The sequence below is a fragment of the Doryrhamphus excisus genome, linkage group LG16 (assembly GCF_037039965.1).
Source record: "Doryrhamphus excisus strain RoL-2023G ecotype Guam linkage group LG16, RoL_Dexc_Guam_v1.1, whole genome shotgun sequence".
In the NCBI taxonomy this organism is placed as follows: domain Eukaryota; kingdom Metazoa; phylum Chordata; class Actinopteri; order Syngnathiformes; family Syngnathidae; genus Doryrhamphus; species Doryrhamphus excisus.
This window is the reverse complement of record NC_136372.1, coordinates 11,438,585-11,865,767: the sequence shown is the minus strand read 5'-3', so window position 1 is coordinate 11,865,767 and position 427,183 is coordinate 11,438,585. Positions and strand designations below refer to the sequence as shown.

At 40.2% G+C, this 427,183-nt stretch overlaps 20 protein-coding genes and 2 long non-coding RNA genes across 40 annotated transcripts; 9 read left to right on the top strand and 13 right to left on the bottom strand.

Annotated features, from left to right (window-relative positions):
* Positions 1 to 1,795: 1,795 nt before the first annotated feature.
* On the bottom strand, positions 1,796 to 12,153 carry LOC131103360 (UV excision repair protein RAD23 homolog A). The gene is made up of 9 exons (XM_058049565.2): positions 11,895 to 12,153; positions 10,894 to 11,055; positions 9,594 to 9,799; positions 8,158 to 8,201; positions 7,055 to 7,182; positions 5,055 to 5,142; positions 4,062 to 4,192; positions 3,393 to 3,554; positions 1,796 to 3,312 (listed from the first exon to the last, which is right to left on the bottom strand). Exons 1-9 carry the CDS (start codon positions 11,958 to 11,960, stop codon positions 3,199 to 3,201), a joined length of 1,101 nt encoding a protein of 366 aa, XP_057905548.1. The 5' UTR covers positions 11,961 to 12,153; the 3' UTR covers positions 1,796 to 3,198.
* A 16,506-nt stretch (positions 12,154 to 28,659) lies between these two features.
* gng13b (guanine nucleotide binding protein (G protein), gamma 13b) lies at positions 28,660 to 43,654 on the bottom strand. The gene is made up of 4 exons (XM_078797302.1): positions 43,350 to 43,654; positions 34,020 to 34,146; positions 31,448 to 32,808; positions 28,660 to 31,414 (listed from the first exon to the last, which is right to left on the bottom strand). Exons 2-3 carry the CDS (start codon positions 34,115 to 34,117, stop codon positions 32,703 to 32,705), a joined length of 204 nt encoding a protein of 67 aa, XP_078653428.1. The 5' UTR covers positions 34,118 to 34,146; positions 43,350 to 43,654; the 3' UTR covers positions 28,660 to 31,414; positions 31,448 to 32,702.
* An 8,869-nt stretch (positions 43,655 to 52,523) lies between these two features.
* Positions 52,524 to 64,262, top strand: traf7 (TNF receptor-associated factor 7). Of its 2 annotated transcripts, none has more exons than XM_058050170.2 (22): positions 52,524 to 52,666; positions 53,673 to 53,836; positions 54,167 to 54,224; positions 54,333 to 54,421; positions 54,502 to 54,618; positions 54,704 to 54,796; positions 55,219 to 55,252; positions 55,339 to 55,561; positions 55,645 to 55,779; positions 55,872 to 55,967; positions 56,167 to 56,288; positions 56,372 to 56,445; positions 58,487 to 58,535; positions 58,612 to 58,739; positions 59,341 to 59,423; positions 59,526 to 59,565; positions 59,648 to 59,764; positions 60,219 to 60,341; positions 61,831 to 61,950; positions 62,034 to 62,165; positions 62,241 to 62,360; positions 62,849 to 64,262. In XM_058050170.2, the coding sequence occupies exons 3-22, from the start codon at positions 54,173 to 54,175 to the stop codon at positions 62,861 to 62,863; spliced, it is 1,962 nt and encodes a 653-aa protein (XP_057906153.2). In that variant the 5' UTR covers positions 52,524 to 52,666; positions 53,673 to 53,836; positions 54,167 to 54,172; the 3' UTR covers positions 62,864 to 64,262. The 2 variants fall into 2 exon arrangements, with proteins under 2 accessions (XP_057906153.2, XP_057906152.2); XM_058050169.2 differs by having other exon boundaries at positions 54,330 to 54,421.
* A 547-nt stretch (positions 64,263 to 64,809) lies between these two features.
* LOC144901899 (uncharacterized) lies at positions 64,810 to 71,462 on the top strand. The gene is made up of 3 exons (XR_013630053.1): positions 64,810 to 65,092; positions 70,849 to 71,143; positions 71,230 to 71,462. It is a non-coding gene; the product is annotated as an uncharacterized LOC144901899 (long non-coding RNA).
* Positions 65,373 to 163,624, bottom strand: caskin1 (CASK interacting protein 1). Of its 6 annotated transcripts, none has more exons than XM_058050162.2 (24): positions 163,002 to 163,624; positions 113,744 to 113,795; positions 109,622 to 109,719; positions 109,386 to 109,531; positions 107,373 to 107,468; positions 107,126 to 107,256; positions 104,268 to 104,376; positions 101,965 to 102,073; positions 100,049 to 100,143; positions 96,827 to 96,944; positions 93,097 to 93,342; positions 86,614 to 86,718; positions 85,807 to 85,925; positions 83,874 to 83,955; positions 82,318 to 82,430; positions 79,664 to 79,774; positions 78,479 to 78,580; positions 78,272 to 78,410; positions 77,541 to 77,684; positions 76,305 to 77,431; positions 75,971 to 76,240; positions 75,221 to 75,815; positions 71,216 to 71,702; positions 65,373 to 71,139 (listed from the first exon to the last, which is right to left on the bottom strand). In XM_058050162.2, exons 1-24 carry the CDS (start codon positions 163,093 to 163,095, stop codon positions 71,043 to 71,045), a joined length of 4,785 nt encoding a protein of 1,594 aa, XP_057906145.2. In that variant the 5' UTR covers positions 163,096 to 163,624; the 3' UTR covers positions 65,373 to 71,042. The 6 variants fall into 6 exon arrangements, with proteins under 6 accessions (XP_057906145.2, XP_057906146.2, XP_057906148.2 ...); XM_058050163.2 differs by having other exon boundaries at positions 75,221 to 75,791; positions 163,002 to 163,623; XM_058050165.2 differs by lacking the exon at positions 79,664 to 79,774.
* Positions 163,625 to 166,707: 3,083 nt separating this feature from the next.
* LOC131102820 (phosphoribosyl pyrophosphate synthase-associated protein 2) lies at positions 166,708 to 176,150 on the top strand. The gene is made up of 11 exons (XM_058048384.2): positions 166,708 to 166,875; positions 168,070 to 168,230; positions 170,574 to 170,626; positions 170,902 to 170,968; positions 171,085 to 171,257; positions 171,593 to 171,708; positions 171,905 to 171,960; positions 172,230 to 172,378; positions 174,178 to 174,248; positions 174,359 to 174,505; positions 174,583 to 176,150. Exons 2-11 carry the CDS (start codon positions 168,148 to 168,150, stop codon positions 174,739 to 174,741), a joined length of 1,074 nt encoding a protein of 357 aa, XP_057904367.2. The 5' UTR covers positions 166,708 to 166,875; positions 168,070 to 168,147; the 3' UTR covers positions 174,742 to 176,150.
* Positions 176,151 to 177,451: 1,301 nt separating this feature from the next.
* Positions 177,452 to 216,619, bottom strand: LOC131102819 (neurabin-2-like). 2 transcript variants are annotated; one of them, XM_058048382.2, is made up of 15 exons: positions 216,485 to 216,619; positions 206,645 to 207,028; positions 206,357 to 206,565; positions 203,618 to 203,950; positions 202,844 to 203,512; positions 193,255 to 193,387; positions 192,816 to 192,936; positions 191,581 to 191,685; positions 189,717 to 189,852; positions 188,246 to 188,389; positions 188,017 to 188,070; positions 185,852 to 185,983; positions 185,652 to 185,749; positions 185,477 to 185,573; positions 177,452 to 183,541 (listed from the first exon to the last, which is right to left on the bottom strand). In XM_058048382.2, exons 2-15 carry the CDS (start codon positions 206,949 to 206,951, stop codon positions 183,488 to 183,490), a joined length of 2,592 nt encoding a protein of 863 aa, XP_057904365.2. In that variant the 5' UTR covers positions 206,952 to 207,028; positions 216,485 to 216,619; the 3' UTR covers positions 177,452 to 183,487. The 2 variants fall into 2 exon arrangements, with proteins under 2 accessions (XP_057904365.2, XP_057904366.2); XM_058048383.2 differs by lacking the exon at positions 216,485 to 216,619 and adding an exon at positions 216,297 to 216,476.
* Positions 216,620 to 218,068: 1,449 nt separating this feature from the next.
* Positions 218,069 to 233,038, bottom strand: carhsp1 (calcium regulated heat stable protein 1). The gene is made up of 5 exons (XM_058050231.2): positions 232,869 to 233,038; positions 220,975 to 221,111; positions 220,753 to 220,861; positions 219,774 to 219,896; positions 218,069 to 218,747 (listed from the first exon to the last, which is right to left on the bottom strand). The coding sequence occupies exons 2-5, from the start codon at positions 221,060 to 221,062 to the stop codon at positions 218,585 to 218,587; spliced, it is 483 nt and encodes a 160-aa protein (XP_057906214.2). The 5' UTR covers positions 221,063 to 221,111; positions 232,869 to 233,038; the 3' UTR covers positions 218,069 to 218,584.
* A 1,675-nt stretch (positions 233,039 to 234,713) lies between these two features.
* naa60 (N-alpha-acetyltransferase 60, NatF catalytic subunit) lies at positions 234,714 to 241,026 on the bottom strand. The gene is made up of 7 exons (XM_058050132.2): positions 240,832 to 241,026; positions 239,715 to 239,830; positions 239,459 to 239,588; positions 238,554 to 238,650; positions 238,076 to 238,310; positions 236,952 to 237,123; positions 234,714 to 235,816 (listed from the first exon to the last, which is right to left on the bottom strand). The coding sequence occupies exons 2-6, from the start codon at positions 239,822 to 239,824 to the stop codon at positions 236,967 to 236,969; spliced, it is 729 nt and encodes a 242-aa protein (XP_057906115.1). The 5' UTR covers positions 239,825 to 239,830; positions 240,832 to 241,026; the 3' UTR covers positions 234,714 to 235,816; positions 236,952 to 236,966.
* Positions 241,027 to 241,713: 687 nt separating this feature from the next.
* dnase1 (deoxyribonuclease I) lies at positions 241,714 to 250,446 on the top strand. The gene is made up of 9 exons (XM_058050131.2): positions 241,714 to 241,748; positions 242,540 to 242,678; positions 242,799 to 242,887; positions 242,974 to 243,060; positions 244,374 to 244,489; positions 246,198 to 246,310; positions 246,384 to 246,538; positions 247,797 to 247,890; positions 250,224 to 250,446. The coding sequence occupies exons 2-9, from the start codon at positions 242,541 to 242,543 to the stop codon at positions 250,290 to 250,292; spliced, it is 861 nt and encodes a 286-aa protein (XP_057906114.2). The 5' UTR covers positions 241,714 to 241,748; position 242,540; the 3' UTR covers positions 250,293 to 250,446.
* Positions 250,447 to 252,110: 1,664 nt separating this feature from the next.
* On the bottom strand, positions 252,111 to 258,171 carry eci1 (enoyl-CoA delta isomerase 1). Its single transcript, XM_058049371.2, has 7 exons — positions 258,028 to 258,171; positions 257,641 to 257,766; positions 256,213 to 256,340; positions 254,470 to 254,616; positions 254,268 to 254,389; positions 253,986 to 254,164; positions 252,111 to 252,546 (listed from the first exon to the last, which is right to left on the bottom strand). Exons 1-7 carry the CDS (start codon positions 258,068 to 258,070, stop codon positions 252,380 to 252,382), a joined length of 912 nt encoding a protein of 303 aa, XP_057905354.2. The 5' UTR covers positions 258,071 to 258,171; the 3' UTR covers positions 252,111 to 252,379.
* Positions 258,172 to 261,122: 2,951 nt separating this feature from the next.
* Positions 261,123 to 269,543, top strand: LOC131103428 (growth hormone secretagogue receptor type 1-like). Its single transcript, XM_078797344.1, has 6 exons — positions 261,123 to 261,258; positions 261,343 to 261,518; positions 264,443 to 265,214; positions 267,012 to 267,154; positions 267,563 to 267,667; positions 269,532 to 269,543. Exons 1-6 carry the CDS (start codon positions 261,123 to 261,125, stop codon positions 269,541 to 269,543), a joined length of 1,344 nt encoding a protein of 447 aa, XP_078653470.1.
* A 6,211-nt stretch (positions 269,544 to 275,754) lies between these two features.
* On the top strand, positions 275,755 to 278,346 carry LOC131103449 (uncharacterized). Of its 2 annotated transcripts, XM_058049741.2 has the most exons (5): positions 275,755 to 275,963; positions 277,236 to 277,332; positions 277,419 to 277,445; positions 277,507 to 277,560; positions 277,668 to 278,346. In XM_058049741.2, the coding sequence occupies exons 1-5, from the start codon at positions 275,841 to 275,843 to the stop codon at positions 277,700 to 277,702; spliced, it is 336 nt and encodes a 111-aa protein (XP_057905724.1). In that variant the 5' UTR covers positions 275,755 to 275,840; the 3' UTR covers positions 277,703 to 278,346. The 2 variants fall into 2 exon arrangements, with proteins under 2 accessions (XP_057905724.1, XP_078653433.1); XM_078797307.1 differs by having other exon boundaries at positions 277,507 to 278,346.
* Positions 278,347 to 283,383: 5,037 nt separating this feature from the next.
* Positions 283,384 to 300,990, bottom strand: LOC131103427 (histone acetyltransferase KAT7-like). 4 transcript variants are annotated; one of them, XM_058049711.2, is made up of 16 exons: positions 300,811 to 300,990; positions 299,702 to 299,846; positions 299,164 to 299,355; positions 296,187 to 296,471; positions 296,023 to 296,105; positions 294,183 to 294,269; positions 292,101 to 292,199; positions 291,916 to 292,026; positions 291,752 to 291,799; positions 289,977 to 290,168; positions 289,766 to 289,855; positions 288,930 to 289,070; positions 287,595 to 287,688; positions 287,317 to 287,463; positions 284,893 to 284,999; positions 283,384 to 283,487 (listed from the first exon to the last, which is right to left on the bottom strand). In XM_058049711.2, exons 1-16 carry the CDS (start codon positions 300,823 to 300,825, stop codon positions 283,389 to 283,391), a joined length of 1,935 nt encoding a protein of 644 aa, XP_057905694.2. In that variant the 5' UTR covers positions 300,826 to 300,990; the 3' UTR covers positions 283,384 to 283,388. The 4 variants fall into 4 exon arrangements, with proteins under 4 accessions (XP_057905694.2, XP_057905696.2, XP_057905697.2 ...); XM_058049713.2 differs by having other exon boundaries at positions 296,187 to 296,468; XM_058049714.2 differs by lacking the exon at positions 291,752 to 291,799.
* Positions 300,991 to 301,351: 361 nt separating this feature from the next.
* aldh16a1 (aldehyde dehydrogenase 16 family, member A1) lies at positions 301,352 to 312,860 on the top strand. The gene is made up of 17 exons (XM_058049418.2): positions 301,352 to 301,610; positions 302,082 to 302,181; positions 303,733 to 303,859; positions 303,944 to 304,101; positions 304,168 to 304,245; positions 305,361 to 305,548; positions 305,628 to 305,786; positions 305,860 to 306,018; positions 306,825 to 306,981; positions 307,062 to 307,137; positions 307,223 to 307,328; positions 308,056 to 308,180; positions 308,299 to 308,469; positions 309,509 to 309,713; positions 309,803 to 309,988; positions 311,799 to 311,924; positions 312,045 to 312,860. Exons 1-17 carry the CDS (start codon positions 301,521 to 301,523, stop codon positions 312,216 to 312,218), a joined length of 2,385 nt encoding a protein of 794 aa, XP_057905401.2. The 5' UTR covers positions 301,352 to 301,520; the 3' UTR covers positions 312,219 to 312,860.
* LOC144901883 (uncharacterized) lies at positions 309,163 to 312,875 on the bottom strand. The gene is made up of 3 exons (XR_013630021.1): positions 311,774 to 312,875; positions 309,870 to 309,964; positions 309,163 to 309,566 (listed from the first exon to the last, which is right to left on the bottom strand). It is a non-coding gene; the product is annotated as an uncharacterized LOC144901883 (long non-coding RNA).
* A 1,323-nt stretch (positions 312,876 to 314,198) lies between these two features.
* LOC131103287 (ferritin, middle subunit) lies at positions 314,199 to 315,808 on the top strand. Its single transcript, XM_058049421.2, has 4 exons — positions 314,199 to 314,473; positions 315,086 to 315,232; positions 315,300 to 315,425; positions 315,508 to 315,808. Exons 1-4 carry the CDS (start codon positions 314,372 to 314,374, stop codon positions 315,661 to 315,663), a joined length of 531 nt encoding a protein of 176 aa, XP_057905404.2. The 5' UTR covers positions 314,199 to 314,371; the 3' UTR covers positions 315,664 to 315,808.
* Positions 315,809 to 317,287: 1,479 nt separating this feature from the next.
* On the top strand, positions 317,288 to 328,345 carry syt5a (synaptotagmin Va). 3 transcript variants are annotated; one of them, XM_058048812.2, is made up of 10 exons: positions 317,288 to 317,438; positions 320,701 to 320,859; positions 321,024 to 321,038; positions 322,675 to 322,856; positions 323,744 to 323,830; positions 323,909 to 324,076; positions 324,182 to 324,349; positions 324,421 to 324,538; positions 325,840 to 325,973; positions 326,419 to 328,345. In XM_058048812.2, the coding sequence occupies exons 2-10, from the start codon at positions 320,706 to 320,708 to the stop codon at positions 326,626 to 326,628; spliced, it is 1,236 nt and encodes a 411-aa protein (XP_057904795.2). In that variant the 5' UTR covers positions 317,288 to 317,438; positions 320,701 to 320,705; the 3' UTR covers positions 326,629 to 328,345. The 3 variants fall into 3 exon arrangements, with proteins under 3 accessions (XP_057904795.2, XP_057904797.2, XP_057904796.2); XM_058048813.2 differs by having other exon boundaries at positions 317,318 to 317,438; positions 320,704 to 320,859; XM_058048814.2 differs by lacking the exon at positions 321,024 to 321,038.
* A 576-nt stretch (positions 328,346 to 328,921) lies between these two features.
* On the bottom strand, positions 328,922 to 333,651 carry tnnt1 (troponin T type 1 (skeletal, slow)). Its single transcript, XM_078797431.1, has 10 exons — positions 333,495 to 333,651; positions 333,387 to 333,408; positions 332,655 to 332,715; positions 332,166 to 332,282; positions 330,672 to 330,749; positions 330,471 to 330,584; positions 330,283 to 330,392; positions 330,047 to 330,137; positions 329,746 to 329,786; positions 328,922 to 329,076 (listed from the first exon to the last, which is right to left on the bottom strand). The coding sequence occupies exons 3-10, from the start codon at positions 332,709 to 332,711 to the stop codon at positions 329,031 to 329,033; spliced, it is 654 nt and encodes a 217-aa protein (XP_078653557.1). The 5' UTR covers positions 332,712 to 332,715; positions 333,387 to 333,408; positions 333,495 to 333,651; the 3' UTR covers positions 328,922 to 329,030.
* Positions 333,652 to 337,404: 3,753 nt separating this feature from the next.
* On the bottom strand, positions 337,405 to 359,294 carry pih1d1 (PIH1 domain containing 1). Of its 4 annotated transcripts, XM_078797434.1 has the most exons (14): positions 352,355 to 352,403; positions 351,292 to 351,330; positions 348,666 to 348,794; positions 348,476 to 348,588; positions 342,135 to 342,238; positions 342,010 to 342,067; positions 341,737 to 341,925; positions 340,681 to 340,742; positions 339,467 to 339,548; positions 339,296 to 339,392; positions 339,091 to 339,117; positions 338,944 to 339,022; positions 338,505 to 338,648; positions 337,405 to 337,597 (listed from the first exon to the last, which is right to left on the bottom strand). In XM_078797434.1, exons 4-14 carry the CDS (start codon positions 348,480 to 348,482, stop codon positions 337,562 to 337,564), a joined length of 885 nt encoding a protein of 294 aa, XP_078653560.1. In that variant the 5' UTR covers positions 348,483 to 348,588; positions 348,666 to 348,794; positions 351,292 to 351,330; positions 352,355 to 352,403; the 3' UTR covers positions 337,405 to 337,561. The 4 variants fall into 4 exon arrangements, with proteins under 4 accessions (XP_078653560.1, XP_057904799.2, XP_057904798.2 ...); XM_058048816.2 differs by lacking the exons at positions 351,292 to 351,330; positions 352,355 to 352,403 and adding an exon at positions 350,444 to 350,527; XM_058048815.2 differs by lacking the exons at positions 348,476 to 348,588; positions 348,666 to 348,794; positions 351,292 to 351,330; positions 352,355 to 352,403 and adding an exon at positions 359,175 to 359,294.
* A 1,733-nt stretch (positions 359,295 to 361,027) lies between these two features.
* Positions 361,028 to 390,782, bottom strand: cpt1a2b (carnitine palmitoyltransferase 1A2b). Its single transcript, XM_058049474.2, has 19 exons — positions 390,693 to 390,782; positions 381,316 to 381,458; positions 379,084 to 379,223; positions 378,450 to 378,627; positions 376,750 to 376,851; positions 376,185 to 376,322; positions 375,511 to 375,588; positions 375,245 to 375,352; positions 374,442 to 374,529; positions 374,178 to 374,373; positions 373,122 to 373,310; positions 371,429 to 371,534; positions 371,233 to 371,349; positions 369,079 to 369,243; positions 367,040 to 367,168; positions 365,627 to 365,782; positions 365,414 to 365,527; positions 365,235 to 365,327; positions 361,028 to 362,731 (listed from the first exon to the last, which is right to left on the bottom strand). Exons 2-19 carry the CDS (start codon positions 381,454 to 381,456, stop codon positions 362,606 to 362,608), a joined length of 2,364 nt encoding a protein of 787 aa, XP_057905457.2. The 5' UTR covers positions 381,457 to 381,458; positions 390,693 to 390,782; the 3' UTR covers positions 361,028 to 362,605.
* Positions 390,783 to 396,343: 5,561 nt separating this feature from the next.
* On the bottom strand, positions 396,344 to 426,663 carry brsk1b (BR serine/threonine kinase 1b). Of its 3 annotated transcripts, none has more exons than XM_058049632.2 (21): positions 426,296 to 426,662; positions 425,512 to 425,747; positions 421,873 to 421,967; positions 419,954 to 420,039; positions 419,726 to 419,866; positions 414,794 to 414,910; positions 414,659 to 414,692; positions 414,517 to 414,585; positions 412,675 to 412,821; positions 408,614 to 408,645; positions 408,346 to 408,510; positions 406,918 to 407,015; positions 406,686 to 406,836; positions 406,535 to 406,595; positions 403,109 to 403,715; positions 402,340 to 402,388; positions 401,173 to 401,296; positions 400,959 to 401,060; positions 398,780 to 398,888; positions 397,573 to 397,662; positions 396,344 to 397,482 (listed from the first exon to the last, which is right to left on the bottom strand). In XM_058049632.2, the coding sequence occupies exons 2-21, from the start codon at positions 425,603 to 425,605 to the stop codon at positions 397,274 to 397,276; spliced, it is 2,580 nt and encodes an 859-aa protein (XP_057905615.2). In that variant the 5' UTR covers positions 425,606 to 425,747; positions 426,296 to 426,662; the 3' UTR covers positions 396,344 to 397,273. The 3 variants fall into 3 exon arrangements, with proteins under 3 accessions (XP_057905615.2, XP_057905618.2, XP_057905616.1); XM_058049635.2 differs by having other exon boundaries at positions 403,109 to 403,385; XM_058049633.2 differs by having other exon boundaries at positions 397,338 to 397,482; positions 397,566 to 397,662; positions 426,296 to 426,663.
* Between the last annotated feature and the right edge of the window lie 520 nt (positions 426,664 to 427,183).

Below are 427,183 nucleotides of genomic sequence, written 5' to 3'. Positions count from 1 at the left end.
CCGGGCCATCACACTACCATCACCATATTTTACTGTTTTTTTTTTAAGTGCAACGTTATTTGTACACCAAATGTGTTGCTACACAAAGTATAGCAGAATTTTATGTTTCCATGTATCACAGCAAGTCTTGCAGGTTCTGAAGCAGCAAAACGGCCCCAGACCATCACACTACCACCACTATATTTTACTGTTCTATTCTGAAGTGCAGGGTTATTTTTACGCCAGGTGTATTGGTACACAAAGTTCAACAGAATTCATGGTTCCATTTATCACAGCAAGTACTACAACTTGGAACTTTCTCAATGCTAACGGTGAGTTATGTCTTATTATTGGGTCTTCTATATTATGTAATACTGGTATGAAGGTGACTATAATGGTGTTATTTCATATTTACTGAACTCTTATATTTTTTTAGTAGGCCATAAACTATGAAAATATTCAATTTATTTATAGTGAATGCTGATTGCAGTTAATGTTTTGTCCCCTTTAACACAAAGATGATCTGGATATTTTGTTCAGATAGTATATTGACTTACATACAGGCGACTATTTAAAAGACAGACAGTTTTGAATATTTTAGTTATGTCGTGCAATATGACAAGAAATTAGTGGTTATTTTATGCTTATTCACTTTACTCCATGACTTTATTTTCATTTTGGTCCGGAGTACAGTACCATGTATGAACATATGCTTCCTTTAAACTTGCAGTACCCACATCCAACAGAAGGGGGCAGCTGTGCTTAGCATGGGCTGTGCTCGTCACAATGAATTTATAGTTGTCCAATAAGCTACTTTATATACATCACCGCTACATATTACTACGACTCTATGTTAGCTATGAAGTGTACAAAATAAGGGCTTTAGTATATAAAGCTATAGAATGACATTTGTTCTTTTTTCAGCGTGTAAATCCAGATATCAGATCCTTATGCGGACAAGTGGTAAAAATGTCGAATCCCATAAATGCAGCACATATTTGCTGTCATTGTCTGTCCTGTTGTAGGCCATGTTGTGTTGTGCATTGTTGGATCGATTCCCCCTGGCAGGATTGCAACAGTGCATCCCTTTCTAAGTCATTACGAGGTGAGTATTTTCATCATCACCATTACTGGTATTTTATTTTGGGAATTACTGCACTCCATCGATTATAAATAGGAGACATCCGATTGATAATTCATCTAATGAGCCACACGGAGACAAATGCCTGAAAGACTGCTGATATTTAATGTAGCATAGCATAGTCCAAGATCATGTTGATGCTGTAAAGACAGTCAAGCACAAACTGCCCTCACACTTATGTTCTTATTTCATACACTTTGTTTTAACATGAAGAAACAAGTCCAACAGGGCACACATCACCACCCCACAACCTGGCCACGGAATATAGTATAGAATAGTCAGTCGTTCCTTTGGGAGAACACACTAAGACACTTTAGGAGAATGTTTGGGAGGTTGCTCAGCATCAATTTAAACCCCAAAATGTAATGTGGGCTGAAAATGGCCCTCAGGCCACACATTGGACAACAATATACAAGCCCTGCAAAGCTTTGGTATTCAGTGTTGGAATAGCTCTTCAGTATAATGCAGTAGATTTTGCTAGGGGCCAACTTTTCTAACAAATAAAATATGAAAGGTTCATTCAAATTAAGATCATTTAAAGGCTCAGATGAACTTTTGTCAACACCAGCAGTTTTTTTCAGGAATATCCACATTTCAGGAGCTGGTGAATGTTTTATTAGCTGTAATATTCAAAATGATTAAACAAAGAAGTGAATCTGTATTATAACTGTACTTTAGTTTTTGAATGGCAACACCTGAAATAAAAGTACATAGTATAACTTATTGCAATGCAGCTGCATGTTCTTTGCACCTTACGTTTGTCTACTTTGCATAATTGCCCATGACGTACGTGCATGGAATTTTTATGGACATTGCAGGAGACACAAAGCGAGCAAAAACACCAAAAGCAAACAATTACTGTTAAATACAATTATTGTCCCTTTTATTTTTTAAATGTACGGGGGATATTGACATGTGCTTTGTTAGTCTGCAGTAGGACCACAAAAGGTGGCTAGCTTTGTCGCTACTAACAATCTAAAGGGCTCTTCTTGGGTATGTATGAGGTGTGTTTTCGCGATGTCATGTACTGTACTAGCTACATTGACAGAAAGTCCCATTATAATGTGTTTATGTAGTGCCACATATTTGTGGAGGTCCGCATTTTTTCGTAGCGGGCCGCCACAAATAAATGAAACTATTTTAAATCCCGTTTTGAAAATATATTGACACAATGAAACTACTTGGAAGTTTTTTGACCAGATGATTTTTACAGTTTTATTTTGGAAATCTTAGAAGCAGAAAACGCTAAACTTTTCAACAAATGTAATGTTTGTGATTTGCACAACAGGCTTTTCCGGGCCGGTATGTATTAGCATCAGAAGCTAACGAGCAGAGCTAACAAGTTTAAGTGACGGTAAAGATACAGAAAAAGGATTCTGATTGGCTGGTACGTTTCCTGGCCAGTGTGGACAAACAAAGGTGACATACAAGGGAAGACCAAGTCTTGTCAGTTCATCCCGCCCACCCCAAACAGCATGACCAGATTGTGTCGCAATGTTAGACACGTGCCGCATACACACGGATCATGTTGCACAAGAGACGTATGTGCTGAGCTACAGCATTAACAAACTTAGACAATGCAAACTGATTACTTTGTTTTTTTTTTCAGCGTAACAGTATCACATCTGCACAGGCACGCAGATGTGTACACGTGCGCGCATACACGCACACACACACACGCACGCACACAAGCACACACTTAGCGCAGCAACTTCAGCCCCCCTTTAGTGTTCAAAGCGCATCTAAAATCAAATTGTGGATGTCCCCTAAACAAAGCCCACACATTCCATTGGAATTCACGTGGATTTTAAAATTTGTCCACACTCTTTCCACTGCGACGTTCCATGAGCTAACTTATCGATGTAAAGTCTGACCTTCCTGCACATAACCTCCGTGTTTTCTTAACGTCATGAACTGACCCCATCCCATCCCACCCCCTCCCCCTTCCGGCTCTCCCCCTCCTTGCTGGGTGGCGCTGAGGTTGGTGGCTGAACAGTAAATTGGGGGGAGGGGGGTGCAGTCTTTGAAGGGGGGAGGGGTGGGAGGGGGGGAGCAGGAAGGCGGTGGTCTTCGGCTCTTCAGTCGTCCTCCAGGCCCTGGTTGAGGAGAAAGTTGGCGGCCAGGTTCTCGTTCTTCTCGCAGGCAAAGTAAGCCTGGATGACCAACGCCTCGGGGAAGCCAAGCGCTTTTAGCTGAGAGAGAGAGAAAGATGGATTTAATAGGGACGGGAAATACACATTTAACAATGTAGAACCACAACACACAAACGCACCCTTTCGATGGCTTCCTTCTCCTGAGGTGTGACTTGGATGTAGTTGACAGGAGCGCCCTCCTCGCCCGCAGCCCCAATATCTCCGACCTCTGGTGCCTCGCCGCCTTCGCCCACTGGCTCGTTCAACATCTGGATGAACAGCTCCTGGTGCTGACTGATTTGCTGTAGAAAGTGGGGGGGTGAGTAGCGTAAACAGGAGAGTAATGTAACCTCTGATCTATAAAATGGTAATGGTTTGATTTCATTTGAACATGCATCAGATTACAATTGAATGCATCACATAATCAGTTCACAGTTCCACATGTCCAAAAGGAGTAGGAAGAAGCAAAGCTTATCAGTTAGCTATCAGTAACTGTTACATTTGTTCACTTCCTGCTTTCCTAATACAGTTTTTTGTCACATAAACAAGAATCCAAAAATAGATTTTGTGGGACGACTGGGGACTACTATTCCTTCATTTTAATTTTATTTTTGTCACGTACCAAAGTACGAGGTGATATGACCATACAGTGACATAATGGGTACCATAGTAAGTGTCAATATAGTGATATATATAGCACATCATGACTGGTTCAGGACTCTTCATCCTTGTATTTAGCGCTGACTTAGAGCACAGTGAGTTTGCATTAAGGGTGTGTGCGTGTGTGAGAGAGAGCGAGACTATGTTACCTGCAAAAGTTGAGGGTTCTCGCTTCCGAGCTGCTGCAGGAGGGTGGGAAGCAGAGTTGGGTTCTGCTGTATGGCCTGTCTCATGTGAAGAAACTGGGACTGAGTCCGCAGGAAAGCCAGTGGGTTCTCTCCTGGTAAGGCACAAAAATGACAACCGTTAGAAAAAATTATATTGCTAAAAAAAAGTTAATTCCCAGTGTTTCCCATAGTCATCCCTTAAATCACAGTAAATGAAAGGTAATTTGTTTGCTCATTTTTTCTAACCTTTTGCAAGTGCGTAATGACCAATCATGCAAATGAGGACAATTATGTTGCTACATCATTCATGAATCCACAATGCACAAAATAAACGAGCCTGAACTTGTGCAGCAGGTTCCACAGTTCAGGATCTAGACCCCAAATGCCTCAAGAGGGGCTAGAACTTGTTCTACACATTAATACATGCCTACATTTTGGATTCATCCCTGATGGACGGAGTGGTTTACTTCCAGGTGGAGAAGGGGTCCTGACAGTTTGTGCGTACGCGCCAAACGGCAGCTCAGGATACACAGCCATCTAGAGATCCTCCCCAGGAGGGTACTGGGGAGCATCCCCACTGGGAACTATGTCTTTCTACTGGGAGACTTCAATGGCCATGTTGCAACTTCCAGGTACCAACAAGCCACCGTATAAAGTCATCCACCATCAAACTATCATCTAAGTCTCAAGGTGGAAGGAATATTCAGAGGAGTAGATACAACCTAAAGTCTAAATCGGATCTAATGTGTGCTATTTGCAGACTACGTGGTCCTGATGGCTTCATCAAGCTCTGACCTTCTGCATTTAGCAGAGGTTCACAGCGGAGTGTGACATATCTGCGATGAGATTCCACGCCTCCGAATCTAAGGCCATTATTCTCAGCTGTGCCTTCAACCCCCCAGGATGGGAATGACGTCCTGCCGCAGGTGGAGGAGTTCAACTATCTCGGGAGGAACATGACAAGCGGATGTTCACCTTCTGCTAGAGACGGGGCTTCTGTGGGTCCAGATGCTGGAGTGTGCGCCGGGGGATTTGTCTCCTGGATCGGACTGCTTGGGAGACCCTGGAAATACATAACACAACCTGACTGTCAATCCAACACGGAACATTTAGGATGACTGAAGAAACTTTTATAAGAAGCATTAAATTCTGCCACACAAACACTGAAAAGCAAAAAAAACTGCTGGTTGGGTTTCAAATTATAATTTAAAATTCATCAAATCGGAAGAAATAAACAGACACTACAGACCCTTTCTGAGTTGGTTCAGGCTAGCTTGTCAAGGTTCCAGTAGAGCCCATTTTTTATTCTCGCCTGGCTCCAAAAGCCAAAAAGCATGCACACAAGCACGGACCTCAAATGTAACTTGAGAGGAGCGATCACATTACAGTTGCACGTATGCACATGTGTGCTTGTGCACCAAAGCCGTAAACCTAGGAAAACCACTGTATGGTCAAATTCAACTGTACTATTAACTCATTCACTGCCCATGTCAGTAAATGTAGCCGTCTCCACACATGCACTGCGGCTGTTTGCAGATATTTTTGTTTTTGTTGTGGTTGCCTATTAAAGCAAACAGAACTTTATTGGTGTCTGCAGATTTAGCTATCAGGGTCGGGTCGGACGTGACTGTGCATCCCTATTAACTCATTCAATCCCAGCCTCTCTGTACCTGCCATTTTTGATGATTACTTAAAGGCACACAGAATATTGTCTTCTTGTAGGTGTGGAAGAAAATACCGTTTCAGCGATATATCGCGATACTGTATTGATATTAAAAAGTATAATATCGATATTTTTAGGAATTTATCATAGACGGTATATGGTATTTATTCAAGTGCAGACACGGCAAAGGTTCATTTCTGATTTTAATTGAAACCTCCGATCGCTAGGTGGCAGCACTTACGTAGTCAATTAGGCAAGGACGTTGAGTTGAACGAGATTGACGAGTGAAACGTCCTCACAAACAAACACAGTTCAACATGGCAGAATGCAAGCACATAACAGCGACCCCTGCGGCGTACAAGGCTGAAGTGTGGACACATTTTGGATTTCAACACAAAGTAGGGTGTGCACAAATTGACAAAACCCATGCCGTTTGTAAAATGTGTCGTACCCAAATAAAGTATTCGGGAAACACGACAAATCTGCGAGACACCATGAGGGACCTGCCGCTAGCAAGCAATGCAAAGGTCCTTTTGTATACTACAAAAGTAGTACTGTGATATTGAAAGTATTTTGTTTTTCAAACTGATATCACTATTTTGTTAAATAATGGTTATTTTCAAGCATCCTAAAAGGACTTTTTACTGATGTTAGTTACTTTATTCCACAAAAATACTGTTCTGATGGTGGATAAGTCAGGGACTGTATACTCTGCATTTTTTCACAGCTAAAAGAATGTGAACATTTGAGCAGGATCTTGAGACATAATTTAATTTATTTGTTTTTTATGGGTTTTTTTTTGTAAATTTAAAGCTGGATGTTAAAGCTTTATTTATCCAAATGCTACAACTAAGTTTTTACAGAGGAAAGTTTGTGATACAGAATAACATACTCTTCTAATCGAATACAAATATGTTTAGTAAGTGCATATTGCTGGTGGAATTCAGTTTTTCAAGGAAATAATCTAACTACAAGAAAAACAAAAAAATATCGCCTCGTTAACAGTATCGTGATATATCATATCATGAGCCCAGTATCGTGATACGTATCGTATCGCCAGATTCTTGCCAATACACACCCCTATGTTCTTGGATTATATAGACATGGTATACAACAAAAGAATGATAAGACTCATCTTTCATCAGAAAAAGAAGTTTGTTTCTACTCTTTTCCGTGCTTTAGTAATCAGCAGTCGGTAAGTTTCAGCAAAATTAAAGTGAGTTACGTGTTACGGCAAGGATAGCGCCTGAGTGGAGGTAATACACAGACGTACAGTTAAGTGTGGGAGTCAGAGAGCAAGAAAGAGACTCACCGTGAGAAGGTACTCCACTGCTCTGTGAGGGTTGTTGAAGCTGGCCCGTAGTGCTGCAACCACTCTCTCTCGCTCGTAACCCATAGACATGATCTCTGTCAACATTGCTTCATACTCTGCTCCAGTCACTGAAAACAAAAACATCCGATATTCGATATCGATGCAGCAGGATATTTCAGTTGTACCTTCTGTGATAAGTATAACCACGGTTGCTTACATGGTACTTTCACTAGCTATTTCATTTAAAAAGTGTTAACATGAGCAACAGCAGATAGGACTTCAGAGTATATTTATATTCCTTGGTGAATTTCACAGAGTCAAACATACACAGTTGCCTTAAATAGCAGTATGACATAAAGGCATGCACATAATCTACAAGTTGGCCGGGGAAGAATTCCTCTTCCTAAGGTCTGCACAATAGAGGCAGCTTTTGTTACAGTTTAAATATAGGTATGATTTATTGCTCTGTGGCCTGTAAAGCAGCAGCATTTGACATAAAATACATAAGTCACGTGTTTTGATACTTATCTTTGCCATTTTTTTTTTATATTAAAAAAATTACCAAAAAAAACAAGCTAACTTATCTTTTCCATTTGTTTTGGATCTAAAAAAAATTACCAAAAAAAAAAAAACAGGCTACATTAGCCAGGCTATGTGCATTTGCTACCATAGTGACGTCATCAAGCTACAATGGCAGAACGAAACAAAAACAAAAGCCAACATATAATGTACTGGTGGAATATTGAGGAAATGCCTCTAGAGTTTCAGGCCGACCAATCAGACATCACCAAAGGCACTATTGCAACTAAACAAGGACACAGAATAAACCCCAGTTGAGATGGTGAAGCATACGATCGTCATGTGCAGGAATAGTAACTGATTCTGTTACATTTGTGTGGAAGGATGTACAGCATAACCGTGGTGATACACTAACAGTACAATGTTTGAAGACCTGGAAACATGAATCCCAATCTTACGAATGTATGTCAAATGTTCATGTTAACCCATAGTAATGTACTTTGATAAATAAAGTTGTGACTTTTAGTGAACTGAAAACGTGCACTGCTGATTTGTGAGTTCTCTGTGATTGAGTGATGACATACCCAATGCAGAAGAGGCATCCAGACCCTGGCCCCCTGCACTGGAACTACACAACACAAAAGGGAGAAAGATAATTAAACACTTCAATAAAACATCTAAACAATTCCAAAATAAAAAAGGAGCATGGACAAAAAGGGAAATGTGATACGCTCCTTATGAAGAGAAAGTGTCATTTACAGTAATCGGTCAATTTCCATGCAAAGCATATGCAGATAAATGCCTTTCAATACACAATACACGACCTGTGGCTCGTACTGTTAGTCTGTAGCAATCCCTGTGTCTGGGTAGCATCCCCGTCCTCGTTTCCTTATTTAAAAGGGCCATAAATGCACAGAATTTATGTTTAATAATGTTAGTTCTGCTGCACATTTTCACTCGGTGCAAAATCTCATATTAGGGATGCCCCGACCTGATCTTCAGGATTGGGATTGGTTTCCGAGCCGCTGAAGATCGGATAATATTGGCTTCCGCCATGACATTGGGGTGATCACATTCATAACAAAGGGTTACACACAAACATGCTAGGTGCTTATTAAAAAGAAATAAATTAAAAAGGACTGGATTGGCAAGACTATGAAAAAATAATGTGGATAAGGACATCCCCAGTTCATATGTTCCATTTGGTTCAGTAATAAACCTTGTATTGATATTGTATTGTATCAATTTCCTAATTGATTTATGTACATGATGTGCCTTTGTTTTCATAATTATTTGTAGTCATTAAATTTACGTGTAACATGAGTTGCTTTGGCGTGGTGGCAGAATCCAAAGGTCAACATATTACTCACGTCGAGGGTCATCAAATGTGGAGATGTGATTCAGAACGAGATTGAAGCAGAGGATAAGTGGTGTAAACTACTCACTGAACAAAAAGCAACTACTTAGCAAATCACATGACCCGGTAACAGAAGTGAAACTTGGTGACAAGCAAGTTAATACAAATCTACAAATACACAATGAAATGACGTAACATTAGAAGTTTAAAAAATATATATTGTTTATGTTGTGAACTTTGGTCCCAGAGTGATTGCATTTAGCTTTTTTTTTTTTTTAAGTAATAAGATATTTATAGTCTTGTGACATTGTTGCAGGCTCAGCCACCGTAGAGTGCATGAACTACATTTTATTTTTGTTCAACAATAATGCTTTTTATCTTTTCAATAAATATATTTCAATATCACATTTTTGAGGTGTTTTCCCAAGGTTATCATACCATCTGAATCTCACACTGACCTATATCTTGCCACAATAACAACACACATTCAATAACAAAAACAATGCAATCATAGCAGTGGAATGCGTAGTTAGAAAAATCACTATAATTAGCATGACCAAAAAATGCACTTCAACATCATTAAAACGCAGGTTATATATTTGTTAAATGTCAAACTGACACTACTTGACCCAAAATGTTGTTTACTATTCTTGTGGCATCTACCTGGCTGGTTGTGGGGTTTCTGTTGCTGTAGCACTTGGCTCCTCCTTGGTCTCCTCAGGGGGCGTGAGGACAGCTGCAGGAGTCGAGGCTGGGGCCGATGCTGGGGTTGAGGCTGGGACAGATGTTGACGTTGAACCAGCATCCTGGGCAGGGGGTTTTGGTGCTTCTGAAGCAGGAGGTGCCGCAGCAGCGGCTGCAGGCTTAGCCTTTGATTTAAAACAAAGTAAAATATAGTCAACTGTGTGATTAGCAACTTAATATTTAATTTGTTCTGTTCTCATGTGCATAATGGCTTCTTACACTCATTGGCCACATTAGGTTCACCTGTGCACAATATGAGATCCAACAAACTGGTGGTGTATTATAATGCATCTGTACACCACTATAGTGATAGATGTACAAGGATGTGTACGTTATCTTTAAAATCAGCACACTGTTGTTTATGGCAGTCCACCACAAATACCTTTTTCCAGAATCGGCCCCCTTGCTCATAAACACATTATGATGGGACTTACCTGTGTAGATTGTTAGCTGTACTATATCTTTAAAATCAGCGCACACTTACAGGGAGTCGAGTAAAAATGTTTTTTTTGCCCGCACACACATTAAACCAACACCCATACGGCAATAGCTTCATGTGCTGCTGTTAATGCCACAGATAGATCCCAGTCCTGTGGGAAATACTGCTGTATTAAGCAAAGTGAGCAGTGTAGTTTTTGTGAGAAGCGACGTTCCTCCGAAGCACAAGCAATACTCTCCCTCTGCACTTCAGTGAGTCTTCTTTAAAAGGTACAAGGTTATCAATAAACCGTAATATAGTACAGTTTCTAAATCAAAACATATTTACCATTACACCGTGATTCACGTCTGCTGCACATTCCAAAGTAGTTTACCGACCGTACAACAACATAAGACGACAGGGTAGGATGCATATTTGTGTTGCGGGGCTACATCATTTATTATACTGTAAAGAAACATGGCGTAAGATGAACAGAGGGCAGTGAAGATAGTTTTACATATCTATAATATAGCTATAGTAATATATGTCAATACGGTTTATAGATTAATTATATTTTTTGTAATTTAAAAGGGACTGAATTCAGCAAAATCCCAAGACTTTGCAGGATTGGTGTGTATTCGAGGATAGGCCACAAGGTTTAAATATTTTTTTCAAATTTCACAAACATATGGATGGCCCAAAATATTTAGAAAAATAAAATGTAAAACATCCTTTTTAAAAATGTTATTGTGCAGGTGAATCTAATAAAGTCCCTAAAGTATATATAATAAATGAACTCACCTTGGACACCATCACTACAACAAAATTCTTTTCATCAATTTTATACTCCTTAATTGGCGTGTCATCTTGAAGAATCTTTCCTGCATATATCAGTTTCTGTCCTGATACAGGAAAGTTGTCTTTCCCCCTCTCTGCTTCGATCTTCTCTTTTAAGGCTTTCACCTGACAAAAGACACAAACATACAGCTCCATAACCGATGACATGCAGGAACGTAGACATTTCTAATCCTTGGGAATGCACAGCTAAGCTATGTGTAACATATGAACCCTGGCTATGTCTCACAACGGTCCTAGTCTGTTATACACAGAGAGGACTGTCCTCAACACTGTGAACTGTCCTCAACATGATCAATCAACCTAAACACTTGCTGCAATCTTTAGTCTTCATTGCAAGTTCATCGAGGATTAGTGATTAGTAAGAATTCACTTACTAGAAAATACATGTAACATGTGTGCGAAGGGGGTGCAAGTAACTTTATACAGCCTCATGTTCACACACGTTTGGCCTGTCTAGGCTGCATATCGGGGCAGTGACCATGCTAACCGATTTAGCCTGCTACTTTCTAATGTTGCTACCCCAACATGGCCAATGGCAATTAGCAGTGTCATTAGCGTTAGCATAGATGTAACATGTATGCTATTCCACAAACCACTGCAGTGGATTTAACACGCCAGACACACGTGCAGAACATCAAACATTACACATTAACAAAACGTAGTCTAAACGTCAAGTATCACGTTGGGGGGACTTTTTATTGGGTAATCAACAAGCTAGGCGGCTATAGCTAACAAGTCAGGTTTCGCCTTGTTTCCAACCCCGTCGCATGCGGGTTTACCAAACTCGGAATTCACAAAGTGCGGGGGATATCCATGAAACTTCCCAAATGTGCAACTGAATGGAAAATACGGCAAAACAAGTGGTATTACACACGGTCACATCGTTATTAACACAGCGAGCAGTGTCGCTAAAGTTAGCAAGTTAGCTTGCTAAGGCTACTCACCGTTTGTTCGGGGTCTATCTCAATTTGAATGGTCTGCTGCTGCAGTGTTTTTAGTGTGATCTGCATGGTGGCGTTGGCCGGCGTTGTTTTTGGGTGTTCTTTCCAAAGACGAAGTGTTGGCTCGGCGAGCGGTTAATTTGTTTTTAAAGTTGACGTTGCGGGCGGGATAACAGCTAGTCGCGAAATGTGTGTATCCATGAGCACTCAGCAAATCGCCATCTTTGGTGACAAGCTGGTGTGCGGCGAGAAAAGCCCCGCGAGAAAGTGCGCTAATTCGCCCGGTGCTGCGAGATTTGGGGGAGAAGTTCTTTTTGGGTCTAGATTTGTTGCTGTAATTGTTTTATTCGATATTCAATATGAAATACCTATTGAATAGCATCTGTACGTCATCGCATTCTGTAAAAAATATGTAAATGTATGTCTTTAAAATATATGAAGTATTTTAATAATAAGTAGACTATTAGTATCTCTATACGCTAAACTTTTAAGTCAATAATTTCAGAACCCTAAAGTGCTAAGTAACGTGTTCCAAATCACGTGCTTCCACACGTACACGTTTGAGTGCATAAGTGAGTTCACATCACTGTAGAGCACGGAAAACTGCAGTGAGCCGCCAGTACCCGGATGTTGCACTCAACACGCCCCCAATAGTGAGTGTTAGTGCAGTGATGGACACTAACAACCATCAATCGTCGTCATCTTTGCAGATTACTCGAGTGTCTACAAAACAGTACTTTTAAAAAGAAGAGAAGAGGACTATAAATATAAGTACGCACGAACAGTGATAAATTCTACACTGTCAAAATTCGCGCACACAAGCGTGAAAGTACGAGATTTGGAATAGACTGTGTAACTACCGTATAATGTCAGGTACGTATTTGAAATGAAACATGACCACGTCGCTTTGGTGCTACCCCCACAATGCTTACGGTAGTTTTTTTATTATATATAAATAAGCCACTTTTAATTATAAAGCCACTTTCATAAAACGAATACTGCATTTATGCATTTTATTAAGTGACCAGCAGATGGCAGTACTTAACTACTGGCAGATAACAGCATGCAAGGCGACTTCAACAAAACATGGTGGAAAAAAATACTCACTTTGTCTTTAGGGCCTGATAAAGAGATGGCAAGTAAAATGAATAAAAGCAGTATTAAATTGATTAATTAACGTTCAGAAAATATTACCTATCGTGATGGTTTCAGTCATTAAGTTGCCAAACACGGATATAGCCATAATTTCCAAGGGGATGTAACAGTCTACCCATTTTTGTCTAACAGTGCTGTTTTGTATCATTCTGCACACACACACACTGACGGGCGGCATTGGAGGAGGATGGGCTGCATCAAGTATTGCACTGGGAGTGTTTGTGGCTTCCCAGCATGCCTTGCGGCACTTGTTTTGTTAAAAGTTGCAAAAGCTACATGTTTAGAGTTGAAGTAGTTGCTTATTATTCACCATTGTTGTAGTTACTAGTAGCAGCATCATTTTCCGTACTACTTTATCCTCATTAGGGTCACAGATGAGCTGGAGCCTATCCCAGCTGACTGGAATGGACTAATCACAGTGCACATACAGTATTTACAGGCATTCATTCACACTCACATTCACACCCATTAATAATGTAGAGTCTCCAATTAATGTAACATGCATGTTTTGGGGATGTGGGACAAAGTAAAGATGTGAGGCAAACATGCTAATCACTGTGTCACCGCACTGCACATGTGGATTGAAGCAAATAGTCAAAACAACACAGAAAGAAAAAGGAGGTGAAGTGGCAGGAAGGTCATTTATTAATAATAGATAAAAGAAGAGGAGACAAAAACATAATATTAAGGCAGTGGTGAAGACAAAAGGCATTCCTCATAGTGCCCTAAATGTGTGTTCATGTGGGTTAATTCTGAAGGACAGAACTATTAAAGATTAACAACCAAACATCATATTTTATTGAGACATGCTGCATTCACAGGCATATGGCTCCAAACAGACCTACTCCAAAGCTTGAATCTGTGCATGTGTGCCCTGTTTCCTGCAGCCTTTATGTCCGCACACTGTAGTCTTCTCTGAAAAGCATGTTGTAGCTGGAGGCTCTGCTTTCATTTCACTACAGCCATGCTGCAGCCAATAGGAGGACCTATCTGGGGAACGTGAGACTCTTTCACTGTCAGATCTTACGTTAGGCAGCATACTGTATGACAGATTTTTGGCTGGACTTTAAAAATAACTCGCATCTCTGCCATCATTGCCAGTTTGCATTTATATATTCTAGCTTATTTTCTTTCTATTAAGAGTGTATTCATATTTTCTATGCAATTTTTTATTTTACGTATGTTTATCATTTTTATCTTATTCATCTGTCCATTTTATTTCATCTTTTGTAATGTATTATATCTATTAGATTTATCTATCATTGCTTATTTATCCATTTTATTTTATCCTTATTTATCTCACGGTACTTATCCTCCTCAGACCATCAAACAAATTTAAATATTAGTCAATGACAACACAACTGAACACAAAATTATTAAGGGAGGAAAAAAATCCAAACCTACATGGCCCAGTGTGAATAATTTACCCCACCCATCACCGCCCCACCAATAAAGTAAGTACTTGTCATATATCTGTCCGGAAAAGGCCATTAACCACAAATGGCGAAAACATGGATCAGTGGTGAAACTTCCGAGGAATGGCCAGCCAACCAGAATTGACCAAGAGGTCACAAAAGACCCCACAACAACATCCAAAGAACTACCGACCTCAATTGCCTCAGTTAAGGTCGGTGTTCATGACTCCACCATAAGAAAGACACTGGACAAAAACAGCCTGCATGGCAGAGTTCCAAGACCAAAACCACTGCTGAACAAAAACAACATTCAGGCTTGCCTCAATTTTGCCAGAAAACATCTTGATGATCCCCAGGAACCTTTGGGAAAATATGAGAAAAAGATTTAACTTTTGTAATTGAAGTAGCGACTAATTTCAGGAAAATAACATCATAACAACAGTAAAATATGGTGGTGGTAGTGTGATGTTTCGAGGCTGTTTTGCTGCTTCAGGACCTGGGTTGTGATTATTAGAACCATGAATTCTGCTGTCTACAAAAGGTCTTTTCTTTTTAATTAGAAAATTAATGAATTACTAGTGATAGATATGAACAAGGGGTAGAATTAAATAAGTTCTATTTCTGCTTATGACAAACTTAGTGTTACGTTTATTAATCATTTTCATCCTTTCGTCCACACTGATATTAGACCTTGATTACTGCAAACAGACAGGAAACAATGACATCCCAGTGACATACGTTTCAAACTTAATTTCACATACACAAGATGACTCTGCAACCAAGGCCTTTAGTGTTGATTTTTGCTTTTCGTGGCTATTTTTAGGCACACTGTGTGGAGAGGACTGTCTTATTTTGTCAAGTGGGAATTGTTTCAGTGCTGCGCAACAGAGCTCTGTTGCTGCTTGATGATTTTCAAAGTACTGTCGTCTTATGTGCCATTTATACTGAATAGTACACACAATTATAACTAGACTGTTTTTATTGATTGGATGGCGATGGCCAAATTTGAAAATTGGGAAACTGACACTACTGTCTGACACATCTGTATATGTTCCCTGTGGAGATTTAAAAGGGGGGGAAACTGTTTCATGTTTAAATAATCCCATAAAGGTACCTTTGTAACACTTTGTTTAATTCCTTCGTAATAACCTTTAAATATAGCATGTCTATTCTCCACTGGAATAACCTGACTGGTGATGCAGTACTAAGTTGAGTAGTGATGTTTCTAAGGGCAAAATAGATTTTTGTTCTGTGTGGGTGGCAGATCCTGCACAATATTCTTGACATCACCCTGCTTCTCCAAGGTCCAGCCGTTCATTAATTTTCTATAACACACAAGCTTAGGTAGGGTAGGAGAATCGGTATACCCTGGAATTCTAACCAATAAATCACAATGCTGACACACAAGGACAGAAAACTGACACATTACGTGAAGCGTAGAGCTGCGGGACAATTCTGGACCAATGGATGAGTCCGTGTGCATGACAGGTCCTGAGTTTGTATTGCGGTTGTGCTGTAGGGACTGATAACGCACCACATCAAAAAACACATTCAGAAGCCAATCAGAAACCAGAGAAAGCAACCCCAACTGGATGGGCACTGGTTCATCAATATAGTGAGATATCACTGTATAAAGTGTAAAATGACGTCTACATTATCCTTAAAAATCATCAAATGTAACAAAACCTTGCTCATTTGCATACTCCTCAACCTGATTTGAACTGTTACAATCACACGACTATATTTAATGTTCAAAGTGCCCAAGGTGCAGTAAATGGAGTGAGTTGGCTCAGAACTGCCATCTGGAAAAAAAGCAATTGAATCTAATATAAAATGAACGCAGTGATCATTTGTGAGATGCTACAATCATCAAATCCTAGCTCCTATGCCAGAAGGGTGGCATAGCGTTGGCTGTGTGACACACTAGTTTTTGCTTCCAATGCCCATAAACTGTCTCCTCACCAGAGGGGCTTTATGACAGATAGACAGGGATAACTACGCTTGGTGTATAGGATCCAGCTATCTTCCAAATATGTCATCGGAAAACTCCCCAGACAAGACAGCTGGTGCACAGCTGCACACCTCAAAGACAGAGGCGCCGTTTCATCTGGCAAAGAAAATTTGCAGTGTACATTAGCTTTGTTTTTACAATCTATTGGTAAAGCTACAAACCAAATGAAGTCACAGAACACTTTAGGTTATTACATGAATTTACATAAATGAAATGAGTCTTATCCATAAGGTGACTTTGGTTCTGTGACCTCACGGTGAAGGTCATGATGTGATTTAGACAGTGTTGAGCAACATCTACTATAATATGGAAATGGTAATGGTTTTATTTCATTTGAACATGCATCAGATTACAATTGAGTGCATCACATAATCAGTTCACAGTTCCACATGTCCAAAAGGAGTAGGAAGAAGCAAAGCTTATTAAATCCTACCCCTCCATCTGGTACTTTTACAATCAGTAACTGTTCACTGTTCATTTCAGTGAACTGTTCACTGTTCATTTGTTCACTTCCTGCTTTCTGAATATAGTTTAAGTTAAAAAATATATATATTTTGTTTTTTGTCACGTACCAAAGTACGAGGTGATATGACCATACAGTGACATAATGGGTACCATAGTAAGTGTCAATATAGTGATATATATAGCACATCATGACTGGTTCAAGACTCTTCATCCTTGTATTTAGCAAACATCAACTGCTTGTATTGTTTCTTGAATTGGCTCATCGTTGTGCATTGTTTGAGGGTCTTACTCAATCCATTCCATAGTTTGATTCCACATACTGAAATGCTATGGCTTTTTAACGTAGTCCTAGCATATAAGTGTTTCAAATTTAGTTCTTCTCTGATATCATATTTCTCCTCTCTTGTAGAGAAGTATTAGATGGCATTTTTAGGTAATTGGTTATTTTTAGCCTTATGCATTATTTTAGCTGTTTGAAGATTAACTATATCAGCAAGTTTAAGTATTTGTGATTTTAGAAATAAGGAGTTAGTGTGTTGTCTGTAGGCGGCATTATGAATTATCCTTACTACCCTTTTTTGCAGTACATTTATCGAGTGAAGATTGCTTTTATAGTTATTACCCCATATTTCCACACAATAAGTAAGATATGGTAGAACCAGAGAGCAATAAAGAGTGTGGAGTGATTTCTGATTGAGAACAAATTTTGCTTTGTTCAATATTGAATTATTTCTGGCCACCTTATGTTGTATATTTGTAATATGAGGTTTCCAGCTCATATTTTCATCTATTGTGATCCCCAGAAATGTATTTTCCTTCACCCTTTCAATGTCTACACCGTCTATTTGTATTTGTACCAATCACTTGTTAAAAAGGCCAAAAATACACCTCTTGTTGTTGATGTTAACACATAGCATAGCCAAAAAAGTCACCACATAGATTTAATTAAGCAAATGGGTCCAGTGGATAATTAATGCAGTGATTAATGACTCTCCAACTGGCAATAAGTTACTGTTGATGCATTGAACAGCATCTCATTTCCCCCGACAACAAACTTTATGGTCATAATTGGGCCGCACAAAGTAAAGCCATTTTTCTTACCAACTAAATCACTGCAGATCATTTCTCTATAAACTTGCATTGGTTTTCTGCGGGTTGAGTCTAGAAACATGCACATTGTAAACGGCATATAAGGTGGGAATGCTCCAGTGCTTCCCACGAGACTGTAATTCTATTTATGGCGGTGGTGGTGGCCTGCAGTGAAACCTACACATAACTTTCTCTGACGTTGCGGTGTTATGTAACTTGAACACACACATCTATACCTTTGCCACTCTAAACCAGTTAAACCCCAAGAGACATCTCACCATTTTGAGAGCCTCTCTGGTTTTTATCGTCTTCAAGAGTCTTTTATTTTTTTCAAAGTGTATTTAAATGGTTGCTAAGTTGGCAACACACTGATCCTTCCTCTTATTATCTGGCGGAGATTAGGCTTGTATGCTTATTCATTGACTGTATGAGAAACACTGCTCTGTTATTGACTGCCGACTAGTCCAGGGTGGGATAGACTCCAGCTTAACCATGACCCTGAACAGGATAAGCATTAGAAAATCAATGGACAGCTACACTGGAAAAAAAACACTGTGACCACAAAAACACATTATAACAACTTGCAGATTCACTTCTGGAATGGTACACATGTGACTTTACTAAATTTACTACATTATTATCCTGAAGGGGCTGCAAGGCGGACAAGTGGTTAGCATGCAGGCCTCACAGCAAGGAGACGCGAGTTCAATTCCACCCTCGGCCATCTCTGTGTGGACTTTGTATGTTCTCCCCGTGCATGTGTGGGTTTTCTCCGGGTACTCCGGTTTCCTCCCACATTCCAAAAACATGCTAGGTTAATTGGTGACTCCAAATTGTCCATAGGTATGAATGTGAGTGTGAATGGTTGTTTGTCTATATGTGCCCTGTGATTGGCTGGCGACCAGTCCAGGGTGTACCCTGCCTCTCGCGCAAAGACAGCTGAGATAGGCTCCAGCACCCCCTGCGACCCTTGTGAGGATAAGCGTTAGAAAATGAATGAATGAATGAATGAACCCTTTTCTCCTCAATTGCCGTTGTTCACTCATGTCACAATCCAGGTTTAAGCCCTAAATATGTCTCACACACTTAAATGAAGGAGTTTGATTTAACAACCAATCTTGCCGTGGAATCACATGAAAATGTCATGTGATGAAGATTGTACCATTTTGACTACATGGGGGTGCCCACAGTGACTACCAAGCATACGTTTTTGCATTTAATGTATGTATTTTTTGTTATAAATAACCTGTTTCACAAACAGGTAACAAATAACAAATAACAAATGAATGAATGAATTGACCTCAAGCTGAAACCAACTTGGGTTCTTTAGCAGGACAATGATCCAAAACACACCAGCAAGTCCACCTCTGAATGGCTGAATAAAACCAAATGAAGACTTTGGAGTGGCCTAGTCAAAGTCCTGACCTGAATCCTATTGAGATGCTGTGGCATGACCTTAAAAAGGTGGTTCGATGTAGCTGAATGACAACAATTCTGCAAAGATGAGTGGGCTTCAAAATTTCTTCACAGTGCTGTAAGAGACTTGTTGCAAGTTAGCGCGAACATTTGATTGCAGTTGTTGCTGTTAAAGGGGCCTAACCGGTTATTAAGTTTAGGGGGCAATCACGTTTACACACAGGGCCATGTAGGTTTGGATTTTTTTGTCCCTTAATAATCCATCCATCCCTTTTATCTCTTAAGGAGAGCCCAGCCACCCGATGGAGAAAAGTTATTGCAGCTGCTCGCACCCACGGTCTTGTCCTTTCGATCACTACTTCACAGATTTTCCCAATATTGGCCAACTAGAAGGTTTTACAATTCCAAATTTGCGGTTTGATTCGTCTGACTAATTTGTCGAACAGATCGAGTGTGAAGAGACATTGAGGAAGATTCATTGCGTCTGTTGGTTGCCATGGTGATGACAAACGCATGACTCCTGCAGTGACAGCTCAAAGGCCGTGCTGGATAAACATGGACTCCCCCGAGAAGATGACAGACGGTAATGACGCGGCAGAGTAAAAAACACGGATTCAAATGATGGAACACACACACACACACACACACACACACACTGATGATCGCAATGAGAAAACTCACATGGGACCGGGGGTGCTTTAGTGGTTAACAACCCGAGCGTCGCCGCCATCTCCCTGGCTCCCTTTGCTTTTCTCACTTCTATCTATATCTGTCCTCTCTAACCCCTGCCTCTTCATCAGGCCTGCAGTGTTCTCCCTTATTCAGTCATAACTGGGCCACACACCATAACTCAACCATGCATACGGTCATGCACATATATGCACATGAGAGAGTCCATGCTAATTAGCTCCACAAACAGGTCCCGGCCTGCTCTGCATGCGTGCTTGTCAAGGTAAGCTAGGCGGTACGTGTTGTCAACTAAATAGCGCGGCAGGATTTTGTATCCTGTCCTCATTTATGGAGATTAAGTTTGGCCCAAAAGTGAACGGAATCTCCTGACATGGGAAGTCAAGAGGGCGGGAGAAGGAATCAGAAAGGGAGTCATTTCTTTATATATATACAGGGACAGGCAAAATGATCTGACACATTTGTAGGTTAAATAAAAGGCAAATAAAGGAAAGAAACAAAAAGTGTTTAATTTAATTTAATGCCATTTTGCTTTGTTTCTCTATAATGCCATTGTTTTTTGTTTCTTTTTCAGTTGCAGAAAGTAGCTGTTTAACAAGAAAACTACAAAAAAATCAAATTAAATAAAATTTGAAAAATCAAAAGTTTTGTGAGAATAAAGTCAAAATATAACTAGAAAAAGTTAACATTTTAATTTTATTTTGTTTTATATGGGAAACAAATAACACAAAAAAAATACAATTTTGAAAATTTGGTTGGGGGAAATAATATGATATTATATGACATAATAATATTATGCAATAATATACGTATATATTAAATCATATAAGATTATGGGAAGAACATATTATGACAAAAACATTTACAAGCAGAAAGCTGAAATAGTTGGAAAATGTAATTCAAATTTAAATGAAAAAAAGTCAAAATTTTACACAAATATATGCAAAAAAAGTTTAAATACTAAACTATTTTTTTAATTTAAAAGTTTTAATGTTATTAGAAACAAAACAAAATTAAGTAATTTTTGAAACGTTCAAAACAAACATGACATGATCCCGTACCAGCTGGAAACACCATCTTGTTATGGGTTACCAACTTCAGAGCTACTGGAACTGCATTGAAACCAAAATAAACCATCCAGAACTGATTTAATTTTTAAAACATAATGAAACAGAATGGCAGTATATGTACTTTTTGAAAATAAAACACTTTTTTGTTTCTTTACTTTATTTGCCTTTTATTTAACCTACAAATGTATCACATCATTTTGCCTGACCGTGTACATACATAGCAAATATCCACTTGGCAGAGCACCACAATATGTCAAGTCAGGTATTAAAGCAGCACAAGAGTCTGAGAAATTAAGAAATAAGTGTTTGACTTGTACATTCCCTTGTAAGGCAAAAGTGGTGAGGCCACTTTCAACCCTCCAAAGCAGAGGTCACGTCTACACGGCTCAGAGCATTAAGTCTCAATGAACCACATCCTTTAATCCCCGCTCCATATACAGCAATGGCTTGTATACACAACTTCTTCTTTGTGGTACTCCTCCCGCCATATAAAAACTATTTTAGGAAAAGCACTTTTCTGTTAAGCGGATTCGCATTTCTGACGGTTAACGATTCGTAGCCATGTACAGCCATTTTTCTTTGACTTTGTTGACATTGTTCATGACAGCTTGGACATTCATTTAAATGTACAGGTCTAACATTTTAGACTTATGTATAGGCTAGGTTTAAAATATGATACTCTTGTTCTACATAACGTGGATATCTATGCTTTCCTTTGTGCAGTATGTTGCTGCCAAGATCTCATGGAAACTCTTGTGAACAAGATCTTATGTCAGCTTTCTGGGTGTCCAGCAGTAAACGACAATCACTGCTCAGTGCAATTTGGTTCCTTTTTCTTTAAAATGGCAACCAGAAATGTAGTTTTTTGGAGCTGAGGTCATCTGATCCCAGATTTTGGTCAACCATCCATGTATTTGATATGCCCATAAAAATATATATTTTTGACACATGATTCACTCCCCTAGATTCAATTATTAGATTCAATTTAGCTCCATAACCCTAGCGCACAGGCTTCACAGCTAGGAGACCAGGGTTCAATTCCACCCTCTGCCATCTCTGTGTGGAGTTTGCATGTTCTCCCCGTGCATGCGTGGGTTTTCTCCGGGTACTCCGGTTTCCTCCCACATTCCAAAAACATGCTAGGTTAATTGGCATCTCCAAATTGTCCATAGGTATGAATGTGAGTGTGAATGGTTGTTTGTCTATATGTGCCCTGTGATTGGCTGGCGACCAGTCCAGGGTGTACCCCGCCTCTCGCCCAAAGACAGCTAGGATAGGCTCCAGCACCCACGTGTCCCTTGTGAGGATAAGCGATAGAAAATGAATGAATGAATGAACCATTTTCTCCTCTATTGCCATGAAAATCACATGAAAATTTCATGTGATGAAGATTGTACCATTTTGACTACATGGGGATGCCCACGGCGACTACTAAGCATACATTTTTGCATTTAATGTATGTATTTTTTGTTGTAAATAACTTGTTTTGCTACAAAGCCAGCCTCCTTTGTCTTATTATTATTATAAATCAAACTAATCAACACCAGAATAATAAGCTGGGATTGGCTCCAGCACCCCCTCGACCCTCATGAGGATAAGCGGTAGGAAATGAATGAATGAATGAATATTCACAACTTTTCCAGTCATTCATTTCTGTGTGTAATCCTCACTAGGTGCTGGAGCCTATCCCAGTTCACTTTGGACGAGAGGCGGGGTACACCCTGGACTGGTTGCTAGCCAATCACAGGGCACATATAGACAACCTTTCACACCCACATTCATACCTATGGACAATGTAGGGTCTCCAATTAAATAGATCACAGGCTGTTTTGAAGATATAACTAAGGAAAATTAAGAATAAACACACATATTTCTCTGGTGTTGAATAGGTGTCTACTCTTTGTTGCTGGAAAGAGAGATTCATCCTTGTAACCTTGTATTTTTAACCATAATAATCAACATCTAGCACATGAAGAATAGAAAGTGTTTGAATGTGTTGAAAATGTCCAACTGTATAAATAAGTTTAATACCATAAAAATGTTACATATTTATGGAAATATTTAGGTAAAATGTTTGAATCAAATAAACAAAAATGACCCCCAGGGACACCCCTGTCCTAGAACTTTTGCACAGCTGCTTTGTAGAACCCCAAACTCAAATCTCAAAATGTTACATCAGATTCATCTCAGCTTGTCATACATATGATCATATTTGGTTGGGGAGACAGATGAGAACCGCGCATGAACAATAACGCCATTTATCTTGGATCAGCAGCTACATTTTACCTGGATCAACTGCATCAGTAGAACTTTTATGACGGTTTTCCATTTCGTGACATATCAAACCTTTTAAGGTGAAAGCAGCATCACACATGCTCTACATGTCTATTTCTGCACATAGTTGGTCTGGCTTTGAACCTTGCAAGGAAATATCTGCATATGTGCAGCAGTCCCACAAAAAGGTACAAAAAAAATTCATAATTTCATACCTGCTGTGTTGCCTGTGCTGTTATTTTGTCACATAGTGATTGAACCCCATTGACTGACTTTTCTTACACAGTTAAAACAACTTACATAACTGACTTGTATATTAACCAAACTACAGCGATATTATTATTGTAGCAGCTAACATCAGTAACTATTTTAATCTGGCGTACTAACACGACGTGGCGCTAATTGCTAGTCTCAGTGTCATTCACAGACGGAAGAGTGGATATCTAGCTCTCAATTTTGCTACAAAGATTCAACAAGATGCTCATTTGATGTCAGTATTTTTAACCTGAGGATTGGAGCACACGTCTTGTGCTGGAAGACACGGCCATCCTAAGTAAGTAACATCGTAAGTGTTGTCGCTGTATCTATGCTGCTGTTGTTGACGGAACTAGCATAAGTATGTGTATCGTTAGCTCATTAGCTATGTATACATGGACCCAAATATTTGTATACACCTCATTCTGAAAGAAAAGTGCCTATTCGAATGAACATATAATCGGATTCACAGGGGTGGAATATTCCTTTCTCCAATCCGATTGAGGTATCTTGTACCCACTCAAATAAATAAATAAATAAGTAAATCCTTCTATACTTTATTCACAAGTCCAGTTTTTCTTTAAAAATAATATATATAGAATAATATAGAAGAATATATATATATATATATATATATATATATATATATATATATATATATATATATACGTATATATATATATATATATATATATATATAGAAACCATGTCACCATTTTAATTATAAAATATAAGATTGAATTGTATCTTTTCCTGTTGGAGGCGAGCAATCGGCACTAGACTGCTGCGGCAAGTTTGTTTTTGATTCAAACTAAATTTCAAGACTGGACAAACTGGCAATACGGAGTTATTCCAACAAGTGAAAGAAAAACTCGGGGAAGCCGATATCACGTGATATTGATGTTTACGTTTTACTCCGCATGCCCCATGGACTATTCTGTTTGATTATGATTATGTAGGCAGGAGATTGGAATAGTCCTTTCCATGTATACCATTGTTTTCGGAAAAGTCATTCAGAAAGATTCCATTCGGAAAGAGGAAAAACTCCTCATGTAAACGTGGCTAAAGAATTTTTGGTAGTGTTTTAAATCAACAAAATATGTTATCATCAGTGTTAATGCATGATCACAGCATGGATATCAAACCATGCAACGTTGTTAGAGGATTCTTTTCGAGGATGTCGAAATAGGTGTTGTTAGCTAGCTCATATCAACTAGTTTTCTCATAAAAGGGAAAGAAATTTGTGTTCATGTTTCCCCTTTAAGGTCACACCACTGTTACTATACACGGTATGTACTGTATATTTCAGAGCTTTTAAGTAATCAGTAAATGTTGCATACTAACAGTTACCTCATGATCTGATTAGTTAATGTGAATTGATTGAATCGTATTGATCTTGCTATGGCTGACCTTCAAGTAATGCTGGAACAAGTGGTGATGTAGTTTGGAATGATTTGAACAATTACCAAGCAAGATCTAGATGTGGGGGGGTAAAGTGCGGTTATCTGATGTGGTTGTGTTTGTTTGCCGTATGTTTTTCTGTTGGAACTTTATAGCTAGATACACCAAAACCAAATTTATAAGATCATCAGAATGTTTGGTATAAAAATACAACAGTGAATTTTTCATGGTGTTTTTTTTATGAGGCAATAAATACATAGCAGTAGGACAACTGTTAGGATCAACACTGGGAACTGGGAAGTAGAAATTAGTTTAACCTTTTAAAACCTTCTTGTAATTATGACTTTATTCTCATAATGGTTTGAATTTATTCACTGAACATTTGCTGCCATCGAATTTTGCCAAAATATACAACTTTATTTGTTGTTTTGCTTGTTTCTTATTAAATAATTACATTTAAAAGTCTTTCATTTGATATTTTTCAACTTTATGCTACTAAATCTTTTTTTCTTAGATCACAACTTTCCACAACAAATTGTGGACTCCTATCGAGCAGCTACAAATGAAAACCAGAACAGAATGCTTTCTAGATCTTCCAGAATCTGCACCTATTCTAGCTGCCAAAACCAATGTAATGTGGAGTTCAAAATAAATGGTGATTTATCTTTTTAACATTTTTAACATGCAGCCATATGTGTTGGATGTGGATGTAGAGATTGGACAGTCTGAAGTTTCTCAAGAAAAGAGGTTACTTCAAGACGTCTGTCAATGATAAGTAGCTTTAGCATTTTAGCGTTTAGTTTTGTACAACATTGGTAACGTGTAATGTGGTCATTACATGATTTTTGCGGGAGTACCAGTGTCGAAAAAATTCTTGTAGACCAACTGATTGGTGGCTCCCTGTATGCACACTCTATAATGCTACACGGACAAGTGGTTTTGCTCCATGACTAAACACAAAATAGGACACTGATAAATTGTTACACCCAAAGAAACGCTTCCCACGAGCCATTGCTAACAATGTAAACACAGAAGCAGAGCTTGGGGAAAGGCGCATGCCCATATAAGGAAGCCCGACTATCTGTGACATCACAAACCTCCAGTTTTACAACGCCCTCTGAAACTGAACGTTTTGAGCCATCCCAAACTTCTTTCAAGCCTCACTTACAAATGCATAAACTTCATTATCTGAAACTTTGGCATCATTTACCATGAGAATACAACATTGTAACTACATTTATAGGTCAGAAAAGTGGAAAAAGCACAATAGGTCCCCTTTAATACAGTATTTTGACCTTATCCTTGTAAAATTACAGATAAGGAGCTAGAATAACAAGCTACATATACAGACAGTCCTAATATAATGTGTTTATGAGAGTGAACAGGTAGCGCCAAATCTATTTGTGGCTGTCCTAATTTATTTGTGGCGGACGCCATACAATGATGAATGTATGGGGAAGCACTATGAATACCTAAATAAGTGTTACATAAATACCGTGCAGTTCTACAGCAATGACAACTACAAACCACAATAATTAACATTGACAGTGTCAAAACTGAGCTTTCTTATTCGTATTTGTTATTATTTATTTCTAATATCATGGAAAAACTTTTAGTATTTATTAAATGGACCTGCTTTTTGAAATTGCCTTTGGTTGAGATGAGTTATTCACTAAATTGTTGTCTTTTATGATACCGTCACTTCATGACAACTGAGATGAGAGCACAAGCTCAATACGTTTCAAGGACAAAAAGAAAAAAGAAAGTGTAGCGCAATAACTCAAAGTTGAGTGCAAATTTACTGCGCCACAGAAAGCTCTGAAGGCCGACCAGAGTTGGCACAGACTTGTAAAAACATTTGACTTTCCTGACAGCTCCATCTGGGCACAGCAGAGTATCATAGGAGGAAATGAGCAGTCGCTCTGGAGGATGAACACTTATTTCATTTGCAAAAAATAAATTATTTAAATGCTGAATCATGAATGTGCGGGAATTGATGTAAGATTACCTAATGTTAAAGGTTCATTTTGAATGTTAATTGTTGCGGAGATACATTTATTAAGAAGAGTAATCTCCAGGGGTTGATTAAAAAGCAGCGTGCCATGTCTACGTGTGTATGCATGTGTGTGTGTGCATTAGCGATTGGTTCTAATGTGTGCCAATCTGAGTGTGCGCCAATTTGTATATGATTGCTAATCTTAATCCACGTAGAAATGCTCCCACTTGAAGCCATTAATGTCTGTTTTCAGTGTGTAAGTGCACAAACACTTCAAGCTGAGTAATGGATTTCTGAACGTGCACATACATGAAGGGATGCACGGGTATGTGTCTTTGAGTGCATGGGTGTAATCTGAGAATAAAATGTGGTGGTGGTGGTGGGGGGGGGGGGGGGTGACAGGATCATTAAGCAGCACATTAGACCCAACTGCAGACAGACATTGAGGAGACAGGTGGTCTGTGTGCAGAAGGTAGGAGGATTTCAGTGGGGAAAGGGAAACTGGGGGTGTGGATCTAGCTTTGAGGTTGAAGAGGGATTGAGCGTATTAGTGAGTTTACAGTGTCAAAAAGGCAAGGGGATTGAGGGGAGCTGACCCATAAAAAGCAGACGAACATACTGTGAGCAAGAATCAGCTGTACATCATCCTAACTGGAACACAATCTTTGACACAGTGAACACAGCGTCGTTGGGATGGCACTCTTATTCATGCAGAAAATGATGCAAAAATAATGACAAATGAATGACAAATGAATGACAACTGAACGTTTTACCTAGTTTTGTGGAGGGGAAAAAACGAAAATATCGATGAATAAAATAACCCAAAATAAACACATTACACTGCTCTATGTATCACTCTAACTCTGATGTAAACAACCTAAAATGCAAGTATTGTGAGAGTTTAAAGTGACAATGTGATCCAAAAAAGCTGCATAAACATCTCGGTTGTTAACCAAAAAATGTGCTAACCAGGGCAGTCATTTGTTATGTAAGCCCATGTAAGTGTATTCACATTTCAATGTACAAATAGAGTGGAACCTTGGTTAGCATCATTAATCCGTTTCAGAAGGTCTGACTCTAACCGAAAAGAATGTTGATTGAATGTCAATTGTCCCCATAAGAAATAATGTAAATCAAATTAATGTTTCAGAAAGCCCAAAAAATTTAACATGTTTTTTTTTTTAGAAAAAAATATTATATGTACGGTTACTTTTACCATTGAAAACGTGATTGTTGCCAAAGATGTGGCAGCCATGAGTGATTTCATCAATTCAGTAGTCTTTCTCACTTCTCTCACTCTCTGCTTTTCCTTGCGCTTGCAAAATAACCCAAAATGGTGGCAAAGAAAGTTGCGAGGGCCAGCATTTTGATTTCGTACACTAACTGGAAAATGTACACAAACCAAGTTTGTTAACCAAAAAACACAATACGAAGGGTGTACACTGTATTCCTACTTATTTTATGTTATCATTATTCACAGTTTTATTACTCATGAACAAGCTAACCCTTGTGCATACAAATGACAGGACAAAGCTTTCTCAAAATCGTCTACTTTATTAAGATAAATGTTCTTGCAAAAAATCCAATAAAAAATGATCTTGAATTTATTGCTTGTCATTTTTACACTTGGGCTTAGTCTGATGCATAATAGGAACTCCAAAGCATTCTCACAAGGAGGATATGCTGCTAGCTAGTTCGACACAAGGTTATGCTGACATTAAAATCAAAGATACCACACACATACATTCAGGTTATACAAAACGGAACTAAAGAGTTACAGATGTCATAGCCAATACACACAAACCAGGGGCAGGAAAAGTGCTGAGCATCTCCAGCAAACAGCATTTGCTGCTTTTCCAATGGGAGATTGTTCAAATGTCTCTTTCGTCCAGGTCATAATATTCTCAGGATATTGAATCAATCACAACTGGACTGTTTTGATCAGGGGTGTTCAAAGTGCGTCCCGGGGGTCATTTGCAGAAAGTAGCTCTTCAACAAGAAAACTAAAAAAAAAATCAAATTAAATTAAATTTGAAAAATCAAAAGTTTTGCGAGAATAAAGTCAAAATATAACTAGAAAAAGTTAACATTTTAATTTTATTTTCATTTATATGGGAAACAAATAACACAAAAATAAAATTGTGAAAATTTGGTTGGGGGAAAATAATATTATTATATGACAATAATATTATGTAATAATATATATATATTAAATCATATAATATTAAGGGGAGAACATATTATGACAAAAACATTTACAAGAACAAAGCTGAAATAGTTGGAAAATGTAATTTAAATTGTAATGAAAAAAGGCAAAATTTTACACAACTATATGCGAAAATGTTAAATACTAAAGAACATGTTTTTTTAATTTCAAAGTTTTAATGTTATTAGAAAGAAAACTAAATAAAGTAATTTTTGAAAAATTTGGTTGAGGAAAAAGCTCTAATATTATATGAATTAAATATGGCAGTAAAATCATAATATTATAATAAGGAAAATAATTTACAAAGATTCCTTTCCATTCCTTCTTCTTCCAGTAATTCGGGTCAGTCTCAGGGAAGTCCACACTTCCCGGTCTCCTGACACCTTTTCCGGCTCCACCCAGGTTGACCCCAAGGGGTTCCCAGGCCAGCTGTGAGACATAATCCCTCCAGTGTGTCCTTGGTCTGCCCTGGGGCCTTGGCCTGATGGTCCGGTACAATGACCGCAATGACCAAACCCTAACCTTCCCTCACTCATGAACAAAAGAGAGATACAAGACCTCACTCCCAATCCGACACAACAAAGATGATTTAAGGGTCAAGACCGAGGCAAATGTTCCAGTTGTGATCAGTTCAATACCCTCAACATTCAGTTCTAATGTTGGAGAAGAGACCATAGAACATCGAATTTCAAGACCAGAACTGAGAGCACTAGGGTTGCTGGAAAAACTCCAAACACGGAACTCAGAAGGTGGAATCCACTTTACGAGTCCCTTGTCATGCACTGACCAGCAAAACATCAAAAACTAGCATGGCTAGCATCTAAAACTAGGAAAACCATGAAATTAAAAATGAAATATGTTATTACAGGGGGTACTTTTGAAGTAACATTATTTTTTTAGTAGCACAATTGACTAAATATAACTAGTACCTGCTTGGCAATAAGTTCCTCTCATATATGTTTGACAAGGACAGAAGTGCTGTTTTATGCATGCAAATATGAATTAATTAGCACATCATCAGACCATGTACTTTCAATTAAATATATGCAATTAATCCATTGTACAAAAGTCACTCAATTACAGAATAAGCCTTTGGGGATCTGGAAAAATCCAACATAATGAGAGTCATTACAGTACTGAGATGATGTGAGGTTCCCGTGTCGTCCTACTTCATCACCTTTCCCACCAAGCAACGTGACACAAAATGACAACACAGACAGTGGTCAGTACTAGTGTTCAAAACTCATGCCAAATACGTATGTACATTCTTGTTTTAAGGAAATTGTATCCAAGGCAGTTGATCTGACAAGATTTTGCATTCTCGGAATTCTCTTGTTGGGAATATGAGGCAGATGGAGACAAAAAAAACCCAAACATCACAGGAAAAGGTTGTCATAAATAAATAAATAAAATAAATAGAGCAAAGGGTTTCATAAGTTAAAGGGGTCAAGAGAGAGTTTGCACAATGACTATGTTGTCCGTGGGGACTGTCGGTAAGGAAGGGAGGGAGAACGAAAAACCCCTCGAGAGGCCCGGAACAACAACACACACACACACATGTAGACACACACACTCGGATCTAATGACAGGGAAGAACAACAACATGCGTTAATATGGTATATAATAAAAACATGCTTCAAAGCAAAGCTGTAAACGTGTCTACTTTTAGTATGGGGAAAGGCTTTTGTTGTTTGGTGAAATATTCCAGGCAGTGAATTTAGTCCGGTGGGTATTTCTATATCATCCGATGTGCAATGCTAAAATATATCACTTCAATTATGGAGCGTATGCACACTTTTTCAAACTCATGTTTGCAGAAAAGCCTTAGAATAAATTATGAAAATGTCTGAAATAAATCATGTACAATAGGGGTGTCCAAAGTGTGGCCCAGGGGCCATTTGTGGCCCGTAGTTTGTTTTTTATTGGTCTACGATCTAGCTGCCCGATACTATGTCACTCCCTGACACCTTAAGAGATGCACTGGGTAGTTGGTTTAAAGCGTTACTTACTAGTGCTCTTGACTCTCATCACAGGGATGTATGGTCGCATGCCGCATCCCACCTGCATCCCACCTGCATCCCACCTGCATCCCACCTGCATCCCACCTGCATCCCACCTGCATCCCAGCTTTGTGTTGTGATTTAGAATATATGATATTTTTTTAACAAACACTTAAACACAATAATAATTTAGTGGGCTGCATGGCAGGTTAGCCGTGTGGTTAGCACGCAGGTCTCACAGCTTGGAGACCTGAGTTCAATTCCCGGTTTCCTCCCACATTCCAAAAACATGCTAGGTTAATTGGCAACTCCAAATTGTCCATAGGTATGAAATGTGAGTGTGAATGGTTGTTTGTCTATATGTGCCCTGTGATTGGCTGGTGACCAGTCCAGGGTGTACCCCGCCTCTCGCACGAAGACAGCTGGGATAGGCTTCAGCACCCCTCGCGACCCTCGTGAGGATAAGCGGTAGAAAATGAATGAATAATTTAGTGACGGTCCCTAGTATAAACAAGGTCCCTGCACAGTAAGGGGGAACTATCACTGTTGCTATGAAGTGGGAGTCGAGTGGAAACCATATCCGTATCAGCTGATATCAGTATTGGAAATTGAGAGTTGGACAATATCGGCATATCGTTTTTTGGCAAAAATATCAGGCATCCCTAATAATAACCCTAATAATAATAACCCTAATAATACCAAATAACTTTGGTAGAAAAAGTTTGGACATCCCCAGTGTACAATGACTAACAAGTACAAAAAATAATAATCATACAGTCGCTATGTCTTTACATGTAGTATTATCTGAAGCAACTTGGTGGGTTGGATTGATTATTAAAACTGTTATGTGCCAACACAAGAAAAATGTCTGCATGAATGCAAATAATGACCATGAGCGACGTTAAGGCATCATTATGTCATCCATCTAATTATGCAGTTTATTTTGGAAATAAAAAAGTTAGTTTAGTAAGTTGGTAAGAAGTGAAAAGTATAATATATGTCTGTGGCTGATAGTGAGAGTGAGGATGTTAGAAGGTTTAGCTCATCGACGAGTATTCAACAAAACAGCGTAGATGTTCATAGCAAAACCAGAGTGAAACATTGTGCCTTACGGCTGCATAAGTAGGTTGTCGTATATAGAGACTAGGTGGAGTATTGATCGTTATACAGTAACAATGCAAGAATGAACTTGCAGTGAAAGTGTGGCAGTCAGGCAAAAGTGTGTCGGTGTGTTTTGTGGTGGGGGGGTGCGTGTTGGGGATTGTTGTACATTCATGGTGAGAGGTTGGGAGGCAGCGTCCTGGGGGGGTCGGGGGTTCCTCTGTAGGTGCGGTTTACATCGACGGGGAATGACAGGCTGGGCGCCTTCTCCTACAGAAGGATGCATTTTCCTTTCTCCACCCACGGGTTGTTCTTCATTAGCTCCGGGTTCAAGAAGGGATCCTCTGGGACGCCATCCTCTATCCACTTCACCAAACTTTAGAGACAGAAACATTTTTTAAATTCCACAGCGACTTTATTGCCACAATCAATCCTGTATGTGCTTTTCCATATAAGGTAAAGAGGCAAGTGGTTGAAGTAACCACTCATCAAGTTTTATTTTTTTTCCCCTTTTTTCAGTGGACAAAACTACACACTCATCAGAAGCTACCACAGTTGATACTTTAGAAAAAAGCTCAATACCTTAAACAAGACAATACAAGAAATACAATGTATTGATTCATTAAAGGGGAACTGCACTTTTTGGGGGAATTTTGCCCATCATTCAAAATCCTTATGTGGCAAAAGTAGTCAACTTAGGAGGTAGATCAGGTCTTCCAATAAGCATACAGATGGTAGTTCCTCCATCCGTTCCCAGTCATGTTGTGTCCATGGTTGACACACTTGTTTTGGTGCTGGTCCGAGACACTGTTGGTTATCATCAACCTGCCCTAAAGCAGCTTACCACCACAAGTGTGTGAATGTGGAGTGACTGAGTAATGGGATCAGTGCTTTGGGAAAAGCACTATGTAAGTCGTAGTAGTAGTAGTAATAGTCGTATTACAGTGGAATCTGCTTAAGTCGGTCACGCTTATGTATATTGACAACCCTGGTCCACCATGTTGGTCCACCATGTTCTTCATATTATTAAAAAGTGTCCACTTAAGCCGACATTGACCAAAGGGGGCATTTTTATGGCAAATTGATCCAGTTATTCATTCATTCATTCATTTTCTACCGCTTACCCTCACGAGGGTAGCGGGGGTGCTGGAGCCTATCCCAGCTGTCTTTGGGCGAGAGGCGGGGTACACTCTGGACTGGTGGCCAGCCAATCACAGAGCACACATAGACAAACAACCATTCACACTCACATTCATACCTATGGACAATTTGGAGTCGCCAATTAACCTAGCATGTTTTTGGAATGTGGGAGGAAACCGGAGTACCGGGAGAAAACACACGCATGCAAACCCCACACAGAGATGGAATTGAACTTGGGTCTCCTAGCTGTGAGGTCTGCGCGCTAACCACTCGACCACCGTGCAGCTGATCCAGTTATGTAATGAGAAAATGTGTGACTTCCTGTTCAGTGCAAATGTGTCTTTCAGTTTCTGTCAGTCAGTCAGTCAGTCAGTGATATTTTTTTGTATTTTGTTTTAAAATACGTACATACGTATATACGTATATCATACAAACACAGAAACTCACTCTGTCACTGTTTTGGAGGACTTCTCTCTTTTGAAGGCCAACTGATACTTGAGGCTCTCCACTTCCTTCTTCATCTGGGGCAGGTCCATCTCATCCATGACTGCAGTGTGATGTAGAAATTTTTTACCTGCACACAGTGAAGACGAGGGTATAAATATAGCAACTGATTGAAAAGCAGAGTATACACCGAGGAGTACATCTTGATGCGGGCTTTGTGTCCTTGTTGAGTGTTTCTACCTAAGGAAGGAAGAAGACATTTATTGTGCACAAACAAACGCAGCCAAAAGTGAATAACCCACTTAACACTCATGTATACAATGGCACTTTGGGGAGTCAAACACAAGACATTGGCAAGACAGCTTTTTAAGTTCACTAGTTCATTGTTTGTTGTTTTACATTAATGGCATTATAGTATGATTTTCAATGTCTTTAAGGGAAGCGGGGTACAAAGCATGTGGTGAGAGCCATACAGTACAGTACAGTACAAAAAGAACAGGACGTACTGTACATGTCCTATTTTTCTCCATGCCCTCGACCTTACATGGCTTTGGAAAAGTACAAATGTCATAGACAGGGAGGAACTCTTAACACAGTTTGTTCATTAATATTTGATTTGAAAGCTGAAAACGCACACAAAATGTTAGGTTTTGGGGACCTATCCTGCTCATTTCAGGGGTTTTAACATTATATTGGAGTTTCAGCTAAAATGAAAGGAAAAGTATACAAAACTGTGGTGAGACCAGCCATGTTGTTTGGTCTAGAGACAGTGCCACTGAGGAAAAGACAGGAAGCAGAACTGGAGGTAGCAGAGATGAGGATGCTGAGGTTCTCAATGGGAGTGACCAGGATGGATAGGATCAGGAACGAGTACATCAGAGGGACATTACATGTTAGAGGCCTTGGAGATAAAGTCACTCTATCGGCCAGACTGAGATGGTTGGGACATGTCCAGAGGAGAGATAGTGAATATATTGGTAGAAGGATGCTGCGTTTAAAGCTGCCAGGTAGGAGGCGTAGAGGAAGACCAAAGAGGAGGTTTATGGATGTAGTGAAGGAGGACATGAGGGTAGTTGGTGTGAGTGGATGGAGGAGATTGATTTGCTGTTGTGACCCCTGAAGGGAAAAGCCGAAAAAGAAAAATTTAAATAAACAACTCCATCAATCTCAAATTGTGTACTGCATTATTTTCTCATCACGGATTCTGCAGCCTCCTGTTGCAAAGAGTCAGGGGTCAGCTCCAGCCCTCCGCCTCCACCCCCCGACCTGCTGCCATTCAGAACAACATAGAGACACGCCCCCTCAACCAGTGAAGGAGAATTGGATATTGGATCAAGTTGAAATAATGGAGAATCCAGTATGGAATTGTGCTTTTTGTATTCAGAAACACTTTCTGGTCGCCATTTGCAATAAAAAGCAACCAACTGTTCTGAACATACATGAACGTGAAAAGAGAAATTCACAAGAAATCTCGTCCATAGAATTGAGGAGTGGCTTTAAATGTAACCAATGTAACTTCCACACACGCCAACCTCATGATATGGCACTTCTCCATCAAGTAGAACATTTTAAAGTTGCAAATGTAGGATGTTTTATTTTTAATATGTTATTTGTCAAATTTCATGGAAACACATCCAACCTAATTTTCGAAATATCACAGCTTTATTTTGTTTTTGTTCATTTCTCATAAAATTGCGACTAAAATGACATTAATTTTCCTCATAGTACTATGTCGTTATTATTCTTCTTCGTAAAATTACAACTGTTTTTATCAGATTACGACTTTTTTCCTCTTAATATTTAAAATGTATTCTTGTAAAATACTGTATTACTCAATTACTCAACATTACATATTTAGACTAGGACTGTCAAAAATAATGCCTTAATGGCGGTAACATATTTATCTCATTAATTACATCGTTTTTCATGTAATTAATGCATGCAAAACAGATTTAGCATGCCTCTCTGTTGTGACGGCAGACGGAAGAACAGTAGAGGTTCCCCACGCAGTCACACAATGTCCGGCGCTCTTTTCTAATTTCATTCTGACCTGAACACATCATCAGCGGTACAATTCCAACACTATATACTGTATGTATTTCCAACTCACACACATTGACATATTCAGTTCAATTGGAACTGTTAATACATACAAATTAGATACTGTAATCCTGTGCAGTCATTTATCTTTCACTTCATTAAATACAGTAACAATATGCATATTTTATATGTTAATGGTGATTAATCATGATTAATTTTAAAACTGATTAATCAGATTTTAAAAAATGTTTTAAAAGCCCGAATTTAGACAATTAATTTTGATCTTGGCCACGAAATGTTACTTTCATATCAAAGGACTACCATCAGTATCCAAGTTCCCATATTGCGGTCTGCCAGAGTCTTGACTGCACTGCTAAGCTCCACCTATGATTTACTACTATAATGAAATGAGCTCATACCGAAGCACAGATGCAGTTATTTTTGAAAGGTGCAGGACTATTAATAATTCATGGACTCAGTTAGAATTGTTGTGAAGGGACAGAAAAGCAACACCAGTGATAAAATCTTCCATTGCATCTTAAGTCTTTCTCACACCACCGCCCACACTCAGTATCGACCACACTTCCTCCTTAATAATAAATTCCCAGTTCATTATGTTTTGGTCAACATCGGTTATTTTTAGGAAACATGAATAATGCTGGATAGTATGCGGTAACAGTGTTTATCTGAAGACAGATGGGTAGTTTTTATTTTCTGTAGTTCCACCAGTACCACTGATGTCAGCTGTAGCTCCAGTATATCATGTGTTATAGCTTATATTGATCTGTGCAGAAATGGGGATATATCGTATTGAATATTTTCCCAAGTGTCAAACAAGTGTCATGTGTCGCTTATGTGAAATAGACACCATAGTAAAAAAAAAAAAAGCCTGAGTGGTATCACATCAAATCTGACTGTATGTTACTTCTCCTATGTTTGGGAATCAAGGTCAATAATTGCTCCAAGATCGGTAACATTGATAATTTTAGGTAATTATCTTTCTTCCTAACAAAGAGGTCAAACAGCATTAGATGACTGCCCAATGCAAATGGCTATACAGGGAAATCTAGTAGTTCGGCGGTACAACAACCTCAGATCCTCAGATGAAAACAAGAGAATTGAACTTGAAACATGTTTTTTTTTCACATCTTGGCTCCATATGCGCAGTGTTACATGGAAGCGGTGACTCAATGGGATAGCCAAGAATAGACTGCAATAGTTTGAGTTTGAGGTACGTTATTATACAACATGTCACTAACCAGTTAAAAAAAAAAAAAAAAAAAGTGAGGGGGCGATGGCCAGTCCCTGCCTGAGATCCAGTTTCAGCCTCCAGAGTCCTCCAGTGAGAGGAGGATGTTTTCCTCTTTCCATCTCTATAACTCACCGCCTCTTTCATCCCCCATGTTCCCTCCCTTCATCTCTTACACTTTGACTTCTGCTAGTCTGCCACATCCATCTGCATGTATCACTCTTCCTCACATCCTGTGTGTTAGCGGTCAATGTATTCTATGCCAGTCTTCTAATTAACGGCCTCTGTCATTTTCAAGTGTTCTCTCATTCTCTGTTTCTGAATTGACCGCTTGTATTTTTCAAGGAAGAATGCAAATTTTGGATGAAAGAGAAATGGTGGACTAATGATTAGTATGTCTGAGTGTGTATGCTCCCCATGGTATGGTCCATGGTGTACCTGCCTCTTTCATACAAAAGCTCATCTTTATGGGTGTTGGACAACAACTTAGAGTAGAGTATTATCTGTGGCCATCTTAGTATACACTTTTGTAGGTTAGTGTCTATATTTGCAAGGCAAATGCTGTGTGAAAGTTGGTCTTCAACCCCCTAAAAACTGTGGTCAAATAGTCCCATTCGTTTGTGCTGTTTTGTGCTATTAAAATGATGTGCTGCTTTCATTTTTGAGTTGTTACATATTGTTCCATAGGTCAATCCAAGTTCAAGCAGCCTCTGATTTACCCAGATTAAACCAAAAATAGTCCCATTCGTTTGTGCTATTTTGTGCAATTAAAATGATTGTTTGTGCTGCTTTCATTTTTGAGTTGTTACATATTGTTCCATAGGTCAATCCACGTTCAAGTAGCCTCCCATTTACTCAGATTAAACCAAAAATAGTACAATTTGTTTGTGCTGTTTTGTGCAATTAAAATGATCGTTTGTGCTGCTTTCATTTTTGAGTTGTTACATATTGTTCCATAGGTCAATCCACGTTCAAGTAGCCTCCCACGTACGCAGATTAAACCAAAATAGTCCCATTCGTTTGTGCTGTTTTGCGCAATTAAAATGATCGTTTGTGCTGCTTTAATTTTTGAGTTGTTACATATTGTTCCATAGGTCAATCCAAGTTCAAGCAGCCTCCGATTTACCCAGATTAAACCAAAAATAGTCCCATTTGTTTGTGCTGTTTTGTGCAATTAAAATGACTCGTTTGTGCTGCTTTCATTTTTGAGTTATTACATATTGTTCCATAGGTCAATCCACGTTTAAGCCATGTTTAAACCAAAATAGTCCCATTCGTTTGTGCTGTTTTGTGCAATTAAAATGACTCGTTTGTGCTGCTTTCATTTTTGAGTTATTACATATTGTTCCATAGGTCAATCCAAGTTCAAGCAGCCTCCGATTTACCCAGATTAAACCAAAAATAGTCCCATTCGTTTGTGCTGTTTTGTGCAATTAAAATGACTCGTTTGTGCTGCTTTCATTTTTGAGTTATTACATATTGTTCCATAGGTCAATCCAAGTTCAAGCAGCCTCCGATTTACCCAGATTAAACCAAAAATAGTCCCATTCGTTTGTGCTGTTTTGTGCAATTAAAATGACTCGTTTGTGCTGCTTTCATTTTTGAGTTATTACATATTGTTCCATAGGTCAATCCAAGTTCAAGCAGCCTCCCATTTACCCAGATTAAACCAAAAATAGTCCCATTCGTTTGTGCTGTTTTGTGCAATTAAAATCACTGCTGTTTTCATTTTTGAGTTGTTACATATTGTTCCATAGGTCAATCCACGTTTAAGCCATGTTTAAATCAATTGTCCCATTCGTTTGTGCTGTTTTGTGCAATTAAAATGACTTGTTTGTGCTGCTTTCATTTTTGAGTTGCTACATATTGTTCCATAGGTCAATCCAAGTTCAAGCAGCCTCCGATTTACCCAGATTAAACCAAAAATAGTCCCATTTGTTTGTGCTATTTTGTGAAATTAAAATGACTGTGCTGCTTTCATTTTTGAGTTGTTACATATTGTTCCATAGGTCAATCCACGTTTAAGCCATGTTTAAACCAAAATAGTCCCATTCGTTTGTGCTGTTTTGTGCAATTAAAATGACTCGTTTGTGCTGCTTTCATTTTTGAGTTATTACATATTGTTCCATAGGTCAATCCAAGTTCAAGCAGCCTCCGATTTACCCAGATTAAACCAAAAATAGTCCCATTCGTTTGTGCTGTTTTGTGCAATTAAAATCACTGCTGTTTTCATTTTTGAGTTGTTACATATTTTTCCATAGGTCAATCCACGTTTAAGCCATGTTTAAACCAAAATTGTCCCATTCGTTTGTGCTATTTTGTGCAATTAAAGTGACTGTTTGTGCTGCATTCATTTTGGAGTTATTACAGATTGTTCAATAGGTCAATTCCAAGTTTGAGCAGCCACCCGTTTACCCAGATTAAACCAAAAATAGCCCCATTTGTTTGTGCTGCGTTTGTGCTGTTCTCCGCAATAAAATGTGTGTGCTGCTTTCATTTTTGAGTTCTTACAGATTGTTCAATAGCCTCCCATTTACCCAGACTGTGACCCGTTGGCGCTGCATTTGTGCTGTTTTCTGCAATAAAAATTATGTTTTTGAGCTCTCATAATGTCATTTAAGCTATCAAAGATTTACGTTTTGTTCTATTATTTAATCAGCCCCCCATATTTGTACTGTTTTGTGCAATAACAATTGTGCTGTGTTTGTATTTTAGTTTTTAACTGTATTAAAAAATCACATAGACCCCCAGTTGATGCACATTAAACCAAAATAGTGTCATTCGTTTGTGCTGTTTTGCGCAAATGAAATGCGCATTTAAGTTGCTTTTCTTTTAGAGTTATTCCATTGCACAAAACAAATGATTGGGACTATTTCTGGTTTAATTTGAAGCAAAAGGCGGGCTGGTTGAACTTTGATTAACCTATATAAAACAATTGAGCAATAACTCAAAGCAGCACAAATGTTCCCTTAATTGCACAAAACAGCACAAGCGCAGCACAAACTACTACACTTACAGTACATGCTGTGACAGAATTATACTTCATTGATCCACAAGGGAAATTGCTTGGTTACAGTAGCTCAATTGTAGAAATAATCACGCTCATGGGATACGTACAAACCTTTTCAAGTGTCACTGAACTATTTTTCTTCTATTATTGTCATTATACTGCCGTAATTAAGTCTTGTCCTCAAAACACTCCTTGTGTGTTGTTGTTCAATTAACATAAACAGGTGATTTTGAGTAGCTCACAAAGGGTCAAAGAATATTTGTTTCAACTCAATTATAAATCATTCATCATGTAGTTTCTAATTACGAATATTGAAAATCAGCAAGTGAAGATACTGCTGCGTGGGTGCAACAGGAACATGGGGTGGTTGTTTGTAGGTCACATGGTGATTTGGGTTTAAAAGCATCTAGAGATTAACCTCTACCCGCTTTCTATTCTGCTGTCTTCCCAACCACAACACGCTATTATATTGTGTATATGCACAGCTGTGGGGCAGGTGGCACCGTCAGGTGAGCTTCTACCTGTGTTTAATGTGTCAAATTTGACTTTAATTATGACAGGAGAAAGGACGGGAGCTTCAGGGTAAAAAAAAGGAGAAAAGTGTCAAAACGAAGCTAATAGAGACGAATAAAGTGACTGAAGGGAGAGAAAGTGAAAAGACTCGTCTTTCCTCTATAGCTACTGCATTGTAAATAGAGACTAAAAATAGAAAGGAACAGGCAGAGCTCCTCTGACCAACTGAGAGTGGAGACGGGAAGAACGAAGAGGCTCCTTGCTGTTAAACTGACGAAATGAAAGCGATATTGGTGCACAATATTCACCTTATGCAACAGCACAGTCGGCTTCTGCGTGACACAACTAGGGACAATCCAGTTGATGTGACCACTGCAGGCATGACGAGTCGATCAGGGCTGATCAATAGACTTGATGGAATGTGAGCAAATTAGTGAACTATACGGAATGTCGGAGCCACAGCCAGCAGCCGGATTTTATCGATTCAAGTACTGGGACAACGGGTCTAATGTAACAAAACAACACTCTTACGGAAAGCCTTTGTCAAGGTTGGAAGGTTTTTTTTTTAATTCAGACACACCTTTGAGCAGCCATGATGGATGAGTCTGGCACACAGTTGCAGTTCATCCCAAGGGTGTATGATGGGGCGGATAAGGTCACGGAGCATGCAAATTGTCCAAAATGTCTCGGTAAGATGGTTATGAGTTAATTAGTTAACTCTGTCCTGCTATTTCTAATAATGACATACTTGTATATAGTTTTTTTCACTGATCTTGATAAGTGAATTTCCGCAAAGTAAGATTCCACACATGGAATCATTTCATAGTTACACTATTATTAGTGTCCTCTAGATATGAAATATAGTCACCTTTATATTCATATTACCCAGACAATAAGCCACTTAAGACATCAAACTTGTGCTTGTGTGTGGCTATAAATGTGTTTTCTAGGGGAGCAAAGTTTGTGGCGGACCGAAAATGATGTTGAGTTTCATATTTTTGTGAGATAAACAGCAGCCGTGTTTTAATTTGGGACTATTGTGCCTGTTGTGAGATAACTAAAACCTGCACTAAACGGCAGTTGTTCCAGCAATCAAGTCTGGTGCTTGTGTGTCTCACCAAACATTACAATAACATTACGGACACCTAGGATACTACGTCATTGTCTGTGAATGCATCTTTTAGTTAATTTGGCCATTTTCATGCTTGAAAACGTAATAATATTCATTATTGGCTAATTATAGACTACAAAACTGCATAATTTCTGAATTAATACCTTTTTAGAGCTGTCAAAAATAGTGTGTTAACACAGGTAAGTCATTTATTTCTTTAATTGTGTTATATTTTTGAGCGTAATTATCATGGCAGGCGATGCAGCACTGTTATAACGAAACAGTGACGCTAACCAGAGTCACACTATAACTTTATTCAGACCTGGTAAATAGTTTCAGACGTGCTATCTTTTAGCTAAATTTAAATTTCCAGTTAATTTGGAGCTTTTAACACATACAAATATATATACTCCTGTCCTGTATTTTACCTTTTTTCATTAACATTAGGGCTATCCGACAACAGCTCTTTCGCCGAAAACCGATATGCCGATATAACTCTGAATTTCAGATACTGATATCAGCTGATGCTGATAACTGTAATGCTGTGTAAAGAACACAGCATTTTTTTAATACCGGTATTCATAATCGGGGAAAAAAATTCCAATACTGAATGAACTGATATCACATTTTTATGCTGATTACCGATTATTATCGGACATCCCAAATTACTATTATTTTTACTTTTTATCAAAATCATTATTCATTGTGCTTAATTAATTTGAAAATTGTGATTAATCTAATCATTTGACAGCCCTATTTTTTTACGGGCACACCAACAAGGGAAAAAAATCCTCAAGACAAAAAAATAGTATTTAGTAAAAGGGAATATGTACGTAAATTTTTTATTTTGTTGAAATTGTTACATTATATTGTAAAAACTGTTCACAAATAAGTCAGTTAATAAACTCAATATACGTTTACGCCAGTTATATTCATAATTCAAGGTTGTAGTTAATAAGTTCATAACTCCTGTCACCTGTTTCTCATTCATTAAGGCGTTACTATTATTCAGTAGTAAAAATAATAAGTAAATAATTGGAATTGTATTTACTTGGTATTGGCTCAATAGCACAACCTGCAGTAGCACCCAGCCATACTTGAGATAATACAGACATCATCTATTCTTCAAACAAGGTTGGCTAAGGACATACAAACTGGAAGGGGAGGAAGCGCAGAGAGATTCATGCAATATTTGTAGGATGTGCACACACACACACACACACACACACACACAATATACGGTGCAGTTGAAGTCCAGTTGTCCTTGATTCACCCCTGTTTGACTGAAGAAAAACATGTTGATTGTGACGGGGTACAAATAACACTTTTACCTGAAGAATGTATGCCAATTTATAGCAAATGTCGGGCGCTGTAAGCAAGAAAAGACAAGGGAATGAGACGCATAGTTACCTCACTGATGCTCCGGTGGAGGCTGTTGCTCTTCCAACTCGGACCGGTGCACTTCAACCACAAGGAGGACAAAATGTTGTATTCCTGCTTTAATGGCAGATAACTGTGTAATCCCCACGAAAGGCTCGAAGATAAATCCGCAGTCGCCGGAGAAAGCAGACGGTGACGAGCCGTGTGGGGTTGCCTGAGGAGCGGAAGTCTCTGGGACGTCTGTAGTCCTGCTTGAAGCTGCTGGGGAATGGAGGAGAAAGACAGGAAGAGGACAACTTAACCAGCTGGTGTGGTGGACGCTCCACTCTGCTGGATGCTTTATGCGTGACCGTGTGTGTGTGTGTGTGTGTGCTTGTGTGAGACAGAGCTAGAGCAAGGTAAAGAGAGATAGTCACTCCTTTCCTTAGTGCTCACAATGCCTGTGTGCTGTAGATTATGTCCCTATTATTACCACTCAAAACTTCATCACCAAAACCAGTATACTTATAAACATGAGAGGGTGGAGGGATCAATTTAATACTCAATACTCATACTGGTATCAGTATCGAGTCAATGTCATTGTTATGATATATTTTTCCATTTTCTTCAATCCTCACAAGGGTTTTTTGGGGGTGCTGGAGCCTACCCCAGCTGTCTTCAGGCGAGAGGCGGGGTACACCCTGGACTGGTCGCCAGCGAATCACAGGGCACATATAGACAAACAACCATTCACACTCACATTCATACCTATGGACAATTTGGAGTCGCCAATTAACCTAGCATGTTTTTGGAATGTGAGAGGAAACCGGAGTACCCGGAGAAAACCCACGCATGCACGGGGAGAACATGCAAACACACACAGGGTGGAATTGAACTCGGGTCTCGTAGCTGTGAGGCCTGCGTGCTAACCACTAGGCTATCGTGCAGCCTTCAATGGTTATTTTCGCCAGTATTTTTATTTTTGATATTAATATGATCTTGGACATAGGAGTGCTTTACAAAGCCAAATGATTTAAATGAGCATCTGCAGTAGTTTTTGCATTTGTTTAGTCATTTTGCACTATTGACTCAAACTAGCTCAAACATATAATATATAGTAAATATATCATTCATTTTCTACTGCTTTTCCTCACGAGGACCGCGGGGGTACTGGAGCCTATCCCAACTGTATTTGGGCAAGAGGCGGGGTACACCCTGGACTGGTGGCCATCCAATCACAGGTCACATATAGACAAACAACCATTCACACTCACATTCATACCTATGGACAATTTGGAGTCGCCAATTAACCTAGCATGTTTTTGGAATGTGGGAGGAAACCGGAGTACCCGGAGAAAACTTTGAACCCTGGTCTCCTAGCTGTGAGGTCTGCGCGCTAACCACTCGACCGCCGTGCAGACCGTAATAATTTGCCTTAAATCTTTGTTTTATTCTGATTATAAACATGATCAACAAATTAAAGGGAAAATCAGTCAAGGATCTTGAAAATGTAAAGTATTGGTATCAGCATCAGTATACACAGTGAAGCCCTACAAATTTCAATAAATATACAAACATGTACCAATATAACTTTGAAAATAAAAAACTTTTTTCCACAAATTTTCCCATCATGCAGTTTGTTTGAGCAAAGAATTTCAGTGGAGGACAAGCAGCATAGAAAATGGATGGCTGGTGCTGCAATGCTGCTTCTGTCCTCTAGAAGAAACCAGAGGAACCCACAGCCCAGAGGGAGGCTGACAGCATTGCAGAGCCCCAGTGAATGTGTCGCTCAAACGCAAAGCATTATGGGAAAACATGAAAACAATTGTGTTCCATTTTCCACTTGTATTCGTGCATGTTTGTATATTTCTCAGGTATACCTTTGGAGTGTGAAGTTGCTGCGTGATGAGTTTAGTGTTATTTATAAGATGACACAGTGAGTCAGACTGTTATGTTGTTATACTGTCGCCATATTTTTCGCACTTGCATGATTTAATGATATCCACAAAAGCCCTGTGTCACAACCATTGTCTGGGGTGTTCTAATACATAGTGATGACCAAATTATCCAAGAGTCCAGTCTGTTACGGGACATTTTCACAGTCTGTGGCTAAATGATTAGCATGTTGGCCACATAGGAGTCAAAAGATTGGGAAGATCTGGGTTTGAATCTCAGTTTCAAATGTCCCTGCAGTGACAGCTGCGCAATGGGACATAAACAAATTATTTTTAATATTTTCTGATCAAGAAATCTTGTCATGTTCTAGTGACACAAGCGACAACTTGTCGCTATAGCCTTTTGTCTTATTTCTATAGTCATGGAAGTCGTTTTAACCCATTTGCATTAATCTGTGCTTTACCATGTGACATATTTACAGAACAGTCATAAGGAACGGGGTCAGGATTAGATTAGATTATAACTGTGTGGAAATCATTATACTATCTCTATACAGGTTGCATGCTATGCCCTGTGTATGCGGGCTGTCTGGGATTAGAAGCATCATTCCAATTGCTGATAGTGAGGCTCCATTTGTCAATGTCTGCCAGTTTGATTAAAAGATTGATGGCGGCTGTCTACGTGCTTCGCTGGGCTGTTTTCCACATCTTTGCCTTTCCCCTATCTAGCTCCGGGCTTATCAGGGGTGTTGCTACGATGGGTGGGTGGTGCACGGTTGGTTTTGGAGTTAGGGGGGAGGCTTGGCTACCGGCGGCTGGTTGGCTGCTGGCGCTCCCGGTCATGGGCGGCCTTCTGTTCTGCCAGACGGGGCGGCTATGGGTCCAGTGGTATTTGGCCCCAGGTGCCCATTAAAATTTTTAGTGCATTTATGTAAAATTATAGGCTTTTTCCTTTCTGTTATTGTTTTTTATAACTATTTCAACTTTCTTCTCATAATTATGACTTTATTCACATAATATTTTGACTTTATTCTCGTAACATTGTAACTTTTTCTGCATCGTAATTACAAAATTATTAATTGTTTTCTTGTTTCTTATATTACGACTTTGATCAAAATAATCTAGTCTTCTTTCATTAATATTTAAACTTGATGAAATTGTGTTAAAAATGTTTCCATTGTGTTTGTTTCCTTGTTAACATCATTATTATTTGCGGATGATACCACTGCTTTTTGTTCCGGAGGGAGTACAGACGAAATCATTAGAAAGGTCAGAGAAGAAATGGTCACACTAAAAAGATGGTTTGATGATAACAGATTGTCCTTGAACCTAAGTGAAACTAAAATCATGCTGTTTGGTACCAGCAGAAAGGACACGCACCAGCAAATACAAATAGACGGGGTAGACATTGAAAGGGTGAACGAAAATAAATTTCTGGGGATCACAATAGATGAAAATATGAGCTGAGTATATTACAAACATAACAACATAAGGTGGCCAGAAATATTTCAGTATTGAACAAAGCAAAATTTGTTCTCAATCAGAAATCACTCCACACTCTTTATTGCTCTCTGGTTCTACCATATCTTACTTATTGTGTGGAAATATGGGGTAATAACTATAAAAGCAATCTTCACTCGATAAATGTACTGCAAAAAAGGTCAGTAAGGATAATTCATAATGCCGCCTCCAGAGAACATACTAACTCCTTATTTCTAAAATCACAAATACTTCAACTTGCTGATATAGTTAATCTTCAAACAGCTAAAATAATGCATAAGGCTAAAAATAACCATTACCTAAAAATATCATCCAATACTTCTCTACAAGAGAGGAGAAATATGATCTCAGAGAAGAACTACATTTGAAACACTTATATGCTAGAACTACGCTAAAAAGCCATAGCATTTCAGTATGTGGAATCAAACTATGGAATGGATTGAGTAAGGAACTCAAACAATGCACAACGATGAGCCAATTCAAGAAACAATACAAGCAGTTGATGTTTGCTAAATACAAGGATGAAGAGTCTTGAACCAGTCATGATGTGCTATACATATCACTATATTGACACTTACTATGGTACACATTATGTCATTGGATGGTCATATCACCTCGTACTTTGGTACGAGGTACTTAAAAAAAAAACCTTAAAGTGTATTATGGAAAGCAGGAAGTGAACAAATGTAACAGTTACTGATTGTAAAAGTACCAGATGGAGGGGTAGGATTTAATAAGCTTTGCTTCTTCCTACTCCTTTTGGACATGTGGAACTGTGAACTGATTATGTGATGCATTCAATTGTAATCTGATGCATGTTGAAATGAAATAAAACCATTACCATTACCATTACATACATTATACTTTTACAATGTGCTGCAGGCCAGTAAAAAAAGCCCACAAGCCACACTTTGAACGTCCAGGACCAAGAATAATTGTGTTTTCTAAAGCCAAAATGACAAAGAGTCACTTCCATTTTGAATCGCTCATATTTGTCCCTTTTCCCACTGCACCTGAGTTGTATTTCCAAACATACTGTAATTTAGTAAAAGAGACAATAAATAATTTGAAGGCTCAACCATCCCTTCTAGCCTGTACAGATGTGGAGCATATCTAAAATGGGGACTCACACACACACACATGGGATGGGACAGCAGTGGTGATTCGAGCGCCATCAGCGCTGAGACTTGGTCTTACTCAGCACTGATCATTAATTCATGATGTACAGCTTAATGGATGTTCACATCAGAAACCGCTGCCATAAATTACTCACGTTACAAACTTAATGAAAAACAAAGTTAGAGTTGCTGTTGTTGTACACTGTAACAGTCCATCCTGCATGTGAAAGTAGAGCAATCAATTCAAGTACACGGCATGCACACCGGCTGTTCATAAAAAAAACAAAAGAAATATCAATAAGATAATTATATAACATCAAATACCACTCTATTGACTATCATCCATTGTTATTGTGACTGTCATATTTCCTCAATTTTATCCCCGCCAGGCCCCACCACCATTGTTCTTCTATTGTGTGCCACTAATCCTGTGTGTGTCCTTGTGGTTAAGCTACACTTTGGCCCCTAATGGACCCAGTTATGGGGAGAGCTGCCACCCTCTTGTCCTTATCCAGGTCAAGTGTGTGCACATCAGTGTGTATGTTTGGCTGCATGACGCTCATGTCTTTGTTTGCATGTGGGTGACACAGATACAGTACTATATGGGGAAATGTATGAACTTGTTTGTCCTTCAGCTCTTTTTTTATTTGTTATCTTTGTGGGGTATGTTCTAAAAATGTTGATTTAGAAACCTACAGGTGTGGTTGTCATTTGACTTTTACCAAAGGCAGTATCAGTATTAGATGGGTCACAAAAGACCCCACAATAACATCCAAAGAACTGCAGGCCTCACTTCCCTCAGTTAAAGTCAGTGTTCCAAAAACTGTTCCAAGACCAAAACAACTGATAAAAAAAAGAACATTAAGGCTCGTCTCAATTTTGCCAAAAAACATCTTGATGATCCCCCACGATATTTGGGAAAATACTCTGTGGTCGGACAAGACAAACGGTTAGACAAAAGACAGAATACATCTGACTTAAAGGTAATGTCACATTTCAGAAAAAGAACATCATACTAACAATAAAATATGGTGGAGGTAGTGTGATGGTCTGGGACCTGGAAGACTTGCTGTGACAAATGGAACCATGAATTCTGCTGTCTACCAAAACATCCTGAAGGAGAATGTCTGGTCACCTTAAGCCAGGGGTGGGCAAATATTTTGACTCGTGGGCCACATTTTTCAGCCGCACTTTAAACATCAGACCACATCAAACTATGTCATTTCATTTGACAGTTTTGTTTAGTTTTTTTGTTGTTTTTTTTAACTAAATAAGACATTCCACTTGCAAGTCATGTGGCCAGTTTGTATGTTCATTCATTCATTCATTTTCTACCGCTTTTTCCTCACAACGGTCGCGGGGGTGCTGGAGCCTATCCCAGCTGTCTTCAGGCGAGAGGCAGGGTACACCCTGGACTGGCTGCCAGCCAATCACAGGGCACATAGACAAACAACCGTTCACACTCACATTCATACCTATGGACAATTTGGAGTCGCCAATTAACCTAGCATGTTTTTGGAATGTGGGAGGAAACCAGAGTACCCGGAGAAAACCCACGCATGCAAAACATGCAAACTCCACACAGAGATGGCCGAGGGTGGGAATTTAACCCTGTTCTCCTAGCTGTGAGGTCTGCGTGCTAACCACTAGACCGCCGTGCCACCCAGTTTGTATGTTAAAAGTTGAAATACTTAGAAAGCAACTGGCGGGCCGGATTCAAACACTTGGTGGGCCGCATGTGGCCCCTGGGCCGCAGTTTGCCCACCCCTGCCTTAAGCTGAAACCAACTTGGGTTCTGCAGCAGGACAATGATCCAAAACACACCAGCAACCTCTGAATGGCTGAAGAAAACCCAAATGAAGACTTTGGAGTGGCCATAATAGATTCTACAATTTTGAGTTAATCAGTTGCATCTCTATTCTTCCAAAAGATACATATGTTCACTGATTAAAGTTTGCTTTCTTTCCTTCGTTCCAGACAAAGAGGGAGACAAGTGTTCCGTGAAGATGTGACAAAGTGAATCATTCTGTATTTGCACATTCAGAGAGCCTGGCAAAGAGATATTTGACACACACTGACAGTTGATTGGAACATCTCATCAGCATGAAAGCAGTCTCTGCCTTTTGAAAATCAAGCTCTATTAATCTGTATTAATGTAGGGGGAGAGAGAGAGCAGCTCTCTGTTTATGATCTCCATTAAATGACCGGTTGAAAACACTGGAGACAGAAAGGGCTGACCAGATTTGTGTGTGTGTGTGTTGGAGCTGCTTAAGTGTTTTTGAGGATGTGCAGAGGGATGGAGTCTCTTGTCACACACAAAGATAAACCTACTAATGGCCAACGCTTCCTCTAATGGAACGCTGTGTGTGTGTGTGTGTGTGTGTGTGTGTGTGCATCAACAAAGCTGCATTCAATACATCTCTTATTCATGAATGCATTATAGCATTCAGCCCTTACTGTTCAGCTTTTCTATTTATGGCTGCTTCTCTCCGTCTGGACACGTGGAAATCTCCTCACACGCACGTACTCTTCTTTTCATGTGTGCTGATAAAAGTCACTGCTGTTTCTGACTCCGTACAACACATCATAACACTGCTGGGACAGTGAATGATTGGTCCATTTCTCATAAGACACCTTTATGTGTAACATATGCATACTATGTAGTAACCAACCATGCATTATTGTTGGTGCTTATACTGTATGGTACAAATTCTCATACATTTCAACAATAATAACCATTTTTGAGCATAGATATACTGTAGATGCATTCAAAGACGCTGTGATTGATATGTGGTATTCAACGTTCAATTGCAGGTTTAAATTATCTCACAATGGGTACATAATTCCAAATAAAAATACTTAAAAACCATGAACTACTATTGTTGTATTAAAGCATGCCAAATAAAAATGTTACTTCCTGTCCACCCGCCACTCGGCTTCCCTATGGAATTTATATCTTAAATGGCTTATTTACACTTATTATGCCAACTATATTGGGTAATACAAGTATAAAGGTGACTATATAGGGGTGTTAGTTCATGTCTAAAGTGCTCTAATAATGTTAAACTGTATTTAGAAGGGGCTACGCGACGGTTGAGTGGTTAGCACACAGGCTACACAGCTAGGAGACCCAAGTTTGATTCCACCCTCAGCCATCTCTGTGTGGAGTTTGCATGTTCTCCCCATGCATGCATGGGTTTTCTCCGGGTACTTCGGTTTCCTCCCACATCCCAAAAACATGCTAGGTTAATTGGCGACTCCAAATTGTCCATAGGTATGAATGTGAGTGTGAATGGTTGTTTGTCTATATGTGCCCTGTGATTGGCTGGCGACCAGTCCAGGGTGTACCCTCGCCTGAAGACAGCTGGGATAGGCTCCAGCACCCACGCAACCCTCATGAGGATAAGCGGTAAAAAATGAATGAATGAATGAATGAATGTATGAATGTATTTAGGTCTTAAATACATTCATAAACAGGTTTTCTGTGGTCTAACTCCAAAAATATTGGATTTATAAATAAGAAATCCTACTTTGCGGATTGCTATTGCTGTCTGGAACCAATTTACTGCAATAAACAAGGGGTTAATGTATCGTATCCAAGTTTTAATGCTGGGTCTGATTCAAAGACCCATGTTCATGGCTGGGGATACAATAATTCATTCAATAATTTCTAAACACTTCTCATCTGGTTTATTGTTTTGATATGTATTACTAAATAATGTATATGTGCTTCTCTGGGAAAAAGCTCTCACTTTGCTCTCACAAAATCCAGTTTGGATACATATTTTTAGCTTGGATGTACTATATAATCCTCCATTTTGGCAGTCAGTGATTGATTCATTCATCATTCCTTACATCACTTCTTTTATACAAACTTAGTGTAACTTAAATATGTTACATATGTCTCTGGGGACCCATTTTAAAGCGAGATGGACCACCATTGAGCTGATAGTGCCATTGAATAGTACAGTACATGCATAGTGGATTAGCAGCGCCCTCTGGTGGTAAAATGCTAAAACTCTAAATATCAGTATCAGTTCTTCAGAAAGTGCTGTTTGAATAAAAGTTTAGTGTGTGTGAAACCTAATGTGCATATAAGTGATAATCAAAGGTTAAAATGCAGTGACTTCAGTTGGTAAGTGCAATAAATGCTTTCATTTCTAGAGAAAAGCACTAGTTGTGCCAAAAAGATACAAGTTATAGAATAATCATTTATTGACAAGGCATTTTATTAAACGTCAATAGTCACAGTGAATTTTAAATGCACACAGTTCCATAATATTTTTAGTTCTGGGCAAGACAACTACATTTTTAATCCTTACTTAAACTAATAAGCTTTCTTCTTGTAATGTGAGTACAGCAACATAACATTAAACAGTATAGGTCTCAAAAGTATACAGTACTGTACAGTATTGATTTTTTCTGGATGGATAACTGTACTTGTCGCTTTCGGAATTGAAATATATAAGAAATTTTTTTTTCTTATATATGTCAATTCCAATATATAAATAACCAGTAGAATAGTAGAATAACCAGTAGAATAAAACATTTAAAATGAAAAAAATAATTTAAAAAAATACACGCTCTACGGAATTTACTGACAGCACGGATTCCAATCACCGCACTGTGAACAGATCATGGGTGATGTAGTCCACCAGGTTGAGGAAAGTAAGCGATTCCGTGTGCAGTACACTACATGTCCACTCATGCATTGCTGCATAGCCCTTGTGCGCTTGAGTCTGAGCGAGTGAGAGAGAGAGAGAGAGAGAGAGAGCGAGAGAGAGCGATAGAGGTGGAAAAGGAATTTCGGAATTTTCGTCTGCAAACTTGGAACTGCGCCGTTGCTAAAACAATGGTATGTCCACACATTAAAAGCAGCCTCTTTTAGAAACAGTGTCTTGATAGCTAGAAAAAAGCGTCAGCCATCAGTTGGCAGCGAGCATAGCGTGTTAAAAGACGGCGTTTGGTTGTGATTGCTACTAGAAAACATTAGCTAACTTAAGCTAGCAAACAAGCCTGTGCAGCTAGCGTTAGCCGCTTCGTTATCGCAGTTTAAAAATCGTTACTGGCCAAAATGACAGCTGATAATGCCGTGCAGTTTATCGTGTACGAATCCGGACGACTTCACACATCAAAAGTCAAAGGCCTTTGAAGATTAGGCTCGCTGTCGGGGTTGAACTTTACTAGTCCGTATCCGCCCCCCTTTTCTGGTGAGAGGTTCCTCGTTTACGGGAATCTCATGGCTTGTGCAAACACTCCGTTGCGCAGTGGGAGCGATTAATCAAAAGGTTTTGGTTAGTGTTTGCTGACAAATTCTGCAGACCATTATTGTTTTAGCTGACTCTCTGCATACCTTTCTGTGAGCAACCTAGTCGCGTTGTTCGGGTCACTTGTTTTTGGCTGTCACTTCCTCCTCTCTCCTTTGTCTGTTTTACAGCCTCTCTGTCAGCCTCTCAGTGGGGCTTTCGACTTTTATAGTTTTTATTATTTTGTGACTTTCTGTTGGAAATTAAAAACGATGTTTGATTGTTTGATAAAACTGTAGTAGTTGCATCTCAATTTTACTCACTGACTTGTGCTTTACTGTTCTTAGTATGTCAACACTTCTCGCTCTACCCATTTCTCACCAAGCCTTGGCATCCAGGGCCCGTTGGCTCCTTCGCACTGGTTATTCATTGGCGAGGCTCGCTGGCAGCATGCAGGAGGAGCAATCGCATTCATTCACTGATTTTTCCCATGACATGTATTTATTACTTTATATGCATGTGAGCGAACATCCCATGCTTTGGATTTGATTATTTTCAATAATCCAGAAGGCTGTGAGTGCAATTTTGACATTTTTTCCCCTCTTGTTTCCCCAGGCCTAAACGACTATCTGGCTTGCTCGTGTGTCCTCTCCATGTGTGTGCATTTTGGGTTATGAGCAGGAGCAAGATATTACAACACATACTCTGGTGGAACAGCAGAAAACCCAGATATCATTCCCTGCAGCCCCTCCACTCCCACGGCTGACCCAGCTAGCGGGGTAAGACAAACAGGAGCTAAAGGTTTAGTGTTACAAATGAATACATATTTTGCGGTCCGGTGTTTTCTACAGGATTGCAATCTATCTATGATTTAAGTTAGATGGCATCGTAGTTTCCAAAGTAAGAGTCTTGTGCATAAACATTGAGAATTGTGAGGCAGCTGCAAATAAATTAACACGGGTGAATGATGTCAAAATGCAAGAGTTAGTTTTAAAATCGGAATTTGCACCACCACACAATATAATTACATGTACTATACTATGCGGTATGGTCCAAACGTTCTTCCTCTGAAATAATTAAACAATTCATGTAACCTTCCTGTCCTGCAGAGCAGGATGGAGACGTCATTTGGTCCAACCTTCTCAGCCGTGGCTGCTGGAGCTAAAGGTGAGACACATACGTCATTGAATAGTTTTCTTCTCTAATTTCCTGATTTTGGTTGGTTATTGCTGCCCTATTAAGCGTCACTTGGAATTATTCTTCTGTTTTCAGCAGAATCATCCAGCTCCTATAAGCAGCACAGAAGAACTCCCTCCTCCTCCAGTACATTAACATATTCCCCTCGGGATGATGACGACGGAATGGTACCCGTTTATTTACACACCTTTGCTATGACACATTCACAAGCTGAGTGCGTAAAGCCACAACCACTTCTTTACCTCAGCCACCCATTGGTACTCCGAGGAGGTCGGATTCGGCCATCTCTGTGCGATCTCTCCATTCAGAATCCACCATGTCCCTGCGGTCCACTTTCTCTCTGCACGAAGAGGAGGAAGACACGGTGAGTCTAATAACGTCCCATACTTACTGTACACACAAAACATGCACAGCATCACATTTGAATACGTTGGTGTTTTTACATTTAGGAGCCGCAGGTATTTGCTGAACAGCCGTCAGTAAAACTAGGCTGCCAGTTGTGCTGTAATGTTTTCAAGGACCCCGTCATCACTACATGTGGGGTAAGTTTACGTCTTTCAACCATCATGATCAGCTGTCTATCTTAAAATGTGTAGTTCTTCTTTAAAACTCTATGGACAGAGAAAATGGAACTTCTAAGAAGATAATAAAATAATGGCATGTATGTTGTTATACGGTGTATACGATGGTGTTTTTAACATTCAAAATAGTTTTCATTTCTTTGCTACTCTCCAGTTAGTGTTGGCAGATACTGGTGGGGTACTATACACTAATCCACATTCAAAAGCTTAGCCATGGCGCCATTATCTGGTCTCCTTTGTATTGACTGACTCCCTCTTAGTAGTGATGGTTCCCTCATCATTGTGGTATGCAGCCTGGATACGTATAGGCTTAGAATATTGCCTGTTGGTGTTAAAAAGAAGTGTGTACTTACTAACTCATAACATTTTCCGATATTCCTCAGCACACCTTCTGCAGACGATGTGCCTTGACCTCAGGTGAGTTGAGATGGATGTAGTTTTATTTGTTTATTTGATATATTTTTTAAAGAGAAATATATAATTTACACTTGGACTTCTTCCAGACAAGTGCCCTGTGGATGCAGCAAAATTAACGGTTGTGGTGAACAACATAGCGGTTGCCGAGCAAATCGGCGAGCTGTTCATTCACTGTAAATACGGCTGTAGGGCCACAGTTAGCAGTGCAAGTGTCGGTGCAGCCTCCAATTCCACCGTGGCGGGGAAGCCGGGTGCTTATGAAGTGGATCCTCTGGGCTGCCCATTCACGATCAAACTATCCTCACGCAAGTAAGGGAACACACAAGGCTTTGATGGATGCCTGCTCCACCATGAAAATAGGAGTTTTCAATTGTTGTCTTGTTCATATGCAGAGAACATGAGGCCAGTTGTGACTACAGGCCAGTCCGGTGCCCCAACAACCCCTCCTGCCCCCCGTTGCTCACCATGAACCTGGAGGCTCATCTGAAAGAATGCGAGCACATCAAGTGTCCCCATTCCAAATACGGGTGAGATTTAAAACACAAAAAGCTCCCGCTGTCTCCAGTAGTCCATCTATTATGAGTCACTTTTCATTTGACTAACTGCATTCTTTCGACAGGTGTGCTTTCATCGGTAACCAGGACACATATGAAACACACCTAGAGGTGTGTAAATTTGAAGGGCTGAAGGAATTTCTGCAGCAGACTGATGACAGGTGATCACGCTCACTACAGCTTAACCACTGCTTAAATACTGCGCTGAAAATAATGCATTTTGCTTATGTGGTCATTATTTCTGATCTTGCATATTAAATTGTGCATAGGATTTTTCTTAATGTAACTTAAGTAGTAATAAAACTGTACCATACCATACCACCTCTCTGGGGATCCTATTTGACCCCTTGACTCTACCAGGTTCCATGAGATGCAGTTAACTTTAGCCCAAAAGGACCAAGACATTGCTTTCCTCCGCTCCATGTTGGGCAAACTATCAGAGAAATTAGATCAGCTAGAGAAGAACCTGGAGCTCAAATTAGGTACGTTTGTATTTTGAGCCATAACTATACAGACTTTGCAGAGCAGTTTGTTTTTGTGATATAAAAAACTGTATGTGTTTTAGATATGCTTGATGAAAATCAGAGTAAACTGGGTGAGGACCTGATGGAATTTCGTCGAGATGCCTCTATGCTCAATGTAAGTAATAATTTAATGTTAGTAAAACAAAAAAAGGTAGTTTACGTGCGTGTGAGTTATTTATTTGATGTTTGGCTTACCGTAATTGCAGGACTATTGGCCGGTATGTAAGCATCATAAAAAAATATTTTTTTTTTTCAAACCACGCCGAACAGTGTGTAATAAAAACGTGTGTAATATGGCTTGTGTAATACAGCAGCCTACCAAAAAAGTAATTCATTGCCATCCTCTTGCTCTCTTTAGTTCTTGCTCTTTTTTCTGGAGACAAATTAGCCATTTAGCTTGAGCTATCGTCTTCATCATGCCGTCATGATCACACTTACTTCAGATGTGTACGAGATCGGAGACTTCAAAATGTGATATTAGCTTCCACTTAACTTGTCCACACCACTGCTTCCTGAAGCTGCACTCTAGGCATCAAGGGAACTATCCGGTAGCTTTTAGTCATAAATTAGCTGTATGACTGTAAAAGCTGCAGGGTTCAAAGCGTGACCAAAAAGTAGCGGCTTATCATTTATTCACAGGTCTTCTAAGGTCCTACAAGTGATAAGGCACTTTTTGGGGTTCATATTTAGAACTGACTGACAGAATCGGTGTCTCATGCTAAGAGTCCACTGGGCCCGCGCCAGTTGGTGCCGGTTCGTGCCAGTGCAATTTGCTGTGGCGCCTAGTGGCATGCAGTGGCTCAAACTGCCTCGCAATTGGCTCGTGGTGGCCCGTAACGGCAGCAAGAAAATTTAAAAAATGTTTAAAATCTTTGTCGCGTCGATTGCTAGATGCAGGTGTCTACCAAGTGGAACCAAATGTCGCAAACAATCCGCCTATTGGAATCCACTAGAATGTAATGGCGCGCGCCAAGTTCCACCAATGATGCTCGGAGTCCAGTGGGCCGGTGCCAGTTCGTGGCAAACATTATGTGATTGCCGCGTATTGGCTTGCTGTGGCGCCGAATTAATGTTCACTCGGCATGTTGCCATGAGCCACTACGCGCCAATCACATAATCTTTGGCGCGATCTGGCACCAACTGGCACCGGCTCAGTGGAATCTTAGCATCACCAGCTATCAACTTCACCGCCCCTCAATGGAATCTGCCACAGCATGTTACTCAAGTTGAGGTCTAGACTTGTATTACTTTTATTTAGATTTTGCGTTTGTACATTTAGACACAATTAAAATGACTGAAGATTAAATATGACAGAATCAAATCAAGAACAGACACATCCCATATAGAAGTAGTAACATACCGTAAAACAGGGTTATAAGGGACGGTGGGGTAATAAGTGACAATTTTCGGGACAATGTTTTTTGAACGATTTGTTCAAGAATATATGCTTCTTTGAGAAAAAAAACAACACAAAGCAGCTTCCTGTTTAACATAAGGCAGAATTATATTTAAAACATTTTCCCTAAAAATTGTCCCTTATTACCCTAAAAATTGTCCCTTATAACCCCGCCGTACCTTATAACCCCGTTTTACGGTACCTTGTTTGCCAAGGGTGCTTGTTCCATTTATCTTGCTTTGCTCCTCTGCCACCGCTGAGAGCGTTTTGAGGTCTGGTTTCTATTTGACATCACCTTTCAAGTGTTGGGAGTCTTTGACATTATGTCATTATGTTTTTATGTTGTGTCATTTTCCTTCTGTTTAGCGTACATGAAAAAGATGTATTTAGTCTTGACACATATCCGCATTCCATCACCGTGCTTGACATTGACCATTAAGTGTTGAAATGACATATTTTGTTTTTCCAAATATGATGACATTTTAACACATCATGGTCCCATTCAAAACTAAAGCCATGCAATTTTAAACAGGTATGATGTATGTGTACATTTTTGGCATGCATAATCTCCCTTTTTGCTGATGATTATGATGGAAATAATGGAAATTATTATGATGGAAACCACAACTGTGGACTTTTGTAAATGTTATGTGTGTCAATGTCAATGGTGTCATGATACATAAAACCTAAGAATAGCAATAGAGTGTGTGTGCTTTTTAATAAAAGGTCACACCTGATGTTAATCTGTTTTTTTCTACAGGATGAGCTGTCCCATATCAATGCTAGACTCAACATGGGAATCCTGGGATGTAAGAATAATTTTCCTATTTATTCCTCCTCATTGCCTACTTTCTTTTTTTCATTCATTCTTTGTCTTTTTTGTAGCTTATGACCCTCAGCAGATTTTCAAGTGCAAAGGCACATTTGTTGGCCACCAGGGACCTGTATGGTGTCTGTGTGTCTACTCCACCGGAGACCTCCTCTTCTCTGGTTCCTCCGACAAGACTATTAAGGTAACACAAGCACTTCACCACAGTATTTATGCTGTGAGATTGATTGTAGCGTTACCCAATAGGTAAAATACATTTATTGAAAGCTCCACCCATTTTCCCTAAACCTTATAAACACAGATCAAGATATTCAAACTAGCATAAATGCTTGAAATATAGCCACAGAGGTTGAGGTAAACATAGTTGCTGACAAGTCCTCTTCAAATGCAGCTACTGCTGTCTTGTGGTGTCGTCAGAAACTACATCAGGCAGTTACCTGCAGCCACAGGTCTTTCCAACAACTGTTTTTTTTCCACATGGTGCTAATTAGAGACCCTAAGGGTTATTTGTTCTGCAGAACACGCACCCATCAAGTTGCTCATTGTACATTCATAATGATTAGTTGCATTTGCACACTCGTGTATTAGTGCGGCTAATGTTTTCTTATTTTTTTTTAAATAGCCGCTGGTTTTCTAGGTCACTCACAGTTTTCCACTCGAGCTCACCTTTATCAGCATGTGTTTGAATCTTAATGAAATTCTTGCAAAGCGTTCAGTTATTTATGTATTCAATTTCTCTTCCGAGTGACGCACAAAATTCATGCTTTCTATCCGCATCCCATCAGGTATGGGACACGTGCACTACCTACAAGTGTCAAAAAACCCTGGAGGGACACGACGGTATTGTGCTGGCGCTCTGCATCCAGGGGTAATATAGTTGACACAAACACAATGTGCACTTGCTAGCCAGCAATGGAAAGTCCCCCCCCCCAAAGTATAATTTGGTCAGACAATGTTTTTGTTTCCATAGAAACCGCCTCTATAGTGGCTCTGCAGACTGCACCATCATTGTAAGGCACAATACACGTTCAATTGCCCGGCTGCTTGTGTATTTGATGTAAAAGAAAGTGTGTGTGTGTCCATTTTGTGTAGGTATGGGACATCCAGACTCTACAGAAAGTCAACACCATCCGTGCCCATGACAACCCAGTTTGTACGCTGGTCTCCTCCCACAACATGTTGTTCAGCGGCTCCCTCAAGGCCATTAAGGTACAGTGATGGCTCATCCACGATAGAAACAAGCCACTTGACTGACCTCTGAGACTTGTATCCGTATAATTTCAAGTCAATACAAATAAAGGACAGAAAAGTGTGAGTGAAGTCTCGGGGAGGAGGCAAGTCGACTGTAAGGAGATGGACTTAGCAATATCTGTTTCCATGGTTACAAGGGATGAAGCAAAGAAGAGGGGAGTGTGTGTATTTTTGTCTTTTCTTATGCAACACAAGCAATTAGCACCATTTCCACGACCTGGCTCACAGCTTGTTTCTACTATTGTTCAGTTGGTGTGTGTGTGTGTGTGTGTGTCTGTGTGTGTGTTGGTGAGTACACATCTACGATTTACTGAGGTACAGATAATCCAAGGTAATTAGTCCCAATAATACACATGCATATTGGATGCCATTGTATTATGAAAGTGTACCTAATGTTGTGTTTGTTTTGTAGGTGTGGGATATTGTGGGCACAGAGCTGAAGCTGAAGAAGGAGCTGACTGGGCTAAATCACTGGGTCAGAGCACTGGTGGCCTCCCAGAACCACTTGTACAGCGGCTCATATCAGACCATCAAGGTAAAGGGAGGGCGCTTATGTACACATTATCACATTATTTTCACATTATTCAGATGTTTGTCCATGTTAACTAAACACATCATTATTATCTGCCGTGAAGGTGATGGTTAAAATGGTGAATGGTAAAATGTCAACAGCTGCCAGCACAGTACTTACCGTATTTCCTTTAATGGCGGCCTCTGCTCTCATAGAGCTTGAATTATAGGGTGCCCACAATTTCTGTGTAACTAGGATATTTTACACAGAAAATGCTGAGTAAACAATCATGCTTACTTTAAACCAGTGCTTCCCAAATAGTGGGGTGTTTCTGGTTCATTCATTCATTCATTTTTACCGCTTATCCTCACAAGGGTCGCCGGGGTGCTGGAGCCTATCCCAGCTGTCTTCAGGCGAGAGGCGGGGTACACCCTGAACTGGTCGCCAGCCAATCACAGGGCACATATAGACAAACAACCATTCACACTCACACCTATGGACAATTTGGAGTCGCCAATTAACCTAGCATGTTTTTGGAATGTGGGAGGAAAACCCACGCATGCACGGGGAGAACATGCAAACTCCACACAGAGATGGCCGAAGGTGGAATTGAACTCGGGTCTCCTAGTTGTGAGGCCTGCACACTAACCATTCGTCCGCAGTGAAGCCCACATTTCTGTTTCATGACAGAAAATAACTGAGAAGCACTGCTTTAAACAAATAGTCAATTGATTGTATTGCAAGAAGGATAACAAATATTTTTCATGGTAGTTTGCCACAATACTTACAAATCAGGAAGCACCGATACAAAACAATTGTAACCAAAGTCTAAAAGTCCTTGATCCTTCACACTTGAAGCCAAATATCTTGAGAGTCGAATTTAGTCCAACATGATATGATGGGTTTGCACCGTGGACAAGTGGTTAGCACGCAGGCCACACAGCTAGGAGACCCGACTTCGATTTCTCCCTCGGTCATCTCTATGGGGAGTTTGCATGTTCTCCCCGTGCATGCGTGGGTTTTCTCCGGGTACTCCGGTTTTCTTCCACATTCCAAAAACATGCTAGGTTAATTGGCGACTCCAAATTGTCCATAGGTATGAATGTGAGTGTGAATGGTTGTTTGTCCATATGTGCCCTCAAGATAGCTGGGAGGATAAGCGATAGAAAATGAATGAATGAATGACAATTGAAGAAAACTGAAAAATATATCATAACGATGACATTGACTCGTAACTGATATTGTATTTATTATACAATTTAATACTGTATTGAGTATTAAATTGATCCGTCCAAGTGTACGCGGTTTTAGTGATGAAGTTTTGAGTGGTAATATTAGGGACGCCTCTCGCCTGAAGACAGCTGGGATAGGCTCCAGCACGCCCCGAGACCCTCATGAGGATAAGCGGTACAAAATGAATGAATGAATGATATGATGGGAAAAAATACTTTAAAATGTTGGCATGATGTATCGGACTCTTCCTGTTACTCCTCTTCTTCTATTTTCCTGGCAGATTTGGGACATCCGCTCCCTGGAATGTGTCCACGTCCTGCAGACCAGCGGAGGCAGCGTCTACTCCATCGCCGTCACCAACCACCACATAGTGTGTGGCACCTATGAAAACCTCATCCATGTAAGACACACGACGAACTCATTCTTTGACGGGCCTCCCAAATCCATACACATTTTTCAATGCTGCCAACACCTCTCGTCCAGGTGTGGGACATTGAGTCCAAAGAGCAGGTGCGGACCCTGACAGGTCACGTGGGGACCGTTTACGCACTCGCTGTCATCTCCACGCCTGACCAGACTAAAGTGTTCAGTGCCTCCTATGACCGTTCACTCAGGGTGAGGAATGTTCATTTGCTTATCTGCTACTTCAGTGCAGAGGATACAGGAGTGTGTGTGTGTGTGTGTGTTCAGGTGTGGAGCATGGACAACATGATCTGCACCCAGACCCTACTCAGACACCAGGGCAGTGTAACAGCTTTGGCTGTCTCCCGAGGTCGCCTCTTCTCTGGAGCAGTGGACAGCACGGTGAAGGTAGCATACCATATTTAATGTCCATTTGACATCCATCACATCTCCTTTTTGCACCATGCAGTCAAGGACGATGATGTTATGGCTTCTCTTTGTCAAAATAAAAGCAGCGCCCTCAAGAGCGTTAAGAGAACACGGTCGACTACGTCACCTGCTTCATCATACCTGCATGAAACCTCTTAGTGAGGAGATCTTTTATAAACACAGCAAATTATAACCTGTTTGAATGCAATACCCATTACTTCCATTGGGGGCTACTGGTCAATCACAAAGGTCGTGCATCATAAACATTATTGTGTAGATGTGATACGATATCGGTCAGATTGATTGCTAGCTTTTTATTTTTAACACTGGCACATATATGCTGTACATTTGACCTAATTCATCATTTGGAGTACAAAGAATACAAATATGTAAGGCAGTGAATGCTCAGTTGCATATATTAGGTTATTTGATGACGTCTTAATTTGCCATTTGTCGTCTCCCCCCAGGTGTGGACATGCTGAATGGACAAAGGGCCAACCCTGTGGACGCGCTTGTCCGTGTCAGAGAGACATCAAGACATCCTTTCCTCCTCGGTTGTTTGACTTCACCGCCACAATCCAATAAGTATTTTCTTGAAGACCGTCGAGGTCGTCACGCTCCAGGGTTCAACTGAAGGTCCACAGCAACCTCCTCATCACACGTGCATTACGACGGACACACATGTGCGATTGGCTGACTGGATGCTCTGTGCCTGTAAATGCACCCAGCGGACGGTCGAACTGATGTCGATACCTAACACTGCTCGAAGAACTTCTCATGGCTGGTTTCACAAACAGTGTTCATTCTCAACGCAGCCTCCTGAATTTCCTGTTTACAGTATTTTGTAAAACGAGATTCCACTTCAGAGAGATTGTGGGGAAAAAAAATGTCTCATCATTAACATTTCTTCTCTTCTGCGAAGCTTTGCGAAATCGGCCTTTATCAGAGTAAAGTTTAATAAAGATGTATGTTGTACTGGTCAGCCACTTGGGTCCAGTACTTGTGTAGAATAACAGGAAATGCAAATATATGTGTTTTAATGAGTGCCATATGTCAGGAGCTCGAGGATGAGCTCCTCTGATTGTCTAACTTGGTGTGACACACGTTGTTACTGAATCATAAGTGTGGTCGCAGTCAACAGGAAGCCATGGTGGACTCCATAAAACTCCCCGACAAAGTGCCCATATTGGGTTAAATATCACTCCGTAGTCATAGCAACATGTCAACAACAGCCCGCATCAGATTTATTAGCAGGCTGCACCCACGTAACATTAGATGACTTTCACAAAGTATTTTGCTTTCATGTTAGTGCACATATGACCACTACTTAGAGATGTGTGTGTACATGTAACCATGTAAGCTTGAGTTGATCATCGATCAATAAAACTGTTGTACACTTTGGCAACGAATTGTATTCACGTGGTGAAAGTAATTGTCTGCTCTCCTTTATAATGGGGAATTGCTACCACTGGATGGAGCATGATCGCCAATATTTGTATGCAATACAATATCCACCTGCTTTTTTTTCACCACTTCCTGAGCTTAGAATCGTTAGAAATGATTGTATTACTTATTTTTGCTTGTGTATGCCACCTGCTTCATGAGGCATGTTTGGTCGGCCATTGAACTGGTGACTACAGAGGTTGGTTAGGGTCCACAGCACTACTGTTGAGTGATGCTCAGATGGGAAACTAGGGTCCTTTTAGCTACTCCAGTTCTTATTGGTCACAAATTGGGTACTGAGTCACTTGTCACAGAGCCCATGCGCAGAAACAAGTTGCACCTGTGAGTCTGAGTCGAGATTTTGTCGAGTACCCGTGAGTTAGTAAAACTTGTGTTTTGTCGAGTACCCGGGAGTCAGACACCTGCGGTTGCCATATGGGGTTAGGGATTTAATTCCAAGGTAAACAATAAATAAATAGGTAAAATAGTCAAATAGGGGTGGCTCGGTGTGATTTTTATCGGTGTGAATCGTTAGTTTTGTCGGCGTCGACTCTTGAGGCAGCTTGGCAGGAAGGGAAAAAGAGTTGATTTGAGGCAAGTACCATACATTTTTATGGCGCTAATACAAATGCAGTTAGAGACATGATTGGATTCACTTTTTAACTTAGCTAGGTAGCAAGGGTGAATACGTTTATTTTGTTTGTTAAAATATAGCTTATTTTGTGGTCTTTCACATTATCAACGTCAATTTGAAGGCAAAGCGTCCGGAAAGTGACGCGCATGCGCAAAATCAGGAAGTCGCACGTGTTCACGTGTGTTTACGGAAGTAAATATTTTGCTTCATATGTGCTCTGCTCGGCGATTTTGTGTAACATTTTTATAAGCAAATAATTACGATGAAGAAGAAAGAAGGTAAGACAGGGACATTGACGAGAGCCACTTCACTGACGCTAAGGCTTTTTTTGTCGGTTAAACTCTAAGCCTGTTATGTGGTATTTCACATTATCAACGTCAATTTGAATGCAAAGTGTCAGGAAAACGACGCGCATGCGCAAAATCAGGACGTCGCGCGTGTTAACGTGTGCTTACGGAAGTAAACATTTTGCCTCATTTGTGCTCTGCTCGGCGATTTTGCAAAACATTTTTTAAAAGCAAATTATTAAGATGAAGAAAAAAGAAGGCAAGACCGGGACGTCGAGGAGAGCCACTTGACTGCCACTTTTTTTGGAATAGTTATGGGATGACAAGAATAACTTTTGCCTCCATCGGTGAGTATTTTTTAACCAATTCTTGCATGGCAAAGCACGCCTTTCGACAAGTCAGTTTGTCATATTATATTTATATCTAAACACGAACGAGGACTGAGTTGCATTTAAATAAATTGTAATTGTACTGTTCTACGGTTTGTTAAAAGTTGCTGACGTTAACGTGTTGCTTCTTATTCCCCATAGTAGTTGTCGTTGCTGTGTGTGTGTTCATATATCTGTCACGTGGTACTGTGTTATGCATGCATATGTGGAAATATGACAAGACCACAGCAAAATGTCGCACTTTGTATAGAACGTTTATTTATTTAGAGCAAATGGCCATAGGATGCAGTCACTGCAAGCACACCAACCACTGTCCACTCACTGCCACATACACTCACATGTGTTTCACACAATCTAAAGCAGAGCAACACAAAACCCGCACACACACACACACACACACACACATTCGGCCTCCATCCACCACTTGCACACAAAGTCACTGCAGAGAAGTCTGGTATCTGCTCATATAAGCACAGGCAGGAAATCTATTTTTAAACAGCGTGGCTTTTTTTTTTGTAATTTTTTTTTTAAACTTGAGAAATGAAATACAACCATCCGTGTCTTTTTACCATCAGCCCGACCACATCCATCCATCCATGCTCCAAAAACACTTGGACACATGAGCACGACGACACCCAAGCAGGAGAAACAAACGTGTGACGTGTTCTAGCTGCAGCGTGACCCCCCCCCAGTTGACCTCTACACATCAGGGGCGGGGTTACAGTACCATTTGTTTACCCTGCATTTAGAAAACATAGCACGACAAACATTATTATTATTATTATTATACACCAGGTTAGATTGGGGTCGGAAAATATTCCTTTCAATCTGCGTGTTCTCTGAGGCTGCGTTCACACTTGAGGTGCTGCACTCTGGTCCGGATGAAACATAAATAAAAACTATAATACTAGTATTTTTGTTATGGTATCATTAAAAACATACATAAAGTCATTTCTCACATATTATATGAATTAACTCCAATGTAAAAATGCAAACAATGTATGACTTACAACTAGTAAGAAGCCCCCCCCAAAAAATATATTTTTCTTACTTTCTTCAAAGGTCACGTACAATAAAAGTGGAAAATGTGGTGGGTGTGGGCCCTTTTGTGTATTAAATACACTAAAACCAATCATCAAATTTATTAAACCACTTTTAAAAAAAAAAAATCAGTTACGTTTTAAATTATTTCTAAATTTAGTTTTACTATGATCTGTAAAATGTTTTCCCCCGCAAATAATTATGTTTATATTATTTATTATTATTTTATTTACATTGTAATATAATATAAATATTACATTTTTATCCAACCATATTTATGTTATTTATATTTTATTTATGTCATACTTATTTTAACTGATGACATTTTTAATATAAATATTTAGCGTGGTCTCTCTAACAGTATTTATGCAAGGTTTTTTTTGCGTAAATTAAAATGACTTGAAAATTCCAGAATGCAAACAATAATTGAAAAAAATGTGAAAAAAAATATTTGGTACGATTTTGGTAATTGCATGTGAATATTCATTTCTGATGTGAGCCATTTATTTTATTTTTGGACCCCCCCCCCCCCAAGCATTTTAAATCCTGTTTTACACATTAAGAATCACACACAAAACTTGCGTCTTCCTGCTATAAAATGTTGAGTAAATTAACTTGTGAGACAGCGCCCTCTGCTGGAGTCATAGCGGCAACACTCTTATTTGTAACCCCCCCCACCCACACAAAACAAACCAAGCTGTGGGCCGAAAATGGCTCCCCCCGAAGCAAAGCCAACATGACAAGTGTGAAGGCACCCCGAGGATGAATACATGGGCTAAATGCAAAAAGCCGTGTTTCACTTTCTGATTCTTTCCAGTTCTGCGTGTCAGAGATTATGAGATTGTGTAAAAGACGCTGACCAGCTCGGCTTCAGACCCAATATGGTGTCTTGGAAAGTTAGAGCAAAACCACAAAGCAAGGCACATGTTTCAAAGAAAAGGAAAAAAAAGGAAAAAGAATGGGTGAAGTCAACATAATTAGGCCTGGGCAAGAAGAAGAAGAATGGCTAGTATTGAACACATCGCCACAGAGGAACACGTGAACACATGAACACATGTAGGCAGGAACAACATCCCAACGAGGAACCGAACCACGACTCACCAGTCAGACCATTGAACACTCAGATCTGTGAACTTTGAAAAATAGTCTTCAGGTTGACACATACATCATAAATACACTTGTTTGTTTTTGCAAATAGCCATATATATATATTGTATATATATATATATATATATATATATATACGTATGTATTTATAATCTGTCTAGGATTCTCTCAATTCTTAAATAAGGAGCGTGGCTGCTTTAGGAACTGCTTGCATGCAGTTTCACAGTAAACTTAAAGGGGTACTCGATGTCTGCACAAATAAGCCAGGGTGACGTCACCAATCATTGAGTTGACGGTGCGAGTACCTCTTTAATGTCGCTCTAAACCAGCACCCGTCTTCACACATCTCTTCTCACTCGCATCCCGACACCTCTCCAAACCCGTCAGTTGTAGCAACACGTTGTGGAGTAACCGTGGCAACACCATTGGAGATGATGACGATGCAGATTGTCATGGCAACGCAGGGCGGGTGCTCAGAAGAGGAAGTTTGTGTCAAAAAAACGGTAGGAATGTTAGAGGTTAGGAATTAAACACGGGGTGAAGAATATGCAGCCTTTCTTGAATGTTTCCATGTTTCGGACTTACGATGTGTTAGGCGAGTGTTTGCCCCACACTGAAAAAAATAGATCAGATTTTTCGAGAATAAAGTTGGAAATTTACGAGAGGAAAAAGTCGTACATTTACAAGAATAAAATAGTAAATTCATGATAATAAAGTCGTGAATTTATGTTTAAAAAATAATACATTTAAGAAAATACTAATACATTTGTGAGGAAAAAAGTCCTAATATTACGAGAATAAAGTAGTCCATTTACGATAACAGTCGTAATTTATGAGAAAAAAGTTGTAAATTTCCAAGTAAAGTCACAAAATTATCAGAAAACAAAGTCAAAGTTCCCCCTTTTTTTTCCTCATAAGTTTACGACTTTTTATCTCTCGAAAGGTTCCGTGTTTCATTGTTGTAAAATTCTTACTTACGACGGAGTATGTGGGCCACACTGAAAAAAAGAAATCAGACATGTAAATTTACGAGGGGAACAAGTCATACATTTGCAAGAATAAAATGGTAAATTCACAATAATAGTCGTAAATGTATGTATATAATAATACATTTATGAAAATAGTTATAAATTTACAAGAAAAAAGTCATAATATTACGAGAATAAAGTTGAAAAAATAATAAAAATAAATAAAGTTGAAAACACAGTTTTCACATAAATTGTAAAATTTCCGAGAATAGTCACAAATTTATCAGAAAAAAGTCAATGTAAATGTTTTTTTCTCTCGTAAGTTTACGACTTTTTATGCAACCTCTCGAAAGGGTCCGTGTTTCATTGTTGTATAATTCTTACTTACGACGGAGTATGTGGGCCACACGAGAATAAAGTTTAAATATCTGAGTAAAGTCACAAATCACAAAGTCAAAATTCCCCTTTTTTTCTTTGTAAGTTTCCGACTTTTTATGCAACCTCTCGAAAGGTTCTGTGTTTCATTGTTGTAAAATTCTTACTTACAACGGAGTATGTGGGCCACACAAGAATAAAGTTGTAAATTTGCGAGAATAAAGTTGTACATTTCTGAGAATAAAGTTACATAAAATTTACAAGGGAAAAAAATACTTTTAAAAATGGTCAATTTCCAACAATTAAGTTGTAATTTTATGTTAAAAAAATTAATAGATTTACAATAAAAACATTTATACATTAAAAAATAATAATAATATGACGAGAATAAAGTTGTCCATTTACAAAAACACAGTTGTAAATTCACAAGAATAAAATCATAAATTTATCAGAAAAAAGTCTTACTATTGCCTTTGCCCAAGGCAGTGGGCCATTTTATTATTTAAGAAAAATCTGTTCTGTTTTTCTGCCAAGTTCTAAATAAAATCTTATCGAAGCACAAGGAAAGTTTCCTCCCTCTGACACGTAATATTCAAGTTTTTCCTCATAAATGTACAATTTATTCTTGTAATATTCCAACTTTTTAAGACATAAGCATGCTGTACATTTGACCTATATTGATACCATTATGTTGAATTAGGCCCGTTTTTGCAGTGTTGTGCATACTGAATGTGCATATACTACATATTATTCTTGGATTGTGTATTTTTATTCATCTTCAGTGTGGCCTTGATACTCCTTTCCCGTGTATGGAAATGAAATCTAACAAAGAACACAAAGGCATCGTCTCTTAAAAGCCACTTGAAGTCCAAAACATGCAAACTTCCAAGGAAAGGAATACTCTTATACTTGTTATACTTTTTGCTCTACGAGCTTACAAAACATCAGCAATGATTTTCAAACCGTGGTTGACCTCCCAAAACGTTATTTTGAATTTTTGAAATGCATCTTTTGGAAATACCTCGCATTTATTCCCCAAAGACGACCTGCTGTAGCCCTCAATCAAACCCCAATCACACATTTCCATCTCTGTATTGTGCAAGCGCCCAGATATATATTTATATATATGTGTGTGTGTGTGTGTGTGTGTGCTCGCTGCATGGGGCATTGTGCTTCTCCATGTCTCCATGTGTGTGTGTGTGTGTGTGTGTGTGTGTTAAGGTGATGAAACAATAACCCAAATACAACAACCTAAACACACTTGCAGGGCCGCCGTCTTATTTGGAGCCCCCACTCCACATTACATATTGACTGCATCGTGAACCATTCAGAAATTCATGAAAAAAAAGTCACACTGCCCCCCCATCCCAAATACATGGGAACACATTGTTCTATAAATTATTTTTAGTGCAAAATAAACATACTAGGTTAATTGGCGACTCCAAATTGTCCATAGGTATGAATGCGAGTGTGAATGGTTGTTTGTCTATATGTGCCCTGTGATTGGCTGGCGACCAGTCCAGGGTGCACTGACTGCTGGGATAGGCTCCAGCACTCCCAGCAACCCTCGTGAGGAGAAGCGGTAGAAAATGAATGAATGAATAAAGTAACAGAATTAAAAAAAAAGTCTGGAGTGGGGCTCAAACCCGTGCTCTCTGTCTTAGAAGGCAGCAGCTGTACCATTACAGCGCCAGGGCCTGATACACGAGAGGCGTCGCTTCTACCGACTCTTTTCTTTTCTCCCTGCCTCAAGCTGACTTGCCTCACGGCAGCTATATGCATATTATTTGCACATTTGCCGTGAATGCGCCCACCCTCAAATTAGGATTACGGGGCCCTACACACACACACACACAACTATCACTCTTTCTTTTTCCCACCCATCACACACACACACACACCCATCAGGAAGTGAATGGTGTGGTTTTGGTCACAGATTACATCATAGAATTCCACATAGAACCAAACATTGATCCAAATAGCGATAGATTCCTAATAATCTGTATGGATTATATATTACTGTGCTAATGCAGGACTTTTTCAGTAGATATAAACTCTCCATGCTTAGAATGTACACATACGATGGGTCATCACACTGTTGCTTTTTCAATCACTATTTTATGCTCACGAGTCTGTGAGGATGACGTCTATCTCGCACTTTGTCCTCGCTCGCTTCTTTCGTGATCTTCCCTCTTCGCCGCCGATGCGCTCTGCTTCTTGGAGTCTACGGAAGAGTCGAAGTTTTCCAGAGCAGCGACGGATGGACAGATGGTGCCAAAGACAGGAAGAGTGCAAAAGTGGACGAGCGAAGGATGACTAGAAAGAGAGACGAGAGAGCCGTACTGCCCCCCCGTCGTGCTGCCTCGGTCGTTCCGGTGCGGCGTCGCCATGGTGACAAGCCGACGAGGTTCCCGTGGTTACTCCAACATGGCGTCCAGCTGGTCGGCCAGGTCGTCGAACATGCTACCGATGTCGTCGAGGATGCTCACGGTGGTTTTCTGCTCCGTCACAGAGCTGCGTACGAGCACATGCAAAAAATGGAAACGTTATTTGGCGTCCATACGATGATGGCGGCGTGGTGTTTACTCACTCTTCTTGCCGCAGGATCTTGTCCTCCACGGCCTGCAAGGCGGCAGCGAGCGACGCGCTCGTCTCCTCCAGCTTCTGATGCACCAAAGAATCCACACCAAAGTCCGGCGTCGGCGTGACCGGCGCCGTGACCCCTACCGCCGCCATCCCGCTGTCCACGGACACGCCCCCGATGGAAGAGCGAGGAGGCTTCACCGGAGGGCTGGGAGTGGCGGGAGTCTGCGGAGTCTGAGGCGTGGTGGGCGTCTGAGGGGTGTGCGGACTCTGCGGGGAGGGGCTCGGTAGCTTCACATTGGGGGTGTTGGACTGGGAGAGGGAGGGAGGCGAGCTGGTCTGTCGGGCCACCGCCGGGTGCAGCTTTGCCGGAGGAGTGGCCGGCGTCGGGGAAGGCGGGCTGGTCATGGAGTGGATGAGCTTGACCGGCTTGGGTGCCGTGGGAGGGGGGGCGGGTTTGGGCGAGACCGGAGGAGGGATCTTCTTTCCTTCCACTTGAGAGAAGAAGAGAGAGAGAAGGTGAGGAGGTGACACTGAAAGTCTGTTTGGTCCCACGGTGCCTTCAAGGACAAAGTGCACAGTGTGATCTAGTTTCTATGAAATGAGGACACGACCAAAGTGCTTCATATGTCACACAGACTGATCCATGTGTCCTAGAAATAGGGAGCTGAAACAACATTCCTAGTGATTGGCTAGTTTTCTCTGACTTGGTGGACTATTTCCAGTCTTTCCAGTCTAACGATTTCTGTGTTTCCCACAGGACTGCAACCTATCTGTGGTGTTGCGTTCCTTAACTATGCTGTGTCCATGTATAGAATCGGTCCCAGCCCTTCACCACCTCTTCCTATCATACCATAAGAGGGCAAGTATATGCTTTAGGTCAGGGGTGGGCAAACTATGGCCCGGGGGCCACATGTGGCCCGCTAAGTGTTTGAATCCGGCCCACCAGTTGCTTCCAAAGTTGTTCTTGGCACGTAGTTGGGTGCCTCAAGCTGGGTGAAGGGTGGTTGGATGTAGGGTTTTCATTCTTGTAGACAAAGAATAATATATGTTTTGTTGGGATGAGGTTGGAATCTGGGTGGTTAGGGGGGTGGGACTAGATACAGTGAAGAAAATAAGTATTTGAACACCCTGCTATTTTGCTATTTCTCCCACTTAGAAATCATGGAGGGGTCTGAAATTTTCATCGTAGGTGCATGTCCACTGTGAGAGAGATAAACTAAAAAGAAAAATCCAGAAATCACAATGCATGATTTTTTAACAATTTATTTGTGTGATACAGCTGCTAATAAGTATTTGAACACCTGAGAAAATGAATGTTAATATTTGGTACAGTAGCCTTTGTTTGCTATTACAGAGGTCAAACGTTTCCTGTAGTTTTTCACCAGGTTTGCACACACTGCAGGAGGGATCTTGGCCCACTCCTCCACACAGATCTTCTCTAGATCAGTCAGGTTTCTGGGCTGTCGCTGAGAAACACGGAGTTTGAGCTCCCTCCAAAGATTTTCGATTGGGTTCAGGTCTGGAGACTGGCTGGGCCATGCTAGAACCTTGATATGCTTCTTACGGAGCCACTCCTTGGTTTTCCTGGCTGTGTGCTTCGGGTCGTTGTCGTGTTGGAAGACCCAGCCACGACCCATCTTCAATGCTCTGACAGAGGGAAGGAGGTTGTTCCCCAAAATCTCACAATACACGGCCCCAGTCATCCTCTCTTTAATGCAGTGCACTCGTCCTGTCCCATGTGCAGAAAAACACCCCCAAAGCATGATGCTACCACCCCCATGCTTCACAGTAGGGATGGTGTTCTTCGGATTGTACTCTTCATTCTTCTTCCTCCAAACACGCTTATTGGAATTATGACCAAAAAGTTCTATTTTGGTCTCATCTGACCATAAAACTTTCTCCCATGACTCCTCTGTATCATCCAAATGGTCATATGCAAACTTAAGACGGGCCTTGACATGTGCTGGTTTAAGCAGGGGAACCTTTCGTGCCATGCATGATTTCACATCATGACGTCTTAGTGTATTACCTACAGTAACCTTGGAAACGGTGGTCCCAGCTCTTTTCAGGTCATTGACCAAGTCCTGTCGTGTAGTTCTGGGCTGATTCCTCACCTTTCTTAGAATCATTGAGACCCCACGAGGTGATATCTTGCATGGGGCTCCACTCCGATTGAGATTGACCGTCATGTTTAGCTTCTTCCATTTTCTAATGATAGCTCCAACAGTGGACCTTTTTTCACCAAGCTGCTTGGTAATTGCTCCGTAGCCCTTTCCAGCCTTGTGGAGGTGTACAATTTTGTCTCTGGTGTCTTTGGACAGCTCTTTGGTCTTCGCCATGTTACAAGTTAAAGTCTTACTGATTGTATGGGGTGGACAGGTGTCTTTATGCAGCTAACGACCTCAAACAGGTGCATCTGATTCAGGATGATACATGGAGTGCAGGTGGACTTCTAATGGGCAGACTAACAGGTCTTTCAGGGTCAGAATTCTAGATGATACACAGGTGTTCAAATACTTATTTGCAGCTGTATCACACAAATAAATTGTTAAAAAATCATGCATTGTGATTTCTGGATTTTTCTTTTTAGTTTATCTCTCTCACAGTGGACATGCACCTACGATGAAAATTTCAGACCCCTCCATGATTTCTAAGTGGGAGAAATAGCAAAATAGCAGGGTGTTCAAATACTTATTTTCTTCACTGTAAGTCTTGACTTCTTCCAATTCCCTTTCAACGTGTGTATGTTTATATATACATAGGTATTTTTATTTTTGTTGATTTATGTTTGGTTTGTTGTGCTTTGGATGATGTTCGAAGTAAAGAAGGAAAAAAAAAGTATTTAAACCTTTAACATGCAAGCTGGCAACATGACTTTCAAGTAGTCAGTAGTAGCAGTAGTAGTAGTAGTAATCTTACTGTTAAAAAACCTGTACAATTCTATTTCGTTATTTCATGGGGTCTGATGTTTAAAAAGGCTGCACGATGTAGGAGTGGTTAGCGCGCAGGCCTCACAGCTAGGATACCCGAGTTCAATCCCGCCCTCGGCCATCTCTGTGTGGAGTTTGCATGTTCTCCCCGTGCATGCGTGGGTTTTCTCCGGGTACTCCGGTTTCCTCCCACATTCCAAAAACATGCTAGGTTAATTGGCAACTCCAAATTGTCCATAGGTATGAATGTGAGTGTGAATGGTTGTTTGTCTATATGTGCCCTGTGATTGGCTGGCCACCAGTCCAGGGTGTACCCCGCCTCTTGCCCGAAGACAGCTGGGATAGGCTCCAGCACCCCCGCAACCCTCGTGAGGATAAGCGGTAGAAAATGAATGAATTAATAAAGTAACAGAATAAAAAAAAAGTCTGGAGTGGGGCTCAAACCCGTGCTCTCTGTCTTAGAAGGCAGCAGCTGTACCATTACAGCACGAGAGGCGTCGCTTCTACATCTGCTGTTAGACGACTCATCTCTTTTCTTTTCTCCCTGCCTCAAGCTGACTTGCCTCACAGCAGCAATGCATATTATTTACACATTTGCCGTGAATGCGCCCATTGGCTGACGACCAGTCCAGCGTGTACCCCGCCTCTCGCCCCAAGACAGCTGGGATAGGCTCCAGCACCCCGACCCTCATGACCCTTGTGAGGATAAGCGAAATGAATGCATGATGTTTAAAGTGCTCCTGAAAAATAAATAATTAGTGGACTCTTAGAATTCTAAACGTAAAACAGTTTGTATGTATCAAATATTGAGAATTGAGTCTAATTTTGTTTTGTTTTTGCGAGTCAAAAACGTTTGCCCAACCCTGCGTCTAAGGATTGTAACCGTCATACGTTCAAGGTATGGATAAATTCATTTATCCATTATCCATTAATTTTAGTATGATTTGTATTGTTTGTGCAATGATATTTACAGCATCTACGTGTATACTATATCCGGGTACTCATGTCTCTGCACTGATGTAACCCATAGAAATGACTATTGGTCTCCACATCCTCTCCCACCATGCACACGTTCATACCTGGACTGCCAGGTGTGCCTGGCCCTGGCAGAGGGACTCTCTTGTTCGATGCCGTCTGCGGGGGGTTCTGTGCGCCCCCTTGTCTTTTGATTTGTGCCACAACTGGCTTTGGGGAGACCGGTGGCTTTGGTTTTTTCACTGGCGCTCCGTCACCGCCCACTGGAACTCCTTGGTCCAAACTGTCCCTTCTAGGAACGGAAGTCACTTGGGATTGTGGTTGAGTTTGTGGTTGCATTTGAGGCTGCGGCTGCTCCGTCACGCCGACGTCAGACACTGGGCGGCGTTTCACGGTGGCTGTGCCGTTCTGGTAAGGTACTGGCTGTGTGGTGTTCGGGGGCCCGCTACCCGGTGGCTCTGCATTGGGCCCGGCGAGCTCCGTGTAGCCCTCTGGCTCCTTGTCGCGACTCTTGGGCCTTCGTTTGACGGTGGACGACTCTTGGAGGGTGAAGTCTGAGCCGTTCGGGTGGGTCTTGGAGCCGCGGGGTCGCCGCTTTAAGGTCGCCGTGGCTTCCACCCTGGAGATGTCTTCCTGTGTGTACCCGCAGTCTGCCGGGGGAGCCTCCCCGTCACCCTGCAGACAGACACAAAATACACACTAACGGAAAATTCATACATTCGTGGCAAGGGGTCATTTTTGCAACAGTCAAAACATTGAAATTGATGAATGTACACATAAAGTTTAACATTACAACATAGATAAATACATATAGAAATACATAGATAAATAGACAAACATTTATAGATAGCTACCTGGCCTTCTCCTCGACCTTGTCGGCGAATCGTCATGCTTCCCTCCTCTGCGAATGGCAGGTTTTCTGAAGAACTGCAGCTTCCTCCAGGGCTGGGGTTGGGTGGGGGCGAAGTAACCGGGGGCGGGGACGATTCAGGCTGGGAAATGACGGACATCGCCGGTTGGTCACGCCTGGCAGCCGCCACCAGCTCGGTAAGAGGCCCACTAATGGTCCGCCGTCGGTTCACGACTTCACCGTCCAGACCGATGGTTTCACGTGTTTTCCCAGCCTGGAAAAAAAGCAACAATGTTGCGTCACGCCATGATCACATCTTTGGAGAATTTATGTCATACCTGCAGGAAGTTCTTCTGCAGTGCCATGCCTTTGGCTCCGCCCCCAATGGAAGACATTTCCAGCATGGCGGCAATGCTCCTCACACTGCCCACGCTGTTGGTCTCCACGGTGCCCGCCTCCAGCGACACCCCCAAATCGCTGGCACGCCGCTGCTGGTGGTAAGGCACATCCAGCATCCCGCCAGTGGTGCTCAGCACCTGCAGTGGTGCGTTCCCTTCGGAGAGGTTGGAGTTTGAGGTGGAGATAGCCGAGCTGGAGCGTTTGGGCGGTGGCGGGGGAGGACCTTTTTTCTTCTGCCGCAGAGTGATGGACTGTGGTTGGTTGCGACTGAGCGTTTTGTCCTGGTTGCGAACAGAGTGGCTGCGGCTGACTCGATGGGTAACCGTGGCGTATTTACCGCCCTCCGCTCTAACGCTGGAGCCCTGGCTTGACGCCACCTCCGCCGCTCCACTCCTTCCTCCTCCTCCTCTCTCGTCACACTCGCCATCTGAAGCAGCATATCGGTTGAGACTGTGGGCTCGCTTCTTCTGGAGTGCGGCGGGATCCGCCTCATTGCCGTCTGCTAGCTCAGCCTCCGCGGGGAGGCAGAGGAGCGGGACCTGCGTCTGGGCGCCATCCACCATATTCTGGTGCTGAGCGTGGGTTTGATGCTGCTGCGGGGACTGCACGGGAGTGCCACGACTGTTTGGAGACTGAGGTGGGTGTGAGCGTGGCGACTGAGGTCTTTCACCTTGTAGGAACTGGGGGGACACCTTGTGTTTGGACTGAGATGACGACGTGCTCTGCACAGAGGAGGTGGAAGAGGACGACGAGGTCCTGGTCTTGGTCGGCGTGTGAGGAGGTGTGTAAGGAGGAGCGGGCTGGGAATGAGTGTGGGAGTGGCGGTGTTTGCCTTGAGAAGATACACTGCCCCTGTGGGAGGAGGTGCTTCCTTGGCTGCTCTGCTGCCTCATTGTCCTCGCCTCTTTCTTAGGTGGTCCTCCTACTACTGCATCGTCGGGGTCCTTGCTGGGGGTGCGTGTCGGCTGGGCTTTGGCCTCCTGAGCTGAATGAGTCATGGCATTCTGGAGCTCGCTACTCAACTCGCTGTCCTGGAAGGTGCTCATCTTTGGAGACATCATCACATCTACAGACAGAAAGGATGCAAATTTGACTTGGAAGGAAATAAATACAACTTTTAGCCACTAAAGATCTCATGCTGCTTTTCTTGGTTCAAAGATCACATGTAAACTCACCGTCTGGGGGTGGGCTGTCCATTGACATCACTTCCTGTTGCTGCGTGATTGGTGGTGGTTTCTTTCTGAGGGAGCCCCGCCCGTCTGAATTACGCTGCAGTTCAGCGAGTCGCTTCACCGCCAACATCAGCTTCTTCTGATGGCCTACATTTAAAGGATGAAATTGTATCTTTGTGTACATGGTTTTAAATAAACGTGTATTTGCCATTCAGACATACCCTATGGAATAAAACTACAAAAATGACTACAAAAATGGAACAAATTGGGATCACATTGAACAATTAGCAGAACAGACTTGGACTAAAAGTACTATCAGTATCATTCTATGGAGCGCAATACTGACTACATTGATCAAATACTGTATATCTTACCTAGTTTTGTGATCAAATACTGTTTATCTTACCCAGTTTGGTGATCAAATACTCAAATACTGTATATCTTACCCAGTCTGGTGATCAAATACCGTATATCTTACCCAGTTTGGTGATCAAATACCGTATATCTTCCCCAGTTTGGTGATCAAATACCGTATATCTTCCCCAGTTTGGTGATCAAATACTGTTTTTCTTCCCCAGTTTGGTGATCAAATACCATATATCTTCCTCAGTTTGGTGATCAAATACCGTATATCTTCCCCAGTTTGGTGATCAAATACTGTATATCTTACCCAGTTCGGTGATCAAATACTGTATATTTTACCCAGTTCGGTGATCAAATACCGTATATCTTACCCAGTTTGGTGATGCCAATTTCCTGCAGGTCCTCCCAAGTGATGTCCGTGATGAAGTCGATGTTCTCGTAACCGTTCTGCACCAACACTTGGTGGTACTGACTTAGACCAATAGCACACAACCACTCTCCTAGACTGGCCTATAAGAATACCAGAAACGAGTAACTTGTATGTATTTTTCAATTCCACGCGTGTATCTTCTACTCACAGGCTTCTGCTCGGGCAGCCACTCTGTGACACTCAGTTTATTAATCTCCGTTGTCATCTTCTTTCTGTGACCTGGTTTACTTATCCCAATAGCTGTTAGATCCTACAAAACACACAACACATGGAAGTAATACAATACTGCAGCGACATGTGGAAGATCTCATTCACACGTACACACGCAGCACAGAGAATAGCAACCAAAGCGAAAGGGAGAGAGAGAGAGCGAGAGAGAGCATGGAACAGAAAATGCCATGAAGGCCAATGCAAATGTTTGCATAATGCAATGAAACAAAAACACTAGATTAAGTTCAATTCCAAACAACCGGATAAAAATGAAATATGAATAACTTGACACTGTAATTTATCAATAAATATCTGACGCACCACCACCAGATTGTTAAGATGCCTTTGTATGCACCCATCAAACATCAGCAGAGACTACGAGGATGCAAAATGAATATATTCACGTTCCAAATAACTTACCCCTACCTCTAGGAATGTGTACAGTATCTGGTATTAGGTCATTTAATTAGGATATCATTTAGTTGTTTGTGTGGAAGTGCATTATTATGCAATATGGAGTGTTAACCAGCTAGCAATGCTAACTGGTGGGTCGCCACTGACATAAGCTGAGTAACGACCTCGCGTGTGTTCTATTTGCTACTTGCTATGCCACCATGAGGTGAGCGCCAGGTTTACGGGTGACTATTTGAGAAAGCACCGGACTAGCATGTTGCCGTTAGCGATTTAAAAGAACAGGTTGAAGAAAACATTGTAAAACTGTACATCCATGGTAAATATAGAGCACACTAACGAGTCAAATACCCATCTCTAGTACTGAGTCTTGACCTATGGCGTCTCCAAGCAGATACCATACATGTATATGAATCTTTCTTCAAGTTAGCATGCAGGATTGGTGACAGCCATGTGCATCGCAAGAAACAATACACTAAACAGCTTGGTGCTAGGGTGACATTACCAAACTACAGAGGTCAACACCAGGGTCAAGGGGTTACAAGTGGAGGGGTCACACCAAAGCAGGCATGGCAGGAGGAACAATAGTGAATATTTGAGAGAATGCTCCTTTCTGCATGCATGTTAGAAACCACAAAGACGGCCCAAATCTAATCTGTGCCCACTTGTCTCCATGGTGGTCGTCTGAGGAACCCGGGACCGTTTGCCTTACCTCCGGGGTCATTCGGCTAATGGTGGGCAAGTCATACCCAGCGCCCAAGAAGTTTGGAGCGTAGACCTGCAGCTGAAAGTCGCTCAGCCATTGGACAACGGCCTCTGAGCTCTACGGGAGAGAAGACAGGAGGGTAATGCTGTCACTGGTTCCATGTCAGCCATTTTCCCTCGACAGGACTGTGTTGGTGTAACCACGGCCGACAAAGAGTTATCCTGGAAAGGCGTCTGTCCGTATCCAAAAGTCATTTTTGGATCATAATAATTTGAGATGGGCATGTGAAAATTGAGAGTCTCTCTCTGAAAGTTCTGAACTCCTGTTTCAGTACCAGTGTTTCCTTCCACCACAAGTTGGCACCAAATCAACTGCACCTACATTGGTTGCAGATGGTATTCCAATTGCTTTTAATGAAGCCCATCCCTAATAATAGTAATAATAATAATAATAACATATCCTACTACAAAGTTAATTGCTACCCTTGCTAACCGCAATCTGTGATCTGTGTTTATGTCTTGTTTATGTTGTGTCTCAATGTAGCAACAGAAGAGACCGGTCTTGGTCCGCCATTAAAGACCTTAATGACCATCTACCGCCTTGTTCTGGTCATTCTGCTTTATTACCAGCTCAAGCTAGGTCTGGAGGTTTGAATGTAATTCTGCTTGATTGTTGCATGATTTTGTCAGGACTGGATCCCCTTGCACATTTGTAATTTTGGCCCAAATCTATTGTAGTTCTCCAAAAATAGGCTACTTGTTCCACATTAAACGCAGAAATAAACACATCATGCGTCACTGATGAATGTGTTTTTGTCAAGCGTTGGGATCTTTTTGTTGTGTTTAGTTGCGTGTTGCTGACACCGAAGTTTATTTGGCTGCAGAAGTAGTAGCTTCAAGAGTCAATAAGTCGTTACTTGAATTCCAACAACCAAGCAGTGTGGATTATGTACATGTGACTTGACTTCTTTGACCTGCAGTCCTTTGGAACAGGGGTCACCAACACAAGAGTATTCAGTTTGTTTGAGGTGACATAAACTATGAAAAGAAATGTTCGGAAAATGAGTAGCCATCCATTCACAGCTCTCACAAGAAAAAATGTTGGTGACCCCTGGCAACCAGGACGAAAGGCTACACCGTGACTCTGACTTTAAATGCGTTTAATGGTAATGGTTTTATTTCATTTGAACATGCATCAGATTACAATTGAATGCATCACATAATCAGTTCACAGTTCCACATGTCCAAAAGGAGTAGGAAGAAGCAAAGCTTATTAAATCCTACCCCTCCATCTGGTACTTTTACCATCAGTAACTGTTACATTTGTTCACTTCCTGCCTTTTTTTAAATTATTATTTTGTATTTTTATTTATTTTTTGTCACATACCGAAGTAGGAGGTGATATGACCATACAATGACATAATGGGTACCATAGTAAGTGTCAATATAGTGATATATATAGCACATCATGACTGGTTCAAGACTCTTCATCCTTGTATTTAGCAAACATCAACTGCTTGTATTGTTTCTTGAATTGGCTCATCGTTGTGCATTGTTTGAGGGTCTTACTCAATCCATTCCATAGTTTGATTCCACATACTGAAATGCTATGGCTTTTTAACGTAGTCCTAGCATAAAAGTGTTTCAAATTTACATAGTTCTTCCCTGAGATCATATTTCTCCTATTGGATGCCATTTTTAGGTAATTGGTTAATATTAATTGGTAATTGGTTTAATAAGTGTGTGAGGTATATTTAGGGCTTGTGTCGCGAGTGAACAATGGCAATTGAAGAGAGAAGAGGAGGGTTCTGGAGTTGAATCGAATTATAAGTCACTTTTATTGCAAATGTTGATCCAAAATCAATGTCAAGTTAGTAGGAGAGTTTGGAGAGCGAGTCGTGTGTCAAAAACAGATATTTTTATGGCTGTATCGGCATGAAGCAGCTCCAGAATGGAGTATGATGGTTAGGTGTTTGACAGTAGAATTATTCACGCTACGGACTTAGATACTAAGAGGTCAAAAAAGTCCATTAAAATTCCCTATATTTCTCAACCATAGCTCTTTCACCCCATAACGCCACAAGGATGGAAAAGAACACTGGATGCTGAGGGCTTCTAGATCGAGTTGCTAACAGATGGTCCTGAGAACATGACACACACACTAACTAACAGTGATGCACAACTACCAAAAGTCTGCAACAAGAGCTCATTGGCTGACCGTTTTGAAGTAATTACGCAATAACACACTGGAACAAACAGTAAATGACAGCTTTCTCCCAAATACACACAAACACAATAAACAAAGCTAAAACCCTAAAACCATGATCAATGAATCTGTAAGACATGAGTATCGTTGCAAAAGAAGGAGAGAAGCGGCAACCAAAAAGGAGTGTGTAGGAATGGGGAAGAGGAGAGGGGAACAGATAAAGAGCAGGACAGACGGGAAGAGCTGCCACTCACACACTCACCGTGTCATGACCGCATCCGAACACCCGTAGCACGGATGAGGCCAGTTGTGAGAGAAACCTCTGGGTCATCTTCTCGTGTGTGTGTGTGTGTGTGTGTGGAGACTGAGGCGCTACATCACCCCCATGTTGCCAATTGTGATGTGTCGGTATGGAAGCAGGAGAGAAGAAGTGCTAATATTTGGGACTCTCCTACCTTCCCCTCGCCTGGCGCCTCCCCCTTCCTGTTCGCGGTGGCATCATAAGGCGGCGCTTCATGGAGGGGGCACCCTGATAGGCTCGATGTCCGAGAGGAGCTGGCAGAGCCGACTGGGGAAAGATATCATTGGCAACGTGCATCAAACAACAGATGATTTACTTGTCTCACCGAGTGACATATCACTGACGGCCAATCATATTCGCTGTTTGACAACCAACCGCTCACATTTCAACCTTGTCTCCCTCCTACGTCCCCTGCCTTGACCATCTGTCTGTTAAACAAGCCAAGATGCGGGTATCTATGTTTGTGTTTCCATATGTGTGTAGAGATGACACAATGTCACTTCTCAAAAGAGCAGGGGAATATTTTTCTTTTTTTTTTTAACTCTACTCTCCCTTGAGTTTGTCTTTTTCATCTCTTGTTTTTCTTCTCACCTGTTACATAACACTGGCAAGCATCGTTTCTCAAAATGTAGTTCTTTAAAACCACTCATAATTAGTTATTTATATAGGAAATTAATAACATATGTGTAATGGGCAGCACGGTGGTCGAGTGGTTAGCGCACAAACCTCACAGCTCGGCCATCTCTGGATAGAGTTTGCATGTTTTCTCCGGGTTTTCTCCGGGTACTCCGGTTTCCTCCCACATTCCAAAAACACGACTCCAAATTGTCCATAGGTATGAATGTGAGTGTGAATGCTTGTTTGTCTATATGTGCCCTGTGATTGGCTGGCCACCAGTCCAGGGTGTACCCCGCCTCTCGCCCGAAGACAGCCGGGACAGGCTCCAGCACCCCCCGGTGAAAAATGTGTAATGATTGTTAGAGCTCTCTAGACATGAAATAACAACCCTATAGTCACCTTTACACTCATATTACCCACTATAGTTGACATAATAAGAGAAAATAAGAGACTGTTCCAAAAAGGAATGAACGGTTGTTGTTTCGGGCGATCAAGTCTGGTACTTGTGTGTCTCACTGAACATTACAAATACAATTAATGTGTCTTCTGAATGCCTTATAATTGTATTATAATTCACTTATCCGTTTTTATGAATGAAAAAGCTTAATATGGGCAAAAATGAAGTACATTAACTTAAATATGCATATTCAACTACAAGTTTAGCATGATTTATTAGTAGATTTTGTGATAGAGCAAAGAGGCAATATGATTAAAACAAGATGGCGAGGGATGATTGTATAGTGGAACCAGTTTCCGTCAACTTCCTTTGACATACGTTGTTGTGGACATAATTGAAAATAACCCTGGCTTGCACATTTAATTAAGATTAGAATAGGATTTATGAATTGACGGTACTTTGTTTACATGATTTTCCTCCATTTGTGCAAAGTTGAAATGGGGGCGTTTTGTTAGGAGTGTCCTTTCGCTTTGACTGATTTTGACATAACTACCAATCTGCTTTTCATGATGACGTCAACCATACTGCAACACGGGTGACCATGTATCTAGGTAATAAAAACACCACTGTAAACCATGACTGGACGATGGGTTGTTGACATAAACCTGTTGTGTGGTGGTTTGCTTCTGTCATACCTGCAGGCTGGTCTACAGACTTTGACTGCTCCAGTAGATGCTCCTTGGCTTTGGCAGATTGAGACAAGACTGTGGCGAGAAGCTGGAAACACACAAAGTAGTGACGTGGGTCAGAGTGGACACACAACAAATGTGTTGACATGGATCCAAGGGGTGTTCAAACGTTTTCCAGTGAGGGCCACATACGGAAAAATGAGAAAATGCAAGTGCTACTTTCATATTTTGTAAAGCAACATGCAGATATGCTAAGATGTTGTATATATTTCAATTAAAAAATGCATCTCAGCTTTGTGGTATAGGTGAAAAAGTGTATTATTAGGGATTATTATTATTATTAGTAAGACCTTCAGTCTTTGCTCTTTCCTCCCCCATTTTTGTTGTTCCCCTCCCCCAAATATTACAATGTTCTTCTTAAATAATCTTTATAAACTTACTTCTTGTAATATTATGACTTTATTCCCACAATATTTTGCCTTTTCTGTAATATTATATATGTATCAATATGTATTAATATGGATTATATTATATATATTATTATATTATATATAGTATTATATATTAATATGAATATGTTTCTTTCCCAACCTAATATTTAAACTCTATGCAACTAAAAATATAATTTTTCCTCATAATATTACAAAGTTTATTGTCAAATTGTGCCTTTTTCTCATTTGAATAGAATTTTTCAATATTTTGAAGTTATTCTCATAACATTACAGCAGTTTTTTTTTACATTTTTGATGTTGTTGTTTTTTGTTTTCCAACTACTTCATAACAATAGTGATAATAAGAATCATTTATTTTATTCTTCCAACATTATAACTACAAATGCTCCAATAAAGGCTTTGTGCTCCCGAATAAGAGATCATTCCTAAAAGGAATGAAAACTTGTTGTTTCGGGCGGCCAATTCTGGTGCTTGTGTGTCCCATGAGTGAAATCAGCCAATACCGATCACATACACAAGTTTAAGTAGACTGAATGAGACTTTGAGGATGTGACAGTACATAGTTTGATGGCCTTCTAGCAGGACTTCCAGGTATCATTCGACGCGTCTCCAAGTGATAGAGTAGTAGTACAACATGCTGTTCAGATGTTGTACAGCAGGGGTCTCAAACACGCGGCCCGCAGGCCAAATGTGGCCCGCAGGACACTAGTTTGAGGCCCCCGCCTTGATATGAAAGTTTAATGTTAGTGCGGCCCGCGCAAGTTTGATATGGATGCTGTATGGTATCATGTACCCAGAAAAAATTATTACGTTTGATTAATGTTCATATTAAAGGTTAAATAACTGTTAATAGTTATCCTCCCTATCCGTGTGGAAGTGGTACGTTTTTGGCTATTTAAGTTTAAAGGAAATACCTTGAAGGCTACCATCGCTAGCTCTCTAGTTTGTGAGTTAGCATGTGTCTCAAGACCCTGCAGTTGCGCAATATGTTGTAAAAAGAGTATAAATGTGACTATAGTTGTATTTTGTCATGTCTACAGGGCTCTAATAATGCTTTGTTCATTTTAATCTGAAAAAAATAATTTGTCTACCCACCAACTATATGTGGTTTCTTAAGTTTTTATTATTTGCCGTTTTATTATTATTATTATATTTATTTATTACTGATTGATTGATTTTCTTTATTCTTGATTTGTTTATTTATTTTTCATCTTATTTTGTGCAGAAAAATAAAAAATAGGATATTTGAGAACAGTGGAATGTTTTATCTGAGCTTTTATTGTAGAAAATCGGAACCAAAGCACTGAAAAAGTTTGTATATTTTTCTGTTTTTAATAAATGTGTTTTTGTTTTTTTTTGGAAAACCTGAAGCGTCCCAGCCTTGCCCAGACCCTAGCTCCAGTGGCTCCCCATTGCCCTTGGAAAGATTGTCTCACTCTCATAAACTAATAGCAAGATTTACCTGTGTGTGTGTGTGTGTGTCATACCTTAACCCCCTCAGCCTGTGCATGGAGTATATGTGCAGCACTGCCAGCACTCTGACCACTGCCCGATGACCTGACACTGGTCACACTGCCAGAACTCCCCAAACTGCTGCGGTCTCCACCTACAAAACACACACACACACACACACACACACACCACACACGGATATGCATTCATATGCATGCAACCATTCCAAAACAATATCATTGCATGCAAATGCATGCATGCAACACACGGATGGATGCATTCACACACACGCACGCACACACACACACACACACACACACGTACAGACATATTGAGTGGTTTAGCTCGTATCCGAGACAAAGTGGTAGTTGGTGAGACTCTCCTTTGAAATGCACTGGGCAGCAGAAGATGGGATGAACATGTCAGACAGTTGAGTGAATTGGAATGACAAGACAAACTTCTCATTGAACACACACACACACACACACACACACACACTACAAACACTCTCTCATTGCTGCTCTAATTCGTTGTTGGTCTTTCCTAAAATAAAACCCCTCCATACACACTCACAGAGACCGTAGACCGATGCATATGGCGGCGGTCCTACACATAAGACTGCTGAGTTTGGCTACGCTTAAGATGGAAGGAGAGTGGAACATGACTCCTTGCAGGTCAAAGAGTATCTGAGGGCCTTCCAGTTTCAAAAGAAACACCGGATGGAGTCTTGGCTTTCGGAAATGTTCACCATTGTTTCTGAACGGGACGCCAGATACTGTTTGATGCCTGGTTAGAGTTTAGAAGTCGGAATTTGAGGGCTCAGCGCAGTGCGGCTCAGTTACCTGCCACAGGCTTGCGCAGTACCCAGATCTCTTCATTGGAGCCTCCATGGGGCCCACAGGACGGGGTGGGGGAGCTGTGAGGACTTGCCTCTGAGCCACGACAACCTTCAACACAGGACACCACCGTTAGCTGCTAACTGGGCCCAAAGCTAATTCTCTAAAAGGAGATTTTAGTGCATTGCAGTAAAGTAGTCCCATTATTTCATCTGTTGAGGAACCTTCTCAAGTTGTTTTGGTAATACACTTGTCAATTTATTTACTACAGCTTTTTGAGGAAGAAAATAAATATACATCAACCTTTCAGCTCTCTTAAGCGCGCCGTTGCCAAGAGAAGAAAACATTAAGACTTTATTAAAGGGTGACTGAAGCTCTTTTACTGGCAATCGCTGCAAATTAGGTTAGCGAGAATGCCAAGACCAACGAGAACGGCGGTCTGCTTAAACAACAGGATATTAGGAGGATACTAGTGAAAGGGGTTGGAGTCTTACTAGAGTAAATGTGAATATCAAAATTCCTACTCAAATGTAAGCGGGCCTTAGATCCTGATCCACAATTTGGGGGAAATTTGTTGGCTGTAGAGCAGGGGTCTCAAACATGCGGCCCACGGGCCAAATGTGGCCCGCAGGACACGAGTTTGAGGCCCCCGCCTTGATATGAAAGTTTAATGTTGGTGCGGCCCGCGCAAGTTTGATATGGATGCTGTATGGTATCATGTACCCAGAAAAAAATATTACGTTTGATTAATGTTCATATTAAAGGTTAAATAACTGTTAACAGTTATCCTCCCTATCCATGTGGAAGTGGTAAGTTTTTGGCTACTTAAGTTTAAAGGAAATAACTTGAAGGCTACCGTTTATGTCGCTAGCTCTCTAGTTTGTGAGTTAGCATGTGTCTCAAGACCCTGCAGTTGCGAAATATGTTGTAAATAAAAAGAGTATAAATGTGACTATAATTGTGTTTTGTCATGTCTACAGGGCTCTAATAATGCTTTGTTCATTTTAATCTGAAAAAAATAATTTGTCTACCCACCAACTAGACGGGATGCGAGGGTGTCATACTTATGGCGCAAGTGATCTGTGAGTGTGGCTTGAAGCGCTGTCGTACATTTCACTCATCGGGGATGTATAGTAAGTGTGTGGCATTGTATGTGGATCATGCAGCCCACTCACTTCAATGGCAAAGTGGGCGTACTGGCTTCGGCTATCGTGACCTGGAGAATCAGAGTGCACAGCTGGAGGAGCCGGCCAATGTACTTTTAAGCATGCAAAGGTCACACACTCCTCCTCTGCCTTGCCCTTGTGACCTGGCCGTGGGCAAGGTTTTCCTGCGTGCACGGAGCAAATGATTTGCATCCCAATTTTCTTTATATGGTCTTTGCGTGCTGTCTTTGCACAAAGCAAAGCACAAACATCGTAATATAAGGCCCGCTTCAAACGCAGTCTCTCACTTGCTATACATGATTTGGGGAATGGAAATAGTAAGAAAAAGTAAGAAATCACGATTCGTTTTTTTCTGCAGAACATAATCTCATTAGCCATGTATACATGGATCCAAATATTCCAATTCCATTTGGTTTATTTGCTGAAACAAAAATAATTTAACCTTTGTATACACCTTATTCCGAAAGAAAAATGCCAATCCGAATGAATATATAATCGGATTCACAGGGGTGGAATATTCCTTTCCCCAATCCGATGGAGGTATCTTGTACCCAAACAGAAAATGGTTCTTTTTCGTCGTGTTTTTCTTCTTCTGTTGTTTAATGGCGGTTGGCAAGCAGCTTTTGGTGTGCATTAAGACCATCTGTGAATTATAGAATCTAAACCCTTCTATACGCCATTCACAAGTCCAGTTTTTCTTTAAAAAGAAAATATATATCTATATAAAACATGTCCTGAGTTAAATTTATCCCGAGTGCGTTCTTTCAGCGCATGATCAGATATGACGTAACACGCAGCTCAAGACGTTCTTCAGTTTTAAAAATGGAGGCGAGCAATCAGCACTGGACTGCTGCGGAAAGTTTGTTTTTGATACAAATTAAATTTCAAGACTGGACGAATGAAAAACACGCAACACGGAATTATTCCAACAAGTGAAAGAAAAAAATCTGGGAAGCCGATATCACATGATGTTGATGTTTACGTTTTACTGTGCATGCCCCATTGACTATTCTGGTTGATTATAGCGGCGCATGTAGACAAGAGATTGGAATATTCCTTTCCATGTATACCATTGTTTTTGTAAAAGTCATTCGGAAAGAGGAAAAACTCCTCATGTAAACGTGGCTATTCACCATAAATAAGAAGTCATTTTAAAAATGTTGATAATACAGGTAAAAAGGACATCATTTTTACAAGTTATGTCTTCACACTTCACAAAAAAGTGTTGTGATTTTTAACTTTTTGCACCAGGTAACTATACAGTTTATATTTTAAATGTCTGTAATAAGTGTGGGAGGCATATTTAGGGTTTAAACCTGGATTGTATCGCGAGTGAACAAAGAGAGAAGAGAGAAGGGAGCAAGCCATATGTGAAAGCATTTTTATGGGCCGATATGTTTGTGGGCCTGTTGTGGGGGATTTACTGTAAAAAAGATAATAATATGAATCATATTTCCACATATACTGTACTTGCAACCCTGTTACGGTCTACATTGTTCTGCGCTCTGTTCCCATCTTAATATTTAGAAAAAGAGACACACTCACACCCTCTTTCACTCTGAGATCCACACTCAGGCACAAACACAGAAAAAAATAGAGAATATAGATATATGAAAACATGTATACACTGATTGTACATCAAAAATCCATAACATGATTTCCTGTGTATATACACGTGCCATCATGTACATACACATACATATATAATACAGCCATCAGTTTGTGATTATATATGTAGACCTTTAAGAATGAGGCTGCTGTAAGTGCATTTGGAGAGTTTCATAAACCATTATAACCATCTTCATAAGTGTTTATGAATGGTTTAAATGTGTGACCAACAGTGCTCCAGGGAGAGGGAGAAACACACAGGCTGCACAAGATCTTTTCTCCATGCAATGGCACAGCTCCTTCTTGTGGTGGCTTTGCATCCCTCACACGTCACCTCCCCACAAATGAGCTCATTCATGATTGGAGTCATACGGTACATGAATATTATGTACTGTCACGGTGCAAGTTTCAGTGTGTATTTCCTGGAGGATCTTGTCATACCACAGAAAAAAACCTAAAGGCCAGTGAACGCCTTACCTGCAGAACCTTTATGGTGACATTTGTGAACCATAGTCTTCAGTCTCTTGGATAACACTTGACATTTCCCCAAATGTTTCCCTTTGCGAATAATACTGTGTGGACTGGCCATGGGCAAAAATGTTGTTTCACTCCTATTTCCTTGTGTTCATCACATTGCTTGTCAGTCTAAATTGTTGATATTGTTTATGTACTGTACTTTTACACATACAGTTGCGGTCGGAAGTTTACATGCACTCATTACGGGCAAAAATGTCATTTCATCAACAATGGTGGACCAATCATTTTCTTTGTGGTTCTTGGGGTTGCATCCCTAGTAGTCAATGATCACACAATTGAAAAGGTTTTCAAAGTCGAGCATCAAGCATGCCTGGAAAGTGAAAATTACATTTGCGTGAGAGACTGGCTGGAACTGGTTGTAACTATGCTGCGTCTATAATAACAACATTATAAATTCAGCCACTTTTACGAATGTAAAAATATGTATTTCCGGTGCATTTTAATTATAGTGGTTTTCTTTGCTACGGTTACAATAACACCATATTAATCAAAATATAAGACAACCTAAAAATTAAAATCAAAGGTAAAATAAATCTTTACGGTTAAATCTTGTTTTGTACAACTTTTGCATCATAAAGGTGCGTCTATTCACTACTGCATCTTCTCCTCTCAGTACTTTTCCATGGGTCATCTATTGTGCTGTGTGAAGGTGACTCTAGATGTGCTATGTGAGTGAGATGTGTGCATGATATGAGGGTCTCTATGCGAAGATATTAGATTAGGGGGTCGGCAACCTTTACTACCATAAGAACCAAAGAAAAATAGTCAAAAGTTTTCTTAATTTCAGTCAGAACATCAAAACTCGACCAAGATGCATTCTGAAAATGACAATTTTCCCAACTTGGGTGTTAAAAAAAAAATTGAGTTGCCGGGTTGCCGACCCCTGTATTAGTCTGACAATACACTGAGCTATATTAGACTAATATATAACAATATGGATAAACACTTCATATGTATTGTATGCCTTTTACATTCATGAGAGTCAAATAATCAAAAATAGTGCCTGAACTTCCTTCCTGCAAACGACAGTTTGAACTTGACAGACCGCGCCGGCTCGCCATTGACGCATGGAGTTCTCTTGTGCTGCTTAGAGATGTGATGTTCGCGAACAAGTGGAGTGTACTGAATGTCTCTTAAGTGAATTAAAAAGTACCGATTTTCATTATATTATAATTATATTCTAGTTTCTGAAAATTAGCAGAGGCATGCTAACAAAATCATTCCACACTGCAAAATCAAACAGCTAAAATAAATCCTACTAAAAGATTTGTATTACATGTATGCCCATAATGAGTGCACAGTGTGACTGCAACTGTATATATCATAACTTTATCAAAAGGGACTAAACAGATACCATTTTTGACCCATGTTGAGATCTAAAGTACTGTTACAAACACCCAATGTAATCCCCATCAAGCTGTCTAAGTACTTGGATAATACATTCTAAGAACACACGTGTTATTTTGAAGGTGTGACAGCTCCCTTGACACACACATACATAAAGAGAATGGAGAAAAAATGTTGACAAGAACAGTCGGGACAAGGACAACACAGTTTAGTGACATTCTAAACACAGTTGGTGCGTGTGTATGTGTGTGTGTGTATGTGTGTGTGTGAGTGTCAATAGGGTTTTCCCGGTGGCTTGGCAACAAAGTTGAGAAAATAAAAAGAAGAAAGAAAATACAACGAACCAACTTATGTAGGTGTTTGATTAAATGATGAGATATGGCTTTTACAATTATCCCTCCCTATTTATCCTTAAAGGGGATCTATTATGCTTTTTCCAGCTTTTTCTGACCAATAAATGTAGTTACAATGTTGTATTCTCGTGTTAAACAATGCCAAAGTTTCAGATAATGAGGTGTGTGCATTTGGAAGTGAGCTTGGGATGGTTCAAAACGCTCGGTTTCAAAAGGCGTGGTAAAACTGCCCCTTTGTGATGTCACAGAAGTGGACTTCCTTATATGGGCATGGCTGTAAGCTCTAGATAAGCTCTAGATAAGCTCGCTGCCCTCCACAATTTAACTGTGTTTATTTTGTCCTCACTGTGTTTATTTTGTGGAAGACATGCAGCAAAAGTGCTTGTCTGTGTAGCATTATATAGTGTGCATTACAGGGGGAGGGGTTGAATTCCACCACAGTTAGTGGCTATAGTACACTGGTCCCAGACGCTAAAATGCTCACGCTACTTGACATTGAGAGACGTCTTGAAGTAACCTCTTTTCTTCAGGAACTTGGGACTGTCTAGTTTCTACTTCCTGATCGGATTCGGGATCCAACACATATGGCTGTATGCTAAAAGCTGACATTTTAAAAAGATAAATCAACTTTTATTATCAACTCCTATAACGTTTATCAAACTCCTTTAAAGTTGGGTTGGCAGCTAGCGGCACAAACCGGAAGTCTTTATAAGCACTCAGGAGTGTGACCAACCACAGCGGAGTGGGCGTGCCTGAAGGCGGGCTGCATGAAGCACAAAATCCAAAGAAATACAGCTGAATAGGTGTAGATTCTGGAAGAACTAGAAAGCTTTGTGTGCTGGTTATCATGTGTAGCTGCTCTATAGAACTCCACAACTCAATCCAAAGAGCCAAAAAATGAGCATAATAGGTCCCCTTTAAAGTAAAAATCAACAGAATAACAACATTATAAATTCAGCCACTTTTACGAACGTAAAAATATATATTTCAGGCGCATTTTAATTATAGTGGTTTTCTTTGCTACGGTTAGAATAACACCATATTAATCAAAATATAAGATAACCTAAAAATTAAAATCAAAGGTAAAATAAATCTTTATGGTTAAATCTTGTTTTGCACAACTTTTGCATCATAAAGGTAATGATAATAATAGCAAAATCAATATAATATAATAATAAAATATATATTTAATAATATTGGGTAAAGTAATGCAGGTTTAATTAATGGGAAAATGACAACAGCTTCAACAGAAAACAAAAGCAAGTCAGTATGAAAAACACAGATTTACATAAATAAGGACATATAATAGAAAACTTTAAAGGATGCCTTCTTAGAGATAATACAAATGAGAATCTTCCATAGCCAATCCACTTTGAGACAAGCGATACATAAATAAAAACAGCAGAAGGCATCCCTTGAGGTTTTAATAATAATAATAATAATAATCATAATCATAATAGTGAAAAGGGGGCGTGTACCTGGGGCAGTGGGGGTGTCTCCCTGTGGGGTTGTCACGGGCGACCTGTTATAGCCAAAGGAAGTGAAAAGTGGAAGCAGTGGCTGATGGGAATGTGGTGGAGGAGGAGGCGGTGGAGGCAGGATATGGATCTGATGGAACGTGGTGTCGTTGCCGTTGACTACCACGTTGGCAGGGGCAACCGTCGCCGGGGCAACCAGCGGTATCTTTTGAAACTGTTGAGTGCAAATGACTGTGCTGGCCAAACCTAGATACACGCACCGTGACGACACACACACACAACCAGCCAACAGTGAACCACCGCCACGTAACAAACGACAAAAAAGAGACATAAGAAACATAAGAAAGGGGGAGGGGGAAAGAAAAATTAAAAACACAGAAGGCTGAAGTTACAAATTAAACAAAGAGGAGGGATGTTATGAAGTCACATGAGACGAGGAGGAACAAACAAATGTGGGCACAGCTGTGATGAAACGGACTATGAAAGTGAGAATGATGCACTGAGTAATCAGGAGCAACCTTTCGATGCTTTTTCTTAGTAAGACTGTGAATCATCTGACCCAACCAAGCGATACAGAGAACGCTGACCCATTACGGCATGTTTTGCATCAAATTATGAAAATATGCAGGGCTTTCACTTTCACTTTAGCTGCAACTTCTCTACTATGAACAGTGTTCCGTGAAAGATCACCTGAATGTCATTAATTGCTAATTAAGTGGAAGTACTTGTTAATGGTAGCCGAAGAATGACCTTAGTTTCATTTACGACCACAGTGTGCGAGCGAGCAAACAGCAATAGTGAAAAGGTGGTGCATGTGACTCTAGTTGTGCTACGTGAGTGTGGTGTGTGCATGATATTAGGGTATCAATGCAAAGCTATTATTTTTAAAGACTGAGATGTACACTGGGTTGCCACACATATGCGATTCAGTATTCACGGCCCTGCAAATTTGCTGAATTTGGCCATTTTTTAAAAATCTGTAAACAGGCTCATCTCGTCTCATTGGCCGTAAGTCGGTAATAATTTATGAAAATGTGATGATATAGGTCAAATGTACAGCGTACATGTACCACTGTTGGGAAGCCTTATGTCTTTAGGCTTTACCGTTAATGTTTTTCCGTCAAAAGTTCACTTTTTGTACTTTTTTTTTCAGCAGTCCAACCTGCTGTCACTCCAATTACAACTCTTCATCAATCATCTCATATTATCACTCATTAGTGGTGAGTACCTATACATTTTGTAGTTTAAATAAGTGTGTGAGGCATATTTAGGTCTTCAACCTGGATTGTGTCGCGAGTGAACAATGGCAATTTAAGAGAAAAGGGGAGGGTTCTGGGCTGAATGTAATAATTACAAAAGTCACTTTTATTAATGGAATTGATTTTATAGTGCTTGTCAGGGCAACCAAAGTGAACCCATTATTCATTCACTCCTCAGTCACACTGGTGGTGGTAAACTACATCTGTAGCCACAGCTGCCCTGACTGTCAAGTTGCGCCTGCAGGGCTTTACTATAACATAATTGTCAGTTGTATTGATGACATGGTTACAAATTCTTGCCAATAGAGTCTATGAGCTTTTTGTTCATCTAAACAGGCGCAGGTTTAGGTTTAGGTTTAGCGGTGTTTAGGTTTAGAGTACACAAACACATGCTCACAGTCTGTTCCCCGCATATACTCAGATTTCTTATCTCTGCTTTTTATGGTAACGGTACTAGAGAGTGGATTGATGGAGATATCCAGCAGAGGGTGCTTTCTCACAAGTCAATAAAGTCAACATTTTCTAGCAGGAAGATGCTTAGACATGTTTTGTAATACTCTCGACTGTAAGCCGGTAATTGTTACCGCGGCCAACCACAACGCAAAGCACAAGTGTAGTGTAGACGTTATGTTTTGCCGGCATGGATCTGTTTGTCTGTGTTGAAAATAACTTATAAGTTCCATATGGATTTGGATGAAATTTTCAGGAATTGTCAGAAACAGGATATGGGAGAACTGATTAGATTTTGGTGGTGATTTTTTAAAGGATTCTTTAACATTGCAAGATAGGGTCTTCTGTGCATATAACTCTACAAAAAATGGTCAGAAGAAAAATAAAAAATAAATAAATAAAAACTCATCCAAACAATGTAACAATTATTATTATTTTGGTGTAAATTTGCTTTTATTGCTTCTTAATGTGTAAAATAGAATTTAAAATATCTTTAATGACTATATTATGGGGATTTTATGCATTTTTAATGGGTGCATCCATTCTTTTCAGTGTCAGAATGTCTTGATATATTTTGTATTGTAAGAAGCTGAGTGTCTAGTTGATGTTGTAATTGTCTCCCTGAATTGACAGAAACATCCATCTACATGAATAACATGACGTGTCAGAGTGAGCTGGGACAGATGGAAGGAAGAATAATTAAAAGATGGCAAAAACATGAGCAAGAAAGAGTACACACTTGGCATACAGTATGTTCTGACAAGGGTTAGGTGTGTCAGCAGAGTGTGAGCAGCCCAGTGGTTTTACACTGTGCATTATGTCAGATTCAATAGGAACAAAACCATGAGTACTAGGTGAGTAAGGTGAGACAGATGCTGACAAAGGGGAGGCCGTGGTGATGTCACACACAGAGACAAGACAATAACACACAGATGGACTGAGACAAAAGGACATAATACTCGACAAACAGAACTACCAAGTTGACAGATAAACACATTTAAAAACTGACACCAGCCTGTGTCTGTGCAGTGAGATGATGGGATGGATCTGAACCAGAATGTGTTCTTTTCTTACCTGTTAAACCATGAAAACACCCCCTTAGCAGTTTGCTTATACTCCATTATAGCTCATTAAAGGAAATGTTTGGCATTTTGCCAGTTAGCTTTCTTCGTTAGAGGCTTTAAGTTAGCTTTAACGAGGCTGTTATACTATTTTAGCACCATGAACTTTGGTAATTAATCACAAAATAACTGTACTAGTTATGAGAACTGACCTTGAATTAAACTACTACTAGTGCTAATTATAATAATAATAATATTTATTTGAAGATTTGAAGAAGATTTCTGAGTTTTTCTCCTTATTCACGCTGTTGACATTTTGGGTTAACCTACCATTATTGAGAGTGTAAAGCAGGGGTGTCCAAATCTGTTCCTAATAGTCCAACAAAGACCAAAACGTGCAAAATATAAAGTCATTTTACCATAATAAATAATGTAAATCTTTTCTAGACAGCCAAAACAACTAACAAAAATACATTTATAGAGTTTTACATAAAAAAAAACAATACAAAATAATAATAAATAACCAATTAAATGAACAAATGAACATTTAACATGACTTTACCCAAGACTCTGCTTGGTTGAGCATATGTCGACCTACATGGGATTGGTTTTAAAATATTTAATACAAAACGTTTGAAAGAAGATCTCCTTTCAGTTTCTCTATGAATTTGGACACCCCTGCTGTAAAAAGTCAGCCACGAGTCGTGAATAAAAAACGTGGATACGTTCATCATCAAGCTGTTAAGAGTGATGTATTCTCTCAGTAACTCAGAACCAACTGGGTGGGCTTCAGTGTGCGTGAAAGAAGGTCCCAATGAGTCGTCTCAAAGTGTGTGAGAAGATATGTTGTTTATCTTCGACGACCATGCTTCAAATTAAAACTCCTCTTGTCAACACCCGCTTCTTGGAGGTGTGTTCAACCAGTTAATTCTCAACACACACACACACGCACACACACACCTGTTCGCTTGCTGATGACCTCCACCATGGTCGAAGGGAAGTAGCCCACCCTGTCATTTCCTGTCCGGTTGTCATGGATACAGCCTTTCCAGCGTCCATCAGGGTGCTGCTCCAGTACCTAGCAGTGATGTTGTTGACATGTTGACATGAGATCATTCACACAAACGTCACATTATAGAATCTGCTCATTCCATGTAGTTTATTTATAGAGAAAGCTTAAAAATCAGGGGCTGCACGGCCGAGTTGCCTCACAGCTAGGAGACCCAAGTTCAATTCCACCCCCGGCCATCTCTATGTGGAGTTTGCATGTTTTCCCTGTGCATGTTTTCTCCGGGTACTCCGGTTTCCTCCCACATTCCAAAAACATGCTAGGTTAATTGTCGACTCCAAATTGTCCATAGGTATGAATGTGAGTGTGAATGGTTGTTTGTCTATATGTGCCCTGTGATTGGCTGGAGACCAGTCCGGGGTGTACCCCGCCTCTCGCCCAAAGCTGGGATAGGCTCCAGCACCTCCATGCGACCCTCGTCAGGATAAGCAGTAGAAAATGAATGAATGCTTAAAAATCTTAGAGAGCAGTCATTCAAATGATTTCGGTGAATTGTGAGCTTTTTAAGATTCTGTGACAGCACAAAAGTGCTAATTCAGACCCCGAGGGAGGAAGGCACTGCTTGGCTTCCCCAAATGGTCATAAATATTCATGTCGAGTGAGCAAATTACGATGTAGGCACTAAATATATTTCGTAGTAAATGAGGGCTGTATTCAAGGAGACAAAATCGTGCTTCCCAGCATGCCTTGCAGGTTATGAATTAGTATAAAACTGTATAGTTTTGCATGTATATCACTGTGTACGTTGATGGTTACATTGAATGTTATTTTTGGTTGCACCGTGAGGGAGACATTGGCTTGTGTTAAAGTCAAAATAGACATTTTAATAGATGTTTCATTTAAACTTTTACAATTTTTGCATTATAAAAGGGACCGTGTTAACGGATGTGATTCAAAACAAACATTTGTATAAAACAGTACCTTTAGCTCCCTCTAGGGACCATCATAATTATATGCGGGTACTAATTAGAATATCTACAGAGATTTGTGTTGCACCACACCACACACATGCAGGTATGTAAGGAAAGGTGTCACAGTGAAGGGGTGTGCTGCGTTTTGGCGCCATGATCACAGGAAAAAATTACAATAATCCCTAGTTTATTGCTGTTAATTGGTTCCAGACATGGAAGCTGGCCTCGGTGTACTCCAGGTGGAGATGGAGGAAGAGGCCGGGGACCGGGAAGTCTGGGCTTCCCGACTGAGACTGCTGCTCCTGCAACCCGTACCCGGATAAGCGAGGGAGAAAGGAATGAATGGAATAAACTAACTAATAAAGTTAATGTAACTCTCATTAAGAACAATGAGTTTTCTTTACATTCATTTTAATTTGCAAATTAAAAAGGCAGTCTACTTACATTCATACCTTTTATCCTGCTTGTTTCAATGTACAAAGAATAACTTGTCTATGCAGCCCTTTAAATTATTCAGTGTGATAAACAAACTTAACAATGGCTCTTTCGATTTGACAGCATAAATGTGTTTTTTTGTGCGTCTCTTTAGAATCAGCGTAACAACCAGCAGCCCTGCATCCTTTAAAAGAAAGACATTCTACGCTGCAGTTTGTGTGAATCCCGATGAAAACTGTTTGGCAGCACATGCCGCGTTCACTTAAGCTGACAAATGACATCTTTTCATGGCTTAAATGACTAACCTTTCAAGCAAATCATTTCATCAGCCTTTGAAAATGGAGTAAAGCCTTTGCCAAAAGGGTAGGAAAAAAAACTCAAGGCCTGTTGTGTCTGCCAGATCCCATCTCTCTGCATGCCACTACGTGTTTGTCCTAGACCCGCTGCCAGGATTTCATATTTAATAGGGGACAACCTCAAAGTTACTTATGTCTGCCTGTGAGACTTGGACAGTGAAACCCGTTTAGGTCAAACTCACATCGACCTAAGCTGGCGTCAACATAAACAGTAAAAAGTGGCAGATTTTTCTGTATGAGACCCTCAGTGGAAATAGTTTGGATACCCCTGAACTAATGTATGTATATAGTAATCGAGTAACATCCATCCATTTTCTATAACGCTTATCCTCTCCAGGGTCGCAGGCATGCTGGAGCCTATCCAAGCTGTCTTCGGGCGAGAGGTGGGGTACACCTTGGACTGGCCGCCAGCCAATCACAGGGCACATATACACAAACAACCATTCACACCACACTCACATTCATAGAGTTTCACATTGGGAGTGACCAGGATGGATAGGATCAGGAATGAGTACATCAGAGGAACATTACATATTAGAGGCCTTGGAGATAAAGTGAGAGAGGCCAGACTGAGAGGAGAGATAGTGAATATATTGGTTGAAGGATGCTGCGTAGGAGGCATAGAGGAAGACCAAAGAGGAGGTTTATGGATGTAGTGAAGGAGGACATGAGGGTAGTTGGTGTGAGAGACACAGATGCAGAAGACAGGGTTGGATGGAGATCGATTTGCTGTGGCGTCCCTTGAAGGGAAAAGCCGACAAAGAAAGAAGAAGAAGAGGACAATTTGGAGTCGCCAATTAACCTAGCATGCATGTTTTAGGTCAAATGTATTAACTACTCATTACAACGTCAGTGTGTTATTATTGTGAATATTCCTTTTTCTAAGCTATGTTCTGTGTTCAGGGCTGTGTTTTTTTGAGTCAAGTTGCTGGAAAGTGTCCTCGGCATGAATTAATAGCCAAGATGGTGGCATTTGATAATCACGAAACTTCATTTTGTAGTTATTTACTGTATATTAGGATGCTAAGATCGACTGGCCACTGATGAGTGGCAGTTTCACAAGTGATAATGTTCTCTTGAAAACCTAAGTCAAATATGTTTTGCCAACATGAAGGTGATTTTATGGTTCATTTTCCATATCATATAGCCTAGAGCAGGGCTTTGCTGATTAATTAGTCATTTTTATTAGTAATTACCTATTGTTTGGGGCCCATGGCAGTCAGGGGACCTTAAAATCGCCCTAACGAGACAGTAGTCATGTTGGACCAGGAGGTGATGAGTTGGTGGACTTAAAACAGGTCGTCGACACGTCAACATGTTCCACTGTATCGTATTCTTTACTGTTTGATGTGGCTTGTGATAATTGAGGGTTTAAAAAAAGCAAGCGTGTGTACGAGTGTGTGTATATTACCGTAATGACGTCTCCAGCTTTGATGTTAAGGCTTGTTAAGTCGTAGTTGTTGCTGTAATCCTTCAGAGCCCGAACTTGAAGAGCAGCTGACGCCTCTGTGAAATAGGAAGCATGCATGGCTGTAAAACTATCCACAGTCAAGAGATCACAGTATTGCATTGGGCTAAGTCAAGGAACCGTCATGTTTTTTTGTGGTAAGGCTTCACAAAATAAAACCAACACCCTTGAAAATGAATGAAACCCCACCAAGTCTGAGGTCTGCAAATTACACAACGTCTTCAAACCTAACAGCACAGATAAGATTGCTGTCTCATGGGAAACACTGATGTTGACCAATAACACGCGCAAGGATACTTCAGCGAGGCTGGCCGTAAAAATGGGATCCAGCTTAGAATCCTTCAGTTAAAGTTAAATCCACTTAACAACAAATACTGCACCTCCCTACCTCTGGGATTAAAAAAAACCCGGGTGTCCTCACACGACATGGTTTAAAACAAAGTCTCTGCCTACATAAAAACACATTCACCGGGTCTCCAACATTAATTGACCACTTACTAGAAGCCAAAAAAGGCAACATCAGCTTACTCGGACGCACATTCAGGCGCCTCCCGTCATTAATATAGTGAGATATTAAAAATCAGCAATCATTTATACAGCCCCCAGGAGACAAAGTTAATAAATTTGTTAATTGCCTGTGTGTGTTAAGAGTTACACTTGCGTCTGTCAATGTACAAAATGAAATCTGCACACCAACACAAGGTCGCAATAACATTAGACATGCTGTATTAATAAATCGTGCAGTTTTGTGGTTGAAAGCGGCCTATTAGTTAAAAAAATTATGCATTTTCAGGCATAAATGAACTAAAATACAAATATAAGCCATATAGAAGATGTAGTCAAAGATATTGTGATATGTAGTATTCTACACTGGTCACTAGGTCTACGTTGTTGCTTGAGACACACAAGCACCAGACTTGATGTGCCAGAACAACAGGTTTTTAATGCACGTTTGAATGATCTCACAACAGGCACAATAATCTCTAACACTAGCGACTGTCGCGGCTGTACCCCATGCTAAGCTAAAACTCAACTCTGAATACCTCATTTCCTGTCCTTGCCACTGAACCACATCTACAGTCACACATACAAGTATGGGTCTTATTTATGTCTTTATATATAAAACAAAAATATTGGGAAATACGAATGTAACTATAGTGTTGACTATAGGGGTGTTATTTCATGCCTACATTGCTCTAATAATGTTAAAAACGTTATTTAGAACAGTTTGTCTATGCTCTAACTACAAAAATATGTGTAAATAAGGAATCCGACTTTGCAGAAATTAACTTTTATCCACATGTTAAACGAGGGATCGCTGTAATTGCTGCATTATTTTTTAGGAAACCCTTCATATATGTAAAAAAAAATTGGATTTAGCTTGGTAGCGGCGGGCAGTCAGAGATATTTCATGAGATTAACGCTAATAGCTGAGCTTCTGACTTGCAATTTTCTAGAAAAACACAAGAGGGCGGTGTTTTTTCTGAACGTGAGCATCCACAACCCTTACCTTTACCTTACCTATTTAAATTTAAATTAAATAAAATATTTAATTAAATTAAATATTTAAATTAACAATGGCGATTGAAGCAAAATGTGGATATCAGTGCATAAGATTTCACTGTTGGTAATGTTTGAAATAGTAATTAATTAGATTATACATGACTGTAAAACAATAACAGCGTTATTTGAACTCCCAACACAGCAAATTACATTTTCGCAATATACTATTGAGAAGCTATTATGGCCGTTTTTGTAAATATTAGCCTTTCTGTTGGTGTTAAGAAACAACCACTCATCCACCTGCCCAAACGTCCCCCATCCTGTTATCCATCCAATACCACACCCATCCATCCTACCTCGAAGCAGCTGCTTAATCTCTCTGCTTGCTTGGGTTGCAGTGAATTGGTACACGATGTCCAACGCAGTCTGGCTGTAAGTGTTTCTCACTGTGGCATTGATACCGCTCTGCACAACGAAAGGGAAAGCACAGTAAGACAAAACAGTCGTCAAATATGAAACACATCATCCGTTTTATTACATTGCCCACAGTTAATTACGTGAGAACAACTGGAGTTATTTGAAACCATAAAGCACTTAGCTCATTAATTAAACTCACTGGGCTGTGATTTAACTATGATGACCTAACAAGACAAAGGCTGGAAAGGAGCACCACATTCGTATCTGATGAATCAGCTTGAGGTCAAAATAATAAAAAAAAAAAAAAAGACGAGAGACAGGGCAAAGAATCATCTCACCTAAATGGCAATGTTACTTTTCATGCTGGAACACACACCTCTTTTCCATTTTTCCATAAACTGGGTTGTATTTTAATAATGTCACCATCATAAATGCATCATTTGCATAATCTCTCTCTCTGTCTCTCTCTCGCTCTGTGAGGCTTGCGCTTTGCAGCTGAGCACAGTTTTATCACGCTGGGATGACGGGATTTTACAAACCCTTTCATGAGCAGGCAATATGTCCCAAAGTGCCCTTTTAACACCGCCAGACCTTCATGGATGGTAATGCACATGAAATATGCATCACATACTTGGACAATGAACCACGGTGGACCGATAAATATGATGACTGGGCCTCATTCACAGATAATTTTGGACTAAATTTGTTTTTAAAAAATCAGAAATTAAGTAAAAATATACATATTTTTGCTACATGGGAATTAACTATCAACTACAATTATAAATACATTCATTCATTCATTGATTTTGAACCGCTTTTCCTCACGAGGGTCGCAGGGGTGCTGGAGCCTATCCCAGCTGTCTTCGGGCGAGAGGCGGGGTACACCCTGGACTGGTTGCCAGCCAATCAATTTGGAGTCACCAATTAACCTAGCTTGTTTTTGGAATGTGGGAGGAAACCGGAGTACCCGGAGAAAACCCACGCATGCACGGGGAGAACATGCAAACTCCACACAGAGATGCCCAAGGGTGGAATCTAACGCGGGTCTCTTAGCTGTGTGGCCTGTGCGCTAACCACTCGTCCACCGTGGAGCCCATTTTATAAATACAATGATCATATAATTACAGCATATAAATGAAGAAAATGGCAGTGATTCAAATTAACATTCGAGTGTCCAATCCTGCTCATTTCAAGAGCTTTTAAAATTCTCTAAGTTCCCAGTGGAGCATTAGAGTAGGTTTCTTTTAACAAAATACTCCATAAATACCAGGCTATGTACAGAGTAACAATCTTCTCCTCTGGGCCGACATGCTCGGATTCTGCAGGCCCCGACTCTGTTGCTCAGAGCTGCATGAAGACCCACCCCCTCAACCTTTTACATGCTGATGATTATCAACAGTAAACAGATGAAAATTGGAGAAACCCGGTATTGAACCGTGATTTGTTCGTTGACAGCTGTCTGTAAAGTGAAGCTCTTTAGCTCCATGAAAACCAAAAATCTGTCCATCACTCCCTTTAAGATACACAATCTTTTTACATGAAAAAAACACAATTTTCCCAATGGTATTACCGCTGGACACATGAAAAGTTGCGTTACATGGACTTTCTAAAGTTGTGAGGTAACAAATTTGAAATATTCTCCTGATGCTGTGGCCGTGGATGCTGACTCGTGACTGTGCGGGTATCCACTCTAATGTATGTGCAATGACAACCATTCCATTTAACCATGAATGCCTTGTACAGGGCCTTCTTCTCCATCTTCCAGCAATTTCTCACTGGTCCTTACTACTACCACTAGTGTCCCGAAACAGTTCTAGTCCCATCCTGAAGAATGTCTGTAAATGCCGAGGTAGACAAGCTGCTATGAGTCACTGGAACGCTAAATCTCTGTCTCTCCAATCCCCCACAATATTCCCTCTTCTGTTGTCGACAAAGAAGGAGGAGGAGGAGGACAAGATATTCATCAATGGATGATGTTGAAGTCACCATGAAGAATGAGATCCAAAGCTTGTAATTTGGCATCGGAATTGTTATGAATAGTTGGGCTGTTTGTCATTCGCTAGTCAAGTGACTAATCATGTAGCCTGTGACCCGAGGGCCACAAGTGCGATGACAGACCAGCATGATGATTGATGATTGATCCCAGAGATGGCACACATCCAAAATGTCTATTTGTGACACATGGTTGCAAGTTTTGAGGCTGTTTGACGGTAGAAGCGGAATTCCGTAAAGTTCCACTTACTTCCAACAGGAGTCTCACAGCCTCGGTCTTGCCGCATAGGGCAGCCTCATGCAGAGCCGTGCCCGCTTTGGTCTGTCGGTTGATGTCGATTCCTGACTGGATCAACAATCTGCGCACGGAGCAGAGGAAGAGAATGGGAAAAAAAATGTTGATATGAAGATAAGAACAGCATCACAAATATAGACAGAACAGAAGCTCCATGCATGGGAAGTCCAAAACCAAGAATGCAATCTGTCAACAATAATTTTATACCCTCTCTGAGTATATTACCTTCGTGCCAACTGCAAATGTGAAACGATAAAAATAAAAGCAAATACTGTACTTAGAATTCTTAACAAGTCCATTTCACAGTTCAATTCTCCTTAAGAAGTAATAACAACAACAACAGAGGGATAGAATGCTAAATATGGCATGGTGGTATTGCTGAAGACAACCCCAGGATGCAGAGACGATTTTATCCTCACTAAGGTTGCGGTTTATAGGAAAGATTCAAACTTTTAAATGTCCATAAGATGTTATGTTTTGCAACAACACACCATTAATAGTATATATTTATCATTAATGTTAGGTAATTGAGCAATACACTCCAACTATGAATCCTATATACACATGATACATATGAAACACATGAAATGATACTGCCTTATCGTTTCTTATGGTATTTACTGCAAATTTTGTTTCTATTTCACAATTGCTAAATGGTACATGTTGAATACAGACAGTGCACAAACTCATAGATTAGCAATTGTTGTGAAATAGAAAAGGGGTAGGATTAAAGAAGTTTTGGTTCTTCCTACTTCTTTTTGAATTGTAACATTCATTCATTAATTTTCTACCACTTATCCTCACAAGGGTCGCATGGGGAGCCTTGAGCCTATCCAAGCTGTCTTCGGGCAAGAGGTGGGGTACACCCTGGACTGGTCGCCAGCCAATCACAGGGCACATATAGGCAAACAACCATTCACACTCACATTCATACCTATGGACAATTTGGAGTCGCCAATTAACCTAGCATGTTTTTGGAATGTGGGAGGAAACCGGAGTACCCGGAGAAAACTCATGCATGCACGGGGAGAACATGCAAACCCCACATAGAGAACTGAACCTGAGTCTCCGAGCTGTAAGGCCTGCGCGCTAACCACTCGATCACCGTGCAGCCTGAATTGTAACATGATGTATTCAAATGTAACAAATGTAACTGTAACTTGCTGATATAGTTAATCTTCAAACAGCTAAAATAATACATAAGGCTAAAAATAATCAGTTGCCTAAAAATGTCATCCAATACTTCTCTACAAGAGAGGAGAAATATGATCTCGGGGAAGAACTAAATTTGAAACACTTATATGCTAGGACTACGTTAAAAAGCCATAGCATTTCAGTATGTGGAATCAAACTATGGAATGGATTGAGTAAGGACCTCAAACAATGCACAACGATGAGCCAATTCAAGAAACAATACAAGCAGTTGATGTTTGCTAAATACAAGGATGAAGAGTCTTGAACCAGTCATGATGTGCTATATATATCACTATATTGATACTTACTATGGTACCCATTATGTCACTGTATGGTCATATCACCTCGTACTTTGGTACGTGACAAAAAAAAACAAAAAAACAAATTAAACTATATTAGAAAAGCAGGAAGTGAACAAATGTGACAGTTACTGATTGTAAAAGTACCAGATGGAGGGGTAGGATTTAATAAGCTTTGCTTCTTCCTACTCCTTTTGGACATGTGGAACTGTGAACTGATTATGTGATGCACTCAATTGTAATCTGATGCATGTTCAAATGAAATAAAACCATTACCACAAGATATATGCATGTATGCCAGTTAGTCATTAAATCACAAAGCATTTTGGTGCTCTCTACAATGAGTCCTGGCACAAACAAGGCATTAGGCATTAGGCATACAGTATGTGGTGCACACTATCACATCACAATACTGTCAGTTCCCGATATATAGCATCATTATCTTGCTTGGTCTTTTTACGGTCATCCTGAATACCCTTCCTGTATCTACATGTGATGTACCACTTTATTGTGGGTCCTTGTTAACGATAAGGACATTATCATTTCAATGACGGGGCAAAGATAATCAATGTTGCTAATAAAGATGGTACAATATTCACTTAATTGTACACCATTGTCACCTCTGCTGCATCAGCTAGCATAGGATTGTTACTCTCTGTGCCTAACTTGGTTTAAATGTCTCTCACTCTCTCTCTTTGCAATTCTATCACGTTTGAGTGTACCTAGCCTTTCCTTCACCTCTCTGGGTAGGTCTAGACCAGGCAAACAGAGCTCTGCACACAGACACACACACACACACTGCTGTGCTCATTTTACCATCCTGAAGGGATAGGTCATCACCAATTGTGGATTAAACACTGACATCACTAAATCCATTATAGTATATATATACAGTAAAGTGTGCACACCCCTCATATGTCTTCAACTATTCTTATGCAATTCCGCTGCATCTCCATTAGGTGTTTTCATTTTTCCTTCAATTATTCTCCTTTTCTTGCTTGTTCCTGTTTTCACCTCCTCCGTCGTGTTTACCTTTGCTGCACCTCCAAGCCTTCTTCATTATTTTGGTACTTTGCCTTTGTCTTTGTTCAACTGTTGGATCTCATAAAATTTTCAAGTGTGCCTAAAAGGCAACACACCTAACACCTAGAGTATCTAAGGTGTGATATCATAATATTGTAACACGTACAGATGAAATGGTAAAATGTCAAGCATGATGTATTGTAGTCCCAGTGCACTGTCTCTAGAGATATGTATCATCCCCAGTGTGGTTACTTCATCATTTTATTCACGTGGGTGTGTGCGAGTGTGTGTGTATACCTGATTATGTCAATGTGTCCATTCTTGGCAGCCAAGTGCAGAGGAGATGTCCCATTGGGATCAGCGGTATCTGCTTTCTTGGGCTCCAGCAGAGCAGCACACATGTTACTAGACAGTAATAATTGGACAACCTGCACACGCACACAAATACACATGCCCACACACAGGAGACATGTTTCCTGATTATTTTACATTCTTTCCGGTTACTGGTATTTGTTAGTATCTACTGAAAAGCTAAGATGTGTACCCCAACTCTGCCAAATTCACAGGCCAGGTCCAAAGGTGTTTTCCCAGCATTATCCACAATGCACGGGTTGGACTGGTGCTGAAGCAGCATTTCAGACTGGAGACAGGAAGACATATTTGAATTAATTAGACGTGGAATGATTCAAATTCAAAATCACTTTTTATCCCTGTAGTAGTAATGTTAGTGCCAAGTACAGCTTTTTGATCATAAATATTTTTTGTGTGTGTGGAAATCCACAATTTATTGCTTATAATCTACATAACCTGGCCATGTATTGATAAAAAAAAACACACAACTCATTTGCCAAACATTGGTAAAGCACAGAAAGTGGCCAGAGGCAGAGGCCTTGCTGGTTATAAATTTGTGTAAAATAGTATTGTTTTTTATTTTAGTGTGTTAGCGTTCATTTCAATACCTGCATAGTCTGTGTGGTGCAGTTACATGGTGTGTTCCGCACGTGTTATTTTTAGTCGCACCACGAGTAAAAAACAAGTTTGTATTGTGTGAGTATGGATGTGACTAAATTGCAGCAGCATGTACATAGCCCAGAGTGTCTAAAGTGCGTCGCAAATACTCGTGTTGGATATTCATGAATGGTCTTAGAAGGCAAAACAAGGATGTACTGTATTACACTACTTTTGCTTATACCGTAACTCTTTTACATTCAACCGCTGAAGGCATAGAGGTTGTACTGTATTATGCCAAAATGTAAGTGATGAATGACCAAGTGCAGCTTGCAGGAAGTCAATTGTACAGGATGTGGTACTGTTATTAAAGCGCTGACAGGAAGTCCTGACGCTCTGAGGCGCTTTCATTACCTCTAGGAAAACACCGCTGACTTCAGTTGTTTTTATAAACGGCACCATTTTTCGGGTATAAATATTTAAATACGGACTGAGAATTAATTACATCTGGGAAGGTGGTCGAGCTTAATAAAATACATGTTCACAAATGGTTCTTTCAAAGTGCAAGTCAATAGGGAAAATTGTCTTTAGGCCTCAGTGCATATGTGACAGACACCACAGATGGAATTACACATTCTATATCAAATTGGTTTCAAGGGCCGACGCACTTCCTATAATCAGGGTCATAACCAATGCCTCTCGGAATAGCTGATTGACGTCAACATACGCGGCTGTGGATGTAAGCAAAATCAAAACTACCGTAAATTCCATGTGTAAATCGCTACTATTTTCTTAAACTTTGAACCCAATTCAATGCAGTACAGCAGTGAGGTTAATTTACGACTAAAAACTACTACTAATTGTTTGTTGTGTACTGTGCCGCTCTCAAGTCAACAACAGCAAAACAGTCTGACTAAGAACACTTCATACTAAAAACACTAAACTCAGCATGCAGCTTAACACTCAAAATATACCTTTATAATATTTGTACTAATAAATTTTTTCCCATAATGCATTGGGCATAGGCTCCCTCTGGTGGACAGAGGCAGCATTTTTTATGCTGGTTGTCCTCCAATGTAATGGTTTGGTCAAACAAAATGCATTATGGGAACGCTTTAAAAAATTTTTTTACTCCTATCTGTACATATTTATTAGGGATGTCCGATATTGGCTTTTTTGCCAAAAACCGATACGCCCATATTGTCCAACTTCCAATTTCCGATACCAATAGGTGTAACATGACATTTCTCCTGTGTTGGAATGAACACATATGTGTTGTATACAGCATTTATTAAATATCGGTTTTTATCCAATACCAGTATCAACTGATTATGCAGATATCGGGCCATAATTATCGACATCCCTAATTTTTATATATTTCCGAGGTATACCTTCTGGGTGTTAAGTTGCTGTGTGATGAGTTTTTGTGTATTTTGTAAGATGGCACCATGAGTCAGACTTTTATGTTGAGTAATGATCTCCTGCAATTGCCTATGAGTTGATACACTTGTGGTGAGTATTTTCATAGATCATGATTGGCATGATTTAAAGAGCTGCCTGGAGTAATTGTGCATTAGAATAAATGTTTTAAAGCGATGACGCCACTCACCACATCATAATGGCCGTGCTGTGCTGCGAGATGGAGAGGAATCTGTCCTTCATCTGATTGTCCATTCACAGAGGAACCAGATTTTAGCAGCATTTTCATAGGCTCCGCCTTCCCCTGCCATGCTGCGTAGTGCAGCGGCCGCATGCCTGTGCAAACAGAAACAGCGTAAACGACAAGCGATGTCTATTAAAAAATGAAAATATATATGTTCTGTATTTATTTGCTTCTAATTTCACCTTTCTGGTCTCTGATGTCAACAGCTGCCTGTGACTCAAGCAGCAGCGTGATGAGTTCCATATTCCCATTGAGGGCAGCATGATGCAGAGGGGAAAATCTACAGAGGACACACAAATGCATACACAACCACAACAATGTTACATCTTGCATTTACACTTTTGAGTATCATTTTACATTATTTCTATAGACAGCAGCTTTTGCGGGTGTGTTCCTTGACATTGTGGCTTCAACAACAGTGTAGTAATACAGCAGTGCTTCTCAATTATTTTCTGTCATGCTCCCCCAAAAAGACAAAAATCTTTTGCCATTATCATATTAAATTGCATACAAGTACAGTAAACCTCGGATATATCGGATTCAATTGTTCCCACTGGTTTTGTCCGATATAAGCGAAATCTGTTATATGCGTATACCGGAAAATGTCCGTTCTACGCATATATCGGATTTATATCCGGTATATGCGTAAATCGGATTTTATCCGTTATAAAAAGCCACTTCCTTGACTATGTTTCCAATGTACCTGGACTGGGCAATGAAAAGAGACGTAAGGTAATGAGAATTTAACTTTATTGGACTCTGAGCATAACAAATTGTTAATTAAGCTAGGCCCTGTTACGCCCGTCAGGCCTACGTTATTTCCAATAGTGAGGTTAAGATCTCATTCACTGCTGTGCTAGTATTATTGACGTCACTCACTCACACTTTATATTTGTCCTAAATCTGGAGCCAGGAGAAAGACACGATGCGGCCATCCGATATATGCGAGGGAAATTGGAACGGGACTGGAGATTTTGTCCGAAATAGGCGAAATCTGTTATAAAAAATCCGATATGTGCAATTAATTTTTATTGGAAATGCATTATGGAAAAATTGGTTCTTTTTTATCTGTCCGTTGTGAGCGAATTTCCGATATATCCGAGTCCGATATATCCAAGGTTTACTGTATGTACAATTTTTTTTTCTATACTGAATGTTATCTTGCTATGTGGTAGCATGCAAACCTTTAGCATGTTAGCATTTGGGCTATTTTACTCATGTTGAATTGCATGTATTTACGTGGCATGAGGTAAGAAAACTATAGAACCGTGTTGGCAATTGCGCTACTTATAGCTAGCTTGCTAGGTGGTAGCATGCAAATTGTTGCAAATGTTAGCATTTTCGTCATTTGAAATAGTATTGGCCTTGCATGGCAAAATCACAATAGAACTGCTTTAGTGCTTTTAGTGCTTTGCTCGATCTTGCTAGGTGGTAACATGCTAACTGTTACCCTAGCCTTTTTTTGCAATTTGAAATACAATAGACCAACATTGCATGGTTATAAAATTACTTTCAAGCTGCCACAGCAATATTGGAGGCTGTATTTTGCTCAGTGCTAGCATGCAAATACAAACTCTTAGCATTTTAGCCACCCTGATCATGCTAAATACAATAAGTCAACATCCTTACTATGTGCACACTGATAATTTAAACATTCAATACGTTACTGCCATTGTACATTATAACACATTTCTACAGTATTTCAGTTCAGCTTCAGCAACAAAAATGACATAGCCTCTTAATACAGATGCCTGAGGTAGCAGGAAAAAAACAGTGCCAATTATTAGCAGCATTTTTATGAATGTTGTATGTGTGTAAGTATGTGCATGTGGGCACATTGTCCATTTGGTGGAGTACATTTGAATGAAACAACAAGCAGAACATCAGCATCCTTTGACCTTGTAGTTGCCCTCCATTGGAGTACGGCAGGTACAGCGTCCCACTGAACAATGAGTAACGCAATTTCCCCTCTGGGGTTAAGGAGGGATGCATTACACAACGCTGTATGAGGCTGAACAACACACTGTGTGTGTGTGTGTGTGTGTGTGTGTGTGTGTGTGTTGCTGTTTAGTGTGTCAATGGTTGTTTGTATGGGGGAGAGGGAGAGGAGTCCTTGCCTTCGCCAAGTAGTAAAACCTGTCTTGCAATATTTATACCCCTCTTTCTTTCTCTATCCATCTCCTTCCAGACTCATCTCTTGTTCCCTCCCTCTCTCCTCTGTATTCCAGTCCTTCAACAGCTTCCTTGCGCCATTTTTTTTATTACTTGGTGGCTCTTACTCTTTCTTTTATACTTAATTACATCCAACTACGCGTACATTTTGCTCTCACTTGTGTTTAATTCTCCTGCAAGCAGCACCTGCTCCTCATTAAAGTGACACAGGAGGTAATTTATAGCTTAACAATCATAAATGTTATGGAGAAGTACAGTAATGCCTCATTTATCGCTGTGATAAGTGAATTTCCACAAAATTGGATTTCATAAATTTAATATTTGCGTAGTGAGAACACAGAAAACCTGTTTACGACCTTCTAAATATCATTTTTAACATAATTAGAGCCCTGTAGACATGAAATAACACCCCTACAGTCACCTTTAAACTCCTATTACCCAATATAGTTGACATAGTAAAAGCAAACAAGACATTTAAGACATAAATAAGACTAATGCTATAAATGTGTTTACCAGGGGAGCAGAGTGGTTGGTGGACAGGAAGTGACATGGGGAGTTCAGAGTCGAGTTTCGGCTTGCAGTGGGGTACTGCAACAACGGTAGCCCGGGTTTTAATTAGGGATTATTGTGCCTAGTGATTGTATGCCTCACAGAACATTATAATAACATTACTGACACCTACATAACACTACAACATCTTTGAATGACACATAGTTTCGATTTTGAGATAATTTACTGGTGAAAAAAAAACATGTTCCATTAAAGGCCTGCACAATTTTTTTTAAACCTTGATTCAAACAAACAAGGGATTTCATTTCTCTAGCCATCCATCAATCCATTTTCTAGGCAGCTTGTCCTCAGCTTGGAGCCTATCCCAGCTGTCTTCGGGTGTGAGGCGGAGTACACCCTGGACTGGTCGGCAGCCAATTACAGAGCACATATAGACAAACAACCATTCACACTCACATTCATACCTATGGTCAATTTGGAGTCGCCAATTAACCTAGCATGTTTTTGGAATGTGGGAGGAAACCGGAGTACCCGGAGAAAACCCACGCATGCACGGGGAGAACATGCAAACTCCACACAGAGATGGCCGAGGGTGGAATTGAACCCTGGTCTCCTAGCTGTGAGGTTGGCGCACTAACCACTCGATCACCGTGCACCCGCAATGGACAATTTAGAGTCGCCAATTAACATAACATGCATGTTTTTGGGATGTGGGGGAACATGATTACACCACACAGAGATGCCCAAGCACCCAACAATATATTTTATGCCTTTGTTGTTGCTGCACACTCAAAAAAGGCTGACAGATTAACCGAAACTGTAACTGCCAAAATAAAGCCAACGAGGGGAAGAAAGAGAAAAAAGCCCCACAGATTCATCAGAGCAGCTGCTTTGGTCCTCAGCACAGATTCTCCAAGTATGTGAAACTGCTGGAGGGATCAACAAAATGCTCCCATGTAACAAAAAAACATTGCAGCATTTATGGCACTCTGGACTTATTGGTACCTCAACCCATCAAATGTGAGCATTATGTGCTACAGTATATATTTTTGTGGACTGTGGAGTATAATATTGTAACATCACAGCCACAATGTGTGGGTGTTGTAGTTTCTTGCATGGGTAAGGATTACATCTTGTTTGGCTTGCTGCAGCACTAAAACTCAAATTTCTGTAGGAAAAGTCGTTATCCAGCAGACTAACACAACAACACCTCGCAAAGCGCTCGTCTCAGAAGAAATTCACAGAAGAAAACAGAAGAAGAAAACAGAAAACATGCCATAATGATTATCCAAAACTACGACTGTGGGCTGCTGTGCTTGCATCTGCTCGTAACCACAAGCTGCTCACATGCAACATCATAAACAGCACGTATATAAGCACTAAAATCATCATATCCGAACATTAATCCTCTCTTTCACACACAAACAGTACATAACATGCAACTTTAGCATTTAGGGTTACCACGCCAGTCCCATTTCTACTACAGACAGAAGCAAAACTACTATGACAATACAGCCAGAGGAAAATACGTGGAGGTGATGTTGAGAGATACAACAACTCCTGAAAGAAGTTGGTAGGATAGTAAGGATGAAGGGACAAGGCACATTTAGAATGAAACTCACCCATCTGTATCTTGGAAGTTGACATTCACTTTCTTTGCAGACCCGAGCAACTCTGAAACACATTGAAAGGGACCATCAATTATTCTTTGCTGCAAATATCGCATATGCGGGAGAGTCATAAATGATGTGGATGTTATCATTGTACTCCATATAAACTCAGCATGAACATGTAGGTTGTTTTTTTTTTCACTTTTACCTTTGTTAGCAGGGACCTAAAACAAGATGTTAATTCCACTTCCCCCAAGCTCAGACAAATAATAAGGTAAGCTTTCATTAGTTATGAATCACCAGTCATTTCCTCTGGTATGATAATGTCAGTGTAGGAGTTTAAGAGGATTATTTAACTGTCTGCTGTTTCGTGTGGACTACAATACACAAATTTGCAGTTTAAAAAAAAACAATAAATGCAATGTTTCATTAAAGTATGCAGTATGTGGTATATTCAGTGTTTAGATATAATTTTTGCAGTTAAATGCCGCTAGTGATTAACTAGAAATTGACCTGTTTTTTTCTAAATGCTCTTAGGTCACATAAATTTGACCTGACTTTTACATAATACCACACTTAACGTGCAGATGGTGTAGCATTATTAAATCTGTGTCTGTCTTTTGGATTCTGCAATTAAAAAAATAATATTTTTTACATGTTTTCTGCTCACATACACCCACACACTCCCCGCATCCACCCTGCAGGAAGTGGTACAGTCCCTCTATTGTGGAAGAGATGGCTCCAAGCACCACTGGGAGAGGAACATTGATTTCCTAACAGGCTATTTATGGCTGCTTAATGCAGAGATTCACATACACACATAGAAGTGAAAACCATGTACGACAAAAACAGCACCTTATAAAATAATAATGGAATAGACTTCAAAATTTCGCTGAACATTGCGGGTCCATTGTTTTTCAGCAGGTTTTTATAACGTTTTTTCCACTGTTGCAACGGGGGACCATATACTGTATTATCAAAGGTTGGTTTCCCTTTCATGGGGGACGCAACAGGAGCGTGACAAACATCGCACACATTCCTCATATTGGAGTTTGTGCCAAGTTTTAAGGTGGTGACAATTATTTTTTAATGCTCTGGATTGGAAGTGCCTCCATATTACCGAGTTACTGCTTATTCTTTGCCGAGTTCTTCCAACGCAGACGCGCTAGCCTGTTAGCTTCTACGGCGCTTCCGGGTTATGCTCCGCCCCTCGTCCCTCCTTCTCTCAGGCATGAGGGAGATACAGCTCAAATACAGTCTATATCGATATCAACGATATGGTTGGTTTTGATATTGTGCTTAAAGCAAATATCGATTTTTTTAATATCGATATATCAGCCCTATGTTGTCAAATATCAATATTTAAGAAAATATCAATTTATCTGCCCTAGGTTATCATCATTTTTGGGATATCACTGGCAACATTGGCATCCCTTTTAAAGAAAAAAACACACACAGCCTTCCCTTTTTATAGTCTCGGTATCTGACCTTTTGAGCCCATAGTGAGATGGCAACCAGCCACAAGTCCTTATTTCTGTCTATGCATGACAGGAAAGTTGGAACAATGAACACACAATGTGTCGCTTGGGTCAACTCAGGTTGTTTTAAATATAGGAACACATTTTGGAATAAAATTTGACTTGAACAATGACAACCAAGTGTTATATATATATATAGTATGTTTATGAAATGAGTCAACAGACTAGCTAGACTATACAAATTCCTTGCACCAGTGTTTTGGTGCATTTTACTGCACAGCCATCCATCCCCAGCTGGCAGCGATGCTTGTAATCCTACTAAAACACAGCCATAGCTGTGTTGACTCCAGTGGGATCAAGTGTGCTACCAATAATACGTCACCAACAAACATAGAGAGAAAACTGGGAGCAGAGACAGTTTATTTCCGACCACAAATGGCTTTTCATGAAATGTCATGGCTTGATTTCGAGATTGACATGTGTCATATAAACCTGTTTTCACTGACAGGTCCCTTGAGTTGGTAAAGATGAATTGAATTACTATTTACTCCCTATTACTTACTGAACTAGAAGATAGCTAGCAGTTTCAGCAGCATATACATATTAGGGTGGGTGATATTGCAAATTGTGGTGTCCATCCAATTCCAAGTATATATTGGGTCAGTGTTGCTTATAACAATCCTGATACCATACAATTTATTTACATTTGTGTGATTTTGATGATTATTATTGTTATATACTGTGTGCAATTACCAATATACTATAAATACTACATATACTACAGTGGTGTTAAAAAAGTGTTTGCCCTCGTCCTCATTTTTTGGATGTTTGTCACACTAAAATGTTTCAGATCAAACTCATTAGTGAATGGCAATACAACTGAACAAAAATGCAGTTTTTAAAATAAATTTTCATTATTGAAGGTGGAAAAAACCTACATGGCCCCAATTTCCCTGTTAAAACATAATTTAAGTGAGATGAATTGCGATCTATCAATCTGGAAAAGATTATAAAGATATTTCTGAAGCTTTGGGACTCCAGCAAACCACAGTGAGAGCCATTAACAACAAAACGGCAAAATGGTGAACCTTCCCAACCAAAATTACTAAAGGGCATAGCAACAACTCATCCAAGGTCACAAAACACCCCACAACAATATCCAAAACACGAGAGTCCTCATTTGCCTTAGTTAAGGTCAGTGTTCATGACTCCATCAAAAGAAAGAAACTGGGCAGAGTTCCAAGTTGAAAACTACTGCTGGACAAAGGCTCATCTCAGTTTTGCCACAAAACATCTTGATGATTGCCACATTTCAGAAAAAGAACATCATACCAACAGTAAAATATGGTGGAGGTAGTGTGATGGTCTGGGATGTTTTGATAAATGGAACCATGAATTCTGCATGCATACCAAAAAGTCCTGAAAAAGAATATCCGGCCTCTCTGTTGGTGACCTCAAGCTGAAACCAACTTGGGTTCTTTAGCAGGACAATGATCCAAAACACACCAGCAAGTCCACCTCTGAATGACTGAAGTAAAACCAAATGAAGACTTTGGAGTGGCCTAGTCAAAGTCCTGACCTGAATCCTATTGAGATGCTGTGGCATGACCTTAAAAAGGCGCTTCATGCTGGAAAACCCTCCAGTGTGGCTGAATGACAACAAGATGAGTGGGGCAAAATTCCTCCACAGTGCTGTAATAGACTTATCTAACATGTTTACACTTTGATCAAAAAATAATAAGGACAATTGTGTTCTGCTGTCCAGGAAAATGTACACTGTGAAACTTTCCTTGCATAATTACCTACTGGAGGCTAGCATGCTTTTAAAAATAGCAAAATTTGTAAATAGCAAGTGCATTCAAAATGTTAAACCCCCAGGGATATTGGAGAGGTGCTTGTCTGACTGGCAAACTTCCTGCAGGAAAAAGCAGAAAAACAAGTGGATTATATAAGCCAGTATAAATTAACTAAAAACTAAATGCATTTTTTTGTGTGAGAGGTATGAATCATTTTTTAAGGCGTACGCACTAAGATTCTGTCCCGAATGACATCATTGTTGTCGTTTTTTTAAAATTTCAGTTGGGTGGACACACACCCGTTTCAATAAGTTGACACACACTCTCCTTTTAGAAGTACTTCCTCTCTTTCCTGTCTCTCCAAGTTTCTGCTCTTGACTTCTCTTTCCCTGGCAGTGAGGATGGAAAATAGTGTGCTGCGCTCTGGAAGGCTGAAAGTGGACCTTTTGCCGTGGCCCTCATCAGTCTGTCCTCTGACGATTCATTCGTTTCTCAGCCACCTCTGTTTAGAGTTCCTTGTTTTTCCCCTCACCTCAGGACTTTAAATATGAAACTGGATAGCCTTTATTTTTCTCTCTCTCAGCTGTTGTTGCCATCACACCAATGTGGCTGAATGGAAGCTTTGTTTAAGATTCAGTGTTGTTACCTCCATCCTTATCCTTGGCCGCGGTGCAGTCGCTTTGAAATTGTTCCTTTCCATTTTAGAATCAACAGCCACAAATACGGATTTGGCAGTATACTCTTTGCTGGTCAACTAAAAATACTATGCCCCGCAATATAAAAACTGTTCAGTATATATTTTGTTAAAAAATGGTGGAGGGCTACGCTCTATTCAGTACTGTTCTATGTTTTCCATGCAGGAATCAAAATCTTGGCATTGTATTGTAATTATAGCTCGTCCTCGCCACTGCAGTTAAAATTTCATGGCTTTACTTCCAACATGTTTTTTTCAAATATATATGAATTAATATTTCATGGTTGAATATGGCCATTATTAATCAAAAATATGCATATTGAAGCATTCATCCATTCATTTTCTATCCCTGCTGTCTTCGGACGAGAGGCGGGGTACACCCTGGACTGGTCGCCAGCCAATCATAGAGCACATATAGACAAACAACCATTCACACTCACATTCATACCTATGGACAATTTGGAGTCACTAATTAACCTAGCATGTTTACTGAGCAACACACACAAGCATGATTTACTCGTATTATGTCTACTATGTTGGGTAATACAAGTGTTACGGTGACTATAGGGGTGTTATTTCATGTCTAGAGGGCTCTAATAATGTAAAAAAAACATATTTAGATGGTCGGAACAAGGTTTTCTAGGATCTAACTACGAAAATATTCAATTTCTAAATACGAAATCCTGTATGCGGAACTTCACTTATCACTTATCATCATCACTTATTGTTATGGAACCAATTTACTGTGATAAACGAGGGATTACTGAGCAACACACACAGCCATGATTTACTTGTATTATGTCTACTATGTTGGGTAAAACAAGTGTTACGGTGACAATAGGGGTGTTATTTCATGTCTAGATGTCTAGAGGGCTCTAATAATGTAAAAAAAACACATTTAGATGGTCGGAAAGAGGTTTTCTAGGATCTAACTACAAAAATATTCAATTTCTAAATACAAAATCCTGTATGCGAGACTTCACTTATCATCTTCACTTATCACTTATCACTTATCACTTATTGTTATGGAACCAATTTATGGTGATAAACGAGGGATTACTGAGCAACACACACAAGCATGATTTACTCGTATTAGGTCTACTATAATGGGTAAAGCAAGTGTTACGGTGACTATAGGGGTGTTATTTCATCTCTAGAGGGCTCTAATAATATAAAAAAAACATAGTTAGATGGTCAGAAAAAGGTTTTCTAGGACCTAACTACGAAAATATTCAATTTCTAAATACGGAATCCTGTATGCGGGACTTCACTTATCATCTTCACTTATTACTTATCATCATCACTTATTGTTATGGAACCAATTTACCGTGATAACCGACGGATTACTGAGCAACACACACAAGTATGATTTACTTGTATTATGTCTACTATATTGGGTAAAACAAGTGTTACGGTGACTATAGGGGTGTTATTTCATGTCTAGAGGGCTCTAATAATGTAAAAAAAAACATATTTAGATGGTCGGAAAGAGGTTTTCTAGGACCTAACTACGAAAATATTCAATTTCTAAATACGAATCCTGTATGCGGGACTTATCATCTTCACTTATCACTTATCGTTATGGAACGGTGATAAACGAGAGATTACTGTATCACAGGTTTTTTGATATATTACAAGATGACAAGTCTTGTGTTTATGACTTGTTGTGTTGTAGGTTTGAATTCAAATTGTTTGGATAAGCGGTAGAAAATGAATGAATGAATGATTTATATGATGGCCCTCCACTTCAGTGGCCCGTTTCTGTCCTTGCAGGCTAGCTACTTTGTGGACTTTCTGTGCACTCGCCCCTTTATATCTGTCCACATAAAAGGACATGAAGGCCCGCATGTCATCAAATAAGGGCAAAGTCTTTGTACAAGACATCATATAAGGACAGAGCTGTTACAGCTGTACCCACACTACATGAACTACCGTTTTTTATACATACACACTTAGTTTTAATTGACAGACACAGTGGTGTTTAATTATGTTTATTATTGTAGTTTTCACTGGTGCACAACTACACTACATCAGGCTGAGAGGTGTTTCTAATTGTTTGCTTATCATGCAGCTAAATAGGGCAAACAAAAAACTTAGAAACCCCACTCGGTATGATGTAATGCACTTCAACACCGTGTCAAACACAATTACACCCACAATGAACAAATATTTTTAACATGTTGGAGTCATCAGCTCCCACTGCACACACACCTGCAGTCATTCAGGATGCAGAGATTTAAGTGGAGTTTCAGTGTACATTCATTCAGAATGTACATCCATATTGCAAAATTTCAAAGAAAGAGTTAAAAAAAGAGAAATTGAAGTTGGCTTGCACACTGTAAAGGGCGTTGCAAGGTTTTCACCATTATGATTTAAGACCCCATCAACAACAGATCAACGCAGAAGACGTGATGAAGAACTGCTTAAAACGGGTTGATATATGACGTGCACAACATGACTGGGACTGTGGCAAGACCGGCCAGATAATGACAAGGGAGGGGGCTAGGGATAATTTTGGTTTCACATCTGTTGCCGTTTCCATCCAGATTCAAGCGAAACCAGGTCAAGTCACCCAGGCAAAAATAATATTTGCAACACTTGACTTTGAACTGACGGTGACAGGATAGTAGCCATTTTATCCAACTGCATGAAAGACAGTGAAACTACCTGTATAAAAAAAAAAGTTTAGTAAGACCTTCTCCATAAATGCACGATTGGAAAGTGCCGTTACAAATCCATTAATGATCAGACGAGGGCAACTGACGCCATAAGGAACCATGCCTTTGATAAATCCAGCCCCAATTTCCATTTAAAAAAAATCAATACAACTGAAAATTACTGTAATTACTACTGTCCACCAGCAGGGGAGGCTCATAACTGGAAACTGGGATTAAGATAAGATAAGATATGCCTTTATTCTTCCCTCAGTGGGGAAATTTGAATTGCACCGCAGCAAGAGTACAGAATCAGATAAGCAGTACAAAATACACAATATAGAAAAATAAACAATATAAACAACCCAAGTATTAACAAAATTATGTTCCCAGGTGCCATATTCACCATCGCTCCTGCTCCTATGGCGACAATACAGTGCCAAAATCCATGTGCATAAAATCCCCCTTTCTGATTGGTCACTTACTGTCTCCCATTCATTGTCATTTTTGTTGTATGAGACTTGGTCAGGGTTAGTAACGTTGCTGATTCCTGATATGCATTCATGTTTATATGTTGGAAAGTATATGCTCGTCACACACCACCCATGTATGCATCTGTATGGTTTTGCAGCTGAGGCAGCAGATATTATCATATTATTTACAGTTGCCGTAGTTTTTCACCAGCGCCAGCGTTTACAGGCTGCTTTTCCTGTCTGGAGGAAACAGAGTTAAATCCACAGTATGTTGAAATCTGTCCATTATTCTGATTTATAAAGGTGATATTATAACATTATGAAGGATAATCAGTGAAAGTATATCAAAAGTTAGTCAAAATAAAGTACTGAACCACATTCTTAGATTTTCTATTCAAGTTGAAAGATAAAGAATCGTTATTGATTTATGTTTTGGGATAGATGGTCGATATCATGCAGGAATTGAAAATGCAAGAAAATATGGATACTTTATGGACCTGTCCAATCAGATGACAGATTAACATTGCAGGAAATTGGTTAAAGTAATCAGCAAAAGTGTACTACACAGTATATTCTCAAGGAATATTCATTCATTCATTCATTCATTCATTGATTTTCTACCGCTTATCCTCACAAGGGTCACAGGCGTTCTGATGCCTATCCCAGCTATCTTCTGGTACACCCTGGACTGGTTGCCAGCCAATCACAGGGCACATATAGACAAACAACCATTCACACTCACATTCATACCTATGGACAATTTGGAGTCGACCAATTAACCTAGCATGTTTTTGGAATGAGGGAGGAAGACGGAGTACCCGGAAAAAAGGGTGGAATCGAACTCGGGTCTCCTAGCTGTGTGGCCTGCATGCTAACCACTCACCGTGATGCAGCCCTTAAGGGATATTCATTCATTCATTCATTTTCTACCGCTTATCCTCACGAGGGTCGCGGGCAGTGCTGGAGCCTATCCCAGCTGTCTTCGGGCGAGAGGCGGGGTACACCCTGGACTGGTCACCAGTCAATCACAGGGCACATATAGACAAACAACCATTCACACTCACATTCATACCTATGGACAATTTGGAGTCGCCAATTAACCTAGCATGTTTTTGGAATGTGGGAGGAAGACGGAGTACCCGGAGAAAAGGGTGGAATCTAACTCGGGTCTCCTAGCTGTGTGGCTTGCATGCTAACCACTCAACCACTGTGCAGCCCTTAAGGGATATTATTATGGAAAATTAAATTTTACTATAACTTTCAAGTAATAGTAGAGTATATACTTGGTAGTGCCAGTATTTTCTGGCTGTAATCCTCTTGAGGATGGAATCGCTTCTTCTGGTGGATTGAGGATGCCCCACAGGTGCTTTGGCCACCCCATCACCTTTACCTTTAGTTTCCTCAACAAGGCATGTGACATCTTGGAGGTTTTCGGGGTTAGAAAACTGCCATTCAGCTACTTAGACAATAATGGCCGTGTGTTTTTCAGTGGACTCTACACCACCACTCGAAAGTACATACAGTGTATCCCGTATCCTAGTATTGTCCCTGGAAAAATATAACAAAGATTGCTGAAACGTGACCTGTCTACTCACTTTTGTGAGACACTGTGAATGCACAAAAAAAGCAAAATGCAAGTTTGCACCTGCAGAGTCAAAGACGAAAGACATAAAACATGATGGTACCACCGACCTCAGCACAACTCTTGGAAAATACAGATTCATGATGCTGCAGCTGAGCTCTATTCTGGGCTCCACACACTCACAAATACACACACAACTGCAGAGCACAGGGTAGCATAGATGGGGTTGCTAGGCAACAAGCATCCTCGCTATCATCCTACACATGCAAGTGTGCTTGCACTCAAACACAATATTCACAATCATATATACGCACATACACAATATTAATCCTAACAAAGTGCACTAATGCATGTGTTTTTCTTAAGGTACCAATAATATTTCTGATACCAGAGCTCTGTTTATTTTAATATTATTATTATTGTAGTGGCTACAGATAATGTGGAATGACGAGGAGGTGGTCGATCAACAATTGTTGTATTGAAGAAAATAGGTTACTGTCTGCCGCAACCACCAGCCTGATGCATTCACGGCTTCACAGACAGTCCGACAAACCGTGTCAATTTAATTAGTCAAAACATATGTATACATATTCATTCATTCATTTTCTACCGCTTTTTCCTCACGAGGGTCACGGGGGTGCTGGAGCCTATCCCAGCTGTCTTCGGGCGAGAGGCGGGGTACACCCTGGACTGGTCGCCAGCCAATCACAGAGCACATATAGACAAACAACCATTCACACTCACATTCATACCTATGGACAATTTGGAGTCGCCAATTAACCTAGCATGTTTTTGGAATGTGGGAGGACACCGGAGTACCCGGAGAAAACCCACGCATGCACGGGGAGAACATGCAAACTCCACACAGAGATGGCCGAGGGTGGAATTGAAGCCTGGTCTCCTAGCTGTGATGTCTGCGCGCTATGTATACATATTGTTTGCCTAAATTCAGCATTTTCAAGCATAAAAAGACTAAATGAAGGCATTCAAAAAACACATTCAAAAAGGGTGATGTAGTATTCTACACTAGTCACTAGGTGTCAGGAATGTTACTGTAATGTTTGGTGAGACACGCAACAGCCTTTTATTGCAGGTTTGAATGATCTAGCAACAGGCACAATTAATCTATAATAAAAACACGGGACTGTTTGCAGCAACTTGAAACTCAACTCTGAATCCTTGACATCACTTCCTGTCCACTACTCACTCTGCTCCCCCATAGAGCACATTTAGAGCAACACACACGAGTCTTAGTTATGTCTAACATGGCATATTCCCTCTGATTATGTCAACTATATTGGGTGATACGAGTGTATAGGTGACTATAGGGGTGTTATTTCATGTCTAGAGGACTCTAATAATGTAAAAAAACATATTTAGAAGGCCATAAAGAGGTTTTCTAGGATCTAGTTCATGGCTTCACATATTTACAAGGTCATACACATGTTTTCTATACGTTTCCATTTATAAATAAGGACTCCAACTTTACAGAAATTCACTTTTCAGGGTGCGGTCTGGACCCAATTACTGTATTTTCTGGACTATAAGTCCCTCCGGATTAAAAGTCACATCAGCCAAAAATGTAGAACCACATGCTAAAAAAGCGTCTGTTCACATAATAGGATATTTTATCTTTTAGCTACGTTTGCTGACAACAATGAAGCACAGACATGAGGTGAATTATGTTGGCATCGGAACTCGATTCTGATTTTCAACCACTGTGCCACGGCACACTAGTGTACCTTGAGAAACCGTCAGGTGTGCCGTGAGGAATTATCCAATATCACTTTTTATAATTAACATTTATTAATCAACATTTGCAAATATCATGTCAATAGCCATGAATATATGGACCCAAATATTCCAATTGAATTTGGTTTATTTGCTCAAACGGAAAGAATTGAACAGGGATGGAATATTCCTTTAACCAATCCGATTGAGGTATCCTGTACCCGCTCAAACGGAAATTTGTCAGGGCGCGTTGTTCTTTGTGGTGTTTTTCTTCTTCTGTTGTTTATTGGCGGTTGGCAAGCAGCTTTCGTGTGTATTAGCGCCATCTGTGAAACAGAATCTAAACCATTCTATACGGCATTCACAAGTCCAGTTTTATTAAAAAAGAAAATATATATATCTATATAAAACATGTCCCGAGTTGAATTATAAAATATTAGCAAGATTGAATTTGATCTTTTCCTGGTTAAATTTATCCCAGGTGCGTTCTTTCAGCACATGCTGATATGATATGACGTAACACGCAGCGGCAGACGTTCTTCTGTTTGAAAAACACTGCGATAGTGGATCGTCCCCATCCATCCCATCTAAAACAAAACACAACTCCTCAAGAGAAACTCAAACTGAGCAAATGCATGTATTTAGTAGACTCCTGTACCAATATCAGCTAAGCAGCTCCGCCTAAGTCATTACAACCCATATGGGTTGCTGGTGGTAAAGCACTAATTGCATACTTTAAACAGGTCCACTGGAATTGCCTGAACAGGCTCTGTGTAGATCAAAGCAAAGCAGAGTGAACGCCGGAGCACTGAAGCAGAAGGGAGTGCAATTATAAACAAAAACACAAACCACTGAGACGGCAGGGAGAAGCATTAGCATTCAAGTTACAAATATGATTTCTTTTGTTGGTTTTTGTCAACTGCTTAGGGGAAAGAAGGTTATCCCCAGAATGTCACACTGATGTGTGTCAAAACCTATAAGTGTATAAACAGATTCAATTATCTTTCATGGGGAAGATTAGTGTCTACTTCTTTCGTATCCCATTTGTCAAGCGGTTATATATTGATTTAGGTCATATTTGATCTATAAGATGCTTGTAGAACAGGAGATGGTTTGTCGAACATTGTACAAGGTCTTTTACAGAACAATTCGGGTGTTTGTGGTGCATGTTTATAGCTTGAAAATAACAAAGTTCCCCTATTTTCTCACATTCTGGATCATAAATCTGGATCATACAATTTTTGTGGCGTTATATGCACAAATGACGGAAATGTTTGAATCCTTTCCAAAAAAAAAATCCTGGATCCAGACGGTGATACTAGCCACGTATACATGGACCCAAATATTCCAATTGCATTCGGTTTATTTGCTCAAACTGAAAGAATGTAACCTTTGTACACACTTCATTCCCAAAGAAAAGTGCCAATCCGAATGAATATATAATTGGATTCACAAAGGGTGGAATATTCCTTTCCCCAATCCGATTGAGGTATCTTGTACCCACTCAAACGGAAAAGTGTTCTTCTTCGTTGTGTTTTTCTTCTTCTGTTGTTTATTGGCGGTTGGCAAGCAGCTTTCGGTGTGCATTACCGCCATCTGTGGAACAGAATCTAAACCCTTCCATACGGCATTCACAAGTCCAGTTTTTCTTTGAAAAGAAAATATATATCTATATAAAACATGATTTGAGTTTAATTATAAAATGTTAGCAAGATTGAATTTGATCTTTTCCTGTTTGGATTCATCCCAGGTGCGTTCTTTCAGCACATCCTCAGATTTGACGTTACACGCAGCTTGAGATGTTCTTCAGTTTTAAAAATGGAGGCGAGCAATCGGCACTGGACTGCTGCGGAAAGTTTGTTTTTGATCCAACCTAAATTTCAAGACTGGACCAATGAAAAACTCGCATTACGGAGTTATTCCAACAAGTGAAAGAAAAACTCAGGGAAGCCGATATCACGTGATGTTGGTGTTTACGTTTTACTGCGCATGCCCCATGGACTCTTCTGGTTGATCATAGCGGCGCATGTAGACAAGAGATTGGAATATTCCATTTGGAAGATTCCATTTGGAAAGAAGAAAAACTCATTTTGTCACCCCCAAAATGACATTGGTTCTTCCATATCCCATTTCCGACAAATCCTGAAATTTTCATCCAAATCAATTTGGGCATTTTCACGTTATTAACAGGCTGCACGGCGGTCGAGTGGTTAGCGCACAGACCTCACAGCTAGGAGATTCAATCCCACGCATCCCATGCATGTTCTCCCTGTGCATGCGTGGCTTTTCTCCGAGTACTCCGGTTTCCTCCCGCATTCCAAAAACATGCTAGGTTAATTGGTGACTCCAAATTGTCCATAGGTATGAATGTGAGTGTGAATGATTGTTTGTCTATATGTGCCCTGTGATTGGCTGGCGATCAGTCCAGGGTGAAGACTGAAGACAGCTGGGATAGGCTCCAGCAGACCCACGACCTGCGTTAGGATAAGCGGTAGAAAATGAACGAATGAAAAAGTTATTAACACATAAACGCCAACAAAAACCTGACTCTCCTGAAGCATTGCAAGGTGTTATTTTGGTACTCTTCACAGCTTCAAATAATGGAAACACAAACATTTCCCTACCATATTGAGGCAAACTGTCCCAAACTCTTTCTCTTGGGCTATTTTATAACCTCGGATTACTTAGCGTTGACTGACAGTTTCCCAACGGAGCATCACATCATTAATGTGTAACAGGACATGTAAAAATAATGGGTACACGCTGATGCGGTGTTGAAAAGGACACAATGATCCCACATACACACACACTGTTCAAACACATGGCCTTATAGTTCAGAGTGTGCCAGTGGTAGTCAGAGGTGCAGCAAGATGAAGTCATTTACTATAAATACACACATTGGAACCTCTTTCATGCACCCCACACAGAAGTACAGTTGTCTATGCCTAACAACATTCTCACACCTGGAACAAAGAGACAAAGCATTTTCTTTCTAGTTTTCCCATCATGCATCCTTCCTGTAGTCAAAAAAGCTTCTATGATTATGGGCCAGCATGCCGAGCAGAGGCCATCTTGTGATTCCTCATACATTCATCTTATTCTGCCTCAACTCATGCAGTTGGAAACTTCGTTTTTAACAGTGTGTGTAACTATGGTGAAAACGGGGTTTGATTAGGAACCCAAGTCCAAGTCTACTACGTTACCTTGCATTGCTCATCAGGAGGCTCCACGCTTTTGCTGTGTGTATGTGAGCAGCCCCGCCTCTCCCACAGCGACAAAGCCACTGTATGACTGACACACACAGACACATTCATTCATTCATTTTCTACCACTTATCCTCACAAGGGTCACGGGGGTGCTGGAGCCTATCCCAGCTGTCTTCGGGCGAGAGGCGGGGTACACCCTGGACTGGTCGCCAGCCAATCACAGGGCACACATAGACAACACAATATGCAACATGTAGCAAAATGATCAAGTAAATTTCATTTATTGTTTGGTTCATTAATTAGTCATTATCACAAGTTTCCAACAGTGTCCAACATTTCTATTCTGCATATACTGTAGTGCAGGGGTCTCAAACACGCGGCCGGCGGGCCAAATGTGGCCCACAGGACACTAGTTTGAGGCCCCCGCCTTGATATGAAAGTTTAATGTTAAGTTTGATATGGATGCTGTATGGTATCATGTACCCAAAAAAAATTATTACATTTGATTAATGTTCATGTTAAAGGTTAAATAACTGTTAATAGTTATCCTCCCTATCCGTGTGGAAGTGGTAAGTTTTTGGCTATTTAAGTTTAAAGGAAATAACTTGAAGGCTATCGTTTCGGTCGCTAGCTCTCTAGTTTTAGAGTTAGCATGTGTCTCAAGACCCTGCAGTTGCGCAATATGTTGTAAATAAAAAGAGTATAAATGTGACTATAGTCGTGTTTTGTCATGTCTACAGGGCTCTAATAATGCTTTGTTCATTTTAATCTGAAAAAAATAATTTGTCTACCCACCAACTATATGTGGTTTCTTAAGTTTTTATTATTTGCCGTTTTATTATTATTATTATATTTATTTATTTATTACTGATTGATTGATTTTCTTTATTCTTTATTTGTTTTTATATTTTTCATCTTATTTTGTGTAGAAAAATAAAAAGTAAGATATTTGAGAACAGTGGAATGTTTTATCTGAGCTTTTCTTGTAGAAAATTGGAACCAAAGCGAAGTGTTTTTTTTATTTTTTGTTTTTAATAAATGCTTTTTTTTTTTTTTTTTGGAAAACCTGATGCGGCCCAGTCTCACCCAGACCCGAGCTCCAGTGGCCCCCAAGTAAATTGAGTTTGAGACCCCTGCTGTAGTGGTCCACCTTGGCAAAAACTGAAAATGTCTGTACTTGCTATGACTAAACGTCATTTCTCTGGATATGTGCTTAAGTGTTATTGGCAAAATGGGACAGGATGACAGCTCTGATTAGTTTGGATAATGGATAACCACATTTGCTCAGCTGCAGACAAACACACACACAAACACAAACACACACAACCATAAATGTGACTTCAAAAGCAGGTAAACAGGAAGTTGGCTGATTAAATTATGGAGCAGAGACGAGAGCGTCTGTGAGGCAAAGAGGGAGAGGAAGATGGGACAGGAAGAAGTCATGCAAAGCGATCAATGCGGACCAACTGCAATGGACAACAGAGCTGTTGTTTAACAATATGATGAATTTGCTAATGCACTCTGACCACTTGACATATGGATGTTTTCATCTTCATCCATTTGTGTCATTTGCCCTTCAGCAGTGAATGCTCAGAAATTCTGGAAATGTATTTCTACATAATTTAGCAAGCTACTGTACAGGAGTTATGCACACAGTACATAATAACAGCAGAAGATTCTGGATAGTGTTTTGCTGAATCTGAAAGCAACCCTTGAAAACCAAGCTCCTCGTTCAATGAAGGCTGCTACTACAAAAAAAAAGTTGAAATGGGTTTTTAAAGTATTGATCAGCATAACCCATAAGACATCACACTGAGAGTTAACAATTGCAAAAGTTAGAGGTGCACTGGCGCTGTATGGTTACCTAGCAACAGCCTTCTCACCCGCTGTCAAGGTTATCTCATCTCTCTGCTCGCTAACATTAGTCAAAGCAACGGAACATACATGAACACACACAGCTTTAAATGCTATGCACATTGTTCAAAACCAGAATTTGTTCATCTGCCGGTTAGTGCACATTAGTACAAACGTGTGTGCCCAAGGAGAATTTGACATCACAGGATTGAGCCCGCAACCTGCAGGTTAAGAGATGACCATGCTACCATCTGAGTCATGCCACTCCAAACTTAACATTGAACATACATTTAATAAGACAAAATGAACCACCATCCATTCATTTTCTATGCAGCTTATCCTCACTAGGGTATGCTGGTATGCTGGAGCCTATCCCAGTTGACTTCGAGAGGTGGGGTACACACTGGACTGATCGCCAGCCAATCACAGGGCACATATGTATAGACAAACATTCTTGTCACATTTACCTATGAAATGACTACGGTCGGCGGCACGGTAGTCGAGTGGTTAGCGTGCAGACCTCACAGCTCGGAGACCAGGGTTCAATTCCAGCCTCTGCCATTTTTGTGTGGAGTTTGCATGTTCTCCCTGTGCATGCGTGGGTTTTCTCCGGGTACTCCGGTTTCCTCCCACGTTCCAAAAACATGCTAGGTTAATTGGTGACTCCAAATTGTCCATAGGTATGAATGTGAGTGTGAATTGTTGTTTGTCTATATGTGCCCTGTGATTGGCTGGCGACCAGTCCAGGAAGAGAAGACAGCTGGGATAGGCTCCAGCACACCCGCGACCCTCGTGAGGAAAAGCAGTAGAAAATGAATGAATGAATGACCATGGTCTTCTCTTTAAGTCGTGAAATTCAGAGGTCTTGTGCCCTTGTCTTGGTACAGTCCATCCCCTTTGTCTTTTGTGCGGGCCATGTGTTATTTCGTGTATATCTTAACAATTCTGTATAAACAAACATTTTTGTTCTACAATGGCGCCTGCGGTGGCGGTCTAAACAAATCGAACTATATTTTGGACACGAAACAACGCAAGCAAATGTGGATGTTAACCAAGGCATCGCTGTAGATCACATAACAACAGAAATAAATATCACTCATTCTCCATATGTTTCTCACCAAAGTCAAAGTAAACATGTACAGTTTACGTAACTAAAGTAGCATATTTGACACCCTAGCAAATACTGATGAAAGCAGCATTGTGACTGGTGGTAGGACATCGACTGCGGAAAGTCACATGGCAAAGTGATCAATAAAGACCATGCGTCCACTCACTCTTTTCACTCTTTCTTTCCGTTTCTCTTCTTTGGAGTAGGTAATTTATAATTCCTGCTTCCGTTATTCCTATTCCATTCGTCATCCCTGCACAGTTCAGATTCTCTCTCCACTGGCCCTCCTCGTTGGAGTTGCATAATGTCTCAATTTGCACTGATCTTCAATGAGAAAAGATGAATCATCAACGCTAGGGGTGTTCAACACTTTTTCCACAGAGGACCGCCTATTGGAAAAAAATACCTTTTCTCATTCAATATCAAATATGTAGTTATACATTTTTATAAATTCTCACGTCAGATCCCAACAATGTATTTCTATGTCTTTTGCGCTTTTTGCGTGAGAGGCAAAAAGGTGATGATGCAACACTCCAATTACGGATTTCACTTCAGAGCAGTTTTAAGTGAAAAAACTGCCACAAGGTGGCAGAAGTGTCTCTTTGTCAATTTTCTGATTGGGAACTGATATTTTCCTGAAACTTAAATATGTTCTACTGCTGATTACTAAAGAACTGAAAAAGTTAGAAACAAAGTTTTCATTGTTGTGATGATCTTTCTTTCAGTCGGTATGCCTTGAAAGATCAGTCAGAATCATCTAAAATCGCCGGTACTGAAGGGCTTGTCTTTTGAAAAATGGCTGGGATTGTTGCATTTCTTTTATTTCACTTTTTATTTAAGCTGCAGGCCGCAAAAATCCACTTTGAACACCCCGAGCTATGCCATCCATTGCAGAACAATGGAAAATAGCCCCTATCAATGTTAGATGTTCTATGATATATAACGTTGTATGAGTTGAATAACTGACAGTAAATCTGTCTCTTATGTTTTCATCTGTGAAAAGGATATTGCTGATATTGCATTATCCAGGCACTCATTCTTAAAGATGTGAAAAAAACATTGACTGCTAAGACAGCAGTCCTGTTATCAGAGTTCTGATATATACAGGTACTCTAGGCTCTGAGCCAAACGGTGTCACATTAGAAAACTACTTTCTTCTTGTAATTTTATTCTCATAATTATAACTTTATTGCCATAATATTATGACTGTATGTTATTCTTTTAACATTATCATTTAAACCAGGGGTCTCAAGCCAAATGTGGCCCGCAGGACACTCGTTTGAGGCCCCCGCCTTGATATGAAAGTTTAATGTTAGTGCGGCCCGCGCAAGTTTGATATGGATGCTGTATGGTATCATGTACCCAGAAAAAATTATTACGTTTGATTAATGTTCACGTTAAAGGTTAAATAACTGTTAATAGTTATCCTCCCTATCCGTGTGGAAGTGGTAAGTTTTTGGCTATTTAAGTTTAAAGGAAATAACTTGAAAGCTACCGTCGCTAGCTCTCTCGTTTGCGAGTTAGCATGTGTCACAAGACCCTGCAGTTGCGCAATATGTTGTAAATAAAAAGAGTCTAAATGTGACTATAGTCGTTGGTGGCCAGCCAATCACAGGGCACATATAGACAAACAACCATTCACACTCACATTCATACCTATGGACAATTTGGAGTCGCCAATTAACCTAGCATGTTTTTGGAATGTGGGAGGAAACCAGAGTACCCGGAGAAAACCCACGCATGCACGGGGAGAACATGCAAACTCCACACAGAGATGGCCGAGGGTGGAATTGAACTCGGGTCTCCTAGCTGTGAGGCCTGCGTGCAAACCACTCGTCCGACGTGCAGCCATTTTTCTACCATATTCTAGTAAAATGTATTTCTATGGCTGGCGACCAGTCCAGGGTGTACCCCGCCTCTCACCTTGAGACAGCTGGGATAGGCTCCAGCATACCCACAACCCTATTGAGGAAAAGCATTATAAAAGATGGATGGATTAATTTCTATTTTTGTGGTTTGTTTTTATTCTACTTTTCATGTTAAATTATATATTTAGAATGTGCGGCAGGTCATTAAAAATGGCTCCCAAGTCACAATTTGGACAGCCCAGTATTAGCTATTAGCTGCAGTGGTGTGTCAAGAGTATTTTAGGTCGTCTCTTGACCTTTAATCATCAGGCTATTTCAAACACAAATTGTTGGAATTCCCATAACTCAGCTGTGTCTGAATATGGGACATTGCTGAAGGAGATAACATGTGACACCCTCCCTCATTGTTCCTGTCTGTGCTGTTTAATATCACCCATAATGCCACGAGTGACACACCCTTAAGAAGAAGAACAAGGGGTCAATTGCGGCCCTTTGGTTTTACCCTTAGAGAAACATGAACAAATCTTGCAGTGAAACACACACAAGTCAAGACTACAGTGGAACCAGGCTGAAAATGGCCCAATTCTGCATTTGTGACCCCCGAATATTGGCAAATTTATTCCCATGATGGTAAGAGTGCAGCTTCAAGAAGCACTGACATTAAAGAGTGCAATGGAAGCTAATATCAGTGTGGAATAACTACAACTTCTGTTTGGACTGCTCAGAAAAGGCTGGACTACCATGTGATGAAGACGATAGCTCAAGCTAAATGGCTAAATTGTCTCGAGACAAAAGTGACTCAGAGAGTGAGGGAGGCTGACAAAATGTGTGATGAAAACATTATGAGGAAGATGTTGAAGAAGACGTTCCCGTTGGTTTGTATTGCGTGTATATAGTATATATATATATATATTCATTCATTCATTCATTTTCTACCGCTTTTTCCTCACGAGGGTCGCGGGGGTGCTGGAGCCTATGCCAGCTGTCTTCGTCAAGAGCCGGAGTACACCCTGGACTGGTCACGTATATATATATATATATATATATACATATATATATATACATATATATATATATATACAGTGAAGAAAATAAGTATTTGAACACCCTGCTATTTTGCTATTTCTCCCACTTAGAAATCATGGAGGGGTCTGAAATTTTCATCGTAGGTGCATGTCCACTGTGAGAGAGATAAACTAAAAAGAAAAATCCAGAAATCACAATGCATGATTTTTTAACAATTTATTTGTGTGATACAGCTGCAAATAAGTATTTGAACACCTGTGTATCATCTAGAATTCTGACCCTGAAAGACCTGTTAGTCTGCCCATTAGAAGTCCACCTGCACTCCATGTATCATCCTGAATCAGATGCACCTGTTTGAGGTCGTTAGCTGCATAAAGACACCTGTCCACCCCATACAATCAGTAAGACTTTAACTTGTAACATGGCGAAGACCAAAGAGCTGTCCAAAGACACCAGAGACAAAATTGTACACCTCCACAAGGCTGGAAAGGGCTACGGAGCAATTACCAAGCAGCTTGGTGAAAAAAGGTCCACTGTTGGAGCTATCATTAGAAAATGGAAGAAGCTAAACATGACGGTCAATCTCAATCGGAGTGGAGCCCCATGCAAGATATCACCTCGTGGGGTCTCAATGATTCTAAGAAAGGTGAGGAATCAGCCCAGAACTACACGACAGGACTTGGTCAATGACCTGAAAAGAGCTGGGACCACCGTTTCCAAGGTTACTGTAGGTAATACACTAAGACGTCATGATGTGAAATCATGCATGGCACGAAAGGTTCCCCTGCTTAAACCAGCACATGTCAAGGCCCGTCTTAAGTTTGCATATGACCATTTGGATGATACAGAGGAGTCATGGGAGAAAGTTTTATGGTCAGATGAGACCAAAATAGAACTTTTTGGTCATAATTCCAATAAGCGTGTTTGGAGGAAGAAGAATGAAGAGTACAATCCGAAGAACACCATCCCTACTGTGAAGCATGGGGGTGGTAGCATCATGCTTTGGGGGTGTTTTTCTGCACATGGGACAGGACGAGTGCACTGCATTAAAGAGAGGATGACTGGGGCCGTGTATTGTGAGATTTTGGGGAACAACCTCCTTCCCTCTGTCAGAGCATTGAAGATGGGTCGTGGCTGGGTCTTCCAACACGACAACGACCCGAAGCACACAGCCAGGAAAACCAAGGAGTGGCTCCGTAAGAAGCATATCAAGGTTCTAGCATGGCCCAGCCAGTCTCCAGACCTGAACCCAATCGAAAATCTTTGGAGGGAGCTCAAACTCCGTGTTTCTCAGCGACAGCCCAGAAACCTGACTGATCTAGAGAAGATCTGTGTGGAGGAGTGGGCCAAGATCCCTCCTGCAGTGTGTGCAAACCTGGTGAAAAACTACAGGAAACGTTTGACCTCTGTAATAGCAAACAAAGGCTACTGTACCAAATATTAACATTCATTTTCTTAGGTGTTCAAATACTTATTTGCAGCTGTATCACACAAATAAATTGTTAAAAAATCATGCATTGTGATTTCTGGATTTTTCTTTTTAGTTTATCTCTCTCACAGTGGACATGCACCTACGATGAAAATTTCAGACCCCTCCATGATTTCTAAGTGGGAGAAATAGCAAAATAGCAGGGTGTTCAAATACTTATTTTCTTCACTGTATATATACAGTAAAGTCTCGTTATATCGATATTCTCGGGAGTCGGAAAAAATACCGATATAACCGGACTATCCATATATCCGATCCTGCGCCGAACTGCATTAAAAGTGGGCAATAATGCACTCGACATTGTTCTATAGTATAGAACAATGTCGAGCAGCTTAAATCAATCTTTGCTTAAGGATTTCAATACCAAAAAAGAACACGGTGAACGGCTGCTTCCAGTCAACTTTATTTTTCACACTTCCACCACCAGAGCACAGCACACTCACCGATTCCCGCACTTCCTGGTTCACAGGTCATGCTCAACCCGCCCCACATGCTGGCCAAACACATGCCTGTATAGAATCTATACACACGAGAGAAACCACGAACGCCAGCATGTACATATGAAAAACAGTGATTATTGCAAGCGATAAAAAGATATCTGAATACAACACAATTAAATACATGTATTTGTACGCTTGTGTCTTCGTTGGAATAGGTGTATATGCTATGTCAGTTGGTTCTTCTGTTGCAGGCATGTGTTTGGCCAGCTATGTGGGGCGGGTTGAGCATGACCTGTGAACCAGGAAGTGCGGGAATCGGTGTGTGTGCTGCGCTCTGGTGGTGGAAGTGTGAAAAATAAAGTTGACTGGAAGCAGCCGTTCACCGTGTTCTTTTTTGGTATTGAAATCCTTAAGCAAAGATTGATTTAAGCTGCTTTTGTATCGATATAAGCAGACCAAATTGGCTGGCGGGAGATGAAAAGGGCATCGTAGTAACCGGATTATCATAATAACCGGGTACCGTACTAACGGAACTAATTATATCATAAAAGACTAGAAATTTGCCGGGAAATGAAAATAGTATCGTAATAAGTAGTAATTCGTTATAACCGATATCGATATAACGAGACTTTACTGTATATATATAGTAGCATCTAGACACAGCAGCATAGCCCAGGCTTGACTAGTGAGAGTCAAAAATAGACATTATATGGGTGTCATATAAGCGGCATAGAAAATGGATAGATGGATGGGTGTCTCTTGTACTTGCTCATTTTCCGCCATTTGCAATCAGTCTCAGAATGTAGGAGATCTACAGTCTACTCACAAAAATGTATATAATGTTCGCTAATAAATTTGATTTGTAAAGTTGACAGTACCGACCTTTGCAACCATGCAAAAACAGGAATGACAACTCGGGGCATGGGTGTCAGGATGACCTACCATTATTTTTACTGTTCAGTAAATACATCCAAACATACCCAACAAAACCCAGTGGTGTTGAGTACAGCTAAGACGATATGTTTTGACTTCAGAGGATCTCATTATAGTCAGATTAAGCGCGGTGGTGCGGTGCACACTGTGCCGGTGACGGGACCAAGCACGGTGAGATGAAAGTGCTGAAACCTCCTGGAAAAAAAAACACATCATTTGATATAAAATAAAGACGGAGAAAAGAAAAGGAAAGAAGGGAAAGCATGTTATTAAAAATGAGAAAATAAACACAAAGTTGTTTTCAGTTTGCTTGAATGCAAAGTCATATAAATCCACTTTTACTTAACATACAATATTTTCTCTTTTAATATCACTGTTAATTTTAAGTCAAACAATTATCTTCAGTTGTGGTAGGAGAATCGATCAAATCTAGGATCAGATTACCATATTTTCTGGACTAAAAATCGCTCTGGAGTATAAGTCGCACAAGGCCAAAAATGCATAATTAGGCAGAAAAAAACCACACATAAGTCGCACTGGAGTATAAGTCGCATTTTTGCAGGTAATTTATTTTACAAACTACTTGACCAAAACAGACATTACGTCCTCTTGGAAGGCAAGTTCTAACATTAATAAAATAATAGAGAACAGGCTGAATAGGTGTAAGATATGCTAACACAATGGTTATTCAGATACACAAAAAATAAACATGAACAGAAAAGGTGTCCAGTGTTTATGGAACATAAACAGTTTTTTTATTTATAAGTCGCTCTGGAGTATAAGTCACAGGAACAGCCAGCCTATGAAAAAAGCGCGACTCCGGAAAATATAGTTCTTCTGTTGCAGGCATGTGTTTGGCCAGCTATGTGGGGCAGGTTGAGCATGACCTGTGAACCAGGAAGTGCGGGAATCGGTGTGTGTGCTGTGCTCTGGTGGTGGAAGTGTGAAAAATAAAGTTGATTGGAAGCAGCCGTTCGCCGTGTTCTTTTTTGGTATTGAAATCCTTAAGCAAAGATTGATTTAAGCTGCTTTTGTATCGATATAAGCAGACCAAATTGGCTGGCGGGAGATGAAAAGGGCATCGTAGTAACCGGATTATCATAATAACCGGGTATCGTACTAACGGAACTAATTATATCATAAAAGACTAGAAATTTGCCGGGAAATGAAAATAGTATCGTAATAAGCAGTACTTCGATATAACCGATATCGATATAACGAGACTTTACTGTAATACTCGTGTGCTGCCAGGGGCCTGCGGGCAAAATGCGGCCCGCAGGATGCTAGTTTGAGGCCCCCACCTTAATAGTTTGATATGGATGCCGTATGGTTTCATGTACCCAGAAATGACAGCTTAAAGCTGCGTGCACACCGGACAAAATTGACGCGATTTTGCCCCGCCCATACGCAAGCGAACGAGCCCGTCTGTTTTAGTTTTTCTCTCATCATCCATGACTGAGATCAAAGCACTGAAAAAGTTTTTTTTTTTTTTTGAAAACCTGATGCGCCCCAGCCTCACCCAGACCCTAGCTCCAGTGGCCCCCAAGTAAATTTAGTTTGAGACCCCTGCTTTAGGCTAATCAACTAACAAAATCATCGTTGGTTGCAGTCCTAACTGTATTATTTTGCTGATAATGTTACATATAGGTGTGTGACAAAACAACAAAACTATCCAACGATATAGCTCTCTAACTCTTTGACCCTACGATGGATTGTCGATGCACCCTCATTATGTAAGTTTTTTTAAATTATTATTATTATTACATTACGTTTTACTTTTTGGGGAAAATTAGGCGGAAGTCACAGAAGAAACAAACAAATGCCATCCTATGATGGACTCAGGTGCTGGAGTTAAAAGGAAAGACAAAAATCACAAAATGAATCAATGATGTTGAAAAATATCATATATAATATGAATATCAATATAAATATCATATATATGTAATATCATATCAGCAATACTTGTCCTGTATTCGCTTAGCATCAAATCACTAGACAGGTATGCAGTATAGTCCCCCCACTACTTCAGACTACAGAACTCAGGAAAAGCCTTTCATTACTGCTGAGCAATGACCTCATCACATATACACAAACCCACACGCACACACAGCGAAGGACCGTAGCTGTCGTGTGTTTTTCCAAGGACATGCTAAGACACGCACAAGCACCAGTACCCGTACTGACATACCGCTCCTTATTTGCATTTGACAAGCAAAACAAACACGTGAAAAATAACTGAGGTACAATATGACAAACACCTGGAGGGCCTTTTCGTCACAGCATGTTGTTACGACTTCCTGTATCTGGCTTTCCTTAATCACAACTGTTACTGACAATAAAGGGGGAGAGGAAGGGTCTTGAGAGGAAATGTGAAAAAACTTTTTATATGTCCTTTCAGCAATTCACTTCTGGATAGTTCCTTTTAACTTTAATCCAACATGGCGGAACAATCCCTGCATACCGCCAGATAAGTGGGTTGGTGTATTTGCATGGAAGCAACAGAACCAAATTTGAATTGGCTGCTGTTGCTTTAGCTTTCTCTGCTTTATCCTTGTCGGTCATTACGTCATTGCGTCAAACCAACAAACACACACGGCCACAAATGGATTGCAATCCTGTTGGAAACACTAAATTAATTGTGAATTATTATTAAATAAAAGAAAGCACATTGATGACGTTGGTTCATTTCAAGGATGCTGCGAGCCTTCAACAACATCACTTATTTCCAATTATATATATTTGTACCTAAACCACTAATACCAACTGTACAGTTAGATCAGGGGTATCGTAAGTGCTATTTATTGGCCTATAATATAAATAATGTCATTTTAGTAGCATAGTGTTGAAATATTTTTAAAGGGGATCTATTATGCTTTTTCCACTTTTCTGACCTATAAATGTAGTTAAAATGTTGTATTCTCTTGTTAAATGATGCCAAAGTTTCAGATAATGATGTCTGCGCGTTTTAAAGTGAGCCCTGAAAAAAGTGTGGTATGGCTCAAAACGCTCCGTTTCAAAAGGTGTGGTAAAACTGCCCCATTGTGATGTCACAGAGGGTCAGACTTCCTTAATTAGTTAATAGGTAGGAAGCACTTTGGGTGTGTGTCCAATCACAGCGGAGTGGGCATGTCCGGCCCTCGCATCGTTTCATTAGTATGTGGCCCTGGGTGGAGCCCCTGAATTTAAATTGTAATTTAAATGCAGTTTCCCTCTGAAATGCAAGGTTAGCCTTTGCAATTGGAAAATAGTTTCTAAGCAGGAGAGTAAATACAGCTTGCAAGAGTACGAGTTTCCTAATGACGCCAGATAAGGAGAAGGAGGGATCACTTGAAAAAGCCAAAACAACGGTGGCCAAACGGAACAAGAGGAGAAGGAAAAAGTTGTAATCAGTAGAGTGGAAACTAGTAGGAAATGTGAAAGGTGATGAATTCATCATAACTCAGTCAGTGATCATGGCCAAGGATACGTCAGCACCGGATTAGATAACACACACTGAAGTGCTGAACGCAAAACCACAACAAAAAACCGCTCATCCTTCAGCCATTCCTTTCACTTTTGTTGGACTACTGTGGAACAATGTAATGCCACACTTATAGAGAAATATAGAGATGTTGGACAATAATAGAGATGAAACCGTTCGTGACCTTTGGTGTAAAGGTGTGTAAAGGTGCTAACGCTTTGGGCTGTTAATAAAGCAGAACAAGGTGTATGTGTGCAGTGATCTGTATGGCCTTGAAAATGGGTCGTAAATCTCCACCTATGGAAGAGAGGTGCATAGACCTCTTTGGATATTTGGCAAGGCCTATTGGTGACCATTTAAAACCTGTTGCCAATAGAGCCAACCAGTTTGATTCCCATCCCAGAGTCACGCCACATGCATTAGTTTCAAATCAGAGCCACTGTCAAAGCTGTCGAAGCTGAAAAAATTATTGGAAAAACAGCCTCAAAAGTCAGTAGTGTTTGATGCCAAGACACCACTTACCACATGCTAAATAATCATACAATAAATGAAAATGAATTTCATCATTTTGCCGGTCTCAATATATTGCCATCTGCATGGGTGTCTTGTTTTCCTCATACAGAGTAATGCAAGGTAACGTAGTAGAAATTAACTTAGTAAACTGCAATATATTCTCACGTATTTTTTAATCATACTTTTCTTAAACGTAATCTTAAAATCTCTTGTAAACCCAATCTCATGTATCACCTAGCTTGTCTCCTATTAGCCACCAGAAGAAAGATTTCTGCCATGAAAACACAAGAAATACCATAAACAATATGCACAAATGAAAGAAATCCAAAAGTCAAAAGTGGCTAGTTTCGGTTTTCAAAAACTGCTTAGCCGTGAGTTAGCTTGATACATTACTCCAAGGCTATCACAGTCACGGTATCACAGTCCAAAAGTCCTATTCCATCCCCTAGTACGGGTTAGGACTAGGTCAGAATATATATTTTGTTACAATTACCATCAAGACTTTGTAGTTGATGTAAAGCAGGGGTCTCAAACACGCGGCCTGCGGGCCATGGCAATATATAGCAAAATTCATTCATTCATTCATTTTCCACCGCTTTTTCTAACAAGGGTCGCGTGTGTTGCTGGAGCCTATCCCAGCTGTCTTCGGCCAAGAGGCGGGGTACACCCTGGACTGGTCGCCAGCCAATTACAAGGCACATATAGACAACCCAATATGCAATATGTAGCAAAATGATCAAGTAAATTTCATTTATTGTGTGGTTCATTAATTCGTCATTATCACAAGTTTCCAACAGTGTCCAACATTTCTATTCTGCATATACTGTAGTGCAGGGGTCTCAAACACACGGCCCGCGGGCCAAATGTGGCCCGCAGGACACTAGTTTGAGGCCCCCGCCTTGATATGAAAGTTTAATGTTAGTGCGGCCCGCGCAAGTTTGATATGGATGCTGTATGGTATCATGTACCCAGAAAAAATTATTACGTTTGATTAATGTTCATGTTAGAGGTTAAATAACTGTTAATAGTTATCCTCCCTATCCGTGTGGAAGTGGTAAGTTTTTGGCTATTTAAGTTTAAAGGAAATAACTTGAAGGCTACCGTTTAGGTCGCTCGCTCTCTAGTTTGCGAGTTAGCATGTGTCTCAAGACCCTGCAGTTGCGCAATATGTTGTAAATAAAAAGAGTATAAATGTGACTATAGTCGTGTTTTGTCATGTCTACAGGGCTCTAATAATGCTTTGTTCATTTTAATCTGAAAAAAATAATTTGTCTACCCACCAACTATATGGGGTTTCTTAAGTTTTTATTATTTGCCGTTTTATTGTTATTATTATATTTATTTATTTATTACTGATTGATTGATTTTCTTTATTTTTGATTTGTTTATTTATTTTTCATCTTAAAATAAAAAATAAAGAAAAATAAAAAGTAAGATATTTGAGAACAGTGGAATGTTTTATCAGAGCTTTTCTTGTAGAAAATCGAAACCAAAGCAAAGTTTATTCATTTTTCTGTTTTTAATAAATGCGTTTTTTGGGGGGGTTTTAGAAAACCTGATGCGGCCCAGTCTCACCCAGACCCTAGCTCCAGTGGCCCCCAAGTAAATTGAGACCCCTGATGTAAAGTATATGATGCTATGGATGTGTTGCGATATTTTGTTGAGCAAAGAAGGTGTTTTTAGCCTAGCTCATTTTAATACCAGTAGGTTTGAACTGGCCAATGTTACGTACTTTTGAGGGAAAACATCTGTGAAGGTCCATCAGTCCTTGTACGCCCTTTTACACTGGTAGAAATAACACAACTTCTAATCCCACAAAATCTTTCTTGGAAGTGAACTGGTCTGCTCTGTTCTTCTACGTTTTGTTTATCAGTTGAGCGTGCCAGAGTACCCAGGCAAGAAGATTATTTGGTGTTTTTAGAGCTCAAAAATCTCAAGGATGATCAAGGCTGACTACAACTCGGCATGATTGGTCAAGAGGCATTTTTAATCAAATCTTCTCAGCTTGAACAGCAAGAAATTAAAATGATTCTATCACTCTTCCATTGTTTTTTTTAACTTTGGCAACCCTCTCAACCAATGTCTTGCAGTCTGCAGATATACATAACCTACTATATCCAAATATTTACACAAATAAAATTAGCCTTACGCATCCGAGTGGCTGATTTCCAGCCTGGTAACACATTACTTCTGTCTGGAAAGTTTGTAAAACTGCAGGAAGTCCATCAACTCAGCTGTTCTACTGACACAAGCGTTTTAGAGAATGAGACGGTAAACTGAGAAGCGATAAGCAGGACCCAATAGTTCCTCCACACCAAAGAAGCAGCTGTAAAAATCGGATGACTTTTTGTCTAACCAGGAAACATTAAATTGCATTACTGAATGATATGCTTTGACCCTATTCTCTTGGCTTGAGGCATCAATTTGCTTAATGATGGACTCAAACTCTGACAATTGTGTGCAGTTTCTTGTTCATCAGTCACATCTCCAAGCAATCAAAGGACGATGGAGTGCGCTGCTTGGCAGCAGAGACATATCAGAGACTTTTTAGTCTCATATAGCTTCAGGTGCAAAGACGAATAGTATGGCATCAGCAAAGGCCGACATCCATGCATGTGTGCCATCTCTCTGAGATACGAGCCACCTTCACCTTGAAAGTGAAGTCGTTAACAATACAGTTGTGCCTCGTTTATTGCAGATAAGTGAATTTTCATGAAGTAGGACTCAATTTTTATAAACTGAAGATTTTCATAGCGAAAGCATTACTCGCAAACTGTTTATGACTTTCATTATTATAATATACTATATACTATAGTCACCTTTACACTCCCGCTATTCTTTGTTTATACCACATTGCACAACCGGAATGCCCTAACTGAAGTTAGAAGAGATGAGAACGCTGAGGTTCTCATTGGGAGTGACCATGATGGATAGGATCAGGAACAAGTACATGAGAGGGACATTACATGTTAGAGGCCTTGGAGATAAAGTCGGAGAGCCCAGACTGAGGTGGTTAGGACATGTCCAGAGAAGAGATAATGGCTCACACCTCATGACCAGAATACCACATATGACTTTTGATTCGTGATTTTTTTGACTGATAATAGATTATAGTAAACCACAAAACGACAAACATTTATTAGTATTTTCTGTTGATGAAAAAACAAGAGGGAGTGATGTTGGAACTGTGATGTAGCAGTCAAACTCTCTTATGTCAATCTTTATAAACTGAAGATTTTCATAGCAAAGCATAACTAGCAAACTGTTTATGACTTTCATTATTAGAGCCAGGTCGACATCAAATAACACCCCTGTAGTCACCTTTACACTCCCACTATTCTTTGTTTACACCACATTGCACAACCCTAATGCCCTAACTAAAGGTAGCAGAGATGAGAATGCTGAGGTTCTCATTGGGAGTGACCATGAGGGATAGGATCAGGAACAAGTACATGAGAAGGACATTACATGTTAGAGGCCTTGGAGATAAAGTCAGAGAGGCCAGTCTGAGGTGGTTGGGACATGTCCAGAGGAGAGATAACGGCTCATCAATGTAACATTACTGACGCTCATGACCAGAATACCACATTTGACTTTTTTTGACTGATAATAGATTATAGTAAACCACAAAACGACAAACATTTATTAGTATTTTCTGTTGATGAAAAAACAAGAGGGAGTGATGTTGGAACTGTGATGTAGCAGTCAAACTCTCTTATGTCAATCTTTATAAACTGAAGATTTTCATAGCAAAGCATAACTAGCAAACTGTTTATGACTGTCATTATTAGAGCCAGGTCGACATCAAATAACACCCCTATAGTCACTTTTACACTCCCACTATTCTTTGTTTACACCACATTGCACAACTCTAATGACCTAACTGAAGGTAGCAGAGATGAGAATGCTGAGGTTCTCATTGGGAGTGACCATGATGGATAGGATCAGGAACAAGTACATGAGAGGGACATTACATGTTAGAGGCCTTGGAGATAAAGTCAGAGAGGCCAGACTGAGATGGTTGGGACATGTCCAGAGGAGAGATAATGGCTCTTCAATGTAACATTATTTAAACTCTTTTTATTTACAACATATTGCGCAACGGCAGGGTCTTGAGACACATGCTTACTCGCAAACTAGAGAGCTAGTGACCTAAACGGTAGCCTTCAAGTTATTTCCTTTAAACTTTAATAGCCAAAAACTTACCACTTCCACACGGATAGGGAGGATAACTATTAACAGTTATTTAACCTTTAACATGAACATTAATCAAACGTAATATTTTTTTCTGGGTACATGATACCATACAGCATCCATATCAAACTTGCGCGGGCCGCACTAACATTAAACTTTCATATCAAGGCGGGGGCCTCAAACTAGTGTCCTGTGGGCCATATTTGGCCCGCGGGACGCTTGTTTGAGACCCCTGCCCTAACTGAAGGTAGCAGAGATGAGAATGCTGAGGTTCTCACTGGGAGTGACCATGATGGATAGGATCAGGAACAAGTACATCAGAGGGACATTACATGTTAGAGGCCTTGGAGATAAAGTCAGAGAGGCCAGACTGAGGTGGTTGGGACATGTCCAGAGGATGGCTCATCAATGTAACATTACTGACACTCATGACCAGAATACCACATATGACTTTTGATTTGTGATTATAGTAAACCACAAAACGACAAACATTTATTAGTATTTTCTGTTGTTAAAAAAACAAGAGGGAGTGATGTTGGAACTGTGATGTAGCGGTCAAACCCACTTATGTCAAAAACCCTCTGATTAGCCGACTGAATGAAAACCATAGCAGTGTGATGGTGCTTTTCCGTGTACCAAACACACTCATGCAACAAGCGGTGCTGTGTACTAGTTCTACGACATTGACCTCTAACTGTCTGCAAGGCCTTTGTCTCTCCGATGACACCACACACATCATGAGAAGCTCCAGAAGGTCTTTTGATGCCCGGGTCTGTCAGCACTGTTTTGCTCCAGCGGCCCACACTGTCCCAGGGCATGACTCATCATGATAATTCCCAGCTCACACAACGACCACGCTCCCTACCACTGCAGGGTCCTCCATCTATTCCAGGCTCTCACTGCTTCTCCATCTTTTGTTGCTCTCATCCCGGTCTCCTCTCTTTTCAAGCCACTCTACGCTTCCTGTAGTTCCATCCTCCATCTCCCTCTTTGCTTTACTTTGCCTCTCTTTCCCATACTTACTGACATTTCACTGTTTTTTCCATCATTCTCTTATTCCATGCCTGCCGGCCAGTAAACTCACATTTATTTTCTCCTCTTGGAGACTCTCTTCATCCTCTTTGTGCTTTTCTTCACTCTTTCACTCACACACACACTATCTGTGATCATAGTTATGTCACGTGACATTGTGGTCGAAAAGCTTGTTAGCTGTGTTACTGGTATGATAGAAGCAGCTTCTTGCATGCATATCTGTAAAATATACATACTTTAAAGTTTTGATTTACACTTAATTGGTCGGCCACTTGCCAGGATATGACTGGATAATCACTATGGGGGCGTTTTGTGAAGAATCGGATGGGAAAAAACTAACACTTCCACACACATGTGCCACAAAAATACACATTCAGGTACACGTGATGGTGACGTCGGCGGTCCCTGAAGTGTCAAAGCACTGAATTCAGCAGAGGGAGTCTCAAATCTGACTCCGGATATAGCTCATGAACCAGGCTGCCTGCGCTAAGTATGTGAGCAGGCTTTGCACACACACACACACACACACACACACACACACACACAAAACATTATTTGGGCGTTGTACAGATTGCCGTGACCGTGATAAGTGAATTTCCACAAAGTAGGATCTACCTTCTACTATAAATATGGAAAATACATATATTTAGTTTGCATGGGTGACTGCTGACATGATTCCTAAAGTATCAAATCCTATAATAAATAATAATAATAATACATTTTATTTAAAAGCGCCTTTCAGGACACCCAAGGTCGCTGTACAGACGATAAAAAATATCTTGTTACAAAAGATTTAGGTGTGTAGAGCGTAGTGTTAAAATCAAAATGTGAGAGTGATGAAGATCATGTGAGAGCCAACGGAAGCCAGAATTTTCAGAAGGCTTTGATGCATAAGTGCATCGCCCTCACGCTGTAAATGCCAGGTGTTCGTCACCGTGTGTGTTTGAAGAGGTCTTAAGGATCTATTCTTGTTGTCCTTAGACAAAATAGGACTATTTCTGTCCGACGGCTCAGAAACAAGAACAATGAAATGGGGACGTCTAGAGGTTGCAACCAGGCACACGAACAGCAACACCTGCATGGGTTTTCTCCTGACATTTAAAAGTCATCAATTATTTGGTAGATGGGAATTAATTACCGGATATGTTTTTAACCACATGATACCATGAATGAGCTGTGACATGTAGTATACAGTATGTGTGCGGGATAATTAGACCAGTTAACGAGAGTTTGATTCATTTTGTTTCACAGTGGTAACTTATTTTTTACACTTGGCCTAAACAATTACATTTTATTACAATTTTTAGTGAGAGTGTTATGATTTGAACATGTTCATATTAACAGTGGTTAACTTATTGTTACACTTGAAAGACAGGTAAGGGTAAGATTTTGGTTAGGGGAAAGAGTTAGGGATACATTACATACATTAATCAATCAATCAATCAATTAATTAATCTCACGTTTTTAATACTTTTTTCTCTTGAGTTTTCTTTTTTATTCATTTTTCCTGTGAAGAATGGAAAGTGAATTATAAATTGAATCATTATTATTTTATTATTAATACATTATCCATCCATCCATCCATTTTCTATGACACTTACCCTCATTAGGGTCACATTAGGGGTATGCTGGAGCCTATGCCAGCTGTCTTCGGGCAAGAGGCGGGGTACACCCTGGACTGGTCGCCAGCCAATCACAGGGCCCATATAGACAAACAACCATTCACACTCACATTCATACCTATGGACAATTTGGAGTCGCCAATTAACCTAGCATGTTTTGGAATGTGGGAGGAAACCGGAGTACCCGGAGAAAACCCACGCATGCAAATATGCAAACTCCACACAGAGATGCCCGAGGGTGGAATCACTAGCTGTGTAGGCTGCGCACTACCCACTCGTCAACCATGCAGCCCTATGTATATCTTATTTTTTGTCATTATATTAACTATATTGGGTAATATGAGTGTAAAGGTGACTATAGGGGTGTTAGTTCATCTCGAGTGGGCTCTAATAATGTTAACACATTCATACCTATGGACAATTTAGAATCACCAATCGCCTTTAGGCTTGTAGCTGTTTCATTCAGGCTATCAACACATAAGTAATAAACCTTAGTCAACCATAAAACAACCATAAAATGTATTTTTTTAAAAACGTTTTGCCGCAAAGCCGCAAAACCGTGAAATGGCAAAGGACGACTGCAACTATCTTAATCTAATTTGACACTGATAAAAACTGTTATTCTAATGGCTGCAACTGGACTTATATAATGACTAAATGCATGCACATGTTGATGTTCTAGTCTCTACTTCTTCTTCTTCTATTGCGATATAGTTAGTTCCTCACATTGGAACTTATTGATAATTTAACTTGAAGGAGTAAAGTCAAATAAGAATCGAATGCAACATACTGAGGTCTTGAATCCAAGCATCCGACTTGTTTCTATCACTTTCTCTTTGTACGTTGTCTATTCACATGCACCAACCAATGGGAGGGCTTGGCCTGTTACTCTGAAGGAGAAGAAGTGTGTGTATGAGTGTGTGTGTGTGGTAGAGTTACATTCAGAACAATAGCCCGATTGTGCCTGTGTGTGTAGCTACTGTCTGTCTTTTGTTGATAGTTGCCCAGCTTTGCCTTTTTGTCTGGCTTCTCAATGTGAAGCATCATATTCGTTCATTTACACCATTACTACCTGTTATCCTTATGGAGTCAAATTAAATTGGTACTGTATATACATGACGTTCATGTTGCCAAAAAATGTGTTCAAATGTGAGCTAAAGAGAGCTGAGAGAAAACGAAGCGGCATATAAAGGGATCAGGGAGGGAGAATAAAAAGGATGGCTGACGGATGCAGAGATGAAAAGGACAGCAGGAAGTCAGAAAGGTTGGGGGGCCAAGAATGGCGGGAACGGGATGAGAGGAAATAAAGGATGAGAAAGGATAGAAAATGAAATGGGAATAGATAGAAAGGTGGACGGCTGGAAGAGATATTGACACCAACACCATCGGACCAGTAGACCTCATGTACTAATCCGTATTGTCAGATTATCATGTAATCCCACAGTAAAACACACACTCACATCGAGAGGCTAAAATGTGGAGCCCGATAGAATAACACAATAACACAAATAGCGTACTTGTGTCAACTAATTGTCAAGGCCGGTACCCACTTGAAACACAAACGCCTCTTCCTAAACTGAGTGTCCCATTCATTCATTCATTCATTCTTTCATTCATTCTTTCATTCATGGCGACTTGCCTGTTCACACTCACACATAAACATGCTATACAATACGTATAGTAGATGGCTTTGTAGCTCTGCGACTTATCACATCTCATATGTGCCTGGGCTGCAACAAAATAAGAATACGTAGCAGGAGGGGTCAGTATTAGCAATGTAGGGACTTGTAATTTTATCTAACGAGTATTCAGACTTGGACTCACCAGCTAGCTAGATTTAAGACCAGGGGAGACTGAGCCTTTTCTCTTTAACGTTACATTGATGAGACAATAGCCACCGCAGGAAGTACTGTACAGAACAGGAAGTAAAACATGTGACAGAGTATATAATGCCTTATGTATGTCTTATTTTTTCTTATTATATTAACTATATTGGGTAATATGAGTGTAAAGGTGACTATAGGGGTGCTAGTTAATGTCGAGAGGGCTCTAATAATGTTATGTTAAAACCTTATTTAGATGGTCATAAACAGCTTTTGCGTGCGCTCATATAAAAATATCCCAATTGATCATTTCTAGAAACAAATAACAGTGGTAAACGAGGGACTACTGTATCACTTTTCTCAACGCGACAGAAGGACGTTTGTAAGCATATTTCTTTTGTTCTTCATTGATAAAAATTGCATGCACATGCGTCATATCCAAGTATGCAAATTAGACTACAATTTATCATTGTTAAATGAATCTGTTTGTGCAAATAACAAATACTAATGAGGATAATGCTACAATAGAGGCCCAACCCTCTCTGCGGCTATGTAAACAAACACAAATACACAATAGTAATAGCTTGTTACCTTGGTGATTAATTGAGAGCAAGTATCAACTGCACAAACAATCAGAGCTGTACAAAACTAGCATATTAGCCGGCACATAAACAATGATGCTCATTGGCTCAGAGAAGCCTCTGCTTCTGCTCCATTGGCAGATTGGCTACAAACAACAACATGACTAGCCTGAAGTGACACGCACACACACCTACTGTACTTGCAGTGATCAAAGACGACGAGTTAATTCAACGCGGCTGTTGGCACCGCACATAAACACACATGCCAAACTATTTCACTTGGTTTACAGCTTTTTGTGGGGGTGGGCGGAGGTAGGATAATAGTGGGGTGCGTGGGGGTGGGGTCTGACAATCACTGACACAAACACGTGCGCACATGTACGCGTGGATATAACCACATCACGCTCCTCAGCAGTTGTGAAAGACTCCAAAATAATCCATCTAGTTTTTGTACCGCTTGTCCTCATTTGGTATGCTGGAGCCTATCCCAGATGGCTTTTGATAAAAAGTACACGCTAAATCCTAGTCCAAAATAACACACAATGTCAAAACTCACCCATTTGCACAAGTACAGTAAGTGTGACTGCATTATTCCTGCATGTAGTAATTCAATTATGGACTCAATTGCAGGAAAAAAACAAACCTTTATGTTTTACGAGTGTTGTCAATGTAAGTGCTTGGTAAACAACACATACAAAAATGAATTGAGCCACTCTGACAGACAACGCAACAAGCAGTACATCAGAAGGTCACACAAAAACAAAACAAAACCTTGTGCCTTATCGGAGAAATGGCTATTGCAGACAGACACCTCTGACCTTTGATTATTCTCTGTGTTCATTAGCTTGTGTACAAATTGGCTACTGGTTGTGAATGATCACATGCCTTACCATGAGGCCGATGCCGGAGGTTTCAGTTCAGGGAGACAGAATAGTGATGCTTCAAAATGCCGAGGGCACCACCATTGCTGAATAATAACATAGGTATATTTGTTAGTTCTATCCATGTCTCTATTCAAAGAGGATAAAGGCTCCCAATGCAATATTGCCGAGTTGGCCCAGCTGTTTTCAGGATTAAATTCTATCCCAAGTTCACTGGTCATCTTAAAACATCAGTCTACGCTTATATTTAAGAAGAGGCTTCTTGGAAAATGAATCTGACCCACATATCTTCCTCCAAATCAGCAGGCGAGGCATCCCCATAGCCAGAGACGAGTTAGGTTGAATTATTTACGACTAAGGTGAAGGCGGGGACATTTATCCCCAGCTTTATGTCCGGCATTAAATACTGCAATTATTTATCATCAACAGATGATCAAAGTGCAGGGGACACAGAAGTCGACCCTCAATCCCTAACGAATCACAACAGAGTACTGTAAATTCCGAGGTATACTAAATTTTGAAGAAAAAAATGATTTTATATAAGCCGCACGTGTCCATGAATGTCATGCATTGGCATAATGCAGCACGCACAAGTCAGTGAGGACCAGTCAACCCTTTTTTGACTCATAAACATGAAGATTATTGAAAATTGAAAATTAAACTCATCACACAGCAACACCTCAGAAATATACAAACATGTACCACTACCATTAGGCATGACGTTTCAGATAACAATTTCACTGGAGCAGAGAAAGCATAGAAGATGGTGGATGGTGCTGCAATGCTGCCTCTGTCCACAAGAGGCAACCAGAAGACCCAGAGCTTGAAGCCCAAAGGGAGGCTGACGTCATTGCAGTGCCCTGATGAATGTGTTGCTCACACACAATGCCTTGTTTTTGGGTCTTTTTCCATTTTAGACTCATATTGGTACAGTGTTAAGTTGCTGTGCGATGAGTTAAGTGTTGTTAGTAAAGTGTTTTTTGAAAGATGCCACTGTGAGTCAGACAGGTATATTGTGATAGTATTATATATAATACTATCGATTTCCAATAGGTTGACAAGCTCGTTGTGAGTGTACTGACAGCTTGTGATTGGCTCCTGCCAATGAAAGAGCTACCGTTTCATCACTGACACGTGAGCAGCACAGGATTTGAAGACTTAGTAGAGGAGATGTCACAAGATTAGAATGTAACCATAAATTTACATGTTTACCCTTTACAACAGGGGTCTCACACTCACGGCCCATGAGCTAAATCGCGGCCTGCGGGACGCTAGTTTGAGGCCCCAACCTTGATATGAAAGTTTAATTTGTTTAATTTGTTTTTTGATTTGCTTATTTATTTTTCCATCTTATTTTGTGTTGAAAAATAAAAATTAACATTAAACATTTATTTAATAATTTAATAATACAGTAAAGTCTCGTTATATCGATATCGGTTATAACAAATTACTGCTTATTACGATACTATTTTCATTTCCCGGCAAATTTCTAGTCTTCTAGTCAAACACATGCCTGCAACAGAAGAACCAACTGACATAGCATACACACCTATTCCAACGAAGACACAAGCGTACAAATACATGTATTTAATTGTGTTGTATTCAGATATCTTTTTATCGCTTGCAATAATCACTGTTTTTCATATGTACATGCTGGCGTTCGTGGTTTCTCTCGTGTGTATAGATTCTATACACACGAGAGAAACCACAAACGCAGTTGGTTCTTCTGTTGCAGGCATGTGTTTGGCCAGCTATGTGGGGCGGGTTGAGCATGACCTGTGAACCAGGAAGTGCGGGAATCGGTGTGTGTGCTGTGCTCTGGTGGTGGAAGTGTGAAAAATAAAGTTGACTGGAAGCAGCCGTTCGCCGTGTTCTTTTTTGGTATTGAAATCCTTAAGCAAAGATTGATTTAAGCTGCTCGATATTGTTCTATACTATAGAACAATGTCGAGTGCATTATTGCCCACTTTTAATGCAGTTCGGCGCAGGATCGGATATATCGACAGTCCGGTTATATCGATATTTTTTCCGACTCCTGACAATATCGATATAACGAGACTTTACTGTAAATAAAAATTAATTTGTTCATTTGTTTCATTTGTTTTTTGATTTGCTTATTTATTTTTCCATCTTATTTTGTGTCAAAAAATAAAAATTAACATTAAACATTTATTTAATAATTTAATAATAAATACTAATTAATTTGTTAATTTGTTTCACTTGTTTCATTTGTTTTTTGATTTGCTTATTTATTTTTCCATTTTATTTTGTGTCGAAAAATAAAAATTAACATGAAACATTTATTTAATAATTTAATAATAAATAATAATTTATTATAATTTAATGTTTTATCAGAGCTTTTGCAAAGAACCAAAGCACTGAAAAAGTGGAGGGTATAGCAGAAGCATTGAAGACTATTATATTATATATATTTATTAATACTTAATAATTAATATAACTAATATTTATTAATATCTTTATTAGATTTTTATTTTCTTATATATATATATATATATATATATATATAATTTCATTTTTTAATTTTTTTTTTACCTGATGCGGCCCAGCCTCACCCAGACCCTAGCTCCAGTGGCCCCCAGGTAAATTGAGTCTGAGACCCCTGCTTTACACATGAGTATTTTATTAAAATAAACTTACAATAGTGTCCCACTGGGATTAAAAAACCCTGAAATAAGCCGGATGGGGCCCTTTCAACACAGAGGAAGTGTGTTGGTGTGTTGAAATTAAAGCCAATTTAAAAACCTAGCTTTTTTTTTGACACTAACATGATAAATTTGGATCTCGACAAATGTGATACTTGGCAGGCTGCAGTCCGACATCTGTGCCAGCAGTGCATCGCAGATGTATGAGGACACACTCACACAAGGCCAGATTTGACTTTTATCCTGAGGGCCAGTCCTTTCTGATCTCTGCCCAGTGCTTCATGTGAGGATGCACACAAATGCTTTGAAGGAGCTCCTCAACTAAAAAGTAAATGGCAGCATTGAAGTAACACATACAGTAGGTCTGGGTCGGGAAAGTACTGAAACTGTTAAGCAGCAATAACTGCACATGGCAGCGTATGCGATCACATGACTCAAGTACGAAAGAGAAGAAACATTCATTCATTCATTTTCTACCGCTTATCCTCACGAGGGTTGCGGGGGGTGCTGGAGCCTATCACAAGAAACATTCCAATTTTCTACAAGAAAAGCTCTGATAAAACATTCCACATTTCTCAAATATCTTGCTTTTTATTTTTCTACACAAAATAAGATGAAAAATAAATGAACAAATCAAGAATAAAGAAAATCAATCAATCAGTAATAAATAAATAAATATAATAATAATAATAAAACGGCAAATAATAAAAACTTAAGAAACCACATATAGTTGGTGGGTAGACAAATTATTTTTTCAGATAAAATGAACAAAGCATTATTAGAGCCCTGTAGACATGACAAAACACGACTATAGTCACATTTATACTCTTTTTATTTACAACATATTGCGCAACTACAGGGTCTTGAGACACATGCTAACTCGCAAACTAGAGAGCTAGCGACCTAAACGGTAGCCTTCAAGTTATTTCCTTTAAACTTAAATAGCCAAACACTTACCACTTCCACACGGATAGGGAGGATAACTATTAACAGTTATTTAACCTTTAACATGAACATTAATCAAACGTAATAATTATTTCTGGGTACATGATACCAGCATCCATATCAAACTTGCACGGGCCGCACTAACATTAAACTTTCATATCAAGGTGGGGGCCTCAAACTAGTGGCCACATTTGGCCCGCGGGCCGCGTCTTTGAGGCCCCTGGTTTAGGAGCTACAATTGAAAAAAGTAACATTTTACGCCTCCATTAGTTGCTCCAACATTAATTTGAAGCAGGGATGATACACATCTATGAATACATAATCAGCTCGGAATATTCCTACACAGTAAGAGGACACAGGCAAACGAACACACCTACGCACCGTGAGAGTTACATAAAAAGTCAAAAAGGATATGGCTCATCTGCCTGTTGTTTCCATTTTTACACCTCTCATCCATCTGTGATCCATTTGCCAAGTCTACAGAGGATTTTCTTGGCATTTTAAGCTGTGTCTCTCTATGTGTGTGTGCGTGTGTGAGTGACAAGTTGCTTGAGTACCACAGTTCCAAAGCGGTAACATGAATTCCAAAAAAAAAAAAAGTTCTGTGGCAGTCCCATGAAAGGAGATCAGTGTATGCGTGTGTGTTGTGTATAATATCCGAGTACATGTGAACATAAGCCGGCACAGTCGGTGGTTAATGCCACCTAATCGGTGCTGATTGAGCAAAAGAAGTCAAACCCTGTTCCTGTTCTGTCTTTGTGGGTGGTCTCTATATCCAGACAGAGCCACTTAATGCCCTGCCCATTTCTGTCATATACTGGAAAGCTGCACAATGGCTGGGATAGAATAGAAAACAACACAACCACAATAGAATGAAATAAAACAGATTAGACTAAAAATAGACTAAAACTCATCACATATTTCATTCAGTCATTCATTCATTTTTTACCACTTATTCTCACAAGGATGCTGGAGCCTATCCCAGCTGTCTTCGGGCGAGAGGCGGGGTACACCCTGGACTGGTCGCCAGCCAATCACAGTCGTCACATATTTTCATTCATTCATTCATTTTCTACCGCTTTTTCCTCACGAGGGTCGTGGGGGGTGCTGGAGCCTATCCCAGCTGTCTTCGGGCAAGAGGCGGGGTACACCCTTGGACTGGTGGCCAGCCAATCACAGTCTAATTTGAGGCCCCCGCCTTGATATGAAAGTTAATGTTAGTGCGACCCATGCAAGTTTGATATGGATGCTGTATGGTATCATGTACCCAGAAAAAAATTATTACGTTTGATTAATGTTCATGTTAAAGGTTAAATAACTGTTAATAGTAATCCTCCCTATCCGTGTGGAAGTGGTAAGTTTTTGGCTATTTAAGTTTAAAGGAAATAACTTGAAGGCTACCGTTTAGTTCGCTAGCTCTCTAGTTTGAGAGTTAGCATGTGTCTCAAGACCCTGCAGTTGCGCAATATGTTGTAAATAAAAATATGTTGTAAATAAAAAGAGTATAAATGTGACTATAGTCGTGTTTTGTCATGTCTACAGGGCTCTAATAATGCTTTGTTCATTTTAATCTGAAAAAAATAATTTGTCTACCCACCAACTATATGTGGTTTCTTAAGTTTTTATTATTTGCCGTTTTATTATTATTATTTTATTTATTTATTTATTACTGATTGATTGATTGATTTTCTTTATTCTTGATTTGTTTATTTTTCATCTTATTTTGTGTAGAAAAATAAAAAGTAAGATATTTAAGAACAGTGGAATGTTTTATCAGAGCTTTTATTGTAGAAAATTGGAACCAAAGCGAAGTTTTTTAAATGTTTTTGTTTTTAATAAATGCGTTTTTTTTGTTTTTTTTTTGGAAAACCTGAAGCGGTCCAGTCTCACCCAGACCCGAGTTCCAGTGACCCCCAAGTAAATTGAGTTTGAGACCCCTAGTGTAGAGCCATCCCAAACTTCTTTCAGGGCTCACTTCCAAATGCGCAAACCTCATTATCTGAAACTTTGGTAACGTTTAACACAAGAATACAACATTCTAACTACTTCTATAGGTCAGATAAGTGGAAAAGGCATAATAAGTCCCCTTTTAAAATCTGTTTAATTTTCTTAACCGTAGTACCTGGGTTGTCATGTATTGTATTTATAAATCATTACCGGCTTATGGTGAATGAGATTTGTTTGCTGCAGAAAAAACCCACTAATGCTAGTGAACCATTAAACTGTGATATTTTTGGTGCAATGCATTAGGTGTGAAGCTTGCACAGGTGTGCACGGCAGTCATGCAATCAAACGTACAAAAAGGTGGCAATGATGCTGCTGAGCTATCCATCTGTTACATCAGCTTCTTCCCTCTCCATTCTCTATTTCAGCTTTTCATCACCAAACCCCCACCATTCCCAGAAAAAACAAAAAACGTGTATTTCACATTCAACGTATGTCTCACTTGCCGTTTCTTTTTTTCCATCCTTCTCCCTATATCAGCTCTGTAATTCAATCATGGAGGCAGTGCAGCAGCAGGAGTGACTGATGATGTTTTGGAGGAAAAGGCAGGGAGCTCAGATAGGCAGGCCCACATCTTTTCAATATTATAATTCCCCATACATGATGCACTCTGGTTTTCCATAAAGCACGGGCATATTTCTTTGTTTTTTTTTTACACACAGCCTGATGAAATTAAAAGACATTCATTGGACAAGCTTAGATTACAGGACGTATTTACAGCTATACAATGTCATAAGGGTACCAAGATGTTGTATTGATGATGGGAAAATTCAACACACCAAGCAACATCTGGACACAGTGATTAGTCAGTCAAAGCATGGTTACAAACATGCTCCCATAAATTAATTAAAAACTTAATTGTGTTCGGTAAACACTCAACTCACTCAAGAATGAGGTACAGCCTGTACACCAGGGGTCTCAAACACGCGGCCCGTGGGCCAAATGTGGCCTGCAGGACACTAGTTTGAGGCCCCCGCCTTGATATGAAAGTTTAATGTTAGTGCAAGTTTGATATGGATGCTGTATGGTATCATGTACCCAGAAAAAATTATTACGTTTGATTAATGTTCATGTTAAAGGTTAAATAACTGTTAATAGTTATCCTCCCTATCCGTGTGGAAGTGGTAAGTTTTTGGCTATTTAAGTTTAAAGGAAATAACTTGGAGGCTACTGTTTAGGTCGCTAGCTCTCTAGTTTGCGAGTTAGCATGTGTCTCAAGACCCTGCAGTTGCGCAATATGTTGTAAATAAAAAGAGTATAAATGTGACTATTGTCGTGTTTGGTCATGTCTACAGGGCTCTAATAATGCTTTGTTCATTTTAATCTGAAAAAATAATTTGTCTACCCACCAACTATATGTGGTTTCTTAAGTTTTTATTATTTGCCGTTTTATTATTATTATTATATTTATTTATTTATTACTGATTGATTGATTTTCTTTATTCTTGATTTGTTTATTTATTTTTCATCTTATTAGGTGTAGAAAAATAAAAAGTAAGTCATTATTGTAGAAAATCAGAACCAAAGCAAAGTTTATTCATTTTTCTGTTTTTAATAAATGCGTTTTTTTGTTTTTTTTTTGGAAAACCTGATGCGACCCAGCCTCGCCCAGACCCTGGCTCCAGTGGCCCCCAGGTAAATTGAGTTTGAGACCCCTGCTGTACACCAAGGATACAGTGTAAGCTGACGCCTTAACATAGCAGGATAAACCAGACACGCAAAACAAAAGCCACAGAAATACAGCAAAATGAAGCAGTGGTTCTGGAAGTAGAGCAGGTCGTCCGAGACCGGAGGGTTCACAGTTAAAACCCAGTTTCATCCTTCCCAGTCGCTGCTGCTGTGTCCTTGGACACGACTACACTGTATGAATGTGAATGAATGTTTGGAAGCCACATTTCCATCGGTCTACCCCAGGACAGTGTGAGTGAATGAATAACGGGATCTCAGTGCTTTGGGTGTCTAGCAAGGCACTCAATAAAACCAGTCACTTATTATTAACTATGGCCTGGAGAGCAACAAAGCATACAAGCAGATTCAAAATACATTAAGTGTACACACCACAAAAAACTCATTCATGTTGGCAAGTCATGCTTTATGACTGTAAATATACTGTGCATACTGTACAGTCGTGTGAAATAAAATTGAGAAAAAAATGCCCTGTGTGGGAAAAAGTGATTGCCCACCCCCTGTTAAAACATAACTGAGATTGAGGCCTATCAGTCTGGAAAAGGTTATAAAGCCATTTCTAAAGCTTTGGGACTCCAGCAAACAGTGAGAGTCATTATCCACAACAAGAGGTCACAAAAGACCTCACAACAACATCCAAAGAACTGCAGGCCTCACTCGCCTCAGAGTTAAGGTCAGTGTTCATGACTCCATTATAAGAAAGACTGGACAAAAATGGCCTGCATGAGTTCCAAGACCAAAATTTTCTCAATTTTGCTGATATATTCAATTTTTGACATGACAAACGTCAAACTTTTTGGAAGGTGTCCCATTACATCTGCATTGTAGAAAAAGAATCTCATATCAACAGTAAAATATGGTGGTGGTAGTGTGATGGTCTGGGGCTTCAGGGGCTGGGACTGCAAAAATGACCTAATGAAAGACTCACATCATTGCTTGCTAAGTACAATGTACTGCAGTGCAATATACTGACACAAAAAAGCAGTAATTCAGTGAAATTACACATCGTAAATTGCCTTAATGGGGGAATCGACCAATACTGGCTGCCTGATCGTCAAGGATAAAGATAATATCTTTGAATATGTGAAAGCATCTGCTCCCATGAAGCTGAAAGTGATAACTAAGCAGTGTAACGCTCTCCGAATAAGCCTCTCCCCCAGTGACTGAGGTGTTAATTTAGTCAGAAATTAGATACAGTATGAACTGACTTGCATCGTAATTCATAGGACCAGAACTCGTATGCAGAATGAGTACTTCCTGTATTTGTCCGTCACTATCTGCTATCTTGCAGTAGGTGATCATCTTGCTGATAAGAAGCACACACATCATCCCCTCCCTGGATTATTTGGTTTAGCTTTAGCTGTAATGCTTTATTGCCACCACCACAAAGAGACAAAATGTGGACATAGATGGCAGCCACAAAGCTGCCTTTCTGTCATATTTCTCTCCCCGAGGCGTTTAGCAGCAGCAGCAGCACAGTTAACACTGCACTGACTCTGGCTGACAGCATGTGAATCCTTGCACTCTGCCTGCCTGCTCCTTTGTGAATGTGCAGTGGTGTGGATGCAATCTTCTTCTCCTCTCCTCTGCCAGCCTCGCATATCAACACACAAAAACGGGCGAGGGGGGGAAAAAAAAAAAGGGGGAGAGCCGTGCTATCTGGAGGGTTCCGTGCGCATTAGCGTCAGTGTTTCGCTACAGCTTCGCACTTCGGAGAAGACAAAGAAGAAGGAGCAGAGGTTGGATCATCATACTTTCTCTCATGTGATGAACACATCAACTGATCTCCACTGATCTTCACACACAAACATCAAAACAGACCATCCATGTTCTGGAAATATATATATATATATATATGTATATATACACAGTATCAGGTCACACGCTCATATCAGCATGAAATTTCAGACCCAAAGGACTATTTTCTATGAAACATATATAAAATATAACATATTTAAGGGCCTGCACGGCGGTCTAGTGGTTAGCGTGCAGACCTCACAGCTAGGAGACTAGGGTTCAATTCCACCCTCGGCCATCTCTGTGTGGAGTTTGCGTGTTCTCCCCGTGCATGCGTGGGTTTTCTCCGGGTACTCCGGTTTCCTCCCATATTCCAAAAACATGCTAGGTTAATTGGCGACACCAAATTGTCCATAAATATGGATGTGAGTGTGAATGGTTGTTTGTCTATATGTGCCCTGTGATTGGCTGGCAACCAGTCCAGGGTGTATCCCGCCTCTCGTCCGAAGACAGTTGGGATAGGCTCCAGCACCCGCCGCAACCCTCGTGAGGAAAAGCGGTAGAAAATGACTGAATATTTAAGGACAAAGATCTTTAGGATAAAATAAACAAAAACAACAAGGTAATATTGACAGTGGATGTGAGAATCTGCCACAAACACGCAGGAAAGTTTTAACGCCAGCGTGACGTTAAACAGACCTGTTTGTCACCAAGCATTAAACACCAAGCTCACAGGACAGCTGTGTTCGTGTGTTGAGCTGTTGTTTGTGAAGGAAGGAGAGCAACGTGTGTGTGTTGGGGAGGGGGGGGGGCTTGTGGCGGTAATGAATGGATGTGTGGTCGCAGCGTGTGCGCAAAGAGGTGTGTATGTATGTGAGGAATACTGTAAAGCATTAGGTTTGTTGCATGTGTGTGTGTGTGTGTGTGTGTGTGCAGAGGGCCTGGCCAAGGCAGTGTACTGCTGCCAGACATACTGGCTGCACTCTCATTTACAAACACACAAACACACACACCGCCATCATCAGAGCCATCATCAGGTTGCTGTCACTCAACCTGTCCTTTGCATATCAAGGGTGTCCATAGTATATGCTAAAACAGCATCTCAGCTTTGTGATATAGGTGGAAAAAGCACATTTAATATTATAAACATACTTTTTTGTTCCTACTCCCCCATTTTTTTTTAAATTTCCAAATATCGGTATAAAATATTATATAATATATCTCTACCTCTATCTCTACCTCTCGTACTTCGGTACGTGACAGAAATAAAATAAAAATAAATAAATAAATAAAAACGATATTAGGAAAGCAGGAAGTGAACAAATGTAACAGTTACTGATTGTAAAAGTACCAGATGGAGGGGTAGGATTTAATAAGCTTTGCTTCTTCCTACTCCTTTTGGACATGTGGAACTGTGAACTGATTATGTGATGCATTCAATTGTAATCTGATGCATGTTCAAATGAAATAAAACCATTACCATTACCAAATTTTACCTAACCAAATTTTCCAAAAATGGCAACTTGATTTTGTTTTACTTGTTTCTCATAATATTAAGATTTTTTCCATTAACATTTCCACTCTATAGTACCAAAATGACATTATTTTTCCTCATCATATTACCAGTTTATTCTCATAAAATTGTGAGTTTTTTTCTTGCTAGAAAATGACTCATTTTTCTCTTAATATTTTTACTCTGTTTTGTAAAATTTAATATTTTTTCCCATGTCTACTATGTCAACTTTTGGCTTTTCTTCTCACAACTATGGCTTTATTCCTATCATATTCAAATTTTATTTTCGTAACCCATGCATTATTATTACAATTTATTAGTTGTTTTTTTTTCATATTATTAAGACTTTTTCAGCTAAACTGATGTTATGTTGTCCCCATAATCTTACCATAATATTCTTGCAAAATGATGGTAATGGTTCAATTTTATTTGAACAGCCATCAGGTTACAATGGAATACATCACATAAATCAATTCACAGTTCCACATGTCCAAAAGGAGTAGGAAGAAGCAAAGCTTATTAAATCATTTGTTCACTTCCTGTATTCCAAGTATGATTTATTTTTCTTTTTTGCACATACAAACGTTTAAGGTAGTTTAACCATATAGTGACACGATGGTGATTCTTTTGCAACCATAATAAATAATGATCATAGATATAACCATCAAAATGGTGATATATAACAACAAAGTAAACATTGGGACTTTTTCTCATTTTTCCTCTTAATATTTTGCTTTTTTTCTCGTAAAATGACTGCTGATTTTTTTAGTTTTCTTGTTCAATTATATTTCTAGAATGTGCTGCCAGACAATGAAAAATCAACCACAGGCCCCCGGGCCACACTTTGGACACTTTTCATCAGGTTTTGTATAATGTATGAAGTTATCAACATTCAACCCCTCACAATAGACCTAATATAATTTTTTGCATAAATGACAAGTAAACTTTAATTAAAGCCTAGGTCACAACCGGTTGTACGGGCTCCTACGAACGGTCTACGTGCAAAAAAACAGGTGGAGGTGCTAATTTTTGAGCTGTAGACTGGTCGCAGACTAGGCCACAAGGTTCTTTGTCGTGTCAAACTAACTCTATGCACACTCACATTTTGTTTTTTTCATACTTGGCACTTCCTAATGTTACGAAAATAACATATACAAAGATTATTCAAGAAAAAAAGTTTAAATATGCAACATTTTGTAAAAAAAAAATAAAAACTCACTTATGTAATATAGATTTTAAAAAACGCATTGATTCAGGGGATGCCAAAAATCACAGGGACAAAACTGATTCTAAGTGGGGCTGTGACCAAGGTTTAAATGTGTTGCATTATCATATATACTGTACTTTATTTGTATTTTATGTATATTTCATAAAAACAACATCCGTCCCGTAGGTCCTCTGTCCTCTCACAACCAAATGTAACTTTTTTTTTAATACCTGTTACCACAGCAACCATCACATGACAAGAAGCACATGGCAGGAGAGCAAAAAACATTGCAAATCCAACATTAAAGGTAATCATCATTATTTCCAAACAGTTACTTCCTTTTAATGTGCATATCGTGGGAAGAGTGGCATTTAAATTTGTGTATTTTTAGTGTATTTATTGCTATAGATTATGAGCTTTTTTAAAAACGTACACTGTTAGTGTCTTTTTTCAACATACTGTAATGTAAAACTAGCATCATGAGTCACAAACTTTCTGTTTCGGAGGTCAACGTTTGCGAACTTGTACGTTTCAGCACATTGAGAGCAGGGAAGGAGAAATTTTCTATTGTCATATTCACATGCATATTCATTTTTGAAATAGTAATGAATTAGATTACCAGTTAGTGGCAAACAATAACATTGGTGATCAATTCCTAGGATGCGTACCCACCAATATAATATCCAGTATATCTATTCACTGGCTCCACTCTGCTTTGCCCACACATTAGAGTGGGATGTACAAGTGGAATATTGTCGGATGCTAAAGTGCTCAAGCGCCTGATGTAAATAATAAGCAGAGCCATCCAGGAAGCAGAAAATGACTGCCTTGTAATTACACAACAGACCCAGGCTAGAATCTCATTCGTGAGACAGGGTCAAACAAATCACATGCCCCCCCCTTCACACCCACCCCCTTTCTGCTGCATTGCATTCTCACTCCTGATAGTCTCCATGCACACCACGAGGATGCATGCAGCCCCCTAGCGTATTGTGCTGCATACCAGCAGTAATACTATGTGATGCATAATGCAATACTCTCACCAGATGCATGGTAGGTATGGCTATAATGACTTACTCGCTTTCCCTGGCCGAGGCCTTTGCAGCAGCTTCTGCACGGTGAGCAGGTCCTCGGTCTTCACCGCCTGCAGCAGCTCCTGGTCCTTCCCCATCTTCCGCTCTGAGCCGCTCTACTCCCGCAACATCCTCCGACTGAGGGCTTTCAGCCCGGCCTCCCCAGGCGGAGAGTCCTCCTCCCCCTGCTTCTTGGTCCCCGGCTAGACGAGCCCCCTGCAGCTGTCGTTGTCTGATGGTATGAGACAAGACGGGGGGGAGAGGCACTGGGAAGGGAGGGATGCTGCTCCCACCCCGCTCCTTGCTCGGTGCAGCACCGCGAGATGCGGCCGAGACTGAGGGGGGCTAGTGGGCCGCTCCTTCGCGCCCTAATAGAGGAGGAGGAGGAGGCGCGTTCTCCCTGACGTTCCGAAACAGGATTGCCCGAGCATGAAACGTCATCTATTGCACGGTATCGGAGCTGCCAAAGTGGACGGAATGTGCGTTTCGGTCCGTGTCAAGCGGTGCTGTCGTGCTCTGCGTGGTAAACAGGATCCAAGGCTGCAGCAGCCATCCTTTTCGATCTGGAGTCGGTAATGATTTTCCCCGCGTGGGGGCAGGAGTAGTGAGAGAGAGGGTGTATGTGTGTGTGTGTGTGTGTGTGTGTGTGTGTGTGTGTGTGTGTGTTTCGCGTACAGCTGGGCCAGCTCATACTGCAACAAGGCTTCCCCGCCTACCTCACCTCCCCGTCAGTTTCTATGGCTCCTCTGCTCTCCATGCAACACCCATACACTACTGAGATAACACACTCTCTCTAGATGTTAGTAACAGGGTCACATGAGTGCTGGAGCCTATCCCAGTCGGCCTTACCAACTCATCAGAAATTGTTTGTTTTTTTAGCCTGTGCAGTATTGGGAGTCATTATTGTTTTCCAGTGATGGTTAAGCTAATTATTATTTCAAACGCCATGACAGATACTGACAGTGAAATTTATTTATATGTGAAATAAAAACATCTACAGCAACAACCTGGTTGTAGCTTCAGCCACCATTGTTCACTACTACTCCACAGGAAACTAAATAGCTAGTCAACAACAGTTGTGGTCGCTCACGCTAAGACAAATCACTGCCCCCTACCGTTTTGGTAGAGAATTGCAAGTCACAAGCTCGACTTTAATCTTGTGAAATACGCCACCTCTGAGATAAATTCTAATTATTTTACTTTTATTTTCATTATTTTATTTTTTTGATGATTTTTCAGGAACATAATAAACAGGAACATAATAATTTACCTGGTAACTAATTGAATGAATGCACTAATTAACACACTAATTAAATTAATTATGGAGTCTTTAAAATAAATTGACTAACACTTCCTGTGATCAACATAATAAAATAATAAAAGTGACTGTTCTTTTGGGTTGTCAAATGATTACACATTTCAATTAGAGTTTTAAATTAATTAATCATGATTAATCACCATTAGCAACTGTATGTGAAATAGCAGACCCACCACGACCCTTGTGATGATAAGTATTAAAGAAAATCAACAAATGGATGGTCAAACTTGACTTCCATGGAAAGTAGTCAGCAGTGAACTTCAGCATGCCTGAGGAGGTGTACTTTATATGCAGTGAATCAGCTTGATATTTACACCCTTACACATCACAAACCAACACCAAATTATGCCTACCTCACTCACAGTGCAACCAAAAACAGCAACAAACAGCACACGTGGAACACACAATGCCGTGCCATACAGAGTACAGATGTTACACACTACTATACATGCAAAACAATACTATTTTATGCCCACTTATAACCCGCAAAGTATGCTGGGCAGCACACTTCTCCAACAGGACCGAGCATTTATAATCAATTATAGTGGCACTGCATCATCTATTTCCTTTGAGCATTTCCTTTGTATTAATTAGTAGCTATATGATGGAAAGACGGGGCTGCGCGGCGAATAAATGGTTTGAGAGCAAACCCGAGTTCGATTCCACCCTTGGCCATCTCTGTGTGGAGTTTGCATGTTCCCCCCCGTGCATGCGTGGGTTTTCGCCATAGGGTTGAATGTGAGTGTGAATGGTTGTTTGTCTATATGTGCCCTGTGATTGGCTGGCAACCAGTCCAGGGTGTACCCCGCCTCTCGCCCGTAGACAGCTGGGATAGGCTCCAGCACCCCCGCGACACTTGTGAGAATAAGCAGTAGAATGAATGAATGTGGTAAAGACAGGAAAAAGAGCACTGCACCATCTCCTAGATTGAGCGGGGCACTGCCCCATCACTCTATAATACTAAAATACAAATCTGCATGTAGCCAAAAGCCAAGTTCCTTCTCCCTGTGCAACCACCCACTGCACTGCCCTCTTCTTTGTGTGTGTGTGTGTGTGTGTTCAAGCAGTGGGCAGTATGCAGGGTTTAGATACTGTTCTGTGCCTCCTCCACATCCAGCATGTTATGTAAGAATGCAAAAAAGTGGTAAATGATGCACTGGGAATATTTATAAATGTGTCTATTAATTCTAATTTAATCTTTATTCTTTCATTACTATTATAATACTATATATTATACTACTATACCCACTTACTATTATAATTAGTAGTATAGTTACTATGATGGGCTAAGATAAGACAATAATGTAAAGCCTTCATGAAAGCTTGTATTGTTTTTGCAAATGTGTGGGTGCAAAGCCACATGGTATTATGTTACAGCTTTATTACAATATTTCAGAAGAAGAAATAACACAAGCCCCCAAATAACATAATGTATTTGGGAGCTCTGCATAACGTATGTTCAATGTACAGTATATGTATTTTTATTCCTGAAATCTCTCGTTCCTGAAGAAATGACTCTAGGTAGCGTATGCATTGAAGTACACTGCCACCAAGTGGTCACTTTTGCAGTACACACCTTTTGGAGGAATTTAAAGCTACAGAGAAGCGCACCACAAGCAAGAATGTTATATTGATATCAAGCTCTAAATGTTTTATTATACAATGTATATATTCCATATGTACATATTCCATACAAATACCAATCAGTCTCACAAAAGAAGTGCTCATTTATGTAGTACTACCGCTGTAGGAGGCAACAGCAAAGCGTATGTGGCACAATGTATTGCACGGTACTACGTGCAGTTCTTCTAAACTTTAATATTATGTGATCATGTACCAATTATGAAGTATTGCAGTGCTTTGTTTTAATTATCAGATATACAGAAAGACCAGCGCCATCTCATGGATCTACTAGGGCACTGCCTCGTCGTAGATCTGGAAATACAGGCAGCTCATTCGCCGAAATGTAACTGTAAACCTAAGTATTTGTCTAACTGTAAACACAGTATTAGTTTTATTATTGTTGGCCTTACGGTAAATATTGACGATGGTTTCAATATACTCAAAAACAATAAACTGTATTTTACCAGTTGTTTAATATGAAAATATAATAGTATGACTGCAGTATTCTGTTTTAATCCTCTCTCTCGAATTTCTGATTTATTTTTATTAATTTCCACCCCACATAACCTGTACGTATGTTGGATATTCATTCTATACTGTAAAAGGAATGGCTCAAATAAATCACCAAGGGTCAATTATGAATGTGACGTTCATTCCAAAACTGTAAATTTTGGTTGCTCTTCTGAAAGCATTTGAGAACCCTAGGCCGAGGTCAGGTCGTGACTCAAAAAAGCTACTGTTTACGAGGTTGCCTGAATGCATCTTCAGACCTCGCTTGTTTCCATTGTCTCGCCTGTGATTGGGCGAGCTTGGACGTCCTTCCAAACCGATCGGCAAGAGCAGATGGGAGTAAAGGAATAGGCTAAAAGGGGCAGGAGAGGCTCTAACAATCAAACCCTGTTGGTTGCGAGGCTGTAACCGAAGCCGACACAAACTGGTAAGAAGTTTAAATAAGCTTTGTATCATTTTCACAGTCGTGGTCACTTGCTTCACGACCTATGGACTATCTCCATGTGACGCATTCAAGAGCTTCCCGACGGCTCGAGTCGACTGTAGCGCGTGTTGAACGTTAGCCAACGCACACATTGTTGCTGTTACTGTAACGGACTTTAAATTGTTGGGGTTTCTTATTTCAAACAAGTTGCGCCGGCATACCGAAACGCCCTGACATTTGCTACATATGTAACTAAATGTAGAAGGTAAACGGTAAAATACCGTTGCTATGAAGCTAGCTTAGCTAAAAAGCTAATGGGGTGCCTGTGATAATGAATTAAGATCGGTAATTTGTTAGCACGAGACGAGCACAATACGTCACTAAGGGACGTCGCGAGGTACACATTTAGTTTGACGTAATAGTAGATATTGTAACTGCATGTATGGTTACATAAAATTTGTTTGGAATGTTCGTGAAATGTTAACCTCTCAATGAACAGATAAGTAATACCAATGTATGTTTAAGTCCTTGGTTTTGACTTGGCAATCCACCATTTCTATGCCGTATATCCTCACTAGGGTCACAGGGTTATGCTGGAGCAATGTACAAATATAATTTTAGATATAACAAATAACCCCTGGGGTCTTCTTTTATACAGTTGTTACTGTCAGCACCACACAGCTATCCAATTTAATTGACGTATCTTCCTGCCTCCTAAATGTAAATCCCACCTGTCCTGGGGCAAATGTGCAGAAATGTCCAAAACCACAAACGCTATAAACTGTCGAGAATCAGATTGATGCCCTGTGTACAGTGTACACAAAGGTTCCCGTTGTAATGTGTTTGTGAGAAGTGGAGAACAGGTAGGGGCAAATCTATCTATGCAGTCCAAGGCTGCACAAAAAATGAATGTCTGGAGAAACATTTGGCGTATGACGAATGATGAAGGTATGATGCAGACATGGTCTGTTGTGTAACAGTCTTCATACTTTTTGCTTTAAGGATACTTTTAAGGAGATTTTGCTATATGAAAAGGTCAAGTAATTGTAATTGTATTGTTGCCAAACATGTATGTATTTTGCACATAATGTTACATAACAGCACCAGAGCTTTGTCAGAGCTGCTATAGCATGGGTGTTCCTATATACTTGTTTGTTTAACAGCAACTAAGTCTTTGCTCCACCCTCTCTCCCACAGGAAGGGCTCAGCGCAGCGTGGGTGCCCAGGGATCCACTGCCTGAGTGTGGGGAGAGCAGAGGCCAAGACTCTAGAGACATGAACCACACCAAGGGTGGCCTGGTTATCTTCACCGCCAACTCGCACCCTGCGAGTCGCGAATTGGGCAAGAGGATTGCAGAGTGAGTACATGACCGTTTTCTCACGCACACAATTAGGCAAGTCGAGCTGAGTCATGCAAAAGCAGACCTGTCATCTCATTACAGAGAAGGCAGCCGTTCATTGATGTTTCCTGCACACAATGTTTGGTTATGTTGTTTCCACCCGAATTACTGCGTACGTGTAGGTCAGCACATGCAGCTGACCACAACCACTCACAATTGTGGCAAACCTCCACAAACACAGTTAAAGATGCAGAAAAACCAAATGACTCCACTTTGAACAAAAGTCTCATGCAGGCTGCTGTCAGAGAGCAAGTCATAAAGATCCAAAATTAACATCCTTTTTATAAAAGGTTATTTTTGGCATATTTGGATTCCTTTGTTGTTGAAAATCTACCAAACACAGTACAACACTGTCAAGGACGTTGCCTTCACTGTGAATGTTTATAGAACAACTCAGGTGTTTGACTTGGCGCCTGAGGTGCAGATGCTGTATTATGTACTCAATTTTGTGTGAACAGTTAACACAAACTTTACAAGCTGCAGCCTGACCGTGCTGTGTGTGTTTCCCAAGAGGAGCAGCTTGACAATTGCACACAAATTATTTCTTTCCTTTCCAAACTTTGAGTTGAAGTCGATGTCAATACAGTCAGTTAATATTTTCTGTCTGAAAATGACACAAAAGATTGACAAATTTTTGCCGGTTTTCTGCTAACTTATAGATACAGGTGCTCCTCGACTTTCACGCCAAGTCGGAACTTATACCTAAATAAGTCACTCACACTGTACACACAACACATTCAAAATGCACATACAAAACTCCTTACTTTTCCCTGTAGTGTGTCTTGCAGGTATTTCTACTTCTTAAAATATAGTTCCATGCTGGTCTAAGATAACCTCTTCTTCCAGATCTCGCTCTTAGAGTGTATGACCCCTCTAGCATTCATGAACATGTATTAACCTTTATCCTTCATGATGGTCGCAGCAGTTGATTTAGGCCAAAGGGGCGGCCTATACTGGTGGGCGCTTTTGCTCTCTCTGTTTTATGAAATTAATTTTCCCTTGAATGTCCTTTTCTTTGGCTAACTGCCTTTTTGTCTTGGTGGTGGAGGCAGGGCCACGAGCATACTCACAGAGTGCAGAAGAGTGGGATTAATTAAATACAGTAAAGTCTCGTTATATCGATATTCTCGGGAGTCGTAAAAAATACCGATATAACCGGACTATCCATATATCCGATCCTGCGCCGAACTGCATTAAAAGTGGGCGGATCTTTGATATGGCATGTAATTTTCTCCTTGAGTTCATGGATTGCGTATCTAGCATGCTTTTGTACTACAATAAATTTTGTACTTCAGTAAATAAAAATAAACTTACGCTGTAGTGATTACCGGTTACCGGGACATAATTCACCCCGGAACTATCGATAGGGAAGGTGTTGCCACCCGGAGGGGTAGGCGCGAGGGACGGGTGTTTTCCGCTGTGTGTGCTGCACTCTGGTGGTGGAAGTGTGAAAAATAAAGTTGACTAGAAGCAGCCGTTCGCCGTGTTCTTTTTTGGTATTGAAATCCTTAAGCAAAGATTGATTTAAGCTGCTTTTGTATCGATATAAGCAGACCAAATTGGCTGGCGGGAGATGAAAAGGGCATCCTAGTAACCGGATTATCATAATAACCGTGTATCGTACTAACGGAGCTAATTATATCATAAAAGACTAGAAATTTGCCGGGAAATGAAAATAGTATCGTAATAAGTAGTAATTTGTTTTAACCGATATCGATATAACGAGACTTTACTGTAGATTGCAATATATTGACATGCATTCCGTTGTACTTTTCTTAAAAGTAATGTTAAAATCTCCACTCATTCTCTTAGATGCAAGATGTCTGTCTTGTGAAGTATCTTGTGACACCACAACGAATAAGTTATAAGTTATTCTTCCTCAGTGTCTTATTCCTCGCTGTATTATTGTGCAATGCGTGGCGCCTTGTTGTGTACCGCAGTGCTTCTCAAATAGTGGGGCAGACCCTCTGGGAGGACAGTGTCAATTGTCAATATTAGTGCAGACTTGCCAACATGTATGAATTTGTCGTACTGGGCATTCAATTTGACTGTTTGCTCGTATGCTTCACTGTGTACCGTTTTGTTGCATTTAGCGTCTTTCAGTTTTGAGTTCAGTCTGTAAATTACATATAGATATGATCAATTCCTCAATAATTTTCTGTCGCACAGTGGTGGCATTGAAAATTGTGATGGTGCATAGAGACAGAATGATAAACGGTCTCTGTCCGTATTCATTAAGTTTACACATCTGCTGTTTTCTGCCCTAGAATGTCAAACACTTGTTTATATTTTGTCTCCCAGGCGATTAGGGGTGGAGCTTGGCAAAGTACAGGTTTACCAGGAAGCCAACAGAGGTAAGCTAATGTCTCACAAGGTCTCTTGTGTTGTGGCCAGTGTTTACTTCTCACATTTCTAAAACAACCCCTGCTTGTTTAGTTTTTTTTGTCTTTTGCATATAATGCTTGATTATTTAAAGGTAAATCTGGACTTTAATGTAGGAGGCATATTTTGGAAACGCTGCATTTTCACACAGTGGGCTTGTGTGTTTGTGTGAGACACCACCTACTCATGGATCCGAAGGGCATCACAGGCTTTGCTGTTATCTTCATGTCCTCTGTTGTTTCCATAGAAACACGGGTACAGATCCAAGAGTCCGTACGAGGGAAGGATGTCTTTGTGATTCAGACAGTGTCCAAGTAGGAATCAACTCCCAACTTAATTTCAGCACTGTATTTCCGGAATACATCTTACTAATAATGATGTATTTTCTTCCATCCTTTTATGTGCTCCCTTCCATCTTGGGCTGCACCAGAGATGTGAACACGACCATCATGGAGATGCTGATCATGGTGTATGCATGCAGGACATCTTGTGCAAGAAGCATCACAGGCGTTCTCCCATACTTCCCTTACAGCAAGCAGTGTAAGATGAGAAAGAGGGGCTCCATCGTCTCCAAGCTTATTGCTTCCATGATGTGTAAAGCAGGTTAGTGTGAGAGGGTTACTTTGTGGCACTAAAGAGTAAACTTCTGAGTAAATGAGCACAGAACTGGTTTGACAACATGTCATTTTTTTTTATCATGCCCCAACTTCTAACTTCCTAAATTATTTAATTATAAAAGATACTCAGATATACTGGTGATCTTATTATATTATTGGGATCGGTGAGTGTTTCAATAATGTTTAATGTCTGACACTATAAGACTGATTAATACGCTGTTGTGTTTGCACAAAAGGCCATCAAATCAAATGCAACTCCATTCCAACCATGTGTGGTCGCATGTGTGCAATATAAATGTTGTCAATATTATTCATGTGTAGGTCTCACACACCTAATCACTATGGACCTCCATCAGAAGGAGATTCAAGGTTTTTTCAACATCCCAGTTGACAACCTGAGAGCGTCGCCCTTCTTGCTGCAGTACATCCAAGAAGAGGTAATCTACCAAATGCTTTATTCACTAAAATGGATGTCAAGACTCGGTTAGTCCCAACTTGAATCAAAAGTCAGTATACCCTGGTGCTTGCCTGCTACTAATGTTTGTTGATGAGCTTTGCTAGATTCACACAGTGCCTTCCTTCTGCTTGCACACTTGAAACTATTTTTGTTTTGTCTTCTGACCCTCCATCCAGATCCCCGACTACAGGAATGCTGTGATTGTGGCCAAATCCCCTTCATCTGCTAAAAGGTTGGTTCATATTTTTTGTGTGAGAGATGAGGAAAAGTATGAAAAGTGAATCATTCTAAGACAGGTCGCTGACCATTTCTGGGCCTGGTGATGTCATAATGCTAATGAGATGAGTGAATTTATTCTCATCACCAACTTTGGCTCATTCACAGTATGCATTATCTATTACCATTACACGTAGTGTCAGGTGTCAGCCGAGCAAGCGACAGCTTTAGTTGAAAAAGCCCAATTTGTCCTAAACAAAGAATTTGTATCCACTTGACATGCAGGGCCCAGTCATTTGCTGAACGCCTGCGTCTTGGTATCGCAGTGATCCACGGTGAAGCTCAGGATGCGGAGTCTGACCAGGTCGATGGACGACACTCCCCACCCACTGTCAAGACCACTGGAGCCATCCACCCCAGCATGGAGATACCATGTATGAACACCGATACATTCATTGCAACTTGTATAGGACTTCTGACATAGACAATTGCTCAAACAGCTCGAAATAGGCGAGAGTCTATTACGATTTCTCGCCTAATCCTCTATTAGTCTGCATCACTTTTTTTTCCTGTCGTTCTATAAAATCTCCAAATAGCTACAAAAGCTTATTCTGACAAAAAATAAGCCATAAAAATAGTTTGAAAAGTAACAAATCGTCTAATTAAATACACCCGTCCATCCATCTTCTACCGCGTATGTTCCTGGATCCTATCCCAGGGGACTAGGGGGTGAAGGCGGACTACACCCTGGACTGGTCACCAGTCAATCACAGGACACATACGGCCAAAAAAGCATTCAGACTGTCACGCTGCCCGCAACTAAAGTCAGGCGAGTCAACCACGAGACCAGCTCTAATTACGTAAATATACAAGCATATGAAATGATAGCTAAAGTGGGAAATCCCATTGCAACACAGTAAGAATTTCCAACCATCAAACAGCAGTGGAACTCTCTTCACCCTAAATCCAACCAGTTCTGTAAATCAAGGTCTCCCCTCAAATGGACAAGGGGTGGACTAACTTATTGACTTTTGGGCCACATTGAGTTAAAAGATTTAGATCCAAAGATCTATGTATAGTCATGGAAAAAATAGCTCATACGAATTACATTTTGGCAGTACAATGCTATGGCTGATGTAAGAACTTAAGTGATTTTGGTTATTATCAAGAAAACCTTGGAAGTTGTTGGGTATCACATTTTAAATTAAACAGCTTTTAAATTAAAGTGCCCGCAAGGTGTGCTGGGTAGTCCAGTGTTAACAACAACATGAACTCATTCATTCATTTTCTACCGCTCATCTTCACGAGGGTCACAGGCGACAAGCGGGGTACACCCTGGACTGGTCGCCAGCCAATCACAGGGCACATATAGACAAACAACCATTCACACTCACATTCATACCTATGGACAATTTGGAGTCTGCAATTAACCTAGCATGTTTTTGGAATGTGGGAGGAAACCGGAGTACCTGGAGAACATGCAAACTCCACACAGAGATGGCCGAGGGTGAGATTGAACTCGGGTCTCCTAGCTGTGAGTTCTGCACGCTAACCACTCGACTGACTTAAGAACTATGAATGATTAAACACTTCAATATCAGGAGTATGTGAACGCACCTCCTTGTTTACTTCCACAAGAGATTACCAAGCTACCCAGCATGCTTTGCGGTGGGACTATGTTTGTGTAATTTTGTCATGGGTGTTGTGTGTAAATGTTTATTTGTATGCTCAGTTGGGTAGTGTGTGTTGACATGTTGCTGTTCGGATCGGGGTTTTTTTTTGTGCAAGCTCCAGATTGCATCTGACTAGTTCCTGTGTACAGTAGCACTGCAAATCATGTTGCCAGCTATAGCTTCGATGTTAAAATGTTTCTAAAAAGTAATTTGGAAACGCCTTGTGGGCTGAATTACTGTTGGTCACAGTTTGCCTGCCCTTGAAATAGACACTTCCTTCAAACAAGTGCCAGGTTTTCTCTGCTGTTGAGTAAATAAACGTCAAACGCATAAATAGGGATCCCACACGAACGGGAAAATGTTCCAGTCATCCAAAACCCTCCTACCTTGTGAATGCAAATGGGTTTATAGCTAAGTGCATGCATGTCTGTTGTCACCAGAACTGTAGCTGTGCACTAGTATTGATCCATATGACGTTATAAATTTAACTCTGTAGTGGCTGAAAATGTTCTGGAAAAGCCCTGAAAACAATTCATCTTTCATCAATCATTCATTTCCAGTGTTGATCCCGAAGGAGAAGCCTCCCATCACTGTGGTAGGAGACGTAGGAGGCCGCATCGCTATCATTGTGGTGAGAGACGGTCTTGGACTTACTTATAATCCTTAGCATAATGTAGCCAGGAAAAGCAGTCACCTCCTTGCTAAATAGGAATAAGTATATTATATCTGCTTGTCCTACAGGATGACATCATCGATGATGTTGACAGCTTTGTGGCAGCCGCTGAGACGCTGAAAGAAAGAGGAGCCTACAAGATCTACATCATGGCAACACACGGTATCCTCTCCTGTGATGCCCCCAGGTTCATAGAGGAGTCCGCCATCGACGAGGTTGGTACTCGACTTCAACAGTCCTTCTTGTTTCTCTTGATTGCCGCTCATCTTTTCTTGTCTTTCAATTTTCAAAGGTGGTGGTGACCAACACGATCCCTCATGAGCTGCAGAAGCTCCAGTGTCCAAAGATCAAAACAGTGGACATCAGCATGATCTTGTCGGAGGCCATCCGGCGCATTCACAACGGGGAGTCCATGTCCTATCTTTTCCGCAACATTGGAGTGGACGACTGAAAATGTTTTACACACACACACACACATGCACACTGTTACATGCCATTTGCCTTGTCAGACCTCAAAGCGTGCACTGGACACACACACACCACACACACACACACTGATGTAGAAGCAACTTTGTTGTTCTTATAGACGACTGAATACACACTGATTTATGTGCTTGATGCACTTCTCTGTCCTCATGTTTCATATTTCTTTAGTTTCCTTTATATGTCATCTTTTGTGTTTGTAGCGTAATACGAAGGATTGTTTTATGTTAGTGACAAATTTTAATGTTTATTCATTAATAATCAGCAGGCAGCCACACTTTCAACACATCTTCAGCATTTGAGGGATTGTAGTTCTGTCAAAAGCTAAACAGAAAAACCTTTTTTAGAGAGCCACTCCGAGGTGCTTGAGGTAGCCGGTTCAGAGGTTATACTGTATTTGTATTCTCCATTTTTGTCAGCACTCAATCTTCTTGCTGCTAATTGGTGATCATTTTGTTACACGTTGCCATCTTTGCCAGTTTTCTATATAATGTTGATGGTTTATGTCAGGGTCGTTGTTAGCAATGAATGTCGGGGTAAGATTGTACCGCAAGCGTGCCAGTGCCTTTTGGACAGGACACTCGCAACATCATCAACACATCTTCACCGGCTAGTCCATGTCATTCAGGAAGGATCTAATAATAAATCAGGTTATTTGACTTTTTCATTATGATTTGACAAGGATCCTGTTGCTTTTAAGTTAAATTTGTGGAAAATGGATAGGCTACTGAGAGGAGGGAGTCCTTGGCACTAGTGTTTGTTGTTACCATAGTTACAGCTGGTGTCAAACCTGTTACGTGCTATAGTTGAACTGGAATTAACACATGTAGTCTTTTGATAACCTGAGTGTGTGCCATTATCCTCGTGTTTTTTTTGTTGTTGTTTTTTTAACAATGCCACCAAGGTGGTCAAAGTTCTGGGGAGATGTTGATTCCTGTCAAAAGGCCACCTAAGTAAATATTTGTGAAGTGAGTCTGATAATAGATTTGGAATGTGCATCATCACCATCATCAAGGTATTAGAATATTGTCATTCATCCACGTCATTGTATTCTCAGGGCAATTTAGTGAGTCAATCACCTACCGCACAGTTCAGGGTGTAAGACATTTCACCTCTGATGGAAACGTCTTCCAAGACAAAAGGTCCCTGAGAATCATCATCAGAACATTTGGAGATTGTATGACTAAGATTCCCAAATGCATTCTGAGTTTCATTGACGAAATACAAAGCTAGGAAACAGACTGTTTTGTTTGTTTGTTTTTTTGTTCTTGTAAACAAATTGACTGAAGCAGGTCTTTGTCACTTGGCCACAAGCTCCAAAATGTTTTCTATTTATTTTCAGCACTAACTATGAATAAACAAAAAGACTACATTGTTTTTGTGCATGGGTTTGTCGGTCATTTCATACACAAACACACTGGTCATACAGTACGTGCAGTACTGGTCATATTACTTGCTCAACTTGCTCAAAAGAAGCATACTCGGGTAAGTAAACCACTCATTCACACATGATGTAGGTTTTGATTTTTTTTTTAACTACATTTTGCATTCAGTTGTGTTGTTCTTGACTAATATTTAAATTTAAATTTTAAAGTTAGATATCAGGAAGGTAGCACTTTTTCACACCACTGCATAACCAACATTTGTCTAGAAACTTAATGTAAACATCAGTCTATTCACATACACATGAAACTAAGGTGTCCAAATAGAAATACAACTATGAAAAATTGGGGGGAAAAATGAGAAAAGGGAATAATGTCATGTAAGCATTTACCCAGTCAAACATAATGTAACGTTTGTCCATTCATACAAAATGTAAACAATCGTCTGTCCATTCACATACAGTGTAAATAGATGTCATCCAATCACATACACAATGCAAATTGTTGGTCCATTCATACACAATGTAATCATCTAATCTGTCCCTTCACACAGACACAATATTATCTGTGTGTCCATTAAAGTTGTGGCCAACAGTTTTGGGACCAAGTTAAATGTTGTTCATCAATGACAGCACCCCCGCGACCCTCGTGAGGAAAAAGCGGTAGAAAATGAATGAATAATAAAACGGCAAATAATAAAAACTTAAGAAACCACATATAGTTGGTGGGTAGACAAATTATTTTTTCAGATTAAAATGAACAAAGCATTATTAGAGCTCTGTAGACATGACAAAACACGACTATAGTCACATTTATACTTTTTTTATTTACAACATATTGCGCAACTGCAGGGTCTTGAGACACATGCTAACTCGAAAACTAGAGAGCTAGCGACCTAAACGGTAGCCTTCAAGTTATTTCCTTTAAACTTAAATAGCCAAAAACTTACCACTTCCACACGAATAGGGAGGATAACTTTTAACAGTTATTTAACCTTTAACATGAACATTAATCAAACGTAATAACTTTTTCTGGGTACATGATACCATACAGCATCCATATCAAACTTGCGCGGCCCGCACTAACATTAAATTTTCATATCAAACTAGTGTCCTGCGGCCCACATTTGGCCCACTGGCCGCATGTTTGAGACCCCTGATGTAGACATTGTCTTTTCACACACTACAGTGAATAAACAGATGTGTGTCAATTAACATATAAAATACAAACAGCTGTCTGGCCATTCACACACACGTATATACAGACAGCAAGAAAAGGCCAAGAGTAGAGTGTAGCTGTAGTTGAAGATGTTTATTGAAACGCTAACAAACAGGTGTAGGTTGAGACAAACATGGAGTCATCCACTAAAGAACAGAAGCAGGCAGAGAGGTAAAGATTGTCCCACTCTCACTGTTTGGCACTAACTCCTCCAGGAGCTTTCATTGAGCAAACTACATGGCACACCTTTTATTTGATCACCTTGTTCCGAGAAGCTGAGCATTAATGACATTTTTAAAAAAGAAACATTAGTTCTGGGTAACAAAGCATAATAATACACGGCCACATGTTTGTGTAACATTGCTGCATTTACATCGGCTCTATACTATGTCGATTTAAGCATCAATTGGCTCTATTTCGTCGTGATTCTAAGGACAAACAATTCCAGTTATATTTCCACCCTGAGTATTAAATAATATCAACCTAAAACTGCAATTTCCCTGGTGACACATGCTTGTTCTATCATTGTCGTTACCCTTAAGCAAGGCACTTCACACATTCACCTTCAACAGATCTACTCATAAATTCATTCATGTTTGGGTGTCATGGAGGAAGGCATCAGTCTGACTACAATCTAATGACATGTACGTGTGTATGACGCTACAATCCAACGCACGTTGTGGAAGTACGTTAAAGCTATGCAGAGACATTAAAGGCAAAAGGAGCTAACACTTAACAAGGCAGAAATAACCAAAGTGAAACAAGCTCAGGTGCAGCATAGGTCATATTATACATGTCCAGGTAAGCAAACATCAATTTGTCATTAAAAAAGGAGTTTCTCAGTGATGTCACCAGAGGGAAAACCCTTCATCTGTGCATAAATGAAACATGGGCATGCTAACATGCGTTGCAAACACACAACTAAGCAAAAAGACGGCGAGGGAAAGGATGTCGTTTGCCATCTGCCGCAGCTAATTTTCTAGCACAATGTCATGTGATGTATTTGAACATCTGGCAACCAACTGCTCATCTCAGCACAGTTGAAGTGTTGGTCTAAATAATACAAATCCCATACACAAGTCTATCCTGTGCTATTAAACTATATCTTCAGCGTTCAGCCATAATACTACAAAGTACAACACTGTTTTAGGGGAAAAAAATAGAACACAATTTTTCAGTTTTTGGTGAAAATGTGGCTCGCTTGTTCTCCTTTGTCATTATCTAACGTTCAGCTTAGCTTCATTCATGTTGAAATAGCCAAATATCACACTTTCATTCCCTTGAGTAAACGAAACCTCAAGTTACAGCTACTGACAGTCACCCTAAAATAGACTTTTACAACATATATCACTGCAGTAATTCCCAACCAGTATGCAACAGGAAAAATCCAATTTCACTAAATTGGTTGGAAAATTATGATTTATTCACTACAAGTGCATCATTGTACCTCTATCTGCTAATGAATCCGCCTTTTCTGCTAAGTTTTGGTTTGGTGGTGTGCCATTACATTTTTCTTATGTAAAATAAAGGTTGGGAAACACTGTACTTGGTAACTTTAATGAGTAACATTAGCACATAAGAACCCAGAAAGTTACAAATTGCATTGCAACTTATTAGCATTTTTGATACTGTCCGGCTTTCCATTACACATTTAGTAAGATTTTGCTAGCTTTATTTTTTGAATTCATTGAAGAAATATTGTAGTAATAGAGTAATTAACTAATTAAATTAAATAATGGACACTCGATTAAAGCGTTTTCATTTTTACATTTGTTTAAAACGGCCTTCTAGTGCCAACAAAATAAGCTTAGAGGTGAGCTAGCTTACCTGACACGCAGCCATTTTGGGGAAGCTACATCCTGAAATAGTCACATGACTTTCCAAACGGAAAGTCCAATTTCGCCGGAAAGTACCGTATTTTGTCCTTCTTTTCCGGCCCCACTCCCGGTTTAATAACAGGTCGCCGTATTTTAACTTTTAAAACAAAAAGCAAATCCTCTCCAGTTAAGCTTCCGGTCCACTCGGCAAAACTCGGGGTAAACATCCTGACCTTCAAAATAAAAGCACGTAATATAACACGGTGGTGACAGGGTCATAGGACACGTTTTAGGACACTTTAAGTGGGTTCTTAGGGGTTAATGTTGTAAAATGCTCGTTGCACCACAACAAGCAAGGCATTTAACACACAATGGAGGACTGTAGTGTCCAGCACACATATATGATAGCAATCTATGCAATATATTTCTAATGGGAAATGGAGGAAAAGAGCATTAATCACCGTGTGAATTCTCAAATATTAATTTTCATGAATGATACTGGCCCTAAAAAGTCTAATACAGTACTATAAAACTCCATGGCTCAATCCCCAAAGGTATTATGCTGACTTGCTATGCTACTAAACTTGAAAACTAGAGCCTAAGAACAAATTGAAATATTAATAAAACTGTTAATAAATAGAAATAATTGTCAGGGATTTCATTATTCATCCAAATGTTACCATTGTTGCATGTCAGTAAGCTACATGAGCATATATGGATCAGTATGTCCACTTTTAAATGCAGTTAAATATCCTATCCAATGACTAATGTTAATTAAATACCATTTCAATCACAGCATTCAAATATTCTACCTTTTTAAAAAAAACAATTAGGTCTGCTTGGATTGCCAAGGGATAGACAATTTTCTGGAAACTTTCAATGGGAAGTTTAAGAAAAGTATAATTCCTTTCTTCCGCTTGTCCTCATCTTGGTCACAGGTAAGCTGGGCCCTGTCTCTGCTGAACAGGTGAGAGGCGGGGTCTCTAGTACAGTATAACACTGTTTATACTAATTAACTGTCCTTGAGGCCGTAATCTGATGCATCAAAGACTCTCCAAAGACTTTATTCATTTATTATAAACTCCTATACCCTCTAAATTAGAAAGTGGGGTTCGTAGTTAGGAAGCACTTTGGGTATGTGACCAATGACAGCAGATTCCGCGTGCCTGGAGGCGGGCCTTGGGTGGAATACATTAAAACGGACCGTTTTGGCAGAAAATACAGCTGGAATAGGTGCAGATTCTGGAAGATCTAGAAAGTTGTTTTGTGGGCTATCGTGTGTAGCTACTTTACAGTAGTCCACAACTCAATACAAATGGTCCAAAAATGAGTATGATAGGTCTCATTTAAATGATATACATTTGTACAAATTTAGTTCAAGTCCCACGTTCGTTCTGATTACATTTTTTTCCCAAAAAAAGTTTCCAGTTTGAATGATTTGCAACATTTTACAATAGCATGTATTTTGAAAAATATAAAATATTCACAGATTTAATTGAGTCTAATTGACAGGGGCGGGTACTGTCGCGTAAAATATTTAAATGCTGTCCACTAAACCATAATTCAAGTTTAAAAATTAGGTCCTCACTGGTGATGAAATCTACTTTTGTTATATACAAATTTTAATGTTGTCCTGCCAGATCACATATATTATCTTTACAACAACAAAATAGCCTGTTCTGTTGTGCACCATTTATAAATAATTCAACTGTAGGTTACATATTTAAACAAAATACATTGACAGCAGGTCTTGTAACTCTCTACTATTAATGTCTACCTAAATATGTTGTTGTGGATGCAGTTTGTCCATTTTTTTTTCATCACTACTCAAGTAGTGCCCAAAGTAAAGGACCGAGCATTCCGATGTGTGTCTGGTCCGCATTGCAGCTTCTGTGATGGGAGATCCAAACACATTTCTGGCTTGTTTAGAAGGTGACTGTCCCGAGTCAGAGGCTATGGATGTGTATGTGAACATACATATAATAAAACACCAACACGTATACACAATTAGAATCTCTAAAAAGCACAAATTAGACTATTCACACCCTGTTTGCCTGTTGGGTATTCACCAACAAGAGTTGAAACACTAAAATCTGGACCACCAACATGTTCGCCTTCCTCATAACCAACCGGCCCTAAAGTGGATACAAAAAAACAGCCGATAAATAAATCAGATTCATGTGAAAATGTTTTAAAAAATGTGGTTTTGTATTGCACATTTCAAATTAACACTATGCATCACGAGGGACCAAAATGTGGAATGGAGGCCAATTGTTTTTTATTGACCCATAGCACGTTGTAAAAGATGATTTGAACAAAACTAGCAAAGAGCTCCATTTTTGCCCCACAAAAATATATTATTGCAAATGTTGATTTGAAAGCTAGCAGTTGGGCTTAAAGGAAGAGAGGGAGTAGACATTTTCATGGGTGCATCGATGAATACATTTTTTGCCATTTGCTCGCATATACGCACCAATTTCCACTTTTGAAAATCAAATGTGTGTTAAAAAAAAAAATCTGTGAGGTGACCCTCACATAATATTGGCAGCACTTTGGGCAGATACTGAAACAAAATTCACAATTTTAATACTTTTAAAATAAAGGTTGGGAAACACTGTACTTGGTAACTTTAATGAGTAACATTAGCCCATAAGAACCCAGAAAGTTACAAATTGCATTGCGACTTATTAGCGTTTTTGATACTGTCCGGCTTTCCATTACACATTTAGTAAGATTTTGGTAGCTGGATTTATATGAATTCATTGAAGAAATAAAGTGGTAATGGATTAATTGTAATAATGGACACTCGATTAAAGCGTTTTCATTTTTAAATTTGTTTAAAACGGCCTTCTAGTGCCAACAAAATAAGCTTAGAGGTGAGCTAGCTTACCTGACACTCCGCCATTTTGGGGAAGCTACATCCTTATATAGTCACATGACTTTCCAAACGGAAAGTCCAATTTCGCCGGAAAGTACCACATTTTGTCCCCGCACTCCCGGTTTAATAACAGGTCCTCGTATTTTAACTTTTAAAACAAAAAACAAATCCTCTCCGGTTCAGCTTCCGGTCCGCTCAGCAAAACATCCTGTCCATGACAGACCTTCAAAATAAAAGCACGCCAGTAATATAACACGGTTGTGACACGGTCATAGGACACGTTTTAGGACACTTTAAGTGGGTTCTTAGGGGTTAATGTTATAAAATGCTTGTTGCTTGTTTTATATATTATTGCAAATGTTGATTTGAAATCATTAACGTCAAGCTAGCAGTTGGGCTTAAAGGAGGAGAGGGAGTAGACATTTTCATGGGTGCATCTATGAATAATGAATAATTTTTTCCATTTGCATATACGGACCAATTTCCACTTTTGAAAATCAAATGTGTGTTAAAAAAATTAAATATCTGTGAGGTGACCCCTACAGATGATTGGCAGCACTTTTCGGCAGATACTGAAACAAGATGCTCAATTTTAATACTTCAAATCCAAATGAAATGCATTGTTTAAGACATGCAACCATAGGATTTGATTTGATCCCCAGTGAGTTTTTTCCTTGTTTTTTTTTTTTTTTAAACCAAAAACCTAATCAAGGTTGTGTGATTTTTAACATTTTTGTATCCACCATAAGTCCTTGTTTAAGTTAACACTTCTATTTACAAACCAGCATGTGAGCACGCGTTCATACCAGAAATGAAAATGTTTACCTGATTCCTTCTTATGGAGATATAAACTCAAAAGTATGTTCTGTAGAAGGGTGGGTGGGCTTAGGGGAATTTTGTTATTTCTTTTGCCTTTTGTCTTTTTTAATGTCAGAATGTGTTAGTTGAAGTTCTGCAGCGGGGCACTTGTCATATGTTTGCTCTGGCTGTGCATATTTCAGTCTAACTGCCGTGCACAACCACACTTGGTCAGCGTCCGTGCCTCTGTCACCCTATAAAGCACTTAGTGACAAGCCTGTGTCTGACATGCTCCCCATAGGACACATTGGACAACCGGGGAGGACAAAATTAATCGTCTATACTGTAAAAGGGGGGGGGGGGGTGTTGAATGTGTTGATTGCCAAGCCGGGTTGCCAGGAAGACACACAAGGAAGATTGTAGGTGTGACACAAAGCGCATCATCTCTCTCTATATCTTCCTTCTTTGCATGTCACTCTCTTCTTCTTCTTCTTCTTCTTTGTGTTTGTTCTGCGCTGCAATTGTCAAGTTTTTCTACAGTACCTCCTTCCTGCCCGGGCCGTGAGTGGTTGGCTGAGCTACAGCCCGCCGGTGTGGATGCAAAGCTCTGCTGCGAGCCGTCTAGGAAGGTTGGGGGGGTTTCAAGGCATCCACTTGGGTCTCCAGGTCAGTAATCTGCAGAAAAAATAGCATTTCAATGGGAATGGAATGGAACCTGTTCACTAACCAAACTTGCATGAGATTCTTGGATAAAATAACATTGTTAAACACAGTCGAGTGGTTAGCATGCAGGTCACACAGCTAGGAGACCCGAGTTCAATTCCACCCTCGGCCATCTCATGTTCTCCCCATGCATGCGTGGGTTTTCTCCGGGTACTCCGGTTTCCTCCCACATTCCAAAAACATGCTAGGTTAATTGGTGACTCCAAATTGTCCATAGGTATGAATGTGAGTGTGAATGGTTGTTTGTCTATATGTGCCCTGTGATTGGCTGGCCACCAGTCCAGGGTGTACCTGAAGACAGCTGGGATAGCACCAGCACCCCCGCGACCCTTGTGAGGATAAGCGGTTGTATCAGTGAAAGTTATGCTTGTTAGTTGGGAACTGATATTTTCCTGAAACTTACTGCATATCTACATTTAATTTCCTTGGGAAATATTAATATTTCCAAGGTGTTGTTGTTGGTGTAATTCTGAACATTTACCTGTGGGATCCTCGTGTTGCTATATATGCATCCTTATTACCTAGAAGTGTAACTTCTTGTCTCTTACATAAGTATTTGTGAACAAGCTTTTTTCTGAAATAAACCTTCTGTCATGTAAGGCAGAAAGAAGTTTTAATACAGTGCTCTTCCGTAGAGGACCCTTAAGTGATCTAAAACATGTGCACATGATGGCTCAAGTATGCGTGACACACGCACATTGTCACTGCACATTGGAATCCTACAAAAAGGCCAATAAGGCAAAGGCAAATAAGCAAGCTTTTAGAGCGTAAACATCCATTTTACATCCAGTTACTGAATTTCAAGCTTCTCCTCAGATGGAAGGACTCAGTCATGCGCATGCACACACAGACGCACACACAAAATTCAGTTCCAAATGTGAAAATTGTAAATAGTATATGTTGTTGTATTTGTAAGTAAATAGTTATTTGGATGTAAAAATGCATGTTTTGTGTTGTTTATGTTGTGGTATACGTAGATGTTTGGATATTTAAGCTGTCATTCATTCATTCATTCATTTTCTACCGCTTATCCTCAGGGGTGCTGGAGCCTATCCCAGCTGTCTTCGGGCGAGAGAGGCGGGGTACACCCTGGACTGGTCGCCAGCCAATCAGAGGCCACATATAGACAAACAACCATTCACACTCACATTCATACCTATGGACAATTTGGAGTTGCCAATTAACCTAGCATGTTTTTGGAATGTGGGAGGAAACCGGAGTACCCGGAGAAAACCCACACATGCACGGGGAGAACATGCAAACTCCACACAGAGATGGCCGAGGGTGGAATTGAACTCGGGTCTCCTAGCTGTGAGACCTGCGTGCTAACCACTCGTCCGCCGTGCAGCCTACTTAAGCTGTCACAAAAGCAAAAAATATTTGTATCGAAGTTATGCTTGAAATGTATCTTTTCACAAAAAGCGCTTCCTTTTTTAGTCGGGAGCTGATATTTTCCAGAAATTTACCTATGTTCCACTACTTATTAACAAAGAACGGAACAACGTAGAGATAAGCTTTTTTTTCCTGATGAAAGATGGGAGTCTAATCTTTCTATTGGTAGGTTCAATGTTTATATAGCCATTGAACACACTATTCTGTGTGCCTTGAAAGACCAGTACTGAAAATGTCTGGGATTGAATGAATTAAGGCCAGATCACCCACAAGTACCACAAACTTACCACCTGACATGTTGAGTACCAATTTGGCGATGCTGTACTGTAACTAGAAGTAAATTAGCTATTATTAAGTATGTTAAACAGAGACATTTTGGGGTCTTGACTCTATGAATGTATGACAATAAATCCGAACAGTAAAACAAACAATAATTTTAATATAAGCTGTACTTTTTTGTGTGAGAATGTCAAGACAATGTGGAAATTGACTCACCTTTTCCTGCAAGTTGTCCGCCTCCTCTTTGTGTGAGGCCTCACTTGCTTCTCCTTCTTGACGCTGAGCAGTCTCCTTCTTCAGGTACTCAATCTCCCTGCATGGCACGCAAAAACACACACACACAGGTGAAGAACATTTCTCAATAGCCTTTATTGTGTCTTTCTCTCCTTACTTCTGCTGATATTCTTTAATCATTCTCTTGGCTTTGCTGTATTTCCTCTCTAAAGTCTGATACTGAGCCTGGGTTTCTTTCAGGTGTTCATCCACTGCCTGAAAAGAAACACACATCATAAAACAAAACCTGCTGAGATTTAAGTCCATGCATGTCAGATACTTACCTGCTTTAATGTAATAATAATAATAATGAATTACCTTACACAGGGACTGGGCCTCCATCCAGTAACCCTCCAGTTTCTCCATCCTCTCTTTACTGTCCCGGATGCTTTGTTCCAGCTGGGCACGCTCCATTCGCCAACGCAATTTATCCTGCTCCGCATGAGCCAACTGGGGGAAAAGGCAGGGTTGTGTAAGGTAATGCGGGGGAGGTGAATTGAGGCTGTATTGGATGCATGTCCCCTGTGCAACCCATTTATGTTGACATCTCTCGGTCTGAAGAGGATGAAATCGAAAACCAGGCACTGCTTGTACATTTGTCACTTTCGACAGAGACATCATAGAACTGGACGATAATAAAGGATGTGAGATTGTTGAAACTTTGCACTGAACAGGAAGTCACTGAGTGCAGGTTGTAACGCTGAAAACTAGATGGTAATGTTGCTGTTTGTTGTTTGCTGCTTATCAATAATGATGACGTTCACGATACTACACACATGGACTGATTTTTATACAGGGTCAGGCAAAATGATGTGACACATTTGTAGGTTAAATAAAAGGCAAATAAAGTAAAGAAACAAAAAGGTGTTTTTATTTTGGAAAAGTACATATAATGCCGTTTTGCTTTGTTTCTTTATAATGCCATTGTTTTTGTTTCTTTTTCAGTTGCTGCCAACCAGTGAAGCGCCGAAGAACTGGAGTCTGAGGCGGAGTGTCGAATTTGGGAGAAAACCCGCACCAAATCAACCTTCGAAAAGATGGTGCAGCCCGCAAGGTGCGCCGAAAAGTCTTGGACATGGGGAACAGGGTAGCGGTCAGGCGTGGTAGCATCATTGAGGCGGCGGTAATCCCCACATGGACGGAAGCCGCCGTCTGCCTTGGGCACGATATGGAGGGGGGACGCCCACGGGCTGTCAGAACAGCGGACACTGCCCAAGCGCTCCATATTGGTGAACTCTGACTTGGCGACTGCCAACTTTGCGGGGTCGAGGCGACGGGCTCTGGCGTGGACGGGTGGGCCAGTGGTGTCAATGTGGTGTTCCACACCATGCTTGGCAGAGAGGGCGGAGAAGGTGGGGGCTGGTGAGGCTGGGAAACTCCTTGAAGAGGCGCTGGAAGTCGTCGCCCTCCGATTGTGAGCAGCGCTGGCCCCCGTACCGCAGGACGGGGGCCTGTGCTAAAATGTTAAAGCATCCACCAACCGGCCATTCTTAACGTCCACCAATAATCCGTGTGCGCAGAAAAAATCTGCGCCGAGCAGGGGAAAAGCGATGTCCGCCGTATCAAGTCAAAACAAACGAATCTGTAACTGCAACACAACGAGCGTTCCATTTGCACTTCAATCTTGGTAGACATGATCCCGTACCAGCTGGAAACACCATCTTGTTATGGGTTACCAACTTCAGAGCTACTGGATCTGCATTGAAACCAAAATCAACCGACCGACCTTGCACCGCCAGAACTGATTTCATTTTTAAAACATAATGAAACAGAATGGCATTATATGTATGTACTTTAAAATAAAAAAGTTAAAAAATAAAATAAAAACACTTTTTTTGTATCTTTACTTTATTTGCCTTTTATTTAACCTACAAATGTGTCACATTATTTTGCCTGACTCTGTAGAAAGTTTTAGTCGACAAAAATGCACAGCCAAGTATGTTGTAATAAAAATTAGCAAGTAATACATTTTAAACGGGTGGTCGACTTAAGCTGGTTTCATTGTACAGCATTTGCAAAATTTGCACATTTTTGGCAAAAGAATAAAGAAATATATTTTTTCCCTCCAAAAATGGATAAATGGATAAACCATTTTGCGGCTTCACTCTATCATATATTAAAAAACAAATCATATATCATGCTGTTTCATTGTTAAATACAGCCTATTATTAGTCAAATATATGCATATTTCAGTCATATTAACAGATTTTTTTGCCTAAATGAGCTCAAACACAGGTATTCTGAAGATGTATTCAAAGACGTATAGTATTCTACACTGGTCACGAGGTGTCAGTAATGTTTAGTGTTCGGTGAGACAAGCACCACAATTGATCGAGACAACATCATAGATTTATGATATGATTATGATTAGATTTATGTTGAGTTTTTATGGCAGGGGATCGTGGGTGGAAATGGAACATAACCCTCACTAATAGTGGGGATCTGCTGTACAATTGTTAAGATTAAGTGTAGTGTGGTCCTACCTTTCTCTTCAGCAGCTGGACCTCCGCCTGCGTGACTGCGTGTTTGATCTGAAGCTGCCAGTAGATGGAGATGGTTGAAAACATGTGTAAGTATAAAGGTTCTCTGTTGTTTGAAGGATTTGTTAGTCAAACGGCACAAAACAAAAATCAATATACTGTATCTGTACCATTAATGTTATAAACTTCACTCGGGATCTCAAATAAAAAGGTCAAATGTACTGTACGTTACCTCTTTAAATTTATGGGTCAGCTTCTCAGGGTCCAGCTCCACTGGAGACAAAGAGTCCTGGTGCTCCGCCAGGTCAAAAACCTCAATAGAGTTTGGAAACATGGGACTCATCTCCTCCTCTTCATCTGTTGCATACTCGCCTGTCTGCAGGTATGATATCAATATCACATTACATCACACCCTGGACTGGTCGCCAGCCAATCACAGGGCACATATTGGCAAACAACCATTCACACTCACATTCATACCTATGGACAATTTGGAGTCGCCAATTAACCTAGCATGTTTTTGGAATGTGGGAGGAAACTGGAGTACCCGGAGAAAACCCACGGATGCACAGGGAAAACATGCCAGAAATGGCCGAGGGTGGAATTGAACCCTGGTCTCCTAGCTGTGAGGTCCTGTGCAATTCTTTGTTTTTATATTCAGTATAGTTATTCCAGACTCCATTCACTGTGCAGTATCTGATCAAGCTCTGCGTGCAATATTAAGCTCTAAGTACAATATATTACTTTATATATATTACTAATTCCAAGTGCAGTATTTTTATAATGCCTCATATAAACTCACTAGCAAGATAGTGTATAGACTGGTCATATATTTCATCTCATATTTCATATTATCTTGCAAACTGTATTTGTATGTAACTCTGGGTAAAATTGTTAATTTGTTAACACTTGGGTTGTTTATATTGTTTATTTTTTATATTGTGTATTTTGTACTGCTTAACTGATTCTGTTCTCTTGCTGCTGTGCAATGCAAATTTCCCCACTGAGGGACAAATAAAGGCATATCTTATCTTATCTTATTAAGGGAGAAAAGAAATCCAACTAACAACACTAGTAATTATAATAATAACTATAATACAAAGCTATGGTCCAACTCTCAATTTACGATACCAATATCAGCCGATACCAATATGTGTAACATGACATATCGCCTGTGGTTGAATGAAAACATATGTGTTTTATTATAATTATCAGTACCTATAATTATAGGACATCCTTAAATATTATATATTGTATATAGCATTAAAATGCATGATAGTTAGCCATTTGGATAGGCTCCAGCATGCCCCGTGTCCCTAGTGAGGACAATCAGTAATGAAAATGGATGGCTGGACAAAATATTGCATCAAACCAGAAGAATCTAAATTAAAAATATGTCCAAATGAAGGAAAGTGGACATTTCTCTCTGCGACCACCAGGTGGAGAAGCTGGACTACATATGGAATTGCTGCAGGCAACACACACTACACATTTCCTAGTGGAAGGCGCCTTGACCTCAAACCCCTCCAAACACCTCCGGGATTCTGGGATTGAGCCATCCGTGACCTGTGACCTCACAAATGTTCTTCCACATGAATGGACAACAATCCCCACACACCCGTTTCCAAATCTTGTAGCGGAGTCTTCCCAGTAGAGTAAATACGACATTTTGTCTCATCACTGGCAAAGATCAATAGTTTTACCTCCTCATCCTCGTCCATGTACTGCTTGTATCGCTGCTCCATCATCTCTCGCTGCCATCTCTCCTGTTCCAGAGTTTGCTGGATCAGCTGAGCCACTTCACTCTGCTCTCCTGGCTTCTCCCGACCAATCACAAACCTGGAAATTCATTGGCATCAACAAGTGAGTGCACAGATAATACATTAGACAGCATTGTTTTGTTTGAAATCACAAAAGATGCACAATTATCTTTACTTTTTTAGCCTTTTTACAAAATTTTAAGATTATACCATTCAGTATGTGGGCCTACGTTCTACTCTCACCTATGGTCATGAGTTTGGGTTATGACCGAAAGGACAAGATCGCGTGTACAAGCATTAGGTTTTCCCTTTAGGATGCCTGGTGAGAAGCTAAAGGTAGCAAAACTGCTGCTGCTCCTTATTGAGAGGAGCTAGATGGAGTGGCTCAGGCACTTGGTCACTCTAATGCCTCCTGAACGCCTCCGATCTTGAGTAATAATGGTTTTATTTCATTTGAACATGCATCAGATTACAATTGAATGCATCACATAACCAATTCACAGTTCCACATGTCCAAAAAGGAGTAGGAAGAAGCAAAGCTTATTAAATCCTACCCCTCCATCTGGTACTTTTACAAACAGTAACTGTTACATTTGTTCACTTCCTGCTTTCCTAATATAGTTTAAATGTATTTATTTGTCACGTACCGAAGTACCGATATGACCATACAATGACATAATGGGTACCATAGTAACTGTCAATATAGTGATATGGCGGTCTAGTGGTTAGTGCACAGACCTCACAGCTAGGAGACCAGGGTTCAATTCCATCTCAGTTTGCATGTTCTCCCCATGCATGCGTGGGTTTTCTCCGGGTACTACGGTTTCCTCCCATATTCCAAAAACATGCTAGGTTAATTGGCTGAATGTGAGTGTGAATGGTTGTTTGTCTATATGTGCCCTGTGATTGGCTGGCGACCAGTCCAGGGTGTACCCCGCCTCTCGCCCGAAGACAGCTGGGATAGGCTCCAGCACCCCCGCAAGCCTCGTGAGGAAAATGAATGAATGACCGTGTCAAGACATCAACTGCTTGTATTGTTTCTTGAATTGTGCATTGTTTGAGGGTCTTACTCAATCCATTCCATAGTTTGATTCCACACACTGAATAAAATGGATGCATGGAGTATGCGTCCCACTGTGTTAGAATAACAGTGCTTTTTGGGCCAAAGTTTGCATTGTTAGACTTTAGCTGTGTATCCACCTGTAGCCAATTGTACAACATTTTTGTTTGATGGTGTGTGATGAGAGTGCCTTTTAGCGCAATAGAGTCTCAGAAACATTGCAGTAGCCTACTTTTTAAGCATGGTGGAGACCACTCTGGAAAAATACTGATTACTCCTCTGGATCATTTATTGCAATAAAACAAGCATTTGCACACAGGCCACACAGCTAGCCACGCTCTGTGTGCAGTTTGCATGTTCTCCCCGTGCATGCATTGGTTTTCTCCTCCCACATTCCAAAAACATGCTAGGTTGGCGACTCCAAATTGTCCATAGGTATGAATGTGAGTGTGAATGGTTGTTTGTCTATATGTGCCTTGTGATTGGCTGGCGACCAGTCCAGGGTGTACCCCGCCTCTCTAAGTGGTACAAAATGAATGAATGAATGAACATAGCAAGCATAATTGTACAGTCCTGCATGATTGTACTGATGCATCACAACTTAACCATGAAAATAATCTGCCTGGTCTTGACAGGCCTACAAGAAATATTTCATCAGTTACACACATTAAAATGTCAGCTATCGGCATTACTAAAAAAAAGTAGACATGATGTTCATACCAGACAGTGGATAAATGTGTTGCATACCTGACAGTGCCAGATGTGTTGCGAAGGACAGAAGCTGCAAAGCTCTGAGTCACACCAACCAGGCTCGTTCCATCAACTTCAACAATTAGGTCGTTCACTTGGATTCTTCAAAGCACAAAAAATAGGTTTTGATTGAACATTTTCCTCAGGTTCAATTACAGTTCAGAAGCAGCCACATACTTTTGTCATTTTTGAAATCAGGAGAATACTCCTTCCTGCTTTGCCTGCCAATCACCAATACATGATATATGTATGTATAGGCCGCTACTTTTTTCTTTAACTTGGAACAGCTAATTTATGGCTATGTTCCAATCTCATGACATCTCCTTTACCTCGGTAGCTCTTTCGTTGGCTGGAGCCAATCACAAGCTGTCAGTGTACTCACAATCGCAATCATTACTCAATACAGTCTGACTCACAGTGTCATCTTACAAAGAATGCTAAAATCATCACACAGCAACTTACCACTCAGAAGTTATCTAAGAAATATACAATACAAGTACCAATAACATTTCGACACTGCAAATATTCATTCATCTACCCCTGTCCACCAGAGGGAACCAGAGAAGGCCAGAGCCCAGAGAAAGGTTCCTCCGGCTCCCTCTCCCCTGTCAACCATTTCCAATGAAATACTTATCGGGGATCAAATGCATAATGGAAGCCATTAAAAGAGTTATTTTTATTTTAAACCCGTATTGATACTTGTATTGTATTTTTCTTGGCAACTTTGGGGTGTTAAGTTGCTGTGTGATGATTTAAGGGTAACTTGTAAGAATAAAGAATAAAGACTTCCTGCAATTTCCAATGGATTGACAAGCTAGTCATGCTACAATATGCCACTTTATGATGTGAACATATGCGGCATATAGTCTGGCGTTGCTTGTATGTGTACAAATCTGTTTTTCTCCATAAATTTAGTGGGTGGACCGAAGATGAAAGTATTTCTAACACTGTTACTCCCAGCAACATACAGATGAAAGAGGTTGAAGTCTAATGGTTTTGTGTTGGCAGTATCTCAGCAATATTGTGTGACGTGTAAGGACTTGTGAACTCAAAAGGCCAGAAAAACCTTTTAGGCGAAACACAATGAAGCTTTTAGCCTCTGATGAAATTTCATTATACATGACAAGCAAGAAACAAGCATCTTATGAGCAGAAAACTGCTCTTTCCTCAAATTTTCTAAACCTACCATATTGGTTCTACTTTTCAGCTGACCAAAAAAAAGATGCATTTACCTCCCATCACGGTGTGCAGCTCCGCCATCGGTGACGGTCTTAACAAAGATGCCCAGTTTCTCCAGACCCATATCTGCTCCTGCACCCATGCCAATGATACTGATTCCTAGACCGTCACTGTCTAAGAGACACAGAGACATACAGTACAATATCACGTCAGTACAAGTACCGAAATACAAAACAATAACAAAAACTGGCTATATATATATTGCTTTAAAATGTTACACTCTGTGTGCAAAGGCATCAAGGGTGGGTGCTAGTTCAAATCCATCACCCTCCACAATTACACCACCCTAATTAGGCTAATCCCCACTAACTTTAATCCCATAATAGGATAATGGAGATTTTAGCCAACAGATGATGTATGTCCACTTGTCAGTGTGTGTGTGTGTTACATAAGAGGCCTGTCTGAGTGACTCAGATGTGTGTGGATGTTCACCTTTCTCCAGCTCAACAGGAAATAGATCCAGCTTCTCCACACGCTTCTCCAGCTCGTACTCGGCCGAGGCAGCCATGGGGTCCACGTCATCGTTGCGTCGATCATAGTCTTCGTTACAGTAGGTGGTGAATACCTACACATAGGGTCAAAGGCCAAAAGTAAAGAAAGCGCCATTCTCTATCGAAAGGGGACTGATCCTACTCATTTCAGGGGTATCTAAAAAGATGCTGGATCCCAGTGGGTCACTATCGTAACCCATATATAGCGTTTCATTCATTCATTCATTTTCTACCGCTTATCCTCACAAGGGTTGCCCAGCTGTCTTCAGGTGAGAGGCGGGGTACACCCTGGACTGGTCGCCAGCCAATCACAGGGCACATATAGACAAACAACCATTCACACTCACATTCATACCTATGGACAATTTGGAGTCGCCAATTAACCTAGCATGCTTTTGGAATGTGGGAGGAAACCGGAATACCCGGAGAAAACCCACGCATGCACGGGGAGAACATGCAAACTCTGCACAGAGAGGGCCTAGGGTGGAATCGAATCCTAGCTGTGAGACCTGCGTGCTAATCACTCGACCACCATGCAGCGCTGCGTTTCATGGTATGGTGTATTATTGGACAAAAAAAAGTCAAATGTAGTATTCTGATCACGTGCAGTCAGTAATTTACATTACCTTAACTTGCTGCCAGTCCGACATGACATAGTGAAAAAAATATATCCTCACATACCGTGTGGAAGTGGTATTTTTTTTGGCTTCTTACTTTGCCCTGCCTCTCCACTCGGTTTCAAACCTATTGTTAAGTTTATAATGAATAATTCCATCAACTTCAACAATTAGGTCGTTCACTTGGATTCTTCAATGCACAAAAAATATGTTTTGATTGAACATTTTCCTCAGGTTCAATTACAGTTCAGAAGCAGCCACATACTTTTGTCATTTTTGAAATTAGGAGAATACTCCTTCCTGCTTTGCCTGCCGATCACCAATACATGATATATGTATGTATAGGCAGCTACTTTTTTCTTTAACTTGGAACAGCTAATTTATGGCTATGTTCCAATCTCATGACATCTTCTTTACCTCGGTAACTCTTTTGTTGACTGGAGCCAATCACAAGCTATCAGTGTGCTCACAATGGCCGGAGGTCATTACTCAATACAGTCTGACTCAAGGTGTCATCTTACAAAGAACACTAAAATCATCACACAGCAACTTACCACTCAGAAGTTATCTAAGAAATATACAATACAAGTAACAATAATAGAATGAATAATTTGCTATTAACAATCAAGATGAAAAACACAAATGGTACAAATGTACTAAAGTACAAATGTCTCTATCTGAGTGAGCTGCCATGTACAAAAGGCCAAAGTCTCAAATAGGAGCTCTAACACTGCTATTGCAGGTTGAGGCAGGTAAAAAGCAAAAAAAAAACCCTATAAAATCCTTGCACAAATGCCAGCTGTCACAAGATGGAGCAAAGGACCAAACCCTCCCCACTCTCGAAAAAGCCAGCAGCATCTGTCTCCCTGATGACCATCTCTATGATCACATGACTCTCTCTGTCTAGTAGATATGCTAATATGTTTGTTTGTGCGACAAACGCTGAAACAGACACCGCCGGAGGCATAACATGCGGGAGGTACTGAGTTATTTACATTACTCTTCATACAGTGCACTTAGATATACACACACCACATACCGACATAAATAGAGTTAGAGAGCAGGATTGTTAAAGTGCTTCCTGTTGTCACGTTTCCTTCCTGTTGAGTAACTTTATAGCTGTGTGAATGTATGAGCGTGTGTGTGTGCGTCCCCTCCCTGGTGGACAAACTTTCCATAGTAACACCCAAATATCAAGAAACAACAGGTAGAAGCGCTACTGTATGATATTGTTGCATTCACTAACAGGAGCAGCACAACTGCAATGCAAAAAAAAAAAAAAGACTGATATAAATAAAGCAAAAATGAAAACAATGGAAACATGTCGAAACAAGAGCAGCCTGGCAGTAGAGTCACGTATTGCACCAGCTTGTCACTCCTGACAGATACCAGCGCCTATCCACATGCAGTACCTGCCAGTTTGCTTTCAATAAGAATGAATGATGTACATTGTCTAAAAAAGGATAAACCAAAGCTGGGTTATTATTTTCACTCCTACACGATGATGTCACATAGTTGGTGGATGTTCGATACCGCCCTCTCCTCAACTTTCCGCTTGGTATACTACCCCCCCACATGCGCTAACTACCATGTGTGACATGCTTGAGTCGCTGAAAAAATCAGATGCAAAATGTAGCTCCTACAAAATAGCCATCCAAACAACACAACACATCAACAAACGACGCACAAAATAACCTACTGATTGCACCATGTGGGCACGCAAATGCATGTGCAATACCCGTGCCAAAACAAAAACATATATTCCCACCAAAAGGCATGCTGGGTAGCTTGTGGTACATTTTCTTGCAACATGTTGCCATGTTTGTCGTATTTTGGATTGATTGCAAAATATGTCGAGGACTTAAGTAAAAAAGTGAACAATGAGTTCTCCTCCCATTACGTGTGGAAGTGGTAGGTTTTTGGCTACTTCTTTTGTCCTTGAAGTGAACAAGGTGTTCTCCTCCCATTCCATGTGGAAGTGGTAAGTTTTTGGCTACTTCCTTTGTCCTTGAAGTGAACAAGGTGTTCTCCTCCCATTCCGTGTGGAAGTGGTAGGTTTTTGGCTACTTCCTTTGTCCTTGAAGTGAACAAGGTGTTCTCCTCCCATTCTGTGTGGAAGTGGTAGGTTTTTGGCTACTTCCTTTGTCCTTGAAGTGAACAAGGTGTTCTCCTCCCATTCCCTGCGGAGGTGGTAGGTTTTTGGCTACTTATTTGTCCTTGAAGTGAACAAGGTGTTCTCCTACCAGTCCGTACGGAAGTGGTAGGTTTTTAGCTACTTCTTTTGTCCTTGAAGTAAACAAGGTGTTCTCCCATTCTGTGTGGAAGTGGTAGGTTTTTGGCTATTCATTTGTCCTTGAAGTGAACAAGGTGTTCTCCTACCATTCCGTACGGAAGTGGTAGGTTTTTGGCTACTTCCTTTGTCCTTGAAGTGACAAGGTGTTCTCCTCCCATTCCATGTGGAAGTAGTAAGTTTTTGGCTATTTGTTTGTCCTTGAAGTGAACAAGGTGTTCTCCTCCCATTCCGTGCGGAGGTGGTAGGTTTTTGGCTACTTCTTTTGTCCTTGAAGTGAACTAGGTGTTCTCCTCCCATTCCGTGCGGAAGTGGTAGGTTTTTAGCTACTTCTTTTGTCCTTGAAGTAAACAAGGTGTTCTCCTCCCATTCCGTGTGGAAGTGGTAGGTTTTTGGCTACTTCCTTTGTCCTTGAAGTGAACAAGGTGTTCTCCTCCCATTCCATGTGGAAGTGGTAAGTTTTTGGCTACTCCCTTTGTCCTTGAAGTGAACAAGGTGTTCTCCTCCCATTCCGTGCGGAAGTGGTAGGTTTTTGGCTACTTCCTTTGTCCTTGAAGTGAACAAGGTGTTCTCCTCCCATTCCATGTGGAAGTGGTAAGTTTTTGGCTACTTCCTTTGTCCTTGAAGTGAACAAGGTGTTCTCCTCCCATTCCGTGCGGAAGTGGTAGGTTTTTAGCTACTTCTTTTGTCCTTGAAGTAAACAAGGTGTTCTCCTCCCATTCCGTGTGGAAGTGGTAGGTTTTTGGCTACTTCCTTTGTCCTTGAAGTGAACAAGGTGTTCTCCTCCCATTCCGTGCGGAAGTGGTAGGTTTTTAGCTACTTCTTTTGTCCTTGAAGTAAACAAGGTGTTCTCCTCCCATTCCGTGCGGAAGTGGTAGGTTTTTGGCTACTTCCTTCCTTCTTCCCCACGCCGTTTCAAAACCTTTCTTAAGTTTAGAATAAATAAATTGGAGGCTAGTTAGCTCGCTTGCATGCTATGCTTAAAGCCGTGGCCATCTCTTGTGTCCTTGCAGTGATGCCCTAACCTGTGCGTTAGCAATATGATGTAAACAAAGAACAATAAGAGTGTAAAGTTGACCATAGGGGTGTTATTTCACGTCTATAGGGCTCTAATAATGATAGAAAACATATTTCTAAAGTCATAATGTTATTTTTTTATACTGTAAATATAAAAATATTATGTTTATTAATATTTAATGGTTTGGAATCAATTAATTATGATGAACAGGACATCACTTAAACTTTCCCTTGGTTATTGGATTTGACCCTTGTTTCTAGACAGCAGTCCACATGTCACAATGTATTGTTTCAAATGATCAGGGATTTTGTCATTTTCACGTAAAATTATACGTTTGAGGTAATGGGTCTCAGCCCCGTTGCACATTTTCTCCACCGCTAATCTGCCTGTGAATATACGGATTCACTCAGTGATCCTTTTGACTATTCTGTTTTCATGGAGTTTTCTCTTTTACGTAATTATAACTAGAATGCATCTTGTAGAAAAAAACTAAAATAGATGCATTCAGTCATGTGACATCTTTAGAATTGTAACTGTTTTCCACTATATGATTGTGTGTGTGTGTGTGTGTGTGTGTGTCAGTGAGTGAGTGTAGTTGTGTGCTTTCAACTAAAAACAAACACACCCAGCCACATTCCAACTGCTTTTCTCAGACTCACAGGGGTAACCTTGTTCACCATTCAGCACACGTAACCACAAGTGTATCAGAGTTGAAGGGACATGCAGGAAAGTGTTCCTCCTTTCGGTAGTTGTCTCACAGTCTCTTCTACATATGTACTCTTCACTCTCTCATTATCATTCTAATTCAGAACTGCACAAAGTTTGTTAGTGTACTATTATAGTGATCACTCATTTAGCGTGGTTCATTTGTTCCAACCCGACTGTGATTTTTCGCAAAGTAGGTTTTCTTATTTAGAAATCAAATGTTTTTGTAGTTAGAGCATTTGAAATCTGTGTATGACAGGGGTCTCAAACACACGCCTCGATATGAAAGTTTAATGTTAGTGTGGCCTGCGTAAGTCTGATATGGATACTGTATGGTATCATGTACCCAGAAAAAAATATTACGTTTGATTAATGTTCATGTTAAAGGTTAAATAACTGTGAATAGTTATCCTCCCTATTTTGTGTGGAAGTGGTAAGTTTTTGGCTATTTAAGTTTAAAGGAAATAACTTGGAGGCTACCTTTTAGGTCGCTAGCTCTCTAGTTTGCGAGTTTGCAACTAACCGGTGTCTGCAAGTAGATTGGGCAACAATGGTGCTGCCTGTAATTGCTGACATTTAGTGTGGATTGGCCAATGACTGCCAGTCAACAGTGCATGGGATTCCACACAATCACAGTACACAGCTTCTACATTTAGGGACCCGTGGAATTTAACGAGAATCAGGCAAAATGGAAGAATGCATGCTGATGGAGGTAAAAGAAAAAAATCATCAAGGTCACGTAAAGAGGACATGATTAGCAATGTCTGGTCATCGTGGATGACTTAAATATGAACATGTAGTTTTATTTCTTCATTTTGTTATGACGGCAAATGAGCTATCTACAGCGAAGTACATTATTCATAGTGAGAGAACACGGACAGAAAAAAAAGAACAGAAGGACACGAGTGGTTGTAAAGGTCAAGTCAAAGCGGCAGTCAAAAAAAACAACCGCATATGTAATAACATGTCATTACACTTTAAGTCATATTGTCGCTTAGGTTTTAAAAAATAGCAGATGCACTTCAGCTACTGTAACATCAGCTTCCCCAGGCCAAAAAGACATGAGCTGGGTTTAGTTTTACTCTACTGATGATGTGTCGCTGCAACAGTAACCTTGCTGGTGTTTAATCCTGGTGTTTAAGCCGCAACCACAAAATTTAAATCCGTGAGGACCAGGGAGCTCTTTTTTTTTTATTCGACAGGAGCCATCCATGAGCTGTGAGAAAAATCAAGCCATTGGAAATCGCAGGAGCTCAATGTAACTCACAGTGTTATATTAGGAAGAACGCTAAAATCATCACACGGCAACTTAACAATTAAAAGGTAGCAAAGAAATATACAAGACAAGTATTTAGAAAACAACAATTTAGAAAACAACTATTTTAACGGGCGCGCAGACCTCACAGCTAGGAGACCAGTGTTCAATTCCACCCTTGGCGATCTCTGTGTGGAGTTTGCATGTTCTCCCCGTGCATGCGTGGGTTTTCTCCGGGTACTCCGGTTTCCTCCCACATTCCAAAAACATGCTAGGTTAATTGGCGACTCCAAATTGTCCATAGGTATGAATGTGAGTGTTAATGGTTGTTTGTCTATATGTGCCCTGTGATTGGCTGGCGACCAGTCCAGGGTGTACCCCGCCTCTCACCCGAAGACAGCTGGGATAGGCTCCAGCACCCCCGCGACCCTTGTGAGGAAAAGCGGTAGAAAATGAATGAATGAATGAACTATTTTAACTTCTTTTCATCATGCATTGCAGCAAGGCACTGCAATACCTGTGTCCACCAGAGGGGGGGCTCCGATACACCGGAGGGAAGGAAAACACTTTTCATCAAAACTACCGAAGGTGTCAACAAATGTACAAAAGAGAAACACCTCTAGTGTCAGTGTCAGCCGAGGAAAATGCAGTACATGTAGGTTCCCAAAAGTGGGGTACGTGTGCAAGTATAATAGGGGGGTATGTGAATAAAAATCCTCACAATTACATGTGCGTATGAACACCTCACCGCGCAAAAGACGTTCATATTGGTGTTCCGATCGCCACACGGTTCAGTGAAATCCCCCAATTTAAGGGATTGGACAGAACTTCCATAGAGGAAGCAGAGTCAGAGGACACGTACTCGGACCGTCACCTCAGTCACCTAGCTGAGGTATCTGGGGTGGTCAAAACACTCTACAGTGACAAAGCTCTGGGGGTGGATGAGTTTGGTACTGAATTTCTCAAGGCTCTGGATGTTGAGGGACTGTCTTGGCTGGCACGTCTCATCAACATTGGGTGGAAGTCAGAAACAGTATCCTTGGATTGACAGACCAGGATGGTGGTCTCTCTTTTCAAGAAGGGTGACCGGATGGTGTGTTCCAAACAGTCTATTCCAGGGTGCTGGACAGAAGGGAACTACTGTTGGACAGGAGGCGCAATGTAGTTTTCATCCCAGTACACGGAACACTGGACCAGCTCTACACCCTCACAAGGATACTGGAGAGTATATGGAAGTATGCCCAACTGGTCTATATGTGCTTGGTGGACTTGGAAAAGGCATTCAACCGGGATTGGTGACGCTCCAGTATGTGCCATTCCATCCTTGTACAACTGGAGCAGCAGCCTGGTTCGCATAATTTACCGGGCAATTTTTCTGGCATGGGAACTCTTTGGTGTCCTCCCGGTGGAGCTGGAGAACGTGGATGGGGAATGGGAATTCTGGGCTTCCCAACTGAGACTGCTGTCAATGCAACTTGGACCCGAATAAGCTGAGGAAAATGGATGGATGGATTTTAAGGACTTTTTTTCTATGCCGCTTATCCTCACTAGGGTTGCAGAGATATGCTGGAGCCTATCCCAGCTGACTTTGGGTGAGAAGCAGGGTACACCCTGGACTGGTCGCCAGCCAATCGCAGCACAAAGAAGATTATAAACATGACTATTTCAAATACTTTTTTTTTTGGGCTGACTTCAATTGATTTCAAAAGCAGGAAAAAAATGTCCTAAATTACATACTCACATTTAATGTAAATGTAAAAATATGTAAAAAATGTAAAAAAAAATGTAAAAAATATGTAAAAAAAATATGTAAAAAATATGTAAAAAAATATGTAGAAATGTGTAAAAAATGTGCAAAAAATGTGTAGAAAAATATGTAAAAATATGTTTAAAAAAATATGTAAAAATATATGTAAACGTGTAAAAAATATGTAAAATATGACAAAAGTAAAAATAAGTACAAAATATGTAAAAAAGAATGTAAAAAATGTGTAATAAAATATGCAAAAAACATGTAAAAAAAGAATGTAAAAAACATGCAAAAAAGAATGTAAAAAACATGTAAAAATATGTAAAAATACGTAAAATATGTAAAAAAAAGAATGTAAAAAACATGTAAACAAGAATGTAAAAACATGTAATAAATATGAAAAATTGTAACAACAATGTGAAATATGTAAAAAAAAATATGTAAAAAATGTAAAAAAATATGTAAAAAATATATGTAAACAATGTAAACATGTAAAAAAATGTAAAAATAAGGATGTGGAGGGCCCCAAGGACTAGGTTTGCCTTCGGCCTCCAAATGACTAAATACACTCAGCCACCCCGATGAGAACATGGCATGGCAAGATGATCCGTCAAACCAATTCCATCCAGCTGTGCTCTTTTTCCTTAAGAAAACAAACAAACTGAAGGTTCTAAAGCATTAATCAAAACAACAAGCCCATTCTTCTTGAATTCTAGTCATCTTTTCTCAGCCAAATCTATTCAGTCACTTTCAATGAGGAAGTATGATGTCGGTGTGTGCGCCATGGCACGTTAAGACATGTTTCGCAACCCGGTGAATCAGCTGACTGAGTTGCGGCATATGTGTGTGAGTGTGTGAGTGTGTATGTGTGTGTGTGTGAGATGACAAGGATAAAACACTTCAGTGAATCTCTACGTTACTCCAGACAAACACAGACTTTCAGGGCATTCCCTTAATCCATCCCATAATTCAAAATAACTTCATTACATTCTGTGTGTGTACCCCGCCTCTCGTCTTAACTCAGCTGGGATAGGCTCCAGCATACCTCGGCGACCCTAATGAGGATAAGCGGTATAGGAAATGGATGGATGGATTCTGTGTGTGTGTATTACAATAAATGATAAAACAAACTTTTCTTTAACAGTTAAGTTGTATTCATTCATTCATTCGCGGGGGTGCTGGAGCCTATCCTAGCTGTCTTTGGGCGAGAGGCGGGGTACACCCTGGACTGGTGGCCAGCCAATCACAGGGCACATATAGACAAACAACCATTCACACTCACATTCATACCTATGGACAATTTGGAGTCACCAATTAACCTAGCATGTTTTTGGAATGTGGGAGGAAACCGGAGTACCCGGAGAAAACCCACGCATGCACGGGGAGAACATGCAAACTCCACACAGAGATGGCCGAGGGCGGAATTGAACCCTGGTCTCCTAGCTGTCAGGTCCACGCGCTAACCACTCGACCGCCGTGCAGCCCCAGTTAAGTTTCAGTTGATTAGAAATACATTCATTACGCCTGGTGGTGTATTAGCATATACATACATATCTTTCATGGGGGAGGGCATGAGTTTGATTCCTGGCCACGGTTGCAGAACAATGAGCATCCGGTGTAAAAACTAAGCCAAAACAATTCACGAGATTGACTCGTTGTGGTGTGTGTGTGGCGTGTTTTTCTCGACACTGTAGATATATAAATCAAAACGCGTATGTGAATATACTGATGTTTAGAGTTTTAAAAAATAACAACAATAATTTTCACTACCAATTAAGTGCTCAAATGGCCATCACTTTAACCGACCAATTTAACCACTTCCACACTCCAGACATGTATTTTGAGCACATACCCCAGTAAGGAATGAATGCTGGATACAGAAGATGAAAACTCACCTTAATTGGCTCAGTGCTGAAGCGGATCTTTCTATTGGCCGGTGCTGGCTCCTCCTCCTCCGGAAGCCCAGCAATTTCTGTGCAGCTGCTTTCCGGTATATACGCTTCATCGTCTTCCTCATCCTCGTCATCGTCCAGCTGGCTTCCCCCAGAGTCGTCCTCACCGAGGCCGCTGTAGGCACTGACATCCACTAGATCCCCCTCGGAGTAATCCTCCTTCCTCGAGCCATCGTCGTCGTTCTCCTCATCATGCCTTGTCTCAGAGTCGGCAGGCGTCACTTCAAACACCGGTGGCTCTTTTTCTCCATTTTCAAGTGTTGCATGAACCTCAGCTTGCACCAACCTGGCTCCAACGTCAGAGTCCCCCCTGCAGCAGCCAGACACATCCACCGTACTTGAGCCCCTGTCTTCAGTCGACCCGGACTGGGACTCGGACTCCGGTTTAGCCTCAGAAATAGATGAAGACGAAGCGGCAGCCAAAGTGGACGATAATGAGCTGGAGAGCAGATCTCCTGAATGTCCATGTTTGTCCTTCTCCTCACTGACCACCTCTCCTTCTATGCTCCTGTGTGGAAGTGGATCTGGCACTTCAGTCTTTGTTGCCTGGCTGGTCACAGTTCCTGCTGTCACCTCCTCTGAGACCTCCTTACTCGGATGAGGCTCTTTTGTCTAGGAGAGAATCAGACAAATGATAAGGTTCGCGTGTACTTCACACTCCAAATGAAAATGTTTGGATAATAATTATGATATAATAAGACAAGCAAATGGTCTCACCTGGCTGCTGGAGGCCCCTGCTTTGGCTGGAAGCTTTGGCTTTGGTGCTGGGGCAGGTCTTGACCGACGGTTGGGGAGGTAGAGATTGTTTTGCAGGTCAGCCTTCTCAAACACGGCACTGAGTTGGCTCACGGTGGGGCTGACGGCCTCACCAGGCCCAAAAGCAGCTGCAGCGGCAGGAACGGGAGCGGGAGCGGGAATTGGGGGGTCATCCAATCGGTCCAAAGCCTCTGTGGAACCATTAAAACGTGCAACTACGTCCAGGCGACTGTCCTGGAATCCAGACGCTCGCTCCTTCTTCAGCAAAATCCTGTTGGTGGCAGCTTGCTTCTCCTGGAAGAACAAAATACATTGGCATGGCTCTTTTCCGTGTATTAAAGCATTCCAAGTGGAAAAGGAAATGGAGTGTAGCGTGCAGAAGGCTATGCATGGAAGGGAAATGCTAAAGCGTGTACACACACAGTTCAGTTCCAAATTTGTAAATAGTTGACGGTATTATATTTGGAAGGAAATTGTTTAATGTAAAACAACAATTTTCTGTGTTGTTCATGTTGTAATGGTAATGGTAATGGTAATGGTAATGGTAATGGTAATGGCAATGGTAATGGTAATGGTTTTATTTCATTTCAACATGCATCAGATTACAATTGAGTGCATCCCATAATCCCATAAATTTTTTTTATTTTATTTTATTTTTTATTTTTTTCATTTTTTATACCTGAGTACGAGGTGATATGACCATACACTGACAAAATGGGTAGTGAATAGTGTTGAATAATGTGGGTTAACTTCCTGCCTTTCTAAAGATTTTTTTAACATGTTTTTAATTTTAATTAATTAATTTAAAATTATTTTACAAATTTTTATTTATTTAAAAAATTTTTATTTTTATTTTTTTTTTGTCACGTACCGAAGTATGAGGTGATATAACCATACAATGACATAATGGGTACCATAGTAAGTGTCAATATAGTGATATATATAGCACATCATGACTGGTTCAAGACTCTTCATCCTTGTATTTAGCAAACATCAACTGCTTGTATTGTTTCTTGAATTGGCTCATCGTTGTGCATTGTTTGAGGTCCTTACTCAATCCATTCCATAGTTTGATTCCACATACTGAAATGCTATGGCTTTTTAACATAGTCCTAGCATATAAGTGTTTCAAATGTAGTTCTTCCCTGAGATCATATTTCTCCTCTCTTGTAGAGAAGTATTGGATTACATTTTTAGCTAATTGGTTATTTTTAGCCTTATGCATTATTTTAGCTGTTTGAAGATGAACTATATCAGCAAGTTTAAGTATTTGTGATTTTAGACATAAGGAGTTAGTATGTTCTCTGTAGGCGGCATTATGAATTATCCTTACCGACCTTTTTTGCAGTACATTTAGCGAGTGAAGATTGCTTTTATAGTTATTACCCCATATTTCCACACAATAAGTAAGATATGGTAGAACCAGAGAGCAATGTTGTGGCATAGATATTATGAGTATAGCTAAATTAATGTCAAAATGAAAGTTATGCTTGAATTGATATTGTGTTGAAAACGGAAAAAGATCTAAAAAACTACTCTTGAAAAATCCTCCAAAATGGCTGGTACTGTCTTTTGAAAAATGTGTGGTACTGAATGATACTCAAGCGATGGACACAGGGTCATCACGATGCGAAGCGAAAAGTAACATTAAACAGGTAATACACACAATAATAATGAACAATAACAATAATAACAATGAACCACCATTCTATTCAACTAAACTGTTATTCACCATGTGCCCGCAAAGCATGCTGGGCACCACCAGCGACAATATAGTGGACTCTTACATCAGGGGTGGGCAAACTACGGCTCGGGGGCCAAATGCAGCCCACAAAGTGTTTGATTCCGGCCTGCCAGTTGCTTTCTAAGTATTTCAACTTTTAACAAAAAACTGGCAACATGACTTGCAAGTCGGATGTCTTATTTAGTAAAAAAAAAAAAAAAAAACTGTAAAATTAAATTACATAGTTTGATGTGGTGTGATGTTTAAAGTGCTTTTCCTCACGAGGGTCGCAGGGGGTGCTGGAGCCTATCCCAGCTGTCTTCGGGCGAGAGGCGGGGTACACCCCGGACTGGTCGCCAGCCAATCACAGGGCACATATAGACAAACAACCATTCACACTCACATTCATACCTATGGACAATTTGGAGTCGCCAATTAACCTAGCATGTTTTTGGAATGTGGGAGGAAACCGGAGTACCCGGAGAAAACCCACGCATGCACGGGGAGAACATGCAAACTCCACACAGAGATGGCCGAGGGTGGAATCGAACCCTGGTCCGAAGTCTGTGAGGTCTGCGTGCTAACCACTAGCCCGCCGTGCTGCCAGTATAACACTTTTACAGATAAAATTAGACAAATAATTCAAGGAAAATTATAACCATAAATAGTGTGTGTGTGTTAAATATATGTTCTGCCCCCCCCGGACAATTTTGTTAACTCAATGCAGCACACGAGTCAAAATATTTGCCCACCCCTGTTTTACATGCACCAGAACATGTACATTATTTTTTCAATCAGTGCACACTTACATAAAATAAATAAACTACTTGTTTACATAGTAAATCTGCATCCCAAGATGCAAGTTCTTGTACCCGACTAAAATGCAAACCACCAGGGATATTCTCAAAGCACACCAACCTCCTGATGTGACACTTCCACATCCTATCAAACCTAAGCACAGCATTTTAAACTCTGACCTGTAGCGTTCGTTGTTCAAAAATCCGCCTGGTCGCCTGGAGTTTGGACAATCCTGCAGCAGCGCTCCCGGTTTCTCCATCTGCCTTGGTGTCAAAGCGGTTAACCCTCTCTGAAACGGTGCCTCCGAGTTTGAGCAAGGCGCTGTGGTCAACATTCTCGTTGAGGCTGGACGCCCTTGGCAGGGAGAGTTTTACCGCCTGATCTTTTTCTGCCAATGAGAGGATGGTTAGCTGTGAAGCTAGTCGGCACCAGAAATTCCATAACTTGTGAACGAAGATGTTCTTTACCAATCATTTTGTCTCCTTCTTCGTCATCCCCTGGAGACTGCATCTGCATGAACATGTTTTTGATGCGGTGAACATTTGAGCCGTATTTGCGACCCCTCCCGGTCGGCCGAGGAAGGGGTGCCGGCTTGGAGGCGGGGTCATAGCCTCCGTTGAGGTGATCAGTGGCTTTCTTCAGCGCCGCCAGCCCAGCCTCGTACGCGTTGCGATGTGGCGAGGCGCTCCGTAGATTGGAGCTGCCGCTTCCCCCACTGTTCCCACCGGAGGACCCGTTGTCCCCCGTGGTCGACGAGGGTTCTGTCTTCATCATGTTTGATCATTCAAATGCCACCAGGTGAACAGCAGGTTAATGGAGATGAAGGTAGCAGCATGTCTGGAGAACATGAGCTGTCAGACGACAAGAGAAAGAAAAGGAATGGAGGATTAACTTATGTGCCGTTCATTTTGGAGTTCTTTGTTTTTGAAGGTAGGCTTGTTACTCAAGGGCTAGAATAAATAATGTCACAAATAATCTTAAAAACAAGACAAAGTACATGGAAAACTAATGAAAAAAAATTTATATTGGATAACAAATATCAAAATATGATGATTTTTTTTAATCCTCTATGACAAAATCATGAATTTTGATGACTAATTGATTGATGATGTCGTATAAAACACAAACAAATGTAAAATGATTCACAGTATGTAGAAGTCAACAATATTTTTGGTGAAATTTGAACATTTTACCACAAAAAAATTATTAAAAATGACAGATAAAGGGAAAACTTTTAACACATTTTGCTTGCAGGATCATTTAGCTTTTATATACATACTGTGCATATCACATTGTCACAGTATTTCCATCCATACTGCCATTTTGTTAGCCAGCTAAGAATGCTAACAGGTGTTTTTGTGCTAAAAACAAAAAAATACATGACACATTTAGACTCAAGCAGTGTTTTACTAACACGACAAGCCGTGCACCATATTGTACGCTAACCGGAAAATGTAAGCAAAATTATACAAAAAAATATTTTCCATGTTAACCAAAAAAAAAACATGCTAACCGAGGTTAAATATGAATGCAGCAAAGTAAGCTAGCACGGCTAAGCTACATTGCCAATGGACTCTCACGCTAAACCTTTATAGCGGTGGCTTAAATTGTTAGACTCACGCAGTGTTTTACTAACACGACAAGCCATGCACCATATTGTACGCTAACCGGAAAATGTACGCAAAATTTTGGTGGATATTTTCCATGTTAACCAAAAAAAAAAACATGCTAACCGAGGTTCGACTGTACTAGATTCGAGAAAAACAACAATTAACTCTCCCAATGCTAAAGGGGTGCTATTTCATGTCTACAGGGATCTAATTATGTTTAAAAAAACATATTTAGAAGGTCGGAAACAGTTTTTTTTAATTTTGTAACGCGAAAAAAAAAGTAGAAATTCACTTATGGTTGAGTCAGGAACCAATTAACCATGATAAATGAGGGATTACTGTACTATAATGTTTTATTACAAACACAGCACAAAAAAATAATCGTACCATATTAATTAGTTTATTAAAGCAAGGTATTATATTTTACTTTAAATATGAATGCAGCAAAGTAAGCTAGCGCGGTTAAGCTACATTGCCAATGGACTCCCACAAAAAACCTTTATAGCGGTGGCTTAAATTGTTAGACTTACGCAGTGTTTTACTAACACGACAAGCCGTGCACCATATTGTACACTAACCGGAAAATGTACGCAAAATTTTGGCGGATATTTCCCATGTTAACGAAAAAAAAACATGCTAACCGAGGTTCCACTGTACGAGAGTCCAGAACAACAACAATTAACTCTCCCAATGCTAAAGGGGTGCTATTTCATGTCCACAGGGATCTAATTATGTTTAAAAAAACATTTTTATAATGTCAGAAACAGGTTTTTTAAATTTTCTAACTCCAAAAAATAAAAGTGGAAATTCAATTATGGTTGAGTCAGGAACCAATTAACCATGATAAATGAGGGATTACTGTACTATAATGTTTTATTACAAACACAGCACAAAAAACAGTTGTACCATATTAATGAGTTTATTAACGCAAGGCATTATATTTTACTTTAAATATGAATGCAGCAAAGTAAGCTAGCACGGCTAAGCTACATTGACAATGGACTCCCACACTAAACCTTTATAGCGGTGGCTTAAATTGTTAGACTTACGCAGTGTTTTACGAATACGACAAGCCATGCACCATATTGTACGCTAACCGGAAAATGTACGCAAAATTTTGGCGGATATTTTCCATGTTAACAAAAAAAAAAACATGCTAACCGAGGTTCGACTGTACTACAGTCCACAACAACAACAATTAACTCTCCCAATGCTAAAGGGGTGCTATTTCATGTCTACAGGGATCTAATTATGTTTAAAAAAAACATATTTAGAAGGTCGGAAACAGGTATTTTAAATTTTCTAACTCAAAAAAAAGTGGAAATTCAATTATGGTTGTGTCAGAAACCAATTAACCATGATAAATGAGGGATTACTGTACTATAATGTTTTATTACAAACACAGCACTGAAAAATATGTCAGTTGTACCATATTAATGAGTTTATCAACGCAAGCTAGTACTTTTTACTTGCTAGCACGGCTAAGCTACATTGACAATGGACTCCCACACTAAAAACTTTTATAGCGGTGGCTTAAATTGTTAAATTGGCACTGTCAACATTTGCATTTTATTTTTAAAAAAGGGCAAAAATAATGAATGGGGACTTAATGAAAGGAGAAATTCCACATTTTCATTCCAATGCTGTACTTACAATGTGATTACAATCCACTAGCGCAAAATGTGACTACTAGTTCATACTGTGCTTAGTAGTGTACCAAAAGATATCCGGTGGCAGCTGAATCTAGTCACGCTGAAGGCCATGGAGTCTTCCTTCTTTGAAAACGACATAAAATGAAAGAAAGACACACAATGCTTCCTTCCTATCAAAACAAATCGGGTGCGAGGACGAGCTAAACAGGCTAACACCTTCTCCCTCTTGGTGGAATGCCACCCACTGCAATTTCTGAATGTTCCCACCAACGAAACACTTTATCTAACAAGGTTAAAGTCTGTTCATTCAGACATGCTTGAAAACGCCAAGTTTCCTCATTATTTTAACTAGAAACATACTACCTAAAAAACTTATTTTGTGGATATTCTAAGGGAATGGGCCTCATCTTTGCTAGCATCCTTGTGTAACATTCCAAATACACCTATGTTAGCTTAATCAAAGACTAAATTGTCCATAGTCATGGATGAAGTGTGAATAGTTGTTTGTCTATTTATCCTTAGTCTAGGGCAGGGGTCTCAAACTCGCGGCCCGCGGGCCAAATGCGGCCCGCTAGACGCTAGTTTGAGGCCCCCCACCTTGATACCAAAGATTAATGTTGAAATGACAGCTTAAAGCTGTGTGCACACCGGACACAATTAACATGATTTTGCCCCACCCATACTGTTACCCTACCCTGTTACCCCGCTCTGTTTTGCTTTGGATAAGCAATGAAGCTAAAGGCTTATGACGCTGGGTACAAATAAATGCAGGAAATGATTTGGAATAAAACGGAAAATACACGTCAAGATAAAGCATCTCATCAAACATGTTGTTAAAGTTACGACGCTGCTCCCAGATGGAACTGAGTACGATGCTAACTTGCTAATTGGGTCAAATGATTAAGTTTCATTAATGTTCATGTTAAAGGTTAAATAACTGTTAATACTGTACATTTGAATGTGAAAAAAATTATTTCTCTACCAACTGTATGTGGTTTCTTACGTTTTTCTTATTTGCTGTTTTATTATTATTTTACTTATTTATTACTGATTGATTTATTGTCTTAATTTGTTTATTTATTTTTTTAATCTTATTTGTGTATAGAAAAATTAAAATATTTGAGAACAGTGGAATGTTTTATCAGATATTTTGGTGTGGAAAACCGGAACCAAAGTACTGAAAAAGTGTAGGGTATAGCAGAAGCAAAAGCATTGAAGATTGTTTTTTTATTGACTTTTTTTCCAGTTTTTAATAAATGCGTTTTGGCTTTTTTTTTTGAAAACCTGATGCGGCCCGGCTTCACCCAGAACCTAGCTCCGGTGGCCCCCAGGTAAATTGAGTTTGAGACCCCTGGTCTAGGGTGTACCCCGCCTCTTGATCCAGCATACCCCCCATCACCCCAGTGATGACCGGCATAGAAAATGGATGGAATGATGCTCATTTTCCCAATTGACTATTTGTTTTTTTTTGCCAGAATCTCACCTCAAAGCTGAGGTGTGAAAACTGTCACATTTTATTATTTGACACTCTCACTAACAGACCAAAAACAATGGAACTTGTTGTACATCCTCCCTCTATTTGTTACTTAAGTATGGTGGCCACGTAACGACATCCAAATCTGTGTTTCCCATATATTCAATTCACTGTGGCGGCCCGCCACTATTTCATTTGGACTGCTACAGATTTTTTGGGTGCTACCTGTTTGTTGATATCTGACTTGTGCAGTAGATGACATCATAACTTTGCATTATGCATTTTGTTCATTAGTATGAACTTTATTTTGTCTAATGTACTTCAATCAAGCACTTTTGATGATTATAATATCATAATAGCATTCCAAATTTCATTTTAAGGTGTAAATATGGGGTACTGCATATGGCAGAGGGGTGAGTCTCAAGTCATTAATCTCAAGTCTCAAGTAAAGACCAAGTCAAGTCTCAAGTCATAAAACTTGTCACTAAATTTGAAAAATACTATTAATATACTTTGTTTTTATGTTTTCCATCACATTGAATACTTTGAATGGGGACACATTTAACTCAACATGTTCACCGAGAAGCTTCAGTATTTTCAGGTCATCAAACAAATTTCTGAGTCATGTGATCGATGTTAAAAGTCATTGACGATATTGTCATCAAAATTTTGACTGGCATCCCCACATATAGTACACGGTAAAATCACATAATTGCAATTTTCCAAAAATTACAACATTGTTACTAATATTGCAAAAATTATTCTCAAAATATATAGTATTACCACATTGTGCTCATAACATTTTTGACAATTTATTACATTAATAATATGACTTTATTCTAATATTTCTACTTTATTCTTGTAAAATTACTGCTCTTTTTCCATTTTCCTTGTTGTTTTCATTACTTTTCTTGTTTAACTTAACTTAACTGATGATGCAACTCCACAATAGAAAAGATCATGTTTGGTGCCGTTTTAAGCTAAACAAAAAACAGCCACAGGGTAGCAGAAGTGCATTTTATAACACCTCGGCATGCATCTCTCCCCTAGAAATACATGCAAAAATGCATCTCGCAAAGGAGGTTAGGCATTAAAGGGAAATTTTACACGTGTACAGTTGCAAATGTTGTGTTATATTTGTTTAAAGACAACTTTATTTTTATGTAAAACAATCATTTTTGTGTTGTTTATGTTGTAGCATCAGGCTGCACGGCAGTCGAGTGGTTAGCGCGCAGACCTCACAGCTAGGAGACCCTCGGCCATCTCTGTGTGGAGTTTGCATGTTCTCCCCCGTGCATGCGTGGGTTTTCTCCGGGTACTCCGGTTTCCTCCCACATTCCAAAAACATGCTAGGTTAATTGGCGACTCCAAATTGTCCATAGGTATGAATGTGAGTGTGAATGGTTGTTTGTCTATATGTGCCCTGTGATTGGCTGGCGACCAGTCCAGGGTGTACCCCGCGTCTCGCCCGAAGACAGCTGGGATAGGCTCCAGCACCAGCACAAATGAATGAATGTTGTGACATCATTGTTTATACATAATAGCTAAATATGTGTTAAATGCTTCTGTTTTAGAACTGATATTTTACTGAAACTTACCTATGTTCTACTGCTGATTACTAAAGAACGAAAAAAGATAGAAACAAACGTTTTTTTCTGAAGAAAGATGAGAGTCTAATCCATCTTTTGGTGTATACCATGTCTATATAGCCCGAGAATATAATATTCTGTGTGCCTTGAAAAATCAGTCAAAATCATCCAAACGGCTTTTGAAAAACGGCTGGTATTGAATGAGTTAAATGTATTTTTAAAATGTGCCCAGGGCCACTAAAAATGGCCACAAATGTCCTTTGGACACCCCTGGTGTAAACAATGGCAAGCTTTGAAGTCAAGTTATTCAAGACGAACCCATCATTAGCAGAGCAACAATCTTCCTTTCATAGTCATATTAAAGTATAATAACATTCGTTTGTTTCAGATCAGTAAACACAGATATAGCAAAAAAAGTTTAGTTTCCCCCTGCGGTCGAGATACATAAAAACCATATGGAGACCAACTATCATCCTAAACCAATAGTTTAATTCATGTCAACAAGATGAAGAGACATTTTCCAACAGCAGTAACAAGCAATGCCACAACAAAATCCTCCATGCTGAATATCCATCATAGTCATAGGCTACCAAGCTGGATGTCATTATTGGATAATGGGTGCCTATTAATGCTGTCTGAGTCATTCTCCGCAGCTTAAGAACACTCCTTTTAACTCGTCAATCGTTTACAGGGGAATTTGAATAAATTTCAGCGATTGATTGAAGGATTTATGTTTGGAGTTTGTTGGCTAGATCTGCCGCCTGTGACTTTTTTTGATCCCTCTTGCTACGTGTTCTTATTCTCAAGTTAGACCAGGTGTGTTAAAACGCAGAATGAAAAGCTACAATCCCATTATGATGTGTGTATTTGTTGCGGGCTTCCATAAATAAATAAATAAATAAATAAATACACATGGCCGCTGCATGAGACTGTAGTTGTCAGAGGCAACCCTTGAAAACAAGATGCTAAAGATATTCTCACACACACACACACAGTGCAACCACACGTCTTGTGATCCTATCTTGACAAACTAGTGGATTCTCATCCAGGGATCATGTGAGCTTCAGTGAGCCAATGTGGATACTTGGAAAAAAAAAGCAAACCAGCGGGAGCCAAAACTACATTTTCCACATCACTCGATTGTCCAAGAACAACTCAGCTACGTCGTCCGCTACCCATACTCCTTTGTGGCTTAGGGTCACTTCCTGTCATTTGTTTGAGAGCGAGACATCAGGCAAGCTGCATCAACAATGTGCTGTGTACTGCATTAGAGAAGTCGCCAAATGATTCATGCAGATGTCGGACCATTTTGTAAATGTCAAAACACGGAGTAGCTCCACTCAATTTTTCTGTGACTGTTCCTAAAAAAGGTGCATCAAAACACTGGAAAAGACAACAGTTTAGACCTGAACCATTGGATAAAAACAGGCCATACGACACATTTAACTGTCAAGCATGTGTTTTTCTAGATTACACATGTGGAGATGCATTCGGGTACATACTGTGACAAGAGCACTATGTAAATGTTCATTCATTCATTCATTTTCTACCGCTTTTTCCTCACAAAGGTTGCGGGGGTGCTGGAGCCTATCCCAGCTGTCTTCGGGCGAGACAGCTGGTCTGGTCGCCAGCCAATCACAGGGCACATATAGACAAACAACCATTCACACTCACATTCATACCTATGGACAATTTGGAGTCGCCAATTAACCTAGCATGTTTTTGGAATGTGGGAGGAAACCGGAGTACCCGTAGAAAACCCACGCATGCACGGGGAGAACATGCAAACTCCACACAAAGATGGCCGAGGGTGGAATTGAACCCTCGTCTCCTAGCTGTGAGGTCTGCGCGCTAACCCCTCGACCGCCGTGCCGCCACTATGTATATGTTCTAGAATCTTAATGTGTGTCTTCATTTAGGACTGAAAAGGTGTGTTCCGACTGAAGATGGAGGTCACTGACAAACGCTAACATGAAGGCACAGAATCTGTGGTAGCGATAGCGGTAGCACCAGTCTGGGAATATTTAGGTTTTAACCAGATTAAACATGGTGAGTGCATGAATACCGAAAACAGTTTTCTCACATATCGATGGGGTTGCTCGAGCAGCAGAGCCTTCGTATAAACAAAACAGTGTAAAATGATGCACGCTCACAGACGGTGTCGCTCGCTACATTGCAAAACAAATGCAACAATTCAACAATGTACTTGACTACCATCAAGTGGTTCAAATGTGAATTACATCGATTCTTGACTATAATTTGTAGCACAATTACCGGCAAAATATGTTATCTTGACAGCCCTAAGATACACATTGTGGTAAGGTTCGATTTGAGTTCATCGACCCCAGATTCAGCTTCGCTACCATAAATCTTGTGATATCTACCCAACACCAAATATTACGATACTTCTTTTACGCAATACTGCAGTACCCTGAAAGGCACATTCATATAAACTGCACTGCAGTTGTTGTTCCGCACCAAAATACCAAACGATTAAATGTAAACGCACCCTCAAGCCGTCTCGGTTTAGGGTTCTGTAGGCTGCGTTCACATTCCAAACAAACGAACCGTACTATCAAAGGAAACGGACCAGGGCAGGGGTCTCAAACTCAATTTACCTGGGGGCCACTGGAGCTCGGGTCTGGGTGAGACTGGGCCGCAAATATCTTACTTTTTATTTTTCTACACAAAATAAGATGAAAAATAAATAAACAAATCAAGAATAAAGAAAATCAATCAATCAGTAATAAATAAATAAATATAATAATAATAATAATAAAACACCAAATAATAAAAACTTAAGAAACCACATATAGTTGGTGGGTAGACAAATTATTTTTTTCAGAATAAAATTACAAAGCACATGACAAAACACGACTATAGTCACATTTATACTCTTTTTATTTACAACATATTGCGCAACTGCAGGGTCTTGAGACACATGCTAACTCGCGAACTAGAGAGCTAGCGACCTAAACGGTAGCCTTCAAGTTATTTCCTTTAAACTTAAATAGGCAACAAATTACCACTTCCACACGGATAGGGAGGATAACTATTAACAGTTATTTAACCTTTAACATGAACATTAATCAAACGTAATAATTTTTTCTGGGTACATGATACCATACAGCATCCATATCAAACTTGCGCGGGCCGCACTAACATTAAACTTTCATATCAAGGCGGGAGCCTCAAACTAGTGTCCTGCGGGCCACATTTGAGACCCCTGGACTAGAGGGTGAACGCACCCTTAGACACTAAAGACTGATGCAAGCAAGCAGCATGGGGTCAACAACAAATAAGAAACGCCCTCTGGTGCATTTGCTGTGACTTTTAATATGCTGACTGTTCATAGGAGATCACATCATTTAACAGAGGGGACATTATTGAACACACAATGACTATCTATTCACAATCCCTGCATAAGTGGAGGAAAACTACCAGGCCTGTTGGCCCTGTGCAAAAGGACTGACTGTGGCAAACACGCTGTGAGCATCTGCTGCTGCTGGATAGAGCATTTGCTGGCGTGGACGATGCATGCTACGAACTTCAATTGAAAAACGCAATACTCCCACCCTGGCGTCGACTATTAATATAAAAAATAACAATACTGCACTAAAAAACATTAGTGTTGTATGGAGCTTCCATCGGCTGCATTTATTGTTTGAAATATGTCAATAAATATGTTAGCATCCCCTAAATGTGTTCCAAACAGAACACGAATGGAGCTCGAAGCGTCATAGAAAGAAAAGCTTCGTGTGTTCCAGATCATGAACGGTGTCATAAACACTGACCGAGTAATAACGTGTCACCGGCGCCGGTTTAGGACCAGGAGGCGGGCTAAGAGAAGAGCCAGGCCCCGCTGGGGAGTCTGCTGAGCCGCGCCGCGCCGCGCCGCTTCCTTCCTTCTTCTTCGTGGCCAATATGGCCCCCTTGCTGAAACAGCAGGCACACCGTCTGACACTCGCTCAGGCGGCCATACCTTGATATCCGCTTGTGTTCGGCGGGGGAGGTCAGTCCATTGTCCCTCTTCGTCTGGCGCTACTGAGTCCTCCTTCTGGCCAAACACACCGACTGCCTTCCTCTCTTCTGCTTCTGCTCCTCCTCCTCCTTCTCCTCCTCCTCTTCTTCCTCCCCCTCCCATCATCTGCTTCCCTCCATCCCCTTCTTATTGACCTTATCTTTACATCATTCTCTCCTTCTTCTGCTCTGTCTTATGTTTCGCCCTAAAAGCAGCCATTCCTGAATATTTTTGCCTCATTAATGAAAAAAACGCATAATTCCACGCATCCAATAATTCAATGTCCAAATAAAGCTATTTAATAAGCTAATCTATACTGTGCTAACTAGGGGTGGGTGGATCGATCCGAATATCGATAACAGTTATACTAAGGAGCGTATTGGCTCGATACTAGCATAACATGGATATTTATCAGTTGTCGTGTGTGGTTTATTTTCACAAATATGTGTTTGTGTTGTTTGTGTGTTATTATATTTTTTACAAAATCATGTAACGAGCTTGACATTTTTTAATTAAAAAAGTTTACTTGATATCGTATCAATACCAACATACGCAGTTATCAGGCCCGACAATAAAGGTTATCTGGTCAAAAGCGATGTTTGGCGACATCTGTTGGCTACATTTATTAATGACAATGCCATTTTGAAGATGCGCGTCTTCCAAACAATTTTCTTTCCTGCAATTTCATTGGTCAGTGGGTGGATACAACTAAACAAGAATGTAGTCACCTCACAGAAAGAAGGCCCCGCAAGGTTTGTTGCATTTGTATGAAGTTGGCATTTCCGTCGAAGAATACAATCGGAAAGTTTGGTTTTCTTGCATTACCGACATATGGACAGCAGATGGCAGCAAATCCACGTTTATCATGAAAGTGACTGGCATGACAACTCGTTTCCAAGTGATTACATTTATCCTGAAATGATTCTTTTGTTGAATGAAATATATATATTTCACCGTATAAATATAAAATATATATTTTCTATTAAGTTAATTCATACATATAAAGTCATATATATAAGTATTATACTTATCAAGAGTATAAAATGTAGTTATCACAACTAATGAATGATAATTCACATTGCTGCAAGTTTTGAGGGCAGACTGAGCTGTGGTGCATTCATGGACCGCAGAACAAAGTGTGAAATCTCAATGCTTGAGAAAATCAGTGAAGCATAAGTGAAGCATAAACACATAAACATATAACACACTTTTAAGCAAATGGGAAAAATGTGTACATTATTTTTTTACAGAACGATATATACTAACACGAGATAATAATTTAAAAATACATCAAAAATGTGTTTTAAAATAAATTAAATACATAAAAAATGATTACATTAAATAACAGTTGATGAATATTAAGCTCTGCTTCTTCCGACTCCTCTTCTGACACGTTGACTTACATACATATAATAGAGTAGAAAATAAAATAATAATAGATAATGGAATACAAATCTTTTTAATGATAATAATAATGTATAAGAATTATAATAAGAATTTTAATTATAAAATTATCGGTTATCGCAAGTGTCTTTATGCAGGCAGTGCATCTCAGTTTAAGAGGAAAGAGGCATAATACACTTACATATTGATAGTCTTTAATATCCACCCATCCACACACACACACACACACACACACACAATCAAACACCGATATTGTATCAATAGGCACAATCCAAAGTTTAAGTTCTGACGGTGGAAGTCGGCACAGTGTTGACCTGGTAATACACCTTGTGGCATTGGACGAGAAATTTCAGCATGACTTGACACTCGCCCCAAGATTGTAGGCGTGACCTGGCAGTAAACTGAAACACACTACTGTACATGTTCCCAAATAAGCACAATTTCTAAGTACTCCAAGCAAGACACCAAATATTTGGAGGGTTTTTTGTTTTTGCGATAAGAATCTTCACCCCTGGTATTATACATCTATATTCATACAGCAATCAAACCAACTGTTCCCTAGTATAGAAATCCATAGAAGACTTTACAATGGAAGTTACCAATGATTAAATGTGTTTGTTCAGCCCATCATCCAACCCCAATGCACCATTCAAGCGTTCAGCTGGTGACGATGTTTCCTGCCCAGGTCTCATGTTTGCTTCCCGGCTTGAGATGGGTGATGGTCACCTCCACGGCCTGGATCTTCTCATTTTTTGGAGGGACGGCGCACACCTTGTAGCTCATCTCGTCACCTTCCACTGGCACATACTCGCCCTCAATGCTGGAAAAATTCAGATTCAGTGTGAATAAGCCTACAAAGGATTATTACTAGATACATTGATGGCTCTATCTGCAGGTAGAGAAGAAGTACTTCAGGTATAAATCCAGCAGAGGGTGCCGTCTCACGAGTCAATTCACTCAACATTTTACAGCAGGAAGATGCTTTGGCAAGACATGATTGTGTAACTGCAGATTTTTGTAAGTGTTTGTAACTGTTTCTTAAATGTCTAAAACTTAATTTAATTTACAACAAGAAAAGCATATGATTACGTCAGTATGCTAACAATAGCATGCTAAGACCTAGCATGACAGCAGTTTCTGCTCAAGTTCATATTCATAAAAATTGCAAAAATGCTAATGTTAGCATGCTAGCAATACTAACATTAACATGCTAACACCTAGCATGATAGTTCTGAGTGTTTATATACCTGTGTCTACCCATGGAAATGGGTAAAAATTTTACTATGCTAATACTAGCATGCTAACATTAGCATGCTGACACCTAGCATGATAGTGGTGTTTATATATGTGTCTACTCATGAAAATAGTGTTAGTCTGCTAACATTAGTATACTAACATGCTAACATTAGCATGCTAATATTTCGCATGAAAGCACAATGTACCAGAAAGGCTAAAAGTGCTCTGACCATTTCTTTTGTGGAGTTATACACACAAATGCCAAAACAGTCCTATCTCGCAATGTCTAAGAATCCTTCCAAAACCCCTGGATCTAGATGGTGGTCCGGATCCCACCCAAAATTTGATCAGTTCTCCCGAATCTATCCAAATCTATTCAGCACTTTTCAAGTTACTTTGAACTCAAACAAACAGATTAACGCAGGCAAAAGCATAATCTCCGTGCTGTGCTTGGCGGAGATAAAAGTAAGCATTTTTAGGGCTTCTTTAAAAAAATCTTGAGGCAGTAGAATTATTTAAACAATGAATTTAAATAAATTCCAACAGTACAACAAACGTACAGTATTAATTTTACATGTGTATTATCTCGGATGCTTACACATACACTTACTCTGAGATGTGGACAAAGATGTCGCTGCCCCCATCGGATGGCGTGATGAAGCCATGGCCTTTGGAGCGGGAAAAAGATTTACACAAACCAGTAAACACCGGACCCTCTGATGCACGGGCCGTCCTGTATAGATTGGATAAAGGGAGGGGGAGCGGTCAATGATGAAGAACATCCATAAATGTGTGTGTCAGCTCAAGACAATGATGCACTTGTTACAGCCGTGAGGAATTTGGATTGGTTAGAAAGTATGCCGTGTGGGGTGTTGTTATTCTGTAAATCATTGGCAAGATGACAAGACCAAAAATGTATTTTTGGAATGTCATTTTTTAAATTATAAATCTGTGAAAATACAGGTAGAATGGACAGCATGCATTTTTCTTCATTGGCTCGGTGTCTATTATTAGTCCAAAAATATTGAAAGACAATTCATATGTAGTATTCTGGTCACTACGTGTCAGTAATGTTACATTGATGAGAAATAAATTAAATTACGTTAACAGTGCATGAAGTCATGGCATGGCATGACCAACATAGTAGAGTGAAAAAAAGCTCTCCCACCCCGTGTGGAAGTGGTAAGTTTTTTTGGATCTTATGTTGTCCTGCATTCCCCAGTCTGTTTGTATTTAGAAGGTCACAAACAGGTTTTCTATGCTAAGTATAAAAATATTCTGCTTATTAATATTGAGTCCTACTTCGTGGAAATTCCCTTATCGCGGTCAGGTCTGGAACCAATCACCGGTTCCACACCATCAGTGAGAACTTGAAAGTAGGTGAGTCAGCCACTAGGCTATAAGTTACTCACAACTTCCTGCTGAAGGGAATGGATGTTTATTGCAAGAGGCCTGTATTTGCTGTCGTAGTTTTGGACTATCATGGTACTTTCCTGACCCCAGATCTCCACCACCATCACAAAATGGGTGTGCGGTATGGTAGCGGTTTAGTTTCGTTTTTGCATGTGTGTGTGTGTGTGTGTGCTCACGCTGAACAGGTCCTGTTCCTGCGCGTGGGCATGGGGCTGGGAATATTGAAGCCTCGTACTGGGGAAGGTGAGCGGTCTCTGTGTCGGCACACTGGAGGATGCAGGGACTCTTGATTGGACGAAAAAAGACGTGTTACATCCTGATACTTCACACCTTTGATAAACAGCATGTTAGCAACTCCTCTACTACTTCCCCAACAAAATGTAAACATGACGTTTCACCTGTTGACTTGGGAGGCGGAGATCTGCCAGAGTTCAAAGGAGGGGTCGTTGATCGTACCCCGGGGTTGGACTCAGCCTGAGAGGCCATGGCGGTTGGAGTCAAACAAGGGAAGGCGCTCCGAAGTGGTTTAAAACACCTGGGGGGGACAAGAGAGTAGTGTATTGACACAACAACTCAATGCGTACATTGCGTACAATTTAAAAATAAGTTTGTTTTGTCTATCAAACATCACATGCTTGACCATATTTCTGTGTAAAGTAAATGGAGACTCAGCAGAGATCATCTTGGAACAAAAGAAATGGAGTGGACCACTAGCACTCAATATCATAATGACGTTTTTTTGCCTTTGTATTATGAATACAATACAGTATGAATGAATACAGTATGTACATTGTTAAATGAATCCCTTTCAAACATTGAATTAAACTATAATTTTTATGTTATTAAAGCCAAGGGTTTATATTTGATATAGTATTTTACACCTCTTGTATTGGACCTCTCTAAAATAACTACTTTAGCATCACACAAAGTCAAATTTACAGCTCAAGCCTGAACGCATCTTACAGTTTGAAGAGCGAGCGCTGAGGCCAGTGAGCGTTCTAACTTAATAGACGTGAAGTTAATGAGATTACAGCTTTGCAGGACCACACGGTCTCTGCTGTTGGCGCTTGAATGATAGCACACAAGATCACTCTAAGTACTTGGCAACAGCAGCATCATGAATACATCATGAATATTTGAACTGAGTATCACTCCTTATGGTACTTTATTATTTTTGATGATTTGTTGACTATTTTCATCTATTATAAAAACTAAGGCTGTCAAATCATGACACATTTGGAGCAGATTAGTCATGATTTTGAGATGAATTAATCATGATTAATCACCATGTCACACTACGTCTGAAATATGCCCATTTTTATTGTCGTTTAATAATACAGTGTACACTTCTCGACTTAACCAAAACTCAAATTAGCCATTGATGATGAACAATCTTTACAATAAAAATTACCTCTTTGGGATAAACGGGGTACATATTTGGGGTACATAATTGAATTCATTCATTCATTTTCTACTGCTTATCCTCACGAGGGTCGCGTGGTGCTGGAGCCTATGCCAGCTGCCTTCGGGCGAGAGGCGGGGTACACCCTGGACTGGTCGCCATCCCATATCACAGGGCACATATAGACAAACAACCATTCACACTCACATTCATACCTATGGACAATTTGGAGTCGCCAATTAACCTAGCATGTTTTTGGAATGTGGGAGGAAACCGGAGTCCCCAGAGAAAACCCACGCATGCACAAAGAGAACACAGAGATGCACACAGAGATGGCCGAGGGTGGGATTGAACTCGGGTCTCCTAGCTGTGAGGTCTGCGCGCTAACCACTTGACCGCCATGCAGCCTATACAGTAATTTATATATTTTTAAAAAGACATGGAGATATTTAACGTTTGATTCATGTAAATTTGGCCATTCTATGATGTTATGCTAATTAGATCTACAGCAATGACTCAATTAATCAATGGCTAATTGATTACCCAATTCATCGACAACTATATCGGTCAATTCATCGTTTTATCATTTAAATATGTAAATATCCTCTCACTTCAGCCTCTCAAATGTGAATATTTGTAATCATCCATGAAAGCAGAGTTGTTATTTTGTGTTTTAGCCAAAACAAGATATATCTGATTCATCAATTAATCACAAAATAATAATCGACAGTTTAATTGGTTATTAAAATAATCATTAAAATCCCATCAGAACTGACACTGTTATGGAAATATACAATATTGTATTTAATTCTACTTTTCTATGATTTGACATGTACTTCATACAAATATTAGGGATGTTCGATATCAGCATAAAAATGTGATATCGGTCGATATCGGTATCAGATTTGATCCCGATCATGAAAAACTACTGTATGCAACATCCATATTCATTCCACAACAGGATATATGTCATGTTATACATTGCGTTGGCTGATATCGGTATCGGAAATTGAGAGTTGGACAATATAGTTTTTCAGCAAAAAAGCCAACATCGGACATCCCTAATAAATATATAATAAGACTAAAAACTGGTAAAATAAAACTGTTAGGAAATACGAGAGTAGTTTTAATATTATCATAACACAATCAAATGAAACACAAATAATAATTGACATGGTAACAAGGTTTGTACAGAGGGCATACATTTATATCAACAAGCACACACCACGCGCATGCACACTCTGCTAAACACTGGTGTCCTGTGGAATTTTCCATCCTAAGTCATTGCTGCTACCCCACTATCGAGAGACCCTGCTGATACAGCAAATACCAGCCCAGTGGGGTGAACAGAACACACAAACACATCTTGGTGGGCAACACACACTTTTTGACACAGTGATCATGTCATACTTACTGGACAGGATGGATGATATATTTTATCATGTGAATCTCACCACTTTACTTTGAACATGACAGAACGTGTCAGAAGATCACATCCATCTCAAGTTGTGTTCACAGGAAATACTTGATAAACTGTGAGTGAGGAAACCTTTACATTTGTATTACCCACTATAGCAGACAATAGCATCTTGCTGAACTGAGTACATTCAAATGTACTGAATGATTCAGGTTTTATGTATACGATATACCAAAGGTGAGATCCTTGAATTGTTTGAATGCGACTATTATCTTTTTGTGTGGCAGGAAGTCCTGTTGCCTCCCATCCTGCCTGGGGCCTTACTATCAGACCATAAAGCTCTGTGGTTGTCCCACAAACGTCATCAGTGGAGGCAATAACACTGATAGACTGCTAATTGGCAGTAAAAGCATAGCAGGTTATTTCAATCTTCTAAAGCTACGAGGAAGCATCATGCATCTAGTAATACTCAATATAACACAACAGTCTTTCCCTGCAGAGCAAATATGATAAACATTTCCAGAGTTGACATTCTGGGGGTGTTAAGAGATTCAGGCAGGTAATTGAGGACCCGAATGTACTGACATGTGATAAACGCTAATTCACGTGCACTATACAGCCAGCGTGGATGGGCAAAGGCAGAAACATGAAGGTTAAACACAGACGGCTTATTACATTGTAGTCTTTGTGGGCTTTGAAAGCGTGCGTGGGTGTGTGTATGTGATGCATTGACGCAACGGCAGAAGAGGGTCCTGATCTTGCAACTGGATGATTCATCCTCAACGTGCGTCAGCGCCGCATCCTCTGAGTGAATGAAAACTGCAGTTCACACCTTTTTCACTATGTGTTGGGGAAATATATTGTTCCATGGGAGCATCATCACATCACAATTAAATGCTGTGGAATACAAATACCATCCAGTGTGGTTGTTAGCAAGACTGAATGCAATAATTGGCAATGCACTGATCCCCATTTTTAATTTTTGATATGATCCATGTATACAGATATCCAGTACATCCAGAATGATATGCACGTATATGTCCCAGAAGGCAACCGGAAGTAAGTATAAGGTCAGAAAAGGAAGTCGGCAGGACAGGAATTCCTCCGAACAGACAAAATCCCATCCTGAAAACATATAAGCAACAGGAAGTGATTTCTGATAAGGGAATTATGCGATCCCGACACTCGATCGGATCGGCTCTATCTCTAATTATTGACCACTCGTGAAGCGGTTACCATGGCAACAGAGATACATCTTCCCCACAAGCAGCCACAAAAAGTCTCACTCAACCACCAACTAAAGGGTCTAAAATGACCATCATCATATCTCATTAATGATGAGAGGATACTATGTAATCATCATTGCTGTTGCATGGTGGTGATTCTGAATTTTACAATGACAATATTACAGTAAAGTTATATCGATATTCTCGGGAGTCGGAAAAAATACCAATATAACCAGACTATCCATATATCCGATCCTGCGCCGAACTGCATTAAAAGTGGGCGGATCTTTGATATGGCATGTAATTTTCTCCTTGAGTTCATGGATTGCGTATCTAGCATGCTTTTGTACTACAATACATTTTGTACTACAGTAAATAAAAATAAACTTACGCTGTAGTGATTACCGGTTACCGGGACATAATTCACCCCGGAACTATCGATAGGGAAGGTGTTGCCACCCGGAGGGGTAGGCGCGAGGGACGGGTGTTTTCCGCTGTGTGTGCTGCACTCTGGTGGTGGAAGTGTGAAAAATAAAGTTGACTGGAAGCAGCCGTCCGCCGTGTTCTTTTTTGGTATTGAAATCCTTAAGCAAAGATTGATTTAAGCTGCTTTTGTATCGATATAAGCAGACCAAATTGGCTGGCGGGAGATGAAAAGGGCATCCTAGTAACCGGATTATCATAATAACCGTGTATCGTACTAACGGAGCTAATTATATCATAAAAGACTAGAAATTTGCCGGGAAATGAAAATAGTATCGTAATAAGTAGTAATTCGTTTTAACCGATATCGATATAACGAGACTTTACTGTATTTACTTCTTCTCCAGACAGCATTGTGTCGGACCCAGCCTGACTTGCTACATTTTCAGTTGTCTGGCAGGGATAGGGCCCGTACAAAAGATATGAAAGCACAAATACAGCAAAGACACTTCCTTTTGAAAGCAACTGAGGTTGCAACTTCAGCCAGTTAGCCATCAGCAAGTACTTCTATTTAGCATGAGAGCCCGCGTGATCACAACAACAGCGTGGGCTCAGTGTGTGTCAAGCAAAGAGTACAAGTGATGTCAGCAGTATTTTTAAGTCAGAAAAAGTGAGTGCAAAACTTGCTGTACAAATTCTCTGTGGTGGCACAGAACCGGGGAAGTTTAATATGACCACCCTCATCGCACATTTGTAGCAGGATTTATGCAACACCAGGACTTCCTGAAGCAGCCACAGCTAAAAACTCCCTTGTAATTAGCTAGAACAGAAAAAAAGTCAGTGGTCAGGCTGAACAGCGTCATAGTGCACCTGGGACTTGCTACATTATGACTATTGTCCATAAAATTATGTGCCAGATGCATAAAAGAGTAAATGGGTTGTTATATATGCCTTAAGTATTATTTACAAATATAACACCATAAACTTTTACAATTGTCACATTTGGAACTGAACTCTGTGTGTGCATGTGACTGCGCACGCGTGCACGCATTCAATGCGTAACCTCTTGCATGTTACACACCTCCATGCTTTTTAACTTCCTGGTTTTTTACAATGGAGAGAGGCATGCCGAGCACTTCTGCCACCTTGTGGCTGTTTTCACAGCTTAAAACAGCACCAAACATGATCTCCTCTATCGTACAGTTGTGTCATCGCCGTTTTTTGTCTCTAATGCAAAAAAAACAATGTGAAAAGATGTATAAATTGATATGACATTCATGTCCTGATAAGTGAATGTAAATAAAGATGCTCGATACTGTCTTTCTTACCGATATCCAACATACCAATATTACACTAACTAACTAACTAACTATACTGATATCAGCAAGTACCAATCCAGGCAGTCATTTGGGTAACCGACACACATAAACACAGCATGAATGAAAATAGTTTTGCCAATATTGGATATCCCTAATGTAAAGTTCTGATCACTTCTGTACAACCCTCCGTTTGTCTACTCCTTAGGTTGACCTACGCAAGCACTGATGTTTTTTGTCTTTTCCAGAGTCCCCTGGGCTGGCACCAGCTGGTGCCAGTTCACGCCAATGCAATTTGCTGTGGCGCCTAGTGTCGCCAACAAGGTGCCGATTGGCGTGCAGTCGCTCAAACTGCCTCCCAACTGGCTCGTGGTGGCCCGTAACGGCGGCAAAAAAAATTCAAAATGTTTAAAATCTTTGTTGCGCCACTTGCATCAAGCAATCGGCGCAAAGTGTCCACCAAGTGGAATCAAATGTCGCAAACAATCCGCCTATTGGAATCCACTGGAATGTAATGGCGCGCGTCAAGTTGCACCAATGATGCTAGGAGTCCACTGAGTCGCCGTCAGTTGGTGCCAGTTCGCGCCAAAGATTATGCGATTGCTGCGTAGTGGATTGCTGTGGCACCGAATTAATTAACGGCAACATGCCGAAGGCGTCACAGCGAGCCACTACACGCCAATCACAATAGTCTTTGGCCCAGTGGACTCTTAGCATTACACCAGCGTCTTTAACAGATTTACGGCCTGCAGCCTTTGCACACAGAAATATTATGGTAGAGCATGTATGGTCTTGATTTTTTTTAAAAAACACAGCCAAAAGAGCTACAGCAAGAGGTGGTATGCTTTTAAAACAAGCATTTACAATTGAGTTGAGTAATATGGAGAAATGTTGTATGGTGCATCTAAACCAGGGGTCTCAAACTCAATTTAGTTGGGGGTCACTGGAGCTAGGGTCTGGGTGAGACTGGGCAGCATCAGGTTTTCAAAAAAACCCACTTTTTTTTTTTTTTAAACTTCGCTTTGGTTCCAATTTTTTACAAGAAAAGCTCTGATAAAACATTCAACTGTTCTCAAATGTCTTACTTTTTATTTTTCTACACAAAATTAGATGAAAAATAAATAAACAAATCAAGAATAAAGAAAATCAATCAATCAGTAATAAATGAATAAATATAATAATAATAATAAAACGGCAAATAATAAAAACTTAAGAAACCACATATAGTTGGTGGGTAGACAAATAATTTTTTTCAGATTAAAATGAACAAAGCATTATTAGAGCCCTGTAGACAAAACACGACTATAGTCACATTTATACTCTTTTTATTTACAACATATTGCGCAACTGCAGGGTCTTGAGACACATGCTAACTCGCAAACTAGAGAGTTAGCGACCTAAACGGTAGCCTTCAAGTTATTTCCTTTAAACTTAAATAGCCAAAAACTTACCACTTCCACACGGGTAGGCAGGATAACTATTAACAGTTGAATGAACATTAATCAAACGTAATAATTTTTTCTGGGTACATGATACCATACAGCATCCATATCAAACTTGCGCGGGCCGCACTGACATTAAACTTTCATATCAAGGCGGGGGCCTCAAACTAGTGTCCTTCGGGCCACATTTGGCCCGCGGGCTGCGTGTTTGAGACCCCTGATCTAAACATTCCATGAAGGTTTGGATTGCGTTTGTCCCTTAAACTGAGTGAAAAGATAATTGGTGTTTCCATTCACTTCGGAAGGATCACATGCTTGCTATTTGATTTACAACCTCCTGCATATCTGGCCAGTTCAACCTGTTGAAGCCAGTTACATCCAACTGTGTCATGATAATCCCTCAACTCACAAAAACACAACCCTTGCCCCCCTCCCATCAGCTGATGTTTTATGTTTCAAACAACAATAGTTTTCAACCAAGCATGCCCTGCAGCTCTGCTCATTAATATTTCAGCATAGACACAGTCCAGTTTCAGTTGCACCTCCCCGTACTTTATCTAGCGTTTACCACTACTCACTAAAAAATACAGAACTATTAAGCTACCTAGTACACCTTTCAGTGGCCATTTGTGAGCACCTCACCATTTTGCATTATGCATAGTAATGGTTGTGAAAGATCCAACGCTACGACCGTGTATGCGGTTTGACAAGGGAGAGATAAGGCTGCTTCGGTAGCAGCCTCCTCCATCGATTCACAATCAGCCATAAATCCTTAGATTAAACGATTGTGGAGATGTGCAACATGTATCTCTAGACTTGCAATCAATTAACAGAGCATCTCTAGACAATTGACAACCACACTAGCATGCTAAACTAAGCAAACCCTGCTGGCTTCCATTCACACTCCGTAAGAGGAGGTTCCCCCAACTTTCACTTGTATTTATCACTATTTCAACATGTTTAGTGTTTGGAGTGACATTCCGCCATGACTGAGCCATCCGCCGGGTAAATATTCCCAACAGGAAGGTTCACAACATTCATTTCATTCCGCGTTAAACAGTAAATTCTGTTTTTATTGTCCACTTCCGCAATTCCATTGTGCAGAAATCATTGTTTTCTTTTCCAAAAACAAAGCATTGTCATTGGGGGTGTCCCGATCCGATGTCGGGCCGATATCAGCAAAAACACAAGTATCGGATGTTATCACATACTAGAGTATTAATTGGCCCTGTACCCTAGAAACCACCCATGAATGATACGGGAAAAGGCCGAAATGATACTGTGTCAAAGCCCAGGACAGTGATACTGATGAACTATAGAGTTTAACCATGTCCAGTATCAGCCCCCGTAGCTGTCCACTCAGAGCGCGCTGCTCTGGTATCGTGCCCGTGAAACAACCAATCATAGAACAGCGCACGAGCGTAAACACACAGCGTTTGTTTTGTCACTGTAACTACAGTAAAGTCTCGTTATATCGATATCAGTTATAACGAATTACTACTTATTACGATACTATTTTCATTTCCCGGGAAATTTCTAGTCTTTTATGATATAATTAGTTCCGTTAGTACGATACCCGGTTACTACGATGCCCTTTGGTCATCGTAGCCAATTTGGTCTGCTTATATCGCCAGCCAATTTGGTCTGCTTATATCGATACAAAAGCAGCTTAAATCAATCTTTGCTTAAGGATTTCAATACCAAAAAAGAACACGGCGAACGGCTGCTTCCAGTCAAGTTTATTTTTCACACTTCCACCACCAGAGCGCAGCACACACACCGATTCCCGCACTTCCTGGTTCACAGGTCATGCTCAACCCGCCCCACATAGCTGGCCAAACACATGCCTGTATAGAATCTATACACACGAGAGAAACCACGAACGCAGTTGGTTCTTCTGTTGCAGTTCGGCGCAGGATCGGATATATGGATAGTCTGGTTATATCGGTATTTTTTCCGACTCCCGAGAATATTGATATAACAAGACTTTACTGTATAAATATTCCTAGTGCTTCTCCAGTCACTAAAAAACCCAAACTTGATTCATGGAACTTTAATTCTCACACATTGATAAGATAAGACTGTTGATAAAATATTATTGTTGAAATATTTTTGCAATTATTGTGTTTACACTGTTTAGATATAATACATGTAATAAACTGAACATTTTCTGGAAACAAAATGGCCTTTTGATTAAATAGTACGTGCTAATAAGCTCATGATTAAATAGTATGTGATAATAAGATGCGTGCCAGTATCAGCTGACACTTGGGGGCATGATACCTGGCCTGATACCAGACAAACCATGTAATAACCTATAAATATCAGCCTGCATCTATTTCAATATACATTAGGCACTCCAATACAAGCAGTGGATTGCACCCCAACATATACATTCGGACACTCAAGTGATCACAACAACAGCGTTTGCTAATGTGTTAAGCAAGGAGTAGTCCAAAAAAGACGTTGCAGCTGAGTATAAAACTTGTCATGCACAAGTTTCCTGTGGTGCAAATTCATAATGCATTTTAAGCAGCATCACAATGGAAAACGTCCACAAGACCGCAAGAAGTCATTAGCAATAACTGAAAAGATGACCAGCCCCTGTCGGTGGTGAGTTGAGTCGTTTTTAAACACTTAGATGAGCACCTCAAACCTCCATATACTACGCCTAGCCGACACTATAATATGGATAAATCTATACGCCAGACACTAAAAGTAGCAAATAGGCCAGTTTACCATCAAACAAAACCGAGTTCAATTCCACCCTCAGCCATCTCTGTGTGGAGTTTGCATGTTCTCCCCGTGCATGCGTGGGTTTTCTCCGGGTACTCCGGTTTCCTCCCACATTCCAAAAACATGCTCGGTTAATTGGCAACTCCAAATTGTTGTTGTTTGTCTATATGTGTCGTGTGATTGGTTAGCGACCAGTCCAGGGTGTACCCCGCCTCTCGCCCGAAGACAGCTGGGATAGGCTCGAGCACCCCCGCAACCGTTGTGAGGATAAGCGGTAGAAAATGAATGAATGACTGAATCCTTTGACCCACGGCCATCAAAACACGCTTGCCTCCTGCTTGGGAGACATAATGAAGGGAAAAATGTTCACTAAGAAGAACAAAAGTGACAGTGTCCTTCCTCATTGTAGCGACGCACGACTACATATTCTTCCACCCGCGCAGGCGTAACTTAGTTGTCTTTTTCTACAGTATTCATAATTTATGAGCGTATGATGTCCATAAAACAAGGACCGCCTGTACGTACCATCAGTTCAATTTCTCATGCATGATTTTCATGCATGCATGATCATGTCATGCCGGGATATTTGTTGGTGTAATGAATTCCATTTCTCTTTGTTTTTGTGCTTATAGCCGCTAGCCAACAGTGCAAAAACTAAATCCTTACAATTTTTGAACTGGTCCTAAAATTTTTACCTGAAATGTATTGTTCACACTGTTTTCATCCGAACGTTGTGCAGAGCTACTTACTGTGTACGGTTTAAATGCAAAAAGTGGGGGGGAAAAAAGCTCTAAACAACATCAGCAGCCCTTCCGGGTAAGGGGCAAGTTACAACAACTCACAGACATAATATACCTGACACACACACACATGCGTGCACACACTCAAGCTGAAAAAACTGAAAAAGTAGCAATGTTGATACTAATAACTACCATGATTTCCAGTCCAAATCATTGCCTAACTATACAAACATGTACCAATACTAGCTTAAAAACATATACATTTTAACATTTTCCCAAAACGCATTTCGACCCAAAGCACAGCACTTCACTGGTTGCGCCTGTTGAGGTGTTGCAATGCTCTGTCCAGCAGAGGGAGCTAGAGGAGCCCAGAGGTAGGCTGAAGTCATCGCAGCACCACAGAAGGCATAATTTAATAAATGCTGTACTAGGACAAAATGCAATATGAGAAAACATTAAAATAGTTGCTTTTTTCGTTTTAAACTTGTATTTGGTACATGTATTTTCTATTTCTTAGCTACCTTTTGAGTGTTAAGTTGCCGCATGCTGCGGCATGGTATTTGAACGATTAGCAGTTCTGAAGTAAAATAGATCTCACAAGATGCAAACTGAAGATGAGATCAACTAAACCCCCCCTCCGACCCACCGTACATGGATTACAGTCCTGTAGTAAAACACAATGTTATAGGTTACAAAGCATATTATCAAGAGTGAGTTCATTATCAACATTTATATTTTTTCTCTGCCATTTTATTTAACCCATTTTGTTTTTACTGAAGCCTTTTTTAGAATGTGATGAGGGTAACACTGAAATACAGAAATGATCCAAATACAAGAGCCAAACGCAAAAGAGAAATGAAACCAAGCTACCAGGAGAGCCGGACCTATACTATGCTAACATTAAGTGTCTTGCCGTTTAATACTGTAAAATATTAGTTTAACAAAGAAACAAAGGAAAATGCACCTTTTCAGTCAGTCAACTTTCTTCTAAGCATGTCACTTATGTCTTTAAAGATAAACATTTCCGACTCCCCTGATAAATGGCCAACTCCATCACCTTGCAACATTTCTCCCATGCAGTTGTCTTGTAGGGTATGTGCTTGTTTTTCCACATTTGTAGCATTTCCTTGTTAGCGTAAAGTCTCTACGTCATTTCAGCACTTAATTGCAGTTTATGCATTTGTTTTATAGTGTTTTGGATCATCTTTGTGTTTGGAAAGCCAACAAAAGCTACCCCGGACCGCACTTTGGACATCCCAGCTATAGATGCTCATCTTCTAGGACTTCATTACAGGGAGTGGTGTGTCTGGGGAAAGAATGCATGAACGTCGCTCACACAGACAGACTGACAGACAGACAGACGAAGAAGAAGAAAAACACACTAAAAAACACCGAATTAGCGAGTGATAACTGAGCAGAGTGCAACTGACAGCCCTCTTCTTGTGTGCACTGCCAAACATGACCGGAATAATCATAAATAATAAATGAAATGTCGGTCTTACAATGCATGGGTTTGACTTCGTTTAGATATTTAAACACTAAAATACGCTCTTTTCGAAGTAAAAAGTCGTGTTGTTTTGTGTCACTCACCGTCTCCCTCCGACGAAGAACGAAAAAGAGCCAAATAAAAACAAGGTAATATAAAAGTTCCGTCGAGCAGGTTCAATTAGATGTTGTGTCGTTAAAGGTTTCAGATGTTTAACAATCAAGGAACTTCTACACTTGCTGGCTGTCTCGCGCTTTTACTCGATGGGCGGGGCGGGTTCGACAATGACGTCAAAAATGACGCTTTACCGTAAGTACGGCTACAGCGTTCGCTCAAAAACAACAGCGTGTATGTATATTCTCCTTTTGAGAAATTCTTTTTGTACTACAAGCGTGTTAAAATGTAGTATACATACGCTCGAAATCTTTAAACTCCCACAGTAAATTAGAATGCACAAACCTTCACAAATATTTTTTGTAATATTGTATTGAGTTGAGCTAATTTTTATATTTTTGTTGTGTACTTATTTAATAATAGGTGCCAGAATTGAAACTGAAGCAGTGGTTGTCATTTTGCATAACCATGAAAACAGCCTGGCTCACTTGATGTGTTTTTGTTGTCCCTCAATACACAGTACACAAGGAGTACTGCCCCCCATTGGCAAAGAAAATATGTACAAAAACAACAATATTTACTACCTGTACTGTATAGATGCAACACTGCCCTCTACTGGCAAAGAAAATGTGCACACAAACAAATAATTCTAGCAGTATATTGTACAATACTAAGTGAAATGTTTTAATGTTGGAATATCTTGGTGTGGAAAAAAATACTTTCTTTTGATAAGAATATTAGGCCTGGAAAATGTGGAATTCTGGACCTAAAACTTAAAAGTTGAATATTTCTTTGTAGAGCAATTTAGAAATATGGAATTATGGATCTTTCCACTGCCAATGGACTGCACCATTGTCCTCACGGATGTGTTAGAAAATGTTTACATAGTACAATGTCCAGAATAAGATAAGACTAATGCCACCAGGAAGATTTTCGACACATCTTGTAATCATATTAATCTGTTTTTGGAATTATGGTCCTAGACTTGTCTTATCAAGGGCACCATGAAAAAAAACACAGATGACATTGGATCGCCATTTGTTTTGCTATTCAGTTGCCTTTTCCGGCGGAGATAACTTGACAAAAACAAGTTACAATCAAAGGAATTTTTATTGCATACAAACTGTTTGAAATGATTTTTTTGAAATTCACACCTTTGAACAACACATTTCACACAGTCACTTTTATATACGACAGAATGCAATCTAATCGGAGCAACTACAGTGTGACCAACCACATGTTGGTTGAATGTATTTACACCAACATTTGGCACTTGATAGGTGCTAATCTCGGACCTTGCACACGTCATGTCATGTAACAAGTATTTCAATTTTGAGAAACGCCCTTGTTTTTACCATATTTTATGGACTATAAGTCACTGTTTTCTTTCCATAGTTTGGCTGGTTCAATTAGGTGCAACTTAAATATGAAAATAGAGTATAACATCTTTGTAAATGTTACTTCATACTGTCACAAATCAAGGAGTGAACATTCCCATCAATAGCAGCGAGTTGGCGCTCTAGGGTAGCAACACTGCGGATGAAGAATTCAATGGATTCAGTGATGGGGAATGAGATCGGGAGCTTGGTGAATTTGCTAAACTTGCTTGTTGGACTCACTGGGTCCCAGGTATGCTTCTTGCTATGCAAATGTGACATGTAGTCCAGTGCGATTGATACTCCGGAGTGATTTATAGTCCAGAAAATACGGTAATCCACATTTTTAAAATGTGGTCATTCCATGACACTAGCAGCAACTTAAACATTTGCATTTGTAAATAAGGGACATTTCCAGGAAAATTAGGGACATTTTGGTGTTCCTACCATATCCCCCCCCCCCCCCCCCCAGAAAGTTAAAATACAGGAAACTATTAAAATAGGAGGGTGCCAGGAAAAAGGGGAGTTTCCCAGGAAATACGTGAGGGTTGACAGGTGTATGCCTGACGCGGCTATAGCAACTCCTTCTAAAAGTTTTAAAATAAGATGGATTCTATCATAGGCGGTTTAAAAATAGAATGGAATTTAGCTGCATAACATGTGAAACGCCTGTAAACTTTTTGTGTTGCGAGTAATAACAAGAAGCTAAAATGTGTTCATCCGTGTCGGTGCTAAGGTCACAAATACAGTACATTTAGATATTGCACACACACACACACAAAAAAAATCCAAATTCTTCAGTTGTCAAAAGAGAACAACTTTTTAAAATTAAAATAATTGTGTTCTGTTGTTCCCAATAAATTACTAACTCTATTCTACACTACAAGCCTTTTTATAATTAAAAGCATTGCTAGATTCACAGTCCAATGCTATTTGTTCTTGGGTCCATACGTCACATTCTATCCAGTCAAGAAGGGAAAGGGGAGGTTATTCCAAATGGGCAGCAGCAATATAAGACATACTGTACATTAAATATGAAATCTATTACCTTAGTATATATAATATACCAACAGCAGACATACAAGACAGTGGTGAATTGGATGAAGCAAGGCAGAAATACAGGCAAGGTTTGTACTGTTTGACTTTTCCGATGTTTCCATCCCGTCAAACCAAAATCTGCTTCTCTGACCTAATATCAGAAACTCCTCAGCTTTGGTATGACTGGCTAAAAACACACTACGTCGAAATTATGGAATTGTGTAGTATTGACGGGATAGATGTGATAACTAATGCCACACCACAAACCCCAGTGGTTCCTCCCAAATCACGCTGTATTGTCAACATTGCACTTGGGATCATGATGCAGTGCAACCACCATGTTCAGCGACATGCACGGAGCAACAAACCCAGATGTGTTTGTGTGCAGGTGTGTGTTAAACATGCATTGAATGAGGAGTAATATGCGGATAGTGGAAAGGTTCTGTGTCCTACACAGCATGCTGAGGATGTGCATCCTGGTGGACACAAGGGAAGACTGACGACAAACTGAAATCTTCTTACTCCTGAAAGAAAAAAGGAGAGAAAACATGAGAAGCTGGGTCCGGTGACACCGCCATTTTGTCTCAAGAGATCCCACAGTCATGCAAAATGTCTGTGTGGGAAACGCAGGATCTGCCTCCGATTCCACCTGAGGTGCAGACAATGGGCTGGTACTGAACAGCTTATGCCAGGGGTGAAAAAACTACGGCCCGGGGGCCTCATTAGGCCCACCAAGTGTTTGAATCCGGCCCGCCAGTTGCTTTCCAAGTCACAAGTTTGCAAGTCGGATGTCTTATTTAGTAAAAAAAAACAAAACAAAACAGTAAAATTAAATTACATAGTTTGATTTGGTCTGGGGGCTGCACGGTGGGCGAGTGATTAGCACGCAGACCAGTGTTCAATTCCACCCTCGGCCATCTCTGTGTGGAGTTTGCATGTTCTCCCCGTGCATGCATGGGTTTTCTCGGGGTACTCCGGTTTCCTCCCACATTCCAAAAACATGCTAGGTTAATTGGTGACTCCAAATTGTCCATAGGTATGAATGTGAGTGTGAATGGTTAATTGTCTATATGTGCCCAGTGATTGGCTGGCGACCAGTCCAGGGTGTACCCCGCCTCTCGCCCAAAGACAGCTGGGATAGGCTCCAGCACCCCTGTGACCCTCGTGAGGAAAAGCGGTAGAAAATGAATAAATGAATGAATAATTTGGTCTGATGTTTATAGTGCTCCTGAAAAAAGGGACATGAGAACATACAGCTGATAGTATAACACTTTTACAGATAAAATTAAACAAATAATTCAAGGAAAATTATAAGCATAAAATAGTGTGTGTGTGTGTGTGTGTGTTAAATATATGTTCTGGCCCAATGGACAATTTTGTTAAGTCAATGCAGCCCACGAGTCAAAATATTTGCCCACCCCTGGCTTACACCTTGCCTTGACTCTACAGTCAAAAGCCACAGAGCAACTCAAATTTATGTCAACAATTCATTTTTTTCTAGTTACATTCATCCATGAAAATTACATGCATAAATACATTAATTATTATATTGTACGAACATTAAAAAATTGGAAGTATCCAGTTGTGAGAATGTGAGAATGTATGCAGCTCTACACACAGGAAAATAACAATGGAGGTGATGCATGAAGAGATACAAACCTGGAGATTATTGTGTCACATTGTTCGGCTGTACTGTATGCCGGTCTTGGAGGCGATGTTGGACCACGGTAACAGCGATCGCAGCAGAGACTGGGCCTGTCGGTACAGCCTCTGCGGAATGGAGCATGGGCTCAGGCTGGCTAAGGTTGAACCTATGTGCTGGATATAGTCAGTGAAACGCAGCGTCAAGGAAAAAGTTATTTGCAAACAATCCATGCACATTCATTGCTTAAAATTTTTAGGAAAAACCCAAGTAAAACCAGCGTATTGAGGTTGAGCTTGTGAAACTACAAATACTTTTGGTGCTAACTTCATCAGTATGTCATGTAACAAGTATTTCAATTTTGAGAAACACCCTTGTTTTTACCGTATTTTATGGCCTATAAGTCACTGTTTTCTTTCCATAGTTTGGCTGGTTCAATTAGGTGCAATTTAAATATGAAAATAGAGTATAACATCTTTGTAAATGTTACTTCATATTGTCACAAATCAAAGAGTGAACATTCCCATCAATAGCAGCGAGTTGGCGCTCTAGGGTAGCAACACTGCGGATGAAGAATTCAATGGATTCAGTGATGGGGAATGAGATCGGGAGCTTGGTGAACTTGCTAAACTTGCTTGTTGGACTCACTGGGTCCCAGGTATGGTTCTTGCTATGCAAATGTGACATGTAGTCCAGTGCGATTGATACTCCGGAGTGATTTATAGTCCAGAAAATACGGTAATCCACATTTTTAAAATGTGGTCATTCCATGACACTAGCAGCAACTTAAACATTTGCATTTGAAAATAAGGGACATTTCCAGGAAAATTAGGGACATTTTGGTCTTCCTACCATGTTTGTTTCCCCCAAGAAAGTTAAAATACAGGAAACTATTAAAATGGGAGGGTGCCAGGAAAAAGGGGAGTTTCCCAGGAAATATGTGAGGGTGACAGGTGTACGCCCGAGGCGGCTATAGCAACTCCTTTCAAAAGCTTTAAAATAAGATGGACTCTATCATGGGTGGTTTAAAAATAGAATGGAATTTAGCTGCATAACATGTGAAACGCCTGTAAACTTTCGTGTTGCGAGTAAACTACAAATACTTTTGGTGGTAACGTCGCCCTTGCTCATAAAAGGATATAATATTGTCCAAGGTGGATGACCCCCGTTGATGTAGAGGACATATGTGAATCCATCTTTGAGGACGCCGCGTATGGAGTAGTAGTAGGGCAGGTAGTGGTGTTGCTTAAAGTCCCTGTTCTCGTAGAAGTGGATGGCAGTGTTGTTGGTGGTGAGAACGTGCAGGTATATCGCCTTACAATGGTCCTGAGCTGTCGTGGAGATGTGCTCCTTCAGACTGTCCAGCAGTAAGGAGCCTGAATGGTGACATGTGACAATTACGATATTATTAACTCTCAAAAGACATCCTCTTGGTTAATACATGGAAAATGCTACATCCTCTTAGGAAATGCACTTCTGCCACCTTCTGGACGGCTTATAACGGCACTAAACATGATCTCCTCAATTGTCCACTTGCGTCAACACCTATTTTTGCTCCCATGAAAAAAAAAAACAACATAAAAGACGTATAAATACATCTTTAGGATCGTGAACAGTACCTATGCCGTGTTTCCTGAACTCTTTGACCACTCCCAGGCTGAGGATGTAGGCTACCTGTGTGTCCACAGGAAAACTGGAGGCAAGAATATCTCCATCCTGACACACACACACACACACACACACACACACACACACACAAACATATTAAACTGGCATTAAAAAAATGATACTGCAATCCATCTCTGTTAAAGTGAATACATAATAAATACAACATATTTAATGGAAGCAGTGTACTGAGACACAGATTAAAGCATGCAACCGTCTGCATTTTAAGTTATTTTATGTAGATTAGTACGGTAAGTAGGCACTGATGATTAGTTACACGCTCCAGTGTTTCCCATGCATACATGTTTTAATAAATTTGGTGCTTCCTGATTGCCCTCGCTTTTGGACGCATAATGAGACTGCCTGAATGGAGCTTGTTGTTGCAATGGCGTACAGTAGATGGCATCATAACACATTCAAAGGCTGCTACAGACAAAGCTATCACAACTGACTTGGTCGTGCATTGCAGCGCCTGTGTTCATCAATAAAGTAATATATTAGATACACTTACATGGAGCCCAGGAAACATTATTAAATGAATATATATGCATGCATGTCTATCACTGGCTTTGTGCAAATGAGACAGTGTTGTCATACGCCTCCAATGAGATAGACGTACTGCAGTGCTGTAAGAAACACTGTATGGTATGGTATATTTATGGAGGGTGGGGCTTAACACATTGTTGGCAGTTGATTCGTCAACAAAGGTTTCATTATGCTTGTAGCTCTGTGGAGGGCTGAGAGCATGGCTTGCAATTCCCTGCCAGAACGGTGGGGGCAGTGTTGTTCTGAGAGTGGGAGGCAACAGGAAAGGCAACATACCGGAAATGACGCACTTAAAAAAAATTGTAGTCTTTACCTCTTTATGCACTTTGGTCCGACTTTTGATCTCGGCCACGATCATTCCCACAATGCCTCCTCTGAAGGTGGCGGCGAGAGAGAAAAACTTCTTGTTTGAGGTGATGTCCTGGTACCATGAGTCTGGGTACCTGGAGGAGGGGGGGTCACAGGTCAAGATATTCATCAACTAAACCTGAAAAATGTCAAATGCAAACAACGTAGGACTGGGGTCTGGTTTTATAAACATGCTGCATAGTAAATAACAAGATTCTTACTCAATTGGGAACCAATCACCACAGAGCAGTTTCACGCTCTCTATGTCATCGTGGCACAAGAACCGGAGCTGGACTTCACTGAGAGCTGTGGGAGGCACCACGTCACTCATTCACACCTGTGGGGACCGATACAGAGCAGTCTGGAAACAATGATCTACTCAGGCACAAAAAAAAAAAACGATTTCACAAACACTGCTATTTTTGTCAAGGAATTGCCAACAGAACAGACAATGACTGTTAATAAAGATAATAATAATTTTAAAAGTGTGATTATTTTCAAACCAAATCAAGCAAAGATCATCCCAGAGAATTGTGACGATAATTCTAAGCAAGAAAATCGTGATTCACATTTTTGGAACAGCTGAATATAGAATATGATCAACTTCAATCAGATTTTTACAAGTCAAAGAAGCAACTAAACAGATACACACACACACATATATATGTTACATATATATATTACTCAACTGTGTATTAACGAATGAATGTATTTTGGTGTGTCTTCTACTCTGTTTACTTGCTTTATTCAACTCCATTCTTCTGTAAAGTGTCTGAGTATTTTGAAAAGCGCTATACAAATAAAATGTATTATTATTATTATTATTATTTTATTATCCGACAGAATATCAGGTTCCATTACACGTAAGGCAAATATCTATAGAGAAATTACAGGCATGCAAAATAAAATTCACCTATACTATACGTGGCATCACGTGTTCAATTAACAAAACAAAATATATTAAATATATTGCTGCCATTTGGTAGCAATCATCTTACAAAAACATCAGTTATTTTTACATAAACTACGCTTACTCTGCAATAGCACAAAAGCACACCGCAACGACAGTTCTAAGAACAGTTTGGAAAAATCCAAATACAGATCATTAATGTTTACTTGTCATAAAGGTCATATTCCAAACCACGACAATTGTCAATTGACAGCAATGTCTGCCTTATAATATTGTAATATTTCACTCAATCGCGAATTATACAAACACGTTCACAATCTTAGTCTTTCAACTTCAGATGAATCATTAAAGCCGGGTTTCAAAGAGATAGCCAGCTTTGACGCTAGCTAACGACAGCTAACGTTTAGGCTAAGCTAACGTGTTCATACCTGTTGTCAACTCTCAGACCGAAGGAAAGTCAAGGAGATTTATATTCTTTGGTTATAAATCTACTCTGGACACAGCATGGTTAAGCACACGTTCACTTTTTGTTCTCATTACTGGTGTCGACACTCGAGCGAAGCTAAACTAAGCTAGTCACTAGTCGGAGCTCTCGAGCGGATGTTTTCTTCCTGTTTAGGGAAGCCACGCTCGTGACGTCACACAACAGAGGGTTTTTTTTGTCGACAGCGTTTTTGATACTGCCCTCTAATGGCTAATGAATGTATAGATTCATCACCCCCCTTTGAAGAACCACAGCACACAATGTTTTTCGTGTGTTATTGGACCATGGAATGTTGGAGACATTAAATGAAACAAAAAATACAGCAAAATGGTACATACAAACTAATATCACGTATTACATATCAAGTTTGGACACTAACATAGAAAACTTCACAGGGCCTTTTTTTGCACATGGTGCCTTTGTGATTTCTGTATTTGTCATTAAAAGTCTGATAAAAAAAACATGAACAACACTTCAGTTAACTAAGCGGTAGATTATTACATTCTGGCTTGGTTCCTTAAATAAACTCTCTTATCGAGTATTTATGGCATCTGTTGCTCTTCCCACTACTGGGCCATTTATAAATAGCATCCATTTATCGTTAGCCTATTATCAGGAAAAAATAAGCATGAAGTTGAAATAGAAAATGAATGAATGATATGAAATATATCTACTAGATGTTGAATATACCATACACCATGTAGCCCATCCATAACAACAACACCCAACCTATCGTCACTCCTGGCCAGCATGGTCACATGTCACATGACCCTGTGGACAAATAAATGCCTTTTTCACAGACACTATCGGTGGTCCTGTTCCAGAAGTCTTCTTCATCCCCACCCTGGCTTTGTGGATCAGGTCGGGCTAATGTTTTATTTCATTCTCATCTACCACAGTGTTTTAAAGTAGTTTGTTGTTGCTGAGTATTGTAATTATTGCAGAGTACATACCTGTACTTACAGTATTAGCAAGCTGCTAACAAGCATATTTTGTGTTTTAAAAACAAAACAAAACATGAAGAACACAGTTGTATGGAAGCCTGTCTCCACCATGAAAAGAAAATCTCAATTGTAAATCATAATTATGAGAAAATTAATTGAAATTATGAGAAAAACATATAAAGTTGTAATTATGAGAGAAAAAGTCAAAATTATGGTCATTGCCTGATTTACTTTATTAATCTACATTTTTTAATCTCATAATTAGTATTGTTATCTCATCATTTTAATTTTTTATCTCATAATTAGGATTTTTATATCGTAATTTGGACATTTTATCTAATAATTTTGACTTTTTATCTCATAATTTTTATTTTTATCTCATAATTAGGATTTTTATCTCATCATTTATTTTTTTAATCTCACAATTAGGATTTTTATATAATAATTTTGCAATTTTATCTAATGATTTCGACTTTTTATCTCATTATTTTTATTTTGTATCTAATAATTAGGATTTTGATATCATAATTTGGATATTTTACATTTACATATTTATATATAACAGCAACAGAAATGAGTTCCGTGTTGTTAGGAGTGCAGGTGTTACTTTCACTTCTCCCTCCCACAGCATACACAAAGATTCATTCAAGCAAATCATTCCTTCTTTTTTAATTTTTTACCAACGTCTGACTTCTCAGTGACTTTTAGGATGCGTTTGGTGTGTACTTTGGGTGTCCTTGTGGCCCTGCTGCATCTGTCTACATCTTTGCTGCTGGGGGCCTTCAATATAAAGTCATATGGGGACAAGAAAGCTTCCAACACAACCTTGATGAACATCATCAGAAAGGTAGGATTTAGCATACCCGTGACCACTAATGAGGATAAGCGGCATAGAAAATGAATGGATGGTTTGCAGCGTTCAAAATAACATGGTGATGTTTATGTTTTGTTTTGATGCTTGTTGCAGATTGTCCACCGCTATGACATCATTCTGATCCAGGAAGTCAGAGACAATGATCTCTCAGCCACCAAAAAACTCATGCAGCATGTCAACAAGTTAAGCTGCATCATAGCCTATACAGTGATTTTTATGACAATGGCATTCATATGCTCACTAATTCATATTGTGGATGTTTTTCCAGAGGTTCTCCTCAATTTAGGTACAAGCACATTGTCAGTGAGCCTCTTGGTCGGAGTTCTTATAAGGAGAGATACCTCTTCCTGTACAGGTGCACACTCACAATACATTATAGTACAGCTTATTTGTTTCAGACATGTTACATCACATGGTTTACATTTATACATTTCATAGTCTGAATTTGTATCCTTATTTTTTGGAATTTGTAATGAAAACTGCTGTATGACACTAGTTTGAGATTTAATTTTTTTTGCCATCCAGCCAAGATAACTTGTCTGATATACGGTAATCCCTAATTTATTGCAAAAACTTGGTTTCAGACCCAACCGCCATAAGTGAATTTTCTTCAGTATTAATAAAGATAATATTTTTTTGTGGTTAGAGCATAGAAAACCTGTTTATGAAAAGACAATATTTACCATGGGCTGCACGGCGGGCGAGTGGTTAGCACGCAGAGACCTGGGAGACCTGGGTTCAATTCCCCCGTCGGCCATCTATGTGTGGAGTTTGCATGTTCTCCCCGTGCATGCGTGGGTTTCCTCCCACATTCAAAAAACATGCTAGGTTAATTGGCGACTCCAAATTGTCCATAGGTATGAATGTGAGTGTGAATGGTTGTTTGTCTATATGTGCCCTGTGATTGGCTGGCGACCAGTCCAGGGTGTACCCTGGCCCGAAAACAGCTGGGATAGGCTCCAGTACCCCCTCGACCCTTGTGAGGATAAGCGGTAGAAAATGAATGAATGAATATTTCCCATTATTAGAGCCCTCTATACAAGAAATAACACCCCTATAGTCACCTTTCCACTCATATTACTCAATATAGTAGATATAATAAGAGAAAACAAGGAATTTAAGACATAAAGACATAGACTCACATGCTTGTTTCTTCTTCTTCGTAGTCTGGATGTCTGGACAGGAAGTGGCCACAACAGTAGCCCATATTATTATGATGATGACTATTGTTATTATTACTATATTATTGTACCTACAGCAATATTTATTATAATAACACTGTTGCCGATCGAGTCTACTGTGATTTAATAGTGACACCTAGTGGCCAGTGTAGTACAGTTCATCAACATCTTGTATTGCCTTAAACTGTATTAGTATTTTAGTCCATCTAGTATGCTTGGAAATGACACACACACACAAACACTAAGGCATTCAGAGTAGTGATCACCAATTTTCAGTCATGTTCCCAATGTTATGAGCTAAACTTTGCCAAATCGCTATCATTAGCTGGGGTGTCGTGGTCAAGGCTGGATCTAATCTAGGCAGCCGCCTGAGTTTAGACAATGTTAAATATGGAGAAGGAGATCTCCTGTAAAAGGCTTTTGAGGAAATTCTTGAGGAATCAGTCAACATATAATGTTGCTACAATATGTTGTTATTTCTTTCCAGGGAGCAGATAGTATCTGTGGCCAAAAGCTACACTTACGATGATGGATGTGAGCCCTGTGGGACAGATACCTTCATCAGAGAGCCCTTTGTTGTCATGTTCACCTCCAACGATACTGGTAGGCTCTGGAATAATTGATATTGAATAAAAATGTGATATCAGTCGATATTGGTATCAGATTTTACGTATATGTTAAAAATACTGTATACAACACAGGAGATACAGTATGTCATGTTACACATATCGGTATCGGAAATTGAGAGCTGGACAATATTGGTAAATTGGTTTACAGCAGGGGTCTCAAACTCAATTTACCTGGGGGCCACTGGAGCTAGGGTCTGGGCAAGGCTGGGCCGCATCAGGTTTTCAAAAAAAAAACAAAACGCATTTATTAAAAACAGAAAAATATACAAACTTTTTCAGTGCTTTGCTTCCGATTTTCTACAATAAAAGCTCTGATAAAACATTCCACTGTTCTCAAATATCTTAATTTTTATTTTTCATAAGATGAAAAATAAATAAACAAATCAAGAATAAGGAAAATCAATCAATCAGTAATAAATAAATATAATAATAATAATAATAAAACGGCAAATAATAAAAACTTAAGAAACCACATATAGTTGGTGGGTAGACAAATTATTTTTTTCAGATTAAAATGAACAAAGCATATTAGAGCCCTGTAGACATGACAAAACACGACTATAGTCACATTTATACTCTTTTTATTTACAACATATTGCGCAACTGCAGGGTCTTGAGACACATGCTAACTCTCAAACTAGAGAGCTAGCGACCTAAACGGTAGCCTTCAAGTTATTTCCTTTAAACTTAAATAGCCAAAAACTTACCACTTCCACACGGGTAGGGAGGATAACTATTAACAGTTATTTAACCTTTAACATGAACATTAATCAAACATAATAATTTTTTCTGGGTACATGATACCATACAGCATCCATATCAAACTTGCGCGAGCTGCACTAACATTAAACTTTCATATCAAGGCGGGGGCCTCAAACTAGTGTCCTGCGGGCCACATTTGGCCCGCGGGCCGCATGTTTGTTTACAGCAAAAACACCAACACCGGACATCCCTAATTACAACAGTTGCTTTTATTGCAATTGTTGATCTAAAATCTAACAAGAACGTCAACGTCCAGCTAGCAGGAAGATCTTGTTGGGTAATCTTTCATTTATAGTGGTTAATTAGTTCCAGATTTTACTGTCATAAGTGAATTTTCATCAAGTAGGAGTCCATATTTATAAATTTTCGCATCTGTCTATGACCTTGTAGGTAAAGTTTTTAACATTATTAGAGCCCTCTTAACATAAAATAACACCCCTATAGTTACATTTACATGTGCATTACTCAATACAGTAGACTAAACAAACCATTTAAAGCACAAATAAGACTCAGGCTCATGTGTGTTGCTATAAAATGTGTTCCCTAGGGGAGCAGAGTGAGTAGCAGACAGGAAGTGACATCAAGCGTTTAGAATTGAGTTTCATATTACCATGGGATAGTAGCTTGTGTTTTTTTCGGGATCATTGTGCCTGGTGTGAGGTGATTGTGAGACTCATGGAACATTGCAGTAGCATTGCTGACCCTTAGTGACTAGTCATGTTTTCTGTAAATGTATTGTCACATATTTATAAAGTACTACAGACTTAGCATGAATCAGATGTGGTCTCTGGTGAAAATGCCTATAAATGAAAGAAAACATACTAAAAAATATTAAGAAATATTGGGTCCACACCATGTAACAACAATGTTAACATTGCACAGTGTCTCATCATGTCTGTCATCATTCTATTGTTTTGCAGCTGTGAACAACTTTGTTCTGATCCCACAACACACTTCTCCTGACTACGCTGTGCAGGAAGTGGACGAACTTTACGATGTGGTGACCGACGTCCGCTCCAGATGGAACACCAATGTAAATTTCAATGAGCGTGTACGTACGTACGTCAGGAAGTATTGTGAGGGACTCCCATACGCTTGCCCTCCAGGATATCATTCTTCTGGGAGACTTCAACACAGACTGCAGCTTCATCACAGTGGCAGAGTGGGATCACATCCGCCTCTTCACGGACAAGAGCTTCCGTTGGCTGATCCCTAATGAGGCTGACACCACCGTCTCTCACACTAATTGTGCATATGACAGGTAAATAGTAGTGATGGGCGACAATGTATATATTGTAATCTGATATTAATGAAGTAAATACAGAAGGCATAACAAATTAAACCCTAAAATCAATTCTCTAAACCAGGGGTCTCAAACTCAATTTACCTGGGGGCCACTGGAGCTAGGGTCTGGGCAAGGCTGGGCCGCATCAGGTTTTCCAAAAAAAAAAAAAACACGACTATAGTCACATTTATACTTTTTTTATTTACAACATATCTTGAGACACATGCTAACTCGCAAACTAGAGAGCTAGCGACCGAAACGGTAGCCTTCAGCTTCCATATCAAACTTGCGCTGGCTGCATTAACATTAAACTTTCATATCAAGGCGGGGGCCTTAAACTAGTGTCCTGCGGGCCACATTTGGCCCGTGGGCCGCGTGTTTGAGACCCCTGCTCTAAACCCTATAAATATGTCTCCTTGAGTTATTAAACAGTTTCAATGAAGTTTTACACATTAAGAGACATTACTAGCATGCAAATATGCAGTGTTATACTTACAAAATATGCACTTACACATAGTGTCTTCCTGCTGGAAAATGTTGAGTGACTTGTGAAACAGTGACCTCTGGTGGAGTCATCTCTGCAACAGTCTTTTCCCCCCTGCAAATAGCGTCATCAAACCACTCTATTGAAGTTCATTCATTCATTCTCTACCGCTTTTCCTCACGAGGGTCGCGGGGGTGCTGGAGCCTATCCCAGCTGTCTTTGGGCAAGAGGCGGGGTACACCCTGGACTGGTCGCCAGCCAATCACAGGGCACATATAGACAAACAACCATTCACACTCACATTCATACCTATGGACAATTTGGAGTCGCCAATTAACCTAGCATGTTTTTGGAATGTGGGAGGAAACCGGAGTACCCGGAGAAAACCCACGCATGCATGGGGGGGAACATGCAAACTCCACACAGAGATGGCCGAGGGTGGAATTGAACCCTGGTCTCCTAGCTGTGAGGTCTGCGCGCTAACCACTTGACCGCCGTGCCGCTCTATTTAAGTTACGATAAGAAAATTTTAAAGCAGAAAGTCAAGGTCATGATTATAGTCACAATAAAACACAGGAGAAAGATTTTAGGCAAACACACAAAAACCTTTTTCTTACTGATCTTTTGCTGACTGTAAAATATTTGTACTACTGATTTTAGGGAGACAAAAAATTTTCACAAAATTTTCTAAAAAAATGAGCATGATTACAATTGTTTTCAGCTCCTGTATTGTGTGTTGTGTGTTTTTAGGATAGTGGTGACTGATGACATGATGAAAGGAGTACTGCACCACAGTGCTGGAGTATACGACTACATGATGGACATGAAACTCAGCTACAGTATGGTAAAAATGTTATCTACGCTTCTGCACACGAAAGGGTCAGCCAATCGATACACTTATCTCAGTCAGGTCTGGAACCAATCACAAAAAAAAGGGATAACTGTTTCAATGGATGACTGTTTATGACTTTCTAAATACATTTTAACATTGTTAGAGCCCTGCTGACATGAAATAACACCCCTATAGTCAACTTTTATTCATTCATTCATTTTCGACTGCTTATCCTCACAAGGGTCGTGGAGGTGCTGGAGCCTATCCCAGCTGTCTTTGGGCGGGGTACACCCTGGACTGGTCGCCAGCCAATCACAGGGCACATATAGACAAACAACCATTCACACTCACATTCATACCTATGGACAATTTGGAGTCACCAATTAACCTAGCATGTTTTTGGAATGTGGGAGGAAACCGGAGTACCCGGAGAAAACCCATGCATGCTACAGGAACACTGCGATGCATAGCAAGCTACCAAGCTAACTAGTTAGACTCTCTAATTTACTTATTTGAAGCTTAAGATGTTAAGTGTTTTAAACGGTGTGATGAAGGACAATGAAAGAAGCCAAAAAGTACCACTTCCACACGGAACGGGAGATCTTTTTTTCGGACATGTCATGGCTGACTACAAGCAGTCTGAAGATAATGTAATATAATGTCATGTTTCATCAATCTAACATTACTGACACCTTGTGGCCAGAATACTCGATATAACTTGTCTTTAAATATTTTTTGGCTAACAATAGGCCATTGGCAACCATGACACAGCAATCATTTATTCATTAGTTTAGTCCCTGGCTATATCATGGTTCGAATATCTCTCCCTCACAATATCATGGTTTTTCAAAAAACAATAAATTAATAGATGATCACTGTTTCATTGTTGACTATAGTATGTTATTAGTCCAAAAATATTGAAGGACAAGTTATATGCATTCCGGTCACTAGGTATCAGTAATGTTATGAGACATCCATATTGCATGGGGACTAGCTAACGAGGTTCTTCTCTTGTTCCGTGTGGAAGTGGTAAGTTTTGGGCTTGGTTGTCCTTCGTCCTCACTTTGTTTTAAACACTTGATAGTTTTCTATACTTGCAGCAGCCGTCTGTCATGTTTCTACAGTAATCCCGTAGCTTGCACAATGTGTTGTAAACAAAGAATAGTAGGACGGTAAAAGTGACGAGCGGGGTGTTATTTCATGTCTAGAGGGCTAGTGTTAAAGCAGGGGTCTCAAACTCAATTTACTTGGGGGCCACTGGAGCTAGGGTCTGGGCGAGACTGGGCCGCATCAGGTTTTCCAAAAAAAAAAACAAAAAAAAAACGCATTTATTAAAAACAGAAAAATGAATAAACTTTGCTTTGGTTTCGATTTTCTACAAGAAAAGCTCTGATAAAAGATTCCAGTTCTCAAATATCTTACTTTTTATTTTTCTACACAAAATAAGATGAAAAATAAATAAACAATCAAGAATAAAGAAAATCAATCAATCAGTAATAAATAAATATAATAATAATAATAAAACGGCAAATAATAAAAACTTAAGAAACCACATATAGTTGGTGGGTAGACAAATTATTTTTTTCAGATTAAAATGAACAAAGCATTATTAGAGCCCTGTAGACATGACAAAACACGACTATAGTCACATTTATACTCTTTTTATTTACAACATATTGCGCAACTGCAGGGTCTTGAGACACATGCTAACTCGCAAACTAGAGAGCTAGCGACCTAAACGGTAGCCTTCAAGTTATTTCCTTTAAACTTAAATAGCCAAAAACTTACCACTTCCACACGGATATGGAGGATAACTATTAACAGTTATTTAACCTTTAACATGAACATAAATCAAACGTAATAATTATTTCTGAGTACATGATACCATACAGCATCCATATCAAACTTGCGTGGGCCGCACTAACATTAAACTTTCATATCAAGGTGGGGGCCTCAAACTAGTGTCCTGCGGGCCATATTTGGCCCGCGGGCCGCGTGTTTGAGACCCCTGTGTTAAAGTATTTCAATAGTCATGAACAAGTTTTCTGTGTACTAACGATGAAAATATTTTCATTTATCAATATTGGATCATACTTTCTCCTAAATTCACTTATCACTGTCAGGTCTGGAACTAATTAACCGCAAAAAGTGGAAAGAAATTGAATGTTTTTCCACTAGATAGCAAAAGGTAAATAATTAACCTATGTTTGTACCTGTTGCCATTCATACATTTTTGTTTGTAAAATATATGTAAAATATGTACAAGTAAAGATTATGAAATACAGGTACACTATATTACAGTAATGAGTGATAAAATATAACACATGCTTTATCCCTTTTCTCAGGCTATGGCTGTCAGTGACCATTTCCCTGTGGAAGTGAAGCTACTTGGTTGGAATAGCGTTTGCCATTGAGTCTGCAAAACAATAAAATTCAGCCATTTCAGTGCAAATTTGGTGAGAGGTGTTTTTGCAGCAGACTCCACACTCCTGTCCCTGTCATGGAATCTGTGACGTCTTATTACAAATCCCTAAAAGTAGCAGAGAACTGCCATCATATAATGTAAGCCAAAGGTGTCCATAATGCAAAAGCTAATGATGATACAGTATGTTTTGTTCAGATAGATTAGCATATTTTGAGTTTTTAGCATCTTTGATGTGCAAATGTGTCTCAGCATAGAGGATCTTTGACCAGCATTTCTGCAGTTGATTCCTAAGTACAGCAAAGTCCATCACGGTTCAATGTTTGACTCTGGTCTATTCATTCATTTTGTGCCGCTTATCCTCAAAAGGGTCGCAGGGGGTGCTGGAGCCTATCCCAGCTGACTATGCGCAAGAGGTGGGGTACACCCTGGACTGGTCGCCAGCCAATCACAGGGCACATATAGACAAACAACCATTCACACTCACATTCATACCTATGGACAATTTGGAGTCGCCAATTAACCTTGCATGTTTTTGGAATTCATTCATTCATTTTCTACCGCTTTTTCCTCACGAAGGTCGCGGGGGTGCTGGAGCCTATCCCAGCTGTCTTCGGGCGAGAGGCGGGGTACACCCTGGACTGGTCGCCAGCCAATCACAGGGCACATATAGACAAACAACCATTCACACTCACATTCATACCTATGGACAATTTGGAGTCGCCAATTAACCTAGCATGTTTTTGGAATGTGGGAGGAAAATGGAGTACCCGGAGAAAACCCACGCATGCATGGGGAGAACATACAAATTCCACACAGAGATGGCTGAGGGTGGAATTGAACACGGTTGTCCTAGCTGTGAGGGCTGCATGCTAACCACTCAGTTGCCGTGCAGCCTCTGGTCTATTCTTCCTAAAAAAAAACCACATATTTAAGCAAATGTTACATATTTTTGTTTTTTTGCATAAAAATGTTTTAAATGAACTACAATACAAATACAGTTGAAGACCATACAAGACATTGATGAAGTGTTGTCTACACTGGCCACTAGAAGTCACTAGTACAACACACTTGACTATGACCAAGGACAGGCATTTATTATTTTATAATTGTTTATAATAATAGTCATCATCATCATAACACAGACTGCAGGAAAACTGAACTCTGGATCCCTGACTGTACATTTCCGGTTTCCACCCTGCCCAATTTGAGTACAGATACGGATACAGACAGTCCCTAGTTAATATACTAGTCATGCTTCTCGCATCGGTAGAAAAAAAAAATGTTAAAATCAAGTGTAAATTTCATAAGTGTTGCAAGTCAGGAAAAAAAGTTGAAGTCCAATAAGTCACTATAGACAGGGTTGATAGAATCCAAGAGTTTTTTTATTCTAGAACATCACTTTTTCTACCTTTTGAAATGGGCACGGAGCCAGACAAATTAGGTTGTGCTCTGTAAGTCTAATGACGCTGATGACACATTACTGTCACAGTTTCAACACAAACCCAGTCATCAGTAAATTTGCATTAATGATGCCAGAAGTGCCTTTTATTGCAAATGTTGATCAGAAATTGAGGAGCTTTTCAAAGTCACCAAAATTCAAAATCACGCATGATGTTCTCTTGTGTTCATCAGGGTTTATCCTTCAGCTGATGATCATTATTTGTATCAGTAAAACAGTAATCTGTTACAGTTTCTCACTGTTCAGAATGGCATTAAACACATCATGGGTGTAAGGAAGTAACGACTGTACAGTACTAGAACAAGTATGACAGCATTACACAAAGCAAAAAAAAATGCCAAGGTTACGTTGTTGGTAGGCCAGGCACTTTAATGGTGATGCTCTGGTGATTATGTTACAAAAAGTGAGAAAAGGCTTTGTGTGAGCTGAACTAGCTTAATTACCTTCATGCTACAGGGGTACATACCACCATGTTATGGATGTTATGAACAGACCTTCAATATACTGATTTGGCCCCCCTGCAGCAAAACAAATAATGATACCACACACACACACACACAACTATAGTGCACAAAAGCCACTGGCTAATGACGTTACTGATTACTTCCCCGTTCTCACTAAGCCTTCCTCTTTTTGAGCATCTCAAGATACACACGGAGCGACTTCTGGATGGAGTCTTTGGTGATGAAACCCACAAAGTTTTGGATGTCAGCCTCTCGTTTGGCCGTGAGCTTGTCAATGGTCTGCTTCCTCATCATGGACTTGGTGATCTGTCTGGCGTGGTCTGGAAAGCATTTCAAGCAATCACTTACTCCCAAGTGTGAGGTTAAACATGAATGAATGTCACCGACTGACAAGCATTGCACACCGTACTAGGGATCGATCAATATTTTTTTCGGGCCGATGTCGATACCGTTTTTTTCCCCATCACCCTTAGCCAATGGCCGATTTTGCTTAGGCCGATACTGCTTTTGCTCCCCCAATTTACATGAAAAAATGACCATGATAACAAATATAACAGGTCTCAAGTTTAAACAAATATTTATTGAAATGTAAACACTGAACACAGTAGGATTCAGCTTTCTTAAACACACATTTAAACGGCATTATCAACTTTAAAAGCAATAAATATTCAACCATGTGCAAAACATTTCTGTCGTAGTTTAAGTTTTATCTATCGATCTATCCGCCTCCACACACACAAACACATCACACTGACAATTTCGTACGAGATATAAAACATTTCTCTCATCATTAAAGTTCGTGTTGTGCACTGCTCCAATTCATTGTGTGTGTGTGTGTGCTCGGAGAGAGCGCACACAAATAACACAACACGCATTTAACCTCAGCCCGGCGTTGGCTGAAAGAAAGTCCTACAAACACCATGGGACTGAATTGCCAACGTTGCCATTAAAGCGGTGTTGGTAACAGCTGTACATATTAGCCTCCAACTACATCGACAGCTCCCTAATTCCAACGGAAGGCACTTTTAAAGATGGAGCATTCAGCAGCATTCCTGTTTTTAGACCCATAAACTAAACTATATTTTCAAGCACATATATTGCATTCACTTGCCGTTCATGTCCTATTTCAAAGCAGGTGACAATATTTTAACTAAATAAGTTTAACTGTTAGAGACTAATTAAAAGTTGAAAACGTACCCTTGTGATTCACCACTCTTGCAGTGGGGGAGGGTTACCGAAACTGCGTGTGTTGCAGGGTCTTCCGGCAACACAAAGCTGCCCGGCGGATGCCTGTCTGTAAATCATGCAGCGGAAAAATACATCGGCGAACCCACGTGCGTATCGGCCGATACCAATTCAAGTAAAGAACGCAAATATTGGCCGGATATATCAGCCGGCTGATGTATCGGTTGATCCTTACACTGTGTTCCCCACTGTCGTCCGTTTCTGACTCTCCCCATCCCCTAGCAAAGCTTCGCCAGGCATGGTGAGCTGGCGCTGCCGCCCTGGTTCTACCTTCCGCCTGATGGCCTCACTGGTTATCATACATTTGCTCACAGGAGGGGCCTGTGTGTTTCCCATACATTCATTTGTGGAGGCTCACCACAAATAAATTTAGACCGCAACCGCAATTTGGCGCTACCTGCTGGAGGGATCAGTGTTGGCAACGAATCAACTTTGTCACAATATCTTAACGAGTATTCAGACCCCTCGACATTCTGTTTTTACAAATCAAGCCACTTTGTCTGGTGTTACTTACCAGGAATAGCCAACCACTTGGCCATGGCCTGCTCGGCAGTGGTCATGACCTTATCCTCTGGTACTATTTGGTCCACTAATCCCATCGTCAGAGCCTCATTTGGGTTGTAGAGCAGCCCCAGAGCCAGGGCCAACTCAGTGGTCCGGTGGCCCACTGTATTAGCCATGGTGTCCTTAAACCTGCCAGCAGCACATGGTACACTTTATGTACTGGACCAGTCAAAATGTACAAGTATGAGTGCCCACTAACACATTTTTCATCAAGATGATTGTGAATTTTTACCAAAAAGGTGCAACTATGCCGAGCTGAGTCTCATTAAGGCCGATGGTGTACCGTGGGTTGTCTGCCATAATTCTATAATCGCATGTTAGCGACATCAGACAGCCGCCAGCAGGACTAGAGCCCTGTAGAAGAAGGGGAGAACATCACTTGGCTTTTTTGCTCCAATCCACCAACATGTCGGACGTAATTTTTTTGTCCATACGTTGATAGCAGCTATGGTGACCATGTTGGAGCTGTAAAGTTTTAGCCACATCTCCTGGACAGCTTTCCAGAACTCTCCACAGCGCTCTGGACTCCTCCCATACATCTCCATGATGTCCAGTCCAGCCGAGAACACCTTGGGTAAACTCTGGACGCAAACAACATTTATAGCTATGGTCAGAAAAATTAACAACGTAGAACATAACTACAAACAATATAGAACATATTTAGGCAAAGTTGATAAATCATGTCAGTGACTCATTCATGATTCATTTATTATATGTATTTATGGATTTACTATGTTGCACTTTAAAGACAGAGTTTGAGACACCCAGGATACAGAGAACAAGAAAAACTGGTGTCTTGATGTTAATAAAGGAACGAATACTTTGGATTAGGTATATTAGAAGTAAATTACGCACAGCTACTTCAATTCAAATCTCTGAGTTTGCATGTTTTCTCTGTGTGTGTGGGGGTTTTCTCCAGGTACTCCGGTTTCCTCTCACATTCCAAATGTCAACTCTAAATTGTTCAATTGATTGGCTGGTGACCAATCCAGAGGGTACCCCGCCTCTTTTCCAAAGACAGCTGGGATAGGCTCCATCCACGTTGGAATTATCACTTTATACATACAGGCTAGGCTGCACGGTAGTCGGGTGGTTAGCATGCAGGCCTCACAGCTAAGAGACCCGTGTTCAATCCCACCCTCGGCCATCTCTGTGTGGAGTTTGCATGTTCTCCCTGTCCATGCGCGGGTTTTACCCGGGTACTCCGGTTTCCTCCCACATTCCAAAAACATGCTAGGTTAATTGGCGACTCCAAATTGTCCATAGGTATGAATGTGAGTGTGAATGGTTGTTTGTCTATATGTGCCCTGTGATTGGCTGGCGACCAGTCCAGGGTGTACCCCGCCTCTCGCCCGAAGACAGCTGGGATAGGCTCCAGCACCCCGCAACCCTCATGAGGATAAGAAGTAAAAAATTAATGAACGAATATAAACCAGGTGTGTGCAATGTGCCATTTTTTTGCATGAGATATGTTATTAGATATTACAGAAATATATTTTTTTTGTCACTTCTAACCCAAACCTTATGTAGCATCTGTAATGTACACACCAAACTGGCCCCCTCATCCTCTATCAATATTTGTATTCATATCTGCCAGTAGATTGTAAGTGCTATTTGTGCTTCATTTTAAAAGTCAATAAATACTAACCAATAAAGAAAGAACAACGAGAAAAAAAGTTTCACGCACAAAAAAAAACGCACCTAAACCATGCTGCCTGTGGTATTGCTACACTGCACAAAATGGAAGGAATAATAATGGCAGAGGGCTGCACAGTGGGGAGTGGTTAGCGCGCAGGCCACACAACTAGGAGACACAAATCTGACTCCACCCTCGGCCATCTCTGTGTGGCGTTTGCATGTTCTCCCTGTGCATGCGCAGGTTTTCCCCGGGTACTCCGGTTTCCTCCCACATTCCAAAAACATTCTAGGTTAATTGGCGACTCCAAATTGTCCATAGGTATGAATGTGAGTGTGAATGGTTGTTTGTCTATATGTGCCCTGTGATTGGCTGGCGACCAGTCCAGGGTGTACCCCGCCTCGTGAGGGTAAGCAGTAGAAAATGAATGAATGATGTCCAACAGGACATTGATCCCTATCACCTATCAAGACTACTTCAACGTTCTGACTTCATGAGGAAAGGTGGAGGATGTGCTGAGGAAGATACGAGTCGGCGTTACCGAGGTGATGATGAGGCCGCGACAGCTCTTGTCCATCTCAAGCTTCTCTACGCTGATGCAAAACTCTGTGAGGAAGTCCAAACTGAGGCTGTTGACTGGCGGACTCTTCATACGCATCACGGCCACGCCTACAGATAGATATGGCATACATATTCATCACAACAAGAGAATTGGCATGTCAATGAAATGCATAGTTACGGGCGTATGTATGATGTATTTTGGAATATTACCGTATTGTATAGAACCATATATATATACTCAACCATGTAACCGGTTGAAGCCTTCCGAGAAGAAAATATGCAAACAATACGCTAATCGTGCTAACATTCTTTCAGAAAAGGTCATGTGACCGATACAGTAGCTGTTTCGCCAGTCTGTGAGGCGTCAAAATGTGATTATGACTTCTGTCATCAAGGTGCAACATCTCATATTTTATATAATTTCCTCCTATGTTTGTTCATTTTGTTTTGTTGTGTAGTAGCTTAGCTATAAATGCAAATCATATCGCTACGTCAACACACCTAAATAACTTATGCATTGTACTTATGTTATGATTAGCGACTTCTTCTGGTGTTGCTGGAGAATTTTCAGGAATTTGTGTTGTCACTGAGCAGCAGCAGTCACATCAGTGCACAGTCAGCTGCCGAGGCACACTGAGTAATGCCACTGGGGGGGACATAATACATAAGTGTTTCATAACCTGGTGGCACGGCGGTCTAGTGGTTAGTGCGCAGACCTCATAGCTAGGAGACCAGGGTTCAATCTCTGTGTGGAGTTTGCATGTTCTCCCCGTGCACGCGTGGGTTTTCTCCAGGTACTCCGGTTTCCTCCCACATTCCAAAAACATGCTAGGTTAATTGGCGACTCCAAATTGTCCATAGGTATGAATGTGAGTGTGAATGGTTGTTTGTCTATATGTGCCCTGTGATTGGCTGGCGACCAGTCCAGGGTGTACCCCGCCTCTCGCCCAAAGTAAACTGGGATAGGCTCCAGCAACCCCCGCAACCCTCGTGAGGAAAAAGCGGTAAAAAATGAATGAATGTTTCATAACCTTCATTAAATTACGATTCACTACAATCTAGCCTCACCTACCTGTCAGCGTGTCAGAACGTGTGATAAATTAAATAAATAATCCTGAATGCAAGATTAAAAGGTGGAGGCTGATTATTATTACGCCGTCTAGACTTTGAGAGGTTCCACTCTCCGGAATCTGTTACGTCACATGCAAATAATAAGTACATTTATCAGGATTTTAATCTAGCAACTTCTAGAACAGCCAATAGCTATTTCTCTTGGTATACATTATTGGAACAGCGCCAACCAAAACCAGATTTGTAATACAGTACAGGTCTTTCCTGATGTTGAGTAGATTATGCAGTGTGACGTTTTAACTAGTTGGTTGCATACTTTGACGCTCACAACGCTCACCTGTACTCTGGTCGAAATCCACGGTGATTTTGGGTGATGTGGAATTATTCCTCTGTTGTGCGACAACAAACACAGAAGATGCACACACTCTGCCATGATTGCAGGATGACACTTGCGAGAGAAGACCTGGATACAGAAAATTCACAGTAAAAATAAAACCAGTTAAAAGAGATTGATCATGCCAGCTTTGACTTAAAGCAAACAATGTTAAATAGGTAGTAAAGCAGGACGAAACCCACCATGACCCTTGCTCCAGATTCATTGAAGCAGATAGCAACGCTAGCTAGTTAGTCGACATTCATGGTCAAGAGCAGGCGAACGTTAAGGACTCACTCTTAAAATGAAACGTTCACTCAAGTCTGTTAAAGTAGTATAAACACGACATACCTGATAAAGCAGACGTATTTCTCAAAGCTGCTCTGAAAGCCATTTTGATGTGTGCAGCTGAGCGTGAAGTTGGAATATATATGTATACACTTTCCGGAACAACAGCGCTTGGAAATGACAGTGGTCAGTATGAATAATTACAACTTCCGGGTTCAAGTCGCCTATAACGCTTCCATTATTAAAGTGACAGATTTATTATAATGACTTCTGAATTTGCATGTCTGTCACATTTAATGTTTCAGATCATCAAACAAAAAGACAACATAACTGAACACAAATGCAGTTTGAAAATTAAACTTTTTATTTTTACTAAAGGGAAAAAAGTGAGGTAAATAAATATTTAAGTTGAGTTTACCCCCCTCACAATTTTAAGGTCATTGTAACAGAGATAGACTGAATGTAAAAATTAAAAAAAAACTATAAATGAAGCTGTATTTTGAGTGAGATATTGTGAAATAAGTGTTTGATCCTGAAGCAAAACATGACACATATTCTTCAAATCCTGATGGTTTTTGATTGCAGTATTCATTTGATAACAACATTCATCATTGATTTTCTATGCCGCTAATCGTCACTAGGGTCACGGGTATGTATGCTAGAGCCTATCCCAGCTGTCTCTGGACTGGTTGCCAGCCAATCACAGGGCTCATATAGACAACCATTCGCACTCACATTCATACCGTCATCATACGGAGTCGCCAATTAGCCTAACATTCCACACACTTCGCTGTGTTTGGTCACACTCCCAAGTGCTCTCGAGGACTTCCAGATACGTAGGTCCACCTTTACTGAGTGCAGGTGATCTACAGAATGCGCAGAGCTATCTAAAACCTCTGTCAGCGCTCACTTCCAAATTTGCAAACCTCATTATCTTGATGTTTTGGCATTGTTTAACATGAGAATACAACATGGTCAAAACATGTGAGAATATATTAATGCCTGTCTGTGAAAAAGTATAGAAAGCGGTGATTTTAGTTTTTTTACAGCCTAATAATAATGGTAATGGTAATGGTAATGGTTTAATTTCATTTGAACATGCATCAGATTACAATTGAATGCATCACATAATCAGTTCACGTTATCCACTGTATTATATAGTACATTGGTAAAAAGCCAATACTGATGATTTCAACCAGTAAGTCTTTCTTTACCCCAAATCATGTTTCCAGGGATGGTGATGTTGGGATCGTGTATGTATAGTATATATGTATTTCACGCAAACACAAATCTTTATTATATATGTGATTGTTTCTCCCTCTCACCCACCTCACATACAACTGTGAGCAAATAGGGGATCAAATACATGTCCCCCCCGTAGCATGGTTTGGAGTGAGAAAAGTGAGCGAGTGAGAGGGAGTTCATATCCTGCAGGTGTCACAGCCAGAGCTGTGTCTGTGGACGTACAAACGCCATGCACTGAGGCTTCTTCAGACCAGTAAGTATCAGATTTGACATATACTGTAGCTATATAGGTGCAATCTTAACAATAATGCTGGGAACCAGATAATTTATTTTAATTATATTCATGTCAAATTGTATAAATACAAGATATTGAACTCTTATTTTGATCTTAGTTAGATCTTGTATCTGTATCTGTTTGTATGCTCTACCAGCGAATGGCAAAAAAACACGACTAATTGAGGTACTGCTCCCCACAAACCCTCCCGCCATTGTTCATACATAACACAATATAGGTTAAAGCCCTATATATGCCCCCAAATACATCATGGAGAAAGTAGTTCTCGTTTTAATTTTCTCTTGATGGTGCAATGATGGTGCGTTCAAGGACCACTGAAGAAGTATGACATCTCAAAGGTTGATGAAAACGCATTTACCAATTTTGGACTAATGCATATATGCTGTATGGTAATGGTAATGATAATGGTTTTATTTCATTTGAACATGCTTCAGATTACAATTGAATGCATCACATAATCAGTTCACAGTTCCACATGTCCAAAAGGAGTAGGAAGAAGCAAAGCTTATTAAATACTACCCCTCTATTTGGTACTTTTACAATCACTAACTGTTACATTTGTTCACTTCCTGCTTTCCTAATATAATTTTTTTGTTTCATTTTTTATTATTATTTTGTATTTTGTATTTTTTGTCACATACCGGAGTACGAGGTGATATGACCATACACTGACATAATGGGTAGTGAATAATGTTGAATAATGTGGGTTCACTTCGTGCCTTTCTAATATAATTTAATTTTTTATTTTTTAAACATGTTTTTAATTTTAATTAATTAAGTAATTAATTAATTATTTTTTATTTATTTTACACATTTTTATTTATTTAATTTTTTATTTTTTTTATTTTTTGTCATGTACCAAAGTAGGAGGTGATATGACCATCCAATGACATAATGGGTACCATAGTAAGTGTCAATATAGTGATATATGTATATAGCACATCATGACTGGTTCAAGACTCTTCATCCTTGTATTTAGCAAACATCAACTGCTTGTATTGTTTCTTGAATTGGCTCATCGTTGTGCATTGTTTGAGGTCCTTACTCAATCCATTCCATAGTTTGATTCCACATACTGAAATGCTATGGCTTTTTAACGTAGTCCTAGCATATAAGTGTTTCAAATTTAGTTCTTTCCTGAGATCATATTTCTCCTCTCTTGTAGAGAAGTATTGGACGACAAATTTAGCTAATTGGTTATTTTTAGCCTTATGCATTATTTTAGCTGTTTGAAGATGAACTATATCAGCAAGTTTAAGTATTTGTGATTTTAGAAATAAGGAGTTAGTATGTTCTCTGTAGGCGGCATTATGAATTATCCTTACTGACCTTTTTTGCAGTACATTTAGCGAGTGAAGTTATTACCTCATATTTCCACACAATAAGTAAACAGAACCATATAGAACCATATCAGTATGTATTTTTAAATTATTACTGTTTTCTGCTGAAAAAAACAGATTTGCGGAGAAGAATAAATAATGCTGGATCAACTGTATATTGATTTATCTTCAATTGTGACAAAAAAACATCTCTCCATTTAACTGTGATTAAGCTTAACATAGGAAATCCATCAGCATGCATCCTGCTGCTTTCTCTGCTGTTGCTTTTCTGTGAAATCATGGATCGACTGGAGCTGGAAGACATGAGCAGTGTCTGTGAAGATGGGAACTGTGGTCTAACATCCGGTTTTCCAGAGGACTGCCCGAACCTCGACTGTGACTGGGAGGAACCAATGTTTGGATTGACAGAGTTAGGTTTGTATCAGTAAAAACAGATAAATGATGTCATCAATTTTGAAGTAAATTTGTGATTTAACATGCCATTGTTTTCATTTCCAGTGTGTGTGACAGTCATTTATATTCCTCTGATGCTTTTCGGTCTCCTGGGAAATGTCTTAACAATCCTGGTGGTTTGGCTACGTCCACAAATAAGAAGTTCTACCTACTTGTATCTGAGTAGTATGGCTGTCAGCGATCTGATGATACTACTACTTCTACCTTTGGATCTCTATAAGGTACAAACACATGTAAACCAGCTCCGATACAATGTGGAAATATTGGAAATTGTAGAAACCAAAGTCTGAGTTTACTTATGACTTACTCACTCCAGCTAGCAATTAAAAAAGGAAACCAGTTTTGCTATGCTAAGTGTGACTCTAAAAGCAAACGATGTGGTCCTTTCCTCAAATCAACTCTCTTATCCCTTCCTACCCCAAACAAACCCCAGACCCAAGTTTCACTGACTCCTGGATGCTTGAAGAAGACTCAAGTTTCACTGACTCTCGGGTGCGCATCTAAGACTGTAGTTTCACTGACTACATGGCACTCAACTAAGACTCGCGTTTCACTGACTTGACAAAGGCTCAAGTTTTCAGACTCAAGGGTGCACGGCAAAGGCTTAAATTTCATTGACTCATATGCGCTCAGTGAAGACTAGAGTTTCACTGACTCACTGGTACTCGATGAAGACTCAAGTTTCATTGATTCCCCGGTGCTTGAAGGGTGCACTGACTTGCAGGTGCTCAATGAATATTCAAATTTCACTCACTTACAAACCCTTGACAAAGACTCAAGTTTCACTGACTCCTGGACGCTTGACAAAGACCCAAGTTTCACTGACTTTTGGACACTTGAAGAAGACTCGAGTTTCACTGACTCATGGATGCCCAACTAAGACTCTAGTTTCACTGACTACATGGTACTCACTGACTTGACAAAGACTCAAGTTTTCAGGCTAGGGTTTCACTGACTCACTGGTACCCGATGAAGACTCAAACTTCATTGATTCCCGGGTGTTTGAAGAAGACTCGACTTTCACTGCTCAGTGAAGATTAGAGTTTCACTAACTCAAGGGTACTCGATGAAGACTCAAGTTTCACTTACTCACGGGTGCCCAGCTAAGACTCTAGTTTCACTGATTCTTGGACGCTTGAAGAAGACTAGAGTTTCACTGACTCACTGGTACCCGATGAAGACTCGAACTTCATTGATTCCCGGGTGCTTGAAGAAGACTCGACTTTCACTGACTTGCAGGTGCTCAACTAAGACGCAAGTTTCACAAACTCCTGGGTAATTGACAAAAGACTCAAGTTTTCAGACTCATTGGTGCTCAGTGAAGAATAGAGTTTCACTGACTCAAGGGTCTACAGCACCCCCGCGACCCTTGTGAAGATAAGCGGAAGAAAATGAATGAATGAATGACTCAAGGGTACTTGATGAAAACTCAAGTTTCACTGACTCACGGGTGCCCAACTAATACTCTAGTTTCACTGACTCCTGGACGCTTGAAGACGACTCCAGTTTCACTGACTCACCAGTGCGCAACTAAGACTCTAGTTTCACTGACTGCATGGTACTCGACTAAGACTCGCATTTCACTGACTTACAGGGAGTTGAAAAAGACTCAATTTTCAGACTCAAGGGTGCACGGCGAAGGCTTAAATTTCATTGACTCATATGTGCTCAGTGAAGACGAGAGTTTCACTGACTCACTGGTACTCGATGAAGAGTCGAACTTCATTGATTCCCGGGTGCTTGAAGAAGACTTGAGTTTCACTGACTTGCAGGTGGTCAACCAAGACGCAAGTTTCACTAACTCCTGGGTACTCAGTGAAGAATAGAGTTTCACTGACTCACAGATGCATCTTGCTGCCTTTTGCTAATTGATCGGGAAAAAAATCAGATACCGATATCAACCGATGCCGACAATCATCAGTACCGATAATTATCAGACATCCCTAATTATCCCTAAGTATTATTATACAAATTCCTTATGACCATCTTATTTGTGCATATGGTGGAGGAAATTTGTGGACCCATCAGGGGTCAAGGGGTGTGGCCACATTTGTTTTGTTCAATGGAGGGTTATTTAGCAGTTATTTACTCATCAAAAAAGTGCACAGACAGTGAGTCAGCAACACGTAGGTGCTTTGTTTGGGGACTCAATTCCACTGAATGATACAGGGCAAATGGACTAGTTTGTTATGCTCTATGTCAGGGGTCTCAAACTCAATTTACCTGGGGGCCACTGGAGCTAGGGTCTGGGCAAGGCTGGGCCTCATCAGGTTTTCCAAAAAAAAAACAAAAAAAACGCATTTATTAAAAACAGAAAAATATACTTTTTCAGTGCTTCGGTTCCGATTTTCTACAATAAAAGCTCTGATAAAACATTCAACTGTTCTCAAATATCTTAATTTTTATTTTTCTGCACAAAGTAAAATGAAAAATAAATAAACAAATCAAGAATAAAGAAAATCAATCAATCAGTAATAAATAAATATAATAATAATAATAATAATACGGCAAATAATAAAAACTTAAGAAACCACATATAGTTGGTGGGTAGACAAATTATTTTTTTCAGATTAAAATGAACAAAGCATTATTAGAGCCCTGTAGACATGACAAAACACAACTATAGTCACATTTATACTCTTTTTATTTACAACATATTGCGCAACTGCAGGGTCTTGAGACACATGCTAACTCGCAAACTAGAGAGCTAGCGACCGAAACGGTAGCCTTCAAGTTATTTCCTTTAAACTTAAATAGCCAAAAACTTACCACTTCCACACAGATAGAGAGGATAACTATTAACAATTATTTAACCTTTAACATGAACATTAATCAATGAATGAATTTTTTCTGGGTACATGATACCATACAGCATCCATATCAAACTTGCGCGGGCCGCACTAACATTAAACTTTCATATCAAGGCGGGGGCCTCAAACTCGTGTCCTGCGGGCCACGTGTTTGAGACCCCTGCTCTATGTTGTTTAAAATTTGGCTTAAATGTTCATCAAAAACGGAATCATACACATACTGGGGGACTCCAAAACTGAGGTTAAACAGCATTTTCTATCTGGAGTTATACAATGGTGACAATGCATTCCGTATAAGATACTAATATACTAATATGCGTCTCTGCCTCTCTCAGCTATGGAGGCCCCGACCTTGGCCCTTTGGAGACCTCGCCTGTAAGATGACCATGTTTCTCTCCGAGTGCTGCACCTTCTGCACCATCCTCCACATCACCTTCCTTTCTTTGGAGAGGTATGTGGCAATCTGCTGGCCAATCACGGCCAAGACGCTGGTAACACGCCGCAGAACCAGGGCTCTCATTGGCTGCCTGTGGCTGGGCGCTGCGGTGAGTGCAGCACCCGTGTTGGTGATGGTTGGCGTCGAGGAAATTGGGGAGGAAGATCTCAGGGTCGGTGGATGGAGGGAGAATGGAAGGTGGATGGGCGAGGATGGCAGTCACATGACTTCACTTGATGACGAATTAGATGTGTCGATGTGGGAAGAAAACGAGAGACACAGTGAAAGAGCTGGACAGTGGAATTGGTTGGAAGACGGAGAACTGGGAGGAATAGGTGAGAAAATGAAACAACATGGCGTTGCGGTTAAAAATGAAAAACAGGTCCAGGAAGATGAAAAAATGCGGAAAAAATGCGAGATGAAGGAGAAGAATGGGAGGCAAAAGGTTGATGAGAAACTTACGCCGGAGATTGATAGGCGGGAGTGTCGCTGTACAGACTACGCCATTTCCTCCGGCCTACTCTCCGCCATGATGATTCTATCCAACCTGTACTTCCTGGTTCCGGTCTGCGTACTCGGACTGGTCTACGCTCTGATTGGAAGGACCCTCTGGCTGCGCCCTCAGAGTAGCCGCAGAGAGCAAAGTCACCGACACGCCGTGAAGATGCTTGGTGAGGAAACAAAAACACACACTTACTAATATGTTGATGTTAGAGCATTCATTATCATCTTACTGTGATCTTCTTCTGAGGAACTTCTCAGGAACTAGTTCAGCAAGTCTTGTGTTTCTAGACCAAAATTGTACAAAAAAAAACTGTGAGAACCAGGACTCTTTATTTGACAGGAGCCAAACTTGAACAAGCTTGTCAAAACATTGGAAATCACTGGAGGTCATTACTCAACAGTCTGACTAACTGTGTCCTCTTACAAAGAACTCTACATTCATCACATATCAACTTAACATGCAAAAGGTGGCTAGGAAATACAGGTTTAAATTTTAAAAAGCTATTTTAACATATTCACATAATGCATTTTGTGTGAGCCAGGCATTTAATTAGAGGACATAGACAATTTGGTTGAATGGAGGGATGCTTTTGTCCACCAGAGGCAGCCAGAGGAGCCCAGAGGGAGGCTGACATCATCGCAGCACCCTGGCAGGCACCAATTCCTGATTGCTCCATCTATCTATCATTTCCTATGCTGCTTATCCTCACTAGGGTCCCGGGTATGCTGGAGCCTATCTCAGCTGTCTTAGTGTGAGAGGCGGGGTACACCCTGGACTGGTCGCCAGCCAATCACAGGGCACATATAGACAAACAACCATTCACACTCACATTCATACCTATGGACAATTTGGAGTCGCCAATTAACCTAGCATGTTTTTGGAATGTGGGAGGAAACCGGAGTACCCGGAGAAAACCCACGCATGCACGGGGAGAACATGCAAACTCCACACAGAGATGCTCAAGTGGACATTCGAACCCAGGTCTTCCCGATCTCCTGAATCCTGGCTTTCCTGACCACTCGGCCCACACTGGTCTTATTTAATTTTAAAAATACCTTAAAAATGCTGATATACGTTTAGTATACACCAGGGATCTCAAACTCAATTTACCTGGGGGCCACTGGAGCTAGGGTCTGGGCAAGGCTGGGCTGCATCAGGTTTTCCAAAAAAAAAAAAACACATTTATTAAAAACAGAAAAATATACAAACTTTTTCAGTGCTTTGGTTCAGATTTTCTACAATAAAAGCTCTGATAAAACATTCCACTGTTTTCAAATATCTTAATTTTTATTTTTCTGGACAAAATAAGATGAAAAATAAATAAACAAATCAAGAATAAAGAAAATCAATCAATCAGTAATAAATAAATAAATATAATAATAATAATAATAAAACGGCAAATAATAAAAACTTAAGAAACCACATATAGTTGGTGAGTGGACATTATTTTTTTCAGATTAAAATGAACAAAGCATTATTAGAGCCCTGTAGACATGACAAAACACGACTATAGTCACATTTATACTCTTTTTATTTACAACATATTGCGCAACTGCAGGGTCTTGAGACACATGCTAACTCGCAAACTAGAGAGCTAGCGACCGAAACGGTAGCCTTCAAGTTATTTCCTTTAAACTTAAATAGCCAAAAACTTACCACTTCCACACGGATAGGGAGGATAACTATTAACAGTTATTTAACCTTTAACATGAACATTAATCAAACGTAATAATTTTTTCTGGGTACATGATACCATACAGCATCCATATCAAACTTGCGCGGGCCGCACTAACATTAAACTTTCATATCAAGGCGGGGGCCTCAAAATAGTGTCCTGCGGGCCACATTTGGCCCGCGGGCCGCGTGTTTGAGACCCCTGGTATACACTGTCAAGATGCATTTTATTTGATAAACACTACACTAAACATTTTTATTTTATTCTTCTTCCCTCGTGTCTCCTCAGGAGTGATCGTCTTGGCGTTTGTCCTGTGCTGGCTGCCTTTCCACATCGGTCGAATTATATTCTTTTTCTCTCTGGGAACCAATACGGACAGGCAGGAGCCATACTTTGTCAACATGGATGAAGCTATCAGCCACGGATGCAAAGTGACCACGGCTGTTAACTCAGACCTGCACCCTAATACATCTGGAAATGCTTCAGAGAATGAAACAATCTCTGATATGTGTGTGAAGACCACATTTAAAACGCACATTAACGTGAGCATACCCTCGAGTAGGGATTTACATTACCATGTGTCACCCACCGAAAGCAAGGAAAGGGTCACACATGCACTTACACACACAATATCACCTAATGATTCCACACATATACAACAGTTAATGCATGGATATACGAACAACAAAACGCACAATGCATCACACAAACGTTTAAGCTACCATACCAACACAACAAGCACTGGTGTTGATTTGCAATGTAAGAACATCCCAGAGGCCAATGACACACACAACAACAACAACAACACACATTTGTATTTTTTATACTATCTGTCGCAGTATTTTAACCTGGGTTCATCCGTGCTCTTTTACCTGAGCGCTGCGGTCAACCCGTTACTGTACAACGCCATGTCAGCCAGATATAGACACGCTGTACACAGCCTGGTATACACACACTCGTACGCACGCGGCCAACGCTTGCGTACACTCCAGACACATCAAACCTCAACTAATTTGTAAGAAGGAATTTTACTTCATTGTTTACAGTCAGGGGCTGCATGGTGGAGGAGTGGTTAGCATGCAGGCTACACAGCTGGGAGAGCCGAGTTTGATTCCACCCTCGGGCATCTCTCATGACTCCAAATTGTCCATAGGTATGAATGTGAGTGTGAATGGTTGTTTGTCTATATGTGCCCTGTGATTGGCTGGCGACCAGTCCAGGGTGTACCCCGCCTCTCGCCTGAAGACAGTGGTAGAAAATGAATGAATGAATGTTTACTATCGGGAATTTCAAAGCCATATGGCCATTTGGTGTCAGTGTTGGCTTACCTTCCTGCAACCAAATAGCTTCTCTTGCTTTGACTGATTGATGAGCACAAATAACAAAAGTGGTAAAAACAAAACAAATACTGAGACATTGACACTTTAAATATATATATATATATACATATATATATATATATATATATATACATATATAGTGATTCCATTCTATTGTTTGTGCTTGAAAATGCTTCATTTAAGCAAAAAATAAATAAATAAATATATATATATTTATTTTATTATATATATAATATATATATATACAAAAAATAGAATATAGAATCACTATATATGTATATATGTGTATATATATTATTTTTATTTTATATATATATATTTTTTATTATATATGTTATTAAATAATATTATATAATAAATAGTATTTATTATATAATATATAGTATAACTCCAGATATAATTTATATAAATTATATAATTATTAAAATTGTATTTTTATTATATATTTTTTTAATATTATATCTATTTTATTTATTATACATATATATATATTTTATTCTTATTTTTTTTTATGTATTTTTGCTAAAATGAAGCATTTTCAAGCACAACAAATAGAATGGAATCAACTGAAATACAAATAAATATAAGGCATTCCAAGACATGATATATAGTTCTCTAAACTGGTCGGTAATGTTACTAAAATGTTTCAGGAAACACACAAGCACCAGACTTGGTCACTGAGACAACTGCTTTATTTGCAGTAATCCATAACACAAGCTACTAGCGCAGCTGTCAGCCTCGCCAGGCTAAAACTCCGAACCCCCGAGGTCACATCCTGTCCGTCACGCACTGAGCTAACACAGCTGACACATACAAGCAACGGTTGTTCCATGTCTGGAGGGCTCTCAAACATATTTTCAAGGTTCTACTACAAAACTATTTCATTTATAAATAAAGAATCCTATTTGGCAAAAATTCCCTTATCACGGTTGGGTCTGGAACCAATTACCCGCAATAAATGAGGGCTTACTGCATGTAAATATCATTGTGTGTGTTCATACTTTTAAAAGAGGGCTATGCTTGTAAATGTAAACACATGCGACCTGATGTGTCCTCTGCTACCGATAACACCCCTCTGATGAATGTCTCTATTTGATATCGCTACCGTGATGGTTATAAATATTAATTTTTTTGACAGCAGGAAGGCCTTCAGTGGTTTTCCTGAGGTTTGGAAAACAGAGCCTTAGGCTGGAGGACAATTGATTAGATTGTGTTTGTAATCCAGGCCCTTGCTGACATGAGTAGATGTCTTATTGGAGACAAATTTATATGATATAAGTGAGAAATGTCAGTACTGAGGATAGAGGGCATTTTTTATCACCTTCAGTAATATAATATATAATTTTGATGCTTATTTTAATTACATGCTAAAACCAAATCAATGTAAATGACAACATGCAAATGGAGTTCATTAAATGTGTGTTATGCGTGAAAGCAAGTTTGTCTGTGTTTAATTTTGTGCTTCAAGGCTCGCAAATAGCCCCCGGGCTTTTGACACGCCTTTGTATTCTTTAGAATTACACATAATGAAGATTTTAACAAGTCTTTTACAAGGCAAATTGAGAGGTTTCCTTTTTTCTGATTTTTTTAAACATTGCATATGACACAGTTTTAGAGAAGCATATGTAACACAGTTAAAAATACATTTTATTTACAATTTTTGTAAATGTGTGAATTTCATTTTTCAGCAAGTCACTCCTAGGCTTCTGTAGCTCCTTCACTTTCAGAGACCAGAAAACTGTCCGAGTGAGTGATCTTTTTTTGCATCTACACATCCATTAAAGCTACAAACCCGTTGCTATTTAATTCAGTTAAAATTGGATTAAAATAAAACTATTGTTGTTTTTATATCTTCTGGATGTGTCACTCAAACATATGCATTATTATATTTGCAAAATTTTAAATGTTATTGGTGTACCCAGTGTAATATATATCATAATCAATATTAAGAGCAGTCATAGGCTCAAGCTCACATGTCACCCTGAAGAGGATGAGAAACTACAGTGTGTGAATGAATGAAGTTCAGGGTGAGCAAAATGGCAATGGATGCGAGATGAGGGTGTAATACATACTTTCCACCACTAATTGGCGCTGTGGTTCATAGATCTGTTTCACTGTACTAGTAGGGCAACAACAACAAAACAACTACTCATACTGCAATATTATACAAATTTATATTTAAATAGTATTATTGACACCATAATAATAGGCCTATGTCATTTAATTTTTTGACAATAATCACATAATAATGTCTGCGTGTCAAATGGCAATAGCCCTGCTAATATCAGATATATTAATTAAATATATAAAAAATTATAAATATCAATAAAAGGTATAAAATATATTTTTAAAATGATTAAAAATGTTTTAAAATTATTTTTGTAATATTTTAATTTTGTAAAACTTATTTTATTTATTTCATGTATTTATCTAATTTATTTATTACTGTATTATGTATTTAATGTAATATATTCAATGTTTGAATGTATTGTTAGATATTACAAATAACATTGAAAAATTACAAAAATAATATTATCATTATATTAATATAAAAATTAAATATTATCATATTTGTGGTAAACTAGATCAGTACAGAACAAAGGTTGTCAAACATTTCAGCATCACAGACCCCTTATGAGAGAAAACATTTAACAAGTTTGCCTTTTTTTATTTTGACATACATTTGGTCTAAAATCATAAAAAGTTTAATTTATTTTGCCTATCCCAGCTGTCTTCGGGCGAGAGGCGGGGTACACCCTGGACTGGTCGCCAGCCAATCACAGGGCACATATAGACAAACAACCATTCACACTCACATTCATACCTATGGACAATTTGGAGTCGCCAATTAACCTAGCATGTTTTTGGAATGTGGGAGGAAACCGGAGTACCCGGAGAAAACCCACACATGCAAACTCCACGCAGAGATGGCAGAGGGTGGAATTGAACTCAGGTCTCCCAGCTGTGAGGCCTGTGCACTCACCACTCCCCACCGTACAGCCAGTATAAAATGCATTTTTCAAAAAACATACATTTGTTCCCAAGCTGCGTATAAATAAAACATACACAAGTAATGTACCTTTTCACAGAATTCTAATTAGTTTTCATCTTGAATATTACACATGGATCTACACTTGAGAAGAAATATGCTTTTTCATTTCTTTTCTGCATTCTCTCCTGTCCCGTATAACATCACAAAATGGCGCTTGAGCAATTAGCATAAACAAAGCAGCATTTCACAGCTGCGAGGTACAGTGGGGAAATTAGCGGTGTGTGTGTCTGCTCGGCTGATACAGGTTCAATAACATCCTGGTGCATTTTAGTGGACGTGGAAGTATTTCACTCTGATGAACAACTCAATTCATACGGCTTCGCTGGGGTGCAATTTGGACATATGTGTCAATAATTTACATACAACCCCATACGTGGGTGCCCGTGTTGTAAAGACACTGCATTAGATTACTGTTCTACTTCTTTACTAAGTGGCTATTATATACACATCACCAGAGATAATCTGATCACCATATTCCCTCCATTAGATGCAATGAGTGTCCCTATCACAATGGTGAGAATTGCACCCGATGGCACCTTGCTTGGTCACTCGTGTTGTCCGCAAATACCAATGAGCGCTGATTAGAAAACTGGAAACATAATAGGGGGTATTTTCGTAGTTGGAGAAACTAGGACTGTAAAATAATTTAAAAATTTTATCAAATTATTCACAGTTAAAAAAAATTATTTATCCTGATTAATCAACATTTGCAATTATGTGTGAAATTAACTCATTCATTCATTCATTCATTCATTTTCTACCGCTTTTCCTCACAAGGGTCGCAAGGGTGCTGGAGCCTATCCCAGCTGTCTTTGGGCGAGAGGCGGGGTACACCCTGGACTGGTCGCCAGCCAATCACAGGGCACATATAGACAAACAACCATTCACACTCACATTCATACCTATGGACAATTTGGAGTCACCAATGAACCTAGCATGTTTTTGGAATGTGGGAGGAAACCGGAGTACCCGGAGAAAACCCACACATGCACGGGGAGAACATGCAAACTCCACACAGAGATGGTGGAATCGAACTTGGGTCTCCTAGCTGTGTGGCCTGCACGCTAACCACTCGTCCGCCGTCAAACCTGAACATTGAAATATTCAACAAAAAGTGCTGGAACCTATCCCAGCTGTTTTTGGACACGAGAGGTGGGGTATACTCTGGACTGGTCGCCAGCCAATCACAGGGCACATATAGACAAACAACCATTCACACTCACATTCATACCTATGGAGTGGAGTGGCCAATTAACCTAGCATGTTTTTGGAATGTGGGAGGAAACCATAGTACCCGGGTAAAACCCACGCATGCACGGGGAAAACATGCAAACTCCACACAGAGATGGCCAAGGGTGGAATTGAACCCTGGTCTCCTAGCTGTGAGGTCTGCGCGCTAACCACTAGACCGCCGTGCCGCCCTGTGAAATTAACTAACTAATTCTAATGAAGTAACTAATTTTTACTGTATAGAAATTATATACGTATTATCATTAGGGATGGCCGATAATTATCGGCCCCATAGCAGCATAACAATGCTTGATATCGGTACTGATATTTTTAAAATGCGGTATTGAGTACAAATGTGTTGATTCCACTACAGGAGATATGTCATGTTACACATATCAGTATAGGCTGATATCGATAGAGTTGCACAATATCGGCATATCGTTTTTTGGCAAAAAAGCCAATATCATCCCTAATTATCATTATTTATTATCAACTCCAAATGAGCTGAAAATGTAAATGGAAGCATTAGAATATCCACCTTATGTTTTTCTTTGTTGTTCTGTTTATTTAGACCACATCTACATGCATAATAAAGACGTTGTTGTGATTATCGGAGTGGCCATGAATGCACCTTCTTGTGGTTTGTCGGACCAGAGACGTGTTTGTGAGTTGGAGATGCATACAGTGGTGCTTTGGTTAATGTTATTAATTGGTTCCAGAAGGTACAACTCAAACCAAGACGGACTCTAACCAAAGCACATTTTCCCATAGAAAATAATGTAAATCCAATTAATCCGTTCCAGACACCCAAACATGTTAACACAAAACACATTGCAGAGACAATAATTATAGTTTTAAATGCAGAAAAAAATTCACCGTGCTGTCCACTCGTCCACCGTGCGGCCTCCCTGAAACTAAAAATAACACACACAAAAAAAGTGCCCTTATTACGGTAAAACTTATCGTGTACATTTGCTTTGTGGGAAAATTTTTGCCACAGACGCATGTAAATCCGATGTATGTCCAAGAAATCAATATTGATTCGTCTTTTAAATATAATTTTAACAGTATTAGTCATTATGAGAGTTATAGTTTGTTAAAAATCCTTTTTTATTGTCATGGTAGCTATGAAACACCGTGGTCCTAAATATACCTTCAAATCATGCTGCTGACATAATTTTTCAACATGAATAGTCACTTGAATAATAATGTCAGCTGCTTGGCCATCACGGTACAACGGCCAAACATAACTGAGGTAATGACTCGGTACTTTTGCTCAATGAACCGCATCGGCGAGCGACATCATGTCGGCTATCTCCGGTATGAAAGCAGCGCAGGTGTTCTCCATTAGTCACTCTACTGGTGTTCTTTCTCACCGAGACGTAAGGTTGCAATGAATGGGATTCAATTCAGCGAGGTAGTTGGGTCGGTCAGTTGGTCATTCGGTTGATCCATCGAGTGATAGCTGATGTGATAAAAGGGATAGATAGAAAAATTGGTGGGTAGGTCGATCGGTAAGTAGGTCTGCCGGTCTATTAGTGGGTCAATCAATAGAGGGTAGATAGGAAGGTAATACGTATTGTAGGTAGGTAGAAAGGTAGGTTGGTCACTTGGCTAGGTACTGTAGGTACTGTAGATAAGTAGTCGGTTGATCAGTCGGTCGGTCAGTTGACCGGAGGTTCAATCAATCGACCAATCAAATAAATCCATAGAGGGAAAGATTTGTAGGTAATTGGTGAGTCGGTCAATTGGTTGATGATCAATTGATAGCTAGATTGACAAAGGAATAGATTGCTAGGTAGGTATAAAGGAAGGTACAGTACAGGTAGCTAGGTAAGTAGATCCGTCGGTCGATTGATCAGTCAATGGATAGAGGTATAGATGGAAAGATTGGTAAGCAGGTAAATGGGAAGGTACTATGTAGGCAGGTAAAAAGGTATGTCAGTCGCTTGGCTAGTACATCAATCAATTGATAAGTTGGTAGGTGGGTTGGTTGGTAAGACAGTTAATCGATAGATAAGTTCGTTAATCGGTCGGTCGATTGATCAGTCAATGGATAGAGGTATAGATGGAAAGATTGGTAAGCAGGTAAATGGGAAGGTACTATGTAGGCATGTAGTCAGTCGCTTGGCTAGTACATCAATCAATTGATAAGTTGGTAGGTGGGTTGGTTGGTAAGTCAGTTAATCGACAGATAAGTTCGTCAATCCGTCGGTCGATTGATCAGTCAATGGATAGAGGTATAGATGGAAAGATTGGTAAGTAGATAAATGGGAAGGTACTATGTAGGCAGGTAAAAAGGTATGTCAGTCGCTTGACTAGTACATCAATCAATTGATAAGTTGGTAGGTCGGTTGGTAAGTCAGTTAATCGACGGATAAGTTTGTCAATCCTTCGGTAGATTGATGAGTCGCTCAGTCGTTCAATAAATGTACCGATAAATAAATCAACCAAGGGAAATGTCACTATGTATTCTTCACACCATTTTTTTCTTTTTGTACATTAATAATTAATAATTTACAGGAGTGCATCCATGTATTTGGTTTAGGCTCTCTACCAAAAATGTATATACAGTATCACCCACCTCTGGTGTGTATGCACATTGTTATGGTTTCCAGGTGATTGTGGATTAGATACGCAGCTGAGGACTGATCTTGTCTAATATTGTTGTTCCAGGAACATGATGTATCTAAATCCATGCTGCCACTGCGGCACACACCTGCATGACACACACACACACACACACACACATCAGGGAATCATCAGTGTATCAAATCGGATCTTGCGTTTGACAGTTCTTTGTTTTGATAGAAACTCATTTTACTGCTCAAATAATAAAGTGCATCTATTTTCAACAACGTCATAATAACAACTAAACTAGGAATACCTGGTTGACATCTTCTGGATCTCCTACAGTCCAGTAAATTACCAGTGGAGAGGTTTTCAATTTCAACCCTTTGACACCAGTGACTTGTGGTTACGGAATGTAGAGTGTTACCTATGATCATGAAAAGTAAAAAATATATATAACATGTCCACCAACAGATGCAATTATGGCTGAGCGTTCTCTACCAAAGCTTCCTGTGTTGTAGTAGTAGTAGTAGTAGTAGTAGTAGTAGTAGTAGTAGAAAAAATGGGACATGATCATTCATATAGTAGATATCAGTGCATAACACATTTCACTAATTAGATTAGGTTATTTTTAATGCTATTACCAACACTTATTATGAATATCGATATAGTTACTGTATGTCTGACTCACTTCCTGACTCAAACACACACACATACACACAAGAAATAAAAAAACAGCAGGATTCCGTCCCCTCAGTGTGAGGTAAAGGGTGGTGGGGAGGAGCACGAGAGGGTTTATAAACGTGCAACTTCCTTCTCCATCAACCTACAAGAAAGCCCGTCTTTTTGTTTAAAGACACCGTATGCAGTAAAACCAGGACCGTTTCAGCTGACTTTTCCCACCCCGGCGCCTTCAGGGTGAGCATGGAAGCTCTGAAGTTTGCAACTGTGCTGTTGGTGGTGTTGGCACAGGCTCTGTGCGCACTGGGGAATCCACTCTCCAGCCAGGAAGACGACAGTGGCGTGTGGACCCTGGACAACTGGCAGGTAACATTTTGTCCTGCAGGAAGTATTTCAATTTTTAGCAGTTTCTTGTATCATCTGAATCCGATCAGAATCATATTTCACTGTCCAGCACTGTAGTTGGTGTAACTGTAATACGAGTACAATAACAAATGTAGATGGGAATTTTGCGTCTATTATTTGTAGTTTTTTTTTCATTCCAACTCTGTGCACTGCCTCAAAAAGCACAAATGCATGTAATGCTTATCTTAGAAGAATGAAGTCATGTATTACATAAAATATTTAAAAATGTATAAAAATATGTAAAAAAATATCATAATCATAAAAATAAAATCCTAAATTTTATTTTTACATTTTATTTTAAAAATAAATAATGACATCAAATGGTTCTTGGCAATTAAAAGCAAGACCTGATGCTATGAATTATGGTCAGGTATTTTATAATAATATACATAAAATCCATACATTATGCAAAAAGTGGAATAATAATTTTAATATAAAAAAATTAAAATATGTCAAATAAAAAATGTAAATAAAAAAGCAAAACATATAAAAATACATAAAATACATGAACATTTTTATTACAAAAATTACACTATAGTTGAAAAACAGCAAAAATATTGTGAAATTATATTATAAATTATATTAGATGAAATAATATTAATTTCATATATATTATATTAATATTATATTAATTTTTAATATTAATTAAATTATATTATTTTATAATGTATTAAAATGAATGCATTTAACTTAAACTGAACTGAATACATGCTGCCATAAAAGAAAAAGTCCATGAAAAGAAGGAATGCACACTTATAGGGAATATACAGTATAATATGTACATAAAATAAATACGTTATGCAAAAATGTTGAATTTAGACATTATTAATATTTTTAAAAGACAAAAGCAATTTTAAAAGTACATTAAAAATAAAATAGTATATTACTATAACTATATTACAGTGTAGTTTAATAAAAATGAGTAAAGAGATATAAAAACACATTAAATATTTTACATTTTTGCTTGTGTCCAGACGTGAGGGGAGCCCTGTCCAGAATTTACAGACAGACAATATGGACAATGGAGCAATAGGGTGCAGGATTGTATGGATTGATTGAATGCAGACTTTGAAAGCCTTTTGAATTCATTTGCACAATGCTGCTCAGAGTCAGCACCACGGACAGCTCCATTCTCCATACATTCACCTGGGTTGGGGTTGGTTCTATCGAGTTCAGTCACAGGGAAATTAATTAAGCCATTGTGTGTGTGTGTGTGTGTGTGTGTGTGTGTAGGACTACCCTTTAGAGAGAGGGCTGACCCTCCGTCTGGTAGACCTCCTCAAGCGCTCTAAATCCCAGCAGTTCCATGGCCTGATGGGAAGGAGTTTAGGTAAAAACATACACATACACACATTCACACTTTGTGTTATAGACATACTGTATGAATTATGTATTTTTATGTTTTATTTGTTTCAGAAGATCCAATGAGTCTGGATAGAAAAAGTAAGAATTTTAAACCTTTCTAAAAGAAATATTATTCCTGACGCTACTTTCTCTTCACCAGGAAATAAAGGGGAGATGTTTGTGGGACTCATGGGCAGAAGGAGTTTAGATGAAGGTACTTTTTTAAATATTTTAATTGATCCCAAATTGCATACCTTAGTGTGTGTATTGAGTTATTTTTACTGTACAGAAAAGAGTATTTGTGCTTACGTTGTCTTCCAGATATGCAAGAAGAGTGGAAATCCTACTCCTACTAAAGACATCAAGAGCAAAACTGTTTCATTGTGATGTTTCATTTAATCATCAGTGTCATTGTAGTCTTTCTGTTTCTGTCATCAACAAGACATTGTGTGAATTACCTGTTAACCATAATCAGTAATATTCTATTTTTATGTCTGGCTTAATTAAAGGTTATTTGTTAGAAACATTTCTATGGTGTGTTCTATGGTATGAATTGTCACAAAAATCGGTGAAGTTTAACTTCACAGAAGTCATGTTTGCAAACCAAGTTGGCCACTTTGGTTTGGACCAAATCAATATCAGGTATTCTAGAACAGGGGTCTCAAACACGCGGCCCGCAGGCCAAATGTGGCCCGCAGGACACTTGTTTGAGGCCCCCGCCTTGATATTAAAGTTTAATGTTTGTGCGGCCCGCGCAAGTTTGATATGGATGCTGTATGGTATCATGTACCCAGAAAAAATTATTACGCTTGATTAATGTTCATGTTAAAGGTTAAATAACTGTTAATAGTTATCCTCCCTATCAGTGTGGAAGTGGTAAGTTTTTGGCTATTTAAGTTTAAAGGAAATAACTTGAAGGCTACCGTTTAGGTCGCTAGCTCTCTAGTTTGAGAGTTAGCATGTGTCTCAAGACCGTGCAGTTGCGCAATATGTTGTAAATAAAAAGAGTATAAATGTGACTATAGTCGTGTTTTGTCATGTCTACAGGGCTCTAATAATGCTTTGTTCATTTTAATCAGAAAAAAATAATTTGTCTACCCACCAACTATATGTGGTTTCTTAAGTTTTTATTATTTGCCGTTTTATTATTATTATTATATTTATTTATTTATTACTGATTGATTGATTTTCTTTATTCTTGATTTGTTTATTTCTTTTTCATCTTATTTTGTGCAGAAAAATAAAAATTAAGATATTTGAGAACAGTGGAATGTTTTATCAGAGCTTTTCTTGTAGAAAATTGGAACCAAAGTGAAGTTTTTAAAATTTTTTCGTTTTTACTAAATGTGTTTTTTTTTTTTTTGGAAAACCTGATGCGGCCCAGTCTCACCCAGACCCGAGCTCCAGTGGCCCCCGAGTAAATTGAGTATGAGACCCCTGTTCTAGACAGAAGGGTGCAAAGCGTTTCAGCCTTTGCTATGCAAAGGGGGCAGGGCAGGGTGTCAGACTTTGGTGGTTAGCCTTTACCAATAGCCACAAAAAAGGAAGCTCGCCCCCATGGCATCAGATCTCGACCATCACTGGTGGGTATGAAGATGAGTGTTAGGATTTGGGTAACTTACTATACAAAAATGGGACCCAAAAGTAAACGCAAAGGCAAAGATGATCCAGTAAGCAAAAGGTAAATTACAAAGAACACCAAAATGGCGAGTAACGAGCAAAATGCGCAACAAAAAGGAAAGTAAGTAAAGGACAGAAGTAGGAACAATAACAAAAAGGAGGAAAAAGCAAAAGAGCTAGGGACTCGAAAAAAACAAAAATGTGGAGCATAGAAAGAAGTCTGGAAACCATGTGGAAGAGGAGCTAATATTTACAAATGGCGGGCAGGTGTGCGTCGCTTCTTCACCGACAAACAGGGGAGGTCGCTTCTGCAACAGGAAGTAGTTAACTACAGCACAGAGGGCAACACGGCAAAACAAAACAGGAAGTACACAAACAAAGCATGACACCATGAAACTATAGAATGCATAGGTCACTTCTGGATGCCAGGAAATTTGGTGATGTCTATCATCCCAGAGCGCATGAAGAAGTCTCACTGTTTGGCCATTTTGATTTAAACCAACCATTTTAAGGCAAAAACCAGGGGCTGTACTTTGAAGGACTCCTTGTAATTAACATTGGAAAAACATGGGAAATAGGAGACAGATGGGTGATGATGTACTGCAAAGCATTTTAGCCTGTGCCACAGGATGTGGCTGTAGCATGGTGACAAACATTTCACACATTGTGGGAAATAGTGATTAATCATAATTAATTTGATTAATATTTCTAATCATTTGACAGCTCTAATATTTAGAATGATTTCAAAGGTATACTTCCAAAAATTGTGATTAATTGTGAGTTAACTATGGACAAAAGTCAATTAATCGCGATTAAATATTTTATCTAATTATTGTTTATTAGGAATGTTATATAATTTATTCCTGTGATTGGCTGGTGACCAGTCCAGGGTGTACCCCGCCTCTCGCCCAAAGGCAGCTGGGATAGGCTCCAGCACCCCCGCGACTCTCGTGAGGAAAAAGTGGTAGAAAATGAATGAATGAACTTACAAAAATTGTGATTAATTATGAGTTAGCTATGGACAAAGTCAATTAATGCGATTAAATATTTGATCGAATTATTGTTTATTAGGAATGTTATATAATTTATTCCCGTGATTGGCTGGTGACCAGTCCAGGGTGTACCCCGCCTCTGGCCTGAAGGCAGCTGGGATAGGCTCCAGCATCTAGAAAATGAATGAATGAATGAACTTACAAAAAATGATTAATTATGAGTTAGCTATGGACAAGTCGATTAATAGCAATTAAATATTTGATCTCATTATTGTTTATTAGGAATGTTATATAATTTATTCCTGTGGTTGGCTGATGACCAGTCCAGGGTGTACCCCGCCTCTCGCCCAAAGGCAGCTGGGATAGGCTCCAGCACCCCCGCGACCCTCGTGAGGAAAAAGCGGTAGAAAATGAATGAATGAACTTACTAAAATTGTGATTAATTCTGAGTTAGCTATGGACAAAAGTCGATTAATCACAATTAAATATTTGATCTAATTATTGTTTATTAGGAATGTTATATAATTTATTCCTGTGATTGGCTGGTGACCAGTCCAGGGTGTACCCCGCCTCTCGCCCGAAGGCAGCTGGGATAGGCTCCAGCACCCCCGCAACCTTCGTGAGGATAAGCGGTAAAAAATGAATATAATTTATTCATATTCATTGTATTGATTCAATACAGGAAGTGAACAACAACTTTTTGGACGTATGGAATTGTGTATTGTAAAATTTGGTGTATTCTATTGTAACATGTAACATTGTAACAATGAAACCATTACCAGTCAGTTTCAGGTTTATTGAAGAGGAAGCAAAAGGCAGAAAGCTCGTACAAAAGCACAACAGAGCTAAACATTGACGCTAAGCTACGTTGTGGATTGTTGCTGTGTTGTGTCGAAGCAAGGTGCTTGGAGATGCTGGATCACAACGTCTCGCTGGTGGTTTGTGAAAACATACACAATGGTTCCATGTCCACTAAGATGGGTTAATGCCCAAAGCTAAATTTTGTAGTTGCTGGTCCATAGCTGCCATTGGCTCAGCCAATACCAAACATGCTCCATAATTCAGAGCCACAAAAAGACTAAATCAGCAGAGGTTAGACTTTTTTTCCACAGAGGGCCACATACTGAAAAAACAAGTAATGCTACGGCCATTTTTATATTTTTTTGCTGTTATTCATACAGCAGGTGGCAAAATCATTATTGGGTATTTTTCTTGTCTGTGCACAAATGACCCAAGGCCACAGTTTGTATACCTTCCCCATTCCCCTATGGAATGTGGTCATCAAACTTTGGGGAGGTTTTGAAAATAAAAGCAGTTACAGGGGTCTGAATGTCAGCAAGGGTCATCACAGCAAGTGAATAACATTAACGTTTTTAGTTTTTTTTTTACGCCAGATGTCCTTCCTGACACAACCCAGGCTGGGAATCGAACCACAACCTCGGCTAGTAGAAATGTCAGAAATGTGTACCATTACATCACCACAAAATAATAACAATTTAGTACATTTGAAGACGTCATATAGAACGTTAATAAGGTTACTGGAAAGTGCTAACAGTTAGCTTAGCTTAGCATTAGCACTGAAAAAGACCAGGATGAATAAAACGTAATATATTAATTGTTTCATTAGTAAGTTATTTAACAATAAGCAATTGTATAAAGATTATTTCCTGCCTACTCTAAGCTAAGCTAAGCTAAGATGAAATAACATAAGCTAAGTTGTCAATTGCCTGTTATTGTGTCAATCAACCTATTTTGCACTAAATCTTAAAATACGTGCAATCCCAGTCAAAGAAAACAAAAAAAATGTGCAGAAAAACATTTTGAACTTGTTTCAGTCCCAAAGTGTTTGCAGCAACAAATGAAAAAGCATAACATATTGAAACAATAGTTATTATATTAACATGGAAGCAGCTTCTAACAAACCTTTTCTACACTTTACAAATGACTTAACTATATAAATAAACATTTCTAATTTAAAAAAAAGGGTCTGCACATGACAATTTCACACAATAGGAGGGGAAAATAAGAGGCGTATATTTCGACATTTATACAGTGGTAAACCCAAAGAGGTAGAAATTGATTAAATAGTAAAATTAGAGAGGGAAAACTAAATCGACTTTAAGTTAAACACAAAAGAAAAAATGAAGGCAGGTCCCATCTTAAAGACATAAAAGAGTCCAAATAAGGCCAATGGCAGCTATAGCTATAACAGGTTTATCTACAGTATATCTTCTTCACATTCTTTTACATTTTTTTTACATTTCTTCTCTTCATCACCTAAACAAGCATCCTTTTGAAAAATTAAATTAAACACAATTTTTGGATGAGGCAATCATTGTTTTTTAAACTTTCAAAGCAATGAATACCGAAATTTCCGGTGCATAAAACGCAACGGTGTTGAAGCCGCACCCACTAAATTTAGAGAGAAAAACAGATTTGTACATATATAAGCCAAGCCGGACAAGAAGCAGGCATATTGTGGCATGACTAGCTTATCAATCCATTGGAAAATCACAGGAGAGGAAGTCATTACTCAATATTAACAGTCGGAATCACGTTGTCATCTTACAAAGAACGCTAAACTCATCACACAGCAACTTAACACCCACAATCTAGCTAAGAAATATACAAGTACCAGAACGAGTTTAAAATTTTAAAAATATAAAACAACATTGAAAATGGATGGGTGGATGGCTGCTGAGGCCCTGCAATGCTGCCACTGTCCGCCAGGGGGAGTCAGAGGAGCCCAGAGGGAGGCTGACATCATTGCAGCACCCCGGCAAGCACCACTGAAATGCTTTGCTTAGACGAAATGCATTATGGAAAAATGTTAAAATATATATATTTCCTCGGTACTTCTTGAGTGTTAAGCTGCTGTGTGATGAGTTTAGCGTTGACTGTAAGATAGAGTGAGTCACACTGTTATACTGAGTAATGACTTCCTGTGATTTCCGCCAAGCTTGTTCACTGATAGTTCCCGATTGGCTCCTGCCAAAGAAAAAGCGATTGTTTCCGTGATGAGATTCGAACTAGCCGCACTGCAGGGTTCAAAGTTTAAGAAAAAAGGAGTGGGTTATACACCGGAAATTATGGTAACTTTCAAGTTTTTTTCCAGTCAGAGCTCAAGCGTGTTACTTTTATGGAAAACAAGGTCTATTTTAGGAAATGGAATGGAATTTTAGCACAGGTTGACGTAAGCTGACACTACTGCAAGTTTTATTTCCTATATTTCTTATGTAGGCCAGTGATTGAATGCAGTAACCAGCGAGCCAAAAAGGATAGCATACTGTGCTAATAATTAGAATGAGTGGCAAACCTGGACCAACATTGTAAGAAGCTGCTGGAAGTGACTAAAAACAGGGTGAATATTTGTGTGTGTTTGTGTGTGTGTGTGTGTGCAGAAGACGATGTGTGCTGTGTTGAAGTTCTTCTACGTTCCTTTCGGTGGTGTCCACTTTAAGGCTGCGGGGTCGATGGTTTTACCCGAACCACGTTTACGCTCCTTGGCTTTCCAGTCATCAATAAGGTCCTACGGTACAACAGGGAGATTCCATTTAAATACTTTCCACTTACTTAATAATAATTGGATTTTTTAACATTTATTTGATGTCTTATAGTTTTTTTTGTCTTTTTTATCTCATAAGATTAGGAGATCTTATTAAAAAAAGCATTTTGTGCCCTGTCTGTAAAAGTGAAAGTGAAATGTAGCATTTTATTCTCTTTTGCATATATATTTTGCATCATTTTTTGTCATATTCTCTATTATTATGTCTACTATAGAGGATAAGCAGCACAGAAAATGATTACATATTGAGTAATGAGTGCAAAAGTGAATATAGGGCTGTTAGTTCATGTCTAGAGGGCTCTAATGTTAAAAACAGGTCCTTGGATCCTACTTCATGGAAATTTACTGATCACGGCTGGGTCTGTAACCAATGAACCGCAATAAAACAGGGTTTACTGCAGTTAGGAGTAGTATTTTACTCACTTAAAAGTAACATTTATTAAAATACTCATAAGTGAGTACTCACTGAGTAATAAGTAATAAGTGAGTAATAGTAATAATAAGTAATAACTGAGTAATAACTGAGTAATAAGTGAATAAAATACTACTGCAACAGTAGTATTTTACTCACTTAAAAGTAACATTTCTTAAAATACTCACAAATGAGTAAAATACTACTCACTTTTACATACATTTCAGTAAAATACTGTGTTTACATAAGTAAAAATGAGGAAATTGTGTGTAAATTACCACGTTTTCTAGTGTTTTAATTAATCTCACACTATTTTACTCACTTTTGAGAGAGTAAATAAAGTTGTACATTTAAGAGAATAAAGTTTTACATCTACAAAAAAAAGGCATACATTTCCGGAAAAAAAAAAGTCAGAAAGGTCACTTAAGTCCCCCCTTTTCATAGCTGTCCCAGGCTATGCCTGTTATGACGGAGTATTAAAATAATCAGAAATGCCAGCAATAAAGTCATGAATTCATGAGAAAAAAAGTCGTAAAATTTGCCCAAAGCCAGAGATCACTTAAGTCCCCCCTTTTTATAGCTGTCCCAGGCAATGCCTGTTAAAATAATCAGAGATTTTAGCAGTAAAGTCAAGAATTTACAAGTATATTACAAAAATAGTTGTAAATGTACGAGAAAAAACGTAGAACTTTATGCTACAGTCATTGCCTCAGACAGCTATGAAAAGCGAGGGGGGCTTATGTGACCTTTGACCTATTCCTACAACTTTTTTTTTTGTAAATTTACAATTTTACTCTGAAAATGTCATTTTTTTCTTGAAATGTTGCCCTGATCCTCTGTCATAGGTCAAGTGTCCCAAAGTATCAATGAATAATAAAAGCCAAGAAAATGAGATATTTCCTAAAGCTGGGAAGTTATTGATCAGTAGTCACATGAACAAAGTGTGATCCAACCCACCTGTCGCTTTAAAACCAAGTGTTTGCCTTTCCAGTATTTGAGCATCTGGAGGGACTGCAGTGTGCTGACAATGTCCACAGGGTTTACTGCCGTCTCCTGGCTGATCTCTGAGCAGAAACAGTAACGTTATAGGACATTTTTTATACGTTTAGCGTGTGTGAAGCACTTCATTGGCTTAGTGTCCTTCTGCTTTCAACATGGAACAAAAGCATGTTGGTAAGTACTTTTAAAAATGTCCACACAAGGCGGTGTTTTTGGGTCTGTGTGTCAAAAAGAGACCTTTTTATGGGTGTATCAATTACTCATGTTTTTTTGTCATTTGCAGGATGATCTGTAATCATTATTTTTTGTATTTCTTTCCCGCCGCATGTCACAGTTGGACTTTCTAATAATAAATAAAAGCACACTATACAGACACAGCTGCAAATGCAATCAAAAGGGTTTTGAATGATGACAAAATGTGCTTTGTGTTTTTCTAATTCTCACAGGCGTGTCAGAGAATGGAAAACGCAGTGTGGGTGAATCATGACAATACACTGAGAGCACCTTTCACCCGCATAATAATGGCTTGGAAATCATTTCTGTGATTCTCATATTGGTAAACACACACCTTACATTCAATGTTAAGAATGAGACATGCAGCTTCGCAAAGTTAAAAGAAAAAAAGAACCAAGGAAAAGAACATTGGAATGGAAAGAACAGCGTGTTACTATTCCTTTGCTGCTGCTTTGTTATTTTGTCAGGTTGGACCTGGTAACAATATGTACAGTATTATACTTTACATTGCATTGCAAAGCCTATTGTGAACAGTTACTGTCATTTATGGTGTATAAGCCACACCCACTAAATTTAGAGAGAAAAACAGATTTGTAGATATGTAAGCTGCACTGTCACAGTAAGCCACGTCATAAAATGGCACATTGTGGCAAGTACGACTGTGTGAGGACCAGGTAGCTTTTTATTTGACAGGAGCCAATCACAAGGAGCTCTCTTATTTATTGTGTAATAAGTCTAATTTTGTCTAATTCTGTCATTGTGTTTGCTATATTGGGAAAGGGCGCTGCACGGCGGTCGAGTGGTTAGCATGCAGGCCACACAGCTAGGAGACTCGAGTACAATTCCACCCTCGGCCATCTGTGGCGTTTGCATGTTCTCCCCGTGCATGCGTGGGTTTTCTCCGGGTACTCCGGTTTCCTCCCACATTCCAAAAACATGCTAGGTTAATTGGTGACTCCAAATTGTTCATAGGTATGAATGTGTTAACATTATTAGAGCCCACTTGCAAATTCCACACAGAAATGCCCGAGGGTGGAATCGAACTCGGGTCTCCTAGGTGCGTGGCCTTCACGCTAACCCCTTGAACGCCGTGCAGCCATCTTATAGTATATACAATAATAATACTAAAAACTAGCATATGTGTACCATTATTTTTATGTTTATGATTCACCGATAATGTTTTTTGAGGAAGCGTTGAGATTTTGCACTTGTTTCAGTGGTCCTTGAACACACCAGAGTTGCTGATTAAGTGAACAAGTCGGCCTGAATAAACTGGATCGTGCATTTTTCTTTCAACTTGTTAGCGTCTGTCGCTATTGAACGATGCCAACTGAAGTTCGAGAGCTGAGTCTGATACCACCTTTATTGCAAATGTTGATCCAAAATCGAGGGAGATAATCAACATCAAGCGAGTACGAGTGTTTGGGGGGGTGTCAACAATAGAACTGTTTATGGGCGTATCAATTACTCGTGCACTTTTGCCATTATTAGAGCCCACTTGAGATGAACTAACACCCCTATAGTCACCTTTACATTCCCCATATTACCCAATATAGTTAATATAATAAAAGAAAATAAGACATAATACATAGGGCTGCACAGCCCACACAGCTAAAGATTCCACCCTCGGCCATCTCTGTGTGGAGTTTGCATGTTCTCCCCGTGCATGCGTGGGTTTTCTCCGGGTACTCCGGTTTCGTCCAACATTCCAAAAACATCCTAGGTTAATTGGCGACTACAAATTGTCCATAGGTATGAATATGAGTGTGAATGGTTGTTTGTCTATATGTGCCCTGTGATTGGCTGGCCACCAGTCCAGGGTGTACCCCGCCTCTCTCGTCTGAAGACAGCTGGGATAAGCTCCAGCACCCCCGTGACCCTTGTGAGGATAATGAATGAATGAATGAATATTGGGAAAGGCTATAACAATAAAGGTGACTATATGCTAATTTAAAAAAACATATATAAACAGGTTTTTATCTATGAAAATATTACATTTATAAATAAGAAATCCTACTTCATGAAAATTCACTTATCACGGTCGGGCCTGGAACGCATTAACTGCAATAAATGAGGGATTACATATTTCACAACCTTTCTTTCTTATTTTAATTGTGCAGCGTTAAAACAAATCACTTCAGTTCTGACCTTTAATGGAGATTTCTTTCCCCTGAAAGTTGTTCAGGTAGCGTAACAACACCTCCTTCCAGTAACTGCGATAGCTGATAAGGCCCAGGTCAGATAAGGGCCGCTCTGGTGAGCCAACTTTCTCTTCCACCTTCGACAATAGATAACCTGGAAGCATATATTATATATATATATAAAAAAGAGACTGAGATTAATAAGCAATATGAACTGGAAGAATGAAGTTTTTCTGAAGATACACAAATATAAAAAAGACAACCACAACTAGACTTCATACTTACTAAAGTCTATAAGCATCTTGCCGTAGCCTTGCCTCATGTACTGGGGCATGGTGAGGATGCAGGACACATTGTAGTTGAGGAAAGAGTTTTTCTCCTGCACACGGAGGACAAATACACAAATATTTATATACACGCTGACACAATTGCTTCAAAAATCATGTTGTGGTGCAGTGAATAGTGTTTGTCACTGCCATGGCAACCCAGAATCCGCTGTGTGAGTTGTCAATAAATGTTTGTGTTTATTATATACATTAACGGCCTGGATGGTGTAGTATCTAACTATTATTTGTAGGTTGATGCAGATTTAGTATTTGCATTAACCTAAATGGCTTGTGTGTAATGACTGTCTGTGGTCCATGAAGGCCGCGTACAAGTTTGAAGTCTGAGGTCTGAGTTTTAAGGTTGAGTATGAAGTCTTACATCCCGTTCGGTGTTTTAGGGACAAGTCTCGGGTCTTCGTAGGTCTCTCTTTCTGTGTCTCGGTATACTGAAGTGTGCTTCCATCAGTACACGTGTACCGTGTGGAGTAAAAGTTGACAGTGTGCCGCTGTCCGTGACTGTAATTGTACATGTACGCAATATTTTCTTAAAAGGCGTCCCACGAACAAAACATCTCTTAGAGCCGGCTCTTTGAAGTGAACAAGTTGTTGATTTTTGATGTGTTGATTTTTTTCCTATTTAAGCCGCAAGTGATTAGTCAAAATTCATCACATTATTAATCGGCGCTAAGCAGAAGGGAGGCGGAGGTGTTACACACAAAAGCACGCTGAAAAGGTGAGGAAAATGAGCAGCAGGAAACAAAAGCTAAGCCACTATGTGTTTCTGAATGCCAGTTTCCACTAAGGACTCCCAATAACAGTTCTCTGGATGCTGGTTTTTTTTGGACATTTCCATTTAGAATTCATTATGTAGTGTTTATTGATGCAGTGTTTTCCACAGTAATCGGACCTTTTTGACTAATTCAGGTTTCCTCCCACATTCCAAAAACATGCTAGGTTAATTGGCGACTCCAAATTGTCCATAGGTATGAATGTGAGTGTGAATGGTTGTTTGTCTATATGTGCCCTGTGATTGGCTGGTGACCACCAGTGTGTACAGCTGGGATAGGCTCCAGCACCCTCGCCACCCATGTGAGGATAAGCGGTAGAAAATGAATGAATGAATTTATTTTATACATATTTTGGGTTAGAACTAAATTCAAGCGACAAGAAAAATCTGCCATGTGTTTTCATTGAGTCGAGCCGAAAGACCGGTTCTATAAAAAGAGCTGAACATTTCGCCACTGATTCCTGTCTGAAAATTACAGCATGTTGAAAATGAAAGGACTTTTTTTACCTTTGAGAAATACCCCACCAAGTGGCACCCTGTGTTGTCAGCCTCCGTCATCACGTAGAAAAGGAAAGGTTCCACATCATAATACAAAGTCTTGTGGTCCAGAAAAAGTTTGGCCAAAAGACACAGGTTCTGACAGTAAATCTGTAAAAAAAAATTATATATATTATAAAATGTGTGACTGGTTATGGAGAGGATTTTGGGTTACAGTGTGACTTTTTCATGTGAGACATTGTATCTGGGCCAACTGGTGGGAGACCTTGTGTTAAGAAAAGATAGATATCTGTATAAAATCATGTTGGTAGCATGTAAAAAAGCCATTACCAAATAATGGCTTAACCCAAGACCCCCGATATTGGAGGACTGGCTTTGTGTGATGAACACAATACATGACATGGAACTATTAACACATAGATTGAGGACTGAAGAAGACATGTGTGGAGAAAAATGGGTGAAATGGACACTGTTCACGGACAAAAATCAAGGAATTACTCAAATTGCACCATGACAGGGAATGTGGGATAACCAAATTGTGTGGTGTGTGTGTCCAGTTCCCCCTTTTTGTTTTTGAGTGTGTTTGTATTGCTGTTGACGTTTTGTTTAGAAAAATATAAAAATAAATAAAAAGAAAGTATTAAAAAAAAATGTGTGACTGGTTAAATAAATTGTCCCCATTTGAGTGTCTACTTCACACTGCCTACAAAATGTGCGTATGGTAGAATCTGTGTGCAGGTATGCACATTCTACCGGCAAGTTGTTTTTTCTATAATTGTGACGTAAAAAGCGGCCTATTTTATGCGTATATAACCTTCATAAGGGAGACACTAGGGCTTTTTCACCTTGTTCTTCTTGCCGTCCACCTCAAAGACTGAGATGTTGCTTTTTCTGTAGATTTCATCGCCCGGGGGATGCTTCCATACACACTTGGCCTTGTGTGAAAGGGATAAACAAAGACATTTTAGTCTCTTGGACTAAAAAACAGAAAGCTTAAAAACAATGTTACATCTAAAAGAGTGGTAAAATAACATTTAAATTCATTTTCAGCTTTACCATGTGTCTCCGCAAGATGGTCTGGCTCTTCATATACTTAAGGCAGAATTCACACATGTACAGCCTCCCCAAGCGTGCATATTCCTCCGGGTATGGCGAGTGGTACCATGTGTCCAGTTCGTAGCGGCCGAACACAATGATCTTTATCATGTTGCTCCCCTCTGACACCTGACCCTCCAGACGAAGCTTCTCCTGTGTAGACCAGGGTAAGAGGATGTGGTGGTGAAGATGGGTGGAGGAAAGAAATGATACGTGGAGAGGATTGGGAAATAAGCAGCGGGGACATAAGAAGAGAAGAAGAAGAAGAAGAGAGGACATAATAGAAAAGATCTCAGTTAGTCTGGGGAAGATAGGCATAAATCACACCTAGGAAACCAGGCACCAAAGACGCAAAGTAAAACAAAACAACAATGAAGACATACAAAAAGAGAGGAAAGGAAAAAAATGATCCGACTTCAATTAGCTACTAAAATTGCAGTGTTTTTTTTTTTAGGAATGAGTCGTCATTCTTTCAGCCAAATGTGCAGGTGAGCACTCACAATAATTAAACAAACATATAATAGTGTGGAAGCAATTGGAGTATGACTTAAAGTTTGCAAGACCAAAGCACAGGAAAGCAAACAGAACAACATCGGAACAACCAGACTCGCACGTTTGAAACCTTGAAATATGGAAATTATACTGGATGTCAGTCTCTTAATTACTTGATTTGACAAAACCATCCATCCATTTTCTACCGCTTATCCTTATGAGGGTAGCAGGGGTGCTGGAGCCTATCCCAGCTGTCTTCGGACGAGAGGCGGGGTACACCCTGGACTGGTCGCCAGCCAATCACAGGGCACTTATAGACAAACAACCTAATTATCCTAGCATCTTTTTGGAATGTGGGAGGAAAAACCCACGCAGGCACGGGGAGAACATGCAAACTCCACACAGAGATGCCCGAGGGTGGAATCGAACTCGGGTCTCCTAGGTGCGTGGCCTGCACGCTAACCCCTTGAACGCCGTGCAGCCCTCTTATAGTATATACAATAATACTAAAAACTAGCATATGTGTACCATTATTTTTATGTTTATGATTCACCGATAAAGTTTTTTCAGGAAGCGTTGTGATTTCGCACTTGTTTCAGTGGTCCTTGAACACACCAAAGTTGCTGATTAAGTGAACAACTGAATAAACTGGATTGTGCATTTTGCTTTCAACTTGTTAGCGTCTATTGCTAGTGAACGAAGCCAACTTAAGTTTGAGAGCTGAGTCTGATACCACCTTTATTGCAAATGTTGATCCGAAATCGAGGGAGATAATCAACATCAAGCGAGTACGAGTGTTTGGGGGGGGTGTCAACAATACAACTGTTTATGGCCGTATCAATTACTCTTGCAAGTTTTGTCATTCGCTTGTGGGCCCGGATATAACCTCTGTGAAAAGCGGGCATCTACTGTTTTATACTGATATTGTGGTAAACAAGGTTCACGGTATGTTGCAATACAATAACTGCAGACTTTGCAATAAGATGCAGTACGAGTACAAATGATTTTGTTTACAAGGCATCCAGTTGAAAAGCTAATTAAAACTATATTGTATTATTCTAATGATCTCACTAGGTGGCAACAGATAGAGGACGGGCCCCCACCGAGGCCTTGATTGAGACATTCATATTTAATGTCAGGGAGTCATTTCAGGGTCAAAAACAAAATGGCTCTGAATGGGTCTCAATGGAACAGAACAGAGGGAGAAACAACACAGAGTAACTGAAAGGGATTGTGCCATCTACCAAGAATATTTCAGACTCCTCCTGAGGCTGCAGAGGAGGGTGTGCGGACTGGAAGAGAGAAGAAGAGGAAGAAGGCAAAACGGGGGACGGGGACAGGGAAGCAAATAACAAACACAAGGAAAGAGGAGTGAAGGAGGTGGGTGATGATGAGTTTTCTCTCTTACAAGGTCCTCCGAGGCACGTGCCTGCGCTTTCCTGAACAAGTCCAGGTCGTAGTCGCTGGTGATGTTCTCCAGCAGTGGCTCACGGTTGGTCCCGTGGCTCTGACGATGATCCTATTAATAAACACAGCCATTAAGACTAATATCGCATACAGCGCTTCAAATGGACACATTTCTCATCCACTGACCATGTAGGTTTCCTTCTGCTCCTTGTTGAGGCCAGAGTTCCTCTTCTTCCTCAGCTCAGTCACCTTCTCTTTGTAGCGCAGCTGACAATCTGTTGGGGCCTGACACATCAGAGAGACTTGCTCACACCTTGTAATACCGTGTCTTCGAGGATCACATCACACGTAGACAAGGTGTATGAAGCAACGATTACGCTTTTATTTTGACTGGCAATTTGCCCGATGGCCTCCCATGCATTGATTATGTTGGACAAGTGAAGAGAATATGATTCACTTCTGTTGTAAAGTTGATGTTCTATTCAAAAAGGACTATCGTGTGTGGGCCCCCCGACTTGACATTGAAGTTTGGGGCAGCAGTGGCTCAGGAGGTAGCGTATAAGTCATCCAGGTGGTTCGATTCTCACTCCCTCTACCCAGTCAGTGTCATTGGGCAAAACACGTCACCAACCTTACCTCCAGTGCTGCCCACGATGGTGTATCAATGTGAATGAATGTTTCCGTCAGACTACCCTTGGGCAGCTGTGGCTACAGATGAAATGAGTGGTGACTGATGAAATATGGATTCTGTCATGTCTTTGGGTCGAAGACATTAATAATTCATACGTTTCATAAGTTAGTTAAAATGAAAGTAAATAGCAAAACGTTCGAATAAATATTGTTAAAAACGCTAAGGTTAAAAAGTGAGACAGAGTGAGACATCTTCTCTAGAAAGTATCGTTTTGGGCCACTAGAGAGTGAATGCTCTTGCATATAGACAAGCTTTGTCGTTTTCTCTTGCCTCACGGCAGAAACTCATTCATTCATTCATTTTCTACCGCTTTTTCCTCACAAGAGTCGCGGGGGGTGCAGGAGCCTATCCCAGCTGTCTTCAGGCGAGAGGCGGGGTACACCCTGGACTGGTGGCCAGCCAATCACAGGGCACATATAGACAAACAACCATTCACACTCACATTCATACCTATGGACAATTTGGAGTGGCCAATTAACCTAGCATGTTTTTGGAATTTGGGAGGAAACCGGAGTACCCGGAGAAAACCCACGCATGCACGGGGAGAACATGCAAACTCCACACAGAGATGGCCAAGGGTGGAATTGAACCCTGGTCTCCTAGCTGTGAGGTCTGCGCACTAACCACTCGACCGCCGTGTTGCTCTAAACGCTTGTTTCTTCTAACTGTTAGCTGATGTGTGTTTAGCCTGCAACATGAGCAGTATTGGAATTTTATTTGATTTTTTCTGTATGTTTCAGTTACCACTTATTTTTACAAGAAAGCTTCATAAAGCAAGAAAAGCAAGCCTTGTGTGCGGAGTTTTCTTCATTGGTTCGCTGGCTGTCCAGCAGCATACAGACACGTGTTGTGAGAGCAGCACAGATTCACTTCATCGTGAAGCGCTTTGGGTGCCATGGAAAGCACTATAAACATTTTTAAAGAACTCACAGTAAGCTTGTCACATAGTGAAATGAACCAACACAAAAATGACAGTACAATAAGTAATAGGTAAACAAACACACCTAGGACAATTAGTGCTACTACTATGGGAGTGCTTCACGCTTCCCAGTATGCTTTGCTACACTATTATGCTGAGTAATGACCTCCTGTTTGTTGCAGAGTTAGTCGCTTGGTTGAAACATGATTAAATGCGGACTGAATACTTGCTTCACCCAGACTTTACCTCCAGGGCCCCCCGGTTGAGGTGAGTTTGAGACCTCTGTCTTTGAGACCTATTTGGTGATTGCAATTGAATCATTCTGATGGGATAAACCCAGTTGCATTATTTCATATGTGATGCAACATAACAAGCCTACTCTTGCCTGAATGAGGAATTGCAGACTGTAAAATTGCCATTACATAGTTCATCTATATTTTTTATGAGGCTTCTGCACGCCGAGTTGCTTTTGGGTACAATGTAAAGTGAAAAAAACACCAACTTTAATGCTCCTGTTAGGCCCGGTTCTAATTCAATTTGACTAAGGGACTTGGCCTTGATTATTTCATGCTTGCACATTTCCACAACAGCACACAAGAGAAAAAAAATGTAACTGATGAGTCAGTGCACCGAGACTCAAGTGAAAACAGCAACATACCTGACTTCTTGTGGAGTGTCTATTCTCGTCTTGACGATGAGACAGTGTCCTTTCCTCGGCTTGTTTCTCACGACTTGATGATTTGCCCTGACAAAACATCAACAACATGTAACAACCGGCAACTCACAGCCAGCCCTGCAGCGCAAAACCTTGCACAGTGTCCTTCCTATCTTCCAGGTGTCTTTGCAACCTGACAATTTCAATTTAAACTGTTGGTTCCTTTCACTGTCATTCGTTTGGAATAATCACATTCCCATGGCCATACATAGAAATGAGGTTGCATTTTAATTTTAAATAAATGGGAATATTGAAAATAATCCACAAATCACTGTCAAGTAGCTATTCACCTATTAAAGCACCTATTAAAGACATGGCATTTAATTAAACGTCTCCTTATAAATAGTAAGCACCACCTTGCACAACATAAACACACTAAACGACTCCGGAAAATTAAACAGTATTACAGTGGTGTGCACGTGACGTCACAAGCAAAAGGCATCGAAGCACCATGTTTGGTAAGTTATCCTAAAAAAATATATGCTTTTGCACAAATGGTAAAAAATTGTTTTATATTTTTTATTCTCGCGTAAAGAGAGTGACTTTTGTCAACAAACAGCTACAGTGCAGTAGCTCAGGGGTTTTCAAACTCTAATATTGACTCTAATATCAGTCTTTGTAACCATCTGGTGGGTTATCGTTTTCAAATGCCATCATATTCCATTCGACAATGCCGCCCCCATCTTGCACCTCCCCTGAACATGTGCCCCTGGTCTTTCCACCAACAGGGTTTCACACGTTTACTCAAGTAATCGTGGTGTGGCGTGTGTTTCTGGGAGATTATGCACACCCAAACGTTTTGAGGTCGCATTTTATTGTTTCAGTCGGTCATCCACACATAAATGGCATTGGGTGCTCTGAGATGGGATTTTTTGAAAATGTCTTCCAGAGTGGGAAAATCTGAAACACCGGCTGTTTTGCTTTCATGTCAAAAGAGAGCTTTGATGACAAACCGATATAATATTGGAATATTTCGACTGGCATGACTCAGCCCTGTCTACATTCTGATACTTTGTTGTCTGATAGTCCATATCAAATCATTCATTCATTCATTTTCTACCGCTTTTTTCTCACGAGGGTCGCGGGGGTGCTGGAGCCTATCCCAGCTGTCTTCGGGCGAGAGGCGGGGTACACCCTGGACTGGTCGCCAGCCAATCACAGGGCACATATAGACAAACAACCATTCACACTCACATTCATACCTATGGACAATTTGGAGTCGCCAATTAACCTAGCATGTTTTTGGAATGTGGGAGGAAACCGGACTACCCGGAGAAAACCCACGCATGCATGGGCAGAACATGCAAACTCCACACAGAGATGGCCGAGGGTGGAATTGAACCCTGGTCTCCTAGCTGTGAGGTCTGCGTGCTAACCACTAGACCGCCATGCTGCCATATCAAATGAAATCAACTTTATTTGTAGAGCACTTTTCCTGCAAGGACATGCAACACAAAGTGCTTTACAGAATTAACAATTCGAAGGGACCCAAGGACAGCCCCCCAGTGTAGAGGACCCCCCTCCTGAGGAAATGACTCGCAGAAGTAATTCCATCTCTCATAAGTCTAGATGAGTCTTGGATGAGGACGACAGACTTATGCGCATGCTTTGTTTCTTCTGCTATGGTTTGGTGTGTCATGTGATTCTGTCTTTGTGTCTTTTCACAGCGGCACACATAGATGTGCCTTGTGTATTACAACATTTTCACTAACTGATCTGTTCCAGTCTGGATGCAACTATTCACTATTACAGTACAGAGTGTGTGTGTGTGTGTGTTTTTTACCTTGCACTCATCAGCTGAAAGGTTGTGGTAAAGAGGGCATCCTGATATGGAGAAGTGTCTCTCATGTCTTCCTGTCAGGTGACCTAAGAGAGTTCAGAGAAGAAGGTACATTTGCTACATTTGATCCAAGACTAACATTCAAATAAAGAATCAGCATTCCTTACCCAGTGAGTTACATCCAGGTGTGGGACACTTCATGTTGAAGTTATAGCTCTCATGGAAGCGCCGTCGTTTGGGCCGGTGGGAAAGGTCGTGAGCGGCGGCCTCTTTGAGCGAAAGCTCCTTCGCCAATCTCTCGTCCTCTTCTTGAGAAACTATGACATCGTTGCTGGAAGACACACGGTCGTTCCCGTTGCTGGAAAGTTCAATGTCTGACTCTGAAGATGGAGCGTTGCCTGTCGGTGTGCGGGGAGGGGTCTCGTCGTTGTCTGCCGCCTGCTTTATTTCTGCTGAGCCAAGACAGGCACACTAAAATGAAGACTGAAGACTCAGCAACCTCTTAGTTACTTAGTTAGGTACGCTCATTTGTCACAATATTTTTTCATATATTTTTTCATATTTATAACAGTAATGATGAGGCTTAAAATTTTGTAAGTTTTGTAATGTTTTGGTAAATTCTACATAAAGATATTCATTTTTTTTTCTTGCTATCATGAAGCATTTCGGTTTTTTTCTTGTTCTCTTTTAATTGCATAGTAGTGAAGCCCCAGCAAAACAAGCTAACAATTCATTTGCACCATGCATCAGGACGCACTTAACACTTTATGAGACCCTGCAGAGAAATCCAATAGCCAAGACTGATGCGAGTGGAGCAAGAGGTGCAGAGCTCCCAGAGGCTGGCCAACGAATGAAAGAACCCACTGTGGTGCTTGTTCTTTCCTTCCTCTCCACACTGGGTGCAACATCAAAACAGGACTTCTTGGGAATAATTTCAAACTAGTATCCTCCACATGTCAAAGTTTGTGTTGGAACCATGTAAAGTAAGGGGAGATACTTCATTTCTTGACAAATATATTCCCAGCCTGCACAGTGGAAGATTGGTTAACGTGCAGGCCACACAGCTAGGAGACCCGAGTTTGATTCCATCCTCAGGCATCTCTGTGTGGAGTTTGCATGTTCTCCCCGTGCATGCGTGTTTTTTTTCCTACGGGGACTCCGGTTTCCTCCCACATTCCAAAAACATGCTAGGTTAATTGGCGACTCCAAACTGTCCATAGGTATGAATGTGTTAACATTATTAGAGACCACTTGAGATGAACTAATACCCCTATAGTCACCTTTACACTCATATTACCCCAAATTGACCATTTGTATGCCCTGTGATTGGCTGGCAACCAGTCCAGGGTGTACCCCGCCTCTCGCCTGAAGACAGCTGAGATAGGCTCCAGCAGCCCCCGCGACCCTCGCTAGGATAAGCGGTAGAAAATGAATGAATCATCACGTCACCTTTGAGCCACTTGATAGTACTCAAGTGTAGCGTACCTGTGTGAGCTACAAATACTAGCTACGAATGGCGAAGCGTCACCACGACACACACAATTCCTACTCCTGGTGTCAAAAGAACCACACACAGACACACACAGCAACACAATAGGTGGTGAAACACAGACAATAGACTACCAACAGATAATGCAAAATATTAACTAACTACTATGTGAGCTCTAACCATGTGCTTTCCAAACTGTACAGCAAGATACTTCCAGTGACATTACATTACAAAGATCACCTCTGGGAAAAAAACACTTCAATAAAACCTTCATACACACAGTTATGTAGTGTATTGTTAAATTATTGTGGAGGATGATGGATATAATAATAATGCATACGATAGACTGCACGACTTGTGTGTCACCACTTTTACAAGCTGGACCACAGCGCACAACTTTTAGCGGTGCTTCCTTTAATATTCCACCTCAGTAAGTTTTGACTGTTGGGAAGATGGCTGCGCTGCACAGCCACACTGGAACTGTGGCATTCGGTTTGCAAACTATCGCCTTTGTACCTTTATTCATATTTGCGTCTGCTTGCTAACTGCTAGCACTCGTGTAACCCCGCTACTGGCACAAAGAGGTGTAACAGCTGAGAAGACGCTCCACTCTCTTGTGTGTTCACGTCGAACCAATGCATAGACACATGCAGAGTGAAGCCTGCCGTTGTAGCACAGAGAGACGAACAGATGGCTCATAATTACTGTTTTTTTTTACATTTTTTTAAGTGTTTTTTTACGTTCCATAAATCATCTCTCCTCTCATACAGTAGTTGTGTTATTTTTATTATTATTTATAATGATTACCTAAGCCTTTTACAACAACAGTACGATGCATTTATTCAGTCTAATTAGACCTCACCACAGCTAGTAGCTCCAGTTACGATAATAAATACTGTTAGATCACCTCCTTCAAGTAGAGCATGTGTACCTGATAATGTAATCTTGCAAATTTCCCCACTGAGGGACGAATAAAGGCTTATCTTATCGATATCCATACATTATGTTCTGTTCACCAATATAGTAATATACTGAATGTACAATGACATATACGGTATCTCCAATGTCAGCACACTTATATGGAGTCGCCTGTGTGCAAGCGCCATAATCCAATTACTTCATGTTCTGTTATTAAACTGCCTTAAAAGGCACATCAGACAATAATCCAAAGTACTGCAGTTTTTGTTGTATGAAGCCGCGTCTAACATCTAGGTCACTAGGTGACACTGATAATTACCTCTTACAGTGTATTAATCTAAAAACTGTAGCTTACTTTATGCTGATTCATTCAGAGCAGTGACAAAATAGGCCAGAATATGTGCCATATTTGTCTTCTTTAAAATCAGGAACATTCTGTGCAGAATGCACGGCACACTACAGTGAATACATTACTTTCCTCCTCGCCATGCTGTCGTTGTTCCTCATTTTCAGCTTTTGTCAGTCATTTCTTTTTTCACATTTCTTTGTCCTCTGCCACTGCCTTTTCATTTTTTCATCTCCCAGTCTGCCCTGCCTTCATCTTTGTCCATGATACTACGCTGATTTAATCACTTGCTCTGTTGCTCGTCTTGTTTATAACGAGTCACGTACTTTAAACAAAATACATTAAGACCATCTCTAGTTTCAGATGTCATAAATATACTTGCTACACTCACCGTTAGGCTCCACATCTAACCCGGATGACCTGCCTTGACGAAGTGGGTATTTTTTGGCTGCGGTATTTGTCGCCCCCTGCTGGCTGCGCGTGATCCTTCGTCCTGAGGAAAACACAGAGGCTGCTGCTGCATCCAAGCCTTCTTCAGGGCCCACCGCTGCAGGAGAACTGCTTCGCACTCTGCTGGAGTTATCTGGAGTAGAGAAAAGTATTATATGTGGAGACAAAGAGAGATAGCACTTTTAACAATAACTTACAGGCATTTTGCAAAATAAGTGCACATCACATTTATTATATCAGACGTGGATGTTTATCGCAGTTCAGGCAGGCCTGCATACATACTGCCTGGGCTCGAACCCATGTTCACAGATCTCCACTGATTGACTCAGTTGAGCAGCGTTAGCCAAAGAGCTAAAAGCCTGAGGTGTCAACTCATTCAGTGCAACTCTTCAAGGAGTCAGGGAGTACGGTGTATGGATGTACTTTGGCACAGCCACACCAGCTAGCACTCCAATTGATACATTTGTTAATAAAGTTACCCTGCATGCTTTGGCTGAGACGAAGGGATGTTCGAGTCAGGCGGGTGCTGTTACGTCGCTGCGCTTTGCCCACGGTTTCGGCTGGCTCCAGATCGGCGGAGAAATCAGAGTCCTCCGTCCCATCCGAACTGCTGCCTGTGGTTCTCTGCCAAAAAAACAACAACAGTAATAACGGCTTCCATTGTTAAATGTAAAAAAAGTATTTTTTTCTTTTTTTTTTACCATGGGATAATCCAACATAGATCCCATCGTGGGGGAGGAAATTCATCTCCCCTCAAATACAGTAGTTGTGTTATTTTTATTATTATTTACAATGATTATATAAGCCTTTTACAACAACAGTACGATGCATTTATTCAGTCTAATTAGACCTCACCACAGCTAGCAGCTCCAGTTACAATAATAAATACAAAAAATCCTGTTAGATCACCTCCTTCAAGTAGAGCATGTGTACCTGTTAATGTAATCTGCGATATGTTGTTGAAAAAAATTGACAACATTGATTCAAAGACTAATCACATGTTCATGATAAACAAATAAGACACAAGACGTCACTCTGTATCAATGCACGTCATTTGACAACTCAAATCATGGCAGGGAGATGAGCACTTCATTTGCATACAACCAATGAGGTAAGAGGGAAGGCGGGGCTAATCAGCATTTTGACCAATCACTTGCGTTGTTTTGGTACGGACGCACGGCACCATCTTCAAAGCAAACGTAAAGTTGTCGTATTCATCGCAGGAGATGCTATTATTATAAACGTATTATTTTCCAGTGCCAATATTAGTGGCTCGAAATTGTCGGTCTTGATTTTAATCTCGATGTTATCTGAAAGTGCAGAGGAAGACACGAGGCAACTCAGAAATACATATTCGCTACCACAACGACTCTTCTGAATGGCTCCATGTTGATATAAAACGCATACCCAAAGCCACATTAACATCTAATGGTATATTACTTAATTCCGCTTCACTGGTAGTCACAGTTATTCTACATTTCTTAATTTTATATTTCAAGCAGGATAATATAAGCAATGACGTTATGTTGGTGTGAGCCCAGCTGCAGTCTGGTCTCAAAGATGATTTTCTAGCAAATATACACCTTACCTTTCTGCGGGGCATGTTCGCATATGCGACTGGGCGTTTCTGACAGATTGATAATCTGTGTTGTGGGATTAATGTATAGCAGATTCCATAAATTTTAAACAGAAATCCGCCCGTTCTGACGTGAGCACAGTCAGCTGAAAACCGCGCATCAAGATTTCCGCTTTCCCTCTAATGCGCATGTTTGGTACGTCGGCCAAACCCTCTCGTGTAGAAACAAAGCAAGATATATGTCAAATCTACCCTTACATGTGTAAAACATGAGATTATTGTGTTCACTTATAATTTGCCAGTATATGCATAGTTTTTTATTGATTGTATGGTTGTTACAGTGGTACGTTATTTAATCAAATTTACTATGTACACTGATTGCGTTAATAAAAAAACAAACAAACAGTAAACTGGTGTGAGTTGCAGAATTGGCGTTTTAAATAATCATGGAAAACATAACTTTGATAAAAAAATAATTACAAGTTCATTGAAGAAATATAAAACATAGTATGCCATGACGGAAGTAATCTTTTCATCTCAAGTTGTTAGCCGGCGGAATCGAGAGGCAGCACATTCACTTTTTTACGTGTTGTGGTTGACGTCTGTTCATTTAGGGGGAAGCGTTAGGAACTTTCAAACCAAAGAGTTTGACCTTAAACAACTCTTCAGACTCGAATTAGGAAAGCAAAAGACATTTACCTCGACACTAAGTTGCAACTATTATGGCCGGAACCACCACAAAGACTGTGCCCGATATTTTTCAAAGTATGGAGTACGGACCAGCTTCAAGTCCCAACACTGCCACTGCACAGGTACATTGTCAATATTGGTTCATGAAAATTACTTAGCAAACCGACTTATTTTTGTTTTATACGGCGTATAGAAATGCCGTGTTAGAGTCGTTACTGTAGTCATGTGAAATTTATTAACCTTTGGCTGTAACTCACAAGGCAAACATGTGACTGGATGCCTCCTTTTAAATCTAATAATTGTCTTATTACAAGAGGGCGATATTTCACGTTAGGCAAGCCTTTTTTTTTACAGAAAAATAGAATGATGCTGGCAGTTTGCGCTTCAACTGACAATTTTGAACTTTGCTCCTCAGTCTGTAAATAGTTTACCGCCTTCCTCATCTACAGTCTCTTAATCAGCCAATGTCCAGCTTAGGCAGCCTTCTTCCAACCAATCACATGCCAGCTGTCTGCTAATGACCGTTTAAGGTTGACCTTGTTGGAGAAGATATAGTTCATTGTCATTATGTTCAATCTCTTTGCTTCTTTTAGGCCTGGCTGGATCATCATTCTCGTGTTCTGGGTTTGTTTATTGATGGCAAGTTTGTCCGTCCAGCAGACAGACAGACTCGCTCACTGATGGACTCCAGGGGTGAGATCAGTTCAAGTTGCACAGATTGGACTGTGAACTCTTTTTTTCCCTGGCAGCTGAATTTTCATTTGACAAAAAAAAATGTGCAAAAAAAGCCTTTTCAACAATGATACATATGCACATAGCAACCCACTCTCAGTTGTGTTGATTTAGCTTTACAGAATAGCACATTAATACAGTCAAAGGATGAATGTCTGCAATGGTGGCAACCTTTTTTCACCTTCAAAGTCACACAAGACCTCAGTCATATTGCAGTGTTTTCCTACAATAATACATTTAGACCACCACAAATGTCATGCATGTGTGTTTTGGTTGGGAAGTTTACCAGAATAACTGATTTGCACAGTGCTTAACTTCACCCTGCACCATAATCATAAATTAACATACTTATTTTTGCACTACTAAAACATACACCTCACTGTTATGTACAATAATGCTGCAAACGTGCAATACTGGACTTGTGTGCAATAAGATTCATTCATCCAAGTGCAATACTACATTTTGTGTACTGAAATTCCACATTTGGTTACCGCAATTCTACGTCTTGTTACTGTATAGGTTATTGTTTTTGACTGCAATTCTACATTTTGTTACTGTATGGGCTATTGTTTTGATGTAGATATGGTTACTTATTTTGAACTGCACCTGCCCCTTTTTTATTTATATTGTTATTCCTTGTTTTATTTTTATCATTTTCCTTATTATTTTTACCTTCTACAAAATGCACCATGGAGTTGCACTCAAATTTCGTTGTATGCAAGACCTCACAGCTAGGAGACCCGAGTTCAATTCCAATTCCATGTGGAGTTTGCATGTTTTCCCCATGCATGCGTGGGTTTTCTCCGGGTACTCCGGTTTCCTCCCACATTCCAAAAACATGCTAGGTTAATTGGCAACTCCATTTAGTTATTTTGTAACAAGGCTAAAAAAAACAAGTTAAAGACTACATTTTGTGTCAGCTTTGTGTTACAGATGACAAGGCATTGAACCGTTGAATGTTTTTGGACACCGCATTTTGACTGCCAAATTTATACACAGTGGCTTTAAAAATAAAACTAATACTGTTATTCTTTTCTGGCAAAGGCTAGAAACCTGTTTATGACCTTTTAAATAGGATTTTTAACATTATTAGAGCCCTCTAGACATAAACTAGCACCCCTATAGTCACATTTACATTTGTGTGTCTACCCAATATAGTAGACAATAAGTCATATAAGAGGCTGCACAGCAGGTGGTTAGCGCGCAGGCTTCACAGCTAGGAGACCGGAGTTCAATTCCCCCCTCAGCCCTCTCTATGTGGAGTTTGCGGTAGTTTGAGGGTACTCCGGCTGCCTCCCACGTTCCAAAAACGGTTAATTGGCGACTCCAAATTGTCCATAGGTATGAATGTGAGTGTGAATGGTTGTGCCTTGTGATTGGCTGGCCACCAGTCCAGGGTGTACCCCGACTCTCGCCCGAAGAAAGCTGGGATAGCGGTAGAAAATGAATGAATGAATGAATGAATACAATGACAAAAAAGGCCATTCTGATTGTGATTCTGACCATCTATAGGTGGCCTGGTGTGTAGTACATTGTGTGCTGTGGAGGCTGATATTTCCCAGTGCGCTTCGTCTGCCATGAAGGGCTTTGAGACCTGGAGCGGCATGTCCTGCTACCAAAGATCCAAAGTCCTGCTCAGGTAAATGTAACATAACACTAAAACACATAAAAATTCCAATCCCATGATGCCTGTGTTCATTTCTCATCTGTCTTCCCTTAACAGGCTGGCAAGTACTCTCGGGCAGCATGGCCAGTGTGTTACTGAGCTGTGTGACCTGTGTCAAGCCCCCATCGCCTCCTCCACTCTTGTTAGAATGTTGCAGTACTACAGCAGCTGGGCTCAGCTCAGAGACACTCTCATTGCAAATTGGATGCCACTAGGTAAACAAACAAGCACACTATAGTATTACTGTTGTACTATAGGTTTTGTTTTGTTTTGTTTTGCAGGTGTGGTTGCAGTGGTTGTCTCTGATGACTGCACTCTTTATTCCTTGTTCCTTAAAGTCTTACCTGCGCTAGCTATGGGTAAGAAACTTGCTCTGGGTTGATGACGTATGTCATTTATATAATATAACTAGTACATTAGGGGTGTGTATTGGCAAGAATCTGGCGGTACGATATATATCACGATACTGTTAACAAGCGATATTTTTTGTTTTTCTTGTAGTTAGATTATTTCCTGGAAAAACTGAATTACATCAGCAATATGCACTTACTAAACACATTTGTATTTGAGTATGTTATGCTGTATCACAAACTTTCCTCTGTAAAAACTTAAAGTGTAGTATTGGATAAATAAAGCTTTAACATCCAGCTTTAAATTTACAAAAAAAACCAACATAAAACAAATAAATTAAATTATGTCTCAAGATGCTGCTCAAATGTTCACATTCTATAAGCTGTGAAGAAATGCAGAGTATACAGTCCCTGACTTATCCACCATCAGAACAGTATTTTTGTGGAATAAAGTAACTAACATCAGTAAAAAGTCCTTTTAGGATGCTTGAAAATAAACATTATTTAACAAAATAGTGATATCAATTTGAAAAACAAAATACCTGCAATATCACAGTACTACTTTTGTATTATACAAAAGGACCTTCGCATTGTTTGCTAGCGGCAGGTCCCTCATGGTGTCTCGCAGATTTGTTGTGTTTCCCGAATACTTTATTCCGGCATGACACATTTTACAAACGGCATGGGTGTTGTCAATTTGTGCACACCCTACTTTGTGTAGAAATCCAAAATGTGTCCACACTTCAGCCTTGTACGCCGCAGGGGCCGCTGTTATGTGCTCGCATTCTGCCATGTTGAACTGTGTTTGTGTGAGGACGTTTCACTCATCAATCTCGTTCAACTCAGCGTCCTTGCCTAATTGACTACGTAAGTGCTGCCAACTAACGATCGGAGGTTTCAATTAAAATCAGAAATGAACCTTTGCCGTGTCTGCACTTGAATAAATAGCATATACCGTCTATGATAAATTCCTAAAAATATTGATATTATACTTTTTAATATCGATACAGTATCGTGGAATGAAGTATCGCGATATATCACCGAAACAATATTTTCTTACACCCCCATAGTATATACTATAATAAATTTTTTAAAGATGTTGTGAGGTACTGTCGTCTTCTCAGGTAACGCTGTCACCATTGTCCCTGGTCAGAGCACCGCCGCTCCGGTGCTTCTCGTGGCTCAACTTTTTACGGCGGCAGGCGTCCCTGCCGGAGCCCTCAGCGTTTTAACTGGCAGTGACATGTCGCTGGCTGCTGATGTGGCCCAGAACCCCAGCATCAGCTACGTCACATACAGTGGCAACAAGCAGGTTAAAGCACATTAAAAAATATATTTAAGCAGCGTTATTGATCATATCTTTTATGATGTGTTTATTTATTCCATGTCAGGATGGTGTGAATCTTTGTAAAGCCACAGCAGGGATGGGTGTGCCGGTCTCTGTCTCCCCGAAAATTGGCGCCACATGCCCCATCATTATTTTTGAGTCTGCTGACATCAACAGTGCTCTGGATGACGTGATAGAGACCGTCTTCAAGAAGAAAAAAGAGGTGAGTCAAGACAGATTCATTAGTTTTTAATGCTTGGTTTGTTTAACAGTCCTCTCTTCCTCTGTTCCTGCAGATGCATTGGGTGCTGTGTGTGCAGGAGAGCGTGATGGACAGCGTGGTGGCCCGTCTACAGATGCGCATGGCGGGCTTGAAGTGTGTGGCGCTTCCCAGCAATGACGCCAGGCTGTTAGTGGACACTGCAGTGCAGGACGCTCAACACAAGGGGGCTAAGGCGAGTCACGAAACATTCAGCCAGATCTTTGCTGGCGGCTGCACGGTGAAGTGGTTTGCGCGCAGGCCTCACAGCTAGGAGACCCGAGTTCAATTCCACCCTCAGCCATCTCTGTGTGGAGTTTGCATGTTCTCCCCGTTCATGTTCTCCGGGTACTCCGGTTTCCTCCCACATTCCAAAAACATGCTAGGTTAATTGTCGACTCCAAATTGTCCATAGGTATGAATGTGAGTGTGAATGGTTGTTTGTCTATATGTGCCCTGTGATTGGCTGGCCACCAGTCCAGGGTGTACCCCACCTCTCGCCCAAAGACAGCTGGGATAGGCTCCAGCACTCCCCTGCCATCCTCATGAGGATAAGCAGTAGAAAATGAATGAATGCTTTGCTGGCATACAGTATGTGTGCACTGATGGCCCGCCACAAATACATTTGGGCCACTACAGATTTGGTAGTGACTGAACACATTATAATGGACGTGTATGTGGCTTGTCGTACAGTAGATGGCATCCTATCACTGGTTCTTAACATACCTCATACACACATACCTACAGAATGTGTTAGAAGGCATCAACAACTACAAGAAGTAAAACTAACATCCTAATTAAGGTTTAAAAACAAGAGATAATGACATGCATGTTTCATGCATGATTCCTAAAGAATGAAAAAATCTTGTGTTAGGTTCCATGTTTACATAGCACAACAGAACACAAGTCAAAATCATCTAAAATGGCCAGAAGTGAATGGGTTGTCTTTTTAAAAATGGCTACGGTTGAATATAATCAGGCCTATTTTATTCACTTCCTCAGTTGATGCCATCCTGCGCTGTCCCCTCCGCTGGTGCCCAATATCCTCCCACAGTACTCTGTGGAGTGGCCCCCTCCTCTCCATGTGTCGTCACGCCTCCTCCTGGGCCGCTGCTTCCTCTCATGACCTTCAGAAGCAACACAGAAGCGGTGACTCTCGGTAGTTTGATGCCCTCGTGGATCTCCATGGATCACCTATTGTCCATTAAAACCTCACGAATGCTCTGTGTTGTACCACAGGGAATCACAGTCCACATGGCCAAGCAGCTTCCATCTGGACCGAAGACCTGACTCTGGCTCTGGAGACGGCAAAGAGGCATGCACGCTCTTTTCTAGTGTCGTTTTTCCCGGCTTTTCCTATTTCATTTCTTTGTATCATCTTCCCGTCTCTCTCACTCTAGTCTTTCAGTTGGCTCTGTGTGGGTGAACTCCCACCCTCTCTCAGATCCATGTCTTCCTTTTTCGGGTCACAAAGACAGCGGCACCTGCACCGATGGAGGGCAAGAGGTTAGTTCATTAACAGGGCATGCTGGTACCACTCCTATGTTAATTGATTCATTTCTGTTGCACTCTGCAGCTGCATCATCAGTAAATATTAAAAAAAAAAGATTAAAGACACACCTTTTTAATCAGGCTTTTAACTAATACTTTGAAACTTTTCTTATGTTTTTATCTTTTTAGTCCTATTTTATGCTCTTAGTCTTCAGCTTTTAACTCCAGTGTTTCCTCAGGGGGGTCCTCCACACTTGGGGGCTGTGTCGGGTCTGCTGAGGGGGTGCCATCCTTGGGTCCCTTCGACCCGGCCGGCTGGGGGTTCCTCCCTTTTAATGGGGGGGTCCGCCCGTCTGTCGGAGTCGGGGGGCCTGGGTGCTGGTCCCCCGATGGCACGGCCTGCAGCTCCTCCCAGTGTGGACGGCCCCAAAGGTGCCGTTTCCTTGATCCTCAGTGCCATGCCATGTCTCTCTACTGTGTGTGATTGTGTGTGTGTGTGTGTGTGTGTGTGTCTAGTATGGAGGGTGGGAAGGAGGGGCTTACTTTTGTTTCTTTGTTTTTTTTTGTTTTTTTCCTTTTGTTTTTTTTTTTAATTGTGTAATTGTGGTAATTGTTTTAATTCTGTAAAGCACTTTGTGTTGCATGTCTTTGCAGGAAAAGTGCTATACAAATAAAGTTGATTTGATTTTGATTTAAAACATTTCTAGCCTAAATACATGAAGATATCATCTCTTTCTTCCAGGGTCTGTATCACTTTCTACGACCGTATAACTCTTGTGCTCTCCCTCGTGCTTCACCGCTTGCTATTGACTATGCAAAGTTTGGAACTGACGCCCCCCAAGTCATCATTCCGGATGACACCGCAAGGTAAGCCTCAAAACGTCTAAATGTAGGGTTGACATCATCATTAAAATAAAGTTTTGAGGTTTGAAATATCTTCTACTTCATATTTAAGGTCATTTTGCTCACATGTTCTGTTGTACAGTACGCCAAAGTCCTACTCTCAGTTTGTCGGTGGCAAGGCATGCAAAGCAGAGTCTGGCTGCAGTGTAGCGGTTTATCCACAAGGAGGCGGCAGCGTGTTAGGGTACTGTCCTGATGGAGGCCAGAAAGATGTCCGGAACGCTGTGGAGGCAGCTATCAAAGTTCAGCCTGGGTGAGATGCACGTAGCCAAATACGCAAACGCCTCTACTCTATGTTGTGTAATCAATCTTATTTTCCCATCGTTAACCCAAACTTCTCCCACTTGTTGCACGGTTAGACTTACAAGAGCAGTTTGGGTGTTGTGTAACCTTTTTGACTGTTTATTGCTAGTTAAAGACTAACTTGACATACAAAGTAAACGAGACAGTGTGTCAACATAGTTTGGATATGATCAGTTGTGCACTGCTGCATTTTGGTAATGGTAATGGTTTTATTTCATTTGAACATGCATATTACAATTGAATGCATCACATAATCAGTTCACAGTTCCACATGTCCAAAAGGAGTAGGAAGAAGCAAAGCTTATTAAAATCCTACCCCTCCATCTGGTACATTTACAATCAGTAACTGTTACATTTGTTCACTTCCTGCTTTCCTAATCTAATTTAAGTTTTTTTTAAACTTTATTTTATAATTTTCTTATTATATTTTATTTACTTTTTTAATTTATTTTTTGTTCACTTCCTGCTTTCCTAATATAATTTAAGTTTTTTTTACTTTATTTTTATAATTTTTTATTATAATATTTTGTTTTTTAATAATTTTTTTGTTCACTTCCTGCTTTCCTAATATAATTTAAGTTTTAACTTTATAATTTTTTTATTATATTTTATTTTTTGTTTTATTTAATTTAATTTTGTTCACTTCCTGCTTTCCTAATAAATTTAAGTTTTTTTTAAACATTATTTTATATTTTTTATTGTATTTATTTATTTTATTTTTATTTTTTTGTGACGTACCGAAGTACTGTCAATATCGTCATATGTATAAGACTCTTGATGTGCTATACATATCACTTCTCTCAGATGTTGTTTTCACCTCTAAATGCAGTCTACACAAGCCATACCTATTCTACTTTATATGAAACTGGTGTCACAGGTGTCAATACTTTTCCTCACATATCCAAATATAACTGATTTTTGAAAGGCACTGTTTCATGGTGTTCTATAAGATCTGAATATCGAACATCAACACAACTTTTCTCCTCTAGTTGGATGAAAAAGAGTCCATCTGCACGCGCTCAGTCCATCCAGTCTCTGGCCAAGGGTCTTGAGGGAAAAAGGAAAGACATAGCATCGTCAATCAGCAACCAAACCGGTCTCCCAATGGAAGAGGCAGACATGGAGGTGGAGCTAAGCATCGCCAGGCTCAGTGATTGGGCGGCCTACTGTGACAAAATTCGAGGCGGAACTCTGGTAAAACTCACCGACTAATTTTACAGGATTTTACGCTGAATGATTGTAATGATTGCTCGTTAACATAAAGTCTGGGCTGTCTTGTTCAGCCCGTGCCGCAGTCTGGATCAGGTTTCTCCATTCCTGAAGCCCTTGGGGTTATAGGGGTGGTCCTACCTGATAAGCAACCCCTCCTCTCCATGGTAACAGTGCTTGGAGCGGCCGTCTCCACAGGCAACGCCATCATCATGGTACCCAGTGAGAAGTATCCACTGCCGGCATTGACATTTATTCAAGTGAGTTTGACGACCATATTCAAATGAATGGATGTTACTCACTGAAAACAATAGCAATTCATGCTAGTCTTGGTAGTTCTGGACTTATAAAGCTATACAGTATACATAGTATATACTATATATATACAGTGCATCCGGAAAGTATTCACAGCCCTTCACTTTTTCTACATTTTGTCATGTTACAGCCTCATTCCAAACTGAATTAAATTAATCTCTTACCTCAAAATTCTACACAAAATACTCCATTATGACAATGTGAAAAAAGGTTTTTTTGACATGTTTTGAATGTATTAAAAATAGAAAACAAAAAAATCACATTTACATAAGTATTCACAGCCTTTGCTTATTACTTTGTTGATCCACCTTTGGCAGCAATTACAGCCTCAAGTCTTTTTGAATATGATCCCACAAGTTTAGCACACCTATCTTTAGGCAGTTTTGCCCATTCTTCTTTGCAATAAGTCTCAAGCTCCATCAGGTTGGATGGGAGACGTCTGTGCACAGCCATTTTCAGATCTCTCCAGAGATGTTCGATCGGATTCAAGTCTGGACTCTGGCTGGGCCACTCCAGGACATTCACGGAGTGGTTCTGAAGCCAATCTTTTGAGATCTTGGCTGTGTGCTAATGTCTACTGTCAAGGTACATGACCAGTCTACTGAGGTCAAGAGCGCTCTGGAGCAGGTTTTCATCCAGGATATCTCTATATATTGCTGCATTCATTTTTCTTTCTATCCTGACTAGTCTGGCAGTTCCTGCTGCTGTAAAACATCCCCACAGCATGATGCTGCCACCACCATGCTTCACTGTAGGGATGGTATTGGCCTGGTGATGAGCAGTGCCTGGTTTCCTCCAAACATGGCGCCTGGCATTCACACCAAAGAGTTCAATCTTTGTCTCATCAGACCAGAGAATTTTGTTTCTCATGGTCTGAGAGTCATTCAGGTGCTTTTTGGCAAATTCCAGACGGGCTGCCATGTTCCTTTTACTAAGGAGTGGCTTTCGTCTGGCCACTCTACCATACAGGCCTGATTGGTGGATTGCTGCAGAGATGGTTGTCCTTCTGGAAGGCTCTCCTCTCTCCACAGAGGAACGCTGGAGCTCTGACAGAGTGACCATCGGGGCCTTGGTCACCTCCCTGACTAAGGCCCTTCTTCCCCGATCGCTCAGTTTAGAAGGCCGGCCAGCTCTAGGAAGAGTCCTGGTGGTTCCAAACGTCTTCCATTTACGAATAATGGAGGCCACTGTGCTCTTTGGGACCTTCAAAGCAGCAGAAATGTTTCTGTATCCTTCCCCAGATTTGTGCCTCAAGACAATCCTGTCTCGCAGGTCTACAGACAGTTCTTTTGACTTCATGCTTGGTGTTTGTGCTCTGACATGCACAGTCAACTGTGGGACCTTATATAGACAGTTATTATATTTCCAAATCATGTCCAATCAACTGAATTTACTGCAGGTGGACTCCAATTAAGCTGTAGAAAGATCTCAAGGATGATCAGGGGAAAAAAGATGCACCTGAGCTCAATTTTGAGCTTCATGGCAAAGGCTGTGAATACTTATGTAAATGTGATTTTTTTGTTTTCTATTTTTAATAAATTCAAAACATGTCAAAAAAAACTTTTTTCACATTGTCATAATGGAGTATTTTGTGTAGAATTTTGAGGTAAGAGATTAATTTAATACAGTTTGGAATGAGGCTGTAACATGACAAAATGTAGAAAAAGTGAAGCGCTGTGAATACTTTCCGGATGCACTGTATGTTCCTCTACTACAACATACCTACTCACTTTTGGCATGTCTATTTGATTTCAGGTCCTCCAGTCTTCAGATCTGCCAGCAGGCTTGGTCAGCATCATTCCAGGGAGAAGAGACCAGCTGACAAAGGCTCTTGCAAATCACAGCGTCATCAAGGCCATCTGGTACTGGGGCAACCACGAGGTGAGGGCCAACGCCCGTCAGACCTGAGAAGCTCAACACTTCCTTTAGTGATATCCATCTTTAATCCATATTGTCAGTATTCAGACACCTCACAATGGCGCTGTTCCTTATTTGCCGCAGGGCTGCCAGTACCTCCAGTACACTTGCACCAACCCTCTGAAAACCCTACGCCTGTTCTGCCAAACGGACAAGGACGGGAAAGATAGCAGCAGGGACTGGACTCACGCTTGTGTCTTAGAGGAGATGTGGAGAAATGCTGTGCAGTGGAAGAGTGTGTGGATTCCTACAGCATAAAAAAACAACTACAAAATAACTAACATGACAAGAAATGTGTATTCCCCCCCTCCTATTATCACCTTAGGTGGTTTTACATACTGTACAAAGTGGAACCCGCTTATGTGGACCAACTTAAGTCCTGGTCCACTGTTTTTACTACTTATTACTAAAGTGCGGCCCAAGGACGTCATAAAATTTGATTTATGTCAACATCGGTCAGGCAGTCTTAGGGGTGTCAACATCCTGTAAAAAAACCTCTCAATATGTTGTTAAGCAATGACTGATAAGGCCTGAATCGAGTGAAGGCCAAAGGTCAGGCTGTAGTGTTTTACAACAGTCAACAGCAGAGAGAGACTGGCAGAACAAAATACTTATAAGGTTTATTTTCTGCTCTCCTACCTCATGTTGCTCTTACATGTGCAGAATGTTAGGTCATACTGTATGTGACAGCTATACTGACCATGGATCCACTGTTCTGTCATAATGAGAGATTCAAATGGTACCATATTCCACATTATTTCCCAATAATGTGTCCTATTCAGACAATATATGTTGCCTTTACTACTGTAATGTAATTATTGCGCTTGTAAACATTCCATTGTCAAATAAGCGTTTATCCTTTCTGTTTAGAAGCTATAATTAAAGTATGATTTTACTTGTTTTTGTTTCTTGTTTTTTCTTAGTCTTACATAGGAAGAACTAACAGGTACATTTCATTGTTTAGTATGTGAAAAATAAAGAATAAAAAGGTGATTACACAAAATACTACCATCAGCCTTATATAATGTGCTGTTGTTTTGGGTTATTTATGATTGCACATGCAAGAAACTGAGAAATAATTACATATTTAAAATATATATTGATGGCTTTGTATAATAAAATAAAATTAGGAAACTGAAAAATGCAGAAAAATAATACATTTATGTTGTATAAACCCATCCTGAACTCTTACGCATCTTGTGCAATTCTTGTTTTCCCCTTCTTTTACGTTCTGTTCCTGCCAGCACAGCCATGAGGTCAGCTTCCTGTCAGACATCTCTCAGTCACAAGACCCCTCCCCTTGGAAACAATGACAGTGCAAAAACAAAAGGTTGAAAGCTAACATGGACAAGATGCTGAGTCACTCACCATGACACAACAAAATCCTCCCCTGCAACAAGAAGAAAAGAACAATGTCAGCATACATAAGCTGCTGGGTAACTGTGACTCAGCAAAACTCATGGTATGGGTTATGTATCAAGTTATTATTTATAATTGTAGTATGTGATGAATTCCAATGTAACTTGTATGCATGTAATTTTAAGTATTTACCATGAAGAAACAGGTGTCTGAATATGGACATGTACATTTTGTTAAGATATTAAAGGATAAATGAATAACTCGGTACTGGGGTACAAATGTTTTTATATTTAAATATTTAAATTATATTGAAATATTTTATATTTAATATTGTATGTTTATTTAAATATAGAAATTATTATTAAATTATAAATATTAATAAAATATTACATTATATAAATATTAATAATATGTTTACATGTTGAACATAAATTAAAATATTTCTATACACCATTTTTACGGTTGCTCTTACTGAGGCTAAAAGTGACCTTTGCACTGTAGTTCAGCAATAAGGCTGTGTTATTGAGCAATGCATTTTAACAGCACATTTATGCTGCATAAAGACTATAGTTTCCTAACATGGTGTCTGAATAATTAGATATTTGTAGTGTTATTGCTGTCTTCTTTGTTTATAGGTTCAGCTAATGAATTTGTGATTATAAATTCAAGTCAGTGTATGGAAAAAAAACAATCGCATACAGTTTGAGTATGACACAACACATTTTTAACTATCAGTGGTCACATGACCACAACACACCAATAATTTTCGCTGCAGTCCATGTCACGTGCTGCCGAGCGTCCTGATTGGTGGGCGTGGGCGGAATGACGTAATAACCGTCTCGAGGTCTGCTGGAGAAGTATAAATACTGTGTGTGTCGGCCTCCATGTAGTAAACGAGGAGAGGTTCTTGCTTCAACAGTGATTGAACGGAACTTCTTTCGGTCCTTTTACTTCCATATCGACTCGGCAAACTCTTTAACACTTCCAAATAACTCTACATAAAGCTCTATTTTTGTACCGTTTTGTAAGAAAAGACAAACACGCCAGCCGAAATGGAGTCTCAAGTGCGCCAGAACTACCACCGAGAATGCGAGGCCGCCATTAACCGAATGGTCAACATGGAGATGTTCGCTTCCTACACCTACACTTCCATGGTAAGCAAAACGGGGTTTCTAATCATGATAGTATTTAAGAAACGTTTAAATGGCTTCAATCGCGTAGAATTCCTGTTTTCCCTACTTACACTTAGCATTATGAGTGCACAAGTGAACGCACTTCACGCACTCAAAGGATACTGTAATTGGACGTGTGCGAATTTATAAATACTTCGTCAGTGCACTTCAAGCGTACTTAGTTCCTAAGGGTGCCAATTGTGGCAGTGCAGTCCCAAATTGATTACTATGGTAACCCCCCCCCACCCCAATTAAAGCCACTGGAGTTAGTCCCTATGGTTCCGCTACTTAAACATGGCGATAATTTAGTGAAGTTCCGCTTCTTCGCTGCACATTCGCCATTTGGGCCTTTTTGAGTGCAACATCCGGGTACTGGCGGCGCACTGCATTTTTCAGACAGAACGCACTTCCGCACTCGGATGCTAACTTTGTATGGTGCGCAAATTGAAACTTCTTATCGCTCAAACTATTTAATAAAATTGCTTCGTCACGTTTAGCTTGTTGTTTTGCACCAATCAATCGATGAGACCATTTTAGATCTTGTAACTTTAAAAGTGCTATAATGTGTGTTTTTATGTTTTCTACTTAAACCAGGCATTTTACTTCTCCCGAGATGACGTGGCCCTTCCAGGCTTTGCTCATTTCTTTAAGGAGAACAGTGACGAAGAGCGGGAGCATGCTGAGAAGCTGCTATCCTTCCAAAACAACAGAGGTGGACGCATCTTCCTCCAGGACATCAAGGTATGCAAATACATGTTTTATAATGATTAGTACACGTATGTGTGCTATAATTGTTGTTTTTATGTAGAAACCAGAGCGTGATGAGTGGGGGAGTGGACTTGAAGCCATGCAGTGTGCTCTGCAGTTGGAGAAAAACGTCAACCAGGCTTTACTGGAGCTGCACAAACTGGCCTCTGATCATGTGGACCCTCATGTAGGTGGTCTGATGGACTGAAATATTACATTAATCAGCTGCACCTGTACTAAACCTGTTTTTTTTTTTCTGGTGTCCACAGCTGTGTGACTTCCTTGAAAGCCACTACCTGAACGAGCAAGTGGAAGCTATCAAGAAGCTGGGCGACTACATCAGCAACCTGTCCCGCATGGACGCCCATAACAACAAGATGGCCGAATACTTGTTTGACAAGCATTCTCTGGGGGGCAAGAGCTAAACGGTGTTTGAGTGCCTCTTCAATTTAATCAGGCATTCGCTTTCTATCAAACTTAACATGATTTCATATATAATTTGGTTTCAAACATGTTGCAAGTCAATTTGGAAGTCTAATGTGCTATTCTAAATAAACCTTTTGAGCTGGACTATGGTGTACTGTAATATCTTTACAATTGTCAAACTAGAAATTGCCTATTGAAAGGGCATGATCCTTTACTTTTCAGGGGCTTTTAAAATGTTATACGATCCCTGTGGGGCACCGTAGTACCCTAAACTATGCCATTAATCTGCATTCTTCTATTAAGTCAAGTTGAATATGCAGCCTGCTCTAATTCATGTGGAAGGTGACCAGGCCATGTAATGAACATGCTTTAACATGTCAACCCTTCCATTGTTTTGTGGACACTCCCATATTTTTACACCTTAGCTGTTTTCTTCCAGATGAATTTCCTTTTAACTTATACAATTTTCCTTATTTTCAACAAGTTAACAGGAATGGGAATGTCCTGTTTCACCACGGGACATTTGCCTGTCAACTTTTGTCCAACTCCACTTCATTGGTAGCCCACTACATTAACTAATGTATGAATGCAGAGCGGACCATGGCCCATTCTAATATTCATTCATTCATTATTCATTCATTTTCTACCGCTTTTTCCTCATGAGGGTCGCGGGGGTGCTGGAGCCTATCCCAGCTGTCTTCGGGCGAGAGGCAGGGTACACCCTGGACTGATCGCCAGCCAATCACAGGGCACATATAGACAAACAACCATTCACACTCACATTCATACCTATGGACAATTTGGAGTCGCCAATTAACCTAGCATGTTTTTGGAATGTGGGAGGAAACCGGAGTACCCGGAGAAAACCCACGCATGCACGGGGAGAACATGCAAACTCCACACAGAGATGGCCGAGGGTGGAATTGAACTCTGGTCTCCTAGCTGTGAGGTCTGCGCACTAACCACTAGACCGCCATGCCGCCCCATTCTAATATAATTTAACAAAACTAGAGGAAAAATGGAAAATCGACAAATTTGCAAGAATAAAGTCAAAATATTGACAAAGTGATCGAATGAGACTAATATGAGGAAACATAATTGTAGTTGCATTAGGTTGAAATACTATGGGTTTTTTTAAGTGGTAAAATGAGAAAAGTGGAAAAAAAGTTAATTTGTGATAAACTGAAGTCGTAATTACAAGAAGAAGGATGAAATAGTTCAATATATTTCAAGAAATTGAAAAATAATTTTACAAGAATAAAGTATTCCTGTGAGAAAAATGCCATTTTACAGGACTAAAGTCACTCATATAAAAAGTCATTTTTAGTGGGATAGTGTTAAAATCATTTTTCAGCATGTGGCCCTCGGAAAAGTTTGGACACCCCTGGTGCGGAGGGACCCCCGTATACAGAAGACACATGACAATTGAATTATACTAAAGATGACCTTGAAAGACCTGTTAGATTGAGTATCAAAGCTGACACTCTCATCACATATAAATAAGAAAAAAGAGAATACATGGAAAAAAGAATAGCTATGTTATTGTAATTTCACTTGATACCAAACACATCATCTCCAAACGAAAGCCTTGAGACAGTGTGGTGTGCCGTGTGGTCAGTAAGTAGTTGGCAGTGAGGGATAATGAGGAGATTAACGGAGGAGGGGGGAAGGGAGAGATAGTTCTATTCAGCCAGCACTGATGGTGGATTGCACTGCAATACGTTCGGATGCGTAATATTCCTAATAAAAGTACAGACCACTGACACCAACAAAGGTGAGTACATCAGTTGATTTTTCATTTCAACTTATTGATGATGTGATTGTAATAAGGAGAAAATTGTCTTAAAATGTAGAATAAAACAAAAATCCTTCCCTTTACTTAATTGTTTTTTAATACACTGGCTGAAATTCCTAAAGAATAGCAAGGATTCATAAATGTATGTATGGATCCCTGGTTCAGTATACACGGCCTTTTAGCTTTTAAAAAATATATATTTTTATATTAACAACTTATATTTATATATTTAATTATATTATATATATTTATATATATTTAATTATATAAAAATATAAATAAATATATACATTCATTTATATAAATAATAAATTAAATATATATAATTATATATTTAATTATATTAACAACGTCTATTTATATATTTAACAACCTTCATTGATAATGTCAAATGTTACGATTTCACACTTTGTTCAGTTGTCCTTGAATGCACCATAGTTGTGTACTTGTTGACAAACACAAGCTTTGACAGTCCATCCGGCTTCAAAAAGATAAACACAAACTAAAATATGACCGGAAATCGGAAGTACAACAGTCATGCGCTGTCGTTTATGTAGACGTTTTCTCTCGCCTGCTAGCCTCTGGCGCTAGCCTGACTACCAGGCTAAAAGCTACACCGTGACTCCGATTCCATCTGTTCATCGATCATTTTATATAGTACATATATATTTTATACTCAATAATTGCGTGAGGCATTTTTAAGGCCAAAACAGAGTAAAGAGTGAACAATGGCAATTGAAGAGAGAAAGGGAGCGCTGTAGAGCAGAATTTAATATTAAAATCATTACATCAGTCACTTTATTGAAAATGTTGATACAAAGTTGCAAGGGTAGGAGTAAGCGGTGTGTCAAAAATATTAGTTTTATTTATAGTATAAAGTACATAGTACTGATGAGCTTTTTTTGCCATTTGCTAGTACTCCCGGATTGTAACTCCCACAAAAACTGTAAAAAAAAAAAAAAAGGAAATATTTCTATTTCTATATTTTATGTTTTTATTCCTATTGTTCTTCAAGGCAGCATCCCGGTTGTGTTTTCATTAGAAACTTTATTTCCATAACGTTGCGGCCAATTAACATCCATTCACATTCCTGCAAGCCTATCACACACACACTTTAATCTCCTGTGTATGCAACAGATGAAATGGGTTATAATTCAAATATGATGTATTAGTGATGAGGCTGGTCATGAGGGAGGAGGATTAATGGCAGATAGAGAATGAACTGCCCTAAGGGGGAGGAGTGAAGGCCATATTATGGTGGGATGGATTGTGAAAGGGGAGGAGACAGTCTTTAATTTGTTTAAACCGAGGGATTTTTGGATTACCTTTGCCGCTTAATCTCGTTACACGGCTGCACAGTAACACGGGGATGCCTACTTTGGCTGGTTATTGAGCGCAGCTTTGTATGGTTTGACAGGTTGAAGTACTTTTGATTACCATTTTATCAAAAATGGTGCTTTTTAGTTGAGATGTATCCATCGTTTAAAATAGTATAAGCCTTTGTTGAGGCAAGGTATATATTTGACATGAGAAAAATGTCATTGCATACCACCAATTGTTCTATATACTGCTGTGTAATACTGCTGTGTATCCCTGAGCAAAAATACATTATTTGTATTAAATGATAATTATGACTATTTTCAGGTCATTGAAGTAAAATTTCAGTTAGTTTTATAGTATCCCTAAATCATGCATGTATTTGCATGTAAACATGAGTAAATTAGCTAAAATGCTAATATTCTAACAGCTAGCAGGCTAACATCTAACAAGATAGCACTATAAACTGAAATTGTCTCGGCAGTTCATGTGTGCCGACATCATGTCATGTCTATTTACGCTTGGACATGAGAAAATGAGCAAACATGCTAAAAGATAGCATGCTAACACCTAGCAAAATAGCACGATGAACTGAAAGTGTCCCAGCAGTTCTACAGTGTCCCTACATTATGCCATGTCTGTATTTATGTACATTTAGAAAATGAGTGAACACGCTAACAGTTAGCATGCTAACACCTAGCAAAATAGCACGATGAACTGAAAGGGTCCCGGCAGTTCTATAGTGTCCCGACATCATGCCATGTCTGTATTTACATTTAGAAAATGTGTGAACATGCTAACAATTAGCATGCTAACACCTAGCAAGATATCACTATGAACTGAAAGTGTCTGGAAGTTCTACAGTGTCCTTTCATCATGCCACGTCTGTATTTACATTTAGACATGAGAAAATGAGTGGGCATGTTAACACCTAGCAAGATAGCACTATGAACTGAAAGTGTCCCGGGAGTTCTATAGTGTCCCTATATCATGCCATGTCTACATTTAGACAAGTGAAAAAGAGTGAACATGCTAACAGTTAGTATGCTAACACCTAGCAATATAGCACCATGAACTGTAAGTATCCGGGCAGTTCTATAGTGTCCCTACATCATGCCATGTCTGTATTTACATTTAGACATGAGAAAAAAGTGAACATGCTTACATTAGCATGCTAACATCTAGCAAGATAGCACTATGTACCAAATGTGTCTTGGCAGTTCTGTACTGACCCAACACCATGCCATGCATGTATTTGCATGTAAACATGGGTAAATTAGTTAAAATGCTAACATGCTTACAGTTAGCATGCTAACACCTAGCAAGATATCACTATGAACTGAAAGTGTCTGGAAGTTCTACAGTGTCCTTTCATCATGCCATGTCTGTATTTACATTTAGACACGAGAAGATGAGAAAAAACATGCTAATAGTTAGCATGCTATCACCAAGCAAGATAGCACTATGAACCAAAAGTGTTCTGGCAGTTCTATACTGACCCAACATGCATGTATTTGCATGTAAACATGAGTAAATTAGCTAAATGCTAATATTCTAACAGCTAGCATGCTAACACCTAGCAAGATAGCACTATAAACTACAAGTGTCCCTGGAGTGCTATAGTGTCCCTACATCATGCCATGTCTGTATTTACTTTTAGACATGAGAAAATGAGTGAACATGCTAATAGTTAGCATGCTATCACCAAGCAAGATAGCATTATGAACCAAAAGTGTTCTGGCAGTTCTATACTGACCCAACATGCATGTATTTGCATGTAAACATGAGTAAATTAGCTAAAATGCTAATATTCTAACAGTTAGCATGCTAACACCTAGCAAGATAGCACTATTTGTTGATGAAATGTGTTTATACAGGCCAGTACAACATATATGTCGCTGAAACTCACTTTATTTTCCCACAGCAGCCATGCGATTGGTCAGCGTGTTGGGGGCTCGGCCCCGCAGGGCAGTGGAGGAGGAAAACAAGGAGCCCCCGCCACCCCCGCCCCCCTCACACCACTCCAACCACCAGTTTGCCAGCATGAAGAATAAGTTCTTCAATGAGCTCACACACTTGCCCAGTAAGTTCACACACACAGACAATGCCAATCTAGACATTAAAGGTTGTGTGTTGAGATAAACCGTCCTATCATATAAATATCCGTCCATCATCTCACCTTCCATTTGTATTGTCTCATTTATTTCTTGTCTCATTTCATCATGTGACCATTCTGCTCTGCTGCAGACCATAAACTTGGGAGTAAGTACCATTCCATTCCATACCAAGACTTTGTTCATTTTGTGGCAGCCACTGTGGCTTTGTTACATTTTCATTCATTAAACATGTACGTAAATATCAATGTACTGTGAGTCAAAATATACTAACATTAGCACCACTGTTAGTTTTAAAGCCGTGATAGAGTGAAGCCCCGACAGTCATATTTAAATGTAATGGTAATGGTTTTATTTCATTTGAACATGCATCAGATTACAATTGAATGCATCACATAATCAGTTCACAGTTCCACATGTCCAAAAGGAGTAGGAAGAAGCAAAGCTTATTAAATCCTTCCCCTCCATCTGGTACTTTTACCATTAGTAACTGTTACATTTGTTCACTTCCTGCTTTCCATAATACAGTTTAAGGTTTTTTTGTTTTGTTTTGTTTTTTAAATAATGTACCTCATACCGAAGTACGAGGTGATATGACCATCCAATGACATAATGGGTACCATAGTAAGTATCAATATAGTGATATATATAGCACATCATGACTGGTTCAAGACTCTTCATCCTTGTATTTAGCAAACATCAACTGCTTGTATTGTTTCTTGAATTGGCTCATCGTTGTGCATTGTTTGAGGTCCTTACTCAATCCATTCCATAGTTTGATTCCACATACTGAAATGCTATGGCTTTTTAACGTAGTCCTAGCATATAAGTGTTTCAAATGTAGTTCTTCCCTGAGATCATATTTCTCCTCTCTTGTAGAGAAGTATTGGATGACATTTTTTAGGTAATTGGTTATTTTTAGCTTTATGCATTATTTTAGCTGTTTGAAGATTAACTATATCAGCAAGTTTAAGTATTTGTGATTTTAGAAATAAGGAGTTAGTATGTTCTCTGTAGGCGGCATTATGAATTATCCTTACTGACCTTTTTTGCAGTACATTTATCGAGTGAAGATTGCTTTTATAGTTATTACCCCATATTTCCACACAATAAGTAAGATATGGTAGAACCAGAGAGCAATAAAGAGTGTGGAGTGAGAACAAATTTTGCTTTGTTCAAAATTGAAATATTTCTAGCCACCTTGTGTTGTATATTTGTAATGTGAGGTTTCCAGCTCATATTTTTATGTATTGTGATCCCCAGAATTTTTTTTTTAATTTTCCTTCATGCTTTCAATGTCTACACCGTCTATTTGTATTTGCTGGTGCGTGTCCTTTCTGCTGTTACCAAATAGCATGATTTTAGTTTTATTTAGGTTCAATCTATTATCATCAAACCATCTTTTTAGTGTGACCATTTCTTCTCTGACCTTTCTAATGATTTAGTTTGTACTCCCTACGGAACAAAAAGCAGTGGTATCATCCGCAAATAATACCAGCTTTAAGTCTTTCGTGACTAAATGAAATGTGTTTTTTGCTGGGAAAAAGCATATTCCTTTGTTTTCTCTGCCAAAAATCTTTCAGTGAATGCTAAGTACAGCATATAACAGTAATATATAACAACCTTACCAAAACTGATGAGGTTCGATCCGATACTAATACTACCCTGGTACTGAAAATATCGGGGTTGATCACCTGATCTTAGAACAGTCTTTGCAAGTAAGACAAACACCAATCATGGAATGCCACTCACCGTTCCTCCCACTCACCATCTTCTTGCTCCAGTGCCCATGTGGGCGGTGGGTGCCATTGTTGTGGTGGTCCTCGCCCTTGTGGTCTGCATGGGCTTCTGCATCTACAAGAAGTGCTTCAACAAGGGCAAGAAGCCTAAGAAGGTCAGAGAGAGGAAGGGTGGACGAGGACGAAGGAAGAAGGAAACCGATGGAGAGGAGGGAGATGAAAAGAAGGTGAGAGAAGATGCATGGATGATAACTCCAATACTACTTATTGATTTTCTTCATAAAGGTTCTAATGTTGCACTAAAGATCAGGGTCTATAGATTTTTATAATATAAGACAAAATGTATGGGAAGTGCTGTCTCTCTGGTGGCTCTGGCTCTTTATGAGTATATTTTAGAAGCTTTTCATGAAATCTGAGCTGGTACAAATAGCAGAATATAAAAATAATCATCATATTGAACCAATAGATGGCATTTTGGTTTGGAATATTTGCCGTTTTGTCATGCATTAAAAGTCAGGAAAGCTGACCAATCATGTTGTTACTTTATGTTTGCTTTTGTTGAGGGAATGGGCTCCTCTTGTTTATTAAACAACAATAAATAGAGTTCTAAATTGTACATAAATGGCGTGAAGTTATCTGGACATCCTTTCATTTATGAAAGTGGGGGTTTTATCCAATGTGTACACTTAACATTTCATAAATTTAGCAAAATTTGTTATGAAAGAACAACTGTTATACAACCTTCATTCTACAATATAATTCCCCACTTTTGGGGGGGTCCCAAAACCCCCAAAACAAACGGAAATGTTCCCTGTTTATAGTCAGTTCAACTTGGACATATCTTGAATTGAGTTCACAAATCGTCGTTTGCCTTCCTGTGGACATAACAGGCTGTTAGTCCATTCATCGCTTGGATTGAGACAATCTTTGGGGGAGAGATGCTATGAGGTTTGCGCCATGAATAAGTCCAAACATATTTTTTTAATTGTGAGTAGTTTACATCAATTTTGTATTGTAATCTACTAGATAATTATGTTTTTTGGCTAAAAAACGTTTTTGAAAAAGAGGCGCCATCTTAAATTCATACGTTTGACTACTTTGCTGGACCATGCAGGATGGAGAGGAAGGCAAACAAGAGGAGGAGAAAGAGTACTTTGGCAAACTGGAGTACACACTAGACTACAACTTCACTGACAACCAGGTACACATCACTACACACACACACACAATATATGATCTCCAACAACTAACCAACATCATTGTTCCTCTCCTTCCTCAGCTGATAGTGGGCATCCTGCAGGCTCAGGACTTGGCCGCCATGGACATGGGCGGGACTTCAGATCCTTACGTTAAAGTCTACATGCTGCCAGACAAAAAGAAAAAGTTTGAGACCAAAGTCCAGCGCAAGAACCTCTGTCCTGTTTTCAATGAGACCTTTATATTTAAGGTGCATCATATTTGGTAGCAGTCCAACCCTCTTATCAATAGCATTGCTGTTTCTATGTAAACATAAATATAAATATAAATATGAAACCATCTTCTGCCCCTGAAGATACCCTACACAGAGTTGGGTGGTCAGACTCTGGTACTTCAGGTTTTTGACTTTGACCGCTTTGGCAAACACGACGTCATCGGCGAGATCAAGATTCCTATGAACACGGTAGACCTCGGACAGCCCATCCATGAATGGAAGGATCTGATTGGAGGAGAGAAAGAGGAGGTGAGCTTGGTTATTTTCAAAGCAAAAATGTATCACTTTGGTTCAAATCTGTTCATTTTCGGGGTTCACAGCAAGAGAAACTTGGGGATATCTGCATTTCCCTTCGCTACGTACCCACGGCTGGCAAGCTCACAGTTAACATCATGGAGGCCAAGAATTTGAAGAAGATGGATGTTGGAGGACTGTCAGGTGGGCATGGACACACACACACACACACATGCAAAACAGCACAATGGCAATGTTGCATTTATGATACATTTATTTGACCAAAAATAGCAAATTACACTGTCAACATTCTGAACAAAAATCCAAAATCCAACCTACAGTTTCTCCGGGTACTCCGGTTTCCTCCCACATTCCAAAAACATGCTAGGTTAATTGGCGACTCCAAATTGTCCATAGGTATGAATGTGAGTGTGAATGGTTGTTTGTCTATATGTGCCCTGTGATTGATGGTGACCAGTCCAGGGTGTACCCCACCTCTCGCCCGAAGACAGCTGGGATAGGCTCCAGCACCCCCGCTACCCTCGTGAGGAAAAAGCGGTAGAAAATGAATGAATGAATCCAACCCACAGAATTTATATCCAGACTATAACCACTTAAGACATGTAAGTCATTGCTCCTGTGTGTTGCTTATGAGAGCTGATCCCCTGGTGCGAGGACAGGAAGTGATGTGTGGGGGTTCAGATTTGAGTTTTAGCATGGTGTGCTTACGGCCACAACAGTCGCCCGTGTTTTTATTCGGGATTATTGTGCCTGTTGTGAGATAATTCAAACTGTTGTTCCGACAGTCAAGTCTGTGTGTCTGTATTCAGAGTTGTTTTATGCATTCATTCATTCATTCATTTTCTACCGCTTATCCTCACGAGAGTCGCAGGGGGTGCTGGAGCCTATCCCAGCTGTCTTCGGGCGAGAGGCGGGGTACACCCTGGACTGGTCGCCAGCCAATCACAGGGCACATATAAAAAAACAACCATTCACATTCATACCGATGGACAATTTGGATGGGAGGGTGGAATTGAACTTGGGTCTCCTAGCTGCGATGCGTGCATACTCACCACACAACGGCCGTGCAGCCTGTTTTATGCATGTAAAACTATATTAAAACAATAAAAAATGTTTTGTGTTAATGACATCATAGACAGGTGACGCAGTTGACATCCAGTTCCATTGTGTTTGCAAGCTATGCTAACAAGGACAGTGTATTAACAAAACAAGATGCGCACCGTATTGCACACTAAACGAGAAATGTATGCTAACTGAGGCAAAACTTGTAAATTTAAAAACTTGTAAATGGTGTAAATTTCTCATGTTAACCAAAACGGTGAACGATTAACCGAGGTTTCACTCTATTTTTATTGTCATTTTATTTGATTGTGTTTTATGAGTTATAGTCTGTCTATGTGGCTTAAAGTACTTCTAAGAGGTACAAAAAAGTAGTTTTGGGTTGCTGCCACACTATTGCTTTCATCTTTTTTTTTACCTCCTAGATCCCTTTGTCAAAGTGGTGCTGCAGCACAATGGGAAACGACTGAAGAAGAAGAAGACGTCTGTGAAACAAAACACTCTGAATCCGTACTTCAATGAGAGCTTTAGCTTTGAGATCCCCTTCTCCCAGATCCAGGTGGGTAAACACTTTTAAATATGTTGCGTTCACGGACTCACGATCAAAGTGTGAGATGAAAATGCTTCATGAAAAGACATTATCAGCAAAGCATAAAGACATAAATGTGTAAAGATTGGAGTCTTTCTAACAGTTATGCATATATGATGTACATTTGACCTCTATTATCACCTACTTATAAGCTTATGGTGAATGGGATTTTTTTTCTGCAGAATTGTTTTTTCCCAGAAGAATATTCAAATTAAAAAATAATTTTATTATTAAAATAATAATGTTAATTTATATATAATAATTGTACTGTATCAATATTTTTTTTTCTTATATCCTTGAATACTGAACCACGTGGGGATTCACAGCTGTAGTCTACTGTAATGTAGTCCATATGTCGAGGACACAATATCATCCAACGGGATTGACGTCATATATGTTTGTTCGAACCCCACAGAAAGTCCAGGTGCTCATCACCGTGTACGATTACGACAAACTGGGAAGTAACGACCCCATCGGCAAGTGCTGGATCGGCTACGGTGCCTCAGGCGTTGGGCTACGCCACTGGTCCGACATGTTGGCCAATCCGAGGCGTCCGGTGGCTCAGTGGCACACCTTGCAGCCAGAGGAGGAGGTCGATGCTGCTTTGAAGGCACCCATTCGCTAAACAAACACACTGTACACAGAGTCATTGTCTACTATTCTATAATATTTAAACAACTCTTTGAAGGGATTGTCACTTGTCGCTCTATAAAGTGTTTCACATAATCGATACTTCACATGCTGCGCATTCTTGTGTAAAAAAAAAAAATGTCCTGATTGTCACAGGGCGGACATGTCTTACATCAGTTTAGGATGGTGAAATATATTATTAATATATAAGTATGTTTAGAATAAATGCAACTATCACTTTGTACCTTGATTGTTATTGTACAAACTATACATGTTTAATTATAGGACATTTTGGATCATGTGACAATGCTTAATGCAGGAGTGTCCAAACTTTGTCCATTATTTGACACAAGTATTGGAACATGTGGCTGGACAGGTGTGTTGTGTTGCCCAGGTTTGTCCTATGATATTAATAATTCAGATTGCACTGAATTGGGTAGGAGCTTAGAGGCTCATTTAGAAGTGAAAACAACATGAAAATTAAAGAGAAAGAAAGAAAGAAAGAAGAAAGACACCACTCTACTAAGTAAAAGATGTAAAAGAACATGTAGAACAAGGAAAAGGATGAAAAAAATTACATTAGCTACACCTGAAGATACAAACCACTCATTAGAAAGGCTGGAATATACCAAAAAAGTACAGAGATGAGCCTCAAAAATTCAGAGATAATGATGAAAATGGCATCCGAGACGGATTTTGGACACCCCTGCCTTAAAATAGGTGAGGCAAAGTTAACATTGTTCCTTTTGAGTTTGCATTGTTATGACTTCCTACATGTTTCACCCCCGTTTCTTTATGTCTTTACTAGGGGTGCTCCGATCAGGGTTGCATGCTGCTGATTCTGATACCAATCATCCAGTAAAATTGGCTGATACCGATCATATGGATTAATTATACATTTAATCCACAGGGGACCCAAAACATTTTTTATTACTAATAAAATTAATAAATGGTACTCCGGTTCCCTCACACATTCCAAAAACATGCTAGGTTAATTGGCGACTCCAAATTGTCCATAGGTATGAATGTGAGTGTGTATGGTTGTTTGTCTATATGTGCCCTGTGATTGGCTGGCGACCACCAGGGTGTACCCCGCCTCTCGCCCGAAGACAGCTGGGATAGGCTCCAGCACCCCCGCGACCCTCGTGAGGAAAAGCGGTAGAAAATGAATGACTGAATGAATCAATAAAATTAATAAATGGTACTCCAGTTTCCTCCCACATTCCAAAAACATGCTAGGTTAATTGGCAACTCCAAATTGCCCATAGGTATGAATGTGAGTGTGAATGGTTGTTTGTCTATATGTGCCCTGTGATTGGCTGGCGACCAGTCCATGGTGTACACCGCCTCTCGCCCTAAGACAGCTGGGATAGGCTCCAGCACCCTCGCGACTCTTCTGAGGATAAGCGGTATAAAATGAATGAATGAATGTATGAATTAGTAATCAATGGGGGAGGGATAACATAATTTTGAACCAGAAAATTGGTTCAAAATTCCATCTCTGAGAAAGGCTGCTCTCTCGGCCGATACTGACCGGTGGCTGATCGATCGGAGCATTCCTACTTTCATGTAAAATAGTGTTTAGTTACATATTTGTATTCATTCTGTTTCATGGTGTTTGAATATGAACGCTGAATATGTATTGTATGTGATTGTGTGTCATACGGTGTCAATGTACATAAAACCAAATTAATAAATTGAATATTTCACAATGACCAAGTGACAGATGGCTATTTGTTACACTGCTGTCTTGTCACCAGCACCAATTCTTACAAAAAATAAATACAAATTGACGCCTGAGAACAGGATAAATCCTCTTATAGTTTGGTTCTGATGTATATTAAACTGTGACGACTGTTCCTGATGTTGCTGAAAAATGATATTTCACTTACTTTCACACGGCAGCACATCCTTTATGTGTGTGCATGCGTGTGTGTTGCAGCTGGTGAAAGACTGGATTAGCAGGGTGTCCTCTTTAGTCCTTGTCTACACTGTGGGCCAAACATGTGCAGCAGGAATTAAACAGGGTGGTGCCATACATTACTGTATCATATAGCTTAAAGGCAATACAAAATACGAACCTTGACAGGATGACCAATAACGTTGGGCAAAAAAAAAGCAAAACATAACTACATTTAAAGTAGATTGCCCAACACTGTTCGTAGTACTGGCCAGTACGCCAGCCATCATCCAACCATTTCTGCTTCACCACAGCACCATCTGCTGGATCTGATGGGTCACATAAATATGTCTTTTTGCACTTGGTGGAGTTAAAATGAATCTTAAACAAAGATTGGGCCTTATTTTATTATAATACATTATCAACAATCAGTTTCACACACAGGAAAGTACTACAGTAGATTCTTGTGTACTTTGAGATATCTTTCATTCGACCTTTTACTTCCAGCGGCCGCCCACTTTTCCTTTGCCTTGCCCTTTTTTACTGTAACACAAAACAAACATTGAAGGAGGAATAAAAAATATATACCGTAATTTCCAGTGTATAAGCTGCAACGTTCTTGGTAAACTTTCAACCCTGTGGCTTATGCAGCGGTGCTGCTAATTCATGACCATGTCCGAATCTCATGACATCAACTACTACTACACATTTAGATGCAGAGGAAACGCAAGCTCCTTCAGGAGCAAATCAAGAGCTATAAGGGGACTCACGACGCAGGAGGTCATTGCTCACAGTGTCATCTTCCAAAGAATGCTAAAATCATCACACAGCAACTTCACACTCAAAGCGAGGTAAGAAGTATACCAGGCAAGTACCAACATGAGTTTACAATTAAAAATGCATAATGCACTTCTTGCTGTAATGCTGCCTCTGTCCGCCAGGCGGAGCCAAAGTAACCCAGAGCCGGAGGGAGGCTGACATCATTGCAGCCGTCAGCAGCAATAATCATTGTGAGTTTTCTCATACCTAATGATTGGCTGATTTGCTGTCAATCTCGAACTACCTGGACCTCACAAATTTGTGTGCACTAGAATGTACCATTTTATGACGTGGACATGTGCAGTTTGTAGTCTGTTGCGGCATACACACTGATAATTACGGTATACATCAGAATAAATACCCATTAGTAGCTTTCTTTAAAAAAATACTCACAATTTCTGAGCATGTTGGATTCTGTTCAGGAGCACGATGATCTATGCATATGAAATATGAATAGGTTATATTAAAATTAGGAATGTTTTGCCAAGCTGGAACATATTAGAATAAAACATTGATGAAACACTGAAAGTTGTTGAATGTACAGAGGAAGTCGACATCTTGTGGAACGACAGACTCATGTTCACAAAAGCATAGCCATAGCATAGACTATAGCCATTGCCTCCTCATAATAAATAAGTAAATAATAATAAATAAATACAGTATTTGTTCCAAATACACTGAAAGAACTACTTACTTCGTATTTTTGGTGCTTCATGTGCTCCATGTAGTCAAACTTTTCAGACTCCAGCTGGTAAATCCAGTTCCACAACTCTTGGGCTTGTTGCCTTTTTGGATAAAATGAATAAATACATTTGAAAAATCACACAATTTTTTCTAGTATTTTGGTTTTCAGATAAACAATATGCATTATTTTTGTGTAAACCACATCCATCCATCACAGAAAACCGGTTCAAGTGTGAACTGCATCACCTGAGTGAGTCCTCTCTCAAATTGTCGATAGCCAGCGGCTGACGCCTCTCGGCCAGAGTCTTCTTCTTAATCTCTCGGCCAGTCAGACGCTTGCCTTTCCTCAACTCCGCCTGACACACACACACACACACACAGGCTGAAGTCATCTGTTGTATCATCACCAGTACAAGCAGTAAGAAGAAGCTAACCTTGGCTAGGAAGCCTCCAAAGTTTGCCCCCATGCCAGATAGCACTTTCTTCTTCTTGGCATCATCATCAGCCTTTCTCTTGGCCTCCTCTTCCTCTTTTCTCTGACGTTCCTCCTGGTGACATGATGAAGGAGACATTTTACATCCTGTTTGGGGAGCGTATCCTTATTATGAGATTATATAATTGTTTGTCTGTGTTACCGCAATCCTGTTCTGTCGGTCCTTCTCCTTTTCCGCTCTGACTCTTTGGATCTCTGCACGCTCTGACCGACGACGCTCCTGATGGGAAACACATCACGTTCAAATGACATAAAGACTTTTGAATGGTTCTCTTAAATACTGTAAGAATAATTAAATCAATGTGAAATGACTCATTCTTCTAGTATTACAGTGATTTTTCATTAAACCTGTTAAAAAATGATTAAGAATGTTAATGTTATATACTATATACAATATAGACACACTCACACACAACCAAAATGAGGAATGAATGTCCAAACTTTGGAATGGAAGTGTACAGAATGTACGGTATCATATATATATATATATATCATATATGTTGTGATTATGATCTCCATAATTAGGCCATTTATTGGTGGACATGTGGAACACACAAAGGAACTGTACCACATGGACTATGCAGGTGTAAGATGAGATTTCTTTTTGTGAAGATTTGGTTTATTTGATAGATGGTTTTATTTTATTCTATGACTTGTTCAGACAAATGATTTAATTTCCTTAAAGGTGAAATTCAAATACCAGAGAGTTCAAGAGTATGTGCTACATAATTTGATGCACCTCTCCTTTAAGCTCAAGGATAGTTGAGATCACGGGATGTAAAGTGACCAATCGTTTTCGCTATGTGGAGAGTGCAAAGTTGTTGTTGTCGTCCTGACCATGAAGAGATTAAAAGTAAGTGAGAAACGGAGAAAGGTTGTCCCCGTGCTTTCCTTAACCCACGCCCGTGAGTATTCCAGCTTATCAAGTTAAGGCTGGAAGAAGGCAGCGTTACACAGGTATTGAAATAGACACTAATATCCATGCAAAACAATACTATTTTATACTAATGTATAACCCACTTAGCATGCTGAGAAGCCCATGTGCACATTTCCCCCGAGACAGTTACCCAGCATGCCTTGCGGGCAATATATATATATATGCATATTTTTTATTGTCGTCTCAGTTACTCACCATTGGTGGTCCTTGTGAATAGTGGGCATATGGTATAAACGTACATGTACTGAATTAGAATAAAGAATAAAGCAGAATAAAGCATGTATTTATTTACTAAATAAAGTTGTATATTTATGTAAACAAAGTTGCAAATGTACAATAAAAAAGTTGTACATTTAGAAGAATAAAGTTCTAAATGGCAAAAATAATATTATGAATTTTTTTTCAGACTTTTACGCATATTGTATAATCATTCTACCACTGGAAAAGAACATTTGTAATAAATCACCAAGGGCCATAAATAAATCAGTCAAGATCATTGCACTGCATCCCCACAGGGAGTGAAAATGTAACTTTAATGGTAAGATTAACCATTATGCTTTAGGGTAAAATAGTTTCCTTTCTGCATAAGAGTCTGATCCAGTATCTTTTAACCATAACAAGCCATCCTTGGCCAGTCAGACAGGCAATATTTGATCACGTTTTCCACATGTACAACATTGTAATTGTACCAGAACTCACAATTCGATCCTTGAGGCCGATGAGTTCTTCCTCATCCTTCTTCCTCTGTTCAAAGTGGACGTCAATCAGTGTGTGCAGCTCCAGTAAGTCTTTCTCCATCCGCTTTCTGTGGATGTCCTGGAAGAAGAAAACTTTTTGGATCTCAATTTGATCAAAATGATTGAATTAAAGGCCCTTTATTTTGCCCTTCTGTCTTTTCTGACAATGTTTTTAAGTGGCAGATTCGACAGGCTCGGAGTAATATTGTATTGAGTAATCATAGTACCGACAGATGTCAGATTAAATTGACTAGAACTTAAAAGTTCAATACAGTGGAGGCCGTTTATGTCCACACCTGACATAAGCAATTGTAGGGTACTACAAGAAGACGTCGACTTAAGCGGACACTTTATAGTCATTAAAAAGGACATGGAGGACCAGGAATTGATGAGCTTGACAACTTTGTCAACATAAACGGGATCGACACCGTATAAAGACAAGTTTTCTTACATCAAAATCCACTCTGTCCCCTTCGGGAATCTTTGGGGGGGCAAGTTGAGGGGCCATTGGTCTATAGGGAAGGAGGAAACACAAAAAGGTGAATTAGGAACAATCTTTACAGTTCATTCATTCATTTATTTTCTACCGCTTATCCTCACAAGGGAGCTGGAGCCTATCCCAGAGGCGGGGTACACCCTGGACTGGTCGCCAGCCAATCACAGGGCACATATAGAAACAACCATTCACACTCACATTCATACCTATGGACAATTTGGAGTCGCCAATTAACCTAGCATGTTTTTGGAATGTGGGAGGAAACCGGAGTACCCGGAGAAAACCCACGCATGCACGGGGAGAACATGCAAACTCCACACAGAGATGGCCGAGGGTGGAATTGAACTCGGGTTTCCTAGCTGTGAGGCCTGCGCGCTAACCACTCGGCTGCCATTTTTTACATTGAAGAAAAACCAATATACTCTAAGCTATCTCAATATAAGCTCTTAGTGTAATATATTCATGTAATGTAATATATTGCATTACTAATGAATCCATTGTATTTTTACAATATGCTGATACAAAATGAACCCATTGAACACACTTGGGAGACTCCTGTTATAAAGTGTTTCAAGTGATCATCCCTGAAGAGCAACTTCTTATGTAAACACAATGTGGGGTGACCAGGCTGGTCCGCTGGTAGATTTTGTTTACCTACTTCACCAGTTGCAAAGAAAAAGTACTTACTTAGGTTTGGGACGTTCCTCCTCTGCAAAAAAAAAACCCATACAGTTTACATATGGAAAATGAGAGCAATATGTGCTTCAAGAGTTATGGTGAATAATTTGTCCTGACCTGTTTCATCTTCTTCCACGTGCTCCTCCTCATCCTCCTCTTCCTCCTCTGGCTCCTCAGTTTCATCCTCCTCTTCATACTGCTGCTCCTCCACCTCCTCCGCCTCTGGGTGGGAAATAGTCAAATAGAGCTTTTCATGCTTTATATATTAATAAAGACACCTATGCATGCATCATCTTCTACTTACCCTCCTGCTCCCTGGAAGAGAAAATAGAAATTACAATGTAAAATATTGAAGTTTTTGGCATTAGAAAGGCTAAGTGGCATGATGGATGTTGCAATTACTCACTCGTATTCCTCTTCAATATCAGACATGGCTGCAAGAAACACACAGGTAAATTAAAGTGAGCTCATCATGAATGAAGGAGAAAGTGTTTCAAAGTAGTTACACAGTTTGGTTATTTTAACCATTCTGTACTGCTTATACTGTCTGGTTTGGCAGCAAAATGGACTGTGGGTGAGAGATCAACTGAGAAGAATGGCGCATTAGGACAACCGCTTCACACTTTTCCTCAATTCAGCATTTTCAAGCAAAAAAAAAAATAGCTAAATGGAGTGAAATACTAATTTAATCTTATTTCATACCATTGGTGGAGCTAGTAAGGCTTCATCTTTTATTCTAGACCATCTTTGGTATAAAGTATGCCAGTGACTTATCATCACTGCGGCACAGGTGGTCCCAGCCTTTTTTCTTTTGTCGTAAATCACTTTAAATACACAGCATGATAATACACGCTGAGATGCTTCTGGCTATAAATTGTGCCTAAGAGCTGCCATAGCTGTGACGTTAAACCATGCAGAGACGCAGGCAGTGTGTGCTGACACCTTCCTGGCACAGGATGCTGGGGAATTGATGGAGGGACAACAGGTGAGAATGTGACAAGGGTTAAACAAAGAGAGGTAGTGTTTCTCTCTCGCTTTCTTCCTGCATTGTTCCCTCTTTGTCCTCAAACGCACTCTTTAGTCCTAACAGATTAGAGGGAAGGATTTATGCCTTTTCCACAGAGGGCCACATACAAAAGAACTGAAGGACGTTGGGGACCATTTAGTTATTTTGTAACAAGGCTACAAAAACCCAAAAACAATTTACAGACAACATTTTGTGTCAGTTTTGTGTTATGGATGACAAGGCATTGAACGGTTGAATGTTTTTGGACACCTCTGTTGCATGTAGACTGCCAAATGTATACACAGTGGCATTAAAAATAAAACTAACATTATTATTATTTTCTGACAAAGGCTAGGAACCTGGTTATGACCTTCTAAATAGGATTTTAAACATTAGAGCCCTCTGGACATAAACTAGCACCCCTATAGTCACATTTACATTTGTGTGTCTTCCCAATATAGTAGACAATAAGCCATCTAAGAGGCTGCACAGCGACCGAATGGTTAGCGCGCAGGCTTCACAGCTAGGAGACCGGAGTTCAATTCCCCCCTCGGCCCTCTGTGTGTGGAGTTTACATGTTCTCCCCGTGCATGCGTCGGTTTTCCTCCCACATTCCAAAAACATGCTAGGTTAATTGGCGACTCCAAATTGTCCATAGGTATGAATGTGAGTGTGAATGGTTGTTTGTCTATATGTGCCCTGTGATTGGCTGGCCACCAGTCCAGGGTGTACTCCGCCTCTCGCCCGCAGACAGCTGGGATAGGCTCCAGCACCCCCACCCGCGACCCTTATGAGGATAAGCGGTAGAAAATGAATGAATGAATAAGCCATATAAGACATACATAAGACTTGTACTTGCATGTCTTAATATAAATGTGTTGCCTCGGGGAGCAGACTGCATGGCAAACAGGAAGTGATCCTGTACATCTGGGGTTCAGAGTTGAGTTTCATATTGCCATGGATTACGGCAGCAACAAGAACTCATGTTTTTAATAGAGATTATTGTGCCTGTTGTGAGATAATTCCAACCTGCAATAAAAGTCTGTTGTTCTGGCGATCTGGTCATTGTGTGTCTCACCTAACATTCCAGAAAATGACTGAATGCTACATATTACCAATGACTTTGAATGCATCTACATTATGCCTTATATTTGTATTAGTTCATTTAGCCATTTTTATACTTGAACATGGCAAAAATAGGCAACAATATGTAACATTAGCTTAAATATGCATTTGTTTTGACTCATAAGACAAATAATAGGCCATATTGAACTACAAAACTTTTGTACTATAAAACTATTCATGACAAATAGTGAGTGACATCAGTTAACAACGCAACAGCATGAGTCTGTTATTGGTTCATCTGGTATGATCCAATATGGGTCGGCAACACACGTGTATGTGATGTATGGTGGAATGACACAGATATCAGCATCGAGCATCGTTGTCGGAAGCTGCCTGTGAGGAGCTAAATGGAGACAGGGAGGGGTCGCCTGATTAAACCAGGGGATTTAAAGAGCGACAGGTTGGAGCAGGAAAAAAAGGCACCGGCCTTAGGTGGGATAATTTTAGTCAAGGATACTATGTGTGCTATAATAGAGCTCCACAATTGTTATGTGTAAAAAAAAAAAAAAGACAATAAAATCCTACCCCACTGACAATTGTCCGAGTAGAACAAAAGAAAGATTATCAATAACAGATTCCCAACCACTGCACAATAATGTACACCTTGAATGATGATCAGGTGTGAAATTATCCAATTTAGTCAAGGTGACATGCACAACATTTAAATGCTCTTCCCCAAAATGGCAGAAGGTACATGAATAACCTGTGTATTCACCTGTCGCCATTTATACAATATTTATGGAATCCAACTGATAATTATGTAAAAATGAATGTAAGAACCAGTCTCGACCAGGGATAAAACACAAATATACATTCATGAAAAGTTACAGAATTCCTATTGTGGTTATTTAATTTTGTGACTATACTTAACACTTGTAGCAAGACAAAATATTATTTTAAAAATGCCTTAATAAATGTTCATGAAGGATTCCATGAAGTAACAGTTGTAATTCTGTTAAATCTGAAACCTCCATAGCTGTCAGACACGAATGAGCTGCCTACAGAAAAGAGAAAGGTGATAACTACTATAGTGGTGTTGTTGCACTGGATCAACCATAAGAGGTGTTTAGGGGCCAGTTACTGGCACTTGGGGTCGTTACAGAGTTACTGCCATACTAACAACCTCGCTATGCAGAAACCATGACTAGTTGTGTGAATAAATAACTCCTAAAAGAAAAAAGTCAAGACAGTGAGTTAGATAAACATACCTGTATGAAGGTGTGGTATCAGCTGACACACAGGCAGGAGTGTGGTTTCAGTGCGTGGACAGGGGAGTTTTATAGTACGGGGTAAACACTGTGTGTGTGTGCTGTATGGATGACTATGTGTACATGCATGGAATGGGTATGATTGGCTTTTTGAATATACAGTTCAAAAATAACTGTGAGCATGTGTGCAAACTTGCAGGTGTGCATGTGTGTGTGTGTGTGTTCAGGGCCGGCAGCCATGGCCGGATTAGGCGGCTGCAAGATGAGCACCTCGTGGGATTAAGAGGAACAGTGGTCTGACCTCACTGGACAAATGGAGGCTCGTGGCGCAGGGCAGGTGGAGGGAGAATGACTAAATGAAAGAGGGCTAGCAGAGAGGCATTAGTGCAGGCAGGAAGGACCATTTATAAATACAGTTTACAGTACTGTTCACTGTAAAGTCTTGTATCATAGTTAGATTGTTGTTTTTTCGTAAAGGGAGTGGAAGGTGATGAAAAAAAGGATCCATTGGCTTTTGGCACAATTAAAAGTGCTACATAAAAAGAATCCACACAATGAGTCCCTATAGGACAGAATTAATAGTTTTTTTTTAACTATAGCTTAATACGACCTGTGATATGACTATAAATACTTGAGACGACATGCTTTGAAAGTCCCATCAACAAACAACAACAATGGAACTATCTTGAATTGATTTTTATTCCAGATTTTTGTTTCAGTACAATAGTAATCTGTTGGCTAATGAAGTGAACATATGTGGTGAGCCTTTCAGTATAAACAGTCCATAATCTCATTTAACATCCTTTGAATATGAAAAAAATACTTGGGAGTTGATGTTTGTCACTTCAGGAGGACACCACAGGTAAGGTGATTGTGAGGATCTGAGACAGAAGGAACAAGATAAATGAGTTGACAGATGTGTTTGAATTGTGTTGACATAACATTTTTTATTATATAAAAAGTTAGTATTAAAAGTATTATATAAAAAGGCCACTCAGGCCTTACAGCTAGGAGACCCGAGTTCAATTCCACCCTCGCCCATCTCTGTGTGGAGTTTGCATGTTGTCCCCGTGCATGTTCTCCGGGTACTCCAGTTTCCTCCCACATTCCAAAAACATGCTAGGTTAATTGGTGACTCCAAATTGTCCATAGGTATGAATGTGAGTGTGAATGGTTGTTTGTCTTTATGTGCCCTGTGATTGGCTGGCATCTAGTCCAGTGTGTACCCCGCCTCTCGCCTGAAGACAGCTGGGATAGGCTCCAGGTAGCAAATGAATGAATAAAAAGTTTTATACGGTTTTCAAATCTTGGGGAGCTTCTGTTGCCATTTGGTGGCAACAGTTAACTTGTTAACTGTTAAAAGTTAACTTGTCCTATCTTGTCTCTTTACACACAAAAAAAACCTTAAACTGTATTATGGAAAGCAGGAAGTGAAAAAATATAACAGTTACTGATTGTAAAAGTACCAGATGGAGGGGTAGGATTTAATAAGTTTTGCTTCTTCCTACTCCTTTTGGATATGTGGAACTGTGAACTGATTATGTCATTCATTCATTCATTTTCTACCGCTTTTTCCTCACGAGGGTCGCGGGGGGTGCTGGAGCCTATCCCAGCTGTCTATGTGATGCACTCAATTGTAATCTGATGCATGTTCAAATGAAATAAAACCATTACCATTACCAGTACAATCAACATATAATGATCAAACTCACCATCCATCCGCATCAACTTTACATGGACATTTTTGGAAGTTAGGGAGCTGAACTGGTGCAGTTTTATTGGCTGTACCTGAGTGCCGCTGTTGTACTGTGCCACACTTGTGTCCTGGTCAACAAGGAAGGGATGGAAGATGTCAAGATGGTACAGCGAGGGTCTGGCTGTCAACACCAGGCGGTCCTCGCCGATGTCAAGGACCAGCGACCGTGATGAAACCTGGAGAGCCGACACTTACTTATAGCTGACACTTTATACCTTGACATTGTTTACTCGCCTTTCTTAAATGGGTGAATATCACTTTTTAAGGAGGCTGTTGAACCTTTTTTAAGCGTATGAGTTAACACTAAAAAAGCAAAAGCCACCCATCTCCGAAATAAAACAAAATAAAACTTTGTGCATTTTGCCTTCACTGATACAAGCAAAGTTTATTCACTTTTATTGCAATGTTGCAAAATGCAGGTATCACTCCTATGCAGTGTGTCTGCTTTTATTTTGTATATGTGTGTCTCACCACACCAGGCAGCTTTATTTCTGCAATGAGGTACTCAGGGACACCAGCAGGGGGCTCCACAAACATGGTAAATTCTGGTCTGAGGAGATAGTTGAGAAAGATGAACGAAAAGCACACAATTATGTCAACGATTAAAACATTGTTTACCTTTTTGGAATAGAAGAAGAGGTCTCCCTAAGAAAAAGGGTGATACCATGCATAACATCAATAAACTGATTTTGGCGTGTGTGGTGTGTTAACAAAATGAGTTACACAGAGAGTCCCATCACAGTGTGTTCAAGACCGAGGGCAAACAGGTAACGCCAAATCTATTTTGAGATGACTCCATGTGTAGCCTACTTAATACACTTACTGAGGTTGGAGCTCTTGAATAACTGGCCTGCTTTTCGTCCGAATGTTCTGCTTGTTGACCGACCCCAAGAACTTTCTGTTCTTCAGCACTTTCCATTCTGGGACAACACAAGAACTGGAAGCTTAACAACTTCTCTGATATTATGCAATAAACAAACAAATGCACACTTACCTCTGCTAAGCGTCAGATTGTATTTGTTCTCTAAACCTTCCAAAGAAACCATGATAACAAACTGCTGGAACAAGGCTTCCTTCTACAAGACACACACATATATATATAGTCAAAATGATTTGTACCACTGAAACTTAAACAATCAATGGACATGTAGTTAAAACAGCGCTCCCTCGCTACATTCACCTTTTGCTGAATTTTTTGAAACAGCATATGAATGGTATTTTGTGTCCTTGTGGTATATTACAGTAAGCAATTGGTGCTATGTTGTGTCTGTTATTGTATTTACCACTGCTTTATTAAAATCAGAAATTCTAATTTGTGTTGATTACGCTTTTTTGCCCAATGTGTGCCCCTTTTTCATATTATATGACCTGTAGAACTTATCATAACTTATCATAAATAATCACCACCAATGCTGATGGCTATGCAGATAAGGCGGGTGTTGAAAATGTCCATGAGGGACGTCATTTTCCATTGGCGCACTAGTAGAAAGAGTATATGATGAGGGGTGGGAAGTAGAGGTGTGTTTGAGTCTTCTCAGCCAGCAATGTGGTGTTCTTAGTCCAGGAGAAGTCCTCAAAGATGTGCATGCCCAGGTCAAATGTCCATGGAAGATTGTTGTCCTGCCATCACTGGACCACCACCATCAGCTCACTCCTGTAGTTGGCTTCAGCATTGTTGTTATGTGGCCCACGGTTATGGGTCAGCAGTGGAAAGAGCGGTGGGCGAAACACATATCCCTGTGGAGCCCCAATGCTCAGCACACAACTGTACATTTTGTATGAGCTGCTAAGGAATGCTTGTGTTGACACAGCACATACAACTTCAGGTCCAGGTCAATAAGAACTGGATGTAGTGCAGCGGAAATGCCATCACGCAAGGACCAGTATGACCTGCATGCAAACTCAAACAGGTCTTTGGAGGGAGGTTGGATAGATAAAATGTTCTTGCCTTATTACTTCTCTGATTCCAAGAGACATGTTGGCTCTTGTCGTTGCTGGGCCAGCATTATATCACCACTTCACTTCACCGCATAAACATGAAGTTTCATGGATATATGCTAACACACGGCTCACTGTTAAGCCACAAAATTGCAAAATTTCACCTTTTTATCTTTTAGAATTAATCATACGAATGGATTTTTTCTTCCTTTAAGGAACAGTAACAGTGTGAAAATGACTGTTAAAGAGAAAGAACAACTACCAACATACCTGGCACTTCTGGAAGAACTCCTGGTTGATGACAACGTCATACGCCGTGCATCCCTGAGAGCCTGACACAAAGAGACTTTGAGTTTAGGCATGATAAAAGACATATGAACTTTCTTATATATGTCACAAGGAAGACCACCTGTGAGTGTTTTTTAAGTTAAAAGTCTCCAAAAGTGTCCATGTAGACCAGAAAAAGTAGCTACATTTCTCCAGAGTCACTCTAGAGAAGACTGAATACAAAAAAAAATGTCAAAAGTGATCCCTCCTGCTAGATCTTCTTATTCTCTAGCAGACAGTTGTGTATGAGGTGTCTTCAGAAGTAGCGTTATGATGCCATCTACTGTATGGAGTTGGTTAGACAAGCGACATTCGAAATGTGTTGCGGTCGGGTAGCTCAATAGCATTTTCCGGTATGCTGCTGTTTAGTCATGTCTCTCTGTGAAACTTATGACATAGCAGCCAGAAAGTCGCTTACTGTGGGTGATGCGGAATCGTAAGTTGTCCATTTTATTCACTAACGACCTCACATTAACGAGAAAAAGGCTGCGTAATGAGAGTCTGTGCGGTCTGCCTTCCTAATTACCTTTCTTTATGTACTCAACGGCGCTTTGCTGTGGTTAAGAGTAACCATCTCGTGCAAGTATAAGTCTTCCGTTCAAGTCACCAGTCATTTTCAGTTTTTAATAACACAAATTATGCTGAATTTGTATCAAAACAGCCTATTTACAACAAAAACAAAGACATTCAATGTAAAAATGTATGCTCAGTCGCAGCTGCGGGCACCCCCATTTAGTCTGAATGGTACAATCTTGATCCTATGTTATTTTCATATGATTCCACGGCCAATTTATGGATGATGGAGGCCGCCGTCTCTGATTGGGACCTTCACAGTAGCAGAATTAATTCTGTACCCCTCTCTTACCCATGCTCGGCGAGTGACCTGCATAGTGAATTGTGGGAGCTCACACAGTATAACCAGGTGAAGGTGAAGCAATGTGAATACTTTCTGGATACGTTGTAAGCATTCATGAATGACATGTGACTGTGGTTACTTACTATTGTCTACTTCGGTGTGTGGCTCCCCAAGGCTCATGGGAACTCTGTAACCACTGGGATCTTCTGATTGGAGCAACTCCACAAGATCCTCTCTGGACAGCTCCGGTGGAGGCGGAACTGAGTTTGACTGACAGATGTTGACAAAGACCTTCTGTTTGTCAGTTTCTGATGTCGTCTTCACACATATTCCTGAGAGGCAGGACTAATTAGCGTGTGCTGCTTTTATCGGATGTTTGTGATATTTGCTGCAATTTATTATATGAAGCTACTCACCAGGTTGTGGTCGGATCACTTTGGAGTCTGGATTTTCGGTGTGCATGTTTTCCATTGTCTAAAAGGAAAGACAGTACCTTGCAAATAAAATACACTGAATAGTTAAAAAAATAGATTTATATTACCTGTAATAACAGCTGTTGATACAAGTCTTCTTGCTGCTGTAACTCCATTTCGGAGGTGAGGAGTGTTGAGTCTGTAGTCATGGTTTTATAGGCTGAAATTAGTCCTGTTGTTTCACAAAACAAATGAAATTATGATTAAAAATAACGTCCTGTGACCTGAAACAAGGTCGTGCTTTTATAACTTTTAAGACACAGACACCCGCTGTCTGCATGTACAAATCTATGCAGGTACACGTATTTTATATTAAAATGGAAGGATGGAGTTTTTCATGTACAGACATAAACGCACCTACTCTGAGACGTCACATTACACAAAAATCAAGTTTTGCAACAACAAAAGCTCAGTGTCTGTTGGAAGAATTGTACATAAAGTTATCCTATTTTTACTATATTCTTATGACCTATTTTTCTTATGACCTACAAACATTTCGTATCACTCACATAACAAAGTAAGATTAATGCTGTGACGCCTGCACTTGTGGTGTACATCATGATTAAGGGAAAACAGAACATGACAGAACATTCCTCAGCAGATAGTTTTAACACCCTCAGGGACATAGGCACGGGTCAGAAGTAGATATGACCTCAAAGGGTGTATGTGTGTGTGTGTGTGTGTGTGTGTCCCCAGAGAATCACATGCCAAGGATGAGCTATCCACACATTATGGATAACATGTTGTGCAAAGAAACTGGTTTCAACTGGAATAATTAAACCCCCCTTCCCTCAGCCATTGAAACCTGATTGTAACCAGGGCCTTCCTTCAATAAAAAGGCAAGAGGGCAGGAGCTGCTTCAGAGTGAGGTGGCGAATTGTTACTGAACGGTTCCTGATCACTCTCCTTGCAAGTAAAAAGAAACTCATCTCTCTGTGTCTTCTTTTGTACAGGCAGTTTTTTTTTTACAAGTGTCGGGGTTTTGAACCTGACAGTGTCCAAACATAAATGTAGTACACGTATGGAGATACCGTATGTTTAAACACAGAAGCAGTACAAGTATGTTAAGTACAGGGCGGATAACTACGTTGCTACAGCAACTCGGATATACTTTAGCTTAGCGTTAGCTTTAGCATCACGTAAGAAGAAAGCAAGCAAGGTGCTTTGCCCCATATAGTTTTACATATACTTTTACATACTGGTACATATTCTGTTGTGAATAAGATTTAAACGGAATAATGTGTATACATATAGCACTTGCCTATCTTCGACAGAAGTTGTATGTTTATCTAAAGCACAAACATCATCCGGCAGCGACTGACAAGCGACGGTGGATTTACTGCACCTCAACCAACCGCACTTCCGGTATGGTTCTTTCAGAATAAGTTTTTGACACTGCAGCAATTTTTATACAAAACAGGAAATAGTTTTTTTTAATTAATGGGTTAATTACCTAAAATTTCAAGTCAGTCCGACTTTTTCACTGGACTGGATTCAAGCTTGTGTGTTTAGTCGTTCAGGAGTGTAAGAAAGAATTTTAAAATGTTTTTAATATTTTAATACTTTTTAAAAAAAATTAATACTGTATTTACATTAAGCGAGTGTAGCTCAATAAATTAGAATATCATGCAAAAGTTAGTTGAATTCACGGGTTCAGTTAGACTAAACATCCAATTAAAGTCTCGGGACGTTTTTGCATTTCATTTGCTGATTAGAGCTTCAACCACTTTTTTTTATTGAACTTTGTGACAGATTTATGAGATATGGAATTTGGGGTAATTAAAAACTATAATCATCTAAATGAGTAAGAAATTAAGAAATACATTTATGAAATATTTGTATGTGTGGTAGTGGCTCTATTCACTTTGTGAATTGAGCTACAGTACTGAAATAAATGCACTTATTCAACCTTAATGAGACCTACCTGTGAGTATACATATACAGTAGTGTGATGTTGCATGCTTGTCACACTTAAATATTTCAGCTCCTCCAACAAATGTAAATATTAGTCAATGACAACACAACTGAACGCAAAATTACGTTTTTAAATGAAGCATTTTATTGAAATTATATAAATGACCCCAAGAGCACAGCACGACTCATCCAAGAGGTCACAAAAGACCCCACAACAACATTGAAAGAATCATAGGGCCTCATTTGCCTCAGTAAGGGTCAGTGTTGGCAGAGTTCCAAGACAAAAACCACTGCTGAACAAAAATAACTTGGCCAGAAAATGTCTTCATTATCCCCACGACCTTTGGGAAAATACATTATATCATTAAAGATTAAAGACTAAAGTAACTTGATGGGCCACATTTCATGGTGAAGTTGGATATCAGAAACATAGAATTTCCACCCAAACAACAATAAGGCTTTAAAATGACTTTATTTTTCCAGTTGTGACAATAAGTCAGAAATAACTCAACATTTTGGGCAATTGAATTACTTACTGGTAAGAAGAGAAAAGTGCATTCCTTACACAAAGGCATGGTCTTCAAAAAAGAGACAAGAGTCTGAAAATATATAAAATCATTTGATCATTTCAGCCTGTGGCAAAGCACTGCTTTGCTAACACAAGAAGCCTAGTCTACCAATTTTATAGGCCTCTAAAGTTGATGATGGTATTGTCATAGAAACACAACAACAATACCACCTATTGTTAATTATGATCATTATTACAGCCTCCGGGGCAGTAATACTAGCTGCATGTGGAACATGCCAATACTCCACTTCACTGGAATGAAATGAAATGTGTTAAAGGGCAGTAGGTTGTAGCTTAATGGTTGTGATGTACAATATACTGTAAGCTTATTTTTTACTTGAAATGCATTACAGGTAGTCCTCAGGACATGAACAGGTTCCATTCTGTCTTTTAGTGTAACTTAAAATACTTAAATTATAGCTAAATTAACTCCTAAATCCCTCACACTTTACATAGAATACATGAAGGACATATAAAAACATAGTAATGAAATGAGAACTCCGTACTTATATCCCTGTGGTTATCTTGCAGGCCTTTCTCCGTTCTTATATATAATATTTGCACAGGGTAGTCTGGAAGAATTACCCTTCTCTTCTCCTCCCAGATCTCCTTGCATGCAATCCTCTAACATTCAATAATGTTTATCCTTAATGATGATCACGACAGTCGAGCGCCTACTCTCTCTGACATTTTTATGATTTTCATTGTCACTTCCACGATGATGGCTTTCCTTTTTTTAGCGCACTGCCGGTTGGGAGACATCATGAAGTGTTGTTTGGCTCGGTGTGGCTGCATCGGAACAAAGTCTATTTTTCCTCCCAGCTCGTGTTTATGGACCAGAATTACATTTTTGTTCATTTATGGGAATGCTTTCATATTCCGAAACAAAAAACACTGTAAACCAAGGACCACCTGTACAGAAGGCCTATATTACAACTATTGTTAGTTATGCAGTAGCTATTGATGCATGCATCTAACCATGAAACCGAGTTTAGTAGGCACGATGATGTTTGTTCCATCGCTTCACTCCACGACACAAAGCAAGTTTGTTGAAAAGAAAGGACAAAGGAATTCCAACAATTCATATTAATTCTGTCCTTTGGTGAGCCCCTGGCTGATGCTCCATGCCAGCTTAAGTGTGGTCCATTCAATTGCAGTCTTGTGAGCACTATAACATGTGTGGAGCAGCACAGGGACTCCTTTAGAGCTGTGTCTAGAGAAGAAAGAGAGCAAGTTAAGTATCCTTCTATAGTATCTTAACAAGATTAGATTCAGTCCAACTGTGTTAAGAGAATTTTTACAAAGGAAAATTCCTGATTTAGAAATTGAATATTTGCATATTTAACGCAGAAAACCTATTTACAACATTCGAAACATAGTTTTTGACATAATTAAAGTCCTCTAGAAATGAAATAGCACCCCTATAGTCACTTTTGCACTTCATTTAAAGGGGACCTATTATTTGTTTTACACTTTTCTGACCTATAAATGTTACAATGTTGTATTCTCCCATGACACAATGCCAAAGTTTCAGATAATGAGGGTTGTGTATTTGGAAGTGAACCCTGAAAGAAGTTTGGGAAGGTTCTGAACACTCGGTTTCAAAGAGTGTTTTCTAACTCGCTCACTGTGACAGCCTTACTACCTTATATGGGCGTGCCTGACTGGGATTAATCACAGTGGAGTGGGCGTGCCCAGAGGCAGGTAGAATAAATTAAAACAGCGTTTCGGAAATCCAAGGAAATCCAGCTGGAATAGGTGCAGATTCTGGAAGATCTATAAAGCTTTCTGTGCTGTTTATCCTGTGGGGCTGCTCTATAGGAGTCCACAATGTACATAATAAGCATAATAGGTCCCCTTTAAGACATAAATAATACTTGTGCACCTGTGTGTTGCCGATCAAGTTTGGTGTGCGTGTCTCACCAAACACAAACACTTACTGACACAAAGGGACTACCATATAACAATAATAATAATAATACCAAAATATCTTTAATTTTTCTGGATGCATCTTCTGAATGCCTTATGTGTGTATTTTTGTTAATTATGCAATTTTTATGCTCACAAATGCTTAATTTGTGTCAAAAATACATAACATTTGCATGTTATGACTAATAATAAATGTAAAAAAAAATGTATTAATTAATATATTTTTGAAAATTCGGACCACAAAGTGGTCAAGGATGACTGTACACCCTGTCATGGCGTACTTGTCTTATGTCAATTTGCATCTGCATGACAATTAACTTTTGTAAAAATAACCATGTGAAATCCATACATGTTAATGGTAGAAGAGCCTCTGGTTGAACTTAATAAATGTGTAATATTACCCGAATGAGATGAAGCTGTGTATTTTCCTCATGTGAAGAGTCCACTGAGTTTGAATCTGTAGGTACTGTGCCAAACTAGAAGATATAACAGACATTAAAAATGCTTGTAAGACGAGCAGCCAAGACGAGTGACACAACTTGTATTTAACGCAGCAGGTGCTGATTATTGAAATGACATTAATCACAACGGATGAAAAGTCGGTATGATCACAACAGTGAAAGTAACAGTAACACAGCGCTGGAAGAGACTCATTACAAGTTATCATAAACAGTTGATTGCAGTTGCTGCTGCTAAGGGTGGCCCAACCAGTTATCAGGTTTAGGGGGCAATTACTTTTTCACACAGTGCCATTTGGTAGGTTTGTAGTTTTTTCTCCCTTAATAATAAAAGGCTTCTTTTCAAAATTGCATTTGGTGCTCAGTTGTGCTGTTATTGACTAACATTAAAATTTGTTTGATGATATGAAACATTTAAGTGTGACAAACGTGCAAAAAAATAAGAAACCGGGGAGGGGGCAAACACTTTTTTCACACCGCTGTATTTATTTTTAAACAATGTAGGCCAATTGCTTTATGAGTGTCACTTAAGTCATTAAACTTAATGTATTTCCATTATTTGTGATTTTTCACAATTCCTGGGTGGTCTTGGGATGTAACCCTCCCACCCTTGTGTCCCTGCACTTATGTAAACAACGCTAGTCATAGTGAGGATGCATGACAGACTCACATCGATCCCATGTATTTGACCCACATTTGAGATAAGGCTGCACGGCGGGCGAGTGGTTAGTGCGCAGGCCTCACAGCTAGGACATCGGAGTTCAATTCCACCCTTGTGGGTTTTCTCCGGGTACTCCGTTTTCCTCCCACATTCCAAAAACATGCTAGGTTAATTGGTGACTCCAAATTGTCCATAGGTATGAATGTGAGTGTGAATGATTGTTTGTCTATATGTGACCTGTGATTGGCTGATGACCAGTCCAGGGTGTACAGCTGGGATAGGCTCCAGCACCCCCGCAACCCTCGTGAGGATAAGCAGTACAAAATGAATGAATGAACGTTTGAGATACTACAAGAACCATGAACTTTCCCAATCGCTTATCACTTATCATGTCTACTGTATTAGGTAATAGAAGTATAAAGGTGACTATATGGGTGTTTTTTCATAGACAGGCTTGCATGCAAAAATAATCAATTTATTAATGGAAATTCACAGATTTTTTTGCTGAAAATCCATCCACTAATCCAAGGTTGGGTTGTGGGGGCAGCAGCCCAAGCAGGGAGGCCCGGACTCCCCTCTCCCAAGGTGTTCCCAGGCCAGTTGGGGGACATAGTCTCTCCAACGTGTCCTGGGTCTTCCCCGAGGTCTCCTACCGGTTGGACGTGGCATCCGAACCAGATGCCCTTGCCACCTCATCTGGCTCCTCTCAATGCCCGCATATACCAGTAAAATATATGACATTTAATCCTTTTTATATTTTCATATTTGTAGTGTGTTACCTACACTGTTAATTAGGATCTTGAAGTAAAATTTAAGAAGTCTTCATATATGGCCCAGTAGTTGTATATATGCGCTGAAAGGTGATTTTTCCTGCCTCACCTGCCATCCTCCGTCCCGTGTCATCTGGCGACGCATGTGAAAATAAACAGCCAGGGGCAAGACCAGTGCAAGAATTGAAACAAACACTAATAGTATCTCCAGGGTTGAAAAGTCTGGGTAAAGGAAAGAGGAAAAAAATCCCTTATCAGCCCTCCTTGTGGAAGTCACATCATACCATAAATATACTTACAGTGGCTTTTACTTGCTTCACTCCCGGGATGTTGGCCATGTCTTATTGAGTTTGGCTGTGCAGTTGTTGCCATCATCACAAGTGACGTTGGCAGTGGGGCAGTGGTTGTTGATGGCAGTGGTGTTGACACTGGTAGCAGAACAAATGTCAGGAAATTCAAAGGCAAAACAGTTTTTTGAAAGATTATTATTTCCATATTCAACTCATTGCAATTCATTTTACAGTAAAGTCTCGTTATATCGATATTCTCGGGAGCTGGAAAAAATATCGATATAACTGGACTATCGATATATCCGATCCTGTGCCGAACTGCATTAAAAGTGGGCGGATCTTTGATATGGCATGTAATTTTCTCCTTGAGTTCATGGATTGTACTGTAGTGAAGTGAAAAATAAACTTATGCATGAAATAAAAACGTCTTTACACTTTTTTAATGACTATTTCTTTTCTAAAATTCAACCAATGCAAAATCCTCACGCTTCAGCAGACAAAACCATAAACATTGTTGCAAAAAATTATTGCATTCATATACATAACACAATGCAGTTAAAGTCAGATGGGTCACATTTTTTTTCAACATTTATTATTTTCATAACGCACTCTTGCAATAGTGACTCTGAGTAAATATTCAATAATGCACTCGACATTGTTCTATACACACGAGAGAAACCACGAACGCCAGCATGTACATATGAAAAACAGTGATTATTGCAAGCGATAAAAAGATATCTGAATACAACACAATTAAATACATGTATGGAAAACAAAAACTGCAACATTTACATTACTTATTCTGCAATACTTTAAAAAAATCTTCCATCTTCTTCTGCTTCCCCGTTTTACCTTTTAACACAAAAGATTCAATATTGTTTAACATTTCATATTAATCTTTAAGATACAAGTGTATTGATTTATTTCAACAAGATATTGCTTCTTTGATCAAGCAATACCGTAAGTTTACTTTCATAATTTAACAGTAAAGCTAGTGCCAAGAATATTGAACACATCTGAAAATACTAAGTCTATTCACTGAATCTTCCCTCTAAATTATACAAATATTTACTCCTTTACTTCAAAAGATTGTTTAATACTTACCTCATATTAATTACCTGTAATCCTCTAATTACCGTCCGTCGGTGGAAAAGCCGAAACGGTGTTAGCCAAAAATCAAACAATACGCCGTTTACAGATTTCGTTAATGGTGGTATTGAAATCCTTAAGCAAATATTGATTCAGCTTTAAGATGCTTTTGTATCGCTATAAGCAGACCAAATTGGCTGGCGGGAGATGAAAAGGGCATCGTAGTAACCGGATTATCATGATAACCGGGTTTCGTACTAACCGGAACTAATTATAGAATAAAAGACTAGAAATTTGCCAGGAAATGAAAATAGTATCGTAATAAGCAGTACTTCGATATAACCGATATCGATATAACGAGACTTTACTGTATATTGATTGGTTCTTGTTTTCTTGTTTTTTCATGTTTGCCAAACTTAAATGTTTCAGATCATCAAACGAATGTAAATATTAGTCAATGACAACACACCTAAATTACTCTTTTTATTATTAAGGGAATAAAAATCCAAACCTACATGGCCCTATCTGAACGAGTGATTGCGCCCCAAACCTAATCACTAGTTGGGACATCCTTAGCAGCAACAACTGCAATCAAGCAGCAAAACAGCCCCGGTCCATCACACTACCACCACCATATTTTACTGTTGGTATGATGTTCTTTTTTTTTACTTTTACGCCAGATGTAATAGGACACACACCTTCCAAAAAGTTCAGCTTTTGTCTCGTCAGACCACAGAGTTTTTCCCAAAGGTCTTGGGGATCATCAAGATGTTTTCTGGCAAAACAGAGACGAGACTTCAGCTGTGGTTTTTGTCTTGGAATTCTGCCATGCAGACCATTTTTGCCCATTGTTCTTCTTATGGTGGAGTCATCACCACTGACCTTAACTGAGGCAAGTGAGGCTTGCAATTCTTTGAATGTTGTTGTGGGATCTTTTGTGACCTCTTTGATGAGTCGTCACTGTGCTCTTGAGGTCATTTTGGTTGGCTGGCCACTCCTAGGAAGGGTCACCACTGTTCCATGTTTTGGCCATTTGTGAATGATGGCTCGCACTGTGGTTTGCTGGAGTCCCAAAGCTTTAGAAATGGTTTTATAACCTTTTCCAGACTGATAGATCTCCATTAATCTCAGTTATGTTTTTAGACGCTATATTTTTCACACAGGGCCATTTAGGTTTGGATTTTTTTCCCTCTCTTAATAATAAAAAGTTTCATTTATAAACTATATTTCATGTTCAGTCGTGTTGTCACTGACTAATACTTTTGAATTAGTTTGATGATCTGAAACATTTAAGTGTAACAAACATGCAAAAGAAAGTAAGAAATCAACTTTTTCCACACCACTGTATAACAACGCATATTGGATTGTATTTTTGTTTGCGAAAAAGCTAAATAAAATTAAATAAAACAAAACAAACAAAAACAAAAAGTATAAAAAAGTATACTTTTTAAGTATAAAGTATAAAGAATTAATAAATATGAAAATATTTTTCTATAAATAATTCAATCATAATTTGTGAAAATAAATTAATTTCAAAAACACTTACCAACTTGCCTTCTTTCCTCAAATAACGGGCAAACACTTTCTGGAAAAAAACAACAATATAATAAAATTCTGAAATACAGTGGAACTCATTTAAATCAGCACATTTTATTTCTTCTAACAAATGGATCCGTTTATGTCGGCGTGTTGTTGTACTGTTAGCTTTTACCGTTATCGCTAAACAAGACATAAAGCGAAATTACCGCTGAGGCTCTGCTAAGTCACAGTCGGACGTACCATTCTTTGGCCGTGCGATTTTCCCCAAATTGCTGCAGTTTTTTTTTGTACGTGGAGAACATAGCTGTGGTCAAACTTTCTTTCTGCTGCTCGATTACTGTTTTCAGCTGCATTTCACTGCTTGCAGCTTATAAGTCTGCAGAATATGATTTTCTTTTGGGGGGCATTTGTGTCCCGTCATTCTCAGTTATCTTTGTAAGCTAAATCTACTGTTTAAATATTGATTCATTAAGGAGTAGGAGATATCTGTGTGAAAGTCTAGAGTGCCGTCTTGTGGCTGTCTGTCAAATTATATACATATTTTTTAAGTCGCTCTGGAGTATAAGTCGCAGTAACAGCCAACCTATGTCAAAAAGTGTGACTTTAAAAAATACGGTAATCGTTCATCATCCATCATCTTAGTTGCAATGAGCGATGGTTACATAACGTGGGTCTTTTATACTTTTCTTTTGCTAAAAAGCGTAGTTTATTTTGACACCAGAAGCTGTTTTCCTGTGTTTCTCCTACCAGTATGCCACTGAATTTACATCAAAAATACACTTGAAGTCTATCTACTAGAGATGCGCTTGTACTGACTTGCTAGACCAATTAAAATAGACGCAATTTGAAAGTGTATGACGATGTGAATTCAGCTTTAGTCACTAAATTTGGTAAAAATTCATGAATACATGACAGCATGTTAGAAAGCCCACGGTTTTTACATGTTTATGTCTTCACTACCTAATTATTTTTTTTATCAAACGTGAAGATTTTGTGGTCCTTGAACGCACGTTATAATAATATCTTCTACAATTTCTGATTCATGTAATAAAAAATAGTTATATACTCACCATATTCACAGCCTGCAGTGTAAGAGGAAGAAAAAAATGGATACACGGTGTATTCTTAACTGCCCCCAAAGTATATAGTAGCATTTAAAAACAGTCAATAAGATGAAATATTGACAAAATGAGTGGTGTATTGTGTTACCATTTATAGAGCTTTTGTTAGCTTTCACTCTGGCAAGCAGACACATTAAGTGGTAAGTATGGACGGTGGCATTCAACACAGGTTTACACTTGTGACTTTCAGTTTTGGCCTGCAGTGGAAAAAAGAGGTGAATACGTTGACACCAAACAACTAAATGCGATCATATCCACACATACAAATTCACTCACATCTCTGTCAAAGCAGTCTTCCAGCACATCGCACATCTGGTCTTGCAGACAGTATCGCTCTAATGTACATTCTGCCACATTCTTCAGAAAGAGACCAAGATAATATAATGCTCCAAACATGAGCCTCTATGGAACAGCCTCGGCCCATTTCAGCACTGTTTCAGTAACTTACTGTGGTGTTCTCTGGGATCACAAGGTCGACCAATTCCAGTTCAGTTATGTTTTTCTGTGTGACGGAAGTAAGCAAATAAATGTGAAGCTCACGTAACCTTCAAGAATCACACAACAGTTGTAATACATTTAATGAGATTAAGACTGGAGGTACCAGAGATGAGGATGCTGAGGTTCTCATTGGGAGTGACCAGGATGGATAGGATCAGGAAGAAGTACTTCAGAGGGACATTAGTCAGAGAGGCCAGACTGAGACGGTTGGGACATGTCCAAAGGACAAAGAGTGAATATATTGGTAGAAGGATGCTGCATTTAGAGCTGCCAGGTAGGAGGCATAGAGGAAGACCAAAGAAGAGGTTTATGGATGTAGTGAAGGAGGACATGAGAGTAGTTGGTGTGAGAGAGAGACAGGGTTGGATGGAGGAGATTGATTTGCTGTGGGGACCCCTGAGGGGAAAAGCCAAAAGAGGGGTTAGTCTAAAATGTAAACCCTGTGTTTTTTATTGTTCAATAGCCTGTCTTGGAAATGACGCGAGAAATGGTCAGAAGGAAGTACAGCAATCCCAGCAACACAAAAGACACACAGCAACATGATAAGTGGATTTCAGCAATGTAGGATCCCTTCTTTAAAAGGGTTTTAACATTATTAGAGCCCTCCAAACATGAAATAACAGCCCTATGTATATTAAACTCATATTACCCAATATAGTAGACATAATCAGTGAGAAAAAACCCAAAACAAAGCCAGAAATAAAACTTGTGCTCTTGTGTGTTGTAATAAATGTGTTACGAACATGTGGACAGGAAGTGTAGTTGGGGGGTATGAGTTGAGTAGCCTGTGTTGTTATTATTATGATTGATCTTATGATGCTGTTATTATTGCACATGTTGTCATGGTTAAAAAAGATTAAAATATATTTTAATTAATTCATTCATTTATTAAATAAATGCATAATTACACGCATATTCAAATATTAGAATATTAAGATTAATATATTATTATCATATTAATATTTTTCTATAAAATTAAATGTTTTCATTTTCAATTAATAATCTACTTATTTATTTAATCAATAAATTAAGTCTTAAATGTCTGGTAGTCTTTATGCTAAGCGACAAAATACACAACTTTTTTCACATTTACCAGACATGTTTGGTGAATTTGCACAAATATCGGTATCAGTATTAGAGTATCAGCCCGAGACCAAAGGTCGATTCTAGCACGCGGTGGCATGATACTGGGCCTGATACCAGGCAAACCATGTGATGATCTCATTATCACATACTATTTAATCATGAGCTTATTATCACATACTTTCGTTTTTCCATCATGTAACGTGCCAGAGAGTTGAATTTTGATTTGAGAGAATCAGGCTCGTGTTCATCCCCATTTTCTTTTCTGATTAATAAAATAATGTAGCGACCCTGACGTGTTCATGTTGACATGTTGTGCTCTTGAGTGTCTGACTGTTCCGGGTGACTGTGAATGCACCAGGGGTGGGGGCGTGTCGTGTTGAGGAAGCACTGTTGCGTCGCTGGCGGTGGTTGCAACGGCGTGGTTACGGCCGACAGTAGCCAGTATTGTTGTGTAATAAAAGCTCGTTAGCGATCACAGTCGTGTCCTTTCCATAGCGTCGGCAACGACATTACAATAAACATAGACACGTATTTGTCTAACTCAGGCGGGGGAATACTTTCTACCAGTCTTCGTTCGTTCTTGCAGTTGCAGTCGCCCTTGGTTTCCCGACTTGTATTCGCATTTTAGTTTTTTCGATCATTTCAAGAGTGTCCTCCTCATTAATGGTGATAAAACGTTCCATTTCTAATATTCTGTTTGCTATTTGTCTTTCGCCGGGAGTGTCAACCGCTGACATGTTGACAGAGCACAGACGGCAGCAAAACAAACGCTCGTGCGCTATTCTCTGATTGGTTGTTTCACGGGCACGATACCAGAGCAGCGCGCTCTGAGTGGACAGCTACGGGGGCTGATACTGGACATGGTTAAACTCTATAGTTCATCAGTATCACTGCCCTGGGCTTTGACACAGTATCATTTCGGCCTTTTCCCGTATCATTCATGAGCGGTTTCTAGGGTACAGGGCCAATTAACACTGTAGTATGTGATAATCACCGATACCAGCCTGAATATTCCTCAGCATCATATAAAAAACAACAAAATATGTGGTATTGCACGTCACTGAAAGTGCATGACATCATCAACAATGACGTCATATCTAGGGGGAAGTCCACAAGGGCAACTCAAAACTGCAGCCTAAGAGAAAGAATAAACATGTCTGCCAAAACAGCAGTGTCTTATGACAACAATATGTGTATTGATTATTATTCAACTTTCAAAAAAGAATGTGTGCAGCAAAAATACAAGAAACATACCCATTCTTTCACAGTAAAGTAGTCTTCACAGTTCTCTTGTGACAGTTCAACCAGGGTGGAAAACACCTAGAATGTCAGTGGCATAATGAGAGTAACTGAAATACCGGCTACCACAATGACATCGTTTATATGTACTATGACTAATACCATTTCTAGATAGAACATAGACAATATGAAAACAACAGCGCACAGTCTATAATTCATTATCTGCAGTAACATAAAATACAATGAATTCAGATTGTTGCTTCTTCTGGCAATTGTATACTCCAATGCTGTAACTTACAATGAGACACAGGTAGGATGCCTGCTTCCATGTCATTCTGCTGCCGTCAACATCCAGGCTCACACTATAAAAGTAATAATACATTTTATTTGTATAGCGCTTTTCAAAATACTCAAAGACACTTTACAGAAGAATGAAGTTGAATAAAGCAAGTAAACAGAATAGAAGACACACCAAAAAGTAGAGAGAACACTGCATTCAGTTGGAGAAGTTTTGACAGCAAAACCAAGTAACCACAATAAAGAAGGTTTCGGCTGTGTGATAACTAAGCGACTATCGACAAAACAACCGTGAGCATGTACTACTAGAGATGGGCATAGTAATAAACTATGTGGAAATTATAGTTATATCATATATAAATAGCATATATAGTGTATGTCATATTTTGAAGCACTACTTGACTGCAACCAGCAGAGGCACTAGTCTGAACTAGTTTGAGAAGAAGTACAACGATACAAGTCAACTATAGCCATTCGCCATTAAAGGGGACTTCTTATACACATTTTAAAGCCTTTGTATTGAGTTCTTGACTCCTATAGAGCAGCTATACACAATAACCTGCACAGAAAGATTTCTAGATCCTTCAGAATCTGCACCAGTTGCTGCAGTGTTTCCGAGCCTACTCCGCTGTGATTCATCAAACTACCCCAGCTTACTGTATACAAAGACAGCTTTTGCCTGGGCATGCCCATATAAGTCCAGGTTGTGCTGATGTCAGTAGAACAGACTGGCCCGCAGCACACTAGTTTGAGGCCCCTGCTTTGATATGAAAGTTTAATGTTAATGCGGCCCACGCAAGTTTGATATGGATGCTGTATGGTATCATGTACCCAGAAAAAATTATTACGTTTGATTAATGTTCATGTTAAAGGTTAAATAACTGTTAATAGTTATCCTCCCTATCCGTGTGGAAGTGGTCAGTTTTTGGGTATTTAAGTTTAAAGGAAACAACTTTAAGGCTACCGTTTAGGTCGCTAGCTCTCTAGTTTGAGAGTTAGCATGTGTCTCAAGACCCTGCAGTTGCGAAATATGTTGTAAATAAAAAGAGTATAAATGTGACTATAGTCGTGTTTTGTCATGTCTACAGGGCTCTAATAATGCTTTGTTAATTTTAATCTGAAAAAAATAATGTCTACCCACCAACTATATGTGGTTTCTTAAGTTTTTATTATTTGCCGTTATATTGTTATTATTACATTTATTTATTACTGATTGATTGATTTTCTTTAGTCTTGATTTGTTTATTTATTTTTCATCTTATTTTGTGCAGAAAAATAAAAATTAAGATATTTGAGAACAGTGGAATGTTTTATCAGAGCTTTTATTGTAGAAAATCAGAACCAAAGCACTGAAAAAGTTTGTATATTTTTCTGTTTTTAATAAATGCGTTTTTTGTTTTTTTTTGAAAACCTGATGCGGCCCAGCCTTGCCCAGACCCGAGCTCCAGTGGCCCCCAGGTAAATTGAGTTTGAGACCCCTGGTCTACAGTCTACTTCACTTTGACAAGTTATGTTTTTACAGTGGGGGTAATCACTTTTTCACACAGGGCTACGTAGGTTTGGATTTTTGTTCACCCTTAAAAGTGAAAGTTGTTTTGTAACTGCATTTTGTGTTAAATTTGTTTGATGATCTGAAAGTATGGCCGCAATCATGCAATCCCCCCCCCCCCCAGTGATTAGGCAATCACATTTCTGACTGTAATTCATTAACTATCCAACACTGCTGCAGATGAGGAGAAAGTCAAACGTTAACCACATGGAAGTGAAACTCAGATTATCAAAGTGACTTAATTAACCCTGTAAGCATTACCTCTCTAATGACAAGGCCTTCCCTGCAGAAACCTGGAAACTATTCATGAAACTGCAACAACGACTTCATGGCACACTTATAAAGATGCAGTCCTGACAAAAGAAAAAAAAGCAGACATTTTTATGTCTTAAATAGGATATGTTTTGTTCCAGGGTCCTCTAAATCATTATTTTCATAGTTTTACATGCATAAAAATATTTGATAAATGAACACTCGAGGTTAATTTTACCTTTATTGAAGATGTGATGTGATGGTCTCCAAAGACAGGGTGTGGCAGCGACATCTACCACCACCACTTTCCGATTTTGACATGAGTTGTTTCTTGAATTCGGTAGCGATTTTCAGCAGGATAGAGCCAATGTACCAGCATTTTGATAAAAAGGTGAAAAACATTATCAAATTCAGGTAATAACCCATGGAAGCTGGTGTCCGTGTAATGTCTCGCTGCCAGATCATGTCTTTGGGAACAGTCACATCTTCAACAAAGGTAAAATTAACCTTAAATGTTAATTTTCTCATTCATTCATATGAAGAAACTGTTGTAAAATGTGTTGTTTTTGCTTTTCTGGTTGTTTTGCACGGTTGACTTTATTTTGTTGAAACATTCATTTTCCGTTTCATTTACCACTTATCCTCACTAGGCGGGTGCTGGAGCCTATTCCAGCTGTCTTCAGGCGAGAGGCGGTGTACACCCTGGACTGGTCGCCGGCCAATCACAGGGCACATATAGACAAACAACCATTCACACTCACATTGTTTTTGGAATGTGGGAGGAAAACGGAATACCCGGAGAAAACCCACGCATGCACGGAGAGAACATGGAAACGCCACACAGAGATGGCCGAGGGTGGAATTGAACTCGGGTCTACTTGCTGTGAGGCCTGTAGGCTAACCACTCCCACACCATGCAGCCTTTGTTGAAACAATTGTATGTAATATAAGGATCTCTTTGGAGTTTTTGTTAATTCAAGATGTTCATTAAGAGGACAACAAAAACAATTGGCTAATTGGCTAAAATGCTGACATTACACACTATTGTTATGTTTCTCGCCATGTTTGCATGAATCACCAACTTCACACAGCTCATATATAAGAAATAATTACAATATACTATATATAAATAATTCAAGATTAAAGTATCAAGGATCACGTACACAAATACCATATAGCTGAATAATAAACAATACATATTGCAATAAATTCAAATCAATTTCGGACTTAAAATAATGTACAGCTTTAAGGCCAGCCCATTTCCGGTTAAACAACACACACTTCCGCTTAAAATCTCGCCCACTCCAAGGACGGATAGCAATACAGTTCATTTAGATGGGTGAACAGATACAAATACAGATACTACTTAAATGAAGGACATTACACAGCCGAAGAAAGCCATATTACATTATTGGCAATATCCTGACCAACGCAAACTGACCACGACCCAACTTTAGGAATGGCTTTCCAGAGACGCTCGCAGCAGACTTATGTTAATTTTCTGTTTATTATTATTTTTAATTCATAAAATGATTTATTTCAGTCCAATTGACAAATATTTCTATTTTCAGTTTCTGCCTCACCCGTGCCTGCAAGCCACTGATTGTTATATTCTTTTACATTGTTGAATTTAACAGCTACTGTAGTTAAATCGGTCATAAATTAAGTTCTGTGTTGTTGTAGAATCTTTTTCATGTGTTTTATTTTCAACCAACTAAAATCTAAAGCTTGAAATATTAATATTAATGTTAATGTATTGTCAAGTAGTGAAGATGTTGTTAGCTTCAGTGTATAGTAATGTATGCTAGGTCCAGTATTAAGACCATCCATTAGCAGTAGTGGACTTACCGTGTTTCGGCGTCGAAGAAGTGCGTCTGTTTAGAGCCAGGGAGGCGTACATCTTCTTGCGACAGTTTACTTTCACTTTCACATTGTGTCTGTCTGTATCCGATCCGCTAAATGAAAGGCGGTCATTTTAAGCCGAGGGACCCTTGGGCGCGTGCAAGACCTGACAAGACGACACGAGGCAAATCAAACACATATGGACTTTGCCTTTAATGGGGGGGGGGGACACGCCCACAACCAGGCCCATAAACACACACAGGCACATTAATATTGTTGGACCACCTTTTGCTTTATTTCTTTAAAAGCCACAACAGTGTTTGAAAATGTTTCATGCATGCCAATACACTGTGGCGGGACTCTTCAAACTGCAGCATGGGGGCCAATTTCAGCCTATAGCTTTGATACATTGGACCCTCACCCACTCATATAGTGTGCACTAAACTCCATAAGATAATTCAATAATTTATTACATTAATCCCACATTTCTTGTGGTTATTTGGTTCTTAGACCAGACCACAAAGTCGGATTCTTTATTCAAAGAATAGAAAACCTGTCAATGACCTTCTACATACGTTTATGACTTTATTGGAGCCTTCTAGATATGAAATAACACCCTTACAATCACTTTTACACTACTTTTATCCCAACTAGCAGACATAATAACACAAAATCAGCCATGTAAAACATACTGTAAATAAGACGCGTGCTTTTGTGTGTTGCTGGGGTGAGTGGGCGGGACGGGCAGGAAGACATTGGGGATTGTTGATGAGCTCAACTATAGCCCATGTATTATTGTGCCTGTTGTGAGCTAAATCAAACCTGCTATAAAACCCTGTTGTCCTGGTGCTTGTGTGTCCCATTGAACGTTAGTGACATTACCGACACCTAGTGAACAGTGCTACAGTACTACATATTCGAATGGGTGTTCTGAATGTCTTATATTTGTATTTTACTTCATTATTCGGCACTATTCCACACACTATTATGCTTGAATATGCTTTTCTTTTGTTTGTTTTTACTAATAGACCATATTTAACCACAACACAGCATGATTTAGTTATATACTTTTGAAGAAACGTGAGAGTGAAGCGCTGTGGCAAGGGATTACTATATTCTTCTCCAAAAATAGGTAATTTTTCCCCCCAGAAAGCGCATCTCATTAATCCTAAATCAGTAAAACGTCTCAGCGCACTCGCCTTCCAATAGTCAAGTAATGCTATCACTTGCAACTTCTTTTGGACTAGTTATTCCTTATTTTATCATAACTTTAAATAAAACAGGTACAGCCGCAACGTTGCACCCAATTATCAAAAAGACTGGAAATAATCCACAATGTCAGTAATATAGTAATATATGCAGTAATATAGGAGAATAGAAGTGCTGGGACATTATGATCATGAGATAAGACAGCACATCATATTTAAAGTGATCAGTTGTTCAATAAAATCCTTTAAATGATAAAATATCAGCTAAAAAAAAAATGAAAATGCAAAGCAAAGTCAGAGATCATTTTATTCCATCACCACATCCTAAAAACGGGTCATTAATGGTTTGTGTGTAAACAATGTTTCTTGGGAGTAAACATCATAAAACGTGGTGCAATACACACACATCCATTGAAAAGTAACCAAAGAAAAACACAACATTAACCAATATTATTTATCTCACAAAAAAATAAACTTTTAACCCCAACAAACAAGAAATAGTTTACTTTTTACTGTTAAATGTACACAATCCCAAGTAGGTTAAGTCTTAAAGTGAAAAAACTGACTGATGCTTATTGTAAATGTGAAAATGTAGCTATTATGCAGATGCACAGTAGATAAGCTGCTCCTTCAGTGAGTCTTAGAGATAGAGGTGCGAAGCTTGACGCATTCGTGTTTTTTGTCTTACACGATTATTCATGATATGTGCTCGTCTCTGACTGGTTGTTGTGTTCAACATTTCCCTCATTTAAGTGCTTGTTGTTTGATTTGTGTTCCTTTTTCCTAAGTCTGGTTTATTTGAGCTTTCATCCCATGTTCTTACGGTGTCCAAAATTTTGAGCCAAATCCAAGGATGAGGCATACATTTGGTAGCATTAAAGATGCTAAACCTAATCCAATGTAGATCAATCTGGGCAAAGCTATCTAAACAAAACATCAAAATCAAAGCAAATTAGTGTAATATCTATATATAATGAATTCATTTTTAATTTTTACATAGTGCTGAAGGCCAATAAAAGACAAGCTGGGGCCGAAAATTGCCTGTGGGTATAATGCACGTGTATTATGATACAAAGATCACACAAATGCAACCAAGTTGTGCCGGAGTCCGGAGGTTTTAAAGATTTAAAAAACAAAACAAAAAAGCTTCATGAGTCAACGGTACTATGGTTCCCAAATTTTGTCCCAGTTTTCGTTTACATAAGCCAAGCAGTAGTCTGGTTACTGACGACTCAATCATTTTTTTTTTTTTTAAATTGAGTAGAACTCCAAAATAACCCATCATGGGGCCATTAATTCGAGAAAGAACTCGTTACAAAGTATACTCCTCGCCAATCGTCTTCAATACAGTTAAAATTATGTTGATTATCAATTTCAGTTGTCATTTTTTTATTATTTTACATTGTTTTGTGCATGTAAAACTATTAACTATTCTCTACAGAATGTATTTTTGGGAATATTTTTTGGTGTCTGGAATGAACCAAGTGGATTTCCATTACTTTTTATGGAGGTACGACTACACTAACAAACTACTTCCATCATTCTCAACTAAGGAAAATAAAAATCTGGAAAAGGAGATTCAAACAAACACTTTTGAAAAAAGGAAATGGTGACTGTTACGTAACATGAGAAAAATATGTATGGAAATGAGTTGACACTTGCACCTCTACATCCCTGCACAGGCTAACAGCAGCAATGTGTCATACATTCAACACATACAAGTCATAAAAAAATAATATTTCCATGAGGAATTGCATTGATTAAAACTGCATTGTATTACTAAATAATACAGGCACACGTGTACAAAAACTAAAACGCTGACAAAGAATATTTAAAGACATTTTCTGAGACTGGTGCAGGCTTTTCTGTCCTTCAAACCTTCGTCCATTTGTTCTCTATTTGATTATGTTAGCCCTTTATCGTGAAAGCAAACATGTGTAGTCGCTTATTAAAAAGGCACCAAGATGAAATCATCCAGCGTGCACAGAACACCCAAATATGTGTAGATGCTATGTTCCCTCAATTATGAATCATACTAATTAATAAAACTTTTACTTTGTCGTCACTGCATTCAAGTGCAAACTGATACGTTTCACCTTCAGCTGAGGTCAATTTGTGGCGGCGGCGAAATTGGAAGGCGCATGAACCACGATGGCTGTTTTGAGACACACACTTCAATCTTAGTTTCACTTTGTGCCTTTGAGAATATTCACCCATACTCAACCGTCCTCAGCACATCTTCTTGGACTGAGGCTGGGCTGCGGATTTGGACGACGGAGTTTTGGTGTTGGCAGAAAGGAGAGCCATGATATCTTGGAGAGCTTTGTTTATCTGAGCTCCAAACCTGTGGGAGTCCTAAAACGGAGACAGGAAAAACCATTTAGATCAGTGCAACATCTGCGGTGCACACATGCATTTTTGCACGGCATGTGTGTGTTTGTGTGTCAAGTTAAGGTCAATCAAGCTCAATGATACTACACAAGTCGAAAAATCCATTTGTCTAAACACTCTAAACCAGGGGTCTCAAACTCGCGGCCCGCGGGCCAAATGCGGCCCGTGAGATGCTAGTTTGAGGCCCCCACCTTGATACCAAAGATTAATGTTGAAATGACAGCTTAAAGCTGTGTGCACACCGGACACAATTAGCATGATTTTGCCCCGCCCATACTGTTACCCTACCCTGTTACCCCGCCCTGTTTTGCTTAGGATTACCAACGAAGCTAAAGGCTTATGATGCTGGGTACAAATAAATGCAGGAAATGATTTGGAATAAAACGGAAAATACACGTCAAGATAAAGCATCTCATCAAACATGTTGTTAAAGTTACGACGCTGCTCCCAGATGGAACTGAGTACGATGCTAACTTGCTAATTGGGTCAAATGATTAAGTTTCATTAATGTTCATGTTAAAGGTTAAATAACTGTTAATACTGTACATTTGAATCTGAAAAAAAATTATTTCTCTACCAACTGTATGTGGTTTCTTACGTTTTTCTTATTTGCTGTTTTATTATTATTTTACTTATTTATTACTGATTGATTTATTGTCTTTATTCTTAATTTGTTTATTTATTTTTTTAATCTTATTTGTGTATAGAAAAATAAAAATGAAGATATTTGAGAACAGTGGAATGTTTTATCAGATATTTTGGTGTGGAAAACCGGAACCAAAGTACTGAAAAAGTGTAGGGTATAGCAGAAGCAAAAGCATTGAAGATAGTTTTTTATTGATTTTTTCCCAGTTTTTAATAAATGCGTTTTGTTTTTTTTTGAAAACCTGATGCGGCCCGGCTTCACCCAGAACCTAGCTTAGGTAAATTGAGTTTGAGACCCCTGCTTTAAACCGTGTTATGACCAATGTATTGTTATGTTCAAAGACATCACATAATTTAGAGTGATAAGAATATCCACGGGCTGCATGGTGAATGAGTGGTTAGCGCGCAGGCCTCACAGTTAGGAGACCCGAGTTAAATTCCATCCTCGGCCTGTTTTCCCTGTGCATGCGTGGGTTTTCTCCGGGTACTCCGGTTTCCTCCCACATTCCAAAAACATGCTAGGTTAATTGGCGACTCCAAATTGTCCATAGGTATGAATGTGAGTGTGAATGGTTGTTTGTCTATATGTGCCCTGTGATTGGCCGGCGACCAGTCCAGGGTGTACCCTGCCTCTCGCCTGAAGACTGCTGGAATAGGCTCCAGCCCGTCCCGCGACCCTCGTGAGGATAAGCGGTAGATAATGAATGAAGAATATCCACTTCATGTTGTTCTTTATCTTCTTGTTTACACGCACACACGTACGTATACACACACATGCATTATAAAGCCGCTTTTGTGATGTCACTGAATGCATCTCGCACTCTTGTAATAAGAGTAAGTGTCATTTCCAGAAGGAACAGACTAGAGTTGGCGATACATACAGTATATGGTGTTGGAATTGCACTGCTGTCAGTTATTAAAAGTGAATTAGTATTAAATAGTGTGGGGATGCTCCACTGTGCTTCAGTCTGCCATCATAACAGACATGCATGCTTGTCCTAGTTGTTACGCTTACCTGATCATCTTTTATTGCACTGTAGTTACTGTGAGATGCATAAGTGAAACTACCACAATTTTACTTGCATTTGAATTGTTTGTGGATTCCACTTAATGGAAGACTAATACAGTTAAAACTTGGTTTTTGAACGCCCCAGTTTTGTATGACTCATTTTTTTTCATACACTGTCTCGGTTATCATACAATATTGCATACAACAAATGAGTCAGTTTTCTCTGTATTTATTATTACGTTGAATTGAGTGCCCAAAAAAAGCATGCAACGCATTGCTGACACACTGTTGGTACATTTTTGTTTTAATTGAATGATAAATAACCTGCAACAGGGCTAAAGAAACTTGATGAAAGTGGTGTGAAACACTATTGAACCCAAGAAAGTAATCACCATAAAGTTAAAAAATGGCGCCCCCTTCCCTCCTCTATAACTGCTCATCAAAATGGATGTTAAATGTTTATTTATCCATTTTATTCATAATTTCTAATTATTCTGCATTGTTTTTTTCACGTAAAGCAATAATTGCTCTCCATAAATTGTACTTTTGGCTGCCTGGAACAGATTCATTGGATTTCCATGGGAGTCTTCACAAAGTGAATATCTTCATAATATCCAACTAATTTCACTGTTGATTTGTATTACGCCTCTTAGAAGGGAATAAGGGATTAACAAAAAAAGTCAACAGCAGCTGGGTGCAGATTGAACATTCAGTGTGCATTCCACATTAGAGACACATCTGGTGTGTTTCACCAGTCAAAATGAAACAGAAAGTTTTAGAAATTATGTGTTACAAATTTGAGACTTGACTTACAGTCTCAGAGCAGGAGTACTTGGACGACACATGGAAGTTGATCATATCCTCACCCACGATGATATAAGAAACACCGTAACCATCGTCAGCAACCTGAAGTGACCACAGAGAACATGTCATATTTGCCCATACAGATCCACCTAAAATAAAAATAAAAAAAAAACAGTAAGTAATCTCACAGGTCCGAAACCTCCGCCAAGTGATACAAATTCCGGGTGGTTCTTCAGGTCAAACAGTTCCATCTGCTGAACTGGTGTCTGACTAGTGGAGAGACGCCAAGGCTCTGACAAAACCTGGAATGTCCCAAAAAGAAAGAGACTCTTGTCTAAATTGTTCAAATGTTTTGGTGCATCCAGGCACCATTGCTTGAAATGTAATATGTAGATGATTACCTCTTTGAGGAAAGGTGACTCCACTCCCAGATATTTAGAGACGACATACAGGCAGAAGAGGTGTCGGTCAATTCCTGCTCCAGTCATTGCCAAGCGATAAAGATTCTGGTGTCTCTCTGAAGCCAATCTGAAGAGATGGCAACAGTGGTCTGCTGGCTGTCAACACAAAAACACACACACACACACACTCTAATCACACAATCAAGTCAACAGTAAAATTAAACCTACATTTTTATTGATATAATACATTGACTTCTAGGATTGAGCAGTCTGGAGAAGGTTATAAAGCCATTTCTAAAGCTTTGGGACTCCAGCAAACCACAGTGAGAGCCAATATCCACAAATGGTGAAAATATGAACGTGGTAAACCTTCCCAGGAGTGGCCGGCCAACCAAAATGACCCCATGAGCGCAGGAATGTCTCATCTAACAGGTCACAAAAGACCCCACAACAACATCCAAAGAACTACAGGCCTCACTTGCCTCTGGTCAGTGTTTATGACTCCACCATAAGAAAGACATTAGGCAAAAACGGCCTGCATGGCAGAATTCCAAGACCAAATCCTTCTCAATTTCGCCAGAAAACATCTTGATGATTACCAAGACTTTGAGGAAATGTGGTCTGATGAGACAAATGTTGAACTTTTTAGAAGGTGTGTCCCATTTCATCTTGCGTAAAAGTAATGCCACATTTCAGAAGATGTACATCATACCAACAGTAAAATATGGTGGTGGTAGTGTGATGGTCTGGGGCTATTTTGCTGCTTCAGGATCTGGAAGACTTGCTGTGATAAATGGAACCGTGAATTCTGCTGTCTACCAAAAGATCCTGAATTAGATGTCTGGCCATCTGTTGGTGACCTCAAGCTGAAACCAACTTGGGTTCTTTAGCAGGACAATGATCCAAAACACCAGCAAGTCCACCTCTGAATGGCTGAAGAAAAACCAAATGAAGACTTTGGAGTGGCCTAGTCAAAGTCCTGACCTGAATCCTATTGAGATGCTGTGGCATGACCTTAAAAAGGCGCTTCATGCTGGAAAACCCTCCAATGTGGCTGAATGACAACAATTCTGCAAAGATGAGTGGGACAAAATTCCTCCACAGCGATGAAGAGACTCATTGCAAGTTATCACAAACGCTTGATTGCAGTTGTTGCTGCTAAGCTTGGCCCAACCAGTTATTAGCTTTAGGGGCCATCACTGGGGCCATGTAGGTTTGGTTCTCCCTCAAGAATAAAAAGTTTCATTTAAAACCTGCATTTTGTGTTCAGTTGTGTTGTCATTGACTAATATATAAATTTGTTTGATGGTTGAATGGTGAATAATAATTAACATTACAAACGTTTATTTTTTATTTGCTTCCTTGGTTTGTTTGACAGGGAAACAAATAAGAAATATAAATTAAAAGACGTACCTCTGCACTCTCTAAAGATTTGACAAAAGCACTGCTCTCGTTTGAGCAGGATCGCACAGTCTCCGTTCGTCCTTCCCTGAAGAGACGGGTCATTGAGGCCTCGTAAGTCAGACAGAAACCTCCACGATCCTGATGAATAGAGAAAGTGACAAAATAACAATCCTTCCCAGGAAGCCTACACAGCCTGGAAGGAAGTCATGAAGGGATTTCAGATGACTGAGGCAGGCAAACAGTTCAAAATAACTTATCAAAAGCAACAATTGTGAATTGGTTTCATTCAAAGCCAAAGCCGTCCTGTCTCCCAGAAGTTATTCTCGGAGTTTGTAAAGAAAATATAACAATAGCGCAACAATATGAACACACACAAAATTAAAAAAGATATATTTTTATGACAATAAACATAGACGAGAAATGATAATTCCATCTCATCACGCAAGCATCGATCTGATACTACTTTGCTATTAGGACATGCCAAACTTCAAGAAACTATGAGTACAAAATCATAGCTGAAACTATAATTGAAACTGAAAGTGACTAAATGTATGAAAATGCATGCATTATCCTGCTTATCCTCACGAGGGGGTGCTGGAGCCTATCCCAGCTGTCTTCGGGCGAGAGGCGGGGTACACCCTGGACTGGTCACCAGCCAATCACAGGGCACATATAGACAAACAACCATTCACACTCACATTCATACCTATGGACAATTTGGAGTCGCCAATTAACCTAGACCTCACAGCTAGGAGACTCGAGTTCAATTCCACCCTCGGCCATCTCTGTGTGGAGTTTGCATGTTCTCCCCGTGCATGCGTGGGTTTTCTCCAGGTACTCCGGTTTCCTCCCACATTCCAAAAACATGCTAGGTTAATTGGCGACTCCAAATTGTCCATAGGTATGAATGTGAGTGTGAATGGTTGTTTGTCTATATGTGCCCTGCGATTGGCTGGCGACCAGGGTCCAGGGTGTGCCCCGCCTCTCGCCCGAGGACAGCTGGGATAGGCTCCAGCACCCCTGCGACCCTTGTGAGGATAAGCGGTAGAAAATGAATGAATGAATGACTTCCTTTCTTTCATTCCCAAATGCTGATGCTGTCTTTGAACGCATAAAAGGTGAACTTTGATGACATTACTGTGTGTGTGTTGAGTACTAGTGTTCGTATTTTGTTAAAGTTAATTCATGCTAGCACACCGCACATATGGAGCAATGATATCTTCTGTCTGGAAAACAAACCCCAGGCTCAATCAGTCTGTCATCTACTTTTCTGACACCCTTATTATTGTTCAATGCAGCCAGACAGGATGTAATGTGCAATGCTTTTATTGTGGCTTACACTGTGCTCGTCTTCAGTTTGTAGACAAGACAATAAATGACACGTCATTCTGAAGCCATGTCTTGCATCTTCATGTCTTTGGGCCGTGATAACTTCCAGTCTCCTGCTTACCATCACAGAAGTTCCAGACATAATAAATGCCTTTGAAATATGATCTCAACTTAGACCAAATGTTGGGCTCAATAGCTTTCTGCACATCTGTCCAACAATCCATCATCATTGCTCCCAGCTATTTCGGGCCCTGAATTTTCTCACTGCAGAGGCAAGGCAGCTACAGTGTTTGCTAGTTTTGAACAGCACAGCCATCCACTTCATGTAGTCATTTAGTCTGACTATTTTTCCAGTAAATAGTTGCGGTCTGTCATGGATAAAAAACATCTACAAAAGTGCCACCATGTAGTCCATCATATCCAAGAAAATAGAGATTCTTCCCATGTGAATTATCTGAAAAATGAAACCAATAATTGTGTATAGTGTATTTATAATTGCTCTTTAAATACTGGATAGCTGCAGCCCTGTTCAAGAAAGCTCTTATATTGCTTTTTTCTGTTTTTTGCTGTGCAAATCCAGTTGGTTTTGCCACAAATGAACCACAGTCCTGTATATTTAGCAGCAGTTTGTGCAACAGCTTGCTTATCTGCTTCATCACACACATGTTTTGGGTTTAAGTGCGTACTCAACAAGATACATTTCTCTTTTAGAGTCTTACCCTGTAGTAAGCTAGCTGTAGAGCGATCTGGATGAATGCATCAGGGCTGACCCGAAGCTTCTTAATATGACCTTTTCCAAAGTCTCTGAAGGGGAAGACGTGGCAGTCCACATCATTGGCCAGTGCCTGGGCAACAGCAAGAGAGCTGCACACTTGGGCCTGAACCTACGGGCCAGACAAACATTTGAAGAGAAACTTCAACAAAGCTTGCAAACAAAATTCACCCTAAAAAAAACAACACTACAACAAGAATTCAATTTTTTAAGTCCTTCAGTATGCTAAATAATTTAGCATGTAAAATGGATGAACATGTGGCTGCTAATGATAAGTAGCATTAAAGTGTATCATCTGCCTGTATTGATCTATTTACGTACGTGCAAGTTTTAGTATGGACTTTTACTCTCTCTGGAAGCATTATTTTTGCCTTGGTTCAGACCAACAGCTCCCTGGGTTGCAGAGGACAGCGGCTGTAGCACCTCTTTATCCTGTGACTGCTCTGGCTCCTTTCCAGAAATGTGTTTTTATTTGCTATCAAGAATGATTCACAAGCCACTACACACTGGAGGCATTGTGCAATTCGCCTAAGCAGAGATAAAATGTCTGGGTTTACCTAAAGTGTCCTGTTGACTGTTTAATTTCATTATCGTAATTTGATTACGCTTTTTTCATATGCATTTCACATGTTCTATAAAATAACAGCAAGGAATTCCACTGTTCTCATTAGCCCCTAATTGCACTTTGCATATCTCTAAAATCTGCACGGTGGAATGTGGTTAGCACGTGGGCCACACAGTCAGGAGATCAGAGATTAGAATGTTGCATTCTCGTGTTAAGCGATGCCAAAGTTTCAAATAATGAGGTTTTTGCGCATTTGGAAGTGAGCCTTGAGAGAAGTTTGGGATGTCTCCATCCAGCCGGTGACTTTCTTGTATGGACATGCCAAGCTGTACAAGCCGAGTGGGACCAATCACAGTGGAGTAGGCGGAGTAGAGCCGTGGGTTTGGAAATCCAAGGAAATACAGTTCGAATAAGTGCATATTCTGGAAGATCTAGAAAGCTTTCTGCGTGGATTATCATGTGTGGCTGCTTTATAGGAGTCCACAACTCAATATAAAGGGCCAAAAATGAGCATAATAGGTCCCCTTTATGCTAAATTGCTAAGTAAATTATTTTTGAGCAGGGGTACTCACAACACTGGGAACCAAAACCTGGCTCATCCAAGCTGCATAAGCAAAGGCAGGCCCTTTCTGACTTACATTTAACAAAATTTACTTTAAAAAATAAATATATATTAATTTAAAAAACAAATGTTTAATTAAGCAAAAATCTACTATCATCAGGTAATTTTGCCATGTTGCTATTATTTACACCAGTAAATGTAATAATGCTTACAGCATACAAGACACTGACGTGACAAAACTGTTGGGGCTTGTTGCAGCACATAAGGCAACAGAATGAAAACATTCAGGTATGTGATTACAATGTAAGATAGGTGTAATCTGTTCAGACGTGCAAGGAGCGTAAGTGTCATGACATGGAAAATTACAGCAGAATATTACACAATACCAACAATAATACTATAATGACAATTAACTCATATTCTGACTGAATTTTCAAATGACACAGAATATCGTGTTCTTGGGTTAAATAAAAAGATTAGACTCTTATCTTTCACCAAGCAAAATAGCATTTCTCAACAAAAAAGGGACGAAAAAGGCTTTTGGTGAAAAGATGCATTTCAAGCATAACTTGAGAAACTCAGCTATGTATATAAACATTTAGCTATATAGTATATTTAGCCAAAATTATAAACACTGATGTCACAACATAAACCACAAATGGTTGTTTTGCAGGAAAAACAATATACACAAATATAACACCATGAACTAGTTCCGATTTTCACATTTGCAACTGAACTGTGTGTGTGCGCAGGTGTTAAAATCTCCCTTTAATGCGTAATCTGAAAAGTCAAGATGCCTTTTCACTTCCTGGTTGCTCTGCAGCACGTATTTCAATGGAAGAGAAGCGGGCTGAGTTCTTATAAAACACTTCTGCGTCAAACACGCTCTCTTCTATTGTAGAGTTGAATCATAACAATCGGTTGAACAAAAACTCTATAAAGACGTCTTTTGTAGCGAATGAGTTAACTAATACCTCTAGTGAGATGTCCCAGATGAGCCTCTGTGGGTGAGGTAGTGAACGGTCCACATCACCCTTACAGTGTCCATCCTCGGTGTATCCCAGATGGAAAGCATCTGTGGCTAATGTGTACTGGCAAGGGGAGACAAATGTTGACACACTCACAATACAAAGCCAAATCATCATTTTTTAAAAACCCATACAGGTATACCTCCCAAAGATGAGCCACGGTCGGTGCATCAGCCCAGGAGTGCTCAGCATTTAGTCCGTTCTTCCCATTCTTGTAGATCACAACTGAAAATGATTTATCATACCATCTAGGAAAGAACAAAGGATAGAAGAGAAACTTGATTTCAATGATTAGTACGTACTAGGATAGGTATGACTGGGGATGCTAGGATGCTGAATGGACGGAAATATAAAAAGTCTAATCAAATGTACTGTACTACTGTATTACGGGACACATGAATACATTCATTTTCTACCGCTTATCCTCACGAGCCTATCCCAGCTGTCTATGGGTGAGCCAATCACAGATAGACATATAGACAAACAACCATTCATACTCACATTCATACCTATGGACAATTTGGAGTCGCCAATTAACCTAGCATGTTTACTGAGCAACACACACAAGCATGATTTACTCGTATTATGTCTACTATGTTGGGTAATACAAGTGTTATGTTGACTATAGGGGTGTTATTTCATGTCTAGAGGGCTCTAATAATGTAGAAAAAACATATTTAGATGGTCGGAAAGACGTTTTCTAGGATCTAACTATGAAAATCTTCAATTTCTAAATACAATTTGGAGTCACCAATAAACCTTGCATGCATGTTTTTGTTTTTTTACCCGGGGAAAACCCACGCATGCACGGGGAGAACATGCAAACTCCACACAGAGATGCCAGAGGGTGGAATCGAACTCGGGTCTCCTTGCTGTGAGGCCTGCACACTAACCACTGGTTCACCATGCAGACATGAAGAATACACTGTACAAAAATTCATAAATGATCACTGTTTCTTGGTAGAAAAAGTAACATGTTTAGAGCTTACATATTTGTTGATTATTCTGCATTATTCGTTGGTAGTGTCTTGCCTGTTGTCACCTACCTATTACTTTGCTGTATGATGTTTTTGCACCGTCTTTAAGACCATAAGAAAGAATGGTACATGATTTGCTGGTAAATCCCTTGTGAGCGCTGTAGTTACTCTGCTTTCTAAGTAATGAGTTACCTTTCAAAAGAACCTTTGGGCGGCATGGTATTAGCTGTATTACACAGCAACCTCAGCGAAATTGCAATTTTGGCAACGTTTGTGCCACATGCATTGGCTTTCACTGAAGCGTTGATAATTATCAGACATCCCTAACAGCCACAGCATTAAAAAATAGTTATTTTTGTTACAGTTTCATTTAATAGCTGTATTTATTTTTGATGGATGTATTTTATGTTGCGTGTCCAGTGTGGGTGACTTACTAGGTGTTGCATCACAGTCTAAGGACGCAGTCACTGAACTGGTGTACCACCTGTATTGCAAGATATTTTAGCCTTTGTGGTCGGGGAAAAAAACATAGCATGCCATAAAAAACACCCAATAAAATGTCTGCAGTACCAGTTGTGGGCAAAATTATTCTGTTATAGAGTCTGTCTCTGTAACATTCCCCTAAACATCTGTTTGCTTGTCATGGGAACTTTTTCATCCACAGCAACATTAGTGGTGTCTGATGAGGTTATACAAGTTCTCAAAACTCATCCAAACGTAACCTTGCTTTGTGCATTCAGAGAGAAAAGAGCGTTCCCCAACTTCCCCAAATTGGGGATTAGTTAAGATTAGTTGCTGATGACAGACGCCAACATTCAAAGAAACCCTTAGCATCCGTTTCCGCGGCTTTGTGCTGACCTGTCATAACATTTGCCATGAAGCAGCGACTTAGCATAGCGATCCAAGTTTCCTCTCGGGTCGTCTCCCCTCATGCCTTGCTCTTCGTCATCCAGGGTTACGAAGAAGGCTGCCTTCTCGATGGCATCCAGTGACCGCTTGTTGACGCCGGTGCTGAAGTATTGCTTCCTCATCTGAGACCAAGGAATCCTGACAGGAGATTAGCACATGAAGAGAGACATGACTGTCACCAGAATATAAGGGGATGTAAATACAGTGTTAAGTTGCCAACTCGTCTATGAAAACAGACTAAATCCATTTTTTTTTTAATTTTTGCCACTGGAAGAAAGATTTCAGTCCCTACAGCAGTCTTAGAAGGGAACTCCAGATTTCCTGGTCCCCAGCCACCTCTTTCAGTTCCACCGAGAGAACACATAATAATAATATAGACATAATAATCCCTCCTGCATGTCCTAGGTCTGCCCCTGGGCCTTCTCCTGGCTGGGTCTGTGTGGAACACCTCACCAGGGAGGCATGGGAGAGGCTCCTCTCCATGAGAAGGAGCAGCAACTCTACTCAGAGCTCCCCCCGTATCTCTACGGGGAGTCCAGCCCCCTGCTTGTATCTGCAATCTCATTCTTTCGGTCATGACCAAAAGCTCATGACCATAGGTGAGGGTGAGAACCTACTTTTGACCATGATGGGCCGGTGAGACCCCAAGACACTCCACCTGGGGCTGAAACTCACTCTCCAAACCAGAGGGTGCAAGCAATCCACCCTTTACAGTCTGTCCTCGGGTTTGGAGGTGCTGTGTCAGATCCCAAAAGCTTCACACTCCCCCATAAACGCTGAAGGTCACAGACAAGATCCTAAGACCCCCAAACTGGACCCTCACATTTATTTGTGGTGGCCCGGCCTATACTGTAACTATGGTGTGTTCAATGACCGTTGAACAAAGCTTCCATTACAATGACATCACAAATTAGATGATGGTTATTACACCCCCACCACAAATAGATAACAGTCCTGTTGCTATAAGGCCAGCAATAAAGGACGTTGATGGCCCATTGTTTCTACCTGTCTCCAGCGGTGAGAGCTCCTAGTTTTTCCTCTCCAGGCTGTGGGGGTGAAGGGTCATCCAGAATCTTCTGAATCTGGTACTCAATTTCCCGAGGAGAGAGCAGACGACCGGCCCGGTACACCCACAAACGGAAATAGCGTCCCTTGTGGTACACAGCTACATATTCACTGTCCAGCCAGTGCTGCAGAACATCTGTAGCACAGAAGAGGATTATTATGCTAATTGAATACATATTGTATGTGGAAATGAATGTTTGTTACCCGTCTCAGTTCCTGGAGTACGTGTTGTATTGAACATTCTCTCATATTGGGCAGCACACAGAGGGATGACAGTACCAGGAACACGGCTCTAAGACACAGATACGCTTTATGTATTTTCATATTTAGTATCGACATATCTATTATTTTAGAGTTGGGACACCATGGAAAGATTCCGTTCAGATAATGGACACTACATACTCAACAAGCAGGATCAAAACTAGCAAACTACTATCATTGCAGAGCTAGTGTTATTTATAGTGGTGCATTCAGGTGCATCATTTAACATGATTGTTAAGCTTTCCCCTTCAATTTGGTATGAAATGAATATGCAGACTTGAACCATAGACAGAAGGATACCAACACCAGATAGGAATAAAAAATGTAAAAAAAATGTAAGATGATTACTTATCTATTTATCAGTACTCATTTCAAACTTTGTCACCATGCAAAATACAATTTTTTCACCCAGAATTACTATGAATTATGCTCAATATTTCAAATGAATTAACATAAAAAGGTTAATGATTTTTAAGTGTGCATGGGTAACAGGTACATAAATGTCTGAAGGGGTACATGACTAAAAAGTTTGGGAACAACTGTTATAAGGCAATACATTTCATTTTATCAGAGGGGACAAAGTAAACTATAATCATAATAAACAGCTGAATAGCGGGCCAACAAAAATAGGGGGGTGGGGGGAAGTTTCACGCCACCACACTCGATTGTAAATGTGTGAGTATTCACCTACATGCATGATCTTACTGAACTACATTATTTCCTGTCCGAAAATGTGGACAATATACCGGTTTGAGTTCCTCCCTGTTGACTTTCCTGCGGTACAGTAGCATTGCAGTGATTGTGTTGCCTGCCCTGGCAGCTTGCACAGAAGTCGGAGTCACATACAGGAAGTCCTGTTAAGTACACAGAAAAGAGGAAACGGGCAAAAGATTTGACACATATTTCACCATTCAACAAGGGAAGGCTCCATGGTGTAAGTCGGTTGAAAAAGAAAAAGAAATGTCTCCCCCTGGTGGAGTCATTTGGTTTGGTAGAAAATGCAGCTGTTTACCATGCCATAGTAGTTACTGTTCACCATTATGGGGCCTCGGCTTCGCAGGTAAATGTACTCCTCCCACCAGTCACTCACCTGTAAGGAAGACAAATAAACTTTAATCTTAATGTCAAAAAAAATGTAAAGTTAAGAATAATTAAACATGTTGTTATATGTATTAGTTATAAGTTAGCGCGCAGGCCTCACAGCTAGAAGACCCGAGTTCAATCCCATCTCGGCCATCTCTGTGTGGAGTTTGCATGTTCTCCCTGTGCATGCGTGGGTTTTCTCCGGGTACTCCGGTTTCCTCCCACATTCCAAAAAGGTTAATTCAGTTAATTGCCGACTCCAAATTGTCAATTGGTATGAATGCAAGTGTGAATGGTTGTTTGTCTATATGTGCCCTGTGATTGGCTGGCGACCAGTCCAGGGTGTACCCCGCCTCTCGCCTGAAGACAGCTGGGATAGACTCCAGCACGCCCGCGAAACCCAATCGAGTGTAGGTGTCGATATTTTCTGAGCTATCTGAACCACAAAGCAAATGAGTGTAATACATTCGATTTTTGGAATATGCAGAGGACCAAAATGAAGCTCCAGGTTGAAAATAGCACTATAAGCTCAATTTAGCTTTGTGTATGATTTCATGTGTAATGCAAATTCACCTCAATGAGTGTATCTTATGAGTCACTTACATAGTTAGTAGCCCAGAGAGCTTTAAGCTTCAAGTAGCGCTGGAGGCGATTCCCCAGGTTACACTCAAACTCGGAGGCCAATTTTGTCATCCGTTTAAAATCCGCATCAGCCAACAGAGGGCGCACTGACTCCAAGTACTGAAACACACACAGCATGATTATAGATGTTGGGAGATATACAGGATTGAAAAGTAACTCCCTATTTTGTAATATTTTTCAAATGTTTTGTGTATGGTCCATGATGTATGGGAATTAAATGTATGGTCTTGTTTTATTTTCGGATCGATTATTTGGTTTGGCTATGCTAAGACGATCAAGAATTGTAATGCAAAACTCATCACGACAGGTTCTGTGGCTGATACTGTATCGGCATGACAATTCTTGAGCGCCTTTAGTGGTTCTTCACGTTCCTGTAGGTTAACACGTCCAGTCATTTTTGTAGGGCTTTCAAATTTACAAAATAATCTATTCCCATACATCATGTAACACACACACAGACACACACAATATGGGGGCTATAAATGAGGATGCATGATGATGTGTTGTGTATTGGATGTACACACACCCTGCTCAGTGTGTCCTTTATGGCAGGAACAGGCAGATGAGGTAGGGACGTTTGATAGCTGTATAGTAGAGGCTTCCTGCTTGATAAGAGCCTCAGGAGAGTCTGAGGGAAAGAAGCAAGACAAAGATTTGTCATAAGTGCTGTGAACTCATATCCTGTATAAGTCCACTTATAGAAAAATGGAAGGGTATACTGCACATTTTAAGCCATTAAACATCTTCTTCTTTCTCTTTCAGCTTTTCCATTCAGGGGTCGCCACAGCAAATCAATCTCCTCCATCCAACCCTGTATCTCTCACACCAACTACCCTCATGTCTTCCTTCACTACATCCATAAAAACTCCTCTTTGGTCTTTCTCGACGCCTCCTACCTGGCAACTCTAAACGCAGCATCCTTCTACAAATATATTCACTATCTATATAACATATAATTCCCCTCTGATGTACTCGCTCCTGATCCTATCCATCCTGGTCACTCCCAATGAGAACCTCAGGATACCTCCAGTTCTGCTTCCTGTCTTTTCCTCAGCGGCACTGTCTTTAGACCAAACAACATGGCTGGTGTCACCACTGTTTTGTATACCTTCCCTTTCATTTGAACTGAAATGTGTGGTAAGTAAGTAAAGCTATGGTAAGTATACGTAAGTAAATGAATTTATGTATATGAATGAATACAGTGGACATGTCAGCTTTGCGTCAGCAATTCAGCGGTACATGTTACTATAAAAATACAGTAAAGTCTCGTTATATCGATATTCTCGGGAGTCGGAAAAAATACCGATATAACCGGACTATCCGTATATCCGATCCTGCGCCAAACTGCATTAAAAGTGGGCGGATCTTTGATATGGCATGTAATTTTCTCCTTGAGTTCATGGATTGCGTATCTAGCATGCTTTTGTACTACAATACATTTTGTACTACAGTAAATAAAAATAAACTTACGCTGTAGTGATTACCGGTTACCGGGACATAATTCACCCCGGAACATAATTCACCCCGGAACTATCGATAGGGAAGGTGTTGCCACCCGGAGGGGTAGGCGCGAGGGACGGGTGTTTTCCGCTGTGTGTGCTGCACTCTGGTGGTGGAAGGGTGAAAAATAAAGTTGACTGGAAGCAGCCGTTCGCCGTGTTCTTTTTTGGTATTGAAATCCTTAAGCAAAGATTGATTTAAGCTGCTTTTGTATCGATATAAGCAGACCAAATTGGCTGGCGGGAGATGAAAAGGGCATCCTAGTAACCGGATTATCATAATAACCGGGTATCGTACTAACGGAACTAATTATATCATAAAAGACTAGAAATTTGCCGGGAAATGAAAATAGTATCGTAATAAGTAGTAATTCGTTTTAACCGATATCGATATAACGAGACTTTACTGGAATACATTGTTAAAAAGCCCTCTCATTTTGTTTCATTGTGTTTCACTGAGTGTTCAGAATTCCCACTTTGTTCGGTGAGTGTTGATCACCCGAGTCAAACAGAGTGAAAGTTACATAGAACTCTCTGATGCTGCCACAGATTTTTCCATTTCTTTCAGAGGTGTGTTGTTGGTCTTAGAGTGCATGTAACGTGTTACGTGGAGACAAAGTTTGGTGTCAAGAAAGCATACATAGCATTTATACAAAATACACGTTAAATAAATAGCATTATATACAGTAATTGCTGTGATGTTTTACCAAGCAGAATCATGGCTTACCACCCAGACTTTAGTGGTGTTGGAGACGCGACCGTGCTGCTCGAACATCCATTGGTGGTAGGAAAGAAGCAGCTTGAGGCAGAACCTGAGAGCGAGGATGAGGGAGAGCCACAGCAGCGTGCTGAAGACCAGTGCAGACAGCATAGTCTGACCCTGAGTGCTGAGAGACACATGCAGGCTGGAGAGTGAAAGACAGGAGAATGATTCAGATAGGAACAAACAAAAAATGATGATCTAGGTATACTCAATCCACTGAATTCAATGGGGACACCTCATTTGCTAATGCGTGCTTTCAAAATGGAAAGTGACTTGTGTTCACAATTGTGAGCACAATGCAAACAGTGAGTTGGTTACTCTGGGTGTCAGTCAATCAACAGGCTGTTTGGGATGTAGGCTAAAGTTCATGTGCAGGCAACACACCCGTACTGTTTACAGATGACTCCTCAGTCAAATATCCAAAGAATTTTAGTGTCTGTGGATTAAATCATGTAATTTGTGGAAGGTATGTCAACATGAAACAAGGTGTCATACTGACCTGAATGACTATAACAAAACATATAACCAGGTCAGGTTACACAAATGCGAATATTTGATCACAATTTGGTGTTCTTTGACGCTCTCTGTGTGTACTTACCTGAGGGGAAGGTGTTGCTGTATCTTGGCAATGAGCCCCATGCTGGGATCAGAGCGCATGTACATTGTGGCCAAGATGGCAATGACGACAAAAAGCCATGATGAAGGGCTGGCTGGGTACACTCCCTTGATCACCCGGTTCTGCAGCAGACAAAAAAACAACCAAACAAAATAAACTGTAGAAGCACATTACTAAATGATCAATTCCAACTCATTAGACAATGTTCATTTTGAATGATACTGTCTGATATTAATAAAAAACTGCGGCTGTTTCTAATATTTTGCATGTTTTTGTGGCTAAATACTGTAACCCAAATTGTTAGTAAAGCATGTACGAGTATGATGACGTGCAACTTTACACCACTACCGTGTGTGAAACTCTTCATCCACAAACTGTACCTGCACAACCAGCTGCTTCCTGTCAGTACATGCATGGCAGTGACATCACCATTATGTTTCCCAAATTTTAAGCAATCGTCACTTTGACATGTGAGGCTTTTCTGCATTCCACATCCTCCCCACATGTGATGCATATGTACGTACATACCAGGGGTGCAAGAATACGAACCGTTCGATGCAGGGGATACAGTGATTGAAACTACTGCACTGATTCCATTACTGTGTGTTCTAGTACAGGGGTTCTTAACCTTTTTGGACGATGACCCATTAAATAAAAACACTGTATAGATCTAATTCATTCATTCATTTTCTACCGCTTATCCTCACGAGAGTCGTGGGGCTCTGGAGCCTATCACAGCTGTCTTGGGGCGAGAGGCGGGGTACACCCTGGACTGGTCGCCAGCCAATCACAGGGCACATATAGACAAACAACCATTCACACTCACATTCATACCTATGGACAATTTGGAGTCGCTAATTAACCTAGCATGTTTTTGGAATGTGGGAGGAAGAAAACCCACGCATGCAAGGGGAGAACATGCAAACTCCACACAGAGATGGCCGAGGGTGGAATGGAACTCGGGTGTCCTAGCTGTGAGGCCTGCGTGCTAACCACTCATCCGCCGTACAGCTCTGTATAGATCTAATTGATCTCAATAATTTGTTTTCAATAATAAATCAAATCCAGTCACAATTAAACAAGCTAACAAGGTAAAACCTTCCTCCATTTACAAAGACGTACTTGATGAAATCAGGATTGTACTTAGCTACCAACACCAAAAAATAAAATAAGATAAAATAAATAATATAAATAAATAAATAAATAAATAAATAAATAAATAAATATAAACAATACATTAAAAAAATTAAAAAGGATTGTACTTAGCTAAAAATGTAGTCTTTTGGTGGGGACTGGCACCACTTTTCTTCATTTGCCTTCATTTTTTCATTTTAAAAACTTCTCCATTGCTAGGTGTAGTTGAATGTCTTTTTCTGATCTTTTGTGAGCTTGTTAAACAACTGACTGACACATTACCGCCACCATCTGGTCGGAAGCTGCACTGTAACTGAGCATCTAATGGATAACATACAGTAGCATAGCAGCTAGCCTACCTCCGGTGTCTTCAGTAGATAACCTACTACGCAGTCCCACGGCCCTCGCGGCCCACTGGTGCAAAACAACGTTTTTTGCGGCCCTATAGGTGTTGCTTGAGGTCCAAGTGTGGTTAAGAATCACTGTTCTAGTAGTTTTAGTGCCATTCAATGCATATCAAGCTAACTGCTAATTTAGCAGTGTTACAAACACGGTCAGTGTGACCCATTTAACGGCTCAATTTTTGAAACGATCCTGTCATAGAAGATCATATTACAGCTGAACATGTTGCTAAAAGACATGGAGTTACGACAACTTTTTGTTTGTTGATTCTTCCAACATTATGCTGCTGTTAATGTTACTTTTTTGATATCCACCCAAGTGGCAATGTAGTTAAAGGAAGGATCCTTTAACGCTGCCGAGATGGGACCATTTTTGGCATTTGTGCATGTAACTACACAAAACATGGTAAGGACAAGTATACAGTTTCCAACAGGTTCTCCTAAATGTCAAAGACCATTTAAAAAAATGTAGGATTATTATTTTGGTGTGACTAATATGGTGGGAACGATGGCGTTTGGCCTCCACTCATTTTAGCTGTAGTGTAGTTCAGCTGTACTGTAAGCTCCGACTTACACTACAACTCAACAGGCAACCCAATTGTAGGAACGGGACCCATACATAGGTCGAGGACCACCTGTAAATTCTAAGTCCAAGCATCACATGCTTGCTGTTGCTCACCCTAATGCGGCTGACACGCTTTTTCCACGATCGTACTCCAGACAGGTAGATCTGGTTGAGGGCTTGATAGGAAAGCTGCAGATCGATGCCCTCCGGTGTTATGGTGAACTGGAACGCCACAGCCTGATGTGCCTCTGCCATTGCTGTGAACAAAACAAAAATACATTAAAAGGGAACCACTTATGATCATTTTTCAGCCTTTTGTATTGAGTTGTGGACTCCTATAGAGCAGCTAGACTTTGTAGATCTTCCAGACTCTGCACCTATTCCTGCGGAATTTCTTGGATTCTGTGCTTCCTGCAAAAGCGGTATTGTATTCCACCCACGGCCTGTCTCCGGGCACACCCACTCTGCTGTGGTTGGTCACACTCCCAAGTGCTCGGGAAGGAGAACTTCTGTGTAGCTGCTGAATCCAACTTTATCAAAGTTGATAAACGGTACAGTCGTTGATAATAAACCGTGCTTGATTTTTTTTTTTTTTTTTTAGGTATGAGAGAAACTCACTTTCTCACACTGTGAATATTTGAGTTGGTGGGGGGTGGGGGGTTTTGTTTGCCCCTCCATGGTCTTGCAAAGATCATCATGCTAGTTTTTTGTGGCGCTGCTTTGAATGCACAATCGGGGTGGGTTCTTTGCCACTTCTATGCCATTACGGGTTATGCACTCAGCTGCAAAGTCTATTTCGGACTTTGTCGTCACTCCTACTCCCTGTTACTTTGTTAGCACGTTAGGACACGCTATTGTTGTGATCATGTGGGCTCTCTATAGAAGTGCTAAAGTGGAGTCTCAAACGGACTGCTGGTATCAGAAAGATTTTAGATGCAGGCCGATATATCTGCAAATATTGCGAAATATATAAATATTGGATCGATTTGATTCCACTCCAGCCAAGCACCAAACAGTACACATAAAAAACATACAACTTCCATGTGGTCAATACTACAGTGACGCTGTGGCAAGCTCAGGATGCTGCTAGGTCTTATCTTAATATTTATCATGGCGCCGTGTCTGGGCACTGATTATTATTGTGCACCACACAGGGTCTTTCTGTCGTCATCAATTATACATCACATTTGTGCAATTAGGCCAAGAACCCTGTGGGTGGCCAAGCAGTAGTAAGAAGGAAGAACCTCAGTAGTAGCAAGGGCTTGACTGAAGAAGAATTTACAACACAAGATAACTTCAGTTCCACTGAGTAAAAGTGAGTCATTCAATCCCAGGTATTTTTCAAACAGACAACCTCTTCAGTATCGGCCATTTTAGACCATTTTGACCGATTTTCCAGTCACACGATAAACAAACTTTTTTTGTCTGAACTGATTATGTGATGCACTCAATTGTAATCTGATGCATGTTCAAATGAAATTACACCATTCCCATTACTTTTCCATTTTTTAGTAATCAGCAGTAGAACATAGGTAAGTTTCAGGAAAATATCAGTTCCTGACTAAAACTGGGAGGATAAATGGCTTTTTTTCAAGCATAACTTTCAGTCTGACACAGATGTTTTGCTTGTGTGACAGCTCAAATACTGTAAACTATGCCACAACACAAACACCACCAAAAAGGGTTGGTTTACATAAAAATAATTTATTTACAAATCTATGCTATTCCACGTGCTGTGGAGTGTGTTTTTACATTCTTATCAAATGCACTTTTGCCACCTTATGACTGATATTATGGCTTAGAACTGCCCTAAAACAGTTGGGTCATCACCTCTTTTGGAGTCTTGCTAATAAAATCGGGCGTTTCTGTTTATCAAACCATACAGGGCTCTACGTTAAAAACAAAAATGACTTGCCCATGGGGAATCCTTAAGGTGAGAACTACTTGCCCGAACTTGCCCCATGTAAAATGAAAAGACTGCCATAATGATATCATATATCAATATATGCTGATAATTCATCAGATAATAGTACTGATGCATTGTATTTGGAAGAATGTCTGAAAAATTGTGGAGATGTATGTTAACATGGCAAGCCATGCTACCTTACACATTGTAGTCGTAGTAAGCAGTGATATTTAGAAGTTGTGCACCACAATGAAACATTTGACACATTTGTGTACTAGTAAAGTGTTTTTAATCCAGAAAAAATGCTCAATGGTCAAACAATAATTTGTGAAGCAAAGGTGACAAAAATACACAGAGAAATGGAACCGCTAGATTTTGTAGCTTGTGCAAAATCAGCACTTGGTATTGGATCTAATCGGTGGTGTTTCATTGTGACCACTTCAAATTGTCACAGCAATGTGATTCACTCACCTGTGCCATCATTTGATTTGCTGCCGCTAATAAAATACTTGTTTAGGAGGCACTGGTACATCACTTTTTGCTGTTTTCCTTCAGAAGTTGTTGAAGAATTAGACGATGTTGGCAGGGACGCCATGATAGATGTTTTCCTAGTCAAACGATCGCTGATTGGTTGATCGCGAACAACGGGTGTGGGTAAAGCGCGGACTGTGGACTACGGACCGCGGTCTAAATAAACGATTCTGATTGGTCCATTTCAAGATTTGCAAGGATTTGTTTGCAAGTTACCACCGGAATTACGTAGTCCGTGTTTTACCAACACCCAACAAGAACCGCTTTAAAAAAACTCTTGGCAGTACGGCATGCTAAAGTGCACTTGCCCGACGGGAATATTCATGATTGGATTTACTTGCCCGAATTTTGTTTTAACTTGCCCCGGGCCATCGGTACATCGTTATTGTCGAGCCCTGCCATATAAATTCATCTTTGGTATTGAATAAATAAGTGGTTGACTTCTTTTTACACTTGTATAACAATGAAAACCCACTGAGGAGCGACTTACCTTTGAAATTATGCCCTCATCATTCATCAATAAAGTTAGGATGCCACTGATTTTACGTTCAACTAATAACAGCGAAGGCTGCAAGGCGGTGAGTGGTTAGCGTAATAGAACGTTAAATTTTTCCTATGGCAAAACGGTTTCCAGATCTGGAATAATCAGAAAACCACGTGAATCGTGCTACACAGTATCACAGCACAGTACGCCTTCACGTTTTATAGAAACAATTAAAGGCTTACATAACTCATTTAAAGTCTAAAGGTGGCTTACTCAGGAGGTAGTTAACACGTCAGGCGGACAGATCAAATCATGAGCAATGGTTGAAAACTATTGAGCTACTGTGTCTTGGTATTTTTGTTGTTTATATAAATGTTACTTCATTGTTAACAATGCATCCTACAAATTGCTGTGCGAGCATGCACGTCCTTACTTTACGTATACAGTAAAGTCTCGTTATATCGAAATCGGTTATATCGAAGTACTGCTTATTACGATACTATTTTCATTTCCTGGCAAATTTCTAGTCTTTTATGATATAATTAGTTCCGTTAGGACGATACCCGGTTATTATGATAATCCGGTTACTACGATGCCCTTTTCATCTCCCGCCAGCCAATTTGGTCTGCTTATATCGATACAAAAGCAGCTTAAATCAATCTTTGCTTAAGGATTTCAATACCAAAAAAGAACACGGCGAACGGCTGCTTCCAGTCAACTTTTACTATTTTTCACACTTCCACCACCAGAGCACAGCACACACACCGATTCCCGCACTTCCTGGTTCACAGGTCATGCTCAACCCGCCCCACATAGCTGGCCAAACACATGCCTGCAACAGAAGAACCAACTGACATAGCATACACACCTATTCCAACGAAGACACAAGCGTACAAATACATGTATTTAATTGTGTTGTATTCAGATATCTTTTTATCGCTTGCAATAATCACTGTTTTTCATATGTACATGCTGGCGTTCGTGGTTTCTCTCGTGTGTACAGATTCTATACACACGAGAGAAACCACAAACGCAGTTGGTTCTTCTGTGGCAGGCATGTGTTTGGCCAGCTATGTGGGGCGGGTTGAGCATGACCTGTGAACCAGGAAGTGCGGGAATCGGTGTGTGTGCTGTGCTCTGGTGGTGGAAGTGTGAAAAATAAAGTTGACTGGAAGCAGCCGTTCACCGTGTTCTTTTTTGGTATTAAAATCCTTAAGCAAAGATTGATTTAAGCTGCTCGACATTGTTCTATACTATAGAACAATGTCGAGTGCATTATTGCCCACTTTTAATGCAGTTCGGCGCAGGATCGGATATATCGACAGTCCGGTTATATCAATATTTTTTCCGACTCCCGACAATATCGATATAACGAGACTTTACTGTATTTGCAATTCATTTCTGCCGTTTCCTTTTGTTCCGTGTTGCCAGATTGCAGTCACCTGAGCTCAGCGTTATTTGTCTAAGCTCAATGAGCTGTAGCACCATTGAACAGGAACACCTGCGGAAGCGATAAAAGGCTGAGGAAGAGGAAATATTTGGTCTTTGGTTTAAGTTTGCAGTCGCTGTGTTTAACTCATTCAATGCTAGATATATTTTCAGAAGACAGTACAAATTTTGACAGAAAGCACACAGAATATTGTGTTCTATGGTATACAAACATGGAACCTAACAAAAGGAAGACGGGGGTTTTTCTAGGTTTTCTGTTGTTTAGTAATCAGTAGAATGTAGGGAAGTTTCAGTTTCTGACTGAAAAAGGGAGAATAACAGAATGCTGCAATACATAGTACAGAGCAGAAAATGGTCAACCATGTAAAGGGAAATGACATAGCATTGTGTAGGCTTGTCACAATAATGGATAAATCAATTTATGGAATGATTAAAAATAAAAATAAACAGACGATAATTATGAATGCTCCATAAACGTCAACACAGGCTGGATGATAAGAGGGTTAACTCTTGGTTTTATTGTGGCTTGAACCGAGAGAGTGGACTCTCATCTCATTCAGCGTCTTTGTAGAGGCAGGGGTACGAGCTACTCCTCTACTTAGCAGCGGTTCTCTTCATGAGCCAGCATCATCAAAAACAAAAAAATGCCACAGTTGGTGCGTGCTAGGTTCACTTCATGTAAGGCTGTTGTACTTTTCACTCACCAGGGACGCACGTGTGTGTGTGTGTGTGTGGGCATCGTACAAGGCAACTCACTTCGATTGCAAGACCTACGGCACCTACGGCTATCGTGACCGGGAGAACCAGTGTGTACAGCAGGAAGAGGCGCCTGTCGTGGCCGGGTAAGGTGCATTAAGGTCAGGTATACTAGTATGTAAGCGAGAACCAGAGTGTATAGCTGGGGAGTCATTGTACATAATGTACTTTTGCGACACACGCAAGGGACTCGTCCTCCGTCTTGCCATTGCACGGGTTGCCTGAGTGTATGCATTTAAGGTAATTTGGAGCAAATGTCGACTAGCGTTGTGTAAATAAGATTCATATACCCTAAGAGGGATGTTTACTTTGTTTAATAAAAGAACAAGGCAGACATCTGTTCTACAGGTAAGGTATCCATAGATGACTTATTTTACGCTCTGGTGCTATGTACATAAAAAAAATATTAACTTAACCTTCTGAGGGAGGCGGGAAGTGGTTGGGAGAAAAAAACAGAACAGTTAGTTTTACAATTTACTGTACAGCGTGATAAGAGAGCCATCGAGACCTTTTCTGCTGGCCTAAACAATATCAGAAGCAATGACCAACATTCATTCATTTTCTACAGCTTATCCTCACGAGGGTCGTGGGCGTGCTGGAGCCTATCCCAGCTGTCTTCGGGCGAGAGTTGGGGTACACCCTGGACTGGTCTCCAGCCAATCACAGGGCACATATAGACAAACAACCATTCACACTCACATTCATACCTATGGAGAATTTGGAGTCGCCAATTAACCTAGCATGTTTTTGGAATGTGGGAGGAAACACGGAAAAACCCACACATGCACAGGGAGAACATGCAAACTCCACACAGAAATGCCCGAGGGTGGAATTGACTCAGGTGTCCTACTCTGAGGCCTGCATGCTACCCACTCGGTCACCGTGCAGCCCTGCACTGACCAACATGTACAAATTAAATTTTCATATTTAATATATATTTGGTCTTTGGTTTAAGTTCTGATTGGTTGATATCTGAAAGCCGCACTCAGGGTCGTACAGTGTGCTTGCTGCCAGTGTTTTGGAGCTAGAAAGGGTAAACTGGATTGCTTCAGTAATAACACCCTGATTATGTAATGCCACACACTGCACTATATTGCAGTTTTGTATATTATTGATGGTTTGTATAACTGTGACATGTTGGTACTAAAGGGGTGGATCGGGGTTCTTACGTCCCCACTGAAGGCTCAGGTACAAAATGCACTACCCGCCATTGGATGAAATTATTAGGCTTCTACATACAACTACACCACTAGTGGGTTATGCAACCTTGTCGAACAGGTTCAATCTCATTTGAGAGGCTACCAAACACGTATGGTAAGTGAGAACATCATGGAATCTTGCCAATCAGGTCATGTTAGGCGTAGAGGTCAGAGGACAGATGATGTACTTGAAACACTCAAGAATACTATACCATTTCCCCCTCGTTTCCACTGAAAAGTTCCAGATGTCAAGTAGTAGTTCTGGAGTGAAACATGCTGCTGTCCACTGATTGGTTGACACAAAATTGTTCCTACATGTTGCATTGGAATGTAGGAACGTTTGAAAGTGTTTGAACAAAAATGGTGGATCACGACTGAGGAATGCACGCATTACTCAGTTCCAATAATTGCCGTGTTGCATGCCGTCTGGCCGCCGTGATGTCATGCAAGCTTAATCTGGGTTAACCCAGCCATCCTGAATCATCCTTTACCATTTGTAAACGTTTACCATTTGAAATGTGGCTTTAGAAATTAAACCGTTAGTGCAACATCTAAGACTGCAAAACTGTACACATTCTTCATACGGGGCATGCATTTTTAATTGGATTATGTTCCTTTATCGAAGTGTAGGCATGACTGGAATAACAAACTAATAAGTAGGGATGTCCCAATCCGCATTTTTGGCTTACGATTGAATATAGTTATGAAATTACCTCTTTAAAGCATTAAAAATAATGCAACCAAAGTATTGCTGAATTTACAACAATGTTGTTTGACTTTTCTAACAAACCTCTGAGAGTCAGGTCCCCAATCCAATAAAAGATACAATTGGGAAAAATGGGGCCGCACAGTGGACGAGTGGTTAACATGTTAGTGGTTAACAATATCTGCTGGAAAAAATGGGCGTGCAAAATACGAGTAGGACTTCTGAATATACAGTGTGACTTTTTAAAAAAAATTTCAACACAATAACAATTTAGGGCTGCACGGCGAGTGGTTAGCACGCAGACCTCACATGTAGGAAATCAGGGTTCAATTCCACCCTCGGCCATCTCTATGTGGAGTTTGCATGTTCACCCTGTGCATGTGTGGGTACTTTAATCTTTAATTATTTGTATATAGTATAATTATTTCATATATATGAGCTGTGATAAGTTGGTGATTCATGCTAACATGGCGATAAACATAACAATAATGTGTAATGTCAGCATTTTAGCCAATTAGCCAATTGTTTTTGTTGTCCTCTTAATGAACATCTTGAATTAACAAAAAACTCCAAAGAGATCCTTATATTACATACAATTGTTTCAACAAAGGCTGCATGGCATGGGAGTGCTTAGCCTGCAGGCCTCACAGCAAGTAGACCCGAGTTCAATTCCACCCTCTGCCATCTCTGTGAGGTGTTTCCATGTTCTCTCCGTGCATGCGTGGGTTTTCTCCGGGTATTCCGGTTTCCTCCCACATTCCAAAAACATGCTAGGTTAATTGGCGACTCCAAATTGTCCATAGGTATGAATGTGAGTGTGAATGGTTGTTTGTCTATATGTGCCCTGTGATTGGCTGGCGACCAGTCCAGGGTGTACCCCGCCTCTAGCCCGAAGACAGCTGGGATAGGCTCCAGCACCCCCCACGACCCTTGTGAGGAAAAAGCGGTAGAAAATAAATGAATGAATGAATAGCAATTTATTGATGGTCCCTAATATAAACAACCAGCGGTTAGAGCAGCACTTCCCCTGCGATCCCCCTGCACCATGACACAGCAGTCGGGGTAAAGTGAGGGGAACTACTGCTGTAGCTATGGAGCCATAGTATATCCAACATCCAATGTCAAACTAACTTCACCGAGGACATGTCTGTATGGTGGTGTTATGTTTTATTCTTCTTGCGATTGGCGGGAGTGAAGTGGCAACCAGCTTTGAGGCGTAGGAGTGTAGCCCAGAGTACTGTAAATGCACAGTATACATTCTAGAGTTTCATGAGCATGGGACTTTAACTGCAAATTTCACTCATTCCCTGCCAAAGACGTGAAAGATGTCTTTTCAAAATGTGACCCTGACTGCCAAAGACATCTATCCATGTTTTTTTTTTCGTGGGTGTGCGAATTTCAGACTTGCAGGCAATGTTGATATGTTGTGATCGCGAAGGATGGGGTGATGTTGTTGATGCCATTGTTGTTGTTGTTCACCAATAAAACAGTCAATTGATGATTATTGTGTTTTATGCTCCAAATCTGTGAATAAATGTAGTTATTTGGTCAAGAAAATATTTTTCCCCGTGTTGTTTCATCGAAGTAAACAACTTGAGAAGTTTGAGGTGTAATTAAAACAAACAAAATGGACGTCAGTCACCGTTCTGCTTGAATTTGCTTCTCTGCAGAAAAGGCTCATTTTCTCTGTTTTCTGGTCAAAATCAAAACCACATTTTTTCTGATGAAAGAAGAGTGTCTAAAGTTTCTTTACGTAGTTTAAATGTTTATGTAGTCCTAAAAGACAAAAATGCCTCTCTTCTCTGAAAATGGCTGGCAGTCAAAGAGTTAAAGGATGATACATTTTATATATTAAGGACGTCAACACTAATCTAATGCAGCTCAATAATAGAATATGACGACGGTCAATAACTTTGGACACCCCTGATGTAGATGTACATCAGGGGTGATGGGGTGAAAAGTGGGCTGCAGCAACAACAATTTATTAATCCATGTTACTATCGTGACATCATGGCGTCTAACTGTGCTGGCTTACTGCTATACGAGTTAATGTTTTTGGACTTAACGACTTACACATCGGTTAAAACACACCAAATCATTACATTTCCCTGAGTGAAACTTGTTTGCATTGACCACAATAACGAAACCGGTTTTGTAACACTGAAACGCAACCATGCTGCTTCTCCATCACCACATCACACGCGTCCATCGCTAAGCTGGACATCATAAACCAATAATTGCACACCATATGTATATCCGTATGAGCTAAAAGTGAGGCGTTCATGTACGCTCTGTTTATATTTCAGTAAACTACTAGCACAGACACAGAGGTCCATTCATCTCAGCACCATCGCCACCCGCGCGAAATGCAAATTAGAAATGCTCGTATTAAGACATCAAATAAAGTCTAACTCGAAAAGCAATGTGAGGAAATGTGGTCAAATACGAGTTGAAACTTACCTGAAATGCGTCTCAATGCTTTCTTGGTAACGTGACGGCCACAGAAGCTAACGTATGTGCCCCTCCCTCCTCGCCGGTGTTGTCTGTGAATACTAGCTATGCTGCTTCCTCCCAACCAGGCTTTCAACGCCAGCCGCCAAAGATCGTCTAGGTAGAAAACGGTGAACTACTCTTTATTCATCTTGTTACACTGTTGTCAATAGTATTCTTTTGCTTCTGTTGTGATATCTTGCACTATTGACATTATTTTTGCTCAAATGAAAGGGAATTATGGTATTATTTTGAAAAAGTATTAATACCAAATCTTGCAGTATCGCCCAATCCAAGTAAGGGTACTTCATAGCTGAATGCAGTTACTTCTATTCACATTTAAAATGAATGATATTCAATATAAACGTGTTTAGATGCAATTTTAAACAACTGCATTGACAGCATCGTAATAAGAAAAAAAGCATTTAAATGGAACGTTAAAAGTGAAACTATGTTTCGTTTAAGCAACTGTCACTTTAAAACATTTTGTTATTGTTGAAGAGTGAGACCTCTTTATTTGTAATGCTCTTTGCAGAATGCTACAAATGACCATTTGTTGCATGACAGGTAAACAAAGAGGCGCAAATGGGCTGTTGGCAAATTTTTCTGTCCAGTTTTGTTGTTGTTGGGTTTTTTTTTAGTTTGCAGAGACTGTCGTTGACATTGTCTAATACACAACTGATAAAAAGGCATCTAAATGTGATTCAAATGTCTAAATTTGTTCTCATTTGAGAGGGAAATATATCTCAAAGTGGCACAACAATGTGCTTTTTTATTGACTTTTCGTGGCTATGACGTCACTTATTCCACAAAAACAGGTCCATCTTCAATAGGGGGTGTTAAGATGGATGAACAGATGGAATCAGAGGAGACGTTATGTATAACTTTCACTTTTGCGTTGTCTCACAGCAACTGTGGTGCTTTCAACTAGGGAAAAAAAAACCCTTATCAGTGAAACATAAGGACATAATAAACATACAAAATGGTTGACTTTCTATACATTTGACCTGTTTTGTCATGCATTTATGAATTATTACCGACTTATGGTGAATGATGTGTTATAAAACAGGTGATTTTATTGAAAAATCCAATTTTAGTGGAGGACACACAGCAATATGAGCATAGAGATACAAGTGAGACAGATGGTGGAAGAATGACACATAATGATAATGAGGGAGAGAGTTTTATGGTGACTACAGTGTGGACAAAAGACAATGAAGGCTACATGGAAACAGATGGCATACAGTACAATGGAGACATACAGTTGAAATATTAAAATGTATACAGGGGAGCGATTAAATGAGGGAGTGAGATATACATATAACGATGGGTGTTTGTTTTCAATAGTAGCAATGCATTTTGATGCAGTTCAGTCACCGCAGCCCTTTAATATTGTTGTTGTCATGCTCTTTCAGTGCTAATTGTTTATATTTCTTACTATCCAGCAGTGTCAAAAGGATCAACTTGGAGCTTTTTTGTTCAAAGAGTGCCAAAAGTCTCTTGCATATCAATTTATATTATAAGAATCTTGACCTTTCGAGACCGTTTTCCCTACCAAACTCCTTTATTTTGTGCTTCTTTCCTACAGTCTTACCATTTAAATAGTTTTCCTTAAATTAAAACGGATTTTCATGTGCAGAGTATAACAAAAAAGTCTGCAATGTAGCATTTTCAGCAACCATCTGAGGCTGTATTCACTGATGAGCTAAATGATAACATTGATATGCTAACAGTTTCACACAAACTTGTTGTCCAAGCACACAAAAATTAATTATGTGAATAAGTCAGTGCCCTATCAGTGAATCACAAAAATCCACATATAATTGATATGCCTATAAAAATGTCTATTTTGACATTCAAACATAAACCAACAGGGGGTCATCATAAACGCGTATACACTAACATACCTGCAAAACAATACTATTTATACTAATTAATGAACTCATTTATATTCTGCAGAGCATGCTGGGTAACATCCTGCTGAGGAAGTGTGCTTCCCAGAATGTCTTGCAAGTTATATATTAAAATAGTATGTTTTGCATGTATATGTAATGTTTTGATTTTTATTTTAAAAAATCCCCAAATTTGTGCAAATTCTCAATCACGGTGTACTTTAGCTGATAAAAGAATGATTTTTACGTGTGGACCAAAAGACTACTACCATACTTTGCTCGTGTAGCTACAAATTATTTTTAATTTTAAAGAGGAGTGCCTGTGATTTTGTACAGTGGTACATGCACAACATGTTTGCACTAATTTTCATACATTCCAGAAACATACAGTAGCTCGTGCTCTCTTTTGCCAAGAGTGTCAAAGCCAATGACACAAAGTGAAATGAACAGAAAAAAAATAACAAATAAATACATAAAGAAACCTTGTAGCTTATCTCTTACCGTGTATGAGTGGAAGTGTTGTCTTTGGAGGTATAGCAAAAGTCGACAAATGAATAGAATAAGGGGTAATAATAAATAAACAACACGTAACATAAGATAACGCTGGAAGGAGCATGAATGAGTACATTTTTCAAAGCTATTGTGGTCAAGAAAAGAGCATCACAGATAAATAAATAGATACATTGACAAAATAAACATAAATATTCTAATAATAAACATTCATGTTTGTTAGTGCCTATTTTGCTGGTGGCATGAAAACACAGAAAGACTAGAATACAAAAGAGAAAAATCATTCTTGACGTGTGGCTTCATTTTTTTCGATTGCCCTCCTCGCCTCCAGGCAATTTTTGTGCAGCATTTTACAACAGCAGACATGTCACAATCAAGCTTTTCGTCTTAGTTTGTGCCTCGTGGGCAGTACATTGTTTCTTCATCCCAGCTGAGGATTCATCTAAGAACTGGCATTGGTGTTTTTGGTTCTAGTTATACCAATTCCATCATTTTATGGATGTTTTTTTAATGTATTTTTTAATACAATTGGGGGAATATAAGGGTGTATTTTTGTCTTTTAAGCAGGTGGTCCTCGGTTTACCATGTGGTTAGGAACATGCTTCCTTTGTGGCAGATGAATATGGTGTGTTTCAGGCACACAGAGAAAGAACAACATGATTATATTATAAAAATTCAATATTGGTTGATATCGGGGTTGGATTTTTTTCCCAATCATGAAAACCGATATTTAAAAAATGCTGTGTCCAATACATGTGTTCATTCTACCACAGGAGATATGTCATGTTACACATATCGGGATGGGAAATTGAGAGTTGGACAATATCGGCATATCGGTTTCCATCAAAAAAGCCAATATCGGACATCCATACTTATTCATTAAACCTTTTCCACCTCATTATATCTCCCAAGCGGTAGTGCACCAAAGAAAAGGAAAGCCATCACCATGGAAGTGAAAATGGTCCCAACCGCTCAACTGTTGCAACCGGAATTAAGAATTAAGAGTATTCAATGCTACTCTTGGCTGGAGGGGTCGTGGATTCAAGGAGGATATGAGGAAGTTACAATATTTAAAGAAGGTCAAAAGGCCTGCAAGACAACCACAGGGGTAAACTAAAGAATTGGTCACTTGCTCTCACAATGTGTGCCTATGCTGCCATGCTTTTTGAACTGTGTGCCAAAGAAAAGGAAAGCCATCACCATGGAAGTGAATACGAGCACAGGGAGAGTAGAAACACCCTCCAATAATGGCGGAAAACGCTCCACTGTCACAACCATCATTAAGGATAAAGATTATTGAATTACCAGAGGGGTCATGGATTCCATGCGCTGTTACAAAAAGATCTGGGACAATATTACTTTGTACTACTGTATTTTATATGAGTGACGTATGAGTTCATTCAGGTAGAAGTTCCCACTTACACTAAAACTCGACTTAGAATGGAATTCCTTTATAAGCCGAAGACCACCTGCATTCTACAGGGTCAGGCAAAATGATGTGACACATTTGTAGGTTAAATAAAAGGCAAATAAAGTGAAGAAACAAAAAAGTGTTTTTACTTTCGAAAAGTACATATAATGCCATTTTGCTTTGTTTCTTTATAATGCCATTGTTTTTCGTTTCATTTTCAGTTGCTGCCATGAATTGGACTGGTGAGCATTGCGCTTTCATTGTGGAAACGTTTATCAAAACAAACCAATCTGTAACTGCAACATGACGAGCGTTCCATTTGCACTTCAATCTTGGTAGACATGATCCCCTACCAGCTGGAAACACCATCTTGTCATGGGTTACCAACTTCAGAGCTACTGGATCTGCATTGAAACCAAAATCAACCGGCCGAACTCGCACCGCTAGAACTGATTTCATTTTTAAAACATAATGAAACAGAATGGCATTATATGTACTTTTCAAAAATTATGTTACTTTACTTTATTTGCCTTTTATTTAACCTACAAATGTGTCACATCATTTTGCCTGACCCTGTACTACGTCCTATAGAGCAGTATGTGTTTGAAAAAAAGAGTAAAATGCAATCAGGGACTTACATCAAATTAAATGCAGAGGAGTTGAATTAAAGCTGCAGTCACTCACTAATGAAATTTGCTCAATTTGTGTCATTTCCAGCTAGAAGACACCCAATTTGTCAAAAAACAACAATGAAGTCTACATCCAGATGCATGGAGCTGTGTTCATGTGTCAACAAATACAAAATGAAAGAAAACAACTTTCACTGTCATCTCTACGTTGGTGGAAGAGGCCTTTAAGCTACTTTTTTTCTGTTACAGCGGAACCCGTTTAAGTCGACATCCGGATGGGATTGGCCCAATCACCCCAGTGGAAATTTATTCATTCATTTTCTACCGCTTATCCTCACGAGGGTCGCAGGAGGTGCTGGAGCCTATCCCAGCTGTCTTTGTGCGAGAGGCGGGGTACACCCTGGATTGGTCGCCAGCCAATCACAGGGCACATATAGACAAACAACCATTCACACTCACATTCATACCTATGGACAATTTGGAGTCACCAATTAACCTAGCATGTTTTTGGAATGTGGGAGGAAACCGGAGTACCCGGAGAAAACCCACGCATGCACGGGGAGAACATGCAAACTCCACACAGAGATGGCCGAGGGTGGAATTGAACTCGGGTCTCCTAGTTGTGAGGTCTGCGTGCTAACCACCACATTTCAGCCCCCGCTTGAAATAAACTATGAAAATAAATTTTAAATTGGATTTACACTATTTCTTATGGGAAAAATGTATTCGTTTAGATTATGTTTTGGTTAAAGTCTGGTCAATGACGCTAACCAAGGTTCTACTGCACATGTAATTATTCATAGAAAGAAGCCAATTTTAAAACAGGTCTCCTAAATGTGAGGCCTGTGTGCTAACCACTTGTCCACCATGCAGCCCAATGGAAATTATTTATAATAAAAAAAAATCTGTCAGCTTAGTTTGTGTTATTAGTGAGAAAATGCATTAGTAGTATGAAATTTTCTGAAATTGATATCAAATTGCACGGTGGTCGAGTGGTTTCCTCCCACATTCCAAAAACATGCTAGGTTAATTGGTGACTCCAAATTGTCCATAGGTATGAATGTGAGTGTGAATGGTTGTTTGTCTATATGTGCCCTGTGATTGGCTGGCGACCAGTCCAGGGTGGACCCCGCCTCTCGCTCGAAGACAGCTGGGATAGGCTCCAGCATGCCCGCGACCCTCATGAGGATGAACAATAGAAAATGGATGAATGAATGAATGATACAGGATGAGTAACATGAATCTTCCTGTTCTTTTTATGCTGTGGACATCAATGGAGTTGACTTAAACGAGTTCCACCGTATCCTTCTTTTGCATGAATCGCCATTTTCTATGTGTTCGGTCTTCCTCTACAGGACTCTACACGTGGGGGGTGCATGGTGAGTGGAAAATGGGCATACATGAACATGGCCATCCACTATTTCTCCTCCATTAAAGGCAATACGGTATGGTAGCGTTTATCAGCATATTTCAGAAATAAATGTGAGACTGAATGAATCTCAGAGTGAATCTTACTTGTGATATACACACACACACACACACGGTATTTGCAGGGTTACATTACACCCCGTTCTGTCTTATCCATTCTGTGTCATGTCTTTGTGTGTTTTCATCAGCGATTAGACGTTGGTAAAGTACGGCATTCATTTGCATATTGCCCTTGCAAACAAACCTCATTTTTTTTGCTCATTTGAAGAAAAGACATTCCTTCAGCTCATTCGACTCATCGTGATAGGGGTGAGATGAGGTTGAGGGTCATTCGTGAGCACAGGAGATGTTAATGAGAGCGTCTTGAGGTGATCTGAGGTTTTCAGCAGTGTGAGCGACGTGAAGCATCCGATACATTAGTGAGAAGGTTGTGTGCTTTCTTCTTTAGCAAGTGAGCGTGTTTTCTTGTGAGACTTTCTTTTTTTCTTCTTCTAACTTGTCCTTGATTGGGAAACATCAGCTCTTCCATATCCATAGTAGACCTGGAAGTAAAATCTCCCCTTTTCCAATATCCATTGCGAGGGAATGATGGCCAAAGAGCAACAATTTTGATGAAAGGATGTGGGAAGGATACAGGAAAGGTCAGAGGAGACATCCCGCCTCTTTTCAATGACATTCTTTTCAGGGGTGGGACTGCATCCCGTTGGACGTGGAAAGAAGTCTAGCCTTGTCTTTTCCCGAGCCTTGCCTTTGTAAGACGCTCCCGCCGTTGCTTCCGCTTCCACTCGCTGCGTCGGCTGCCCGATCTTTTTCAGAGCCGCTTTCGGAACGCCTGGAATTCTGACGTGAGGGTGTGCTGGGCTGGCGGGAAGGTTTGCCATTCTTCTCATCTAAAGGGGGGAGGGGTAGGTCAAATCATGGGTGTGAAGAGACCAACAATGTACTGACATGCTGATGTAAGCCATTGGCGTACTACACACCAGCCAGTGCCTGCACAGAAGGCTGATCATGAGTACTAAGGAGCTGAGCCTGAATGGTTTCCACCACCCTCTTGAATCTGCGACTAGGACCTGAAAATAAAAGAAAAAAATCCTTTATACTCATACAGAATGGAAATTCATTAAGATAACCAGTGTTGGTAATAATAGTGATGCATCATAGCAACAATAAAATAACTAATTAGCTTGAGAGTAGACTAGAAATGAATGCATTGTGAAATACAAAAGATGAGTTGTGGATACCAGCGTTTCGGTAATGTTCAAGCTTATTGGCTTTGTTTGGCTTGAAATAAACTCATTCATTCATTCATTCATTTTCTACCGCCTATCCTCATGAGGATCGCAAGAGGTGCACATAGGGCACATATAGACAAACAACCATTCACACTCACATTCATACCTATGGACAATTTGGAGTCGCCAATTAACCTAGCATGTTTTTGGAATGTGGGAGGAAACCGGAGTACCCGGAGAAAACCCACGCATGCACGGGGAGAATATGCAAACTCCACACAGAGATGGCCGAGTGTGGAATCGAACTCGGGTCTCCTAGTTGTGAGGTCTGCGTGCTAACCACTCGACCGTGTGCAGCCCCCGCTTGAAATAAACAATGAAAATAAAATTTGAATTGGATTTACATTATTTCTTATGGGAAAAATGTATTCGTTTAGATTATGTTTTGGTTAGAGTCTGGTGAATGACGCTAACCAAGGTTATACTGCACATGTAATTATTCATAGAAAGAAGCCCCCACAAGCAGACAATTTTAAAACGTCCCCAATTATTAAATCATTCGCTACCAAATTATTATTAAAGAGGCACAAAGAGGTAATGATGCAACTCCACAATAGAAGAGAGCATTCTGTAAGCGCTCGGCCTGCATCAGAGAGCCCTATGCAGAAAACAGGAAGTGAAAAGGCCAAACTGGCCAAATTGTCCATAGCTATGAATGTGAGTGTGAATGGTCGTTTGTCTATATGTGCCCTGTGATTGGCTGGCGACCAGTCCAGGGTGGACCCCGCCTCCAGCTATCCCTACGACCCAAATGAGGATAAGCGGTATAGAAAATGGATGGATGGACATTTTGATGAAGTTTCACGAGCACTGATATTCAGCACAGTATCCTTTCAGGGATCAAGTATCAGCAGCGTTGTGTTTGTACACCAGAAATGTAAGGAGATCCTCCAACCTGTTATTAGCGTGAAGGTGACGCTGTATATGCCCATCTCTCTTCTGCCTTCCCTTTCTGCTCGCTCCCTTTCCTGCTCCCTGTCTCCCTCAGAGAAACCGATGTCCACCTGCAGGGGGGGAGGCGGACCACATTATTTATACCAACACAAATAGGTTTATACAGGTGAGACCAGGGGTCTCAAACACGCAGCCCGCAGGCCAAATGTGGCCCGCAGGACACTAGTTTGAGGCCCCCGCCTTGATATGAAAGTTTAATGTTAGTGCGGCCTGCGCAAGTTTGATATGGATGCTGTATGGTATCATGTAATGTTAATAGTTATCCTCCCTATCTGTGTGGAAGTGGTAAGTTTTTGGCTATTTAAGTTTAAAGGAAATAACTTGAAGGCTGCCGTTAAGGTCGCTAGCTCTCTAGTTTGCGAGTTAGCATGTGTCTCAAGACCCTGCAGTTGTGCAATATGTTGTAAATAAAAAGAGTATAAATGTGACTATAGTCATGTTTTGTCATGTCGACAGGGCTCTAATAATGCTTTGTTGCTTTGTTTCTGAAAAAAATAATTTGTCTTCCCACCAACTATATGTGGTTTCTTAAGTTTTTATTATTTGCCGTTTTATTATTATTATTATATTTATTTATTACTGATTGATTGATTTTATTTATTCTTGATGTGTTTATTTATTTTTCAGTGGAATGTATTATCAGAGCTTTTGTAGAGCTCTTTTGTAGCTATTGTAGAAAATCTGAATCAAAGCACTGAAAAAGCTTGTATATTTTTCTGTTTTTAATAAATGCGTTTTTTTTTTTTGGAAAACCTGATGCGGCCCAGCCTTGCCCAGACCTTACCTCCAGTGGCCCCCAGGTAAATTGAGTTTGAGACCCCTGGTTTAGACAGTCAATGCTTGCTACTCAAAGTGGTTATGTTTGTAATTGAGACGGCCATAAAAAAGTGTTTTTGACACTTTTAATAAAGTCTAGATTACGCCGCTGCCTCAAGGCTCAACAAGATGCTTCTTTGCCATCAGCATTTTTTTTACCTGAGAACTGGAGCGCACGTCTTGTGCTGGAAGACACAGCCATCCCAATAAGAGCGGACATAGTAAGCATTGTCGCTGCTGTTGTTGTGTGTACGTGTTAATGCATGATCACAGCATGCGTATCAAACGATGCAATGTTGTGAGAAAGTTTGTTTTAGACGTCTTCATTGTCGAAATAGGTGTTGTTAGCTAGCTCGCGCCAAAGATTATGTGATTAGTGGCTCGCTGTGGCGCCAAATTAATGTTCGCTCGGCATGTTGTGATGTTGCCGTTATTTGGCGCCACAGCGAGCCACTATACGCCAATCACATAATCTTTGTCGCGAACTGGCATAAACTGGCGCCGGCCCAGTGGACTCGTAGCATCATTGGTGCAACCTGGCTCGCGTCATTACATTCCAGTGGATTCCAATGGGCTGAGTGTTTGCTTCCACTGAGTGGTCACTTTGTGCCGATTGCTTGATGCTAGTGGAGCACCAAAAATTTGTAACATTTTGAAATGTTCTTGCCAGCAAACTCAATTTTTGCCGCAGTTACGGGCCACCACAAGCCAGTTGTGAGGCAGTTTGAGCCACTGCACGCCACTAGGCACTTTATTGGCGACACTAGGCGCCACAACAAATAGCAATGGCGCAAAATGGCACCAACTGGCGCCAGCCCAGGGGACTCTTAACATTACAAAAAAAGTGTGAATTTTGCAAAATGTGAGACATGATCAGTGTGAAAGCCCCAATTGAGTGGAATGGCTGGAATTGGAACTATTCCCAAATGAAGTTAACCATCGGTTTCAATCAGTGGAAAAATTAAGGCGTGGAATATAGTACATCAAAAATAAAATGGATCAAAGCATCTGGTTAGAATTACACATTGCACACAATACACAATAAAAAGACTGAAAATGATGATATGTATTGAAAATGAAGTGCTAGACAATATGAATTAAAGGGATATCGATAAAAAAGCCACAACCGGGCATCCTTCAAGGATGATCAATAGAACAGATGAAATCAAAATCACAGTCTAGCCTTTAGCCTGGTCGTCAGTCTAGTGCTGAATGCTGAATCACCAATATGACATTCTTTGCAAAAGAATGTGGCAAGCCAGAGGCGTTTGTTAGGACCCAGGAAGATAAAAATGTCAACCTACCTGAAATTTGACAGGCTTCTGGAAGACAGAGGGGCCTCCAGAGGACTTGTACTCTGCCCGGAAACTGTTCTGAGACACAACACTATGGCCTAGGGACGGGATCTGGAGAGGTGAAACAAAGTCACACTCAGCAAAACACATAAAATGTTACATTTTTCTCCATCCTCAGCAATATTGCGTCAAATATTTGAGGTTTAAGTTTGGTTGTGCTTACAGACAGAAATGCGTGGACGATGTCTGCCTTTATAGAGCTGAGGGGTTTGTCTCGAATCAAAACAAAGATTTGCTCCTCCTTCTCCAGGCTGATGAAGTTACCAAACCAGGATTTCTTAGCCAGTCTGCAAATAAGAGATAAGAATGGTGACATGCACACATTAGAATCATTTCTAGTTAAAAAACAATGCAAAAAAATCACCTTGGTGTGTTTTTGGTAAGGTCTAATTCATTTGTGTGACATAGTTTGAACAAGGGGACCCATTATGCTTTTCCAGTTTTCTGACCAATAAATGTAGGTTTTACTCTCATGTTAAACCAAGTTTCAGATCACGAGGTTTGTGCATTTGGAATCCCTGAAAGAAGTGTGTCGCCGCTTACAAAGTGTGTGCGACAATGAGTGCTCCTCCTCGGGCAGGCGAGGTTGGAGGAGCACCAGCGGTGCCTACTCTTTGAGTTCATTCACGGTAAATCAGGGATTTCCAGCCATCTCCAAGGACTTTATGGATTTATTATCAACTCCTATACCCACTAAAGTAGAAAGTGGGGTTAGTGTGTAGTTAGGAAGCAATTTGGTCATGTGACCAATCACAGCAGAGTGGGCGTTACATGAAAACAGACCGTTTTGCCGGAGAGCACAAATCCAAGAAAATACTGCTGGAAATGGTACAGATTCTGGAAGATCTAGAAAGCTTTCTTTGCGGGTTATTGTGTGTCGCTGCTCTATAGGAGTCCACAACTCAATACAGTAAAGTCTTGTTATATCGATATTGGTTATAACGAATTACTGCTTATTACGATACTATTTTCATTTTGTTCTTTTTTGGCATTGAAATCCTTAAGCAAAGATTGATTTAAGCTGCTCGACATTGTTCTATACTATAGAACTACTATATAGTTCTATATATTATAGAACTATACATTGTACATTGTTCTATACTATAAAACAATGTCGAGTACATTATTGCCCACTTTTAATGCAGTTCGGCACAGGATCGGATATATCGAAAGTCCGGTTATATCAATATTTTTTCCGACTCCCGACAATATCGACATAACGAGACTTTACTGTACAAACGGATTGAAAAATCAGCATAATAGGTCCACTTTAATACTGGAAATAGCCAGGTTTGTTTATGAAGACAAACAAAACTAAACATGCTCTTACTCAGGACTGGACTCTGGAGTCAAACTTGACATGTCCTCCGATGTTGGGACTAGAGGATGGAACAATAGAAAAGAGAGGATTAGGTAGCATGAATCATCAAAACAGGTCTTCCTTGTAGAGACCTAATGATAGATGATGAAACATACAGTATCTCCTCGTAGGATGCTGAAAAATGTACTTACACTTGAGTGGTTGCAATTCACCATTAAAAAGGAGAAAATATGACGAAGAGAAGAAATTTTTCGCCAATTAGATAGATAGATTTGGGATTGCACAAAATTGTCTAAATTTGCACCCTCTGCAAGTAAGTGCACAATGTGTCTTACAACGTTTTGGGGTTAACTCATTCAATAGTAAAGATGTATTTACACCTAGGCTGGACTGTGCGCCAACAAAAAGGAAAGCCAAAAATTGAATGCTAATGAATGCTGGAGGGGTTTAACTAAGGGATCAGGAAGGAGAAGAAGCCATTATCCTAAGAGTTGTCCTTCTTTTTTGACTGTTTCATTTAATTTTTGTGTGAGTGAGTTTCCATGACCACGGAAATATCCAATTTGTCTGAATTAGCCCACTTCGCTTACATGGTGAGTGCCCCATGACGGACACAGGGCACCCTCAATAGCTGTCATCTGGACTAAGATGAAGCATGATAAAAATAATTGAGTCATTTCCAGTAAGTAGTGGATTTGGAACAGCCCTACACTGTCAACATTTGCCCCCTTAGAGCAATGTACACAGGTACACAGTACACGTATGTATCCTCTCTCACCTTGAAGTTTGCGTCGATGGAAGCGTGGTGACCCCAGCAGGTTGTTTTTGAACGAATTGAGCCTTGTTCTCCAGTGGGCAGAGCTCGAAGATGCCAGACCGCCACTGCTACCCGGGCTGGAGGGCGGTGTCAGCGACAGAGAAGCCCCTCCAGACCCATCCGCTCTGGGAGAAGAGGACGAAGAGGAAGAGGAGGGAGGGGTGGTGGAGGAAGGGTGTTGCATTTGGTGCACAGGCGTGCCCAGCGGGGTGGGAAGTGGTGAGCCTTGCGGCGTGACCTGTGACACGGGAGGAGTGGTGGCAGAGGAGTTAGAGGACGAGTGGGTGTTTTTGGACTTGAAGACAGAAGGAGAGGGGAAGTTGAAAAAGCGCGGGATGGGAGAGAGGAGAGGGGAGGGAGAGGGGGATGGTGTGCGTGGTGTCTGGAGAGGGAGGGACTTCATGGAGTTGAGATGGGGACGGTCGGTGGGGCCCTTTGAGGGCAGGGTCTGAGTTTTTGGGTCGGGTGCTGGGCGGATAGGCCGAGCGGTGGTTGCGCTCGCTGGTTTGGGATCTTTGGAGGAAGAAGCTGAGTTGACTTCTGATTGGCTGAAAGTGAACACCGGGCTCTGACGGGGGGGGGGATGGAGAGATGAGAGAGAAAGCAATGGTCATGAAGTGTGATGCATGGAAGCAATTCTTCAACAAGCAAGATGGAGGATGAATCAATGAGCCCTATGATATTAGTATACAGTGGATCCCGCATATTTGCAAGTCAGCATTCACAAACCTGCAGATTTGTCACAACAATGCATGAATACATAATAATACAGGTGAAAATGACAGCATACATGTGCCAGCCCTCACATGTTTATGTCTTCATGTTTCACTGATAATATTTTTTGTCAAGTGTTGAGATTTCGCACTTTCTTTGGTGGTCACTGAACGCATTATAGTTAGGTGCTCTGAAGCAAAAGTGAAACTTATACAGTATATAGTATTATTAGTAAAACAAAATGCACATTTAATCATATTTTACTTATTCTTAGCCTGAATGAAGCATATAAGGTTGCATTGTAACATACGGAAGTACGCTATCCAGAAACAAAAAAATAGGAAGTCTCACAATACTAACTTTTGACTCTATGTTATGTCTTATATCTCTTATTTTTTGTTCTTATGTCTACTATATTGGGTAACACAAGTGTAAATGTAACTATAGGGCTGTTATGTCATGTCTAGAGGGCTCTAATAAGTCATTCATTCATTCATTTCCTACCGCTTATCCTCACTGCTGGAGCCTATCCCAGCTGTCTTCGGGCAAGAGGCGGGGTACACCCTGGACTGGTCTCCAGCCAATCACAGGGCACATATAAACAAACAACCATTCACACTCACATTCATACCTATGGACAATTTGGAGTCGCCAATTAACCTAGCATGTTTTTGGAATGTAGGAAAAAAACGGAGTACCTGGAAAAACCCCACAAATGCACGGGGAGAACATGCAAACTCCACACAGAGATGGCCGAGGGTGGAATTGAACACCGGTTTCCAAGCTGTGAGGCCTGCATGCTAAACACTTGGTCGCCATGCAGCCCTGCTCTAAAAATCTATAATAATAACTGTTTCTATAAGATAGTAAACAGGTTTTATATGTAACTACCAAAATATTCCACTACTTGGCGGAAATTCACTAATCACGATGGGGTAAAATAAATCCACCAAACAGAGGACAAACTGCCGTGTTAGTGGTAAGTGTATGAGGCTTATTTAGAGCTTAAATCTGGATTGTATCATGAGTGAACTATGGCAGCGAAGAGAGAGGAGAGAAGCTGAATCTAATCTAAAAATGTCATTTTTCTTGGAAATGTTGATCCAAAATCCACAAGTAAAACATCAACATCAAGCTAGCTGGAAGATTCCAAGGGGGAAGAGTGAACTGTGGGTCAAAATAGACATTTGTTATGGGTGTTTTTTGCCTATATTTTTGTCTATATGTGCCCTGTGATTGGCTGGCGACCAGTCCAGGGTGTACACCGCCTCCCGCTCAGCTGGTATAGACTCCAGCATACCTCTGTAAACCTAATGAGGATAAGCTGCATAGAAAATGGATGGATCCACTCCAAATTGCAGGGATCTCCTGTATGAACCAATAGGAATGCGTAGGTTATAACATTTTGGTTTAATGTCTTTAATTGATGTTTTTTTTAATCGCTCAGGTTGTGCATTATGTAATTCCACCCATTTATAACCCCCCCAAAACACAATATTGACTCATATACTCATACATTTGTCTTGAGCCAGAATGACATGACAATGTAATGGGATGCATACCATATTGCTGAGAAAGTGAAAAGTATGATTGACAGCATTGTAGAAAACAATGAAATAACAACATGAACTTAAAAAAAAATAGTTTATGTGTTAATTTTTTTATGTGTGATTTTAAGTTATTTTATATTATGATTACATTTTCCCCACAAAAAATATTTGAGGATTGGGAAGGGTGCCACAAGAAAGTCAGAAGAGTCGCCTGCAGTTCCGGAGCTGTGGGTTGCCGACCCCTGTCCTAGCCCCTTTGTTTTGTTTTCCTTTTTTTTTTAATAAGTGTGAGTGTGAATGGTTGTTTGTCAATATGTGCCCTGTGATTGGCTGGCGACCAGTCCAGGGTGTACCCCGCCTATCGCCCCAAGACAGCTGGGGTAGGCTCCAGCACTCCTGCGACCCTCGTGAGGATAAGCAGTAGAAAATGAATGAATTAATAATTACAATATATTTGTGCATTTATTATATTAGTGCATATATTAATAATATTAATAGTTATTATAGTTATTAATATTATTAAATGTAATAATAATAATAATAGTAATATTAATAATAATTATTATTATTATATATAATAATATAATATAATATAATATAATATAATATAATATAATATAATATAATATAATATAATATAATATAATATAATATAATATAATATAATATAATATAATATAATATAATAATAATAATAATAATAATTACTATTATTATTATTATATATAATAATAATAATGATAATAATAATAAATACATAAATAAATAATATAATAATAATAATAATAATAATAATAATAATAATTATTATTATTATTATTATATAATATAATATAATATAATATAATATAATATAATATAATATAATATAATATAATATAATATAATATAATATAATATAATATAATATAATATAATATAATATAATATAATATAATATAATATAATATAATAATAATAATAATAATAATAATAATAATAATAATTATTATTATTATTATTATTATTATTATTATTATTATTATTATTATTATTAGTATATTATTTGTTTATTTAGGTTATTTATTGATTGAAGTTTTTTTAAGGTTATTCTAATGGAGAGAAAAGAGGATGAGGTTCTTACCCTAGGACTGCTGAGAGGACTAGAGGACAGACCTGTGGATGCTCCACTGACTGATCGAGACCTTTTGGAAAGAGCAGATATTAAAAAAAAGTATTCTGTATATAATCTGTATATAAATGAAAATGCAACGATATTTTGCTGTAACCTTTACCTTTGACTGTGTGCATTAGTGTCCAGGTTCCTGCGGGGGGGTGTGGGAGAGCCTTGTTCAGTAACACTGAGAACCTCCAGACTCTTCCTCTCTGGTCTACAGCGGCCATGACGGCTCAACATAGGGGAGTCCACACGCTTCCTGGGTGGGTCTTTGACAAAACGTGTTGTGAAGACGCAACAACCTCTTGCTTTCATCCTCAAGCTGTTTTGTTTTGAGAAGGTGGACTTACCGGCATCATTCCTGGGTGGCAGATCCTCATCCTCATAGGTGGGGTAGCGCTCTTTTCTGTCCAACAGGAGGTAGTAAATCATCTTTTCCTGGTTCTCTCTGCAGACGACACAAAACATAATTTAGGTCAGTGGTGGGCAAACTACGGCCCGGGAGCCACATCCGGTTCGCCGAGTGTTTAAATACGGCTTACCCATTCTTTCCAAAGTATTTCATTGAAACTTAACATACAACCTGGCATCATGGCTTGAGGCAACCTTTTGATGGTTTAGATAGCTTTTTTTTTTTTTATCAATTTGGATATTTGATGTTGTCTGCGGTTTACAAAGTGCTCCTGAAAAAAGGGACACAAGCACATATAGCAGATTGCATGACACAGATACAATAATTCCAGGTGGATGGAATTATAGGTGTAAAATATATAGTCTGGCCCCCCCCGTCAATTTTGTTAAATCAATGTGGCCCGCGAGTCAAAAAGTTTGCCCACCCCTGATTTAGGTGAAGTACAAATATTCACTTAAAATTGACTGCTTACATAAAAATAATATATATATTTTTTATGATAATCTAATTCTGCTCTAAAAAAATCGTACATAAAAATATTAAGGATGTCCGATACTGGCTTTTTTGCCGACAACCGATATGCCAGTATTGTCCAACTCTCAATTTTCCGATGTGTAACAACATGACAGTATCTCCTGTGGTAGAATGATCACATATGTGATGTATACTGCGTCTTATTAATATTGTTTTTCACCAATATCACCCGATATTGCATTTTTTATTATATCGTTCAGACAAAAAACTGTCTGAGCGATAAAAAAAAATTAATGAATTAATCCCACAATAAATAAAAATTAACTTCGCGTCTGTTTTCCTCATCTCTCGCCTCCAAACAGACAGGTAGAGGATTCAGTCTGTGCATCGGTTTCAACACTTTGGCACAGAACAACGGCATGGAATGGAGTGAGCCCTTTTGCCAATGAGTCATAGAGCCTCAGTGGGTGGAGGCGGGGCCAGTAGCATACACAGTGCAAGGTAACATAGTAGAAATTAAATGAGTACATTGCAATATATGTATTTTTACATTGTACTTTTCTTAAAAGTAATGTTAAAATCCAATCTGGTCTTGTTCTTGTAAATCCATCCAATACAGTGACATGTTCTACTTAATGCTTTAATAATGTAAAGCAACATTCACTGATCTGTCTCGTTTCTTTCATGCCGTATGAATTAACAATGAATGTCTATAATGCAAAAAAAGAGAACTTAATCTCATATATACTGCTTACAACAATGCATTTGCTTATTGCATGTGACCATTCATGTCATGCAATGGGGGCTTGTGTGTGCAGGATGGTGTCATTTATGACCTAAGAAGCACCACTTTTGTCTTTCATAAATGACAGAATAGCTTTTCTTTACTCACTCCTCACTTGTAAGGTCCCGTGTGAGTTTGACCCGATCCCGGAAGCACCCTAAAGAATACATGCTTTCCAAGACGTCGGGGTCAAGGTCGGTCAACGACAGCACCCTCGTCACACACACACGGCGGGGCGGCGGCTGCTCAGGGCAAGGCTCATTGCGACCGCTCCTGATACGGGACGGAAGACCACTTTGTTATTTAAACTTAAAAAAACAAATATTGTGTGGATATTTTCTCAGTAACAATTGTTGGAATAATTATAAATACTTACTGGTACCAGGCGTGGGTCTGGATTGCTTCTAACTGTAACAAAAAAAATGGCAATAACACATGAGACATAAAACAAAACATCAAACCCATCCATGTATTTTTATCTGAGAACATTATAATTGGATCGCTCCTCCTCACAACAGCATTCATGTGAGTAATAAAGCAAACATGAAAATAAATTTGTTTCAGAAAACAATTTCATTGAAGGACAAGCAACATAGGAAGGTCCAAGATGATCCGGAGCACAGGGGGAGGCTGACGTCATTGCAGCGCCCCAATGAATGTGTTGCTCAGATGCAATGCCTTATGGGAAAACTTTAAAATATTGAGTTTTTTTCTTTTTAAACTCATACTGGTCCATGATTGTATAGTTGTGAGATAGCGGCATGGTATTCGTAGTAGTTCTAAAGTAAAAGAGATGTCACAAGATTACAATTTTAACAAAGTTTGCGAAAAAGGTAGAGAGTCATACAGTTTATAATATTGATATAATATAACTTTTTAACAATATTCAAACAATTTAAACAACTTGGGTTTTTTCCCAAGTGTTCTGACCATTTTTGTGGCGTTACATGCACAAATGCCGAAAAGGCTCCTTTCCCGCAATCCTTTTGAAAAAATTTGTGGATCCAGACGGTGATCCGCATCACCCCCAAAATTTAATCACTCCTTCCACATCCCATTTCCCACAATTCCCCCCCAAAATTCATCCAAATCCATTCAGATCTTTTCAAGTTATTTTGAACACAAACATTTATATATGTTATTTTATTTTAATCTGCGTTATCTTCTTCTTTCTCTTTGTGCTCTCCTCCATCCAACCCTGTCTCTCTCACACCAACTACCCTCATGTCCTCCTTCACTACATCCATAAACCTCCTCTTTGGTCTTCCTCTACGCCTCCTACCTGGCATCCTTCTACCAATATATTCACTATCTCTCCTCTGGACATGTCCCAACCATCTCAGTCTGGCCTCTCTGACTTTATCTCCAAGGCCTCTAACATGTAATGTCCCCCTTCTTCCTGATCCTATCTATCCTGGTCACTCCCATCTTCATCTGTGCTACCTCCAGTTCTGCTTCCTGTCTTTTCCTCAGTGGCACTGTCTCTAGACACACTTTGCATTTATATGCAGACCACAATCTTTACACTTTAGCAGAGGTTTGCACTCTACTATTTACCTTTTTGCTTGCTTTTAAGTTACTTTTCTTTAAGAGCTTTCTGATTTATTCTGTATATATTTGAATTGATGTAATTTGTAAGGAGGAATTGAACAAGCGTCTCCATTAAGGGGTTCAGTGAGTAATGTAATGTAATGTTTTCAGCACAGAGACATTCTGGTGAACTGCCTTCAAGATTTTGTTAGTTGCTTCCAGGTTAATATGACCCGAGTTTGATCTTGAAGGTTACTTTGCACTAAGCAGGAGGTCAGTGTGTGCATTATTGAATGCTGTGGAAGTAGACAATTATGTTATGTTCGAGAGTCGTGGTGATGCTGGAGCCTATCCCAGCTGTCTTCGGGCGAGAGGCAAGGTACACCCTGGACTGGTCGCCAGCCAATCACAGGGCACATATAGACAAACAACCATTCACACTCACATTCATACCTATGGACAATTTGGAGTTGCCAATTAACCTAGCATGTTTTTGGAATGTGGGAGGAAACCGGAGTACCCGGAGAAAACCCACGCATGCACGGGGAGAACATGCAAATTCCACAAAGAGATGGCCGAGGGTGGAATCGAACTCGGGTCTCCTAGCTGTGTGGCCTGTGTGCTAACCATCCGTCCGCCGTGCAGCCCTCATTTGTTCTATCCGTAATATATTCTATACAAATGCGTCTTTTAGTTAGCCATTGTCAATAAATGGTGAATGCGTGTTCGACTGCTTTATGAGTATCTTGTGAAGTGAAAGCCCGTTAACAATGTCAATGGGAACTGCACTGAATGTCTACGTGTCGTGGGTGGTTTCCATGTTGGCTGTCCAACAAGAGAGAGAGACTGTCTGACCTCATTTCAGGCTCCATTAATCAGAAGTTCATCAGACGAATGCACAGCTTTGATTAAATCTGTGATCCGCGGTAACTGAACGACTAACTGATGAGACGTTCTCTTTATCTCAGGCTCTATTAACCATCTTGTACGTTATTGCTCCTTCTCTCCTGTAACAATGTCATCATTTTTATTTTTACTCCTCCAGCTTAGGATTTCCGACAAGAGTGACAGAGGACACTGAAAGGGAAGCTATTATGCACTTTTACTACTTTTAATGCTCAGACAAAAACGTCAACATTATGCAGGGCCTTCATGTACACCTTCGGTTAAATAGTCCAGTTTGCATGCAATATAGGGCTTAACCTGAGGCGAGAGGGATTGGTTTCATACTAATTATATATACTATTTACAGTTGTGTACATAGTGCTCAGCCACGGGTTTATTGTATGGTTATTGCACGGTTGATTGCTTTATTATTGCAAAGGATTTTTAGAGCAGTTTATACTGTATTATGAAGTTTAACAGCTCCAGGAAGAAAATGACCTGCAATATCAGTATCATGCTTTCACTCGTGGTGATAAAATGTATAAAATCTTTTAAATGGGAGAGATGCATGCCAAGCTCTTATAAAAATGCACGTGTGCCACCTTGTGGCCATTTTTACGGCTTAAAACTGCATCAAACACGATCTCTTTTATTGTTCAGTGGTGTCGTCACCACTTTTTGCCTCTTAAAACGTAAAAAAAACTTTTAAAAAATATAAAAAAAAGTGTTTGGGAGAGAGCGTTCGGGTTGCAAAAAACAATAAATATGTATTTGGCACTACAAATCTAAATCCATGTGCCTGTATTGGAGAGTTGTCCCTCCTTAATCATGGATAATCTGTTCCAGACCTGACTGCAATAAGTAGTATTCAATATTAATAAACATTTTTGTAGCTAGAGAAGAGAATACCTGTTTATGACCTTCTAGATATGTTTTTAGAGCCCTGCAGACATGAAATAACACCCCTACAGTCACCTTTACACTTGTATTACCCAATATAGTAGACAATCATTCATTCATTCATTTTCTTCCGCTTATCCTCACGATAAGCGGATCACGGGGGTGCTGGAGCCAATCACAGGGCACATATAGACAAACAACCATTCACACTCACATTCATACCTATGGACAATTTGGAGTCGCCAATTAACCTAGCATGTTTTTGGAATGTGGGAGGAAACCGGAATACCCGGAGAAAACCCACACATGCACGGGGAGAACATGCAAACTCCACACAGAAATGGCCGGGGGTGGAATTGAACTCAGGTCTCCAAGCTGTGTGACCTGAGCGCTAACCACTCATTCGCCGTGCAGCGTAGAGTAGACATAATAATAGAAAATAATCCACATACAGTAAATAAGATATGCTACACTCAAACATTAGCATTGACATACTTCCTTTTGTCTAATGTGAACATTCACACAGGAGCTGCTGTCAGCCGCTCTCTGCACTGCTAACCCGCTGTCAGCCCTCAGCTAACAGTCAACTCTAGCAAGCTGACGTCACACACATCACTTCATTGCGGTTCGTATCTTATGTCTTCTGAATATCCCATATTTGTATCTTCATCCATTTTTATGCTTCATTTTGTCATCATCTGTGTTGTTGCTTTGCTGCCGCCTTCTGCCTTTTTGTAGCAGTACACCTCTGACTGGCCCAAGGCGGTCCTCTGCTGCCAATTATCATCTTGGCTTTTTAAGCATGGCAGGTAGTGCTGTACTTCGCCAGATTGTCCCTCAAGCTGCCTCATGCCACATGCCCTCCGCTCTGCTCTAGTCTTGTGCATTTTGTAAATTGCTGAGGTGGAACAAAGGTTATTGCTATTATTTCAAAGCTTACTTGGCACTGAACAGGAAGTCACTGTGGATGTTTTAATGCTGTGTAACTAGACAGTAGTTACACTGCTGTTGTTTCTTGATAATGATGAAGCGACCAATACTACAACACATGTCAGCATACGCGGACACATTTTTCACACCAATGACCTTTTCCTAAGCGGGTTCCACTGTGACTGTGCTTACCGTGAGTCTCTTGTCAGGGTTGACTTCTATCATTCCTTTGAGCAATGCTTGACAGTCAGGTGGTATGAAGTGGGGCATATGGAATACTCCGCTTTTAACCTTTTCTAGAAGCTGCCGTAGGTTGTCATGGTCAAACGGCAAAGCGCCCTGGGAAGACATGAACATAAAAAATTAAACAAGCAGTAGTCGATGTAATAATAATCAATTTTGGACAAATACTTGAAGAGCAGTTGCAGGAAGTCTTGAGGAAGTGAAGTTTGACAGACTGCTTAAAGGTGGAGAGTAATGGGGGGTCTATTGGAAGATATTTGCTGAGGGATGGAGTTCAATGGAGAAGGTTTTGTCACCCCAGGTACACTATTTCGTCCTGGATGGGCCGTAGAGGAGGTTGTGGAGGGCTTTGTATGTTATGACAAGATGTTTGAAGTGGATACGATGAGGGATGAGGAGGCCATGGAGGACAGGGGGTGGGAGTGTGTGAGAATTTATGAATAAATATCGGATGACGAACTATAGAGAAGGCTCTAGTGGAGTCTGGATGTGATGAAGGTGTGATTTTTCTGCATGTTTGTTACACTTAAACATTTCAGATCTTCAAACTAAATTTAAATATTAGTCAGTGACAACACAACTGAACACAAAATTAAGTTTTTAAATTATTAAGGGAGTAAAAAATATCCAAAAGTGTACATGGCCCTGTGTGAAAAAGTGTTAAAACATAACTTAAGTGAGTTTAATTGAGATCTATCAGTCTAGAAAATGTTATTAAACCATTTCTAAAGCTTTGGGACCACATCATCCATTTTCTTTTCCATAAATATATATATACCTTTTGTAGTGTTGTTTTATCGCTTCACTATACATAGGTTTTATGCTTTCTTTGTAGCACTTTGAGATTTCTGTAATGTAAAGTGCAATATAAATCAAATTCATTATAATTATTATTATTATCCACAAATGGCGGTTGTGAAAATTCCCAGGGAGTAGCCGGCCAACCAAATTGCCCCAAGAGCGCAGCATCGATTCATCCAACAGGTCACAAAAGACCCCACAACAACATCCAAATAACTGCAGGCCTCCCTTGCCTCAGTTAAGGTCAGTGTTCATGACTCCACCATAAGAAAGACACTGGGCTAAAACGGTCTGAATGACAGAGTTCCAAGACCAAAACCACTGCTGAACAAAAAAAACATTAAGGCTCGTCTCAATTTTACCAGAAAACATCTTGACAATCACCAAGACCTTTGGGAAAATACTCTAGCCAACAGTAAAACATGGTGGTGGTAGTGTGATGGTCTGGGGCTATTTTGCTGCTTCAGGACCCGGTAGACTTGCTGTGATAAATGGAACCATGAATTCTGCTGTCTACCAAAAAATCCTGAATTAGAATATCCGGCCATCTGTTGGTGACCTCAAGCTGAAACCAACTTGGGTTCTTTAGCAGGACAATGATCCAAAACACACCAGCAAGTCCACCTCTGAATGGCTGAAGAAAAACCAAATGAAGACTTTGGAGTGGCCTAGTCAAAGTCCTGACCTGAATCCTATTGAGATGCTGTGGCATGACCTTAAAAAGGCTTCATGCTGGAAAACCCTCCAATGTGGCTGAATGACAACAATTCTGCAAAGATGAGTGGGACAAAATTCCTCCACAGCGCTGGAAGAGACTCATTGCAAGTTATCACAAACGCTTGATTGCAGTTGTTGCTGCTAAGGGTGGACTAACTAGTTATTAGGTTTAGGGGGAAATCACTTTTTCACACGTGGCTATGTAGGTTTAGTTCTCCCTTAAGAATAAAAAGTTTCATTTAAAAACTGCAATGGACTTAAAAATGGACTTACCACAAGAAGAGCAAAGAGGATGACTCCACAACTCCAGACGTCTGCCCTTCGGCCATCATACTTCTCCCCCTAAAACACGTAGTTCTCATTAGACATACACGTGCACACACGCTCACTTAAGCACAGCCACACACTGACGTACCCTGATCACTTCAGGACAAGCATAATGTGGGGATCTAAAATAAAGAAGACATTATTTTAAAAATGACACTCAGATGAATAGAGCCGGGACCTAATGTATGTATTTCATGAATGAGTAATCAAGTTCAGCACTTACCCACAACTAGTTTCCAGTAGACTATCCCCAACCTGTAGTGAGGCCATTCCAAAGTCTGCTATCCTGATGTTGTTCTTCTCATCCAGAAGAAGATTCTCAGGCTTCAAGTCCCTGTGACTAAAAAAAATTAAAAATAAACCTTAATGGAACCTGTAACTTTTTGTAAAATAGTGGTGGTAACGACGGTGTAATCCCTTAGGATCACAATTAAGACCAGTTGGGGACTTGTCCACAACAACAGCGTACTCAATGCTAATGAGGAAGCTAACGACGGTGCTTTCTACGTCTGTGATTTCAAGACATCGAAGCCCAGTCTCGACAGCGAGGACAAGACATGACAAAGTATGTCCATATAGTTCTCTCATGCCACAGGAACAGAAGGGTGCTGCAATGGTGCCTCAGTCCACCAGAGAGCCCAGAGAGAGGCTGACATCACTGCAGCACCGGGCAGTAAAAAACAATGAAATGCTTTGCTGGAAGGAAATGCATTATGGAGTTAAGTTAAAATAGCTGTTGTATTTTTAATTTTAAACTCATATTGGTACTTGTCTAGTATATTTCCATCTAACTTTTGAGTGTTAAGCTGCTGTGTGATGATTTTAGCAGATTGTTATATTGATTAACATCGTCCTGTGTTTTCCAATGGGTTGACAAGCTTGTCCTCACAAATAATGCGTGCCACAATATGCCATTTTATATAATGGACATTGTCCTGGAACGGATTGTGTTTTCCACCATAACTTGCTTTCTCGGCGGCCGAGTTGTTAGTAAGCAGGCCTCACAGTTAGGAGACCCGAGCTCATTCCACCATCACCCATCTCTGTGTGGAGTTTGCATGTTCTCCCCGTGCATGCGTGGGTTTTCTCCGGGTACTCCGGTTTCCTCCCACATTCCAAAAACATGCTAGGTTAATTGGCGACTCCAAATTGTCCATAGGTATGAATGTGAGTGTGAATGGTTGTTTGTCTATATGTGCCCTGTGATTGGCTGGCCACCAGTCCAGGGTGTACCCCGCCTCTTGCCCGAAGACAGCTGGGATAGGCTCCAGCACCCCCGCGACCCTCGTGAGGAAAAAGCGGTAGAAAATGAATGAATGAATATTACGGATAGACAAAATGAGGGCTGCACGGCGGAGGGGTGGTTAGCGCACAGGCCACACAGCTAGGTGTCACGTATCGGCTAGGCTTTGTTGCGGTACGACCCCAGGATGCAGAGAGCAGGACCAATAGCGGGTAAATAATATTTATTTCTTGCTATAATTGTAGCAGCGGCAGAAAAGGCAACTCAGCAGCAGCGAGGACACACGACAAACAAACAATGATCCAACAAAAGGAAAAGCACACACCTGAACTAAATAGGGAATCACAAATTAGAGACAGGTGTGGGTAACCATGGTAACTAAGGCAGACGGGGCAAAAGAGGAAGTCCAACACAAAACCGGAGTGTCCAAAAGGGAAATCAAAGCCCAGAACGGGAACATAAACAAACTGTCAAGCACGAACCCACACAGGGCGTGACAGTACCCCCCCCCTCAAGGACGGATCCTAGACGTCCAAAATAGATAGCAGTCAAAGAGGGATGGGTGGTGGGGGGACCGGAGGTGGGTCGCCGACGGGACCCTTCAGGGGGTCGGCAGGCCCGGCGGAGCCAGCAAGACCCCTCCATGTGATGGAGGGAATGGTTGGGACGGTATACACCCTCCGGGGGGCGCCCTCGACCAAGCGCGAGGTAGGCATCCTCAGGCGGGCGCCCTGGGTGTAGAACCAGGTCTCCGGCCGAAAGTCTAGAGGCCGTCCGGCCCCGACGCGGAGACGGCAAGGATGCAGGCGTCCGGCCCCGACGCGGAGACGGCGAAGATGCAGGCGTCCGGCCCCGACGCGGAGACGGCGAAGATGCAGGCGTCCGGCCCCGACGCGGAGACGGCGAAGATGCAGGCGTCCGGCCCCGACGCGGAGACGGCGAAGATGCAGGCGTCCGGCCCCGACGCGGAGACGGCGAAGATGCAGGCGTCCGGCCCCGACGCGGAGACGGCGAAGATGCAGGCGTCCGGCCCCGACGCGGAGACGGCGAAGATGCAGGCGTCCGGCCCCGACGCGGAGACGGCGAAGATGCAGGCGTCCGGCCCCGACGCGGAGAGGGCGAAGATGCAGGCGTCCGGCCCCGACGCGGAGACGGCGAAGATGCAGGCGTCCGGCCCCGACGCGGAGACGGCGAAGATGCAGGCGTCCGGCCCCGACGCGGAGACGGCGAAGATGCAGGCGTCCGGCCCCGACGCGGAGACGGCGAAGATGCAGGCGTCCGGCCCCGACGCGGAGACGGCGAAGATGCAGGCGTCCGGCCCCGACGCGGAGACGGCGAAGATGCAGGCGTCCGGCCCCGACGCGGAGACGGCGAAGATGCAGGCGTCCGGCCCCGACGCGGAGACGGCGAAGATGCAGGCGTCCGGCCCCGACGCGGAGACGGCGAAGAAGCAGGAGTCCGGCCCCGACGCGGAGACGGCGAAGAAGCAGGAGTCCGGTCCCGACGCGGAGACGGCGAAGAAGCAGGAGTCCGGCCCTGACGCGGCGACGGCGAAGCAGCAGGCGTCGTCCATGCCAGAGCCTGACCATCTGCTCCAGCAAGCCCTGCTGCTCGTCCTGCAGGTGGAGTGGGCTGTGCCTCCTCACTCCCCCAGCAGGTGGCGCCATTCTCCCCTTCCATCGGCGGGCTGGGCTGTGCTTCCACCATAGCCCAGCAGGTTGTACTAGCCCCCCCTCTCGAAGGCGGATCCCAGACGCCGTAATCCAAGGGAGCCGAAACCAGGGCAGGGAGGAGGGGGGCTTGGAGGAGGGTCACTGGCTCCTCCAGGTCAGCAGTCCCGGCCACAGCCACTTGTTTGGGCCTGAAGCTGCGCGGCTTGGGCACGGGCGGGATCAGGGACGCCGCGCAGCTTGGCATGAGAGCCGGGTCTTGAGAACCCCTCGGGCTGCGCGGCTTGGGCACAGGCGGAATCCGGGATGCCACGCAGCTTGGCACGGGAGCCGGGTCTTGGGAACCCCAGTGGCTGCGCGGCTTGGGCACAGGCGGAATCCGGGATGCCACGCAGCTTGGCACGGGAGCCGGGTCTTGGGAACCCCAGTGGCTGCGCGGCTTGGGGACTGGAGGAATCTGTGAGGCCACACAGCTTGGCGCAGGAACCGGGTCTTGAGAACACCTGAGGCTGCGTGGCTTGGGGACTGGAGGAATCTGTGAGGCCACACAGCTTGGCACGGGAGCCAGGTCTTGGAAACACCTGGGGCTGCGTGGCTTGGGAACTGGAGGAATCTGTGACGCCACGCAGCTTGGCACGGGAGCCGGGTCTTGAAAACCCCTGGGGCTACGTGGCTTGGGCACTGGAGGAATTTGTGAGGCCACGCAGCTTGGCACGTGAGCCGGGTCTTGGAAACCCCTGGGGCTGCGTGGCTTGGGAACTGGAGGAATCTGAGAGGCCACGCACCTTGGCACGGGAGCCGGGTCTTGGACACACCTGGGGCTGCGTGGCTTGGGAACTGGAGGAATCCGGGGAGCCTCGCCACTTGCCACGGGAGCCGTCGGGGAACGCACGACGGGCTGTGACTCGGCCACAGCGAGAGGGTAATGCTGTGCAGTGGCGTGACATGGCGAGGCGGAAGAGGGCGGCCACACCTCTTGGCGACGTGCCGTGCGTCGGCGTCGCCGCCGCGTCGGAGGGTGTGCAGCGGGTACCGGGAACACCGACGCCATGGGCACTAGGGTGCCGTCCGGCCCCCACACCATGGTATCCAGTTCCTCCGGCGTGTACCGGGCACATTCCTGCTCCATCGCCTCGAAGAACTGCCGGGTCCATTCGTCGAACTCTGCGAGATCGTCAACGGGTTCGTCGAAGCCGGCAGGGCGTGAGGGCTGGTCCACCTTAGCTCGGCGTGGAGCGGAGAACGAGCGTGGCGTCGCACTTTGGCGCCGCGGCTTGCGTCGGCGTCGCAGAGGGTTTGGAGTTTCCTCGGTGGGTCCGGGATACAGCCACGCCGTAGACACATACGTGTCGTCCGGACCGCGCACCAAGTCCTCCATTTCCCATGGCGGTTTCGCCATCTCCTTGTCCTCCATGGCCTTGAGGAGCTGCCAGGTCCAGTAATCGCTCTCAGCGAGGTCGTCGTCGTTTGGTTGGATCATTCTGTCACGTATCGGCTAGGCTTTGTTGCGGTACGACCCCAGGATGCAGAGAGCAGGACCAATAGCGGGTAAATAATATTTATTTCTTGCTATAATTGTAGCAGCGGCAGAAAAGGCAACTCAGCAGCAGCGAGGACACACGACAAACAAACAATGATCCAACAAAAGGAAAAGCACACACCTGAACTAAATAGGGAATCACAAATTAGAGACAGGTGTGGGTAACCATGGTAACTAAGGCAGACGGGGCAAAAGAGGAAGTCCAACACAAAACCGGAGTGTCCAAAAGGGAAATCAAAGCCCAGAACGGGAACATAAACAAACTGTCAAGCACGAACCCACACAGGGCGTGACACTAGGAGACCGGAGTTCGATTCCACCCTCGGCCATCTCTGTGTGGAGTTTGCATGTTCTCCCCGGGTTTTCTGCGGTTACTCCGGTTTCCTCCCACATTCCAAAAACATGCTAGGTTAATTGGTGACTCCAAATTGTCCATAGGTATGAATGTGAGTGTGAATGGTTGTTTGTCTATATGTGCCCTGTGATTGGCTGGCGACCAGTCCAGGGTGTGCCCCGCCTCTCGCCTGAAGACAACTGGGATAGGCTCCAGCACCCCTTGTGAGGATAAGCGGTAGAAAATGAATGAATGAAATGAACTTGCTTTCTTTATTAATATGCTGCCCAAACTCATAGTCATTTACAGCGAGTACATCATCTGATAAACTTGACCGGGGTAATTAAACTTGAATGAAAAGTACTGACCATATGGAGTAACTATGGCAGAAGTCCAAAGCTGAGATGATCTGTCTGAAGAACTTCCTGGCCTCTTTGGGGGTCAACCTGCCCTTTTTCACCAGATAGTCAAAAAGCTCTCCACCAGACACATGCTCCAACACCAGGTACCTGGCAGGACAGGAGGACATTAAAAGATACGAAACAGAAACTACGCTGTCGATACACACATAGCAGAATGCAAAGAGAGATACTTACAGATACTTGTTATTCTCATAGACATCATGCAGCTTCAGAACATGAGGGTGCTCGATTAGTTTGAGAATGGCTATTTCTCTTTCCACCTGCAGCGACAGATGGCGAGCAGGGTGGAGGAAAGTTGAGAAAATGGTGTTAAAATATAAGAAAATTAAAGGGCAAGTGGGCAGAGGGATGTACGTAAATACGAATAGAGATTAGAGGTGGTAGACCATTAAAAGTCTTGAAGCCCGAGGCAGTAAAAGCAGACTGAGAAGAAGCATTAGTAAAGCAAACAGATAATCATGATGAAATCACTTGACAAGAATGACAAAAGGCAGGCAGTAATGAACACCTACGCTCGGCTGGATGTGTTGCAGATGGTTTGTGGTAGCCTGGCCCTCAACCTTAAGTAACAGGCCACCACATTGCAACTGCTCTTAATTAACTTTGTGGAGCATATGCCATACAAACATCTATTGGCCAACGTCTGAATGCCTTATGTGTATCATTTACATACTTACACTTAGCGTATGATAAATATAACATAAAAGAACCACTCTCAATAGTTGTGGAAGTGGTTGCAAATCACAATTAAAAAGGAGAGAAGAAGAAGATGAAGAAGCGGATAAATATTGTGATTGTCATTTCCAGCAAGGGTTGACTCAAAAAAAGTTGGAAATTGTAAAGTCACTTAAGTAACCTGCAGCTGATTGTGCTTTAGATTGCCTTCAGTGCTAGTTGTCTGCAGCAACAGCAGCTATTAGAGAACACATAGAGTAGAGTAGGCAATGGGCAGCTATCCAAACCCACAGACTGGTGGCCGGACATGCAATGTACTTGGAACAGGGCTTTGGAACATACACTGACCTAAACCAAAAATGGAAACAGCTGAGATTTAAGTCTCTCACAGATTACAGTAACAGTGTATTTATATATTCAGTAGAACCTTGGTTAGCGTCGTTAATTCCAGAAACGGATGCTATCCAAATCCATTTTCCCCATAAGACATAACATAAATCCAAATAATCCATTCGAGATGTTGCCATTAAACCCATTTTCATAGTTTTACGTGTAGGCGACATAGCTGATGTCAGGTTCCGGTTACCATTTAATTAGCAAAGTGAGGACGCTAACAAGGATGCTTTGTGATAAAGTTGCTAGGTCACAACCAGTCGGTCTACGTGCAAAAATCACAACAGAAGGAGGGAGCATGATGTGCTGGTTTTCAAGTCGTAGATTTAACTTTATTGTTTTTTTCAGGTTGCAATTGCAAACAAATATACACTTCGAAACTTCGTCTTTGTGCGGTCAACATCTGCTGTACATTTTGCTAATGTCAGATTTGCGTAAAATGTCAATTTTTCCGTACCTCATACTTGCGGACTCCTATGTACGTATATCATGCACCACACTTGAACCTCACATGTAATCAGTGCGGCCAACGCATGTTCAGATATTTAGTACTTTCTCCCTGAGTGTCGAGATGTTACTACTTCATGGTCACCGCAACTTTATTCTCCATGAACAAAAACAAAACAAAAAATATGCAGCGATTTGGGGGAAAAAAATTACCTAAAATTTACCCAAGTTTTAAGAACACAGTTGGACTCGCGTAGTACACTGTGTTCCCTTGTTTATCGCAGGTCTACAGCTTGTATTCGGGAACGCCCATATAAGGAAGTCCAGCTCACTGTGACATCACAAAGGTGTACTTTTACCACGCCTTTTGGAACTGATCATTTTCAGCCATCGCAAACTTCTTCACTTCCAAATGCGCCAACATTATCTGAAACTAGTTTAACACGATAATACAAAATTCTAACAACATCTATTGGTCAGAAAAGTGTAAAAAGCACAATAAGTCTCCTTTAATTTAATTATCTAACGTATAACATATAAGGTGAGTATTCATCAAAGTCCAAACGAATGCGGCCTACCTTCATGAGAACTGATTCAGACAGTTTTTCTCTGTTGACAATCTTTATGGCCACTTTCTGCCCTGTAATGCAGTGGACACCCAACTTTACCAGTCCTGAAAGACACAACGTAGAGGATGTTTGCGTTATTAAAAAAAAAAAAAAATCCACTGAAGACGTATATGAAATGCAAACATACACAACAAGAATCTCCAATTATATCAGCCACCATGAATTCACATGACTAACTAACCCATGTGGTCTTTCTACCTTCTTGAATTATTGTCCTGGGGTAGTCTGGGAGGATAACCTCCCAGATCTCTTTGTACCAGCGCACAGAATCCATGACCCTCCTGGCATTTATAAGCATTCAATCATTCATTCATTCGTTTTGAACCGCTTAATCTCACAAGGGTCGCGGGGGTGCTGGAGACTATTCCAGCTGTGTTGGGGCGAGAGGCGGGGTACACCCTGGACTGGTCGCCAGCCAATCACAGGGCACATATAGACAAACAACCATTCACACTCACATTCATACCTATGGACAATTTTGAGTCGCCAATTAACCTAGCATGTTTTTGGAATGTGGAATTTGGAACCGGAGTACCCGGCATGCACGGGGAGAACATGCAAACTCCACACAGAGATGGTCGAGAATGGAATTGAACTCGGGTCTCCTAGCCGTGACGCCTACGTGCTAACCACTCATCCGCTGTGCGGCCCGCATTCAATCATTTGATGATCATGACAGTCGAACGGTTGAGACAGTTGAGTGGCCAAGATTGCTGGGCGTGTCTCCTCTGTGAGGTTCATTCGCCATGCTGGCGACTTTCTTTGGCGCACAGCCAATTGGTAGACGTAATAAAGTGTTAAAAGGTGGAGCTCTAGCAGGACTTCCAGGTAATTGCAGTCGGCGAACGTATTGTCTTCCACCACTGAGAAAGGCTGGTCATTTCGTCAGATGAATTCAATTAATTTCGGGTTATTTGCTCAGCTTTCTGACTGTCACGCACATACGGGCGAGTGTCCACATGACTGCGTTAGCTGCTGTTTGACATCGTGAGCCTTGAAAACTCACCATCTATCAAGTCAAGTGTTTGTTCTTCATACGGTGTATTAAATTAAAACTTTTTAATGTGCAACATGGTTTTTGTGACATGGCACTACAAGGAGGCAAGGCACTGCACTGCACGCAGGGATCGCTGCGGGCTGGAACAGTGATAGCCACAGGTGACTGGCGAAAGTGATCAGCGTTGAAAGGCAGAAATCGGAAATCGTCCGATATTGATCAGTGGCCAATCGATCGGAGCGTCCCTACTAAAAATCCATTCTATTCTTCCTCAGTGTGGTTGAGCAGACGTGCACTGTTACTAGTGCACTAGACGTTACTAGTCTAGAGTGAGTCTCATGTTCAGGGACCAAAATTAACTTGGCAATTAATTTATGAGAACGCGTTTGAAACTGAGTAGAGTAGTTACTGAGGAACTAATAAAGAACTAACGAATAACTAATGATTAAGACACATAAATGTAGAGTAATTACTGACGAACAAAGGCGCATCAATTTGGAGTAGTTACTGAGGAAGTGAGGCACATACATTTAGAGTAGTTACTGAGGAACTCAGTAAAGTAGTTACTGAGAAACTAATGATTAAGGCACATACATTTAGAGTAGGTACTTAGGAACTGAGTAGAATAGTTACAGAGGAACTAATAAAGAACTAACAAACAACTAATGATTAAGACACATAAATGTAGAGTAATTACTGACGAACAAAGGCACATCAATTTGGAGTAGTTACTGAGGAAGTTAGGCACATACATTTAGAGTAGTTACTGAGGAACCCAGTAAAGTAGTTACTGCGAAACTAATGGTTAAGGCACATACAGTTAGAGTAGGTACTCAGGAACTGAGTAGAGTAGTTACTGAGGAACTTAGGCACATACATTTAGAGTAGTTACTATGGAACTCAGTAAAGTAGTTACTGAGGAACTAATGATTAAGGCACATGCATTTAGAGTAGGTACTCGGGAACTGAGTACAGTAGTTACTGAGGAACTTAGGCAGATACATTTAGAGTAGTTACTGAGGAACTAAGGCGCATATATTCACATACATTTAGAGTGGTTACTGAGGAACTAGTAAGTAGAGTCGCTACTGAGGAACTAATAAAAAACAAATGACTAAAGCACAAACATTTAGAGTAGTTACTGGGGAACTAATAAAGAACTGCTGAGGAACTAATGACTAAATACATTTAAAGTACATTTAATGTATGAGTTTAAAGTATTTAAACTCATACATTTAAAGTAGTTACTGACTAACTGGGTAGTCATTGGGGAACTAAGGCATATACATTTAGAGTAGTTACTGAGGAAGTCAGTAGAGTAGCTACTGAGGACATTAAAGTCCTAATGACGAACTAATGACTAAAGCACATACATTTAGAGTAGTTACAGAGGATCTAATAAAGAACTAGTGAGGAACTAATGACTAAGGCACATACATTTAAGTAGTCACTGACAAACTGAGTAGTTACTGAAGAACTAACAAAGAACTAATGAGAAACTAATGGCGAAGGCGCATACATTTAGAGTAGTTACTGGAGAACAGAGTAGAGTAGTTACTGAGGAATTAAGAAACATACATTTAGAGTAGTTACTGAGGAAGTAATAAAGCACTGGTGATGAATTAATGACTAAAGCACATACATTTAGAGTAGTTACTGACTAACTGAGTAGTTATTGAGGAACTAAGGCACATACATTTTGAGTAGTTACTGAAGAACTAAGTAGTCGCTACTGCGGAACTAAGATACATACATTTAGAGTAGTTACTGAAGAACAGAGTAGAGTAGTTACTGAGGAACTAAGAACCATGCATTTAGAGTAGTTACTGAGGAAGTAATAAAGAACCAGTGAGGAACTAATGACTAAAGCACCTACATTTAGAGTAGTTACTGACTAACTGGGTAGTTATTGAGGAACTAAGGCACATACATTTAGAGGAGTTACTGAGAAACGAATGAAGAACTAATGAGTAGTAGTGGTTAGGGTTAGGTAGGTTCATTCCTCATTAAGTATACTTTTGTTTACCATATTGTAAAGTGTTATCTTATATTGATTTTTTACATTTTTCTTTAGATTTATTTTTCGGAATATCTGTTTTTTGTTGATATTGTATTATTATATATTATATTATTTATAAAGTCAGCGAACACGGTTTTGGACACAGGAAACTTTGGGAGCAAAATTTGTTTAGTTATTTTGTACTAGTGGTTTCATTTTGTCAATAATCAACAACAACAACAACAATAATAATAATAATACCTACAATAAAAGGAAATAATTGTGTTTTATTTATTTAATTTTTAGAATTTTTAATTTGGATTATGAAGTCAGAAATTAAAGGCAAAATAATCCTGACAAATCGTGTCATTTCAAGTAAGGAGTAAGGAGGAGATGTTGTACTATGCTAATACTTGCTATCACACCAATGTTGGTTGTCTCCCTACAGTACTATATGTACTATACTATGTACATTAGCAAGAACTCCCATTGTGATGCAGTGCCGTCCTCCACCCCCATCATCCGTGATGCATAAAACCTCCTCTAGCATGATGTGAGTGCACTAATGAAAACTAGCCATGAAGCTCCTTACCGGTCTGTCCCTTCCCGAGGGTCTTCTCCAGCCGGTAAGGCCCCACGTACTGGCTGGACTGGGCCATCTCCTTACTGCTCATCTTCCCCGACATTGCACTAGAATGCTGATTCGGAACAGCTGAACGAAGACGGCTGTGGGCCCGGTTCGGCTCGCAATGCAGTAAGGCTCATCCCAGGTCGGAGGTGGTGAGTTAACGCCGGGCCCCGCAGGCTCCTCCCATGCACTCGTTCGTCCTGCGGGGGGAAGACACCCCACAAAAACACGACAATAAAGTCAAATGTAACCAATGTGGGCTTCTAATGAGATGAGCGGTGTTTAACGTGGAAAACGTGGAGATCAGAGGGAGATGACGTGATGTTGGAGGCCACCCCCACTCCCTCTGATTTCTTTTTTTTTTTAAATATTAGATATAAAAAACTATTTTAGTGCATGGATTTGACGTAAAGTGCTGCAGGAACACAATTGATTTGTGCAGAGTCTCAAATATCCCAAGTCAGAATGCCTTAATCGATATCAGGGACCCCCCCCCCACCACCACCACCGCACCCCACCCCTCGTTGTTCTTCTTTAAATGTCAAATACACGTCAAAAGCCGTCTTCTTTCTTTTGAAGCGGGTTCGACATAGTCCGGATAAGCATCTAGTATCACAGCAGCATCAGCATCCAGAATGGGTTTTCCAATATCCGGTACACACTTTGCCCCCCCCCAACCCCCTCCCATCATCTCCTTCTCGGCAGGAAACGGAGGAGCGTCCAGGCCGGGACAAACAGGCGAACCCACCGTGTTTTTTGGTTTTTGGGGGTTTTTTGGACGAAGACGTCTTTGGATTAGGAGAACCTGTCGAAGTGGACTCGGTTCCTGGAACCAAAAAGCAGCAGCAGCATCCTGTCCTCCTGTGTCTCCTTCTGACCGGCTGTGCTCACACCATCACCGCATATAAACCCCTCCCTCTTTAAAACGGCTCCAAAAAAATAAGCACTTTGTCAAATAATAATAATATTTTTTTAAAAAAAGAGTCAAAAGTTGCTCATCGTTATCCAGAACTCGTTACGATCCTCTTTATCTTTCCTCTCTCCTCCTGCCTGCTTCTATTCATCCCATACGCTCAAACATCAGCATCCGGGTTCCGCTCCCCCCCCCTCCACACCACCCCCCTCCACTCCCCTCCCTTCCTCATCCCTCTCTCTCTTCCGTTTCTATTTTTTTCTTACTACTGCAAAGTTTCATTCAATGCGATTGGCTGCAGCAAAAGGGAAGACGTACAGAAGCATGCACGTAAACGTCTCACAATTCAAAACGTAGAAAATACATGAATGGATGAAATATGGAACCGATTATCCACATTGGAAGCCATGAGCAGGAAAACAGAAACGGAACATTTCCACCATCATTTTCGAATACCCCAATTTTAGTATAGTTCAGTTTTCTACCTTTTTTTAAATCGTTTTCTGGAATCGAGTGCTCAGCAGCACACGTTGTTGTCTTTTCTTTGTTTTAGTGTGACAGCGAAATAACCCGCCATGGGGCCAAAGAAAGTTGCCAGGGCCAGCCATTTGATCAAGAAGGGAAAAGAAAATTATTGAATTCAAGGTGGATTTTTCGATGTCTGGAACGGATTTTTAAAAAATTGCTTCAGTTTTCATACTTTTTTGGCTTTTGTTACAAATG

What these genes read in the sequence shown, in the direction of transcription:
- carhsp1 (XM_058050231.2), bottom strand. Translation starts at nt 221,062, where the DNA reads ATGGCCTCTCAGGCTGAGTCCAACCCCGGGGTACGATCAACGACCCCT. An exon ending in TCCGCCTCCCAAGTCAACAG is followed by an intron (nt 220,862 to 220,974) that starts GTGAAACGTCAT and finishes CGTCCAATCAAG; the next exon opens with AGTCCCTGCATCCTCCAGTG. An exon ending in ATCTTTGTCCACATCTCAGA is followed by an intron (nt 218,748 to 219,773) that starts GTAAGTGTATGT and finishes GAATTTTTCCAG; the next exon opens with CATTGAGGGCGAGTATGTGC.
- cpt1a2b (XM_058049474.2), bottom strand. Translation starts at nt 381,456, where the DNA reads ATGGCAGAGGCACATCAGGCTGTGGCGTTCCAGTTCACCATAACACCG. An exon ending in AGCGTGTCAGCCGCATTAGG is followed by an intron (nt 379,224 to 381,315) that starts GTGAGCAACAGC and finishes TGTCTGCTGCAG; the next exon opens with AACCGGGTGATCAAGGGAGT. An exon ending in TTGGCGGAGGTTTCGGACCT is followed by an intron (nt 365,328 to 365,413) that starts GTGAGATTACTT and finishes TGGTCACTTCAG; the next exon opens with GTTGCTGACGATGGTTACGG.
- LOC131103360 (XM_058049565.2), bottom strand. Translation starts at nt 11,960, where the DNA reads ATGCAGATCACACTAAAAACACTGCAGCAGCAGACCATTCAAATTGAG. An exon ending in AGATAGACCCCGAACAAACG is followed by an intron (nt 11,056 to 11,894) that starts GTGAGTAGCCTT and finishes GTCTTTTGTCAG; the next exon opens with GTGAAAGCCTTAAAAGAGAA. An exon ending in GGATGCCTCTTCTGCATTGG is followed by an intron (nt 7,183 to 8,157) that starts GTATGTCATCAC and finishes TTTTGTTTTCAG; the next exon opens with TGACTGGAGCAGAGTATGAA.
- pih1d1 (XM_058048815.2), bottom strand. Translation starts at nt 359,226, where the DNA reads ATGTACGCCTCCCTGGCTCTAAACAGACGCACTTCTTCGACGCCGAAA. An exon ending in AGTTCTTCCAGAAGTGCCAG is followed by an intron (nt 339,549 to 340,680) that starts GTATGTTGGTAG and finishes TGTGTCTTGTAG; the next exon opens with AAGGAAGCCTTGTTCCAGCA. An exon ending in TCTTCTTCTATTCCAAAAAG is followed by an intron (nt 339,023 to 339,090) that starts GTAAACAATGTT and finishes CTATCTCCTCAG; the next exon opens with ACCAGAATTTACCATGTTTG.
- brsk1b (XM_058049632.2), bottom strand. Translation starts at nt 425,605, where the DNA reads ATGTCGGGGAAGATGAGCAGTAAGGAGATGGCCCAGTCCAGCCAGTAC. An exon ending in CTGAATCAGTTCTCATGAAG is followed by an intron (nt 420,040 to 421,872) that starts GTAGGCCGCATT and finishes CTGTCGCTGCAG; the next exon opens with GTGGAAAGAGAAATAGCCAT. An exon ending in ACTAATGCACACAGTCAAAG is followed by an intron (nt 406,596 to 406,685) that starts GTAAAGGTTACA and finishes TCTTTCCAAAAG; the next exon opens with GTCTCGATCAGTCAGTGGAG.
- eci1 (XM_058049371.2), bottom strand. Translation starts at nt 258,070, where the DNA reads ATGGCTTTCAGAGCAGCTTTGAGAAATACGTCTGCTTTATCAG. An exon ending in GCGGCCTCATCATCACCTCG is followed by an intron (nt 254,617 to 256,212) that starts GTAACGCCGACT and finishes GTTTGCGTCCAG; the next exon opens with AGTTTACCCAAGGTGTTCTC. An exon ending in CAAGTGGTTGGCTATTCCTG is followed by an intron (nt 252,547 to 253,985) that starts GTAAGTAACACC and finishes AATGCTTTCCAG; the next exon opens with ACCACGCCAGACAGATCACC.
- gng13b (XM_078797302.1), bottom strand. Translation starts at nt 34,117, where the DNA reads ATGGATGAGATGGACCTGCCCCAGATGAAGAAGGAAGTGGAGAGCCTC. An exon ending in TCCTCCAAAACAGTGACAGA is followed by an intron (nt 32,809 to 34,019) that starts GTGAGTTTCTGT and finishes CTGTCTCTAAAG; the next exon opens with TTTGGTGAAGTGGATAGAGG.
- naa60 (XM_058050132.2), bottom strand. Translation starts at nt 239,824, where the DNA reads ATGAGTGACGTGGTGCCTCCCACAGCTCTCAGTGAAGTCCAGCTCCGG. An exon ending in GGTGATTGGTTCCCAATTGA is followed by an intron (nt 239,589 to 239,714) that starts GTAAGAATCTTG and finishes CCCCTCCTCCAG; the next exon opens with GTACCCAGACTCATGGTACC. An exon ending in CATCCACCTTGGACAATATT is followed by an intron (nt 237,124 to 238,075) that starts ATATCCTTTTAT and finishes GCTGCGTTTCAC; the next exon opens with TGACTATATCCAGCACATAG.
- LOC131103287 (XM_058049421.2), top strand. Translation starts at nt 314,372, where the DNA reads ATGGAGTCTCAAGTGCGCCAGAACTACCACCGAGAATGCGAGGCCGCC. An exon ending in CCTACACCTACACTTCCATG is followed by an intron (nt 314,474 to 315,085) that starts GTAAGCAAAACG and finishes TACTTAAACCAG; the next exon opens with GCATTTTACTTCTCCCGAGA. An exon ending in TCTTCCTCCAGGACATCAAG is followed by an intron (nt 315,233 to 315,299) that starts GTATGCAAATAC and finishes GTTTTTATGTAG; the next exon opens with AAACCAGAGCGTGATGAGTG.
- caskin1 (XM_058050162.2), bottom strand. Translation starts at nt 163,095, where the DNA reads ATGGGGAAGGACCAGGAGCTGCTGCAGGCGGTGAAGACCGAGGACCTG. An exon ending in GGTCATCAGCAAGCGAACAG is followed by an intron (nt 93,343 to 96,826) that starts GTGTGTGTGTGC and finishes GCGTGTATCTAG; the next exon opens with GTTTGGCCAGCACAGTCATT. An exon ending in GGACAGCCCACCCCCAGACG is followed by an intron (nt 77,432 to 77,540) that starts GTGAGTTTACAT and finishes TTCTGTCTGTAG; the next exon opens with ATGTGATGATGTCTCCAAAG.
- traf7 (XM_058050169.2), top strand. Translation starts at nt 54,173, where the DNA reads ATGGAGACGTCATTTGGTCCAACCTTCTCAGCCGTGGCTGCTGGAGCT. An exon ending in GGGATGATGACGACGGAATG is followed by an intron (nt 54,422 to 54,501) that starts GTACCCGTTTAT and finishes TCTTTACCTCAG; the next exon opens with CCACCCATTGGTACTCCGAG. An exon ending in GAACCTGGAGCTCAAATTAG is followed by an intron (nt 56,289 to 56,371) that starts GTACGTTTGTAT and finishes TATGTGTTTTAG; the next exon opens with ATATGCTTGATGAAAATCAG.
- LOC131103449 (XM_078797307.1), top strand. Translation starts at nt 275,841, where the DNA reads ATGGAAGCTCTGAAGTTTGCAACTGTGCTGTTGGTGGTGTTGGCACAG. An exon ending in CCTGATGGGAAGGAGTTTAG is followed by an intron (nt 277,333 to 277,418) that starts GTAAAAACATAC and finishes TATTTGTTTCAG; the next exon opens with AAGATCCAATGAGTCTGGAT. An exon ending in AATGAGTCTGGATAGAAAAA is followed by an intron (nt 277,446 to 277,506) that starts GTAAGAATTTTA and finishes TCTCTTCACCAG; the next exon opens with GAAATAAAGGGGAGATGTTT.
- LOC131102820 (XM_058048384.2), top strand. Translation starts at nt 168,148, where the DNA reads ATGAACCACACCAAGGGTGGCCTGGTTATCTTCACCGCCAACTCGCAC. An exon ending in TTGGGCAAGAGGATTGCAGA is followed by an intron (nt 168,231 to 170,573) that starts GTGAGTACATGA and finishes TTTGTCTCCCAG; the next exon opens with GCGATTAGGGGTGGAGCTTG. An exon ending in GCCGCATCGCTATCATTGTG is followed by an intron (nt 174,249 to 174,358) that starts GTGAGAGACGGT and finishes CTTGTCCTACAG; the next exon opens with GATGACATCATCGATGATGT.
- dnase1 (XM_058050131.2), top strand. Translation starts at nt 242,541, where the DNA reads ATGCGTTTGGTGTGTACTTTGGGTGTCCTTGTGGCCCTGCTGCATCTG. An exon ending in CTCATGCAGCATGTCAACAA is followed by an intron (nt 242,888 to 242,973) that starts GTTAAGCTGCAT and finishes ATGTTTTTCCAG; the next exon opens with AGGTTCTCCTCAATTTAGGT. An exon ending in GCTCCAGATGGAACACCAAT is followed by an intron (nt 246,311 to 246,383) that starts GTAAATTTCAAT and finishes CTTGCCCTCCAG; the next exon opens with GATATCATTCTTCTGGGAGA.
- aldh16a1 (XM_058049418.2), top strand. Translation starts at nt 301,521, where the DNA reads ATGGCCGGAACCACCACAAAGACTGTGCCCGATATTTTTCAAAGTATG. An exon ending in CCAACACTGCCACTGCACAG is followed by an intron (nt 301,611 to 302,081) that starts GTACATTGTCAA and finishes TGCTTCTTTTAG; the next exon opens with GCCTGGCTGGATCATCATTC. An exon ending in CTCAACACAAGGGGGCTAAG is followed by an intron (nt 306,019 to 306,824) that starts GCGAGTCACGAA and finishes TCACTTCCTCAG; the next exon opens with TTGATGCCATCCTGCGCTGT.
- LOC131102819 (XM_058048382.2), bottom strand. Translation starts at nt 206,951, where the DNA reads ATGATGAAGACAGAACCCTCGTCGACCACGGGGGACAACGGGTCCTCC. An exon ending in ACATGGACGAGGATGAGGAG is followed by an intron (nt 188,390 to 189,716) that starts GTAAAACTATTG and finishes TCATACCTGCAG; the next exon opens with ACAGGCGAGTATGCAACAGA. An exon ending in CGGACAACTTGCAGGAAAAG is followed by an intron (nt 183,542 to 185,476) that starts GTGAGTCAATTT and finishes TTTTTTCTGCAG; the next exon opens with ATTACTGACCTGGAGACCCA.
- LOC131103428 (XM_078797344.1), top strand. Translation starts at nt 261,123, where the DNA reads ATGGATCGACTGGAGCTGGAAGACATGAGCAGTGTCTGTGAAGATGGG. An exon ending in TACCTTTGGATCTCTATAAG is followed by an intron (nt 261,519 to 264,442) that starts GTACAAACACAT and finishes TGCCTCTCTCAG; the next exon opens with CTATGGAGGCCCCGACCTTG. An exon ending in CTATCAGCCACGGATGCAAA is followed by an intron (nt 267,155 to 267,562) that starts GTGACCACGGCT and finishes TATCTGTCGCAG; the next exon opens with TATTTTAACCTGGGTTCATC.
- syt5a (XM_058048812.2), top strand. Translation starts at nt 320,706, where the DNA reads ATGCGATTGGTCAGCGTGTTGGGGGCTCGGCCCCGCAGGGCAGTGGAG. An exon ending in AGGAGGGAGATGAAAAGAAG is followed by an intron (nt 322,857 to 323,743) that starts GTGAGAGAAGAT and finishes TGGACCATGCAG; the next exon opens with GATGGAGAGGAAGGCAAACA. An exon ending in ACAACTTCACTGACAACCAG is followed by an intron (nt 323,831 to 323,908) that starts GTACACATCACT and finishes CTCCTTCCTCAG; the next exon opens with CTGATAGTGGGCATCCTGCA.
- tnnt1 (XM_078797431.1), bottom strand. Translation starts at nt 332,711, where the DNA reads ATGGCCCCTCAACTTGCCCCCCCAAAGATTCCCGAAGGGGACAGAGTG. An exon ending in GGGACAGAGTGGATTTTGAT is followed by an intron (nt 332,283 to 332,654) that starts GTAAGAAAACTT and finishes TTCTTCTTCCAG; the next exon opens with GACATCCACAGAAAGCGGAT. An exon ending in TGAAGCACCAAAAATACGAA is followed by an intron (nt 329,787 to 330,046) that starts GTAAGTAGTTCT and finishes TCATATGCATAG; the next exon opens with ATCATCGTGCTCCTGAACAG.
- LOC131103427 (XM_058049711.2), bottom strand. An exon ending in GTTAGATGTGGAGCCTAACG is followed by an intron (nt 296,472 to 299,163) that starts GTGAGTGTAGCA and finishes GTCTTGGCTCAG; the next exon opens with CAGAAATAAAGCAGGCGGCA. An exon ending in GAAAGAAATCTCCATTAAAG is followed by an intron (nt 285,000 to 287,316) that starts GTCAGAACTGAA and finishes GTTTCTGCTCAG; the next exon opens with AGATCAGCCAGGAGACGGCA.